Consider the following 576,716-nt stretch of genomic DNA (forward strand, 5'->3'; position numbering starts at 1 on the left):
CATCCTCATGGATACTAGTTGGGTTTGTTAACCACTGAGCCATGAGGGAACTCCTAGCTGTGATTCTTTTTTGGCCGCACCGATAGCATGTGGGCCAGGGTTGACGAGGTGCCACAGCTCAAACTGAGCTGCTGCAGTGACAATGCCAGATCCTTGACCCACTCTGCAAGGGAACTCCTAGCTGTGATTCTTTTGTTAGGAAAAACTTTCTCTCAACTGGTATATTTAATTACCTTGAAATACAGCCCATAAAGGAAAGACAAGGTAAATTCCTTTTAGTTATCACCTTTCAAAATAGTGCCCTAGTAACCTCCACCGTCTACTGATGAGAGTTTTTCACAAATCACTATAAACTCATAGATTTAACAAATACATTTATTTCATTTGATGCGTTTCAACTCATTACATTCACTATTCTTATTGATGCTTGTCCCAGCTTTGGCCAGTGGAACCACTCGACTTTCTTTCTACTCAAATATCTTTGATGTCCTCTCTTCTGTCATAATAAGATGTTCCAGGATCATGTTGTACTTTGCCTGCCTCAGACCTGGAAGCAGCCTTTTCTTCAAGGAGCTCTGGTTTCTTTTTCCGAGAGATGAGAAGAGACCTAGTTTTGATGCAATGTAAAGAGCCATGATTTCAAAAGAGGCTCTGAGGAGGTGTATCTTTGGGCAGCGTTTGTTGAGTGACACAGCAGGAAGGGACCCTAAGCCAGCTCTTCACTTACAGATGAACAAACAGGGTGTCAGCGACCATCAGAGCTACATGGCCGGGTCAGGAGGGCAAGGCTCTGGCAGACCCTCCCCGCGGTGTGACCTTTGGCAGGTCAAGCCCTCGCCCTGGCATCCCTTCCAGCCGGATATTCTGCGGCTCCAGGTGCGTGACTAACGTTTCCGGCACAGACGCACCCTGGTACTTTCCCGGCCCCGCCCCGCCCCGCGGAGCTGGAGAGAGTGGCGTTCGGGGACGGGGGGAGGGGGAATGGGCGGGGCCCCCGGCCTGGGAGCCGCCCCGCCCGGGCTCCAGAGCCTCAGCGCCCCCTGGCGACTGCGCTGGGCAGGGCGGGGCTGCTCGGGGGCGGGGCTCAGCGCCCGGCGGCTCCGCCTCTTCGCCCCCAAAGGGTGGGGCCGGGAACGGCGGACGTCTGCAGGAGCTGCAGAGGTTTCGCAAGGACGTGACCCTAAGGGTAAAAAACCATTGTGTCACGCGTGGTTGCTAACCGGGGTTAGCGAGCTGAACTAGTTCTCTGACGCCTGGGGAGGGAGGGGTCCAGGGAGGGCTGGGCCGAAACATCCAGATTGCCCCTCCATTAGCGCGGTGGCGCACCCTGCTCCCTCGCCCGTCCCCCCCGGGGGGGGGGGGACGGAAGAGGGCGCGAGCCCGCACCTCCTCTGTGCCCCAGCCTGTAGTTGGGGCGACACTATTCCTCCGGAGGTCAGCGGAATGAAGGCAGAGTTTTTCCGCCCCTTTCCTCTTCCCAGTTCCAGAACCGGGCCCCATGGAGCTGGGTTTCGATTGGAAGGTGGAAATGAAAGGATGGGAGAAGCAGGGTGGTTCTCTCATAGAGAACAAAGGAGTTGGGTGCTTTAGCCACAGACTGGGTTCAGCCAAGGTAGTTTAGGGGTGCCTGGCAGTATGGGGGTGGCTCTCTCCCAGTGGGGGTGGCCACGGAGATGGGGATCGATCGATCGTGTCCCTGTCTTACTAGGGCCCCAGAATAACCCAGGAACTGGGATGCTGGAGGACTGGGTCCTAGCTCTACTTCCATTTAACTGTCACCCTGGGGAGCAGGCCACTTAACCTTTGTGGGCCTCACTTTCCCAACTTGAAGAATGCTGGTCTGGACTAGATTCTGGAATAGTTTCACGTACTGTAAGGCATGGGGAGTGAGGGTGTCTGTCCTAAAACTGTGGAGTCAGAGAAAAAGGCTGGGCCAGGGGCCAAGGCTATCACACCCCAGTCCTCTTTCTGTAGCTCCCCATCCCCCATTCGCACTTGGGCTTCGTTAGCAAACACTTGTGCACCGCTGTTGCGTGCCAAACATAGGCTCACCCCTGATGTTTGTAAAACCTGGGGCAAGTGTACACACCAAGGACCACATACCATGTGTCTAAGTATTTAAAAGTTATAAATCAAGCTAACAAACTCTTAAATAAAATGCATTCTATCCTCCTACCTTGACAGATACACCTACATAAAAATAACAATCTGGAAGATCAGGTTCAAGTTTGGAATTCTTGTATTCCTCCACATTCTAAGCTAGAACGTGGTGGCACAGAGAGTAACTCCAGCTCAAGGGCTGTGGCGTGGCTTCCTGCTCTTCCTAACCTGTGTCCACCCCACACCCGGAGGACCCTTTCCCACTGCCCTTTAAGAGGCCACTTGTGGACAGTGGTGGCACAGTCTACTGCCCCCCACCCTCCACCCCCAGGAGGACAGACTAAGAAAAGCAGGTTCAGAATCTGTTGGGCAGGGAGTTCTGAGGTCCCAGGTATCCGAAACCCGGTGGGCATATCCTTGGCACCTTGATTCCCCAGCGTCCATCTTGCCCAGTCTGAGGGTGGTACCTGCCAGGCGTTATGGGGATGCAGCCCTGGAGCATCTGAACTCTACGAAGGGCAAGGCCAATGCCTACAGGCAAGGTGGGAGGGTGCCAAGAAGGGGCTAGGAGGTAGCCCTTGTGCCAAGCCTGCCGGGAAGGTTGGGGTCTCAGCAGGTGGAGAAGTGGGGAAAGAAAAGAGCGAAGGTCTGAGGACCAGCCATCCAGGGTCGGAATGTCTGTGAACTGTGACCACCCTGTAAAAAGGCTGGAGGTGAATCTTCGTCCTCCGAAATAACAGGCTGTACCTCCAATAGCGTTGCGCCATGTAGGGTGGGGCTGCCAACTGTGGAGCCCCTGAGGGGCAGCCTCGCCCATCGAAGAGCAGGATGAGGACCTTACAGTCCATCCCAGGGCAGCTCTGCATCGGGCATATATCCCGATGCCCTTCCCCACACCATGCCACCTTGGTAATTGGCATTTTTTTCTTTCTTTCTTTTCTTTTTTTTTTGTCTTTTTAGGGCTGCACCCTGACCATATGGAAGTTCCCAGGCTAGGAGTCGAATCAGAGCTGCACTGCTGGCCCACACCACAGCATCCGAGCCGTGTCTGCGACCCATACACCACAGCTCATGGCAACGCTGGATCCTTAACCCACTGAGCGAGGCCAGGGATCCAACCTGCGTCCTCATGGATGCTAGCTAGTCAGGTTCGTTTCTGCTGAGTTATGACAGGAACTCCAACTAGCATTTCTTTACCAATTCCAAGCTGAGGGAGCTGAACTACTATACTCCCAGCTCTCATAAGACATTCTGCCTGGAAAGAAACTCTCTTTAGGAATTTTGCCTGCGAGCTAGTGACTGCTGGAGGAGGAATGGGCCCCTCCTCTCCTGTGGGAGCAGCCTGTGGGTGTTGGTAGATAAATGCCCCAGCTCCCTGCCCTGCAGCAGAGAGAATTCTGAGAGAGGTGCTCCACACTGTCTGGCGAGTGAGTTTGCCACGGGATTAGGGGATTGGGCTCTGCCTGTCGACAGCGCCAACTAGTTTGATAACACTGTTGATTTCTACCTTCCCCGCTCTCCTGCTGGCGCTCCCACGATTGCTCGACATGCCAGTGCTTCCATGTGTGTCCTTGTCCCTGGATCTGCCTCTGGGGAAATCTGCACTAAGCATAAGGACATTTCCTGTCGCAGTTGGGCCTGGGGCGCCTCATCTGTAAATAAAAGCGTGGAACGAAGTGCCCCCTGACTTCCTTCCGGGCCCTGCTGGGAGTTTGCCTGCTCCGCCTGCCTGCTGTCTAATAGCACAAGGCACCTTGCTTTGTTTCACTCGGGGCCAGGCTGAACACACCCATGCACGCTGGCCCTGAGGAATGGTCTTGTCTCCACGTGGGGTGTGTGTGTGTGTACACGTGTGCCAGTAGGAGTTGGGGACAGAGAAATGGAAAGAAAATCTGGTTTCGTATTCAAGCCCCTCTGAGGGCGCCTATTGGAGGCCGCTAAAGTGTGAACCCCTGAACCCGAGGAAGAATTTTGTCTTTTCCTTTCATTAGAGGCCCCTTGCTGAGTTGCAGCTGGCGGCCTCCAAACTGATGCAGCAGGAATTACAAAGAAACACTAGGGCTTGCCGACTCCCTCTCCCCACCCCCACTGCTGCTGGAAACATTTCTAGAAGGCCACCTGCAAAGGCAAAGCATTGCATCCTGGGCCACCTCTCATGTAGCATACCCCTCCTCCCTCTTCCTGTCCCTCTGATCAGCCACCAACTGCATCATGACAGAGAGCCAGCTAACTGGGATAACAGGATCCGGTCTGAAATTTCTCCCTGAGGGGTATGCTAGTCAATGGCACTTCCGGTGACAACCCCTCACCCTTTGCTTTTTTCCCCTTGGGAACGAAGTTGTTTGTTTTATAGCTGTATATGCGGCATATGGAGGTTCACAGGCTAGGGGGCGAATCAGAGCTTCAGCTGCTGGCCTACACCACAGCCACAGCCACGCCGGATCCTTAACCCATCAAGTGAGGCCAGGTATCAAACCTACATCCTCATGGATACTATATCAGGTTCTTCTTTTTTTTTTTTGTCTTTTTGCCTTTTCTAGGGCTGCTCCTGTGGAATATGGAGGTTCCCAGGCTAGGGGTTGAATCGGAGCTGCAGCCACTGGCCTACGCCAGAGACACAGCAACTCGGGATCTGAGCTGTGTCTGCAACCTGAGCTGTGTCTGCAACCTACACCACAGCTCAGGGCAACACTGGATCCTTAACCCACTGAGCAAGGCCAGGGATCGAACCCACAACCTCATGGTTCCTAGTTGGATTCGTTAAGCACTGAGCCACAACGGGAACTCCCTATGTCAGGTTCTTAACCCGCTAAGCCACAACGGGAACTCCTGGGAACGAAGTTTTGAAGACGAAGCTTTCCGGTCCCCGTTGCGGTCAGTGGTACTAGCTGGCCTGGTGGACCCTCCCTCTCTCTCCTGAGAGGCTTCTGATTGCTCCCTGCTTCCCACTCTGGAGAAATGTCTGATATCACAGGCAGAGGTGGCCTTCTTCAGGGAGCTCCTTGGCCTGGAGCCACAGGCCCACCAGCCTGGAGAAGACTGAAAGCAAGGTGGACCCAGTCAGCGTGGTCCGGGGTTGTAGGTGCAGACAGGCTGCTCTCACGGTCACAGGTTTCAGCCTCTGGCCTGCTGCTGGGGGAGCAGAGGCTTCATGGGGCCAAGGTTCAGAGGGAAGGCTTCAAGGACACCCCTCTGGCCCCGCCCCCCACTAATTGGTCACAAGGGGAGTGCTGCCCACCACTCACCTCTCTGCAGGGTGAGCCCACCCCTGGCAACAGGGACTTCATTTGGGGGGCTTACTCCACCCACTTCCCCACCCCATCCCTAGAATGATTTCCTTCCCAGCAGAGCTTATGACAAGTTCAGCCATATTTTGTCTTTTGAGGCCCACATGGAAGAAAGCAAAAATTCCTCAGGGCACAGCAGCCTGAGATGCTTAACCTCACACCCTGCAACTTGGTTGTGGGATGGGACTCCTGGCCCATCAGCACCAGCACACCAAGGCCAGGACAGCCAGGGCATGGCAGGTTGCCATGGATACCTGGGAGCCTGCTCCAAGCAGAGCTGAGGTCCAGACTCTACAGCCAGGCCTGGTGGATCTGCGGGGCCAGCAGCAGAAGAATGTGGGGGCACCCGCACTGCTGCCACCACCTTGAGCAGACCCCCTCCGCCACCTCCCTAAAACAGGGTTTTCTATTTTAGGGACCATAGGAATCTTGTTATAGTGCAGGGGCTGACTCCAGAGGCCTGGGATGGGGATGGGGTGCTGAGATTCCTCATTCTTTTTTCTTTTTAGGGCCGCACCGTGGCATGTGGAAGTTCCCAGGCTAGGAGTCAAATCGGAGCTGCAGCTGCCCGCCTACGTCGCAGCCACAGCAATAACAGATCCAAGCCGCATCCGAGACCTATGCTGTAGCTTGCAGCAACGCCGGATCCTTAACCCACTGGGCAAGGCCAGGAATTGAACCCACATACTCAAGGATACTTGTTCGGTTCTTAACCCGCTGAATAGGAGCTCAGATTCCCCGTTTTTGTTTTTTTTTTTTTAGGGCCTCACCCATGACATATGGAGGTCCCAAGGCTAGGAGTCTACTCAGAGGTACAGCCGCCAGCCTGCGCCACAGCCACAGCAACACCAGATCCAAGCCACATCTGCAACCTACACCACAGCTCACAGCAACGCCGGATCCTTGACCCACTGAGCCAGGCCAGGGATGGAACCCGAATCCTCATGGATACTAGTCAGATTCGTTTCTACTGAGCCACAACGGGAACTCCCCCAGTCTGTTTTTGGATCATCTACCGTCAACCATTCCACAGAGAAAGAAAATCAGCAGCCTGCATTTCAGGAAAATACCGTTATTTTAAGCTGTTTTGTCCCTTCCCCACCTCTCCTAGTTATATGACGTGTCCTTAGTGAAAATGCTGATAATGCTTTTTGGGTGGCGGGAAGCCAATTTCTAGCTGCAAATTACTTGGGGCTGGGGCTGGGGTCAGGGCAGGAGGCGGGGTCTGTGGAGGGTTTAAGGAGAGAAAGGGGCCAGGCAGATGGAGAAGCCAAGGCCTGGGGATAAAGCTGATTGGTGTGTCAGCAAAATCTGTCACTGGCTTTTGGTGATTCAAAAGGCAGACACATTTTTTCATCTCTGTTAATCCTCCTCTGATACAGGATTTTCCTGCCATTAAATCTGGAGAAAGAAAAATAAGCACTCAAACCTGCACAAGCAACTATTTCTCCCCGCCCCTCCCCCCTGACTTCTGGGTCAGACCATTTTTAGCGTCTGTGGCTGCTTGACTTGGGAGATGGATGATGGGCTGGGAGAGCTGAAGGGCGCCTCGGAGGAGGAGGAGTGGGATAAGACAGACCCCCAGGATGGTAAGTGTCATCTGGAAACTATTCACTAATGTTTCTCTGCAGTGGTTTCCTCTTTGTCCGTTTCCTTGCTGGGTTGTCAGTGAGTCCATGTGAGTTGCTGGTTTAGAATGATGAAGGGTTTCCAAACGGATCCAAGCTGTCAGTGTGGGGGGAGCATCTGATTGGCTGCTGTTCCTGGCTTCTCTTAAACCAGCACCAGGATGGTGGGGAGAAATGTGTGTGGAGAAGAAGCGGGGAAAGGCAAGGCATTCAAGAAGAAGTGGAGGAGCTCCCGTAGCAGCTCAGCGGTTAACAAACCTGACTAGCATCCATGAGGACGCAGGTTCAATCCCTGGCCTTACTCAGTGGGTTAAGGATCTGGTGTTGCCGTGAGCTGTGGTGTAGGTCACAGATGCGGCTCGGATCCTGTGTTGCTGTGGCTGTGGTGTAGGCTGGCAGCTGTAGCTCCGATTCGACCCCTAGCCTGGGAAACTCCATATGCCAAAAAGGCAAAAAAAAAAAAAAAAAAAAAAGAAGAAGTAGAGGTGTAGAAAGGGGCCCAGTGACTTGGTTCTCGCGGGATCCCTCCTGGGTACCCGGTAACCTGTGCTCTCTCCCCACAGGTAGGGATCCCACAGCTGGGTGGTTCTAAGCCACCAGGTGCATGAAAGGCTACGGGATGCTGGTCCTGCTGCTGCATGGTGAGTTCTGAGGCCCCTCCTTCTGTCCCATAGAAGGCAGCTGCCAGTGGGTGCAGGAGTTGGAAGATGTGTGGAAACCCCAGGGCTTCTACCCAACAAGCATGGGTTTCAGGTGGCTTCCATGAAAGCTGTATCTGGACAACAATTCTTCTGATTAGGTTTCAGTTAAGGTGTGATCATGGGGAGGGGACAGAGAATGAAAGAAAACAGCAGGCAGTGGGGGTTGCTTTGGGTTGTTTGTTTAAAAGACCCCTAGCCTGGGAACTTTCATGTGCCACGGATGCAGCTCTAAAAAGCAAAAAAACAAAAAACAAAACCAAAAAAGGCCTGAAGTTCCCCTTGTGGCTCAGCAGGTTAAGAACCCAACATAGTTCCATGCGGATGCGGGTTCGATTCTTGACCACGCTCAGTGGGTTAAGGATCTGGCATTGTGGCAAGTTATGGAGTAGGTCACAGATGTGGCTCGGTTCTGTCATGGCTGTGGCTGGCAGCTACAGCTCCGATTCGCCCCCTGGCCTGTGAACTTACATATGCCCCAGGTGCAGCTGTAAACAAGCAAAAGCAAAAACAAAAACTCCTGAGCCAAATATATGAAATAACCTCTTGGTGCTTCTCTTATTCTCATTTTGGATATGAATTCATTGGTATAATCACCAAAAACTACAGTAGTTTTGTAATCACATTATTTTAAGCTCATTTAGTTTAAAAGAAAATCCCTTAGGAGTTCCCGTCGTGGCGCAGTGGTTAACGAATCCGACTAGGAACCATGAGGTTGCGGGTTCAGTCCCTGCCCTTGCTCAGTGGGTTAATGATCCGGCGTTGCCGTGAGCTGTGGTGTAGGTTGCAGATGCGGCTCGGATCCTGCGTTGCTGTGGCTCTGGCGTAGGGCAGTGGCTACAGCTCCGATTCGACCCCTAGCCTGGGAACCTCCATATGCCGCGAGAGCGGCCCAAAGAAAGAGCAAAAAGACCAAAAAAAAAAAAAAAATCCCTTAAAGAAATCATATTAAAGGAAGACGATGACATGAAAAATATCATGGTGGAATTGTGTGATTACAGATATTTAGAAAATTTTCCCAAGTGTTTTTGGTCCTAATGCTATATGGGTTTTCATGTAGCAAGAAGACCCATCCCCAGTTCTTTCCCACACTGCTCCAGCTCCAGCTGTTCCAACCTAACCGAGACAGCCCATGGAAAAGGCCCCCCATTAAGTTCTGCAGTAAGTGATTTACACAAAGAACCGGTTTTCTGACCCTCAGGTGAATGTCATTTTTGAGATGCTAACTATCCCGGTAATAGACCCCTCTCTGCAGTGCTGGCAGAGAAAATGTCACCCGATAGTTCTACAAAATGGCAGTAATAGAATTTTCTTACTCTTTTCTTACAAAAGTAGAACTTGGAGTTTCCGTTGGGGCGCAGCGGAAACAATCCGACTAGGAACCATGAGGTTGCAGGTTCGATTCCTGGCCTCGCTCAGTGGGTTGAGGATCCAGCGTTGCCATGGGCTGTGGTGTAGGTTGCAGCTGCGGCTTGGATCCCACGTTGCTGTGGCTGTGGGGTAGGCTGGCAGCTACAGCTCCAATTGGACCCCTAGCCTGGGAACCTCCCTATGCTGTAGGTGTGGCCCGAAAAAGACAAAAAAAAAAAAAAAAGTAGAACTTGCTCTGCTCAGTGAATTAACAGGTACACACAGTATCTTCAGTACATTCAGGGGATATCATGAGAGCTATAACTGCATAGGCTTTGTCCCTGAGAAACTTACATTCTTTAATGGCAGACTCCATAAGTAAATGACACACACACACACACACACACACACACAAATTAGAACGAGGTGCAGGGAACAGTGTGATAAATAGGACATGACTTCCTAGCTGGAGGAGCCTCTAAAGGACAGAGGTTGACATTTATATGATTACAAACAACCAGTTCCTTGCCATTTCTCCTACCTAGAAAGGATATGAAGTTTGATTGACTCATGGGGACAGAATGTTTGCTCCTGAGAGCCAGTTTTATTTTAAACATGTACCCAGAGCACTCCCGTTCCTCACGGAAAGCAGACAGTATTCATAGCCCGCGTGCTGCCAAACAGGAACTGTCCCTGCTGCAAAAAACCCGAAATATGGGCAGACTTCTTGTGACAAGTTGGAGAGCTGAGCAGTGTGACATCATTTGCTAACAATAGATGCACTTAAAATTAATGACCCTCTCCACATCCCCAGTGCTTTCATTTAAAATGCACGCGGCAGCACAGACCATATTACTCTGTCGACACGTCACAAGGATTACGGACGACATGTTCCAGAGAAGCAGGCAGGGGTAGGACTCTACCTCCCCGGCTGGAGAAAAATGACCAAATCGGCTGGACAAAACAAGGTCTTGGTGGAATCAGAAGTGGCTCGCTCATGGCAGGGTAAATCTGGGGCAAAACTGAAACAAAGTCTCCCAATTGGAGGATCTCCTGGATGTGCCTTCCCCCCTCCCCCTCATGGCAGCTCCTTCAGGGTCTCCGGCTGCCCACGGCACGAGAGCCTCCTTTTTTATCTTGCTTTCCAGGGCTCTCCACGATCAGCTTGCTATAAACCAGGAGTCTTTAAAGAGGGCCTGGGTTTGTGTTTTATTCACCTCACTGTGTCTAGGGTCTTTTTTTTTTTGTCTTTTTGTCTTTTTGTCTTTTCTAGGGCCACTCCTGTGGCATATGGAGGTTCCTGGGCTAGGGGTCGAATCAGAGCTACAGCTGCCGGCCTACACCACAGCCACAGCCACGCAGGATCCAAGCCGTGTCTGCGACCTATGCCACAGCTCACTGCAATGCTGGATCCTTAACCCACGGAGCAAGGCCAGGGATCAAACCCGCAACCTCATGGTTCCTAGTCGGATTTGTTAGCCACTGAGCCACAACTGGAACTCCTAGGGTCTTATAGTAAGTGCTTAATAAGGGATGGCTTGTTGAATGGGCAAAACTGCCCAGATTGGAACCATTACAATATCTGATAAAGGTCTTGCATAATATATATTAAACTCAGCAAATCCAATAAGAAGCAACCCAATTTTTATAAATTGGCAAGCATTCTTTTTTTTTTTTTTGGTCTTTTTGCTCTTTCTTTGGGCCGCTCTCGCGGCATATGGAGGTTCCCAGGCTAGGGGTCGAATCGGAGCTGTAGCCACCGGCCTACACCAGAGCCACAGCAACGCAGGATCCGAGCCGCATCTGCAACCTACACCACAGCTCACGGCAACGCCGGATCGTTAACCCACTGAGCAAGGGCAGGGACTGAACCCGCAACCTCATGGTTCCTAGTCGGATTCGTTAACCACTGCACCACGACGGGAACTCCCTTTTTTTTTTTTTTAATGGTTGCATCCGCAGCATGTGGAAATTCCTGGGCCAGGGATTGAATCCAAACCATAGCTGCAACCTGTGCCACGGCCGTGGCAAACTAGATCCTTTAACCCACTGTGCTGGGCTGGGGATTGAACCTTCGTCCCCGCAGCAACCCGAGCTGCTGCAAGTGGATTCTTAACCTACTGCACCACAGTGGGAACTCCACTGGCAAACATTTTTTTTTGGGGGGGCACACCCGCAGCATATGGAGGTTCCCAGGCTAGGGGTTGAATCGGAGCTGCAGCTGCCAGCCTACACCACAGCCACAGCAGCACCAGATCCGAGCCGCATCTTCAACCTACACCACAGCTCATGGCAATGCCAGATCCCTGACCCCCTGAGCAAGGCCCAGAGATCGAACCTGCATCCTCATGGATACTAGTCTGGTTTGTTACCACGGCTCCACAGCAGGAACTCTGGTAGCTCGTTCCTTTTGATTGCCAAGTAGTGTTCCCTCGTCCGGGTGTCCTGGTCTGTTTATCCATTCCCCTATTGTTGAGCATTTAAATTGTTTCTAGTTCAGGGCAATTATACTTAGGGCTTTGTGGGGCCTAGTGTTCTCCTCAGCTGGGGCAGCTCTCCATCCTGAGTTCCACCAGGCCTGGGAGGCCATCAGCAGACCCCGCCTCTGAAGATGAACTGATTCCTCCATCCCGCACGATGCACACTGGCCAGCACAGCTGCAGTGTGAATCCCTGATCCTGTCTTTCCTGTCGCAGAAGGTACCATCGTGATGTGAGAAGCAAGTTCTAGGGTGACTGTGTGGTCAGAGGCCACTGCCCCCCCCCCAACATGGCATGTCTGCCTCCCCCAGCCCAGTTGGTTCTGCAAATCCAGTCCTGGGGCTTGGTCTGAGGAGCAATTGCGATCGCATTTACCAGGAATGGGAAAGGAATGACTTCTAGGGCCAAGGTGGCTGCTGAGATTTTGCTGAATCCAGAAAATGGACCATATTTTCCCTTGCTATTTTGGTTTCCTGAGGCCCAAGTCTTTTGCAGACGATGAGAATGAAGAAACACTTCAAACTCCATCTGTGGTTGGAAACTCCATGAGTAATTGTTGCCCTAGCAAACCTCCAGGGGCAAAAAATCACATATTCTGAAAGCTGCAGACCTATGAAGGAGAAATCCCTGAGCTGGTCTGCATTAAGACATCATTCTGCGGGCATCTGAGCCTGGTCATCGTTGCCCCCCTGCAGTTTGGGGGGTTGCCCGGTACCCTGGGTCAGAACACAGAGGCAGGGCTCCATTTCTGGTATTTCCCCCAATTCAGGGACATCTTGTAACTTTTGCCCCCCTTTTTCACATAAAATTAACTATTAATCAACGTAAAGCGGACAGTTTGGGGAGTTCTTGCTGTGGCACAATGGGATTGGCAGTGTCTCTGCAGTGCCAGGACGCAGGTTCCATCCCTGGCCTCCCACAGTGGGTTAAAGGATCTGGTGTTGCCCTAGCTGTGGCACGGGTGGCAACTGTGGCTCGGATCTGATCCCTGGCCCGGGAACTCCATATGCTGTGGGGTGGTCAAAAAATCAAAAGATTAAAGCCTACATTTCGATGGCATTTAGTCCATTCGCAGTGTTGTGCAACCATCCCCTCTAGTTCTAAGACATTTCCGTCACCTTAAAAGGAAACCCTGTGCCCATCAAGCAGTCACTCCCCACTCTCCTTCCCCCAGCCCCTGGCAACCCCTAATCCACTTTCTGTCTCTATGGATTTGCCTCTTCTGGGCGGTTCATATAAATGGAAGCACACGGGGCCTTGTGTGACTGCTTTCACGTAGCATAATGTGTGGGGTTTTTTTTTTTAATATATTTTTTTTGCGTTTTTATTTTTTTAATTGTATTTTTATTTTATTTTTATTTATTTATTTATTTATTTTTTGGCTTTCTGTCTTTTTTCTAGGGCCACACCGGTGGCATGTGGAGGTTCCCAGGCTAGGGGTCGAATCGGAGCTGTAGCCGCCAGCCTACACCACAGCCACAGCAACACCGGATCCTTAACCCACTGAGCAAGGCCAGGAATTGAATCTGCGTCCTCATGGTTCCTAGTCGGATACGTTAACCACTGAGCCACGATGGGAACTTCTTTTTTGCGTTTTTAGAGCCGCACCTGCGGCATATAGAGGTTCCCAGGCTAGAGGTCGAATTAGAGCTGTAGCCACTGACCACAGCCATAGCAACGCTAGATCCGAGCCACTTCTGTGCCCTACACAACTCATGGCAACACCGGATCCTTAACCCACTGAGTGAGGCTTCATGGATACTAGTCAGATTCATTTCTGCTGAGGCACGATGGGAACTCCTCACCTAGCGCGATATTTTCGAGGTTCAGCCACGTTGAAACATGTGTAGGTACTTCATTCCTTTTTATGGCAAATTAATATTCCACCGTGTGGCATTTTGTTTATCCATGTGTCTGTTGATGAACACTTGTGGCTTCCATTTTTGGGTTATTTTGAAAGGTGCTATATGGACATTCATGCACAAGTATTTGTTAGAACACCTACTTTCACCTAGGAATGGGACTGCTAGGGCATATGGTAACTCTGTGCTACACCTTGTAACTTTTTTTTTTTTGTCTTTCTGCAATTTCTTGGGCTGCTCCGGCGGCATATGGAGGTTCCCAGGCTAGGGGTTGAATCGGAGCTGTAGCCGCTGGCCTATACCACAGCCACAGCAACGCGGGATCCGAGCCATGTCTGCAACCTACACTACAGCTCACGGCAACGCCAGATCCTTAACCCACTGAGCGAGGCCAGGGATCGAACCCACAACCTCATGGTTCCTAGTCGGATTTGTTTCCGCTGAGCCACAACGAGAACTCCCTTGTTTTTGGCTTCTACGCGGGACTTATAATGTAGGAGATTCCCTAAACGTATGCACAGTGCTTCAAAGGTGCTGGGTAGCCAGAAAAGGTTATCAAATGCCCACTACAATCAGAGATGGTTTGTTCGCAAGTAACAGAAATCCACTGTTCCACACAGATGGTTTGAGTGGGTTTCTGAAATGGAAACATGGAAATGTCACAGAAATAGCTGTAGCTGGGCTTTATGGGAGCTAAAGGGCTGGCCAGGAGCTTCCCCCTCTCCCTGATCTCCTTTTCTGGGATTCTCATGGCTGATCTAGGCCTCTCTCTGCACACCAGTTTCCTCACCTTGCCCTTGGCTCCTGCTGCCCAGGACTGACCTGCACGTGGCTCTGGAACAAACACCAGTCCCGGTGCTACACAGGTTGGTCACATGATCTCACCTTCTGGTTCCATGTTCACAGGGAAGGAATGAATCTGATAGGCTCTGCTAAGCTCATATGTTCACCTGTGGTCCAGACAACTGTGGCTGGGAGGAGGCTGCAGAGACACATGGGGCTCTGAGTGGGGTATTTTATTTCTTAGAAGTGGTACTTGGGGGAGTTCCCGTCGTGGCGCAGTGGTTAATGAATCCGACCAGGAACCATGAGGTTGCAGGTTCGATCCCTGGCCTTGCTCAGTGGGTTAAGGATCCAGCCTTGCCGAGAGCTGTGGTGTAGGTTGCAGACGCGACTCGGATCCTGTGTTGCTGTAGCTGTGGCGTAGGCTGGCAGCTGCAGCTCCTATTTGACCCCTAGCCTGGGAACCTCCATATACCACAGGTGTGGCCCTAGAAAGACAAAAAAAGAAAGAAAGAAAAATAATATATGCAGCAAGATTTACCCTGAGCAAATACTTATTAAAAGTTGGTTGTTCTAAGAAGAAAAGAAACCAGAGTTCCTGTCATGGTGCAGCGGAAACGAATTCGATTAGGAACCATAAGGTTGTGGGTTCAATCCCTGGCTTTGCTCAGTGGATTAAGGATCCAGCATTGCTGTGAGCTGTGGTGTAGGTCGCAGATGCGGCTTGGATCCTTCCCTGCTGTGGTTGTGGTGTAGGCCAGCAGCTGCAGCTCGGATTCAACCTCTAGTCTGGGGAACCTCTATATGCCATGAGTGTGTCCCTAAAAAAACAAACAAACAAACAAAAGAAACCCATAAACTATGATTAATTTGAATAGCATTAGACATGTTTGTATCACCTTGACAACGTGCAGTACCACACTTTCCAATCTCTTGTCCTGTGCATATTTGCTGCACAAGATTGCTGATCAAACAATCAAGGAGCTCCCATTGTGACTCAGCATGTTAAGGACCTGACATTGTCTCTCTGAGGACACAGGTTTGAGCCCTGGCCTCAATCAGTGGGTTAAGGATCCAGTGTTGCTGTGGCTGTGGTGTAGGCCTGCAGCTGCACCTCTGATTTGACCCCTGGCCCGGGAACTTCCATATGTCATAGGTGCAGCCGTAAAAAGAAAAAAAAATCAATAATAAGAATAGAAAAAAGAGTTTTATTTGAGCCAAACAGAGGAGTAGCCCGGAAGCCTACTTCCCAGGTTATTCTGAGAAACTACTTCAGAGAAGCAGGGTTTTGAGCACAGTTTTATATCTTGTCAGAACAAAGAACATTAAAGTCAAGGTTACATTTTTTCAAGGTCTCAAAAGAACAACAAAACAGACAGACCCGCAGGTACACAGAAAGACAGTATGGCGTTAGCGCCTGGGAATGAGTCTTTTTTTCTTTTGGCCAAGCCCACAGCATGCAGAAGTTCCCAGGCTGGGGATTGAACCTGCGCCACAGGACTGACAACACCGGATCTTTAACCCAGTGAGCCACACAGAACTCCTGGGAAGGGCGTCTTTAGGGCTGCACCCGCGGCATATGGAGGTTCCCAGGCTAGGGGTTGAATCGGAGCTGTAGCAGCTGGCCTACACCACAGCCACAGCAACGCCAGAACCAAGCCTCATCTGCAACCTACACCACAGCTCATGGCTACGCCAGATCCTTAACCTACTGAGCGAGGCCAGGGATCAAACCCGCATCCTCATGGATTCTAGTTGGGCTCGTTAACTGCTGAGCCATGAAGGGAACTCCTAATCTTTATTTTTAACATAGACATTCTTTACTTCTCAGTAAGTGTGCCCTTTTCTTAAATAGCTAAAGCAGATAAATAATCTATATTTCATGGGCCACAAAGAGGCTCTTTTAATTAGCATCATATTCAGGTTAACTCATGTATAAGCCAGAATGACTTACCTGTATCTCCCTATGTGGAAGTTTCTTTTGTCATTGGCTTTGAGGGTTGAATACATCTGCAGGCCTTGCTCTGCTGAGCTCCCAGAGCCACTTCCAGCAGCTCTGTCCTAGGACTGCATATACATGTAATTGTATAGTATGTAGTCTTGTGTCAAGTCTCTTTTGCGCAACATAATGTTTTTGTTGTGTCCGTAGTTTCTTCCTTTTTATTGCTGAGTGGTATTCCACTGTGTGATAGGTTGTAATTTATTGCTCTACTGTTGGGTAATTTCCTGTTTGGATCTATTATGAATGTCACTATGAACATTCTTCTACAGTCTTTATGTGGACTTTTTTTTTTTTTATTTCTCTTGGGTAAATACCTAGGAATTGCTGAGTCATAGTCCTATGTTTAGTTTTAATACTTGCTGCCAAAGTTTTCCAAAGTTATTCAACTATTTTCTATTATCATCGACGATGATGAGAATCCAGCGGTTCTACATTCTCACCAACATTTTGGGGCCAGCCATTCTGATGTGCGCGTGTGTAGGGAAACCTCACTGTAGTTTTTTTTTTTTTTTTCCCTGCTTTTTAGGGCAGCACCTGCAGCACATGGAAGTTCCCAGGCTAGGGGTTGAATCGGAGCTATAGCTGCCGGTCTATACCACAGCCACACGGGATCTGAGCCACACCTGTAACCTACACACAGCTCATGGCAATGCTGGATCCCCGGCCCACTGATTGAGGCCAGGGATTGAACCTGCATTCTCATGGATACTAGTTTGATTCGTTTTCACTGTGCCACAGTGGGAACTCTGTAGTTTTGTTTTATTTTTTTGGCTGCACCTGCGGCATGTGGAAGTTCCCAGGCCAGGGACTGAACGCACGCCACAGCAGTGACAACACTGAATCCTTAACCTACTGAGACACTAGGGAACTCCCTCATTGTAGTTTTAATTTGCACTTCCCTAATAGTTAATGATGTAGAGGTTCTTTTCCTATGCTTAAAGTCTACTTAATACATTCTTTTGTGAAGCATTCAAATCATCTGTCTTTTCATTATTCTTCACTCATAGAAGTAGTCTTCAAAATATTCTATATCCAAGTCTTTCTCTCTCTCTTTCACACACACACACACACACACACACACACAAATGGTAATCTTTTAAAAAAAACAGCTTTAGGAGTTCCCATTGTGGTGCAGTAGAAACGAATCCGACTAGCAACCATGAGGTTTTGGGTTTGATCCCTGGCCTCGCTCAGTGGGTTAAGGATCTGGCGTTACCATGAACTGTGGTGTAAGTCACAGATGTGGCTTGGATCTGGTGTTGCTGTGGCTGTGGCATAGGCTGGCAGCTGTAGCTCTGATTCGACCCCTAGCCTGGGAACCTCCATATGCCGCGAGTATGGCCCTAAAAAAAAGCAAAAAGCAAAAACAAAACAAAACAAAAAAAACACCCAAAAAACAAAAACAGCTTTATTGGAGTTCCTATTGTGGCTCAGTGGGTTAAGAACCTGACTAATGTCCCTGAGGGTGCAGGTTTGATCCCTGGCCTCACTCAGTGGGTTAAAGCATCCAGCATTGCCATCAGCTGCAGAGTAGGTCACAGATTGCTATGGCTGTGGTGTAGGCCAGCAAATGCAGCTGCAATTTGACCCTGAACCCGGGAATTTCCACATACCACAGGTGCAGCCCTAGAAAGAAAAAAAAGCAAAAAAACCACCTTTATTGAGGTGTAATTGACATATTGACATATAACAAATTAAACATTTAAAGTGTACCCTTGTGAAACCATCAGCACAGCTGAGCTAATGAACATATTCCATGTCCATCACCCCCAAAACTCATGCCCCTTTATAATTCTTCCCTTCTGCCCCTCTTTGCCTTCCTACGCATCCCCAGCTAACCACAGATCTGTTACTGAAGACCAATCCGTAGTTTCTAGAATTTTTTTGTGAAGGAATCAAATAGCATGTACTCTTTTCTTTTTTTTTGGTCTGGATTTTTTCTTTTATTTATTTTTGTTTTTTGCTTTTTAGGGCCGCACCCACAGCATATGGAGGTTCCCAGGCTAGGGGGCTAAATGGAGCTACAGCTGCTGGTCTACACCACAGCCACAGCAACACCAGATCTGTGCCGCGTCTGTGACCTACACCACAGCTCACGGCAATGCTGGATCCTCAACCCACTAAGCGAGGCCAGGGGTGGAACCTGCAACCTCATGGTTCATAGTCAGATTCACTAATCAATGAGCCACGAAGGGAACTCCACATATCTAGTATTATTTGACGTAGAGTAGATATTGTAGATAATAGTTGTAGAAACTCCAGATTCTCTTATCTCCCTTTGAAGAGTGATGAATTTCCTTCTGGCATTCGGTTAAACTACTGGCAGATCACCTTGACATATGGGAGGCTTGATTTCAGCCTTCCTTTGGGAAAAGGCCTAATTCGGTTTTGCCCTTGGCTCTGGGGAATGGTCTTTACTCCTAAGGTGTGGCCCTCTGGTCTTTCAATGGAAAGCTCTAGGTATTTTATAAGCTCTTCTAACTTAGTGGACCCTAGACTCCTAATCTGTTTCCCATTAGTGGGAAATTGCCGAAATCTCTGTTTACTTCTTGGCCTTCCATTCTCGGCTCCTTGGAGTCACCCCCCACACATGCACTTTAGGACTAAACAAAGATCTAAGGCGAGCCTATGTGCCAATTTTGCGGCTCCTCTTTTGTGGCTCCTTCTTTTTCATGGTTTCCCTTCTCAACTTCCAGCCACCGTATACTCTGACCTCTCACTTCTCAGCCCAGTAACAGTCTTGCTTTCTGCTTGAGGCTCTACTCCCAGAGTGCAGTGTAGACTTGAAAATGCCCTGAGAGAGGAGTTCCCATCGTGGCTCAGTGGTTAACGAACCCAACTAGTATCCATGAGGACACAGGTTGGATCCCTGGCCTTGCTCCGTGGGTCGGGGATCTGACATTGCCGTGAGCTGTGGTGTGGGTCACAGACTCGGCTTGGATCCCGCGTTGCTGTGTCTCAGGCGTAGGCCGGTGGCTACAGCTCCGATGAGACCCCTAGCCTGGGAACCTCCATATGCCGCAGGTGAGGCCCTGGAAAAGGCAAAAAGACAAAAAACAAAACAAAACAAAAAGGGGTTGTATCTACTCGGGTAGCCTGTTTTGGTTTCTCTCCAGTGCCTTCATAGGATTTTGTTTTAAAAATTCAAGTACAATTGATTTACAATGTCATATTCAAATGATTTTTTAAAAATATTTTTCCAGAGTTTACACTAGCAATCAGCAGGAATATTAGTCTGATACAAGCTAGTCTGTATTATTACAAACAGAGCTCACCTAAATATGTTATTATTTTCAGAAATTTTGTTTTGGTGCCCTGTCTTTCTGGATCACTAGGCATATACTTAGTCTTCATGTTGAGTAAACCAACACTGGAGTTTAGTTGTCTGTTCTGAGATTTTGTTGATTTAACTTAAATTTGACTAAATAATCCAGTAAATTAGTTGTTCCTAATGGCTATTAAAGTTTCAGAGGCTGAAATTAGGTCTCTAATAGTGACAACATATTGAGTGTTTAAAGTTAAAAAAAAAGGAAGTTCCCATTATGGCTCAGCAGGAATGAGCCTGACTAGTAGCTATGAGGATGCAGGTTCAATCCCTGGCCTCGCTCAGTGAGTTAAGGATCTGCCGTGAATTGTGGTGTAGGTCGTAGACACGGCAAGGATCTTGCGTGCCTGTGGCTGTGGCTGGCGGCTGCAGCTCCGATTTGACCCCTAGCCTGGGAACTTCCACATGCTGCCAGTGCAGCCCTAAAAAGCAAAAACAAAACAAAACAAAACAAAGCAAAAAAAACCCCCACACAAAACAAAGTTAAAAAACAATTTTTTCTTCTTTTTTAGGGCTGCGCTCGCAGCATATGAAGGTTCCCAGGCTAGGGGTCAAATCGGAGCTGCCGGCCTACACCACAGCCACAGCAACGTCAGATTTGAGCGGTGTCTGTGACCTACACCACAGCTCACGGCAACACCGGATCCTTAACCCACTGATCAAGGCCAGGGATCGAACCTGCGTCCTCAGGGATACTAGTCAGATTTGTTAACCACTGAGACATGACAGGAACTCCCAATGATTTAATCTATTTTGTAAAATAGGTAATACATTCACATAGCTCAAAATTTACAAGGTAAAAAGGATATACAAGAAAAAGCTTCAACCTCACCTTTCTGGCATGTCTTTGTTTTTTTTTTTTTTTTTTTTTTAAACTGGCTGTCAAAGAGCCAAAAATTTGGTATCTTGAATTTTACAAGCAAATTGTATCCTGTTTGTCATAATTCCATGCATTCCCTGACAAAGTTTTAAAAATAAATGACATTCCTCCAGAAGGGATTGTTACAGAGGAAGACATCCATTCCATTTAATTCTGCAAACATTCACAGAGCCATCCAGTGTGCCTGGAACAATATTAGCTATTGTGGAGTAGAAACATGAGTCATATAGTTGAGGGTGTACTTCTCTTAATTAGAAAGAGGAAGAGAATAGAATGAAGGACTATCTGTAAGGAAATCGGATGCCTCTGCTTGACCCAGTTGGAAGAGTCGATAGAAAAAGGTTCTGCTGGAATTCCCGTCATGGCTCAGTGGTTAACAAATCCGAGTAGGGACCAAGAGGTTGCGGGTTCGATCCCTGGCCTCGCTCAGTGGGTTAAGGATCTGGTGTCACCGTGAGCTGTGGTGTAGGTCGTAGACACGGCTCAGATCTGGCGTTGCTGTAGCTGTAGCTGTGGCTGTGGCTGTGGCTATAGCTCCGATTCGACCCCTAGCCTGGGAACCTCCATATGCCTCGGGAGTGGCCCTAGAAAAGGCAAAAAGACAAAAAAAATTAAAAAGAAAAAAGAAAAAGAAAAAGGTTCTGCCTCTGTCCTGCTAATGACTGGAGTTAGGGTTATATTCTTGGCCCCGTCTCTCTAGCAGGGTGTCTCTCCTGCCCAGCAGCTGCCCTTTTTACAGCCAAGCTTAGCCCAGGGCCCAAGAATCTTGCTCGGTATCTGGACACTGAAGCTTGGTGTCTAGTTCACAGTTCTTGGGGAGAGGGAAAAGCCAAGTCTCTGAAGCACAAGAATGTCGAGGTAGCTACAGTTTAGAACTGAAGGGTTGCTCAAAGGACCGAGTATTCTCTAGCCGAAGCTGAAAGGGCTGCATCCCCTTCCTAGCAGCTAAAAAAAACCCCAATGAGTGTCCATAACAGATATACTGAAAAGACACTGGAAGCTAAGCAAACCTACAGAGTCAGCAGCAAACATATCTACATACTCCTTGTGTGGCCACACCTTCAGGTTCTCACCAGGGCTTGGCTAGGCAAAGCAGGGTAATGTGTACACAGTGTGAGCGACTGCATGGTAATCCAGGGTGGTTGCTAGGAATTTGGGAGTGCTGCTGAGGACAGGTCAAATGATGAATAGCAGTGGTCAGGTTTTACATCTGGGTATCTTTGCTCTTCTGCAGGAATTTCAGATGGAGCACACTCCACCTGCCAGCTGCTCCTGGCCAGAAACTAAAACTCATGTATCTTCCATGCTGCCTTTTCCACTGGACCTCAAGATAGGGCTTAGGATTCTATCACATGAAAGCAGGCCAGGCCATTCTGCTCTCCTGCAGGTGGCAAGCCACCCAGAGGGCTCAGGAGGTCTTTATCTGATTTTCCATATAAGTGATCAGAACAGGAGTTCTCCTGTGGCACAGCAGATTAAGGATCCAGCATTGTCACTGCAGCGGCCTGGGTCACTGCTGTAGCACGGGTTCAATCCCTGGCCTGGGATCTTCCACATGCCACAGGTGCAGCCAAAAAAAGAAAAAATGCTCAGAACAAAATTAATTTATAAGCACCAGTCCTTCCTACGATGATATAAAAAAAAAAGTCTCTAGAGAGCAGGAGCTGATGAATGGAAATTAACCACACAGTGTCCACAATTATTCTTTTGAGATGCGTAAGAAGGTCATTGATATTTAGTATGTTGTCCTTATGGCTTAATTATACTGACTGTTAAAGAAAAAAAAAAGATTGGCTTTACTTCCATTCCCAACCTGTTCCCTAATGCTCCTTTCTTCATGAAGCTTAATTTACCCAGTGGGGGTTTTTAGGAATTGAATTTTTATGATGTGAGGAACTAGAGTAGCACCAAGAGAAATATAATGCAAACCACATACTTATATTCTCTAAGCAGCCCAATAAAAAAGTTAAAAAGAAACAATTTAGGAGTTCCTGTCATGGTGCAGTGGTTAACGAATCTGACTAGGAACCATGAGGTTGCAGGTTTGATCCCTGGCCTTGCTCAGTGGGTTGAGGAACCGGCGTTGCTGTGAGCTGTGGTGTAGGTCACAGACGTGGCTCGGATCCCAAGTTGCTGTGGCTCTGGTGTAGGCTGGCGGCTATAGCTCCGATTAGACCCCTAGCCTGGGAACCTCCATATGCCGTGGGAGCGGCTCTAGAAAAGGCCAAAAAAAAAAAAAAAAAAAAAGAAACAATTGACAGTGATTTTAATATTTTTAATATTTAAAAATTTTTTTCATCTTTTTTAGGGCCGCATCCACGGCATGTGGAGCTTCCCACGCTAGGGGTCAAATCGGAGCTGTAGCTGCTGGCCTACACCAGAGCCACAGCAACATGGGATCCGAGCCGCATCTGCAACCTACACCACGGCTCGTGGCAATGCCAGATCCTTCACCCACTGAGCGAGGCCAGGGATTGAACCTGCATCCTCATGGATGCTAGTCAGATTCGTTTCCACTGAGCCACGATGGGAACTCTGACTTTAATATTTTAGCTAACCCAATATATCTAAAATATCATTTCTTTTTTTTCCTTTTTTTTTTGCTTTTCTTAGGGCTGCACTTGCAGCATATAGAGGTTTCCAGGCTAGGGGTCGAACCAGAGCTACAGCTGCCGGCCTACACCACAGCCACAGCAACATTAGATCTGAGCTGTGTCTGTGACCTACACCACAGCTCACAGCAATGCAGGATCCTTAACCCACAGAGTGAGGCAGGGATGGAACCTGAAACCTCGTGGTTCCTAGTCGAATTCGTTTCCACTGAGCCACGATGGGAACTCCTAAAACATCATTTCAATATGTAATCAATATAAAAATTATTGATGTGGAGTTCCCTGGTGGCCTAGTGGTTAAAAACTCAGTATTGCCATGGCTGTGGCTCAGGTTACTGCTGTGGCTCAGGTTGGATATCTGGCCCCAGAACTTCTGCATGGGGTAGGTGTGGTCAAAAAACAAATTATTGATTAGATATTTTACCTTGGGGGGTACTAAGTCTTTGGGATCTGGTGTGTATTTTACACTTAGAGCATATCTCAGTTCAGGCTAGCCACATTTCAAATGCTCAACAGCCACATGCAGCGAGAGACTAAGGTAGTGGGCAGCGCAGGACTAGAGCATAGGCCACAGTGCTGCCCTCTAGGTCCCCCTAGGCATGCAGACAACAAGTCCTCTGAGCCGTATTCTAGGAGAGCACAAGCCATGATGCAGGCAGGAGGAGGGTTAGGATGGAGGTCAGGTGCCAGGATTCCAGCTGAGTTTTGCTGATGAAGAAGAGAAATGGAGGAGTTCTCATCGTGGCTCAGGAGTTAGCGAAGCCGACTAGCATCCATGAGGACTGGGGTTCAATCCTTGGCCTCACTCAGCAGGTTAAGGATCCGGTGTTGCCCTGAGCTTCGGTGTAGGTCGCAGACGCGGCTTGGATCCCGCGTTGCTGTGGCTGTGGTGTACGCCAGTGGCTTCAGCTCCGATTTGACCCCTAGCCTGGGAACCTCCATATGGTGCGGGTGGCCCTAAAAAGACAAAAGACACACACACACACACAAAAGAGAACTGGAAAGCAAAGGGGAGGGCTTTCTCCGTGAGGAAACCCGAGTAACCTCTTCGAGGTAGAAAGAGGCCCTTTGGAGGATACGGCTCCTCGGGATGTTTGAGAGGCCGGTGCATCTTGCCCCGCGGACAGGTACGATTGGACCTAGGGCGACCCTCTGGCTGACAGCTGCTCCTTTTTTGTCTTTTCTCCTCCCTCCCCCGACACCCCCTCCCTTTTGCCCGCACCAGCAGTGATCCTTGGCCTGCGCAGCGCTCAGGCCGCCGAGGACGCCTGCGCGAGCGCCTGCCCGGCCGCCTGCGTCTGCAGCAGCGTGGAGCGCGGCTGCTCAGTGCGCTGCGACCGCGCGGGCCTCCTGCGCGTGCCGGCAGAGTTCCCGTGCGAGGCGGCCTCCATCGACCTGGACCGCAACGGCTTGCGCTTCCTGGGCGAGCGGGCCTTCGGCACTCTGCCGTCCCTGCGCCGCCTGTCGCTGCGCCACAACAACCTGTCCTTCATCACGCCCGGCGCCTTCAAGGGCCTGCCGCGCTTGGCCGAGCTGCGCCTGGCGCACAACGGCGACCTGCGCTACCTGCACGCACGCACCTTCGCCGCGCTCGGCCGCCTGCGCCGCCTCGACCTGGCCGCCTGCCGCCTCTTCAGCGTGCCCGAGCGCCTCCTGGCCGAGCTGCCCGCCCTGCGCGAGCTCGCCGCCTTCGACAACCTGTTCCGCCGCGTGCCCGGCGCGCTGCGCGGCCTGGCCAACCTGACGCACGCGCACCTGGAGCGCAGCCGCATCGAGGCCGTGGCCTCCAGCTCGCTGCTAGGCCTGCGCCGCCTGCGCTCGCTCAGCCTGCAGGCCAACCGCGTCCGCACCGTGCACGGCGGCGCCTTCCGCGACTGCGGTTCCCTGGAGCACCTGCTGCTCAACGACAACCTGCTGGCCGCGCTGCCGGCCGACGCCTTCCACGGCCTGCGCCGCCTGCGCACGCTCAACCTGGGCGGCAACGCGCTGGGCCGCGTGGCGCGCGCCTGGTTCGCCGAGCTGGCCGAGCTCGAGCTGCTCTATCTGGACCGCAACAGCATCGCCTTCGTGGAGGAGGGCGCCTTCCAGAACCTCTCCGGCCTCCTGGCCCTGCATCTCAACGGCAACCACCTCACCATGCTCGCCTGGGCCGCCTTCCAGCCCGGCTTCTTCCTGGGCCACCTCTTTCTCTTCCGCAACCCTTGGCGCTGCGACTGCCGCCTGGAGTGGCTGCGGGACTGGATGGAGAGCTTCGGGCGCGCAGCTGACGTGCCCTGCGCCTCCCCGGGCTCCGTGGCTGGCCTGGACCTCCGCCAGGTGGCCTTCGGGCACTCCTCCGACGGCCTCTGCGTGGACCCCGAGGAGCTGAACCTCACGACGCCCATTCCGGGCCCGTCGCCAGAGCCAGCGGCCACCACTGTGAGCAGGTTCAGCAGCCTCCTCTCCAAGCTGCTGGCCCCGAGGGCTCCGGTGGGGGAGGCGGCCAACACCACCGAGGGGCCGGTCAATGCCTCGCTCTCCGACGGCCTTCCCTCCCGGGGGGTGGGAGGCTCCGGCCACAGGACCCCGTTTCTCTTGGGCTCTGGTCTCCTGCTCAGCGTGGCCCAGCACGTGGTGTTTGTCCTCAGGATGGACTGACCTGCCACCTGGGGTGGCCCAGACTGCCTTGGCCGGCTCGGGTGGGTTGGGGGCCTAGTTTAGTTAACTGGGTGTTTGGTGGAGGGGGGCAGGGGGGAGCAGGATGAGGGTAGGGGGTGAAAATTCCAGCGGAGGGCTGAAGGAACGGTTTGCCTCCAGAGATGGCCCTGGGGAGAGGAGGACCCTGGGAAATGCCATATGGGGAATGGAGGAGGTTACGGATTTCTGCTCCTGTCACACGGGCAACACCTGGAAGAGAAGCAAGAATGAACGCGCCCCCTCTGGTGAGAAGACTGGAAATTGGAAGTTTCTGGGGCTGCGGGGCTCCACCTCCCCCCCCCCTCCCCGCTGTCTTCCAGGAAACTGGGGCTGCATGCCTGAATCAGAGCTAATTCGTTGGCCAAGTACTAAAAACTGTGCCAGTTCTTCTGGTGGGACAACCAGTAAGCCCAATCCCTTTGTTTTCTACTACAGCCCTCCTCCCCCTCCCCCAGGGGCCTGGGCACACGAGGGTCCAGGAAGATGGATAGGACAGGAGAGAAGGGCTGTGGGAGAGGGACTTAAGACCCGAGGCAATGGCCGCGGTTGTTGCTGTCTGAGATGTGTTTGGAAGCGTTTAAAACAAAGATTCATGTCATTTACTTCACAGTTATTCCCAGAGGTGGCCTTAGTGGCAAAGTAACTTTAGGGCAGGGTAGGGGAAAAAAGAGGAGGGGGTAGTGTCTTTGGACAAATAAATTTGTAAGATCCTAAGGCTGAAAAAAAAAAGGAAAGATTAAACAGGTTTCTCTTCTTCAGGAATTTCCAGAGTCTTTCATATGCAAACATGCCTTGTGACTCTCCTGAGGAGGCCACAAAACCCTCTTGTCTTAAGGTTTTTTTGTGGGAAGAGTGTCCGCAAGCCAAGAGATGCTGTGGAAGGGCACAGTCCCCGGCCTGGGTGACCCCACTAGGGGTGAACGTTGTTATGGGCGTCACACTTCAGGGCTGACCATGGGCCAAGAGCTTAGGAGGCAGCCAGTAGCTGGCACGAGGGGCTGAGAGATCTTCCCGGGTGGGAGGAGGCCCCCTGCGAGCCCCCAGGCCTGAAGGCCAGAGAAGCAGCTGTGTGTCTGCTGCAGGCGGACTCAGGCTGCCCTCCGCACGCATGTAATAACGACTGCCTCTGTCAACACTGGCCATCCTAATGTCCTCTGGCTGTTTTGAAGGGGTGGGTTTTCAAAGCCCACAGGGACTCAGGGTGCCCTGAGCTGTCAGTTCTTCAAGGCAATAATGCTTCTTCTGTGTCTCTAGGTAATATACTAAGTAGTAGAAATGTTGCAGAATGCACCACTGAGGGCAGGAGTCTTCACATGGGTTGTGACCATTAGTGGTCATCAATTCAATGTAACGGGTCACGGTTGGCATTTTAAGAAACAAGATAGAATGGAGAAGTCCCAGAGCATCACATGTAATAAGAGTAAGTACTGTTTTGTGGAACGTTTAATTTATATGCATTTGTTCAGATCGTGTGTGTGTCTGGATTGCTGCATACAGTTTATGTTTTAGTAAGGCTTATTGTTAAAAAAGCTTGAAAGTCATTTAATCTGGAACATGCATGATTCTTTTTTCCCCTCCCTTCCTTCCTTCCTTCCTTTATTTATTTATTTATTTATTTTTGCCACTTCTTTGGGCCGCTTCTGCGGCATATGGAGGTTCCCAGGCTAGGGGTCGAATCGGAGCTGTAGCCGCCGGCCTACGCCAGAGCCACAGCAACGTGGGATCCGAGCCGCGTCTGCAACCTACACCACAGCTCACGGCAACGCTGGATCGTTAACCCACTGAGCAAGGGCAGGGACCGAACCCGCAACCTCATGGTTCCCAGTCGGATTTGTTAACCACTGCGCCACGACGGGAACTCCTGCAGTTGGATTCTTAACCCCCTGTGCCACAGTGGGAACACCCATGTGTGATTCTTTTTAAACTTCTAATTTTCAAAAGTCGCAAACCTACAGAAAAGTTGCAAGAATAGTAGAACGAACGCACCGACCATTCACCTACTCTTCCCAGTGTTAACATTTTATTCTCACTGGCTTTCTTGCTCCATATTATCGTTTCTTACTAACAGTTTGAGTTAGTTGTAAACATCACAACCCTTCACCCCTACCTACCTCAGTGTATTTCCTAAGAACAAGGACATTCTCTTGTCCACAGTGCCATTATCACAACCAGGGACTTTATGTTCGATAGCACATGAGTATTTAAAATGTACTCTATGCTGAAATTTCAACAGTTGTCAAAACGTTTTTTTAGGCAGTCATTCTTTTTCCAGTGGGTGGAAAAATGAGGTTCCTGGGCTGTGGCTTATATTCACTTGATCCCAATCCTCAAAATTCTTAATTCGTCGGCTGGTTTTAACGGTTCAAAATGAATTTGTTCTCCAAATGTCTTTTCTTTTCTTTCTTTTTTTTTTTTTCAAATGTGAGAACCAGATGAGGTCAGAAATGTTGTTTGTTCAAACCGTGTGTTGTGGCCATGGTAACCGAGCGAGGACCAGGAGGATCGCGGAGGCGGGAGCTCTGCGTTGGGGAACCTGGGAGAGTCCTCAGCAGACACGCCGCCCGCGTTACTGAGGAACGAGATGCGCCTTGGGAGGAATGTCCTTCCTTTCATTCGGAGCAGGTCCCGGAGAGTCAGCTTCAAAACGCTGCTCCAGTTCTGCCTGGGTGGTTAGATGGTGAGCTTTTTAATGAACATTTGTTTGGCTGGATGTTTTCGAACAAGTATCAACACTGAAACAGCCTCCGGGGAGACAGATTTTTATAGAGCTGCCCAGCCCGGTAGAATTCTGGGAACGTGGGAGTTCCTTCCTACCGAACAGATCCAGAGTTGCCTGGAACGAGTTCCCAGTGAATTGTGGCCATTATGAGCGCTCATGGGAGAAAGGGGAGTGGAGAGGTCCCAGTTTTGAGTTCATTACGTTTCTCACCCCGTCATTGGCTAATTCGTGTCTTGGGAAATCTTAAGGTCCTATGGATTCTGCTAAGCACATCTGCATACCTGTCAGCATGGACCATGTTATGCTGCGGTAACAAACAAGCTCCAGATTTCAGTGGCTGACTGAGGGTAGCTTCTTGTTCATGCTGCCTGCCCGACATGGGCTTATCAGGGGGTTCTGTGCATTGTAGCCCCTCAGGGACCAGGGCTGAAGAATGAGCTGCCATTTGGGGACATTGTTATCCAAACACGGGCTCTAGGGTTTATTGCAACAGAGATGGACAGCTTGGGAGAATCATCCTCTTTAATGCCTCCACCCAGATATTTGACACATGTTGCTTCTCATATTTTATTGGCCAAAAATGTTGCATAGCCACACTTAGCTTCACCAGTGCAGGGAAGTATGGTCTCCCCGTGTCTCCAGAAGGAGAGGAGACCTGGGAATGTTGGTGAACACTGGCAATGCTCCAAAGCACTAGGGGCTCCGAGCAACCCACTTTCTGTCTCCTCCCAGCTCCCCAACTTGGCTTTCAACACACACACACACACACACACACACACACGGCATTTGAAGCCACGGCAGGAACTCCTGAACACAATATTTGTTTTAACCAATAGGAGTTAATCAACATTGGTTCTTTCAAGAAAGAGGAGAGAAAACGCACAAAGTTTCATGTCTTCAAGAGTTCCCGTCATGGCGCAGCAGAAACAAATCCTATTAGGAACCATGAGGTTGCGGGTTTGATCCCTGGCCTTGCTCAGTGGGTTAAGGATCTGGCATTGCCGTGAGCTGTGGCGTAGGTTGCAGATATGACTCAGATCTGGCATTGCTCTGGCTATGGTGTAGGCTGGTAGCTGCAGCTCCAATGAGACCCTGAGCCTGGGAACCTCCATATGCCGCAGGTGTGGCCCTAAAAAGCAAAAAAAAAAAAAAAAAAAAAAGTTTCATGTTTTCCCCTTAAAAATACGGTTTCCACACAAAGATTCAACTTATAGTATCAAAATCCCCGGAAGCTTGCTCTTCAGAAAATTCCCTCTCAGAAAGCTCCCTGGCTGTTTTGAAGAGATCTCCCTTTGGGGGTTTCACGGGGATGGTCAGTAACCCTCTCCCGTGCACCCACCTTTGTCAGGCCACCACAGTGCTACCTTCTGGAAGACAGTGTCTGCCGGGCCCAGCTATCCTGGGCTGTTGGTTCCCTCTGCCATTTTTACCCCAACCTCAAGGGTGGGGACCCTACTCTCTTCTTCGATCCTCTGGCCCAAGGATGGCTTAGGCCCTCCCCCTCAGTCCCCACAGCACAGAAGATCCATCAGTTGAGAAGCGCAGACTTTCTGGAAGGGCTGGGTGTGATGGAAGAGAAGTAAGTGGCTCATCTGCTTATTGCTGGATGTGGCTGTCAGCAGAACCCCCAGACCCCAACCCCTCAGGGTCCCTGTCTCTGGGCTGGATTAACTCCCTTCCCTCCCCATGCGACTGGCCTCGCTGTGTTTCTGAGACGAAACTTCGAGAGAGATTTTTTTTTCTGGTCCCTCTTTTTTCTAAGGCTCACTCCCCAGCCCCATACTGGCAACGATGCAAACCGTGGCTGGCCTTGACCTCTGTAGCACACCCTGTAATCTGCCACACATGGTCCCACAGTGAGGTCCGTCAGAGCTGAAGAGGCCAGTCGAGTCCAGAGTCTCAACCCGTCTGCCTGTTTGCCTGCTGGTCCCTTCACCCCAGCTCCAGGGTGCCCGAAAACCTGGCTGCTCAGAGCCCTGAAAGAACCAATAATTCTGGAAATGCCAGTTAGCCTAAAGATGCACAAAATCAAGTTACATTTCTCTCCAAAGAGTATCATCCTCTGGGAGACTGGGAGACGGCTGGGAAAGAAACACAGCAATCCCCCTCCTTTTAAAGTGTTACGTGTGTGACCCAAGTGTTTTGGTTTTGGTTTTTTTTTTTTTTTGCTTTTTAGGGCTGCACCCATGGCCTATGGAGCTTCCCAGGCTAGGGGTCTCATCGGAGCTGCAGCTGCTGGCCTACACCACAGCCACAGCAACACAGGACCCGAGTCGCATTTGCCACCTACACCGCAGCTCACAGCAACGCCGGATTCTTAACCCACTGAGGGAGGCCAGGGATCAACCCACATCCTCGTGGCTACTAGTCGGGTTCGTCATTGCTGAGCCACAACGGGAACTCCCTAATTTTTCTTTCTTAATTTTGAGAGGTACTCCTTTTTGCTTTTGTCAAACAGGACCCTTCCCTTCCCTTTCTGAGACTGTGTTCAGGTTTTCCCCAAGAGCAAGGGGCTGGCCCTGCCTTTCTCTCTGCTCGGGGCCCCATTGGCTTCACGGCGCTGAGGACGGTCTCCCCCTGAGGCCACCCAAGTCTCCACCCCACGGAGCAGAACCTGCTTGCGACAGTAAGTGAGTTTTCTGGGTTCCGATGTCGGAGAGTCCCAGCTTCCTGCCGTTCACTGCACTGGCTGGGACGTGTCTCTGCGCCTGCCGGTCCTCGTGGATGACGCGTGTGGGGGCTTTTGCATGGCCTTATGGCCAGTGCGGTTGGGAAAGGCCCAAGGGGATGGGAGTTAGACCAGGGGATGTGGTATTTTCAGGTTTGAAGCAGCAGTAGCAACTAGATCTCTACTTCCTGCCCTCTACACACATACACACATACCCGGAGGGGCTGAGCTGATCGGAGGAGTCCTCGGCAGCCCCTGGCCTTAGAGCACTTTGGCATCTGCCTGTGGCCTGGGGTGCAAGGCTGGGGTGAAACACAGCCCCTCCATGGTGAGCCTGGCCAACTTCAGTTGCTGAATGAATGCTACTTATGTTCCTTCTATTTGTGTTCCAGGCACAGAAAATTTAGAAGCACTTAGACAAACATTTGCACTTTTCAAGGGAGCTCCCTTGAAATACTGCTGACTTTTACTGCTGTGCCTGAGAGGAGAAAAAGAGTTTGTTCACAACCAGGCTGAGTGAAACACCAACCCGCACGGAGGCCCATAGAGGGTGCACTGCTGTGGTTCCTAGGCCTGGCAGGTGTTCTCTGCCATACGTGACCTTGTGGCTGAGGCCCACTTGTGGCTCAGTCACGATCCATTCGTGGGTCATGGCATTGTTGCGGCAACCAGTATTTATTTATTTATATTTATTTTTGTCTTTTTAGGTCTGCACCTGCAGCATGTGGAGGTTCCCAGGCTAGGGGTCTAATCAGAGCTGTAGCTGCCGGCCTACACCACAGCTACCGCGACGCCAGATCTGAGCCATGTCTGGGAACTACACCACACCTCACAGCAATGCCGGATCCTTGACCCACTGAATGAGGCCAGGGATCGAACCTGCAACCTTATGGTTCCTAGTTGGATTCATTTCCGCTGCGCCATGATGGGAATCCCATTTTAAAAATTTTTTTAATTTTTATTTTTTCAGTATTTAAAAATAATAGTGACTGGTGTTCCCACTGTGATGCAGTGGGTTAAGGATCCAGCGTTGTCTTTTGCAGCAGGAGAGTTTGATTCCTGGCCCGGTGCAGTGCCTTTAGAATCCAGTGTTGCTGCCACTGTGGCATAGGTTGCATCTGTGGCTTGGCTTCAGTCTTCAGACCGGGAACTTCCATATGCCATGGGTGCGGCCAAAAAAAGGGTAACTGAGTAGATGGGGAAGCTTCAGCACACATCCTAGATAGTAAGAAAAGTATTATTTCTGTAAACTTTTGCTTCAGTTGTGTGTGTATGTATGTGTGTGTACTGGAGCACAATATAAAAAATGTACCTCTCCCTGATTCCTTATTTGTTTTCACAGAGCGTGGGGTTGAAAGTAAAGCACAGGAGTCCATTTCATTTGTTGATTATTTTTTTCCCAGCCAGTTTATTTTCTTGCATCACCACTAAAAAGTGGACTAGCTTTATTTATTTCCTGTTTTTGTTTTTGGTTCTTTTTGGCTTTTGAGGGCCGCACCTGCTGCATATGGAGGTTCCCAGGCTAGGGGTCGAATCGGAGCTGTAGCCGCCGGCCTACACCACAGCCCCAGCAACGCCGGATTCGAGCCCCGTCTGCGACCTACACCACAGCTCAGGGCAATGTCGGATCCTTAACCCACTGAGCAACTCATGTTCTCATGGATCCTAGTAGGGTTTGTTAACTGCTGAGCCATGATGGGAACTCCTTTTTCCAGTTTTAAAGGCTTGTTAGATCAAAAGAAGCAAGATTGGGCCTTTCAAAGAGCCCCTGGGCAATTAGGAGTTAGAATTGAGATGCTCTTTGATGGATCTAAAGAGGCAGGTTGGCAGATGGGGGGATGGGCTGGGGGTTTGGGATGGAAATGCTATAAAATTGGGTTGTGATGATCGTTGTACAACTAGAAATGTAATCGAGTAATTAAAAAATGCTATTAAAAAAAGGGATGGTTTTAACGCTCCACTATTTAAAAAATAAAACATTAAGAGGCAGGGTGAGGAGGTGTGTGCAGACCAGGTGGCTAATGGGTGTGGGGCTCCTGGAATAAGGTTCTGTAAAGGCCTGCAGAGCATGAATGGCTGCTTCATTTAATAAGTAGCTAATAATGAGAATGTCTTTGAAGGACCCCCTTGGTGTCCAGTGATCTCTATTATTAAAGCATCCGATAACACGAAAAAAAAAAAAAAAACCCCAAGGGGAAATGATTGCAGAGATTGTGATCGTTTAGGCTAACCCTGCTATGTTATGTCACCTTGGTGCCCTGTTCCTAATATTGCATGTAACTGCCTTTATAAAATGTTTCTAATTCTCCTCCAAAATGTTCCTTGCTCTGGAATTCAAATGGGTAATTATTGACTACTCTGTGTCAGAGTCAATGCCCAATCATCTAATTCTCTCATTTAGGCATTGTTATCCCCCTTTTACAGATGCAGAAACTGGGGTTTAGATAATTTAGTGATGTGCCAAAGTTCCCGAGCTAGTAAATGGCCAAACTGGGATTCGAACCCGGGTCTCTAAGCTCCAGACCCAGAGTAAATTTACCTGCCTCCTGATTATGAAGCGACACTTTTTTTTTAAATTTTGTTTTAATGATTTTTGTTTTTTCCATCATAGCTGGTCTACAGTGTTTTGTCAGTTTTCTCCTGTACAGCAAGGTCACACATACATACATACATAATACGTTCTTTTTTCTCACATTATCATGCTCCATCAGAAGTGACCAGATATAGTTCCCAGTGTGAAGCAACACTTTTCACCTCTGGGGACTTTCCTCTTCTGGAGCTAATAGTGGAAGTTCAGAAGAAAAGAGTTACAAAAGATTCCAAAAGAATTATACACCTTGAGCAAGTGGCATTTATTCTAGGTGTACAAGGATGGTTGAACATTTGAAAATCAATTGATCTACTGTAGCAACAAATTCATGATAAAAAATATAATTTCGCCCGTTGGTGCTGAAAAGGCATTTGACAAAATCCAATACCGATTCATGATAAAAACACTCAGCAAGTTAGAAATAGAGGGCAAATGTTCTGAACTTGATAAAAAAGGATTTACAAAAAATCTATAGCTAAATCGTACTTACTGGTGAAGGACTGAATGCTTCCTCCTAAAATCAGCCACAAAGTGAGGATGTCTACTCTTGCCATTTGTGTTCAACTCAGTCCCGGAAATTCTAGCTAGAGCAGTAAGTCAAGAAAAAAGACATACAAACTTGAAAGGAAGAAATAAAATTGCTCTTATTTGCAAATGACGTAATTTTTTTGTGTGGGTCTTTTTAGGGCCGCTTCCCGCGGCATAGGGAGGTTCCCAGGCTAGGGGTTGAATTGGAGCTGCAGTTGCCAGCCTACACCACAGCCACAGCAATGCCAGATCCGAGCTGCATCTGTGACCTACACCACAGCTCATGGCAATGGTGGATCCTTAACCCACTGAGCGAGGCCTGCATCCTCATGGGTAGTAGTCAGATTCTTAACTTGCTGAGCTACAACAGGAACTCCCTGCAGATGACATAATTTTCTACATAGGAAATTCCAAATAATACACCAGAAATTTCTAGAGCTAATAAGCATATTCAGCCAGATCACAGGAAGAAGGTCAATACACAAAAATCAATCATATTTCTATATATTAACAATAAATACATGGAAACAGATATTTTACAAACAATACCATTTACAATCACTCCAAAGAAAAATGCTTACATATACATTTAACATGTATCTGTATGAAATGCTGACGAAAGCAATCTAAGATCTAAACAAGACATACTGTATTCGTGGGTCAAAAGATTCAGCATTTACTTATCATTATTTTGGCTGTGCCTGCAGCATATAGAAGGTCCCAGGCCAGGGATCGAGCTTGCCCCACAGCAGCAACCCAAGGCATAGCAGTGACAACGCTGGGTCCTTAACACACTGAGCCACCAGGGAACTCCCAAGATTCAACATTTAAAGATGTCGGTTCTCCTCAAAATGATCTATAGGAGTTGTTGGGGGAGAAAAAGTTTCCCTTTACCCTACCAGGTTTTTCTGGCTGGTCTAAACATTAGATTGACAGATGAGACCGATTAATAAGAGAAATTCAAACAAAAGTTTGACAAGTGTGTACATGAGAGAGACCCAGGAGAACTGAGTGACTCACCCAAAAGGTCGAAGTTCTCACCTTAAATACTATTTTCAGCTAAAGACAAGAGAGGATGTTGGGGCTGGGGGACATCATTTAGGGGAGGTGACCAGGAAGAGCGCAGGAAACAAAGGTAAGGTGGTTACGCAGATTTAAATCCTTACCTTCTCTGGCGATAAGCGTGTCTAGAGAGAAAGTCATGCATCCCCCTCTTCTGGTGCCGCGTGGGAAACAAAGGGGGTTTCCCTTGTACATGTAAATGCCTCTTATGAAAAGGTAACTTCAGAGTTCCCTGGTGGCCTGGTGGATTAAGGATCAGGCATTGCCACTGCAGGGGCTCAGATCCTTACTGTGGCATGGGTTCGATCCCTGGCCTGGGAACTTCCACATGCCTCAGGCACGGCCCTCCGAAAAAAGAAAAAGAAAACTTCCATTTGGTTTTCATTGTTTCTCCCATGTCTCCTGTGTCTTAAAAAATAACCAACTTAAGGAGTTCCTGTCGTGGTGCAGCGGAAACGAATCCCACCAGGAACCATGAGGTTGCGGGTCCGATCCCTGGTCTCGTTCAGTGGGTTAAGGATCCGGCGTTGCTGTGGCTGTGGTGTCGGTCGCAGATCCCGCATTGCTGTGGCTCTGGTGTAGACTGGTGGCTGTAAGCTCCGATTCGACCCTTAGCCTGGGAACCTCCCTATGCCGCAGATGTGGCCCTAAAAAGCAAAAAACAAACAAACCCAACTTAAAATAAGCCTTATGACAAAGAGATACATTTTGAGGTGGCACACTCTGCCCTCCTACAAAGTAATGCAATCTCTGTTACAATCTCGGCAAAGCTCTCTGTAGGCATAAGACAAGCATCTTTAAAGTTTACCCCGGGCTGGTGCCATCTTGAGCCCAGCCTGTCCCCCTCTGATTCCTTAATAAATCTTACCAAAAGAAAAAAAATTCACGCAGAAAGGCACAGGCCATAAAATAGTTAAACCCATCTTGACAAGGAGGGTAAGGAGGGAGGAGTCGCTCTGTGTGGCATTAAGTCTTCTATCCAGCTGCAGGAATCAAGAAAGTGTGGTAGTGTCAGAGATAAGAACATAGACACGTAGATCAATGAACAGAAATAGAGAACCCAGAAATATACCCACACTAAGAGGCTCAACTGATTTTTTTATGAAAGTGCAAAAGCATTTCAGTGGAAGGAGAGCCTTGTCGACAAATGGTGCTGGAGTAATTGAATATCTACAGGCAAGAAAATGAACCTCAACCTAAGCCTCCTACTGATGCCGGAAAGATGATAACAGAATCCGGCCGCCGAAGAAGGAACTCCACGAACACACAAGCAGCAAGCAAGCAAAGTCATTATTAAAGGAAAGCAGAGAGCTCCCAGGGCTGCTGGGAGGGGGGAGAAGAGCCCCCCTTCTCTATTGTCCTGTAGGGGGTTTTATTCCTTAAAGATGGGGGGGTACCAACGTGGGGTCCAGAGAGATGTGGTTTTCTCCCATTGGCCTTGCTCAGTTTCCTGTATCAGCCCTTGTCCAATAGGGTCCTGGGGGTGGAAATGTCCCTTAAGTCTCATGGTTTCTTTGTGCTTTTCCTCCGGTAAACTGAGTCACAGGGGGTTAGGGATTCATGTCCATCTGGGCGTAGGTGCACTCCCTGCAGTAAACAAGGCCTGTGGGGATGTTACTCCCTGGAGCCCTTAGGCCCCACGTGTGAATCAGTGGCCTTATCAAAGAAAGCTTCGAAGCCCATGCTCCTCCACTGACTACCTGAGTTAGCAGTCTGCCTCACCATCTTAGACAAAAATTAACTCAAAATGAATCTTGGAATTAAAAGTAAAATATGAAATGATAAAACTTTTAGAAAAAAAATTTGGGGGGGTAGAGGACTAGTGTAAGCGTTCTTAGATTCGACACCATCAGGGAGGAAGAAAGTCAAAAGTGGATGTTGGGGGTAGCGGTTTGGGACTTCAAGGCAGGGTCGGGGAGGCAATTCACAAGAGGTGGAAAAGCAAATGTTTGGGAAATAAATGTTTGCTGGGCCGTGCACAGATGGTGGGACCCAGAGAGGAATTTTTTTTTTTTTTTCCTTTTTAGGGCTGCACCTGTGGCATAGGGAAGAGCCCAGGCTAGGGGTCAAATCTGAGCTGCAGCTGCCAGCCTACACTACAGCCACAATAACAGGGGATCTGAGCCTCATCTGTGACTTACACCACAGCTCAGGGCAACGCCGGATCCTTGACCCACTGAGCGAGGCCAGGGATTGAACCCACATCCTCATGGATACTGTAACGGAGCAGGGCCCTGTGAAGCTCCTGGGCACACAAGCTTTTCTGCGTCCTCCATTTCTTGTTTCTAGGGAATAAGCTTCAGGCTACGTGACCCTCCCTGAGTTCCAAAGGACGGTTGCAAATCAGGGCAGGGAGGGGATGAAGAGACCGGAGAAGAGCGGTCAAGAGACAACGGCACAGACTCGGGGCAGGGTCCTGACTCCTCCTTAAGGAATAGACAGAACAGTATCTTTGAGCCTTTCTGCAGAACTAAAACCCCCAGCAAATGGAAGAGCTACTTGATGAAGCATCCTTCATTCCGAGAAGAAGGAGGACCACCGGAACCCGTCCTGAGGCCACTAAACACCAGCTTTGAAAGACAGTGCAAGCTGGCCTCTACCCTGATCCTTATCTGTGGCCCCATCCTTATTCCACTCCCCAAACTGTAAAACCACCTCCTAACCCCTTGCAAGAAAGGCACAGTCTTTAAGGCATTAGCCTGCTGTGGCCCCCTTTGCCTGGCAAAGCAATAAAGCTCTCTGTTTCTCCTTTACCCAAAACTCTGTCTCCGAGTTTCTATTCAGCAACGGTGGACAGAGGCCGAGTTTTGGCAAAAATACTAGTTGAATTTGTTTCCGCTGCACCGCAATAGGAACTCCAGAGAGGAATTTTAACAGAGTTTCCTATGGTGATAGTGCCCTTCCTGGAACGGAGGAAGGTCAAAGATTCTTCCTGGGTCCCTGGGCCCCTAAAAATAATCAGCATACATTAATCCTCTTGCCAAAGAGAAAACAATTTAGGGGGGCACTTTTGCTCCCCTACAACATGGTTGCTTCTTCTCTCTTTTTTTTTTTTTTGGCTTTCCCTGGTTCCCCACTAGTAATTTTCTCGGCTGACATTTTTTGCTTTCTCTCGTTTTAAAATACATTCATCAGCAGAACAGAGCCCCGTCCATTATGCAGAGCCTCATCGAAAGCTCCCTCTGGGGCTTTTGAAACATCTCTCTGCGAAGCCGAGAAGTGGCATCGCGTGTTTCCCTGGCATGCGTTGTGGTTCTGTAAACCAGCAGCCTCTGGGCAGGAGCTGGTCTCCAGATGGACACCCCCCCACCACCACCCAGCACTTCAGATTAGGGCCAACCAAGAACGACTCAAGCTTCCTGGTTTCCCTGGGCACCTGGCTGAAATCACAGGGCTGACTCATTGCAATGAATACGGTAACTGCAGGCACAGCCTTCTGGAAAGACAAAGCCAGCATCACTTGTCTCGCTTCACCACGGAGGGCCGAAGCTTCCATTTCCTCATGGGGAAAATGCTTTTGACCTCAAAGAGCTATTGTGAGGAACAGAGAGTCTAATAGCTGTGAAGCCCTTGCGCCAGCCAAGGAAATGTGACTCACCACTTGGGGCTCCAGTAGGATTGGGCTCAGCCGGGAGGAACAGAAACCTCCACGTACCCGTGGCTTAAACAAGGTAGAAGTTTCTTTCTCTCTCATGATCAAGTCCCAGGCAAGTTGTAGGGGAGGAGAAATAAGTTTCCTTCTACCCTTCTGAGTTCTTAGCTGAAATCCTTGTAATAAAAGACAGATTAACAGAAAAAAAGCCCATCCGTTTCTTAACATGTGTATTTCCTGTGTGCCAGGGAGAGACCAGTTTCAAGGCCACGTTCAGCTAAAGACAAAAGAAAGAAGGGTGTGTGTGTTGCGGGTGAGGGGGCAGTTCTGGGGGGGGGGGCAGGAGACTAGGGGTAAATAAGGATAAGGTCGTTATGCAGATATAAGTTGGCGCCTTCTTCATGGATTAGAGGTATTTTTTTTGCGATTTCGTCCCCTTCTCTTCCTGGCACAGAATCGAGACACCCTCAGAAATGGAGGTTTTTCCTTATAAATGTAAATGCCTCTTACAAAAGAGTAGTTTCTGTTTTCACAGCTTCTCCTATGTCTCATTTCTCAAAACAATCAGCTGAAAATAACCCAAATGGCTATTAAAAAAAGGACAACGAGGAGTTTCCGTTGTGGCGCAGTGGAAACAAATCCAACCAGAAACCATGAGGTTGCGGGTTCGATCCCTGGCCTTGCTCAGTGGGTTAAGGATCCGGCATTGCTGTGAGTTGTGGTGTAGGTTGCAGATGCGGCTCGGATCTGGCATTGCTCTGGCTGTGGTGTAGGCCGGCGGCTACAGCTCTGATTCATTCCCTAGCCTGGGAACCTCCATATGCTGCAGGTGTGGCCCTAAAAAGACAAAAAACAAACAAAAAACCCCCCAGTTTCACCCTCTCCCAGGAGTAGAATCTTAAACCAATCAGTCTGGAAGCTCAGCACTGGTGTGGTAATCTGCCTGGTAGACCCCTGCTGTCCCTGAAAGTAATGTGACCCTGCCACAGATAATCCACAATTTGCTAGTAACTTCCTTGTCCTGCCCTCTTCTACCTATAAAAGTCTTGCATTTCATACAGCTCCTCAAGCTCTTCTCTGCCAGATGGGATGCTCCCCAATTCATGAATCACCCAATAAAGCCGATAAGATCGTTACAATTTACTCAGCTGAATTTCGTTTTTTAACATGGCAAAGAGGCATATTTTGGGTACATTCTGCTACCCTTCAAAGTCCAATGGAGCATGTGTGGCAGCTCTGCTCCACAGAGCTCATAAGGACTCAGATTCTGCCTATATTATGGGTCCCCTGTGTGTGGTTTCTCTGCTCGCAGTCATCTCATGATCCAAGACGGCTGCCAGAGCACCATCCACGTCTGAGGGGAAATACACTCTTGTGTGTCTCTCCTCTACTTAATTCTTCACTCCTGGCACTTCTGGTCACCACATGAGTGGTAATGTTTCTTACACAAGCAATTCTATGACACCAGCTGGGTGTCTTATAATTTAACTCAATTCTGACACTCTCTGCCTGGAGATAGGATCGGGGCCCACACACTAAGGGCTTACTCTCGCAGTCCCTGCTCTGGCACAGTGGGTTAAGAATCCGACTGCAGCGGCTCGATCTTCAGCTCATCACAGTAGTTTAAAGGATCTGGTGTTGCCGCAGCTGCAGCTGGGATTCAATCCCAGGTCTGGGAACGTCCATAGGCTGCAGGTACGGCCATTAAAAAAAAAAAGGTGGGGGGGCGGTGAGTTCCCATGGTGGAGCAACAGAAGCGAATCCGACTAGGAACCATGAGGTTGTGGGTTCGATCTGTGGCCTCGTTCTGTGGGTTAAGGATCCGGCGCTGCTGTGAGCTGTGGTGTAGGTCGCAGACGTGGCTCCGATCTGGTGTTTTTGTGGCCCTGGCATAGGCTGGCAGCTGTGGCTCCGATTGGACCCCTGGCCTGGGAACCTCCATGTGCTTTACTTACTAGATTCTCACAAGAATACATAGGAACAGATACGCAGGGTGAGGTCTGGAAAGGTTCTGAGCACAGGAGTTCCTGTCCACGTGTAGTTTGGGTGGTGAATGCTGATATGTTCTTGTTCACTAGCCAGGGAGCTCTCCCAACAGTATCCTTTTGGGGTCATTACAGAGGCATGATTAATTAAATCCTTGACCGTTGGGTGGGTAATTCAACTTCCAGCTGCTTCCAGGAGATTGTTGGGGGGGGGGGGGAGTGGGGCTGAAATTTCCAACCCTCTGCTCACGGTTTTGGTTCCCTTGGCAACCAGTGTCCCATCCTGAGGCTAATCTAAGAGCTTTCCTCAAATCACTTAACATACCTAAGGGTACTTGAAAGGGGCTTGTTAAGAGCAATGACGATCAGGCCTCTTTGGTGGCACAGTGGGTTAAGGGTCTGGCATTGCTACTGCTGTGGTGCAGGTTTGATTCCTGGTCTGAGGACTTTTGCATATAATGGGCGTGGCCTTTATCATTTAGGAAATTCCAAGGGTTGTAGGAGCTTGGTGCTAGAAACAGGATGAAAACCAAATACATCGTTCTTATTATAAATCCTAGTATCATGCCATCACATCCTTTCCATCCCAGAAAGATGGAGGAAGAAGGTGAGGAAAAATACATCTTCTATCTAGAATGCTCTCTGGGATCCCTGGTGGCTCAGTGGATTAAGGGATTCCAGTGTTGTCACTGCAGCAGCCTGGGTTCGATCCCTGGCCTGGGAACTTTCATATGCCACCGGCACAGCCAAAAATAAAATGGTCTTTGTTAGTTGCACAAACCCCTCTGCTCTCATCCCGTTGGCCAATCCTTAGTCATAGGACCAAACCAAAATGGTTTGGAGGCTGGGAAATGTCATTTTTCTCTCACTTGGTTATGTATCCAGCTAAACAATGAGGGTTTTATTACTAAAGATAAAGGGGAATTAGAGAAAAGGGGAGACTGTCACAACTTGGTGGCCCCCTAGGGACGTAGAGGTCTGTTCTGTAACTTCCACCAGTCACCTTTGGGAAGACCGCATCATCTGTCGCCAGACTTTGGTCAAGGCAAATGTACTTTCACATCCAAATCAACTTCCTCCCCAGGGTCACATCTGGCCTAAAAATCAGAGCCCCCTCTCCCCACCCCATCCCCACTCTTGAGAGAACTCAACCCAACTGCCCAACCTTGTAAGCTAGTGTCTGGTCAGGCCGCCCAAGATGGCTGTTCTCTTGCTCTCTATACATCCCCTGCTCCACCTGTGCCTGCTTCACCTGTACGTGATTGACCTTTCTACGTTCTTGACCCGGGCCCCAGCTGATGATGACTCTAAGTTTAGCCACCGTGATAGCTCACTAAAGGGGCGGGGAGGGGCGTGCCCCTCTGCTGGTTTCTTTGGTAGCTGATGAGCCAAGCTGAGGTCAATTCCCATTTTAACTGGCACCCTCCCCCGGCCCCTGGGACTAAAGCCCGCCTCCATTTCCTGCTGCTGGGAGGTTGCTGCAGGACTTTGCTTCACACAGGTAAGATTCCCCCCCGTCCATTAAATTGCTGCCAGAGAGGGAAGTATGTCTTGCAACTCGCAGCAGTCCTTAGGACTGGCCGCCAAGTAAGTGTCCTTGGCTTCGTGCAGGAAAGAATTCGAGAGCGAGCCAGAGAAAAGCGAAGGGGAGTTTATTTAGAGGGATACACACTCAGGGAAAAATGCAGATGGTCTCAGAAAGAGTGGCCCAGGGGTATGGGGTCTTCGGTGTTTATGGACTGAAACACTTAATATGCTAATGAGCAAGAGGAATGTTTTTGCTGTTTGGGGGAAGGGTGGGGATTTTCCAGAAATTGGGCCCCTGTCCACTTTTTTAGCCTTGTATGTTTGTCTCGGAACCGGCATGACATAAGGAGGGGCTGATTTTGAGGATCACGGGGACGGGATAATGAGCTAAGGGTCAATGATCAGATTCATCTTGAAGCTGCTCGTTATCACATCCCCACAGCTGCGCCCCCTTCTTCCTTTCTCTAGCGTCTGTGTTCTGGCTTTTCCCTCCTGTCTCATTCCTCCCCCAGAGATTTTACTCCCACATTCTCATGGGAAGCAGAGGAGCCATGGTTGATCTTCTGTAGATGCTTCAGGGCTGGGCAGGGGCATCGACCCTACCTGTGAGGGAGTGAAACCTCTGGACGCCTGGTCTAGGGCTCCCAGGGGCAGCACGGCTTCTTGTTTTAAGTCAGAGGGTGGCGTGGGTTGGAATCCTTGCGGAGCCATGGTTTCGACGTGGAACTGTTGCAACCTGGAAAACACACACTTGACCAAGAGGTTAAAGAGGCAGCATCCAAAGAGGAGGAGGAAGAGCAGTAGGAGCACTGCAGAGCCCAGGACGGGCAGGAACCATGCAAGGCTGGTGGGGGGGCACTCCTCATGGAGAACCAGTTGGCATTAGGGGCTGATCCTTGGTTGTAGTGGTGTAACCATGATGCCTGTTCATAAATCTTTTCACTGTCCATCTCCACTGGCCCCAATTGACGTAGGTACAGCAGGTTTTGTGGATGTATTGACCATGACCACACTGGCAAGTGAGTTTAGAGAAGTTGCAAGTCTATTCAGGGCATTTCCAGTGGGCAGGACTAGGTTCTCTAAAGCGTTGGTTAGGTTTCCTAGGGTGGCCCCAGGGTAGGCAAAGCCTCCCCACGAAGCTGCCCATCCTCCTGCCAGTCCTGTTCCTGCCAGTTTTAACCCAATGGCCCTCCTGGGGTGGTGATTGTGAATGGAATCCAGTGTCCTAATGTACCACGCATTATCGATATAAGGAAAAGCATTTACATAAGGGCCAAGTTTTCCCTGGGGTGCCCTTGTCTTTGTGCCCTCATTCTAGCAAGTGCCACATAGCCAGACAGATCCTGCAGGTGCAATGGGAGATCTGGGAAGACAAGAATTCAACAGGGAAGCAGCCATTTGGATCCGTGGGAGGGACGAGTTATGAACACAATGCAGGGTCAAGGGCGCAAGAGTGTATTCCAAAGAGTTATGTTCAGGAATTTTCCATGCCTTGGGCTTAGATGAGATGGCGCAGGAAGAGGGCTTTACTCATGGCTTCCATGTAGCCTGACAATTTCTAGCCCAACTTTGAGTCCATTCCATCCCCGTCCTGTAGGCACCTTGGGTTTGGTCTTCATTACAAGCACACAGAATGGAGAGGTTTGTGGGACTGCAGTTGGGTCCAGGGTCCACAACGCTGTCGTGATATTACCATCCAGTGGCCAGAGATGACTCCCAAGAGGCTCACCGTCTCCAAGAGAACCGTTAGCGGTGTGGTGGCCCTGGAAGCATGGCCGATTTTCTGGATAACAAAAGTAGCCATCATTAATGGAAAAGTTAGGTCAACTTTTAATTTATTTTTTTCTTTTTTGTTTTTTTTATGTTTTTTCTTTTTTTCTTTTATGGTTTTTTTTTTAATTCTTTTTTTTTCCCTTTTATGTCAACTTTTTAAAAAAGAGCTAGACATGGGCCAAGCGTCGGGCCTGATAGGGTATCGCCCACCCTACTCCTATCGGGGTGTGTGGGGGGTTGTTTTCCCATGTGTTTGACTTGGTGTAAAGCTCTCGTTGTCTGTATCTATTTGTAAGTGTAATATTGGTTGGAAGCCAGACTTTTTGTGACTGACCCAACAATTAACTAGTTTTCCTCCCCTGGCGACTATTTTATTTATTTTATTTTTTTGTCTTTTCTAGAGCTGCACCCGTGGCACATGGAGGTTCCCAGGCTCAGGGTTGAATCAGAGCTGTAGCAACCAGCTGCCACCGCAGCCACAGCAACACCAGATCCAAGCCTCGCCTGTGACCTACACCACAGCTCATGGCAACACCGGATCCTCAACCCACTGAGCAAGGCCAGGGATCAAACCCACAACCTCAGGTTCCTGGTTGGATTCGTTAACCACTGAGCCACGTCGGGACCTCCCCCAGTGACTATTTTAGATGTGTTTACTAAAGCAGTATTTTCCCGTTCCCTCTGAGTCACGGCCATTGTCAGAAGTCCTACTAGGAATATTACTGTATTTTTTTCTCTCGGACCCAGCAAGGGGCAAAGAAGATGTTTATCAAGGGGGAGGGTGTTCTGAAAAGCAGCAGAATTCAAACACAGTAGTCAGAAACACAAGGGTTACTAGGCCAGCTCAGCACAGCTGCAGGAAGCCACTTAGCTGTTCTTTTGAACAGATCTCTGAAGGCTTCCACTGGCTCACAGGAAGACGCCTCGCTTTTGGTTCCTGTTGGAACTTTTAAGGTACAGATTTTATTTAATTTTTAAATTTTTTTTTTTTTTTTTTTTTTTTTTTGCTTTTGAGGGCCGCACCCGCGGCATATGGAAGTTCCCAGGCTAGGGGTCGAAACGGAGCTGTAGCTGCCAGCCTACACCACAGTCACAGCAATGCGGGATCCGAGCCACATCTGCGACCTACACCCCAGCCTACAGCAACGCTGGATCCTTAACCCACTGAGCGAGGTCAGGGATCGAACCTACGTTCTCATGGATGCCAGTCAGATTTGTTTCCGCTGAGCCACAACGGGAACTCCTGCTTGGTGTTTCATATGGAGGCCTTTGGCTGTTGGTAGTCCCCTCTCTTTGCACATGGCAGCGTGGGCACGTAGCCCTAGAATCCCTTCTTGGAATCGGTATATGTACTGATTCTTAATCCCTTTCCTAGCTGGAGAGCTCTGGTCAAGGCAATCAAGCCGGCCTTTTGGGTGGAAGTGTGAGAGGGTAGAGCTGCAGACTCAGCAACTGTCTGCAGGCTGACCCTGGCATAGCTGGCCTTTCTAAACCCTTCATGGATAAAACAGCTTCCGTTCGTAAACCAATCTGCCTTGGGATTGGTCAGGAGTTGATTTTTGAGGTCAGGCTTAATGGAGTAAACTTGCTCAACAGTCCCCACACAGGAGTGAAAGAGGGACCCTTGGGTGGGGGTCCGGCATTAGAGTGGCTAGGCCAGGGACTTGGCAAACCTTAAGAGTTACTCTTGGAGTTCCTATTGTGGCTCAGCAGAAAAGAATCTGACTAGCATCCGTGAGGACGCAGATCCATATACTGGCTTTTTTTTTTTTTTTTCCACTTTTTAAACAGCTTTATTGATGTATAAATGATATACAAAAAAACTACATATATTTAATGTACAATTTGATGAGTTTAGACATAGATGCCTATCCATGAGTTCATCACAGTCATCAACATAATATATATCCTTCACCTTTAAAAGTTTCCCTGTGCCCATTTTTCTTTTTTGTGGTAAGAACATTTAACATGATCTCTACCCTCTTAACAAACTTTTAAGTGCATAATGTAATATTGTTAACTACAGGCGTGTTTATCTTGCATAACAGAAACAGTCTACTCATTGATCAGTAAATCTCCGTTTCCTTCACCTCTAAGACCTTGGCAACCACCATTCTGTTTTTTGAACCTATAAATCTGACTATTTTAGATACCTTATATAAGTGGAATCAGCCAGTATTTGTCCTTTCGCGACTGCCTTATTTTACTTAGCAGCATAATGTCTTCCTGGTTTATTTGTTGTTGCATGTGACAGAATTTCCTTCTTTTCAAAGGCTGACTGGTCTTCCATTGTGTGTATACCCCATGTTTTCTTTATCCACTCATCCAGTGATGAACATTTAAATTGTTTCCACATCTTGGCCATTGTAAATAATTCTTCAAGGAAGATAGGAGTGCAGTTATCTCTTCATATCCTACTTTCCTTTCCTTAGGATATATATTCAGAAGTAGGATTGTTGGACCATATACGGTAGTTTTATTTTTGATTTTTTGAGAAATACTTTTATCATTTTCCATAGCAGCTGTACCATTTTACATTCCTTTTTTTTTTAACTTTTTTTTTGTCTTTTTGCTATTTCTTTGGGCCGCTTCCGCGGCATATGGAGGTTCCCAGGCTAGGGGTCGAATCGGAGCTGCAGCCACCAGCCTACGCCAGAGCCACAGCAACGCGGGATCCGAGCCGCGTCTGCAACCTACACCACAGCTCACGGCAACGCTGGATCGTTAACCCACTGAGCAAGGGCAGGGACCGAACCCGCAACCTCATGGTTCCCAGTCGGATTTGTTAACCACTGCGCCACGACGGGAACTCCCCATTTTACATTCCTACCAATAGTGTGCAAGTGTTCCAATTTCTCCACATTGTTGTCAATACTCACTGTCTTTTGTTTTTTGATAACAGGCATTCTGAGGTGAGGGGTAACATTTTATTGTGATTCTAATTTATTTCCCTGATGACTGGTGATGTTGAGCATCTTTTCATATCCTTGTTGGCCATTTGTCATCTTAGGTCCTTTGCCCATTTTTTTTTCTTCTTTTTTTCTGTTTTTGAGCTGTATGAGTTCCTTATATATTTTGAATATTAACCTCTTATCGGATATATGGTTTGAAACTATTTTCTCCCATTCTGTAGACCACCTTTTCATTCTGTTGATTGTTTTCTTTGCTATGCAGAAATTTTTTAAAAATTTTTTTTATTACTCAAATGAATTTATCACATTTGTAGTTGTACAATAATCATCACAATCTGATTTCACAGGATTTCCATCCCACAGCCCAGGCACATCTCCCCATCCCCCAAACAGTCTCCTCCAGAAACCATAAGTTTTTCAATGTCTGTGAGTCAGCATCTGTTCTGCAAAGAAGGTCAGTCTGTCCTTTTTTCAGATTCCACATGTCAGTGAAAGCATTCAATGTTGGTGTCTCATTGTATGGCTGACTTCACATAGCATGATCATTTCTAGGTCCATCCATGTTGCTAGAAATGCTGGTATTTCGTTCTTTTTAATGGCTGAGTAATGTTCCATTGTGTATATGTACCACATCTTCTTTATCCACTCCTCTGTCGATGGACATTTAGGTTGTTTCCATGTCTTGGCTATTGTAAATATTGCTGCAGTGAACATTGGAGTACATGTGTCTTTGCAAGTCATGGTTTTCTCTGGGTAGATTCCCAGGAGTGGGATTTCTGGATCAAATGGTAGTTCTATGTTTAGTTTTCTGAGGAATCTCCATACCACTTTCCACAGTGGTTGCACCAATTTACAATCCCACACACAGTGTACTAGGGTTCCTTTTTCTCCACACCCTCTCCAGCACTTATTGTTTGTAGACTTTTGGATGATGGCCATTCTGGCTGGTGTAAGGTGGTGCCTCATAAGTCGTTTTGATTTGCATCTCTCTACATATACTGGCTTTTTTAAGTGATAACTTTACAATTTTGATTTCCTCCATCCTATTTCTTCTTATTTCTTTTTTATTTAGAGGAGCCCTTTCAGTATTTCTTTTAGAATGGGTTTAGTATGGCTGTAGTCTTTCAGTTTTTGTTTGTTGGAGAAATTCTTTATTTCTCCTTCTATTTTATTTTATTTTATTTTTTGTCTTTTTGCCTTTTCCAGGGCTGCACCTGCAGCATATGGAGGTTCCCAGGCTAGGGGCTGAATCGGAGCTGTTGCTGCCGGCCTACGCCACAGCCACACCAGATCTGAGCCATGTCTGCAACCTACACCACAGCTCACTGCAATGCCAGATCATTAACCCACTGAGCGAGGCCAGGGATCGAACCCACAACCTCGTGGTTCCTAGTCAGATTCGTTAACCACTGAGCCACGAGGGGAACTCCCTCTCCTATTTTAAATGATATTCTTTCTGCATAGAGTATTCTAGGCTGCAAATTTTTCCCTTTTAGAACTTTGAATGTATCTTGCCACTGTCTTCTGGCTTGAAGTGTTTCTGTAGAGAAATCAGCTGATAGCCTCATGGGAGTTCTCTTGTAATTCTTGTTTTTCTCTTGATGCCTTTAGAATTCTCTTTAACTTTGGCCGTATTTTTTTTTTTTTTTTTTTTTTTTTTTTTTGCTTTTTGGGCCACACCTTTGGCATATGGAAGTTCCCACGCTAGGGGTCAAATTGGAGCTACAGCTGCCGGCCTACACCACAACCACAGCAACACCAGATCTGAGCCCTGTCTGCGAACTACACCACAGCTCACGGCAATGCCGGATCCCTGACCCACTGAGCAAAAGTAGGGATCGAACCTGCATCCTCATGGATGCTAGTTGGATCCATTTCTGCTGGACCACAACGGGAATGCTGCTGGGTTTTTTTTTTGTTGTTGTTATTTCTTGGGCCGCTCCCGCAGCATATGGAGATTCCCAGGCTAGGGGTTGAATCAGAGCTGTAGCTGCCGGCCTACGCCAGAGCCACAGCAACGCAGGATCCGAGCCGTGTCTGCAACCTACACCACAGCTCACGGCAACGCCGGATCATTAACCCACTGAGCAAGGGCAGGGACCGAACCCGCGACCTCATGGTTCCTAGTTGGATTCGTTAACCACTGCGCCACGACGGGAACTCCTGCTGTTTTTATTATATGTCTTGGTGTGGGCCTGTTTGGGTTCAATTTGTTTGGGGCCTTCTATGCTCCTTGTATTTTGCTATCTGTTTCCTTTAGATTTGGGGAAGTTTTCAGCCATAATGTCTTCAAATAGATGTTCAATCCCCTTTTCTTTTTCTTCTTCTGGAATCCCTGTTACGCATAGGTGGGCCCACTTTATAATATCCCTTACATCTCTTATATTGCTTTCATGTCTTTTCACTGGCTTTTCTGTCTGCTGTCCTGATTGGATGATTTCCATTATTCTATCTGCTGTCACTAATTCTTTCCTCTGCATTACTCATTCTGCTCTTCAATACCTTTAACTCAGCTTGCATCTCTCAGCAAATGCATTTTCTAATTTTTCTTGGCTCCTCATATTTTCTAGTTCTTTTCTAAAGTAATCTCTATTACTGTTCATATTTGCTCTTAATTCCTTCATATTCACTCTTAATTCCTTCAGTATTATCTCCTTTTTGAACTCGGTGTCTGTTAGACTGCAGACGTCTGTTTCATTGTTGGCTCCTTCAGGTGAATCCTCCTGTTCTTTTAACCGGAAATGGCTCCTGAGCTTCTTCATTTTCCTTCTCTTTTTCTTATTCTCCGGAGCCTGAGTCTCAGCACCCAGTCTCCTTCTGTGTGTTGAGGCTGTGGTGTCCTGGGAAGTGCGGCTCTCGCTGCTTTGCCCTCCTCAGTCCAGCTGCTGTGCTTTTCTCTGAGGCTTTGAGGTCCCTCGGTCTCAGCCGATTTCTCCATTGGTTAGGTGGTTTCCCAGGGTGTAGGTTCCTTTCCTCTTTCTCAGCTCCCTCTCAGCAGTGCTAGTCCTGTCCTGATTCCTGTCTCTCTCTCTCTTTTTTCCTTTGTTCTATCCAGCTATGTGGGGGGTTTCCTGCCCTTTTTGGAGGTTTAAGGTCAGCTGGTAGCATCCAGTAGATGTTCTGTGTGAATCGTTCTACGTGCAGATGTGTTTTTTTTTTTTTAAGAACATTTTATTTATTTTTATTTTTTATTTTTTGTCTTTTTGTTATTTCTTTGGGCCGCTCCTGCGGCATAAGGAGGTTCCCAGGCTAGGGGTCGAATCGGAGCTGTAGCCACCAGCCTACGCCAGAGCCACAGCAACGCGGGATCCGAGCCGCGTCTGCAACCTACACCACAGCTCTCGGCAACGCCGGATCGTTAACCCACTGAGCAAGGGCAGGGACCGAACCCGCACCCTCATGGTTCCTAGTCGGATTCGTTAACCACTGCGCCATGACGGGAACTCCAGATGTGGCTTTTTGATGTGTTTGTGGCAGAAGGTGAGCATGACATCTTACTCCTGCCATCTTGATGCTGTGCCCCCATTAGCCTACCATAATGCGCTTAATGTCTTTGCTGATGCGCTCCCAAACAGGTGGGGGCTGTCCCTTTAGCCTTGGGGCAGCACTGTCCAGGTTAGCTGGTTTAAGTTTTATGAGTGTCTGGATCTGTTCACTCAAAGAGATATTGAGTCTGGGTGCAGGGGAGTGCAAAAGAGGGTGCCCTTTAGGTCTAGCGCTGTGAACCAGTTTGCATTTTCTGGAACTGGGGTCAATATGGATTAGGGATTATCCGGTGAACTGGGACCACTGCCTCCTTAGCGGCCCTTAGGGCTTGAACAAACCTGTATTCTCCCCTTTGCTTTTTTTATGGGCAGAATGGGGGCGTTACATGGAGACGGGCAGGGTTATAACAGTCCATATTTTAAGAACTTGGCTATTAAAGCCTGGATACCTTGACATGCTTCAGGCCTCCAGGGATACTGTTTTTTTTGTTGTTTTGCCTTTTGTCACGAGTCACCAGCATTGGGTTTAAAAGAAATCGGAACTGGGGGCACACTGGTAGCTCTGCCAGGAACCTCTGTGTCCCAGACAGTGGGGTTCACTTGAGAAACAGTATGGGATGGAGGGGAGACCTCTGATGTATGACTGAGGCAGGCTCCCATGGCCAAGAGCAGTTATTTCTCCTAGTAGGTGCCTTCTCTGGCAGGGGGAGGTCTTTGAATTGGACTATCGTCTGGAATTCAGGGAGCATGAGCAGGAACTGGTGTGCAAAGGTCAAACTTGCTAGTAAGCAGCTGGGGTGGGGGTGGCGGATGGATCATTTGGCTTTGAACCATCCACCAATCCCAGTTACTATACAGGATTGGGAAGACAAGGGTCCAGGAAATCGGTCAGTGCAGATGAGGCAGCCCCTGTATGGAATGACAAAAAATGACTTTCCGGGAGTTCCCGTCATGGCTCAGTGGTTAACGAACCCGTCTAGTATCCATGAACACACAAGTTTGATCCCTGGCCTCGCTCAGTGGGTCAAGGATCCAGCATTGCCGTGAGCTGTGGTGCAGGTTGCAGATGCAGCTCGGATCTGGCGTGGCTGCGGCTGTGGTGGAGGCCGGTAGCTGCAGCTCCGATTCCACCCCTAGCCTGGGAACTTCCATATGCCAAGGGTGTGGCCCTAAAAAGATGGGGAAAAAAATGACTTTCCTACCTGCCATGTCAAAGGGTTATCAGAGGCTCCCCTGGGAAAATAACCAGGTGTCCTTTGGGAGCCAGGCAGAGTCCCCAGGCCCTGTCAGTCTTCAGTCCTTTGGGCTGCATCAGTCTGGGAGTCCCAAGTCCCTTTCAGGACTGGAGTCAGGCAGTCCTGCTCAATGGTGCTCTTGTTTGCCTATGGGGTAGGGTCCCAGTGGACTTTTTCCATACAAGGGGCATTTGTCTTTCCAGTGGCCCTCCTGGCTGCATCGAAAACAGGCTGCTTCTTGGCAGGGCAGCGTCTCTGATCCAGATTTTCTAGATCCTGTCACTGCCGTGGGCTTTAGCAAGGGTGGGTAGCCCTGAGGTGGTGCAGGGCTAGGGCTGCTACCAATAATTGTGCCTTTTGTTGTTGTCCCTGAATCCTTTTTACTTCCTCAATCCTATTTCTACTGTAAATACTCCAGGAGTTCCCATTGTGGCTTAGTGGGTTAAGGACCAAACATTGTCTCTGTGAGGATGCAGGTTCAATCCTTGGCCTCACTCAGTGGGTTAAGGATCCAGTATTGCCACAGACTGTGGTGTAGGTCACAGATGGGGCTTGGATCTGGCATTGCTGTGGTGTAGGCCTCCAGCTGTAGCTCCAATTGGACCCCTAGCCTGGGAACCTCCATATGCCATGGGTGCAGCTGTAAAAAGAATAAACAATAATAAAATAAAAATAAATACTCCAAAGGCCAAGTCCACCAGCTGATTCATGGGATTTGGGGCGCCATAGCTGCATTCTGTAATTTTCTGCTAATGTCTGGGGCAGATTGAATGATAAAAATGGGTATTTACTAGGACTTGCCCTTCGGGGGTGTTGGGTTGATATTGGTATACTTTCCAAAACCAGTCTGCCCTGGAAGAGGGTGGATTCTCATCTTTTCCCTGATACTTCTCTGACTTTGTCCATAATTAACAGGCTTAATACACCTTTTCATCCCTTCTGTGAGGCAAGTTATCATGTGGTTCTTGTGTGCCAGCTCTCTGCCACCCTGGTGGAAGTCCCACGGGGGTCTTGGTTGGGGATTGCATCCCTCCCTGTCGGGTAGCTCATATGGCCTTGATTTCTGGCTGCCACTTCGTAGGCCTCTGCCTGGGCTGCACTAAGGATCTGGCCTTTCTCTTCAAAGGTGCAGCAAGTGGAAAGGAGGACCCATGGGTCCCTCCCAGTAAGTTCTTAAGACATTGTCAGCTTGGTGAATTCCTCCATGAACCAACAGGGGTCCTTTGGAAGAACGTCCACATTTCTCTTTGCAAGTAGCTAGGTCAGCCAGAGCAAAAAGGACATGGACTCAGATTCCTCCTCTGCCACCAGCTGGCACCTCCCTCAAGGGACAGAGTGTGCAATTGGGAGGCTGGTGGTAGCCCTGCTTTGCTCAGTACCAGCAGGACGCACCTCCAGGAATGGAGGATACAAGACAGGGCTGGAGGGCTATGGAGGTGGGATTTCCAGCAGCCCAGGCAGGGCGCTGGGGGTAGACAGTCTGGATGACTGTTCCCCCGCAGAACTGGGGGGAGGTAGGGGTTCCCAGTTGTGGATCTCGAGGAGGTGGACTCATAAGGGGGTCCCCTAAACTACTGGGTTCCTGTAGGGGGAAAAGACACTCTGAAGGGATGTGAGGAGTTCTCATAACTCCTGTTACCAACCCCAGTGGTACCCATGAGGATGTGGGTTCTATCCCTGGCCTTGCTCAGTGGGTTAAGGACCTGGCGTTGCCACAGGCTGCTGTGTGGGTCACAGATGCCACTCAGATCCCACGTGGCTGTGGCAGCTGAAGCTCCAATTCGACCCCCTAGCCCGGGAACTTCCCTATGCTGTGCATGTGGCTGTAAAAATGAAAAAAGAAAAAATTAAGGGTGTGAGCCAGGCACACCTGGGCAGGAGTTTTCTAGACCCGGGATTCTCAAAACAGGGATGTGAGCATTTGGACCTATGGGACATCATCCAGCTGCAAGATGATACTGTAATTGAGTGACCCATTTTCTGGCCCGATCTCTTGATCTCCTAGTTTGTATTGGGGCCATGCAGTTTTGTAAAAGAAAATTAATTTCTTCTTTCATTTTAAATTGGAGTATAGTTAATTTACACTAGACACTATGGAGTATAGCTGATGAACATCTGTGTTAATTTCAGATGTACAGCACAGTGATTTGCAGGTTCTTTTCCCATGTAGGTTATACGGAATATTAAGTGCAATTCCTTGTGCTTTACAGTAGGTCCTTGTAGTTCTCTATTTGATATACAGTAGTGTGCATATATCAATCCCAAACTCCTAATTTATCTCCCTCCCTTCACCATGTTTCCCCTTTGGTAACCATAAATTTATTTTCTAAATCTGTGTGTCTGTTTTGTAAATAAAGTTCATTTGTATTTTTTAATTAGATTCCATATATAAGTGCTATATGATGTTTGTATGACTTAGTATGATAATCTCTAGGTCCATCCATGTTGTTGCAAATGGCATTATTTCACACTTTTTTATGGCTGAGTAATATTCCACTGTATATGTGTGCCACAACCTCTTTATCCATTCATCCATCAATGGACACTTAGGTTGCTTCCTCATCCCGGCTGTTGTGTTTAGTGCTGCAGTGAACATTGGGGTGCATGTATTTTTTTGAATTATGGTTTTCTCCAGATAAATGCCCAGGACTGGGATTGCTGGATCATATGATAGTTCTGTATTTAGAATTTTAAGGAACCTCTATACTGTTCTCCACTGTGGTTGTACTAATTCACATTCCCACTAACAGTGTAAGGGGAGGTGTTGCTTTTTCTCCACACCCTCTCCAGCATTTATTGTTTGTAGACTTTCTTGATAGCCATTCTGCCTGGCATGGGGTGTTATCTCATTATAGTTTTGATTTACATTTCTCTAATGATAAGTGATGTGGAGCATCTTTACATGTGCCTGTTGGCATCTGTGTGTCTTCTTTGGAGAAATGTCTACTTAGGTCTTCTGACCTTTTTCTTTTTGGCTGCACCTGTGACACATGGGAAGTTTTCAGGCCAGGAATTGAATCTGAGCTGCAGCTGTGACCTATGCATAGCTGTGCAATGCTGGATCCTTAACCCAGTGTGCTGGGGATCGAACCCATGCCACTGCTGAGATAATGTAGGATCCTTAACCTGCTGTGCCACAGTGAGAACTCCTTTTGCCCATTTTTTTGATTGTGGTGTTTGCTTTTTTGATATTGAACTGCATGAGCTGTATGTATATTTGGGAGTAGTGCCTTGTCTGTCGCTTCATTTCCAAATATTTTCTCCCATTCTGTGGGTTCTCATTTTGTTTATGGTTTCCTTTACTGTGCAAAAGATTTTTTAAGTTTAATTAGGTCCCATTTGTTTGTTTTTTCTTGTATTTTCATTATTCTAGGAGGTGGATCTGAAAAGATATTGCTGCAGTTGATGTCAGAGAGTGTTCTGCCTGTGTTTTCCTCTAGGAGTTTTATAATACCCAGTCTTAAAAAGGTCTTCAATCCATTTTGAGTTTATTTTTACATATGGTGTTAGAGAGTTCTAATTTCATTCTTTTACATGTAGCTGTCCTATTCTCCCAGCACCACTTATTGAAGGGACTGTCTTTTCTCCATTGTATATTATTGCCTCTTTGGTGTAGAGTAGTTTTCCATAGGTGTGTGGGTTTACTTCTGGGCTTTCTATCCTGTTCCATTGATCTCTATTTTTGTTTTTGTGCCAGTACCATACTGCTTTGATGACTGTAGCTTTGTAGTATAGTCTGAAGTCAGGGAGCCTGATATGTTTTTCTTTCCCAGGATTGTTTGGCTATTTGGGGTCTTTCGTGTTTCCATACAAATTTAAAATTTCTGTGGTTCTAGTTCTGTGAAAAATGCCATTGGTAATTTGATAGAGATTGTGTTGAATCTATAGATTGCCATGGGTAGTATAGTCATTTTTACAATATTGACTCTTCCACTCCAAGATTATGGTATATCTTTTCATCTGTTTCTATCATCTTTGATTTCTTTCAACAGCGTCTTATAGTTTTCATTGTACAAGTCTTTTGCTTCCTTAAGTGGGTTTATTCCTAGGTGTTTTATTCTTTTTTATGCAATGGTAAATGGAACTGTTTCCTTAATTTCTCTTTCTGATCTTTCATCATTAGTGCATAGAAAGGCAAGAGATTTCGATGTATTAATTTTGTAACCATGGAGTTCTGTTGTGGCACAGTGGAAACGAATCCAACTAGGAACCATGAAGTTGCGGGTTCGATCCCTGGCCTTGCTCAGTGGGTTAAGGATCTGGCATTGCTGTGAACTGTGGTGTAGGTCACAGATGAAACTCATATCCTGCCTTGCTGTGGCTATGGTGTAGGCCGGTGGCTACAGCCCCAACTGGACCCCTAGCCTGGGAACCTCCATATGCCGTGAGTGCGGCCCTAAAAAGCAAAATAATAATAATTTTGTTTCCTGCAACTTTAACGAATTCTTTAAGCTTTAGTCATTTTCTGATAGAATCATTAAGATTTTCTAGGTATATTATCATGTGATCTGCAAACAGTGACAGTTTTACTTCTTTTCCAGTTTGAAGTCTTTTTCTTTCCTTTTGTTCTCTGATTGCTGTGGCTAGGACTTCCAAAACTATGTTGAATTAAAGTGATTGAGAGTGGACATCCTTGTTTTGTTCCTGATCTTAGAGGAAATGCTTTCAGCTTTTCACTATTGAGAATGATGTTAGCTGTGGGTTGTCATATATGGCCTTTGTTATGTTGAGGTAGGTTCCCTCTATGCCCACTTTCTGGAGAGTTTTTAACATAAACGTAGTTGAATTTTTCTTTCTTTCTTTCTTTCTTTTTTGTCTTTTTTAGGGCCGCACCTAAAAAGGAAATGCACATGGAGGTTCCAAGGCTAGGGGTCAAATCAGAGCTACAGCTCCCTGCCTATGCCACAGCCACAGCAACACAGGATCCGAGATGTGTCTGTGACCTACACAATAGCTTATAGCAATGCTGGATCCTTAATCCATTGAGCAAGTCCAGGGATTGAACCTGCATTCTCATGGATGCTAGTCAGATTCGTTAACCACTGAGCCATGATGAGAACTCCAAATGTATGTTGAATTTTATCAAAAGCTTTTTCTGCATCTGTTGAGTATTTTTTCTTTTTTTGGCTATGCCCATGGCATGTAGGAGTTCCCAGGCCAGGGATCAAACCCTCACCACAGCAGTGACAATGCCAGATCCTTTAACCACTAGGCCATTAGGTAACTCCCTTTTTCTGCACAAACTGAGATGATCATAGGGTTTTTATTCTTCAGGTTTTTCAAATGTGTGTCATACTGATTGACTTACAGATACTGAGTCCTTTCATACCTGGGATAAATCCCACTTGATCATGGTGTGCGATTCTCTTAAAGTATTACTGGATTTGGTTTGCTGCTATTTTTTTAACTCAATGAATTTTATTAGATTTATAGTTGTACAACCATCATCACAACCCAGTTTTATAGCATTTCCATCCCAAAACCCCAGTGCATCCCCCCACCCCCACCTGTCTTATTTGGAAACCATAAGTTTTTCAAAGTCTGTGAGTCAGCATCTGTTTTGCAAAGAAGTTTACTGTGTTCTTTTTTTAGATTCCACATGTCAGTGATAGCATTTGATGTTGGTGTCTCACTGTCTGACTTCACTTAGCATGATCATTTCTAGGTCCATCCATGTTGCTGCAAATGCGATTTCTTTCCTTTTAATGGCTGAGTAATATTCCATTGTGTACATGTACCATATCATCTTTATCCACTCCTCTGTCGATGGACATTTAGGTTGTTTCCATGGCTTGGCTACTGCAAATAGTGCTGCAGTGAACATGAGAGCACATGTATCTTTTCGAGTTATGGTTTTCTCTGGGTAGATGCCCAGGAGTGGGATTTCTGGAGCAAATGGTAATTCTATTTTTAGTTTTCTGAGGAATCTCCATCCTGTTTTCCACAGTTGTTGTACCAATTGACATTCCCGCCAACAATGTGATAGGGTTCCCTTTTCTCCACACCCTTTCCAGCACTTACTGTTTTTGATGATGGCCATTTGGCTGGTATAAGGTGTAAACTCATAGTGGTTTTGATTTGCATTTCTCTAATAATGAGTGATGTTGAACATCTTTTCATGTGTCTTTTGGCCATTTTTATGTCTTCTTTGGAGAATGGTCTGTTGAGATCTCCTGCCCATTTTTGGGGGGGTTGTTCATTTTTTTGGTATGGAGCTGCAGAAAGTGTTTATAAATTTTGGAGATTAATCCCTTGTCAGTTGATTCATTTGGAAATATTTTCTCCCATTCTGTGGGTTGTCTTTTTGTTTTGTTTAGGGTTTCCTTTGCTGTGCAGAAACTTTTAAGTCCCATTTTAAAATTTTTGTTTTTTTATTGTCATTACTCTAGGAGGTGGATCTGAAAAGATGTTGCTGTGGTTTATGTCAGAGAATGTTCAGCTTATGTTTTCCTGTAAGAGTTTTGTAGTATCTAGTTTTATATCTAGGTCTTTAATCCACTTTGAGTTTATTTTTGTGTATGGTGTTAAGGAGTGTTCTAATTTCATTCTTTTCCATGTGGCTGTCCAGTTTTCCCAGCACCACTTATTGAAGAGGCTGGTTTTTTTTCCTCCATTGCATATTCTTGCCTTCTTTGTCATAGATTAGTTGACTGTAGGTGCGTGGGTTTAGTTCTGGGCTCTCTATCCTGTTGCACTGATCTATATTTCTGTTTTTCTGACAGCACCATAGGGTTTTGATGACTGTAGCTTTGTAGTATATTCTGAAATCAGGGAGCCTGTTTCCTCCAGCTCCATTTTTCTTTCTCAGGATGGCTTTGGCTATTCTGTTTTTGTGTGTGTGTGTGTGTGTGTGTGTGCTTCCAAACAAACTTTAAAATATTTTATTCTAGTTCTGTGAAAAAATGTCTTTGGAAATTTGATAGGGATTGCATTGACTCTGTAGATTGCCTTGGGTAGTATAGTTATTTCGATAATATTCTTCCAATTCAAGAGCATTTGTTTGTGTCATCTTTGATTTCTTTGATCAGCATCTTATAGTTTTCAGAGTATAGGTCTTTTGTTTCTTTAGGTAGGTTTATTCCTAAGTATTTTATTTTTTTGATGCAGTGGTAAATGAGATTGTTTCCCTGATTTCTCTTTTTGATCTTTTGCTGTTAGTATATAGATATGCAGTCAATGTCTGTGTATTAATTTTGTATCCTGCAACTTTGCCAAATTCATTGATAAGCTCTAATGGTTTTCTGGTAACATCTTTAGGATTCTCTAGGTGCAGTATCATGTCATCTGCAAATAGTGATAGTTTTACTTCTTCCTTTCCAATTTGGATTCCTTTTATCTCTTTTTCTTCTATGATTGCTGTGGTTAGGACTTCCAAAACTATGTTGAATAGCAGCGGCGAGTGCGGACATCCTTGTCTTGTTCCTGATCTTAGTGGGAATTCTTTCAGCTTTTCACCATTGAGAATGATGTTAGCTGTGGGTTTGTCATCTATGGCCTTTATTTTGTTGAGGTAGTTTCCCTCTTGGCCCACTTTCTTGAGGGTTTTTATCAGAAATGGGTGTTGGATTTTGTCAAAAGCTTTTTCTGCATCTACTGAGAGGATCATAGTGTTTTTATTCTTCAGTTCGTTAATGCGATATATTTACACTGATTGATTTGTGGATATTGAAGAATCCTTGAATCCCTGGGATAAATCCCACTTGATCATGATGTACAATCCTTTTAATGTGTTGTTGGATTCAGTTTGCTAGTATTTTGTTGAGGATTTTTGCATCTATATTCATCAGTGAAACTGGCCTGTAATTTTCTTTTTTTGTGGTGTCTTTGTCTGGTTTTGGTATCAGGGTGATGGTGGCCTCATAGAGTGAGTTTGGGAGTGTTCCTTCCTCTGCAATTTTTTGGAATAGTTTCACAAGGAGAGGTGTTAGTTCTTTTCTAAATGTTTGATAGAATTCACCTGTGAAGCCGTCTGGTCCTGGACTTTTGTTTGTTGGAAGGTTTTAAATCACAGTTTCAATTTCAGTACTTGTGAAAGGTCCATTCATCTTTTCTATTTCATCTTGGTTTAGTCTTGGAAGATTGCACTTTTCTAAGAATTTGTCCATTTCTTCTAGGTTTTCCATTTTATTGACATATAGTTGCTTGTAGTAGTCTCTTATGATCGTTTGTATGTCTGTGATGTCCTGTGATGTCTGTTATCCGTTATAACTTCTTTTTCGTTTCTAATTTTACTGATTTGAGTCCTCTTTTTTTCTTGATGAGTCTGGCTAAGGGTTTATCAATTTTATTGATCTTTTCAAAGAACCGGCTTTTTGTTTCATTGATCTTTTCTATAGTTTCCTTTGCTTCTATTTCATTGATTTCTGCTCTGATCTTTATGATTTATTCTGCTAACTTTGGGTGTTTGTCTGTTCTTCGAGCTTTTTCTTGTTTCCTGCAGTAGGCCTGTATTACTATAAAGTTCTCCCTTAGAACTGCTTTTGCTGGATCCCATAGGTTTTGAATCATTGTGTCTGTGTTGTCATTTGCGTTTAGGTATTTTAATTTCCTCTTTGATTTCTTCAGTGATCCATTGGTTGTTTAGTAGCATGTTGTTGAGTCTCCATGTGTTTGTGTTTCTTGCAGTTTTTTTTGTTGTTGATTTCCAGTCAGGTAGCATTGTGGTTGAAAAAGATGCTTGATATGATTTCAATTTTCTTTCTTTCTTTCTTTTTTTTTTTTTGTCTTTTCTAGGGCCGCTCCCGTGGCATATGGAGGTTCCCAGGCTAGGGGTCGAATCGGAGCTGTAGCCACCGGCCTACGCCAGAGCCACAGCAACGCGGGATCCGAGCCGCGTCTGCAACCTACGCCACACCTCACGGCAACACCTGATCGTTAACCCACTGAGCAAGGGCAGGGACCGAACCCGCAACCTCATGGTTCCTAGTCGGATTCGTTAACCACTGTGCCATGACGGGAACTCCTGATTTCAATTTTCTTAAATTTACTGAGGCTTGATTTGTGGTCCAGAATGTGATCTATCCTAGAGAATGTTCCATGTGCACTTGAGAAGAATGTGTATTCTACTGTTTTTGGATGGAATGTTCTGTAAATACCTATTTAAAGTCTATCTGGTCTAATGTGCCATTTAAAGCCTGTGTTGCCTTGTTGATTTTCTGTCCGGATGATCTGTCTATTGCTGTAAGTGGGGTGTTAAAAGTCTCTCATTATTATTGTGTTACTGTCAATTTCTCCTTTTAAGGTTGTTAGCAGTTGCCTTATATATTGAGGTGATCCTCTGTTGGGTGCATGTATATTTACAATTGTTATGTCTTCTTGGATTGATCCTTTGATCATTGTGTAATGCCCTTCTTTGTCTCTTTATTTTAAGGTCTATTTTTTGTCTGATACGAGTATTGCTACTCCAGCTTTCTTTTGATTTCTGTTTGCATGGAATATTTTCTTCCATCCTCTCACTTTCAATTTGTATGTGTTCCTAGAACTGAACTGGGTCTCTTGAAGACAGCATATTTGTGGGTCTTGTTTTTGTATCCATCCAGGCAGTCTATGTCTTTTGGTTGGGGCATTTAGTCCATTTACATTTAAGGTAATAATTGATATGTATGTCCTTATTCCCATTTTATTATTTTGGATTTGTTTTTTCTCGGTCTTTTTTCTTCCCTTGTTCTCTTGTGGTTTGAAGACTATCTTTAGTGCTGTATTTGGATTCCTTTTTCTTATTTGTGCATGTATCTATTGTAGATTTTTGGTTTGCAGTTAACATGAAGTTTTGATGTAAGAGTACACTCCCTTCTGGCTGGCAGAGCTTCTGCTATAAAATCTGCCAATAACCTTATCGGGGTTCCCTTTTATGTTATAGTTTCTTTTATGTAGCTGCTTTCAATATTTTCTCTTTGTCTTTAATTTTGGTCAGAATGTGCCTCAGAGTGTTCCTCCTTGGGTTTATTTTATATGGTATTCATTGTGCTTCCTGGATTTGAGTGAGTGGTTCCTTTCCCATGTTGGGGAATTTTTCAGCTATTATCTCATCAAACATTTTCTCTGGCCCTTTCTCGCTCTATTTTCCTTCTGGCACCCCATAATATGGATGTTGGTGTGTTTAACATTGTCCCAGAGTTCTCTTAGACTGTCTTCCCTTCTTGTCAATGTTTTTTCTCTTTTTTTTTATTACTCAATGAATTTATTACATTTGTAGTTGTACAACGATCATCACAATCCAGTTTTATAGGATTTCCATCCCACAACCCCAGCGCATCCCCCCACCCCCCAAACTGTCTCCTCTAGAGACCATAAGTTTTTCAATGTCTGTGAGTCAGCATCTGTTCTGCAAAGAAGGTCAGTCTGTCCTTTTTTCAGATTCCACATGTCAGTGAAGGCATTCAATGTTGGTGTCTCATTGTATGGCTGACTTCACTTAGCATGATCATTTTTAGGTCCATCTATGTTGCTAAAAATGCTGGTATTTCGTTCTTTTTAATGGCTAAGTAATATTCCATTGTGTATATGTACCATATCTTCTTTATCCACTCCTCTGTCGATGGACATTTAGGTTGTTTCCATGTCTTGGCTATTGCAAATAGTGCTGCAATGAACATCAGAGCGCATATATCTTTTCGAGTTATGGTTTTCTCTGGATAGATGCCCAGGAGTGGGATTGCTGGAGCAAATGGTAATTCTATTTTTAATTTTCTGAGGAATCCCCATCCTGTTTTCCACAGTGGTTGCACCGATTTATAATCCCACCAACAGTGTACTAGAGTTCCTTTTTCTCCACACCCTCTCCAGCACTTTTTGTTTGTAGATTTTGGATGATGGCCGTTCTAGCTGCTGTAAGGTGGTACCTTATAGTGGTTTTGATTTGATTTCTCTAATAATGAGTGATGTTTGAACATCTTTTCATGTGTTTCTCGGCCATCTGTATGTCTTCTTTGGAGAACTGTCTGTTTAGATCTTCTGCCCATTTTTGGATGGGGTTGTTTGTTTTTTTGGTATTGAGCTGCAGAAGGTGTTTATAAATTTTGGAGATTAATCCCTTGTCAGTTGATTCATTTGGAAATATTTTCTCCCATTCTGTGGGTTGTCATTTTGTTTTGTTTAGGGTTTCCTTTGCTGTGTAGAAACTTTTAAGTTTAATTAGGTCCCATTTGTTTATTTTTGTTTTTAGTGTCATTACTCTGAGAGGTGGATCTGAGAAGATGTTGCTGTTGTTTATGTCAGTGTTTGGCCCATGTTTTTCTCTAAGATGTTTTTTTTTTTCTTTTCTGTTTTATATCAGTGATTTCCACTAGTCTGTCCTCCACCTCACTTATTTGTTTTTCTGCCTCCTGTATTCTGCTGTTGGTTGCTTCTAGCGAATTTTTTCAGTTAGCTTATTTTGCATCTCTTCTGGCTTAATCCTTAAATCTTCTATTTTTTTCCTCAGTGTTTCTTGTAATTTATCAATCTTTGCCTCCATTTTATTTCCAAGATCTTGAACCATCTTGACTATCATTAGTCTATAAAGTCTTTTTTGGAGTTTCTGTCGTGGCTCAGTAGAAACAAATCTGACTAGCATCCATGAGAATGCAGGTTAGATCCCTGGCCTCGCTCGGTGGGTTAAAGATCTGATGTTGCCATGAGCTGTGGTATAGGTTGCAGATGTGGCTTGGATCCTGTGTTGCTGTGGTATAGGCCAGTGGCTATGGCTCTGATTCGACTCATAGCCTGAGAACCTCCATATGCCACAGGTAGAGCCCTAAAAAGACGAAAAAAAAAAAAGTCATTTTAATGGAGGTTGGTAATCTCCAGATCACTTAGCTGTTTTTCTGTTTGTTTTTTCTTGTTCCCTTATGTGAGTCATAATTCTCTGCCTTTTCATTTTGTATAGATTTTTGGTGTGGTCTCCTTTTTGCAGAAAATAGGGAGTTCCCATTGTGGCTCAGCGGTTAACAAAACTTACTAGTATCCATAAGGACACAGGTTCATTCTTTGGCCTTGCTCAGTGGGTAAGGATCTGGTGTTGTGAGCTGTGGTGTAGGTCACAGACGTGGCTCAGATCTGGCATTGCTGTGGCTGTGGTGTAGGCAGGCAGCTGTAGCTCTGATTTGATCCCTAGCCTGGGAACCTCCATATGCCACGGGTGTGGCCGTAAAGTGGGGGGGGGGGGAGAGGAGAGAAAAAAAAAAGAAAATAGGGTTGTAGCCTTTCTTCCTTCTGATGTCTGCCCTCCTTGTGCCTGAAATTGGTACAGGGGCTTGCTGCAGGCTTCCTGATGGGATGGATTAGTGCTTGTCCACTGGTAGGTGGAGCTGATTTTTAATTCCTCTGGTGAGTGGGGCTTTGTCTCTGGGTGAGATTCAAGATTAAAGGCAGCTCTGTGCCTTAGGGCACTGTTTGCTGATGGGTGGGGCTGTGTTCCCACCAGGATTATTGTTTGGCCTGGGGCTTCTCAGCCCTGATGTGTGGGGCCAGATTTTTCTAAAATGGCCACCTCTAGAGGAGCACATGCTAATAATTATTCCTGAGATCTTTGCCTCCAATGTCCTTCCCCAACAATGAGCCATAGTCACCCCTTGTTTTCCCAGGGAATCCTTCAAGAACTACAGGTAGGTCCAACCCAGATTCCTATGGAGTCTCTGTTTTGCCCTGGGACCCAGTGCAAATGAAATCCTGTGTGCGCCTTTTAAGAATGGAGTCTCAGAGTTCCTGTCATGGTTCAGTGGTTAACGAATCCGACTAGGAACCATGAAGTGTTGGGTTCGATCCCTGGCCTCGCTCAGTGGGTTAAGGATCTGGCGTTGCCGTGAGCTGTAGCGTGGGTGGCAGATGTGGCTCGGATCCCACGTTGCTGTGGCTGTGGCGTAGGTCGGCGGCTACAGCTCCGATTGGGCCCCTAGACTGGGAACCTCCATATGCCATGGGAGCAGCCCTAGAAAAGGCAGAAAGGCAAAAAAAAAAAAAAAAAAAAGGAGTCTCCGTTTCCTCCAGTCCCGTGAAGCTCTTGTGCACAGGACCCACTGGCCCTCAAGGCCAAATGGTCTGGGGGTTCCTCCTCCCAATGCCAGATACCCAGGTGGGAGAAACAGAACTCTCACTCCCATAGGTGAGCTTCTGTGATAGTTACTTTCTAGTCTGTGGGTGTGGGGTTGCTTATATAGTGTAATCGTGCCCCCCCCCACTGTTTTGATATGGCATTTTTGCCTTCTCGAGTAGGGTATCTTTTCTGATAGTCTGAAGTCTGTTTGGTTGAAGGTTGTTTAGCAGTTGGTAGTAATTTTGTTACTTTTATGAGAGAAGGTAAGCTCCAGTCTTTCTACTCTGCCATCCTAATCCCGTATCTTCTGCCCCCCTCCCCCCCCCCCCCCGCTTTTTTTTCTTTTTTTTTTTGTCTTTTTGCCTTTTCTAGGGCCGCTCCTGAGGTGTAGGGAGGTTCCCAGGCTAGGGGTCCAGTTGGAGCTGTAGCTGCCAGCCTACACCACAGCCACAGCAACGCTGGATCCTTAACCCACTGAGCAAGGGCAGGGATCGAACCCACAACCTCATGGTTCCTAGTCAGATTCGTTAACCACTGCGCCACAACGGGAACTCCTTGCCCATTTTTTAATGGGGCTTTTTTTTTTTTTTTTGATGGTGACTTGTATGAGCTGGTTATATATTTTTTATGTTAACCTCTTATCAGTCATATCATTTGCAAATATTTTCTCCCATTCAGTAAATTGTCTTTTCATTCTGTCAGTGGTTTCCTTTGCTGTGCAGAAGCTTTAAAATTTTTTTAAGTTAAAGTCTAATGTACATACAGAGGAGGGCACAAATCCTAAGTGTACAGCTCAATGAAATTCTGCAAAATGAACCCATCTGTGTATTTTGTACCCAGATCAAGATACAAAACAGGACCAACACTCCCCAAAGTCCTCTTCAGGCCCCCTTCTAGCTGCTACCCCCCTCCCCCGAATAACTATTGCCTTGAATCTAACACTATAGATGAGTTTCCCTTGTGTGCTTTAAATAAGCTGAGTCATAAAATGAGTTTTCATTTTTTTCTCCTATAGTTTAATGTCCTGGAATTAAACTCTTAAGTATTTGGAGTAATAGTGGTATAACTCTGCTGGCAGTTGGGACAGAAACTGGTGCTTGGTCCTTTTTTCCAACCTGACTTCACTAATGAGGCCACAAGCAAAATATTTTTGCAAACTCTCTTGAGGCTTAGAGTGGGCATGCGACTTAGTGAAGTATAGTCGATTTACAATGTTGCAAGTGTATAGCAAAGTGATTCAGTTATATATATATATATGTTGTGTGTATCTGAAATCTATATTTCAGATTATTTTCCAGTATAATTTTACAAGATGTGAATATAGTTCCCTATGCTATACAGTAGGACCTTATTTATCTGTTTCATATCTAGTAGTGTGTATCTGCTAATCCCAAACTCCTAATTTATCTCCTTTCTTACCCTTTGGTAACCATAGTTTGTTTTCTATGTGTGTTTCTGTTTTCTAAATAAGTTCATTTTTATTTTTTTTCTTTTAGATTCCATGTATAAGTGATGTAATATGATATTTGTCTTTCTATGTCTGACCTACTTCACTCAGTATGATAATCTCTAGGCCCATCCATGTTAATGCAGATGGCAGCTTTCATTCTTTTTTATGGCTGAATAGTATTCCGTTGTGTATATGTACCACATCTTCTTTATCCATTCATCTATCAATGGACATTTGGGTTGTTTCCTCATCCTGGCTATTGTAAATAATGCTGCTGTGAACACTGGGGTGCGTGTATATTTTTGAATATGGTTTTCTCCAGATAGATGCCCAGGAGTGGGATTGCTGGATCATATGGTAGCTCTACATTTAGTTTTGTAAGGAACCTCCTTACTGTTCTCCTTAGTGGCTCAACCAATTAACATTCCTACCAACAGTGTAGGAGGGTTCCCTTTTTCCCACACCTTCTCCAGCATTTATTATTTGTGGAGCATTTATTAATCGATGGCCATTCTGACCAGTATGATGTGATACTTCATTATAAAGTTTTGACTTGCATTTCTCTAATAATTTGCAATACTGAGCATCTTTTCATGTGCTTGTTGGCCATCTGTATAGCATGCATCTTGGGACACTATAGTTTTGCTTGTTTTCAAAAGTTTATATAAATGGAATCGTACTGTATGCATTCCTTTGTGTCTAGCTTGTTTTTATTTAAAATTATATTTGTGAGATTTATCCATGTTGTCATGTGGCTATAGTTTGTCCATCTTCCTTGTTACATAGTATCTCATTGTATGAATATACTGTAATTTTTTTTTTTTTACTTTTACTTTTGCTTTTCAGGGCCACACCTGAGGCATATGGAGGTTCTCAGGCTAGGGGTTGAATCGGAGCTGCAGCTGCCAGTCTATGCCACAGCCACAGCAACAGGGTTCCAAACCCACGTCTGCAATCTACACCACAGCTCATGGCAATGCTATATCCTTAATCCACTGAGTGAGGCCAGGGGTCAAACCTGCATCCTCATGGATCCTCATCAGTTTTGTTAACCACCGAGCCATGAAGGGAACTCCCATGAATAGATGGTAATTTATTTTTTCATTCTACTGCTAATAGAGATTTGGATTATTTCCAAAGGAATACTGCTATTGATATTATTAAACACATTAATATTCTTGTACAAGTGTGTGCATTTCCACTGTATATGTCCTCAGGAGTAGAATAACTGGGTCACAGGTGATTCATCAACTTTAGCTGATGATGCTAAACTGTTGGCCAGTTTACATCCCCTTCCTTGGCGTGTGCAGCCCCATTGCTCTATACCGTGACCAGCACTTGCTACTGTCTGACACCACCCGTGTGTTGAGGGTAGTGAAATGCTTTAATGTATATACTTCCCTGATGACTACTGAGGTGAAGAATACTTTCATATGTCAGTGGTTAGTTAGAGATCCACTTTTGTGAAGTACCTGTTCAAGTCTTGTACATTTTGCCTTTGGGTTGTCTTATTTGTAGGAAATCACCTGTTGATTATATATATTTTGTGTATATATATATATATATTTTGTATATGTATATATATAGTATATATATATATATTTTGTATATGTGTGTGTATATATATATATTTTGTAACATTTTTCTCCCAGTCTATGGCTTGCCTTTTCAGCTTCCTCATCATGTCTTTTGATAAATAGTCTTAAGTCATTCTTAAATTAGACCATTAAATGTAGGATCTTAAATATCAGTCTCTTTATGGTTTGTGCTTTTTTTGTCCTGTATAAACCATCTTTTCCTACCCTACATTATGAGGGTATTCTAAAATACTATTTTGTAGAAGCTTTAGTGTTTTGCCTTTCTTATTTATTTATTTATTTAATGGCTGCACCTTTGACACATGGAGATCCCCGGGCCAGGGACTGAATCTGAGCCACAACTGCAGCAACACTGGATCCTTTAACACCACTGGGCTAGGGATCGAACCTGCACCTCTGCAGTGACCTGAGCCACAGCAGCTGGATTCCTAACGTACTGTGCCACAGCGGGAACTGGGCCTTTCACATTTAGAGCTATATTCTGTCCTGAATTGACTTGTGTATATGATGTAAAGCAGGAATCAAGAATTATTTTTTCCAGAGTTCCTGTCATGACTCAGCAGTAATGCATCCAACCAGTATCCATGAGGATGCAGGTTCAATCCCTGGCCTTGTGCTCAGAGGGTTAAGGATCCGGTGTTGCTATGAACTGTGGTGTAGGTCGTAGATATGGCTCAAATCCTATGTTGCTGTGGCTGTGGCGTAAGCTGGCAGCTGTAGCTCCAATTTGACACTTAGCCTGGGAACTTCCATGTGCCGCAGGTGCAACTCTTAATTCCTTTTTTTTTTTTTCCTGTCTTTTTAAAAAAAATTTTCCGCATGGTAATCCAATTGTCCTCACATTATTTTTGGAAAAGATTCTCCTTTCACTGCCTGTCACTCTGCCAGTGTTCAAATATGCTGGGACTGTTTCTGGGCTATTTCGGTCATTGGTTTATACACCTAGCCTTGTGCTAATACCATAATCATTCACTTACTCTAGCTTTCTGGTAAATCTTAAAAGTCTTTCGAGTCACAGGCATAAAAAAGAAACTTACGGTTACCGAAGAGAAGAGGGAGGTGGGGAGGGATAAATTAGGAGTATGAGATTAGCAGATTCAAATAAAGCAGAGAAGCTACAAGGATTTACTGTATAGCAGAGGGAATTATACCCAGTATCTCGTAATAACTTATAATGGAATATAACTTGCAAAAAAAAAAAAAAGCCACCAAAACTGCATCACTATGCTGGACATCTGAAACCAACACAATCATAACTATGGTTCAATTTTTTGTGTGTCTTGTTAGGGCCGCACCCGCGGCATATCAGGTTCCCAGGCTAAGGGTCCAATTGGAGCTACAGCCGCCGGCCTACACCACAGCCGCAGCAACACCAGATCCAAGCTGCATCTGCAACCTACACCACGGCTCAGGGCAACGCTGGATCCCCAACCCACTGAGCGAGGCCAGGGATGGAACCTGCATCCCCATGGATGCTAGTCAGGTTTGTTAACTACTGAGCCACTCTGGGAACTCTCTATTTCAATTTAGAAAGTCTTTAGAAGGGAGTTCCCGATGTGGTGCAACGGGATCAGTGGCATCTCTGGAGCACCAGGACGCAGGCTCAATCTCTGACCCTCGGCATAGTGGGTTAAAGGATCTGGTTGCAACTACAGCTCAGATCTGATCCCTGGCCTTGGGACTTCATATGCTGTGGGGCAGCCAAAAAAGAAAGAAAGGCTTTAGAGGAAGTTCTCACACCTTGTTCTTCGCCTTTCAGTTTGCCTTGACTATTCTAGATCCTTGGAATTTTCATGTAAATTTAATAATCAGTTTGGTAAGTGCCAAAAATAAAAACAATAACAACCAAACCCTCAAAATTTTGAATTCGATTGTACTGAATCCACAGACCAGTTTGGGGGAGAATTAACATCTTCTCAATGTTGCATCTTGCCAGCCACCACTACTGCCGATTTCTCCCTTTATTTCGGTCTTCTTTCAAGTTTTCCAGTAACATCTTATCAGCTATAACCTACAGAATAGTTTTGTGTGTCTTTTGTCAGACTTATTCCTCAGGATTTGATGCCGTTCAAATCTTCTATATCCCTACTAATTTTTTGTCACCTTGGCTATGATTGCCGAGAGAGCTATGTTAAAATAGGCCACTACTACATTGATTTTTTGGTCTATTTACTCCTTGAAGGTCTGTCACTTTTCCCTTTTACTTTGAGGCTAGGTTATTAGGTAATTACCAACATAGCACATGGAGGTTCCTACACCACAGCCACAGCAACGCCGGATCCTCAACCCACTGAGCGAGGCCAGGGATGGAACCCACAACCTCATGGTTCCTAGTCGGATTTGTTCCTGCTGCGTCACGACGGGAATTCCAGTTTGAACTTTTTTATAAGGATGAAATGATTTCTAATAATGCTTTTGGACATAGTCTATTTTCTTTAATATAGCTACACTGGCTTCTTTTGGCTAGTGTTTTCATAACATATCTTTTCTGTCTTTTTAAATCTTTCTCTAATGCTTAAGATGTGTCTCATAAGTCTAGAGACTAAAAATTTTTTTTTTTTTAATTTATGGCTACACCCACAGCATATGGAAGTTCCCTGGCCAGAGACTGAATTGCAGCTGCAGCTGCGAACCCTGCCACAGCTGTATCCAGGCCAGATCCTTAACCCACTGCACCAAGCCAGGGATTGAACCTGCACCTCTGCGGTGACCTGAGCTGCTGCTCAGGCTCTTCACCCACTGTGCCACAGTGGGAACTCAAGACACTAAAATTTTAAGAAGTACAGTCTCCCTTTTTCTTTTCATTGGAGCATTTAATCTATTCCCACTTAATGAAAAATTTTAAATATACTTGGGTTCACATTCACTGTCTTACTAAGGGGCTTCAATTTGTCCCCCCCCCCCCATTAGTATTATTTCTCCTTTTCCTTACTTTTTTTTGGATTGATTTTCTATGTTTTATATTTTCCTACCTTCTTATTGGCTTGGAAGTTGTATACTCTTTTATTTTTCTTTTAGTGATTGCTCAAAACTTGCATCCTTGACTCCACGTTTAATTAATGCTCATACTGTCTCCTTTGATAATATGCAGCCCTTAAAACATGTTAATTCTATTTACCTCCTTCCCAGCTCATATGTCATAGTTATTTTACTTGTGTCTATTTAAAACCCAACGAAACATGAGGGTTATGTGTTTATATAAAATGTATCCATCTCTTTAACTATTTTCTCCTCATGTGCCTATTTTTTGTTTGTTCGCCAGGCATGGTGTCTGCTAAATATTTGTGGGGAATATTCGAGGCCTAGGACAGGGATTCTTCCTCCATCAAATGCCAGGGCTTGAGAAGGTTTGAGGCTGAGCAGTCACTGTGAGGGTCTGTCCGCTGCTGGTCACCCTTACGCCTAGGAGGCAAACAAACGCTCAGGGTGCCCCCGAACGCAAGGGAAGTTCATTTCTCCCTCCTCAACCCTCCCCCTCAGACAAGAGCTGGCTCTCATCCCTCCCCCCACCGCTGGCAAGTGTCCCAAGTGCTGTTGGGTCCCTTGGCCGCCTCCTCTGGAACGGGCGAATGTCCCCAGAGGAGAGTGGCCCTAAATGCTCCTTCCCTCCCTTGAGCAGCGGCTTCCTCCCAGATCCTGGTCCCGGAATTCTTCATGGTTGTCTTCATGATCTTCTGAGTTTGCTGACATCCGCAAACGGAGGGTTAAACTGTTGGGGTTGTCTTAACTATGAGGTGAGGCCTGGTCCAAATCACATAGTCTATTCGTGGAATGTGAAATACGTTATCAAGGCTCTAATTCCTAGTTTTCCTAACTATTTGTGAGTTTCAAGAGAGGCCAGAAAGTTCCCATCGTGGCTCAGTGGTTAACAAACCCTACCAGTGTCCATGAGGACGCAGGTTCAATCCCTGGCCTCACTCAGTGGGTTGAAGAACCTGGCGTTGCCGCGAGCTGTGGTGTAGGTCACAGATGCAGCTTTGGATCCCGCGTGGCTGTGGCTGTGGCTGTGGTGCAGGCCGGCAGCTACAGCTCCGATTCGACCCCTAGCCTGGGAACCTCCATATGCCGCAGCTGCGGCCCTAAAAAGACAAAAAAAAAAAAAAGAGGCCAACTAGGTTTCCTCTTCTGTGAGTTGCCTGTTTATTATTTGTTCAGTTCTTTCCCTTTTAAAAGTGATTTTTAGATGTTCTTTATAAATTCTGGGTGCTAATTCTTTGTCAGTTAGATGTACTGTGAGTATCGCCTATAGGTCTATTTATGGTGACTTCTGTAAACAGAACTTTTTAGTTTTTCATTTAAATTTATTCAACTTTAATCAGTCCTTTTTTCATGGTTTATATATTTTATGGTCTGTGAATTGTTCATGTCCTTTGTTCATATATTGGGATGCTAGTATTTTTTTTTTCTTTTTATGGCCACACCCACAGCATATGGAGGTTCCCAGGCTAGGGGTTGAAATGGAGCTGCAGCTGCCAGCCTACACCACAGCCACAGCAATGCAGGATCCAAGTGGTATCTTCAACCTACACTGCAGCTTGTGGCAACGCTGGATCCTTAATCCACAGAGCAAGGCCAGGGATCGAACCCGCATCCTCACAGTCCCTATGTTGGGTTCTTAACCCCCTGAGCCACAGTGGGAACTCTGGGATGTTAGTATTTTTAATCAGTTTATATAAGTTCATCGTGTAATACACGTATCAACTCTTTGTATATCACATTTGCTGCAAAATGTCTTTCTGAGTTTGTGGTCTACAACATTGTCATGTAAAAGTTTATACTTTTGTGGGATCAAAATTTCAGTTGCTTTCTGACCTCTTCTGTATAAACTTAGAAAGCTACTCTTCCAGAGTTTTACTGACTCTTTAATTCTGTATTCTTTTCATTTTCTATCATTTCATCAAAGAGTTCTTTGTTTTAAAAGTAGTTTTGGTGGATGGTGTCTTAATTGTCTTAGCTTTGGAACAGATTACAATCTGGAAAGGCTACATACCCCTTTTTGACTCTTTTCCCTAGTATTTCCTTTAAATAAAATTGAGCTTAGAAAAAAACTGTTCATTCTTCAAGCTGAATAGTCACTTTGTAATGTTCCAACATGTCTGTTTGGATTTCGATTTGGTGCTGTATTAAACCTCCACATTAATGTGGGAAAAAACAAAACAAAACAAAACTGATGCCCTTAAAATACGTAGTTTTTCATCTGGGAACATTTGTTTCTGTTTTTTCGCCTTTTTTTTTTTTTTTTTTTTTTTTTTTTTTAAGGGCCAGACCTGGAGCATATGGAGGTTCCCAGGCTAGAGGTTAATTGGAGCTACAGCTGCCGGCCTACACCACAGCCACAGCCACAGCCACGAGGAATCTGAGCTGTGTCTGAGACCTACAGCACAGCTCACAGCAATGCCAGGTCCTTAAGCCACTGAGTGAGGCCAGGGATCGAACCTACATTCTCACGGATCCTAGTTGGGTTCCTTAACCACTCACCCACAAAGGGAACTCTCTGTTTCTGTTTATTCAAGTCTTGTATATTCTCAGTTCAGCTTTGTCGTCTTCTCATATAAATCCTGTGGATTTTGTTGGTTTTAAAAAACTTGTGAATGGGAGTGGCATCTTTTACCATTCACTTTTTCTAAAGTTATTGCTAATACATAAGAAAAGCGTTGAGTTCGGGGTGATTATTCACTTGAAAGGATCTCCAGTTCTCATTGGCATTTCAAGGTACACGATGGTCTGACTAGCAAACATGGACAATATTGTCTCATCTTTTCCGATGCTGGTACTTCTTTGCTCTGTTTAAGTGGTGTTTTAAAAGCAGGATGAAATAATCGTGGCAGGAGAACATTTCAGCATGTGTGTTTAGTATGTATGTAGTATGCCCCCCCTGGCTGCATTAAAAAATGTAGATATATATATTTGCTTGGAAAAACACTAGCCTGGCAGAGATGCCCAAATGTTTAGAGCAGTTGCCTCCAAGTAGCAGAATCTGGTTGAATGTCTACTTTTTGTTTATCTATATTTTCTAATTCTATGACGATCATGGGTTATTTAGAGAATTTTGAAGATAATGACCATTGTAATGTGTTTATTGTCTTGCTTTTAGGTGGATTATGTTGGCTGAGGGTTAAAATAGCTATTTGTCTGCTGAGGATATTTTTTATCTTATTTTTAAGAGTTTGTGTATTTTTTGGGAATTCCTGCTGTGGCTCAGTGGTAATAAACCCAAGTATCCATGAGGATGCGGGTTTGATCCCTGGCCTCACTCAGTCGGTTAAGAATCTGGTGTTTGCTGTGAGCTGTGGTGTAAGTCGCAGATGCGGCTCAGATCTGGCGTGGCTGTGGCTGTGGTGTAGGCCGCAGCTGTAGCTCTGATTCAACCCCTAGCCTGGGAACTTCCATAGGCTGCGTGTGCGGCCCCAAAAGACAAAAAAAAAAAAAAAAGAAAGAAAGAAAGAAAAAAGAGTTCTTGTTTTTTAAATTAGAATTTGGTGCGGAATTTTATGAAATGTTCTTTGGAAGCTGCGAAGATGAACCTATGGCTTTGCTGCTTTGTAGCTGAGGTATATTTTACATACAATAGAATGCACAAATCTTAGGGGTTCAGTTCGACCTGTTTGGCATAGACCCACGTAAGAAATAGAACATTTCCACCACCCCTAGAAAGTTCTAGGGGAAATCCTGTTGTGAGCCCTGGATTCATGTGACCAAGCCTCCACTACCAGCCTGTGACCGGGCTGGATTTCCCCATCTCCAGCCACAGTCTGCCAGGCTGTCCCCTCTCATCATTCATCAGACCACCCGGGGCAGAAGGGAGCCAGAGGCTCTGCTGGGCAGGTGGCCCTGGACAGGGGAGACAAGACCCTCCTGAGACGTGAAGAGGGAACAGCAGACGCTTGAGGCACTTAGTGATGTAGCCCAAGGATGTGCGCATAGCCAGTTTGTGGGCGCCACGCCCTGAAATGTGCGGGTCAGGGAGGATGTGGGGTCCTCGGCTGCAGGATCCTGCCACCGGCTTGACCGTGGGCTTTCGCTGCAGACCCCACGGCTCTGCGCTCTTTCCTAGAGACAGTCAGATGCCGCCTTGGGGTGTTAGCTGTACTACTAGGTTGTCCTTCAGGGGGGCTTGGTCCTTTCAGGGTACTCAAGGTCACTACTCTCGGGGACCTTGAACTCATCATGGCCACCGTCTACCACCCTGCACCAACCTCCTGGCCTTCTTGTTGTTGGTTCCCCGTCTCTGCAGGTCATGGAATGATATCCGGTGTTATTTATTCAGCTTATCATATGACTGTAAAATGGGGAAAATATAGAAATACGTGTTCCTCTTCATTTCTACCAGCTTAATATTGCTCTGTTGGATGTGTCCTCAGTGCCTGGCGGTGCAGAAAATAAGCTTAAGGTAGCCTTGTGCCTCCGGGCCTCTTACATCAGGGGTAAGAAGGCTACGAAAAGATGACTTGGGATCCTCTGAATCAAAAGGCCAGGGCCTCAGTTTTTTGTGTCTGAATTTGATTTAGACTCTTCTATATATTTTTGCTAGGGTGAGGCTTACCTGACTAAAGTGGATGGATAATTGCTCTGTTTGGGTTTCCTTAATATGTGTCGTCTTAAAACGAGCGGTATTTAAAAGAAACAAAAAAACAAACAGGGACCCTTGTGAGCACATTCAGGCTGGGCTGTTGCTGGGGGTGTGAGCACAGGACACATGCAAGTGTGTGTGTCTGAAGCCACCATGGTTCTGTGCTTGGCCAGGGCCAGAGCCGGGAAGGCAGGCTGGAAAGTAGGTCACTGAGGCACGCGAGGGGCGGAGTCCCAGACCAGAGCCCGGAGAACAACCCAACACCTTCCTCCTGAGGCTTTTCTATGCAAATGTCAAACGAGGGACAGCCTTTCCCTGCTGGGCGCCCACACCGTTCAAGTCAATCGAGACGGGTATTCCGAGGAGCTGTCACAACTTGGATTCTTTTCTTTTTCCAACCTGAAACTATTTGATTTATTTAGTAGTTTTAGGGCTGCACCTGTGGCACATGGAGGTTCCCAGGCTAGGGGTGAAATTGGAGCTACAGCTGCTGGCCTACACCACAGCCACAGCAACTCGGGATCCGAGCCGCGTCTGTGACCTACACCATAGCTCATGGCAACGCCAGATTCTTTGACCCACTGAGCGAGGCCAGGGATGGAACCCGTGTCCTCATGGATGCTAGTCGGGTTCGTTACTGCTGGGCCACAACGGGAAGCCCCTGAAACTATCTTTTATTTTGTCTTTTTCCAGGGCCTCATCCGCGGCATATGGAGGTTCCCAGGCTAGGGGTCTAATGTGTAGGCCTATACCACAGCCACAGCAACGCTGGATCCTTAACCCACTGAGCGAGGGCAGGGATTGAACCCGCAACCTCATGGTTCCTAGTCGGATTCGCTAACCACTGAACCAAGATGGGAACTCACCTGAAACTATTGTAAATCTGCATCCAAAAGCAAGCAATGGAATTTGAACTGTTTTGGGATGCAGTCTGGACCCGCCGGCCTGACGCAGTCTGGACCCAGGATGCCAGGGTGGACAGGGGGAGCCCGGGGTGTGCCCCTCTGGAAGAGGGAATACCTTTGTGCAAAGGTCTGCAGGGTGGAACCCTCTGTCTCTGCTCCTCGGGTGGTTTGTCCCCAAGTTGTGTGGCCTGCAATCTGAGGAGACAACTACCTTTTCATGTTTTATACATTTTATTTGTACATTTCTCCAACTTTGAAATGACAAAAGCCCAATTCTATAGTTTCCCATTACACAGCATCCTACAGGTATGTATATTCTACAGAGAATACTATGGAGTTTCTCTTCCTCCCCTGTCACACGAGAGATAACTGATTAGGGTGCCATCGACTTGTCCCATCCCGGCAGTGCACCAGCGTTCTGGTCGTTCAGGGGACAGGGCAAAGGGATCAGGGCGGGAGGGCGTGTGCTAAGGCATGTAAATAGATACACAGAGAAAGAAAAGCGGGACATTTACAAAGAATCCGAACCTTTCCGATCCCCTCACCTCCTGGGTGTTGGAGGACGCCTCCTGCACAGACGCTCTTGCGCGCGCTAAGGCTTTGCTGTACCCTGCAAATACTTACAATTGGATACGGTGAAATATACAACAACCATTAACATCGTTCTCTTTTTATCACTGAGACAATACTTCAAAACCTTTTATAAAAAGGCAGTTATACATACAGGAAAAAAAGAACACGTTGGCAAAACCTTATGCAAAACAACCCCCGAATTGAGTTTGAAAGGCGGAGCGCCTGCCTGGCAATTAAACACGATGCTGCGGTCTCTTCGTTTGATCTTTGCCTCAGCCCACCCACCCACCCCTGCGCCTGCTGCCTCCCACACCTTCCACCTGCCTGCTTGGGCACCATCCCAGGACACAGGGAGCCCAGCAATCGGTTCCCCCAGTTCTCGTCAAAATGAAAATAACAGGGCCACTCACTGTGGGAGGAACACCTATTTCTACCCCCAAGCAGAACTCCTTGGAAGAGATGGCACGTCCTCTGGGGCCCGAGATGGTCACCCCCAGGGCTCTAGCAGTGAGACCACTGGCAGAGTCCTTTGGTCTCCGGCTGGAGAGCACGGAATGAACACAGAAATGGCAGTGAAGTTCCAAGTTTCTGCGCATACTTAGACAGGGAGCTGCGCTTGGGGCCAGAACGAGGTCTCCTGCCTGTATGGTGCCAAACATCTGTCTCCATTTTCTTTTGCTCAGTCCATTTGCACAGGTTCAGGAGAGGAGATGATCACGTGAGGGGTGAAGGGAGCTCTGGACTTGCTAGCCCCTGCCCGCCACCGCCCCGACCCGGAGGGCTAAGGCTCGGCAGTGCCTGACCTGGAGACGGCGTGCCCTCTTCCTCCTCTCTCTGTGGGCTGGTCTGCCCACCTTCTGCAGCCCAAGAGCAGCAGAGAAAAGCCCACATAAAAGGGATGTGGACTGGGGAACATAACCTTTTTCTCCCTTTCTCCCACTTCCTGGATGCACGTCACGACTACCGTTGGCTCACTAAGGTGGAAGACCTGAGACTTCCAGTAGCTCCAAGTTTAAGGCAAACTGCTGAGGGGGAGTGGGCAAAGCCAGGCCAGCACTGAGCCTTATAGGTGACGTCTCCTAACCGAAGACACCAAGTGGAGAGGAAGAGCTTCCTTCTAAAGGGGTAAGAATCGGAAGGGTTCTATCAAATGATATGATTCCTGATGAAAGCTCGTAGCCCTTCTGTAAGCTGCAGTGAGAAACGGATGATCTAAGAGGGGAATCAGAGGTGTAGAACAAGAGAAAGAACACTCCAGGGTCTTTGTCCTATCAGCCTTGGTATGATAAGCCCTTGTAAAGAGGATGGCATTAGGAGGTTGTGTTTAGTTCTGGAAGGACCCCTTCCCCACCTCCCAACACATGCGCACGCGCGCACACACACACACAGACACACCCCCACACACACACCCACACACAACCTCCAGGTTGATGATGGGAAATAACCAGGAGGAATGAGGACCTGAAGGGGCTTGTTTGGAGTACTGATTGCAAGGTGACTTCTTTTTCCAAGGAGAGAGCATGGGAGGCATCACAGTTTAAGAAATGCTTAAGAAATGTTCTCGCTAGCTTTAGCGGCGTGTTCTCTTTGCCCCAAGTTAAGAAGTTGATCTGAAATGAAGAAGAGGACATTACATCAGTGGGAGACGAGAGCATGGGCTTTGGGCTGCCTGTCCTGGAGGCAGAGACCACGCTGGGCATCTCCACTGCCCAGTTTCCCCAAGGGTGGCTCAATGGACTAGCTTTTTCAAGGAATGAACGCAAAGCCTTAAGGAACAGATTAACTACAAGTGATTTAAAAACAAATCCCTAAACCTCCTGCAGTAATGAGATCAAAGGCTTAAAAATAATTGTAGCGTGGAGTCCAGGCCCAGCAGGCTGGCTCCAGCCATGGGAGGTGGAAGGGGCCCCTGGGGGAAAGGCGCACAAGTGGATTCTGTAGTGAGGGATTCACAGCCTCTTCAGACATCCTGCCACCAGTGGGATGGCTCAGAAGATGCCTTCTGAATGTAAATTACAAGAAGTAGGTCACTCCTGTCTTTTTCGGAGCAAATATTTTAAACCATCTCACCAGACAGGAGATACATTTAATTGCATTTTAGAAGGCTACCATATTATCTTGACACTGGGAAAATTCCAGATGAATTATATTGAGGGATACTTTCTTTTTCAGTGTTAGAATTGAATATGCTGCATGGGCAAAGTAATTACTGCTTTATGATTAGAACATCATGACATTCTTTTTGGCAAACAATTTGACATATGAAAAATGCCCCCGCCCCTTTTTGCTGTGGGGAGTGAGGTTGGGGTGGGGAAGAGAGCCCGCAGGATATGGCCCGATCATTCGCTCTGTTCTTTTAAAGTGGAAAAAACGATTTCAGTGATGGAATGGAAACAGTAAAGCAGCTTTTTAGCAATTTTCTGATTGCTTAGTGGACAATTGTAATGGAGCGGCAGCAGCGATGTGCTGAAATTACTCTGGATTCAGAAATTGAAGCATTCTCTGCTAGGTCACGAAGACACTGCTTTAGAAAAGACGTATTAGTGGAGCAGAACAGATGACCGCTTTGAGAAGTCAGAATGCGTTCTGGGTACAGGAATTTTGTCACCCCCACAATGGCGAGAGTACTGCCTGCCTGTGTGCTTCTGAGGACACAGAAAGCGGTGGGGGGGGGGGGGGATGAGCGCCGTAAGCTTCTCAGTCCTGGGGCCACAGACGTTTACACTGGCATTGCTTTGCTCTTCCTCGGCTTGCCCCACCTTTGTCAGCATGGGGGGAGGCTTAAGACAGGCATCGTCAGCATCTCGAGATTTGGTGTTGGGGGTGGGGAGGGTTTCTGTTCTCAGGTGTTAGTTGTATTCTTCTTTGTGCTTCATTGGAAAAGAGGTAGAGTGGGCACTCCCACACTGAGAAGAGCCCAGGTTGAGGCCAGTATCATCTCGGGAATGACTGTCTGGCCTTGGCATCAGTTAGATTTAAATCAGTCCTAACATAGCCCGAAACAGCTCTTGGGGTGTCTCCTTCCATCCAGGGTGTCTCTGGTTTGGTTTGGTCACCCTGCCATGGGGCCCAAACAGACGCAGGTCACTCAACACTTGGTTAGTAAGCTGTATACTCGTATGATTACCAACAAAGGACAACATTCTGGGGAAATCAGCATCCTTTAATAAGAGCAGGTGGGAGGGGAGGGTGACACCCTAAAAGGAGTATACAAATGCCTTCTCTGTGTGGTCCTTCAAGAGAGCTGCTCTGCTCAGAACACATCCTGCATATCCTGCCAAGGCACAAAGCGATGAGGCCATCTAACTGACAAGAAGCAAACTGGATGGTATTTTTCAAGGATCAAAGGTTGTTAATAGAACCACGTCACACCCTTAAGACTCTGATGAAGAACCTTCCACTGACTTCTGGCAAAGAGTCAGCACACCCCAGCCTGCATCTCCTGTGTTGGAAGAATGTGACAGAAGGGTGATGAGATGGTTAATGTCTCAAACAAGGACATGATATCTCCTGTGCCAAGGGATATAGCAAGAGGAAGGAGAAACCACAGGTGGCCTTCAGCCTACTGGTGGCCCTTGGGTACACTGCACTCTGGGAGCCAGATGAAGTCCCAGCTGTTGTCCTGCCAACTGAGGGTCAGTCATTCCTGGGCCTTCGATGGGTCAATGAGCATCTAATGGATTATAAAATCTAAAAGATTATCACCTTGTAAACCTGAACAAATCTACAATGAAATGAAGGAGCCAAAGGCATTTAATTATTGAACACATAAAAGGAAGTATATTTAAAAAAAAAATTGGTCAAACTGTCCTGTTAGTTATCATTTTAAAGGAATTTACAGGGCTGTTATAGATGATTCTTTTGGAATAATTCAGTTTATGGCAAATGCCTAAACTGGTTTCTTCATTGCACAGTATATTCTCTTAAAATGGGTGCTTTAAAACAATTACATACATATTAAAAATCCTCATTTCTTTGCTTAATTAAAACGTTAATACTCTCAGACAACACAGATCTGAAATGGTGAAACCAGCAATTCCCCCGCCCACCTTACAACAAATTAAATTGAGACAAAATTACAAACACATTTCACTACATGATTATTATTAATAAAAATCAGTTTTCTTTTTGTTTTGTTTTTTATAAAGTTGCCCGAAATGCAAGGGATGTGCATAGGTTTACAACTTAGTCATAATAGCATTTTATTCTTATTCCCCTGGGTGCGCCCCATGAACGGAATGTACGTTGCTGTAGATTACAGATTGTTTTGTCCAACACAGACACACCAACAGCATAAACGCTCGCGACTGTCCACATGCATTAAGAGTCAAGACCCAACTTCAAATCGCTAAAAGGTTTACAGGGTGCTTCAAAGAGACAGTATCACATTATCTGGATGTTACATAAAGGACTTAAAAAAAATACTATTCTAAAAAAAAAAAAGAGGAAGAAAAAAAGGCCTTTAAAAATTTATGAGTTTTGTAATCACTAGGTTGATTATTTCAAATAAATAAAGGAAAGAAAGATATTCCAATCCATAAAATCAGACTCTAAAAAGAATGTAGTGTTCCACCCCCAGTCAAGGTAACAGAATCATTGTTTATTATTATTAAAATAGATTATAGAAAGCAGCATCTATTTTGTGCAGTTTTTAGGGGCCTTGGAAATAAAAAGCTATGATTTCCAAAAATATAACATTCCAAAGGATTGAATCATACATACATTTAAAGATACATTTTATTAAAGTTTAGGAGAACTGATTAAAAAAGATACTGTCTCTTTAAATTAGTGTGTAATTGTTTTTCTCCTCCTATCTATTCGGACATGACAATAATTATAAATGTAGGTCACACTACAACTAGGTAGTCTCTAGGGACCACGACCTGCTGACACAAGGCCGATAACAAAGAGGCTTTTCCATGTATGAGGTGGCTCCCAGTTATGCGGCAGATATCTGGGGAGAGGCCTAATAGACCCAGGAGACGGGGACCCACTGCGGGGCTGTGCACACGAGCTCCACGGCTTCCTCCAGATGTCTGATTGTCTCATCGATTTCGTTGTTGATAATTGTGAGATCGAAGTAGTGTGCGTATGTTCTCTGTAAGATGTCAGACTCCTTCTGCAGGCGCTGAAGAGATTCATCCTACGGGGGGGATGGGATGGGGGGCGGCGGTGGGAGGAGGGAAGAGCAAAGAGAGGAGAGACGTCAGCCCGATCCTTTCTCTCGGCACGTTTCCCTTCGCTCCAGTGTCACAAACAGTCAAGGCCGGACCTCGATGGGCCGCGTCTGGGCGGGAGGCCAGGTCTGCTTCGTGACAGAGGAGATGACGGACGGTCCCCGGGATGGTGGGGGCCCAGAACTACTGCTTGCAACCACGACTGCTCACCATGCACCAGGGGGCTCCACGCCAAACCGCACGCACTGGAGGAAACAGACACTTCGGCCAACCCATCGGCTTGGCCCGGCCCGGCCGAGCTGTGCTCGTCCCAGCGGCTGTGGGGACTGACGTGCGGAGTCGGGTCGGCCTGTCCTCACTCCTCTGACCCAGGTCAGCCTCTTCACCTTATCTCCAGCCACTCTGCCCCGCTCTCGCATTTGGCCGGAGCGAGGTCAGGGCCTGCACCCTGCTCCCCTGCCGCCTCCCCCGTCCTCTGCTGGCCCCAGAGCCCAGCTGCGTTTGCACCCAGAGGCCCCCGCCTCTGGACAACAAATTAAGTTGTATTTTTCTCTTTTCTACTTAGAGGTTCAATATGTTCCAGGAATTCAATTACATATAATGGCTCTCACTCAATAGCAGTGGATGCCAGAGGCAAAAGCTTTTTGGATGTTACAAATAATGGATGAAATAAGGCCATTTCCCAGATACAACGGCAACTGGCATCTGATGAATCCCCTCAAATTGGTCTGCATTGGAAATGGCCAAATCTCACTGTTCATAAGTACTCGTATCTCTCAGCGAAAAAGACTCGGAAGGAAAAGCAGCTACTGAACTAATAACTAACTCTTTGCTGCAGTGAGGACTTTCACTCAGTTCCCACAGTGCGCTACAGGGAGCCTCCGGATGGCAGTTCTTTCAAGACAGGGATCTCTTAAGGGCCACCAGAAAGTCTGCCTCTGCATCTTCATGGGTCAGATCTTGTTATGTGGAACTTTTTTTTTTTTTTTTTTTGGTCTTTCTCTGTCTTTCTAGGGCTGCACCCACGGCATACGGAGGTTCCCAGGCTAGGGGTCTAATCGGAGCTGCAGCCACCGGCCTACGCCACAGCCACGCCAGATCCGAGCTGCGTCTGTGACCTACACCATAGCTCCTGGCAACGCCGGATCCTTAGCCCGCTGAGCAAGGCCAGGGATCGAACCTGCAACCTCCCAGTTCCTAGTTGGATTCGTTTCCGCTGTGCCATGATGGGAACTTCCTTATGCGGAACTTTTAATGGACAAATGCAAATTCAAAAGCAGGGAACTCTGTCACATTAACTGACCCCCTCTCCCCTCAACACTAGGTAGGTGAGCTGTTGCGTCTGATTTCAATACCTGTTTATTTGATTAGTATCTGAGCTTCAACTTGCCCTGTACTTGGCATTGTGCCTTGTACATAGTTAATGCTTAATAAATGTTACTGAAAGAACAAGTGCTTGGCTAATACTGGCCATTACAGGATTTGATGAGTTTTAAATCTATCACCAAGAGGCAGAGAAAGTCTACTAGGGAACGGGGCCCCACGATGACAGATACAGATCTCCAGAAAAACTAAAAAATGCGGTGCCTTCAGGGCCTTGGAAGCCACTGGCGCCCACTGCTGGCTTAGGACCCCTCCTCTTCTCTGAGACTGTCTGTTATTTCTAAGAGACTTTCCCTGATGAATCTTGGCCGGGGGGTGCAATGCTCTGGCAAGGGGATTCGAGGTGAAATAATATTGGATTCCATCATGGAATCACATTCTATTCCATCCCCCTCAGTGGGGATGGTCAGACACCAGAAAAGCTGGGCCCTCAATCTTTCCTGTGAGGACACTCAGAGTCTCATCCCTGTCTTGTCATCTTCCATGGGGATTTCAAAGCAGGGCATGGCATGCTTTGAATGTCAGGTGTTCACTACTTTGGTGTAGATAAGACCTCAGTTAATTATCACCTTCTAAAGGGTCAGAGCAACAGACTTGCTGTTTGCACTTAAAAAGCATAGTGTTTTCACTGTGGCTTGACTTTCAACACAAAGCAAAAGCCCCATTTTAGGAAACATGCATTCACCCAAAGACAGGAGTGTGTCCTTCCTACCAGCGCAGAAGGAGCAATTCCTACCACGTCCCTCTCCAGGCTAGTCCTGGGCTTCAAAAACCACTTAGCAGAGCTTGCAATTTGCTCTAAAAGCTGGGCCGATGAAAACATTCAAGACAATTGATGGCTGAAAGCATCAGATTTTCAACACAGTACTCTTCACACAGAAAAATAAAGCTTCCCTCTTAAGGATCTTATAAGATGAAGCTATATTTGTCATTTTCTTCCTCTACAACAGCTTGTCTGAAGGCTTGACTTACACGCGAGCAGGGTTTAACTCAGTGAAAACAAAATGCCTTTATTCTAACAGCAAAAGCAAGGGTTTGTGGGAACAAAATGTCTACATTCTAAAGCTATGGAAGGAAATGAGGCTTATTTCCTCACCTCCTAGCTGGTACTTACAGGCAATTTTCTGCACCATTTTGGCAGCTATGGAAAATTAGTAAAAGGGCAGGAAAATAGGCAAAAACAAAAACAGCAAAGATGATAATTCAAGAAAAATACATGGTAACCAAAGGATAAGAGCTAACCACACGACGTGGAAATTTTCTTTTTCTTTCTTTTTTTTTTTTGGCGGCACCCGTGGCAGGGATCAAATTGGTGCTGCAGCTGTGACCTGCACCACAGCATCCTTAACCTACTTTGCCACAGGGGAACTTCCAATGTGGAATTTCAAACATGTGTGTAATAAATGAGATGGAAAACTAGAATTTACCAAGAAATCCAATCTTTGGCAAATGAAATGACAAAAAAATGACTAAAAATGTGAGTGATGTGGAAACCTAAATATTTACTCTTCCTTAAAGGTGCACAAAGTGAAAAGCTTCAAGCCTTGATTTTACAGTCATGAGCTTAGGTGCATCTCGGCCAGTGTGAACTGGACAGCGCCAAGAGCATCCGGGTGCTTTCTAGCCCCTGCAGAAGTGATGGCCTTCAAGGTAACTTTGGGAGAGTTTCTTCCTAACAGTGGTCCTGCAGCGGATAAACAGCAATATACTCCCCAGACATGCCCTACCTATTTTTTTTCTTGTAAACTTAAATTCTTTGGAGTAAAGAGCAGGCTTTCAGGTTCACAAAGTTACTTAAGAGTTGCGAAATATTTCGCCTGTATTCCTCCATTCAGTCTGGGCTGCCACAACCAGACAGACAGCACGAGGATGCTTTCTTCTTGCATCTGTGGTAGAAACCCGAGTAGCAGACAGTAACTGCTCTAGGCCTGTCCAACAGATGCATTCTGACTACCCTCTTATCTGCTCAGCGACAGAAGGCTGTCTAAGCCAGCCTGATTCTGGATGGTGCTGCTGCTCTCCCACGCACCGTGTCCCTGGGGCGGCTGAGAGGGCACAGAGCTCATTTCTAGGTTTGGTAATCTCCAGGGGTCTGGGTTGAAGTTCTGCGTGGCTTCCACTCCAGGGGCCGCCTAGCGGAGCCTGGGCAGCCCAGGCAAGGTTGTGGATGCCTGAGAGTCCCCAGGCAAAGCAATCCTCTTCAGGGTCCTTATCAGGGGAGGAGGGGCGTAGCCCTGCAGGCTGGAGTGACTTACGGTTAATAAGGCCACAGGCTGACTGCCCTGGAGACTAAAGCTTGAATTTGCCTAATGACTCTGATCGCAGAAGAACCATGCCGCTCAGTGGTGCTTAATTCCCACTCCCGAGAGAGGACCTCAAGCTCTGGAAATCTTAACCGGCGCCAGCGCGGAGGACAAAGCAGAGCCTCATTTAGTTGTCTTAATGAGATGAGGCTGTGGTCTGGACTGCACAACACAAATGTTTGCTTACTCTGAGGATTGCTCATTAGGGGGAAAACGGATTAAATCTTACCTCATTCAAACCTGGAGTGATAGTTGGTGCGGCAATAAAAACAACAAAAGGAGCAAACTCTGCAGTTCTCAGGACCTTCAGTGCCTATGTTTAAAAAAAAAAAAAAAAGACTTTAATGCAGTGTTCGAATGAGTCCACAGAAAAATCATGTAGCTGGAAAAGCCCTTGATTCAAATTTCTGGCAAGATATTAAATTTACCAACTTTTACTTATATTACTTCTTTCTGTCCAAAGGCTGGATAATAGTCACCAGCAAATAAAAGTTGACCAATTGGACATTTTTATGAATCAATCTGACTTATTTTTCTTTGGAAAAGTGAACACTGATTATGTTGATGTTCATTTAAGCCTGGTTATTAGTTGTAGCCTGAATTTTAATTTCCGGGAAATGCATTTTGGGGTAGACTTGGACCAGCAGGCTGGCTTCACTCACTACCCGTCCACGTGACGGTGCAGATTTCGGGCTGAACTGCTAACAATGACAGCGGATCCTGGCCAACGTGACCACGGTGAGGGCTGTGTTCACACCAACACAGGTCTTCGGGGTTGCCCTGAGAAAAGCCCTCCCTGCTGTAGGACTCACGAAGGGAGACCCTGCCCAGGGGTGGAGCTGGGAGCTGCTCTCGGAGCTGTGTGGCTGTGGGCCAATTTGTAGGCCCACAAGAAGATGCTGCATTCGAGGGGGAGGGACCTCTGAAGCTCCTTTCAGTTCCCTTCCAAGGCATCAGAACCCTCTCTCTGTGCAAGCTACATGTTTGCACAGACATACTGAAAAGCTGGAACCTGATGCTGTCGGAGTGGATTCTGGTAAGTGGTTGCTGCTTCTGCTCCTCCCCTGTAAGGACAAGAGAGCCCTAGGGGGTCACACCCCCCCGCCCCCACAACAAAACCCAACAGAGGCAAACAATTCACAAATGATTGACATGTAATTAATTCATACATGTCAGGAGTAGATACCTTGCCCTCCTTCATACAAGAATTGAACGTGTCTGTTCTGTTGGCCACATAGTTTGCTTTGCTAAATGCCCTCGCCAACTGTCTGCTTTGCGCCATTCCTAGTCCTTCCCCTTGTGCCTGGTTTGCTGTACGAGCGTTTGGACTGGGGGCTCTGCCTCCAGTCCTGCTGTTCCAATCATACTAAACCCTGCTGCTGGAACGAGCTTTTGGAAATGCAAATCCCATTGCATCGCTCCTTCACTCTGAAAACCCTTCAAGAGCTCCCTTTTGGCCTTGGGATAAAATGTACCCTCCTTAGCAAAAATGTCAGATCCCCCACGGAAGCTGGCTCATACTTACCTTTCTGACTCTTCCCCTCCAGGGACTGGCCTTGCTGAGCTACTTTCAGTTCCAGCAAGGACCAGCCTTTCTCTTACTGCCCTCTCTGCCTGGACCCTCCAACCCCCTCGGCCCCATTCGCATTCTCCCTATTGCCTAGCTGAGCGTGCATTCTTCTGGAAAGTGTCTTGTGAGCTCTGAGCCAAGGTCAGGTGACACACCCACACTCAGGCACCTGGGAAATGCAAGTGCCCCCATGCTGGCAGGGAAGCTTCTTAAGGGCAGGGGTTGTGGCTTGTTCAGTTGTTGCCCTCATGCCCCACATGGCACCTGGCAAAAAATGGCTTTTGATCAAACAAAAACGTCAAAGCACTACACATAATTTGCACAAGATTTTGCCTTTCAAGGCAGGTTTGATTAGAAGGCACTGTGCTTTTTGTGGCTGAAGAAACTCCTTCTTTCCTTTCCTTTCTTTCTTACTTCCTTTTTTGCTTTTTAGGGCTACGGCATATGGAGGTTGCCAGGCTAGGGGTCAGATCGGAGCTACAGCTGCCAGCCTACGCCACAGTCACAGCAACCTGGGATCCGAGCCGTGTCTGCGACCTACACCGCAGCTCATGGCAATGCCGGATCTTTAACCCACTGAGCGAGGCCAGGGATTGAACCCGCATCCTCATGGATACTAGTAGGATCAATTCCACTGTACCACGACGGGAACTCCCTGAAGGGACTCTCTTGACCTCTATGAATATAAAGGCACCTAAGAGGCAAATTGGCTGGTAAAGGTTTTGACTTTTCTGCTTAGTGCAAAGTTCACTTTCACTAAGATTATGTTTCTGAATTTTAGTTGAGTTTCTCCTTGTGGGTCCCCCCCCCCCCCCGGCCATCAAAGTGCTTTACTTGTCAAAGTCTCAGGCTCAGACTCCCCTTGGGAGAAAGCTTTTCAAGCAGGCATATGTTCATTTTGAAAGAAGTAACTGTCGTTTCTTTGCAAATCCTTTTGTGACTGAAGATTTTAGCAAGGAATAAACATCATGAAAAAGTCCATGTATAGCTCAATTGTGCTTAACAGGGATCTTCACTTAGAAATGTCCTTTCTGTCAATATTATTTTGGGCCTTTTTTTTTTGCTCTTCCTGTACCCATAAATCAGTTGAGACACACCCAGTGAGCGAGAACCACCTCCTGGACAACTAAGATGGGAAAAAAAAATCCTAAGGCACAGTCCCTATGCTTGCTTCCATCCCTGAAGCTGCTCTGAATGCCAGATGGATGTCCACGGAGCCACAACCCATGGATGAAGTCGAGAATGCCCCCCCCCCCCCCCCCCGGCAGGAAATGGTCTTTTCTCTGCTCAGTGACTGCAGCCTGATAGCCAACCAGTTTGAGTATTTTATGTCCTAGCCTGCTATTATATGACTACACCAGAAAACACTCGACTTGGCAACCCATTAGCTCTCCACGGATTACCCTTCCCTATAGGACATTCACGCCCTTAATCTTTATCCACAGAGACGCGAAGGTCATTCTGCACCTGCCGCATGCGACTGTCAATGGAGACTACTCAGCACGCCGCCGAATGCCTCTTACGTCTAAGGATCAGGTTATGTTCATTTAGCAATTCACTCCAAGGAAAGAACTAACATACTTCTTTTTCTCTTTAGGGCCACACCCACGGCATATGGAGGTTCCCAGGCTAGGGGTCCAATCGGAGCTGCAGGCGCCGGCCTACACCACAGCCACAGCAACACAGGATCTGAGCCTCATCTGTGACTTAGACTGCAGCGCATGGCAACCCCAGATCCTTGACCCACTGAGCGAGGCCAGGGATCAAACCTGCATGCTCATGGATACCAGTGGGGTTCGTAACTGCTGAGCCACAACGGGAACTCCCGAAAACTGACATACTTCCATTAGATGAGAATTATGTCACCTGCGGTGTTCTCCTTTTTGTCCCAGTTGCCGGGAAGTTTAGAGCCAGATTTCATGTTTATCGCAGTAACCACAATAGCCTCTATGGTTGTTATATTTGCTTCCTCCTCCTTTCAGGGCTTTGACTTTCTAGCCGATATTGTATTTTCAAAAATTATAAGATGCTTTGAATCCTGAGGTTTTCTTGCCTGGTCCCCCCTCATATCTTCAGCACATGTTCTCAGTTGTTCCTGAAGGTCTCTGGGGTCCCCATACTCTGGTCTACTTATGGGTCCCAGGTGGGTGTCATTTTTTGTGTGGTCTCAGCTTGCCTGAGGTTCGGGAATAGGAAATGGAATTGCTTCACGAAGACTCCCTTCCCTCAGGCATTAATAGGTGGTCTTAAGATGATTTCTAAACCCTCTTCCTTTTTGACCTTTTTTTTTTTTTGTCTTTTTGCCATTTCTTGGGCCGCTCCCATGGCATATGGAGGTTCCCAGGCTAGGGGTCCAATTGGAGCTGTAGCCGCCGGCCTACACCACAGCCACAGCAATGCCACATCCGAGTCGTGTCTGCAACCTACACCACAGCTCATGGCAACGCCGGATCAATAACCCACTGAGCAAGGCCAGGGATCAAACCCACAACCTCATGGTTCCTAGTTGGATTCGTTAACCACTGAGCCACAACGGGAACTCCCTTTTTGACTTTTAAGATGAGACACACATTTGTTATTATTGATAAGTAAATATCTTTTTCTGAATCCCAAAGAGGGGAAAGTCTAGAAAGATCACTGAAAAAAATCACTGGATTCAAACAGCCCAACAAGAACTAATTGAACATTTGAAGCTAAATCTTTAGTTTTCTTTTGGAGATAAGTTGATTTAAAGGCCCATCTGTGGCCAATAATTAATCTCAGGTTATCACCCTCAAGGAATAAAAACTCATTTGACCAGATATCTTTTAGACTTAACTCGGTTTGCAAAATTAAAAAGTACTTAAGAGCTAGCATCTGAGCCATTTCATACAAAAATCTAAGGGTGTAGTAAGGAAGAGCACAGTGACCCCAGAATCAGTCTTAAGACCGCCCACCGATTTGGCTCAGAACCTGGCTCTTGCTTCCAAGCAGATTCCTAACAAGACTGTACCTGCCCCTTGATGACCTTTTCCTCTGGGGGCAAAAGCTAAACTGCAAATATGCTGCTACTGTCAGATGCAGCAAATGGACACATCAGAGTAAAACTACAATCTAATGTTTTGATCACACACTGGAGCTACTGTAGTTTCAGCACGAGAGACATCGATTATCTTCCGAACTATGACTTTATTTCCATGAGAAATTCGCTCTGTAGCGTTTCTCAGGTTTGACTGCCTAAGTTTTCTAAGTGTTAAAGATTTAAAGTGTACTACATAGAAGGTGTACCAGCTTAAGCATTACCCAGAGTTAACTTTTCTAGGACGGTACAGTGAAAGGAGGCTGGGATTTACTGTAAAAACCTCCAATCCGAACTGACTGCTCAAATGATAATTATGCTAAGCCTTGGTTTTTTCATCTACAAAAGCAGATAACTGGTATCTCTCCCTCTCTCAGGGTTACCAGGAGAGAGTACAGAGTACTAAGGCTTGGCAAAATCTAGAGCACTACAGGAATGCAATCCACCTTATTATTTTAAAAAGAAGCCAGGTTACTCATTTTCTTCTAGTTTATAGTCTTTACCATGGTCTAGGTTTAAAGTTGACAACATTTTAAGGTCCCACAACATTTTAGCACATAGTATTATGAGACATGTGTTCAGTTTGGCCCACACTATCCAAAACCAGTGAAGCTGGCAGAAACCAAATGAGCTGAACACCAGCGTCAGGGGGGCTTTTTACGGGCCACATAGAGTGGAAGTGGTGTCAGCAGTGGCAGAAGTGAGAGGATTTTAAAAAATGCCACGTGGCACTTCTGTTATGGGCAGTTTTGGCTGAACGCTGAGGAAGGCATTGCATCCTGACCGGCTTGCCTCATCTGTACTCTCCGCTCCAGGGAGATACGGTGGACCGGGGTCATCACATGGGTGGGGTGGGAAAAGGGCACGGAGAAAGGTCCTAAGGAGAGAGCCTCCACGAGGCTCTGCCTGCAGCATCCCGAAGACAGGGGCGGGCTTGCCCAGCCTGCGGGGAGAGAGGGCGCTGAAGGCAGAGAAGCCCGAGGGCGAAGCCCAGGCGGGGCAGTCTGGGCACCTGCAGCTGGGCCTCTGGGTGCGACGGTCAGTGTGACAGCAGGACCAGAGCGGTCAACCAGACCGACGAGAGGAGCAGGATCGAGGTGATCCCTGTCCCCGGGACCACAGGCCCCGAGAGGCTCCGGCAGAGAGCAGGATCCCTATCTCGCCTGAGAGGTCACAGTCTGAGAGGAAGGGACAAAGGAAGCAGGAGAAAAGAATGCAGTGAGCACATCCAGCAGTCAGGAAGCAGGGAAGAGGCCCAGCCCGGGCCGAGGGGTGCTGCGGTGCCCAGTGCCCCATGTGAAAGTGACTGCTGGGGGCGTCCAGATAAGGCCAAGAGAAGTGTCTCCCGCTCAGCAGTGCAGAGCAATGCATGGCTGGGCAAGGGCAAGGGGACAGCTAGACGCCGGGAGGGGAGCAGCGTGGGCAGCGACAGCAGCAGGGGCAGTGGTGGTGGCGGCAGCAGCAGGTGAGGCAGAAAGCCCTGGAAAGTGGACTGAGGAAGTGCGGAGGGGGTCTGAGGAGCCCTGCAGCCAGCATACTGCTAGAGACATTACTACCAGCAGAAAACGACGTTCAGGTGAAGACCAGTGTGGAACCCAAGGAGAGGATGTCGAAGACCAGGACCAGGATTGAGACTTTGCCTCTAGCCACCCCTGGCCAGAAGGTTTTTCCAATCCCTAGTAAGGAGGGATTAGTAGTTAAACAAATGTCAATCTGCATTACACTTCATATATTTAGTTCTCTAAAGGTCCAAGTTCATGGCTGATACTCTGTCAGTGTTCACCCTACTGCTGCTCTTCTTCCCAGCCCCTAACCAGATTCCAAGTTCAAGAACCCCACTGGGTGCTGTGAGAGGGACATGACTGAGCTCACCAGCCATGACATTAAGGACTAGGAACTGAGAAACTGAGTGGTTGGTCCCCAGGGCACACAGACCCTGCCTATGCTGCTTCCCCCTCCCTTTGAGGATGGCCAGGGGACCCTCGCACACAGCAGCCCTTGAACAGGGCTCTTCCCTGTCTGGGTAGCCAGGTAAGCCTCCTGATGAAACAGCCTGCTTGAGGGGAGCTGGTCTACCGTTTCAGCAGGTGGTATATGGATTCTATTGATAAGTGATAAGGGATTTTTGGGACAGGTCGGCGTAGAGATGGCAGGCCTGGGAGTCACACGGATACCCACAAGCCACCTCCATAACCTGCCCTGATGCCTGCAACTCCTAAATCCTTCCTCCTGGGCTTTGAGTCTCACTTGTGCTTAATTTGTCCTCAGAGATGAAAAGTAGCGCGACAGCATTTTTGATGTAAGGCCCTTTGGCTTTCTCCTTTGCCAGTTTAATAATTCCTACTGCTTCTGGCAGAGGACGCATCTGCAAATCATCCAATTGTCTCTGCAGCTAGCTCTCCGAGTCCTCTCCAAATATCTCCTAGTTCTAGCTCAGGGTCACGCATCATCCCTCAACAAAGAGATGGAGGAGGCTGAGAACCACCCTGGGTCTCTAGCCCTGCTCCGCCTGACATCTCGCACGGCTCCCTCGGGCATGCGTTCATAAAGCTAGCGCTGCATTTCAGACCCAGGCTCCAGGATCAGACTTTCTTGCTGGCGATCATCATGAGATGCTGGCAGAGGCTCTGCTGGTCCAGGCTGAGCTGTACCAGGAGAGCAAAGGTGGCGGTTGTGTTAACAAAGTGCCAGAGTCTCATCCTGAGTCAGATTATTATAGGATTTCTGGCAGGCACAGACCCGATCAGGCACATCGAGCTTCTGAGTATAATGAATCTCCTAAGAGAACAGTCTCTCCTTCTTAAATACACAGTGTGTGCACTGAGTGTGACGACTGGCTTGCATTCTAGACTGTTAACTCATGGTGCCCTCACGGATGGTATTTTCCTGTAGCTTCCTATTACATTGTCATGTGACGCGTGGCATTCTGATGGCATTTTTGACTTCGGAACCTGAGCTGGGCATGCAGGCAGGATGATGGGGGACTAGGGCCAGCTGGGCATTACCTGGGGCTCCACATCCAGTATTGCAATCAGCCCTTGCTCATGGATCTTCCGGATGGTCTCCAGTTTTGTCCCGTACATCGCATCCTCATGGCTGCCATACTCCAAGTATTCGTTATTAGAGATGTCCTGCATCATTTGGTCATGAGATACAAAGTAGTAATTCTTTCCATTTTCTTCATCTTTCTTTGGAGGTCTGGTTGTATCTGCAAAGTCACAGGTCAAGAGAGGTTTAAAAGGCTGAGCTTGTGAGCTCCCAAAGGACCTACCCAAACTCAATTTCTTCTTAAAAGCTGCAGATTCTGTGTATGTCTCATGCCCTGCTCCCACCCCAAGCAGCTCTGTAGAAGTAAATTCTAGAAGTCATATTGCTGTATGTGACATTGGACCACAGTAGGTGGTGAGCTGTTTGGTTTGGTGACTCTTTCAGTGTTTAGATGACATCTATTTCATTCCTTCATGGATCACCACAGGGGAAAGACTGAATGAGCCAAGATTTGGAGTTCCCGTCATGGCGCAGCAGAAATGAATCCGACTAGAAACCATGAGGTTGCGGGTTCGATCACTGGCCTCGCTCAGTGGGTTAAGGATCCGGTGTTGTCATGAGATGTGGTGTAGGTTGCAGACGCGGCTTGGATCCTGTGTTGCTGTGGCTGTGGTGTAGGCTGGCGGCTGCAGCTCTGATTGGACCCCTAGCCTGGGAACCTCCACATGCCGTGAGCCAAGATTAATGTAACTCACTGTATGCCTTAGTGTACTTAGGTCTTAAGTAGAAGGAAACAAATAATTTTTTAAAAATGGAAAACCACAAAGATTGCTATTTTCTATCTAGTATCTGCTAAGTGCTTCACATGATCACAAATTCTCTTGGTTTTTTTTTTTGCTTTTTTTTTTGGTCTTTTTAGGGCCACACCCCGAGGCATATGGAGGTTCCCAGGCTAGGGGTCTAATTGGAGCTGCAGCCGCCAGCCTACACCACAGCCACAGCAACAACAGATCCGAGCCGCGTCTGCAACCTACACCACAGCTCACGACAACGCTGGATCCTTAACCCACTGAGCAAGGCCAGGGATTGAACCCTCGACCTCATGGTTTCTAGTCGGATTCATTTCCACTGTGCCACGATGGGAACTCCTCAAATTCTCTTTACCTTCCTGGAATTACTTCATTTTATAGTTGAGGAAACAAAGAGGGCCAGAGGTTAAGGCTAAGACATAGAAAATAAGGGGAGTAAAAATATTACAGATTTAAAATTCTTTAAACAACAGCACATTGGGTTTTAAAAGGGATAAAAGTCAACAATTTAGGTACTGACTAAGGAAAATACTGTTATATCAAAGAAAACTATACTATCATTAAGGCCTATTTTTCTGAAGAATAATTCATCTGGGTAACATTTATGACATACTGTTGGAAAAGTTAGGTTACTAACAGACTGGATGAGTCCAGTTCAACAACAACAATGATCTCTCTCTCTCTCTCTCTCTCACACTCACACACACACACACACACACACACACACACACACTCTCTCTCTCTCTCTCTCTCTCTCTCTCTCTCGTACTGAGAGAAGAAAGAAGCCTAGAAGGATATACCACACAATATTGATAGCATTATTGGGGAGAGTAGGGTTGGGATTGTTACCTTATTTTCTTCTTTGTTCTTTTTTTGATTTTCCAAATTTCCCATAATGAGGTTATTACTTATATAATCAGAAAAAAATGTGTAAATTACAAGATTAAAAAAGTACTAGGAAAAATATGCTTAAAGGAGAGTGAGACATTGCTTACGTGGAATAGGGTATGCAAATCGGTCCGGGTGCTTTGTGATGAGGGTGTTTTTTATGTGTCTTCTCCCAACACCGTGCGCACCTATGTCATTTTTTTTTTAAAGGAAGTTAAAGTTGACAATTGTTAGTAACATTCGAAAAATGTTCTGAAGATGAGAATAAGAAAGCCATTTATACAAATCAAACTTACCTAATAAGACTAGTGTTTTCCTTTTGAATGCTGGGAGTTTTACTACTTCTTCATATGTAACAAGATCTAATTGATCAAACACTAAAATGCAAAGATTTAGAAGGAATATAAATTTACAGAAGAATATTTCATGAATGTAAATTATAATTTTACTGGCAAAACTAAAATAACAGTAAAACCACGTCTTAAAAATAGGAATCCAACTTACATGTAATTTGTCATATAACCTTTTGGGAGAAAATTTCATTTTTAAGCCCATGAAAATGCACTTTAGAACAGAGGCATCCAAAGATATGTTAAGCACATGCAGAAAAGTCCAACTATAAAGATACTGCATATCTTTTCATGCAGTATTCAACAAATCATATGAATTCATTCAAAACCACATGCTGTTCATATTTCTGTGATTCTAAGCAATCAGCAATACTAAAAAGATAAAGTCTACAGACAGTGACCAACATGAATATAGCATGAATGCAACTAAAGTTAACTAAGAAAGAGGCCAGCTAGATTATTTCTAGGAATGGATGAGAGATGCATGGACAGCTGGTCTTTAACTTGATAGTTCTCTCTTTCAGCAGAGCTGCTGAAGGTAGTAGCATGCTAGAGTCTTTCAAAGTCAAATTCTGTAACTACAATTTCACAAGCTTCAGAAGTGACCATCTCACAAGTTTTACTGTAACCCAGCTATCCATTCAGTGCAAAGTCTTGGGCATATAAGTAGGGGAACATGCTTCCCTGGGTCCCAAACTTTGTCAGCCTATGTGTACAAAAGTCAGGATGGACAGAATGGGAAGAAGCATGAAGTAGAGTCTGAGCTTGGAAACCTTTGCAAAAGGGGAGTTCTTTAATCATTACAGACTGAGAAGAAATACTTATAAAATTTTTTTTAAACCTGCCTCTTAAAACTATTATGAAAACTCTCTCGAGAAGATGACCATTCTTGTTGAAGTTTAAGGTAGTCCAATTCTCACACACATTTGAAAAGTCTCACAAGAAGGCTAAAATCATGTCAACGTTTCCTGTAATATTTTTCTGTATGGTACGACCCAGATGTTGTCAGAGGCATGCCCTGAAGTTGTGGTTTTGTTTTAAAGAATATTGAATAAGGTCTGGATTAGAGGGGTTGAAATATATTCCATGAAATTGATTCCATGGTATAACAGGAATCGGGGGGCGCTTCAGTCAATTGTTAAGAGAGGCTTCTACTCCCTGAAACAATATGGCCAAATGCTTTTGAATATCAGCTCAGTCCTTAACATTTGTGATCTTCCCAGTAGCAAAGAACCATAAAATGCAAAATAGGATACTCTGGAATACAACAGATCAGAAACAAATGAACAAAAGTATCAATCATTCCCAGAATACTAAAAAAAAGAAAAAGAAAAAAAAAATCCAATATGTTAAAATAAGGGTTAGTGCATGTTAATGGGTATTTGTGCATTTGTTTTCTTTTGATAACTTGATTCCATAAAGGTTGACCAAAAGACTTTAAAGCATATTCTCCAGCAATAGCTAAAAACCAAGAAATGCTTCCTGTGTTTACAATGGCAGACTCGCAAAATCAAAATGAACACGAGGTTCTCTATGTGGCAGAGCTAGCCGGTCACGCTGCAGTGGTAATGCAGTGACAGAGACTTGCAAAAATAAAAGTGGGAGAGCTTAAGGCCTTGCTTTTTATACTTATGGCCCTCTGAGTGATACTTCCATTAAGAAAAGTATGTTTATGAAAGAAGTCCATCGACAAGCTGATATGTTTAATACATGAAAATAATCAAGCATCTCACAAAAGAGTGAGATGATGCTACAGGTTTTCTTAATAGTCTACATAGCCCTTTCCCTCTACAGAGCCCTAACTCCAATCCTACTGAAGTCAGTCATTTTTCTCAAACACATAAGAATGAGTTCGATAGCAACAATCAAAATGACAAACAAATGAATGGCTATGTTACACATCAACATCTTAACCATAAACGAGCGGCATGAAGAGGTTACTTTGGTCTAAATGAAATCACCACATGGGCAGAGGATTGAGAAACAATAAAAAGGGATGTTTAAAAATACGACATACAAGGAATATAAGGAGAACACAAAGATTGAATTTGTAAAGGTTTTGAGTTGTTTGCTGATTAAAAAAAGGACTTAATGAAAGGAAACTGTCAAAAACAAAGAGGCACAGTCACTCAACAGGTTACTTACATGCACAGAGGCCATTGGGAGTAAGACAGCATGAAAAATGTACAGGGGTCATTGAAATATGGCTTTTAATATTATTAGTAAAATAAAAGTATAATATGCACAAAAGAAACTTTACCATGCAATATTCTAAACACAAGGCAAATAAATCACATTAAGAAACAAACTCATTTTAATAAAAATTCAACAATATCCTTATATAAAAGCCAGTGGGTTTTATATACTAGCATATGCACACAAATTTTGTCTGGAAATAGTTACAAGAAACCTTCACTGAGTGTAGGTGTGGAAGTGTTTTTGTTTTGCATTTTGTATCTTTTCTAATCACGTGTGCCTGTTACTTTTACTACTTAAACAATGTCAACAGGGCAGTGAGATTATGGGCCACTTTTTGTTGTCTTTAGAGTTCTCTGTATTAAAGAAAGCAAAAGTAATAGCTTTGAAAAGTCAACAGCACCAATTTGTGTTATTAAGTATAATTTACACACACCTATAAATGATACTGCAGAAATCTATGTTCATATGTGTGTACGTAGATGGGTTATCTTGAGTTATTTAAATACCACTGCTCAGGGTTCTAACATTTAAAAAAATGAACTTATGAAGACCTTTTAAAAAAGTTTACATTAGTAACTTGATCTTAAACTGATTTTGGAAATCCTAGGACTGAGGAATCTTAAAGCCTCAAAGAGTACAGTTCTTCTGGAAGCATGACAATGCTTTTTGCTTCAAATTTATGTGGCTAAAGAGCTTTCATGTGTTGCAGAAAATGTATTTGCTGTAAATACGACTCACACTATAATCAAATCTATTCCCAAGGCTTCAGAAATACAGTCTGGCATAGTTTGCTCATATTATCCTGATTTCCTGCTAAGCTATTCAATGTTTATGACACTTGTAAGTATTTAGGTAACTACTTTCCAGTAGAATCTTTTCCATACCTAAGCCTTTAACATTGAGCCCTAGTCTAAGTTGGAAAAGCTACAAAGTATCTTCAAATACTGCACAAACCTCCACTTAGACAAGACACTGCACACTGGTTAATGCTCGGCTAAGTACACACTCAGATGCCTGCAGTGGCCAGGCAGCTAATGTGTTTGAGGGAGTGGGCCAGGTGCGAGGAATGGAGCCGTGGAGACCATGGGTCCTAAAGAACCAGAGTCCATCCAAAAGGGACATCGACGGCCTAGAGCTGCTAAGGGAGAAAGTGGGCCTAATGTTACCACACCCCCTGTTCTTTCAGGGAGGCAGAAACCCAGATTTTATGTTAAAATATTTGATCTTCAAATGTGATTAACTAGTTATCTTAAACACCATGTATATATGGGGAAAACAAAACTTACTTATGGGTCACATTAAGCTAACACACTGCCACATTATAACGGGAGAAGCAGGTAACAGTTTGAACAGAATTCCGCTTTAACGAGATGTGTGGAGTTTCCCGGAGACAGAAATGCAAATAATGAGTTCTTGCATTTTATCATTTCCGTAGTTCTACATATTGATAAAGTCCTCCTCCTTCATTTTGAGTACAAATAAACACAACTTCAGAATTTAACGATAAGGTTCTGATCTTGCCATTAAGAGATGCTGAACTTTCAGAGATTTGAAGCAGGAAGTAAAACATATGGCCCTTATGTTAATTTACTCAGGACCACAGGAAGACCCTCCACTAGATTTTACAATCAACTCTTGGATAAGGCAGAAAGCATTGTTCCGTTCCGTATGGATGATTTGTGGCCTCTATGAACCCATTTGGGCTATTCTTAGGATTAAAGAATATGAAAGTTCAAAGTTCTCAAAGCATCTGCTTTCCCAACAGAGGTCATACTCTTTTAGCATACTCTAGAAAGTCCAGGGAAAAGCCGGGCATCTTCTCCTGACCAGAAAAGTAGGAGAGCTCATGGGTGATGATCTTGGGGGGATGGAACCCTAACAATGACATTCTGACTAGACAGTCACAAATTAGCCTAAACATGAGTTCTATAAAGAAAGTGGAGTGGCTCTGCAAGGGCCTGATAAGCAGCTCAGGCTTTCTATCAAAGGAGGGTCTCAGGTGGGGACCAGTGCTGACTCAGAAGGAACTGTAAGCATGAGGAGGAAAGCTCTGAGGCGCGGAAGACCACTGCTTCGGAAGATGCTGCAGATGCAAAAAAAGTGGTAGTGGTGGGTTTCCCCTACTCCTTCCCCTCCTTCCTTAGTTTTAAGTTTACAAGAACTTAAACAGGTCCACGGTTTTGGACAGGAGGTGTTATGTTTAAAGACGACAGAGAAGAAGCCATTCTGTTCCACCTCTGCGCAGCTCCTGCCTTCTCTATCAAGGGTGATATACCCTTCATAATAGGCAATGTTTACCAGAGCTAGAGCCTAAAATAAGGGCAGCAAATGAGTACTTGGCTTCGTTAAATGATACCCCTTTGTTAGCCCAGTGATGAAGGAACCCGAGATCTACTGAACTTCAGAATTAGAAAAGGTATCTGTGATTGACTAACTCAGTTCCCTCCCTTTGAGGCCCACGGGAGCCAAGACAATCGCCAACGTGGCATGGTTGCTCAGGTGTGCGAATTCCTGGTCCCAGCTCAAGCTGCCCATTAAGCTTCCAGGTGTGTTTGCAGGCGCACCGAGTACCACCTATGATGAATCAGAGAATCGGGACAACGCAAGACCAGTGATGCCCTGGTGGTCAAGGAATGGAAAAAGTGAACGAATCGACAGACTCTTTGTAAGAATTTAGAGGTTCGAGTTTCTCAATTAATTGGCTTCTTATTTTTCCTCAGCTGAATTAAAGAGTATTGGCAAATGGAATACTAATATCTACATGCCCTCTATTAGCACATTATAAAGCCGAGGATGAACTGATAGCCTTAACTGGCCATCTCTTTGCTTCCCCAGGTTTAGTTTTAATTCCATCTGTATATCATTTAAAATTATTGTAAAAACTACAAGGTCATGCAGGTATATGTAACGTCACAGACCTCGAGAGCCTGTTAGAAGTGGATGGAAATAAAGATGATTATGGAGACCTGGCAATTACCACAGTTTGTGTTAAGCAATATTCTGCTGATACTATAGTGAATTTCTTCAAATAGTACTACTTGAGTTTTAACTAATCATATTTAACTATCTACTCTGAGTATTTCTTCCCTTTGTACAACAACAAAAGCCATGATCAGACTAGTGCTCTGTAGTGGTACATAATCAGAAATGATACATTTTGTTGGAAACAAGAATGTGGCGTAATGTAGCTATCATGATGGGAAAGATTCCATATTTAACTGAACTATTTAAAATTAAGCAACGTGGTCACTCACATTCATTCCATATTATATAGCACATCAAAATGTTTACTTTTACTCTCTGATCAAGAAATGAATCATTCCAAGTTTCAAAATAATTTTCCCTAGTGAATGCTAATAAGATATAATATCCCACAGAGGGAAATGGATTTCATATGTGTCAGAAACATTATACTGCCAAATTGGGTAAACACGACGGCAGTCATTCGATTTTTTGGCCTCATGTTTGAATTCAGGAGTTATTTCTGAAACCTTGGGAACTAATTTAATGGCAATGCTGGGGCTTGCAATTCTTCAGAAAACGTTTCTTATAAAAGGAGTTGCACTAAGAAGTTAAGTCCCACTCTATATCATCATCCATTTTCTTTAACTTGAGTTTCATCATGTGAGTCTTCTGGGAATGCTACTGCAATGACAGAGCAGGGTTTTTTTTTTTTTTTTGGTATTCATTTCAGTTTTTAGCAAACAGTGAATATTTTGACTTGAGTTGAATGTGAGCTTCCATACAGACACACCATGAAGGGAGGCCAAGATGATGTTGCTAGTCTTTCAGGAGCTAGGAAATACCATTAAGGATGAAGGCTTGTGATAAGAACGGACCAAACCAAGTTCGTATCTAATGTTGTTGTGCTCTTTCAAACCCATCGCTGAACAGCACAGCTGTCTGTTCAGAGAGCACCTTTGCCCTCAGCGATGTGTCAGGGGGGCCATGTCCAAGGGCCAGGGAGAAGCCAGGAGTGAGGGTATTTTCTCAAGACCAATCTCAGCAAGGAGGCAAGAATCCTGGTGGCTCAGCAAACTTTCAACCTCTCATTTCTGAGAGGGTAACTTAATGTACGGGGTTCTTTGAGTTCCAGAGAGCAGTAATTCCAAATAGCTTTTTCTTCCTATAAGATATAGCTCTGTAAACTATTTGGCAAATAACAACATAATAATTGAAGGTAGGGGTTTCTTAAAGTTTTTGCAAGCTGATGAAGATCGCATATGGTGGAATTTTTGGATAGAGAACTCTGAAGACGGAATTGAGATTTTATATCTACATTGGCCTTTGAGATGCTGAACCTGTCTCAGGAAGTTGTACTTTTCCCTACCTGCATTGTGCTTTGCCAAATATTTATCTTTGTACTGCTTCTTCTTCTTGCCGAACCAAGTACAGCTGGCCTGCTGCTCCTGTTTGGTCTTCTCCATGGCGATGCAAGCGACTCGCCTAGCACACAAAGAGAGGAAAAAAACCTAATGTATTGTCTTATGCTGATAAGAGAGAAAAATCATTCATTTGAAGAGTTTACATGAACCTGTGTGAACATACTCCTCACAAACTTTTCAAATCATTCAGATGAAGGTTGCTCCTTGGCTTTCATGATAATTTCCTCGAAACTGTTTTTAAAATCCAGGTTTATAACAAAATAATACTGAATCTGAGCATATACTACCTGATAACACAGATGAGAAGTCTAAAGACATAGTCATGAAATACAGTGGGATTCTGAGCTGAGAAGGTCTGGTTTGAATCCTGGCTGTATCACTTATGAGCTTTTAACAATTTAGTGTTAGGTGCTTTTCTAGGAAACTTAGATATTTTAAGTAATTTAATCTTTCTAACAGTAGGTGAACTTGTGTCACTGTTTCATAGATGAGATCAAAGGACTGAGAGGTTAATTAGCTTATCCCAATCACATGGCTAATAAGCGGGAGCGTGAGGACCATCTGGCACTAGAGCCCATGCTCTTAGGCAATACATTCTATTGGCAAGTTCCTAAATCTCTTGGAGCCTCTTGGATGGCTGCTGTAAAGAATTATAATAAAAAAATGTAAATAACATCCTTAGCACAGTGGCGGGCTCAGTAGATGCTTAATAAATGGTATTACGACTACTGCATGGAGATTCTAGGAAGGGAAAAAAATACCTTGATTAAATCCGTAAGTTAGAATTATAATCAGAAAAATCATAATTTTGTTCTGTGTGATTGCAGTATTCAGCATTGGTAACATAAGCATAAATGTTGTTAAAAAGTTGCTCTCTTAGGTTTATTCTAAGTAAATACTTGCCTTTAGGATATCACCACAGAAACTTTTGCTTACTTAATGACTTTGCTTGTGGGCCAATGTGTACTATCAGTACCGTATGATCCAGCAATCCCACTCCTGGGCAGCTACCCGGAGAAAACCATAATTCAAAAGACACATGCTGGGAGTTCGCGTCGTGGCTCAGTGGTAACGAACCCGCCTAGTATCCACAAGGATGTGGGTTCAATCCCTGGCCTCGTTCAGTGGGTTAAAGGATCCGGTGTTGCTGTGAGCTGTGGTGTAGGTTGCAAACACAGATCAGATCCCTCATTGCTGTGGCTGTGGGATAGGCTGGTGGCTACAACTCTAATTTGACCCCTAGCCTGGGAACTTCCATATCCTATGGGTGTGGCCCTAAAAAGTTAAAAAAAAAAAAGATACATGCACCCCAATGTTCACTGCAGCACTATTTACAATAGCCAAGACATGAAAACAACCTAAATGTCCATGGAAAGAGGAATGGGTAAAGAAAATGTGATACATATAGACAATGGAATATTACTTAGCTGTAAAGACTGAAATAATGCCACTTGCAGCAACATGGATGGACCTAGAGATTATATTACTAAGTGACATCAGAGAAATACAAATATTATATCACTTATATGTGGAATCTAAAAAAAGGATGAAAATGAACTTATCTGTAGAACAGAAACAGACTTATAGACTTTGAAAACAAACTTATGGTTACCAAATGAGACAGGTGGGGGGAGGGATGGACTGGGGGTTTGGGATTGGCATATGCACCCTGTAGTATATGGAATGACTGCCAACGGGGACCTGCTGTATAGCACAGGGACCTCCACCCAATATTCCGTGATAGTCTATATGGGAAAAGAATCTGAAAAAGAATGGATGTTGTATATGTACAACTGCATCCCTTTTTTTTTTTCTTTTTTGTCTTTTTGCCATTTTCTTGGGCCGCTCTCGCGGCATATGGAGGTTCCCAGGCTAGGGGTTGAGTCAGAGCTGTACCCACCAGCCTACGCCAGAGCCACAGCAACGCGGGATCCGAGCCACGTCTGCAACCTACACCACAGCTCACGGCAACGCTGGATCGTTAACCCACTGAGCAAGGTCAGGGATTGAACCCACAACCTCATGGTTCCTAGTCGGATTCGTTAACCACTGTGCCACGACGGGAACTCCTGCATCACTTTTTTGTACAGCAGAAATTAACAGAACATTGTAAACCAATGACATTTCAATAAAACTTAAAAAAATCCCAAACCCAAATCACTCTCAGCATGCCATACAATGCTACTGAAAATGATGAGTTGTTTTCCAATGTAGTTATACCGATCTACACTCCCACAGCTGTGTAGAGTTCCTACTGTTTCACTTCCTTGTCAACACTTGGTATTATTAGTCTATAATTTTAGCTATCATGGTGGACAAGTAATGAAACAACACTTTGAGTTTGCATTTCACTGATGATTAATGAGATCGAGCACCTTTTCATGTGTTTATTGGATTTGCTTTTTGTGTAAAGTGCCTGTTCAAGTCTTTCTACTACTTTCCTATCTGGTTGTCTTTTTCTCACCAATTTGTAGAAATTCTTTATATGGTTTGAATATTACACTTTTGTTAGTTATATGTATCAGAGGTATCTTCTTCCACTCTGTGGCTTACCTCTTTTTTTTCTTTTTATGGTATTTGATGAACATTATCTTACTAGTTTAATTTAGTCAACTCTAGCAACTTTCCTTTAATGGACAAAATCTTTGATATCTTGTTTAGGAAATCCTTTCTTGTCCCTGAAGGTGTTCTCCAATATTACTTCTCAAAGGCTTATAGTTTTGTGTTTTACATTTTGTTCTTCTTTCTACAGTCACATCTGTGGCATACAGAAGTTCCTGGGCTAGTGGTTGAATTGTAGCCCCAACTGAGGCCTAGGCCACAGCCACGGCAACGCCGGATCTGAGCCGCATCTGTGACCTATGCTGTGGCTTGCAGAAATGCCAGGTCCTTAACCCACTGAGCAAGACCAGGGATTGAACCCACATCCTCATGGAGACAACATCTGTTCCTTAAGCTGCTGAGCCACAAGGGGAATGCCCATGTTTTGATATTTAATACACTGGAACAGATTTTTGTATATGGTGTAAAGTTAGGGGTCCAATTCCTCTTGTTTTTCCTAATGGATACCTAATTTTCCCAGCATAACTTATGGAAAAGTCTGTTTATTCCTCACTATTGACTATTTATATATGAAAGTTTTAGGGGTTTTCTTTTTTCTCTCTCTCTCTCTTTTTTTTTTTTTGTCTTTTCTAGGGCCGCACAGACGGCATATGGAGGTTCCCAGGCTAGGGGTCGATTCGGAGCTGTAGCCACTGGCCTACACCACAGCCACAGCCACAGCCACACAAGATCCGAGCTGCATCTTTGACCTACACCAGAGCTTACGGCAACACTGGATCCTTAACCCGCTGAGCAAGGCCAGGGATCAAACCCACAAGCTCATGATTCCTAGTCAGATTTGTTAACCACTGAGCCACGATGGGAACTCTGGTGTTTTCTTTAATGGGTCTATTTAAGTATCTCTAAGCCCATACCTTACTATCTTAATTATGATAGCTTTATAATAAGTCTTGGTATTGGAGCAAGGCCTTCCTCATTCTTCTAGAAGAGCATCTTTTTTTTGGTCTTTTTGTTTTCTCTAGGGCTGCACCCGTGGCATATGGAGGTTCCCAGGCTAGGGGTCTAATTGGAGCTGTAGCTGCCGGCTTACACCAGAGCCACAGCAACGCCAGATCCGAGCCGCGTCTGCAATCTACACCACAGCTCACAGCAATGCCGGATCCTTAACCCACTGAGCCAGGCCAGGGATCGAACCTGCAACCTCATGGTTCCTAGTCAGATTCATTAACTGCTGAGCCACAACAGGAACTCCTAGAAGAGCATCTTGACTATCCCTGATTCTGTGAAATTTCCACGCAAACTTTAAAACTAGCTTGTCAGTTTTAAAACCGTTGGGATTGAATAAATCTGAGCGGAATAGACATCTTTACAATATTGAGTAGTTTAGTGCCTGAATACAGCATGTCTCTACATTTATTTTATTTTTTGTCTTGTCTTTTGAGGGCCGCACCCTCGGCATATGGTGGTTCCCAGGCTAGGGGTCGAATCGGAGCTACAGCTGCCAGCCTATACCACAACCACAGCAATGCCAGATCCAAGCTGAGTCTGCGACCTACACCACAGCTCACGGCAATGCCGGATCCTTAATCCAACAAGCAAGGCTAGGGATCGAACCTGCATCTTCTTGGATACTAGTCAGATTCGTTTTCTCTGAACCACGAAGGGAACTCCAGAACTGAGGAATTTTTGACAGGTTAAAAGAGACAAAATCCTGACCTTGTGAAGCTTATGTTGTAGTGTACAGAGTATCTTATCATAAATGTTTTTAAGCTTAAAATACGAAAAGTTGCCAATAAAAACTGGTGGCGTGGCTACATGTGGTGTGATGACAGAGGAATGAAAGTGATTTTTACTAGCTACTCAGGAAATGAATGTTAGTTCTTTTAAAAGCTCAGTAAGTGCAAGGAAACTGTGTTAGAATTTAGGTCAACCTGGAGGGAAATTTCAAACACATGTTTAACACCCGTTGCTGACTTGGATGAAGATCTAGTAAGCAAGGGAAGGGATGACAGATTCAGGGAATCAAATCATATCAAAAGATTACACTGATGGGTCTCATCAAGCAAGATGAAATTTAGCCAGGATAAATCAGGTAAGGTATTTGGGTCAAAAAATGGATTTCTCATCTAGAGGATGTGAAAAATGTGACTTGGTAGCAACACATCTGAACAAAACTTCAGAGTCTGATTGATAATATTTCAAATCTTTTTTTCTTTCTTTCTTTTTTCCTTTTTTAGGGCTGCACTCGCCGCATATGGAGGTTCCCAGGCTAGGGGTCGAATCAGAGCTACAGCTGCTGGCCTACACCACAGCCACAGCCACAGCAATGCAGGATCCGAGCTGCAGCTGCGACCTACACCATAGCTCATGGCAACGCCAGATCCTTAACCTGCTGAGTGAGGCCAGGGATCAAACCCACAACCTCATGGTTCCTAACTGGATTCACTTCTGCTGCACCACGACCAGAACTCCTCAAATCTTTCTCATCAGCATTGCATGTCTACCGACATTCTATAGACCGATTCACTCTGCTCTTTCCCCTCAGCTGGGAATGCCTTCCTATACCTCCAAAGTCCTACTCAGCCCTCAAGGAAACTACTGCTCACTGGGCCTCTTCCTTATCATCCCAATTGGAAACTTTCTCCCTCTATGGGTTTTTTTGTTTGTTTGTTTTTGCTTTTTATGGCCACACTCGCAGCATATGGAGGTTCCCAGGCTAGGGGTCGAATTGGAGCTACAGCTGCTGGCCTACACCACAGCCACAGCCCTCTACAGTTTTTCTGTACTAAACAGAACATAATAAAGCATACACACCGGTTTTGACACATGTATACATCCCATGAAAGTACACTACAATCACGATAAGAAACATTTCATCACCCCGGGAATTTTCTTATGCACCTGTGTAATCCCTCCCTCCAGATCCCTAGGAAACCACTGTCACTATAGATTAGTTCTGTTATTTTCTGGAATTTTATCTAAATGGAATTCTTCAGTATGTTCTATTTTTTGCTTGGAAACTCAGCCTAGTATCTGTTGAGTTTCATCCACATTGTTGTATGCTATCAACAGATCATTTCTTTTTATTGCTTAATAGCATCCGAATGGATATGGCATCTCATGTGGATATGCCATCATTTGTTTATCCATTTACCTGCTGATGAGAAATTTTAAAATTTTTTAGCCATTCTAATAGGTGCGTGGCCACTGAGTTTTTGTTAGTATAGTTTTTTTTGTTCTTGGAAATTCATTTTGGTTCTTTTTCAAATCTGCTATGCCGTTAAATTTTTTTCCTGTTCTTGAAGATATTTTTAAGCTTACTACTGATTTTTAAAAGCCTGATAATAAGCACACTTGTTTAAAAATCTTTGTCTCTTAATGACAGTATATATGAAGTGCGTTGGAGTCTGTTCCTGGCATCTGTCATTTCTGTCAGGTCTCACTGGTTTCCCTGCGTACCTGCTTGTTTGGACTTGCTGGTTGCTGCCCTTGAGGAAGCTTATGTCAGGGGTCAGGAGGAGCTCTACGATGAGGCCTAGGATAAAAGCGTTCTCCTTCAGAGACTTTCATTTGTTTGTAACAGATGTCTGGAACTATTAGTAAAGGGGAAACCTCACATCAAGGGCATGGCTGCAGTTTCTCTGGCTGTCCCAGGTTATGTGAACCTGGGTGCAAATGGGTATAAATCTATCCAATTGGTGGCCACGGTTTTCTCAGGGGAACTCTGTTCTCCTTTTGCTCTGCTTACTGACAGCCTTCCCTACAGTCCCCTGGTGTTGAGGGGCAGTAAGGGCATGCTTATGTTTGCTCTTAACCTGGGGGAAAAGCCTTTTGCAGTCCTGACAATGTGGGATGGATCGATCGCCCAACAGATTCTGCTACTTGTAGAGAGCCTTATTCGGTCTCAACCTTGGTCCTCTGGCAGAGGTTTTTAGTAACAGAAATGCCCTCTTGGCAAAATGGGCCAATTTGGTACCCTAATTTTTACTGTTCTGATTAATGGCCTTCATATAAAAACTGCCTACTGGTGTTCCCATCATGACACAGTGGAAACGAATCCAACCAGGAACCATGAGGTTGCCGGTTCGATCCCTGGCCTCGCTCAGTGGGTTCAGGATCTGGCGCTGCTGTGAGCTGTTGGTGTAGGCTGCAGACGCAGCTTGGATCTGGCGTTGCTGTGGCTGTGGTGTAGGCTGGTGGCTACAGCTCCGATTAGACCCTAGCCTGCGAACCTCCATATGCTGCCGGTGTGGCCCTACAAGGCCAAAAGACAAAAATAAATAAATAAATAAAAATAAAAATAAAAAATTGGCTACTGAGTTTCCCAATACCTTTGTAGCTACTCAATGCTTTTAAGGTAATTTTCAAAAACATATTTTCTGTGACACTTTTCATTTTTTTTAGCAGGAAGATTGTTCCAAATAACACAGTCTACTAGGAAACAGGAAACAAATCTGCTTTTTCCACTGCCATTTCTCAGGCTTCCTCTAGTGGACTCAGAGTTCTAGGTATTGGTGAGACATGATTTATACAAATGATAAAGAGGTCTTGGGTCTACATATTTGCAACAAATGCTCATTAATATACGGCAACATCGAGAACACATTTTGTAAAACGTAAATATCCTTAATAACATAATAACATTGCCATCAAAATGACTTAAGAAATCACTGTGATTTCCTCTGCTTGGGCCTATGTTTTCCTTGGGTAAAATGATGGCATCTGAAGTTCTTACAGTTCCAACATTCTAAATTTAAGAAAATTTTTGGGAAACATGGGATAGCTGAAAGAAGTGATCAAGCAAAAGGGACCCCCTTTAGTGAAAAAAGAAAGGCTGAAAAACAGTTATAAATATCTATGAACTTGATGCCTTTGTTCTCTTTTAGCTAGGTTCAAGTATTTCAGGAGGAATGGCACAATGCCTAATGGCTGTGATTTTTTGTCAAGCGAAATAAAACTTGGACATAAAGTTATCTCTTTTGCACTTTTGCACTAGATGTATTGCCCAAATACTGACAAAGGCAAAACTAGCAACATTTATTTTTTTAAAAAAATAGCAAATTGTAATAATAATAGCAGAAATAGATTTTACGATAATACACAGTAATCCATGACTCCTCTCAGTTAAAAACATGTCTGAAAACTGACTTTAGATAGCCACTTCCTGTCGTGGCTCAGTGGTTAAGGAATCCGACTAGGAACCATGAAGTTGCGGGTTTGATCCCTGGCCTTGCTCAGTGGGTTAAGGATCTGGCGTTGCCGCCAGCTGTGGTGTAGGTCACAGACGCGGCTCAGATCACCCATTGCTGTAGCTGTGGCGTAGGTCAGCGACTACAGCTCTGATTCGACCCCTAGCCTGGGAACCTCCATATGCCGCGGGTGCTGCCCTAGAAAAGACAAAACAAAAAAACAAAAAACTGACGTTAATCTGCTTTCAAAGCTTAAACTTTTTAACAGATATACATTTTAATTTAATTTATTTTTTTAGGCTGCATCCACGGCAAATGGAAGTTCTCTGGCCAGGGACTGAATCCAAGCTGCAGCTGTAACCTACACCACAGCTGTGGCAATGCCAGCTCCCTTAACCCACTGTGTTGGGCCAGGATCGAATCTGCACCTCCACAGTGACCTGAGCTGCTGCAATCAAATTCTTAACCTCTTGCACCATAGCAAGAACTCCAGATACACATTTTTAAAGAGCTGGCAAGGTAGAGAACGAAGCTTCTTTTTTTTTTTTTTTTTGTCTTTTTGCTATTTCTTTGGGCCACTCCCACAGCATATGGAGGTTCCCAGGCTAGGGGTCGAATCGGAGCTATAGCCACTGGCCTACGCCAGAGCCACAGCAACGCGGGATCCGAGCCGTGTCTGCAACCTACACCACAGCTCACGGCAACGCCGGATCCTTAATCCACTGAGCAAGGGCAGGGACCGAACCCGCAACCTCATGGTTCCTAGTCGGATTCGTTAACCACTGCGCCACGACGGGAACTCCAGAGAACGAAGCTTCTGATTGTCTTTCCTTCCTGATAGTGAAACACATTTTCTCTTTAAATACCCCGAGTGACAACGAATCCTGGCATTTGGGATTTGTAATGGTGGAATGTGGAATGGGGGTCGTGAGAGCATGTGGAGGGGAAAGGAGAGGGTACATTAAAAAAAAATGCAATTCTAAAAGGATGGAAACAACATATAGGAGTAGAGGGCTCTAAGAGGCCATGATGTGACTGTGAGCCCCAGCTAGTCACACAGCCTCTTTATAGACCTTCCTCTTCTTATGTGTGAAACGAAGAGCCAACGCTATGAGCAGGAGCTCACTTCGTGCCGACAATTTAGAATTTGGGTTTGCCTAACAGAGCAAGGAATAGATTTTACCCTATGAAACAAAATATAAAGTTGAAAAATGGATGGCCAGACTTCTTTTTTATTGTAAACCAAACCAAACCAACAAAAACATACCATTCCTGAAGTTCTGGCGAAGGAATGAGACCTGCAGTTCCATTTTTGGAGTTTTCCAGTTTACCCTGCCACCAGTTGTGATCATCCTTACTAATAATCTGGATAATGTCACCAACTCTGAATCGAATGCCAGCTTCTTTGCAGGGGATGAGGTCGTCCTTGGCTGGATCATATTCAAATTGTGCTCTTACATAGATCTATAAAACAGGAGTTTGTAAGAAAGAATGCCATGGTGATATGAAAGAAAACAGCTCTAACTTAATAACCACACACTAACACTCACTACAATACAAACAGGACATTAGATGGTGAAAGCAAATATGATGCATGGAAATACAACACAAAAAACTGCTACCACTAGAAACAATGTACTACCTTTGATGTGTACAGTTTCGAATCTTTACTGTCTTTAATTGGAGGGAATGCTGAAGATACTTGATTACTAAGAATAAAGACTTAATTTCTGCTTTTACTATAAGAGAATAGGGTTATACTTATAGAGAAGTATGCTTACCATTGTAAAATCTGCATATATTCAGTTGATGTTACGGATAAGTTGTCACGATCACGTGGCAGCCCTTAAGCCATAACCACAAGCATTCAGGGTACGTTTTAACCCCGAAGCAGCACATGATACAAAACCAGCAAGAACTCCCTGGGTATCCTGCTGTAAAATGCCTGCATGACAACTGGCAGTGTGTCTACACACTGCTGATAAACCTAAATGTAATTCAAACAGTTTTTTAAAGCATTTAAAAAGTTTTATTTTTAAACAGGACTTAGACTTTATGAATTTCACTCTTCTTAAAGAAAAATGAGTTTGAATCCTGGCTTTGCCAATGTAACACTCGAAATCTGTACAGAGCTTCAAGATATGCATAGTTCAGGGCTCTGCGTTTAATGATATGTAAATATAACTAGCAAATATAAAGGAAACAGCACACAAAGGGTTGTCATGCGGCAGCACTTTATGAATTACTAGATTTCTAAGTGCTTTAAAACAAGGTGCTAGACAGTAAGTGTTGTATAATTTATGGGTGACTTCTATCAGGTACTAGTTTATGCAAGTCTTAACTCCAAACCTGATTCTTTTTTGAGAGCGCATTTCAAGAAAAATCCCATAAAATTCTACCTCTTGAAATTAAATTTGAATATTAATGTTTAAGTCACTGTAAAACCAACCCGAAGGCTTTGCGACTATGGTATGATTATTCTGTTTGTTTCTTTTCAGAAGTCTGGCCTATAAAATTAACAAGTCTCTGCATTTGCCCCTAAAATCCATACTCAAAGTGCCAGCAAATTGAAAGTTACTTGCTAGTGTTAGGCAGCACTTACTTAACTCTTGATGTTTGATTAAGGGCATAAAGCCAGGATTTTTCTGTTCTTATTTTTCACTGTATATGGCTTTTAAAAATACACATGCAGATACAAAGTAAGAAAAAGCCTTCAAGCTTCCGATAATTATTGCTTTAAAATGTTCACTGGTATGTCTATTTTTTAGTTATTCTTCTTAGAATTCTAAGAATTTTGTAACCTTAAAAGATTTTTCTCCACCTCAGAGGCAGGCCTATAAGATCCTCAAAGGCTGAATCCTTAACCATCAACACAAAATGATCAGGTTGAAATTACAATAACCATCACAGCTACAAAGATGTTAGGAAAAAATCTTTATAGAGAATTAGTCATGTGTAATGTGTTAAAATGAAATGGTACAAGCTCTCAATGCTCAAATGTTATGGTCCAAAATGCAAACATTATGGGATGGAAAGGGTTAATAAAGGATTGGCTATTAGCAGCTCAGTTTAGAGAAGTTTCTAGAGAGGATATCTATTCACCTGTCGTCCTTTTGGTTGGGTAGTTGATGGCAAGTCCTGTAGAATAAAGCCAACCCAGGAGAAAAATTTTCATTTACTTTTCAAAGAATACAAGGTAATTTGTGTGTTCTGTTACAATATGGTTAAAAAATGAGCTAGATTTCAGTTGTAAAGAGATAATATACATTATTCCATTTCTCAGAAATGTTGAGTTATCAAAAAAAAAAAAAATCAAACCCAGGCCATTTAGCAGCAAGCTGAAGAAAGCAGGTAAGTTTAAGCAGAGAGAAAGTGTGTTCTTGAGAAACAACTCAGCATCTTCAACACAAAAGCCACTGCGAGTGAAATAGCCTACTTAAAAAAAAACAAAAAACCCCAAACTCAAAAGAGCTGTTGCCCTTTTCAACTTAGTCACTGCAACCATTTAGATTTTGAAAAATTTAATGGTTGTATGGATTTTCACATCTTAGAGTTATTAAATGTTAAACTGTTATAAATGAATTCCTTTGGTAGCCTATTTTGAAGTTGTAAATAAAAGTCATAGGAAATTTTCTTCCATAATTTCTCTTACTTATATCATTTCATTTGAGGTGATCTCTAAATTATTTAAAATTTTACCTGTTAAAAATGTTGATATATTTTTAAAGGGCAAACTAATAGTCAGGAAAAAAGTGATACTGCTGCATTATTAGAACTTTTAATATTTTTAACAGCAATATCAGCAACTTCGAGATTTGGTTACCCCCAAATATCACACGCCTGCACCTGTAAGAGCTTCCATTTGTTTAAATAAATTAAAACAATTCTTTTTACCTTCCAAAATGGATAGTTTTGAAAAACGGAGTAAAATTTCAAGTTCAAGTCAAAATATAAAGTACTTTGTGTTAAAGATGTGATAACAGCGTGGCTTAAGTGCAGTTTGAAGCCAGTTCCTTTTGCTTTTCATATCCAGGCAAGGCTTATAATTCACAAAAATATGTGCACGTACCACAATAACAGAGGGCACACCAATTCGTAAACTTAGATAGCGGAAACTAAAACATGTTGCTGATATCACTCAGAATAGACAACTACAAAGCCCGAGAGTACCCAAATGCCTCCTCTGCAAAATCCTTACATTTCTTCATCTTTCTCAAATTAAAAAAGAAGTTAGAAACTTCAACAAATTTCCATTTACATCCTTTGCATAACTTTGAGCAAAGTCATATACAGTAGTTGGGTGACACAGAAATATTTTGAGAAGGACCAAAGCAGTCTTGAACTGTATTTCTTTAAATTTCACTAATGAAAGGGATTTTGAATGAGAAGAAAACGTTGAAAAAGATTTTCCAGGAGTAAACTGCATTGTAGCTGTAGTAGCCTTGTGTATCGGCAGAAGACATATTTCCACTGAACACATGTAACTAGAACACTCATGGCAGGTGGCACCAACAAAATTGTCACACTTTGCTGTGTGGAGCTAGAATTCTTACCGAAACAGAATTGTTAGTGCTGCTATGACCATTAGCTGGGGACTGTCTGGAAGTGGAGGGGGAATCTCTCTGAAATAAGACACAAGGTTCATTAACACACAACACCGGTACAGAAACAGAGATATTCACATCAACAGTTACAACCACAGTCTGACAACCATTTCCTTTGAGGTTTTAGCTATAAAGGTGCCATACTGACTTACTTGCATGATTTCACAGAAGAATGAAAAAAATGTTTGCAGTTTGAAGATTCACACATTGTAAGTGATGGCCACGTCATTCATTAGTCATTTTCTTTCCTAACATTCTATAACCTTTGCTTTCTTTAAAGGAGACCCTGAAGAGTGACTTGATATTAAAACCCTATCAAGAACTGTAAAATGACAAATATTACTATACGATTATTGCGCTGAAGATTCTAGCTGCCTAATTTTTATTCAAAATTAGGTTTGAAAAGAATTTAATCATTCTTAGGAAGCTCGGTTGTCAAAAATTACCGACAATGCAATGATACAATTTGAAGTGAAGTGAACCTCAAAAAAAGACGTCTTATGTTGTAATCACCTTAGAATCTTTCTAGGAGAGGTACTGCTAATAAGGGTAAAAGATAGATAGATACTAGAGAAGAAACCTTTGTTCTTTAATTTATTTTAGTAGATTAATTAAAACAATAATCATGAGCCTCTAAAAATAGTACACTTCTGGCAAAGATCCCAGCAGCCACAGCCACTATCCTTTCCAGGCTCCATTCCCTTATTGTCCACATCAACTTTACTGTTTAATAGAGTTCTTTGAAACTACAGAAATGTGCATGTCTTGCTTTTTCTAGAAGATTTAAAGAAAAGTTCTGGGACCTGTTAGCCTTTAGATAATGGATGACATCCCCTAGATGAGTATTTTCAGATGTTAGTGAGCTGAATGATCTCTAGAGACTCACGTCAGTGGGGCCAGGGTGGGGGGCAGGGGTCCTCTCTTTTACCAAGGGCCAGAGGGATGCCAACGTAGGTGGTCAGAGAGCCTTTCTTTGGGAATTCTTGTTGTAGCTGGGAAGAGTCCAGCCACAGGCTTGAATTCTGCAGCGCACAGGCGAGTCAAACAGGTTGGGGGCAGGGCCAAAGGGGAGTACCATTTTTTTTCCTACTATTTAGAAGTAAAGACAGTAAGAGGGGGCTCTTCTCACTTAAAAGCATGGAATTCACATGTGTAATCCTGGTCCCACCTCAAAACTAGTTCAATCTCTTAAAAATACAACAGAAACTTTTAAAAATAACTGGTACTATCTTCTGGTTAGTTAGCCCAAAACACACAAGTCAATCGTATTTACTAAATTTCTACCAACATGAGAAATGGTACGCCAGCCACCTGCGATTTTTCAGGAAATCAAAATGCTTTACATAAAATATGTGCATGTCAGTCTCTCTTTTCCAGCAAGGTCTGTGTTCTAGGTAACACATTTCAAAACTATGAATCCTGGAGCAAAAGTAGTTCTGTATTTTGTTTGAAATACAGTTTTAATTGAAGTTCCATACAAAGCCACCAAGAGGAGCTCAAGACCTGATATAATAGAAACCCCAATTGTCATGGCTCACTAAAAATATACTTGACATAGCTACAAATTCTTATACATATCTTCAATAGGTGATTTTTCTTGTGAAATTTCTATCACTACTAGAGACCAGAAGAAACATTATAATTTCTCCCTCAACTTCTCCTAAGTACAAATTCAATTTTCTACATGAGTTCCAATAAGTTGCCTCCCAATCTCAGCTGGAGGAAATGTGTACTTAATATTGATGTACACATGCTTAGAAGATGCACATGAAAGAACAAGCTTCAGAAAATAATATTCAAACTGAATGTGCAATGACCAACAGATGACACCATTTATGCTCGTTCATATTTCTAAATATAGAAATAACAATTTTTTAAATCTCACTTAATAACCAATATCAAACTGAATAATACAGGTTGGAGAAGCTACAATTTCTATAGGATAAGCCTACTGTAAGAAAGGAACTTTGGGTTTATATTACTCTAGAAAACTTACTTGTTTACAAATCAGATAACATTCTAAATTTAAACAATTTCACAGAAGGATGCAAAAGCCTCTCTTTCTCTAATAAAGTCAATTATCAATTCCTCGCAGACTCCACATCTATCTAGAGACCTGTCACAGTTATTTGAACAACTCTATCTTAACAGAAATAGACCACTTCTCAGATTCTTGGAAAGAAGAACTATCTATATGATTTCTTAACAAGGGAAGTGAATATACTTCCTGGAAATTTTATTGCAATGATGATCTCTTTTTCCCCCCCCCCAGAGACTCTATTTGTTCTTTATTAAGCCTCTGTCATTATTTTGAGCTTCTCTATAGTTTGCTTCAATTCCAGCCTGCAGTAAGTTAAAGTGCTGAGGAGATCCCCGTGGAAGCAGGGCTGAGTAGGTGGATGGGACCTACTCTGTTCCGTTATCTTTGTTGTAAAATTGGTGTGCAGTGATCAACAGCACAGGCAGAAACAATTTCCCAGAAAGCCAAAACATTCAGCCATCAGCAGACAGTTAGTTAAGAACCCAGAGGAGACGGGGTGTTTCGTTAGAGCTATTACCTCACAGGACGATGACTGAGTGCGGTAACTCGGCACGATCTTGAAGGTGATACTCCCCCGCATTTCCCGCTGGAGGAAGAAATGAGAGAGCTCTCTTAACAAACAAGTGCTGCGCACAAAAACATGTCAGGAACCACGGAAAATGTGTGGATGCAATTAATGCAAGCCAGCTGAGAGCGCACGGGCCTAAAACGAACCTGAGTTCCAAGAGCAGGGACTGCTCCCAGGGACGGTGGAAGTCGCTCCTGGGCAAAGCCCTGCCAAGTCAGGGCTGGTGGCCTTGCTCGTGTGGCAATGCTATAACAGACCTCCAACGGTTACCTCTCACAGGCATGAATAAAGAAATCTCTAGGTGAGATGCCTTTTAAAAGTGACTACGAATTGAACTGGATGGCAGAACAAGTAGTTAAATAAAAACTATGTTTGGGGGAGATTCCGTCGTGGCGCAGCGGAAACAAATCCGACTTGGAACCATGAGGTTGAGGGTTCGATCCCTGGCCTCGCTCAGTGGGTTCAGGATCCGGCGTTCCTGTGAGCCGTGGTGTAGGTCGCAGACGCGGCTCAGATCCCGTGTTGCTGTGGTGTAGGCTGGCGGCTGTAGCTCCGATTCGACCCCTGGCCTGGGAACCTCCAGATGCCGAGGGTGCGGCCCTTAAACAGACAAAACAAACAAACAAACAAAAAACCAACAACAACTCTGTATTTGGCAGGCTACTTTATGATGGTCTACTCCAAAAAATTTCCATTTATTTCATAATCTTGGCTTTATTTATTACTCTAGTGAGTCTGTGGTGCTTATGTCACCTTTAATAGATATTCATAACACGGGGAGGCTACTACACTGTGGTGCGAAGGTGGCCCAGGAGCAGAAGTCCAAAACATCTCTCGCTGCTTGGCAGGGCCTGTCATTCTGCCCCATCTCCCCCTCAATCCACAGCCTAATTTGAAAGCAGATTTTGGATATCTATGTCAAAAACTGCCTGGTTTACCAGGCCTTTTCTTCCCTGTGTGCTGTAGGAGAAATCCAATACAGCTGGCTATGACTCAGCTAAACAGGAGAGACGTTTCTGACATTGCTGATGTCAGCACAGTTGAGGTCAGTGGGAAACTAATTCACAAGAAGGCACAAGTAGAAAGGTTTTCTTTAAGCATTTGCTGGATAAGAAAGCCGAGACAAAGGATTGAAAGGAGAACGTCCAAGCCCACGCTGCTAAAGATGGACAACATGTTTCTAAACTGTGCTGCATGTAAACATTTTCCTAGTTGTCAGTTTGCATGAATGTTGTTTAAGTTCAAGTCCACACAAATGATGCTACCAGAGATACTCTGATAACCCTTTATTTGTGCATTAATAAACAAGTTAAGGAACTGAAAGTAATCTTAGGAAAAGAAACTTTCATTTACTCACAAGCATTTTTTGCAGCTGTTCCACTGTTTGGTTAGCCACACTGATGCCGTTGATTTCTCGAATTTCATCTCCGACATGAAGTGTTCCTAAGGAATTATACAAAATTATAAACATGCAATGATATATACTTTTATAATAATCAAATCCAAAGGCAGTAATGTAACTTTTAGCCTTAAGCTAAATATTGGAGGCCAATAAGAACCAAGTACAAGTTAGGCTTACACAGTAAACTCACCAAAAGAGGTATATCTACTTATGGAACACACAGTTTTGAAAGAAGGCTCTGAAAAATCTGTTTATTTTTTGGAGAGAGGCAGTGTGTACATAATGGTTTAAAAGTACATCTTCTAGGAGTTCCCGTCGTGGCACAGTGGTTAATGAATCCGACTAGGAACCATGAGGTTGCGGGTTTGATCCCTGGCCTCGCTCAGTGGGTTCAGGATCCGGCATTGCCGTGAGCTATGGTGTAGGTCGCAGAGCAGCTCGGATCCCACGTTGCTGTGGCTGTGGCGTAGGCTATCAGCTATAGCGTCAACTGGACCCCTAGCCTGGGAACCTCCGTATGCTGCGGGTGTGGCCCTAGAAAAGATGAAAAGACCAAAAAAAAAAAAAAAAAGTACATCTTCTAGATGCAGCCTGTCCGGGTTCATATCTCTCTCTGCTTTATCACTTGTTAGCTTTAAGATTTTGGGTAACTTCCTGAAACTCTCCATGTCTTGGTTTTCACATTGTAAAATGGAGATGAAAACAGTACTTATCTCATAGGACTGTGAGTATTAAATGAGTTTAATACACGCAGAGGGCTTAGAAATGTTCTTGACACAGTCAGTGCCATTTAAATGTTTGCTGTTATTATTACCATTATTATCTACCAAATATGATACAAAGACTGTTGATTTTCAAAGAACTGTGATATGATAATACCTATGTAACACTAAACTTACATTAGACATACTGTAATCTTTTAATTATTTGGTAGGCATTTCAGAGTCCTGTAATACCTCAATGAGAAAAAGTGACTGAGAACCAATGGTTAGGTACTGTTATGTAAAATTTTAATTCCTTATTAATCAATTGTGCACATGTTTACTTACTGACCTTGACTTCATCATGGAAAGCTCATGATATATTTAAGATATATATATATACATATATATATATAAAATGCTAAATAAAATAAGACACCTGGCATTTGCTCCAAGGTAATCCAGGGTGGTGGGCAGTAGAGCAAATACAGATGAAACCAGTGGGGCCATGAATTTAACAATAATTCTACCTGGGTTATAGGTATGTGGGTGATCGCTGCACTATTCTTTCCACTTTACTTGAACTCACTGCACTGTTCTCTCTACTCATGTTTAAAAATTAACATGAGCTAATAAAACATAATAAATAATAAAACAAAATAAAAATTGGGGGACTTTTGCCTCCAATACAACTGACTAGGCACTCTAGAATTTCTCACAACTATATCCTGTCTGAGGCACATCTCTTGAAGTGTTACTGGTCTTACAAAAGGAATGTAGATCCCCAGGAATACTTCCCACTTGCATCCCCACTCGCCCCTGGGCAGTAAAGAACCTTGTGAGCTGGATCTGGGGTGGTGACAAACTAAGGGCGGAATGAAATAATGGGAGAGGTAAATGCCATAGCAGCAATGCCAGCTGCTCGCTGGATTTTTAACCTTGGGCCAAAAGCAAGTTAGAAAAGCTGAGCCTAGGATTTTGTAGGAAGCCAAGACCCAGATCACTGGCACTCTGCAGCATCTGGGAGAACAAGGAACAAACCCTTTCTGGAGGAAAGCATTCCCAGTTCAAGACCACAGGACTTAGACGGATTTGAATGAGCAATAAGCTTACAAAGATCACCAAACATGCAATAAAGCAAACTACCCTGCAAGTCATCAGAAAGAGAAAAGACAGATTTAGATCCTCAAGGAGGATACACATTGGAATGGTCAAATAGAGCATATAAGAATACCTCATTTTCTTGTGCCTTGCTTTAATGAGCCTTAAAGATAATGCATTTTTTTGAAACAAATGGAATGTTTGTGGCAAGCCCGTGTTGAGCAAGTCTACCTGCACAATTTTCCCACCAGTATTTGCACACTTCATGTCTCTGCATCACATTTTGGTAATACTCATTAATATTTCAAACTTTTTCACTATTATTACGTTTGTTATGGTGATCTTTGATGAGTGACCTTTAATGTTACTATTGTAATTGTTTTGGGGGTCTCAAGAACTGGGCTCATATAAGATGGCAAACTTGATTGTTGAAACAGCAACAAAGGATTTAGAATGTTACATAACTTAGTTGATAAAGGAATGGCAGCGTTTGAGGACAGACTCTCATTTTTAAGGAGGTTCTACTGTGAGTAAAGTGCTATCAAAGAGGACTACATGCTACAGAGAAATCATTTGTGAGTCAATTAATGAGGGAAACTTCATTGTTGTCGTCTTCTAAGAAATTGCCACAGCCACCCAAACTTCAGCAACCACCACCCTGATTCATCAGCAGTCTTTGCTGAAGGCTCAGATGCTGGTTAGCATTTTTTAGCAATAAAATGTTTTTAAAGTATGCACAATTTTTAAGACACAATGCTATTGCATGTTAACAGATGACAGCATAATGCAGACATAACTTTTATATGCAGTGGGAAACAAAAAGATTTGTGTGACTTGCTTTATTGTGGTGGTCTGAAACCAAACCTGTAATATTGCCAAGGTATGCCTGTATAAAATAGCTATATGTTAAATATTAGGAAAAAAAGGGACCCAGTCGTAATGATGAGCATACAACAAGAGATTATCAGGTATGAAGAGATAGATCTATAGATAGAAATATGAACAAGTGACTAGTACTTCTAGAAAAGAAAAATGTAATTGGTATAAACCAATGAATGGATGAGTTGAACAAGAGTTCCGATGTGACTGAAGTGAGTTTCAGTGAACTAGAAGTTACACCCAAATAAATTATCTAGAATGCAGGTCAGAGGAATAAAGAGATAAAGAAAATAGGAAACAAGACATAAAGATATTAAGAGATATGGATGGAATGGCTAATGTATATCTACCTAGAGCTCAGAAGGAGAGAAGAGGGAGAATAGAGAAGAGGCAATAGTTGAAGAAATACGGTTGCAAATTTTCTTGAACTGATGAAAACATGATTACACAGATCCAGGAAGAATAATGTATCCTGAATAGGATAAAGAAAAAGAAATCAGGAGTTCCCATCGTGCCTCAGTGGTTAACCCGACTAGCATCCACGAGGGTGCGGGTTCGATCCCTGGCCTCGCTCAGTGGGTTAAGCATCTGGCATTGTTGAGAGCTGTGGTGTAGGTAGCAGACGTGGCTCAGATGCAGCGTTTCTGTGGCTCTGGCGTAGGCCAGAGGCTACATCTCTGATTCGACTCTTAGCCTGGGAACCTCCATATGCCGTGCTGGTGCGACCCTAAAAGACAAAAAGAAAATAAATAAATAAATAAATAAATAAAAAATAAAAATAAATCCATGCTGGGAAGAAGGGTAGTGAAACTACAGAAGATCAAAGACAATGACCCTAAAAAATCCAAGGATAAAGGGCAGATCAACTATAAAACAAGGACAACCACAGTGACATTAGACTTCTCACTAACAAACAACAGATGCCAAAAGACAACAGAATGGTAACCATTAAGCTAAAACTGTGCAAAAGTAATCGAGAGTGAGGTAGAAATAAAATATTTGCAGATAAACACCACCTGGGGGAGTTTATCAACAAGAGACTATCACTAAAGGAACTTTTAAGGAAGTACTTTAGGAAGAAGGAAAATGCTCCCTTCATGTGATGCATAAAGGGATGATGAGTAAATAAAATAAAAAACATTTATGTAAATCCAGATAAAAATGGTCATTTATTTTAAGAGTAATTTCAAATTTGTGGATATAAAACAGGAAGAATGAAAATGCTGAGCAAGAATAATATGTAAGTCAAGAATGAGATTTAAGGTGATATTCCAATGTCTTTGTATTATATGCAGGTGGGATTAAGATACTGTTTCACTTTAGTATATGTCAAGTTAAATACGTGTGATAAAAGTTCAAGGCAAACATCTAGAAAATAGAAATAGAGGGCTGAAATTCTAAGCAACTGGGGAGGGGGAGAATGGAATAAGAATTAAGAAGAAAATCAATTAAAACATGAAATAAATATAAACAAAAAAGCAAGATAATAGAAACCATCACGATAAACATGGAGTTTTCATCATGGCTCAGTGGTTAAAGAATCCGACTAGGAACCATGAGGTTGTGGGTTCGATCTCTGGCCTCACTCAGTGGGTTAATGATCTGGTGTTGCTGTGAGCTGTGGTGTAGGCCTGTGGCTACAGCTCGATTAGACCCCTAGCCTGGGAACCTCCATATGCTGTGGGGTGGCCCTAAAAAGACAAAAGACAAAAAAAGATAGAAATACGTTAATATAAAATAGGTTTTAAGTAGAAAGTATAATGAAGGGCAGACACGATTACCAGGTACTTCTATGCTTCTAATAAAACAGCTTTCAATATATAAAGCCAAAACTGAGAGATCTATAGGTAGAGACTGAAAGACTCTACCATGATAATAGGGATATTTCAACAAATATCGATAGGTCAAACAGACAAAAAATTAGACAAGATATAGAATATTTGAACAAAAAAAATTAACCTCAAGCAATCATCATGTAGAGAACTGTGCATGTAGCAATTAAAGAACAAACATTCTTCTTAATTACACATGGACCAAAAATGATTAAAGTGCTATGTCATCAAGTAAGTTTCAACAAACCTCAAAGAAATGGTGCCATACAGATTACATTCTCTGACCCCAATGTAATTAAGTTAAAAGTAAAATGTAAAAAGATATATAGGAAATCCTCTTAAATGTGGTGCATAAAAACATTTCTAAATAACTTGTGGGTCAGTGAAAAATATGATAATACAAATTTAAAAATACTTAGACCTGAATTACAATAAAAATGCTTCATATCAAAACGGGTGGGATACAGGTAAAATAGCATGTAGAGGTAGAGTTAAATCTTAAATGCATATATTACAGATGAACAAAGACTAGAATAAATGAACTAAGCATCTAATTTTGAAAGTTAGATAAAATCAACAGAAAGTAGAAGGAAGGAGAAAATAAAAATTAGGTCATAAAAAAAAATTAGGTCATAAAATCAGGAAATAGAAAATAAATATACAATAGAGAGAATTAATAGAAGCCAGAGTGTGTTTCTGAATGAACCTCTGGTAAGTTGATCAAGAGAAAAAAGACAAGACACAAATAAATGATATTAGGAATAAACACGGGTACATAATTATAGAGATGGCAGAAAATGAAAAAGAACACTAAGAAAAAGCTTACTGCAGTTATTTTATTTTATTTTGTTTGAAAAGGAGCTTTTATTCATTCACATAATCTGAAATGCCCCTTGGCCATGATCACTACCATCTTTGATGTGGCTTCCGCATATTGTCTGCGCATCCCTATGCCTTCCAAAAGAATGGGAGTGCCTAAGTGAAAGCAGTATGGTGAGGCTTGAAAGAAATGCTTAACTACTGAACACAATGTCTTAACACAAAACCTGTGTATTTCCCATGTTGATATGACAGTTCTCAAGACCTCACAGAAACATCTTCTCAGATTCACTGTACAGGTCCCTCGGAGAAGCACAGCCCTGCTGCTCGTTCTGACATATTTTTGGCAGGGGTCCATTGAAGGCAATAATTTTAAAATAAAAATTTTCAGGAGAATGTAATTTATCAAGATAAATTACTCAATCTGATAAATACTCACTCAAGATATAGAAAGCCTGAATATCCCTAAGAGTGTTAAAGAAACTGAAACAGTGGTAAAAACAAACCCAAAAATCTTTCTTAAAGAAAAAAACCAACAAAAAAACACCAGGCCCCGATAGTCTTATAGGTAGGTTCTACTAAACTTTCAAGGTACAAATCATTCTAATATTATACAAAGTCTTTCAGAGATCTCATGAAGAGAGATTCTATAGGTCATTCTATGAGGCCAATGTAACTTTGAAACTAAAATCAGACAAACACAAGAAAGGAAAATTAACCATAGGCGAGTCTCAAGCATAATCTAAACACAAAAATCATAAACAAAGTAACAGTACATAAAATCAGGCAGTACATACAAAAAGGTAACAAACAATGACTAAGCTGGGTTTATCTGAGAAATGCAAGGGGAGGTTATCATTAGGAAATCTTTTTTTTTTTTTTTTGTCTTTTTGCCATTTCTAGGGCCGCTCCCGCGGCATATGGAGGTTCCCAGGCTAGGGGTCTAATCGGAGCTGTAGCCACCAGCCTACGCCAGAGCCACAGCAACGCGGGATCCGAGCCGCGTCTGCAACCTACACCACAGCTCACGGCAAGGCCAGATCGTTAACCCACTGAGCAAGGGCAGGGACCGAACCTGCAACCTCATGGTTCCTAGTCGGATTCGTTAACCACTGCGCCACGACGGGAACTCCTATCTTTTAAAAATTATTATTTTTTTGGCCATGCCTACAGCACATAGAAGTTTCCGGGCTAGGGATTGAACCTGCACTATGGCAGCAATAAAAGCTGCTTCAGTGATAACACTGGACCACAAGAGAACTTCAGAAATCTACCTTTTATAAAGAATAGCACAAGGATGTCCACTATACCACTTTTACTAAAGACAGTAGGTCTTAGCCAGTGCAGCAATATAAGAAAAAGATATTGAGGAAATAATGATGTTGTGAGTTTACTTAATTTAGAGTAAATTAGTAAAAATAATAAACAAAAAATTCAAACTTGAATCTAAATCAAACATCCTCCTGTGTGAATGCTATCCACTCACAAAACCTACAGACTCCTCTGAAGGCAGCAGTAATGCCAGACACCATCTGCGTGCATAGCAGTCATCTCTAAAGAGGACAGGAAGGCACTAAAAGGTTTATGGTGTTACCTCTTGTTTCCCAGAGTTAAGGAAATAGGTATTAAATACAAAAACAACATGATCTCCAAAGAAGGAAGTCTAATTTTCGGAGAGGAGAAACATTTTTGGATCAGGTTCTACATACCAATGCGTAGAACTCAGTTCTTTATTCTTTCAGAGAGGAGCTTAAACCCACATGTCCAAATCCTGCCCATCTGAGAGTTAACAAAAGTTTCACTTTCTCAAAAAATCATTCTTTGTCTACTTTAGTTCTTAGTGAATCCCCTTCTCAGAATGACTGCACTTACTGTAGCAGGTATTAAGAAGTTAATCACAGATTTGGTATCTTTTACCATTATTTCACCACTTAATTTCTTTCCTTAGGATATTTATTTTCTTATTTTCTATTTTTAATTTTATTTATTTATTTACTTTGGCTGCACCTGCAGTTATGTGAAAGTTCCTGGGTCAGGGATCAAATCCGAGCCATAGCAATGACAATGCTAGATCCTTAACCCACTGCACCACAAGGGAACTCCAGGACCATTTAATTTTTTTTAATAGTTATTTCCCCAATACAATTTTTTCCTACTGTACAGCACAGTGACCCAGTTACCCATACATGTACACATTCTATTTTCTCACATTATCATGGTCCATCATAAGTGACGAGACAGAGTTCCCAGTGCTATACAGCAGGATCTCATTGCTAACCCATTCCAAAGGTAACAGTTTGTATTTATTAACCCCAAGCTCCCCAACCATCCCACTCTCTCCCCCTCCCCCTTGGCAGCCACAAGTCTGTTCTCCAAGTCCATGATTCTCTTTTCTGTGGAAAGCCTTATATTAGACTCCGAATATAAGTGATATCCCATTTAATTTTTATATTGTTATTTATCAAACACTAATTACCTAATTTATAAATAGTATAACTCATTCCTGAATGAGAGCAATTCTTGAATTGTCATTTAACTTTGCATCTATCTATCTATCTCTCTATCTCTCTTACATCCCAGTATAGATGTCTTCCATATATCCTGGGGTCCAATATGATACTTTGCTTTATCGCCCATATAACTCAGAATCTAAACAGTGATTTAGAGATGCTCTGGCAACAGAACTGTAATATACCTTCCCTCTATTACCTGAAGATTGGTGCATGTTCAGATGAATAAAAACAAATGGAGGCCAGCCGTGATTAAAACCAAGGAGAGAGAACTTAAATAGATCATTTATATAAACCATAAATTAAAATGATCTTTTAGGAGTTCCCATCGTGGTGCAGTGGTTAACGAATCTGACTAGGAACCATGAGGTTGCAGATTCGATTCCTGGCCTTGCTCAGTGGGTTAAGGATCTGGCATTGCTATGTGCTGTGGTGTAGGTCGCAGACGTGGCTCGGATCCCGAGTTGCCGTGGCTCTGGCGTAGGCCGGTGGCTACGGCTCCGATTAGACCCCTAGCCTGGGAACCTCCATATGCTGCGGGAGCAGCCCTAGAAAAGGCAAAAAGACCAAAAAAATAAAAAACAAAAAAATAAAATCATCTTTTACATGGAGCATAAAACACTTTCTTCACTAGGCTACAAGAAAAAAAGTTAAGAGAGGAAAGAATTATATATGGAACTTACCTTGCCTATGAATCATGCCTCCATGCATGATTCTTGCAACAATACAGTGATTTAGCTCATTCATTTTTAATGTGATTCCCTGTAAAAATTGAAGCAAAAATAGAATTACTATGAGAGGGCACTTCTTTTTGTGTTATGATTTTGCTGTAGATTATCTTAATTACAAAAGTTAGGAAAACATTACAGAAGATATGGAAAATGGAGGGGAAAACTGCCACTATACCATGACAGAAATATTAATTTTAGTATTTTGATTGCTATAATAGTATACATACATTTTATATAATGATTTTAAATCCTATAATTATTTTCCATGTTGCTAATGATTTAAAAAGCTTTTAAAATGGATATGTAATTGACATACGCTTATGTAAAGTGTACAATTTATTCATGTGTGAAACCATCACCACAATCAGGATAGTGAATATATCCATCACCCCCAAAAGCTTCCTCATGCCCACTGATAATCTACTCCCATCCCTGCATGCCCTGCTCCCCTACCCCCAATATCTCCAAGCAACTACTGGTATGCTTTCACTGTCTATAGATTAGTTTGCGCTATCAATGAACTTGTACAGTGTGTACTCTATTGTTGCTTCCCCCAAGAGTGTGAGATTCAGCCATGCCACTGCACATAACAATAGCTCATTCTTTGTTCTTGTGGCATATTCCATATTCCATTGTATGATATACTATTTTGTCTATCCATTCACTCACTGAATTGATTCTTTCAGTTTTGGTATGTCTGAAAATGTTTTTATTTTGCCTTTATTTTTTGATAGATACTTTTGCTGGGTTTAGAATTCTCAGATGCAAGGCTTTTTTTTTTTTTTTTCCTTTCAGTACTTTAAAGACATTGTTCCTTTTAAATACACTGTTTCTGTTAAGAAATCTATCATCCTTATCTTTGTTCCCCTGTGTGTAAGATCTTTTTTTAAATTTTTAAGATTTCTTTTTTATCTCTGTTTTTAAGATCTTCTGTTTATCACAGGTTCTAAGCAGCCTGATCATGATGTACTTTGGTGTTCTCTTCTTCATGTTTCTTGTGCTTGGGGTTCACCGCAGTTCTTGCATCTGCAGCTTTACAATTTTCAGCAAGTTTAGAATATTTTCAGCCATTATTTCTTCAAATATATTTCCTGTCTCTTCTCCACTCTCTTCTTTTTTTCATTGACTCTAATTAGCCACATATTAGGCTGCCTGAAGTTATCCCACAACTCAGTGATAGTCTTCATTTTTTAAATTTTTTTCTTTCTATGTTTTGTTTTGGATACTTTCTATTGGTATGTTTTCAAGCTCACTAATCTAGTCTTCGGAAATGTCTAATGTGCCATTAATCCCAGTATAGTTTTTCTGCTAATTCTAATAATAGCTTTGTCAGTTTTGATTGATTATTCTCTACATTATAGTTCACATTTTCCTGCCACTTTACATGCTTAGTAATGTTTGATTAGATTCCAGATGCTATAGATTTTATCTTATTGTATGCTAGACATTTTCCTTATTCCTGTAAGTAATCTTAAGCTTTTCTTGGGATGTACTTCAGTTACTTGGAAATAGTTTGATCATTTGGGTCTTGCTTTCATGATTTTTTAAGGCAAGTCTGGAGCAATTCTCTGTTTAGGGCTAATTATTCCTCATTACTAAGGCAAGAAAACAATGCCCCATGAACTGCTTTTTCTTGTCTGGGTGGTGGGAACAGGCTCTGTTTCCTCTAATCCATTTGGATGGGCCTTCCTTGGTTGATAGGTTCCTCTCATAAGTGTGCAGATGAATACTTGACGAAGACCTTCTATTGATCTCTAGACTTCTCTCTGTGAAACTCTCATTCTCAGTACTTTCTGTCCTATAAACTTTAGTTGCTTTGGTCTCCCCAGACTCTCAGCTCTGTCTCCCTCACTGTACTGTGGCCTGGAGACTCTCTCATGTCGGTAAGGCAGGGCAATCATAGGGTTCGCCTTACTTGCTTTCTGTTTCTTTGGGATCCCTGTCCTTTGCTGCCTGATGTCCAATGTCTTGAAAACTGTCCTTTCACTTTTGGTTGTTTCAGGTAAGAGGGTAACTTTGTCCCTTGTTATGCCACCTTGGCCAGAAGTGGAAGCCCTATATACTTAATGCCCGAATACTATTTTATGGAATAGATTATTTTTTGTTTTCCAACTATTCACCATTATAATGCAAGCTTTCATAAACATATTTTTGCACCAGGCCTGGCTGATTCTAAAATCACAAAGAGACCTTTTAAATAATATTGCCTTTTAAACTCACTCTTTGGATTTAGTCACAGGAAGTCTAGAAGAGAGCCCAGATCTGTATTTTTAACAAGCTCCCTTGGTGAGAACTCATCCTGAATTTGAGATGATTAGGGGTAGGGGGACTCTGAATTTTCTTCTTCATTGGAAAACAACATTCTGTTAGAAAGTTTCATGAGAATATTTGAGAATTTATAATCTAGACCCTGTATAAGTCTCAGGAGTGGTAGGCAAGCAATGTAAAAAAACTGATTTATCAAATGTTTCTAGTGCCAACATTCAACTGTAATGTTAAAGTTTCATTTCCACCTTGCACATTCAATCAGTATGTGTGGTTAGCAAGAGAGGTGTTCCTGGAAAAATGGTGTAAAGGACTGTGTAAGTCAAATTAATTACATAAGGGATATGACAGTACAATGTGGGCTCCACCCTTGAAATTAATAAATTAATGTACTCAACCAGTATCACAGTGAATGTGTTATATCGCAGAAACTCTGCCAGGCACAGCAGTGCACAATACAGACAGTGTCTCTCATGGCTAGGGAAAGTACACCTCAAACCAACTAGAGTTAATATTTATTATTTTGTCTTTAAACATTTCTATGCAGAAAGGAACGGACACATTTTCCTCTGCTCCTAAGTCCCCAAATTCCAGGGAAAGGCTTAGCCCAGCTTAGACTGGGTATCTACTCCTGAACGCACCCCACCGTGGGGTAAACTCCTGGCCTTTCCTTGTTTATTTAAGTCTTCCCCCTACTATCTAAGCTATTTTAAGTTTGGTTTTTATCACCTTCAACTAGGGGAGACCCAATCAATAGAAAAATAATTATAAGTGAGATGTTATAAATGGGAAAATAAAGCTATCATGGGAGTTATCACCTTTGGAGGATGGACCTAACATTGTTGGATACATTGCCGGAGGTCCAAAAAGCAGAGATCATACAGGTATATCCTGAATGGTAATAAAATGCTTTTTAAAATTTTATTTTGGGAATTCCCGGCATGGTGCAGCAGAAAGGAGTCCAACTAGGAACCACGAGGTTGTGGGTTTGATCCCTGGCCTTGCTCAGTGGGCTAAGGATCTGGCATCGCCGTGAGCTCTGGTGTAGGTCACAGATGCAGCTTGGATCTGGCACTGCTGTGGCTGTGGTGTAGGCCGGCAGCTACAGCTCCGATTAGACCCCTAGCCTGGGAACCTCCACATGCTGCGGGCATGGCCCTAAAAAGACAAAAATAAATAAATAAATAAAATAAAATTTTATTTTTTGGCCATAGCCGTGGAATGTGGAAGTTCCTGGGCCTGGGATCAAACCTAAGCCACAGCAGTGACCTAAGCCACAGCAGTGACAAAGCAGGATCCTTAACCTGCTGAGCCATGGGGGAACTCCTATAATGCTTTTAATAGGACAAATAAGCAAGAAAATGAAGCTGTATTAAAGGTAATAGAGGAGTTCCCATCGTGGCTAAGAGGTAATGAACCTGATGAGTATCCATGAGGTTGTGTGTTTGATCCCCAGCCTTGCTCAGTGGGTTAAGGATCCGGCGTTGCCATGAGCTGTGGTGTAGGTTGCAGACACAGCTCAGATCCTGCGTTGCTGTGGCTGTCGCGTAGGCTGGCAGCTGTAGCTCTGATTGGACCCCTAGCCTGGGAACCTCCATGTGCCACTGGTGTGGCCCTAAAAAGACAAAAAAAAAAAAAAAAAGCAAAGGGAAGTATATTATTGAAAAAATATATTTTACATAAAATAATTCCTGTTTTTATGACAACCAGTTAAAAGGAGAATATACACACCTTCACTAGGATCACAGAAGATGGAAGAGAGAAGGGCTTTTTTGTTTTTGTTTTTGCTTTTTGGGGCTGCACCTGTCGCATATGGACGTTCCCAGGCTAGGGACTGAGTAAGGGCTGCAGCTGCCGGCCTACACCACAGTCACAGCAACGTGGGATCTGAGCTGCGTGACCTACACCCCAGCTCACGGCAACAACGGATCCTTAACCCACTGAACGAGGCCAGGGATGGAACACGCATCCTCATGGTTCCTAGTCGGGTTTGTAACCTGCTAAGACATAAACAGGAAGTCCCAAAAGAAGGGCTTCTTTAAGGAGACTTTTAGGGGAGACTCAAGCCCTTTTTGGGCTTTCTGAAAAACATTAAGTCGGGGATGTAGTTTTACACTTTTACTCAGTCCATGTTTCTGTGTAGTCAGCCGTCATACAAAAGATCGAGCCACAGTCACTGGGCTGCTTTAGAACATGATGATCACAAGACCCCTTCTTGTGGTCCCTTCTACTCTCCTGTCTGCTCTGGCTGGCTGAATGTTACCCTCTCTCCCTGTTCTCTGACACAGCCTCCTCTCCCCATAGCTCTATCACAGCTGTACCTGTTAAACAAACTGTGCTAAAGTGAGTATTTACTTATTTATTATAGGCAGCCTTGTGGAAAGCCAGCTCCAGGAAGGGGCCTCGTCTTACCTGCCACTATGTCACTGTCATACAGTGATCTGCCCATAGGAGGCACTTAACAAACATTTGCTAAGCGAGTGAACAAATATATAAAATGAATGCGTGTTGGAGTTCCCGCCGTGGCGCAGTGGTTAAACGAATCTGACTAGGAACCATGAGGTTGCGGGTTCAATCCCTGGCCTTGCTCAGTGGGTTAACCATTCGGCATTGCCGTGAGCTGTGGTGTAGGTCGCAGACGTGGCTCGGATCCCGCGTTGCTGTGGCTCTGGCATAGGCTGGGGGCTACAGCTCCGATTAGACCCCTAGCCTGGGAACCTCCATATGCCGCGGGAGCGGCCCAAGAAACGGCAAAAAGACAAAAAAAAAAGAATGCGTGGAATATTAGACTTTCAGAGCTGGGTGGGATCTTGGGGATCATGTAGTCAAGCATGCTTTTGGTAGTACTAGCTAAGCAAAGCGTGAGCAAACTGAGGCCCGCTGATACAAAGCGATTTGCCTGCGGCACTCAAAAGCTGCTACTGCCCACACTCTTAAGCCAAAGAGCTGCTTGGAGAGTACCAGAGGGGTGAGGTGATTCGCACTTGCCCTGCCTGCTGTAGGTGCTCAGACAATGCAGTATGGCTGGCAAAGAACAGTAAATGAGAATTACAACCCAACTGCCTAGAACTGAGGGCTTTCTGGGAATCACAGTCATAGTATCATTGCTCTGTAATTCCTCCTGTAATTTGGAAAGCTACTGGGAAACTTCTTACGTAACTTGTTTTTCTATATCCCAATATCCCTTTGCTATGCTCCGAGGAAAAGACAATGAATATATAAGTTGAATGTTTTCTTTTTCCCTAAAGATATGACTCCTCTCCAAACCTGGAATTTTCCCAGTATTCCTTGTCTCAGTGGGTAGCATCTTTGTCCATCTGCCTGTGGAAACCTAAAGCTTAGAGTCATCTTGAATACTTGCTTCTCCCTCAGCTCCCACTGTCAATCCATTACCAAGGTCGACTAACTTACTCTTCTGTTCAATCTATTCACTTCTTTCCATTTGACATGCATCCCTCTAGTTCAGAGTTCCATCATCTCTCCTCTGTATTACTGCAATAATAGTCTTTTAACTGGTCTCCTTATATCTGCTCTTGTCCCCCTCTAATCTATTCTCCAGAGGAATTACTTCTTTTAAAAAATTTTTTTATTATAGTCGATTTACAATGTTCTGTCAATTCCTGCTGTACAGCAAAGTGACCCAGTTATGCATATAAAATACATTTTTTCTCATATTATATCCATCATATTCCATCACAAGTGACTAGATATAGTTCCTGGTGCTATACAGCAGGATCTCATTGCTTTCCACTCCAAATGCAATAGTTTGCATCTGCCAACCCCAAACTCCCAGTCCATCCCACTCCCTTCCCCTTGGCAACCACAAGTCTGTTCTCCATGTTCATAAGTTTGTTTCTTTTCTGTAGATTGGTTCATATGTGCCCTATATTAGATTCCAGATATAAGTGATATATGGTATTTGTCCTTCTCTTTCTGACTGACTTCACTTAGCATGAGAGTCTCTAGTTCCATCCATGTTGCTGCAAATGGCATTATTTTGTTCTTTTTTATGGCTGAGTAGTATTCCATTGTACATATATACCACAACTTAATCCATTCATCTGTTGATGGACATTTAGGTTGTTTCTATGTCTTGGCTATTGTGGATAGTGCTGCAATGAACGCAGGTAGGCATGTATCTTTTTGAATGAATGTTTTGTCTGGATATATATACCCAGGAGTGGGACTGCTGGGTGATATGGTAGCTCTATATTTAGTTTCCTGAGGTACCTCCATACTACTTTCCACAGTGGTTATACCAGTTTACATTCCCACCAACAGTGTAGGAGAGTTCCCTTTTCTCTACACCCTTTCCACTATTTGTTATTTGTAGACTTATTATTAATGATGGCCATTCTGACTGATGTGAGGTGGTACCTCATTGTAGTTTTGATTTGCATTTCTCTAATAATTAGTGATGGTGAGCATTTTTTCATTGGCCTGTTAGCCATCCATATGCCTTCTTTGGAGAACTATCTATTCAGGTCTTCTGCCCATTTTTCAATTGGGTTTTTTTTTTTTTTTTTTTTGCTGTTGAGTTATATAAGTTGTTTGCATATTCTGGATATTAAGCCTTTGTCGATTGCATTGTTTGCAACCATTTTCTCTCATTCCATGGGTTGTCTTTTTTTTTTTTAATGCTTTCCTTTGCTATGCAAAAGCTTGTAAGTTTGATTAGGGCTCCTTGGTTTACTTTTGTTTTTATTTCTATTGCCTTGGGAGACTAACCTAAGAAAACATTTGTATGGCTGATATCAGAGAATGTTTTGCCTATGTTCTCTTCTAGGAGTTTTATGGTGTCTTGTCTTATATTTAAGTGTTTAAGCCATTTTGAGTTTATTTTTGGGCATGCTGTGAGAGTGTGTTCTAGTTTCATTGATCTACATGCAGCTGTCCAGTTTTCCCAGGGCCACTTGCTGAAGACACTTTTTCCCATTTTATATTCTTGCCTCCTTTGTCGAAGATTAATTGACCATAGGTGTCTGGGTTTATTTCTGGGTTCTCTATTCTGTTCCAGTGGTCTGTATGTCTGTTTTGGTACCAGTATCACAAGTCTGGGAGAGTTATGCCTCCTGCTTGGCTTTTTTCCCTCAGGATTGCTTTGGCAATTCTGGGTCTTTTACGGTTCCAGTTCTGAGAAAAATGTCATGGGTAACTTGATAGGGATTGCACTGACTCTGTAGATGGCTTTGGGTAGTATGGCCATTTTTACAATATTACTTCTTCTGAACCAGGAGCATGGAATATCTTTCCATTTCTTTGAATCCTCTTTAATGTCCTTGATTAATGTTTTATAGTTCTCAGCATATGTCTTTCACCTCCTTAGGTTTATTCCTAGGTATTTAACTTTTTGTGTGCAATTTTAAAAGGTATTATATTTTTATATTCATTTTCTAATATTTCATTGTTAGTGTATAGAAATGCAACCAATTTCTGAATGTTAATCTTGTATCCTACTACTTGCTGAATTCCAGAGGAATTATTTCTAAAATGAAAATTGGATCTCCCTGCTTAAAACTCTTCAACAGCCTCCTACGATCTTTACAATAAAAAATAGAATCAGCACTGATGTGGTCCTGTTCCTACCACACACCTTGTTTTCTATAGTCCAGCTGTGGTACCTTCTTTAAATTTTGAAATTATGCCAAGAGCCTTTTCACTAGCAGGTTTCAGCACATGCTACTTGGTCTGCCTGGATGGGCTCCCTGCCCCCTGCCCCCTCTGTTTAGTTAACATCAAGGAGCTTTCCCTTGATTTTCCCAATCTATGAGAACTCCATGAGGATGAGGCAGGGTTCAGCAACAATTCTATTTCAACACGATTCCTAGGTACCGAGAAACTGAGTTCACATTAACTAGGTAGATGTGAATGGAAGGAATTTCATTTTAGCAATGTTAATTCTTTGAATATCTTCCGAATTAGTCTTCCTCTAATTTTGTTGAAAGCAAAAGACCTAGAAACCACCATACGTGTAAAAGGAATTTTAGACATTCACTTTTTCAACACCAATTCCAATATTTCAAACTGTACCTTTCTTTGCTGCCTGAGAAGTTTTTATAACCTAGACTGTAACACCAGGTGTGTCCTTTTTGTAGTTGTTGTTGAGATTGCGAAAGGAGAGGTGGGAAGGAAAGCGAATATACGTTAGGCGTGGTGTTAGGCAATTTTAGGTGGGGGCAGGGTGGGGGTACAGTGATGGCCTTTGAATGAAGATCTGGAAACTGATTTCTTCAAACCTATCCATGCCTTCCTTCCCTCCCCACCTTCTATTAGTTTAGTAGAGGCTGAAGCCAGCTGTTCCAACTCATGCTGGGATTTCATAAGAGTACAGAAAACTTTCTTTTCCTACTTACCATTGGTTCATCTGTGTTCTTTTGGAACTGGACCAGGCGAACTCTGGTCACATTCTCCATATCCATGTCCCCATTAGCACTTTCTGGAGAATCACCATTTAAATAGGGAGAAGTAGGAGGAGGTGTGACCCTCAACGCTTCATCACTGTAAACTTCATGTGCCACTACATCGTGAGTCTGAAGTAAGGCCTGATATTTTACAAAGGAAATAAAATATTAATAATAGTACTATTCTGGCAGAAATGTATTATATAAAAAAATATATAAAATTATTCTTTGTTTCACAAAGGTATCGCTAATCTAAGGAGAGCTCAAAGCACATTATACCTAGATATAGCCATACCATAATTACGTTGTGACAAATAATTGTGATAGATGGATTTTTTTGTTTGTTTGTGTTTTTAGGCAGTACCTGTGTCATATGGAGGTTCCCAGGCTAGGGGTCGAATCAGAGCTATAGCTGTTGGCCTACACCACAGCCATAGCAACATGGGATCCGAGCTGCATCTGAGACCTACACCACAGATCACGGCAATGCCGGATCCTTAACCCACTGAGTGGGGCCAGGGATCGAACCTGCGTCCTCATGGATGCTAGTCAGATTTGTTTCTGCTGAGCCACAATAGGAACTCTGGATTTTTTTTTTAAATGAAAGAATGGATGAGTGAATCAATGAATGGATGTGTTTGTTGATTATCTGAGCAAGAGGTGCTGTCTGGTGCTATGAAAAAGTGCCCAAAATAACTTGTTCAAATAAAGACTGACATAATGCAATTTCAAATAATCTAGCAGAAAAAATCATCTATACATAGAGCTGGCAAATTTGTGCTGGGACTTAGAAGTGATTTTTTTTTTAAAAAGTGTAAATTGGTATACTGAGTGAATATCTTTCATCAACAGTATTAACAATAACTCTCTTATATAACACAAAGGATAATTTATAAATACAACTTAGTAAAAAAAAAAACACACAAATGTACCCGAAGAAATGTAATTTCCCAAATACCACATGATATGAAACTCAAAATCTAAACCTATTTAATGTTTTTGTTCATTTCTACTTTTTGGAGCACTTACCTAAATTAAAAATAAGTTGATAATTATTATGACTTCTTTTTGCAAAGCCCATTAATGAAAAGTGATTTCTTTGTATTGATATCTCTAGATGTCATCTTGGTATGAAACTGGGTTAACAAATATCCCCTTTTTCCCTAAAAAAGGCTATTCTTGCACTTACTGTGTCTTTTCTGCCATTATAAGAAAGTTTTTAATAAGAATGAATATTTGAACTCTTCTACTTCCAAGAGAATTTTACAGATGAGTATCAGTATGTCTGGTGCTTTACACAGATTATATTTCCTTGTGTGCTAACTATAAATTCAGTTCTGTTTTAGTCTGTGATCAGTGTGGTAATGAAATATCTAAATATAATGAAACATAATGAAAATTAGCTTAAAAGTAAAACCTTTAGTATCTCAAGTTATTTAATTAAAAGATTTACCAAAGTCATGACTTGGCTATTTTCACTTTAAAGGTATGCATACGAGGCAAAAATAAGGTAACAATGCAGGAAAATCATAAAGAAGATGATGTTGATTTGTTATCAACAGAGCATATGTGTGGAGCAATATATGCATTGAATTTCTTTCTTTTTTCTTTTTGTCTTTTTAGGGCCACATCCTCAGCATATGGAAGTTCCCGGGCCAGGGGTTGAATAGGACCTGTATCTGTCAGCCACAGCAATGCAGAATCAGAGCCATGTCTGCGACCTACCCCACAGCTCATGGCAATGCCAGATCCTTGACCCACTGAGCAAGTCCAGGGATTGAACCTGCATCCTCATGGATGCTAGTCATTTGTTTCCACTGAGCCATGATGGGAACTCCTGCATTTGAATTTCCAATGGAAATGGCAGATATTTCCAAGATCTCAGAGGGCTGGTCTAAACTGAGGTCTGAGTGAGGGACACTAAACAGTGTGGCTTGAAAGCAGGGCTCCACAATGGCCCTGGGGACCTTGGCTTCCTGACTACACCCTGCCCTAGTACCCGAAAGTGTAGCAGTTGTGCTAGGAGGGGAAATCCCCCCCCCCCCCCCGCCAGCTTAACTGTAGCCACTTAAGAGACTACGATTGAGGGCAGAAAGCAAAAATCAGTAATAGACAGACAGAAAAACTTCGTCTGCTAAAATTAGGTTCATTGTATTAATTACAGAGGTATCTTCTATAAACAGTGGATTTTAAAAAACATGCTTTGTATGACTGGAGGATATATAGCCAGGCACAGAGAACCACACTTCATCAGGATAATGCCAGTTACACGGGTTGGAGAAAGTGCTTATAGTGCTTTTTGCAAATGATTTCTATCCATCCTTTTAAATTATATAAGCAAACATTTATATTTAATGTATTACTTATAAGGAAGGATAAGCCTGCAGGCACAAAAATAATACCAAAATTGAATTTTAAGAGAAAAATCCTTAAATTATGTCATCAAATGAGGTCATATTTGATATTAACTGCTATTTGCCACTGTAGAAGATTACTACCACAAAATGAAACTTAATCTAATACATACGCAAACAGAGAAAAAGGGGTCACTTTCAGATTGTTCGAAAAGAGTATGCCAAATTAAAAAAATAGGGAATAAGAGTTTGAATATTTTTCTTTCTTCTTGTCTTTTTAGGGCCACACTGGCAGCATATGGAGGTTCCCAGGCTAGCGGTCGAATTGGAGCTGTAGCGGCCAGCCTACACCACAGCCACAGCAATGCCAGATCTGAGCTGTGTCTTCGACCTACACCACAGCTCCTGGCAACGCCGGATCCTTAACCTACTGATCAAGGCCAGAGATTAAACCTGCGTCCTCATGGATGCTAGTCAGATTCGTTTCTGTTGAGGCACAATGGGAACTCCTGAATATTTTTCAATTATGTTATGAGGTATGATTGAGCAATTGTTACTAAGCTGAAATAGCTATAATTTTTAATTACCTAAGAAAAATCATGTAATAGGAAAGAAACACTTTCACTTTTTGTAATATAATAAGGACATGGACAAGACAATTAACAACTTCAGACTAAAGTGGAAAAATTCATTTAAAATCTACAGAAAAAATATGAATTTTAGATTTGAAAGCAGTTTCTCTGGCTTAATTACAAATCATAAAGTTTACCACTTAATCATGAAACTTTCATATCAATCTAAGGTGATTTATTTTATTTTTCTGTCTTTAAAAAAAAAATATCTTTTTTAGGGCTGCACCCTACGGCACATGGAGGTTCCCAGGCTAGGGGTCAAATCGGAGCTACAGCTGCTGGCCTACACCACAGCCACAGCAACTCCGGATCAGAGCCACGTCTGTGAACTACACCACAGCTCATGGCAATGCTGGATCCCTAACCCACTGAGCAAGGCCAGGGATTGAACCTGCATCCTCATGGATGCTAGTCAGTTTCGTTTCCACTGAGCCATGATGGCAAACTCCAACCTAAGGTGATTTTAACTGTCTTGTTTTTTGGGGTTTTTTTTTTTTTGGGAAAAGTAGGACACAAATTTGCTTTAAAAATTTTTCTGTTCTAGATATTCTTTTTTAAAGGAAAAAATTCAAGCACTGACATTCTATTCTATTGATATTTTATTTATCCTTAATGTTTTATATTTTTAAGTGCATAAGCAAAGGATCTGTTCTTTTTCAAAAATAAGTCTTTCAAATGGAATAAATGAAAAAAGGGTAGTGTGATAATATTTTTTTTATCATGACGTCTGGAGTACAGATTTTAAAAAACGATTTCAATCTACACTTTTTTTTTCTTTTGCTTTTTAGGGCCACACTTGCGGCATATGGAGGTTCCCAGGCTAGCAGTCAAATTGGAGATACAGCTGCCAGCCTACACCAGAGCCACAGCGATGCTGGGTCCTTTAACCCACTGAGCAAGGCCAGGGATTGAACCCCCATCCTCATGGATACTAGCTGGGTTTGTTTCTGCTGAGCCACAACAGGAACACCTCAATCTACAGTTTTTTTTTTTAACTCTTCTTTTACTTACTATAAATATTTATAAACATCTGTATTTTTAAGTATAAGGTAACCCAATATTAAATCCTCATGTTTTAATCATTAGAAAGTAAAGACAGATAATTGCAAAAATAAGAAATTATAAATATGCTAAGAATAACTCCCAAATTTTGGTATAATGAAAAACTTTTTTTTTTTTTTTTTGGTCTTTTTGCTATTTCTTTGGGCCGCTCCCGCGGCATATGGAGGTTCCCAGGCTAGGGGTCAAATCAGAGCTGTAGCCACCGGCCTACGCCAGAGCCACAGCAACGCAGGATCCGAGCCGCGTCTGCAACCTACACCACAGCTCACGGCAACGCCGGATCCTTAACCCACTGAGCAAGGGCAGGGACCGAACCCGCAACCTCATGGTTCCTAGTCGGATTCGTTAACCACTGCGCCACGACGGGAACTCCTTTTTTTTTTTTTTTGTCTGACATTTTAAGCATTAAAATATTTCCCTTTAGCTATTAATATTTCTTTAAAAACACTAAGACTGGAAACCATGATCTTACAATGTTTGTAAGATAGAAAGCTCTAGCATTTAAAAATTTATTTAACATAGTATTTAGCTCAGAATTATATTTCCCACATGGTACATTATCCAATCGCATGCTTATTCAGGAATGACCAATGAGTTCAAGTTAAGCTTATAGGAAAATTGATCCTCATAATGAGTCAACCTGCTTTTAAGAGTATGGGCTTTGGAGCCAACAAGATCTGGGTTGTGAACCTAGAGGCCCCTTACTAGGTGGATGACCTAGCCTCTTTGCCTTTCTAGGGTGCAGTTTTCTCTCTGAACTGTCAAAATGGAGTTGATCACATCACCTCACATCCCAGCCATCAGCAAGTCCTGTCATATGTCCAACCATCTCTAGTGCAGAATCCCAATGTGCTCATTCGTCACCAGCCTTTGTCCTTCTGTCCTTCTCCTGGCCTCCTAATTGGTCTCCCTCCCTTAACTCTTTCCCCTACTATAGTCCACTGTCTACACAACAGCCCCAGCAATCTCTAAAGCACAAGTGTAACCATATTTTCCTGCTTGCAATCACTCAGTGTCATCCTATTGCAATGAGGAGGAAATCCAGACTCCGTACCATGGCCTGGAGGGCCCTATGTTATCTGGCCTCTGCCACCCTCTCCTAGCATTTCTGGAACCACCCTCTCCCTTGTTTATTATATCCTAGCCACCACAATGACCTTACTTCTGCACTGATCCTACAAAACTCCTCTCGTCCTCTGGGCCTTGGCATTTGCTCTTCCCCATGGATGGGCATTCAGAAGGCTGGGTTCTTTCATGTAGCAAGTCTCAGCCCCTGTGGGTAACTCTTCAGAGGGGTTTTCTCCTGATTATCCAGTAGCCCTCAGTTTTTCTTTTTTTCATAGTTATTATTACTCTATGAAGTTACTTTGTTTGTTTACTTGGTCACTGTCTGTCTCTAGTTCATTTATCCAGGCACCACCTAGAATGGAAGCTTATTTGTCCTATTCACCACTATCCTTAGTGTCCAGCATGGAACCTGGCATATAGTAGGTATTTACATATTTGATGAATGAATGAAAATTCATTCAGCTTCTTTTAAGCTCCTAGGTGGGTGTTCAGAAATTACAAAAACTATTTATTATTTCTGAAAATGTTTAATAATAAATAGCAATGCACATATTAATTTCTCTCTGATGTCAGAAAAGCAAAATAAACCAAGGCTTCAAAGGTAGGTAAGTTGTGAGACATGGGGCTTTCTAAGCTTTAATGGTTTGGAAAAAGCTAGAGCCTAAAAAAAAAAAAACAGGACTTTATTTGAGTATACATTAAGATCTTTATTTAGCTTACTTCAAATCTGAAAGATGTACTGATCTCAAATGGTCCTACGTTATTTTTGGAATTGAGCTGAGATTACTTCTGTCTTATAGACAGACAGGTCTGTCCAAAATATACAGGTCTCTATCTATGGAAAACAAACTGCACAGAACAGTCAGCTGAAGTGAGGCTAATCTACTTGCAGATGGGCAAATTCGTAATGTATTCAATGTTTTACTGAGAACTTACTATGTATCCTACACATGACAGACACTACGGAGTAACTAATAATATTCATTAGCTAATATGGATTAGGCATCAAGCATACATTAGGCACTTTGCTAAAGCACAGTTGATGTATCATCTACTTAATTCTTCAACTCCATGAGGTTGGCTAGAAGAGTCAGCAGTCACAGAGTTAGGGCAGCATGGCTGGAGTTCAATCCCAGGTCCATTTGAATCCACAGCTTTAAGTGATTTTATCCTCTGTAAGACATGATTGTCTACAGGGGAGTGACTTATAATCTGGGGAAATGTGGTCATCAAATATGAATAAAATTAAGGGTAATTAACTCCAGATACTTGAGATTTCTCAAATCTGACAATACTACTAAGACATATAGTTTCTTCATTTTCCTGGTCTGTGAAACAGAGATAGTGACAACGATTAAATGAGATCATAGGTTCAGTGAGAATAATAAAGCTGAGCTGAGCTATGCCCATTCACTGGTGAAGGAACCTGCTCTGGCAGGCCGGCAGGTAGTAGAATGGCATGCAGGTGAATATGAACAAGTGCAGAAAGAGTGAAAGAAGCGAATGGTCAATGCGGATTTGAGAGATGTTAGGAGAGATTTTGACAGGAGAGGTGGGATTTGAGCCGAATCCTGTGCTTACATACCTAAGTTCTAAAAATATGCTCACCCACAGGCAAAAAACTCCTTATTTCCCACTATAACTCACTGAAGGATGCTGCTAGCATATGGAATCAAGTTAAATATTCTCAAGGATTATACCTGAATTCAGCCTTTAATGCTTAGGTAGAGAGTTAGAGTAAATACGGTCAAGGCCTTCTTTCTAGGTAGGCACTTTAAGGAAAAAATATTTCAGTGACTGGGTTAAAGTTTAAAAAAATGTATCATGAAATACTATGTATGTCAAAACTCATAGGAAACTGATCTGATATACCTATTATACTGTTACAGTTCTTTAAAAAATATTACCTCAATAGTAGTCATAAGAACATAGATCTTAAGTCAGATTTTCTCCCAAAGGGCAGTCACCTGAATTTCCCACTTGCCATGTATATTCCACATGTACTGATGTGGCTAATGATTAGAAAATGTCCGCTTGTAATTGTGCTTTTGAACTGCAGTTAAGTAGAGAACTATGGAACTTCTGCTACAGAAAGCCATCTCATCTAACTTTGAGTTCCACCTAGCTTTATAATAATTGGCTGAATACAGGTGGTACCCCCATTTCCATACCGTAGAAATGAATGAAGAAAGTGTCGGGTTGCACTGAAAGGAGATGTAATTCTTCCAACGTTCAGAGAACGTTCAGAGAATTATTAGTGAAAACTTTCTCCAGTTGGAGCTTTCTATGGTTTAAGTAACAAACAGTTTCAGTGACTTAAGGACTGTCCTATCAAGAAGAAAATCTCTTGCCTGATGATGACACAGTCCTTGAAGAGCCACCTTGCAAACAGCATCTTTACAACTGTGACACAAAGTAAACAACAACAGAATTTTAATGTATCTGGGTTTGTTCTGATACTGTAATCTTAACAGTCTGATATTGTATGGCTAAAAACGCATTTGATGAAGATGGCTGTATTTCATAATGATCAGTACAAACCTTTTTGAAAGTGAGGTTTTATTTCTATGGAAGTTTAATTGTTACTTACCATGAAATGAGGTTGTGTTAAAATACGCTTTAGTTCCTTTGCATCGTTATTCTCAGGGTAACATGAAATTTCTTCCAATACCTAAAAAATAAGCAAGATATATAATAGTATAAACAAGATGCTAGATTTAGAAAATATGGAATTCTTTTAAATTAAAAATTATGAATGGATTTTTATGGCAGGCAAAACAATTGTTTCGGGAAAAAAATCATCATTTTATTCAAAGGCTGTTAATACATAAACGAACTACACTGGTGGTGATAAAAAAATAAAACAAATTGTTGTAATAGTCTCTGCCTTCGTTATCCAACTATAACCCAAAAGATTATTGAAAAATGCAAAATAAAATGTCTGTAATACCTATTTATTACAGGCATAAGTAACTGAATAAACTTAATGGGAAAATATCTCCACAAATCTTCCAAACTCACCATCAAGATGAATCTATAATAAAAGTTAATGACAGGTTTCTTTTATTTTTAAAAATTAATTAATTAATTAATTTTTTTTGGTCTTTTTGCCTTTTCTAGGGCCACTCCCATGGCATATGGAGGCTCCCAGGCTAGGGGTCGAATCAGAGCTGTAGCCGCCGGCCTACACCACAGCCACAGCAATGAGGGATCCAAGCTGCATCTGCGACCTACACCACAGCTCACGGCAACGCCGGATCCTTAAGCCACTGAGCAAGGCCAGGGATCAAACCCGTAACCTCATGGTTCCTAGTCAGATTCGTTAACCAATGAGCCACGATGGGAACTCTGACAGCTTTCTTTTAAATTAACAAAACTGTCAATTCATTTCGGAAAGATCAAAATGACAAAGGCTCAAGTAAAAACAATTTAAAGAAGAGGAACAAGTAATTTTCCTTGTAGCCTGACAGAATCACTGTACAGCCATCTCCTCACATAGAGAAAACCATGTCTCAGCAAGGGTTCCTAGGATTAATTGCCAGGGAATCCAAGAGAATAATTAAAAAAAAAAAAAAAAAGACACACAACCAAAACCTCTTCTCTTTCCACTCACATCTTCTTCGGCACTTAGTTGTTAACATGTTCTCTGTACAGGTTGAAATGGCTGTTTTCAAATGAAACTGTTCTTCCAAAGTTATCCCTTACTACCAGGATGGAGTTTACGCATTTAAAATCTGATTATGTGACACAAGTAAGCTCAGGGGAAGGCCTCTGTTCTTTTTCAGAGTAAACATACTACAGCAGTTCTAACTGTACATAGTTGGACTCAAAGTGGTTATACACCTTGAACTCAATTCTAAAATTTAAGCCAATCAAGGATTGCTTCAGCAGGATGGGATGTCCGGGACACGCAAGTCATGTATCCAGGAGGAAGCTCTCGCCTTTCCTTAAGAATCTTTTTTTTTTTTCCTTAAATCTAGGTTTTAATTTTTTTATAATGTTTAAAATTTTTTCACTATAGCTGGTTTACAGTGTTCTGTCAATTTTCTACTGTACAGCATGGTGACCCAGTTACACATATTGGGGCAGGAAGGAATGTTTTGAGGTCACTTCACTTAAGGCTTAGATCTAAGCTAGTGCTACTCAACCACCTCCAAAGAGAACAAATAAAAACTACAAGGTTTCTTTCTTATCTAAATGCACACTTAACAAGTGCTGGTTACGCAGTTAATTCACATTGTTTAATGATGGTAAGCCAGTTCTCCTTTGGTGTATTTTATGCTTTGAGTTTCTCTACCAGTGAAACAAAGGATGAAACAATATACTCTCTCTGGTCCTCTGATATTCTCACAGCCTATGATTTTAAACACCAAGGTGTAGTCTCCTAATTCTGAGAGAACCTCTCCCGGCTGGTGCCCTGACCATGTGGGCAGCCCTAGGGGCCACTACAACCTAAGTCTTGGTTCTCAGTGAATATATATTTTCCAGTACAGGTCTTGTGGTTAAAATCTGGAATTATGTCTCTCATACGCTTTTACTTAGTAATTTCACTTTATAGGAAATAATTTTTTCAAAGGGAAATGTTTATTTGTATAAAGACTTCTATGACATCAAAGTGAAAAAACAAAACAACAAACCCAAAACACCAGCTGTCTAATTCATTATAATTTAGTAATAGCAAAGAAAAATTATGCCATCATCAGAACTTATCTACAAAGACCAAGGAGAAACACAGAAAAATGTTTATTATAGTATGTTAAGTTAAAAGAAAGATACATTTTGATTATAACTACATACTTTATATGCAAATGGACAGAAAAGGATATGCAAAAATGAAAATTACTGTGTTAAGGTGATGGGATTATAGATGATTTTATTTCCCAAACTTTCTGCAATGTCATTTTTCTATAATAAAAAAAGTTAAATGTTTGTGAGAGATGTACACTAAGCAGCAATTTATAAAAATAACTGCTCTCTGAACTTAGTTGCTATAAATATGTTATTAACTTTCAAACATTACCACCGTAAAAAAGCAACCCAAATTTTCATAGCATGTCTATTTCCACCAAGTGCAGTAAAGTAACTTTTCCTTTTTTTTTCTTTTAAGAAAAAAGACGTAAAATTGATGTTAACGTATTCAAGCTTACTTAGCAGGAAGAGTTAGAAATCTAGGCAATGTTGCTGCTGAGATTTTTTTTTCTTTTATGTAAATACTCAATGATAAAGTTAGAAATGCTAAATGTGAGTATAATGGTATAGCTGTGACTCCAGGGAAACTGCCTCTTACTGTGCAGCAGAAATGTTTTATTAAAGGAAGCAAGTATGACACCCAGATACATTTACAGAATATATCACTTACCTCTTTGGCTCTCTGTACTGCATCACTTGGTGGATTCCTGATTTGCGGTGAAGACTTTGTGTTAATTTTGTCATACAGCTAAAAGCAAAGGAGAAAAATCCAATCAACATTCATATTCTTTTCTAAAATCCGGAGATTCATATTTATTATCTTGCTAAACAATACTTTCCTCTTAAAAAGGCAGGCTGATGATTTTAATGGGATCTTCATATTCATAATCTCTTATTCAGTCAATGAAACTTGCCAGGACATGAGTACTATGCATATCTTTTAAAAAATCATCAATATTTCAGTAACCACAGCATTTTCCCCTCTGATAGAAGCAACATTTAATAAGATGAATACAGAGTAAAATGAAAGAATGCTTTCTAGCCAAGATACATCTGAAGGAATTTTTATAGAAATCTAAATCTTGGGAAAGGGCAAACCCAACTTCTTCTACGAAGGAATGTTCTCACAAAAGGTTTATACTTGTTTTACTAGGGCTGTTCATTAACAGTATCAGTGCTGGCATCCTTTAGCAAGAAATCAGGGACAGAAATCTTTTTCCTTTTTAACTTGCAAATTCAGTATAAGAAGCTGCCAAAAAGAATCTAAATATATATATATATATATATTTTTTTTTTTTTTCCTTTTTGCCTTTTCTAGGGCCACTCCCGTGGCATGTGGAGGTTCCCAGGCTAGGGGTCTAATCAGAGCTGTAGCCGCTGGCCACGCCACAGCCACAGCATTGCCAGATCCGAGCTGTGTCTATAACCTACACCACAGCTCAACGCCAGATCCTTAACCCAATGGGTGAGGCCAGGGACTGAACCTGCATCCTCATGGGTACTAACTAGTCAGATTCGTTTCTGCTGAGCCATGACAGGAACTCTGAAAATGAATTCTTTAAAGAAAAATCTCTGTAGTGTAGAAATGCAATTAAAATGTTAATTTCTACCTCAGAAGAAACATCTCCTTCAAGAGTCTGCTTTGAAAAGTGAAAAGTTTAAAATAAGCTTGGCTAGTCTGCCACTTCTGTTTCCGAACTTCTCTAAAATAGGTGGGTTTTTTGGGTGGGTTGGTTGTGCTTTTGCTCTTTTCTTCTCCCCTACTATGCATACCAGTGCTAGTGGAGAAGTCAAATACCAAAAATATTCTTTGGATTACGGTTAGATTTGTTTATACTGATGCAAGATAAAAAAGCTTTATGACTTGAAAATATTTGGGCCACACCATACATAAAAATTCCTAATGACTGATAGGCAGCAGATAGATAAAGAAAGCCTAATGATAGCAATGTGAAGATAGAACAGTGACCATTTAAAATGGCAGCATTCAGAAAGTACTACTAAATTAGAGGTTAAATAAATAGTGTAGTAGCCTAGTAAAGTACTGCTCTATTTAAAATATTTATGTTAAGATTTAGGGAACTAGCGATATGCGGCTGGTTTATAAAAGTTTGTCCAAATCCTGTAGAATATATGTGGGCACTTTCCATTCTCTGAATGATTTCTGTCTCCAAGGATTGTGAATTTTGAAATTTGAACTAGAGAATATATTTTTCCATAGAAATTTGGAACTAAGGAATATATTTTTTTCTCACAGAAATAATGTTACATGTAGTGTAGGTTCCTAGACTCATCTATAGAGATAAAGTGAAATACTGTACGAATGCAATAAAAATAGAAGAAAAAAACCCCAATATCCCCAAAGTATGGAATCTTAACTTTAAAAAAATATTTAAAATAGCTAACACTTTATTTTATTTTTTGTCTTTTTGCCATTTCTTGGGCCGCTCCCGCGGCATATGGAGGTTCCCAGGCTAGGGGTCGAATCGGAGCTGTAGCCACCAGCCTATGCCAGAGCCACAGCAACGCGGGATCCGAGCCGTGTCTGCAGCCTACACCACAGCTCATGGCAATGCCAGATGGTTAACCCACTGAGCAAGGCCAGGGATCGAACCTGCAACCTCATGGTTCCTAGTTGGATTTGTTAACCACTGAGCCATGACGGGAACTCCTTAACACTTTAAAAATACAGCCATCACCTGACATGTCATAGTATTAATAATCAAAGTAAAATAAAAAGATTTTTAAAACTCCTGGAGGCTGTTTGAACAAAAAAAAGAAATTTAATTTGAGGCTTTACAAGTTGATGGCACCATCATTTATAAGGCCTCATCTTACCCCGGACTTTTTTTTTCCGACCAAGGACACTACTTTCAAAATTTTCAACTGGGATTAGGATTAGTTTCTCTTTACATATTTAACAAATGTACATTAGTTTTAACTCACAAAGGAATAAAAAACTCCTCAGCTCTCAGAATTGCCTTTACTCTATCACTGAATACTTTTATTTCTGGCTTGGTCTTATGATGCTAAGTACAGTTTCCTAGGTCTTAAAACAGTGTGGTTTCTTGAGGACCTGTAGCAGAAGCAACTGGAGTAGTTTCTTAAATATACAGATTCTGGGCCCCACTGCAGATAGACTGAATCAGAATTTGAAAAAGGGGCCCAGAAACCTGTTCTTTTGTAAACTCCTTAGATATTTCTAAATCTTACGTCCAGTACCTTTTTTTTTTTTTTTTTTTTTGAGGGCTGCACCTGCGGCATATGGAAGTTCCCAGGCTAGGGGCTGAATCGGAGCTGCAGTTGCTGGCCTACACCACAGCCACAGCAATGCAGGATCTGAGCCACATATGTGACCTACACCACAGCTCATGGTAATGTCGGATCGTTAACCCGCTAAGCGAGGCCAGGGAATGAACCCGCATCCTCATGAATACTAATTGGGTTGTAATCTGCTGAACCACAATGGGAACTCCTGCCCAGTACTAACTTTTGAGAGTAGGTGTAGTAATACTAATAATAACAACAATGATAAGTGTTGCTTTTATTGAGCACTTACTAGATGCTACTACTAGTTAAAGTTTTTTTTTTTTTTTTTTTTTTTGTCTTTTTGTCTTTTAAGGGCCGCTCCCGCAGCATATGGAGGTTCCCAGGTTAGGGATCTAACTGGAGCTGGAGCTGCTGGCCTACACCACAACCACAGCAACACCGGATTTGAGCCTCGTCTGTGATCTACACCGCACTTCACAGCAACGCCGGATTGTTAACCCACTGAGCAAGGTCAGGGATCGAACCCGAAACCTCATGGTTCCTAGTCGGATTTGCTAACCACTGAGCCACAACGGGAACTCCTCAAAGTTCTTATTTTATAGATGTATCCCTTCATTTAACTTCAGAGAACCTTGTAAGGTTGATACCTCTACTACTCCCATTTACAGAGGAGGAAACTGAGGCAGAGAGTAGTAAAGTGAGAATCAACCTTCCAGTCTTACAACTTCACAGGTAGCATACAGATAAGGCCCCAAGTAAAGTGCTCAGACCAAAATTCCCTCTGCTCCCTTGGTTTTGCCCAATCCAATTCATCACACATTAACTTAAGTTCAGTGGAACTAGTGGTGGGATGAGGGGGAGGTAGGAAGACTAATATCAAAAGCAAATGTAGTAGGAAGGAATAAATGAAGGGACCTTCTGCCTGGGGTGGGGACACTGGGCTCTGCCTCTCCAGCTCCCAGGAAAGCACAGGCCTGAGCAGTCAAGGCAGGCACGGGATAGGATGGATGGTATCCTTGTGGCTAAGAACAGATGGTGAATTTCAACTGCCTGCTCATTAATCAAAACAGTAAGTAAGAACTAAGGCAGGAAGGGACAGGGAAGGAGCTTACTTTTACCATCAGCGGGAAGAAGTGACCTCTTGTTGATCCATCTACCCATCGAATATTTACTGAATTTATCATGTACTAGGCAGTGGGGTTCTATTCACTGGGGTTATGGAAAGGAAAAAGATGAGAGTTCCTATCCTCAAAGAACTCACAAATTCCAAAGACAGGTATAACCAAAGGCCCGGAAACACATGCCACTTTGACCCCTTTGAGGATCTGAGAGTAATTTGGTTCCCAGCATTATCAAGTAGGAAATATCTCAGTGAACAGTCCCAAGCTGGGGACTATCTGGATGTGCATGCGTGACAGGCAAACCTTCATTTCCCAGCCCCCCAACTTCTGTGACTTCATCTTTGCCTTAGGGATTCAGGATATTTTAGGGATACCCATAACAAATATAAACTGAGAAATATGGCAAGTCATCACACAACATTGTAAATCAACTATACTTCAATAAAACTTAAAACTAAAAATTCTAAGTTTGGAGTTCCTGTCATGGCGCAGTGGTTAACGAATCCGACTGGGAACCATGAGGTTGCGGGTTCAATCCCTGGCCTTGCTCTGTGGGTTAAGGATCCGTGTTGCCGTGAGCTGTGGTGTAGGTCACAGATGCGGCTTGGATCCTGCGTTGCTGTGGCTGTGGCTGTGGCGTAGGCTGGTGGCTGCAGCTCCGATTGGACCCCTAGCCTGGGAACCTCCATAAGCCACGGGAGCGGCCCAAGAAATGGCAAAAAGCCAAAAAAAAAAAAAACAATTGTAAGTTTGCATGCAATGCAACATTAAATTGTCTTCAACAGTGGTCAGAAGTATACAACTTTTCAACTTCTCACTCTTATGGGTCCTCTTGATATTGTAAGCTGCCTGTGAGACGCTGTTTAGGACTCAAAGTTTGAATTCAGGTAGAGTTTTGCCAAGGTCTGGGGGGCAAGCGAGAGGTGGTTGAGTTCTGAAAACAAAGGCAGGCTGCAGCTTTCTTTATCACCCTTTTCTGCCCAACCCCCTTCTATTATACAAATAATATTTAGAATGATGTGATTTTGAGACTTTGCCTGTTGTCTTGGACTTTCAGCCGAAGCCCAGAGCCAAGGCCAATAGGAAGTAAGCGCCACCAAGTCGGCTGGGAAGCTGCCGGACCATCCCTCCAAGGCTTGCTGAAAGGTAGCTAAAGCGGTCCTTCCATAGTCACCCCAGCACCCCGTTTTGCCTATGGAGGAAGATGCTTGGAATCTGTAGAAGTGCAAGACTGAGGAGAGCAAGCATTTGATCTTCTCTTCTCCTTCCCATTGGGGAGGAAAGGATAGGGAGTTGCTTGCTCCCTCATGCAAAGTCAAGGATGGGAGATGCTCCAAAAAAAGTACACAAACTAGAAGTGCCAACAAGGACAGCTCACTATCTCAAGCTCTGCAGGGATGCCTGCTGAGTTGCAGCAACTTCCAAGGCCCATCTTGTGCACCCAGAAGAGTGCTGTGTGAGAGAGAGCTCTTGGAGCAGCTTGACATGTGAAAAGAGACTCTTTCCTGGCGGGAGGCTGCCTGGGGCAGCCCCTGACAGCAGGGTGAGAGGCCAACAGTAGGGCAGCGCACACTCAGTGTATGTTGTAGCAAGCATGTATGTTTCCCATGAGCTAAGGAGCTGCCTCAGGATGTAATCTGGCTGGAGCCATCTTGATGGAGCCCCGGCCCAGAAAATTGTCTTCACAGAGCAAGGGGATGCAGAAGTGGCCGTGGGGTCACATCCAAAGGCAGGAGCTGAGTGGGTATTGCCAAGGCCAGCTGTAGGATACACTGATGAGATAGGAACAACCCAGGACAGAGACAACATCTGGCTGCCCCTCTCCCTGCCAAACACTGGCAGCCTGAGGGACATATAGAACATGCTGTTTAAGTGGTTCTTTCTCTTTTCCATGATCAGACTCTTGAGTCCTTTGACATTTAGTAACAGTACTGAGCATGAGGCTGAGTACAAAGCAGATGTTTATTCTTCAAAAAAAAAAAGTATTTAACTGGTGCATAAGAACTGTAAATAGTTTTTTTTTTTTTAATTCAGAATAGAAAAATAAACAGAAGAGGAATACTTACTTTAGCTTATTTCTTTAGGAGCCAGATATCACTTATCTTCTGTCTTGCTTGCATATTTAGAAACGTTCCCTCAAAACTAAGAAATACATTTTGACCACATTTAATTCTCTTTTTTGGTATGTTTCAAGTCTGGCTTCATAAAATTAAAAAAAAAATTTTTTTTTTCGTCTTTTTAGGGCCACACTTGCGGCATATGGAAGTTCAGACTAGGGGTCAAATCATAGCTGCAGCTGCCAGCCTACGCCATAGCCTCAGCAACACCAGATCCCAGCTGTGTTGCGACCTACACCACAGCTCACAGCAACACTGGATCCTTGGCCCACTGAACAGGGATACAATTTTCAAGGTAAAAGATACCACCCTGATTCGACTCCTCCATTTTACTTTATTTTTGCTTTTTAGGGTCACACCCATGGCATATGGGGGTTCCCAGGCTGGGGGTCTAAATAGGAGCTACAGCTGCTGGCCTACACCACAGCCACAGCCACAAAGGATCTGAGCCACGTCTGTGACCTACACCACAGCTCACAGCCGGATCCTTAACCCACTGAACGAGGCCAGGGATCGAACCCGCAACCTCATGGTTCCTAGTTGGATTCGTTTCCGATGCGCCACAATGGGAACTCCCAACTCCTCCACGTTAAGATGGAGAGAGCTGATGCTCAGTGACATGAAGTGATGTGCTCAGGGTCCTACAGCCAGAGTAGTAGCAGACTAGATAGGTCTCGTTTCTCTTTTACCCGAGTTCCACGGCTTATATTTGGTAACACAAAGTCTTGTGCCAGGGAAACACCTTCAGCAAATATTTGGAGAAAGACTGTAGAGAATGCCATTTATAGGTGTAAGGGAAAAAAGGTAACTAAATATGATTTGAAAGATATTAGGCAATCAACTACAAGCCTTGCCCAGTTAAAGAATGTTAGAATCTTAATCCTTTCCTGGCCGGATGATAAATATTTCAGACTTTGTGGGCCATATGGACTCTGTCACAACCATTCCACTCTGCTGTGTATGTGAAGGTAGCCATTAATAATCCATAAATGAATGTGCACGACTGGGTTCCAATAAAACTTTATTTACAAAAACAGGTGGCTGGCTGGCTGTGGCCTGACAGTTGTAGTGGCCAACACTTGCTCTAGAAACTCAAATTCAAGGTGGATTGAAATGATAAAATATATTTCCATTTGCTCTTTGCTTTCCCGCCATCTGAAGATTTCAAGTGTATTTGTAAAGCCGTGGTATAGAGGGTGAGGCAGAGGGAGGGAAGAATGTTAATAAATTATCCTTAGAGAGAAAATAAGAATCTATCTATTCTGAAGATCTATTACTGTTTTCTCTTTCTAATGAAACTATAACTACTCAAGTTCAGCGCTTTTTATTAAAACACCCCGCCACACACACACCCAAGGCAAAACGAGGAAATGTGAAGAGCTGCAAGGGGAACACACTGCTTCATGCTGTCTCACTCTGAGACGAGTCTGCTCGCCACCAGTTTCTGCTGCTGGGTCAGATGTGACCCCATACAGCTACCACGGACCTACTTCATCTTTCTGTCTTAAGGGGTATAAAAGCACAGTTCCATGAAGAGGCTGTATTCTGTACTAGAGGTGGGTTGTTTTAAATGAGGCAGAATAAAGTTGGTGGTAACATTAAATTTAACTCTCCTGAGATTGTACTTAATGATGAAACATAATGATGATAAAATTGTTTAGTATGTCATTTTTTATTTACGTTCAAAACACTAAATCGAGTTTCTTTCTCCTTCCTTTTCTCCCCTCTCTCTCTCTTTTTAAACCATACTCTCCGGTATCTCACACTTTTCTGATTTCTATTCCTCAGAAGATTTATATGCAGCCTTTAGCAATATCAACATTTAAAATGGAATGGCAGGTGGAGGACCTGTAAAATTACTATTACTGGGTTATGTGTTCCACTAACTTTCTAGCACAGAGACAACTAAATCTAAAGACCACCAATGTACATTAGTTGAGAAAGATTATAACTTTTGCAACTAGGCTATAGAAATGAGCCAAATAATGAATGGGTTTGTAGAGTTGCTTGAGACAAAAAGCTCATTAGCAACCACCATCCTACCACTTAAATGAAAGATACCAAAGAAACTCCCTGCTGGAAAAGAATTAAAGTTATTAAGGGTTAAAAATTTAGCTACAAAGAATATAATGAAATGTGTCTGTGATCCTATAAGACAGATAATAACAATGTTTACAAGTTTATACTGCACAACAATGGGAATTGAAATGATTTGCTCTGAAAACATGGGCTATTGTATTAAGAACTTTTTTTATAGTTTCCATGAAGAAATTGGGTGATGAGGAACAAAGTTCCAATGGTACATCTTTTCAGCAAACCCAGCAGATCAACCATTGATATTCAACAGTATTTTTTTTTTTTCTTTTTAGGGATGCACTTGCAGCATATGGAAGTCCCCAGGCTAGGGGATGAATTGGAGCTGTAGCTGCCCACCTATGCCACAGCTACAGCAATATAGGATCTGAACTGCATCTGCAAGCTATACCACAGCTCACGGCAATGCCGGATTCTTGACCCACTGAGCGAGGCCAGGGATCGAACCCACATCCTCATGGATACTAGTCGAATTTGTTTCCACTGCACCACAATGGGAACTCCTCAACAGCATTTTTTTTTTGTCTTTTTGTCTTTTTCTAGGGCCGCACTCACGGAATATGGAGGTTCCCAGGCTAGGGGTTGAATTGGAGCTGTAGCCACTGGCCTACACCACAGCCACAGCAACGCGGGATCTGAGCCACATCTGCGACCTACACCACAGCTCACGGCAACACTGGATCCTTAACCCACTGGGCAAGCCAGGGGTCGAGTCCGCAACTTCATGGTTCCTAGTGGGATTCGTTAACCACTGTGCCACGACGGGAACTCCATTGCACCACGACGGGAACTCCAGTATTTTTAAAAATACATTTGAAATCTAGAGGAATGTTAGGGAAAGGTAATTTAATTCTAAAATATAAGGAACTGATATTCAACTACTGCACTGGAGCCAGTTTTCTAAAGCTAGAGATCAGAAATAAATCTTCTGAGATCTAAAAAAATCTATTTTTTCTGCTTAAGTTTATACATAAACTCATTGTCCCTAAGTTCAAAATATGAAAATACCCTTTCAAAGATCTTGCTGTTATTAAACATAACCTAGTTACAAAATGAAACGACAACCTACTAAATGGGAGAAAATATTTGCAAATGATATGACTGATAAGGGGTTACTAACTAACATTTATAAACAGCTCATACAAATCGATATCAAAAAACAAAACCAAAAACAAACCAGAAGCCAAACAACCTGATTAAAAAATGCGTAGAACTGAATAGACATTTTCTAAAGAGGAAATACAGATGGCGACATAAGGAAAGGTCACTGCTAATCATCAGGGAAATGCAAATCAAAATTACCATGAGATATCACCTCACACCTGTCAGAATGGCCATCATCAAAAAGAATACAAATAAACACTGGCAAAGATGGGGAGAAAAGGGAACTCATGCGTACTGTTGGTGGGAATGTAAATAGGTGCCACCACTGTGGAAAGCGGTATGGAGGGTTCTCAGAAAACTAAAAATAGAGCCACCATATGACCCAGCAATTCCTTTTCTGAATACATACCTGTGGTGTAATACAAAATGGAACACTACTCAGTCATAACAGAGTGAAAATCTGCCATTTGCAGCAACATGGATGGACTTGGAGGGTATTATGCTAAGTGAAATCGGTCAGAGAGAGAACAACCGTTACTGTAAGATATCACTGGAATCTAAAAGATGTAACAAACTAGTGAATATAATAAAAAAGAAACAGACTCACAGATACAGAGAACAAACTAATAGTTACCAGTGGGGAGAGGGAAAGGTGAGAGACAATATAGGGGAAGGGGATTAAGAGGTATGACCTAATACGTATAAAATAAATAAGCTACAAGTCTATATTGTACAGCACAGAGAATATAGCAAATATTTTATAATAACTATAAATAGAATATAATCTCTAAAAAATCTAATCACGATGCTATTATACACTTGAAACTATTTTTTTTTTTTTGCTTTTTAGAGCTGTACCTGTGGCATATGAAGTTCCCAGGCTACGGGTCGAATTGGAGCTGCACCTGCCAGCCTATGACACTGCCACAGCAATGTGGTATCTGAGTCACATCGGCGACCTACACCACAGCTCATGGGAATGCCGGAACCTTAACCCACACCCTCCTGGATACTAGTCGGGTTCATAACCTGCTGAGCCACAACAGGAACTCCCTGAAACTAATATTTTAAATCAACTATATTTCAATTTTTAAAAAAAGAATAGAATAACTGCGTTGTAAAATTCAACAGAGAGGCTCAATCTATTGAAAAAATGACCGTCCAAGCTTGGAGGGGGGCAGCACATTTAACAGTGGTCTAAAGATTGTGTAATGGGGGAGTTCCCGTCATGGCGCAGTGGTTAACGAATCCGACTAGGAACCATGAAGTTGCGGGATCGGTCCCTGGCCTTGCTCAGTGGGTTAACGATCCGGCGTTGCCGTGAGCTGTGGTGTAGGCTGCAGATGCGGCTCGGATCCTGCGTTGCTGTGGCTCTGGCGTAGGCCAGTGGCTACAGCTCCGATTCGACCCCTAGCCTGGGAACCTCCATATGCCGCGGGAGCGGCCCAAAGAAATAGCAAAAAGACAAAAAAAAAAAAAAAAGATTGTGTAATGGGAAATGTTAAGTTTGAAAGAAACACACCACAAAATTTGAAATCGCGTTTTCAAATATTGAAGGAGCTATGATTAAACTTTGGGAAGGGAGTTCTCATGGTGGCTCAATGGGTTAAGGACCCGATGTTGTTTCTGTGAGGACGTGGGTTTGATCCCTAGCCTCACTCAGTGGGCTAAGGATCAGACATTGCCGCAAGCTGCGGCATAGGTTGCAGACATGGCTGGGATGCAGTGTTGCCGTGGCTGTGACTCAGACCTCAGCTGCTGCTCCCAATCGATCCCTGGCCCAGGAACTTCCATATGCCACAAGTGTGGCCATAAAAAGAAAAAAAAAACCAAAAAACTTTGGGAAGAACTTATATAACTTGTCCGTCTTACAAATCTAAGAATGATTAGGTATCATTGGGATATTATGATTTACCAAAAGAAATTAAAGTCACTTAGGGCATTTTTCTTTTAGGGAATTAAAAATGCCTATTATCTTAGCACTAAAAATTGTTTTTCCTAAAATTTATATTCTGTAAAATTTCTAAAAATCAATTCAATTAAGAAAAATAATTGAGGACGCACTCAAAGATTAGTCATGCAGATGACTTTCCATCTGCATGGAGATAATGTACTCCATTCACTTGGAGGGTATACTTTCATTATTTGTACTTTATCCTTCACAATTTCTACTATGTGCCCTCTAAAAGTTTAAAAAAACATGTAAAATCTAAATTTTATAAATCTTAAACTTGTTTTTCACCTAAAAAATACAGTGTGTCAAATCCACAAATCTAGTGACGGTAATAAAGTAACAGGAATTCCACCTTGGGATTTAGATTTTTCCGGGAGAAAGGTCCAGGGCTGCTACAAATACTACGGCCCAGGTTACACTGGGTAATTAGAGTCAGAAATGGCTATCCGATGGACTGTATACTGCATTTAGTGGCCAATAAGAATGTTGCTGGAAGCCCCTGGGTTAGATGTCCCAGGAAAGCTTTAGCCTAATAGTATAGCAGTGTAATGCTAGCTTAGATCAAGTTTCAGAAAATCATGATAGGGTATATATATCCTTTCAAATCTTAAGAAGTGGCCCAGCTGGCCTAGTAATATGCTACTCTAAACCCATTATGAAAGTTTCCTTCTGATGGTAAAGAGGAAATTGAAAAATCAGTGTATCTGAACCATTTCAAGATTTCCTGAAAGGGCTGCAAAACATGTTGGATCCTGAAAGCAAAGTACCTCCAAGGAACCCTCTGGTTTTAGATTTTTCCTGTGTACAGAGTTACTTCTGTTTGAATCCCATTAGAACACTGCTCTTACAGGGATTTATTTTTGAATCCAAGAAATTAAGACTTGCTTGGCCTCCTAGTTCAATCTAAAAAGACTGTCGGTGGCCTAACAACACAGGCCACTGCAGCAGATTTCTGGTCAATTGGCAGCTCTTTCTGAGAAACTCAAACACTGGCCTCAGATGACCTAACGTGATTGTTCCCTAGGCCTTTTTCAGTTGGCAAATGACCTTGGAGTTAAGCCTTGTAAGAATCAAGTCATAATGCCTATTCTTGAGAAAGAAAAAGCAAGCATGAAGAAAAACAACCAGTTAGATGATACAGGCAGGCTTTATTGTCCTTTTAATTAACCCTTCTGAAATAGAGCCCTTTTTACTGCTAGATCCAAGAGTTTGCCCAAATGTGAGAGATTTCACTATGATATGATGTTTTCTTTTCTTTCCCCCATAGCATATGAAAGTTCCCGGACCAAGGATCGAATCTGAGTCTCAGCTGCAACAACACCGGATCCTTAATCCACTGTGCCAGGCCGGGGATCAAATCTGCACCTCCTCGGCGACTTGAGCCACAGCAGATTCTTAACCCTCTGTGCCACAGTGGGAACTCCTGAATTTCTTTTCCATAAAAAAACTACTAAAAACATTTTTTTTTGGTCTTTTTTTGTTGTTGTTGTTGTTGCTATTTCTTGGGCCGCTCCCACGGCATATGGAGGTTCCCAGGCTAGGGGTCGAATCGGAGCTGTAGCCACCGGCCTACGCCAGAGCCACAGCAACGTGGGATCCAAGCCACGTCTGCAACCTACACCACAGCTCATGGCAACGCCGGATCGTTAACCCACTGAGCAAGGGCAGGGACCGAACCCGCAACCTCATGGTTCCTAGTCGGATTCGTTAACCACTGTGCCACGACGGGAACTCCTAAAAACATTTTTAAAAGTGTTAAAACCTCATTTCCTAAGGTGTTCTTCTGAAGCATCTACAATAATAATTAAATGAAGTTACATTGCATGAATATCCTATTTGCTGCTTTAAAATATCACATTCCTTTCTGGGGGAACCGCCCTGCCCCTTTCCTTGAGAAGAGCATGAAGAGGAATCAGTGCTTGTTGTGCTTGGAAGGCTTTCTGAACATTCCTTCGCCTTCTGGTAAAGTTGACTATGCTGCTATAAAAAGAGAAGGGCACTCAGTGGGAAACTGTGGAGACAAGCTGATTCTTGGTATTTTAGAGCAAATTTCAATCCCTGTTTTAAGAAGTAGTTCGTCTGAACAAATAAGGGAGTGAGAAGGACTCCTGTAGTTAATAATACTTCTAGTGAAAAATCACACATTCCTTTTACAAAGGTGTACAACATAGAAGCTAACTTGGAGACCAGACAGAGCAATTGCGTGGGGATGGAACCGAGGCTGAATTCCCTACTACTAGACAGCTTTATTTGGAGAATTTGGCTTTTCCTAGTATATAACTGTCTGCCATAAAATATTGATATTGGATGAATGGATAAACCAAATATGATATATGATATATATGATGTATATATGATGGGATATTTTTCAGTCTTTGAAAGGAAGGAAATCCTGATACATACTATGACATGGATGAAACTCGAGGACATAATGTTAGGTGAAATAAGCTAGTGAGAAAAGAACAAATACTCTATGATGCCACTTATATGAGGTACCTACATAGTCAAATTTGTTGAGATAGAAAGTAGAATGGTGGCTGCCAGGGACTGGGGAGAAATGGTGAGTTGCTATTTAATGGGTACAGAGTTTCAGTTGGGGAAGCCGAAAAAAAGTTTGGAGGTAGATGGTGGTAATGGTAGCCCAACATGAATATACTTAATTCCACCAAATGGTACACTTAAAAATGCTTAAAGTGGTAAATTTTAGGTTATGTATATTTTACCACGGTAAAGAGACAAAAAATTGATATTATGGCACATAAAATCTGCCAAAGAGCTATGAATCTGGGGAAATAACTATTTGAATATTGAAGAAATGAACTAAAAGAATAAACTACCGCATGTTGCTCTGAGAAGGTACCCCTTCCCTTACTGAAAAATACATAAAATTATGTAATACATAATGTTTTTAAACAAGACAATAGAGACTTCTTTCAAGTCACAACCACACACTGGATAATAAAAGAGTTCTTGGGAGAGAAAAACAAATTTAGCATTTTTAAGTCAATAAACTTTCGACTTAAAATTCTTTTTCTTTTTTTTAGGGCCACACTTGCGGCATATGGAGGTTCCCAGGCTAGGGGTCGAATCAGAGCTGCAGCTGCTGCTTACACCACAGCCACAGCAATGCGGGATCCAAACTGCATCTGCGACCTACACTGCAGCTCACAGCAATGCTGGATCCTTAACCCACTGAACAAGGCCAGGGATTGAGCCTGAGTCCTCATGGATACTAGTCAGGATCGTTTGTGCTGCACCACAATGGGAACTCCAATAAATGGTAAATTCTTAGCCATAAAGGTAAATGTTGAGATGGGGAAATCAGTGTAATGACTCTGTGAAATCTACTGGGATAATCCCTTCAATGGACCTTGGGCACTGCAGACAGTAGGCAGCTTGGCTTTGCTGGATTGGTGTTAGCACACAGAGACAACACCAGGAGACACTTGAAACTGCTGTCATAGTGGGAGCAATGGATTACAAAGGACACTTTGGGAGCCATAGTATATTATAACCCATAGCACATGGGAGGAATTTGCAACAGTGCTTTGCCTTAAAAATAATACAAAAAGGGTAAAATAGATTTTTAAAACAAAAAGAAAATATATTCTCATTTTTCACATTTTAAATAAAGCTGTTAAAGCTTTACCGAGATTTTGTTTATAAATTGTATGATCTGCCCATTGTAAGTGTATAGTTTGATGACTTAGTAAATTCATACAGCTATACCACCATTACCTCAATCCAATTTTAGAATATTTCCTTCACGCTCAAGCTTTCTCTTGTGCTGTATCTTAGAACTCCTTATTTAACCCAAGGTAATGAAGATTTACTCTTGCGTTTTCTTTCAAAAGTTTTCTAGGTATTCCCATTGTGCCTCAGTGGTAATGAAGGCGACTAGTATCCATGAGGATGTAGGGTTGATCCCTGGCCTCGCTTAGTGGGTTAAGGATCCAGAGTTGCTGTTAGCTGTGGTGTAGATCACAGATGAGGCTTGGATCTGGCGTTGCTGTGGCTGTGGTGTAGGCCAACAACTGTAGTTCTGATTCAGCCCCTGGCCTGGGAACATCCAGATGCTGTATGTGAGGCCCTATGAAGCAAAAAAAAAAAAAAAAAAAGTTCTCTAGTTTTAAGCTTACAATGAATCTATAATCCATCTCATGGAAATTTTTATGTATGGTATGAGGTAAGGGTCTGAGTTTATTTCTTTCCATATGGATATCAAATTGCTCCAGTACCATGTTTTAAAAAAGCACTATCTACGCATTTGTGTACCTGTATCCATGTTGTGCAGTGAAAAATATAGAGAATTTCTTCTCTTTTTACATAAATGCCATGACAATGAATGTTTCCAAGGAGGCCAGCACAAGGATGCTTACTGCAAACATTATTTGTAACGTTAAAGCTACATATATGGCTATCAGTAGAGGAATATTTTGTTTGTTTGTTTGTTTTGGGTTTTTGTTTTTTTTCAGTAGGGGAATAGTTTAATACATGGTACTATACTCAAATTATGGGCTTCTCTGTAGCTTTTTAGAAGAATGATGCAGCGTTAAATGCACAATTAAAGCTTCAAGAGGTGCTGCTCAATTTTCTTAACTTTTTTGGACTTGATTTTATAGTCATGTCTCAGGACTCAACGAGGTATGGTCAGTTACATATATCAAGTTGAAGCAGCTGGAGGAGGGAACAGGAACAGGCTCTAGACTTCCCAAAGAGGTGAGGTGGGGAGACACACAGTGAGAGAAAAGGTTCAGTTTGGCGAGCCAAGCATGACATCCAAGGCTATAGAGCAATCTTGTCATTGTTGAGGCAAATTAGTAGCAATCGGGAAATAGCACGTGAAAGTGAGTTCCAGGGGGTAGATGAAGCCCAGAGATAGAGAGTTCAAAGTAGATACTGCTCTATATTCAGAAAAAACTATAATTCAAAAAGATACATGCACCTCTATGTTCATGGCATAGTGATTTACAATCACCAAGACATGGAAACAAGCTAAATGTCCAATGACAGATGAATGGATAAAGAAGATGTAGTATGTATGCGTGTGTACACACACACATACACACAATGGAATACTACTCTGCCATTAAATAATGCCATTTGCAGCAACATGGAGAGACCCAGAGGTGATCATACTAAGGGAAGTAAGTTGGAAAAAAAGGGACAAATATCATGAGACCCACTTGTAAGTGGAATCTAAAATACAAAACAATTGAATGTATCTATGAAATAGAAAAAGACACAGACATAGAGAAGAGACTTGTGGTTGCCAAGGGGGAGGGAGGGTGGGATTGGGATTTTGGGATTAGTGGATGCAAACTATTACATATAGGATGGATATTATATGGCACAGGGAACTATATTCAGTATCCTATGGTAAACCATAATGGAAAAGAAAAAGAATATTTATATGTAAAACTGAATGACTCTGCTATACAGCAGAAATTAACACAACACTGTAAATAAAATTTTTTTAAAAGAATGAAAAAAAAAAGTTGCCTTGGCACCACTGAATTGCCCTGGCACCACTGTTTAAAACCAGCTGGCCAGTGAATGAGGGTTTAATGAGAACTCCATTCTGTTCCACTGATCCTTATGTCTATTCTATCCAATACCATACTATTTTCATTACTGTAGCTTTATAACAAGCTTTGAAATCAGTTCTTCAGCTCTGTTCTTTTTATAAAGTTGTTTTTGGCATATAAATTTTTGGATTAGCTTATCAACTTCTATTAAAAAATTCTGCTGGAATGTTGCTAAGACTGCACTGAATCTATAGATCAATATAGAGAAAACTGCCATCTTAATAATATCAAGTCCTTCCATCCAACAACATGATATATCTCTCCCCATTTATTTAGATCTTCCCTACTTTCTTTCAGCAACAGTTGTGGTTTTCCATGTATGGGTCCTATACTTTTAATTATTTTATCCTTTTCAGTGGTACTGCGAACATTTAAAAAAACTGCATTTTCACATTATTTGTTGCTTATATATAAAGTTAATAAACAATAAAACAGTTTTATTTCCTGCAGTGCTGCTAAAACTTGCCTATTAGTTCTAAGAAGATTTCTTTGAATTTTCTACATGCAAGAATATATCTCTGTGAGAAGATGGTTTTACTTCTTTTCCAATCTGCGTGTCTTGAATTTCTTTTTCTTGCTTTACTGCATGGGCCAGAACCTCCATAACAATGTTGAACAGAAGTGGTAACAGTGGGACAATTCTTTGTTTCTGAACTGTATGTTTTCTGTTGTTGCTTAATAAGTGACCATATTCTTAGTAGCTTTTTTTCCCCCTTTAAGTTTATTGATATCTATACCAAGAATGAAGAAAAACTACTTTGAAATATTTAGGACATAGAATATTTCTAGCTTTACCTCAGGCATTATGTTTCATGTGATACTTTTCTATTGACATTAATACTTCAATGCTCTGATGGAAACAGATATGGGGCTTTCTGCCTATCCAGTTCGAAACAGTGGAACAAGAGACCCCCATATCCAAAGCAAGCTTCAGTGCACTTCATCCTCCAGCCCCAGGAGGTAGGTAGCACAAGGGCCACCACCACCATCCCACTACCCAGCTGGTTTCATATTTGCTGAAGTTCACTCTTACCACTAGATGGGACTCTGAGAAGGTACCAGTAGCTCAGCTTCTCAAAGTCCTCAAATAGGCCTTATTATACCAGACATAAAAGTGCAAACCAACTGGACTACAAATTCATGGGAAACTGAGCTTTGGCACTTCCCGATTTGCAACCTATTTACAATCCAAACTTAATACTGTATCAACTTACTTCTCAGACCCCAAATTGCTTAAAAAACATCAAATTATTATAGAAGTTCCATTTTTTTCCCCTTTGGGGAACTTCTCAGTTCTAAAAATAAGCTATTCCCAAATATGAAAACTAATTTAATGTCATCTTAGAAAAAGCAAAATAATAAATCAAGAGTTGTAATTTTCCAGTGTTAACTCCAGGTTTGATAGAAAAACTCTCTAACTCTTCCTAAAAAAGCAAAAAATCATAATAAAGATGTCAATAATACAAACTATGGAGGATTAAAGACATCCATTTATTTCTAATGCAATATTTTAAAATATTATTTTATTATAAAACTTGTTTATAAATCAATATAAAGCTGCTAAATTACTACCGCAGGTAGTTTTTGCTTTATTAATTTAATCGCTGATTTTTTTTTAGAAATTCTCACAAAAATAATCTTAATTAAGTGGAACATCACATTTACCACGGAAACTGAAGTTTGTAACAAATGCTAACAGCTGCTCAGAGGTATGACAGATGGTGGGTGAATGTCTAAAACTTCATTGTCAAAGTTTGGCAGAGAGATATAAATGTGTAATTTAACAATGTTTTATAACATTGTTGACTTACAAAATAAACATTAATTCTGTAATAGGAAAATTTCTACGAGAACTTAATAAGACTGAGAATCACCACCAAATAACATTTGCAAAACACTTTTTATCTGGAAAAAACTCGATTTTTTTTAGTCCATCATCTCACCATCCAATGTATCACACACAAGTTCCAAAACTGGTTCAAAATATTAGTAAAAGACATAATTATACTTAATGCCAACTCCCAAGAAAGTCTAATTAATGATGATAGGGTAAATTTCATTATTTCACATCTGATTTTTATAATTTATATTCAAAGTTGAAAAACACATTCAAGGAAAAATCAGCTTTCCATATATATTGTGCTGAATATTGTCCCCTCAAAATTCATGTCTACCTGGAATCTCAGAATGTGACCTTATTTGGAAATTGGGTCTTTCAAATGAATTACTGAAGATGTCGTATTAGATTAGAGTGGGCCCTAAATCCAATGACTAGTGTCTCTGTAAGAAGGCCCTGTGAAGACATAGAACCACACACATACAGAGAAGGCCACGTGAAGGTGGAGGTAGAGATTGAAGTGATGCACCACAAGGGAAAGAACCCCAAGGACTGCGGGCAACTACCAGAAGCCGGAAGAGACAAGGAAGGATTCTTCTCTGGAACTCTGGAGGGAGCATGGCTCTGCTGACACCTTAATTTAAGCCCTGTAGCCTCCAGAACTGTGAGAGAATAATCTGTTATTGTAAGCCATCCGGTCCGTGGTAGCCTTAGCAAACTAATAAACATGCCAAGTTATATTTAACTAAAATTGATTTATGTATTTCATATACAGACCATCACTGTACCAGTGCTTTTAGTTTCTGAAAGCAGACATAGTGGACCAAGCTGGACCAAGCACAGTTCTTCCTCAGGCCTCTTTATTTCTTCTTACAAAATGAGAAGCAGCATATGTGTGCCAGGTGGAACTGGCTGAGAAGCAAATATTTAGACATTCTGGATCTATTTCTAACTACAGATTAAACTAGATGTATTTTACTAGAATTCAAATCAGAAAGCATTTCCTCCCTTAGTGGAACCACAGTTATTTCTCCTTTTGTTTTAAAGTAAATTTTTTCAATATGACAGGTGTTTTGTTTCCAACAAACAAATTCTAATAACGTTTCTTTGAATTTTGAACTTGTTTCTTTGAATTTTAAAGGCATGACTAGAAAAAAAAGTAAAGTACTATATAATCTTTTGTCTTCTGCAGGAACTTAATCTTATTTCTTTGTCAGGTTAAAAATCATGGCCTCAGACTTAGCAATTTCAAATGTTATTGGATAGGAATTAAATATATTAAGATATTTCATGAAATGGCTCAGTGAGATTAAGTAACAAGCCATGGTGCACAGAACTAGGCCACTAGATGTCACTAATTGGAATCCTTAAAAAGGAACCAACATTGATTCCGCAAAACAAAACAGTCTAAATCCAAACACGGGATATGGAATACTAGAAGGAACAAGAATGGAGCCAAAGCTTAAAAAGCTTCTCAAGAGTTGGTCACACTACGTTCCTTTCCTGTATGTATACTTTAAGTACCAAAAAGTATTTATGCATTTTTTTAAAGTTAGATTTCGCTAAATGCAGCCACTTGAACACTTCATTGATTGTATTGAGATGAAACAAGGACTTAATGAACCACATTTAAAGGCTGTAGATCATGAGGGAATACTCAAATGACAGCTTATGTCACTCATGATGATTAAGCTTTCACTGCCAGATGGCTCAGTTTGGATCTTCAGAGCCAAATGCATCCCAGCACTGCCTTGGGCTAGCCTTATTATCAGCCATTTCAGGAGGGTTCTGGGGTTCACGTGTAGTGCTTCATCTGCAAAATTCTGCAGACTTGGTGTCCTTTTATTGGGCACAACTCATTTTCAGTCTGCCATGTCCTTTTCAAATCGAGATGTACTGACAGGGCAGATGCTGATACTACAGATACTTTTTCAGTCTGTGATTTATAAAAATCCAAAGAAACTTTAAACATGCTTTTCCTCACTAAAATCTATGAGTTTTCTTCTGAAGTTGTGGCAATGTCTACCAAAGAATGCAGCAGTTATTAAAAATAAATGTTTTCAGTGAGTTCTGAGAAGTTTAGCATTGGACAGCCCTGGCTCAGTTCCAAAGTCTAGTCTTGTGTCTGAATACGTGCCCCTCCTGGTGGAAACTAGCAATGTTCTTGGCATTTCCCCTACAGACTCAAGCTTGGTAAACTCAGATACCTTGTTATATTAAGTAAGAAAAACACAACTTTGAAAATCAATGTAGGCTTCTCTGAGCCTTTAAATGACAAAAAGGAATTAAATTCTTGATTTAAAGAAGGCCAGTAAATCTTAACAATGACTTAACCACTGACTAAACTGGAACAAACCAATTCTCCATGGTCTGCTGCAGCTTCTTTTAAATATTCCACTTACCAGTTCTAGTAAAGGGTATGACTTCTGCGGGAAGTTCACAATTGTGAAAACTTTTTGCATCATATGAAATAATGATAAAGAATAGATATTTAAATAGCCCATGAAAAGAGGTTGAACTCTGACTCAAATAACACGTTAACGATGATGACAAAGAAAGAGAAGGAGAAAATGGAATGCTAGGAGCTATCCACAAAATAGAATGTTTTAAGGGCTTTTTAGTGTCCAAGGAAAGTAAATATGAAATAAACTTAATCTGAAATGTCCTCAAATTACTTAAGATAAACTACACTAAAGAGAAAATCCATTTCCTTGTCTTCCTGAGCACATTTTTTTTTTCAGCTCTACTGAGGTATAATTGACAAATACAATTGTAATATAGTGTACAATGTGATGATTTGATAAATTATACATTCTGAAAAGATTCTCACAATCAAGTTAACACATCCATCACTTCACATATTTATCTTCTTTTGATGAGAATATTTAAGTTCTATTCTCCTAGCAAATTTCAATTATAAAATATAGTGATATCAACTATAGTCACCACACACATTACACTAGATCCTTAGACGCTGTTAACTGAAAGTCTGTACCCTTTTACCAACATCTCCCCATCTCCTCCCACTTCCTTGCTGGGCAACCATCATTCCACTTTGTTTCTATGAGTTTGACTTCTTAAAATTTTTAAGGTTACATAAGGGACACCATGCAGTATTTGTCTTTCTCTGTCTGGCTTATTTCACTTAGCTCATTAAAAAAACTTTTATTTCCCAGGTCTCCTGAACCTAGGTAGCCATGTACCTAGTCTTTGCCAGTGGAATATGGACAAAAGCGATATAGCCCACTCCCAACCTTGATCCTGCAAAATTCTCCATTTTCTCTCATATGCTGGTTCCAAAGGATGCAGTGAAAGATTCCAAAACCCTGGGATATGGCAGAACCACAAAGTGGATGAAGCCTGGATCCCTGAATGCCTATGTGGAAGAGACTCTCCCCTCTCCTCTCCACCTCATCTGTCTGTATTGGACTGTGATCTGAGTAAGAAATAAACTTCAATTCTGTTAAACCACTGAAATTTTAGGATTACATGCTGCAGCAGTTAGTCCTAAATTAATAATACACTATATTAAAAAGCCTAATTTCTAAAAAATGATAATTTTATTTGACCAAATCTATGGATAGAAGTAACTGTGAGATACCTACAACTTAGTGTGAAGCTGGACCATACTGTGACACTCTTAGCTTTTCCCAAACTTCCTTACCAATTTGACAGGATTATGAATCAAAGTTTTGTGCCCAAATTAGTTTGAGAAGTGCTATTAGTTAGCCAGGTTTCTTTGCTATAGGACATCTTTGAGCTGTTGTATACTAACATCCACTGTGAATCTGTATAGAGGGAATAAAGAATGTAGCCTTTCTCAAGCTTACGTAGTCAATAAATAACCAATAAATTTAATATCTATTTCCCCATCTTAAATGGCAACAACCCACTAGCTCTCAGCAATACATTCTAGGAAACTCTGCTTAAGCTTAATTTGTGTCATATGGTGGATTAATGAGAGTTAGTACCAAAAAGTTCTAGGCACCCCAAAGCAAGTATCAGTCTCTTATTAAGAGAAGATTTTTCTTGTAACAAGACAAACATATACTAATACATTAATATGTACCAAGAAAATTTTTACTGCTCAAGTTAACCAAGTTCTCTAAGAAAGATGTTTCATGTAAAATGTGACTGAAATGAAGGCAGATATGAACTGTCAGCTTCTGACTTTTCTCTGAATCTGAGTCTGCTGTCAATGGAACCTGTCATATTTAATGATGAAATATATTCTTTTTTTTTTGTCTTTTTGTTGTTGTTGTTGTTGTTGCTATTTCTTGGGCCGCTCCCGTGGCATATGGAGGTTCCCAGGCTAGGGGTTGAATCGGAGCTGTAGCCACCGGCCTACGCCAGAGCCACAGCAACATGGGATCCGAGCCACGTCTGCAACCTACACCACAGCTCACGGCAACGCCGGATCGTTAACCCACTGAGCAAGGGCAGGGACCGAACCCGCAACCTCATGGTTCCTAGTCGGATTCGTTAACCACTGTGCCACGACGGGAACTCCCCATATTCTTGTTTTTTAAGGAGAAGACACTGAGTTTGTGAAAACCAGCAATGTTAAAGTATGAGATGTGTGTGAGAATACAGTCCATTGCACAATCTCTTATTTACTTTTTCTTTCCTATATTCATGCTTGAAAACATTGTTTAAAGGCAATAAAAAGTAATCAAGCTAAGATTGATGGGTTCTTCTAATAGAATCCTATAGAAAATATGTAATTTTTTCCACTGTGCCTTGCTAGGCTATACTGTACTTGAATTGTATATAACATACTTTATTTCAGTTATGAATCTACAATGGGTGATTTGCCACATTTGTCACAGACTTAAACACCTGGAAAAGGACTGTTATGATGGACATTTGGATAGTAAGTAAAAAGGTGTCGTAAATATTCAATTTATTCCAAAAATTAATAAAAAGAAAGACTTACATCTAGTAGTGTGTGAAGATGCTGATCCTGGAAAACACTGTGTAGAAAATCTAAGTCCTTCTCACTGCAGTCTGTAAGTGCATGAATTTCTTCCAGGCTGTCCAGCACCTGTGAGACTGCTCCTAAAGGAAACAAACAGAAAAGAAACAGCCAGTAGAGAAAGTCAAGGTCAAACTAACCTTTGTAACCTTAAATCTTATGCTTCAAAACTACGGCCTAACAAACAGAACTTAAAGGTTCATGTCTTTGCTGCAAAATAGACTTAAATGTGCTTCTTATCACTTAAGGACAGAGTATTTGCAGTGAGTTTATGTTCTTAACAGTGTATTTGTGTGTTTGTTTCTCAAAATAAACTGAATCTTGCCTTACTTGAATTAAGGAAATTCATCAACTGTAATTAAGCTACTAGAAGATCTGGGTGCAGAAAGCTGTGTGGGTTCCATGACCCCATGATGTTTTGAAATATTACAAAAATAACACAGGTGACTATTTTACACACATGCATTCCCCACTAAGAACAGAAGGTAAAGCCGGCTGTAGATCTGAGGGAAAAACCTACAACTGGGAGCACCTGCCCTGTAAAATAGGCTTTTTAGGATTTCTAATGCTCAAACTTAAGTTAGCAAAAATCCCAATCCATTCCTTTGCCCTCCTATACATACGAAGTCAAGGGAACCAGGCTGTTCTGTCTGCTGGGCCCTTTTCATTCAGATGACAAAGTGTAAGCATACTGACTGACACTTCCAAATACCCAAATACCCTATTAGCTATTAGGAGAAATCATTTTTGCAGGGCAAAGTAAATGGTAGTATGGTCACTTTCTTTAACTCTCCTCTAGTAACTAGGAATCCAGAGAGGTTATCGGCAGGGAGTAGTAACAAAGTCACTTAGCCGGAAAGAAATCATGAGCCGATTTTACTCTGCAGACACCATGCACATACATGCTCCACAGAAAGAAAAGCACCTGGAGAGGCTATTCTTCAGTCCATTAGTGTACACAGTGCTGGATACATTCTAACAATAAGTACCTCTTTGCCCATGGTAAGTCTTAGATCTTCAGTTTTCAATCAGCAGCAAGTTTGCCCCTGGCTGTGGTGTGGGAGGAGGAACACAACATTTGGCGATGTGTGAGGAGACATTTTTCGTTGTCACCACTGTGGTAGTGGTCAGAGTTAGGGGATGGGTTGTGCTACTGTAGGGACTTGGGATGCTATTAAACATCCTCCAATGCCTCGGATGGCTCCCCAACAAGAATGAATTATGTGGCCTAAAATGTCAATAGTGCTGTGACAGAGAAAGTCTGCTTTACATAAAGATAAAAATCTTCAATCATTCTGTTCTGGAACTTTATGCTGTTTTTAATTACTTCTGGTCTTGGACCTCATCCATTCACACACACTTATTGGTGAGAATGTAAATTAGTACTACGTTTCCAGAAAGCAACCTGGTAATATATATCAAAGAGCCTTAAAAATGCTGATGTACTTTGATTCAGTAGTTCCATTTACAAGAAGCTACATTAAGGAAAAAATAGGAAATGTAGAAAAAGATTTACGTGTAAGGATATTTATCATATAAAGTGGACATACATCTACTAATTAGAGAATAGCTATATAAATTATAAAGCATCCATGTAATGGAATATATAACCAGAGGAAAATCGTTTTTGAAGAATTTTAAAGACCGAGAAATTTGCATAGTATTAAATTCAAGAAAGCAGAATGTGGGAGTTCTTGTCGTGGCTCAGTGGAATCGGACTAGTATCCATGAGGACACAGGTTCAATCCCTGGCCTCGCTCAGTGGGTTACGGACCGGGCCTTGCTGTGAGCTGTGGTTTAAGTTGCAGACACGGCTTAGATCTGCTGTTGCTGTGGCGTAGGCTTGCAGCTGTGGCTCCGATTAGAACCCTAGCCTGGGAACTTTCATATGACGCTGGTGCAGCCCTAAAACAAACAAACAAAAAAAAGGCAAGCAGAATGCAAAACCACATAAACTGTATAATCCCAATTATAACTGAAAAAAAGGCATATACAAATTCAGAAAATAATCCCAACAGAATGAAGTACACCAAAAAGGTAATAATAGTTATGTTTATTTTCCTATTAATATTCCATTCTGTTTTGTCCATATGTTCCAAGGTTTCTACAATAGAAAAAGACAAAGTTGCTATAAAAGCAACTGCTTTTTGCAGTATTATTTATGTTTAAAATTTGGTGATTAAGGAGTTCCCATCGTGGCTCAGCAGAAACAAATCTGACTAGCATCCATGAGGACGCAGGTTCCATCCCTGGCCTTGCTGAGTGGGTTAAGGATCCAGCATTTCCATAAGCTGTGGTAGGTTGAAGACATGACTCAGATCCTGCGTTGCCGTGGCTGTGGTGTAGGCTGGCAGCTACAGCTTCAGTTCGACCTCTAGCCTGGGAACCTCCATATGCTGTGGGCGCGGCCCTAAAAGGACAAAAGACCAAAAAAAAAAAAAGTGGTGATTACGACACACATCAAGTGTTTATCCACAAGGAAATTACCGTAGCTAATTTTTTTTTGTCTTTTTTTTTTTTTTTTTTTTTTTTGCTATTTCTTTGGGCTGCTCCCGCGGCATATGGAGGTTCCCAGGCTAGGGGTCGAATCAGAGCTGCAGCCGCCAGCCTATGCCAGAGCCGCAGCAACGCGGGATCCGAGACGCGTCTGCAACCTACACCAACACCGGATCGTTAACCCACTGAGCAAGGCCAGGGATCGAACCTACAACCTCATGGTTCCTAGTCGGATTCGTTAACCACTGCGCCACGACGGGAACTCCTAATTTTTTTTTTTTAATTTGACTTTTTGAGGGGAAATAATTGTAGATTCACATGCAGTTGTAAGAAATAATACAGAGAGATCTCACATACCCTTTACCCAGTTTCCCCCTAATGATAACATACAGTAAGAATGTTATATATCACACTGGGGATAGTGGCGGGATACAGTCAAGCTACAGAATATTTCTATCACCATGAAATCCTTCATTTTGCCCTCTTATAGCTACAATTATTTCCCTCCAGCCCTTCCCCCTCCGAACCCCTGGCAACTACTAATTCAATTCTCCATCTCTACAATTTTGTCATTTCCAGGATGCTACATAAATGAAACAATACATACACTATGTAACCTTTGGGGACTGGCTTTGACGACTCAGCATAATTCTCTGCAGATTCATCCACGTTGCTGCATTTATAAATAGTTTAATCCATTTTATTCTTGGGGAGTATTCCATGGCAAGGATGTACCACAGTTTACCATTTATCTGTTGACAGGACTGTGGGTACTTTTTAATTTTGAATAATTATGCCTACCAGGCTATTGGTATTCTTTCATTGAAAACATTAAGTGGATACTAAGTGGGATAAAAAAGGTAGGAGGCAGAAATCAGTTCTCATTTTCCCTGCTGTTCCTGAAAATATTTTAACCTAATCTACTTCTTCTACCTGCTCTTCTCAGGGCTTTTACTTTGTTTGGAGTAGGAAAAAAAAATCCAGAAATTAATTCAAAGCCAGCTTTCTCAACATTCCTTACTGAAAGCCTTGGAAAGCAAGGGATGATGTGACAAAATTAGTCCCAAATACCCCTCTGAGCCCCTGACCCCAGGACATCATCAATAGCAGAATTGAATGGTGCTAGGTTTATAAAGTTACTAAAGCCAGTTCTAAACTTCTGGATTAACTGCAGTAACAAAAAACACTAATAAAATGTGGAGTCTTTTTGTATTAAAAAATTCAATAGCACAGAAAGCTAATTATCATTTGCACTCAGTTATCTTAGTGTAATCTTATCTAGTTTTTAGTGTCTCTATCCAGCATTGCTATTAGCTGATGTCTCCAGGAGGTAAGACCCACCAGGTCAACACCAGGTCTATTTAATTTTCTTGGATCTGTCACTTTTTCTGAACTGGTCTATAGCCTCATCTTGTACTCAAATGTGATTAACTGTGTAGGTTTTCAATCATGAAAGGAAGCGAATTTCCACAGCTGTACTCAAGTTGCCTAATTCAAGCTCTTAAAAGGGCCCCTAGTTTAAGTTTCTGTAATTAGCTAGGAAAACAATAGTTTTTATTCCGGTTCTCCTTTGTCTTTTCATATTGAAAAGACAACCTCAAAAATCTTTCTTCACCCTGGATCATTTTAACACCTTCTGCTGACACCTCTTCTAGTTCCATTCTTTCTTTGGGTATGACCAGCAGAACCACATTTCATAGACAGGTACAACTGATATCTGCAGTTTAATACCAAGCCCATGTAAACGTCTCATAATTTTTCAATCCATTATAAAATAGAAATGCACACAAAGACATTTCTGGGCCTTTCCCATTGCTATTTGTTTTAAACACAGAGGCGACAGCCATAAAGCATATAACACAATACAGCAACACACACACAAGGCTCCTAAGCTGCTGCTAGTATCTGTTTTGTTGACCAATACTGTCATGTTTGAAAGAACTATTCACTTTTCTCAAAAGTTGAAAAGAATAATTTTTCTATAAAACTTCTGAATGAACTTGTAAGTATCTTGAAAAAATAAATAAGATACAAATTTACCTCAGAGGGCAATTTATTTAATGGCAGGACTGTAGGTATCCTACTCACTTGTGTGCTTTGTACAAAAAGACACAATAAAATACATGCTATATTTTTCTGAGTAAATTCTGAAGAACTGAAAATATTGTTATGAGAAATACATAACCACAGAGAACAGTTTATTTTTACAGTGCTGTTTCCTTAAAGTCATAATGAAAATCAATACTTATATTTACGTAACAGTTTATAATTTCCCAAGTGCTTTTTATACTGATCTTATGTGATTCCAAAATAACCCTGTCTTATAGACAAATGTCTTTTTTTTTTTTTTGTCTTTTTGCTATTTCTTGGGCCGCTCCCGCAGCATGTGGAGGTTCCCAGGCTAGGGGTCTAATCGGAGCTGTAGCCACCAGCCTACACCAGAGCCACAGCAACACGGTATCCAAGCCACGTCTGCACCCTACACCACAGCTCACGGCCTCGCCGGATCGTTAACCCACTGAGCAAGGGCAGGGACCGAACCCGCAACCTCATGGTTCCCAGTCGGATTCGTTAACCACTGCGCCACGACGGGAACTCTGACAAATGTTTTTATATTTGAAAAGTTGGAGGTTCATTGGGGTGAAATGACCCTGGGGCCACAGCAGTGAGCGGAAGAGTGAGTCCTAGAACCCAGCTGTCTAACACCTAGTCCTTCTGCTACAGACTGACTCCTCCTGAAACCATGTTTTACCCTCAGCAAAACACCTGAATAATCTGCATTTGGTAATTAGATGATATCCAATTTTTATTCTCTTTTTAATCTCAATTTTGTTTACCACATAAGGTTTATTTTCCTAGGTTTTGGTCCAAACTTTCACAATGATAAATTTGTTAGAAAGTAATTAAGCCCTGCTTTCAGAATAATATTTTACGGTAATTTCTGCGTAATTCACTTAGTAATCAAATTTATATCTAAAAATTAAGTTGATAATCATACATTTCAATTTTGAACATTTCTACTTCTGCCAAGAATCTCACTGATAAAAAGTTTCTCAAGCTTTTTGCTACTGTTGTGAAACAATAGTCAAAAAAGCGTAAATACATCAACTGTTTCAAAGATGTTTTCTGAGTCTATTTCTTTAAAGAAGAATATGCTTTTAAGGTCAATTAAACTTTTTTCCCCTCTTTTTAGGGCTGCACTTGTGGCATATGGAAGTTCCCAGGCTAAGGGGAAAACTGGAGCTGCAGCTGCCGGCCTATGCCACAGCCATGGCAATGTGGGATCCTTAACCCACTGAGTGAGGCCAGGGATCGAACCTGCAACCTCATGGATATTAGTTGGGTTCTTAACTCACTGAGCCACAATGGGGAACTCCTAACGTTAATTAAACTTTGAGTCTAGAACAATTTCATTACAAGAGTGGAAAAGTCATAAAAAAGCTGACTGAGTGAAAATTACTTGAAAGGACAGAGAAATAAATAGTAGAATATTTAAACTAAAAAGTTCTCAGTGTCAGAGTAGGTTGAGTCTGTCTTAAAACTATTTTCCCCTAACTTTACATGAAAAATTTCAAACATAAGGAAATTTGAAAGAATTGTACTCACCACTTAAACTCTATAATTAAATTTGCAATATTTGCTTTTTATCACCTATCTGTCCACACATCAATTCATCTTAGTTTTCATTCATCTCAAAATAAGCAGAGTAGTCAACATCAGTACACTTCACTCCAAAACACATCAGCATAAACTTTAATACTTCTCTGTCTTCCTTGGGTACAATTTACAAAGAGTGAAATACACAAATCTTAAGTGCACCATTCCATGAGTTTTGATAAATGTATATACACTGCATACAACTGATAAACTGCATACACCCACGTACGCAGTTATTTCAGTAGCAAAGATGTGTATGTGTATATTTAAAAAATTTTAAGTATAGCTGTAATAAAACTCAGTGTCACTGAGCAAATTCAGCATCTCAATCTAGTTTAATATCACTGAAGTTAACAATAACTTCCACTTCCTATTATAATAGCAATCCTATTTATATAATACGGAATCACTCAATCAAAGCCCCTCCTTGCAAGCACAATGGCATTTAAAAAAAATCTGCTTAATAATGAAGAATTAAGATAAAACTCATCAATTTAGGTGCACATCTTCATCGCTTCACAAAAGTTCCTTCTTGTCCCTTTGCAGTCAATCTCTTCTCCCTACCCTACACCCCCGGACAACAGTTTTTATTCCTGCACTGTACAAAGCAAATTCGAATTCTCAGTCAGATTATACACAATAGAGAATCCGGTAATGAAAATTGTATTTTGCACTTAAGCTTCTGTGCTATATCCACTTCAAGCTATGAAAACTTAGACATGGTGATAAATGCTTTAGATTCTTTATGTACAGATTATAGTAGAGATGCCTCAAAATTAGTTAAAAGGGGTAAACTCTGCAAATGTATTCTGTCAGAGTAGAGATACCATAATTCTAAAGGCCATTATGGGAGTTCCCATTGTGGCTCAGTGGTTAATGAATCCGACTAGGAACCATGAAGTTGTGGGTTTGATCCCTGGCCTTGCTCAGTGGGTTAAGGATCCGGCGTTGTGGTGAACTGTGGTGTAGGTCGCAGACACAGCTTGGATCCCACATTGCTGTGGCTGTGGTGTAGGCTGGCGGCTACAGCTCTGATTGGACCAGTGGCCTGGGAGCATCCATAAGCCGAGGGTAGCAGCCCTAGAAAAGGCAAAAAGACAAACAAATAAATAAATAAATAAAGGCCATTATGCTTGTTAAAACAATCTGTATTTCCAAAAAGCAACATCATTGGGCACAAATTTGTCAAAGTATTTTAAATAGCATTCTGCTGGTTTTAAGTGCCCATTCACAAAAGGCTTTACAACTAAGGAAAAGAACTACTTGACACCTCTAAGATGCTATCATTCCCAAGTGACATAATAGGCCTCCTGATTTAAAAAAAAAAAAGAGAGGGGTACTAAATCTAGAGAAACAAAAGCAGCTGCAAATGGGAAGTGTCTTACATTTCAATGGTCATTACCTTGTACATAGTGGGCAGCCTCTGAGATGGCCTCCAAGACCCTACCTCATGGTGTTCACACCCTTATATAATCAATCCTTACCTTGAAGTGTAGGCTGGACTGACTTACTCACTTGTAACAAATTGAATAGGGCAGAAGTTATATGAAGTCACTTTTGAGATTAGGTTATAAATACTGTGGCGTCTCTCTTGGTTGCTTTCTCTTCCTTTTGCCCTCTCTCTTTTTTCTTTTTTGGCCACACCCGGGGAATGTGGAAGTTCCCGGGTCAGGGATCAAACCTGTGCCACAGCAGCGAACCAAGCCTCTGCAGGGATGACATGAGATCCTTCATCTGCTGCGCCACAAGAGAACTCTTGCCCTCTCTCTTTGATCATCTGTGCTGGGGGAAAGAAGCTTCTAGGCTGTGAGCAGCCCTATGGAGAAGCTCAAGAGTCTGTGAGGAACTGAAGCCTATCAACAACCATGTGAGTGAGCTTGGAAGAGGAGTCCCTCTGAAGTTGGGACCTCAGATGAGATAACAACTCTGGATGATACCTTGAGAAATCTTGAGCCTCAGCTAAGCCTTGCCCAGATTCCTGACCAATAGGAACTACGAGGTGATAAATGCTATTTTGAGGTTATTCGTTAGAGAGCAACAGATAACCAATATACTGTGAGATTTTTATATTAAACTGGTTACAATTTGAGCTGCAAGTAACTAATGTAAGAAAGCGTGAAAATGAATTTAATTATTAGCACCCAGATTTTCTATTTGTTTTGTCTCCTATATACTCTCCCCCTAGTAAGCACAATGCTGAGGTAAAGGTTTATTCTATTGTTTTCACTGAAATTATTACTGACATAATTGTAGATTTTTATGTTACAAGAAATAATACATACACTTTGCTCAGTTGCCCCACTGGTAGCATTTTACTAAACTATAGCATACAATCACAACCAGAATGCTGACATTGATACCATCCACTCATCTCACTTAGATTGCTTTAGCTTTACTTGTACTCATTTGTGTGTATTTTTTTTAACTTACTTTTTACTTTACTATTCTCACTCATTATATCCCTCTGTAAATAAAATCTATATATTACATTTTTCTTTACAAATGTTCTTTCTGATGGTAGAAGTTAAGAGACATGAATCCAGGAGTTTATTTCTTAGCTCCATATCAATAAACTGAAAAGAGTCAGTAAAAGAAAATACTGCTTATATATTATGTAACTGTTCAAAGAATTCACTTACCCTGAAAGTTTTCTTGAAAGCAAAATATAAAATAAATTGTTACCCTTCCCCCAAATTAATGTATTTGTGCTTGAAATTCAGATGTGAAATAATATTAAGTGCACTTAAAATTTTAACACTGCCCCTTTTTCCTCTTATGAAAGAAGTAAGAAGTTAATATTATTTGTATTATGATGCCTCAGGAAATCACTATATCCAAGTTTTTATCGTATGGTCAGGCAGTGTTAAAATTCATAAATTAACATCTAGACAGAAACAGCCAAGGAAAACCATGCAAAGCCAAACACTTTTGCATTAAAGATAAACCTTAGAGGAAAACAAAGGGATACCTACTTTCTGCTGCTAGAAGTCCTAGGAGGAAGGCAGCATATGGACAAACAACAAACAGTATGATTTTAGAGCAAGCAGGTTATCAAGCCACAGTTGGGCCCAGTAGATGAGCCACAAGAAGCATGGTCTCTTAGCTGAGCCCAAAGTGAGCCCCTGTGTTCCATGAGTATAATCCCTGGGGTCTGATTCTGAGGTCTTTGTTGGAAATACAAGAACAGAATATTTCCACTTTGAATTGTTAAGTAACACAGCAACAATACACTGTTTATCTTAAGATTAAACCTAACAAATTCGAGAGAATGTATAATGGGCTGATTTTAGTAGTCAAAATAGGAAAAAATCACATATAAAAATTATTTTAAAATGTAAACAGCATACCTAAACATGTCGGACTCTCCTTTAGATACAAATTGATTCACTTTGAATTATTATTTTTTCATTGTTAATGAAAGGTTCTGTTAAATTATTTTTTAAAAATTGAAATTATGATTTTGAATAGAATTTGGGGGGGGGCAAAATAGGATTGCCAGCTTTTAATTTTGTTAAGCAACATCATTAAGAAAAAAATTTAACTACCTACTATTATTATTTCATAGTAAGAATAGAAAAGGCCTTATCTAGAGATGAAAAATAGTCCATCTCGAGAAAGGAGAGCTGGTGATTTTACACATTTCTCTCTCCCTCTCTAACCCCTCCCCTGGCCCCTCACCCTTGCCCTACAAGCATGTGATTTATGATCTTTTTGTCATTGGCTTTCTGAAAGAACTTTCAAGTAAAGATGCAAAGTGCTTTGTGTTTTGTATTGTAAAACAAACTCATGCAAATATAAACAGAAACACAGCGGAAAGGATAATGCTGAGAACTTAAATGATACAGAATTAAAGTATTAGAATTAAAGAGAGAATTTATGCTTAAAATTAATGGAAATATAAAAATAAAAATGAATTGAAAAGGAAAATATAGATGTGTTAATTTATGAAAGTGTAAAACTCTTAAATGAGTCCAGATAAAATATAATAGGTATTTTGCAACTAACCATATAACCATTACCATTAGTTGCAGAAAAGGAAATTTGCAAAGACAGACATTTGATAAATAATGCTGACAATAATAGATAATGCCTTCCTTTAAATGGCTTAGTATTAAAAGTTAATTTTAGGAACATATGAATAATTCCTGATAGCCAAAAATTTCCTTTGTCTTTGACATCTGACTATAATTCTACATCTTATTTGTAGCAGCTAGACGGTTCCATTTAAAAATATTTTAGAGGTGTTCCCATCATGGCTCAGTGGTTAACGAACCCGAGTAGTATCCATGAGGTTGTGGGTTCAATCCCTGGCCTCGCTCAGTGGGTTAAGGATCTGGCATTGCCATTAGCTGTGGCGTAGGTCACAGACTTGGCTTGGATCTCGCACTGCTATGGCTGTGGCGTAGGCTGGTGGCTACAGCTCCAACTGGACCCCTAGCCTGGCAACCTCCATATGCCGTGGGTACAGCCCTGAAAAGAAAAAAAAAAAGTTTTAGAGACATCCAGCACATCAAATGAAGATATAGACTGCTTGCAAGATCATTAAAATCCAGAAATTTAAAAATAAATAAATAGGGTGTGACCACAAGAAAGGGAAGCAAGAAGGAATGCAAAATTGCGAACAACTAACTTGCAGGCTTGCAGGCTACCTGCAAAACAGTGTAAGAAATTCCTTTTTTGTTTAAAAAGCAAGTAGTACAATCAGAAACTATTTCAACCATATTGTTCAGAGATTGTACTGAAAAAAAAAACAGAAAAATTGTGTAACAAAATGTATTTAATAGAAAATGAGCATGTCTATAACTATAGACAATTCCTTTCCTGAAAAGAAAAATCCGGGTCTTCATAGAAAGGAATAATTAAGAGCTTATTCAACTCTTGCTAAGCAGAGGTAAATATTAAGGGGCAACCTTAAAAATTAGGTCTATGAAGCTACTGCAAGGATCATCCTGCTCCCTAGGCCCATTTCTAAAGATGAAAACAGTATTAGAGATCCTGACCTAAAATATATTCCAAATATGTGACTATTATCATGTAGTCATAGTACAACTTAAAACTGTAACTAGCTCCACTCTCCATAGATAGGGTTAACTGCAATCTGAGCATGAGGAGGGAATTAAGCGGTTCGAACTAACAACAATGAAATGCTACAAAATGGAAGGAACAAAATGGACTGGAAGAAAAAAGACAGGCTTGAAACAATAGGGAGCGTTGGGGGAACATATCCATAACACAACTACAGCCTTGCCTCTCATGTCGGATGGACTTGATAACTACCAAGTCAGCACAAGAGGAAAACAGCAATCCCTTTTCCTCAGAGTCTCTTCTCTAAGATTCCCATTTATGAATGTTTTTGGAAATCACCTTCACTCAAAAGAGGAAGATTCACATCCTAATTGGTAAAGGTCAAAAGGGGGAACTCTAGAGCTTCTGGAATGGGAAGCTTGATTCTGTTATTATGCACAAGGTATAAGCAGGTACCAATCGGTGTGTGTGTGGATATGTGTAGGTGAGCATGTATGTGCACATATGTGTATAACAGAGGAAGGATGAAGCAAAAATACTGACAAATGTTCATGGTTCCAACATGAAAGAAGCATTAGCACCTCCATTCTTCCTACATTGCTACCTGCCATGTGTTAGGAGGGGCCCCAGGCCTTGACTCCAGGGGTAATACATGAATATTGAATGAGTTAATCTAAGAGTACAAAAGTCAAATCACCAGCACAAAGTCAACCACACGGTAAATACTGAGTAATTCTAATAAAAGAAAGAAAAGCTGAGGGCAAAGGACATGTGATGTAGGAGTTAAGAAAATAAATACATAAATAAAAATAAAAAACTATAACACACACAGGCATCTACTTACACATATAAATGGTTCCTATGTATTTTTAATAACTAACCCTTGAGAATACCTCACTGGTAAGACAGAAACCTGAGCATTTTGTGAAATAATTTTGTGAACACTGGTGGGTTTTTTTAGGAGTATCTATACACACTTCATCAAAATAGGTAATCCTTCTTCTATGTTCTTCTCCCTCGAATGCTTGTATAAATGTACTATACACTGTATAAAAAGAGAAGTACCTGTAAACTGTTTCAAGGGATAATTCACACGACAGCTTTACACTGAAAGATTCAGTTAAAAGCAGTGCTGTCCAAAAGTCTGACCTGCTATCGTTGATATGGGGAAAATCTTACACCAGAAGTTTTTGTTGAAGTAGAAGGTAATCAGAAAGATTCAAAAAGACTGACTACAAATGTTGGATTGGAGAGGGGAAAGGGGAAGAAGTATTTCTGAGGTTTAAAAAAAAAGTGAAACGTAGTAGTAGGGGAAAGCAACTTTGGCATTAAAATGAAAAGGAATTAGACACATGTGGATGGAATTTGGCTGCTGACAAACTTCCTTAGAATCTCTTGGAGGATCTGACCAGATACACAGAAAAAGTTTATTCATAACGGAAGAGAAAGGATGAAGACACCAAATGATTTGCAATGGTGAACGAATGAATGATTCAATTACCTGAGGAGGTAGGGTCTTCGGAGAAATCTGGCAACTCTTCAGGGGGATCCCCATAGAATGAGTTGAATTTGTGACTTGACACAGCTGCTAGCACTGCACCCTACAGCAAAGAGATGAAAAAAATATATTATTAAGACAAATACATAAATATGAAAAAGTTAATTACCAGGTGGTTATTTAAGAATTATTCAGAAAGTTAAATGAGATAATAGCTAGAAGAGAGTAGTTTTAAATAATTTTGGGTTCCTTTAGATAAATCACATATGCACATACCAGAATAACACTGCTGGGGATTGCAAAAGTATGCAAAAACTTTTACATCTTGAACTTAGACATATATTAGACAATGAAAATATTATATATATATATGATGTTATTTTTGAAAAAAAAGTTACTACAGATATAAAAGATTGACCATATACCAAAACATTAATAGTATTAATTATCTCTGGATAGTAGGAATATGAGTCATTTTTTCTTTTTTTAAACCTTTTTTCCTTTCTTTTGGTTATCAATAATGACGATGTGTTACTCCTGTACAGTAATTCTCAGTCAGGCCACACAGCAGAATCAACTACGTGTTGACTCTTTATTTTTGCTTCTTAGGGCCACACCCGCAGCACATGGAGGTTCCCAGGCAAGGGGTCTGATCAGAGCTGCAGCTGCCGGCCTACACCACAGCCACAGCAACACGAGATCAGAGCCATGTCTACGACCTACACACCACAGCTTACGGCAACGCCAGATCCTTAACCCACTGAGTAAGGCCAGGGATCGAACCCACGTTCTCATGGATACTAGTCAGGTTTGTTACCACTGAGTCATGATAGGAACTGACTCTTAAAATATATGCATAGAAGAGTTCCCCGTCGTTGCACAGTGGTTAGCAAATCGACTAGGAACCATGAAGTTGTGGGTTTGATCCCTGGCCTCGCTCAGTGGGTTAAGGATCCGGCGTGGCCGTGAGCTGTGGTGTAGGTCGCAGACGCGGCTCATATCACGTGTTGCTGTGGCTATGGTGTAGGCCGGCAGCTACAGCTCCGATTTGACCCCTAGCCTGGGAACCTCCATATGCCACAGGAGCAGCCCTAGAAAAGGCAAAAAGACAAAATGTCTGTGTGTATACATACACACAGAGTCCCTTGATTCCCAGTTGAGAATCACTGTCACATTGGGTCCATGACATTCCTTAAGACCAGTGGGTAGAAAAAGTTGGGAATTATTGTTTCAGTAACAAGGAGAATGACAAAAGTTATTTTTGTAAAAGGGTTCAGTTATGAGAGTACTGGGTGTAGCTGAGCATATGCAGACGCGTTCCTTGGCTCTGCCACCTTCCATCTGCATGACCCTAATTGAGTCAACCATTTAACCTCTTAAGGTTTTCCCATTTGTAAAGTGAAGATGTTAAAACTGACATAACTCACCTTATGTGACTATCAAAAGTTGTGATATTTATGAAAATGCTTTGCAAAACCACAAATTTAAGTGCAAATTATTACTAACTCTACTAACATGTAGCTAGAACCTGAGCACAGCCCTTGCTGCTCTAGGTAGAACTGCTCACTAAATATCAAATCACCTAAGAAGTCTAAGTGTCTTAAGTCTAAATTTTAAATATTGAGCTCTTAGATTTTCCTAAAAAGAAAAATCAGTCTTCTGTGTGTGCAGGCCTTTATTAAATACTGTTAATAATAAAAATAATTAATTTTAATATTATTATTAATAGGAAGACATTTCTACAGGGTTCATTTTGGGGGCTGGTGGTCATGTTAGTATTTTTTTCTACAAACACAAATTGAAAAAGAGACAGATGACAGAAGGAGAAGAGCAAAAAACAGAGAAGTGATTTTGATGATACCATTCCAGGCAACTATTTACATTTCCCAAAGTCCAGGGTTAATGCATGAGAGGTTCTTATGTGGAATTTTATGGTCAGCTACCACAACAAAAGAAACAGTACTGAATAATGAGTTTTTCTTTCTACAGGAGAAGCTTATTTCACTTTACATATTATACTTGTTTCCTAAAAGCTGGGTGAGAATGGAATTTTTATAATATCAAATCACATACTCCTCACACATCAAAACTTTGGAGATGTTTTATTTTCAAATGAAATTCAGCTGAGTTTTTCTTTCTTTCCTTTCTCTTTCTTTCTTTCCCTTTCTTTCCTCCTTCCTTCCTTCCTTCCTTCCTTCCTTCCTTCCTTCCTTCCTTCCTTCCTTCCTTTCTTTCTTTCTTTCTTTCTTTCTTTCTTTTCTTTCTCTGTCTTTTGTCTTTTCAGGGCCACACCCATGGCATATGGAGGTTCCCAGGCTAGGGGTCTAATCGGAGCTGTAGCTGCTGGCCTACACCACAGCCACAGCAACGTAGGATCTGAGCCGAGTCTGTGACCTACACCACAGCTCATGGCAACGCCAGATCTTTAACCCACTGAGCGAGGCCAGGGATGGAACCCGAAACCTCATGGTTCCTAGTCAGATTCATTTCCCCTGCGCCACGATGGGAACTCCTCCAGCTGAGTTTCTTAATATGTTAGTTTTATGTTTTAAGGCTTGTTCTAGCTACCACTATAATCAAAGACCTAGAAATACTCATACTAGGAAGGCACTATTTAGAGGGAAATTCTTTTGAAACAATAGTAGCAAGTTCCTAATTTACTTGTCTTATGGCTAGCAGCTTTGTCTATTTAGCTTTTTAAATTCAATGACTGCATTTGTTTCATATATTCAATGCAAAGCTCTTATGTAAAACAGCAAAATGGTTATAAAACAGTTCATGGATTTATAGAATTTTGTTAGAGTTTGAGAGGCAACCTTCGAGATGATTCATTCAAAGAGGCTCATTTTGCAGATGAGGAAACTGAGGACCAGGGAGGCTTAGCAACCTATTAAGATTGCTGCCAACTAAGAGACAGAAATCAAGAATAGACAGAATTGAGGTATTCTGACTACTCTCTCCAGCTCAAGGATTTCTACAACACTGGGGCTCAAAAACCTTTTCCTGTAAAGGGCCAGACAGCGAATATTTTAGGCTTGCAGGGCATATGGTCTCTGCTGCAATTATTCAACTCTGCCATTCAGCCTGAGAGCAGCCACAGATAATTTGTACATGAACTTACATCACTGAGTCTCAACAAAATATATATACAAGAGAAATATAGATGTACTAATTTATGAAATTAATCAATAATTAAGAGTGAAGTTCTTCTGTGAGCGCTTTGGTCCCCAGACTGTAGTCAGCCAACCCCTCTGCTGCACTGTTGCTATGGAAGAGCCTGTGGGTATAACAACAACATAAAACCAGATCTTGATTCAAAGTAGTGCTTCAAACTTCCCAGTTTATTAAACTCTTGATAAAGAAGTTTTCTATCTACTTTAGTTTTAGAAGATATATTTTAGTAAGTTTTGAGAGGGAGACAGCAATTATGAGTTAAGATGACTATTTACAATATGTTGTGATTATTAATATTAAAGATGAAATTTTCTATGAACAAATTAACCTAGAAAGGAGAAGGTAGATTCTAAATTCAAAGAAAACGAGAACTGCAAGTAATTAAGCTCTATCATAATTGTAGTTAATATGTCAAACATCAAAACGGAATGTTCCCCGCTAGATGACTCTGTGTCACATATAAGGAAGTGAAAAAAACAAAAAGAAAACTGGTTAGCTCAGACTTCTGCTAAGTGAACTACTGTATGCACTTAAGGAGGCAACAAAATTATTAACTAAGGAACAGGAGCGTTGACACAGATGAATTACTGCCTTGAAGACAGAGCCAAAAGCCAATACCCCTCGCTAAGCTCAGAAACAAGCACCATGATGCTTGACAGGCAGAAGGGCAGAGGGGGTACATTTTATTTTTTATTTTTTTCTTTTAATTTTACTGAAATACAGTTGATTTATAATGCTATATTAGCTTGAGGTGTACAGCAAAGAGAATCAGCCATACATATATAAATAGGGAGGTACACTTAAAAAAATCTAAATACAAAACACCCAAGTATGAGCTGTAGAATAAGTGGCTTTGTACCCAAGTGGCAAGGTAACACATAATCATTTTGTGATATATTGAGGTGACAAAATGTATCACAGGGACATATAAACACAAATGTGACATAAAAATTTGAGAGCGAATTATCTTACTAGGATTCAGAACACTGAACTAAAACCCTAAAAAGGGTGGAGAATTTGGAGAGGTTGAGGCTGAACAGAGATAACCAAAAGGCTAGAAAACATTTAAGGATTTAGGTTGACTCCATGTAAGAATTGGGTCCTAGATGATAATGAGGTAAAATCACGGACTGAATCAGAACTTCACATCTCTCTCCACATAGTCACAACCAAAGTTATCAGATTAATTAGCATAGACTATATGTATTTGATACATATGAACACAAGTCTAAAACCTAGAATTTCATAATTAAGTCAGGACATATGACTAAAGAAGACTAATAATGAGACTTATAAGTAAGTGCAGGAGATATGGCTACATTTAGGAGCAGTTGCATGGAACAGACATCTTAGGAATCCTTTTGTGTCTGTATTTTATAAAGATGGTCTTTTAATGTATACAATAACTTTCAAAAGCTAGACTGCTTAACTTTGGAAGTAATAAACTCTATTTTTCAGGAGTTCCCGTCGTGGCGCAGTGGTTAACGAATCCGACTGGGAACCATGAGGTTGCGGGTTCGGTCCCTGCCCTTGCTCAGTGGGTTGACGATCCGGCGTTGCCGTGAGCTGTGGTGTAGGTTGCAGATGCGGCTCGGATCCTGCGTTGCTGTGGCTCTGGCGTAGGCCGGTGGCTACAGCTCCGATTAGACCCCTAGCCTGGGAACCTCCATATGCCGTGGGAGCGGCCCAAGAAATAGCAACAACAACAACAACAACAACGACAAAAAAAAAAAAAACTCTATTTTTCAGAATCAGCAGTTAATACAATTGCTCTGTAAAATATAAGATCAAAACCATGTCAATTATTATTTATACAACTGTCTGCACCATAACAACAGTTTTCAGTTTTTAGAATCAAAGGTGCCTTTTGGATACCAGATTTACTGTTCTGAGGAGGTGGAGCCCCCAAACATTGTGCTAACTTCTGCCTCTGAGCAAACCCTCAGCACAGGGGAAGACCGTATGTAAATGCTGGCTTTCATTAGGGTAAAAAGGTCCTTGACAAATTCTTAAGTTAGCTCTTGTTGAATTGATAGAAGACTGAGAAAAGGCAGCTAGGTAGAGCTTCCTGGTTGACCTCTCAAAAGGTGCTGCTTAGATGCAGCATTATTACTCCTGGATGTGCCAAGACTCCAGAGAGCAGTGCTGTACAAGAGAGCTTTCTCTGATGACATTGTTCTATACTTGTACTGTCCAATATAGTAGCCACCAGCCGTAAATGGTATTGAGCACTTGAAATGTGGCTAGTGCAACTGAGAAAACAAATTTTAAATTTTGGAGTTCCTATTGTGACTCAAGGGGAAACGAACTTGACTAGTATCCATGAGGATTCGGGTTCGATCCCTGGCCCCACTCAGCGGGTTAAGGATTTGGTGTTGCCAGGAGCTACAGTGTGCGTCAAAGACATGGCTCAGATTTGGTGTGGCTGTGGCTGTGGTGTAGGCCGGCAGCTCCAGCTCTGATTCGACCCCTAGCCTGGGAACTTCCATATGCCACACCTGCTGCCCTAAAAAACGCAAAAAAAAAGTATTTAGTATTAAAATTAAAACGTAAGTAGCCACATCTGCCTAGTGGCTATTGCATTGGACAGCGCAGCTCTATAAAGTACTGGAAAACAGCATTTCTTTTTAAAAATTTATTTTACTTTTTTTTTTTACAGCCACACCTGTAGTGTATGGAAGTACCTGAGCTAGGAGTCAAACTGGAGCTGCAGCTGAGGCCTACAATGCAGCCAAAGCAACACCAGATCAGAGCTGCTTCTGTGACCTATGCCATAGCTTGGAGCAATGCCAGATCCTTAACCCACTGAGCGAGTCCAAGGATTGAACCTGCATCCTCACAGAGATAGTGCTGGGTCCTTAACCCACTAAGCCACAGTGGGAACTCTGAAAACAGAATTTCTAAACAATTTTTTTCTAATTCTGCAAAGTGCCGGAACCCAAGAGACCAACTGACAATATCAGAGAAGTATGCAGCCTATATTTTTGCAATTTGCAAAATCAATAAAAGGAAAATTATAGGAAGTTATTGGAAATCTCCCTCACTTCTTGTATATATGAGTAAATGGTTTGATCCTCCAAATTGAATCACATGGATTCAACTCACCATTTCCTGAACTGATGGCAATAAACTTGCCCAAACACAGAATATTGCTTCTATTTATACAGAATTTCTTTGACACGCTTCACTATAGGGAAATTCGCTTTTACAGAGGTAGAAATAACCCATGAAGCAAAGGGGATGATTTCTGGAACAGATTCCCTCCTGAGGCTCTTCTCTAGACAGACAAGCGCAGACACCCACAGCTACCCCTCTAGCCCCTCCCCTGCCTCGTGCCCCTTGCCCAGGAACACCTTCACGTAGATGGCACCCAGGGTTAGAGTACAGGAGTGCCTCCTTAAGAGATACATACCCATAGAGCACAGATTGTTCCAGACAGCCTAGATCACACAATCTGTTCCATGCATCCTGCTACTCAGTCTGAGAAAATACGATCCTCACGTCTAGTCCCAGACTCAGGCTTATGTAGTTTATATAAGAAGTCTTGCTTCTGCAGGACTTTTAAAAACTGAAGTGTCAAAATTCTAGAGCTCAATATGAAATAAAAAGAGGGGGCAAATCCAACATATGAAATGTCTGATAACCAAAATGGGGAAAAGAAATTTCCCATCATCATTCATAGATAGAAAATAAAATAAAGGAAAATACAAAGAAGTGTGTGATAATTCAAATTACATGCAGGGCTCTATAAATTTTAAAAATCTGCGGTTTGAAAGACAGTCTGAAAATGATGTTGATGCCTGACAATTGTCCAAAATTTTTCCCATTGGGATTTGTTGTCTCCTGCAGCCTGCTAAAGAGGCTAAATGTCAAAATGAATGTATGAATATGCAAAGGAACAGTTTCTGATTGTTGAGTACTGATACTATTATAACCAATAATAAGTAACAGTCTTGAAATTTCAGCAGAGTAAAATGAATAAAGTTTCATAGTCTGGCATAAAACAGTTTCAAAAAACGTTCAGAATGAGAAAAAAAGGATTAACTGCAAAAATAATAAGCTCTTACCACTATTAAAATTTATTCAAACAGGTATAAAGCTTCTTTCTGGAAGGTAAGTTATTTATAGAGATCAAAAATCTTAAATACATGTATACACTCTGATGCCAACAATTCCAGTAGCAAAGAACTTGCCCTAAGAATATAATCAGAGGTGTATAAAGATTTATTAATGAAAGCAGAGCCAATGCAATAGTATTTACGGTCATGGAAAACTGGAAGCAATGTCTATGTCCAACAGCTGGTTAATTAAATTATGACTTGTACGTATAATGGCGTTTTGTAGAACCATTACAACTTTGTGCTTTAGAGTAATGACTCCCGAAGGCAAACTTAGCAGAATCACTCATGGGGCTTTTTCAATAAACCTGCATGCCTGAGGCTGAGGGAAAGATGGGTGGTCTCTTGGGTGAGCTGAGTGGTGCAATGAGCCATTGTTACTATGTGAATGTGTCATGTCCCTCAACACATGTGCCAAAGTGAAAGTCAGTATTTAGAAAGAATATTTTGTCATATGGTATAAAAAAAAAGCTGGTTCTGTGAAATTCACACAACATAAAAGTAACCGTTCTAAAGTTTGTAATTCAGTGCTATTTAGTACCCTCACAATGTTGTGCAGCTACCACTTCTGTCTAGTTTCCAAACATCTTCATCACTGCCCCACCCCCGCCCCTGCCCAAGTCCCCTTAAGCAGTCAAAACCCAGTGCCTGGCAATCACCAGTTTGCTTTCTGTCTCTGTAGATGTACACCCATAAATATCTATCCTAGATACTGCAAATAAATGGAATCATCCAGTATGTGGCCTTTTATATCTTTTACTGCAGGTCAATATACAATTATTCCAGCACCATTTGTTAAAAAGACTATTCCTTCTCCACTGAATTGCTTTGGCACTTTTATTAGAAATCAACTGACTGTAAATATAAGGGATCATTTCTGAACTCTTAATTCTGTTCCACTGGTCTACATGTCTAACTCTATACCATACTAGTACTCAGAATCCTGACAACTGTAGCTTTAGAGTAAGTGCTGAAATTGGAAAATACGAGCCTTCCAACTTTGTTCTTTTTTTTTTGTCACAAGTCAAAACAAAGAGAATTTTTTATTGAAGTATAGTTGAATTATAATGTTAGTTTCAGTTATTTTTAAATAATATTTTATAATGTGTTAGTTTTAGTTATATTTTTATAGATTATACTCCATTTAAGTTATAAAATATTGACTATATTCTCTGTACAATATACATGCAACTCAATGTTGAGAGCAGCATTACTTTCAAATTCGTTCTTTTTTAACAGATTGTTTTGGTTATTCTAGATCCTCTTCACTTCCATATAAATTTTAGGATCACTGTGCCAATTTATGGTAAAATTTTGGTAAGGATGCTGCTGAATCTATAGATCAACTTGGGAAGAATTGCTGTCTTAACAACACTGAGTCTTCCAATCCACAAACATTAACTATCTCTCCATTTATTTAGATCTTTTAAAATTTCTCTTAAGCAATGTTAGTTTACAAGTTGTAAAATTCTCTTGTTAAATTTATTCTTAAGTATTTCATTTTTTTCCATGGTATTGTGAATGGAACTCTTTCTTAATTTCATTTTAATATTATTCATTGCTTATCTATAGAAACACAATTCAATTCTGTATACTGATTTTATATCCTGTGACGTTGCTAAACTTATCATTTCTAATAGATTTTTTACAGATTCCTTAGGATTTTCTATATACAGGATCATAAGTGATCAGTAAATAAAGACAATTTTACTTTCTTTCCAATCTGGATGGCTTTTATTTTATTTTATTTTTTTGCCCAAGTGTACTAGAGCCTGGTAATTTGTATTTTTAGTAAGTTCCCAGGTGACATTGGGGATCACACTTGGAGACCGACTGCTCTAAAGAATGTATATCATGGGATGGATATGGTACTAGAGGAAAGGAATGGAAGGGAAGTGAATATGACAATATAGCACAAGTATAAGATCCTCCTATTCTAAATACTATGAATGAAAATGATGATCAATATGGTGAGAAAAGTCAAAGCATAATTATTTTGGAAAAAAATACATAAATAGAGATTACCCAGTGCTATTTTTGATGTCCTATACATTTTTTTGAAAGCCTTTAAACACCTCAAAAATGTTAATGATGCCAATGACTGGAAAAAAGCTAAAATGGAATGGAAAGTCCATTTAGGAGTTAGAGTGGTTTATAAATAGAGACCAAATCAAAGGTATTAAATAGTAAAATCATCATAAAACAATAACAATAACAATGTTAACAGAAAATATCTATGGTGTACTTATGACCATCAGGTACTGTTCTCTAACTGCTATAATATATTAATTCATTAAATCCTTACAATCTTATGAGTTAGCTATTATCATTATCTGCATTTTATAGACAAGGAAATTGAGGCACAGGGAATTTAAATAACCCATTCAAGGTTATACAGCTAGGAGGCGTCAGAGTCAAGATTTACCCATGGCAATGCAGCTCCAGAGGCCACTCTTTCCCATAACGCTGTACTCCTTCTCTTTCTTCCTGACACTGACAATAAAAATTTCCTACCTGACTATGTGAAAAAAGCAATTTTCTATTGCTTTCTGTGAACTTTCATTTTAATCAGTTCAAAGGGAATCACAGTAATTAGACTGTTCCCACCATTTGAGGAACTTAAAAACAGTGTCTGGGTAGAACAAAGGGTGCCTAGCTGTTCATTTGTGAAAACAAGTTGTGTGGTGGGCTCTGTAAGCCAAGGAAGTTGCTATCTCTGTTCTAGAAGTTTGCAGAAGTGGCAGAACGAGAAGAATTAGTTTCTTGAGGAAGGGAAGTATAACGAGCTTTAACCAGCGTGGCTGAATCACTCACAGGAATGCAGCTTCACCAGAAGCTGGAAAAAAACTCAATGATAACTCTGCTGATGTTCCTAAATCTAGGTTGTTTGGCGGGTCTTGAAATTTTAAATAGGCCTGCAAAGGGATGTGGTAAATTCACATGACCCCTCTCTGTTGTGACTGCTTGCTCCTGTCCAAATGAATCTTAGTCACCACTCTGGCTATTTTAGGTCAACTCTGATTTTGTGGCACTGGGAGAAAGACAGCATGTGTTTCTTGTGATGGGGCAAGTCTTAGCCTGACAGTAGAAGGTCTGTACTTGGGCAATGAAAGGTTCAACTCCACAGACAGGAAAATATCACATAGGAAAAAACAAAATTAGAGTCAAAAAGACTTTAGGGGAGAATTGAGAACAAAGTACTATCAATAGTTCCTTTGGGGAAGAAAGTAACTGCAAAAATGGGCGACTGAATTTAACTTTGGATAAAGATTTTTTCTTTTGTAGGCTACACTGGTTCAGGTGTGCAGCAAAGCAAAAAATAAGTCTTGGGAAACTTTTTTGGGAACCATCTCAATAATGGCATGTCATTAATAATTATTTTTTTGCCGAGGATATTTAAAGTAAATAGAGAAGAGCCAGCATGAACCCCTGGCTGCAAAAACAATGAGGGGAAAGCCTTAACTGGGAATAATCATCACTAACAATGACAAGTGAGAATGTCCTCTGCGCTGTAGTTGTACTCTCCAATAGAACTTTTTGCAATGATGGAAATGTCCTCTATTTGCACTGTCCAATATGGCAGCAACTAGTCACATGTGGTTACTGAACACTGGAAATGTGGTAATGTGATTGAGGAATTGACCTTTTAATTTAATGTAATTTTATTTTATTTTTTGCTTTTTAGGGCCGCACCCATGGCATATGGAGGTTCCCAGACTAGGGGTCTAATCGGAGCTGTAGCTGCCAGTCTACACCACAGCAATGCCAGATCTGAGCCGAGTCTGCAACCTACACCACAGCTCACGGCAATGCCAGATCCTTAACCCACTGAGCAAGGCCAGGGATCGAACATGCAACCTTATGGTTCCTAGTTGGATTCATTTCTGCTGCGCCACAAGAGGAACCCCCTAATTTTATTTAATTTTAATTAATTTAGATTTAGATAGTTACATGTGGCTAGTGGCTAATACGTTGGCCAGTTCAGCTCTATAGGATAATATTGTGGCCTACAGAAGTTTCCCCAAAATTGATATAAATGTTCTAATATAGAGTGGAAAATAACTATTCATATATTTCAGGGCTCCAATAATAATTATATTATTGCAACTTATGACGTATCTGAAAATACTTTTGAAGAGAGGTTTTATAGTTGGAAGGAGGCTAATCAACCTCCTTACCTAATCAACCACTTAGGGGACAGAGCTAACTTTTCTTTTTTGGCCGCACCCAGGGTATGTTGAAATTCTCAGATCAGGGATCAAACCCATGCCACAGCAGCGACAATGCCGGATCCTTGACCTGCTGAGCCACAAGGGAACTTCCAGAGCTAACTTTCTTATAGTAATCAAAGTACGTCAAACATAAGTTAATTTTAAGATCATAATATAATAGTCGCTACTGCTGGGGGCAGGAGGGAAATGCTGTCCCATTAGATTTTTACCCAGTGCTGAAAAAATTCCATTATTTTGCGTCTTTTTCAAAAAACTTTTAAAGTCACCATATGGGGTAATTACTTTTTTTTCCTTAAATTTTGGGGGGTGGAGGATAGGGAGCATGGTAAAAGGAAGAAAGTCACCTTAGAAAGAATAAAGAAAAAGTGAGAAAGGTGATTTGAAAATATTTTCTTTTTTGTTGTTGTTGTTGCTATTTCTTGGGCCGCTCCCGCGGCATATGGAGGTTCCCAGGCTAGGGGTCGAATCGGAGCTGTAGCCACCGGCCTACACCAGAGCCACAGCAACGCGGGATCCGAGCCACGTCTGCAACCTACACCACAGCTCACGGCAACGCAGGATCATTAACCCACTGAGCAAGGGCAGGGACCGAACCCGCAACCTCATGGTTCCTAGTCGGATTCGTTAACCACTGCGCCACGACGGGAACTCCTGAAAATATTTTCTAGTAGAACACTGTAATGGGGATTTTTACTGCTTTTGCAATGGTTGTTCAATCCTAGTTCCAATTCTAATCTGGTGTTGTTTCCATTAAACTAAACTTACATTTTTGTCAAAATATTTAATTTGAGAAAACATGACCTAGATTCAAATTCAACAATAATGGATAATAAGAGCAAATCACAATTTTAAGTGAACACTGAACACTGGAACATATTTCTGTGATGAATTTTAAAGATAACACAAATCTAAAATATGATTAATCTTTCACTTATTATAACTTATTGTTTGATTTGTGCTTATATATTACCTTAAATTATTTACAAAACCAAAATCTTATTGAAATAATGGTAACTTTAGGGAGTGAGAATTTAGCTGCAAAAAGAACAGCCAAGCCAACATCAGGATAATATTCATGGACACTGAAACAGAATAAAAGCATTATCATCGACTGCATCTGTCTGGCTTTTTGCTGATTTCTTTAAATTACCTTCAGTTTCCTTCTTGCATTGAATTTCCTCAGTTGCTCTACTGTTTCTGGAAGATGAATCTTGTAGGCATAACGATCCCGCTCCTACAAAAGAAGAAAGATAATGAACACATATAATGGTTTAAAAACGTGAAGAAGCTTCATCTAAAATAAAAAGTAAAGCCCAATGAAGGTCAAACTGATAGTAAAATAGTATTTCATTTTCAACAATAACAAAGGGCTAAAATAATGGGCTGTGCGATTTTCAGATTACGGCTAAAATAATTAATCATAATTATTATGAAGATATGAAGTTACCTTTGCCACAATCTTGTCAGCAAAAAATGAAATCCTTTAGGGGTTTCATTCCCTTTGTCAGATCTTTTGTAATCTTTTCAGGTAGTAGAAGTGAGATCAAGCCTCTGAGGCTGTGTGTGTGTGTGTCTGTGTCTGTGTGTGTGTGTAAGAGGAGAGAGGGAGAGGGGGAGAGGGGGAGGACTTGGGGAAAGTGGCCTGAAAGACGCATGTCATGTCTGGATTCTAGAGCAAGAAACAGGTACTGGAGCTGATTTTTCAAGTACTCTTTAATCCACAGAATAAACTTCTTTTTCCAAGGTCTGACTTTTTTTTTTTTTAGTTAGAGTTCTTGATAACAAGGAAACTGATGACTCAAAGGTGGAAGCTACTAACAGAAGATTGAAAAAAAGAAAAGAAGGCTGGCTGACTGTGGAGGGATCTCAGGACTCATGGTGTGATCCTGTGGTGATATCACTGGGATGATTTTTTGCCTCTTAAAATACCCCCAACCTGGGCGTGAGAGCAGCTCACAACCAGAAAACTCCAAAGATGAGGAGCAAAGAAAAAATGACCCGCAAGAAAAGCCTCCTCTCTTTAACCAAAGGACTGAGAAGACTCTGGCTATGCACACGGAACCCTGTGGAATTCACCCACCCCATCCCAGGGGATCACCATGAATGATGCCAAGTTCCTCCCCCTTAGAACCCTTCCCACCAAACCAGCCCTGCCCAAAGCAAACAAGAGCAAGGGGGTGGCACCCCACCCCTAGAGAGCAGGGGTAGGATTACAAAGAGGAGGTAGAGGGGGAAGAAGGTGCTTTGGCACAGTGTAAAGCCAATCACAACCAGCAGAGCAAGAGCTTTGAGATTAAACTATGGTTATGAAGTGCCACCCAGGTTGCACATGAGCCTCTGGGCAACATACAAGTGGGACAGACCAGATGAGTACTGCAAAGGCATTGAAAATGAAATTGGCATTTGAATTACAGCCCAGAAAAGTGGACTAGGACATGAGTTCCGAATCTAATTGGGCTAAATGCCTACTAAAACAGGAGATTTAAATAAGAATCACAGTCTCCTAACATAATAATACTAAAAATGTCCAGCACGCTACCCAAAATACCTCTTCATACTAAGAACCAGGAAAATCTCAATTAAATTAAATTAAAATTTTAAAAGTTTACGGTAAATCACTTCCATGCTCCATGTTTAACCTTTCTATGGGCTTTGTAATTCCAAATACCTCCCAATCACTCATCACAATTTTCCTTCCTGAATTGCTCTCATTCTAGGTAATTCTTTCCCACTCGCATTTGCTCATCTATAGAAACACAATTCAATTCTGTATACTGATTTTATATCCTGTGACGTTGCTAAACTTATCATTTCTAATAGATTTTTTACAGATTATTATTATTTTGCACTTCTTGGGAGGTAGCATGGCACAGGAGACTGAACATTTATTTGTTTATTCCTTCATTAAACCATTACCTAATATTTATGAGCACCTGTTACATGCAGACACTTTCAAAGGTTCTCTACAGACGTGAACCAACAGCCAGAAATTCCCACTAATATGCAGCTTATATTTTACGAGAGTAGGCAGACAAACAAATAAGTAAAGTATGTCTAATGGTGGCAAATGGTATGGAGAAAAGTAAGGCAGGGAAGAGGGATAGGGAATGCTGGTGGCAGGGGACATGGCTTCTCTCAAATTTTAAATTGGGTGTCTAGGGAAGATCTTACTAAGAAGCTGATATCTAAACAAAGATCTGAAGATGGTGAGGGAAGAAGCCATGAAGTTATCTTGGGGAAGAGGCCTAGCTTAAAGGTATACATTCAGGAATCACAAGTGTGCAGATAGCATTAAGCCATTAAAACTAGATGGGGTCTGCAAAGGTCTGAGCATAGCCAGAGAGAAAGAGGAGGAGCAAGGCCAGGGGCTGTGGCACTCCACTGTCAAGAGGTAGGTGGGGGAGGTGAGGAAGAATCAGCAAGATCTGAGAAGGAGCAGCCAGAGAGGTGGAAGGGAAACCAGGAGAGCAAGGCATCCTGAAGCCGAGGCAGGACACTGCTTTGGGAAGATGGATGTCAAATGCTGTTGATGTGCCAAGATGGAGAAATCTGAGATGGGACCACTGGACTCAGCAATGGGAAGGTCATCAGTGACTCCACAAGAGCTGTTTTAGGAGTTGGGAGGATTGCAATCCTGACTAGGGAGGGTCCAAGGGAAAGATGGGAGAGAAACTGGAGGAAGCGAGTAGAGATAACTCTTTCTAGGAGTTTTGCTGTCAAGGGGAGCAGAGAATAGGGGCGGAAGCTGAAGGAGGTTGTAGGGTCAGGAGAAGGTAGAGGTAGGGGAGTGTGTGTGGGTGTGTGTGTATAATAAAAATAAACTACAGTTTGTTAGTTCCAAAAGAGATAGGAAGTTGATGATGTAGGGAAGGGGAAAAATGTGGGAGCAGGGACAATGAGTAAGTGACTTGGATAGGATCTTGAGTACAAAGGAAAGGGGTGTGGTAGGCTGAATCAAAATCCTGGTGCCAGCACTGACAACTTTTGTCACTTGTGGCAAGATGCTTAACCTCTCTGAGGCTTACTTTATTCTCATCTATAAAGTGAGAATTTCCTGGAACTGTTAAACAGTGTAATGTCTTCATCAAATAGTCCTGTCTCATTGAAGTCTCATGTAATCATTTTCTTTAATACTCATCAGCAGGATGGGATATAAAAAAAAACTTTAAAAAAATCTGTCCTTTTCCTAGGATAATAAATCTATATCTAGTATCTACTGAAATGAAAATGATGCTGTAAAGTATACAGTCACATTCAAAAGAAAGATAATTACTTTTTTGTCTTTTTATTTTTTGTCTCATGTACCTTAAGCCATGGGTGATTCAGCGCTTCATAAACAGTGATCCTTTCAGCGGGATCCAGCATCAGCATGCGACGTACTAGGTCTTTGGCACTTTCAGAGATATGGCTCCACTGCCTTGGATTCATCTGAAGAGAAAGGAAGGAAAATTACACATTTCTATCCAGTGAGAAGTTACCATTCACTGTTATATTTAATATTCCTATGCTGTTTCAACATGAATAGAATTGTCAGAGCAAAGTAGAGGAATCTGATTCTTAAAGGCTTGCTTTTTAAGAGGACAGATGCAATTCTTTTGCTGTGATTGTTGTTGTTCGTTATATGAGAATTTGTATCAGTAAATATTCTTTATACATGTCGTTGTTGTTATCTAAGTAATAATATTTTTAATAATTGAAGAATAGAATCTAGCCTCTAAAGAGACTAAGAACATTTTGACCCTGAAAGAACTAAAATAAAATTGAAAATACCAGATTCTTAATCTGTTAAGTTACCATGGAACTACAATAATATTTTTCGTCCTTTTTTTTTGTTTTGTTCTTTTAGGGCCGAACCTGCGGCATATGGAGGTTCCCAGGCAAGGGGTTGAATCGGAGCTGTAGCCGCCAGCCTATACCACAGCCACAGCAACCTGGGATCCAAGCTGCATCTGTGACCTATACCACAGCTCACGACAATGCTGGATCCTTAACTCACTGAGCAGAGGCCAGGGATCAAACCTGTGTCCTCATGGATACTAGTCAGATTCGTTTCCGCTGAGCCACCATGGGAACTCCTCCAATAAATTTTTTTACAGTGGCTTTTTTTTCTGTGCTCTCTACACGTGGAAGTTGCCAGGCCAGGGACTGAACTCATGCCACAGCAGCAACCTGAGCTGCTGCAGGAATAATGCCAGATCCTTAACCTGTTGCACCACACAACTCGTGTTGTGGTTTTGAAACAGGAGGGAAGGGAGCAAGGCACAACCTTAAAACAATGACATAGCCATTGAGGCTATGACATAAACTGTTTAGAACCAACTAATATTTTATTTTTAAAATTGGAATTAGCAGTGATTGTGAAACCAAACAAAGTAGCTTTTTATTAATGGGATACTTTGGTCTCTGTATGTCATTTTCAGTATTTAGGAGACAATATACCATTAGTATAGGCCCTACACAAAACCCAAATCACTTGTTTATTGTTCTTCGTGAAGTTACTTTTGCTCCCCTTTTAGAGATGAAACAACTAAGCAACAAGATAAATTGACTAAAGTCAAACCGAATAATTATGAGTTTTTCAAAAGACACAGGACCTGTGAGACAAGGCTGTGGATATGTGAGGAAAAGAATTACAAGGCCCCTGGGGAAAGGGGTATTTCTGGGACTAGGAGCCAGGAAAAAATGGAAAGGAATGTTTAGGGCTTCTTGTCAGGAAGGCAAGTGGGGACGGACGGAGGGGAGAGATGGGGTAGGGGCTCACTTCTATTTAATATCAGGAAACTGACTGATTGGCTGAGCTCATGGGAGCTGCCTGGCGCCGGGAGCTTTAAGCAATGCCATGGCTTTAACTGGCAGGGACCTATGTCACCTTCTAAGGGAGAAAGATACAGAATAAAGTCCCCAATAGTTTAAAGCCAAATGAAACATTACAATCTGGCCAAGGGTTGGCATTAGACATTTCACTCAGGCTAATGTGAGGCACTGTTCTAGTAGATGGGGAGCGAAAAATGTTCCATTTTCTTTTTCTAACAGGCAGAACTCCAAATGAGAGTCACTTCTCTTGTCGGATCCCTTAATTAAAATGAATGTTGAAATTGTGATCAGTGGACTGGTTTGAAACAAGGAGGTGAGTGATTAGATGGGCCTTGGCCTTGTTGCCTGTTCCCTATCCTGGAGCTGATGAATCATCTGTCCTCAGGAAAGGGGTTGAGAAATCATCTGGAAGTGGTGGTAAGATTTCCAAAGTGAGCAGAGGATGAAGTATACTCCCCTGTTCTTTTACGACGGAGCCCAATTCAGGATTTTTTCTTCCTTTGGCAGAGAAGAGTAGTTGAAATTCATCTGGGAGGTTGTGCACATAAGGGGAACAAAAACAAGGCTACAAAACAGCCTCACTTATTTCAATACTCAAGCCAGGCAGCTGAGGCAGCAACAAGTCAGATAACATTTTAGACTTCGGGAAATCTATTTTCGTCCATTGTAAAAAATTAAAATTAAAGGTTAGCATATATTTTTAGCTAATTAATATCCTCTCATATCTACCTTAAAAGATCAAGTAAGCTAGTAAATAAGAATACAAAGTTAAATTATAATCATTTAAGACCAGCAGCAGTTGATAAACCTTGATAAGTTAAATGTGTTACATATAAAATATGTCACCAAATCTTTTTTGAAAATGCTCACATAGTGATCAAGGATTTTTGTTAATATTTCTTTTGTTAAGAACCATCAGGGTGATGAAATGATATTTTTGAGATCTGCTTCAAAATAATCTAGTAGCATGTAGAATATAGATACAATAAAATTGTCCGCACATTGGTAAGTATTAAAGCTGGGGGTTCATTATACTATTATCGCTACTATTTTATTAGAAATTTTCCATAATAAAAAACATAAAAATAAATGGTGACACAATCATAGCACAGTATTTTCTTTTCTTTCTATTTTTTTTTGTCTTTTTGCCTTTTTTAGGGCTGCTCCTGCAGCATATGGAGGTTCCCAGGCTAGGGGTCGAATCGGAGCTGCAGCCGCCAGCCTACACCACAGCCACAGCAACGCGGGATCTGAACCGTGTCTGCAACCTACACCACAGCTCACGGCAATGCCGGATCCTTAACCAACTGAGCAAGGCCAGGGATTGAACCCGCAACCTCATGGTTCCTAGTGGGATTCGTAAAACCACTGAGCCACGATGGGAACTCCAGCACAGTATTTTCTTAAATGCCCAACAGGTTGATCATCGATGGTAGAGATGGATCTACACTTCAAACTAGGCTGTTGAAAACCTGGGGCTTTTGTAAGGAAAGCCATGAATATATGCGAGAGGTGAGGTTAGCCAGGTAAAAGAGTAAATAAGTTATTAACCTCAAAGCTTCAAATCCCCAGGTATAGGAATCATGATATTGCTGCCACCATCCATCTGACTATATTGTAATACTAAGAATAGAAAATTGTGAGACAATTTAATTTTTGGACATACGTGAACAGTTTCAAGTTGTTGTTTTTTTTTTTTATACAAAGAAACAAAGATAACTATTCAATGCTTTAAAAATAGACAAAATCAAATACCAAAAGCTGCTGGAATGAAGCAGATTGCCTTGGAAACCAGGAAGTTAGGAACTGAACAAACACAAAGGAAGAATTCTATTATTAGCAAATGCTTATAACTCAAAAAGGCAGGTGGGGGATTGTATTATATGGTACCTACGTCATAAATCGCTGTTGAGGATGAAATGAGTTAATATAAGTGCTTAGAATAGCTCCTGGCACTTAGGAAGTGCTATGTATGAGTTAGCTATCATTATTGCTAGTATTATTATTATGCTGATGAGTTACTAATTGTGTTTATTTTCATATGTGAGTATCTGTAATTTCACTTGGCAAAATTCAACCGGAAAGCCATGACCGTGCATTTCTGATAGCTACTCACAACTTCTGGGGACTGAAGGGGGCTGAGTTTCCTGAGACTTTTAGTTACCTTGAAAGGATTGATTTTATTCCCCAGTGGCCACTGACTCTAAGAGAAGCAGAAAAACCTATACTTGAAAACATCTTTGTTAACAGTTTTGGCATATATTTTAATCCAAATACAACAAAAGACAAACCTGTATGCCCTTATAAGCTGATGGTGCCTAAGGCCCAAGAGGAAAAAAGTACAAACTGTTTTCACCTTCTCACTTCCATAAGCTTCAGTTATGGCTTAAAAGGCTAAGGCTGCAACTCTGAAACTACTTTACCTTTCATTTCTTTTTTTTTCTTCTTCTTTTCACATCCTGTATAAAGTCTAACATTACCAGGGAATTGAAAAAAACAAAGAAACTTTGGGGCCCTTGCTGTTTTGGAGTCCAGTGTTACATAAACCTGTATGTTCAGTTTTATGTTGCCAGTCATGGCTTAAAATGAAACAGTGATTCTGTTGAATAGAAGGTACATGTGTCAATAAGAAAGGGAAGAAAAAGAACTTCCCAAAAATAAGCTGCCCTGATTTGATATCCAGACACATACTCCCCCCCCATGCTTTCCATACACGGCACCCTGTTCGTCCCCTATACATGGTGGTACAGGGCAATAAAGTATAAGACCTGGGGTGGTGAGACCAACCTTAAGCTTATTTCCAAGAATCCCCCACGTCTTTCTGGTATAGCCACGCGCAATGTCAGTCAGTAATGATGGAAGCAATAATGTACTAATCAGAAATCTGTGAATACTACATGCAGTTCCCAATTCACTATAGCCAAAGGTGAATAGAAATACTTGAATCACACCAAAATGGCTCTAAATTATATTATGAGATGCAGTTGTGATACTGGCATTTCAGTTTATTCTGGAATGTAAACGGAAGAATTTTTAGCTGTGATGGTCGAGTACATAAAATGCAATAAAACAGCATCTACGATAAAGCAGAACAAATAAAGGCTAGTGGATACTAAATCTAAAATTAAGATAAAGAGTTACGAAAATTACCTGGATGAACCTTCCACTTTAACTTTAGAAATTAAGCAAAATGTAATACAAATAAAGCCCTTTTCTCAAATTACACTCAGAAAAGTCAAAGAAATTTATTTCCCAGCTCAGCCTGAATAAATGGGTTTGGTCACCAGAGAGCTAATAGATACTTTAAATTCTAGGCTCAGGTCCATCACAAACACCTTACCCAGGGTAAAATAAATCTCACAATAAATTCCAAGGAGCATCCCAAATTCTTTTCCTGAACTCAAATTTTATTTGAAATAAGCAGGGCACTAACCAATTTCTTTGACCTAGCTCATAAGCGAGCAGTTTTGCCAGAATGTAGCTGGAGTAAAATAATCTAATTTGTAGTATGGCTCTGTGAATCTGAGAGCCCAGGACCCATAGGCTGTTGACTGGCACACAGAGGAAAGGGGGCACATCCATCTGGCCTCTGGTTTTTGCACTGTATCAAACAGGAGTGGGGTCCCTGTTTTAAGGACTAAACACAGAGCTGGAACCCAAACATGTGGGATAGACTTAGGGGCAGTGCAGGGGGAAGGAGGGAGGGGCAAGGCAGTAGCTGTTTTAAAGCCAGTCATCTGCATGACAGCTTGGCTGATGGCGACTCTGGAATTTATGTGAGGCCTAAATTGCCTAACAAGGCTGGTGGATCAATGGTGGAAGCAAAGAACTGTTCTTGGACTGGATAACTACGTGACAATCAATAAGCAATAACTTCAAAATACGTTTTTGCAGAATAATTTACTCTCAATAGAAAAATAAAGCACCCATAATACTTTACCTTATATTTTCCTTTAATAATGCCTTCAAACAATCTTTCCTTGGTTCCATAAAAAGGCAAACAACCACTTAGCAGGATAAATAGGATTACACCACAACCCCAGACATCTACAGGTTTCCCGTAAGGCTCTCTTTTGACAACTTCTGGGGCCATAAAATGAGGGGTTCCAACGCGTCCTACAATTAAAACAACATCGAGGAAAAAATGTTTACATAAAATGGTCTTTTTTCACTCACTTGAAAACTGAAAATAGAATAACAATGTGAGAAAAGTTTAACAATGTAAATATTCTCTTACCACCTCTCCCTTCCTCTATGAAATCAAGGGGAAAAAAGGCATAAGGAAAAAGGTTGTTTATCTAATCACCTCTTGAAAATACTGAGCCCAGCATAGGTACTTTGTCTTCTGTAACACTGCCACTTTCTAGTGAACTCCTCAAGGTATGTGGTTAAGTGTTCACCCTGTTCTTGTTTCTTGAAGAAGTTTACATTTTCTAATTTTCACATGTTTGAAAATTACTAAAAATATAGAGCAGAGGCAGTGTCAGTGAGAAAATATCTGTGGAGAAAAAGATTACTTTTGACTGCCAAATGGAAATGCTCAAATTAAATGTAATGCTGAGAACTTTTATTTGGAATATGACTCTAAGTCTGAAATCTTATCCAGTTGATTTTAGGAATTAATTGCAGCAATTAACAATGATTAGTAATATTTTGTCATAATAGGATTTTTAAAGTTTCTGCCTAATGTTAACATTTGAAGAGAATGAGAGCAAATATATGATATTAACCAAAGCGAAATCATGAAGCCCCCCCCATTCAATCCTCTTTGACATCTATTTTCTTTAAAGTGCTTTTCTTTTTTTCCTATCAAAACTAGGTTTCAGGAGGGACTCTGAAAGCAGTTGTTTGTACACTAGTAACCATCTTTAACTGGGCATCCCCGAGGGAGTCTTTTCTTCTACTGCAGAATGAAAGGTACTGTGTAGTGAAACTGTTGTGGTCACTGCCCATCAGGTTTGGCAGCTCTTCCATCTATACGCAGGCCCAGTCCCCTTCCCTCCCTTGCCTCCCACAGCTACTCCTCTCCTCATCATCACAAGTCCAAGATAACTTTTATTTTGAAGATTGCACAAAAATGTCCTGTAGAGCTCAGAACTGTGGTTCAGAGGTTTATTAAAGACCTCATATGCCGCAGGGGCAGCCCTTAAAGAAGAAAAAAAAAAAAAGAATTTGCTCATAGATGAAAGGGGAAAAGACCATGGTAGAAAGAATGTATAGGAATGATGTTTTTAATTTCATGTAGATTGGTAGAATGGGAAAGGACTGGAGTTAACTTTTAATATACACCAACCCCCCCCAATTTCCTGGTTTATGATCACTCAACTTTTCCTTCTTTGTGGTCACTTAATTTTGTTGACTTTGACCACAAAATACTAAGAAGGGGAAGCCAACTACCAAAACCAAATGAAATGTCTCTGTATATGAGACACTTCAGATGTACATTCAAATATTTAAATGTTAGCTTTTTTTGGATAATGTAATAAAAGCTTATCACCTAAAACTGCAAGGTGGAGGGAGCTGTTCCGGATGGCTACATATTCAATACTCTAGGACTTGAATCTTTACACACCCAAACCTCTTTACTTTAATAATTTTGGATGGCTCTCTTTCTACATTTTCTTGACTTCTTTTACACAAGATGTTGCACATACTTTAACCTTTTCTTGATAACTCAGAATTATCATTGTGGATACCAATGAAAGACCTCTGCTATAGAGTAGAACATGCCCTTAGGAACTTTAGAAGTATGCAAGGGTTGATTTCTTCAGTATTTAAACACTGATGTGCTTCCCAACATTTCGTATCTGCTCAATATATTTATTTTTTTCTGTCAGGCTTTCATTTCTTTTCTCTCACTATGCTTACTCTAGCCTTCTCTTCTCCTAAGTTGTTGCAGAAAAATCTGCTATTAATGGTAAACTAATTAGAAACCAGATTCTTACACTTAATAACAATTTCCTAAGTGCCTTTCAGGTCCTAGACACGGCAGTAGGTGCTACAGACATATAGAGGGATAAGCCATGGCCCCTCCTTGCCAGTTTTTGATATAATTACAAATCCCTGCATCAAATGCTAATTGAAGGTATGTAGCCCAGATAGCTATGGTAGTACGGGAGAGAAGGAAGAGGGTTACCTCACTTGGGATGGTGAGGATTAGCCTGTTTTTAAGAGGAGATGACTGTTAGCTCAGTCCTCAAGAATAGTTAACCAGATACAGAAAATGACAAAAGGCATTATATCCAGAGGGAAGAGCAGATGCAAAGAATGAAGGAACACGAATCCACAAAACTTTTTGAAAAAATGGAAGCATGTCAGCCTCAGAGCGTGTCTTTAGATGCTCATTCGAGGGAATTATGACTGGTGTTAAGGGTAGAAAATATGTTGCTGCAATTATAACTATTTCCTAGGTGCCTAGCTACCTTCTGTATAGGTAAGTGTTCCAAACAGCTTAGTTTCAGATAGGGGAAGTATAAACATACATGGAAAATATAAAGGAGAGAATTTCTATTTGGAGGACTGAGTGATCAAAGATTCTATCTGATAGGAAAATAATTTTCTGTTAAATATTAGCAAATGAACTGATAAATATCCGTAAAATTTTCAAAGGTACTTTAAATATAAAAGCTTTTTATAAAAGAATAATTTAACCCTTATCTACATATGTAGATTGTATTTTAAAAGCCATTGTAATACTTGAAGTAGTTATTTCAAGACTCCAAGGAAAGGTATGTTAAGAAATGACACTATTTTGACCATGACAAAGTATTTTAATTTTAGAGGAATTGAGAGAAGTAAATCTTACATAACTGACACACTGTGGGCTCAAAATCAGTTTTAAAAATATACAATTTAAGGGAAACATTCATGGACTTTAGGAAAATAGGTTAACATGTAAAACATGTCTGGGTAAATCAAATGACTCTTTCCCCTTCAATCAAGATACACAGTAAAATATGAAGCCTATAGCATTTTTAATACTAATGGCATGCAGATCCAGATCAAGGGAAACAAAGTCACTAGAGATGGCTAGTACACAGCATATAAAAGGAATTCATTTTATTTCATTTCATCCCATCAACTTTGGGGATGTAATCAGCAAAAACTGTGTGTTATTTGTGTAGTCTTAACACAGGGGTGGATGTGTACAAATACCAGAGTGAGAGAGTTAGATTAACAGCAACATGTGTTTAAAAAAAACAATTTAGGATTTGTAGTTGACTGAAAGATGAATGTGAGGCAGCAGTGTTATATGGTTGCCCAAAAGGCTCGTAAAATTTGGGGGGCCTGACAAAAAACGTAAGATCCACAGCAAAAGACGTCACAGCCCTAAGCGTCTGTGCACTTGAAGTACCTGTAATTGTGTTCCGCTCTGGCTCTGTGCTTTGTGCACAGCAAGGAGATTCTGGACCAGTTCCTGTGAGGAATGGCTAAATTAACTTAAGGAAGATAACTTGGATAAGACTTAGGGGGACCTGAGAGCTGTTTTCAAACATCTGAAAGGCTATCATGTGGAAGGATTAAAATTACTTACTGTGGCTCCAAAAGTCAGAATTAGGGCCACTGGGTGGAAGTGATAGGAAGATACATTTCTGTTCAAAGCAAGGATGAACATTTCAATACTTAAGGAGCTTTCCAAAATGGAATGAACTGTCCTGGGACATAGTGAATCTTTGCCATCTGAGGAATTAAACTAGAAGTTAGGCTTTTGCTGGGAATTTTATGAGAGAATTCAATCATTACTTAGGAGACTAGAGAAGTTAAGGCCCCTTTGAGCCCTGAGATTCAATGATTCTGTGATTAAATTGTGCATTGTTATCTGACCCTAAGGTTAGTCTTCTAATCACAGATGACAAGTTCTGAATTAGGGGGAAAATTCAGTTTTCAAAAGTATACTCAACTTGCAGTTTCTCATATTCTCGGAAATAATTAACTAGAAGAAAATGCAAAACTAGAAGAAATAAATACAATTTAATTTTAGAGGGCAATGTGGAAAAATTATGATTTAAAGAATACAATTATGACTTATGGCTCATTTTTCAGAAGATGGCTTATGTTAATATCGTTTTGATGGTTCATAATAGTGAATTAAATATCTTGTATAAAAGATTATTATTTTGATATTCATCATGTGCCAGGTATTTGAATTCATTTATTTATTTTTTGTCTTTTTGCCTTTTCTAGGGCCGCTCCCGCGGCACGTGGAGGTTCCCAGGCTAGGGGTACAATCGGAGCTGCAGCTACTGGCCTACACCACAGCCACAGCAACAGCAACGTGGGATCAGAACCTCATCTGTGACCTACACCACAGCTCACAGCAACGCCGGATCGTTAACCCACTGAGCAAGGGCAGGGATCGAACCCGCAACCTCATGATTCCTAGTCGGATTCGTTAACCACTGAGCCACAACGGGAACTCCCAGGTATTTGAATTTAATACAAGCATTCTTGAAAGACGACAGGTTTTAAATGGTTCGGTTGGTAGTTTTGCTCTTTGTGAAGGGTGGCAGTACTTGGAGATGGAAAATAGAAAGCAACAACTAGAAGACTGGTAGTTTGTAGAATGGAGAACTAAGTAACTTGCAAAACTAAACGAACAAAACTGAAAACAGGGCAGCATTCTAAGCTAGAAAGGAATAGATAAAACCAAATACTCGAAACTGCAATTAACATCCACCTCGGTACTCTGGTGACGAAAGTTTCTGTTTCAACTTTTCTTTTTTTTTCCTGGCATGGGAGTTTTCTAATTTTATTTGTTTTGGTCAATAATAAAATCAGTCTGTATTCACATATGCTTGCTCTTCCCAAATGCACAGATTGATGGCTTGAGCCTCTTTCCACAAATGGAAAGAGGAAAACAGTGTGAAATTAAAAATTAGCCATAGATGTCACCTAAAAGCAGTTAATCCATTCATGTTAGATGTGACTTCGTTTGGCTACCTCAACTTTGAAAGTCACTTTGCCCCAAACATCACCTTCCAATACTGTTTTAATCTCTGTATTTTTGGTCTCTTCCCTGTTAAGTGCTGGGGATGCAAAGAATAAAAAGACAGAGACTATTGTGGTTGCCAAGGTGGGGCGGGGGAGTGGGGTGGACTGGGAGTTTGGGGATTAGCAGATGCAAACTATTACATTTAGAGTAGGTCCTACTGTATAGCACAGGGAACTATATATCCAATCTCTTGGGATAGACCATGATGGAACATAATATAAGAAAGGGAAGGTATGTATACATGCGACTGGGTCACTTTGCTGTACAGCAGAAATGGGCACAACATTGTAAATCAACTATACTTAAATAAAAAGGGGGGAGGGGAGACAGTCTATTCTCAAGGGACTAAAATTCTAGTTATGACTACAGAATTATTAAACTCAAAACTGTACTATGGCACTTTGGGGGCATAGGTCGGGGTGGGGTGGAAGGAGGTCTGAAACACTGAGGATGGACTAATATTTAGTTTGAAAGCTTTATACCAGCCTAAAAGTGACCAGGCTTTGAAGGATATTTTAAAAAGTGTTCTTACCTCCAGCCACAAGTCCAGACTCTCCTAACTGAATAGCTACTCCAAAGCCCCCAAGTTTAACAGGTGCTGAATTTTCCTTTGAGGCAAGGAGAACGCAGTGGGGCTGAAAAGAAAAACAAACAAACCAAAGATAAGGATTCATTAAACATGAATAGTTCGATTTACACAAAACCGAATAATATGACCATATAGTAATACTTTAAAAACTTCCGGAATTACTATGGATGCTTGAATTATTTGTCTTCCCTCTTCTGGCTGATGTCTCCAAAGACTTACCTGTTTTTGCCAATATTTTTTCAGGAATTATTTGCTTCCAAGATTAGGATATGGTGGTGGGAATTACCTAGGAAGCATGGCTATTCAAGACAGGCATATTTCCTGCCTTTTCCTGCAATGTTTTTTTTTTTTTCCTTTGAGTGACAGTCTTCATTTGTTTAAGGAAAAATGTATTTTATGCCTTCTTCCAAAATGTTTCTTGAAACCTCTGACTTTTACCTTACAGAGACACTGTGTCTTGGTCCTTAGCAGATGTTGATGGCCTGTCTTTGTCCTTTCTCCCATCATCTTATTTCTTTTCTTTAGTCATTCCAACCCCGAGTAAGAAGAGTCAGATTTAATGACTGACTGAGCCTTGCTCCTGGGGGATTTAAAGCTCTTCCTTGGGGTCTCTCTGGACCTGCCCTTTCTCTTTGCGGTGGCGATGGGAAGTGATAAGGGAGAAGGGGCAAAGGAGACTACTTGGCTGGCTGGCCTCTAGTTCAGGGTAGAGACATCCTCCCAAGGGAGTAGCTGTTTGACCAGCGCTCTCTAAGAATCACATGCTTTGTGGTCACAATGAGAATTTCTTTGTTGGACCTCATCCTTTGCATCTGTCTCTTTCTGAGACCTTGTTTGGGCTGGTGTCAGGAAAGCATTTCATTGCAGGGACGTTTGGCCTCAGCCTAAATACTAAGCTTCCCAATATGACTAACATTACATGCGCTATGACCTGCTCCTAAAATATGGGTTAGTGAAAAAGGCAAGCCTCTTCAGGCTTGGAAGATAAAAGTATATTTTTTTCTCTCTTATACTTGTTCATACATAAAATCACACAGTTTTAGTTCAGGTTTAGCCTATGTGATAGTGCACATGAAGAGACCTGTGCAATAAAACTGAGCTGGTGCACCCAGAGAGATGTCTGATGATGGATATGCAAAAGTGGGAGGGATCCTCACTCTGCCCAATGAAAGCGTCAGGGTTCCACCTTGGAAGTTACGTTCTTTGTCCAAGGCTATTTAAAGATCTCTACAATAGAGTCTCTCCCAAAGAAAGATGAGCCCTCAAATGTAAATGTATGCATGAGTGTGTGAGAGTGAGCGGAAGAGAAGAGAGGAAAAGCAAGTGTACCTGAATGGTGAGCGAGCTGCAGCCAGACACAAAGTAGCCAGAAGGGTCTGCGGGAAGCAAGTAACCTCTACGGAACTAAATGATAAAAGAGCGCTTTCTCTCAATGAGAACTTTCAGTTGGTTCAAATACAGACCAGTGACAACAGACCCGAAGAAAAAGGCAATAGCCCTAGCATGATTCTAGTGTGGGGCAGAGCAAATGAATGAGCCTAGAAAAGGGTGGGCCTGATACAGAAGAAGAAAATACAAACTAGACCCAGACAGGGTCTCCTGGCAGTGTCTTCATCACCCTCTTAGGAAGGAGTAGTAGAAGCTTAAAGCAGAATCCTAGTGTATACACTTTGTTGACTATATTTATGCTTAAGTTAATGTTATATTGATATTTATGTGTCCATCAGAGTATGGATTTAGTCATTCTCAATAAATCCTTTAAGTAAGTCATAAAATTGGAACTTAAGCTAGATTATAAAGAAACCAACATCCACAAACGAATACAGGACAAGGCAGTGTTAAGTGCTATGAGGTAAAATTAAGCTGGTAAGGAGGTAAGGTGTCAGAGGTTCGGAGACTAGGGGGCTGGTATTGAGTAAAGGAGGGGGTGCCAGAGAAGGTCTCTCTAATAGGATAATGCCTCTCTAATAGGATAATAGGGTTCAGGTGTTGTCTGCCAGAATGAAGTGGCAGAAGCAGGATATTGGTAAGGAGGAGAGTTAAGTATAAAGGCCCAGAGGCATGAGGTGGGTTGGCATGTTTCGAGAAGAGTAAGGAAGGCAGTATGTTGGGAGAGGAATGAACAAGAGGAAGAGTGGTGGGAAATGACATTCAGATGATCAAAGACCCCACTGTCTAGGGTTTCGAAGTCAAGGCCAGAACTCTGGGTTTTATGCTAAACAAAGTTAATGTTATATTGAGGGGAGTAGTATTAAGATCAGTTTTAGGTTCTGAAAGGATCACCTGAACCGCTGTGTGGAGAGGAGATTGCAAGGGCAGAAGAGTGGAAGCAAGGAGACCAGGTAGAATGTTTCTGTGATTGTCTAGGCAAGAGAAGATGGTGATTTGGACTAGACTAGAGTGATAGAAGCAGAGACGGTGAGAAGAGGTCAAGCTCAGGATATGTTCTGAAGGTGAATCGGACAGGAATTCTGCTGGATGTGGGGGTCTAAAAAAAAGTAAGTCAAGTATGGCAACTAGGTTTTTGTTCTGAGTGACTGACTGAAAATGAAGATGCCATTTCCTGAAATAAGGAACACAGGAGGAGGAGTTTGAAAGAGGGATCAAGAATTTGGTTTCACATAAATTGAGTGGGAGGTCTTATAAGACAGCAGAGGGAAGGCTGAGATTAGAGATACAGATTTGGGATCAATAGCATATAAATAATATTTACAGCCAAGGTAATGAATGAAATGACTTAGGGAGTGAACGACCAATAGAAAAGAGGTCAGAAAATTGAGACCTGGTACACGTCAATATTTGAGGTAGAGAAGATGGAAGCAATCTAGCAAAGTAAACAAAATGCCTATACAGTGAAGCAGAGGGAAAATCAGAGGACTCTGGTGTCCTGAAATGCTACTGAGAAGTCGTTAAAGATGAGAACTGACCATTAGATTTGGTAACTTGGAAATCAGTCACTTATGACCTTGAGAAAAAGGGTTTTGGTGGTATGATGGACAAAAATCCCCACTGGACTAGTTTCAAGAGAGAATGGGAAGAGATGATGTGGAAATAGTAAATTCCGATATCTTTCAAAACTTTATTGTAGTGGGAATAGAGAAATGGAATGTGGCTGGAAGAGAGTGTGAAGCCAAGGAAGTTCGTTAAAAAGTAAAAAGAATACTTTTTAATATTGACCAATTGGAGAAAATAAATAAACCTCCATGTACCAATTGCCCAGCTTTAATAATTACTGACATTCTGCCATTCTAGCTTCATCTATACCCCAACCATTGATTATTATTTTCAGCTTGTCTTTTAAAACAAATCGTATCATTTCACCAGTTAATAGTTCAGTATTTCTAACAGATGACTTAAAAGGAACCCATACTGTCCTTATCACAAATAATAAAATTAAGAATAATTCTTTAATACCATCTAATACCAGTTCTCATTCGATTTTCCTTGACTGTCTCAAAGAGGTCTTTTCACAGCTGGTTAGTTCAAAATGGTATTCAAGGTCCATACATTGCATTTGATGGTTATCTCTCTTAACATCTCTCTTACTCTCTAACATATCCCCCTCAGACCTTTTTAAAAATGTCCATGACATTGATTTGTTAAGATACTAGGTAATTTATCCCATGGAATCTCCCACAATCTGGGCTTGGTTAATGCTATTTACAAGGAGTCATTTAACATATTTCTTAATCTTCTGTATTTCCCGTAAATTGGTAGTCAGATCTAAAAGGCTGATTAGTTTCACATTCAATTTTAGGACTTTTTAGGCAACATATCATAAGTGGTGTATCTATTGTATCATGTCAGGAAGTTGTGATTGTCCTACTTTTAGTGACAGGATTGATCAGTGGGTTCAGGTGTTGTCTGCCTTGATCCAGCATTATAAAGCTCACTATCAACGTTTCATTGAATACTTTTATTTATTTACTTATTTATTTTTTTGTCCTTTTTTTTTTTGCCATTTCTTGGGCCTCTCCCGCGGCATATGGAGGTTCCCAGGCTAGGGGTCTAATCGGAGCTGTAGCTGCCAGCCTGTGCCAGAGCCACAGCAATGCGGGATCCGAGCCGTGTCTGCGACCTACACCACAGCTCACGGCAACGCCGGATCGTTAACCCACTGAGCAAGGGCAGGGATCGAACCCACTGAGCAAGGGCAGGGATCGAACCGGCAACCTCATGGCTCCTAGTCGGATTCGTTAACTGCTGTGCCACGACGGGAACTCCCCTCATTTAATACTTTTAGCAGCCATAAATGCCTAGCTCCATAATTAGGGGTTCCAGAATGAAGGTTTTCCCTAACATTTTGTCATGAAAACTACCAAACAGACAGAAACTGAAATAATTACACAGTAAATAGCCATTTATTCACCACAAAGATTCTACGATGAACATTTTGCTACATTTGCTTTACCACATAGCTATCTATTCATCCCTTTATCTAACCATCAATCCATCTTTTCACTAAACTTCAGCTACATATATCATTAGGATTTAATGTTTGTTCAAAATAGTGTGTAAGGTAAAATGTACAAAACTGTCAAGTGCACAAATCTTCAGAGTACCATTAGAGAATTTTGAAAACTTGCCCAAACCCCTATCAAGATGTTCTCATCATCCCAGAATACTCCCTCACCCCCTTCCCAATCTCTGCTGCTATGCATGCCTCCAGTGCAAACCATTATTCTGACATTTTTTCACCACAAATTTGTTTTGCCTATACTAGAACTTCAAATGCACGAAGCCATATAGTATGTATTCTTCTATGTAAGGCCCTTTCATGCAGCATGTCTCTGAAAATGAAGTTCATCCATTTTGCTGTGATCAATAGTTCATTTTTTAAGAATTGCTGAATAAGTATTCTTTGTATGAATATACCACAGTTTGTCCAGTCTCCTACTGATAGATACTTAGGCTGTTTCTAGATTTTGGATATAATGAATAAAGCTGCTCTGAACTATCTCCAGAATATCAAGTCAGTTTCTAGGCAACCTCCAAAGGTGAACAATGGAAGGTTTTGTTTTTTTGGTTTTTTTTGGTGTTATGAGTTTAGAGATTTTTAATATATTTGATGTGTTTTAATCACTTGTAGCCATTATTCATTCTGATGCTCGAATTGTCCCATTTTTGCCTAGTGAGAGCCTCTATTTAAGTCAGCTTTTATGTCCTTTTATAAGACTCTAGGAGTCTGGTAACTTTGCTTTCAGGCACAAGATGTTCGAGGCTTGTCTTGTTCGTTTCTTGTCCCAGATCTCGAAGTGGCCATTTCTCCAAAAAGACCCATTTCTGTGTAGTGGGAAAAGGTATTTAAATCCGCAGTATGGGTATAAGGTATATTATTGCTATTGAGTTATCACTGCCTCAAGTTTTCAGTGTACAGAACCAAAAATTAAGTATTTTTCTTTAAATGGCTGTCCTTGCAGCATACAGAAGTTCCTGGGCCAGGGACTGAATCTATGCTGCAGCTGTGGCAACACTAGATCCTTTAACCCACTGCACCAAGCTGGGGATTGAACTTGTGCCTCTAAAGCAACCCAAGCCACTGCAGATTCTTAACTTACTGTGCTACAGTGGGAACTCCTAAAATTATATATTTTTTAGAAAGGAAAAATAAGTCACCAATTCATATTGATGCTTCTTCCTACTCAACAATGGAGTTTTTCATTGTACTTCTTTGATGTTGTCAAGTAATGTTGGTACCAAGTGACATTAACATAATTTTTCACTGGCTTTCTCCTTTAATGTGTGTGTATAAAACTTTCAAAGTAACAACACCATACATTACCAGTAACACCAAATCTACTGTATGCTGTTTAGGATTTTTTTGTGATTTTTTTTTTTTTTTTTTGTCCTTTGTATACAGCCTACCAGAGATGCTCGGTCAAAATACTGTTTTACTAGCCGACAAAGTAAGAATTCATGAGTCTAGACAGACATAAATAAGTAAATGAATGGGGAGAAGGAAAAGCTTTCCTTTAAGTAGAAAATCAATGAATAAATGTAGAAGAAATTCTGGCATTAGAAAATCACTATTTGGCAGTTATCATCCTAATAACTGATTCAGGTCAGAACCATCAAAGGGCTCTAAAGAGCAGGTGAAAGCTTTAAGAGTCACAGGATATTTGTATAATCTCAGGTAGCTCCCCACAGAATACTTATTAATTACAGAAGGTAAAACAGTAATTTTACAAAGGAGAAACCTGGCAGGCACCATAGCAAAACTACCGTTGCTGGTCACGGGACTAACCGATATTACGTGCTTCCTGATGTGTTTTCTTTACTGAGAAGAACCCGGCAACACTGCTGTGGTATTCCTGCCCAAGCACGTAACTGGATCTAACCATGAGGAAAGAGCAGATAAACCCAAACCGAGGGACATTCTAGAAAGCAACAGGCACATATTCCTCAAAAACGGTTCCAGATTAAAGGAGACTATAGAGACTTAACAGCTAACATACACTGCATGGTCTTGTTTTTATTTCCACTATAAAGGCTCTCGTTAGGACAACTGAGGAAACTGGAACAAGGTACATAGATTACAAAACAGCATTCTTTCAATATAAACACTCTGATTTTGATAACTTTACTGTGGCTGCTAACAGAATTCCTTATTTTTAGGAAATACATAGGTAGACGGATAAAGAGATGGATAAGAGTGAGTGATTGAAGAGGACAAAACCAATGTAGAAAAATGTTAACATATGGGGAAACTGGTGAAAGGTACCTAGAACTTCTTGTCACTTTTCTGTAAGTCTAAATTTATGTAAAACAAAAACAAAACAAAAGAACCCAGCCTACTTTAAAGTCATTTAAAAGAATTCTCCTTGTGGTTATACTTCCAATTTGTTACATAGTGAGGTCAGTTGTTTTAATTACATTTTGACTTAATTTGGTGTTTAAAACATACACACAAAGTTCCAAAGGCAAAACCATAAACAAATACCATTCAGAGAGGTCTAGCTTTTGTTCTCTCGCCTCACACCTAGTCTCCTCCTTTTCATTTGTGTTAGTTTCTGGTTTATCCTTCCACTGTTTTGTTATGTTTTAAAAATGAGACAATACATACAAATATTCAAAAGTTTCACCTGACAGCATATCCAATAAATGACTCCATAGCAATACCTAGACATCTTCAGGGAGATTTTTTTTTTTTTTTAGTTTTTGTTTTATTTTTTAGAGACACATTTGTGCATGGCTGCAAAAGATCCCGTAGAAAGGAAACAAACAGACGACACCAGAAGAGAGACGGAATAGGATGTAATCTGGGAAGGGGTTTGGACCTAGTGACAGCGAAGAAGGCAGGATACATGGATAGGTACCCGTATATGCAGGCTGATGTGGATGTAAGATGAGGAAGCTCTCTTCTGAGAGCTTCTATTTTCCATTTACTCAAAATAAAAAGTGATCAGCAGGTGGGCGGGGAAGGGGGGGGATGGCTGGTCGTGTGAGAAGAGTGAAGGTGTGAAAACATATTTTCAAAAGATAGGAGAATGAACTGAGATAGTGGTTCTCAAACTTTAGTATCATAATCACGCAGATTTGCTGGCCCACAGCCCCAGTTTCTGACTCATAAGGTCTGTGATGAGGTTAAGAATGTGCATTCCTAACAAGTTCCTGAGTGACTGATGCTACTGGTCTGGGAGCCATGCTTTGAGAACCACCAGACTAAGGAAATATAGCAGGACTGTTGGCAGCCCAGGGGCCCACTTGAGGTTTGCGGTCATGAATCTGAAGTGAGACCAATCAGTACTATTCTGTGTTTGCACCCAAAAGTCCTCACTTTAGCTGGTGGGGTTCAGGCCTGGAGTGGGTGGTGAGCTGAATTTGACTAGGGGTGGGATTTAGATAGAGGGCGGTGATATCAGTAATAGATGGCACCAAAGAAGCATATCCATTTATTTGTGCTTTTCTACTTCTATCTTTTGTATAAGTAAAAAGCTGGGATATCAGCAAAGTTCAAGGAAGGGGAAGGGTTGGGCAGAAGAGGATATATGGGAATAAGCTAAGAACAAAGAGACAGAAAGCAGAAAGTTCAGAATAGACAGGAAAAAGCTCATATAAAGAACTAGGGGGAGTTCCCATTGTGGCTCAGCAGAAATTAATCTGACTAGCATATCCATGAGGATGCAGGTTTGATCCCTGGCCTTGCTCAGTGGGTTAAGGATCTGGCGTTGCCCTGATCTGTGGTGTAGGTCGCAGATGAGGCTTGGGTCTGGCGTTGCTGTGGCTGTGGTGTAGGCCAGTGGCTACAGCTCTGATTGGACCCCTAGCCTGGGAACTTCCACATGCTGTGGGTTCTGCCCTAAAAATACAGAAAAAAAAAGAATTTTAAGATAAGGAAAGAAAAAAGAACTAGGAAAAGCTTATACTCAAGTTTGAGTATAGTAGGGTCAATAGGGAACTAAAGATTAGAACAGAATTAGTATTTTTGAAAAGGGATGGCTTAAGTGTGGAAAAAAAAGCTAGCATAATATAGAAAAATTTATATTAGATTTTGTGAAATAGAGCATACAATAAATACTATTTGGTCATTAAAAAAAATTCTGCCAGGATCCTGAAAAGATATTTGCACACCCAGGTTTACTGCAGCATTAGTCACATTATTCAAGAGGTGGAAGCAACCCAAATGTCCAGTGACAGATGAATGGATAAAGAAAATGTGGTATTGCATAGCCTTAAAAAGAAGGAAATCCTGTCACATGGTACAATATGGGTGAACCTCCAAGATATTATGCTAGACAAAATAAGCCAGTCATAAAAGGAAAAATACTATGTGAGCTGACTCAAATGAAATATCTAAAGTAGTCAAAACTCATAGAAAGCAGAAAGGTAGTTGCAAAGGGTGGGGGAAGAGGGAGTGGGAATTAATGTTTAGTGGATATAAAATTTCAGTTTTGCAAGATGAAAAATTTCTAGATATACGCACAACAATAAGTATATTTAACACTACTGAACAATATAAATATACTTCATAGAGGATAAATATAACAATATATCTGCACAATATAAACATACCTGACACTACTGAACTGTACATAAAAATAGTTAAAATGGTTAATTTAATGCCACGTGCTTTTTTTTTTTTACAATATAACACACACACACACACACACACACACACACACACACACACACGAAATGCCTCCCAGGCCAATTCAATAATCATCTTCCTTCTCAGAAGTTCTAGGGGAAGCAGAGTATTTTTATTCTAGAAATTTAAAAATACTCTGTCCCATGTGTCATATTTATAATAAACTAAAAGCTCTGGAGAATATGATGAAAGAGTGTATGTACCCAGAAATAGTTAGAATATTAGATAAAGCCCAATGAGTTAAATATTATTTAGTGTAAAATAAACAAAGCTGCAGGGTAACAATTACAGAGAACATAAAACTAACTTTTCTTCATTCTAGATGACAACAGAAAAGAGGAAATGACATTAAACTGCAGGGCCAGCAGTTACATAGATGGACAGATAGCGGTTAAATGCTGGACTAGGACCAAAACAAACACTGCAGATTTACTTCATCATCTTCCTTAAAATATAGGAGATATTGCAATTTACTTGGAAGAGTTTATCCTAGTGATAAAAAGGAGAAAATATCATCACAAATTTCATCTAGTCCTAAATTTGTAAGATTATTTTAGAAAAAATAATCCAAAGTCTTAAAAGAATACATGAAAATATACTAAAATAGCATACTGATCAAAGCTCTTACAAATTAAATAATAAAATAATTCATTACTCATGTTACTATAATGCAATACAGGAACACCATTTTATATAAATAACTTCAATTTCTAAAATGAATCCAGAAGGAGAAATTAAATGCTTGTGCTTTAAAAGTCCATGCAGCATATCATGTATTATTTCTAAGGAAAGCTAGAAAATGCGTATTTCTGCTTGGAATTTACAAAACTTCTTTATTTGGGGGGATAAGGGAACACTTTCCACAACTGTTCAGGTAGAAGGTATTCATATAAAAGACATAAATAATTTTCTAAAGTTAAGTGTTCATTTAGTTTATAGATAGAGTTGTTGCATAGTGGTGGGGCTTTTTAATATTTTCACAAAGAGTCTGAGAGCTGTCATACTGAAAAAAGAAAGAAAAGAGAAAAAAACACACCTATTACCACATGCAAATGTAAAAAAAGGAGACAACCCCAACCAATTGCACCACGACCGGATGGAGGAGTCCAGCTGACACACCAAGACGAGTCTCTGTCTCTAGGGAAGCTTGGGGTTCAGCTCCTTTTATTTCGAGAGAACCTGAACTGTGAGTATGCCTTGATTTCAACTGCATAAATGATGCTTTTTTTTCGGTTACAGTTTGATTATCTGGATATTAAAAATGAAACCTGCTTCATGGTGACTAGCAACAGTTGCTTCTAGAACCCTGAGTAAACTGCTTGAATGATACCTCTGCCTTGACTTGACTTGAAATGAGGCTGTGTCTTCTTAGTTACTTGAAGTACTTTAGGATGCTGGAGGTATTTAAGCTCATACTATCATATTGCTACATTGTTTATACTGTATTTTGTATACTGCCACAAAGACTTGAAGATCTACTTGAATAAAAAGTTATTTTCAAATGCAACAAATTTTATTTCCAGAGGATAACTGATCTATAACTTGTTAACTTTAAGTTATGCTGTCTCACTGTTTTCAATAATATTTTTTTCCTATTTTATCATTTCTTTTTTATGGTAATTACCAGACCAATTAAATTTTAAGTTTCATGTTTCAGAAGTTAATACAGTGAATATTAAAGAACAGAAAAAGTGAAATACGCTTTGATAATTCACCTAGATTAAGCAAAAAAAAATTTTAGCCAGTTATACTTGTAACAATACCTAAGTACTACTAAAATGCTTTCAATCTTCATTTTTGCATGCAGCAAATACAATTTTTGAAGCATGGCCTGAATGATTCAGTCATTATCAAGTCAAACTACAAATGTAAAAGGCTGCTACCACTGCCAAACAGGTATGTATTTTAACACAGCAATATGATGTTTTCACAAACATACCCCAACTGCATTTAAAAAGCTTTTGCTCATTGGAGGTCACAATGGAATCTGCTAGGTCCTGTGTTCCCGTACAGAAGCTCCTATAGGAGCCAGCTGAAAACTACCCCAAGGGGAGGGTGGTGCTGGTGGATACAATGAAACACTAACACAGGGCTGTGAATTTCAGTATTTGTCAAGTAACAACATTAAAAACCATTAACCATCTTCTATCAGAAAGCCACTGTGACCATTTCATATGAGTCGCAACTAATGTCCCCTGGGAAATTGGTCCACTATGTGAACGCAGTAGTTTGTTTTTTAAATTCCAATTCTTAACAAATCAAATAAGTAGCTTTTAAAACATCAATAAATGGCCTTAGGAACAGTGAGTGACTGACACATTGTAAAGGAGGCAAAAATCAGCCACTTGTTCAATCTGTGAATTTATTAATAAATGACTGGACCCTAGCCATCCAATGCAGGGTTCTAAATGATGGACTCTATTACTATTTAAACAAATTCACTGCTTTTGCTTTGTTCTCTTTGAGCTTGAAAATAAAGAAAAACCAGAACGGTTTATTGGTAATCTTGTCCAACTATTATTTATTTATTCTGCATCCAGATTAGAGCTGAGGCAAATGGTTTTAGGCTCTGTGCTTTGGTGCTAACAGCTTTCTAGAAATGTCTTGATTATGGCTATGAGACCTAGAAGTAAGTTTGAAAAGATATGCTCTGGGGGATATGCTGAACATAATGACGAATGATTGGTGATTCTGTAAACTCTGGGCTTATGTACGTAGCATACTGCACATGGCAAATAAAAAGATTGGTACCTTTTCCAAAGAGGTAAAGCTAGATGATGTAATCTTCCCTTAAAATCACCAATGTGGATACTGTTGAAAGGAACATGTGGAAATACTGCTGACAGAATTCATTATTAATAAAGAAAATGCTGATCATAGTGATTGGGAGTGAGGTTTGGTGAAAAGGATCATGGGCTCTAAAAGCTGGAGAGATCTGAGTCTCTACTTGGGTATAGCCATTTAAGAGCTGTGTGGTCATGGAGAATGATCACATCTTTATCTTTGATTAATAACTACCTCACACAGTTATTATAAGGATTATGTAAATGAAATAATATAAATGCGCTTAACACACTGCCTGGTACACAGCAACTGCTAAATAAATATTAGTTAATGGTTCAGTCATCTAGCTCAGGGGTTCGATTCTGACTGCACATTAGAATCCCCTGAAGAGCTTTTAAAGGAAACCATTGCCTGGAGCCCACTGCAGACCAATTAAATCAGAAGATCTGGGGATGGAGCCAGGCACTGGTTATCTTTAAAAAGCCCTCAAGAGAATTCTAATATGCAGTCAGGATTGATAGTTGCTGAGTGTATTCTACAAAGTATTGAATTGTGGTAGTCTCAAAAAAATCTCTGGTGGTAAAACCCTTATTGCCTCCCAAGATAGTTTCATTCTAAAAAAGCATTTCCTTAAAAGGAGGCAACATCTGTCTCTGCAATTTTTACTCACTGGTCCTTGTTCTGCTTTCCGAAGACATATATCACAAAGTGAAATACTTTTCTCCATGGCCTTGAAAGCATTCACATCTACAGGTGCCTGTTTTCTTCCAACGACATGAGCTGGGTTCTTCCCTCCAGTGGCTCTGTGGCCCTTGCTCAGCGTGCTGCTAAGAATGAAACACTGTATTCTAGGCGGAATCCTACCATCTTAGGACAGAACCAGATTCGTAGTGACCATCTTCATTTAAGTCACTCCGTAACTATAAAGTCAACCAAAGAAGGGTTAGTTTTTGTTGAAGCCACATCACACTAAGGATATGGCAACTGCAGTCAGTTGCAATTGCATTTTTGTTAATGTAGCTAAAAGCCCTTCCTAGACTTGAACAGTTAATTTTAATATCTGCACGTAGGACTTTACATACTTTTCTATTAAATTCCCTTTTTCACTTGACAGTATTTACTGTGTTAAGCACTTGGTACATAGAGGCAAACAAAACACACTTGTTTCCTAATACTAATGGAGTTTAAACTACATAAAGCAGGGAGAAGGGAAAAAAAAAAAAACCTATGGTTTTTAAAGTCATTTCAGCTATCTGAGCTCTTAAAATCATGTCACCTGCCAGGCCTCAGCTCATTTTCATCGGTGGCTATGAGATGTTCCCACCTGAACCTCGGCCAGCTCCCCATGTGACCACACAACACAGGTTCCTCCACAGCGGCCCTTCTCCTCCTCCTGCTGATCTACATTGCATTATCAACTCCACTTTATGGCAGCCTGCCATTCTTCCTAGATTGCACCTTCCTTTTAGAATTTTAGATCACCAGAAATATGCCTGCAAGTTTCTATAAACTTTGTGAAATCTGTCTTCCTGCAGCTGAGACATGCGACAGACCAGACTCCATCCTCTTGCCTCCCTCCACTGTCCCGACCTCGGAAGACAGGCTCTTACATAACTTCCTCTTCACTAGCCAGTTCCTCCTCCTGGGATTCAATTTTCCCCCTTTACAAAATTTTAAACTGGAATTTCATGCTCTACTAAAATAGTTTCTTCTTGATCAAATTATAGGTAGAGTTTTAAGAAACACTAAGTTCTTCTAAACGTTTCTCTTTGTGTATAATGTCAAATCAGGAAATTAATTGTGGCAATTCAAATCCACTTTACATTATAGCATTCAGTTTGAATGCACACACACTCCTAAAAAAATAGTTACCGAGAGCAAAGTCTCTATCTTATTCACCTTCATCTTCTAAGACGTACTTCGCCAAGTGTGAAATATTTACTAAAATGAGATTAATTAAAAGGTTGTTTTGTTTGTTTTTTTTTTAAAGCAAACAATCATTGAGCATTTGTTATGGGCCATGGTAAAAGTTTTCTGGTTTGAAGAAATACATTTTTTCATTTCTATGAACAAAAAATCTAAGGTTTAGTAAAGATTAAGTTGTTGGCCCAAGGTCAAGAGTTAGGTCTGATTTTGATGAGCTTGCCCTGAATGTCTTTATGGCACCTGCTAAGAAGTTTCTGTAAAGAAACAGGATAGCCGCTCTAAGGAAGGAATGTGATGAGACTCCTGGAATCCTCTCCTCACCTCTTCTAGCTCTTAATGATGGCCTCTCAGCTCTTCACAGCAGCTAATGCCCGGGAAAGAGCCAGTAACAAGTAGTACTGCTGAGGTCCTCTGCTGCCGCAGACAAGTGGAATTCGCATGCTATTCTAGCAACTGTCTCAAACGACCTAGGCCAGGGCCTATTTCAGCTGCAGTTCCTTGTTTTCAAAATCTTGGATCGCACAGCTTGTTTCCCATCTACATTATCACTCTATGCTTTACGCTTCTAGGTCAGGAGACTGTCCGATCTGACTATCTGGCAGCTGTGACCACGCGACTTGCTTTTGTTGGGCCAGCTTGCTCTCCTGTGCACTGTTACAAGAGTCTGCCTAATGAGGCAAGTGCTGTGCTCTCTTGGTCTGTTCTGTTAATTACACAACCCCTCCTCCCCTGTAGGCAAATGATTTTAATACCCTCCACTTGGTGTTAGGTCGAAAGGGAAGAAATGTAGGACCCTTTCCCCTATTCCTGCCATGGAGCGAGACTGCCACAGTTTATCTGTCTCACATCATGTGGCAACGTGTGTCAAAATGAATGAATGCCATCTCTGAGGGTAAAATGTCAAGGCAGGAAGCTGGACAGGGGCCAGCAGTGAGCCCAGCTCACTCATGGCTATAACTACCTTTTAGGGAAACTGACATCTTCAAAAACATAAGCTGTCGTTTCACCTCCACCTCTACTCCCATAACAACTTCCCTAAGCAAAGATGATTTCATAGTTATTTATTTTAATATACTAAATGAAATAAACCTACATTTACCATAGATAGAGGAAAGGGTAGGGTAGAACAGTTCATAAGATTCTACTATTTTTGCTACTTGTTTTATGATACCATAATACTGCTACCTATATTGTGTAGGGATCCAAATGGTCCAAAGTAGATTAAAAGGAAAGCTTCTCACAGTATCTGAAAATAAATCATTTGTTATTTGCACTTTGAGCTAAAGTAATTATTATTAAAATGACAAGTGACTCACTCAGTGTTTGGCATTCTGTTGTAGGAAAAATCTGAAGACATAAAAGCTACACTCAAAGAACATGTCATTTAGCACCTTTACTTTCTGATCCCTGCAGAAGACAATGAGAAGTCACACGGTGACGATGACGACAGCTTCAGTCAGCAGCTGGCCCTGCTCTTCCCAGGGCGTGCACCTCCTAACTAATCACAGTGTCCAATCGCCACACAACTTTTCAGGAGCATCAAATTTTACCACCTGTTCCATGGATGAAACATTACTCTCCAGTGTGTTAACAACATTCTACTCTGTTATTTTTATCATGGGCCTGGTTGGCAACATAATTGCCCTCTACGTATTCCTGGGTATCCACCGCAAGCGAAATTCCATTCAGATTTACCTACTTAATGTAGCCGTTGCAGACCTCTTACTTATCTTCTGCCTCCCTTTCCGAATAATGTATCACATTAACCAAAACAAGTGGACACTAGGTGTGATTCTTTGCAAGGTTGTGGGGACACTATTTTATATGAACATGTACATTAGCATTATTTTACTTGGATTTATCAGTTTGGACCGCTACATAAAGATTAATCGGTCTATACAACAACGGAAGGCAATCACAACCAAGCAGAGTATCTATGTTTGCTGTGCAGTGTGGATAATTGCTCTTGCTGGATTTTTAACTATGATTATTTTGACCCTTAAGAAAGGAGGTCATAATTCCACAATGTGTTTCCATTACAGAGATAAGCATAATGCCAAAGGAGAAGCAATTTTTAACTTCATTCTTGTGGTAATGTTCTGGCTAATTTTCCTACTAATAATCCTTTCATATATTAAGATTGGCAAGAATCTATTGAGGATTTCTAAAAGGAGGTCAAAATTTCCTAATTCCGGTAAATATGCGACCACAGCCCGGAATTCCTTCATCGTACTTATCATTTTTACTGTGTGTTTTGTTCCCTATCATGCCTTCCGATTTGTCTATATTTCTGCACAGCTAAATGTGTCATCTTGCTATTGGAAGGAAATTGTTCACAAAACTAATGAGATCATGCTGGTTTTCTCATCCTTCAATAGCTGTTTAGATCCAGTCATGTATTTTCTGATGTCCAGTAACATTCGCAAAATAATGTGCCAACTTCTTTCTAAACGATTTCAAGGGGAAGCAAGCAGGAGTGAAAGCACTTCAGAATTTAAACCAGGATACTCCCTGCACGACACATCTGCTGCAGCTAAAATTCAGCCTACTTCTTAAAGCACTTGAGGTAAACATGTTAAAAAGAATAAAATACAGCCTCTCACTTCCTTGAAGAACAAAAAATTATGAAACAAAGCTCTAGCATTTACAAAGCTCAGATCTTCCCTAAGTTCTTTTCTTATTTGTGATAGTTCATTTCCATAATTGTAAGCTATTTCAATGGAAAGCTTATACTCATGACTAGATTTTAAATGTGTATATAAAATTTTAAAAAATATATTGTTAGGCTAACAACAGATTATAAAAATAAATGAAATTTATCGTTCTTAACCACAGAATAATTAAATAAAATGTCCTAATTTCTCAAGTCACTAAAGTATTCAAAATCAAGTATCTAATACTAATTTAAAGTGTGTTTAAAAGTTAAATGATTTGATGACCAACTTAAAATGTCAGAAAATATACGTTCATTGTCATTTTAAAAGCTGTATAACTTGCCACTGTATTCATTTATGTCTAAGCCTCTATTAACAGATGAAATGATAATTAATACAATTCTAATAAAGAATGAAATCACCCACTATCTACCACTGCTTAAATGAAATGGAAAGAATTTAAATGCTATACAGTAAAATGAGCTAAAATTCAATAGGCTAGAAACAAGACTTAAGACTGAACTTTCCTAAAAACAGATTTATAAACAATTCAGCCATCTTGGATCACAAACTTTGACAGGGCAAAACTGAAGGTGTGTATGTACCCCTATGATCCAGAAAGTCCACTACTAGCTATACATCTTAGAGAACTACTCAAACATGTATACAAGAAAACACAGGTAAAGATGCTCAGTGACCTACTGGTCATAACACTAAACAATTGGAAACAACCTAAGTGAGTGTGCATCAGCAAAGGAAGGGAGAAATAAACTGTATCTGCATGTGTCAACATGGAGAAGTCTCAAAAATAATGTTGAATAAAAACCAAAAACTGCAAAAGGGTATGTGCCATATGAAATCATTTATATAAAATACAAAACCACATAAAATAATACCATAGTCTCTATAGATCTACACATATGCGATACAAATATAAAACATATACAGTAAAAGGCACAAACATATATACCAACCTAAGGTTAATGGTTACACTGGGCAGATTTGACGCAAACATGGCAAAATATTAATAATGTCTGTTAAACTTGTTTGGCAGCACACAGGTATTTGCTATGTTAATTTTAGTATATATCTGAGTGTTTGAAATATTTCATAACAATAAAGAAAACCTGTAGATTAGGATTAAAAGGAGCAAATTCTGAAATTTTCAAGTATGTTCAAAATTAACTGAAGAGATAAGCTCTAAGAGAAGGGGCCCTTATTCATTACTGACTCCCCGGAGCACAGTTGCGCTGCCTGGCACGAAGGAGATCAATACGTATTTGTTCAATAACTGAATAAATGAGTGAATGAATGGGTGGATGAATGAGACAGGGAGGGAGGGAGGGAAGGAGTGCTTAACAGAAGTGAAAAAGTAAGTGTATTTGTTTTTTTTCTTAGTCACTGTATGTAGAGAGAGCTGCAGAGAACATCATACAATTGTAATCAGATGTCATTAAGGCAACCATTCTCAAAACCTGGTCAGCATTGTTCAGTTCTTTGGTTACACACAGAATCAGAATGCTATTGACTGAATATATAAAAGCCTGCTATGACAAACCCTAAGGATCTATTCCTAAGTTTCTGTCGCAGAATATGAGAATTTTTTTATAGTTAGAATACTTCTTGGTGTTCTCTGGTGGTTTAGTGGGTTAAGGATCCAGCTTGTCATGGCTATGGCTCAGGTAGCTGCTGTGGTGTGGGTTTGACCCCTGGCCCAATAACTTCTGTATGCTGCAGGTGTGGCAAAAAAAATAAAAGGAATACTCCTTCAAATTTCAGGTGGGACAATGACTGGGAAATCAATATTGAAGAGTATGAAGAACTTTGTTAGGGATCCATTTATTTCAATGAGCATTGGCTTGTATACAATTAGTGCTCAGCTGGCTACATTTCAGTAAGCACACAAGTGGTTGAATAAATAAGAGGTCAAAACAATTATATTTAAAAACAAGCAACATTTGAGAATAAAAGTTGAAGTTTGCAGAAAAATTAGAGGCTTGGAAAAGAGTAATAAAATCTGTATCAATTACTTTTCTCTAACAATATCAACAAATGCCAAACTGAAATTCAGCATTTTTCTGTTTATATAATTTTAAAATATGACAGTATTGATTTTCTTTCATGTGCTCGAAATTAAAATTGTTTTACATTTATCGGTGAACATTTTACATCCCCACATGTCTCTATTGTAAACATACAGTTTGAATAGTTAAATTACACTTGTTATAATTAGTAGTAGTTTTATGGAACATTAAAATAAACATAAATACACTCATAATTCTAGAAGCTTTCTCATTATTTATATTAAATGAGATGATTCCTATAAAGCCCTGCATAATGGCATTCTTAAAAAAGTAAAAAGGACATTGACTCAATTCTTTCATAATATTTGTGACAAGATAAATTTTGATATGGAGTTCCCGTCATGGCTCAGTGGTTAACAAATCGGACTAGGAACCATGAGGATACGGGTTCAATCCCTGGCCTCGCTCAGTGGGTTAAGGATCTGGCGTTGCCGTGGGCTATGGTGTAGGTCACAGATGCAGCTTGGATCCTGCATTACTGTGGCTGTGGTGTAGGCCGGCGATTGTAGCTCTGATTAGACCCCTAGCCTGGGAATCTCCATATGCCGTGGGTGCGGCCCTATAAAGACCAAAAAAAAAAAAAGATAAATTTTGATAAAAGTCAACCTGTCTATAAACTCATAATGGATTTTGTTTACCAACAGAAGTTTCACTAATATCATGCCTTAGAGTAATCTGAAAGCTGAGAGTATTGTTAAGGTTTTAGAAAAAACACGCTAAACTCACTCAATTTAAGACTATTATTATATATAATCTTTTATTTCTTATTAAGCACTACTGTACACAAGCAGGAAACACTGTCCCTACCTCCCCCAAGCCAAGGTTTAGTTCTAGAAGCATACAGAAAAGGGAAATTTGGAAGTATATACATAGCGTCATCTAGCAAAGATCTTCAGAACAAGTGTCTAAGTAATATCTCACAGATACAAAACCAAAGGCATAATTAACTGCCTGGTTGCCAGAATAAGGTACATGCTGAGTATTGCTGTTCATCTTGGAAAAGTATTCTGTGCAAAGCTGAGTTTAGGTCAGTTGAATTTCTAAGATCAGGTCAATAGAAAAAGAAAATTCTGTTCTGGTACAGAAGGTTTTATTTTCAACTTCTTTTTAAAATGGATTCTTTGGTGCTGCTGATATGAAAGTAGAACTAATATATTTACAGCTCTGTGAAGCAAAGCCTTACTGAAAATTATCCACAAGAGAAAAACCACATGAAATAGAGTTTTCTCAACAGGCAGCCTGGATTTTGTAGAAACATGTTAACAGGCTAATTATTTTTTAGCCTTTTGAAATTATTTGACCAGATAGTAAAATATATTCTTATCCTTCATTAAGGGTAACACTGTGGAGGAGGTGCAAGGATAAACTTATTTCCGTGGAACAGAATGCACTTCTCTATGCAGACTCTTGATGAGACACAAGAAGATTACATGACAAATTAATGGCTCTCAAAAGAGTAGAAGCAGGAATAAAACAAAGGGCAACCCAAGATTCTGTTAGTCAAGATGTATTAGAATTGTGCAAAGTGGGGTTAAGTGAAATTTTTAAAAGTTTTCTGAGTGACTCTGATATACTTTCCTCCTTCAGAAAGAATCACTGCAAACAAAGAAGGCAGCACAAAAAGTATCATGGAAGGATGGAATGAATTAATAAATATTGCTGTACTTATTTAAAATAAAAAGCCAATTTATAGCCTCACCTCATATCACACCAAAAAACCATTATAAATGGGTCAAAGAGTTATTAAATGTAAATTATGAAACTACTGAAAGACAAAAATATGTGACTAACTCATCTTTGGAAGGGAAAGAATGTTCTATTAATAAAATAGAAATAACAGGGGAAAATATAGAGAGATTTGACTTTAAAAAGATTTTTTTCCTCGAAAACCATAAGCACAAATAAAAGCAAAAGGACAAAGTAACAAAAATATTCACAACACATAACATTTACTGGAGAATCTTTTATATCAGGTATCAACAGACACCATAAGCTTCTAAAGAAACTTCTATTTTTGATCAGAAGAAAGCATCTAAATCTCAGAATGTAATCTGAATTATTTTAATTCAAATGAGATAAAATTCTCACAAAGGATGATGCAGTCTTTTTTAATAGCTACGTAGTCCAACTGAGAACACATTCCTGTAAGTGGCTGGTTCTGTGCTGGTAACAATAAGACTCGGAGCTAGAAAGGAATTTCTAGGTTTGCCCCAAACTTTTATTTTGCTTCTTACTTTTCCCCTTCAAGTTCACATGCAAGGGAATAGGAAGCAAAGCAAAATATACTGGTTTATGTGTCTTTTATTGTGCTGGGTGCTTGGCATGAATTATTACCATTTAATCCTCATTGCATTGTGATGGAACTAGCAACTATACTTTACATATGATGGGATGTAGCAAGTTGGTAGACTTTTATTCCACAGGGATTGTCTGTGCTAAGACAGTGGTTTTCATTTTTATTTCATTCTTCCCAAGTACCATGGTTATGACTGAGATGTCTTTTGTTTAAAAAAAAGGGGGGGGTATTAATATGTATGTAGTGCAAAAAATTCTGCTTATCACTGATCAAAATTGTGTGATGTCAAAAAACCAAAAGCTTAACTAGGTTTCCAGCTATCACACATACTCTGTGTGTATACTCTATGAAGCTCTGCCTGAAACACAGACAATAATGCAGTAGTAAAGTATGCAGTTTAAAAAGAAGAAAAAACTAAATCAAAATAAAGCATCTCACCCTCATTAATTTTGCTTCTAGCCCAGGAAATGCATAAAGAACCAGCATAAGATGAGCTCTGGAAAAGGTTTCTAGTTGTGGTTTGGATACAGGTATTGATGATGCAGAGAATCACTTTTTGCTTTAGTAAGCCATCTAAGTTATTCCAGGAGCAACAGTTAACTATTGCTCAGAGTTACTGTTTAGTACTCAGTTAACTGTTATACTCTGTTTTGGTAATTCCACGTGTAATTTTTTTCTTTTTGGTTGTAAAATATTTCCAATATACAAAAAAGCGAAAATACAACACCACCCGTCATCCAAATTGTGCAGATGTTAATGTTTTGGTCCTAAACATAATCCAAAAAGTTAGACAGACATACGAAAACTCATCCCGAGGTAGCCTCCTGCCTAGTGTATATCATTTTGATGTATATATTTATACTTTTATAACATAATTAGTATGAATAACAATGTACATTAGCTTTTGTTTTTCAATTTTACACAAACAGTATCCTTTTATAACTTTTTTCACTCAAATTATGTTTACGTTGATATACGTAGATCCCATTCATTTATTTTCACAGATACACAGTGTTTTACTGTAAGAATAAACAATAGTTCAAGTCTCCATTTCCCCTAACAATGGGCCCTTAGGTGGTTTCCACTTTTTCACTATTAGAAACCACCCTCAAGTCAAGTCTCCTGTATGCCCTGTGCGCATGTGTGGAATTTTTCTAGAAGTAGAAATGCTTGGTTGTAAAGGGTGTGCACATCTTCAGTTTATTTCACTTGTGACAAATCACGCTCCAAAGTGACTTTACCAATTTATACACCTATCACACCACTAGTAAGATCTTCCTCTACCCACATCCTCATCCATACTTGGTTTTATCAGGTTTACTAACTTTTGCGGATCTGGGAGGTGATGAAATGGCATCTCCCTGTGGGTCTAATGTGTGCTTTCCTGATTACAAGTGACATGGCGCAGCAGCATCTCAAGATTTTTTTGGTTTGGTTTTGTTTTTTCCCATCCAGGTTTCTTCTTGGGTGAATGACTTATTCATATCTACACATTTTCCCCTTTTCCCTGTAATGAGTTGCTTTGCTTTTTTTCTTTCAAATTATTGAAATAATTGTTTATAAATTTTATATACTCATCTTTTGTGCTTTAAATGGGTTGCAAATAACTTCTACCCATATGGGATTGTCTTTTACTTTGCTTATGATTTTTTTTTTGCTTATGATTTCTTTTGCCAGACACCGTAAACAAAGGAAAACACTTTCCAATCAGTAAATCTAGATGAACCCTGGCCCTTTGAAATATATATACTCCTCAAGCTAAAGAATTTGCAGATGAAATTATCTTATAATTAGACAACTTGGCATCTGTTAGAAATAGTACATAGGTGTGAAAATGAGGTGTCCCCTGAGAACATGGAAATGTTTTCTCAGAGTTAAACTACAAAATTCAAATATCTGCTGGTGTGCAAACAATTTTAAAGCAATAGAAAGTCTCCTAGGCCAGAAGTTGACCTGTTAAATGTATCAACATATTTAAAGAAAGAATTGGCCATTCACTAGCAGGTTAGTGAGGGAAACTTGGAAAAATGGGGGAGAGGGGTTACTAGAAAGATGTTGGTATTGCTCGTCCAAACAAAGTCCAGGGGAAGAGTCTTGACCAATGGACTGGGAGTATTATCCCACTGGTAAAACCATGGCAAGGAGTATGGTGGGGCTAGATCCAATAGGTCTTAGCCCAGTGACATTTAATGTTACTAATAATGAGCTGAGAGGCAGCATAACAGGTTAAAAGGGCAGCTGCTACAGGCAGACCGCCTGAGTTCAATTTCTGGCTCTACCACTTACTATGTAACCTTGTATAAATGCTCTTTCTTCTACTGAAAAAATAAGAATAACAGTAGCAACTAACTCGCAGTGTTATGAAGACTAAATGTGTGAACAAATGTTCTTGGCCATTAGGAAACATTCAATATATGTTACTGAAATACTCAAACGCCAAGGGAAGATGGGGGAATCTATAAAATGGAAGATGACATCAGCGCTAGGGAGATACACGGTAGAAGCTGACTTGGATCAAATGAGGTGAGGCAAAGCACTCACGAAGGAGAATTTAACCTCGGCTTTCACGAATCACAGCTCCGTCCAGGACAGGAGCTACAGCAGACCCATGCTTGTGCAAGTCAGAACCATACTCTGAAACGTGGGCAAGTAGAAGAGGAGAGGATGCCAGAGGGACCATTTGAAAGAAGGGGATTATTTATTCTTAAAATGTAAGATTAAAGGAAAGATGTTAGAGCAAAAATGTGCATAGCCCCAGAGAGCAAGCAGAAAGAGGCCTGGTGAAGGATGGGAAGTGCACGCAGCATATCTCACCAGATTGGAGAAGAGGGTTTTCTAACAACTGCAGATCTCAAATGGAATAGAAAGCCAGTGAGTTATTTCTAACAGAAGTGTTTCAATAGAGTGTGGATCCTCAGCAGGCTGGGAAGGTAGCCAAGTATTTTGAGCTTTTATTCAAGTTTGGATTAGATGTTCTTGAGATCCCTTTAATAGAAGTTTTGGGTTTTACAGAACATTCAATGCCTTAATAACGAGTGGCAACCAGGGCCGCCTGCGATCTTATTGCTGCATCATGTTGTGCCGGAACAGTCATGCCATCAGGTCCACTCAGATGTGTGCCGTTGTCGGGGGAGACCGGGGGACTCTCCATTGTGTGGTCAATGGTCCCCAAACAGTTTCGCAGAATCTTCTTTTGTAGCAGATTTGTCCCATGTCCCTTGATCAGCACCTCAAAGGCATCCATTAATATTTACTGCTAGAAAGATTGTTTAAACTCTATCTAAAATAAGTTGGTGGCTTCTGGGAATACTGTGACATTTATGTTAGGTGCTCCAGTTTCTCTGCTTTCTTACCGACATTTGGCTTTGTTTCGTGTAATCAGAGTGGTCAAATGGGTTACCACACTGCATCATGAAATGGGGACATGGCACCTTCACTGTAAAACTGGCTCAATGGCATAAACTCAGGTGAGAATGGTAATCACTCTGATGTGTGATATTTTCAAATTTTATCCAATGGCAAACTTCTGGACCAAAAGACTTAGTGTCTTCCATTAACTTTGCTGGCAATGCTGTTACAGGCCCTTTCCTGTTACAGACATTTCCTTTCTATGTTTCCTGCCCCTTCTCATGTTCTATCATCTACCAAGACTTTCTGCATACCCTCAATATGCCCTCCCCCGTTTTCTTCCTTTCCTGTACTCAGCAGCACGTCTTTCTCTTCCCCAGTTCAGTCTTATCTCTTTGTTTTACGACTTTCTCTTTTAATTGCCTTTCTCACAATTTAGTGCCCTCTTCTGTGTCCCCTGATCTGTCAGAAGCAGAAATGCTTCATTATTTGTGTGGAAATTTGGTTTGTACTCAAAAGAAAAATACTGTTTCCGCTATATTAAAAACAACTTTCAGCTGGTTGCAAAGGGAACTGATGAGGTTTGCATGCATGTTCATATTCAGTTCCCCTTTGCGGCCAGCGAGACTTGAAAAACACTGGAACACACAGGGTCAGCTCTTGTGCGGACTGATTACAGAGTTCCAAATATATGTGGCAAGTAGTGAGAGGCGTCCGCCAAGTAAGTCAGTGAGGGTCTCATGCTCTGAGGTTGGCCCTTGTGATCCTGCAAATAAGTAAACCTCCAGTGAGAAGTACAACCTAGCGTGGTGGGGGGAAAAGCTACCAGCGGGGCAAGCTAATCCTCTTTCTACATCCTTTCAGGCTTGAGTACCAGAGATGTCAAGCAATTATCCAGTTCTTAGGATCAAGTTAGTGGAAACAGACTTTTCTTCTAGTTTTAATGAAAAGCTAGATTAGTTCTGGAAACTAGAAAAGGGCTATTTACAGAGCATAAGCAGTACAAAGGAAAATAGCATGGATTCATGATACTATTTTTTTTTTTTGGTCTTTTTGTCTTTTTAGGGCCACGCCCATGGCACATGGAGGTTCCCAGGCTAGGGGTCGAATCAGAGCTACAGCTGCTGGCCTACACCACAGCCACAGCCCCAGCAACCTACACCACAGCTCACGGCAACACCAGATCCTTAACCGAGGCTAGGGACTGAACTCGCGTCCTCAAGGATACTAGTCAAGTTCATTAACCACTGAGCTACGATGGGAATGCCCATGATACTATTAATACAGGAAATAATCAAAAGAAAATGACACCTCCAAGACTGAAGTGGGGCACAGTGGGTATCCCTTTGCAAAGTAAACTTAACTTTTGTTTTTGGATATTATCCAAGAAACCATGGACTCTGAGGTATGCTTACTGTATTAATCCCTAAGCAAGAGCCAATGTACTGTACTTTGAGGGAAGAAAAATCTAGTTAGAACACTGTAGTCACAAGGACATTTAAAAAATGTGGTAGATTTAAATGCTCTGCAGCTCTTCCCATCCATAAGTGAAGTCTTTGCCTACCTCTTGAATACGAGCAGGTACTGTGATTGCTTTGACCAATAAAATGTGGTAGACATTGTATGGCATCTGAGCAAGACCTTAAAAGGCTTTGCGGCTTTCAGTTTTGTGCCCCCGGAACCCTGGGACCATCACGGTGGAAATAAATCCAGGGTGAAAGATCACATGGGGAGAGATATTCGGCCTGCACAAGCATCTCAGCTGAGGCTCCAGATACGAGTGGGCTAACTGTGGACCATTCAGCCTCGGATAACCAAGAAGCTGCATGAGTGACCCCAGGTGAGACTGGGAGAAGAACTGTCTCGCTGAACCCAGAAAAAACTGCAGGATTGAGAGTGAACAAATGGTTGTTGTCATAAGCCACCAAGTCTGGGGTTGGTTTGGTATGCAGCAACAGATAAATAATATTAATTTCTAAAAAGGTACCATCAAGTATAGCAAGTAGTTTAATCAACAAAAAAGACACTGCCTCAAATTATTTTGCTTAAAAGCTGTGTGTGTGTGCGTGTGTGCGTGTGTATCTGGGTGTGAAAGATACAGGGAGAGAGATTTACTTTCCAAACCACTGCAGGATGGGGAGCGACAGGGTTACTGAAGATTTAGTAACAAACCATGTGTTGTCAGAGATTCAAAAACAAGTACACGTTACCTAATGAGACAACTCTTGGTCTCTTAAGATGAAGGAATCTACAGAGTTTTGCTAAACCGACAGGAAGGAATGACCACAGTAGAGGGCAAAGGTGATTTCTCCTATGCTTTCTTCATTAGGTAAAATATACTTTAAATTGCATAACAAATGACACGTTGTTTTCGTTACAAGCCTTTTAGCATTAGTTGACTTTTCAAAACTATGTTCATGAATTGCTATGATTAAAAAACCTAAATTTTTTCATTGTTCCAAGTTTCTAGCTGGAAAATCGCACAAGACTTCAGCCTTTAACAGCAAGTGAGGTTTAACTAGGGCTGGTAATACATTGCCCTCTGCTGGCCAAAGCGTTGCTAAAGAAAGGATTCTCTGCAGGCTATTAAAATTTAGCTATAGTTGTCTCCTCTCCAATTGTCTCTATCAGCTATTTCTGGAGATTTGGAACTTTCCAGAGAACTTATATTTCCTGGATTCAGTATTTTATTTGTAGGTTTGTCAAAACAACACATTCTAGGCTGGTTTTTGATGGAGGAGGTGGCAAAACAGACTACATGGTAATATTAGAAACTATGCCACATATAGTACAATTTGCGAACTATCTAAAACACCAAGCCATGTTTAGAATGATATCTTAAAATGACTATTTCAAGTCTAATATATCTCTATCTGTCAGAACATTACAAAGATGAAACCAACATAAGAAATGATTTAGGCAATCATCAATGAATGCTAAAATCCACTGGGTGAAAGGGAAAAAATATATTCAGAGACTCCAAATATGATCTTCAGATTACTACCAAATGGCAAAGGGGAAAAAAAGTACCTGTACAAGGGGAATAGGTAGCAATTAATAAATTTCCAGATTGAAAACTGGAAACAGGTATATAAGTGAAATACAGTTTTGGGCACTGGGAATACTTGGTCACCTTACCTAAAACACTAATCCAGATTTTCGTAGTAGCTAAGAGTACGGTTGCTAAAGTCACACTACCTGGGTTCGAATATGGGCCCCACAACATAACGATTCTATTACCATCAACAAGTTATTTATCCACCATGGACCTAAATCTTCTCATCTAGAAAAATGATAGTAACAATGGTATACATCTCAGAGATATTTTACTTAAATATCTTAACAATTAAATGAATTAATATTACATAAAAACAATTCAGTGGTTGTCATTATTTATACATTTTCTAAATGCGGTTCTCAGGAGAGCTTGTTACTTAGATATTTGGAGCTCTTAATAAGAGAAAACAAATCTAGACACTAATACGTACAAGAGGTACAAGGGCAGATGCCCACCTCTTCCCTATTTTTCCTTGACATCTCTCTTTTCCCCCCCTTGCATAAAGACAGGAAGTGACATGGAGCACTTAGCCCCAAGACAATTTTATCTAGAAATTCCAAAGAAGTGATTGGTAATAAAATGGTCAGGAAACCTGGGTCTTGGGAAGAAAGTGACAATGGTGAGAGTTCTGGGTACTGATGTACGATGCCTTTTTAATTCCCTAAATCTCACTGCAATTCAAGTCATTATTTCCCAGGGTACAGGTTACGCATATGTTTTGTACCTGTGGCACTACAATGGCCTAAATTATTTTTGGAATTCTCTCATCAAATGTCCCATTTTCAGAAATTTTAATCTACCTTTGGCTTTTCAAAGAACCTGAAAAAAAAGGTAGGTCCTGAAGTATGCTATGAACCAAACTCGACTGACTCAAAGATGCTGAAATTCAAAATTTGCCTGTCTTAAAAATATTTTTGCCTCATCTGATCCAGTGCTGAAGTCTCCCTTTCCCTGAACCTGCTTATTTCCCAGCTGCTCTTCATTCCAGTTCTAAAGACTGCCACTATGTTTCTATGCTGTGCATTTCTACAAGACAGTGTCTAGCCAGTGCATTCAAGCCTACATGGAAAAACCAAAGCCAAAGGTGCAGTCAAACTCTTGATTGGAACATCCACTGATGTTTTGTCATTGACCTTTCTCACAAAGCTAAACACTTTTCTGTACAATTATAAATTTCCAAACTTTGGACTGTAATTTCTGTTTTGTTTGTTTATTTTTAATGGTTCTTGAGGCAAATAATCCCATGGCTTGCTGAGAAAGCAAGCAAGTGGAAGATTCTCCCACTTTGATCAAGGGTAGGACGGCCATGATTATAGCTGCTTGTAGTTGGTGGTGAGGGCCTGAGCACAGTGCAACTGGAGACAGAGACGGGGCTGTGGCCAGACACCACATCCTGAGGAGAGCAGGGGGCTCGGTGAGCCTTGAACAAACCACAGCTTTGAGTAACAAGTGTCTGCTTCACTCCTCCTAAAGGTAACCAGTGGCTGGGCGTGCAATGAACTGGATAAAGGCTTCCATTGCCCCTGCTCCCTCTTGAAGAAATAATTACCTTTTGAATGTGATGTTCTAAAGTGGACTACATAAGGCTTGTCTTCTCTTCCTGCACACCAGCCTCCCAATACCCTGAGCTCCTGATGAGTCAGGGAGAGAGCTTAAAAGGCCAACTGTTGCCATTTTAGAAGACACTAGCTCGGGTAGCCCAAAATAGCTGTCAAGTTGAAGCACAAAGGTTCAGGTATGACTGAGCTGTCCTGCGTCTTTTGGGTTCTAGCTCTGAGGCAACTTGAAAAGGGACTCTAATCCTAACCCCCAACAATCCATCAGGAAAGCTCTCATGCACCTCTGCTGAATACCGCTCGCCATGGATTGTCAAAACAAATTATAGCAATGCCTGCCCTTCGAATCACTCTTACTGAACCACTCCAAATGAATTCTGTGGCCAGAGTGAAAGACACTTGATACTCAAAGAAGTATGTCAAAAGCAGGAGACTTCACTCAAGGCAGGAGTTACTACTCTAACACCTCAAGGAATAAATCATAAGGTTCAGAGCAGAACACTTAAGAGGCCAGTATTTGGCAGATGATATAAGAAGTAATTAGAATGGTTAGGCAAAAGTATTTAGACTTGGATAACAGAAGCGGAACTGTGAAGAGCAGAAGTATGGGACAGATGAATGAGAGCCAAAGAAAACTATTGGTGACCTGAATGAGAAAAGTCCAAAGGGTCACTTTTATAGAGAACTTCAATTCTTGAAATTTCTGCCTGACAGGTTATATTTCTGTTAATCTTGTATTCTGATATTTACACTTTTTATCGACTGCAATAATACTTCATAGTGTCTTAGAAAGATATAAATAAAAATTTCCTTCTATTTCAATTAGGGGACTCAAAATCACTTAAATCATAAAGAATTTATACTGATATTGATAGGATAAAAATTAGCTTAATGAAGTCCAAAGTTTTCAAAGACAGAAAAAATGGGGCTCAAGTTCTTCCATACCTCAGAGTCTAGGAACAGGAAACCCCGTGTGAATCAAGTTAAAAGTATTCAAAACTTGACTCCAGTTTACTTACTATAAGGTCCCCTTATTGACGCTAGAGAAAAGCCAGTAATTTCTGCTAAGACAGAGCGTGAGGTTGGAAAAAAAAAAAAACATGCTTTAAAGTTAATTTATTAGTTGTGTCACCTTGGGTATGTTATTTAATGTCTTTGAGACTCAATTTCCTCAGGTGTAAAATGGGACTACCGTTGCCACCTGCTAGGGCTCTTACATGTAAAACACTCTGCCTGGTACTGGCACGGAATCGGAATTGCTGCTCACTGTGTGTTCTCTTTCCTTCCAGTTCTTCGGCCTGTGAAAACCACTCAGATTGACTGTTTTCTCCCTTTCCTAATTCATAGAGTACTTAAAAGTTTGTACCACACATCACATATTAACATGAATTCTCGGCTTGCTTGTGGAATCTCTCTTGAATTTCCAGAGACCCCAAATAAGCCTGTGATTAATATACTTTTTCTGCGACCTCCACGTGCCACTAAAGAACACAGTAGGAACTCCAATAAGTACTTGTGAAATGAACTGTACTGTTTAAGAAAACCACAGAGCTGTTAAAAAAAAAAACAAAATAGTGGAAGAAATGGCAGAAATTCCACCTATTCAGGCATTCTTGCCCGATATATTAACAGTTGTCTGATCATCACTTTAAGCAGTACTTCTGGCTCTCCCTTGGTTCAATGGCTGACTGTCATCTGTGGTCCAAGATGGCTCCCAATGACCATTACCTGATATTTATCCCACCCACACCAAATCACTGCTGGCTTTGGATGACCAACAGAATACTGCAGAAGTGACAGTGTTGACTTTAGAGGCTAGATCAAAAAAAAGGCATTGTAGCTATGTCTTGTTCTCTTCAATCACTTGCTCTCTTGCTCTGTGAGGGCAGATGGCTGCATGACCTTGGGCAACTTACGTAACCTTTTCTAAGGTTTAGCTTTTCTCAACTTTAAGATGAAGATGTTTATTTAACAGTATTTATTTCATCAGCTATTGTGAAGATTAAATAAGATATGCATGTAAAGCACATAACAAGATGCCTGGCACATAAAAGGCTTTCATTAGATGTGGCTAGTACTGGTGGTGGTGATAAAAGAAGCTGAAGAAGCAGCAGTTAATTTGATGTGAGGAGTGAAGAAAACAGGAGTCAAGGATGATTCCTAGGTTTTTGGCTTGAATAACTGATGGTATCATTTAGTGAGTTTGAGGACATTGGAAGACAAGTTGTGGTGAGCAAGGGCATTCCTTTTTTTTTTTTTTCTTTTTGGACCAAAAGACCTTAGGTCTCAAAATGGTAATACCAAAATTATCTTTTGATCACTTATAAACAGCATTCTCTTTCCATTCTTTCTTCTCTAAATTACTTCAAACTTTTTTGTTCTAAATAATTCTTTCTTGGAACATGAAAAATTGTTGAAAGAAAAATGATAGGAATTCCAGAGGCCAAATTACTCTGCAATCAATGGCTATGTATCCCTTGATGAGTCACCGCTCTTAATTAAATGATGGCAAGCACTGCAAAGATGAATAGCAGCAGAACAAAATCCAGACCCTCAGGTAGTCCTCACTTCTGTTCTAGAGGAAAATATCAGCAAACATTAGAAAGAATTTATGCAATAAGCATGAAATAAGAGAAGCATTGGGGATTATGAGAAATGGCAAAGTACTTCTATTAATTTTAAATGAATAATTAATTTTTAATGAAGGTTTACTGATAACTAAAGCACCCAGGCTTGATGAAATTAGATTTCTGTTCCCATTCTCAGGGTCCAACTGGGGTTTAACTAGCCAAGGAAGGGTAATGTGTGATGTAGGTCTGACTCCTCAGCTGTACACACTTAGCTTTCATTTAGTTAATGGCTCACAGACTGATGAAACAATCCTATCATAAAATTAGTTTCACAATTTTTCATATCATAATATAACTATTCATTTGATTTGAGGCATATTTGGTCTTTAGGTTCTGGTACTTATCAGGATTCCCCAAATTCATTAAAAAAAAATGCTCCAAAAAATGTACTACTATGAATCTGAATGGAGGCAGCACAGAAGAATTTCAAGTAAAATGGGTTAGTTCATTGAGTATAGTCTGTGTTTACAGTGTGTGTACTGCTCTGGAACTCACTGTTTTATCCTCGGGAAAAAAAAGGGGGGGGGGTTCTACTCATAGATGATCATGAAGTTCTATCCAGTTCTATGACATTTGATTCCAGTGACCTGCTACAAGTACGAAAACTTTGAGGTTTGTTTTCCTTTATTCCTGGTAAAGATGAATTGCAAATAAGCCATCCGCAAGTGATTTTATAGATAACTCTGTACCAGTATTTATTGGGTTACTATGGAGTGGTTCCCTCTACTGTTGTGTTGTACAAAACTAACTAGCAGTGGGGATTAAACCCTTGAACTTAACTACTTCTGCCAAGCATGCTAATGAAGCTAAGTGAGGTGTAACCAGTTCATGAAATAATCATAAGGAAGCACAGTATATATATTGTCCACCAACTTCCTCCCACTATAGAAATAGAGAAATGAGTTTTTTTGAGAAGGTAGTTGCTACATTTACCATAACTACTGAATTTCTTCAATACCCTGTTTAATTCCTTTTCTTTCCACTGTAGTTGGTATCATGCAAGAATCTACTCGCACTGACTAAAACAGAAAGACAATGGAAGAGTGATGATCAGAGAATTTTAAATCGGAAATTTAGCACCAGCGCCTTGAGCAACAGAGCCTTAGTTGGTGTAAACTACTCATACAGGTAAGACTGATCACCCACTTTTATCTAAAAAGTTAACTCTATAAAAACTCTAACAGGACTAAAATGTTTAAATTTAGAAAACTGATCACCAAGAAAGGCTGGTATGTTCATTATGTAGCTAACTGTTAGGAAGTGAAGTTAGAATTGTAGACTTTTTTCATTTGTCAAATTAGCTGAGGCACAAATGTGTACACGAGTGATTTCAGACAGACATTCGGCTGAGGGGAATGCAGACTTGTACACATTTTCTAGAGCGCAATTCTGTAATATCTAACCCGTGATTTTTATTTGATTTCTTAAGCTTCACAGTTTTTTTCTAGATTGTGGAAAATAATTATCTTGCAGTTGTATAAACAAACTTTACTTTTCAAGGAGAGGTACACAGTACATACAAGTTTGATGTTTGAGAAGCTAAAGATGATGAACTGGTTCTCACCTGCTACAGTGAAGGTTCCGACAGAGTCTCAATATCATCTGTCTGATAAAGCTACCCTCTGTGAAAGTCTTTTTACCTCTCTTCTGTTCTGAAGCATTTGCTGGTGTGAAATAGTAAGAGCAAGGCAACAGTAATGAATAATATGAGATAGCAGGTGTGGTGGTCTAGCTTTTTAAACGAGGAATACTTATCCATTAACACAGACGCACTTTAAAGATTTTAGCACATAATCTACACAAGGCAGGGGCTAGTGTTTCCCTTAACATTATTTTAAAAGGAAGCCACTTGCCTTACATAATACAAAAATCTCCTTTGATCAGATAAGTTTTTCTTAAATAAAGTGACTAACTTCACTCTCTCTTTGACTTATTTTTAAATCAATTCCAATTTGCCAGGCTGTACTAGATTCAGATACAAACTCACTCTGAGGCATATGGACCATTTTCTAAATAAGAATTACAAAGCAACAAAAATCAAATGATAAAAGACGCTGGTAGACATTAAAAGTCTTGGTATTTGAACCCAGAAACACTGTACAGCCCTCAATCTTACAAGCCTTTCGGTGGGAACTCTTTGGTTTAAAAAACTATTCCAAAATTATAACAGTAGTACATTTGGGGAGAAAATCCCTATTTCTATAATCCAAGATGCAAAAAAAATATAATCACGATTCTGAAGAGGGATAGAGAGTAAAATATCCCTGAGGGGCTGAGGGCATATAAGTATCTCAGAAGGTAGCGTATAGAAAAATTTTTGTGTTTATCAAAGTAATGTGATTGAAAAAAAGACTGAGAATTCCTACTCTAGATTACACAAGAGTGAAAAATGTGGTACTCAGAAAGGTATGGTGAAAAATACAGAGAAATGAAGCACATTCTGAACAGAGCTCACGATTTGTATTTGACCAGAATCCAAAAAAATTTTCTTATTCCCATCTGATAAATGGGAAAAATAAGAATGAAAAGGAGTTTGTATGTGACTCTTCAACATTTCAAGTGTATCTCTGAAGCAAGAAATACTTAAAAATAAGACATAAAAACACAAAAATCACATCTGTGTTTATGCTGTGATTAAAGGATCTTCTTACAAGAAAAAAATCCTTTGAAAAGCCAAGATACCAAATTACACACAAAGACACATGAGGGCGCTCTAACCAACAAGCAATAGCAACTAGAGTTTTGGCACAGAATCTTAAACTTTTTATTGAAGTATGATAGGTTAGCATTAAATATTTGAAATTAAGAAATTATTGATAACATTTGCGAAGGACCCTTGGAGTTTGGTGTTTATCCTCAGTCATTCACTTTCCTTCTGTTCAATTCAAGATCTTGCCTATTTGTTTACGTAGAATTAAATTTACTTCTGAAATATGAAAAGAGACTCTTCTAATAGTACTAAAGAGAAGTTCTTTAACCTAGCCACGAAAAGACACCATTTTGAAAAGTATTTATGTACAACTAAGGAGATAATTAAAAATCAATGTTCTATTAACATGGCCAAAAAATACTTTTGCAACACGTTCCTTAGGCTAGTAGGTATTGCTTGCATGTGCCTTAAAATTTTTTAAATTACCCTTCTAGGCCAAAATCAATTGTCATTTACAAACTGCTTTAAATCTACTATATGTATTATAAACTTCTCTAGTATAAAATAATAAATCTTGGGCGTTCCTTTGTGGTGAAGCGAGTTAAGGATCCAGCACTGTCACTGCAGTGGCTTGGGTCGCTGCTGTGGCGTGAGTTTGAACCCTGGCCCCAGAACTTCTACATGCCGTGGGTATGGCAAAAAAAATAAATAAATTAAAAAAAATCAAAACTCAGCAATTTAACTATTTCTACCAAATTTTGTTTTTTAGACAAAGGCACCATCCACAATAATCAACTTTCTGCTTTTATTTCAATTGGACAATCGTGATTAGAAAAGGTGAGAAGGCAGCTATACTTTCCCCTCTCCATCCAATACATTTATGTTACCATTTTATTTTACTTAATGCTTTAAAATATATTCAGCTTCAATACCATCCACAATTTTAATATTAAATATCCACAGTTCTGTTCTAGCTCCTGTGGCAAAATTCAAGGAAATCTGATATAAATGAGTAACAACTCGACATGTATTCAACCATCCATGATCTCTTCCATGGCTTTACCGATCATTTACATCTTCCTTTGCATCATCGGTCTCTTTGGAAATTCTCTCTCTCAATGGATATTTTTAACAAAAATAGCTAAGAAAACCTCAACGCATATTTACCTAGCACATCTTGTGACTGCAAACTTACTTGTGTGCAGCGCCATGCCTTTCATGGGTATCTATTTCCTGAAAGGTTTTCAATGGGAGTATCAATCTGCACAATGCAGAGTAGTCAATTTTTTGGGAACTCTATCCATGCACGTAAGTATGTTTGTCAGCCTCTTAATTTTAAGTTGGATTGCCATAAGTCGCTACGCTACCTTAATGAAAAAGGATTCCACGCAAGAGACCACTTCATGCTACGAGAAGATATTTTATGGCCATTTACTGAAAAAATTTCGCCAGCCCAACTTTGCTAGAAAACTCTGTGTCTACATATGGGTGGTTGTATTAGGCATAATCATTCCAATTATCCTATACTACTCAGTTGTAGAGGCTACAGAAGGAGAAGAGAAGGTGTGCTACAATCGACAGATGGAACTAGGAGCCATGCTCTCTCAGATTGCAGGCCTCATTGGAACCACATTTATTGGATTTTCATTTTTAGTCGTACTAACATCATACTACTCTTTTGTCAGCCATTTGAGAAAAATAAGGACCTGTACATCCATTACAGAGAAAGACTTGACTTACAGCTCTGTGAAAAGGCATCTTTTGGTCATCCAGATTCTACTAGTAGTTTGCTTCCTTCCATATAGCATTTTTAAACCCATATTTTTCGTTCTACACCAAGGAAAGGACTGTCAGCAATTGAATTACTTAATCGAAATAAAAAACATCCTCACCTGTCTTGCATCAGCCAGAAGTAGCACAGACCCCATTATATTTCTTTTTTTAGATAAAACATTTAAGAAGATAGTATATAATCTCTTTACAAAACCGGACTCACCACATATACAAACCTCTGGTTGATTTCTGAATGGGAAACAATACCAAACAGAAAAGTGTTCATATGACTCTACTCGGGAGCCTAAACTACAAGATTAACAGGTCATAGCTTGGTTGATAATAGGCACCAAGAAAACCTCTTTGGTTTCTTCAAAACAAACAAACAAACAAACATAAAACTCACTTTATGGTTTTACTTATACTGAAAGCTGAGATGGCAGAGACTTTCAGAGGCAGAAGTCAAGCATATTGAAAGGATCTCACTGTATATGAAACCAACAGATCATTTTCTGTTTAAACTCAACCATGGATGCTTCTATTCAGAACACAATACTTCACAAGTATACTATAAAGAAGAAAGTGGTTTATGGCTTTCCTGCTCTTCCTGCTCTCTAGTAGATTACAAGGGTCTATCTGTGGGTAATGTTTTGTTGGTAACTTTAAAAATGAGTAAAAGAAAAAAGCAAATAAGGGATTTCCTTACTTAAGTCCTGTCTAAAAGTACGAATAATGCACTGGAAAAGTCCAAGGTTTTATAAACACATTGTTTATTTCGTATTATCTGATTCATGACCCTAGGAGAAGCAATATTCATTGATTCCAGTATTTATTAAATAGGGGTTATTTACAAATATGCCTAAATATCTGGATTAGGCATCGTCAAAATTAAAAATGAATGCAATATCATTATATGACTATCTTTATCACATTTTGTATAATTCCCCCTGTATTCAACATAAGTAATGTTATTAATGACAAACAGTACCTGGCATTTAAATATGTTCAACTAATTTTTGTGAAATAAATGGATGAATGATAAGGCAGTATAATAGCATCATATACTACTATGATCAATTCAAGACTGGTCTCTGGAGTTAGTTTCCTGGGTTCAACCCCTAGTTCCATCTCTTACTTAGCTCGACTATCTTAGGCAAATCGCCCTCTTTAATTTCTTCGTTATAGAATGGAAGAATACCATGTAATTCATTGGCATTATTTATTCAATCAGATGATGGTACTCTTTTGAGTAGCTATCATTTAATAAGCACTTGTTATGTGCCAGGCACTTTGGTTATATTTTCTGCATGTATTATTTTAATCATCACAACCCTAAAGTATGCCAATTTGTGGATGAAAAGAAGAACTGAAGTGCATGGTTAAATAAGTCACCCAAATTTTCTTCATTATCTAAGTGAATATTTAAAGAGTAAGCATTTCTTAATAGTCATTTCTTTCTTCCATGTAATCTTATTGGTAAGACAAATGGTAGCTATATTCTGTATTACATATATTATAATTGAAACCAAAAACAAATGTGTTTTATATTCCAAAGAGCTCATAAGCACCTTTGGAGCTACAGTCTGTTTTCTGTTTCTATTCCTATGGTACTTGCATTTGATTCGATAAGAACCAAATATAAACCGTTGAATAAAACTGAAGTTGCATAAACATTAACTGTAACCTGCTACTTGGTTAGGGACTGCTTCAAGACTCACTTATCACCTACATGGCAATTTCTTTAGCGCTCAAAGACAAGTTTAAAGTAAGTTCACATACCACTTCCAAGCCTTTAATCTCATAGCATGTTTTGTTTCAGAATTAAAAACGCAGAAACAATTCACTGTACAGATTCCCCAAGAGGCATGTGTTCAAAATTACTAGAGGTTTTTCTAACACATCTATGTAATTTTCATTAAAAAAGAATAGCAAACAAACAGTAAATTTTTTTCCTTTTTTTACTTCAATGCTTAACTGAGAGAAGAAAATGTTCAGAGAAATGTTTGAAAAAAAACATATGCTGGCTTCAAATATTTACAAGTGTACATCTAGGTTTTTATAGTAGCAATCTTATTTCTGACTGATTAATTTTAATTTGCAGAGACAAAGGCAGAAATGGGAACTCCAGGTGACTCTCTAAGTGCTGGCTGTAAAGAGGGGTGTCCAATCTAGTAACTTCATAGACATGAGAATCATAGAATAACTCAAAAGTCAACCAGGAGAATACCCAAGACATTCAGCTTCCTCCAAAGTTACATCAGTACTTTTATTCTTATGTAAGCTTTAAACCCAAAACTCATTAGACTAAGAGGAATTGTGAAGATCAACTGTTTTCATTTAATATAAGCAGTAGTGTATTAAGTCTCACTGCAATTAGGAGTTCTAAAAATAGATGTAACTTCTAAAAATCATTATTAAAAAAAACTACTTTGCATCACCACTATTTAAAAAAAAGATAAAAGAATCAACACCAAAGTAGAGTTTCCCACATTTAAAAAAGGTAGTAAAAGAGGGATGTGATTTCTTTTTAAGTTACTCATTTTAATTCTCTGTACCAAGCTTATTAATCATCATGTTTATTTTTATGCCATAGATGCTTTTGTGAATAGGTGACTGTAAATCACTGTTGAATTTTCTGTGTAATTGAAGAACTGGCTATTTAATGTCATGTCAAATATTTTACGTGAAGTAGCACTTGCTAAATTTACCCTAACCTTAAAGTGTGGATCTCAAAAAAAAAAAAAAAAAGTGTTTTTAATGTGTCTATGAGTTATAGTCAAACACAATTTCAGAAACCCCAAATTCTGCCTTAAAGATCAACAAGACTGTAATGTAACTTAGTTATAGAAAACGGACATGACGAATGCTAATTTCCCCCTTTATCCTTTCATATATACACTGTCATTAAGACAACTTTCAAAGTATTAATCAGGAACACACGCTATTAAGACTAGACCAACAAAATTAAGGATAGACCACTTAACCTGGAAGTGAATTTCTATTCCCTGGGTAGAAGAAAATGATGTTGGAAGAGGAAAAAATTTTCCTTTACTTCTGTAGGCTTTTCCGGCTGGTCTAAGGGTTAAACTGACATGAGGTACAATAACAGGAGAAAAACCAATTTTAATTACATACCTATGAGGTTCCATAAGAATATGAGGCCTAAGGAAAAGCTGGGCAATTGGATCTTATATGCCATCAGAGAGAAAGAGAAGGGGCTAGGGCTTTGCGGGTGGGCGTTGAAGAGGAGGAAGGCGATTCACATGGAGATGGAAAAACAAATGTTTGGTAAACAAATGCTGGGCAGCCCTGCAGAGGCAATGGGACATGGAGAGGACTATGGTCTCCCCAGCCTGCCAATCTCCCCCCACCACCCCTAGCCCAGATTCTTTGCAAGCATCTCTGGTGATAGGACTCTTCCTGGACCGGGCCCTTTAAATTCTTTTAGGCAGTTAAGGGAGAGGTTAAAAACAAAGACTTCCGGAGTCTTTTATTTCTTAAAAACAAACAGCCCCCCCCTGCTCCGTACCAAAATAATCTTCAAGCCGAAGAGCCACATATTGGGGGGGGGGGAGCAAGGTTTGTGCTCCTACAATGTCTACCCGGCTCTGATCTGGTAAGGATGGCTGCAGCCCACCCCGGGCTTTGCAGTCTGCAGGGTGGGAGCTGTTATGAACACATGTGTGAAAGACAAGCTGAAAGGAAATCTTGCTTAGCAAACCACAAAGGGAGCACAGAGGGACACTGGTAATTTGCTAAGCATTTCCATCCTGCAGCCTAATGCCATGAAGCTTCCTCTGACTGACTCCAAATTCAAAGGGAATTGCTATCAGTGGGAAGAGTTACTGCTCTACCTAGAAAGCTTTTATACTGGACAACAAAAATGCTTCGGCTGTCTCATACATGCTTGCTACCACTGGCTCAGAAGGAAGGCAGCAGTGAAAGGATCCACATTTAATAAGCAAAAGAAACAGTCATCCTTTCTTTTCAAATCCAAGAGCTTTTGAAGGTGGGAAAAGAGAAGCAAGATCATCTTAAATTTATCTTGTACCTCTAAGTATTAAAACCCCACATTCAAGCTAAACATGCACATTATGCTCAACAACCTTTACAAAAATAACACAGGTTAGCCAGTATGTTTCTTAACAGAATAAGTGAGTCTTCATTTTAAGGAGAATTTCAATTTTTTTTTGTACATAAATATGAGGGACTTTCGGGAGTTGTGGTAAGAGACTGAAAGAAATGCCAGCAGCTGAGAGCAACAGAGGAAGAAAGAATGTAAGAAATCCATAATGCCATCGCAACTAGTGTGATATGATGAACACCCATTGAGAATGAAGACTGGCCCTAAGCAGGTGAAAGAAGAACTGAGACCAGAAGGGGACCAGAGAGCAGCCAGGCGTGTTCATGGGTTAGCGAGGAAAACCATTTAAAGGAAGCACACACAGAAATGCTTGGGCGGAAGCTTCTGGCTGAGCAACTGTGAGACTGGGGTTTTGCACTTCTGAGAACTAAAAACAGAGCCCCTAAGCCTCCTGGACACAGGCCCTATTCAGAATAGAAAGTGATGGTGTGTACAGCAGTGTGCTTTCAGAGAAGCTGCTTAACTTCAATTTTGGTTATTAAAACTATACGTCAGTAAGTCAGAGCCACAGAAAGGTCTAAGAATTGCTTGTCTCTCCATGCCCAGGTGATGCATTATGAGGCTGTCTCAGGGAGTCGGAAGGGATAAGAAAACTCCAACTCTTAGTGCTGAAGAGCGTGAATGAAGGCAGGCAAGAAGTCAGGATTTGCATTTACCTCGAATGCTGTACTATTTCTTTCTAAAGTACTCTTAATTTAGGAGAGGAAGAAAAGAGAGAAACACTGAAACATGAAAGTTTTCACTTCCTTTCACATAAAAAAGAGGAATAAAAGGGAAGATGACAGAAAAAACAGACATTTGCATTCATGTCTTAGTTATTGCCTGTAGGCAGAAAAAGCATGAGAAATAAAACAGTGGGTCTCAACTTGGGACGACGTTTGTGCTCCAAGGGACTTCTGGCAATGTCTGGAGACATTTTTGAGCATCACAACTGAGGGGAAATGCTATTGGCACCTAGTGGGTAGAGGCTAGGTCGAATCAACACCGCAAAGGACAGTCTCCCACAACAAAGTATCTGGCCCCAAATGTCTGCGGCTGTTGGAGATGCTAAAGCATGATGACACACCTTCCCAAATTTCAAAGGATTATACAATTATTACTTACACAATTGCACACAAAACTGCTTCTCCAAAGCAAGTAGTTTCCACTTGGCACCACACACTCAAATCTAACCTGATATAACCAACGAGTTTTAGACTCAGGTATGATGGTTTCAAAAATAAATGCCTACTAGTAAAGAAAAAAGTATTATTAATTAATATAATGATGGAGTTCCCATCATGGCGCAGTGGAAATGAATCTGACTAGGAACCATGAGGTTGTGGGTTCAACCCATGGCCTCGCTCAGTGGGTTAAAGATCCGGCATTGCTGTGAGCTGTGGTGTAGATTGCAGATGTGGCTCAGATGTGGTGTTGCTGTTGCTGTGGCTGTGGTGTAGGCTGGCAGCTGTAGCTCTGATTAGACCCCTAGCCTGGGAACCTCCACTGCTGTGGGTGTGGCCCTAAAAAGACAAAAAATAAAAAAATTAATATAATGCTAGGACCTTTGGGACACTCGATGCTTTTGGATCAATGCCAAGAACTTTAAGTGGGGGTGTGGGGAGAGGGACAGGGGAGGGGGGAGCGAGAGAGAGAGGGAGAGAGGGAGGGAGGCAGGGAGAGGGAATAAAGGAGACAATGTGAGAATATTCTTGGCTAGCTGAAATAAATGATTAAATAATCTAAACTTGTCTAAAAGGAATGGAACACTGTGATAATCTTCCATTCTCTTTACTAAGTATAAGGGAAGAAAACTGACAAAAACTAACTACAGAAACCAAAATCTACACACAAATGAAATCTACACACAGACAAGTCACTGAATGAATATATGAATGATATCTGATATGAAGAAAAGCAAATAGGCTGTAAATCAGTTATTAACAAAAACAGTAACAACACATCAAGTGAAATTTTAAATGATTAGTCATGTGAGATGCGTTGTTATTAAAGTTTTATAACAAACATTACATTGGAAAACACCTATAATAAGGTTCTGCATGAAACTACTTCGGGTTGAAGTTACGGACATTATATTAGCAAATCCTACTGACACAACCTTCAAATATATCTGGAATCTACTTTCATCACCTCCCTGCTACCACTTTGGCCTTGCCAGGTAGGACCATCTCCCGTTTCCCTGCTTCCACCCTTGAGCCCCTACTCAACGTATAACCAATAAGGCAATGAAGTCCCGTTGCTGTGGAAAGTCAGACCACCGTCTGTCGGTTCAAAACTCTGGTGAATCCTCATCTGCCTCAGAGAAAAAGTCCTTCCCTCCTTTCCTCTTGCACCTCATCTACGATCCACTCTGCCCATTGCTCATTTTACCTCAGCCGTGATGGCCTCCTTGCTTTTGCACCAAGAGGCCACTTGTGCTCCTGCCTTAGGGCCTGTGCATTGGCTATTCTTTTACCCAGAACCCTCCCTCCTTTGATGTCAGTTAGCCCTCTCTCTCTCCTCCTGCGAGTCCTTCCCAGATGTCATCTTCTCAACGTGGCCTGCTTCGACTACCCTATTTAAAATGGCAAACCTGGAGTTCCTGTCGTGGCTCAGCGGTTAACAAACCTGAATCGTAACCATGAGGACGTGGGTTCCATTCCTGGCCTCACTCAGTGGGGTTAAGGATCGGGTGTTGCCGTGAGCTGTGGTGTAGGTTGCAGATGCGGCTCAGATCCCACATGGCTGTGGCTGTGGCATAAGCCAGTGGCTACAGGTCCGATTGGACCCCTAGCCTGGGAACCTCCATATGCTATGTGTGTGGCCCTAAAACAACAAAACAAAATAAAATGGCAACCCTTTCCCCAGTAGTCCCTACCCTTTTGGCTGCTCTCTTGTTTTACTATAGTCCTTCTTTTTGATCTTCTAAACTACTATATAGTTGACTTATTTATGTTCAATGATCAGTGTCTATCTCCCTAAGCTAGAGTCAGATCCAAAGGGGCAGTGATTTTGTCTATTTTGTTTATTGATATAATTTCTATTTCGAAAATAGTGCCTGACACACAGTAGGCACTCAATACATATTTTTTGATGAATATCTTAAGAAAAATACACTCAAATTCAAAATTACCAATTACTGGAGTTCCCGTCGTGGGTCAGTGGTTAGTGAACCCGACTAGCATCCATGAGGTTTCGGGTTCGATCCCTGGCCTCGCTCAGTGGGTTAAGGATCCGGCGTAGCTGTGAGCTGTGGTGTAGGTCGCAGACGCAGCTCAGATCACCCGTTGCTGTGGCTCTGGCGTAGGCTGGCGGCTACAGCTCCGATTCGACTCCTAGCCTGGGAACCTCCATATGCCGCGGTGCAGCCCTAAAAGACAAAAAGACAAAAAACAAAAACAAAATTACCAATTACCTAACTGTAAGTAGCACATTTACGAATGCAAAAATGTAGAGATTTCAAGTACTGAAATATAAAGAATATCAACAATAATGTGTGCTCTGTGTTGAAAGTCTGCTTGCCAACTCAACAATGGTGCCTTTTCTGGTGGTTTCTTCTCATTAACTTGCAATTTGAGAATTATTTCTCTCTTCTCTTCCTCAGCATGTTTCTGGACACTTCCTCAAAATTATACGGTATGTGTCTTAGAGATAATAAACTACTTTATTAAAACCCAATGCAAAACTAACTTTGATCCTTGGCACGCACCATTCCTGTTGCCTGAAATGTCCTCTTGTCCCTAAGTAATTACCCCATGACTCAAGACTAGGCTCAAACTAACTTCCCCCATGTAGTTTCTCTCATTCTTTTTTTTAGTTATTACTTCCCACCTCATATCTTGGACAGTAATTATTTGTTTTGCCCATCTGTGAAAAAAGCCACAGATAAGTTCTCCTATCCTTCTGCACATGTATTGTCCCACTAACTAAAAGGTGCAATATATTTTCCCTCCTCTTAAACCCAGGCTACTCTTATGACACTTGGACTAAAAAAATGCAGAGGACATGACACACAGCGCCAATTCCAGGCCTAGGCTTCAAGAGGCCTGGTAACTTCCCATTTTTGCTCCTTTGGATCTATGAGAGACTGTCTTGCTAAAAAGGAGGCAATGAGGGAGAAGACAGAGAGGAAGAGAGGAGGGAAGGGAGGAGGGAAAGGAGGAGGGAGAGGGGGAGGGAGATGGTCTGAATGAGACGATGAAGAGGGCCCAGCCAGCTTCCAGCTGTTACAGTCACTTCTGCTGAGATGCCAGAAAAGTGAGGATACTAGCCATGCCACCTCAGCCAACAGCCTCTGATAGAGAACTGAGCAGTCCCCATCAAGCTCTGCTCAACTGCACAACTGAGAGCAAATAAATGGCGACTGTTGTTTAAAGTCATTGTATGTTGAACCGTAGCAGCTGGTAATAGATCCACTGCCTCATTTCTCTACTGAGACCATAATGCCTTCAGGGCTCCAAGGACAGTATACTGCATGAAGTAGGCACTTGGATTTTTGTTGAACAAATCAATCAACGTTAATGAGTAGGTGAAGCACAGTGTTTAAATATTAACTACTTTGGGATTTTATTTGGCTTTGGATTGCCATTATATCAAACACCATGGCTAATCAAAAGCTGACTGTATTATTGAAAGTATGATGATAGATTATGTTGTCAATCATTATTTATGATATTGATATAATTACCTTTCAAAACCAGAATTTAAAATGAAATTGATTTTTATAACTCAGTAACAAGAACCCAAACAATCTGATTAAATCATGGCAGAAGATCTGAATAGACATTTTTCCAAAAGAAGACAGACAGATGGCCAACTAGTACATGAAAAGATGCTCAACATCGCTAATCATTGGGGAAATGCAAATCAAAACCAAGATATCACCTCACACCTGTCAGAATGGGTATCATCAAAAAGTCCACAAATAGCAAATGCTGGCAAGGATGTAAAGAAAAGGGAACCCTCACAGACCGCTAGTGGGAATGTAAACTGGTGCAGCTACTATGGAAAACGGTATAAAGGTTCCTCAAAAAACTAAAAATAGAACTATTATATAGATTCAGCAGTTCTACTTTTGAGTATTTATCTGAAGGAAACAAAAACACTAACCTGAAAAGATATGTGGGCACCCCCATATCACTGCAACATTATTTACAATAGCCAAGATATGGAAACAACCTAAGTGTCCACTAATGGATGAATGAATAAAGAAGATATGGTATACCACATATGGAGTGGAATACTACTCAGCCACAAAAAGAATAAACTCTTGCTGTTGTGAAAACATGGGATGGATCTTGAGGGTATTATGTTAAGTGAATAAGTTAGGTAAAGACAAAATTGTATGATTTCACTTATACAGTGAATCTAAAAAACAAAACAAATGATCAAACAGAACAAAATAAAACAAAGACACCAGAATGGTGGTTGTCAGAAGGGATGGGAGTTGGGTGGTGGGAGACAAAATGGGTGAAGAGGTAAGAGGTACAGACCACCAGTCATAAAATAAGTAAGTCATGGGGATGTGATGTACAGCATGGTGACTAGTCAATAATGTTATATTGCATGTTTTGTAACTTTGTACATTGATACAGTGTATGTAACTAGACTTATACAAGTATCAAAGCATAATGCTGTAAACCTGAAACTAATATAATGTTATATATTAATTCTGTTTCAATTTATAACAATTGCCTTGAGCAAAAGCATTTTTAACACAAGGCTAGTATATGAACTAAGAATGCCTTTTAGACATTTTAGGTTTTTTTTTTTTGGTCTCTTCTAGGGCCACACCCTCAGCATATGGAGGTTCCCAGGCTAGGGGTCTAATTGGAGCTGTAGCTGCCGGCCTACGCCAGAGCCACAGCAACGGGTGATCTGAGCTGCGTCTTCGACCTACACCACAGCTCACAGCTACGCCGGATCCTTAACCCACTGAGCGAGGCCAGGGATCGAACCTGAAACCTCATGGTTCCTAGTTGGATTCGTTAACCTCTGAGCCACGATGGGAACTCCCGACATTTTAAGTTTTCAAACTGTCATTTTTGCTATTATATATAAGGAGATACATTTTATTCTGTATCTATGCATTTTCTTATATTAAGTAAATGCAAAAGAATAACAGCACTCTGCTTTCATTGACCATTTCCCCATTTATCTTTTTACACTTCTCATTCTCTTTGCATAATTGAAGAATACTTCCTTACTAATGTGTATTTTCTGCATTTCTCCAATGAGTTTTCATTGCTATTAGAACATTTCACTAGATTGGCTGGGAATTGCTCATGCCTTCCCCCTCAGCTTTTATCTTTTTTGTCTTTTTTTTTTTTTTTGCTATTTCTTGGGCCGCTCCCGCAGTACATGGAGGTTCCCAGGCTAGGGGTTGAATCGGAGCTGTAGCCGCTGGCCTACGCCAGAGCCACAGCAACGCAGGATCCGAGCCGCGTCTGCAACCTACACCACAGCTCACGGCAATGCTGGATCGTTAACCCACTGAGCAAGGGCAGGGACTGAACCCGCAACCTCATGGTTCCTAGTCGGACTCGTTAACCACTGCGCCACGATGGGAACTCCCCCCCTCAGCTTTTAAACACAAGAATTTCAGTTAACACTTCCCAAACATTACAGAAAATTAAACTAAACTGTACTTAATTTTCTTAACCATTAAAATGCATTGAAGAAGTCAGGCTTTTGATAGTATGTTTTGAGGAAAGCAGCGCACCCTGTTTGTGGATGTGACAGGTTAGAGAGGCCAGTGAGCGTGTAAGTGAACACCAGGGCTAGAGAGACCACAGGGTCTCTTAGTGACTTGAGGTCTGAAGGGGGCCAGGCATCTGGAGGAAGGCCCACTGGCTTCCTTTCTTGCACAGCTCGGTGTTCTGCCTGACACTGGACCGACAGTCCTCATGAACTTGATACTGGGATCAAACAGGCACAAAGAGTGAATAATGGTAATATTAATATTCCTAAGGGAATATTATCCTTTATTACATTTATAATTACGATTTCAGACTATGTTTTAAAACTGTTTGCAAAGCAAATAAAATGCTGACTATTCTACATTGCAACATTACAAAAATATGTGTGTGATAAACTTTTACTATATAAACCAAGTTCTAATTTCCCACGAAGTATAGGAAGTTGTTTGGTTCCTCCTATTTGTTGGATTTCCCACTTACCTTTTACACACAAAATAGCAAAGAAAGAATAACAGAATTTTAGAACGAATGTACATTTTAATAAAAATAAGAAAAGTGAAATTATAAAAAGTGTTCCTATTAAGAATTAGTACAACTCTCCAAATAGAAACCAGTTACACAAACTTTTATGTGTACATAAACATTAAAAATTTCTGATAATTATTGTTATTTGTCAGTTTCTATTCATAAACCTTAGTGTGACAAAAATGACTTACCTTCACATCCCTGTGAATTATGTTATTATCATGACAATAGCGTAGAGCTTCCAGTATCTGTCTCATGTAATGACTGTTAAAAAAAAAAAAAAATCTGAAACTGTGAAAAAAAAATTTTATTTTTAAAACATAATATACCAGGTTCCTAGTTTGTAATGCCCACCTTCAATATTTGCTGCCCACAGACACTTTTCATTTGAGTGGACACGATTGGTGGAACGTGCAGCTTAGTAAGGAAAAAGGTGGCAGACTTAAGCTTATGAGTTTTATAAAGAAATAATGTATTCTGTATTTTCTAAGATAGCTAAGTCAAAAGAATTTCACACAGTTCATAGTAAAATAGCTCTGCAAACTAAAAATTCAAGCTTAAAACTTGGAGGAAAAAAAAAAAAAAACCAAAACAGTTCTCTAAGAGTTAATTCTACTTAGTTACCCTGGATTGCTATCAAGTGAACAGTGCTCAGAGGTACACCAGGGATTCTGACTAAAGGGGTGAAAGCCTTTTTTCTGCTCTAAGGACAAACAAGAGAGAAGAACCTCCTTATGCCCCACAATTTCTTTTTGCATCATAATCGTGTTTCAGTTGGGGCATCCTTGAACAGAGCAGGGTTCCTCCTAGGCCCAAGTCCTAGGAAGTCCAACTCCTCACAAGGCCAGCAGGGTCCACTGAGGCTCCTACCGGGTCCGAGTGAAGAACAAAGGAGGAATGAGCATTTTAAAGAATCGTCCTTAAAAGTGGTAACAGGGTCAACTAGCCACACGGTGTGTGACAAGAGCAGTTCATTAAGTATTACTTCAGAGTTTACTTCGACTTCCTTCCCTTACTTCTAAAGTTCTACTTCTATAATCCCACTGTTACTGTTTCTCCGACGGTCTTTTCCATCTCTCTTCCTCTGAATTTTACTCCCTTCAAATCTGTCCTTTCCCTACTATCCCTCTTCCTTTCTCACTTTTCCCTTTCCTTCCCAATCAGTCATGACACAGAAATGTGATATACTTAACATTATTTACTGTACAGTACTTACTGAATTTTTGTTTCTGTCCAGATCTTTTATTTCCACTTTAAACTATAAGCTAAATAATTTAATGATACTCACAGATGACCTTGTGTGTGTGCCCATGACTCAAGATCAAAAAAAATGTTCGCCCACTCCTGCTTTACAATTAAAAGACATTTCCATTGAGTTCCCTCTTTGGTATGGCACTATCTAACCAAACTCACATCAGTGTTGCTCTCCTAGCATGTGCATTATGTCCTGTGTTAAAATTGATCAGAAGGTTTCAGTTTAAGTGAAAGGTAGGGGGAAAAAAGACCCCAAGGCTTTGTTCCTGTACTTGTCATGGTTGTCTCCTCACAACTGGGCTCTAAGGAGGAGCTAGGCTCCTATGGTCCTTACTTATGAGGTTCAATTTTTTTTTTTACTTTGCAAATGCACCCATAGGAGGTCGTGGGCACATACTCTTTGTCCGGGCCAGTGCAGTTGAAATTAAGTTTCTGTTTAACTTAGGGGATCTTAACTTGGTGTTGTGGCCCTTTCCTAGTTCAAATCTGGCTTTGGAGGATCTGTGACCCCCTGAAATGGCAGAGACAACAAATGTGAAAGTGCCTTGTAAACTCTAAACCATGCTACCAAGGTTAAGTTTATTAACTATCGAATTTAGTCAAAGATTTAGGAAAAGCCTATTGGTGAATATGGGAGAGAAGGTAAGTTTAAGCTGGGTATTACAGACCTAGCTTTACACTTAACAGCACAGACTACTTTGGATACTTAGTACTAAGACATTCACTTATATCTTTAGCCTGAAGAAAATTCTTATCTCAAAGCCTTATTTAAAAAAAAAAAAAAAAAACCTTAATGGAGTTCCCATCATGGCTCAGCAGAAACGAAGCTGACTAGCATCCATGAGGACACAGGTTCAATCCCTGGCCTTGCTCAGTGGGTTAAGGATCTGGTGTTGGTGTGGCTGTGGTGTAAGCCAGAAACTACAGCTCCAATTTGACCCCTAGCCTGGGAACCTCCATATGCCAAGGCTGTGGCCCTAAAAAGACCAAAAAAAAAAAAAAATGAATGAGCATTTTAAAATTTGATTATTCAATTATTTGAGCCATATATACAATATTAGAATCTCTGTTGGGGGTGGGTGGGGACAGATTTTTTTCCTCTCCAAATATAACAGGTTTAAACTGATCTTTCTCCACCCTTCCAGTAAAGACCCTGGGAAGCTGTGCATGTGAACAGCGTGCAAGCAAAATAGAGAACCAAAATCCACCCACACAGTCTAGAGAGTTGCTGATGAAACTTTAATCAAAAAGCTTCATTTCATGAAGCGTCATGGTGGCCTATACTTTTCAGAGAAACTCAGCAATATCTGTTTGTCTCCATCCTTAAGGATCAGGAATGCTGATAACTCTGTGGATAGAAAAAAGCTGGCCAGTAATCCACTCACTTCCTTTGGAAGGAGGCATTTTGGGGGTGGAAGAAAAGAAGAGAGGTGCCTTGTCTACTGTCTTTGGCAAACTCTGGGTAAAAAGACTATGCTGAAGAAAGCTCCTTGCTGGGCTGAAGAAAGCTTATCTCCGGAATTCCCATTAGGAGAATGTCCCTAGCTCAGGATTACCTACAAAAAACAGAACCCAGGATCTTTGAGGCATGGATGGCTTCCTGGGAGATGTCATGTCAGCTATTCAACTCTCCAAGGTACACAATGGAGACATTGCATAACTGAAATGCTCCCTTCTGTGTGTGGAATCCCACAAACCTCATGTACAGACCTCCTCTGTTCTGGGCCAGAGGTGCATTTCTGGTGCAAGAAGGAAGGAAGTGAGGAGCTGCCTTTTAAAAGGCCTAGATCTCTCTCTGCTCTAGCTGAACCTTTTGATTGCGTATCTTTATAACTGCTTAGTAAAGCCTGATACTAGATAAGAACATCTCTGGGACTTGTGAGTCTGATTTGATCATCTGATCCTGTATGTTAGCTGACTCTACAACTCACCACCTCTGAAAGTACAGAGGGAATCACTAACGGGGTTGCAAGGACTGAACGGAGTTTTCTATCATGCCATGCTTTGCTGCTCCTCTTAAAGCTCAGCCAGTTGGAGAAAAACAACATTATCAGTTTGATTACTTGGTGTCTCAGAGTGTTCTTGCAGTTGGTCTCACTTGAGAATCACAGAAATCAGAGAGAAGGAGGGTAGAAGTCATCCGGTTGAACACTCTAAACCAAACGGAAGACTTACATGCCCCTGTTACATGGTTACTGGTACTCTTAAATAGGGGACACATCTAATCATACTTTCTGAGGCTGTTCCTTTTTGTCATTTTTAGAAAGCGTTTTTAATAAATTGTGCCAAATCTCTCTCTTTGCAGTGTTACTTACTGGTCCCAATACTACTCTTTTCTGATTCATTCTGCAAAGTCCCTTTAATAAAATCATCATTTTAACAGCAAATACAAATGGATTTGGGGGGGGGGGTTGTTTTTCGTTTTTCTTTTTAGGGCTGTACCTGCGGCCTACGGAAGTCCCTAGGCTAGAGGAGCTGCCAGCCTACGCCACAGCCACAGCAATGGGAACATAGGCTCCAAGCCGCATCTGCAACCTACATTGTAGCTTGTGGCAATGCTGGATCCTTAACCCACTAAGCGAGGCCAGGGATCAAACCCACATCCTCACAGACACTATGTCGAGTTTTTAACCTGCTGAGACACAATGGGAACTCCTAGATGGACTTTAAAATCAACAGGCTTTCAACTTGATGTATATAAACATCTACCTTTTCTATAAATCTCAAGATTGGGAGAGACTGCAAGGCATTTCACTGTATGACATCACCTCTGCAACACTGCTATTCCCCTATCCTAACACCTAGACCGGTGGCAGAGACAGGCTCAAAGTTAAGGAAAAGTGATAAAGATGAGTAGGCAATAGAGAAAAAGTGCTACTGGTTTAACATCAACCCTGACCCTATATGCCAGGTATCCCAAGGTTTTTGCGGATCAAAAAGGAAAAAATCTTCCTCCATCAAGCTTCACTGTTTTACGAAATCAACATTCAGAATTTTTAGTTTTCCCTCTCTGGTGCTGCTATTGAAAGATATCAATAAATGCAAATCAATACAAAACTCAAATTAATTCTTGGGAGTTCCCATTGTGGTGCAGCAGTAATGAACCTGACGAGTATCCATGAGGATTTGGGTTCTGGCATTGCCGTGAGCTGTGCTATAGGTCGCAGTGCCGTGAGCTGTGCTGTAGGAGGCTTGGATCCCACGTTGCTGTAGCTATGGCGTAGGCTGGCAGCTGTAGCTCCAACTCGAACCCTAGCCTGGGAACTTCCATATGCTGCAGGTGAAGCCCTAAAAATCAAAACAAAACCAAAACCCTCAAATTCTTGAAGAAATAAATATGCAAAAGTCAGAGTTTCATTTAGTAGGATAAAGTGGTTTACCACTATGCCATAAGAAAAATCATGATAACAATGGCTATTTTTGGTATTAAAGAATGTCTTTTAATTCTGAAGCAATAAAAACTAAAAATGTTAACTTTTTTTGGGGGTGGGGGTCTTTTTCTAGGGCCGCTTCCAACGGCGTATGGAGGTTCCCAGGCTAGGGGTTGAATCAGAGCTGTAGCCACCGGCCTACACCAGAGCCACAGCAACGCGGGATCTGAGCCACATCTGCGACCTACACCACAGCTCACGGCACTGCCAGATCCTTCACCCACTGAGCAAGGCCAGGGATCGAACCCGCAACCTCATGGTTCCTAGTCGGATTATTTAACCACTGCGCCACGAGGGGAAACTCCATAAAAAAAAATTGTTAAATTGTGATAAGAATTTAAAACAGTAGTAAAAGGGGATGGAAAAAAAAAAGAAAATCCTAGAATATGCTTTAGTGAACATGGCACAAAAGGAAATTTAGCCTCAGTTCTACCATGAAATGCATCAGGAGTTTAAAGAAGGAATTGAAGTTAATGTATATGAACTCTCATTTGCTTCTTCTCCCTAGCTCCAGGAGTACAAAACAGCAGCTACCTAAAACTGAGTATATTCTTTACCTTGTGTTATAGCTACAGCGGCTCTGTCTCCTGAGACTGCGGCCCTTTCTCCTCAGTCAGGAGAAGGCAGGGCAAAGAACTGGGAGAAAGTCAAGCCACTCTGAGCTCAAAGTCGCATGTGGTAGTCTCTAAGCTATCCTCAAGCATATCTGTCCATTGTGCCATAATTATAAAAACAGGAGGAAGGAGGAAGTTATCAATTAATGGTAACTGTTTCTGAAATGGGAGAAAGTTTTAATAAATCCTAATGGGAGGAATTCCTGTTGTGGAACAGTGGAAACCAATCTGACTAGTACCCATGAGGATGTGGGTTCAATCCCTGGCCTTGCTCAGCAGGTCAGGGATCTGGCAGTGATAAGATCTGTGGTGTAGGTCACAGATGTGGCTTAGATACTGCATTCCTATGGCTATGGTGTAGGCCAGCAGTTGCAGATCCAATTCAACCCCTAGCTGGGAACTTCCATATGCCATGGGTATGGCGCTAAAAAAAGGGGGGAAAAAAGACAAAAAACATCCTAAAGGGTTCGTGGGTTTGAACCCTTTAATATAGTATGGTTAGTGACTGAGAAGGGATGCTGTACCCCATGTATTAAAAAGGCAACCTATTGGAGTGGGTATTTACAATATGATTGTCACCAAAGCAGAAAGTTGTATTGTTCAAAATGTACAAGCAAGTGGCCCAATGCATGGCTCCTGTGATTTTTCATATTAAATCTTTATTTTGAGTCATCAATTCTTAACAAGAACTTCTCCACTTGGAACAATGGTGGCTACTTGATTGGTTTGATTGAGAGATCACCCACTGGCTTGAAGCAAATACAGTCAGCAGAAAAACTGTGCTTTTATTTCTGTTCCTTCTACTGTTTTGTGATTTTTCTCAGATTACCTGTTCACGTGACAATTTGCTAAAAGGCAAACTGAAGAACTAATGAGACACATCTGCCCAAAAAGCAGAACATCAAACACACACAAAACCCAATTTTAGTTCTACACTGTTTCTGAGCTACCAAATTCCTCCTTGTATGAAAGTCATCGGAAATGGAAACGATAGCAGTAGTGATGTTAAACTATAAACCTATATAAATAGGTAAAATCATTGTTTAATATTTTGCATTTCCAGTCACTGTTTGGTTCCATTAATGGACATTAAAAGAGCTATGTTCCTTGTAAGGAAGAGTGGCAGTACGCTCATTATCAGTTTAAAAAGCAGGCCACTTTATGAGATTTCTTTGTCATTTCCTTCTTTTACTTCCAAGCTTCATTTCTGGGAGGTCCATACAAATTACGTACCTGGCTACAGCTTCACTGTATACAAAACCAGCGTCAGCTCGCTTTACGATTTCAAAACACAGATCCGCTCCGTCCATACTGTAGAGAAATATAAGAAATGATATAAGGAAAGACAAAATTTCAGGAAGAAAACACTGAAAGTGAATACACTGTAACTAAGCTATTAGCTGACTTACAGCTGTAATAAATTATTTAAATCTCCTTTCTTTTGATGAAAAATAGATTATAAAGGACATTATAACTTAGTATTGAAAATCTACACAGAACGAAACAGGAAGAGCAAGCAAATGGTAACACCAAATAACATAAGGTATGGGAAATTACCTGTAAATTTACTTTAGGCTATCACAAAACAAAAAGTCTCATAAAAGGGCAATGTTGGGGGTTGGGGCATATTTTTGAATAAAATTCTGAAATTTCTACATCTGGTCATATCATAATATTTTAAGAATACAACAAAGATTCTAAAACATTTACCTATAGTCATCACCACTAAATAGGAACTCAAGCTACATACTGTGAAAGGAAAAAAAATCATTACCTAATCAATAATTTATTTTTGTTTATACTTCAATTACCAAAGTAATTGCTACAAACATATTCTGTTACAGTAATGTGTTACTCTCTTGCCTCCAAACTTAAAATAGTTCTTTATTTCTCACCAGATCAGTAAGGCCTCTTGTTGTCTCAGGCATACCTTGCTTCTTCTATCTACTCTGTCTAATGACTTTTCAAGAATAACTCACCTTCTAGACAGATCAGTCTTTTTACTACTCCTTGAATATACAATTTTTTTTCTTTTTGCCATACACTTCTGCATATACTGCTTCCCACATTCAAACCCTACCTTAAATTCAAGGTCCATTCCAATCTCACCTTCCCCAGGAAGCCCCCTAGATTATCACCAGCCACATTAAGGCCTTCTTTTGCTTAAATTCTATAACAACCCTATATAGCCCATACTATAATACTTACACAGAAACACATTCATGCGTTTACAGGAAACTTTTGCCAGGTCATTACATATGTTAATCAATAGTTAGCTAACATTTTCATAAAGCTTAAAGGCTTATAAAGTGCTTTCAAGTTCAGTATCTTATTCATTCATTCATTTAGTAGCTCAGACACCAATATATCTATTGCAGGTATTATACTGAGAAAATAAAGACTTCTAGAAGGGAAAGCAAAGGAACTAACTACTCATTACTATTACTATTAATTAATAATTAGGTAATGAAAATAACTAATAACCATTACTAACATTACTATTCATCAAGCATCATGGAAAGTGTTGTTTTATCTCTCTTCATTCTTATCATCACCACATGAGGTCAGCATCCTTCTCATTCTCAAATAATCTGAGCAGACAAGTATGTGACAGGGACAGAACTCAAAGCCCTACCTATATTCAATGCTCTTTCCATTATCTAGAGCTACACTCACTAGGTGTGCAAGGAGCAAAGGTACACATTCAAGCTCAACAGTTCAACAATGGCGTAAAGTCCTAAGGAACAAGTATATTTCATATTTTCACCGTACTACCACCGAAAACCCAGAGAATACTAAGCACACAGTAAATATTTAATGAACGGTTGATTATATTACTTGAATTTTGGTGTGGTTTTATGTAAATGAAAATACTTTCACGTTAATACAAGGCCTTATAAATTTTACCTAGTTCCATTTCATGGCCAATGAACATTTTCCAGTGTCAAGTAGAATTCTTCTCCAAAATAACTTCTAAGATGGCTCAGTCTACTCTGAAGGATGGCAGTGCCCTTTTCCCACCATCGGAAATAAAGCCTGGATGAATATGATCATGCGGCTGTGTGAACAACCATCCTACAAGCAGAGCTGCTAGGTCAAGGGGCATATACAATAATACTTTCTATATACACATGGAAAATTTTTAGCAATTTATACTGCTACTTCTAAGTGTGAAAGTGTTCTTTCCTCTATCTTGCCTCTGAGATGACTATTCTTTTTAATTTTTGCCAATCAGATAGGAGGAAAAAGAAGTCACTCATGATTGCTTTCATTTGCATTTCCTTGATTTACCACAGAGGTGGAATATTATTGTGGGGATTTTAAAAAAGCACTATTTTTAAAGCTGACTACAGTTTAAGCTGGTCAGTTACTCTGTGAGGACTAAAAACATGTAGTGAGGTAATTACAATTTTGTTTAGGCATTTTCTTTTTTAATTGCAAAATGTGAGGATAAGCACTATTCAATCTAGATGAGACTAGAGTCAGGCAAAATAGACAGCTAAACTGACTATATCATAAAGAATACTTAGAGCTAGAGGGAGGCTTTTTTGGGGGGACCTGGAAGGGGGAACAGTCTTAGGGGTGGGAGAAGGTAGCAAAGTGATGAGAGGCCAACACTTAAGGAGGGACCCAGTCAGTGGGAAATAACTGGAATTATTTACTGCCCTGTGCTACAATTACCAGCATGAATTGATCCATTTTTCCTGGTCATATCTGAAAGAGTAGGCCTTGAAATGTCAATTTCTACATGTGCATATACACACGAAGGTATTTTTAGGTTTCTATTCTTTTCCACTATCTATTTTTATATCTAGTCCAAAACCATTTTAAATTCTGCAATAGTGTATTTTAATATATGGCAAAATAAGTTTCATTATTATTGTTTACCAATATTTTCTGAACAATTTTTTCCAGCTGTACTTTATTTTTTTTTTAATTTTATTTATTTATTTATTTATTTTTTGTCTCTTTGCTATTTCTTTGGGCCGCTCCCACGGCACGTGGAGGTTCCCAGGCTAGGGGTCAAATCGGAGCTGTAGCCGCCAGCCTACGCCAGAGCCACAGCAGCGCAGGATCTGAGCCGCGTCTGCAACCTACACCACAGCTCACGGCAAGGCCGGATCGTTAACCCACTGAGCAAGGGCAGGGACCGAACCCGCAACCTCATGGTTCCTAGTCGGATTCGTTAACCACTGCGCCACGACGGGAACTCCATGTACTTTAAAATTAGTTTCTCAACAACAAAAAACAAACAAACCAATTGAAAAATGGGCAGAAGACCTAAATAGACATTTCTCCAAAGAAGACATACGGATGGCCAGTAGGCACATGAAAAGATGCTCAACATCACTAATTATTAGAGAAATGAAAATCAAAACTACATTGAAGTACCACCTCACACCAGTCAGAATGGCTATCATTAATAAGTCTACAAATAAGAAATACTGGAGAGGGTGTGGAGAAAAGGGAACCCTCCACTGTCAATGGGAATGTAAATTGGTACAATCACTATGGAGAATAGTATGGAAGTTCCTCAGCAAACTAAAAATAAAATTAGCATATGATCCTGCAATCCCACTCCTGGGCATATATCTGGACAAAACTCTAATTCAAAAAGATACATGCACCATTATGTTCATAGCAGCACTATTCACAATAGCCAAGACATAAAAGCAACCTAAATGTCCATTGACAGATAAAAAGATTAAGAAGATATGGTGTATGTGTGTGTGTACGTACACACACACACACACACACACACACACACACACACACAGGAATACTACTCAGCCATAAAGAATGAAATAATGCCACCTGCAGCAACAAGGATGCAACTAGGGATTATCACACTAAGTGAAGTCAGAAGGATAAAGAGAAATACCATATGATATCATTTATCTGTGGAATCTGAAATACGGCACAGATGAACCTATCTACAGACACAGAGAACAGACTTTGTGGTTGCCAAGGGGGAGGGAGGAGGGAATGGGATAGACAGGGAGGCTGGGTTAGTAGATGCAAACTATTACATTTAGAATGAATAAGCAATGAGGTCCTGCTATACATAGCACAGGGAACTATACCCAATCTTCTGGGATAGGTGAAAATAATACTAAAAAGAATGTGTGTGTGTGTGTGTGTGTGTATATATATATATACATACATATATATATATATGTACATATATACATATATATATATGAATGACTGGGTTACTTTGCTGTATAGCAGAAATTGGCACAAACATGGTAAAATCAACTATACTTCAATAAAAAATTTTTATCAGTTTCTCCAATGCTGAAAAATTTTTATGTTTTGGCTGATATCATGTCATATTTATAGATTAACCTGTAGAAATTAACATTTTCCTAACATCCTCATCCATGAACATGATATGCTTCTCCATTTCCTTTCATGTCTCTAAGTTATAGTTTTAAGGTTTTCTTCATATTGGTACAAGTACTGATTATTGGGTCCCCCCCCCTCAAGCATTTTATATTTTTAGTTGCTATTATAAATAGGATCTTTTGGTCATTATACATTTTTTTTTGTCTTTTTAGGGCCACACCCTCAGCACATGGAGGTTCCCAGGCTAGGGGTCGAATCGGGAGTTGTTGCTGCCGGCCCACACCACAGCCACAGCCACGCCAGATCTGAGCTGTGTCTGTGACCTACACCACAGCTCACGGCTACGCTGGATCATTAACCCACTGGGCGAGGCCAGGGATCGAACCTGCAACCTTGTGGTTCCTGGTCAGATTCATTTCCACTGCGCCAAGACAGGAACCCTTGGCCATTATACATTTTTAATACAAAGGTTCATAAACAAGGCTACCAAACAAAATCACTTGTGTAGCTTTTAATATATGCAGGCATGCTCAATGAGGGATTAGTCTGAAAGTAAGTCATTACTGTGAAAGTAATTTTCTATTATTAAAGCTATTTGATTAGTTATTTGTAACATTGATATTAAAGTAAGAGGTAATTTATTAATTTTAAATTTTATGAGGCACAGAAATAAAAACTAAAAGTACTGTTATTTATGCAAATTTTATTCATCATAGAAACTTAAAATATACATATTCATAATACATTCAATCCCAATAACCTTGAACAAAAAGTTTGATGTGTCGATTCTTTGATAAACTTTATAATACATTGCTTCTAAAAACAATTATAAGACTTTGATTGCTTTTTTATTTGACTTCCCATCTTAGGGTGTTTCTGAGGCTGCCAAGAAGCTTTAAAAAGCATGTTTGGAATTTCCCCAGTTGGTTCCAGTCTGAGGGAATGAAATGCGAGGGAGAAGAAACAATGCTATGGAAGAGTAGGGGAAATGTTTCCATACCATATGCAGAGAAAAATTATGGGAAGTTTATTCTGAATTGTGAAAAGCGGTGAGACTGTGAATGTTTTAGCTATTCCCATCTTTCCTCTGTCTGAATTTTTCGTTTTGGAATACATACATATTACTTACCAAATTTAAAAGAAATCCAAAAACAAATGCTCCAAACAAACAAAACAGACCACAGGTCTAGAGGCACAAAGTATGGCTTGGCTGTATGTTCAAGTAATCAGAATATGCCACCCCAAAATATGCCACTTTAGCACAGGATTATTTTGGCAATTGAAAAACAGCAGACAAAAGGAAAAATTCTCCAGTCTCATCCATTTTGCCTAAAAATAGGATACACGTTTCATTTTGTAAAGGTGCTTCCCTCTCATGTACCAGCAAGAAGAAAACTACTATCTACATAACAAACTTTACTAAATAACTCTTATTTACCATATATTTCCTGGTCACTTTCCCACAATTTCACCCCCAACACAGATGCCCAAAGCCCTCCCCTTCCTTTGTCTAGTCTCTTCACTTTCACTCTTTGTCAAAACGGTATATAAGCCTCTGGATCTAACTGCCCCTGTCTGTGGCTTGGCTCTCACTTTGTTTCAGTGAGCACCCACCCCTCCATGTGCAAATGAAAATCTTTTGTCAGTTTATCTGCCATTTGTCAGTTTAACCTGCAGATTCCAGTCACATAACCTAAGAAGGTAGAGGGAAGTTTGTTTTCTTTCTCTAAATCCTCTAAGATATATGCTGTAAAAGCAGAGAAAGAGGGAGCTTGCAGGAGACTAGTCCCTGGTTGCATGAAGAAATGCTTCTCAAATTAACTACAGTGAAGGACTAGTTTTTCCCTCCCCAGGTATATTAAGAACTGATTTTTTTTATAAAGTACAAAATCATGTGCTATGACTTCACAGCAATGTAAAATTGCTCTAACAGTTTCTAGATACTTATGCTCAATTTCTATTCTTATCTCATTATAGAGTGGTAATGGTTGGTAGACTATAATTTGCCTGCCATCTATTCTTTGAGAACCGTGTAAAAGACAGACCAAGTCTGGATTTCTCTGACCAGCACTTCCTCTGAAGGTGACGAAAACTGGAAGAAATTTTTTTAAAAATTTAAGCATTAAAAGAATTAGCAGTATAATGAGTGAAAAACTACCTACTAAGAAAAAAGAAAGAATTAAAGCTCAAAGAGGTAAGCAAGAGCTGCTTCTGCTCTGGGGATAGGGAAGGACTATAGGAAGAAGGCGCTTTGGGGAAACTCTGGAGAAGTGGAAGGAGGCAGATGGAGATTGACAGAGTCCAACTCCTTCTGTACCAGGGTGACCCAAGAGGAGAGACAGAGCTATTCCTTTGGCACGCCCCAGAAGAACCCATCAAAGACTATGGCTCTGAGAAAACACCTCATGGTCATATAAAGAGGTGCATTTTGAAACTTAGGGTGTATAATATATTCTGGTATACCTTATTGGTAGCATAGAAAAACCCCAATGCTTAACATGGAGATAAAAGCTGGATTTAAAAAGTTTAGCAAGAAACAAGAAATTATCAAAAGTGACATTATACATCTGAAAAAGCAGAAAGAAATTTCAGAATGGAAAAATATAAAATCAAAATGAAGAACTTGAGCAAATTAGACAGTTGAAGAAAAAAATGTGAATGAGAAGATAATCACATTGAAGGATGAAGAGAGAAAACATGGAAAATGTAAAAGTGAGAATAAGAAACAGAGGATTACAGTGAGAAAGTCAGCATATATTTATTGACATTTCAAAAGTGAAAAGAAAAAAGAGCAGAAGCAATAGTGAAAATATAATAATGACTGATAATTACCCAGAAATGATTAAAGATACCAAGCCACTATTAAAAAAGTCCAGTAAACGTCGGGTAAGATAAAGAAGTCCACAGTTAAGATATGTATCAGTGAAAACTGCAGGAAACTAAAGACAAGTAGAAAAATCCCAAAAACAGTGAAAGAAAAGAATGGACTGACATCTGACTTTTTAGTAGGAACAGTGGAAAGCAGGATACAGTGGAAAGTTATCTTAAAATAACTGCTAATCTCAAATTCTCTTCTCACTAAATAAACCTTTAGAGAAGAAAGGTGAAAAATATTTCTTTCAGATAAGCAAAAGACAGTTTTCAACCAGCATACCTGTCTCTGAAGGAAATACAAAAGAAAATTCCTCAGGTAGAAGAAAAATGAAGTCAACTGAAAACTCAGCAAGGTATGAAAAATATAAAATGTGGTAAATATGTAGGTGAGCCTAAATGCACAATGATTATAAAAACAACGATTTTCTCAGTCTCTTTCTGGACAGAGAGAGACCACATACAATAGTCACTGTGCAAACAGAGAGAGAAGATAAGTGGTTGGAGTAAGGGGATTGACTGATTTTAAACAAAAATACCTAATAAGAACAACTCATAAGTCAGGAAGCATGCTGTAATTTCTAGGACAACCACTAAGTTCTCCAACTTTTTGAGGTAAGGGCCATTTTCTACTTTTAAAGATTATTGAGAATCTCAAAGGGATTGTGTTTGTGTAGATTTTATCTACCAACATTTGCTATATTAAAATTAAAAACCAGAAATTAAAAAGAACTTATTTTAAAATAACAATTAGCCAATTACATGTTAGCAAAAATATTTTTTTTCATGAAAATTAACTATGTGTTTTAAAACAAAATAAATTCAGGAGTTCCCATTATGGCTCAGTTGTTAACAAATCCGACTAGGAACCATGAGGTTGTGGGTTCGATCCCTGGCCTCGCTCAGTGGGTTAAGGATCCGGCGTTGCTGTGAGCTATGGTGTAGGTTGCAGATGCGGCTCGGATTCCGAGTTGCTGTGGCTGTGGCGTAGGCCGGCGACTGCAGCTCCGATTAGACCCCTGGCCTGGGAATCTCCATATGCTGCAGGAGCGGCCCTAGAAAAGACCCCCCCCCAAAAAAAAAAAATTTCAGCGAGAAGAGTGGTACTGCTTCACATTTTGCAAATCTCGTTCCTTTCCAGTTTAATAGAAGACAGTTAGATTCTCAGATCTGCTTCTACATTCAATCTCTTACAAAGTTACTTGCTTGAGGTAAATGAAGATAATCAGGCTTCACAGAGATATAAAATTGGAAGAAGAAGGTATATTTTAGTAGTCCTTGCAGCTATCTGTAAATATTCTTCTTCTTCTTTTTATTTGGCTGCACCCACAACATGTGGAAATTCCTGGGCCAGGGATCAAACCCCGCACCACAGCAGCCATTTGAGCTGTGTTAGTGACAATGCCAGATCCTTAACCTGCTAAGCCACCAGGGAACTCTAAGACTCAATAATCGGTGGTTTCCTCAGGCTCAAACATTTTGAAACCAAATTTATGTTCACCAAAGGGGAAACCTGGGGTGGGGGTGGCGGGGTAAGTTACAGGGTTGGGATTGATATACACACATTATTACATATGGAGTAGATGGGTAAAGGAGACCTACTGTATAGCACAGAGATGTTTACACAGAACTGTGCAGGAGCTTGTCTGGGAAAATAACCTGAAAAGGAATGGATATAAGTGATTTACGTTGCTGTATGTCTGAGATTAATGGAACTTTGTGAGTTAACTCTATTCCAATAAAACTTAAAAATCTATAAGGCTGCAAGAACATATACAAAATATCCATTTCTGGGAAATGGAAACATGAATGAGTTCTATTATCTTCTTAGTATTTTTCTGCTTTTATAAGTGTATATTCAGAAAAATATTGTTTATTATTGGGAAAAATAATTTACTTTATAAAGAAAAGTTGTAAGGTCCTGATATATATAATTAAGAACTAATTTTTTAAAACAATAATTGCTTTAACCTTTCCCTAACTGGAATTATTTACTGGAAATAATATGGGAGCTCTACCATAAAAAAATAAAGAATGGGTAGTTTCCTAGAGGTATATTGCAAGGTGGAATCTGAAACCATATCAATGAACTTTTTGATTATTCTGTCATTATTCTGTCTTGCTCTCTGAATAGATCTTTGAGCTGCGCATGACTCTGTAACATTTGAGTCATTAAGAACACTGGTCCACTGAGTTATGCACTTTCCGAATACTGAGACATTTAATTACATGGTATCGAAAATCACATTCATTAATACCACCACTGATTACATTAAAACATTAAGTCCTGGGAAGCTGTTAAAACTCATGGTGGCAGATATGTTTTCCATAATTCTAATTTTCACTTGAAAATTTGAATTTTATCATTGGTAACCACTACTATGAGTTATTTTCCTGGAAGCAGCAGGCTCACATTCTTCATTTTTGATTGACTGTCAGCCACATATTCAAGTATGAGTAACCGTGGTTTGTCTGTGAGTCATTCTTCCAAGTAAAAATGATGTTATAGAAACACTCACACAAAATACTAGTTCAGTTTACAACTCAAAAAAAATTTCACAAGTGGATTCATGAGACCCAGCAAAATTTAAAGGACTGTAAGCACTCAAGTGTGTATTTCCTAATCACAGTGTATGTTAGAAATAAACGAAATAAGTAGAAAATTCCCAAATGCTTGGAAACAGTAATATATGCTAAATAACCCATGAATCAAAGGAGAAACCACACTGGCTGCACAATATGAATGTACTTAATATCACTGAACTGTACACTTTGAAATCATTAAGATAGTTACATTTTATGTGTATTTGACCATAATAAAAAACTAAAGAGGAAATCACACTGAAAACTAGAAAGCATATCCAACGATGATAATGAAAATAGTACATATCAACACTTACACAAGATTGAGGTGCTGTCATTATTAGAACCACTAATATAGAAATGGCCGGAAAAAGGAATTGGAGTATAGGTCTAATCTTCCAGTATGAGAAGCTAGCTAGATACACAGACAACCACAGACACACACACAGACACACACTCTCTCTCTCTCTCCCCTCAGTGTTAGAGACACTTTTGTTGTATCAGGTTATCCACTCATGAAGAAAAAAAGTACATCAATACAACTTTTCCAATGGACAATTTTATAATGCTTGACAAAGGACTCAAAAATGTGCATGCCTTTGACATAATAATTTCATTCCAAGACAAATAATCAGGGATACTTTCCAAGTTTTAATGACAAGGGTTTATCATAGCTCTTTATAATCTAATAGAGAGAAGTCAGAAACAACATAAATGCCCAACAACAGAAGAATGATTAAATAAATTGTGGTAAATCCAGAGTAGAATATTATGCTGTCATTAAAATGATACTATAGAAGTATATTCACTGATATAGAAAGCTGTTCATAATATATTAAGATGTATATACATATATATGCATATCTCTCTATGAAGATGCACTGAGATATTACAACAGGGTGTTAAAGAGTTAGTGGGTAGGATTATGTTTGGATTTTTTTTGTTGTTTTCTTTTTACTTTTTCTTTTTTTGCTTTTATTTTTAGGGCAACACCTGCGGCATATGGAAGTTCCCAGGCTAGGGGCTGAATGGGAGCTGCAGCTCCCGACCTACGCCACACCTGGGATCCAAGCCACGCTTATGACCTACACTGCAGCTCAGGGCAACACCAGATCCTCAACCCACTGAGAGAGGCCAGGGATCAAACCCACATCATCATGGACACTGTTTGGGTTTGTAACCAGCTGAACTACAATGGGAGCTCCTCTTTTTACTTTAAAAAAATGAACAGGTACTACCATTCTTATACTAAAAACAGTTCTAAATGTTAAAAAAAAATACAAAAATACTCCTTCAGGATGCAGCTAAAACAGTATTTACAGAGCAGTTTTAAAACTTTAAAATTATTTAACAGAAATATTACAAATACTGATGGAAAAACATCAGAAAATAAGAAATAGGAGTTCCCGTCATGACTCAGTGGAAACAAATCTGACTAGCATCCATGAGGACGCAGGTTCAATCCCTGGCCTCCCTCAGTGTGTTAACGATCTAGTGCTGCCATGAGCTGTGGTGTAGGTCATGTGGCACAGATCTGGCATTGCTGTGGCTATGGCATAGGCCAGAAGCTGTAGCTAGGATTCGACCCCTAGCCTGGGAACTTCCATATGCCATGGGTGTGGCCCTTAAAAAAGACCAAAACAACAACAACAACAACAACAAAACAACACCAAAACTAAAGTCAGTGACGTTCCATCAGGATAATTTGTTTAAAAAGAAAAGTAAATTAAATCCAATGAAGGTAGAAGGAAGTAATAATGAGCAGACATTAATAAAAAACAAAGCAAAGAGCAAAACAAAAAAATAGGTTTTTTGAAAACATTAATAAAACTGAACTAGAAAATCCCCAATGTTTGAAATTTATTACACAGATGTCAGAATAAATCATTAGAAAATTAAACACATCAGAACTTGTAAAATGTAAGTAAAGTAGTACTTAGTGGGATACTTACTGCAGTATATACATATACTGCAGGCTCAAAATTTACGAAAAGCATCCTTCCCCACAAGTTATATAAAGATCATAAAATTAAATTCAAACAAATTAGAAGGAAATAAGGACAGAAATTAATGAAATGGAAAACAAACATATTAAGAGAGATTCACAAAGCTAAAAGCTGTTCCCTGTGAAATGATGAATTTTGGCAAGACCGATTAAAAAAAGAGAAGGCATAAACAGCAGCCGATATTAAGAATGAAAAAGGAGACATCGTTCATATCCTGCAGACATGGTATTGAAACTTTATGCATGCCCCAAGTTTGAAAATCTATATGAAATAGACAGATTTCAAAAAAAAAAAAAAAAAAACCTCATCAAAACACAAGCAAGCAGAATTGGAAAGCCTGATTAATTCTTTACTGATTAAAGGAACTTAATCTGTAATTTAAAACTTTCTAGCAGAGAAAACTTTGGGCCTCGATGGCATTTCTGAATAAGTTCTACTGAACATTTTGAGGAGAAATTAAATAAATAAAAAGCAGAAACAGTTTCCAATTCATTTTACAAAGGTAGCTTAACCTAGATACCAAAACCTGTTACGGATAGCATGAAAAATTTAAAGGACAATCTCACTAATGAGCATAGATACAAATAAGCCAAACAAAACATCAGCAGACCAAATCCAGATTTTTTTTTTTTTTTGGCTTTTTGCTATTTCTTTGGGCCGCTCCCGCGGCATATGGAGGTTCCCAGGCTAGGGGTTGAATCGGAGCTGTAGCCACCGGCCTACGCCAGAGCCACAGCAACGCGGGATCCGAGTCGCGTCGGCAACCTACACCACAGCTCATGGCAACGCCGGATCGTTAACCCACTGAGCAAGGGCAGGGACCGAACCCGCAACCTCATGGTTCCTAGTCGGATTCGTTAACCACTGTGCCACGACGGGAACTCCCAAATCCAGAATATTTTAATATGACATCAGGATCAAGATGGGTTTACCAAAGGAAAGCAAAACTATTTTAACATTTGGAATTCAATTAGTAAAATTCTGACCATCGAGATAGGTTAAAGAAGAAAAAATTATAACCATCCCAATAAATGCCAAAAACATTTAATAAAACTATGTATTTAAACCTTAAGAAATTCATAGATCAAGAACAAGACAAAAATGCCCATTCCAACAGCTTATAATCAACAATATTCTGGAGGTCCTGGACAGTGAAGTAAGGGCACAATAAAGAAATGAAATGTATGAGAATTGAAAAGGAAGAAACAAACTGTAATTACTTACAATGCTATAACTACATATATAGAATATTCAAAATAACCTAAGGCAAAATCAAAATTAATCAGAATTTAGCAAAATCATTATCAGAAAAATGAAGTTTTAGAATAATTTTGTCTTTTACAGAACATAGAAATAAATCCAATAAAATGATGTACAGGACCTCTAGGGAGGAAAGTATGATATTAGCAGAAATTAAACAACTAAAATCAGTGGAGAGAAAATTATCCTGTTCACAGATTGGAAGACTATTAGGAACTGCCAATCTTTCCCAAATTAAAGCATAAATTCAATGGAATCCCAATCAAAATCCCAACAGGTATTGTAGAAACTCTCAAGGATAAAGGTTTGCATCTATTAACCCCAAATTCCCAATACAACCCACTCCCTCCCCCTCCCCCTCCCCCTTGGCAACCACAAGTCTGTTCTCCATTTCCATGATCTCCTTTTCTGTGGAAAGGTTCATTTGCGCCATATATCAGATTCCAGATATAAGTGATATCATGTGGTATTTGTCTTTCGCTTTCTGACTTACTTCACTTAGTATGAGTCTCTAGTTCCATCCACGCTGCTGCGAATGGCAATATTTTGTTCTTTTTAAAGGCTGAGTAGTATTCCATTGTTTGGGGTTAACAGATGCAAACTATTGCCTTTGGAATGGATAAGCAATGAGATCCTGCTGTAGAGCACTGGGAACTAACTATATCTAGTCACTTCTGATGGAGCATGATAATGTGAGAAAAAAGAATGTACACATGTATGTGTAACTGGGTCACCTTGCTGTACAGTAGAAAACTGAAAGAACACTGGAAACCAGTTATAATGGAAAAAATAAAAATTGTTATTAAAAAAATTGTCATCATGCTCTAAAAAAAAAGAAACTCTCAAGGAGAATCTTAAATGCATATGGAATTGCAAATGGACAAGAAGATCCAACTTATTTTAGGAGAATACTAAGGTGGGAAGATTTGCTCTTCTTGACTTCAAAATTTTGCAATATAAAGTTTAGTAATTAAGGCTGTATACTATTGAAAATAGGATAGACAAACAGGATAGTAAAACATAACAGCAAGCCTAGAAACAGAGCCATACATATATGGATGCCTGACTTAGGACAAAAAGGTGAGTGCAAATTATTGGGCAAAGATAGTCTCTTCAAATAAAGGTGTGCTTCAGTGCACCTGAATGTTCAAAGCAGCACTGTTCACAATCGTCACTAGGTGTCCACAACCCACAATGCCCACTGGTAGTAGAATGGGGAAAACATTGATAAAAAGCAGACACAGCAGAACATAAACTGTATAATTTCTTTTATATACAGTTAACAAACAGGATAATCTTACTTTGTCGTAATAATTAAAGTTAGGATTTTGTGACAGGTATTTTCTATGTACTTTACATGCATTAATTCATTTAATAGTTATGAGAAGTGTATGAGGTAAGTATTTTTTTACTACCCCTATTTTACTCAAGAGAAAACTGAGAAAAGGCAAAGGTTAGGTAAACTTGTCCAAGACATCACACAGCTAGTAAGAAACAGACCCAGGACTGAAACTCAGGCCATCTGACTTCAGAGTCCATACATCACTGCTCCCCTCAAAATGCTCAGGTTACAAAGAGGGAGGGAAACTTCTAACTTCTGCTCAAGGTTCTGAGTTACTTAACAGAAGTTAAGAAATTATAGCTGAGAAGGTAAAATCCTACTATAAGGGAGGGCTCTATACAACAAATCCTTTTTCATAGTGTTATGGGGGCCCCATGCTCCAGAACCACCTATGGGGATCTTTGAAATGCAGAAGCTCAGGAGTTCCTACTGTGACCCAGTAGGTTAAGAACCTGACTAGTATCCATGAAGATGCAGGTTGGATCCCTGGCCTTGCTCAGTGGGTTAAGGATCTGGCACTGCCATGAGCTGAGGTGTAGGTCACAGACTCAGCTCAGATCTGGCATTGCTGTGGCTGTGGCACAGGCCAGCAGCTGCAGCTCCAATTCAACCCCTAGCCTGGGAACCTCCCTATGCTGCATGTGCAGGCTTAAAAAGGAGAAGGAAGGAAGGAAAAGGAAAGGAAGGCAGGTAGGCAGACGCTCCACCTCCATCCCCGCAGATGATACACGTGACTACTGTATTGTTGATATGGTTCAAATGAATTCTCTATACTTACTAAGTTTGTCAATGAAAGCTTTAATCCTTGCATATATAAATCAATCTCTACTGATTAGGAAAAAACACAGCTTTAATTCTGCTTTATTTCCTTCCAAATCAGGGCTGTGCTTGTGGTACTTACTATCTTGATGTCTTCACAAATGTCCTATCACCTTTTCCTAATACTTTTGCTCTCTTTATGGCCCTGCTAGGAATGTCCTCTCTTCACTTATCCACTGGTCTCTCTTTTACGTTGATGATCTTCATCAACTTTGTACAAGCCTACCTGTCTGTTCCAGCTCCCAAATGTTTCCTCCATTGATCTCTTAGAGCCCTAAGGATCTGTGGCTCTCTATGGTCATTTAGACATACACTACCAGTTATTATGATTCATTTCATGGATAGGCACCTGACTGGTCTGTACAGTTTGACTATAAACAACTTGAGGGCATAAACAGGTCTTTTATCTCAGCATAATATCCCACATATTGATGAATATTTAGAAATATTTGTTGGTGGTGAATTCATTTCTGAAAGAGAAAGAGGAGTCATTGGAAATATGACCTTTTTTAAAAAAAAACCTTCGTCCATCTAAACTATGCCATTTTGGGGAGGAGTTAGAACAGTGCATATGAGCATTTCAATGTAAGGGAAAGGCACATCTTTAAGAGATGCAGACAGTCTTCATGGAATAAGCAGCCTCTGAGAAGGGTCCTGAGGAAAAGTAGTGGGGGAGAGAGAAGAGGCGTGGATGAGAATGAGAGAGAGTGAGAGAGTTGGGGAGTGGTGGGGACTGCAAGATAGATAAGAGGAGAGTAGCATCTCAAAGCATTTCCTCTGATAAGCAACAATAATAAGGCTTGGAGCACTAGGAAATGAGTCCACATGTTAGGTGGGTTTGTGGTAGATGGTGGAAATATCTGAGAGGTTGTCATTTGAGCTAGGCTCTCCTCTCCCATCTATACTGTAAACAGGGTGCAATCAGTAAGAACTTGGACAGGGGCCAGAGAAGGTAGTTACACAGGATTGTTAACTGTGATAGGCAAGTAGATAGAAACCATCACTTTTTTTTTTTTTTTTTGTCTTTTCTAGGGCCGCTCCCGCGGCATATGGAGATTCCAGGCTAGGAGTCTAATCGGAGCTGTAGCCACCGGACTATACCACAGCCACAGCAACTCGGGATCCGAGTCGTGTCTGCAACCTACACCACAGCTCACGGCAACACCAGATCGTCGACCCACTGAGCGAGGCCAGGGATCAAACCTGCAACCTCAAGGTTCCTAGTTGGATTCGCTAACCACTGCACCACGACAGGAACTCCGCCCTCACCTTTTCAATGGAGAAAGGGGATGTGCACTGTAACGGGAACTGCATAACAAGACGATTCACATATACTGTCAAATACATTAAAGTGACTAAGCATACCCCTGTATGCCTATGTGCCAGCTGTATTTCTTTTAGTGGGAACTGTCTATTCTTATCCTTGCCCAATTCTATATGATGCCTAATACCTTCCCTTCCATTGGAGCGAGCTCTCTATGTTCAGTAGAATGAAGCCCTTTTATATGTCAATATGGAAGTAAATTAATTTTCTAGTTTTTTCAATTTTAGTTCAATCTATTGATGTTTTCTTTTGTGAATCCCAGTCTTTCGAAGTTATAAAAGCTCTCCAAAGATCTGTTAAATAATTTTATTTTTTGCTAGCTTTCCTATGATTTGATTTGTTTATATAAACGCTGTTCTGTCTATGGTTTTCTTTTTTGGGAGGAAGGGTTAGATCTAAATTGACTTCTGCATTGCTAATTAGTTTTCTCAACAGTATTTAAAAATCCTTCCCTATTATATTTACTATACTTTATCATATGTCCTGCTGAAAGGACACCTTTGAAAAAGGAATGCCTGGTACTGCCTGGCTCACAAGCTGTGTTTCTTGTCCCATATTCTTCTAAGTGGATCAGATGCCAAGTGTGGCCTTTGATATGTTGTGGGTCTGAATGTTTAGTAATGTCTAAAAAGAAGACTCCCACTGATGGGTCCTATAAATGAGGCAACATCTGAAGGGGACTTCTTATAGCTCCTTGAGGAAATGAAAATACCAAAAAGGAAAGTACAACTGAGGGTAAGCAGACCCAAGGAGAAAGAGCACCAGAAAAGGGCAAAGGTCATCAAGAGGGAAGATAGAGATCACACAAATTGTTATACTTCACAATTTTGCCTGGGACCAGCAGGGTATAGATTCAAAGCTGTTGTGGCCCCAATGCTGTTGGTGGCCTCCCTTAGTCCAGGCCCACCTGGAGCATTTGCAGGGCCTGAGACAAGCATACAAATGGAAGCCTCTGAGAACGTATGTCTAAATACTTAAAAGTTATCAACTCATAAACTGCTAAGTATGTTCTAGCCTTCAATCTTGATCCATAAGGACCTATGAGGTTAGGTTCTATTAAGAATTCTTGGGTTCTTCAGACCTTCTCACCAGAACATGACATCTTGGGGTATCTGGTCCTTGGCCTGCCCTCCATTTCTACCCTACCCCTAGCTCCACGCCTAATCTCATAGACTTCTTAGGCCACGACTGATAGCCCAGGGTATAAGAGGGGCCAGTCCAATCACAGATTTTACAACTATTTAACAAGGACACTGACTTCCCGTCTTAGAATGGTGTCTTCTGTCACCACTCCTCTATTTGTTTTTATTTCTTAATGCTGGGTCAGTTAAGGTTCTTAGTTACAAGAAACAGAAAACAACTGGCTCATTTAAGGAGAAAAGGAGTTTATTAACAGGACACTGGATTGCTCATGGAGTGGTAGGGAGGCCTATAAAACCAAGACTGGTACTTTGCAGTCAGAAACAATACCCTGAACTGATGGGATGAAGGCACCACTGCGGTTGTTCTACACCAGCTGCAGCAGCTTGCACCACTGTCTCTGTTAATGTTAGATGTTGGAAGCCATCCGAGTGCTATTACCACTATCCCAGCAATCGTCCCTGAGAGTTCCACATGGTGCTTGCATTTCTTCCACTAGCTGTAACATCATGAGCAGATGTCTGACTCATGAAACCCGTGTCATATTCCCACATTCCAACTGTCAAGAAGAGCAAATACCTGGCATTTTTAGCTTCTACAGTAGAAGATGGGCTTTGTCTTCCATCAAGATCCTTAAGGTGGGGGATTCTATAAATACTAGAACAGGTCTAAGGCATTGGACAGACAAAAACAAGGAAAAAATGACCCCTATATATAGCTTCTGTTCTCAAGTCTAACATTAACTGCCTATGGGACCTAGCTCATGCCACTTAACTGAGCTGACAAGGACTCCTCAATAAAATGATGAGATTTGATTTAGTAACCTCTAAAGTCTCTTAATACCCTGTGGAATTCTGATTCTTTGAAAGAGGACTGGCTTGAAAGAATTTCCCACTTCTAAAATTGAAATGTAGTCTAAGATATTGGTGATTAACTTTTAGAAACTGAGTACTGTTCTAAGGCCTGTCTAGATATCAAAGGTTGATTTGTCACTATTTTCTTGACTCCTTATCAATGCTGTTTCACAATGGTGCCTCCTAGTGGATGAGGAAACTCCAACTACAAGAGGGAGCAAGTGATCCTAAGATAGGAGCAGAACTCTGGATTAGTTTATAAGACGTCCCTCTGTGTAGTTTTCTGAAATTTTCAGAAAAGAAAGGAAGGCAGTTGTGAGCAATAATTCTTGTTCTGTTTACTAGGTAAGAACTTTGCTGACAGCCCTCAGTGTTCTCACTCTTCCTCACTGCTCAACACCCACCTCCCCAACCTCCAACATTTACCCCCCTCCACACACACACACATATTCTTTCTCTTTCAGTAAAGCTCTGAAGGAAAAAATAAAAGAGAGCGAGGGTCCTCCAGATAGAATCATGATTTTAGAACTGGAAGTTTAATGGAAAGACATGCTTCAGGTCTTCAGTAGCTAATTCATAGCAGTTGGGATTAGAACCTCAGTATCTTGACTGTCAGCCCCTGTATATATAACTCCATGCTTCCTGCTCACCTTTTTGAAGGAGGAGGTTATACTTTTCCCTTGCTCTAACATGAACTTGTGTGGTTTGTTGAAAGGACAGTGATATTCTTCTTCTCCAAGGGGCTTTTTAAAAATTACTGCAAAGCGGAGTTCCCGTCGTGGCGCAGCAGAAACGAATCCGATTAGGAACCATGAGGCTGTGGGTTCGATCCCTGGCCTTGATCAGTGGGTTAAGGATCTGGCGTTGCAGTGAGCTGCGGTGTAGGCTGCAGCTAGGATCTGGCATGGCTGTGGCTGTGGCATAGGCCGGCTGCTGTAGCTCCGATTCGACCCCTAGCCTAGGAACCTCCACGTGCCGCAGGTGCGGACCTCAAGATGACAAAAAGACAAAAAATAAATAAATAAAATAAAATAAAAATTACTGCAAATCTTCACAAGTGAAGAGACTCTCACCTGTGCTTTCTTTCCCATCTGACCAGGAGAGAGACTGGTCTAGGGACCAGTTCACGGTGCTAGGGAGGAACTACATCCCCAAACTACTCTTGCCTCTGTTCTCAGCATAAGGTCTACAGAGTTCATCTAAGACACTGGTTACTAAATGGCCCCAGTTACATTTGCACAGGACAAAGTGTCCAGAAGTCCAGGTACTTGAACATCTCTCTTTTCTATCCTGCCTTCTCTCCCTAAATCTTTTAACTTCATTAATTCTAAAGAAATTACTTAGACCTCTGATCTAGTCCCACTTACTTTCATAGACGACAATCAAGACAGAACCACTGCCACTCAAAACCAAATCAGTCATAATCATTGCACTGGTTTACTTTCCATCCTGCGTGACCCTGGTATGGGGGAGTATATTATCTATGGTTCTTTGTAAGTCTCTCTAGCTCTTCTTTCCACCTCTTCTCTCTAGAAATATAGTTCTCACTCTTGCTTTTTAAAGCCTTCTCTTCATTTGGAGGCAGGTTCCTCAATGCAGTCCTTGCCACCACTAGCAATAAAGCTCCTCACCTAGAGGAGGGAGCAAATCTTCAAACAATGTAGATATGAAAATCACAAGATGATCCCTCTAGCCATTTGTGGGATTCAAGGATTCAGGGTCATTCTTTGAGTTCTAGTTCTGACATGTCCGCTGTTTATCTACCTCACAGAACATTATTTGAAGAACTGTAAATAATCATGCCAGACTCTGACATGGTCTTACAGATGAGGAAGGTGGGCCAATTTGGAAAATGCTCTCCTCTTGAGCAATTATACAAGGGATTTAAAAATCTTCACATAGTTAAGTATTGATTTTCTGTTTTCCTTTTACCACCATTTGCATTCTAAAATCAAACTGGCTGGTATAATTTTTACTTCTAAGGCAAATTCCTAGCTAACATGAAATTGTTAATGTTGGTACTTATAAAACTAGAGATATAAACAAAAACAGAGGCATAATCATAGGTATCTGCCCAGGATTAAATTGGTCCAATTTAGCAAGAAAAACAGAACCATTACTATGCCCTCGTGAGAAGATTCCATATGCCCATGACTTGTTTCCAAGTTTCAAACATGACGAAGAGAGAAATGGTAGTTCTTGAATGTTCAAATAACATGGCCAATTTGCAGACAGCGACAAAACTCTGTTATGTGAACAAATAAAAGTCAGTATTTAACTAGAAAGATCATTTGAGTATTAGAGGAAAACACAGATACCTAAATTTATTATGCTCATGGACTATGATTTTTACATTAGTCACTCCTCTGGGATAAGATACCGAAGGTTCCCCTTGAATGCAGATACGTTAAAAGCTAACAGCAAAGATTTACCGAGCATTTAACGACACACCAAGTGCCATTTTAAGAGCTTTGCATGTAATAACTTATTTAACCCTCATAACAAAACAAAGAGAGAGATACAGTTGAGAAAAGTGGGGCTTAAGACAAATGTTATATAAATTGCCACAGGTTGTAAGGTTAGAAAGTACCAGAGCTGGGATTTGAACCTAAGCAATCTGGCTCCAGAATCCTAGCTCTTAACCTCTAATTCTGAGGCCCTGTAATAAACAGACTTTATGACAATGACAATGAACATGGTGGTAAGGTTGTCTAATGTTTCGACTATCAGTGTACTTCCACATTTCCTTTTATTCTCACAGTTGGTAGGGTAGAAACTGAGGTCCCAAGAGGCTTTGAAATGAGCCGTGTTCTAATGGTTATGACTCCTCAACTGCATTTCAAGCCCAGATTCTTTTCCTGGGGCCACACTTCTATGCGTACTGGGTGTCTCTGTCCCACGATCAACACAGACTCAGATGATTAGTAATTTTCTTCCGCAGACCTTATTTCTACCTGAAGAGGACAGTCTTTCTTCAGTTTGGGAACATTCTGGACTGTTATCTTTTTGAGTAAGGTCTCCTCTCTTCATCATTCCCTCTTCAATTCTAGAATTCTATTTATATATATATTGGATATTCTCAATGTGGCCTCCAGGACTCTTAAATTCTCTTTCATACTTACTGTCTCTCTTCAACTGTGTTTTGTTCTATGTTGGTTCTTCAATATTGTCTTTCGACTTGGCCATATTGATCCCAAACACAGACACACACACATACTCTCTCAAGGATTTTTCAGTGATTATCAAACAGAACAGCCTCTTGTTCTATGAATGTTACTAGGTCTCTTTATCTTTTAACAAAGTACCTTTCAGTGTACCTTTCAGTTTTTCCTATTATTCACATTTCCTTTAGACCAAATTTCCATTCGGTTGAGTTTGTTTCAGGATCTTAAGCTTTTCCCTGTCTGCTTTGAAAATTTCATTTGAATGCTAATCTTGAATGGGGTTTCTTGGTGTTTCTTTTTTCTTTTGGTCCCCGTGAGCTATCCCTTCCTATATATGATGGCTAGAGTTTTTCTTAGCTACTGTTTAAGGCTGAGGGTCTCTGTCTCATTCCTGGATTTCATACCGTGAGTTGGACTCCAGTTTCCTTCTCCTTAGGGTCTCTCAGTCTTGTTAAAGTGAAGAAGTTGAACTCCAAGATCCCATTTTGCCTGGAATTTTTTATTGACTTGAGTTTCAACCCTCCACTACATTTTCCATATGGAGTCTAGGGGTCTCTTTCTAGTGTAGAAATCTGATTATATTATTACCTTGGCAAAATTATTTCAATTGTGCTCCAGCACCTATAGAATAATCTTTATGTTTAAAATTATTTTCTGTCATTTTAGGGCCGCACCCACGGCATATGGAGGTTCCCAGGCTAGGGGTCGAATTGGAGCTGTTGCTGCCAGCCTACACCACAGCCACAGCAACACCAGATCTGAGCCACATCTGCAACCTACACCACAGCTCACAGCAACACCGGATCCTTAACCCACTGAGCGAGGCCAGGGATCGAACCTGCATCCTCATGGATCCTAGTCAGAATCGTTTCCTCTGAGCTACACTGGGAACTCTTAGAATAAACTTTAAGGCCTGATTAAATGTCACCTCCTCAGAAAGGGCTTCTGTGACCATCCTATCTGAAGCAGCATCCTTATCACTCTCTATCCCTTACCTGGCCCTAGTTTATCACAGCACTTATCACTACTGGCTGTTATTACTACACATTTGCTAGTTTGTTTCTTCCACCAGAACGAAGTTTCATGTAGTCTTGAACTCTGAATTACTCACTCTTAAATCCTCGGCACCTAGAACAGCGTCTGGCACATTATAGGCTGTCAATAAATACTTGTGAATGGATGAATTAGAATCCTTAACATGGCATCAAAAGCCCTAGACATATCAGAACAATTAAGAGTGAGGGCTCTAGAGTCAAACTGCCTAGGCTGGAATCCTGGCTGCAGCACACTAGCTTTGAGACCTTGAACAAGCCACAACCTCCTAAGGGGCAGTTTCCTCATCTGTAAAATGGGCATAGTAATTAACTTTAGTGGGTTTTTGAGAGGAATTAAGAGACAATAAACAAGTATAAAGTGACGCATGTACAGTTACACACACCACCGAGGTTTTTATTATTACATGGCCAAGCTCATCTCCATTCTCTTATCTTGCGCCTTGTTCCAAAGTCGGAGCCCACTACTATTAACGGTGCCCCAACCATGTAAGCTGACTTACATTTCTAGCCCTTCCGCATGCTCTTTGACTTGCCGCTAATACTTACCTCCTTTCCCACTCACATGATCAGTTTGCCTTCCACGTACTGATAAACTCTTTCGCCTAGAACCCCAGCCCAAGCATGGAAACAGAAGTGGGCTTTTATTTGCCCTGGCTGGACATGGAACGGATCTCAGATTCAAAAGAAGGTTACCCAGAGGATGCCAGGTCATTACCTTAGCTACTCAGGGTTCTAGAAGAAAAGGAGGAGACTGAGATAACTAGATAAATTCACACACTCATTCATTTGTACTCCCTTTCTCCGTCTGGAATGCAAAGTAAGAGAAGCAGAAGGAAATACTTAGCCTCGTAGATCATGCAGATTTGAGAACCGGGGCGCTTGTGTGGGGGCTACGTGCAAGACCTTGAGTAAAGAGAAAAGGCCGGTCTTTCCAGAGCAAAGTAGATGCAAAACCTCAATGGATGAAGGGAGCAGTGACCCTGGTTCCTCAGGCTTTTTTTCCCTAGTTCTTATGAGGTCTGGCTTCATTTTGTGTTCTTTCTTTATATTTCATGAGACTTCTGGATCTTTACAACTTTTGTCTAGTTTTGTCCCTGCCATTACCACTTGGCAACCCCCTAGTCATCCTTCAAACCTCAGTATTGCTTCCTCTATGATGGGGTCTTCTCTTCCCTCCTCTCCCTTCCTTGTGCCGTAAATGTTTCCATGTCCATCCATCTCTGTCCTGAGATTTTAGTTCTATCTCATACATATTAGGCATTAAGAAACAAAATGACTAAATGGATAAGTCTGATGACATAGTTAGGACAGTGATACAGGCCTCTCCGTTTGTCCTCTAATATTTCACTCACCATCTCCCTCACTGAGGAAATGAGCTACCAGATAGGGATACCAAATGGGATCAAAGAGACACCGAGGGACAGCAAGTAGGGGTCATGTCTCAGAACTGAGCCAGAATGGGAGCTCTGCATAGCATGAGCACTAGATAGTGGCTGAGGAATAAGGGAGTTTAGTGAAGGAGGGAACTAGGAAGTGACAAAACCCTTCATCTCCCCCTAATATTTTCCTTGATATACTTTCTTTACCTGGCTTCTGTAACATCCTGCTGCCATGATTTTCCTTCCATCTCTTCAGCTGGTCCTTTGCTATCTCATTTGGTGGCTAGCTATTCCTTCTGTTCTATATCCAACCCTTTCAAATTTGGGAGCCCCTCAGTCCTCAAGTCCTCTTTTCTTCTTCCTCTACATACTCTTCTAAACCATCAAACAGCAGCCATTCCCAAATCTCTGTATCTATCCCAAATTTCTCTGTGCTTCAAATCCACATATTCGGCGGCGTCTTTCGCAACTTCATTCAGATGTCCCAGAGAAACTTCAAACTCAACATGACCAAAATGTATTTCACCATCTATTTCCAGGCACCATCATATATTAGGTGCTCAAGCCAGTGAAGGGAAAATCAACTTTGACTCCCGCCTCTTTACTTCCTTGATCCAGTCAGCAAATCCTATCCATTCTAACTCCTAAACATCTTCAGATTCTATTCACTTCCTTTCATCTCTACTGACACTGATCCCAGTCATCCACGTTCATACGAAATCACTGTAATGGCCTCCTAATTCTCCCCACACCCAAATTCAACCCCATAGCAACACTGTAGCCAAAAATGCTTTAAAAATGGATGTCTGATCATCTAATTTTGCTTATGATGACATCTACATCTTTAAGGTTAAAGATCCAAAATCCTTATCATGTCTTAAAAGGCTCATCAACATTTTGCTCCTACTTTTTATGAACCTCTGTGCCCTCAATGGTGTGCATGAGAAATACGAAGATTCAGATAATACTTTCTAGAGTATGGCAAAAAGAACAACTATATTTTTCATATCCCAATACTAATATTCAAAGACACTGCCTACTGATTCGACAACCAGTAGAGGGACAAAAGACCTTATCTTTACTTTTGAGTATTATAAGTTCTCTCGGGCTGAGTGACCTCATAATGAAATGAAATGCACTCTAGTTAACAGAATTTTGGTCAATTCCACAGATATGGATGAAGACCATAAAAATAAAACAGAATTTATCTACAACTCTCCCTGACTAAATTTATACACATAAGGACAGATTTATTTTTTTCTTTTAGAGCCACACCTACAGCATATGGAAGTTCCCAAGCTAGGGGTTGAATTGGAGCTCTAGCTGCCAGCCTACACCAGCTACAGCCACAGCAACACCAGATCTAAGACATGCCTGTAACCTACACCACAGCCTGCGGCATCACTGGATCCTTAACCCACTGGGCGAGGCCAGGGATCACACCTGCATCCTCATGGATACTAGTTGGGTTCTTAACCTGCTGAGCCACAACAGGAACTCTTAAGCACAGTTTTAGAATGAAAACTGTGTATTTACTAATTAATATGACTGAGAGATCAATTCAGTTCTTTAGATCACAATTTAAAATTAAAGCCCACAACTCTCAAACAATGCTGTTTGGAATGTAAAGTGGTAGACATTTTGGGAATCTGGGGTTAAGAGATGCAAACTATTGCCTTTGAAATGGATAAGCAAGGAGATCCTGCAGTATAGCACAGGGAACTATATCTAGTCATTTGTGATGGAGCATGATGGAGGATAATGTGAGAAAAAGAATGTATATATATGTGTGTGACTGGGTCACTGTGCTGTACAGTAGCAAATTGACAGAACACTGTAAACTAGCTATAACGGAAAAAATAAAAATCATTAAAAAAATAAAAATGGAAGAATAACCAGAAAAAAATGTGGTACAACATTTACGGAAGGAATTTGGCGTTAACAATAGTATGAAAGAAATGATGTATTATAAGGTTATTCATGTAAAAGAAGACTGGAGATAATCCAAACATCTACCAATAAAGAACTGGCTTAATAAAATGATCCTATATCCACAACAGAGTACTAAGAAGGTATAAAAAGCAATACATATTGCTATGGAGAGAGCTCTGGTGTTTTCATCTTGTTAAATGAAAAATAAAGTTTAGAAGAGAATATATAAGAGTGTGTAAGAAGGGGATGGTACAAAAACATAAATACACACATTTTCTTATATTTCCAATAGAAATAGTGAAAAATAAAATTAAAACTAATTTTACATAATAATTTCCTCTAAGGTAGGAAGTGCACAGGGACAGGAATGCAAGCCAGATCTTTCTGAATGAACCCTATTCATAAATTTGACTTTCCAATCACGTCTATGCTTTTCATAATCTAAAAAAACAAAATTAAGTCATGAAGAAATAAGGGGCAACCCCTAAAATTAAAAACAAACTGATGCAGATATCTGAGTAAGATCGGGAGAGTATATCAGCACAATATCCTGGTTGTGATATAGAATACCAATGTGGCAAAATGTTAACATTGGCAGAAACTGGGCAACATTTACAAGGATCTCCCTGCGTGGGACTCTCTAATTATCTCAAGATCTTTAATTTAAAAAAAACGATGAACTGAAATAAACAATTCTACGTCAAGCTTGTGGCATAACCACAAAGGTAAGAGTTACTTAAGTGACTTTAAAACCTAGTATTTTGATTGTGTATCCCTAGTGGGATAAAACCTAAGGATGAAAGGAAGGATAAAGAAATCCTAATCAGCATTCAGTTGTCTTGCTTTTATCACGTATTTATGCTAGTCGGGTGAAACAAGTATGTTAACGTGGCAAGAAATTCAGATTTTCAGAGAAAAGATGTACAAATATAAAATTTTTAAAGTCACATAAAATTTTTACTTAATTATACTAAGTATTGTGGTATGATGCTAAGTGAAATAAGTCAGACAGAGAAAGACAAGTACTGTATGATAACATTTACATAGGGAATCTAAAAAAATAAAACAAACTAGTGAATATTACAAAAAAGAAACGGACTCACAAAGTACAAACTAGTGGTTACCAGTGGGGAAAAAAAAGTGAGGAGGCAAGATAGGGGTATGGGATTAAGAAGTACAAACCATTATGTATAAATAAGCTTCAATGATATATTGTACAACACGGGAAATATAGCCAATGTTTTATAATAACTGTAAATGAAATACAACCTTTAAAATTTTGAGTCACTATATTATACACCTTTAACACATAATATTGGTTTGGGTTTTTTTTTTGGTCTTTTTTTGGTCTTCTCTAGGGCTGCACCCACATCATATGGAGGTTCCCAGGCTAGGGGTCTATTCGGAGCTATAGCTGCCGGCCTACACCACAGCCACAGCCACATCAGATCCGAGCTGCATCTGTCACCTACACAACAGCTCACGGCAATGCCGGATCCTTAACCCACTGAGCGAGGACAGGGATCGAACCTGCAACCTCGTGGTTACTAGTCAGATTCATTTCCACTGTGCCACGACGGGAACTCCAACATACAGTATTGTACCTTAACTATGTACCTCAATTAAAAAAACCAATGACAAGTATAAATTTAAAAATTAAGGAAAAACCTCTGTAATTTCTCTCTTGCTTTTAAAAAACTTTATTACTGTGGAAAACATCAAAAGAAGAAAGTATAGAGAAATGAAGTATAAAATAATGAAGGTTCATGTATCCACCAATAACTCACTGGCTAAGCATGTATTTTACTTCAACCCCATACCCATTGCTCACCCTGCACCTGATTCTGAGGCAAATCCCAGATTTTATACATAAGTATTTCAGTACTTATGTCCAAAAGGTAAGAACTCTTTTTGTAAAATAATTGCAATAATAAAATTATATGTTAAAAACAATTGCTCATTATCTAATAAATGTCTCAAAAATAAAAATCTGTAATTAATGGATATAATGGTGTAAACTCATGGTTTCATGTTTAATTTTGATTGAAAAAAATTTTTACTTTCTTTTTTTAATAATGGTTTTAATTTTTTCCATTATAGCTGGTTTACAGTGTTTAGTTCCTAATAATTTTATTTATTTATTTATTTATTTGGTCTTTTTGCTATTTCTTTGGGCCGCTTCCGAGGCATATGGAGGTTCCCAGGTTAGGGGTCGAATTGGAGCTGTAGCCACCGGCCTACGCCAGAGCCACAGCAACGCAGGATCCGAGCCGCGTCTGCAACGTACACCACAGCTCACGGCAACGCCGGATCGTTAACCCACTGAGCAAGGGCAGGGACCGAACCTGCAACCTCATGGTTCCTAGTCGGATTCGTTAACCACTGCGCCACGACGGGAACTCCTAATTTTAGATTTACATAAACCCCACAAAGATTGAGCATAGAGTTCCTCAATACCCCTCACCAACTTCTCCTAACATGTTAGGCAACTATAGTACATTTGTCAAAACTAAGAGAGGAACACTGGTACATTACTATTAAGTCAACTCCAGTCCATATTTGGATTTCATCTGTTGACTAGTGTACTTTCTTTGTTCTGGGATCCCAGGCAGGACACCACCTTACATTTGGTCATCAAATCTTAAGTCTTCTCTGGTCTGTGACAATGTCTCAAGTCTTTCCTTGTTTTCCATGACCCTGACAGTTTAAAGAGTACTGACCAAATATCTTGTAGAATGTCCTTGTCTGAAGGTTTTTTGGTTTGTTTTGTTTTGTTCATTTTTAGATGAGAGTTGTGGGTTTGGGAGGCAGGATACCACAGAGGTGAAGTGCCCTTCTCAGATCATCCCCTCAGGGGGCACATGGCAGCCACGTGACTTAGCACTGGTGATGTTAACTTGATTCTCTGGTCAAGAGGGTCGGCCAGACTGCGCCACTGTACAGGTACGATGGAGCAAAGGTAAAGGTAAAGCCCTGTAAAGGCTCTTCTTTCCATGCTCTGTTCTTTGAAGGTGAATCGTCAGGTTCAGGCCACACCTTCAGGCAGGAGGGGGATTATATACATATATCATCTGGAATTCTTTTGTAAGGAAGTTTTCTCTTCTCTCCCATTTATTTATTTATTTATTTATTTATTTTTGGAAACTGCAAAAGGGGATTTATTTATTAAAGAAAGTTATCTGTGAATTCTACTTAAGTTAGTACCTTTGACGTTAACACTTTGGGTTGAAACATGCCTCCTCTCTCAAATAACACGTGGACTCTACAAGCAGCGCCTACAGGCCAATTCAAGTAGCATTTCAAGAGCCCACAGGGACCCTCGGAAGGAGACGACCCTTCTCGGTGTGACAGCCACTTGTCTGTAAACACTGGCAGAGGCTGGAGACGCGGCGTCCGAGGTTTGCAGCAGGAAGGTGGAAGCCGCAGCCCCGGCCCCTCTCCGCCCCCGGCCTGGGGCCCCGGGGATCGGCGCTCCTGCCCCGACTCGGCTGGGGGTGCGCAGAGGAGCCGCGCGGCCTACGAGCGGTTCAGGGTCTGGAAGACCCTGGAGATCTGCAGTATGACCGGCCCCGTCTCAGGGTCGTTCATCCACTGGGTGCTGTTCAGCGGGTTCTCCAGCATGTCTTCAAACGCTAGTAGCGTCTTGGGGTTGGTCAGGCCCAGCTGCACCACAGGGTTGTCCAGGATGGCCTGAAAGAGGGGACTCTTGGGGTCGATGCCCTGGTCCAGCTCCTCGGGAGAGGGCTTGCGGTCTCCCAGCAGCCACTCGCAGGCGGCGTTCTGCTGGTTGTTGTTCACCCGGAGGGCGTCCATCACCTCCTTCTCGTCGAAGCCCATCTCCATCAGGGAGACGACGGCCCGAGCGTCGGCACGAAACTCCCTTTTCCTCCGGATCTTCTTGAAGATTTCCATCAGCTCGTCCCGGGCCTCCTCGTCCCCCTCCTCCGCGCTGGGCCCGGCGCTGGGCCCCGCGGCGGCCGCCTCTCCCGGCAAGGCCAGGCCCGGCAGCAGCGTGTCTATGGTGGGGTCTTCGGCGTGCTCGATGAGCCACTCCATGGCCTGAGGCACGGACATGTGGTTCAGGAGCAGCGCCTTCACGGCCCTGCTCTCGGGGAAGCCCATCTCCGTGAGCTGCCGCAGGGCCGCCTCGTCCACACGCTCGTCCTCGTCATCGTCCAGCATGGCGTTGGCCTTCTTGAACAACTCGACGGCGTCCGGGTTCAGCGCCAGCAGCTTCTGTGCCACTTCAATGAGGGACACCAGGATCTTCCGGACCTCGGTCTGGAAGTCTCTCGGGCTGGTCTGCACCGCGGCCCGGTCCATGTCGCGGGAGGGCAGGTTGGCGGTGGCTCTGAATATAGCGTCTCTATCCGGGGCCTTCTGCTCTTGTTTCTTCTTCTCTTCCGCCAAGACCTCAGCCATCTTCGGGAGAGGCGACGGGGCCCGCTTTCTGATCAACAGCAGGACATCTTCGTCCTGGACCGACTCCTCCAGGATCGTCCTGGCATCACTCAGCACCCTCTCGGAGGCGGCGTGAATTAACTTGTGATGGCTCACGCTTTGGGGGTCTTCCGAGCTCCCGGGAGCACAGTGCTTGAGGCAGCGCTCCTTGAGCTTCTCCACCGAGGTGTCCTCGGTCGCCTCCTCCAGCCACTCGGCGCCGTCCGACGCGCAGATGTGCCGCCGCAGCACCTTGCCCGCGAAGATCTTCTCCTCCTGCACGAACATCGCGCCGCCGCCGGGGCCTGCGCCCGCCGCCCGGGCCCTGAAGGTCACCGGGTCGGGCGGGCCGGGGGCAGGGCTAGGCCGCCCGCGCGCTCCCTCGCTGGCAGCCGCCGCCCCGCCCCGGCTCCCGTTGGCCAGCTGCCCGCCACTCGCCACGGACCGAGCCGTCGCCTCGCTCCGCCACCGAGCCCCCATTCATTTATTTATTCAATAACTTCTTTATATCAGGATGGACTCATATATATCTATGTGCACTCATGTATGTTTATATATTAAATTAAATATGACATCGTACCTCAATCTCCAACTCTAATCCAGCACCATAGGGTTCATTCTAGCCTTCATTCTTGCTTACTTGTAATTTGTTTCTCTGACAGAATTTCCAATTTCAGTATATTTAAAACGTCAATACACAAAAGTCCAATACCGTAAACAAAATTAAATAGGCAAGTTTGAGGAAAATATTTGCAAATACATGAAAAAGGTAAATATCCCTAGTAAATAAAGAATTCTTCAAAATGGCAAAAAAATAAAGTTAACAGATGAAAAAGAAATGGGTAAACATACCTTTAAAATATTTGACCACACTAATAAAAAAATAAATGCAAATTAAACGAAAATGTCACTTTGACCTATCAAAATGCAAACATTGATGTTCTCATCTACCACCAGTTTGAATATAAATTGGTACAATCTTATGACACAATGTAAAAGGAGTTTTAACTCTATTGGCTGTACTTCTGATAGGCGATGTCTCCCAGTGAAGACAACAGAAAAGCTGGCTAAAAAAACTTCCTGCACACACCAAAGTACCAACCAAATTGTGAGGAATACTGGCTAAAATCTGAGAAAGAATGGGAACTCGGAGAGGTAAAGCCAAGGTTCAGAGTCCTTGCCCTGGGGATATTTGTTTATACGGAAGATCTTTAAGGGAAAACAAGTCAGAATTCAAGGGAATCTCATAAACTACTCTCCAACACTGAGGTAGGACCCTAAAGAACTAGGGGTGAACTGGAAGTGATCAGCCCCTTCACAAAACTGCAATCCGGCTTTACCTCTAAATGGCCCTGGAAAAATCTAAGCCTTGAGCCTTGATTAAGATAGTCCCAAACTGCCGCTGTCTAAAGGTGCCTAGTAGAAGCAAATAACAATTCTCTCTAAAGGAAGAAAGCATTATTCAAGGCCAGTAATTTTCAAAGTAATTTCTAACACATGAACAAACTGAATCAGGTACATAAAGGGGTAAGATATCTTGACAAGAATGAACAAAAATGACAGACAATAAAGATAAACAGGGATTTCATATACTGAGATTACCCAACATAGATTATTAAATAATGAAGCTTACTGTGTCCCAGAACATAAAAGCTAAGCTTGAATTTTCTGCAAAAAGAAAAATATAGTATATTTTTAAAAGGAAAAACATACAAAATTCAGAAAAGGGTCACAATGGTGATGAGAGGAAGAAAAGGGCAGAGGCAATATTTGAAGAGATAATGGCTGAAGATACTCCCTAACCATAAATAATATCAACACACTGATTCAAGAGACCTAAAGACCTAAGGCCAGACTAACGCTCCCTGGAGAAAACTACAGAAAACAAAAGATGAAGAAAAGATTTATTTTCAATAACCTGAAAAAATAAAGACAGATACCCTCAGAGAGAAGTGACAGACAGCTAGCTGAATTCTTAACATCAATGGAAGACAGAAGACAGAAGAATGATAGCTAATGGAAAGAAAATGTCAACTTAGAATTCTCTACTCAGTGACTATCCTTCAACACTGACGGAAATCGAAGGAAATTCTGAAACTAACAAAAACGGAGTTTGCACCCAGCAGACTGGCACAAGGAAAATGAATCCAGCTAAAACCTTAGAGATGCTGAAAGAATAAAGATCCACGAAAGGATAAGTGTATAAGTAAATCTAAATGAATAAATATAATAATAAAATTTGGAGGGATTTAAATATGTGTAACCATGCATTTATACACGCGAATATAATTGAAATACATGAAAACAATAGCCTGTAAGTCAAGGGTGGTATTACATGGATTAATGTGTTCTGCAGTGCTTGTACTGTTCAGGAAGACAATAATGGATGGTATCGACATTAGAATTTGATAAATTAGGGGGGCATACTGTAACTTCTGGGGTACACACTCAAATAATAGCAAAGAGTGCTTAAACTTCCAAATTAGTAGAAGACAAATAGAAAAAAAAAAAAATGAATTGATCCAAACAAATCACGGAGGGCGAGGAAAAGAAATATGAAACAGGTGGTATAAATAGAAAGCACCTAAGAGGACCATAATGTAAATCAAAATATACCAAAATAAAATTAAATGTAAATGGACTAAATGCTCCAATTAAAATACAAAGATGGAGGGTCTAGAATAAAAAAAAAATTATATGCTTTTAACAAGAGACACAGCTAAAACCCAAGGATACAAAAAGGTTGAAATTTTAAAAAGGAAATAAATCCTAGAAAATTAAACCCAAAGTAGAAGGATGGAAACAACTACAAGCAGAAATTACTGAAACAGAAAATAAACATAAAATGAAAAGGATTTACCAAGCTAAAAATTGTTTACAAAATAAAACTGGTAACTATCTGGCAAGACTGAGAAAGAAAAAGGTATACATTACTAGTATCAAGAACGAAAAAGATCCTGTAGAGATATTATGAACCACTTGATGACAAATTTTTTTAAAGTTTAAATAAAATGCACTCATTCCTAGCAAAATACGATTCACCAAAAGTGACACAGAAATAAATAGAAAACCTGAATATCCCTGTAAGTATTTAAGGAACTGAATCAGAAGTGAAAACTCTTCTCACAAGAAAAGTCTGGCCTGGAGTTCCCGTCGTGGAGCAGTGGTTAACGAATCTGACTAGGAACCATGAGGTTGCGGGTTTGATCCCTGGCCTTGCTCAGTGGGTTGGGAACCTGGCGTTGCCGTGAGCTGTGGTGCAGGCCACAGACTTGGCTCGGATCCCGCGTTGCTGTGGCTGTGGTGTAGGCCGGTGGCTACAGCTCCGATTCGACCCCTAGCCTGGGAACCTCCATATGCCGCGGGAGTGGCCCTAGAAAAGGCAAAAAGACAAAACAGAAACAAAAACAAAAACAAAAACGAAAAGTCTGGCCTGGATGAGTTTATAAGTAAGTTCTATCAATCACAAAGTTAAAACAGAGAACATTCCTCAATTCATTTTATGAGGCTAACATAATCTAGATATAAAAACCTGACATGGACAGAACAAGAAAATTATAGCACAATCTTCCCACAAATACAGATGTAAAAAGTCTAAACAAAATACCAAATCTAACAATATATAAAAAGGATGATAAGGATTATACATCATGAACAAGTATGGTTAACCAAAGAATCAATGAAATTCATTGCATTAACATAGTAAAGAAGAAAATCATATGATCATTTCAATACATACAGAAAATAAGTGGTATAATTCACCATCCATTTACGCTTAGCAAACTCTAAGATCAGAAATAAACACCCTTGCTGTACAGTGGGAAAATAAAAAAATTATTAAAAAAAAGAAATAAACAAAGATAACTGCTACTACCATTATTCTGGATATTTTATCAATTGCAGTAAAGGCTAGAGAAAGAAAGAAAAGGTAAAAGAATTGGAAAGGGATAAAACAAGTCTCCATACACAGATGATATGATCAGGTTGCGGAAAACACAAACAGCACAACAGATTAATTATTGGAATTGATGAAGCCTGATGAATAGAAGGAATATAATGTCAATACAAGGAAGGGGGGAGGGAGGGAGAGAAAGCGAGCGAGAGAGTGAGAGAGAGACACTGAGACTGATCTACCTTTAAATACCTAAATACCTTTTTAGGTATTTAGCAAATACCTAAAAATCTAAAAAGATATACACAACTTCTATGGAGAAAAGTATAAGACTTGCCTGAAAGAAATCAAAGACCCAAATAAATGGGAAGATAGACGCCACGTTCATGAATTGGAAGACTCAATATTGTAAATCTGTCAATTATTCTCAAGTTGCTATAAAGATTTGATATAATAATTCAAGGCAAAACCCCAACAGTTTTTGTTCCGTGTGTCTGTGTAAATTGATGACTTGATTCTAAAATGTACACGCAAAATGCAGAGACAAGTACAGCTCTCAAAACATGTCTGAAGAAGAACAAGGTGGAAGGCCCTGCTCTACCAGTTACCAGGACTTACTGCAAAGCTATAGTATATAAGACAGCATGCTCTTGGCACAATGCCATGTAAATAGGCCAATGGACCAGAATGGAGTCCAGAAGAAAATCACACATATATAGTAGCCTGAGTAACGGCAAAAGTGGTACTGCAGAGTGGTCTTTTCAGTAATTGTGCTAAGACTATTGAATATCCATACGGAAAGAAATGAAATTGGACTGCTACCTCACAGTGTATTCCATATTAATTCCAGATGGATGATAAAACATAGAAGGATAGCTTCATAATCTCAGAGAAATAAATACTTCTTAAACAAGACACAATAACACTGGCTATAAAATTGAAAATAATAAATGGACTATATTAAAATAAACTTTTATTAATCAAAAGATACCATTAAAAGAATGAAGAGATAGGTCACTCAATGGCAATTAGAGAAGAGCAATCAGGAAAAACAAAAGGAGATTCTAATATACACCAATTGGCAAAAACTAAAAATTCCAACAATGCCAAGTATTAGCAATGTTGTGTAGCATAGGTAATAACTAATCATGAGAATAAAAAGAAGGCACTGCTAAGAAAGACTAACAACAGTATTCTAAACAATGGAAGTGCCAGGAAAACTAGGACATGGATTACCTTAGAGAGGCATAAACCACTGGTGAAGGGTCAGTTTATACATCTACTTTAGAAAATAGCCTGGCATTATCTAGGAAAGCCAAAGTTGTACATACTCTAGTATCTATTAATTCCACTCCTAGGTCTATATCCTATATGAACATGTACTTAGGTGCCCTAGGATATATGCACAAGATTGTTTACAACAGTGTTGTTCAAATAGCCACATCTGGAAACAACCCAAATACCCATTAACATGAATAAATAAATTGTGAATGTTTGTTCACTAACACTGTATAGGCACAAAGTAAAGGAGCTCAAACCAACCCGGATCAATCTCACAGACCAAAAAAAGAGTGTATACTGTAGGAGTCCATGTCAATCAAGATTTAAAAAGATAGGTAACACTGAATTATATTATTCAGGGATATCTGTTTGGATGGTATAGATGTAAAAATATGGAAGTGAAGTCTAGATTAAAGTTAATTCTGGAGTTCCCATTGTGGCACAGGGAAAACGAATCCGACTAGGAACCATGAGGTTGCGGGTTCGATCCCTGGCCTCGCTCAGTGGGTTAAGGATCCAGCGTTGCCATGAGCTGTGGTGTAGGTCGCAGACTCGACTCGGATCTGGCATTGCTGTGGCTATGGCGTAGGCCGGCAGCTGTAGCTCCAATTGGATGCCTAGCCTGGGAACCTCCATATGCCACAGGTGTGGCCCTAAAAAGACAAAAGAAAAAAACAAAAACAAAAACAAACAAGTTAATTGTGAGAGAGTTAGGGGGTTGTGATCAGAAAAGGGAATTTGAGGGTTATTGAGGTGCTGGCAATTTTTAAATTTCTTGACTTGGGTTGTAGTTACCTGTCTCTTTACAATAATTATGCTTGTATAATTCTGTGTATGCATTTTTCTAAATGTAATATATTCTATTAAGAAAGGTTAAATCTATGTGTGATGTAGGTGTTTGTATGTGTTCATACACTAATCCTATGCAGTAATTCTACCCCAAGAAACTTATTTTGAGAAAATAAGGCAATTAGAGGGTGTGGACAAATAATTAAGAATATTATTAATCATAACATTATTTCTAATAGGGAAAAACAAAAAACAGTATAAATGTCCAACTTTAGAAAAAATATTAAATATGGCACATGCAGTTCAGACATCTTAGTGCATCCATCCATTAAAATATTGCATCTAAAGTATTTAATGGTATAGCAAAATGCTTAAAATTATTAAGTAAAAAGAATCAGGATACAAAATCGCCTATTTAAAATGATATCAATTTAGTGCAATTGTGATAATGAGTATAAATAGAAGTAAATGTTCTGAAATGTTCACTGTGATTACATTTTGCAAATGGCATTATTTTTGTCATTATAATTTTCCATAATTTCTAAATTTGTATACATAACGTATATGATAAAGGTTATTTATACTAAAAAACAACTTATAATTTTCATTTTAAATGGACAAACTACCTCTTTTAAATAACAGAAAGTTAACTGAATCTTCTTACTATTTTATGGCACAATATTCAAAAATATTTTAGTAGTTGAAGATCAGCTTTCATACCAAAGTGACAACTTCAAATGCGTTTTTAAGTTCGTAGGCCATCAGAATGTGGTTTGTTTCCTAAGTATTCAAAGCTTAAAAACTATTCTACACTGTTGTCTCAGTGTTACAGTCTAGCATTTGTTTTATACAAAAATTGTGACACCTGCATTTTTTTCCAATAGATGTCAAAATAATAAAGTAATTGTAGTTACAAGTTAAAAAAAAAACAAATTCTGCAATTATCTTTACAGATAATTATATTTTGTTTCAAAGAGTTTATTAACTAAAAACCCTTCTTCTATTGATCTCTGTTTTAGTTTGTGCAGAAAAGAGCTGACATAGTGGGCCTAAACTATTATCTTTTTAAAAGCTTACAAGGCCTGCCTACAAGACTGGCTCTTGATTGGCATCTGGGAACTTGGATGGGTTCCTCCCCTCGTAACTGAAAAGAGCGGCTCACTGTGTCTAAACTGCTTGTGCAAACAATATGATTTATCCTGAACACTCGCTTTCTTTCTGGGAGTCTGGAATTTGCTATGTGCCAGGCAGAGGGTGTTTATATGACAAGCCCCTGATAAAAATCCTGGGTGCTGAGTCTCCAATGAGCTTCCCTGGTAGACAATATCTCACATGTGCTGTCACAACTGGTTGCTGGCAGAAGACCCTCGGAAGCTTGTGCCTGGTGGCTCCTGGACCTCAACCCATGCACATCCTTTTGCTGATTTTGCTTTATAGCCTTTAGCTATAAGAAATCATAGCTGTGATATGAGTATATGCTGAGTCCTAGGAGTCCTCTTAGTGAATAATCAAACCTGGGAGTGGTTTTAGGGATCCCTGATACATAGTTCCTAAAACTAGAATGCAACTAAACTAAACATTTAATTATTTAGTGGTAAAGCTAAGTCATGAGATGTGTTTAATCTTTAAAAGTTTATAATGATACAAAAGTTATTTTCGTTCAACTGGCATTTGTCAAAGCCCTACACAGGCACCCGGCTTAGTCCTTATTGAATTACTCTAAGTATCAAGTTTCTACTGTTTACTAGGACTAAATAGTATTTCCCAACCTTTTCCAGCACTTTAAGGAGGCATTCAATAAATATGTGCTGAATGAATGGCTAGCTATTTATATCATTACACATAAAAGCAAAAAATCCAAATAGATAAGACTAGCTATAAAAATATGTACAAATTTTCATATAAATTAAAATGTTACAGTCCAGATTTTTCCCGCTCGATATGATACAAATATATTTCCCCTTAAATGGCAAGTTTGCTGGTAAGTAGCAATCATTTCTACTCTATCAGTATAAATGAATTCCACAAATATTCCCTTCCCTAAGTATAAACACTAGACTAAAAATAAAATTTAAAAAATAAAAACAAAAATAAAGAAATAAAGAGCTTTCAGTCTGTTTTGCGAGCTTTACAAATATAAACTGTTAAAATTATTTTGAAAGATATAAACTTATTTTCATGTTAGATGTGTTTTAAATCCATATTTAATTACTATACAGTCTCCCTATGGCGTATGTAATCCTTTTATAATAAGGTAATTAATATTTCTTGGCCAGACAATTCAGGATTTACAGCTTAACTCAAATATCAGATACTATCCAAGATAAGCCCTGATGTGTTACCTAGAAATAAACATTTAGTTGGAGAAGGAGGTGACATGATGCAACCCTGACTTCAAATTGTTTATTTTTAAAAATGACACAAACTACTAAAGACAAATCTTAATTTAAGTGTAATCCCAAAGCAATGGATACAATGTAAACACACGCAGGTTTCTAACAAACTACTGTGTGTGCTGGGAGAAATGACACTTGGTCTCTAAATAGCATTACCCCTGCTTTAAAGTTCAATCATCTTTTGACCTCTTGCTTCAGGACCCACATCTATTGAAACTGAATATCCAGAGGGTGGGGTGGGGTACATGCTAGTTTAACAAGCTCTACTCAGGATTCCCAATGCTAAGTTTTGAAATCTACTACCTTCTTTTCCAGCACTAAAATTCTGGTTCCATCTCTGTATTTGAGTATGCTTTAAACTAATAAATCATTTGTAATTAAATGGGTATCAACTAGTTCTAAGGATTTCCTAACATTATAAAAGCAACAAGATTGGGCCATATAATTTCATGACTTCAGTCAGGGAAAAAAGGGAGAGTTGGTTATAGATAGTCTGTGGCAAAGAAAGATATGGATACCATACTAAGAAACTCACAGATAACCCAAATACATTGTTTGGTCTAGCCTTTTCTCCATCAAAATTATCAGAGCTATGTCCAAGTAGCCCACAAATAGCAGAGTCGACTGACCTTATTTCATTTGCTTTCCTTTTTCTTGCCTACTCAGTATTGGTATCATGTCAGAAAACGTGGAAGGGATCCAGATAACCCATAACCTGAGCAATGAGACCCTGAATAGCAAGGCTCATTAGATCTATTGTCAGAAACAGGAAACAAATTCTGGTGTAGCTTCGTCTACATTGCAGCTATGTAAGCAATCCCTTACCTAGCCAGTAGGTGGAGGCACACACAAACTTACTGATTTGCTCTTTGATCTGGAGGGTCTTAAATCTTACAGTAATGGATGGTTTGGATTGTTCATATGTTTTAAACTCAAGAGATCAAAGAGAATGAAAAAAAAAAACCTGGAATGGACAACTGATGAGGTGAATTTCTTAAAAATAATACAAAAGGACAGTTTTATACTTCTATTCTGTTTCTAGCCCTTCTGAGAAATAACTTATTTTAACTGTGAATTTATAATCTATTTCCAGATCCCTAGAGCTAATAAAACAATCCTAAAATTAGGAATAGGTCTTTTAAAAACTCATGTTCAATCAGGGAAAACAACTGAATATGACATGATACTAAAGAGCTGTTGATTTTGCTAGGTATGATAACAGTATTTTACATACACACAGTCCTTATCTACAAATCCAAACAGAAGTATATATAGGTGAAATGATATTGCCTTATAAATTGCCAGGAAAAAAGACAACAGTAAAGGATAGAACAAGAATGGAAAAGTATTGCTAACTCTGATAAAGATTAAAGCTTAATGACAGGTACAGTGAGGTTCATTATACTATTCTCTTTTTATTTGAAATTTTCTAAAATAAAAAGTTAAAAACATAGAATGCCATGTTCTAGTGATTTGGGTAACACTGAGATAAGGTGACTGGTAAATATGCAACTGTACTGAGGTCTTATTCTCAATATATAGCCATCGATGAATTACTGCAGTCAGAATTGAATCATACAAAATTAGCTATACAAAAACCCATATAATTCAATACTGACAAACTAAAACTAACCTGTTAGATCTACTGGAAACAATACCTTATCTTTGGAGAGCAAGTCACCATTTCATAAAGTGAATTCACACAGTTCTCTCATCTAGTTCTCATCATCTTAAGATTATAAAAGACTTGGCCAAAGTCACATAATTAGTAAAAGTAACTGAGTTGGGATATTAATTAACCAATGTTTTATGACACGAAGGACTACCTTCTTTCTACTATACTGTCACTTAGACCCCTTTGAAACAAATAGCTAACATGAAATTTATTTGAATTTTTTAATTTTGCCTTCTGTGCTCATTATGTTATAGTATATGGTAAAATCTGTTTTCTAGTTTTCTCAGTGAATAAAAATATGGACAGAAACAGTTTTCTTTTTTTTTTTTTGGTCTTTTTGCCATTTCTTGGGCCACTCCCGCGGCAGAAGTTCCCAGGCTAGGGGTCGAATTGGAGCTGTAGCTGCTGGCCTACACCACAGCCACAGCAACGCAGGATCCGAGCTGCATCTGCGACCTACACCACAGCTCACGGCAACGCCGGATCCTTAACCCACTGAGCAAGGCCAGGGATTGAACCCGCAACCTCATGGTTCCTTGTCGGATTCGTTAACCACTGAGCCACGACGGGAACTCCAGAAACAGATTTCTTGAATAAAAAATAAAATAAAAACCAGAAAGGTGATTTTAAAAGAACTGTAATATCTTAAAATTGGAAGTTAGAGGCCCTTTCTAGTCCAAAGTTAAAACCTTTTCTTCAGGCCCCTTGGATGGACCCAGCATTAGCTTGAGCATTTCTAGTGAGGAACAAGAGTCTGTGCGAGACAGCCCACTTCATTCACAGAGTTAGTCCAATTATCAGAGGGCTTCCTTGCTCACAGGTAAAATCTACCTGCCCCCTGCAGATTCTAGTTACAGCTCCTGGCCCTACACTGAATAAATACATATAATGCTCTCACACATGACATGCCTTCAAATAACTGAAGACATCCATTATGATCTACCATGGGCCTCTGTTCTGGGGATTCTTTTAGCAGGAAAAGAAAACCAATAGATGCTTGGGTAACTAAAGTCTTTTTTTTTTTTTTTGTCTTTTTGCCTTTTCTTTGGGCCACTCCCGCGGTATATGGAGGTTCCCAGGCTAGGGGTCTAATGGGAGCTGTAGCCACCGCCCTATGCCAGAGCCACAGCAACGTGGGATCCAAGCCGCGTCTGCAACCTACACCACAGCTCACGGCAACACCGGATCGTTAACCCACTGAGCAAGGGCAGGGACCGAACCTGCAACCTCATGGTTCCTAGTCGGATTCGTTAACCACTGCGCCACGACGGGAACTCCGGGTAACTAAAGTCTTGCAGGCTCTTCAAAAGTTCTTTGATGTCATGTGGCCTTCAACGTAGGGCTCGGGCATCTTTGGGAGTACCCAAAGTCCTTCCAGGGGATACATGTACTAGGATATCTTTAAGGCATTTCAGCCACATCTATATTCGCCATAATTTGGTCTATATGAAAACAAATCTGTGGTCTGCTGATTTTCCTTTTGTATCTCCACTCAAAAGAACCCATCTCAAAAGACAAACCCCTCACCCACCCTGAAAAGCCTGCCTAGTTTCAAAGAGACAACTGGGGAATGCACAGCTACTGAGGGAGGGAGCGATCTGTGAGAGCAAAACAGCTTTGGAAAGCAAGGTGAGAGCCACCTTATTTCATCCAGATGATATATTCATCACCAGGCCTTATGTATTTTAGCATTAGAATGCAACAGTAAGATGATTGTCAGTGATGTCTATTAATGCTTTAATTTTATTTGAGAAATGAAGTCAGAGTTTTTTCTGACAAAAAGTGAGTCTGATTTGGCTGACTGGTTTGACAATGATGACTTGCATTGCCATTTAGGTCACAGAGCAGACATTTTCCATAAACTGAGTGAGATAAAGGTACAGTGCTATCGTGTTGAAGAATATATATTTAAAATATATACAAACCACTAAAAATTACATCCTCACAGTAAAGGTTTTTATAGATCAACTGACAGATATGTGAGGAGGAACAGAGTTTTCAGAAATCTTTTGGCAGGTTTGTGAACAAAGATTCTGAGGGCTGTGACTCTGTGACAGAATTTCTGGGCTCTTTCCCACTCTGGCTATCCCTCTCTGGAAGCATGCCAGCATCCTGCTTTACTAGCAACACCCTAGGGAGATGGGTAATAGACAAGATGCTGGGAGTGTGGCTTGGTTCTGAATACTACATACGTCTAATTGATGTCGCCAAAGGTTCCGTTCAGGGCTTTTAAAGCTCTGCAGAAACTAAGTTCACAGTGATCTTGCACGTACACATGGGAATGAATGAGTTTATATTAACTGGTCTTAAATTTCATCTTGATTCAGCTCCTTTGTTACAAATGTGTAAAATATCTTCAAATTTGGTCTAGATAGTCAATGTATTAGCTAGCCCTCTGTTGGGGGCAGCTTTTGACAAGGCTCCCAGTTACCACCACTTCCAGGTCTTCATATCCTTGTGTAATCCTCTCCCCTTGTGTACGGGCTGGATCTCATGACTTATTTCTAACTAACAGAATATGGCAGAAGTAATGGTGTGTGACTTCAGAGATGAAGTTACACGACTGACCTCTGTCTTGTTCCTACTCTTGCTTGCTGGTCCTGATGAAGCCAGCTGCCACTGAGCTGCTCTGTGGAGAAAAGCCCAGTGACAAGGAACCCAGGGAGGCCTTGGGCCAACAGCTCATGAGGAACTAAGGCCCTCAGTCTAACAGTGTGCTTCTAACAACCATGTGAGTGAGCTTGTATGCCAATCCAGAGCCTTAAGACGCCTTCAGCCCTGGCCATCGCCTTGATTACCACCTTGTGACAGACCTTTAAGTCACTGGCTACAATGCTGAACTGAATAGTATGCCATCCCGTAATGCTTACAACCTCTTTGGACATAATCATCCAACCAGCTATGAAACCACCCAGTTTTACTATCCTTAGCTCACAAACTTTACTGGCAAAAATTCTTTGAGAAACAAGTCAAGAGGCCTATTCAAATCAAGATACAGTATTATCTACAGAGTTTCCTTCATATGCCGATACGGTGATTATATCACAAGAGGAAGTAAAGTCTGTTCCTACTTGTTTATTAGTTGCTGGAGAGGCTTGCTACATGGAGGCCCCTACTTCCATCCCAATTCTCTTCACACTAAGGGTCCTATAGTCAGAATTTTGTATTGTGGGGCCTCCTATTCCTCTTAGCTCTATTCCCTCTTATTTTCCTCTTCTCTAAAGTATGCTAAAAATGTGGGGGTAACTGAAGATACCCAACTCTTGCTTCCTTAGCCACTGAGAATCTTAGGATGAGATAATCCTTTTATTCTGATTACTTTAGGTTTTTCTAAACAGATGACTTCACAACTATTTTTCAATTTTAAGAGAGAAGTGTCACCATTATCTAAGATCGACATCGCTTAAAACTTTAACCCTTAAGAAAATAAAATGTACACTCACAATTCGAAAACCATGTAAAGCATTCCATCTGAGCTATATGTCTCCAATAACTCTACAATGTGGGGATGTTTCAGCATATGACAGATACTGGCTTCTCGCTTTAGATCTGAAAAATAAACACATAACATTTTGTTAGGTAGGATCAAAAGACAATCAGAGTGAATGATGAATGAATGGATATGATCTATGGTAACATGAAGACTTCTCTAACTATAGAGATGAAATCCCCCATTTAAGCTAAGCTTAACTTTTTGCCCTTTTAACACCTTTGAAAATATAACTTTTCACATTTTTGTCAGCTTAAATCTATACATATTACATTCAGCTCTTATTAATAAGAAGTGCACAAATAAATATTTTCCCCAAACTCTTATAATCACATTTCAAAATTTTTAACTCTTTCTTGTTCAGCTAATAAGTAACTCAATTTGCTGTCTTGAAGTTTACTTCTTTTTCTTAGTTTTCCCTAAATTGTATAAGAACATGATGTTTATTCTTTAGCCTAAAATCTAGCATTTATAGACACATATCAGGGAAGCTACATGGGATGGGGGCAAAAAATAGTATGGTTACACAGAAAAGTCGCTATCCCAATGTCAGTCAAAAAAAAGTTTTACATCATCTATAGAATGTATTGGATAATTCAAGATACTACCTATAGTGTAATTTTGAAGAATAAACTCAGATAATGTAGTTAAGACTACTGCGTAAGTTATGTAATACTACTTGGAAAATAAAACTGTTAATATCCTGCTCCTCATCATTATCATCACACAAAAATGGCTTGGGCATAAGTATCACTTGCCATGTCTGCATGGAACAAAATAATTAAAGCCTTCCCGGTTAACAGTGCTGGAGTTTTACCTGCTTGCAGATGAATAAGATCCAATGTGATGTTGTTATATTTGGAAGTAAAAGGGAGATAGGTAAAGAGCCATGGCCCAAGATGTACTGCACAAAGCAGAAGAAATAACATTATTTCCCCTCTGATTTGTTAATTCAACTTAGTCTGGTCAACAGGAGCAATGGCTGCAGAAGGAACCTTAGAAGATTTACATAAGGAACAGGTATTAGTGAGGAAGAGATGTCAGTAAGTAAGACAAAAGAGAAGCCACCAGAAAAGGAAGAATCAATAATATCTTAAAGTCAAGGCAATAGGGGGAATTAAGACATAAGTAGTTGGAGAAGGCTGGGAAAAGGTTGTAAGATTCAACCAGAAAAGACCAATAATGTTCTGAGCAAGATCAAGTTTTGTGGAGAGGTCAGCTTTGAAGTCAGGATGCAGACAATTAGGTGGTAATTACATTTAGATACATCATGTCTCTCACTGGTCTAAGTACTTAATATAGTCAATGTCATTTAATCTCCCATCAACCTTGTGAGGTACGTATTTCACAGATGAGGAAACTGAGACCGAAACTTGTTCAAGATCACATAGCTATTACAAGGGGTAGGTTTTGAGCCCCGGCCTAACTCCAAAGTCAGTCCTTCTACAATGCTATGCTGGCTTTAGATGTAATCCTGGTAGGAGGAAAGGAACAGCAGGGTCAAAGAAGGTTTGATTTGTCTGTTTTGCTGTTATTTTAAAGAGAACACTGTGTGTTTGTAAGTGGTGATGAAGAAAAGCCCAAAGGATTGGGAATCAGAAAACCTGGTGCCAGTCCAGCCTCCGTCACCACTACTTGTTGGCTGACTGCTACCTCTACAAATGCCTTCTTAACAGCAAATGAAATGGGGAGGGTGATAGATGATGCAGGACCTGCACAGGCTACTAAATCAACTTCAGAGGGCAGTGGCAAGATTCAAATGAGAGAGTGGGTGTGAAAGGACTGTGTGGAGAGCAGCATTGTTGGGCTGAGGGGGTTCAGTGTTGATTGCAAAGGAAGACATGAGAGGCACAGGAAAGATGGCCTCCATCTCCAGGAGAGGAGATGTGTGAATCAGGTGTGGCTTTTGCTCTGGGAAGTCTAAGTATGGGGTGTGCTTTTGACAAGTACAATGGAGGACCAGGCTGAAACCAGACAACATACAAAAGATGCCTACACAGTTTTTTTCTCTTGCTTCAAGATGGTTCTGCCTCCTGGTTCCATGAAAAGCTTAGGAGTTTTATTACTCATTTTTATGTTTATCTCCAGCTTCCTTTCTATTAGGAATCACCCTTTTCATATCTTCTGTTTGTACCTTAGTTGCTCTCTTCCCATTTCTTTCTATTCTGTTAAAACTCTGATTTTAATTCTATGTCCTGACGTTGGAATTAAGAAGTAAATAGAGAGTGTGTGTTTGCCACAATGAACACTGGTCTTTTCTCTTGTTTTCAGTTTAAACTTTGCCCCTTTCATGTAACTACAGTATGTGACACCATTTATCATGCGCCGCATTTGTTATACTGAAAGATCATAAGTAGGAATCAATGTTCGAAAAGACCCCTCCATTTGGCACGCATATGTCTGCTTGGTATATGGCTGAACATGCTCCTGGTCTAATTTCTTATCACTTTACCTACCCTCGAAATGAAGGTAAGATTGCTTCAAAGATTAAAACAACTTAAATGTCACCGGATCTGACATTTCAGGGACTAAAATCCAAACACTGAATGAACAGCACAAAACTAACGACGTCAAAATACATATGAAATTAAAAGGGCAATGATACAAATAAGACGGCTAAGATAACTGGCACCATTTTCCATAATTCAAGTAGCAATTAAACGGGTGTATTAAATAGCCTAAATAGAAAATCGCAGTTTAAAAAAACACAAATGCACAAATGCATATACATATTCAAACCAGATTCTAAGAATGTTAAACTCAAAAATGTTTGTTTTCAGATGTGAATGTGAATTCAAGATATGTATTAAGTGCTATTAATTCCTTGCTGATATAGCAAACTAAAAATAGTATGTTCCTGCAAATCAGCTCATGAAGCAGAGTAGGAAGAAATGTGAAAGTAGGTGGTAATAGTATGATTTGAAATTGTGATGATGTGACTGCTTCGAGACACTAGCTTAGAACATTCCTATGAGTGACCTGATCCAGAGTAATCACGGCTGTTTTAAAGTGCTGCTTTATCTATAGTAACTGGTAACTCCACTCTTCCCTGTACTTTTTCACTTTGTAATTTCCCAGGGAAAATTAAAAGATGTTAAAAATAACCTACTTTTACGTTTAGTGCCCTTACATTGAACTATGTGCCTATATTTCATCAATTTATTTCCTCTCAAAAGGAGCACTGGTAATGTGGAAAGTAGTATTTGATCTTCTGACCAAAACAGAGAAACACATTTAAACTGAATCAACCCACTATACGGCACAAGGACTATCACTCCTACCAGTGTCCTAAGAAGCCTGGGCCATCCAACAACACTAGAACAACTATGCTCCTACCTTTCCGTCTGTCCCTCAAGTAAGGGAGGAGTTGGGAAAGTTGTTCAGGTGGTCTGTTTTAAAAAAGAGTTTTCCTGAAAAGTATTTATTACTCATTTTACTGTTAGCTGTTTTTGGAACAGAACCCTTAAAAGTCAGATGCCACTTTCAGAGTGTCACAACTCTGTAGCAAACTAATTTGAACATAAGCTGAGTATTTACAAATGTGACTGAAGAAAGGAAAGCCTTCTGACATTCTTAGCATTGGAGTAGCCATCTCAACCTCAACGTCTGAGCTTTAAAGGTTCGAATTTAAAAGTTAGCTTTCCCTGAATCATTCAGTAAGGATTTAGATCAGCACTATCCAATAGAAATATAACGTGATCTACATAAATAATTTTACAATTTTCAGTATGCACATGAAAAAGAAACAGGTGAAATTTATTTTAGCATATTTTATGCAACCCAATATATCGAAAGTGTTATTATTTCAACATATAATCACATTAAAGAGTATTAATATGTTACATTATCTTTTTGAACTAAGTCTTTGCGATCTGATGTGCTTGACACTTACAGCACACCTCGACTGGGAGCAATCATCCTTCAAGTGCTCAATAGCCACATGTGGCTAGTGGTTATAAAATTGAAATGGTGTAGCTCTAGATAAACTGACTTGCTTTAATTCTTATCCTCTCCCAATAGTGAGTTCTGCATTCTTACACAATTATTTGTAAAGTCATTTTTAAAAGACTCCAAATTCGAACAGATGTGCATTTTTATTTTTTACCTTTTTAAAAAAAACTATAATTTATAACATTGTATTAGTTTCAGGTGTACAGGAAAGTGATTCAGTGTATATATGTGTGTATATACACACACACACACCTTCTTTTTCATATTCTTTTCCATTATAGGTTACCATAAGACACTGAATATAGTTAAGTTCCCTGTGCTATACAGTAGGTCCTTGTTGTTTATCTATTTTCTATATAGTAGTATGTATATGTGAATCCCAAACTCCTAAATTATCTTTCCCCCCCTTTAGTAACCATAAATTTGTTTTCTATGTCTGTGAGTCTATTTCCAAACATATATTTTTAGAAAGCACTTCCAAAGAAGGAAACTCTACAATTTTTAATAACCCAAATCCATCACTTAACTAAATCTGAAATTTCTTCACTATTACTAATCCAAATCCTTCACTTGTTTGGTAGTTTTTAATTACTTTATCTTACTTAATTCACCAAACATGCAAAGTCAAAAGCCACTGAATAGTAGCCTTTTGGACACTTTGAATTTTATTGAATGACCTTAGAATATGCAGTGTAATATTTGGGATTTTAAGTGTTCCTCTATAAGTCCTCATTTAATAATTATAATAGCTCCACGATGTATATATGTCTAGTTTCACTTTACAGAAGAAGAAACTGAGACCCTGGGTTCAATGAGGTACATAAGTTGTTGAGATCACACAAGCAGTAAATAGAGGAAGCAGAACTAATAACCTAAGTCCAATGCTCTCTACATCATACCACCATGGCTCCTGGGGCTGTGTAGATTTTATATGTGCCCTTAAGATATAATAGTGCTAATGTGGAAACACTGATGTAGGTGACAAGCTATCAAGACTGCTATAGAACCATTTTATTTCAGGTGCCCTGTCACCAGTGATGATCAGAAATTAGACAATGACTTTTTCCTGACAAATACATAAGTATTCCCTTTTCCAATATATAAGTATTTCCAGACTGTGTTAGAGACTGAACAGTTAAAAATCACTATGAGCTGACCCAGGCTCTAAATGTGCATAAAGAATGTTCTAACCTAGTCATTAAATAATTAGGACAAGTATTCATGTGTCCATTTGAATCAATATTAATAACAAAATAACTAAATGAAAGTCATTATTGACTCAACATTTTCCCTTGGTGTGCTGAAATTAATGACCATATGATATTTTGAGAAAGGGATCCAAGCAGAACCTTGGAAGGATTATAGCAGCAAAGTCAAATTCTCTTGCTGAGTTCCACCTTTATGTAATAACCAATTTGAAGACTAAAGCTCCCAGCTGCCTTTGGCAATAATACAGGTCAGGCTGGATTTAATGGAGGCTATCTACCTATAAATCAAGAAAGTTGACCTTCTCAACCAGTGGATAACCAGAGGCCCAGAGAGGACCACACACCAATCTGGGTTAACGGCAAACTCAACATTTCGTTGATCTTTTACACATTTTACTACCATATTTTATTATCTTTTTTCACATACAAAGAGAAATCCAAGCAGCTTCTAATTCCTTTGAATTCTAGCCCATTTAATATAATCCTATGGCCTAGAATCTCATCTGTCAGGTGAATAAAGAAAGGAAGCAGCATGCCATTAACTGGGAATTTTTGATTCAGGTAAAATTTGTTCTTAAATAGGCAAATATATTAGTTAGAAATCATTTCAACTACATTAAGCATTTATAAATTAATAGGGTTTTGGTAATATATTTCCCAAAGAACTTTCAGTTCTGCTAAGTGTAATGAATATACTAAAGCAGCCTATCCAGTTGAATACCAAATTTAAACTAAATTCAACACTATATTTGATGTATCATCAACATCTATCAGCTGTAAAATATAATAGAGCCAATTTCTGTGAGAACTACTTGTCTTCCTTCTCACTCTTCATTAGGATGAGTTTGGTCAATAATTATCTAAAGTGTCATTTATTTCCTAGGGACTTATATTTAAAACAACTCCAACTTATATTTTAAAAAAATTTTTAAATGATTTTTTTCCCATTATAGTTGGTTTACAGGTCCTTCTTAATACTTAATACTATTATAAATCATTGAGCTTACTAATTAGATATTAATGAAGATTACAGGTGAGAAATTCAATGATCTTTATTAATATTTATCTTCTGAGGTGTTAAAATGTCCTGAAAGAAGAATATTTGTTTAATCTAGAGATAAGCACCAATATTAGGTTAAAAAGAAACCAAATTATTTGTCTCACAAGATATAATTCCAAGTCACCTATTCAAGGAGTTACTCAACCATGAATTTGGTGAAAATATGTTTTGAACTCAACTAATAAAAACAGTAAGATGTTAATTACATGGACAAAAGGAAAAGGCAGAGGTGACCGAAATCCAAACCACATCAAGTTCCAGCATTAAGAATTTTTCTCATATGTATGAATGACCATTATTAAGATCATGTTTTACAAATGATAAAAGTAGAGATACAATGTTCTAAACATCTTTAGAAGGTACAATTCCTCTGTTGATTTTCATTTTGGGAAATGTAAATGAAAAAAAGCTTTACGAAAGGGAGAAGGATAGGGGCATTTTAAAAATCAGACACCTGAGTTCCCGTCGTGGCGCAGTGGTTAACGAATCCGACTAGGAACCATGAGGTTGCGGGTTCGGTCCCTGCCCTTGCTCAGTGGGTTAACGATCCGGCGTTGCCGTGAGCTGTGGTGTAGGTTGCAGACGCGGCTCGGATCCCACGTTGCTGTGGCTCTGGCGTAGGCCAGTGGCTATAGCTCCAATTTGACCCCTAGCCTGGGAACCTCCATATGCCGCGGGAGTGGCCCAAGAAAAGGCAAAAAGACAAAAAAAAAAAAATCAGACACCTATTTCAAAATGGTACACCTAACCTGATAAAAGAAAATTGGAGAAATGAACAGTTTCTGTCTTAATTATGTCTTAATTACTTTTTAATATTAAGGTCATCAAAAACATACATGTTAGGAGCCGAAGGAACTTTGTGGAATGATAGTGTATATGTATTTAAACTCATCATATATATACTAAACTCAGTGGACTGTACACTTAAAATAGGCTCATTTTATTACGCATAAATTTTATTCAATAGTTTAAAAAAGAAAAAAGTTACTGCAGTAAGATAGGAATTCAACTAATATGCCTAAGTAAAAAAGAGTTATTCACATACCTTGTATTTTACATTCTCCTAATTGTGTTATCCATACAGGTTTCCCCTGCTATCTGAAAGCAGAGTGTTTCTATGAAACTTTCCATAAGCCAAAATGGCAGAAAGTGAAAAGGCAATTATCTTTTTCCATAAAAGTAAAAATTCTCTCCAGATTTTTTTTTTTAGTTAGGAATAACAGGTACTAATGTAAAACAGGTCTTTTGTAAAGGAAAGTGGTGTGAAGCGAACTTTCAAAAAGTGGAGGATACCTATACTCACGTTCTATTTTTATTTACTTTCAACGGAGGAGTTCAACAAGGATATGTGGCAGGATAGGCTTTCTTACTACTCACTTTCCCCTCAAAACCTCCTTCTTCCAGAATGGAGCCAGCCCAGGAAATACTGCAAGCAGGATCAAAATTCTCCCCAGAAAGCAATTTACAGTGTTTAATATATAAATAAAAGAATGGCTGTGGCCAAGATTCTCTATGGCATAGTGAAATAACCATTTAAAAAAAACTTAGAAAAAATATGAGCTTCTTGCATCCAGTAGTAGACTCCTTCTGGCAACAAATACCATGATAGAAAAAAAAAAATTAGGAGTTCCGGTCATGGCACAATGGAAACGAATCCGACTAGTATCCACGAGGATTCAGGTTCGATCCCTGGCCTCGCTCAGTGGGTTAAGGACCTGGCATTGCCATGGGCTGTGGTGTAGGTGGCAGATGTGGCTCAGATCTGGCATTGCTATGGCTGTGACGCAAGCCAGCAGCTGTAGCCCCGATTGGACCCCTAGCCTGGGAACCTCCATATGCCACGGGTGTGGCCCTAAAAAGCCAAAAAGAAAAAAAGAAAAAATATTATAGCAAAAGATAAGTACTAATGTGTGAGACATTTTGAAAAGGATCAATAAAAGCAATTAACTAATTGTTTTGATAAATAACAACTTGGAATCAGGGATTATGCATAACCCTGCAGACTCATGGCCTCAACTACCAAATTACATCTATATTTTATTCTGTTGGTCTATATTTTAATCTGTTGCCCAAATCCAGATTTATGTGGATAGCTGCAAATGACTAAGAGGTATCTGTAACTTAAATAGTATGCCTTGTAATCTTAGTTTTTAAAACCTAAGCAACGGAGTTCCCGTCGTGGCACAGTGGTTAACAAGTCCAACTAAGAACCATGAGGTTACGGGTTCGATCCCTGGCCTTGCTCAGTGGGTTAAGGATCCGGCATTGCAGTGAGCTGTGGTGTAGGTTGTAGACACGGCTCGCATCCCGCATTGCTGTGGCTCTGGCGTAGGCTGGCGGCTGCAGCTCCGATTAGACCCCTAGCCTGGGAACCTCCACATGCCGCGGGAGTGGCCCTAGAAAAGGCAAAAAGACCCCCCCCCAAAAAAAAAAAACAAAACAAAACTAAGCAAGCAGCTTGAAAGAATAGTAGTACAATCACTGATACTTGAAAGTAGCCTAAAGGAAAGGTTACTTTTTTTATACAGTTAAACTCTGGAACGAGGAAAATATAAAGAATTCTGAAAAGGCCATATTTTTCCTTGTTTTAATTAAATTTTAAGTAAATAACACACTGCTTTACCCTTAGAATAAACTATCTTCATTTATTCTTTTCTACAAAACCAGAAGGTAGCATACTTATTTATGTATCTGAAAATGTGGTAGCTATCTAGGTCAGCAATTTTTAACTTACTGAGGGCCAGAAACCATTTTATAGATCTATTACAGTGATAGACAGTGATAAAGATTTTGCAGTAAAATTTAGGGGAAGGACAAAAGCCCAAGGGATTGATCTAGATACTGGTGACCAGGGATCAAGATCATGACCGAGAATCATCTAACCCATCTTATGGAGGCCAAAGCGCACTACTGAGACTGGAAAGCCATGGAAGCTAGTACCTCCTTATACACCCGTATGATGGGCACAACTTGAGGATAACCAGTACTTAGATAAAAAACTTAAGTGTATCCCTCCAAGCATTTTAGCTTCTACCCCAAACCTAGCACTTTGCTGTGTGAAATGTGTGAAACTATTATAAAGTATGCGTTTCTTTTCTTTTGAAAAATTACAGAAAGTTTTCTTGGGGACATTCCATGTGGCACAATTTCCTGTTTCCCATCTTGATATCAAAACAATACAAATTGTTTACTTATTAGAGTATAACATTTATGCACATAAAATAAACACACCTTCTACTTATGCTATGGGGTTTCCCTCTTGGTTGTAGGTTGAATGCCAGAGTATGTATTCCCTCACACTTTAATGACTGCACATTTATAATCAACCTGCCTTTTTTCTTGACTTTTCTCTCAACAGCTCTTTTGCCATTTCATCAGACTTGGAATGGGTAAAACATAAGTTTCCTTAAAAATTGAGATGGAAACAAGGGCCTCTAGCATCTGATCCACATACAGTTGAGTGCAATTCCGGCAAGGCAGAGCCGGCGAAAACAAGTAGAAGATTCTTCACTTAAGAATTTTTTGTCACTTAGTAACAAAAGGCCTAATTCCTGTCATAATACTATAGGAAACAAATACAAACGATACCTTATTTAGGTCATTCCAGATAACAGTTTATTTCATATAAGCGACTTTTTCAGAAAGGGTACCAACCAACACATCCTAATTTGCCCACAACTTTCTAGTTGTAGCCCTGAATGTTCTGCCCTTAGTCCCAGGCAAACTGGAATGACTGGTCACCTATTTCCACTATCTGGCATTTATCCTTTCAAATGGTAACACTCTGCTGCCAGGAGGCAGTTATGATACAATACAGCAACAGGTTTATAGTCAAAGGACCTGTCATCAAATCTGACCTCCATCATTAAGTACCTGTACAACCTTGAACATCAGTTTCCTCATCTATAAAATGGAAAGAGTAATCGAACAGCTCCCACACTGGTTGGAGTTAACCCTGGATGATTAATAAAATATGTGAAAGTGCTTGCTGTGGTGCATGACACATCAGGTGCACAACAAGTTTTGTTTCCTTTCCCTTTGACATTTTTTGTGGCAATAATTCTTTCCTAACTTTACCAAATGTCAAACGAACCAAGTTTGATGACAAAAAGTTGGCAACGTGACCATCCAATTATTAAACTACACTACTACAGAGTTCTAAACCTACTTTTACTTTGGAGTTTTTCATCTACAATTTTTTGGGAAATCATGTAATATAGTTTAAGGAGCTGAATGTGAAGCTGACCACAGAATTATTTGGGGAAAAAAAAGTAAAAAGCAAATATGGTCAAAACGTCTAATAATGCCACTTTCCTTCTAAGGAGTAAAACAGAATCCACATAGCTGCATGTGTGTGGCCTACTGACTATCAGCATCATTCTTCTTCTAGACAGCCTCTGGAGTCATCCTCATACCAGCTACTACTTCTCTCCCACTTCCTACATGCAGCTTCCAAAACCTGTCCACTCTATTTCTGCAACTCCTGTCCAAACAATCTGCCCCTTACTGCACTTAGCCTCGTTCTAGCCATTATGGATTCTTGTCTGGATCACAGCAGAGATCTTTTAATGGTTTTTTTGTTTTTTGTTTTTTTGTTTTGCCTCCAGTTCATTCTTTTCATTAAATTGTCATCATAGTTTTAATCTAAACTGATATTATCATATTACTCCAAAAACCTTCATTGTTCTCTATTTTATATATCAGGATGTTTTAATCCCTCAGCTCCACTTGGAAAGCCTTCCAAAAATGATCTTAGGTCAAACAACTTAACTGGGGTCCATAGGGCTATTTAACAACACAACTGGAAAAGGAACCTAGTTCTCCTGCTTCTTAGTCAACTCATTTAGGTTTATTTTTGTTTGTTTGTTTGTTTGGCTATCACACATGCTACATATATTCCTTTAAAAATTCTCCCATCATCCTCCCCGACCCCCATCTGTAACTACCTGCAGCTTCTGCAATACCTGCTCCACCATTCATGGCCCCTGTGCTCTGGAAAATGATGCTCCCTTTGTTTGACACTCAGTAAGCTTCCTTCTCTGCTGAAAAACAACTCACTTATTAAAATTCTGCTCACATTTTGCCTCAAAGTTCTCCCCAACGGTCTCCCCAGATGAGGTAGGCATAGCCTGCTGTGATCTAACAACAGCCCCCTATACACACCTCAGTATTTCAGCATTTCCCAAACTGCACCACTGCTGGTTATCTATATTCCTGCCAACCCTATTGGAAGGCAGCACCAAGCACACAGAACTCACTCAACCAATGTCTGTTATGTCTTCTGTCTCACATCAAAGATATATATCACTGAATCAGTGAGTGCTAGAGATGGAACAGTAAGGGAGCCACTGTCACATGTTCCTCTTCATCCTCACATTTTACTCCTAAGGAAAATGAGGCCCTAGGAAGGCAAGGGGCAAGGCTGAAGTCACAGCTAGCTCACAGCACAACCAGAAGATGAACTCAGGTCTCTGCTTCTCAGTATTTCTATTACCCTATAATCTTTTGGAAGAGAACTCTTAAAAATGTCCAAAATTTGAGGCAATCTACTCTAGGTTGCACATACATACTGACTTAAGCATTTTCAGAGTGACACAAAAATGCCACCTACATGCAGTAACTGGGTGCTAATGTTATTCTGTATATTGTACTGCCATGGCTTAAAATGAAAAACTTCAAGGTACTCCCACTACTGAGTGTTTGACTGGCTTTAAACAAAAGTACTACACGCCGAACATTTCTATGTCACTGTATGATGTACTAGATTATTTAATGTAATAAATTACATGGCCAAAAAAGCCTTGTCTTGAAAGAATATTTAAGATTTAAAGTTTCATGTAAATGTTAACAATTTCTTAAGTCCATTTATGTATGTGGATCTTATCTTTGGTTATTTATTCAGGAGTAATTTTATTAGCTTAAATGATCACAAAATCTCCAAAGCAGCAGGTTTATGAAAAGGAGCACATCTAATTTTCTTCCACTAGAGGACACTAAAGATCACAGTACAGCTAGTTAGACAAATAATACCACCAAATCTCTGGCACAGACAATAATATAATTGGTCTTGATAATATAGTATAGAGACGAAGTGATTATTTGTGTTTAACATGTCTAAAAACAGCAATAACCATCACCTAACACTGCCTAAGAACTTACTATAAGTTAGGCTGTTTCCAATGTGTGGACTCGCTTAACCCTTACAACAATCCTAAAAGGCTGATGATATTCACTTTACATATGAGGAATCTGAGGCAGAGAGCAGTTAGGTAACTTACAGAATTATTAAACTGCAGAGCAAGAATCTGAACTCAAGGCAGTCTGGCCTTAGTACCTATACTCGTAACACCCTGCTATATTGCTTCTTAGGCCTACAACTACTTGATTCTGAAGATGAACTTTACAGATAAGCTATTTATATGTATTATTTCTAAAAACTGAAAATATAAACTCTTGATTAAAGTTCAATCAGAGCAAATTTCAGTAATAAAATTATAATACCTTTCAAAAGTTCTCAGTTTAGTCCTTTCGAGCCACCTGACTATATCTTGGAAAATCAGTTTGCTACAAGGTGTAGAAACAATAAAAATACAATGACTAGGCAGGGCTTCCTGAATGGCTGTGTGAGTGCAGGGAGAGACATATATTAAGTTGGTTAAAACTAAACATTCAAAGTCTCTGGAGATTGATCAAAAGGCTTACAATAAAGTGAGAAGCACTTATTCAATAAAATCTACAGAAACTTGTTAAGAATGATGGAGGCTGTGACATTCGGACAGGGACTGCACCTGTGCGCCCATAGCTCTGACTGTGGAGGAACTGTTCACATGGGCTCAGCAGCTATGTGCAGATCAGCTCCTTGGGGAAGAAGAGCAGTTTGGGGTGGACTTCACAGCTGGTGAACATCAGCAGATCCCATTTTCCACAATTTCATGCTGTTGAAGGCCTATGTATTTTTCTTTTTTTCTTTTTTTAAAGTTTATTGAAGTATAGCTGATTTACAATATTGTGATAATTTCTGCTGGACAACAAAGTGATTCAGTTATACATGTATACACATCCATTCTTTTTCAGATTCATTTCCCATATAGACCATCAGAGAATACTGGGTAGAGTTCCCTGTGCTATACAGCAGGTCCCCATTGGCCAGTCATTCCCTATATCACAGTGTGCCTACGCCAATCCCAAACCCCCAGTCCATCCCTCCCCCCACCACCTGTCCGTTTTGATAAGCCTAAGTTTGTTATCGAAGTCTGTGAGTCTGTTTCTGTTCTGCAACAGTATGGAGGTTCCTCAGAAAACTAAAAATAGAAGTACCATATGATCCAGCAATCCCACTCCTGGGCATCTATCCAGAGAAAACCATGATTCAAAAAGATATATGCACGCCAATGTTCATTTCAGTACTATTTTTAATAGCCAAGACATGGAAGCAACCTAAATGTCCACTGACAGAGGAATGGATAAAGAAAATGTGGTACATATACAATGGAATACTACTCAGCCATAAAAAGAATGAAATAATGCCATTTGCAGCAACATGGATGGACCTAGAGATTATCATACTAAGTGAAGTTAGTGAAAAACAAACATCATATGATAACACTTCTATGTGGAATCTAGAAAAAAAAAAAGGTTACAAAGGAAGGCCTATACTGAGTGGGTGGCAGAAGCTGGATGACAGCATCTATTCCCCACTCCCAACTCCAGCTAAGTTACAGATCATCCAGATGGGGCAGCTGATAAAGAGGATCGTCAGATCCCCTTCCCTGCACTGCTCTGTGCTGCAGGAGAGCCACAGAGGTAGGCTCAGCAGCCCAGTGGCAGCTCCCATCTCCTTTAACTTCAGAGGCAGAAGAACTAGTCCAAGCACATTTAGCATCTGGTGAACACTGGCAGATGTCATCCTTCCTGGCTTTGGGTGTAGAAGATCCATACTGAGTGGTAGTAGCAGCCAGGAGGGAACACCAGTTAATGCTCCCAACCTCCCCCTCCGCCTCCTCCAAATAGCCCTATACAACCTTGCTCTATAGGGAGGATCTGGATAGAGCAACCAGTGAGGAGCGAGTTTCCCTTTCCACCCAGCTCTTACTCCACAGCAAAGATTCTGCTCAGGGGAAGGTGTAGGAAACCCTGCAAGTGACAAGGGAACTTTTACTAGATCACAATAGGGAACAATGTACACCACAGGGCACTGTTGAAAACAATAAAGCAATCACTAGCAATTAGTACTGTGTGATGCCAACAGAGGTAGATCATCCTAACAGGAGATCAGGGGAAGAGACAGGGCCCAGTTAACACCACACTCATTCCCAATGGTCAGTAAGATTGTGCACATTCCCAAGGTCTGCTTCCTTCAGAGAAAGAGGTCAAGGGTTGAACTGAACTGGCAAATCACTAAACAAATAAACAAGCAAGTAAAAACAACAAGCCCTGGAGTATGGGAGGATTATTATTATCCAGAGCTGCTGTAACAAAAAGAGACATACCAAAGATAGGAAAGTGTGACCCTTGTACACACCAAAAAAAAAAAAAAAAGCACAGAATAGAAATTGCCTTTGAAGCGGCCCAGATGTTGGACTTATCAAAAAAACTTCAAAGCAGCTATTACAAATATATTCATAGAGCTAAAGGAAATTCATGTTTAAAGAACTAAAGGAAGGTGTTACAACAATGTCTCATCAAATAGAGAATATCGGTAAAAAGAAATTATTAAAAAAAACAAAACCTATATTCTACAGTTAAAAGTACAATAACCAAAATGAAATATTTACTAGATATATTGCTAGAGATTAGACTCTCTGAAGAATATAAAGGAAAAAAGAATGAAGAAAAAAGAACAGAACCTCATGGAAATGTAAGACACCATTAACACAATAACATATACAAAACGGGAGTATCATAAGGAGAAGAGAGAGAAAAAAAGAGTTGAAAAAATACTGATAAAAAAGTATTGATAAAAATATTGAATAAATAAATAAATCAGGGAAAACAGACAAACCTCCCATGTAGAAGATACTAATGTTAACCAGGTTATCTGATTCTATTCTTTAAGGCTTCACGAATCTGTTTCTCTTTGTCCATCCCAACTGCCACTTGGAAGTTAATTGACGCCATCATTTGTCTTGTTAAGATTACTGCAAAAGCCCTCAAATCTCATCCTTATATTACAGTCATAGAGTTTTTTCTAAAATTAACATTCAGTCATATGTGACTATAGGTTCCCCTACCCCACACTCAAACAAACCCTATTTCCCTTAAACACGGCCAATTGGTCCCCTTGGAGCTTTTCACAATCACTACAGTAATTATTTTTAAGAAGAGGGTCCTGGTCCATACCCCATACCCACTAGATTGGACTCAATGAGGAAATGGCCCAAAGATCCATCCGTGCTTTTAAGAAGCACCACTCCCCCTCATCCCCTATGATTCTTCTGTAAAATGGAGAATAAGCACCACAGTGAATGGGTCCCTACTCATGTCTTTATCATTAGCTCTTATTGCTCTCAGAGAGTTTCAAATGGTAATCATTATGTGACCACAGAGGGCTATACTGTAGGAGATGGTAACCAGAGATTCATATAATATAATAAATAAATGCATATAATGATTTTGAGAATAATAATTTAAATGTATGAATAAATAAACCAATAATTCCATTTAAATATGGTGGTCTAAATGCATACATTTCCCTTGAAGTCCAACCAATATTTCAATAAATGCATTAAAAAGACATGGACCCACAAAGACAAAAAGAATGAGAGAGGAGGCAAAAGCACACTAGGTAAGTAAACAAATCTTAAATGGCAGAAAGTAAATCGACAAAGTCGGCAGATCAGAGAAAGCTGTAATCCAAATGTGGCAGCCATTAAGGTGTGACCCTCGATCTCTCATTCCAGGGACTGAGACTGATAATCCCAGGTACAGCACTATGAATCCATCACTGCGTTCCTATCAACACGATGCTTTGCACAGGCTACTTTCAGCCAGTGACTAAAACCAGCAGGACTACTAAGGCAGGCTCATTTTTAAGAGATATGGGACTATGATGGCCCACGTTGGCTCAAGGAGTCCCAATAGGCCACACCAAAACTTTCTTGGAACAGCACCTTAGTCTAAGATTTTTCCTATCTTTTCTCCAACAAAGGAGTCAGACCTGCATAACCTGTGGTGACTCTCATGGCGTCCTTTGGCTCCTTCCTCTTTCATTTTCACTTACAGGTAGTTTCCCGATGAATTTCTTGCATAGCCAATCCTTTCTTGACATCTACTTTTTGTAGGACCTAGGCTAATACACCAAGCTTGCACAAGGAAGGCAGTAAGAAACAAGCTGATACATCTACCAAAATGCTCCTTAAAAAAGCTTAGGAAAAGAAAGCACCATGTAAGTTTGAACTCAAGGGTGTACAGAAGAGCAGACAACAGGAGGATTGGCTGAACCTTTACGGGATCAGTTTGACCCAAATATCTTTGACCAAGCAAATTATCCCTCCCCCTCTTTGGAGACTTTAGACACCAGACTCATAGTTCACAACAGAATGGGGTGTTATACTTTAAACAAGAGGGTTAACTGTAAAGTTCACATGTTAAAAAAGCAGGTTAAAATAAAGACCCTTACCTCCTTCTCAGAGGTGACTTCTGGAACTATTGCACTCAGGCTTAGACATGAGTACCCTGCTCCACACAATACACACAGCACTTAGCCCACACAGCACTTAGCCCAAGGTATAATACTGAAAGATTTCTCTGCCAAAGTGACCTTCTTAAGAACAAAAGACCTACAGATACTGACATCCATGGGGCTCTTGAAAAATGGTCCAGTTCTTGTTGGATCACCTATAATTAAGTTACTCATGTACACAGAGTTTCTAGGCAACTACTTAAGACTTCCCTGTTAAAAATAAAAGAACAGCCAAAGATCACCAAACATTTAAGGAAAACCTCTAAAAAGAAAGACTAAAACAAACAAATAGAAAAAAAAAAAACCATTTCTGAAGAAACCATTTCCCAAATAAACACAGCAAATAAAATTTCAAAAAATATACTATTTTGAGACAGGTAAGAATGTTATGAAACCTGTGAAACAAGAATAGGAAACTATATAATACTAGTAATTTGAAAGAGAAACATTCAAGGGGAGGAGCTCCTGTTATGGCTCAGTGGAAACAAATCCGATTAGGAACCATGAGGTTGCAGGTTCAATCCCTGGCCTTGCTCAGTGGGTTAAGGATCCGGCGTTGCCATGAGCTGTGGTGTAGGTTGCAGACACGGCTGGGATCTGGCATTGCTGTGGCTGTGGTGTAGGCCAGCAGCTGCAGCTCCAATTCAACCCCTAACCTGGGAACCTCCATATGCCACGGGTGTGGCCCTAAAAGACAAAAAAAGGAAGGAAGGAAGGAAGGAAGGAAGGAAGGAAGGAAGGAAAAAGAAAGAAAGAAAGAAAGAAAGAAAGAAAGAAAGAAAGAAAGAAAGAAAGAAAGAAAGAAAGAAAGGAAGGAAGGAAGGAAGGAAGGAAGGAAGGAAGGAAGGAAGGAAGGAAGGAAGGAAGGAAGGAAGGAAAGAAAGAAGGAAAGAAAGAAGGAAAGAAAGAAAGAAAGAGAAAAGAAACATTCAGGGGGAAAATAAGCCCTTAAAAATACAAAATGAGAGTCAAAACAGGAGATTCAAATAGAAGAATTAGAAGATCAAATTGATGAAATGTCTCAGGGTAGAAAAAGACAAAGAGATGAAAATAGAAAAGAAAAGGTTAGGGAAAAAGATCAATCCTGTGAGCCCTGATATTATTTGAATAACAGCAATTCCAGAAAGGAAGAACAGAGAAAGTAGAGAGAAGAAACTTAAGAAATAATACAAAAAATTTCTCTGAAGAACAAAAAGTTTCCAAATTTTAAAAAGATTTCCAACAACCCAACACAATGACTTTTGAAAAGACTCACAATAAAGCCCAGCTTTGTGAAATTTGGGGATACCAGAGTAAAGAGACTATTAGAGTTTTCTGAGAAAAAGGGCCAGGGATTCTCCTAAGTGATTTATTTTTGTTACTCAATTATTTCATTAGTTTTCTGAGAAAAAGGGCCAGGCATTCTTCTAAGTGATTTATTTTTGTTACTCGATTATTCATCTCAGTAACTCTAGAGGTAGGTAGGATTATTATGCCCAATTTTTAAATGAGGAAACAGGCACAGAGAGGTTATGTGGTATCCCTAAGCCACGAGCTGGTAAGTATAATATGAACCCAAGCTATCTGTTGCATAGTAGAAGCTTCTATTCATATGATATACTTCCTCAAAATTCTGAAGGCAAGCTACTTCCAATCCAGATTTCTACACCCAGCCAAACTATGAAATTGTTGAACAGAATAAAGACACTTTCAGATATCTTGAAAATTACTTCTTTCCTCCATAAGTTGCTGAAGGACATACTCTACCAAAATGAAGATGAAAACTGAAAAGGAATATAGGATCTACGAAACCAGGAATCCAGCACAGATAAATGGCAAAGAGAATTCCCATGATGACAACCCAAAAGGCCAAAATACAATCAATGTAGAATGAAACAGATGAAGGGCTCAGGGAAGGAGCACTTTGTGGCCCAGGAAAAAAGTCAGATAAATTATCTGATGGGACTGAATGTACTGAATGTACTGATAGAAGTTATATACAGTTCAGTGGGATAGTCTAGGAATGAATTAACTATAATACAAAGAAATGAATCAATCAAAGAAGTAAGTTAACTGTTTACTCCAGGTATTACAATAAATTGCACAAGAAATATAATCACATTACATTAATAACTCAAATCTGAATGTTACAAAAATGGGGGAAGTGAGGAGGGACAGAAGGTGGCAATGTAAGCTGATAACTGATATCATCTAAAACAATAAAATTTAGAAAAAGAAATATAAGCATATGTTACAACAAAAGAAACAGCAAAAATTGCTTAGAGTGGTTGCTTTAGGTAATAAACTGGTAGTGCTGGGATGAATTAGGACAGAAAACTGCCTTTGATTATTAGAAATAATATGATTTACCTCCTATACTTCTACTTTTTTTTTACCTATATGCTTATATTACCTAATAAAACTATATATAAAGAACCAAAATGGACTTTTATATTTAATCAATAAACCATATATTTACAATTACTGAAGAAAGAGGAGACATAAGTAGAGTTGAGATGGGTGAGATTTTGAACGTTTACAAGTTAAAAAACAAAACAAAACAAAAATGACTACAGGGAAAAGTGCTGTTTGCTATAACTAGAAAAAAATACAAACATGTTAAAGATGAGAAGTAAATATATAATGGTTTATTTTTAGAATTTTCATTTATAAAGCATACAGCGTACTTTTTTCATTGCTCCCTAACCCACTTCTTGGGTTTCAAGGTGCATTTCAATTTATAGAGCATATTATCCATATATTAAGAAAAAAGTGTAACAATGATTTTCAAGTGATTGTGGGGGGAAATATTCAATTGCTTGCATTCTCCTACCAATTCACCATGACATACTGAACTTTTAAAACTGTTGAGGCTAGGTGCATTTTCTCACACAGCTGTCAACCCACCATTTGCTGAATATTTAGTACATATATACACACATTTAAAATACAACAGAAGAGGGAGTTCCCATCGTGGCTCAGTGGTAACGAACCTGACTAGGATCCAGGAGGATGTGGGTTTGATCCCTGGCCTCGTTCAGTGGGTTAAGGATCCGGCACTGCTGTGAGCTGTGGTGTAAGTCACAGACACAGCTCCGGTCCTGCGTTGCTGTGGCGCAGGCTGGCAGCTGTAGCTCCGACTGGACCCCTAGCCTGGGAACTTCCATATGCCACAAGTGTGGCCGTAAAAAAGAAGAAAAAAAAAAAATAAAACAAAATAAAATAGATAAAATAAAATACAAAAGAGCAAAAGCCTTAAGGACACAGAAGACAGGAAAGAGCGAGAGCACAACTGTGAACTAGCGTCCTTACCGTTTTTCTGACTGAAACTACTAAGGTAACATCAGTGATCTCTGATAAGCTTGCTTTGTAAAAAGTTCAACTCCAGTTAAGGCTCTCCTCTTTGGGGGAACTGTTATTTTCCATTTACAAATTATAATGCTCCTTGTACAGGATGACAAAGCTGATGTGATGTGCTGGGGCTGCAAAAGCCTACCACCACCACCAAAAGGAAGCAATTTCGAGATGTTCTGGGTTTTTGTTTAAACTTCATTTATTTGGCAACTTAGTGCTTGTTCTCTATTAATATTAAAACAAAAACCTTTGGGTAGAATAACAGAAATTTTAAAAAGCATTATCTACACTGTGGTAAGGCTCATTCAGTTCTTGGATACTTGGATACGAAATAGAAAGCTTTGTCCTACAGACTGATGGCTCTCCCGTTTTAACATAAGCACTCATTTTATACTATCCCAACTAATATGTCATTTTATCCACTGGTAATGGAGTACTAAAAACCACAATTAATGGGTTTTTTCTTTGTTTTATTTCTTGGTTAATTACAATGTTCAAACAGCCCACTAGCAATAACTCCCTTTTAAAATTCTCAGTTTTGTTCATTTTATTCTCTCTTTTTAAAAAACATGGCATGGGTCTCGTAATGTTTGTTAGTTGTGATGCCTGCTGAGAGAAAATGCTGACTTTGTGAGCATGGAATCAATTTTCTGAATTAAAAAGGTTTTTGTGAGGCTATTTCTTGCTTGGCATTTATTTTCTCAGAAGCCCTCACTGTAGGAAATGCTTTAATTAATGTGGTAGGTGCCAGATTACCAAATTCACATTTATGTAATGAAATCATATGATACTTCTTGAAACTTGTCCCTTCACTGCTTTCAGTTATTTAACCTTGCTGCAACCTCTAATGTACAAGGAAGCAAAAGGGACCTTAAGGAGCTTCCTTCCCCAGGAAGACTACACGGATATTTCCTATATTTATATTCGTGTATTTGGGGACAGAGGTTATTCTTGAGTGAAGCAATGTCTGGTGAATAAAAAGAAACTGAGGGGAGAGGTGAGCCAAGAGGAGGGAGAAGGGGAAGAGGTTATAATATGCTGAGTTTATGAGCCACCAGGTTAACAAAATCACAGACAGAAGAGATGCCAAATGATGCTATGGCACTCCAGATAGGCTCTGGGGCCACTATTGGAGGACAGGACAAAAAACTGGGGGAGGGGGGCAGCGCAGGGAGGGGAAACTCAAGGTGTAACCAAGATTACACTCAGGAAAGACACCAAACTCAGGACACAAAGTCCAACCCAGGACGCCGAGACAGAGAAAGACCGTGTCCCCAGAAACCAACACAGAGACATGTATCGCCACTGCTGTGACAAAGTACCACAGGTGACTGCCCACATGGCTACTGCATAAATCTTCAAAGGAAATCCTTATGAAGTAGGGCTACTAAAGAGATAAGGAATATGGAAGAAGAATTCAGAAAAGGGATGTGTAGAATAGAAACTTGGTATAAAAAACGGTTAGAGTAATATAGAAAAAAAGGGGGCTTTTAAAAGGACAGTATAATTACAATAATCCAGACTATGTGGTATATTCTGACACTACAGACACTGAAATTCATAGAGTATATTTAGAAATAGCATACACTCACGATGCATACTTCTCTGCCACCCACCTTATGATGAGATATCTAAATATTTTAAATGTTGGAATGCATTCATTAGGATGCTTACAAATATTACTGAAATGACATTAAATGAAGAAACAATAGATGCCATAAAGCCTGCTACTCAGTGTTTTCTAAGAAATAGATGAATAAAAATAAAATGTATTACTGGATCAACTACTGTATATCAGGGAGAGGTGCATTTATGTGTGTGTTCATGCGTGTGTGTGTGTGTATAATATATATGTATATATATGGAGTTCCCGACATGGCTTAGGGGAAATGAATCTGACCAGCATCCATGAGGACACGGGTTTTCAATCCCGGGCCTTGCTCAGTGGGTTAAGGATACGGCGTCGCTGAAAGCTGTGGTGTAGGTCACAGATATGGCTTGGATCCTGCGTTGCTGTGCCTGTGGTGTAGGCCAGGAGCTACAGCTCTGATTCAATCCCTAGCCTGAGAACCTCCATATGTCATGGCTGCAGCCCCCCCACCCCCACCCACCGCCGCAAAACAAAAGCTAATGAAAATGGTTACTTAGAGAGGAGAGAGGTAATAGAGATTGAAAATATACTTTTTTTTTTTTTACTATAGTTTGTCTTTGGAACCATGCAGATTATTTTACATAGTTATAAAATAAAATGAAATTTTAAAAAGTACCTAGAAATAAAAATCAAAATGATACAAATAACCTATTAATACAGCAAGCAGGTAAGCTAAACCAGAGACTAATTTAAATATTTTTAAATCATTTTACTGCAAAATAATTTCAGACCTATAAAATTACTGAATGTTTTGCTTCTATAAATCAAGCCACCGCTTTTCCAATCTTATAATTCTGCTCTCATGGCACTTTATCATCCTTTAAAAAACTGTCTTAATGGAGTCAGTAAAAATGATGGCCAATGATGAGTTTTCCACCCATGAGCCTCTCCTTAGATTTCCAATCATGTGCAGACAAAAGGAAGCCACACTCAGAACCTGTCTACAAGTATTGCTTAAGATGCCTGACTTCACACTTTGAAGTAAAAAGCAGTGAAAATGTGTCCCAAGAAAGACTGCTGTACAAAACCTTTACATGGGCCCCAAAAGTACCGCATCCCAGACTCCCAGTTCTGCAGCTGATCGCATAATACAGTCACAGTTGCCATCCACTTCGGCCAAAGCAGCATGGCATGGTGATGATAAACAACAGGGCCTTGGGAGTTTGACAGAACTGAGAGTAAATGTGGGCTCCACCATTTACTTGATTGATATGTGAATTTAAATAAGTCACTTGACCGCCTTCAAGCTTCCATTCCTTCCATCTGTAAAATGGGTATAATACAGTACCTGTGTAAGATTGTAATGAGAACTATTGAGACCCTACTTCACAAGGCACCTCTCACTACAAAAATGCTAAACAAATGTTAGCTATTGTTGGTATATTATTGTGTCACTAATTTTCACCGTAAAACTCTATTTCAACCTCACTAACTTCTATTCTTAACCATGTTGGAAATACAGCAATAGACTTCCAGCAGAATATCAATGGAAACAAGCTAAGTTCTACCCATTATATGAGACAATTCTATAAAACTTGTTCCTATCTGAAAGTCATTAGAATTAAGATTCTTTATAGTCATATTAAAAATTATGATAATGACTTCTGCTTCTAATCATGAAAATTTAATTGGAACAGGACTAGAAAACTGAACAAGTATTTTCAGTCACTGGGAAAAGAAAGAGTAAAAGACTATGATTCCTATGAAAAGGGAAATGAATGGAGGGCATGCCTGATGATAGGCCTGGCTCTCATTTTCTAGTTCTCAGAATAAGATGGGAAACAAAGTTGAGCGTGGCAGTGAGTTGAGGAGACAGAGAACACAGTTCAGGGAGGATGAGGGAGAGAGAATATTCAGAATGTTCAGGACTAAGTAGAGTATCAGAGAGAAGGGAGATAAGGTATATAAATGCTCCAAGAACAAGAATGCTTTATCTTAATAATAATTTGTGCATGAATAGGTTAAAACTCCATGAGGCTGGGCAAAGAGAGCAGGGAGACGCTGGAGTTCTAACCACTCACAGCAGAGAGACCTTGCTGAACACTAAAGACAATCAGAGACCTCGGAAAGATTACCTCTAAGTACTGGAGCTAAATTAAGCCCTAGAATAAAGGCTACTCTAGATTCAGGCTAATGAAGGAAGCAGCAAATTGTAAAATACAATGAAAAGGAAAACTAATCAATACAAACTACCCCAAAAATGACAGCTATGAAGGCATTACAAGGCATGAAACCCAAAATTTTTTAGGAATATGTTCAAGGATTTAGAAGAAAGATTGAACATAATGAGGAAAGAAATAGAAGACATAAAAGCAAAGAGGAGCTTCCAGAGTTGAAAAAAAATATATTATCGTAAATGAGAAGCTCACTAGACGAACTAAGTAGAAGATCAGAAAATGTATGGAAAAAAAATCAATAAACTTGAAGACACAGCAACAGGGATTTCCAAAATGTAAAGCACATTTCTCAAGAAATTTTTAAAAAGACTGAAATTGAAATACTGAATCTCAATGACAGGTGGGACAATAGTAAGGGGTCTAACACGCACGTAAGTGGAGCCCCCACAGGAGAGGAGACAGGTGGAGACAGAAAAGAATCCCAAAGAAATAACGTCCAAAATTTCCCCCAACGTTCTATAAAATATAGGTCAACAGGTATAAGAAGCTCAAAGAATCTCAAGGGAATTGAAATGCAAAAAAGAAAGTCATCAAAGCAGATCATCCACAGACTGCATAAAACCAGTGATAAAAACAAAAATTTCTAAAGTCAGAGGGGGGAAAAAAACACTGCATGAAGGAAAAGCAAAAATAAAACTTCAGTTATAATAATAACATGGTCGGAGTTCCCGTTGTGGTGCAGTGGAAACAAATCTGACTAGTAACCATGAGGACGTGGGTTCGATACCTGGCCTCACTCAGTGGGTTAAGGATCTGGCATTGCCATGAGCGGTGGTGTAGGTTGCAGACGCAGCTCGAATCTGGTGTTGCTATGGCTGTGGTGTAGGCTGGCAGTTGCAGCTCTGATTCAACCCCTAGCCTGGGAACTTCCACATGCCGTGGGCGTGGCCTTAAAAAGCAAATAATAATAACAGCACAGTCAATTCATCAAGAAAGCACAACAATCCTAAATGTATACAACTTAATAGCAGAATTTCAAAGTACATGAGAAAGGGGGAGAGGCAGGTGGTTAAGAGGCATAAACTACTATCTATAAAATAAATAAGCTACAATGATTTATTATATAGCACCAGGCAATGTAATCAATATTTTATTTTAAAATACATGAAAGGGAGTTCCCATAATGGCTCAGTAGAAACGAATCTGACTAGTATCCATGAGGAAGCGGGTCCAATCCCTGGCCTCACACAGTGGGTTAAGGACCAGGCACTGCCATGAGCTGTGGTTATAAGTCACAGATGCGGCTGGGGTCCTGAGTTGCTGTGGCTGTGGTGTAGGCCAGTGGCTGTAACTCTGATTCAACCCCTAGCCTGGGAACTTCCATATGCCTCAGGTACGGCCCTTAAAATAAATAAAAATAAAAATACATGAAAGACAGAAGGATTGAAATGCATGAAGAAATAGATAAATCCACAATTTTAACTGGTAAGTAAGCAAAAAAATCAAAGAAGATATAGAAGAGTTGAGTAAAACTATTAGCTAGTTTTAAATAATGAACATTACACACAACAAGAGCAGATTAGGCCTGCTACTTAATTGTACATGGAGCTTTTTCCAAAATAGTCCATACTCTGAGCCATGAAAAGCAGTCTCAAATTTAAAAGAAGTCATACAAAGTATGTTCTTTGATTATAATGAAATGAATTTAGAACTCAGTATTTGAGCTTAAATATTAAATAACACACGTCTAAATAACCTGCGGGAAACCAAAAAGGGAAAATAAAAATTCCTGAACGCAATAAAAACATGGAATGTCACTATAGCAGTACTTGGGGCGACATTTATAGCATTAAACACCCACATTAGAAGAAGAAAGGTCTCAATTCAATGATCCAACTTAAGAAACCAGAAAAAAGATGAGCAAATTTAATCAAAATAAGGCCATGAAATTAGAGCCCAAAGTTAGAGCAAATGAAATGAAAAAAAAAAAAAAAAGAAAAGAAAGAAAGAAAACCACAGGAAAAAAAATAAACAGAACACTGGTTCTTGAAAAATGTCACTGAAATTGATAAATCTCTAGCCAGACTGATCAAAATAAAAGGGGGAGGAGAGATATGAGTTAATACTAAGGACAGAGATAGCATTACTGAAGATTTTAGATACAACGAGAACAATAAGTGTTATAAACAACTCATGCCAATGAATTCACTAACTACGATAAAACAGACAACTTCAAGAAAAGACACAAATTACCAAACGTGCTTAAGAAGGAATAAACTGAATAGTCTTATATTAAAAATATATACATTTTTAGGTAAAAACCATCCCTCAAAAAAAACTTCAGAGCCGAATGGCTTCATTGATAAATTCTACCAAAAAAATAATCAAGAAGTAGTATCAACTCTAGACAAACCATTCTCAAAAAACTGAAAAGAACACTTCCCAACTCATGCAATGAGGTCAGCACTCCCTCAATACCAAAATCAGATAGAAATATCACAAGAAAAGAAAACTACAAATGAATATCCAATTCCCAGGAAAAAAGGTTTGTTTAGCACTACAAAATCAACCTATAAATATAATTCACCATATTAATAAAGTAAAAATAAAAATATACATGATCATCTCAGTAAATACACAAAAAGGATTTGACAAAATCCTAACATACATTCTTAATAAAAACTCTCAGCAAACCTAGATTAGATGGGGAATTTCTTCAATCTGAAAAAGGCCATCCACAAATAAGTATCACTAATACCATACTTAATGGGAAATGATCAAATGTTTTCCTTGATGAGGAATAAGACATTATCTGCTCTTATTATTTCTATCCAACATTATACGGGAGGTTCTAGCCAGAACAGTAAGGCAGGAAAACCAAACAAGAGGAATCTAGATTGGAAAGGAAGAAATGCTGTTTATACTAAAGATGATGTAATTGACATAACTGTTCATATAGAAAAATCAGATAGAATCCACAAAAAACCCCACTAGAACTACTGAGTTTATTAAGACTTTAGAATACAAGACTGATATATAAAAATCAATTGTATTTATACACCCTAGCAACAAAAAAATTACAAATTAAAAAAATACCATTTATAACATCATATATATGAAATACACAGAGATAAATCTCATAAATATGTAAAAAACATCCACATTAAAAACTACAAAATAGGAGTTCCTGATGTGGCTCAGCAGGTTAAGAACCCAACACAGTGTCCATGAGGATGGGAGTTCAAACCCTTGCTTCACTCAGTGGGTTAAGGATCTGATGTTCCTGTGGCTGTGGTGTAGGCCTCAGCTGCAGCTCTGATTTGATCCCTAGCCTGGGAACTTCCATACATTGCAAGTGCAGCCCTAAAATACTACAAAATGCTCCTAAGAGATATATTTTTAAAAATACAAATAAAAGCAAGATATTGGGTTATGGGTTGGAAAACTCAATATTGTTGATATGTCAGTGTCTTAGTTCATTCAGGCCGCTATAACAAAGTACCACATACTGGGTAGTTTATAAACAACAGAAATTTATTTCTCACAGTTTTGGAGGCTGAGACACCCAGGATCAAGGCACCAGCATGGTCACACTCTGGTGGGAGCCCTTCACCCTGTCCACAGCCAGAGCCTTCTAGGTGTGTCCTCACATGGTGGAAAGAGGCTGGGGGACACTATGTTGGCTCTTTTATAAGAGGATGATTCCATTCATGAGGGCTCCAACCTCATGACCCAATCACCTCCCTAAGGTCTCACCTCCTAATATCACATGGGACATTATGATGTTAACACATTGAACTGGGGTGGACAGGACATAAACATCTGGACCATAGCAATCAGTTCTCCCCAGATTTTTCTATTCCTAAGGCTGTGCTCACTTTGCATAGTATGTTAACTGAAACATGTGCACGTTAGAACCAGGAAAGGTTTTAATATGCGCATTTCAGTTAACACAGTTACCATGAAAAGGTAAAAACCACCTGTATTAAACATAATCCCAATCAAAATCCCAGGAGGCTTTTTTTTTTTTGGTAGAAATTTACAAACTAATTTTAAAATTCATATGGACATAGAAAGGACCTAGAAAAGTATAAATAGTTTTGATAAAACAGAACAAAGCTAGAGTACTAATACTGATCTCAAGAATGATTATAAAACTACAGTAACCAAGACAGTGTGGTATTGCCCAAAAGACAGACCAATAGGTCAATGGAACAGAATAGAGTTTTGAAACAGACCCACACTTATATGTACAACCAATTTTTGATGAAGTTACAAGGGGAATTCAATGGAGAAAGGATTGTCTTTTCAATAAACAGTACTGCAACAATTGCACATCTTTTGCACAAAGAAAATATTTGTACCTATACTTCGTATCATATACAAGTATTTACCTCAAATGAATCATAAACCTAAATATAAAATCCAAAATTATTAACTTCTGGAAAAAAAAAAAAGTAGGGAAAAATCTTTCTACCTGACCTTGGTTTAAGGCAAAGATTTCTTAGAAATGACACCAAATGTATGATCCATAAAAGAATAAATAGACAAATTAGACTTCATCAAAATTAATGACTTTTCAGAGTTCCCATGTGGCTCAGTGGATTAAGTATCCAGTGTTGTTACTGCAGTGACTTGGGTCACTGCTGTGGCGAGGGTTCCATCTCTGGCTTATGCTACAATGGTGGCCAAAAAAAAAAAAAATTTTAATGAGTTCATCTTCAAAAACTACTGCTAAAGAAAAAAAACTTGCTGAATGGGTAAATATAATTGCAAATCATTTACCTTATAAATGACTTACATCCAGGATATATAAAGAATTTTCACAATTCAACAATAAGAAAACAACTCAGTATAAAAAGGGCAAAATGTTTGAACAGACATCTCAAATGAAGATATATCGATGTCAAATAAGCATGTGAAACAATGCTCAACATTATTAGTCACTGGGGAAATAAAAATTAATAAGAGAAGGGGATACCAATACATACTTAGTAGATTGGCTATAATTAAAAAGACTGATCATACCAAGTGCTGTCAAGTATGTATAGGAACTAAAATTCTCATATACTGCTCATGGAAATATAAAATGATACAGCCAACTTTGGAAAACAGTAAGGCAGCTTCTAAAAAAAGTTAAACATACATCTATCATGATTCAGCCATTATACTCATAGTCATTTAACCAAAGGAAATAAAAGGATATATGCCTTATTGATTTTCAGAGCAAGTTTACTTACAATGCTCCCAAACTAGAAACAACCCACATGTCCACCAATAGCTCAATGAATATACAAGCTGGCATACTGATATATCAAATATTACTCAGCAATAAACAAGAATGAACTACTGAAGCACACTGGAGCTGCCTAACCAAACTGGATGATTCCATTTATATGAAACTTGAGAAAATGGAAACTAATTTATAGCAACAGAAAGCAAATCTTTGTTGCCTGGAAAATGCTTGGGGCTGGAGAGGATGCAGGAAAAGTCAGAAGATGGGATTACATGAGTGGCCATGAGGGGGCTTTCCATTATGGCTCCGCAGGTTATGAATCTAACTGGTATCCATGAGGATGTGGGTTCAATCCCTGGCCCTGCTCAGTGGGTTAAGGATCTGGTGATGCTGCAAGCTGTGGTGCAGGTCACAGTTGCAGCTTGGATCTGGCATTGCTGTGGCTGTGGCGAAGGCCAGCAGCTGCAGCTCCGATTCAATCCCTAGCCTGGGAACTTCCATGTGCTGTGTCTGCAGCCCTAAAAAGAAAAAAAAGAAAAAAAAAACAGCAACCAAAAAAGCCATGAGGAAATTTTTGGCCCTAACAGATATGTTCATTATCTTAATTGCAGTGATAGTTTAACAGGTTTATAATATATCAAAGCTTATCAAATTGTACGCTTTATGTTTCCTTTACTGGATCAATTTTTTTTTTTTTTTTAATTTCTTGGGCCGCTGCCACGACATATGGAGATTCCCAGGCTAGGGGTCGAATCGGAGCTGTAGCCACTGGCCTACACCAGAGCCACAGCAATGCGGGATCCGAGCCACGTCTGCAACCTTACACCACAGCTCACGGCAACACCGGATCCTTAACCCACTGAGCAAGGGCAGGGACTGAATCCGCAACCTCATGGTTCCTAGTTGGATTCGTTAACCACTGTGCCACGATGGGAACTCCTACTGGATCAATTTATATTGAAACAAAATTGTCAAAGATAACTGACTCTTTAAGTTAAAAATAATAATAAATAAATATGGTTGATAACATACATAGAAACAAAAGATACAAAAATAATGATGCAAAGGATTGGAGGAAGCCACATGGAAACAGTATTGTAAGGAGCTTATATTACATGTGCAGTGGTAAAATGTTCTTTGAAGGTAAACTTCAATAAATTAAAGATGTGCATTCTAAACTCTAGAGGAACCACAGCACATATAATAAGCAAACAATGGGAATTCCCATTGTGGCTCAGTGGGTTAAGAATTTGACTAGTATCCATGAGGATGCAGGTTCGATGGCCTCACTGGGTGGGTTAAGGATCCCGTGTTGCCACAAGCTGCAGCATAAGTCGCAGATGCAGCTTGGATCTGGCAATGCTATAGCTGTGGTGCAGACCAGCAGCTGCAAATTCAATTCAAGCCTAGCCTGGGAACTTCCACATGCTGCAGGTGCAACCATTAAAAAGAGAGAGAGAGAGAAAAGCAAACAGTGAAAATAAAGTAGTGCATTAAAAAATACTAAACACTTTTAAAGGTAGCAGGAAACAGGGGCAAAAAGAAAAAAAAACAGATGGGAAGAAGAGAAGATAAATAAAATCAAGAGAAAATCAAACTCAGACACACCAATAATTACATTATATGTTAAGTGGTCTAAATACTTCAATTAAAAGACAGAAATTGTCTTTTTATTTAAGAAATAGCCTCAATAGGTTTAGAAAGACTGAAATCATACACAGTGTAATTTCTAACCACAGTGGAACTAAAATAGACAGTAAAAATAAAGAGATTATTAACAAGACATACACAAGATTATTAAAACAAGACACACAATTACTTGGAAATCCAAAAATAATGCAAAATAATCCATGAGACAAAGAAGCTATTACAAGAGAAATCAGAAAATATTTTGATCTTAATATAAAAATATATTGAGATGCACTTAAAACAATTTTTTAGAGCAGAAGTTTATACATTTAAGTGCTTACATGAAAACAAATTAAAAAGCCTGAAATCAATTATTTAAGTTTCCATTTTAAGGAGACAGAAAAACAGCAAACTGAACCCAAAGCAAATAGGAAAAAGCAGTTAATGACCTGGAAAATGAACACAAAATGAAGTCAACAATACCGAAAACTTGTTCTTTGTAAAGATCAGTAAAAATAATAAGCCTCTAGCTGAACTGACCAGAGGAAAAGAGAAAACGCAAATTATTAACACTGGGAAGGAAAGAGGAGACATCACTATAGATATGTGAGAGAGAAAAATTATAAAAAATACTATAATCAAGATACACTGATAAATCCAACAAACTAAATGAAACTGACAAACTCCTCGAAATACTCAAATTACCAAAATTGACACAAGAAGAAATAGAAAAATCTGAATATCCTTATACACATTATAGAAATTGCATATATAATTCAAAATCTCCCCACAAAGAAAATCCCAGGCTCAGATGGCTTCATTGGTGAATTCTACCAAATTTAAGAAAAAGTAAAACCAATTCAATACAAACTTTTCAAGAAAATAGAGGAGAAAGGAGCTCATTATATGCAACCAGTATAGTTTGATATAGTATCAAGTAACAAAGCCAGTAAAAACTTTAAAGAGAAAACTAGAAAGCAATATCCTTCATAACCACCAATTCAAAAATTCTTTAAAAATATATCAACTGCATCTATATATAAAATGTCTAACATACCCCCATCAAATGAGGTTTACCCTAGGAATAAAAACTTGTTTTACCATAACGAAAATCAATCAATAGAATAAAGAACCATAAACAAAATCTCAATTCACAAAAACAGGATTTTAAGAAACTCAACGTGTGAAATTTTATCATTCAACAAATTATGAAGAGAAAAATTCCTGGACGTAATAAAGGGCATTTATGAAAATCCTACAGCTAATATCATATTTAATGATGAAAGACTAAACGTGTTCCCTCCAAGGTCATTTAACTGGATGTTCTAGCCAGAGCACTAAGGTAAGAAAAAGAAACTAAAGGCATGCAGAATGAAAAGAAATAAAGTGTCTTTATTTGCAACTGACTGACAAAATATGCAAATAGGAAATCCTAAGATATCTTTTTAAAGCTATTAGAACTAATGAGTGAATTTAGCAAGACATTGACTACAAGATAGATATATAAGAATCAGGGAAAGATGGCAGAATAGAAGGACTGGAGCTCAACTTCTCTCCTAAAAACAACAAAATTCACAACTAAAAGCTGAGCAATCTCCACCCGAATGGACTGGAAACCTTAAAAAGATACCCTACTACAGAAGAAAAAGAGGAAGACACATCAAGAGGTAGGAGGGGTGATTTCCCGATGTAAACAACCTCATACCTCCCAGGTGGGAAGCCCCACAGACTGGAAACTAACTGCTTCACAGAGACTCACCTACAGGAGTGAGAGTTCTGAGCCCCACATCAAACCCTCACGTGCTGGAATCTGGCACTGGGAGAAAGAGCCCTTGGAGCATCTGGCATTGAAGGCCAGTGGGGCTTGTGTGCAGGAGCTCCACAGGACTGGGGGAAATGGAGACCCCATTCTTAAAAGGCACACACGGACTTTCACGTGCACTGAGTCCCAGGGCAGAGCGAGGTCTACATAGGAATCCAGGTCAAACCTCACTGTTCTTAGAGGTCATCCTGGGAAAAGAGGGGTGCATGTGGCTTGTTGTGAGGGAAGGACACTGAAAGCAAAGCTCTCGGGAATATTCAGCAGCTGCCTTACTCTGGAGGGGGCCATTTTGGGATAATCTGGCCCCACCTGACAGTCAGCACTGAGAAGCCCCAGGCCAAACAACAATCCAGGTGGGATCACAGCCACGCCCATCAGTAAACAGGCTGCCTAAAGACCCCTCAGGCTCACAGATGCCTCTAATCTCACCCAGAGACTAAGCCCCACCCACCAGAGGGATCAGAATCACCTCCACCTACCAGGGGACAGGTCATCAGCCCCTCCCATCAGGAAGCAATCTCCACCCATACCAACTTCAGCCACAAGGGGGGCAGACACCAGAAGCAAGAGAGGCTACAACCCTATTATCTGTAAAAAGGTCACCACACCAAAAACCTATAAAAATGAAAAGACAGAGAACTATAACTCAGATGAGGGAGAAAGGAAAAACCCCAGAAAAACATCTAAGTGACCAGGAGATTCTCAGCCTCCAGGAAAAAGATTTTAGACTGTTGATGCTGAAGATGATGCAAGACATTGGAAATAAACTGGAGGCAAAGATGGATAATTTACAGGAAACACTGAGCTAAGAGATACAAGACATAAAACTTAAGCAAGAAGAGATGCAAAATACAATAACTGAACTAAAAAATTCACCAGAAGCAGCCAACAGCAGAATACAGGAGGCAGAAGAACAAATAAGCGAGGTGGAGGACAGGTTAGTGGAAATTACGGATGCAGAACAGAAAAGAGAAAAAAGATTGAAACCAAATGAAGAGAGTCTCAGAGAACTCTGGGACAACGTGAAACGAACCAACATCCGTATTATAGGGGTGTCAGAAGGAGGAGAGAGAGAGAAGGGGATAGAAAACATATTCCAAGAGATAGTAGCCAAAAATTTCCCTAACATGGGAAAGGAACCACTCACTCAGATCCAGGAAGCACAACGAGTACCATATAAAATAAACCCAAGGAGGAATACACCAAGACATATTAATCAAACTGACCAAAATTAAAGACAAAGAGAAAATCTTGAAAGCAGCTAGGGAAAAGAAACAAATAACATACAAGGGAACCCTGATAAGGTTATTGGCAGATTTTTCAACAGAAACTGCAGGCCAGAAGGGAGTGGCATGATATATTAACGTGATGAAAGGAAAAAACCTCCAACCAAGATTACCCAGCAAGGCTCTCATTCAGATTTGAAGGAGAAATCAAAACCTTCACAGATAAGCAAGAGTTGAGAGAATTCAGCAACACTAAACCAGCCTTACAACAAATACTAAAGGAACTTCTCTAGGCAGAAAAGAAAAGACAGCAAGAGGAAACAAAAATTCCACAAATGACAAGGCTCACCAGTAAAGGTATATATACAGTAAAGATATGAAATCATCCATGCACAATTATACCACCAAAATCAGAAATCAGGAGAAGAGGTGGGTACGAATGCAGGATACTGGAGATGAACTTGCAATTAAGGGAACAACAACTTAAAACAATCTCATATACATATAGATTCTTATATCAAACCAAAAATCTACAATTGATACACAAACAAGAAATCTCTGGAGAAGAAACATATCTCATAGTAAATAAGTGCATAATCCACCATGAAGGGGGTCATTTGACATCATTCTTGGAATGCTGAAGTCTTCTCCGATCGGATCCTGATTTCCTCTCCATCAAAGAACTTACGATAATTATAATTAAATAATGCAACTATACAATTAAATAATACAGTTCTACAGTTGCATTATTCATAACCATTTCTCTCTAAGGTACAATGTAAGGTCTATAATGTCTTGTTTATCACATCACCTAGGATGGTGTAATGCCTTTATTGAAGAATCAATAAGATGTAACAAATTGTGAGGACATATTTATATAGTTACACTGTTTAACCAATTTATGCATTTTATATTTTACTTATTTTCAGAGGGTGTATTATTTTTATTATTCTTACCAGTTGTTATTCTTTTTATTATGCTATATAAAATATTTAATGGTATATAAGGCTTTCTTCTTTATAAATTTTAGTTGCATAATACACACAATTTTAATATAATGCTAATTTTTACAGAAAAATTGAAATGTAATAGATAATACTAAATAAAGATGAAAGCCATACAAAATGGGATAAAGCATAGAATAAATTTCCTATTTGTCTCAGCATATTTTCCATTCCACTTCTCCAGAGGAAGACACTTAATCTGTTTCTTAAGATCCATGATATAATAATCTGTCTGAATGTAATTGGGTTTAAATATGTGTGTTCTATTCTGTAAAAAAAAAAATTCTGTGATAATCTATGTGGGAAAAGAATGTGAAAGGGAATGGATATATGTACATGTATAACTGAATCTCTTTGTTGTACAGCAGAAATTATCACAACCTTGTAAATCAACTATACTTCAATAAATTTTTTTTAAAAATGAAAAAACCACACAAAAAATAATAAAAAATAAATAAATTAGAAAAAAAAAAAAGAATCAGGAAGTTCCTGTTGTGGCTCAGCAGGTAATGAACCTGACTAATATCCACTAGTATGTGGGTTCAATCCCTGGTCTCCCCCAGTGGGTTAAGGATCTGGTGTTGCCATGAACTTTGGTGTAGGTCACAGACACAGCTCGGATTTGGTGTTACTGTGCCTGTGGCATAGGCCAACAGCTGCAGCTCTGATTTGACCCCTAGTGGCCCTAATTTGATGGGTGTGGCCCTAAAAAGTAGGGGGGAAAAAATCAACTGTATTTCTATAAATTATCAAAAATTCTAAATAGAAATTTTAAAACAATACCATTTACTATAGCATCAAAAACATACGAAGTCTTATAAATAAGTTTAATAAAATGTGCATAAGATCTCTATTCTTAAAACTACAAATATTACTGAAAGCAAAGAAGATGGTAAAATATACTATATTCATGGACTGGAAGACTCAATACTGTTAAGATTTCCATTCTCCCCAAATTAATATATAGATTCAAAGTGATGCCAATCCAAATTCTACACTTTTTCTGCAGCAATTGACAAACGTATGTTTTATGCACATGTAAAGGACCTTGCATAGCTTAACAATTTTGAAAACAATTTGATCCCTGGCCTAAATCCCTTTATGATTTAGGCTATTGGATTTTAAGACTTAATAAAGCATAATCTAGAGAGTGTGGGTCTGATATAAAGATAAACATATAGATTAGAATAGAGAGTGCAGAGAGAGCCAACACATTAATTTTGGAAAAGGTGCCAAAAGGGAAAGGGTAGTTTTCTCAACAAATGGTGCTGGAATAACTGGCTATGCATGAATCTCAGCCCTTACCTCACACCATTCACAACTCATGTAAAAATGGATCATAAACCTAGAGTCATAGCTAAACCTACAATTTTAAAATAAAATATAGAGGAAAACCTTCACAAATTAGATGGAGGTGAAATTTTAAGACACAAAAATTATTAACTACTGAAGAAAAAAATAGCAAATTGGATGTCTCAAAACTTTGGATCTTTAAAAGATTCCACTAAGCATATAAAATGGAAAGCTGCAAATTGGGAGAAAATATTTGCAATACATGTATTTGACAAAGGAAGTATATCCAGAGTATACAAAGAATTCCTGGAGTTCCGGTCATGGCTCTGTGGTTAACAAACCCGACTAGTATCCATGAGGATGCGGGTTTGACCCCTGGCCTTGCTCAGTGGGTTAAGGATCCAGCATTGCCATGAGCTGTGGTGTAGGTCACAGACATGGCTCGGATCTCACATTGCTGTGGCTGTGGTGTAGGTCAGCAGCTACAGCTCTGATTTGACCCCTAGCCTGGGAATCCCCATACGCCATGGGTGTGGCCCTAAAAAGACAAAAAATGAGAATACCTACAACCAAGAAAAAGGAGACACGCACTTCAATAAACACACACACACAAGACCTGAAGAGATACTTCAACAAAGAAGATATATGAAGGCCAATAAGCACAACATTTTAGTCATCAGATAAATGCAAATTTAAGCTGTAAGAAATAACATTCTTACTACAACGGTTCAAATTAAAAAGGATGACAATACCAAATGTTGGTAAGGATGTAGAACAAATGGAACTCTCATACATTTTTGGTAGTAATGTAAAATAGAAGAAGCACTATGAAAAATAACTTGGCAGTTCTAATTCACCCAGCAACTGCACTCCTAACCATTTAGGCAAGAAAAATGAAAATACCTATCCACTCAAACACTTGTACACAAACATTCAAAGCCCCAAACTGGAAATAATTCATATTCCTATCAACAGGAAAATGGATTTTTAAAATTACAGTATACTCATGCAATGGAATATTACTCAGCAATAAAAAAGAACTGGTGTAACAGACATGGGGATGAATCTCAAAACCATTATGCTAAACAAAAGAAGTCATACAAAAATATATAATTTCATTTAAATTCTAGAACACAAAACTAAGGTGTGTAACAGTATATACACAAAACTAAGGTGTACATCAGTTTGCAGCAGGGAGAAGGCAGAATGACCACAAAGGAATACAATGCAACTTTTGGAGATAATGAAAATCTTCTTTAATTATAGTGCCGGTTGCACAGAAGAACATATCGGATAAAACTAATCGAACTATAAACTTAAAATAGATGAATACTGTGTGTTAATTATACCTCATTGAAATTAATTTTAAAATGTACATATCTAATTTTGAAAAAAGTGTGTATTTTCTAAAAATAGCCAACAGCAATATTTCTGATCCCACATGCTCTTCTAGAATCATGCCATTCCTCAACAAGACGTGATGTGTTTCCTGTTGTCATGAGTCTTTAAACTTCAGCTTAGTTCTTGGTATGTCTGTAGCTTCCAACATTCACTCTTGCAACTCTGCTGCCATGCTGTGAGACAGCCTCTCAACATGGAGAGGCCCTGTGCAGTGTGGCCAAGAGTGCCAACTAAGGTCTCTTAGTCAGTCAACAGCCAGCATGAACTGCCAGACATGTAAGTGAGTGAGCCTGCGGACCGACTCCAGCCCCTAGTCCTTCAAGGTCACGCCCCAAACGCCAGGGAAACAAAGTGTTCCTGCTGCGCCCTATCCAAGTTGATAACCCCTAGAATCTGTGAGCATAGTTCTTTATGCCACTAGGTTTGGGGTAATTTGTTATGCAGCCATAGTACCTAGACTACCATGAGGTGAAGCAAAATGTTCTAACCAAAACTGTCTATTAGCTCTAAAGGAAAATGCATTCTTGATTTTGTTTTTTGTACTAGAGTGGCATCACTAACATATCATAGTGAACATTCCATTTCTTGACGTATTACTTTACTTGTAAACATTCGTTGAGTATTTACTATGTATAAAAATTCAAGCTTGCTTAAAAGTCAAGTAACTTTCACAAGGTCAAATTTGAAGGTAATGTCTTCCTTGTTCTCGTGGCACTACAGTTCCTATTACAGTAGTCACCACAGCTATTGTGACTGGGAACTAGATGGACCAACTAGAATATTTTTTGTTGTACCTTTGAAATCTTTCTTCCTCATCCAGCTCTATGATCTTTTTTCTTGTCATTACTTTTAGCTCTCTTGGTTCCTTCATCCATCATATTTTCTGTACATAATACTGCCCACTCTGGCGAAATCTACCCATATAGTTCTCATCTCCTCAACTGTAGGCTAATGAGTGCTGCCGAGGCACTATCGCTATGTCGGTAAGTGCTGCTACTAACTCCATGCATCCAGCCCCAGATGGGCTCCTGAGGCAGCCTAGCAATTTCTCCTCATATCTCCTTTCCACTCCTCTGAAGCGCAGTTACAAACTCCCTTATCTCTCTACTACCACTGCCACTCTCAGCAGGTGGCTCTGCTTCCTATTTCACCAAGAAAATCAGGCTATCAGCTGAGGGACTTAAGTCCTCTGCCTCCTCCTCCAGATTCCTTCTGTCTCAGTGGAAGAGGGGTCCACCTCCCATCTATGCTATACACCCGTTTTCCACCTGCTACCTAGCAAAGACCTCACTCTATCAGTATGTCCTTTTCCTTTCCACAGCTCATTCCCTCCAGCATAAAAAGATACTGAGATCCCTCCCATCTTAAAGCTCACTCCTATCCCACGTGCCCTTCCACCTCCCACTATCTTTTTTCTTTCCAGTCTAACCTCTTGAAAATTATTCTATATTTCCTTTCCCCACTTCCTCACTACCTGTTCCTTCTTCAGCTTACTAGAATCTGGCTTCTAACCCCACGACAACACTGAGACTGCTCTGGTCAAGGTTCTCACTGAATTCCATGTTGCCAAATTCCCATGCACATTGCAGTTATTCTCTCACTTGGCCTCTTTATATCATTTGAAACCACAGAAAATCTGCCTCAGCTTCTGTGACAGCGATCTCTGTGACAGATGATAATTTCCTTACTTCTCTCTCTCTCCCACCTGGTTCCTCTTTCTTCACCCATCCTTTCTTTAAAGGCAAATGTTCCTTAGGATCCTGACCTTGACTGTTATTTTCATTGTGGTCCTTCATGTATTTTCAGGATTTCATCTGTTACCTATGTAATAATGCTCAAATATGGCCTCTTTTGCTCTGAGTTTGGTCCTAAGTTTTAGAGTAAAATATCTAACTGCCTACTGATCATCAACATTTGTATTTCAAAGGTTCCTCAGACTCAACATGTCCAAAACTCATTTATTCTCCCTGACCACCCATCATTTGACAGTGGCTCTGTTTCTATAAAATAGCCATTGCTATCCAACTGGTCACATGAACCAAAAATATGGGCATTTCTTAGAATTTTCCTTGAACTTAAATTAAACCGAGTACAAAGTCCTATGATGAAACCTCCTCAATCTCTCTATTTTGCCCTTCTTCTCCATCCAGGTCTACTGCCAAAGCTTTAATTGGAGCACTTTTTCTCTCGTGTGGACCACAGCAACTTCCTAGCTGATTCTCCCTCCTTATCTAGTCTTCTCCACAATACTACCCTACTGTTCTTCCAAAATCTGTACAAGTCTGACTATGTGACTCTCCTACTTAAAACCTAACAATGGCTCCCCAATGCCTAGAGAACACAGTTCAAATCTATTAGCATGGCTGACAACCTAACTGGTGTATCTCTCACCCTTTCTGCCCCTTCAACTACAACAAAACAAAACTACCTGCACCTTCCCGAACCTGCCTTGCTAATAATTCACTGATCCACATCTCTGCATACACTTTTCCTTACTTTCAAAGGCCTACCCCCATTAAGTCCATTTGTGAATTGCTCATCTTGTCGTAACAGAATGTCTTTTCTCCCTCTGTACTACAACAGGGAAAGCTTACGTTGTTATATTTATTCCAATGTGTATTAGTCTCCTGTTGTGGCTGTAAGAAATTACTTTAAACTTTGTGGCTCAAAACAAATACAAAGTTGTTCTCTTAAGTTTTAGATGTTGAAAATCTGCAGTGAGTCTTACAGGGCCAAAATCAAAGTGTTATTTAGCAGGGGTGTTTCTTTCTGGAAGCTCCAGAGGAAAATCAGATCCGTGGCTCTTCCAGCTTCTAAGGCAGCTGACATTTCTTGGTTCATGGCCACATCACCCCAATCTCTGCTTCTTTTGTCACACTGCCTTTTCCTATAGCCAAATCCCCTCTTATAAATACCCTTGTGGTTACACTGAACCCACCTATATGAGCCAGGGAAATCTCACCATCACAAGAGCCTTAATTTGATCACACCTGCAAGATCCCCTTTTGAATGTAAGATAAGCATATTCTCAAGTTCCGGATTAGGATATGGCATCTCTGGGTAGTGGAGCAGCATCATTCAGCCTTCCGCACACTGGAACAACAATCTTTTTTCCCCCTTTTTAAGGCCGCATTGGCTGCACATGGAAGTTCCCAGGCTAGGGGTCAATTCGGAGCTGCAGCTGCTAGCCTACGCCACAGCCAAAGCAATTCTGGATCCTTAACCCACTGGGCGAGGCCGGGGTTTAATTTGAACCCGCATGCTCACAGACACTACGTTAGGTTCTTAACATGCTGAGCCACAATGGGAACTCCACAGCAATCATTTTTATATGCATGCTTCCCTGACTGCACTGTGACTTCCTTTAGGTTAGGTTTGTTTTTGTCTTCTCAGTATCTGACATACAGTAAGAAATTAAGACAGGGCTGTTAAATAAATCTAACAAAGGGAAGTAAGGGTTGAAATAAGACTGGCCTGGTAATGTGGGTCTAGATACCAAACACCAGAAAATCAAGCATCAGAATTTTAATTCAATCCTAAGACAACAGGGTAATGACAAGAATCATTATTAATTATATGTTCCCAAGATTAGGAAAAATGAGGGAAGTTGTAATTAAGGAAGAGACAAATGGAAAAGATAAAGAAATGTATAAGATTTGTGTCATTAAAATGTATAAAAGAAGTCTAAGATTTATATCATTAAAAAGAAAATTAGTCCTAATAATGCGACAGTGACATTACTACACAATGTGCCTATTAGCATTTATATACTGCACAGTACTGAAGACATCCATCTGGATCACATCTCCTTCCTCATACTCTAAACTTTATTTTCAGAGAAACATGCTAGCTTTTACTTTAACATACAGGGTAGTAATGCTTTCACCAAAACTCATTTGGACATTGGATATTATTCCACATAATCTATTTAAGTAACATGTGAAACCCTCATATCACAGGAACAAATATTCAACATGAAGTAATCCAATACTCTAAATCAAGCCATAAATCATGCCATGGGTCTAGTCTATTTAAATGGATAATTTTTCAGGTAGAATTTGACTTTTAAAATTTAATTTTGCTGAAGTGACAAAAATCAATACTAAAAACGCTAGTTTGAAATAACCCATAATGTTTAGTTGCTAGTCATTTCAGAGGAATAAGGAATTGAAGGAAAAGAAAAGCAAAATACAGCATTTTGCCAAGTATCACACAGAGCTGCTTAATACTTAACAGCTCACCACTGCTATACACACCACCCCTATGCCAGTTACCTATCTACTGTCTCTCGGCTCCAAATCCACCCTTCACTGCCTGCCCTGCACTATTGCAGCTGGACTCTGAAAGTTAAATTTTGTCAGTACAGGACACTGGAGGGACACTGGAGGAGAAAGCGGTTTGGCCCCCTGCTTCCAGTGTTTTTTTCTGGTCAGGCGCTGGCAGTGCATGGAGTCTATCTGCAGTGCCCAGTGGCCAGGAACACAAACCATCTTTCCGCAGGCAGGCAGCTTGGCAGCAGAGTGCTGCTGGTGGGGCACTCTCCCTGTAACCAGCTTCCCCTGGAACTCCCCAGGCTGCTTTGTGGCAGAGCTTTCTCTAGCACCCCTTCTGTCAGATGCCTCACCTAAGGATGGCTTCTGCTGGACTTCAAAGGGTAGATTTCCAAGTCCCACCACCACTGCGTCTCAGTGAACTTCTCTGCATCAGCTAAGCCAAGGCCGTGCCATCTCCTATAAGGTTCGGACCTCAGCCATGGAGGGAGTAGTGTTCTATTTTAGCCCTTAGGTTTGTGCCTGTTCCCTGTCTACGATTCCCATATTTTTCAGAGTTCTCTAATTCTGACTAGCTAGTTCTCCACTATTCTAATCACCTGGTAATAATTTTTCATACTAAACTTTGCCTGTTCAACTTACTGTTTTGTCTCTGTCTCCCGATTGGACCTTAACTGATTGATACATCACTCCTACCCAGGAGTAGGGTGGGACTATGCTGGCTGGGTTCTCAGAGCCCTTTGATATGTTGAAATTATCTAAAGTGATAAAATATTCACTCTAGATACTGAAGAAATTCTTTATCTGGAAAAATTGATTGCAATTATGGAAACTAGACTGGTCACATACAGAATCAAAGAGAGACATTAGTTTCACAACTGTTCTAAAATCAAACATTTAAAAACATATTATATGTCTTTAGGTAGGTTTATTCCTTGGTATTTTATTCTTTTTGATGCAATGGTAAATGGGATTGTTTCCCTAATTTCTCCTTCTCATCTTTCATTGTTAGTATACAGAAATGCAATCGATTTCTGTATGTTAAATTTGTATCCTGCGACTTGACAAAAGTCATTGATGAGCTCTAATAGTTTTCTGGTAGTGTCTTTAGGATTTTCTAGGTATAGAATCATGTCATCTGCAAACACTGATCGTTCTACTTCTTCTTTTCCATTTTAGATTCTTTTTATTTCTTTTTCTTCTCTGATTGCCATGGCTAGGACTTCCAAGTCTATGCTGAATTGCAGTGGTGAAAGAGGACAGCCTTTTCTTATTCCTCATCTTCGTGGAAATGCTTTCAGCTCTTCACCGTTGAGAATGATGTTAGCTGTGGGTTTGTTGTGGCTTTTACTATATTGAGGTAGTTCCCTGCTACAGCCACTCTCTGGAGACTTTTTATCAGGAATGGGTGTTGAATTTTGTCAAAAGCTTTTTCTGCATCTATTGAGATGATCATATGGTTTTTATTTTTCAGTTTGTTGCTGAGGTGTATCGCACTGATAGATGTGTGGATACTGAAGAATCCTTGCAGCCCTGGGATAAATCCTACCTGACCATGGTGGACGATCTCTTTAATGTATATTTGTATGGGGTTTGCTAATATTTTGACAAGGATTTTTGCATCTATGTTCATCAGTGATATTGGCCTATAATTTTCTTTTTTTGTGTGTGTGTGGTATCTTTGTCTGGTTTTGGTATCAGGGTAATGGTGGCTTCATAGAATGAGCTTGGGAGTGTTCCTTCCTCTGCAATTTTCTGGAAAAGTTTCAGAAGAAGAGGTGTTCACTCTTCTCTGAATGTTTGATAGAACTCAGCTGTGAAGGCATCAGGTCCTGGACTTCTGTTTTTTTGGAAGTTTTTAATCACATGTTCAATTTCAGTACTTGTCATTGGCCTATTCCTATATTCTATTTCTTCCTGGTTCAGTCTTGGTAGGCTGTACCTTTGTAAGCATCTGTCCATTTCTTCTGGGTTGTCCATTTTATTGGCATACAGTTGCTCATAGTAGTCTCTTGTGATCCTTTGTATTTCTGCAGTGTCAGTTGTAACTTCTCTTTTTTCAGTTCTAATTTTATTGACTGGAACCCTCTCCCTTTTTTTCTTGCTAAGTCTGGCTAATGGTTTATCAATTGTGTTATCTTTTCAAAGAACCAACTTCTGGTTTCACTGATCTTCTCAACTGTTTCCTTCATCTCTATGTTATTAATTTCTGCTGTAATCTTTATGATTTCTTTCTCACTACTAATTTTGGGCTTTGTCTGTTCTTCCTTCCCTAGATGCTTAAGGTGTAAGGTTAGGTTTGAAAATTGTAAGACACTGATGAAAGAAATCAAAGAAGACACAAATAGATGGAAAAATATACCATGCTCTTGGATTGGAAGAATCAATATAGTCAATATGACAACACTACCTAAGGCAATCTATAGATTCAATGCAATCCCTATTAAATCACGTTCGTTACAGAATTAGAACAAACTGTGTTAAAATTTGTATGGAAACACAAAAACACCTAGAATAGCCAAAGAAATATGAAAAGAAGAAAGAGAACTGGAGGAATCAGGCTCCCTGACTTCAGACTTCTACAAAGCTATGGTAATCAAAACAGTATGGTACTGGTACAAAAAACAGAAATACAGGTCAATGGAATGGGATAAATACTCAGAAATAAACCCAAACACCTATGGTCAATTAATGTATGACAAAGGAGGCAAAAAGATACAGTGGAGGAAAGATAGTCTCTTCAATAAATGGTGTTGGGAAAACTAGACAACTGCACATAACAGAATGAAATTAGAACACTGTCTAGGAGTTCCCGTCGTGGCTCAGTGGTTAATGAATCCGACTAAGAACCATGAGGTTGCGGGTTCGATCCCTGGCCTTGCTCAGTGGGTTCAGGATCCAGCATTGCCGTGAGCTGTGGTGTAGGTCGCAGACACGGCTCGGATTCCGTGTTGCTGTGGCTGTGGTGTAGGCCGGCAGCTACAGCCCTGATTGGACCCGTAGCCTGGGAACCTCCATGTGCCATGGCAGCGGCCCAAGAAATGGCAAAAAGACAAAATAAATAAATAAACACTGTCTAACACCACACACAAAAATAAACTCAAAATGGATTGAAGACCTAAACGTAAGGCCAGACACTATAAAGCTCCTGGAGGAAAACAAAGGCAAAACCCTCTCTGACATAAATCACAGCAACATCTTGTTTGATCGACCTCCTAGAATAAAGACTATAAAGACACAAATAAACCAACGGGATCTAATTAAACTCAAAAGCATCTGCACAGCAAAGAAAACCATTAAAAAAAACAAAAAAACAAAAAGACAACCCACAGAATAGGAAAAAATTTTTGCAAATGGCTCACCTGACAAATGTTTAATCTCCAAAATATACAAACAACTCATACAACGCATCAACAAAAAACAAACAACCCGATAGAAAAAGGGGCAGAAGACCTAAATAGACATTTCAGGAAAGAAGACATATGGATGGCCAGTAGGCACATGAAAAAATGCTCAACAACACTAACTATTAGAGAAATGCAAATCAAAACTATAATGAGGTACCACGTCACACCAGCTAGAGTGGCCATCATGAACAAGTCAACAAATAACATGCTGGAGAGGATGTGGAGAAAAGGGAACCCCCCTACACTGTTGGTGGGAATGAAAATTTATACAACCACTATGGAAAACAGTACGGAAATACCTCAGAAAACTAAAAATGAACTACCATATGACCCAGCAATCCCACTCCTAGGCATATATCCAGACAAAAATTTCATTGAAAAAGGTACCTGCACCCGTATGTTCATTACAGCACTAATCACAATAGCCAAGACATGAAACAAGCTAAATGCCCATCGATAGATGAATGGATTAGGAAGACTTGATACACACATACAATGGAATACTACTCAGCCAATAAAAAGGACAAAATAATGCCATTTGCAGCAACATGGATGGAAAGAGAGACTCTCAGAAGAGAAAGACAGACACCATATGATATCACTTATATGTGGAGTCTAAAATATGGCACAAATGATCTATCTACCAAGCAGAAAAGATCATGAACATGTAGGACAGACTCGTGTTTGCAAGGGGGGATTGGGAGGGAGTGGGATGGATTGGGAGTCTGGGGTTAGTAGATGAAAACTCCAGCATTTGGAGTTGATGGGCAATGAGATCCTGTTGTATAGCACAGGGAAACAGGTATCTAATCATTTGTGATGGAACATGATGGAGGATAATGTGAAAAAAAGAATGTATATATGTATATATATATATATACACACACACATACATATATATATGTGTGTGTATCACTTTGCTGTACAGCAGGAACTGACAGAACATTGTAAATGGATAATAAAAAGCTTTAAAAATGTATTGTAAAACTAACAACAGTAAGTATGTTTCCATTCATGAATTTTTTAGTTAATCAATCTATACCTGTCTATTCTGATAAAATCAAACTAGCTTTTTGCTCAGCAGTAAGGATCTGCTTCCATGAGAATTTTATAATGTGTTCCAGGACTCTTGAGCCTTCTGGTGGCCAATCCGCCACTCAGTGACAGATGATCTGTTCTTCCAAAATTGGATGTAAAACTCTTACTAAAAATGAAAAGCAGTGAGCTCCCTTGTGGTGCAGCTGCTAAAGGACCTGGAGTTGTCACTGCAGTATCACTGCAGAGACTGGGTTTGCTGTTATGTTTTGAGTTCAGTCCCTGGCCTGGGAACTTCTACATGCTGTGGACATGACCAAAAAAAAGAAAAGAAAAGCACTTAACAGTTCAAAAACTAATCACTACTTTTTCCCTAATAATATTATTCTACTGAGAACACTGCCAAAACCATATTATAAAACACAGCTCGCCCAAAATAATTTCCCTATCTTTTGATTACCAAAAAGTATTAAAATTCAGTTTTAACAAACAGTGCCAGACTAGATTTTAAATAGTCTCTTTCTAATTGTAGAACACAATATGTCCTTATTTTAGTCTCCTATTCACAGTAACGAACTATTTGCTGCTGTCATATGTATCCTGAATTGGTACTTGATGAAGACATCTGATCCCATGGCAGAATTTTAGTGCTGCTTTAGAATGGAGTAGCACCAGCTACTACAGCCTCACTCAAACATTAAGGTAACAAAGTTTAAAAATTGCTTGGTGTGGAAGATTCAAGATGGCCAGAAATTTTTCCTCAACTCCCCCATTCAGAGGTGGGATCTGTGTCCCCTCCCTTTCAATCCAGGGGGGTTCCATGACTTCTCGGACCAGTAGAGTGGAAATGAAACTGTGCCAGTTTCCCCGTGAGCCTGAGGGAGCATCTTCCTTTTACAGTACCCAGGTCCATGTTACCACATCACTCCGACCTTTGGCTGAGATTAGTTTTAAAACATCAGGTTTTGTGGATGGATCACCTGATAATTATCAAATTTCACTTAAAAGACATAAATATCACTTTCCTGTAATTTTAACCATTTCTTACTTTAATCTGAATAACTATTAATTAGTTAATAGGATCTCCTGATAAATTTCCAATTTTTTCATGTACACTGGGAAAATTGTTACTAGTTTCTCTCTGCTGAAGCATTAGGTGAAGAATTAACAGCACATTAAGACAAAAAAGAAGTTTTAAAAGATAGTGGTAATGTACTTCCTTTGATCATCTTAAGAGAAAACTCCAACAGTAAATAGCTACCAGGGTGTTCCCATTGTGGCGCAGCAGAAACGAACCCGACTAGGAACCATGAGGACGTGGGTTCAATCTGTGGCCTCACTCAGTGGGTTAAGGATCTGGCGTTGCCGTGAGCTGTGGTGTAGGTTGCAGACGAGGCTCGGATCCCGAGTTGCTGTGGCTATGGTGTAGGCCAGCGGCTACAGCTCCGATTCGACCCCTAGCCTGGGAACCTCCACAAGCCGCGGGTGCGGCCCTAAAGAGACAAAAGAAGACAAAAAAAAAAGTAGCTACCATGTAAATCTAAATGGAAAAGGGAAATGCACTTGATCTAAGTTAACAATCTTGAGAGAAACTTAAAGAAAAAAAAGAAACTTGAAAATACCCTCAAAACTAAATCTAAGTGACAGAAACATATACCAGAGAAAAGAGGGGTTTCAACTGGTGAACGAGCCAGGTAGAGTCAATATGTGGTAAGCCAAAATGTAAAAGGGCCCATTCTGCCCCAAATCGGCAGTCCTTACTAAACATCTCAGACTTATGAGTGAAAAATTTATTTTATCAGCCACACTGGGGGTAGAGAATTCGTAAAACAAAAATAACTTGCATGAGCATGTTCGACTTTTTTGACTTAAAAAAAAATTTGTGGAAACTTGGTTTGTCTAACAATATTAGAAGAAAAAGTCCTATCTTGTCAGAGGCTCGAAAACTACTGTAGCTTTATTTTTTAAAAAGAGAAAGATGAAATCATTAAAATAAACAAATGGAAATGGTAAAGACTGAGGTGGGCAAGATGAAGATAACTCCAGAATAAATCTAGGCTGCATCGCAGAGGAGGACAGGGAAAGTATGGTCCACCTACTAGGTGCTAAGCAAGAGCCGAGATGCTTCAGTTATCATCATCCTTCACCTCTGAACCAGCTCTCTGCAGACAGTATTATTACCCTCACCTGACATCTAGGAAAGCTGAGGTTTATTGAACTTGAGGTCACATCACACAGGACAGATCTGGCATATCTGACTCCAACTCTTGCCATGCTTTTCCTACTAGGAATCTGTAAGAACAACTGTAAAACCTTTAGCTGTAACCCACAACCTTAAACTTTCCTTGGATTCCATAAGAAGTCACAGGATAGTATTGTTCTTAGCCTTGTAAAAGACACCGATGTTTTCAAATAACATGAGGAGAGGTAATGACATTAAAAAGATAAAGGTTAGTTTCCAAAGTCAGTTAAAAAAAAAATCACTGAATAAACAAATAATTGAGGGCAGGATGCAAGAAAAACCTGGTAACATTTTCATTCATATATTAAAAGTGCTACAACAAAAGGGGGGGAGTTCCCCTCGTGGCCCAGTGGAAAACGAATCCAACTAGGAACCATGAGGTTGCAGGTTAGATCCCTGGCCTCTCTCAGTGGGTTAAGGATCCGGCATTGCTGTGAGCTGTGGTGTTGCAAACCCAGCTCTGATCCCACGTTACTGTGGCTGGGGTGTAGGCCTGTGGCTACATCTCTGATTCGACCCCTAGCCTAGGAACCTTCAAATGTTGCGGGGGCGGCCCTAAAAAGACCAAAAAAAAAAAAAAGTGCTAAAAAAAGTACACATTGTAGAGACAAACTGGCAAAGATTTTCAGAAAACCTGTATTGCTTATTGATTTTGCACTAAAAAAATGAATAATTTGGAAATCATTCCCAAGCAGTCTTAAAATTCTCTGAAAGTTATTCCTAAAGAGTAAACAAAATAGATAAAACTTTACCCTGTAAAAGGGGAGGAAATATAAGGAAGCCAAAATAAAGGGAAATACCACAGAGAGTGCAAGGCCAATTCAAAGAGACCTGTGGAATTCTTTCCAAAGCATTTCAGAAATAGCACTTCTTATGTTGAAACTTTAGATTCACTTTGAACGAAAGGACTTTTAACATTATTTCCTAAGTATCCACTAACAATACAAAAAAGATTCATCTGTGTCCAGAGTTGTTCTCCCTCCTTACTATTTACTGTCAAGGGTGAGAATCTTCTGTCTGGATTACTAGATTTAAAGCTATCAATGTTTTATTCCTATCTATACCCACCCTGGTACTTAGCATTCTGCATAGAATAGGTATCCAATGAGCCTTCCCCCCCTCCAAGACTGAATGAATGCTTCTTAGAACAAATCAGACTCCCACTAGGCAAAATGCAAATATCTCAATAGTCTAGACAAATCTTTATCTCTGACTGAATAAAATGACAAAATGGCTCCACTCTCTTTCCCTAAGAGCAATGTACACTTAATTTGTTTTCTCTTTTGCTTTTTTTTTTTTGGCCATATTTGTTGCATTTGGAAGTTCCTGGGCCAGGGATTGACTGAGCCACAGCAGTGACAATGCCGGATCCTTAACCCGCTGAGACACCAGGGAACTCATACCTAGTTCTTTGTACATAAGTCATAAGTGTACAGCTTGAATTTTTAATGAACTCACCCATTTAACCAGTATCCAAATCAAGAAAGAGAATATGACCAGCAGGTTAGAAGCCCCTATCATGCTCCCTCCCAGTCACTTCTATTTTGATTTCAAATGTCATAGATTAGCTATGCTGTTTTTGTACTTTAAATAAATAGAATAATAGGATAGGCAGTCTTTCATGCACAGCTTCCTTCGTTCATTGTTTTGCTTATGAGAGTCACCTGAGGTTTTTTGTTTTTGTTTTTTAATGGTCACACCTTCAGCATATGGAAGTTTCCAGGCTAGTGGCCAAATTGGAGCTACAGCTGCCAGCCTATGTCACAGCCATGGCAACACCAGATGTGAGCCACATCTGTGACCTATGCCTCAGCTTGCAGCAATGCTAGATCCTTAACCCGATGAGCAAGTCCACATCCTCATGGACACTATATCGAATTCTTAACCCACTGAGCCACAACTGGAACTTCCCATCTATGTTTTATGTGTAACAAAGTTTCCATCCAGTACCCTTGCTTTGTGGTATTCCACAGTATGAATATACAAATTTATTTATACCACTCTACTGCTGGTGGACATTTGGATTGTTTCTAATTTAGAGCTACTACAATTCTGCTAAAAGCATTCCTGCACATGTTTTTTGATGGACATATGTTAAGGCCTTTCTGATGGGTTTATTCCTAGGAGAGGAAATGCTAGATCATAAGGTACGTATATGTCAGCTTTGGTATATATTCCTAAACGCCTTACAAGAGCAGTTAAACTAATTTACACCCTTAGTAGCAGTAAGAGTTCTGGTGGTTCCATGTCTTCACCAACATTTGGAATTGCCTGTCATTTTCATTTTTTAATCATGTTGTTGGCAATGTAGTGGTATCACCCTGTGGTTTTAATTTGCATGTCTCTGATGACTAAGTTGCATACTGTTTACTGATCATTTGGATACAATTTTTCCCTGAAATATCTTCTAAGTCTTTAGTCCATTCCTGAGACTTCTTATCTGTCTCTGAGATCTCTACAGAATTTACTTTGAGGATATCTAGACTTGAATTTCTCATAGGAGAAGGGTACCACCCACTACCATTAACTCATTATATGACCTCATTATAGGAAGCTGCCAAGCAAGCTTACAAAGCAAAGTGGTCTGGATGTGCCAGGTAAAAAGGGATAACCTCAGCATTAGAATCATATGCTTTTATAGCCGAAGTTTGAAGTCCTGACCATGAAAGCATAATACAACCTATTTACCTTTACAGATATAATCTCTGCCAAAAAGCAGAAACCTTCTTTTACTCATCAACTATCGCATTTTTCCTCTACTGTACCATCCCTAGAATCCTCAGTAAATTCACAAAACTTATGTGACATCCCTTCATTCACTCACTAAAATATTTATTGAATACTTACTTTGTGCCAGACACAGCTCCAGATCCTCAAAGTTGGGAAGAAAACAAAAAATTTAAAATCTCTGCCTCCAATTCACACACACTTATCTTTTTGTTATCTTTTTGTTTGGGCAGGGGAGAAGGGGAAAGTGGGAGTGCATGAAGCTAAGGATGGCAGGACTCTAAGATATAAAGCCTGGCAACTAACACTGACATATGGAAAATATGGGCTTTAGAGACAGAACAACTTGGGTTCACCTGGCTCTAGAGTTTCTAGTCATCAATCAAAAGGTTTTTTAACCTCTAATCTTCAATATTGTATTCTCAAATACAAAGAATAGATAACACATATCTTGCAGAATTTCTTTGAAGATTAAATGAGATAAAATATATAAATAGCAATTAAAAACATGCTTGGCATTATATTTTATTTTGTCTTTTTAGGGACGCACCCGCAGCATGTGGAGGTTCCCAGGCTAGGGGTCTAATTGGAGCTGTAGCCGCCAACCTACGCCACAGCAACGCCAGATCCGAGCCACGTCTGTGACCTACACCATAGCTCACGGCAATGCCAGATCCTTAACCCTTGGCATTTTAAATAGTGAATGAGCAGTACATGGCAGCAATGAAAAAGGGACTATGCCTCATTTGGTTATAGATGAAATCATCACTACAAAGACAAAATTGCTTCTGTTTATACATACTGCTCTTTTTCAGGCACTATTACTAAAATCATTTAATTATATAGTCAATTATTCATGCTACTGAAGAAGTAAACAGTTAAGATATTAACAAAGCAAGAGATCATATGACAAATAAAAACTTTATTTTTGTTTTAGCATTCCGCAAGAATTTAGGGGCATACAATAAGAAGCAAGTGTCTGGGCTTACTATCAAGCTAAGTAAATCTCTAATCCCAGCCATTCTCCTTAAGTAAATCAAATTTTGCCTTTAATAAAATTACAAATTATTTCTTATCAAGATCTCTCAAGATTCAGGGAGTTCCCATTGTGCTCAGAGGAAACGAATCTGACTAGCATACATGAGGACACAGGTCCAATCCCTGGCCCTACTCAGTGGGTTAAGAATCTAGCATTGCCACAAGCTGTGGTGTTGGTCAGAGACGCAGCTCAGATGCGGCATTGCTGTGACTGTGGTGTAGGCCAGCACCTGAAGCTTCGATTGGAGCCCTAGCCTGGGGACTTCCATATGCCGCGGATGTGGTTCTAAAAAGACCAAAAAAAAACAAACAAACAAATACAAACCTCTCTCAAGACTCAGAAGTTGATACCAGAAATATCCACAAAAAGTTACACTAAAAATTTTTTCTACTTATATAGTCCTTGGATATATCCTCTAACTTAAAATGCCTATCATTTTCTATATATGAGTAAAAATAAATGTGATCTCAAATTAAATGTACAGTCTTATCCAAAATATGTCCGAATAAGTCACTTCTATTGGGTTGTTTCACACTGATGGAACTGGTTTCTAAAAAGAGGATAACCTAATAATAGGAACCAGCAATTCCATAATCTGCACTGATGAGGACTGACCTAGATTTGAGGGCCCTGATCACAGATCACCATAACAAATATAATAATCAAAAGGTTTGAAATACTGTGAGAATTACCAAAACATAACATAGAGACACAAGGTAGGCAAATGTTGTTGGAAAAATGGCACTCAATGCAGGACTGGTCGACACAAACCTCCAATTTATTGTGAAGTGCAATGAACTGAAGCACAACACAACAAGGTATGTCTGTATATATTGTTAATTCATTAACACTGAACTCAGGGCCAACAGCCCTACAACTAATGCCTAAACAAAGCTTATCTAACATATGTATTTGCTCTGTAAGGCACAATGCAACCTTCTTGTACTTAGGAACACTAGGCAATACTTCAGCACTACGCTTAAAGACCATTTGAAGCAACAAACTCAGCAGCAAAAAGCACAAAGATGCAAAAATGGAGCACTAAATAGCAAAAAGAGCTCTTGTTTACTTCATGAGAGCCAGACAAGGCAGAGTGTGGCTTGTTGGACCTCAGCTGGGAATGTGTGTATTGAGCAATTCAAATTTTTTGCTGCTCTGCACATGTCTGTGAATGATTGTGAAAGTGCCACACATATTCGTTTGGAGGTTACAAACAAATTTGAGCAAGTAGACAAATTTGTAAATACAGAATCTGTGAATGGGGATAGACTGTGCACGAATGTTCAGAGTAGCGTGAGACGTAATAGCTAAAAAGTTGATATAGCCCAAAGATCATCAACTAATAAATGAATATATAAAATGTGATATATCCACACAATGGAATGTTATTCAGCCATGAAAAGGAACGAAGCACTGACATATGCTGCAACATTGATGAACCCTGAAGACGTGTTAAGTGAAAGAAGTCAGACACAAAGATCACATGTTGTATGATTTCATTTATATGAAATATCCAGAATAGGCAAATCCACAGAGACAGAAAGTAGCTAAGTGGTTGCCAGAGGTTAGGGAGGAGTTAAATACTATGTGTCTACTAATGGCTATAAGGTTTCTTTGAGGGGTGATGAAAATGGTCTGGAAATAGACAGTGGCGATGGTTGCACAATTCTGTGAATATAAAAAAGCACCTGAATTGTACTATTTAAAGGGGTGAATTTTATGGAGTGTGAATTATATATCAATAAAGCTATTATTAAAATAGACCCTACTCCCTAAAGGCTCAAATTTTTGTGGGCTAATTATCCATTTTGTGGATGAGCATACAGATCATGAGGAAACTTTCAAGTATATTTTATTTTAGAATAATTGTACTTAACAAAAAGTACCAAAATAATACAGAGAGGTTCTGAGTACCCTTAACTCGGTTTTCTCCTGATGGTAACACCTTACATAAGTGTAGTACAATATCAAAACCCGGAAATTGACATTGGTACAAACAATAGACCTCATTAAGATTTCACCAGTTTCTATGTACTCATGTGTGTATGTGTAGAACTAATTCAATCTTGTCACCGTGTGTAAATTCATGTAGCCATCTCAAGAGATACAGAATTGTTCCAGGAAGATCCCCCACAATTATCCCAAAGTAATCTTTATAGTCACACCTACCCCCTTCTCATGCTCCTCACACAAGCTCTGTGGTCCCTGGCACCCAATACTCACCTATCTGTTTTCCAATGCTCCAGTGGTGAAAGCCGTTGGCATGTACTACTTATACCTAATCTGTTCCAGTTCTATAATTTTAGCATTTTAAAACCTATATAAAGGAAGTAACATAGTATATGACCTTTAGAAATATAGTTTTTTTAAAATACAGCATAATTTCCAAGTAGTTGCATGCCTCAATAGGTTTTTCGTGTTTTTCTCTGCCAACCAGTATTCTATGGTACGAACGTATCACAATTTGTTTAATCATTCATCTATTGTAGGACATTTCAGTTCTTTTGAAATTTTACCTATTTCAAACAGTACTGCTATGAAAATCTGATTTAGTGTGAAAAAAGGTTTGGGATGTACACTGTCCTACAGTACAACTGCTAGACTACATGGCAAACTATTTTTCCATAGTGACTGTACCACTTTAAATTGCCACCAGTAACATATGATCATTTCCCCATATCCTTGCCAGATTTGGTGTTACCATTTTTTTCAATTGCAGCTGTTCTAATAATTGTGTAGTTATATCTCATAGTGGTTTAAATTTATATTTCCCAAATAGATAATGGTGTTGAACACATTTTCATGTTCTTGGCAGGAACATGTATAAACTTTTTGGGGGGAATGTTTATCTTCTACTCACTGTCTAATTGGATGGTATCTCTCCCGCTCTTCCTCTACCCAGCCCCCCTCCCACACACACACCCCGCCGCCACCATGTGTGTTCTCTCTCTCTCCCTTTCTCACTGTCAAGATTTCTTTTTCCATCTATGCACTTAGTATTATTTCTAGGAATTTAGTCTCCTAGGTCTCAATGATTTTCTGGTATGTTTTAAAAGTTGTGTAGTTCTATGTTTTACATGTAAACCTATGATCCACTTTGATTTATATAAGATGTGAGGTTTATGTTGAGGTTCAACTTTTGGCCTTTGCTGTACCATCATTTGTTTAAAAAACACTATCCTTTCTTCATTGAATTGTGTTTAAGTCTTTGTCAAAAATCAGTTGGCCATACTTGGGGGGGGGGGGGAGCTACTAATCTGTTGGACAATCTGGGCAACCTAATCTGTTGCACTGACATGTGTGTACATCCCTCGGCCAGGATCACACTATACTAATTCCTATATCTATATATGTCTTAGAATAGGGTGAATGATCTTGTCACTTATCAGTTTTCAAAACTGTTTTAGCTATTTTTATTCTCTTACGTTTCAATATACATTTTAATAAGCATTCTATTTTTTTTTTTATTTTTTGCTTCTTAGGGCCGCACCCAGGTGACATATGGAAGTTCCCAGGCTAGGGGTCTAATCAGAGATACAACTGCTGGCCTATATACACCACAGCCACAGCAACATCAAATCCGAGCCACATCTGTGACCTACACCACAGCTCATGGCAACGTTGGATCGATCCTTAACCCACTGAGTGAGGCCAGGGATTAAACCCACAACCTCATGGTTCCTAGTCGGATTCGTTTCCACTGCACCATGACAGGAACTCCTTAATAAGCATTCTATATCCACAACAAATCTTCCCACGGATTTAAGTGGAACTAGAGCAAATCTACAAATTGATTTGGGGAGAAATGACGTCTTTACTATTTTGAGTCTTCCAATCCATAAACAGGGTACATTTCTCCATTTACTTAGATCTTTGATTTTGTTCATCAGAATTCTGTAGCTTTTACTATAGAAGGCTTGTCCATGTTTAATGGGATTTATACCTAAGAATTCCATTTTGCTTTGAATGACTGCAAATAATATTTTGTTTTCAACTGTGATTTCCAGGTGTTTGCTAGTATATAGAAATAGATACAAAATTTTGGTATGTTAATTTCATATTGTTGATGAATTCACTTAATAGTTCTGGGAAGGTTTTTTTTTTTTGTATAGACTTTCATGTCATCTGCAAGTATTAATGTTTTCATTTCCTTCTTTTCCACTTTATATGATTGTATTTCCTTTTCCTGTCTAATCTTGATGTCTTGCAGCCCTAGGTTAAGAATGGTCAGAGAATACATCACTGCTTTGTTCCCATTATGAGGGGAAAAGCATTTTGAGTATATTTTTTCTGAAAGATATGGGGTCTATATCTAGATCTTTTTTTTTTTTTTTTTTTTTTTGCACATGGATGGCTAGTTGTTCCAGCATCATTTGTTGGAAAGACTAAAAGACTATCCCTTCTCCATGGGACTGCCTTTGCTACTTCACTAAACATCAGCTGACTATTTGCATGGATCTGTTTCTGGGCTCTCCTTCCTATTCTATTGAGTCTATTTGCTAATTCTTTGACAAATACCACACTGTCTTGATTACTGCAGCCTTAAAGGTAAGAACTGAAGTTGAGTAGTGCCAGTCTACCAACTATGTTCCTCTTGATTATTCTGGGTCTTTTGCCTTTCCATATGAACTTCAGAATCAATTTTCCAATATCCATTTAGATATTGCTAAGATTCTGATTGGGATTTTATTGAATCTGTAGGTCAATTTGGGAAGAATTGACTCTTTAAAAATTTAAGTCTCCTTGGAGTTCCCGTCGTGGCTCAGTGGTTAACGAATCCGACTGAGAACCATGAGGTTGCAGGTTCAATCCCCAGCCTCACTCAGTGGGTTAAGGATCTGGCGTTGTGGTGAGCAAGCTGTGGTGTAGGTCGTACACACAGCTCAGATCCCGCGTTGCTGTGGCTCTGGCATAGGCCAGTGGCTACAGCTCCTATTGGACCCCTAGCCTGGGAACCTCCATATGCCGAGGGAGTGGCCAAAAAAATGACAAAAAGACAAAAAAAAAAATTAAGTCTTCTTATCCATGAACATGGAATATATTTATTTTCATCTTTCATTTTTTAATGAGTTTTACAGTTTGTATAGCTCTTGCATAAATTTTATTAAGTATGTACATATTTTATTAAATAAATATTTCAATATTTTGGGTGTCAGTATAATGGTATTGTATTTTAGATTCCAAATTCCAATTGTTCATTGTTAGTATTTTGGGGAAACTGACTTTTGTGTACCAATCATGGGAACTGAAAACTTGCTATAATCACTTCTTAGTTTCAGGAGTTTATTGTTGATTCTTTTAAAATTTTCTACATAGACATTCATATCATCTGACAACACGGATAGTTTAATTTCTTCTTTCCCAACCTGTATAGTTTTTATTTCCCTATCTTATCTTTTTGCATTAGCTAGGACTTCCACATAGGTTGTTGAATAGTAGTGAGTAGGGACATCCTTGCTTTACTCCCAGTTTTAGAGGGAAAGCATCTAGTTTCTTAACAATAAGTATTATGTTAGCTGTAGGGTTTTAAAAATAGACAGTCTTCCTTAAGTTGAGAAAGTTCCCCGCTATTGCTAGCCGGTCAAAAGTTTTTATTCATGAATAGATGTTGGAGTTTGTCACACATTTTTCTCCATTTATTGATATAATCAAGGGATTTTTCTTCTTTAGGCTACTGACATGATGGCTTACAGTAATCGGTTTTTGAATGATGAGCTAGCCTTGTGTACCCTTCATTTCTTTTTATAGTGGAAAAATATTCCATTCTAAGTGATGTTCCATTTTGTTTACCCATTCATGAGTTGACAAATATTTGGTTTGTTTCTACATTTAGACTACAGCAAATAATGCTACTATGAACATCTGTGTACCAAGCTTTTGCATAAACATGTATTTTCAATACTTGGGTATATACCTTGGCATGAAATTGCTAGGTCATAGCAAGACTATTAGGGCTATTTGGGGGAGGGTCCCTTGGTTTTCCATGTGAATCTTATGATGAGCTTTGCCAATTTCTACAAAAACGATGGTAGGGATTTTGATAGGGATTGCATCAAATCTGTAAATCGATTTGGGAGTTCTGTCATCTTAATATTAAGTCTTCTCATTTATGAGCATGGGAGGGCTTTCCTTTACTTAGTACATCCAAAATTTTTTCAGTAGTATTTTATACTTTTGTCTTTATAAGTATTATAATTCCTTGGTTAAATATGTTCCTAAGTATTGTATTCTCTTCAATGCTATATTAGAATAGTTTTCATAAATTCATTATCATATTCTTCATTGCTGGTATATAGAAACACAAGAGATTTCTGTACATTAATCCTGTGTCCGCAACCTTCCTAATGCACTTATTATATCAAATATGCTTTTTTTTTTTTTTTGGTGGATTCCTTAGAATGTCCTACATACATAATCAAGTCCTCTACAAACAGAGGAAGTTTTATTTCATCCTTTCCATTCTGGATGTCTTCTCTTTTTCTTGTGTAATTTCCCTGACTAAAATTTCTGAGATAACGTTGACTAGAAGTACCAAGCATTGACTTTCCTGGTTTATTCATAATCTTGGGGATTAAGAATTCAGTCATACACCATTAAATATGAAAAAAGGCACTAATTTTCTTCGATGCTTTTTGCCAGGTTGAAAACAATTCCCTTCTATTCCTAGTTTGTTGATTGTTCTTACCATGAAAGGGTGTTGGATTTTGTTAAATGCTTTTTCTGTCTCTACTGAGATGACTGTGTGCTTTCGGTTATTACTCTATTAATAAGGTACCTTGCACAGTGATTTTTTAAATGTTCAACCAAACTTGCATTTCTAGTATAAATACCACTTACTCATGGTATAAATGCTTAAAAACAAAAAAGGTTTATTGAGATATAATTAACATACTACTTTTTGCTTACAAAATGTATAATTAATTTTAGCATATAGTCATGTACTCATTACCACATTAAATTTTTGATCATTTAAGTACCTCAGAAAGAAATCCTATAGCCATTAAAAGATAGTCTCTTCTTTTCTTGATCCTAACAGCCACTAATCTTATTTCTTCTGTCACTATGTTTTCCTATTATAGACATTTTACAATAGTAAAGTATATAGTATGTGGTCTCTTGTGATTAATTTCTATTCAGCATGATGTACTCAAGATTCATCTATGTTGTAGCTTATATTAGTATGTTCTTCCTTTTCATGGCTGAATAATACTCCATTGTATTGGATATAACACACATCAGTTGACAGGCTTTTGGCTATTGTGAATAATGCTATTAATATTCTTATACAAGGTTTTATCTGGACATATGCTTTTTTTTCTTGGGTATATGTCTAAGAATGAAAATGCTGGATCATACGATAACTCTGTTTTTAACTTTTTGAAAAAACATAAAACATGTGCAGCTGGATCTGATCTGCTAGGTTTTTGTTTGTTTGTTTGTTTTTGTCTCTTGTCTTTCTAGGGCTGCACCCATGGCATGTGAAGGTTCCCAGGCTAGGGGTCGAATCGGAGCTACAGCTGCCAGCCTACACCACAACCACAGCAATGCCAGATCCGAGCTGTGTCTGCGACCTACACCATAGCTCACAGCAACACCAGATCCTTAACCTTCTGAGCAATGCCAGGGATTGAACCTGCAACCTCATGGTTCCTAATCGGATTCGTTTCCACTGTGCCACGATGAGAACTCCAGATCTGGTAGTATTTTTTTGAGGATCACTGTGCTTGTTATACTTCTAAGTGACATCATTTTGTAGTTTTATTGTGGTGTCTCTGTCTAGTTTTGATACTGGGGTAATGGAGGTCACATAGTGAGAAGTGTTCCTACTCATTTTTTAAAAGAATGTGTGAAGAAATGGCATTAATTCTTTAAATGTATAAATATATAATACATTAGTGAAGCTATCTAGGTCTGAATTCTGTATGGGAAATTTTTTAAACTACATTTGCAGTCTTGTTTCTTATTAGAGATCCATTCAGATAGTCTATTTCTTCTTGAGTCCATTCTGGTAGTTTGCCTCTTTCTAGCCATTTCATCTAGGATATCTAATTTGTTGGCATACAACTGCTAAGAGTGTTCTCTTGTAATCCTTTTTACTTTTATAATATCATTCCTGATTTTATTAGGTTGAATCATCTCTTTTTTTATCGGTCAGTCTCGATAAAGACTACTTGCTTTTGGGGGGTCTTTTTAAAAAATAACTTTTAATTTGACTTTACTGTTTTTCTGTTCTCTCTTTCACTTACTTCTGCTCTAATCTTTATTATTTCCTTCTTTCTGCCTGCTTTGGGTTTAGATTGCTCTTCTAGTTTCTCAAAATGGAAGGTTAGGTTATTGATCTTCTTTTCAATATAGATACTTACAAAAAAAATTTCCCTCTAATCACTGCTTTGGCTATATCCCATAAATTTTGCTATGTTTTGTTTACGTCTTCATTTCAACATACATTCTAAATTCACTTACAATTTCTTCTTTGACTCATTGGCTATTTAGTAGGTTGGGGTTGATTTTCAACATGTTTGTGATTTCCCCAAATTTCCTTCTGTTATGAATTTCTAATTTCATTCCTTTTTGATCAGAGAATATACTTGTATGATTTCAAACCTTTAAAATACTGAGACATATCTGATGTATTAACATAGAGTCTATACTATATAATGTTCTATGTGTACTTCAGAATATGTATTCTCCTATTGTTGGGAAGAGTGTTCTATAGGTGTCTGTTAGGTCTAATTGGTTTACAGTGTTATTCAAGTCTTTTGTCAATCTCCTGTCTAGTTGCTGTATCCATAATTGAAAGTTGGTCATTCAGGTCTCTGACTATTATTGTTGAATTGTCTATTTCTCCCTTCAATTCTGCTTGGTTTCGTCTCATGTGTTTTGGGGCCCTGTTGATAGGTTCATGTATGGTTATACTTATTATATCCTCTAGATGGATAGATCATTTCATCATTATGAAATGTCTTTTATTTCTACTAACCCTTTCTATTTCTGTTTTAAAGTTTGTTTTATCTCAGAGTTTCTGCTGTGGTGCAATGGGATTGGTAGTGTCTCTGCAGCACTAGCATGCAGGTTTGGTCCCTGATCTACCACAGTGGGTTAAAGGATCCGGCATTGCCACAGCTGCGGTATACGTTGCCACTGCAGCCTGGATCTGATTCCTGGCCCAAGAACTTCCATATGCCATGGGGTGGTCAAAAAAGAAAAAAAAACTTTTTTTTTTTTTAATCTGAATTTGCTGTAGCTAAACCAATCCTATTTTGGTTACTGCTTGCATGGTATATCTTTTTCTATCCATTTATTCTCAATCTAGTTGTGCCTTTGCATCTAAAATGTTTTTCAACCACTCTGTCAACCTTTTAATTGCAGTGTTTAATTTACATTTAATGTAATCAACACTAAGGTAAAATTTGTTTATAATTTTGTTATTTGTTTTTCTATGTCTTTTTTGTTTCTGTCTGCATCCATTATTGATTTTTTTTGCATTAAATAAATATTTTCTAACGTACCCTTTTAATTGCTTTATCAACTTTAAACTATACTTTTAGGGTTATTTTCTTATTGTCTAACTTGGGGACAATAATTAACATCTTATAACAACATGACTCGGATAAACATAAGCTTAATTTCAATAGCATACACTTTCATCCTATATAGCTCCATTTGCTCCTTTGTGCTGTTATTTTCATTCCAATTACATCTTTCTTCATTGGACGACCATCAACATAGATTTGTATTTCTTACTTTATGCAGTTGTCCCTTAATTCAGAAGGGGAAAAGATATAAAGATATTTACACTGCATTTTATATTTACATATTTAGTTACCTCCATTGTGCTTTTACTTCTTATGGTTTTAGTTACTGCCTAGCATCTTCTTATGAACCTAAAGGACTACATTGACTATTTCTTATAGGGCAGGTTTGCTAGTGATGAATTTCCTTTTCTTGTTGATCTGGGACTATCTTAATTTCACCTTCATTTCTGAGGTATGTTTTTGCTGGATACAGAATTCTTGGTAGACAATCTATTTCTTTAATCATTTTGACTATGTTAGCCCATTGTTTCCTGGGCCCCACAGTTTCTGATGAGAAATCACTGTTAATCTTATGCATGATCCCTTGCACAGGATGAGTAGCTTGACTCTTGCTCTCTTTAAGATACTCTCATTGTTGCTTTTGACAGTTAGATTAAGATGTATCTTTGAGTTTATCCTGCTTAGAGTTTGTTAAACTTCTTGGATATGTTGTTTTATGTTTTTCATAAGATTTGAGAAATGTGAGGCCATTATTTCTTCAGATATTCGTTCTATCCCTTTCTAAGACTACAGTTATACATATGTCAATATGTTTGCTTTTATCACTGTTAATCAGCTATACTTTCTTATTTATTTACATTACTCATATGTTTTTGCTGAAAACTAGATGTTTTAAATAATGCGTGAACTCTAGAGATAAGAATCGACCTCCTCCAAAGTTTGTTGTTACTGTTGATGCTTGTTTTTGTTTATTTGTTTGGGGAACTTTGGGGAACTAATTCTGGAAAGTTGGCATTCTTTGTTGTATGTGGCCATTAAATCTCTACTTGTTTAGCTTAGTCTTTTCTCAGAATCGCTGTGTATGTCTTGTTCCAGAATTCTGCAAGAGCTGACTTTGATGATTTTTGTCAGTTCCCCATTTGCTTTCACTGAGATGAGAACTGTCAAAGATCCTTACTCCTCCAATTTTGCTAACATCTGCTCTCTGGGACTTTTTGAATGAGATACTCTTGGAGACTACACAAACAGGAACCCAATCTATATTCTTCCTAGAAAACAACTTAATATTCTAAAATAAATCATGCCATTTACAGCAACATAGATGAAACTATAGACTCTCACTCTAAGTGAAGTAAGTCAGAAAGGGAAAGACAAATACAATATGATATCACTTATATCTGGAATCGAATATATGGCACAAATGAACCTTTCCACAGAAAAGAAAATCATGGACTTGGAGAACAGACTTGTGGTTGCCAAGCAGAGGGGGAGGGAAAGGGATGGATTGGGAATTTAGGGTTAACAGATGCAGACTATTGCCTTTGGAATGGATAAGCAATGAGATCCTGCTGTGTAGCAATGGGAACTATATCTAGTCACTTATGATGGAGTCTGATAATGTGAGAAAAGAGATCTATACATGTATTTGTAACTGGATCAACATGCTGAACAGCAGAAAATTGACAGAATGCCATAAACCAGCTATAATGAAAAAAAATTAAAAGCATATTTAAAAAATTAAAAAATAAAATTTTAATTAATAAATGATTATAGGTACACTGAAAAAAAAAATCCAAAACAAAATGCACCATTTTGGAACTTTTAAAACTAAGCCATAAAGAACTGAGTCCTTTCAAGATCTCAGAACTCTTGTCATTTCAGTTTCCAATTCTATTTACATCTTACAGTCCTTAAATTTCCCTTCAACAATTTATATGTAGAATTTTGATACACATATTTAAAGCAAAAAACATTTACTTTAATTAGAGGCTCAGCAGAGTAAGAAATAAAATGTGTATTAATTAAAAGTTTTAAGCTAATAATCAAGGAATTTCATTAATGGAAGCTATGTATGACAATATCCTCCAACCAGAAGTAAACCCTAATAAAAATTCACCCAGCTTTCTTTTAATAGAAACTTCTTATTCATTTCATGTTCATAAGCATTAACTTCACTTTTTCATACCTATGAATAAAGAAACTCTGAACCATTTAGGAATAATATGCCTTTTAAGAAATCTAATAAAAACTGTAGACTCTCTTCCGAGGAAAATGAATATATATACATAATTCTGCTTACAAATTAAGGGTTTCTTGGGTACTCTGCAGCCTGTAAGTTAAGAACCTTATTGAATAAAAAAAATTATGATTGTAATGGGAAAATAGAGAACAGATATTCAAATAATTCCAATATCTCATCTTCAGCAGAGCTATGAGAATGTAAAATATTAAAACATACATAGGAGATGGGATTAAGATGGTGGAATAAAGGACTGGAGCTCAACTTCTCTCTTAAAAACAACAAAATTCACAACTAAAGACTGAGCAATCTTCAACCAAATGGACCAGATACTTTCAAAAAAGATATCCTCCTCCAGAAGACAAAGAGGAGGCCACATCCACAGGTAGGAGGGGCGATTTCCCCATATAAACAACCCCATACCTCCCAGGTGGGAAGCCCCACAGACTGGAAACTAACTGGTTCACAGAGACTCACCTACAGGAGTGAGAGTTCTGAGCCCCACATCAAACTCCCACGTGTGGGGATCTGGCACTGGGAGAAAGAGCCCCCAAAGCATCTGGCATTGAAGGCCAGTGGGGCTTGTGCGCACCACGGGACTGGGGAAAACGGAGACCCCATCCTTAAAAGGTGCCCACAGACTTTCAAGTGCACTGGGTCCCAGGGCAAAGCAAAGTCTCCATAGGGATCTGGGTCAAACCTCACTGCGGTTCTTGGAGGACCTCCTGGGAAAACAGGTGAATGTGGCTTCTTGTGGGGGAAGGACATTGGAGGTTGTCATTTTGGGAAAATCTGGCCCCACCCATCAGTCAGCAATGAGAAGCCCCAGGGCAAACAACAATCCAGGTGGGATCACAGCCCAGCCCCTCAGTAAACAGGCTACCTAAAGACCCCTCAGGCACACATATGCCTCTAATCCCATACAGAGAGTAAGCCCCACCCACCAGAGGGATTAGAATCAGCTCCACCCACCAGTGGGCAGGCATCAGCTCCTCCCATTAGGAAGCCTACAGCAAGCCCCCATACTGATTTCATCCAAAAGAATAAAATACCTAGGAGTAAACCTACCTAAAGAGACAAAAGACTTATACTCTGAAAACTACAAGCCACTGATGAAAGAAATCAAAGATGACACAAACAGATGGAAAGATATACCATGCTCGTGGATTGGAAGAGTTAATATTATCAAAATGACTATACTACCTAAGGCAATCTACGGATTCAATGCAATCCCTATCAAATTACCAAGGACAGTTTTCACAGAACTCAAACAAAATATTTTAAAGTTTGTGTGGAAGCACAACAGACCCAGAATAGCCAAAGCCATCCTGAAAAAGAAAAATGGAGCTGGAGGAATCAAGCTCCCGGACTTCAGACTATACTACAAAGCAACAGTCATCAAAACCATATGGTACTGGCACAAAGACAGAAATATACATCAGTGGAACAGGATAGAAGGCCCAGAATTCAACCCACACACCTACAGCCAACTCATCTATGACAAAGGAGGCAAGAAGATACAATGGAGAAAGGACAGCCTGTTCAATAAGTGGTGCTGGGAAAACTGGACAGCCACATGGAAAAGAATGAAATTAGAACACTCCCTAACACCATACACAAAAATAAACTCCAAATGGATGAACGACCTAGATGTAAGACCAGACACTATCAAACTCCTAGAGGAAAACATAGGCCAAACACTCTCTGACATAAACGACAACAACATCTTCTCAGATCCACCTCTTAAGAGTATTGACAACAAAAACAAAAATAAACAAATGGGACCAACTCAAAACTTCAAAGTTTCTGCACTGCAAAGGAAACCCTAAACAACACAAAAAGACAACCCACAGAATGGGAGAAAATCTTTGCAAGTGAATCAACTGACAAGGGATTCATCTCCAACATTTATAAACACCTTCTTCAGCTCCATACCAAAAAAACAAACAAGCCTATCAAAAAATGGGCAGAAGATCTAAACAGACAGTTCTCCAAAGAAGACACACAGGTGGCCGAGAAACACATGAAAAGATGTTCAACATCACTCATTAGTAGAGAGATGCAAATCAAAACCACTCTGAGGTACCACCTTACACCAGCCAGAAGTCTACAAACAATAAGTGCTGGAGAGGGTGTGGAGAAAAAGGAACCCTAGTACACTGTGGGTGGGAGTGTAAATTGGTGCAACCACTGTGGAAAACAGGATGGAGATTCCTCAGAAAACTAAACATAGAACTACCATTTGATCCAGCAATTCCACTCCTGGGCATCTACCCAGAGAAAACCATGACTCGCAAAGACACATGTACTCCAATGTTCACTGTAGCACTGTCTGCAAAAGCCAAGACATGGAAACAACCTAAATGTCCATCGACGGAGGAGTGGACCAAGAAGATGTGGTACATACACACAATGCAATAGTACTCGGCCATTAAAAGGAATGAAATACCAGCACTTGAAGCAACATGGATGGACCTAGAAACGATCATGCTAGGTGAAGTCAGCCATACAATGAGACACCAACATCCAATGCTTTCACTGACATGTGGAATCTGAAAAAAGGACAGACTGAACTTCTTTGCAGGACAGATGCTGACTCACAGACATTGAAAAACTTAAGGTCTCTGGAGGAGACAGTTTGGGGGGTGGGGGGATGTGCCTGGGCTGTGGGATGGAAATCCTGTGAAATCAGATTGTTATGATCATTATACAACTACAGATGTGATAAATTCATTTGAGTAATAAAAAAAGCATATATAGGTGGTCTCTAATAAACATATTTCATTTAAAAGCTAATTTGTAAATTATGTATTTAGAATTTATTACATATTTTTTTCTTAAGAAAATGGTATTAGAAGCAATGTTCGGGGACTATTAAACTGCAAGTCCCTTAAGAGTAGGGGCTCTTTTTATTTGCCTTTTTATCACAATGACCTATCCAATAAACAGCATATGCTACATCCCCAGGTGACCCTTTATGAAACTTCCTTTACTCAAAACTGTATTTGAATACAAATCCTCTAAGAAAACAGGAAACAATACTGAGGCAATGACAAAGATCAAATAAAAACCACAAAGAAAAAATGAAAATAGAAAAGGAAAGAATAAAGGAGTTCCCGTCATGGCTCAGCAGTTAAAGAATCTGACTAGCATCCACAAGGATGCAGGTTCAATCCCCAGCCTTGCTCAGTGGGTTAAGCTCCTGGCATTGCCGTGAGCTGTGGTGTAGGTCACAGACATGGCTCAGATCCCACGTTGCTATGGCTGTGGTGTAGGCCAGCAGATGCAGCTCCAATTCGACCCCTAGCCTGGGAACGTCCATATGCTGCAGGTGCATCCCTAAAAAGCAAAAAAGAAAGAAAAGGAAAGAATAAAGAATAAAAGAGATTTTAAATTATTTGCTGTTTGAGAGACAGGCTAATTAGAATACAATGATAAATATAAATATTTCCAGATATTTTTATTTGAACTTATGGATTCCTTTTTTATGTTAAATTTCACTTCAAAATATTGTTATTAATAACAACATCTCCTATGCAGCAACATGTCTGGACCTAGAAACGATCATGCTAAGTGAAATCAGAGAGTGAGACACCAACATCAAATGCTTTCACTTATATGTGGAATCTAAAAAAAGGACACAACGAACTTCTTTGCAGAACAAATACTGACTCACAGACTTTGAAAAACTTATGGTTTCCAAATCAGACAGGTTGGGGGTGAGGGGATGCACTGAGGCATTTGGGGTGGAAATGCTATAAAACTGCGTTGTGAGGGTCACACAACTATAAATGTAATAAAATTCATTAAGTAATAAAAAAATTTTAAACATCTCCTATACTTAGCCATGAATCAGCCATGAATGAATTTTTGGACACTAACAATTCATAAATGGATTAGAAAGGCAACTATGTTTTTCCTGTAGTGACTGGAAAAGTGTTGAAAAAAGTTGGGAATAGAAAATACTTCTCAAAAAGTTTTACATAATAAAATAAGTAATTTATTATTTATTAGAATTTTTATAATAAAATGTATCCAACTTAAGTAAGCTAGTATGAAAATAAGCAATAGAGGATATGGGAACTCCATTGCAAATTTTTTTAGAAAGGAAAAAAAAAAGTTGGGGAGAGGTAGAGATGACATTTTTGTTCTGTTTCTTAATCACTGCACATTTTCATTTGAGTAACATCAAACTCTGATCAAAACCACATAAAGTCATGTGTAATATTCAGAATCCAACTGGATATCATTTAATAAGAATAGCTTGTGGCGCTACCATATAGGATCAATGGAATGACATAGCCTTGTCTTCAGAACAGGACTTGAAGACATTAATATACCCAAAGCAATGCCAAAGTAACAAATGAGTGAACTTCAATTTCCCACATATTATATTAGACTTAACCTCGGAGACTCGGAGTATATGACAACCCTATCTTTTTTAAGTTTGATGCTTGACTCCCTGCCTAGTTGACTATAAAATAGATTTGGCCTGGGAGTCTGAGTATATAGCTCCAGAGACTCCTTGCTGAAGACATCTGTCAATAAACAACCTCAGCCAACTGAGAAAGTAATAAACTATCTCCCTAAAAAATGTCTTTATCCTGTAGATTCAGAATTAGGCATAATGATAAACAAAATCAACATAATATAGGTATATTGATTAATTGATTTAGACTTGTGATTTTAAACTAGAATCTTACTAAATTCATCAACAGTATCAAACCTTTTAAGAGAAATAAGGAGTCAACACATCTCTATGTTTAATAAACTAAGTTAAAACACAATTACCCCAGTACTTAAGTTGACAACTGAGGAACACAAAATCAAATATAGTATATTAAACTTAAATGCAGCTTAAAAGTTTTAGGATTCATAATTTAGTGGTAAAACCTTCTTAGAAGTCAATTTTAAATTCTGCTAAATTTATAAACTAATTCGTATTTAAAAGTAATAATAGCCAATTCTAGAAATATGAAACCATAAGCTATAAAATCTCTAAATCTTACTCTAAGAATTTAAAGTTTAAAGCACTAAAAAAATCAGTTATTGATTCTTTGTAATAACTTCTAAGAATCTTCTATAACCAATATATAGATAATGATAATTCAAAAGGCTTCAAAAAAGTATTTAAAAGTAGTGATCCTGAAAAAAGATCTGCAGGAATAGATTAACTTGGAGCTCACAGTATGTGGGCTTCTACTTCTTCAAGTAAGATAACAGGATAAATATAAATAAGCTACTATTCTGCCTTAGCTTTTCCAGTTTAAACTATCATTGCTCTTGGGATTAAGAAGGAAAGGACTAAGGGATACATCTTTTAATGGACTGTGGAAAAGTCTGAAATTAAAAGACAGGCTAATTAGAAAAATTAATATAATAATTGTGCCATGTTAAGTATGAGCATATGTGAATCATGACTATATGAAACTATGGCATAAAAAAACAGCAAAAAAAAACTTTTAAAATGCCTGTGTTCTTTTATATTTATACATAAATATGATTATCCATATCAATATCTTGAAACAAAGTTTTACGTCCTGCAAATCCTAACGGTACTGATCTTTCCAATTTTCACATGTACAAACATAAGTGACTTAAGGCAAACGTGATATGTGAGTCTTTTAGTTCTATTACATCATAATCCTAAGGGTAGTAACTTACAACCTTGAGAGGAACTCATCTTAACTTTCTTTTGAATCTGCAATGATTATATCTGAGCCATTATTCATTCTCCTCTCACCCTTCCCATCCCACGTTACATATTGTAGGACTCAAAGTTAGACCCTAAAATATATATATGTACACGTTCAAATTTTACTTTCTTCCTAGTCAAAAAAAATAGACCTATAGCAATCCTAGGTGACTTCATAACTCTGTTAATCACCCTAGCTATCCTTCAAATACTGTGTTCTAGAATTCTGACAAATTAGAATGGAATTTAAACTGTCTCCACCCACTTCCCACTATATTACACCCTCCACCTCCCCACCCCCAGATGAAGGTTAGGTTGATAGATGGATTGGAGATGAAATAAAGCCAGACATCAAATAACTTACTTGAAATCCATCTCTTACCTTCTGTACTTAACCCTGGACTTGATGTGAACTTGGCTACATCAACAATTTTTACAGCAAATTGCTGCCCAGTTTCTCTGTTGATACATCGTCGTACAACACTGAAGGGACCCCTAAAAAGAAAAAAAAAAAAGCCAAGTTTAATTGGTTAATTTTCTTAAGTTCCTATTTACTTTCAATATCTTATTGATATTTCATTGTCTACCATAGCCATAGTTTTCAACATATAATTTTGAACATATTTTTCTATGATTCATGAGGAAATTACTGGTTTTAAGTTAGTAAACCAAAAAAAATAAGAAACAAATTAATTTGAAAGAGTATTCTTATGTTCAAGGAAAATAATCTTTGTAATTTTCTCTACATATTATCAACATCTTAAAGTAAGAAGTTGATCACAGTAGTAGTATACATAACTTTTAACTTTTTTTTTTTTTTTGTCTTTTGTCCTCTTTAGGGCCATACCCGCAGCATAGGGAGGTTCCCAGGCTAGGGGTCTAATCAGAGCTGTAGCTGCAGGCCCACACCACAGCCACAGCCACGCCAGATCCGAGCCACATCTGCGACCTATACCACAGCTCATGGCAATGCTGGATTCTTAACCCCACTGAATCAAACCCGCAACCTCTTGGTTCCTAGTCAGATTCGTTTCGCTGTGCCATGACGGGAACTCTTTTTTTTTTTTTTTTTACCCTTTGAACCAGAAACTTAAATCATTCTCCCATCTTCTCCATCACTTATCTAATCTTCACCAAGTCCTACTGAGTTTATCTCAAGTATCTCTTAATCCTGTCCACTTGCTCCATGTCTCATACTCTAAGCTACTACCAGCTTCTACTAGGACCACTGAAAACTTGTTTCTTCCATTCTTGCAGCTATATTTTAAAAATGAAAATCTGACATTATGTTTCTGCTTAAAATCCCACAGAGAAGACATATGCAACACATATATTTGCAATACATGTTTTGGTCAAGAACCAAAATTTATTAATAATTCTTAAATAAAACAAGAAAATACACGCCAAGGAAATCTGGGCAGAAGACTTGAAGAAGCACCGCACAAAGAGAAAGCCCTGCATGATTTGGTTTCCAACAACCACTCCAGTCTCACCTAAAGTCACAGAGAAATCCTTCATCTTCCTCAAAGTTCAAATTATTCTATTTAGAATTATTCTAAATTGTCATAGGAAAGGAAGTAATTTCTACTAGCAGAAACACTGGTCCACTCATTTTCTTACCCAGTCCTCTCCTCAAACGAAATCAGTAGCTCTCAATATTGGCCATACAATTGAATCAACTGGGATGATTGAGAAAATACTGATGCCTGGGCTCAGGCATTAACAACAAATACACACTTGGTTCCTTGTGAATCATATTTATCAAATAAGCATCTGAACTAAAGATAATCCAACATGCTTCGATCAACTACTGATTAACATAGAGTGCAATACAATATGAAGGCTAGTATGGTTTAAGTCATTAAATACACACACGTACAAGTATACATGTATGTATCTCCCCCTCTTCTCAGGAAACAAAATGCTCTCATTGGTTTTTACAGGTAGAAACAGTACACCTGGATGCACGTGGTCACTCACAAGAGAAAAGCTTTTAATTAACTAGGATACATGTGGTCCTCCTTGCCTTAAAGTGTAAGTTTGTTTTATTCTTTCAGAGGACAGACAAAAGAATATAATCTACCCTAGATTTAGACATTTCTCCGAGATCACATAAATGAGCTGATGTCCATGCCATCATCAGGACATCAATTACACTAGCTTCAAATCTCTCTCTTTAAGCAACCTAACAAAACTAAACTAGAGAAATAAGAAATGGTAATAATGTTCACAACTCCATACAAAAAGAACTTTTTTTGATAATCACTCAAAACTGTTCAAAGATTTTACTCTGTGAGAAGACAATATAACGATGTGAGTCAGGACTCCCACAAATGTTTTCATTCTCAATCTGGTTGTCTTACTTGTGATTACTTATTCTGACAATAGCAAGCCAATTCAGGAAATGTTTAGCATAACTGGCTTTTGTCCACACATAAACCCTGGGGTCTCTATTTATGTATACATTTGTGTAGTGTGCTTCAATTCATACACCTTTTGGATTGTTTCCAAGATCAGTATGTGGGATTATTTGTGGTCAATACAGCCAACTCTTCACTTTTTCCTGTTTGAACAAAGGTGAGGAAGAAGACATAGCATCTTCCCCAATCCTTTTAGTAATGGTAAAATGAAGAAAGCTGGGAAGAATGGAGAGAATAGGCAATATTGATACAAAAAAAAAAAACACAGAAATGTGTTTAAATCTGTGAATAAAAATCAAATCAAATTCTGTTCTTTACACTAATTTTATAATGTGAGGCAAAGAAAATGAGTTTATCTATGAACTATTAATTACCTGAACACAGGTTACCAGTAAAGCATTTCATAGATCTGTCCCTCAATGACACCCAGGGGGTTAGAGAAGGTGAATCAAAATTAGAACACTAAAAAGACATGGAAATATGCTTCAAGTATTTGTATGATTTAATCCATCAACTAGAAACTCAATGGAAACTGATAAATTTAAATAAGTATATAAAGTCTGTAATTTCAGCAGGATTCGATTACGTTTATTTGGTCAAAGGCTAAAAAGAGGCAGCCTATGAGAAAATCTGGCTTGACTGCCCAACTTAAAAAGCAGGGAGGCAGGAGTTCCCGTCGTGGCGCAATGGTTAACGAATCCGACTAGGAACCATGAGGTTGCGGGTTCGGTCCCCGCCCTTGCTCAGTGGGTTAACGATCCGGCGTTGCCCTGAGCTGTGGTGTAGGTTGCAGACGTGGCTCGGATCCCGCGTTGCTGTGGCTCTGGCGTAGGCCAATGGCTACATCTCTGATTCGACCCCTAGCCTGGGAACCTCCATACGCCGCGGGAGCGGCCCAAAGAAATAGCAAAAAGACCCCCAAAAAATAAATAAATAAATAAAATAGAAGATAGTGCCATTTATTAAAAAAAAAAAAAAGCAGGGAGGCAAAGGGGAGTGTATGTACAGGTAACAAAGTGTATATAAAAACATTTATGAGAGTTCCATTATGATGCAGTGGGTTAAGGATCTAGCATTGTCACTACTGTGTCTCAGGTCACTGCTGTGGTGCAGGTTCGATCCCTGGCCCAGGAACTTCCACATGCCATGAGCATGGGGGGAAAAACTTCTGTATTACACGTATTAAATGACAGTTTAAGGAACAGCAAAAATTCAAGAGGACTAGGTTTCAGTCTGGCGGAAACTTTTTTTTTGAATCTTGAAATTTCATTCTTAAATTTTTAGTCTATAGCATAGTTGATTCTTAAGAAATTGTGTGAGGGAAAAGTATTGATAGTGGTACTTGTAAGCCATCATTATAAAATAATATCTTTCTCCTATTTCCATTAATTCTAGTCAGGGCATTAATAAAAACAGAATAGATAATTGATGGCATTTCAGATTTGATGAAACATATATGCTTTATCCAATTCTTTAAGAATATTGAATACTGATTGGGATTTTTGGCACAAGGTTCTACTCAAAGCAGGTTGCTGCTTGCAGAAGTCCATGTTTTAAAAGTAAAAGGTCAAGGGAGTTCCCACCATGGCACAGTGGAAATGAATCCAACTAGTGTCCATGAAAATGTGGTCCAATCCCTGGTCTTGCTCAGTGGGTTAAGGATCCGGTGTTGCTGTGAGCTGTGGTGTAGGTCGCAGATGCAGCTCGGATCTGGCATTGCTGGGGCTGTGGCGGAGGCCGGCAGCTACAGCTCTGATTTGACCCTTAGCCTGGGAACCTCCACATGCAGCACCTGTGGCCCTAAAAAGACAATCAATCAATCAAAGTAAAAGGTCAATTAAACTAGAATATGCTACAAGTGAATATTTGCTGTAACTTCTCTAAGGTTTTGAAAAGAATGCAGCTGTGTCTCCATGCAAACCCCCAAGTAATCTTTTCTAGTTTTCATTCGCGTCAGGAAAGGTTAAGCCTAGGACTTGAACAGTTCTGATAAAAAAGTAAATAGAGTTGGCCCTCTGTATAGGCAGGTTCTGCTTCCATGAATTCAACTATGGATTGAATACTTTTTTTTAATTCTAGAAAGTTCTAAAAAGCAAAATTTGAATTTCCCATGCACTGGTATTAGGTATTATAAGCATCTAGAGATAATTTAAGGTTTATGGGTGATATGCGTAGGTTATACACAAATAATATGCCACTTTCTATAAGGAACTTGAGCACCTGTGGATCCTGGAAACAATCTCCTGCAGATACCGAGGGACAACTGTACATCAAAAAGTGGCGCAGTGGTTAACGAATCCGACTAGGAACCATGAGGTTGCGGGTTCGGTCCCTGCCCTTGCTCAGTGGGTTAACGATCCGGCGTTGCCCTGAGCTAGGGTGTAGGTCGCAGATGAGGCTCGGATTCCGTGTTGCTGTGGCTCTGGCGTAGGCCGGTGGCTACAGCTCCGATTCGACCCCTAGCCTGGGAACCTCCATATGCCGCGGGAGCGGCCCAAAGAAATAGCAAAAAGACAAAAAAAAAAAAGCGACAAGAATTAAATGAAATTATGCTAGAATAGAGTATGTCAGTCTCCAGGATACCAGGATTGATTTAGCAAATGCACCTAAATTAATTTTCCTCCCCAAACCTAACAAAATGATAGCAAAGAGGCTAAAATAATTTTTAGGAGTTCCCTTGTGGTACAGCAGGATCCAGCACTGTCACTGCTATGGTGCGGGTTTGATCCCTGGCCCAGGAATTTCCACATGTTGCAGTCACAGGCCAAAAAAAAATTTTTTTAAGGACTGGGAGAATGAGAGAAGACAACAGTAATAACCAAATTTTGGAAGTAAGAAAGCAGCTGGAGTAATGGTAACTGGCTTAGTATACTTAGGAAAGCTGAATTACAAGTAGAAAATAGGAATAGTTCAAAACCAAACCCATTTACACTATAGAATTCTCAAGAAGCACCTGAACAGGTAGCTCCAGATAACTCTAGAACTAGAGGGAAAAAGAGGGTGGAGCTAAACCAATAAGGTTTATGAGAAATCTACTAGAGAAACAGAGTCACAGATCCCCCTCCTCTACTCCATGCCACTGGATAACTGCCCTGCCTCATCCTCAAAAATGTCCACTTCTGGAGAGGGTAAAACACAAGGCAGTTGAGGGAGTGGATACTACAGGAGAAGCAAGGGGGTAATGCAAATGCAGAAAGCCCATGGACGTTTCCCATTAACAGGGAAGAATGTTAGAAGCTAGATCTTTACCCTTCAGGCAGGAGCAGAAATCTTTTCTACTGAATGTCGGACTGGCCCAGAAGGAAAGACCTGAAGATAATGACAAGAAGTTGTTCAAACCACTCAACCAGATCACCCTCCCTTGAAACCCAAAGTCAACAAGTTCTGGCAGCAAGTTCAGAGTTCTCTACCAGCTTTCCAATCTCAGCACTGTGGAAAGTTGGGGCTGAGAGTTCTTTGTTGTGTGAGGACGTTCTGTGCATTGCAGGGTGCTTAACAGTGTCTCCAGCCTGCAGCTAGAGATGCCAACGGCACCCCCTCATCCAGTTTTGACAACCAAAATTGTCTCCAAACATTGTCAAATATTCCTCAAGAACCACTGCTCTATTCCTAATCATGAGTAGACAACCAAGCTCCCAAGACATCTGGAGAAGAGTCTCTAATTTGGAAGACAGAGATGAAAACAAACAGAAAACGCAACTTAGAGGAAATAGACTAAACTAGAAAAGAAATTCCAACTACCATTAATATCCTCAGGAAGATATTATAACTATGTAACAAAAACAGAACTTTCAGAAAACAAAAAGAGGGCTCTTGAAAAATGAGTGCACAAAGAAACTTAAAACTAAATAGTAAGGCTGACAGGTAAAGCTGAGAAAATTTCCCAGAAAGTAGAGCCAAAAGAACAAAGAAAATGGAGGGGAGGAACTCAAATAATCCAAGAAAATTTCCCAGACTTTAAAACATGAGTTGCCCTAATTAAAAGGACTCACCAAGTACTCACCAAAATAGATAACAGACCCATGTTCACATGTGCCATTGTGAAATTTAAGAACCCTGTTCAGATTTCCAGAAATGTGGGTAAGGGTGCGTCAGGAGGAGAGGATGATATAGTTCACACATGATGGCTCAGGAACCTCTGTGGCTTCTGATCTTTCAACAGAAACACTAGAAGCATTAAGACAATAGAGCAACGCCTTCAAAATCATGAAAGAAAATTATTTCTAACCTTTAAATTCCACAACCAGGCAGAAAAATCAATAATCACAGAAACATTTTGAGACATGAAAGAGCTCAATAAATTATTTGCAATGCATACTTTCTAAAGAAATTATTGTAGGATGTGTTTTGCTAGAATGAGAGTAGACCAGTAAAAAGGATGCCAAGGGACAGCAAATAGGAGATCCAACAGACTCATAAAGGGAAGCCCTAGGAATACAAGGGAGGGCTGACAGCTATGCATTGAGCAGAGGTTAATCGAAGATCCCCACAGCCACTGAGCACCTTTTTCACTTGAAAACAGAAGGACAGGGTAAGCTGGGGCCAGGTTCTTCTGATTTGCTTTTTCTGACCAGAGGCAGATGAGGTTTCTGCTCCTCTCTGCTGCCTAGATCAGTAGAGAACTCTCATTTCATTCCATTTTAGTAGCTGAGTGGGAGGCAGAGCTCAGTGAGCTGAAAAGCAGGAAATGCAGAGCAGCCCATGCCCCCTGACCGCATTCCTGCTGGATATTCAGCACTCAGCCCTGTACTAGAGCACGGATGTCCTGCCTGGGGAGACCTCTGTGTTCTGGGATTTACTTAGGATCTTGGCAATGGACTTCCCACAGAGCCTATATGCTCTCAGCTATATGAAACCAGGCTGCGAACCAGAGATTCTGTTTGGCTTCTCTTCTCCTGAGTCTTCACACAATAGGGATATTATTGCCCCTTCCTTACACAACTAAGTTTGTGCTTGCAACTCAGTTTTGACCAAATAAACAATATACTCTTTAGGGATACACATGTAGATGGTTAAGCTATAAAGAAAACCAAAAGGAGAGTTCCTGTCGTGGCGCAGCGGAAACAAATCTGACTAGGAACCATGAGGTTGCAGGTTCGATCCCTGGCCTCACTCAGTGGGTTAAGGATCCGGCGTTGCTGTGAGCTGTGGTGTAAATCGCAGACGAGGCTTGGATCTGGCATTGCTGTGGCTCTGGTGTAGGCTGGTGGCTACAGCTCTGATCAGACCCCCTAGCCTGGGAACCTCCATATGCTGTGGGTGCAGCCCTAAAAAAACAAACCAACAAACAAAAAAAGGAATCATCAGTACAAAAGCCAGAATAGTGGTTATGAGGGAAGGGAGGTTGTGATTGGGAAGGGGCATACAGGGGCTTTAAAAGGTAATAAATACCAATATTCTATTTTTAACATGGATGATGGATTTGTGGGTTTTCACTTTATCAGTATTCTTTAAAACACAATGTACACACACACACTTTGTATATACTCTTCCATACATATATTTCCCAGTTAAAAAAATAACATTTTGGGGAGTTCCCGGCATGGCTCAGCAGTTAAGGAATCTGCCTAGCATCCATGAGGACAGGGGTTTGATCCCTGGCCTTGCTCAGTGGGTTAAAGATCCAGCGTTGCTGGGAGCTGTGGTGTAGGTCGCAGACGTGGCTCGGATCCTGCATTGCTGTGACTGTGCTGTAGGTGGGCAGCTGTAGCTCCGACTGGACTGCTAGCCTGGGAACCTCCAGGCTAGCAGCCCTAAAAAGACAATAAATAAATAAATAAATAAATAAATAACATTTTAAATGGATGAGATGTGTATACATCCCTAAGATCTCCCTAATCAAAGGTTTTAACTTTTTTTTTTTTGTCTTTTTGCCATTTCTTGGGCCGCTCCTGCAGCATATGGAGGTTCCCAGCCTAGGGGTCGAATCGGAGCTGTGGCCACCAGCCTGCACTACAGCCACAGCAACACAGGCTCCGAGCCACGTCTGCAACCTACACCACAGCTCAAGGCAATGCCAGATCCTTAACCCACTGAGCAAGGCCAGGGATTGAACCTGCAACCTCATGGTTCCTAGTCGGATTCGTTAACCACTGGGCCATGATGGGAACTCCTCAAAGGTTTTAACTTTTAAAATATCTGTACATTATAAATTATTTTAAATGACTTGACATATATAAATGAAGAAAAACTGTTTATATCTCAAGCATAATAGTCAATGTGAATTTGTTAATTTTAATTTTACATCTAAATGAACTACGTTTAATATATTGTTACATGTCAACTTCGGAGTGATATCCATAATACAGTGCTCACCTTGTGAGAGGTTTACAAACAAAAACTTACATCTTATCCCAGGAAACCTTCAATAAATAGGGTGAAGTTCCTGCTCATATCACAAGCCTAGAAGCTTCATGACATTTATAATGAATTGTGCAATGTACTACAGTAGATGTAGGAATATCATGAAGCGCAACAACCAGTTAAGCAAAGGGAAGAGAAGAGTCAGGGAAGTGAAGATCAAGAACAAATTCAAACACACATACAACCTAGTTGATATATAGTCAATCCTCATTATTTGCAGATTAAGTAAATTCACTTGCTAAAATTTAATTGTAACCCCAAATCAATACTCACAGCACTCTCACAGTCATTCACAGACATGTGCATAGCAGTGAAAACTTTGAGCCACCTGACTCACATTACCAGCTAAGGTTAAACATAGCGATGCTCTGCCTTATTTCAGCTCTCATACTGTAAGCAAGTGTCTTTTTTGCTATGTAATTGGTTCATTTTGTGCTTTTCATCAGTGAATTCACTGTGTAAAATAGCCCCAAAAATGTACTGCCAAAGTTCTCTCTTGTGTTTCTAAGTGCAAGAAGGCTGTGGTATGCCTTACAGAGAAAATAACAACTGTTAGGTAAGCTACATTCAGGCATAAATTATAGGGCTATTGGTCATGACTTCAATGTTAATGAGTCAACTATATATAGGAAATAGGGTGTCCTTAAACAGGTTATATATTGACTGGTTGAAGAACACATGACCAGAGGCCCATAGGAACCTAAACTTGTATTTCCCCCAGTAGCAATGATTCAGTATTTACTCATTCACTGTTCATGGCAACTTTACAGAACATAATTACCACAAATAACGAGCATCAACTCTGTGTGTTTGTGTGTGTATAATACACAAATATATGTGTGCATTTATATCATGTAATATGATATATATGCAATATTATATGTGTCTATATTAGAATATAAACTCAATGAGTGCCCGGTATATATTAGGCCCTCAAGAAATACCTGCTGATTGATATATCAAACACAAACTAGGAATGAACAAATCACTGAAAAACTTATCACAAACTTTTTTTTTTGGCTGCACCCGCAGCATGCACAAGTCCCCAGACTAGAGATCAAACCCATGCCACAGCTATAACCAGAGCCACAGCAATGACAATGCTGTAACCTTAACCTGCTGAGTCATAAGGGAACTCCTCACACACTTTTACATAAATATATACAATTCTGAGAAATCACGGTAAGTCTAGGTATTTTTCTACTCATTTACTAAATCTATATCTGTAATTCTGTTAGGAATTAAGAGAAATAGATGGTGAGTGGGTAAAAAGGAAAGCAAAAATACAGTAATAACAGCATTAGTATTAAAATTATACTGTTTAGGAGTTCCCGTCATGGCCCAGTGGTTAACGAATCCAACTAGGAACCATGAGGTTGCGGGTTCGATCCCTGGCCTTGCTCAGTGGGTTAAGGATCTGGCATTGACATGAGTTGTGGTATAGGTCACAGACGCAACTCGGATCCCGCATTGCTGTGGCTGTGGTGTAGGCCAGTGGCTGCAGCTCTGATTCGACCCCTAGCCTGGGAATCTCCATATGCCGCGGGAGCGGCCCTAGAAAAGGCAAAAAAACAAAAATAAATAAATAAATAAATACTGTTTAAAATGATACTCTACAGACACATAAATGTATATAAAAATGATACCTAATAAAGATAACAATGGTCCTTTTCCTCTTATTTCAATACTGTTAGTTTAGTCATTACCACTAAAGAAGAGCTTATGCATATCATTCTATCAATAAATCCTTTGTCTTCCTGTTTCTTTGTGGTAGTGACAGGGGGACAGAAATGTTGCTCCTTCTGGCACCCACCCCAACCTCCAATACATACACTTGCACACACACACCGAAGCTGGGTGACTTTAAGTATAGTAACTAAACCAAAGGAAAATAGTCTGCCTAATCATAGCTACTGCTAAAGAAAAACACACAGAGTGGAAAATGACTAAAATTAAAGTCTCAGGAACTGTTGTCTAAATGTTAACAACTCAAGGCCTGACAAAGGAATTAAGCTCAGTACAGTTCAGATCATTCTTTGAAAAAAGAAAGAGGAGGCTTATTTGAAAAAAGCTGGCAATGGATCTCCAATAGGCTAACAAAACAAATCTGGCTCAACTGTCAAAGATGAGTAATTCATAGAGTTAAGACTAGCATTTACTAACTTAGAACCTGTATTGATATAATTAGTACCTCTGTCAAACCTTGTCAATTCAGTGAAAAGTTTAGTAAGCCTTGCTTTAGATTTTATGTAGCACATCATCCCCTTGTCTGAGTCTACATATGATATATTCGCCATTTACTACTTTTATGAGAGGACTGCAGGGCATACACAGCAGTCTCTGTGGATCCAAAAGTTCTGGAAAACTGATTGGTGGGTGGGGGTGTGCGTGCGTGTGCACACCCATGCATGCTGAGGGGGTGTGTTTGAAGGGCTGAGATATGGACTCTAGGTCTTTGTTGGCTCATATATGATGGAACATGTATCAAAGAGAGTTGCTAAGAGAGGAGAAAAAAGATTTTTATAACAGATAAGAAACAGGGAGAAGGGAAGTAGACATAAGAGGAAAGAAATGAAAATAAAGATATATGAAGGACTGTTAAGATAAACATATCCCAAAGTAAGAAATCTGACTTGGCTGTACATGTTTAGTTAGGCCTTTTGAGCTAAATACATAAAGCACTCTCACAAATAGATACTGAAGCACCAACATTAAAAAATTCTACTAGTATTTGCACATTTTACTTTATTCGTTTACCTCATTTTCTCTGATGGAAATAAGACTAAAAACTGCAAAGCAATTCTTACCCTCAGGACATTCCCAATCTAATATACTTCTGTGGGTATATGTATATAATTTTAATAGAATGTTACAGAACCAAGTTTTGAAGAAGTGTAATACCAAGAATTTATCATCTGTGGATAGGAAGGTGGTCAGAGAAGGCCTCTGTGAGACAGGGACGCCTAAGAGGGGCTTAAAAAGAAGAATGAATTTTTTCAGGTCAATAAGAAAAATGGGAAATTCTAGAAATAAGTAGCATGTGCAACAGCCTGGAGCCAAGTCAAAGCACAGTGTGTGAAGGATATTACAAGCTGTTTGATATTGCTGGCATGAAAAACTGGAGGGTGACAAGTGACTGGAAGAGGAGAGGGCCGTGGAGATCACTGTGACAGAAGAGTGGAAGGAAGGACGAGGAATGGGAGCTAGTCAGGAAGTTATTACATTAGCCTAAGCATAAGATGATAAAGACCTAAACCAATACAGTGCAGGCACCTGAACCATACTTAAATGGACTGACAAAGTAGTGAATGATTAGTCAGGGAGGACTGGGGGTTGGTTGAAAGAGTGACATGCAGATTTCTGGCAAGAGTTACAGGGTAAATAATCACACCACCAAATGAACAAGCAACTACAGAAGAACTGGTAGAAGGCTGAGAAAAAAAGGAGACACATGGTTGTGATTTCCAAAATATTGATTTCCATGGATCAAGGCAGAGATTTAGAGAGCTCAGTTAGATAGGACAACAGCCTTCAAGGATGAGATCAACATGTTGATGATGAAGACAACATCAACTACCAATTGCAACACATCAAGCATGCTGCTAAGATTTTATATAAATTCTCTCCTTTATCATAATTCATTTATAATTATTTATTAGTTCCCATTTTATAGATTAGGAAACTGAAGCTAAGCCAGGTTGTCTGTGGCCAAACAGTGAATGGTAAAGCTGGCACTGAAGCCTAGACATATCAGACCCTAAAATCTTAGTTCTCATCTCTATACTCCTTAGGAAGCATGAGTGAACCAAGCTATTGATGCAAATAAGAGTATAGAACGAAAAGGGCAGAAGACAGATCTCAGAAAACATGAACATATCCCCTATTCCTCCCCAAGGAACTGCTGGGAACATCCCCACAAAAAGACTACAAGAAGCCCAGAAAGAAAAGAGAGGTGCTAAAGTCAAGATCTTAGATAACAGTATCTTGCAGAAACAGAGACACAAAGGCCAAGTGCTTAGAAGGGCCTGTCCTAGACATGAACACAGAAAAGTTCTCCCCATTCTTCTCATGAATGGCACAAGAGAAGTCTAAATTTTACTTTTAAATTAAGAGCTACACATTCACATTTTTACTTTCTAAATGTGGGACTATATATCAGAAACTGGTCCAATGAAAATATTTAGTGGAGAAACAACTTTTGGGAAACTCACGCCTGACTTTTTCTCCCAGTGTTCATGAACTTAATAACTCATAATTAGTACAGTTGGTCATCTTTATCCACAGGTTCTGCATCTGTAGACTCAAACAATTACACATAGAAAACATTTGGAAAAAAACTCCCAAAAGTTCCAAAAAGCAAAATTTAAATTTGCTGCACACCAGCAACTATTTACCTAACATTTACATTGTATTAGGTATTATGAGTAATCTAGAGATGATTTAAATTATATGAAAGGATTGCGTAGGTTATATGCAAATATTATGCCATTTTATAAGAGACTTGAGAATCAGACAATTTTGGTATCTGCGGGGGTCCTGGAAGCAATCTCCCACAGATACTGAAATGACTGTACTAACATTATCACAACTGTCAAATTCTGTGTGCATAATCTAGTCTTTATAAACTGAAACTAACAATTACGGAAGTCTGACAGTATGAAATTACACTGTAAATCCTATTTGTAAAAGGAATGTGGTCTGTAACATGTCACTAACATAGGTTGTTTCCCAAATGCTACAATATCCTATAATAGTATTGTTGCCTGCCATTAATTACAACTCTGCATCTAGGAGCAGGAGGGGGAATTAATATTGGAGCACCTAAGTTGCTATCTTCATTAAGAGATTTTTTTTTTCAGGGATACTTCTATAGTGTACTGTTAATCGCTTCCCACTCAGAACCATGTTTTATGGATCTCCATAAATAAGTTAGATCTACTTCTGAACTAAATAAAATAAAATTTAAATAGTGAAAGAAATTGCAAAGCCAGCAATACTCCTTCTCTATTATCCACTTTAGTTGCATCAAGATTATGCAAAATTTGGAGTTCCCGTCGTGGCTCAGTGGTTAATGAATCCGACTAGGAACCATGAGGTTGCGGGTTCGATCCCTGGCCTCGCTCAGTGGGTTAAGGATCCCGCATTGCAATGGCTGTGGTGTAGGCCGGTGGCTACAGCTCCGATTAGACCCCTAGCCTGGGAACCTCCATGTGCCGCAGGAGCGGCCCTAGAAAAGGCAACAAAAAAAAAAGATTATGCAAAATTTATACAGTAGCGTAGAAAGAAAAATGTAATTAGCTAACACTCTAAATTGGGGTTTCCCAAATTGCCATCTTGAGGAATCCTTAAAGAATTGAAGTTTCTCTGTCAGCTAAGTTTGGGAAACATCATATACAATATCTACACTCCATCCCCACCCCATAGTTACATTACACATTAGCAGCCAAGTCCTGAAGTTAGGAAACAAGCATCTCTCTCCTCTACCACACTCTACCCACATCATATACGTACACCTATTAATTATAGGTGTTCCCTGACAAATGCTTTGGATATGATAATCTAAATTTTAATATTTATCATAAATAATACAAATTATGAAGTTGAAATGACCATGAATCACTCAGATTTTAAACAACTTTTCATCTGAAACAAATATTCTCTTCCTCCAACATGGCATATAAATTGTTGTTTAAATGCTTACACAGAGGAGAGTAATCCAATTGTTTGCTTAGTAAAGGGTAGAAAAGATTTAACTATGCAATTTAAATGTCTATTCATTAATATTCCCAAAAGTAATTTACTTTTTACAAATGTTAACATAAGCATGTTCAGCAGGTCTTTTAACCAAAAGAAAAAAAACAGTTAACAAAAAGGCAAAGTATACAAAGAAAATAAGCATTTACACCCAATTACTCAGCTCAGTGCAGGGCAGCAGAAAACAGGTTTTGAATCAAATTGTAGTAATCAGTTTCCAGGTCTAAAGAAGTAAAGTAGATGCTCTGGAAGGCAACTGCTTTAGAGGGAAAAATCAGAAAATAAGAATATAAAATCAGTGGATATAACTGTTTATGTAAGATGGTAAAATTAAGTATTTAAACACTTAAGGAATTTTTCAAGTTAGGTAAGGATCCAAAGTCCCTTACATGTTACAAAGAGTATGCAAGTTAGTAAAGCTCACTGTTAACAAGATTCCAAAGGATGGATCAACCTTTCAGTGCTCATTTAAAAAACAAACAAACAAACAAAAAAACACCTTCCTTTTGACCAATGAGCCACACGCTACATTGAACAAGGAGGATAAGAAGAGAAAGGGCCATTGTATCCCAGACAATGTGTGAAACTGATCTCCTGATCTCCCCTCTCACTATCACACTTGAAGCCCAACTCCACATCTCCTTCTAGCTGCTTAGACAAAAACTATGGTGGCAGTCTTGACCCCTTTCTTTCACTCCCCAACGTCAATTCATTAGGAAATGCTCTTGGCTCTACTTTGCTAAGATATTCTAGCTTCTTTCGTCTGTTTCAAGAAAATTTGTAACCAGTTCTGAATTTTATGACAGCTGAATTAAAACTGTCATGAGATAATTCCAATATCTGATTCAGCTCACTATTTGCCTCAGTTGAATGTCTTCTCTCATTCGAATCGTGGTTTTCCTGGTGCTTGGAATGACAAGGGGTTTTCAAATGCATCCTGGATATTTTGCTCATTATTATGAGACCCTAGATCACAGATCTTCTATTTCAGCAGGGAGTCACCCTGTTCAGGTTTAGCATATACAACCTAGACTAATATTTTTGTGGACTTTAGTTACAATACTATTTTAGTCTGCTTCATTCTTCTGGTGCTGCTGGGGGCTCCCAGTCAACCCCTACTGATGCCATCTTCAAGGACAAAAGGTGCTTCTCAAGGCCAGCTAGCCCAGGGCAACCTTGAGGGAGAGGAGGTCAGAAGCTACTGGGCCTGGGACTCCTGCCATGAGGTGGAGGGCAGTGGAGACACACTGCTGCTGCTGCTACCACTGCCGACAGATCAGACCACCCACCGCGGCCGGCTGTGGAAAAGAAGCTGCTACAGCCTGGCCGCTGCTCTTGGCAGCAGACCAGATGAATGGGCCTGGGTTGTGGCATGGGGCTGAAATGGCCATATCTGCTACTGTTGGCAGATCAGACTACCCCTCAAGGCCCCGCTTGTGGAGCAAGGGCCTTTGCTGCTCCTGCTGGGGCTGTGGGAGATCAACCGCCCACTGGGTCCCAGGTGTGGACTCAACAAGAACTGTGTTGGGCTTCCCCTTTTCCTAGTCCTTTGGTCAGAGAAAGCAGGCTTTTGTTTTCAGTGTCAGTGCCCTTTGGTGGTTCCAGGTACTATGTCTCTCTAGCACCCAGAGTAAATGGAAGGTAAAAAGAAAACTGTGACCTCTCCACATGGTCATTCAAGTGCTGAGGTTCCTAGCTAGTTTGCCCTCTCTCCAATTTGCAGAGTTCTTCTACTGCTGTCAGTTGAACTACCAGTATTTAGTTGTATTTAATGGGGAAGAGGCAGTTAAGAGTGGGGCTTAAACCACCTTGTCCTAGAAATGGAAGTCTGTGCATTTTCAACCTTTTTCATTGGCGAGCATTAAGAATCTGTTCTATTCGAAACCAGGAGAGAAGTTACAGTTCTTTTATGTCCAATGTATCAAGTTAAAAAGAACAGCCATTAAACTCATCAGGCCCACATTATAGTTTTCCATGACTCCTGGCTCAGAATTTCAGGGTTTCAAATAAGTAATTGGTATTCCTCAGACCTCAAAAGGTTGAGAAACATTACAACAGCCAAAATATACTAGAATAGGAGTGACTTTCCATTGTCTCCACACATCACATTTGCACACATGCACATGTATACACGCACTCACTCAGCCTCAGACTTCCTGAATCTAAAAGAGCTAAGAATCTACTTAGCATATTTCAGTCACGGCACACTGACTGGGAAATGGTGTTTTTAATAATAATCTCGTTATTTGGTCTTACACATTATAGAAAGTGAGGAAAGTTAGGGGTTACAGTAACCTACATGAATAAGGTACTGCATAACTGAATGTCAGCTTTTTTAAATTTATTTTTATTTTTTGTCTTTTTAGGGCTGCACCTGCAGCATATGGAGGTTCCAAGGCTAGGGGTCAAATCAGAGCTATACCCTGCTGGCCTACACCACAGCCATAGCAACGCCAGATCCAAGCCGAATCTGCGACCTACACCGACCTACACCACAGCTCAGGGCCACGCCGGATCCTTAACCCACTGAGAGAGACCAGGGATCAATCCCACAACCTCATGGTTCCTAATCAGATTCATTTCTGCTGCTCCATGATGGGAATTTCAATGTCAGCTTTTTTAAAAGATCTATTGGTTGACTATACTAGCTTTTTGAGGGCAGGGTTTTTTTTCTTATCCATCCTGTGTCTCTAGCATGTGGAACTATGCCTGAAATTATGATAGTGACGACTTAATAAGTGCTTTCTGTATGGACAAATGGACAAATAAATCCATTTTAGTATGCATACACAAAGGTGTCATCTTTAAGATACTTGCATTGTATCTGAATTAATCTAAACTTACAGCTCTTTAATAGCTTTTATAAACTCTTGAATCTCTTGGGGGATATTTTCACTTAATTTTTTATTTGTCAATGTCAACTACTAAAAGGTAGATAAAAGCTATAAAATCATATAACATGTTAATTAGTTCTGAAATACTTCAAAAACAAATTTTTTCTAGAGATGTTGATTGCCAATTCAAAATCCTTCTAATGTTATCATAATTTAAACTCAAAAAGCAGACTTTTTTTTACTTTTAACATGTACTAACATCTGTTCTTAAACACTTTGCTTAAATGCTTTAAAAAAGACCCTGTAAACTTGAGGCATTTTACAAAAATAGTATTTTGTAATGGCAGAGAACCAAACATAGCTCCTAAAATTCAGAAAGCTTTTCTTGTTTTCTTTTTCTTTCTTTTTTTTTTTTTGGCCACACCCACAGCACGTAGAAGTTCCTGGACCAGGGATCAAACCTGTGCTGCAGGAGCAACCCAAGGCACTATATTGACAATGCCAAATCCTTAACCCACTGTGCCACAAGGGAACTCCTCAGAAAGCTTTTCAATATAAAAGTTTACGAAATTAGCTATGGCAATGATTAGCTCAAAACTAATCAAATCTTTTGTTTCTAGTTTACATAAAACAAATTTCAGTTTGTATAATCTGACAAGATTAAATATAAGCCTCAATCACTATAGTAACTTACCACCAAAAGATATAACTAAATGGAAATAAACTACTTATATTATACACATGATCACTTTTCTTTGGTGAAATTCCCTGCAAATAAAATCAAAGCTTAGAAGACAAACTTCACAGTTCCTAATGAATGCTGGATGGAAGACTGACAATTTTAAGCACAGCTTAAATCAGTACATAGACATAGGATGAGATCATAAAATTAGAAACATTTTAACCAACGTCTATTCATCAATTGATTAAAAACCAATACATATGCAATGACTATTTCCTGCACTTTAATCAAATCCTTTATTGTATAGCAACCAATATGAAAAAAATGGAAATGAAGCATGAAGAATATCTAGCTCAGATACAAAACAGATGAGTTGAGATCATAAAAAAGAACGAGATGTTTTTAACACATAGATTTTTTTTAGACAGCTCCATTGAGCGGCCACTGAAATTTTTAAAGGAAAAAACTTTACTCTATGAGCAAGAATCCTTGCACATTAATATTTTATAATGAACTTACAACTTGTTTTTGGCATGCCCAAGCAACCTGGAAGTACAAACACTCCAGCTGCAAATAACCGTTAAAATTAAAAAGTCCCTTTAAGATAAGGCACTTTCAACCTCTGATAGACTTTAACTTTTTCCTCTTTGAATCAAAGCCAACACAGCATATACACAGCACAGGCTTGAACATTCAAAAGACTTGGAGCTAACTGGAACTAACGTAGACACTTAAGGTCCATTAATCTTTGACAAAGGAAGAATATAAAATGGAAAAAAGTCTTTTCAGCAAGTGGTGCTGGGAAAACTAGACAGCTGCATGTAAATCAATGAACCTGGAACACACCCTCACACCACGCACAAAAATAAATTCAAAATGGCTTAAAGACTTAAACATAAGACAAGACATCATAAAACTCCTAGAAGAGAACATAGGCAAAACATTCTCTGACATCAACCTACAAATGTTTTCTTAGGTCAGTCTCAAAAGACAACAGAAAAAAAATAAACCAATGGGACCTAAGCAAACTTAAAAGCTTTTGCATAGCAAAGGAAACCATAAAAAAAAAGACAACCTTTGGAACGGGAGAAAATAGTTTCAAACGATGCAACTGAAAAGGGCTTAATCTCTAAAATATACAAACAACTTAATACAACTCAACAACAACAAAAATAACCCAATTGAAAAATGGGCAGAAGACCTGAATAGACATTTCTCCAAAGAAGAAACACAGAGGGCCAATAGGCACACGAAAAAATGTTCACCATCTCTAATTATTAGAGAAATGCAAATCAAAACTACAATGAGGTACCACCTCACACCAATCAGAATGGCCATCATTAACAAGTCAACAAATAACAAGGGCTGGAGAGGGTGTGGAGAAAAGGGAATGTAAATTGGTACAACCACTATGGAAAACAGTATGGAGCTACCTCAGAAAACTAAACATAGAACTACTGTATGACCCAGCAATCCCACTCCTGGGCATATATCCAGATAAAACTTTCATTCAAAAAGATACATACACCCCTATGTTCACTGCAGCACTATTCACAATAGCCAAGACATGAAAACAACCTAAATGTCCATCAACAGAGGAATGGATCAAGAAGATGTGATGTATGTACACAATGGAATACTACTCAGCCATAAAAAAGAACAAAACAATGCCATCTGCAGCAACATGGGTGGAACTAGAGACTCTCATACTAAGTGAAGTAAGTCAGAAAGACAAACACATGATTTCACTTATACCTGGAATCTAATATACAGTACAAATAAACCTTTCTACAGAAAAGAAACAAATTCATGGACTTGGAGAACAGACTTGTTGTTGCCAAGGGGGAGGAATTGGAATGGACTAGGAGTCTGGGGTTTTATGTACATACATACATATATACACATATGTGTACATGTATACATATATGTGTACACACATGCATATATATATATGTATGTATGACTGGGTCACTTTGTTGTACAGCAGAAATTGACAGAACAATGTAAATCAACTATCATAGAAAAAATAAAACCCTAAAAAAAAAAAAGACTTGGGGCTAAATCCCGGATCAGCCCATTACTAACTCTGATGACATCTGACCAATTATTCAATCTCTCTGGGCCCATTTTATTTAAAGTGTGATATGGAGATAACGGCTTTTTCGAAGGGTTCTGAAGAGATAACGGAGGGCATAAAGGGCTGTGCCTGGCACATATGCACAGAGGGGACTTCCTGAAGGGGTGACCTATTATTAGACAAGTACCTTTTCACTATTTCTCCCCTAAAAAAATATACAGTGTCTCCCACACTACAAGGGTAGGATTTCACTACCAAAACCAAGTTCAAGGGAGTTCCCTGGTGGCTCCACTTTGTCACAGCTTTGGCTCAGGTACTGCAGTGGCACAAGTTAAATCCCTGGCCTGGGAACTTCTGCATGCCACAGGCAAGGTCAAAACAAAACAGAACACCAAGATCAGGAAAGAACTGGAGAGAATTCTTTCAATAATAGTGAAATAACCTGAAAAACGAAACTTGGGATACACACACACACACACACACACCCTCTCTCTCTCCTTGGAAGTATATAAGGTACTTAAATCTTGCCATTTAAAAATCTGAGCGAACAAGGGAAGCCACAGCAGTCAGCTCAGCCATACACAGCTACTTTTGCCTATAGGAAATTCTCTACCCTTAGGAAGCGGCCAGGTCACAGGACTCAAAGGGCTTCATAGGAATGGGTGAGCCAAAAGAAGACTTGCAATCTACATGATTAACCAATTCCCACTTTCTCTGGTTTGTTCTGAAAGACTACATGCCTGAGTAGAGGTGAACAAAAAGCAAACTTAGCCTTGCATGGACTTGAAGGCTAGCTCCCTCCTTTCTGGTAGTCCAGGTAATCTTAATTCTTAAAGTTGGATTAAGGTAGTCTTGGCCATAAGCTCGCCCCTACAAACCTGGCACAGGCAAATCCTCTCTTGAGAAAGATACTGTTAGTATGAGCAAGAATCAGAATAAGACAAAAGAAAAAGACCAAGGTGGGAGATACTGAAATAAAAAGATATAAGAGCCAAAACTTTAAACTCAATGGATATGGAGTTCCTGCTGTGGCACAGTGGGTTAAGAACCTGACTGCAGGGAGTTCCCGTTGTGGCTCAGTGGAAATGAATCCAACTAGTATCCATGAGGATGCAGATTTGATCCCTGAACTCGCTCTCTCAGTGGGTCAGGGATCCAGCATTGCTGTGAGCAGTAGTCCAGGTAACAGAAGCGACTTGGAACTTATGTGGCTGTGACTGTGGTGTAGGCCGGCACCCTAGCTCCAATTTGACACCTAGCCTGGGATCTTCCACATACCTCACAAGTGTAGACCTAAAAAGTTAGAAAAAAAAAAAAAAAAAAGAATCTGACTGCAGTGACTTGGGTCGCTACAGAGGCCAGGTTCCATCCCTGGCCTGTTGAAGTGGGTTAGAGGATCTAGCATTGTCTCAGCTGCATCATAGGTCACATCTGCAGCTCAGATTCAATCCCTGGCCCAGGAACTTCCATACGCCACAGGTGTGGCCATAAAGTTTAAAAAAAAAAAAAAACCCAAAACAAAGCCAATTCAAAGGATAGATTTCAGAGTAACAAGACTGAATAAAGAATTAGTTAAGAGAAATCTAAGACAGAATAAATTATGCAGAATATATCATAGAGGAAAACAAAAACATAGAAGAGACTTGGATGCAATGATGGGAAGATTTAATGTATGTTAACTGGAGTCCCAGCAAGAGGGAAGAGAATGAGATAGAGGTAAAACTTGAGGAAATGGCTAAGAATTTTTCATAGAACGATTTCACAGAATTTTCATCAGACCTGCCTATCCAAAATTTCAAGACTCCCAGTGAATAACAAGATAAATAAAAACAAATCTATATACCAAGATACATCATAGAAAAACAAAGAGTAAAATCTTAAAATAACCAGAGGTTAAAGAAAATTATCTTAGAAGTGACACTTTGACAGCTGACAACAGAAACCAAAAGACAATGGAATGATGATGTATTCAATGATATGAAATCAAGTACCATCCAAACAATTCTATACCTATGGACTTAAATAATGAAAACAAACTAAAGACAAACATAAACTGAAAGAGCGTGTCACAGCAGACCCACACTACAAGAGCTTCTAAAGGATACTTCAGGCAGGAGGAAAATTACCCCAGATAGAAGGTCAGAGATACAGCTAAGAATGAAGAACAAAATAAGACATAAATATGCGGGTAAATATAAATAAATACTGCCTGTATAAAAACAACAATACTGTCTTCTGATTTTACAAATATAGGGAATTTAAATGTATGACAAACATTAATACAAGTCAAGAAGGGATAAAGTGAAAGTGTTCTAAGATTTTTGCACTGGCTGAGATAAGGATAGTAACAGTTACCAGTATCACACCTTAGGAGTTGCCATTGTGCCTCAGTGGTAATGAATCCAATGAGTATCTAGGAGGATGCAGGCTCCATCCCTGGCCTCGCTTAGTGGGTCAAGGATCCGGCATTGCCATGAGCTGTGGTGTAGGTCACAGATGCAGCTCAGATCCCACGTGGCTGTGGCTGTGGCGTAGGCTGGCAGCTATAGCTCCAATTTGACCCCCAGCCTGGGAACTTCCATATGCCACATGTGAGGCCCTAAAAGGCAAAAAAAAAAAAAAATATATATATATATATATATACACACACACACACATATATATATAAAGCACAATAAAAGGAGATAGATAGACTAAGATAGGAAAAAAAAGAATAATGTTGAGGAATTGGATATACTTAGGTGGGTTTAGGACAGGTATCAGTATTAAACACAGTAGTCATGGTAGGCCTCATTAAGAAGGTAGCCTCTGAACAAAGATTCTTTCCGTCTCCATAACTGACCTCAACTCCAGCCACAGCTCTGGGGCTACCACTATGGGGAACATTATTTTTAATGTATTCTTTTCACGTTTGTCACCCTCTGTTTCCTTGAGGGCTTCTAAAAGAGTTCTTTCACCCTGGACTTGCCTTGATGATGACAAGAGCAGCAGTGCTACTATTTATTACATACCCACCATTTGTTAAACATTCTACGGGGTGCTTTGCAAAAGGTCTCATGTAATTTTCTCAATAGCTCCAGAAGAAACACACTATTATTCCCCTTTTATAGACAAGAACAGTAACTTTAAAATCTTACCCAGTGTCCCACAGTTAATATAATACAGAGCTAGGATTTTAATGTGAAATCTGCCTGCCTATAGGGTCTGTGAGCTTTCCACTATCCATGCTACAATCTTGCGCCATTATTGCCAACAACAAGGAAAAGTGAAATGAGAAGGACAAAAACTCGATAGATCAGTAGGTGCCAATAGACACACTGAAGACACTCAACAAGCACTCGACTAAGGATTCACAGAGAAGATTTCATGATCAAGGATCAGCTACAAAAGATGCTCAGAGGGAGTTCCCGTCGTGGCGCAGTGGTTAACGAATCCGACTAGGAACCATGAGGTTGCGGGTTTGGTTCCTGCCCTTGCTCAGTGGGTTAAGGATCCGGCGTTGCCGTGAGCTGTGGTGTAGGTTGCAGACGCGGCTCGGATCCTGCATTGCTGTGGCTCTGGCGTAGGGCAGTGGCTACAGCTGCAATTCGACCCCTAGCCTGGGAACCTCCATATGCTTCAGGAGCGGCCCAAAGAAATAGCAAAATGACAAAAAAAGAAAAAAAAAAAAGATGCTCAGAGAACTGGGTTGACAGGCTTCAATGGGAAGCCAGTAGCCATTTTCTTTTTGTCTTTTTAGGGCCACACCTGAGGCATATGAAGGTTCCCAGGCTAGGAGCCGGATAGGAGCTGCAGCTGCCGGCCTACAGCAAAGCCACAGCAACACAGGATTCTTGACCCACCGAGCAAGGACAGGGATTGAACCTGCATCCTCATGGACACTATGTCGGATTCTTAACCCTCTGAGCCACAAAGGGAACTCCCGCTTTAGTCAATTTTCTTTTTTTTTTTTGTCTTTTTTGTTGTTGTTGTTGTTGTTGCTATTTCTTGGGCCGCTCCCGCGGCATATGGAGGTTCCCAGGCTAGGGGTTGAATCGGAGCTGTAGCCACCGGCCTACGCCAGAGCCACAGCAACGTGGGATCCAAGCCGTGTCTGCAATCTACACCACAGCTCACGGCAATGCCGGATCGTCAACCCACTGAGCAAGGGCAGGGACTGAACCCGCAACCTCATGGTTCCTAGTCGGATTTGTTAACCACTGCGCCACGACGGAACTCCATCCGCTTTAGTCAATTTTCAATAGCTATTCCTCCTGTCACCTATCTGATATTCTTCTTGCCTTGCTTTGGTTTCTTATGGTTCTTTTCTTCTTAACAGCCTGAGTGTGTCCGAGAAATCTTAGCTTTTCTTAATCTGTGAACAATACTCTCTGTTTTCTGACCTCATTTCCTTTCTCTAACCTGAAATGTCTTAATTTTGCTTCTTGTATTTTACACTGACTGATCTTCCCCAAACAACAAAAATTTAAAGTCTAAGAAACAGGAAAGTTAAACTTAACCAGGCATAGTGTTTTTGAGAAATTCTTTTAACTGAAGTATAGTTGATTTACAATGTTCTGTTAGTTTCTGGTGTACAGCAGAGTGTATACATATATCACTCTGCTGTACACCAGAAACTAACACAACACTGTTAGTACACATATATACACGCACACATACTTTCTCAGATTCTTATCCATTATGGTTAGTTACAGGATACTGAATATCGTTCTCTGTGCTATACAGTAGGACCTTGTTGTTCATCTACTTTACATATAGTAGTTTGTATCTGCTAATGCCAAACTCCTAATTTATCCCTCCCCAACCCTTTCCTCTTTTGTGACCATAAGTTTGTTTTCTCTGTGAGTCTGTTTCTGTTTTGTTATAAGTTCATTTGTACCATATTTTAGATTTCACATGTAAGTGATATATGATATTTGTCTTTTTCTGACTTACTTCACTTGGTATGAGAATCTTTAGGTCCATCCATGTTGCTGCAAATGGCACTATTTCATTCTTTTTTATGGCTGTGTAGTGTTTCATCACACACCCACACACCCACACCCATCTTCTTTATCTATTCATCTGTTGATGGACATTTAAACTGCTTCCATTTCTTGACTATTGTGGATAGTGCTGCTATAAACACTGGGGTCATGTATCTTTTCAAATTAGAGTTTTCTTTGGATATATGCCCAGGAGTGGGATTGCTAGATCATATAGTAACTATTTTTAGTTTTTTTTTTTTTTTTTTTTTTTTTTTTTTTTTTTTTTTTGCAATGCAGGATCTGAGCAGTGTCTGCAACCTATACCACAGCTCACGTCAATGCTGGATCCTTAACCCAGTGAGTGAGGATGGGGATCAAACCCACAGCCTCATGGCTACTGGTGGGATTTGTTTGCACTGCGCCACAATGGGAGCTCCGGTAACTCATTTTAGTTTTTTAGGGAACCTCCAAAATGTTTTCTATAGTGGCTGCACCAATTTTCATTCCCACCAAAAGTATAAGAGGGTTCCCTTTTTTGAGAAATTCTGATGCAATGACTGTCAAGCCAGCCATGTTATACCCAGAAAAAAGAGATCTCCCAAAGTACCTTGAAAACCTACAATCAGATCAGACTACTAATGAAATAAGTCTTTGTTTTAGGGGGAGAAGTGGTGTTGGGGGAAGGGGACATGCTCTCTAATGGTCTGAAGAAAAATAATAAAGCCTATAGGCTGTACATTATTGTTGTATAACAAATTATCATACATTTAACACCTTAAAACAGCACCCTTCATAATCTCGGGTTCTGTAGGTCAGGGGTCCGGATGGTTCAGCTAGGTTCTCTACTTCGAGTCTCACAGTTCTCTGCTCAGGGTTTCACAGGCTCAAATGCAGATGTCAGCCAGGATGTGTTCTTATTTAGAGGCTCTGGAGAAGAATCCACTTCCTGGCTCATTCAGGTTGTTGGCAGACTTCACTTCTTTGCAGCTGTACATAACCAAAGGTCCATTTCCTTGCTGGCTGTTAGCCGGGCGTGGAGCTCCTAGAGCCCACTGTACTCCTTGCCAGTCCATTCTATCCCCAAGCCCCAGTGGAGAATCTCTCTCACATCAAAGCCCTTTCACAATTCACATCTCTTTCCCCAGAAAATCTCCTTTAAATCAATCCTCTTAATTTTTTTAAAACTCATATCACTTCCATTAACAGAAAGCAGTATCACTTGCCATAAATAGAAGGTGACCTTAAAAAGAAATAGAACTAAATCAATAGCACTAAAACTTCTAGATAGTTACTACTGCCCTCCTTCCAAATGCTGTGAGCTTGAGAACTACTCATTTGAACAAAAGGGCTATGATGATTGTTAATGTTATATTAAAACCAAACTTTGACCTTCTCAAAGGTATTAGAATAATCAGAAAGACTGAAAGTAACTAACTATAGAGAACTCTTTGTGTTTACTTAACAATTTGCTGGGATAAAATCTAAAATCATACGGCCTAGCACAATACCTATCACACACTTCAGGAAATATTAAAGTCCTGGTTAGAAATTTGAACCGAAAGACAAGTGGTACAGGGTTTCCCTAAAGGATTTTAAATTCTGCATTACCAAAAAAAAAAAAAAAAAAAATCACTTAAAAACAAATAAAAAGACATAATCAGACTAAACCTAAAAAGAGCATGGTTAATGAAATGCCCTGAATTCGGATACACATACACATAGCTTGGAGCTTCCAAAGGCACAATGACCCATGGACATTCACACCTACATTGCTGCCACTTCTACTCTCCTTGAAAACAGACGGAAAGCAAGATTATTCTATCTTGTTCAGACTGTATTCCTTTATGAATTCTTAGAGGAGGAATTATGGTACACCTAACACAGTTGAGCAACAAGATCACTTAGATTAGAGGCCAGCAAACTACAGGCCACAGGCCAAATCCAGACTGCCACCTATTTCAGTAAAAACAGTCTTACTGGAATACAACCACACACATCTGTTTACGTATTGCCTATGACTGCTTTTTTTGCTACAACAGCAGAGCTGAGTGGTTGGGACCAACTGTACGGCCTGCAAAAACTCAAACATTTACTCTGGCAGTTTACAGAAATAGGTTGCCCACCCCTCACTTAGATGTTGATCTCAATCATGTTCAGAGTGGAGATTTCAGATTATGCTAAATGGCTTATCTCTTACCTCTTCAGTTCTTTCATAGGTAAATCAGTGTGTCATTACTACTTAGCATAAAGAATTGTACTTGTCAAAGAACTGATACTACATTATCAGGATTATCAGAGCCTAGATTTCAGGGCACATCACATCTCAACCCACGCCCCTCTAAGCCCTTCTTAAATATTTTATTCATCTCATCGAGATCATCTAAATAGAAAGCCAGATCACATCTTATGATACTGTGATACTGTTCTTTCTTTAAAAAAAACTTTCAGAAAAATTACAAAGATAATACATAAACTTCCCATATATCCTATACTCAGTTTCCATTAACATTTTTCATTAAAATGAAATAACAATAGCAAATAAACATATATTAATGAGCCAATACTGATACATCAGCATTAATAAAAGTCCATTCTTTATTCAGATTTCCTTAGGTTTTTGGCCTAAATGTCCTTTTTCTGTTCCAGGATCCATCCAAGATACCACCTGACGTTAAGTCATGTCTCCTTTGGCTCTTCTTGGCTATGACAATTTCTCAAACTTACTCTGTTTTTGATGCCTTGACAGCTTTGAAGAGTACTGTTCAGGCAATGTGTAGAATTTTTCTCGACTGGGATTTTTCTGATCTTTTCCTCATGATTAGGCTGGAGTTATGTGTTTGGGGAAGGAAGACCACAGAGGTAAAGTGCCATTTTTATCACATCATATCAAAGGTATGTTCTGTCAACATGACTTATCACTGTTGATGCTGACCTTGACCAGCTGGCTGAGGCCTTGTCTATCAGGCCTCTCCTCGGTAAAGTTACTCTTTTCCTCTCCTCTTCCATACTGTAGTCTTGGGAAGGAGTCACTATATTCAATCCATATATACTGTTCACTTCTTTGTTATTAAAGTCACCTCAGTCAGTATTCATGTAAAAGTAAGAATAAGTATTTAAGAGCTACAAATTTCGACTTGCCACACAAAACTTGCCTTTATATACTTGGACTAAATTAACATCAGGAGATTCTTTTTTTTTTTTTTCATTCCCAGTTCTCTGGCAATTATTACAAAGTTTCACTGTTACTGAAGGCATGTCATAGAGTAGAAAAAAATCTTCTAATTTCCAAATTAAGTCAAAATCTCCACAAGTAAGTATTCCTTAAGCAAAAAGTCTAACAAAATGTGACTGATGCAGGGCTATTTTTCCTGTCTTCCACTTTTATCCCATTTTGTACAAGAAGATGAGCCATCACCATCCCACAATCTAATACAGCCTTCCCTGTCCCTGAAATGCCAATGAATTCAGATAAGATTTTGTGAAGAAAACAACTTAGAATTCTTGGTTGAGTTATGTTGGACTTGGTTGGCACCCTTCCTTAGGGCAATGATAATCAGGCCAGAACACAAGGACATCAAGGGGCCTGGCTGAGGAAGCACAATCATTAACAAAGTAAACTTAGTTAAGTAGAAGGGCCTTTGGCTAATTCTTTTCAAGTCAGAGCCTGAGCCGGAAATGAGGCATTGGATAAAGTTGGCATTCTCTGCCCATTCGAGATCTCTCCTCATTTAGTGCTGGCCAATGACATCTGTGCTGGCTGCCAGTTATCACTGACAATATAAGCAGCCTTCAAGGGTGGCTGTCCCTTAACAAGAGACTTCAGAAGGAAAGCCGTTAGTGGCACCTGCTCTAGGAGGAGCCCACAGAGGACTCTCCTGGGCCAATTACCTCCTCGTAGCCAAGAAAAGACAGGCACTTCCAGGCCAAATCAGACTGCAGATCAGAATCCTTGGGACTCAGGGTGGGGGCAGACATGTTGATGAGAACAAATGTTATCCAAGAGCTGAGAAAGTTCAAATCCACTTCACAGAAGTCATCCAGAGCTAATTCTGTATAAGACTTAAAGCACATTACCTGAGGTCATGAGTTCATTCTATTTCTTCCTGCATCCTCAGTATGATTAAATACTTTGTAGTTGAAGAATAAGTGAAAAGTTTACAGAAAAGTGCTTTTGTCAAAAGTAATGACAAACAAAATGACTGAAATGACGTCATTTGAATATTATCTAAAATATAAGTTTTCAAATGTGCTTTTTATCCCAAACATTTGGTCATCCTACAAATTTTAGCGAAAAAGAAATCAATATTTCTGACCTTGACCCAATCCTGACCCTACTCAAAGGGCAGCCTAAGAAGAAAATGCAAAGTTAATGCTGACCTTGCTTTCTTTATTGGGAAAAAATGAGAACCCAATTATGTTGCCTAGAGAGTCACATTTATTCCACTTAACATTAAGTGCTTCAAACAAAAGCCTAGTAACTGAAGTAAAAGGTGAAAAACGCAAACCAAACCAAGCCTTTAAAAGAGTACATCTGGTGTGCAATTCATTATAGGGCTGTAGGTGATTAGGGTTTCCTCAAACATCTTTCACAGAGCCAGCTGATTATAACAGAGAAGAAATGAGTTCCACTGCACCATCCTATTTTATTTTGGCTGTACCATTATTAGTAAATAACACCAAAAGTATATCAGTTGAAAAAAAGATGGACCACATTTCTTTCCAGGGAGCACATCAAAAAAACCACTACCATGCCATGTGTAGGAAAATTCTGGTACTTCCACAGTACACAAATGCAGAGCTACCGTCCTTAATGAGATGAGTTTATTACTTCCATGTAACAGACTGGATTTTTGAGCTTTCTTATGCCTCTGATTTATAGCAAACACTTAGCTGATCCATACTCCAAACAATCCAAAGTACTATACAGCTGCTGCTTTCATTTCTTGAATAAAATGGATCTCAATACCAGCTAAAAAAACCATATTAGGCTAAAAATCTCATCTACAGGCAATACGCTATTGATCAAAACTAATAATTCTTTTTTTGTTGTTGTTGTTGCTATTTCTTGGGCTGCACCCGCGGCATATGGAGGTTCCCAGGCCAGGGGTCGAATCGGAGCTGTAGCCACCAGCCTACGCCAGAGCCACAGCAACACAGGATCCAAGCCGCGTCTGCAACCTACACCACAGCTCACGGCAACGCCGGATCCTTAACCCACTGAGCAAGGCCAGGGACCGAACCCGCAACCTCATGGTTCCTAGTCGGATTCGTTAACCACTGCGCCACAACGGGAACTCCCAAAACTAATAATTCTTTTTGAAAGAGATTACTCACCTTAAACCTCAACTCTAGTAGGTAAAATACATCATAGTGATCAGAAAATAAAGATGATTGTGATGATCAGTGGCCTTATCAAAGGCTATTATTTGGATCACTGCTCAAAACACCTTCAGCCTTGCCATGACGTTGCTTTTCACAGAACAGAGACAAGCACGAAGACTAACAGATGCTTACTGGTTTGGATTGGTACTTCATTCAAAAATACCATGCCTAATGTCTTTCAATCTTAATAAAACATTAAATAAATTAAACTATCAACCATAGTACATGATGCTGAAGCCAACAGAGCATATCTGTTTTTATTGCTTTATCTGAAATCTTGGTGAGATTCCTACCCTAAACCAGGAAGGCACTGACTGCTAAGCAAGAGAATAGTTTCAATAATATGTTCCTTAAAAAGTGCAAGTCTGTATTTATATATTTGCCTAGAATAGAACCAATTAGAAACAACCATATTTGAAATCCACCATAAAAATCCTCTTTGGTTCCTCCTTAAATTTCAGTGAGTCTTCTTTACAGCCTGACTAAACATTACAGCCTTCCCTTTCTTCAGGAACTCAGATGCTTTTGCATCTGCATTTGCAAAACCATTTTAGAGCCTTCTTCCTTTCCCCATATTAACTCAATACAGAACATCTTGGTTTACTTCAAGTCATAGCCAAGCTGCTCTCATTGTCATCAGAAATATCACTACAGGGACATCCTCACTCCAGGTCACTTAAAGAGCCACAATAACCTCTGCTTATGCCCTCTGACTCCAGAGTTAAGAAGGCATAATAATGCACCCTTTAAAAGGACTATATTGGTTAGTATATTAGTGACTCATAATAAAAAATAATGTACTATGATTCCAGAACAAAGTAAAACTTACAATGGTAGAAGCCATAATAGGCACAAATTTATATTTTAAAAAGCCTGATTTTAGGATTTACACAGAAAAATATTAATCCCAATGAAAATACTTTCAGGAAAATAAATAGGAAAATAGAAAAAATTACAAATGGTTTAACTATATGATACAGAAAATTGATCAAGGAATTAAGTTAGCTTAGTGGAACCATCTGTGCTGAGAAATACTTTCTCAACAAAAAACTCATTAATATTGGTTTAATTCTAATTAAAATGTTTATATTTACACCCAACTAGTCAAAAGCTTCCACAGGTAGTAACAATAAGAATAATACAATTATTAGTAACAGGTATTATACTAGTATTAGTAGATACTAGAAATAGTATATTAGTATTATAGGTATTTAGCATTCACTACATGCCAGTCACTTTTCTTAAGACTTGCTGGAATTAACTCATTTAATTCTCATAACTACTCTATACAATAGAGTGTCTTTATTCCCATTTTACAGAGGAGGAAACCGAGGTACAGAGAAGTTAAAAAACTTGGCCATGACCCCAGTGCTAGTACTAACTGGTTCAATCATAATTCATATCCAAAGATTTCCAGATCCGGAGCGCATGACTTTGACCACTATAGTATCCCTGCCTCACACCTGTATCAGACATATGCCCAAGGTCCCATGTTAAAGTTATCTAATCTTTACCCCCCTTTAAAGAAGTAAAAACCCATCTGTTCTCTTTATCAGGAAATCTTGCAGACTTCAGTTGCCTTATGTGTTTTATTTATGTTCTGTAGTACTTTGGGTTCTCTTTTTAACTACTATATAGTATTTGCTTACATGATACAAGAAAAATACTGTATTTTGTAGGAAGCATCCCACCTCATATTCAAAATTTAGTTTAAAAGCAATTTTCAAACTTATAAAAATGAAATTAACACTGTATATTGACTGAAGTTTCCTTTCTGCTGAATGATTACACTATAAAGTGGTACTAAGAATATCGTGTTCATAGACGATGATGTAGAATTAAAGTAACCAAAGTACTTCTTCTGGAGTAATTCTATAAATACATGGCAGAGACAATTCTACCAGTATTTTGTAGGCAAATACATTAGCAGAGGCAAATACGGAGACACAGTCCCATATATCTGACATTGGATCAAGAATCGAGGTAAGGAGTTCCCGTCGTGGCGCAGTGGTTAATGAATCCAACTAGGAACCATGAGGTCGCGGGATTGATCCCTGGCCTTGCTCAGTGGGTTAAGGATCTGGCGTCGCCGTGAGCTGTGGTGTAGGTCGCAGACGTGGCTTGGATCCCGCGTTGCTGTGGCTCTGGCGTAGGCTGGCAGCTACAGCTCTGATTTTACCCCAGCCTGGGAACCTCTATATGCCGCGAGAGCAGCCCTAGCAATGGCAAAAAGACAAAAAAAAACAAAAGAATCGAGGTAATATGGGTGCCCAGTTCTAGCTTTGCAACTCATTGGTTTTATATACATTTTGTCATTTGTCTTTTTAGGGCAGCACCCATGGCATATGGAGGTTCCCAGGCCAGGGGTCGAATCGGAGCTGTAGCCACCAGCCCACACCATAGCCACAGCAACACCAGATCTGAGCAGAGTCTGCAACCTACACCACAGCTCATGACAATGCCGGATCCTCAACCCACTGAGCGAGGCCAGGGATCAAACCCGAATCCTCATGGATACTAGTCGGGTTTGTTAACCACTGAACCACGGCAGGAATTTCGACGGGTTATGTGTTTTTGTATCACAGTCACTCTGTGGCTGTTTCCTCATTTAATAGAGGGTGTTAGAGGCAGATAAATACCTCCATTCTGCCAAGCTCTAAATTTTGACTTAGGGAAAAAACATAAGGCACTGGAGATTTCCTCACAAGTTTTTCTACTGACTCCACCCCTCTCTGTTTCATCAACTACCACAGGACAATCTTCACTGACTGTAGATCAGAACATGTGTGTTCTAGCTCTCAATTCATCACTAACTATTAGTTCCAACTCTCTGGAGCTTCCCTCAAATAGAGGAATTAGACTAGTCCAGGATCTCTTTTTGTAGGGACAAGTCACTTTATTGACCCAAAGACTTCAGCTTAATAGTCAGGAGCAAGACAGAGGCACAGCATTTCCAGATGGAGGAAAGGTTTGTTCCTGATACAAGTTACCAGAGCCCAGCCTTACAGCCAAATAGGTATTATGAGCAAGAGTGAAACCTACAGTAGTAATCTCAGACTACCAGAAAGACCAAAGCCCAGAGGGAGAGAGGATATGCCAATAAATATTAGACGTATCTCCCCACTCCTTTTGCTGGATATACCCATTATCTTAAAAGGATGTTGTGGCAGCAGAATACTTGTGCCTAACAAAAAAAGCTACTATGAGTCAGGTACTTGCTGATTTCAATTCTGATCAATCAGATCAAAATATAACATCTATCAAAGTATTAGTCAATCCAGATCTAAAACACTAGGGTCTTAAGAAATCATTTCACCATTCTATATGTACTATGAGTTTCTCTCCCTTCCCACAATATCTAGGTGGGGTAATGATACTTTTGTAATTTAGCAGAAATGCATCTTGGTTCAAAATGCTATAAAATACAGTTGACCCTTGAACAACACAGTGGTTAGGGGCACCAACTCCCTGTGCAGTGCACCCGAGCTGTTCAAAACTGTGCTATCCAAGAGTCAACTTTTTCAAGACCTAGGTATTCATGTATCTGTGGAATTGAATTCAAAATGTAAACAAGAAGCACAGCTATCAACTATATATTTGTTCCCCAGGAGAGGAAAATGTATTATAATATATAAAGACAATTGGCTCTTCACAGTAAAAGACTAAATTCTGGAAAATTATTTTTATTCAAAAATTGACAGAGTTTAAGGTCATTTAAATATAAAAAGCAAAATACAGGTTCTGATATGGAAGATGCTCATTACCTGGACTCAAAAAAGTTTCAAATAAGACTAGGTCGTACTATAGGCAGACTAAACACATGCTACTCCTATTCTGAAGAACAAACATTCCTTTTTTTTTTTTTTTGTCTTTTTGCCATTTCTTGGGCCACTTTCGCGGCATATGGAGGTTCCCAGGCTAGGGGTTGAATTGGAGCTGTAGCCACCGGCCTACGCCAGAGCCACAGCAACTTGGGATCCGAGCCATGTCTGCGACCTACACCACATCTCACGGCAATGCCAGATCCTTAACCCACTGAGCAAGGCCAGGGATCGAACCCGCAACCTCATGGTTCCTAGTCGGATTTGTTAACCATTGAGCCATGATGGGAACTCCAACCAATATTCTTTAGATTGATGTTCTCTCTGTGGTTTGCGGGAAGTACTTCTGTGGAAGTGATTATATAAATTTGGTAGCAACCTGAAATAATTACATAGGTTTTCTGCTAAACTGAAGGCAATAGGGTTTGGTGAGTCTACACTAAACAATCAGGATACCATTTTGTTAACTCATACCAAGCACAGAATTTGGGGGATTTGATATAAAATTTAATTACATACACCTTATGTAATTTGAAATGTTCTATCTACCTGTACTATGTACAATGGCAAACTATGGCATGTCCATTACAAATGTTTCCAAACTTCAGTCACTTGTATACTAGAGGGCAGGGGTAGCTCAAATTAAAAACCATACCTATCCTACAAAGTAGAAGATTTGTCTTAAAAATACGCCTCTGTCGCCTGAGAAAGACAAGCTCTAATGGTAGTCGTTGTTCCAATGAGGAAGGGTTTACCTTTATTCAGGGGCCATGTGATTGCTGGTAGCCTCTTAATTCTGCCTTTATGATAGTTTCTTTTCCTAGTTTTGGTTTTCTTTTCTTTTTTTTTTTTTGGCCACGCCCACAGCATGCGGAAGTTTTTGGGCCAGGGATCAAACTCATACCACAGCAGTGACCCAAGCTGCTGCAGTGACAATGCCAGATTCTTAAACTGCTGCGTCACAAGAGAACTCCCGGATATGTTTTAATTTAAATTACCTTATGCTGTATTGACATTTAAGATACTCAATGCAATCACAAACTTAGATTCTACCTTCTTACCTTCTCCATGATGTGAAAAAAAAACACTCTCACTTTTAAACACAACTACCAACATATCTCTTCCAAAGCATCTATGGATGCTAATTCAACCTTGCCCAAAGATGTAGAGAAGTTTTCTGACGGAACTGAGAGTCACATGACAAATGAGAGAAACCTGCATCCCAAAGCAGGCACTTTGGGAAGCTATCACAAGGTGCTTGGCCGGTTTGACCTTTCTCTGCTCTCAGGCTGCACTTGAGACCCAGAGCTGGTCATCCCAGATTGAACAGACTGAAATTGCTGTCTACAAGGCGCCAAATGGGATTCATTCAAATGTCCAGCATGTCTTTGAAAATATCAGGATAATATTTGGTTCTAATTTTACGTCCAATTTCATTTCTTTTTCAAATTCCATTATAAAAATCAAAACACTAGGCAACGCTCAAGTGTTTATTAGAAACATAGCTGCTCTATTTGTTTATTCTTTAGAACTGTACTGCCCATGTTAAAGACTTCCCAAGTAAGTCACCAAATAATCGAAAGATTACTAAATTTCTGAGCTTGGCAAAGATAATCTTAAATATCAAAGAGAAAAATATGCAAATGAGTTTACCTTATGGAAATTAAAAATCACCATTAACTGTCTTTCACTTACAGGTAAATTTCAGAATAGATCTTCAGGAGATCCCATAAGATGTTGTGGAGGGAGATGATGGAGAATTTGGAAGCAATAGAAAAATGCATGAATTATCATTGCAGTGACTAGGGTTAGTATCATTTGTTAGAAATGGCAAGCACCAATCTATTATCACATTGAATAAATCTCAATTTTTTTCAAAAAGTGCTACAAGAGTATGTGATTTCATTTATGATTACTGAGCAAGACATCAATGATCCAGTTAAGAGTATTAAGAACATGAAGGAAGATTTCCTGACCTAAAAGTATTCATTAACATTCAGATTAATATAAGGAGAATCAACATCAGACCTCTGGAAACCTAAACAGAAGTATTTGGTGAATTCAAGACTTGTATTTTCGGGAGTTCCCGTCGTGGCGCAGTGGTTAACGAATCCGACTAGGAACCATGAGGTTGCGGGTTCGGTCCCTGCCCTTGCTCAGTGGGTTAAGGATCCGGCGTTGCCGTGAGCTGTGGTGTAGGTTGCAGACGCGGCTCGGATCCTGCGTTGCTGCGGCTCTGGCGTAGGCCGGTGGCTACAGCTCCGATTCGACCCCTGGCCTGGGAACCTCCATATGCCGCGGGTGCGGCCCAAGAAATAGCAAAAAAAAAAAAAAAAAAAAAGACTTGTATTTTCGATATGTGACTTGCTTTTATGCTTTTATTTCAAGGAAATAACTGTTTATTTACCATTCCTTGAACATGCTCATATAATAAGAGTAGTTTTGCATCAGGCGAACATGTAAAATAAGTTCCTTTACTGAATCCCAAGAATGGCTCCTTGAAGGAACTGACATCGCAAGGCATCACAGAGACTCCCACATCTTTATCATCAAGGCAACTGTCTTGTACTTTGCTTACTTGTTTTCAGAATTACTTCACTTGCTCCTAATTTTATAGGTTTATTAATAATACTATAAGTAAGCTCTATGATCTATACAACTTTGGAAACCTGTCCCACTTCCTTGGGTCTAATGCATAACGCTAGAATCATCTCATTTCACTTGCACAACACTATCTGGGAGAGATCAAAGCACTTTTTTATTTGTCATCTCTCAACACTCCTGAAAAGTGAAAAAGACACTCTTATTCCTCTTTTAAAGATAAAAATGGATGTGCAAGAAGCACAAAGAGGGTTTCTGGTAATGTCCTAGTTTCTTGACTTGGGTGCTGGTTAAACTGAAGTGTATCAGTTTGCAAAAGCTCATCAAGTTACATACACTTATTATGTTTTATGTTATACACAAGTAAAAAGTCCAAAAAAGAAAAAATTGGAGATTGAGATTCCAAAACATCCAGTGACTCATCTAAAGTCAGTGGTAGTGGCTGGCTCACATGCAAGCCATGCAACTTCTAGGCCATCCTGGGTACTCTACATCAAACTGGAGGCAAGAATATACAATGGAGAAAGGACAGCCTGTTCAGTAAATGGTGCTGGGAAAACTGGACAGCCACATGGAAAAGAATGAAATGAGAACACTCCCTAACACCATACACAATCTGGTATTAATCATTTCCTTCCACTCAATCTCTTTTTTCTTCTTTGATCATTAACAAAGTATTCTGCCTCATCACCAGAATGTTCCTGGAACATCACACTTAAAAAGAGAGTCACAAGGGAGCGCGCCCTGGTGGTGCGGTGGCTTAAGGATCTGGTGTTGTCACTGCTATGTGTGGCTTAGATTGCGCTGTGGTGCAGGTTCAGCCCCTGACCCGGGAACTTCCACATGCTGCAGGCACAGCCCCTCCCCCCAAAAAAAGAAACAGTCACAAAACTTACTAATAAAATACTCAAGTATGCAGTGGAGTTTGAAAGATATACATCTCTACTCAGAAGCTGGATCAGTCTCCATTTCTCACCTTTGAAGTTGTCTGGGTTGCCTTCTATATTCTGTCATAGCCCACCTTTGGCGTTCCTTCACAGCACTCACAATTGAATTTTAAACAATTATTTGTAGAATAATTTAATATCCCTCTCTCTCTCTAGATGGCAAGCTCCATGACAGAAAGGGCACCTTCTACGTCATTCACAGCTCTATCTGCCTGCCAGGGCACAGAAGAACCTGGTAACCACTCAAGACATTTTGCTGAATGAGTGTTTCTAACAAGCTCCATACCATTTGGATTGATGAAACAGACCATTTGGCTTACTGCTTCAAAAAGTATATTCTGACTTAGCACATTAAAACTGCTTTACAGGGGAGTTCCCGTCGTGGCTCAGTGGTTAACGAATCCGACTAGGAACCATGAGGCTGTGGGTTCAATCCCTGGCCTCACTCAGTGGGTTAAGGATCCAGCGTTGCCATGAGCTGTGGTGTAGGCTGCAGACGCAGCTCAGATCCCACGTTGCTGTGGCTGTGGCGTAGGCTGGTGGCTACAGCTCCGATTCGACCCCTAGCCTGGGAACCTCCATATGCCACGGGAGCGGCCCTAGAAAAAGGCAAAAAGACCAAAAAAAAAAAAAAAACTGCTTTACATATGCAACTTCCAGTTTATAGACATTATGAAACAATCACAACTACATCCAAACTATGTAAGTGAAATAATTCCATGTATTATTTGCATGTTTACTTCCCCTATTAAATGAATTCCCCAGTAGAAGAGACTGTGTATAATTATAGCAAGGTGGCTAAAGAGTTCAGACGATAGAGTCAAACCTAGGCTTCCCAGCTTTATGGAGGTATAACTGATAAACAAAAATTGCATATATTTAAGGTGTACGATGTGGATTTGATATTCATGCTCATCATGAAACAATCACCACAAATTACCAAGTCAGTTGACACTTCCATCAGCTCCCATAGTTAACATTTTCTTTATATGGTGAGAATATTTATGATCTACTCTCTTACCAACTTTCAAGTAGATAATATAGTGTTATTAGCTATAGTCTCCATGCTTTACATCAGATCTCCAGAACTTTACTCATTCAGTATAACTGAAGCTTTGTACCCTTGAGCATCATTCCATTTCCCCCACCCGCCATCCCCTGACAACCACCATTCTACTCTCTGCTTCTCTGTTTGACGACATTAGATTCCAGGTAGAAGTGAGATCATTCAGTGTTCTTTCTGTGTCTGGCTTACTTTATATACCAAAATGTCCTCCAGATTCATCCATATTGTCACAAATGGCAGAATTTCCTTTTTTTAAAAAAAAAGCTGAACAGTATTATGTTGTGTGTGCATATATGTGTACGCACATTCCACATTTTCTTTATCCATTCATTCATTGATGGACATTTAGGTTGTTTCCCTATCTTGGCTAAGTGAATATTATTGCAATGAACATGTGAGTACAGATATCTCTTCAAGATACTGATTTCATTTCCTTTGGGTATACACCCAGAAGTGGAATTGCTGGATTATATCATAGTTCCAGTTTAATTTTTTGAGGATCCTCCATACTGTATTCCAAAATGAATGTAACCATTTACATTCTCCCCAACAATATACAAGGGTTCCCTTTTCTCCACATCCTTGCCAACACTTGGGGTATTCTGTTTTTAATAGCCGCACCTGCAGCATATGGAAGTTCCTGGGCCAGGGGTTGAACAGGAGCTGCAGCTGAGGCCTACACCACAGCCACAGCAACACTGGATCCGAGCTGTATCTGCAACCTATGCTGTAGCCTGCGGCAACGCCAGATCCATAACCCACTGAGCAAGGTCAGGGATCGAACCCACATCCTCACAGAGCCACTGTCAGGTCCTTAACCTACTGAGCCACAATGCGAACTCCCTGGGATATTCTTGATAACAGCCATATTAACAGGCGTTAGGTGGTATCTCATTGCGATTTTGATTTGCATTTCCCTGATGATTGAAGATGCTGAGCATTCTATGAACTTCCCTCTTAGAGCTGCATTTGCTGCATCCCATAAGGTTTAGTATGCTATTCCCATTTTCATTTGCCTCAAGATAGTTTTTGATTTCTCTTTTGATTTCTTCTTGGACCAAGTGATTGTTCAGAAGTGTGTTTATTTCCACACTTGTGAATTTTCCAAATTTCCTCTTGTTACTCACGTCTAGTTTTATACCAGTGTGGCTGGAAAAGATAATGATTTCAATCTTCTTAAGACTTCTCTTGTGGCGTAACATATAATCTATCCTGGAAAATGTGCTGGGTTCTCAAGAACATGTACTTTGCTGTTGTTGGATGGAATGCCCTCTATATGTCTGTTCAGTCCATTTGGTCTACAGAGCTATTCAAGTCCTATATTTACTTACTGATCTTCTGTCTGGATGTTCCATTATTGAAAGTAAGGTATCGACGTATCCTGCCAATATTGTACTGCTGACTATTTCTCCCCTCAGTTCTGTAAATGTTTGCTTTATATATTTAGGTGCTTTGATGTTAGGTGTATATATAATTATCTTCCTGGTGGATTAAACCTTCCATCATATCTAATGTCTACCCTTGTCCTTTGTCATAGTTTTTTACTTAAAGTCTATTTTGGTCAATATAAGTATAGCCACCCCTACCCTCTTTTACCATGTGCGTGGAATATATTTTTCCATTCCTTCACTTTCACCTAGTATGTGTCCTTAAATCTAAAGTGAGTTTCTCATTGACAGCATATAGTTGAATTTCTGCTTAATTCATGCATCCCCTCTAAGTGCTTTGATTGCAGAATTTAATTCATTTACGTTTAAAGTATTATTTAGATGGCCAGCAGGCAAATGAAAAAAAAAATGCTCAACATCACTAATTATTAGAGAAATGCAAATCAAAACTACAATGAGGTACCACCTCACACTGATCAGAATGGCCATTATTAACAAGTCAACAAATAATAAATGCTGGAGAGGGTGTGGAGAAAAGGGAACCCTCCTTCACTGCTGGTGGGAATTTTTGCTGGTATAGCTACTATGGAAATAAGTATGGAGGTTCCTCAGAAAACTAGATATAGAACTACCATATATATGATCCAGTAATCCCACTCCTCTCCTGGGCATATATCCAGACAAAACTTTCATTGAAAAAGATACACGCACCCCTATGATCACTGCAGCACTATTCACAATAGCTAAGACATGGAAACAACCCAAATGTTCATCAACAGATGAATAGATTAAGACATGGTACATATATACAATGGAGTACTACTCAGCCATAAAAAAGGACAAAATAATGCCATCTGTAGCAACATGGATGGAACTAGAGATTCTCACACTAAGTGAAGTCAGAGAGACAAAAGACGAATACCAAATACTTATATGTGGAATCTAAAATACGGCACAAATGAGCCTATCTACAAAGCAGAAACAGATCAGGGACATGAAGAGCAGACTTGTATTTGCTGGGGGCTGGTGGGCGGGGAGGGGAGAGACGGGGATGAATATGGAGTCTGGGGTTGGTAGATGCAAACTACTGCATTTAGAACAGTTGAGTAATGGGGTCCAACTGTACAGCACATGGAACTGTGTCCAGTCTCTTGGGGTGGCACATGATGAAAGATAGCATGAAAAAAAAAGTATATATATGTATGGCTGGCTCACTTTGCTGTATAGCAGAAATTGAAGGAAAAATGTAAGTCAACTACACTTTAATAAAAAAAAATTTTTTTAAATAAAACACTGATAGGTAAAGATGTAATAGCAAGCCGTTTTGTTAATTGTTTTCTGACTGTTTTGCAGTTTTTTCTTTTCTTCTTCTCTTGCTATCTTCCTTTGTGATTTGACAATTTTTTTTCAGAGTGGTATGCTTTGATTACTTTTTTTTCAACTTTTGTATACCTACTGCATTTTTTGGGGGTTTTGGTTTTTTTTTTTTTTAGGGCCACACCCACGGCATATGGAGGTTCCCAAGCTAGGGGTCGAATCGGAGCTACAGCTGCCAGCCTACACCACAGCCACAGCCACGCCAGATCCGAGCCACGTCTGCAACCTACAGCACAGCTCACAGCAACACTGGATCCTTAACCTACAGAGCAAGGCCAGGGATTGAACCTGTATCCTCATGGATGCTAGTCAGATTTGTTAACTGCTGAGCCAGGACAGGAACTCCTGCATGTTTGTTATTTGTGATTACCAACAGGCTTACATAAAACATCTTAGTTATAACAATCTATTTCAAGTTGATAACTTTGATTATATATAAAAACTCTATACTTACTCCCTTCTCACATTTTATGCTACTAGTGTTGCAACTTACATCTTTTTATGTTGTGTATCTATTAACAAATTATTGTAGCTGTGGTTATTTTTAATACTTTTGTCTTTTAATTTTTATATTAGCATTAAAAGTGGTTTATGTACCACTGTTACAGTATTAGAGAGAGTATATATTTAGCTTCGCAAGTAAGTTTTATACTTTTGTATCTTTTCCTATTGCTAATTACTGTCCTTTAAACTTGAAAACTTCCTCTCAAGATAGCTGATGAACTCACTCAGCTTTTGTTTGTATGGGAAAGTCTATCCCTCCATTTCTGAAGGACAGCTTTGCTAGACATAGTATTCTTAACTGGTCGTTCTTTTTTTTCTTTCAGCATTTGGAATATATCATTCCACTTCTCCTGGCCTACAAAGTTTCTGGTCAGAAATCCGATAGCCTTATGGGACTGGAAGGAGTGGTGGGAGGGGGAAGGGAGAGTCACTTTTCTCCTTCTAATTTCAAAATTCTCTTTGACTTTTTCTTTCCTGAAGTATAATTTACAATGTTGTGTTTCAAGTGTACAGCAAAGTGATTCAGGTGTGTGTGTGTGTGTGTGTGTATATATAAACATATCTATCTTTGACTTCTGACAATTTGATTATAATGCGTCTTGGTGAAGACCTCTTGATATTCATCCTATTAGGGGTACTCTGAATATTATGGATCATTTCCTTCCTGTGATTTGAGAAGTCTTTTTATTAATGTATAACGTATTCAGATTTCCTTAATTTTTATGTAATGGTCTTTCCTGTTCCAGGATCCCATGAATGTTACCACAGTACTTTTTATTTTTTTGGTCGTGCCCACGGGATGTGGAAGTTCCCAGCCTAGGAAGTGAACCAGAGCCACAGCAGTAACAACAATGGATCCTTAACCACTAGGCCACCAAGAGAACCCCTGGGAAGTCCTCTATCATTCTTTCTTAAGTAAACTTTCTGCTCCTTTTTCATTTTCTGCTCTTTTGGGCCCTCCCACCCAAAAGGTCCTAACATTGGAAAACTTATAAATGAACTAGCTGTATGCTGCCTTTCTATTAACCATGGTACCTCTCTCCCATTAGGGACAGGAACCAAGACCTTGAGTCAACTGACATCATCTGGTGGCTAAAATAAGAAAATGGCTGGCATAATATCTATTCTGCTTTAATAAGATCATACAGAGAGCACACTGACCATTTTTTCTTGACCATTTATCCATCACTAATTAACTCCCTTCTTCGCAATTATGTCCATGTATTTCTCCTCTCATTTCTCCCTTGTCTTTTCCAAATGTTCCTGTCCTTAGGAAAAAGCACTCCCCAGAACTAATTTCTCCCAATTTATGTGTCTAAAAAGTGAATGCACCCCAAGCTGCACATCGATGCTTGGAAAATACCTATACCAAGAAAAAAAAAAGAAAGACTACAATTAGTTGTCAGAACTAATATCATCAGTTTCTAACCAACTCAAAGTTAGTGACTCTTAAGGCTAGTTACTTGTTAAGTGGTTACAAAATATTTGATAACACCATATTCCAAATGAAGCTGTAGCTTAGGGGACTGTTTTTCAGGATATAAGTGTATGGTGGGCTTTTTCTTCAGCTCTTGAGCCCAGTCCTACAAGAGATCCAACCAAACTAGAGCTAGCCATTCCACGCCTGTAGCCTTCAATTGAGATTGACTGAGAGTCACATAATTTGAAGCTTTACAGGACTGTAAACACCAACGGCCTCTGGGCCTCACACTGAGGTGACTGTAAGCAGTAACCCCAAGAAGTAGCTGTCTTAGCAGGAGATAAGACTACAGCCCCAAGCTGTTTTAAGAGTTCTCTTCAGGGCAAGGAAGAAAACCAGCCAGCAAAAAATCAGATTAAGAATGCTGCCTACCTCAAGGCAGCTGGCTATTAATTTAGAAGCTAAAGGAAAAGGGCGGAGCATAGAGGCCAGTAAACAGGAGAATCTTCAAGCTTAGAAACTTTGTCTAGATGTGGCTTCCCCCACCATGGAGCTCACTAAAAGCAAACACCTGCAAGTTTCTGAGGGAATAATATTATCATAGAAACAAACCCTCCAGACTGCTGCAGCAGCCAGCGAGTATTCAATCTCTAAAATACTTCATGGCCCCCAACCCTCTCCAAGAGAACATTAGCTGTGAAATCTGTGCGTTCCCCAAGAAAAGTATGCCCTCTGGTGAGTACGTCAGAAGGGGCCAGGAAGAATGGACAAGAGATCAGCCAGGGGCCTGCTCTGGGGGCAAATGAAGTCCGCTTGTATTATTCAGACTATTCCAATTGACTGCTCTGACTCCACTGTCCATTCAGATAACCACAACCACCTTGCCTTGGGTGACCCGAATGCCATTTGGCTTCTGCCACACCAGGATCCAGTTACCCCCACTGTATTTAGGTTTGCTAATTCAGTGGCAACAGTCCCCACTGTAACTTCTGACCTATAGGGAAGAGCAATCGCAGAGCTTTTAAGGATCTTGGGGCACCCTCACAATTTATTTCCCCGGCAAAGGAAATCCTCCTAGAGAGCAGAACCAGAGGCTGCCAGATAGGCCATCAAAGGAACTTTCTCCACTGCCAGGGCAGGGAGCTTTTCTCTTCCCGCCCAGTATTTATTGGATCACTGCTGTCTTTCCCACTCGCCCTCTTTTCAGAGGGACTTCTACGACAGCTCTCCTGTTTTTTTCTACCTCTCTAACAATGGAGGAGGGAGGCAGGGTGTGGGCCGCCAGACCACAGGAAACCACATTTAGACCTAATGCTGAGGGCTTAGAAACCATATGCAGTAACTAGAAAAGACTTTGGAGGTGTTTCCATTGAGGAGGGGTAAGCATATTCTCTGTATGGAAAGGAGACTGAAGGAGGATTGGCTAGCTAAGGGAGTATACTGGAGCAAAGCCTGTTAATCATCTTCCTAATATCTATTCTCCCTTCTTTCTTGCTATCAAAAGCCCAAATCTATTGGACTCCAATGTGCCCAAGTGAAAATACATGCCGCAGCTTTGTGCAGATGAGGAGGCCAAGTAATACGGTTTGGCTATTGATATGAAAGCAGGCTTCACTGGATATGGTTTACAGGAAAGTTCTTTAAAGGAGGTCTTGCTCACCTGGCAGTCACCATTTCATCCTTCCCCATCTTCCAGCCTGCCTAGAACACAGACCGTGAGCACACACTAAGGGGGGCTGGGAAGAAGGGCAGAAGCCCCCCTAGGCCCCTACTGGTATCTTGGACACATCCTACCAGCCCTGGCATTTGCTCAACTATGGCATTCTTATTTAGGGAGTGAAAAATAAACTCGAGTTTGTTTAGGCCACTATTTTCTGGGTTTTCTATTCCACACAGTGAAATTCAACTCCTTAATGGATACACACAGAATCCCGTAACTCACTGAGGAATTAACCAAATGTGGGTCAAAACAGAATCTGTAAAATAACTATATCCAGTACCTTAGGTTTACCTAGCCTGACTGCCACATATTTTCCATCCATAAGCTACCCAAGTGTTCACTTCAGGCACGGTTAACCAATCAGGGCACTTTATCCCAATGGACTGGAAGTACATCTACAAAACTGTTGCAACTCCAAGTCTCAACAGCTACAGCTGATACAGCTACAGCACAATATAGAACCCATTTTCCATTTGTAGCAACCTCAGTTTCTCCCAGTTTTAGAGTTCGAAGACAAAATTATAGATGTTACAATGGAGAAAATGTGCTGAGATTTCTACACCTATAAAGTAACTCAGATAAAATTATATAATCTAATTCTACAACTCTGGACCAGTCACATCTTCTCTAAAAACAAACAAACCAAAACAACACAGCCCTTCATTTGTGAAATGAAAGAAATAGGAAACCTTATACCTCATAGGGTTGATGAGAAGATCATATACACAATTAGTGTGGGGAAAAAAGTTGAACCTTAAATTATTATGAATATATAAATTATTAATAAATCTATAACATGTAACTAATTCTTTACAACTAACATACTCTGCTACGGATTAAAAACAGCGAACATCTAAAATTAAGTTCATTCTGGAGTTCCCATCGTGGCTCAGCAGAAACGAATCTGATTAGCATCCATGAGGACACAGGTTCGATCTCTGGCCTCACTCAGTGGGTTAAGATAGGGTGTTGCCATGAGCTGTGGTGTGGGTCACAGACGCGGCTCAGATCTGGCGCTGCTGTGGCTATGGTGTAGGCCGGCAGCTGTAACTCCAGTTCAACCCCTAGCCTGGGAACTTCCATGTGCCATTGGTGCAGCCCTAAAAAATTAATTAATTAAATTCATTTCAAGAACATGGTTATATTGTCTTGTATAGCAGTATAGAGAACTCAACGGAGAGTTTCTTCTTTTGATTTTACACCAAAGACATAACTGGCCAGGTGGGAGAAACACACAAAGATCAAGAGTATACACCAATCATTCTCCCAGCTTTAATTCCACCAGGAAAAAAGTCACACCAGCATTCATGGAAGAATTCTGTTTTACCCTACTGGATTAATCTTTTTAAAAGTACAATGGTGAGTTCCCTTGGGGCACAGCTGGTTAAGGACCAGGCATTGTCACGGCAGTGGCTCGGGTCACTGCTGTGGCATGCGTCTGACCCTGGCCCAGGAACTTCTCACATGCCAAGGGGGTGACCAAAAAATACATGAATATAAATAAAAGAAGAAAGGAAAAGTAGTTTAATTATGGGGGAGGGGAAGTTTATCACACATCTATGAAATCTCAGGGAAAAAAAATCTCTTCAGCTCTACAGACTAAAATTTACCATAAGGTAAAAGTAACTAGGCAAGTTTAATTAAATCGGCAAATATTTGATTACCTACCAACTGTAATGACTTGTCACTATCACCTATGCGCCCCTAACCTCAATAAGAGCAAGTAGGTAACCCCTGAGATCTAAGTCTTATACCCAGGATAAAAGTTTAATTGAAGTTTCAATGTTTAGAGAAGCTTTAGTAATATAAAAAATTTACTCATTAACATCCCACTATCACTGGTCTTTAAAACAGGTGCTGCATACACATTCCCAGTTGAAATTCATGAAAATTTTCCAAAACTTACTCCAAATTCCTTTGAAACTTTGAAACCACTTAGAACTACATGGAAAGTCTAGAAATGTAACTTACAGAAGCTTGAAACCTAGCAGAGCTTTATAAATGAAATAGTAACAATGTGGAACAAGTTACAAAAACATCTTTAAGGTCAAGTTTATTCAGGTCACTTTTGGAAAACCTTACACACTGAATATATAAATATAACGCTCTCAACTACAGAAAATAGAAGGTATACATGTGGACAGCACAACTGATTGTCCTACAAGTGCTATAAATTAACGTCCTAATGTTAAAGGATCTTAGTTTTAAAATGAACAAATAAGCACATGCAAGCAGAATTAGGAAACTCAAGTTATAAATCAAAACCTTCTGGCTAGATGAGAAGATAAAAGCTTTCAAAAACACAGCTACCTGACAAAGATAAAAGCACTAGAAATATCCTGTCATCTAATCCGTCCTCCCACTTGGCTAATGTGGATGGAAAAGCCTCAGCAACTTTCTAAAAGCCTACACAATGGGTAAGCCATAGCATGCCTCTGACACTGGGCATATACACCCCCAATCAGGAGACATAAGCTAGAAGCTATGACAGTAACAGCTTTTTTCCTTGCTATTTCTGTCCACAATGGACACCATCAAAGAGATAATTTAGAGAATCATACAAGCAAAAACAAGATATATTGCATATTCTCCTGTACAAAGTTATCTGTATACTACTACTTAATAAACTCTACTAGATTTTGCCAAACTAAAAGTATCATCTTCTGAGGAAAATGGTGAAGAAATAAAAGTTGTAGCACAACATAAAAACAAAATTTCGCACAATCTTCAAGATCAGCCGTGGAAGAGAAATCAGAATAATCTAGACTGAGTTTTATGTTCCCCTAAAATTCCTATGTCGAAACCTAATCCCCAATGTGATGATATTTGGAGGCAGAGCCTTTGAGAGATGATTAGGTCATGAGGCGGGAGCCCTCGTTAATGGGATTAGTGCTCTTATAAAGGAAACCCCAGAGAGCTCGCTCTCCCCTTCTGTCATATGAGGACAGAGCAAGAAGATGGTCACAGGAAGCAGGCTCTCCCTGTACACTGAATCTGCCAGCGACCTGATCTTGGATTTCCCCAGCTCCAGAACTAGGAGAAATAAATATTTGTGTTTGAACCACCTAGTTGATGGTATATTTGTCATAGAAGCCTGATCAGACTACGACAGAGGGCAACGTTTTCATTGTAAGTACATCCCAAACCAAGTTCTCATAAATTCTACCCACGACCTGGCCCCAGCTTCTGCCCAAGAGGTCTTCATCTTTCTCTGGGCTAGCTGAGTCCATCTGCTGTGTGTGTGTGTGTGTGTGTGTGTGTGTACACACAAATGTCAAATTCCTAACCAAATACTCAAATATTTAATATTTCTGAAGTCTTAATGCCACCTAAGCAAATAAAACTGGGTGTGATACATCTGTACACTTATAAGATAAATGCACTTAAATGGCCTTCACATGTCCTAGACAGACACAGAGTAAAATGTCAAAACAATGTATCAAGTTGAAGAATCACCTTGGATTCAGAAGGGGCAGTAAGCAATACAGGGTGTGTGGGTACAGGAAGTGGTTGGGGATCAGAGGCACTTTACCCTTTTCAGTAAATCCTGAGACTCTTTGTTTTCATGTGTCAGGCACAGCAGGCTCAGCAAATATTGAATTAAAAGCTTAACAACACTCTTTTTGAGACTTAACACAAAGCAATGATATCTTTCTAATTAGTTTAAGCCATGTCTCTGAAGGCACCGAAAACAAAATCGTATCTTTTGAAATCATCAATCCATTACAAATACCACTTTTCTCAGCTAATTTCAGGTGAAGAAATCTAAGTCTAAAGAAAGAAACCCAGGAGTTCCCTTAGTGGCGCAGCAGAAACAAATCCAACTAGGAACCACGAGGTTGCACGTTCAATCCCTGGCTTCACTCAGTGGGTTAAGGACCTGGCCTTGCTGTGAGCTGTGGTGTGGGTCGCAGACGCGGCTTGGATCCTGTGTTGCTGTGGCTGTGGTGTAGGCTGATAACTGTGGCTCTGATATGACCTCTAGCCTGGGAACCTCCATATGCTGTGGGAGCAGCCCTAAAAAGGAAAGAAAAGAAAGAAAAGATAGAAAGAAAGAACGAATCCAAAGCAGTAACAACATCCACCTCTAGTCCTATTTTTCTATCTGAGAAATGTCAATACTTCTCAAATTCACAGAAATTATCACAACCTTCAATGTCTTACTTCCTATTTCACTGGCTTCTATCCTGGAATGGAATAATAAAACTCTGACACAAGGATTCCGATTTAGCCATCTGCCAATAGATCATAAAGCCTTCTGAAGTTTTAGACTACACAGCAGCCACAGGTAGCTCCAGATGGTATAAAAAACTTGGGGACCCTTGCTACATGTGCTCTGCTATGCTTTCTGGTGAGAACTCCCAATAACCTAAAACCGGAAGGGGGAAAGGAGCTTGCAATTGGTACTTTCCAAAGCAAGGGAAGAAAATAGCTTTATGAGCATAAGGCCCTCCAGCTGAAACAAATCTCCCCTGTTGGGTGGTCATTGGTTGGCTGCCTGCTTTAATACAATGCTGATGAATCACTCTGAAATGACTTACAACACAAATAAATGTTGGGAAGATTAACTAGAGCCTATCAAACCAAACAATAATATTTTTAAAGTAATATTCATATAGTGGTCAAAGAAAAAACATTTTAAAAGGTAAAACCAGCATAAATACTACCGTATAATAAAAATAACCACTAATAACATTTGCTTCATAGCAGTTTCTTAATAGTCCATATTTTCCATATAATACTTGGAAGTTGTTCACAGCCTTAAACAGTATTAGACTCAGAATTTCACTAACTGAGCTAATGCTATGGCCCAGGAAAGAGCAATAATTGCACTGAGAGAGGTAAATTTATTCCAGAGAAAGGCTTACATGAAATATACTATAATTCGAAGGACTAAAGAATTATCCTAAAGAATTTCCAAGCAGACACTGGTAAAATAGATAGGCACAAATCACACTTTCAAGTTTGACAGTATCTGCAGTCTTTGCTTAATTTCTTCCTTGTTGGTATATCTTTTATTAATAAACTAGTTATTAACCATTTGTGCTTATTAAGCTGCTTAGTAAACTACTTTAACTATTATCCAAATAAGAGAGACTAGCCTCCCCTTTAAATCACCTTTTGGGGCCAGACCAAGATTCTAAAAGGGGTTTCGTGACAAATAGCCACTTCTCGCTAACTGTTTTTACCCAATTTCCCAGTTCTCTTTTTCTCCTCAGCATATGCGTGCCAGTGTAATATCCCACTCTTATCCTCTACCTGCCCTGCCCTACCCAAGGACGATACTCCCAAGACTAGACAGACTAATTGTTGAGAACTAGAAATGACACTTTTGATCAGTCACTTTTAAGAAAAAATTTGCTACACTAAAAAAAGGGGGGGCCACATTATTTGAGGATTTCAGAATCTATTTAAAACTTAACCATACTGAAAAACAAAATAAATGTTAGATAAATCAAAGAGTTAAATGTATGAAATCAAAACAAATAGACAAATGAAGGTGAATGTCCACATGATTCCCTGGAAGGGAAGGATTTTCTAAGCATCAAAACAGTAACAAAGGCAAGGACCAACAGAGTTTGACTATTGTAGAAGCTCTCCTAAATCAACCCCCACTTAACCAATTTCACAGACTGACCCATTCCCTAGCCCCTGTGCAGAAACCTGATGAGGCATTCCCGTTGTGGCTCAGTGGTTAACGAATCCGACTAGGAACCATGAGGTTGCGGGTTCGGTCCCTGGCCTCGCTCAGTGGGTTAAGGATCCGACGTTGCCCTGAGCTGTGGTGTAGGTCGCAGACGCGGCTCGGATCCAGCGTTGCTGTGGCTCTAGCATAGGCTGGCGGCTATAGCTCTGATTAGACCCCTAGCCTGGGAACCTCCGTATGCCATGGATGAAGCCTTGGAAAAGGCAAACAAACAAACAAAAAAAAACCCAAAAACCTAATGAATGCCCACAGCATGCTGACTGCTCAAGACTAACAGATACACCTGCCCACAAGCCCTTCAAATGAAGTTGTCTACTTACCAAGTTATTTGTTTGTTTGTAAACTTGTTCCTCTTTATGCCTGTGGTGTACCTGTTACTATAATTCTTGATTATATGTCACATCCATTGAATATGAGTGCAAAAAGAGAGAATCTGGCTAGAAAGACCAGATAAAGGTGATGGTGAATTAAATGTGGGTGACAAACCTGCAAAAGATGGGGGAGATCTGTAAAATACCTGAAAGGATTCTGCATCGATGACAGCTCATTAAGGTATCACTCCACTCTGAAGAAAAACTAGAAATCACTGATGATAAATTTTGGATAAGATGTAAAAAAAGAAATATATAGCAGATGTTTAACCAATTACACTCATAGTCACAGAAAAGCAGACTAAGATAAAAAGATTAGCTACTTCATATGTATTCTGAAGCTTTAATGTTGAAGATACATAAACTTTTTTAGGATACCTGTTCTTGTTAAACAGAGATCTGATCATGCCAAATAAAGAGGCTTTTTCTATAGGAATGCCAGTTTCCACATATCCAAACTCATCAGCAACAGAATGAAAAACTAAACATGAAAAACATTTGAAAGATTAATATGTTTGTTATTTAAAGTTTAGATAAACTGGCAAGAAAAAAACTAGACAGCTAATAGGAAAATGGAGAAAAAAACCAAATGGCCAATTTATAGAAGGAATACAAAAAAATTAAACATGGAAAAAAAAATTGTTTCACCAGGAAAAGACACAAAATAGTTCAACAAGATAACATTTTTGCCAATCAGTAAATAACCTTAAGCAATTAGAGTGTTCAATGTTGCCAAATGCACAATGCAGTGGTTAGGGATGCCATTTGCTGTTGAAGAAGACATTTTGTAGAACCTTTCTAGAAATCAATCTGGCAACCTATGTCAAGAGGCTTAAGGAGCTCTCTCGTGGCGCAGTGGGCTAAGAATTTGGTGTTGTCACTGCTGTGGCTCTGGTTACCACTATGGTGCCAGTTTGATCCCTGGCCAGGGAACTTGCCCATGCCACAGTCGTGGTCAAAAATAAAGAGGGAGTTCGGAGTTCCCCTTGTGGAGCAGTTGTTAACGAATCCGACTAGGAACCATGAGGTTGTAGGTTCGATCCCTGGCCTTGCTCAGTGGGTTAAGGACCCGGGGTTGCTGTGAGCTGTGGTGTAGGTTGCAGACGCGGCTCAGATCTGGCGTTGCTGTGGCTGTGGTGTAGGCCAGTGGCTATGGTTCCAATTAGACCCATAGCCTGGGAACCTCCATATGCCGTGGGAGTGGCCCCAGAAAAGGCAAAAAAAAAGAAAGAGGGAGTTCCAGTCACGGCTCAGTGGTTAACGAATCAGAATAGGAACCATGAGGCTGCGGGTTCGATCCCTGGCCTTGCTCAGTGGGTTTCTTTATCCGTGAGCTGTGGTATAGGTCGCAGGCGCGGCTCGAATCCCGCGTGGCTGTGGCTGTGGCAGAGGCTGGTGGCTTCAGCTCCAATTAGACCCCTAGCCTGGGAACGTCCATATGCCTTGGGTACGGCCCGAAAAGGACAAAAAATAAAAAATAAAGAAAGAATTGTTGATGTGAAAGAAGTTTTTTTTTTTTTTTAAGGCATTTTTAAAAAATGTCTCTATCCTTTGACCACGCAATTACATTTCTGGAATGGCATTCTTAGAAAATAATCTGAAATGTGAATAAAGTTTTGGCAGTAAAATACTCTTCAAAGTATTATTATAATGTTTTAAAATTTGAGAAAAAAACCTTTCAACAAAAAAATCACTGTGTCAGGCACTGAAGATGAAATAGTAAACAAAACAGTCCCAGCCCTCTTTGAGTTTAGAGCCTTTTGGGAAAGGGAAACAAATTAAACAAGTAATTATCTGAAGTCCAACAACAGGGGAATTATCAAATAAATTATGAGACATCCAAATGATGAGATGATACACAGCCATCAGAAATTATAATGAATTATCAAGGACATGAAGAAGTACTTATACTAAATGAAAAGCTATCAAACTATAAACGGATATAAAAAATATACTGAAAATCTAAAAGAGGTGGGGGAACAGAACTTCTGATGGCAGGTACTAGCGATCCTAGGTAAAACAAGCAGAGCCTGTGGCATTTTTAACTTGGGGCTACTTCCATCTCCCCAGTACAATTCTGTGGACACTGACACTGCCATTACAGGGAATTGACCTGATTTGGAGCTCCAAGGGAAAGCCCCAAGCCTGCAGCATTGGTGAAAACAATACGGATCATTAGCAAACAGTCAAACATCACAGCTGCCTAGCCAACAAGACATGGTGGGGGCAAACAAGACCTCAGCCAGACACGTAAAAGGGAGCTCTGGGGAATGAGCCAGCCATAGGGGGCTTAAAGCTCAGACATACTCCTGGGGTTCTGGAAGGTTGGCCGCATGCGAGGCCCTGCATTAGATGCACTGTGGAAAGGAATAGGCAAGGATCAAGGAAAGAGGAAAGCTTCCCAACTGATCTGCCAGAAGGACTTCACTGTTCAGTTTGAAATTTCTGCCTAAGGAGAAAATAAAAACCAAGGCAGACTGGTAAACTGCCTGAACTTTGAAGGTGTGGATTGGGACACACATTCCAAGTCCATGCATTTAATAATCCTACTATGCTCCAGACATTATGTGAGTGTTAGAGATACAAAATCCCTGGTTCCTGCCTTTGAGAAGCTCATATTCTAATGGTGGAAGCAGATGTCCAAGAAGTAATTAGAAATCCAAGGAAAAAAAGAGGGTTTCAAGGGAGGGAGGGACTTTTGATTAAACACAGCTGATTGAATATAAGCATTTGGAGTTCCCATCGTGGCGCAGTGGTTAACGAATCCGACTAGGAACCATGAGGTTGCGGGTTCAGTCCCTGCCCTTGCTCAGTGGGTTAACGATCCGGCGTTGCCGTGAGCTGGGGTGTAGGTTGCAGACGCGGCTCGGATCCCGCGTTGCTGTGGCTCTGGCGTAGGCCGGTGGCTACAGCTCCGATTGGACCCCTAGCCTGGGAACCTCCATATGCCACGGGAGCAGCCCAAAGAAATAGCAAAAAGACAAAAAAAAAAAAGGAATATAAGCATTTACCTCCCTTTAGAAGCCACGAGAGTGAAGAATTACAAAGAATATAAACCAACAAGATGAAGAAAGTAGAAGAGAAACTGGCAGCTAAAGAGAGCTGTCCGCAAAATTTTAGATGAAAAGCATCTAGAAAAGAGGTTGTATCTTTCTGCCCAGTACCTCCAGTGGGGGCATCGAAACTGAAGTTAAGTAAGCTAGTTCATTCCTGAGGGCCTTGGAAAAGCAGAGGTTAAAGTTCAAGAACTGAAGCTTCCAGGGACATTTTAAGGAAATAGGAATTTAATTTTAAAAGGAGGGAGTGGGGAACCCTTTAAAAGACCAGTAACACTCTCAGACTTTCTCCTCAACCAGAGCATCAAGCAACTACCTTTCTCCACACAGCAGAAGATTTAAGTTACTCTTTGAAGAGGCTGAACCAAAGAGTCCCTGGACTCAGGAACAGCAGTCCTAACAGAGAACAGAAATAGGATGCTTTACTGAAAACAAGGAGTAAAAATCTGCACAGCCAGGGGTGAAATATCCAGCCCCTTCCAGACAGGGCTTCTTAATACTAGATTCAAGCTCATTACCCCCAAATCCCCTCCCACAAGAGATTCAAAGAGCCCTACATAGAAAAACTGACCAGCTTAAAAACAAAGGAAAACCACCTCACAGTTAGTTCCTCATAAATACCCACAGGTTTCCCCCAATCGCACCACAGGGAATCCCATCAGTCAACAAGCCCCACCCGTGTACACTGAGTTTCCAATTAACGTTTCTGAAATAGAAATGATCTCAAGACGCTTGAGGTATACCTCTAACATGAAAGACAGATACTAAGACTGAGAAATGAGAAAAGAAAATCAGAAGAAAAAAAAAAGCACAGACAAGATGAGGAAGATATAATTCCCATAGTTCACCCTTGTAGAGTATACGATTTTTTAGTATATTCAGTCTCAATCAGTAAATACCATGTAATTCCAGAACATTTTAATAATCTCAGAAAGAAACTCCACACCCATTAGCAGTCACTCCCCATCCTCTCCTCCCCTCCCTCCTAGGCAACCACTAATCTAGTTTCTGTCTTGATAAATTTGCCTATTCTGGACATTTCATATAAATGAAATCATACAATACGCGGTCTTTTCCATCTGGCTTCTTTCACTTAGCATAATGTTTTCAAGGTTCATCCTCATGGTAGCACATATCAGCACTTCATTTCTTATTTCTTTTATGGCCAAAAAACATCCCATTTCGTACAATTACATTTTGTTTATCCATTCATCAGTCAATGGATATCTGTGTTGTTTTCCACCTGTTGGCTATTATGAATAATGCTGCTATGAACACTGATGTACAAGTTTTTGTGTAAATATACGTTTTCAATTTTCCTGGGTATACATCGAGAAATAGAACTGCTGGGCTGTTTCTAACTTTGGGAAACTGCAAGAGTATTTTCCATAGCGGCTGCACCATTTTACGTCTCCACGAGCAACATATAAGAGATCCGACTTCACATCCTCAACAACATTTGTTACTTTTTGACTCCTGTCATCCTAGTGCATGTGAGGGAACATCTCACTGTGGTTTTCACTTGCACTTCCCTAGTGACTAACGACACTGAGCACCTTTACACGTGTTCATCAGCCACTTGTAAATCTTCTTTGGAGAAACGTCTATTCAGTGAACTTTAAATTTTATTTAACTTTAAGGAGCCACATCCGGCCAGTGGCTCGAGTAGGCACGTGGCCAGGATTTAGCATCTGGCCCCTTACTTTTGCTCAAGGCCAGGTGGGACTGGCTAGGTGACTGAAGGTCAAGCCCAGCTTCATGACTCTGGATGCCCCAGATGGAGCTAGGAGAGAGGCAGCAAGGAGAGTGGAAAGGGAAATTGGTCTAACGCCTGGAAGGAGGATGTGCTTGGCCCAGAGCCTGGTTCTCAAAACTTACTGTTGATGATGAAACAACATGTTTATTGAGCACTGCAAGCAAGGTGCCAGGAACTGTGCTTTATACCCACTGTCTCATTCAATCCTTATAACAAGTTCATCAGGTAGATTCTACTGTCTCCATTTTACAAAGGGAGAAGCAGTTTTAGACAGATCAGGTAAGCAGGTATTAGTAATTTTACGCACATAAAATTCCCCATTCCATTTCAACCTCAGAAATGTCTTTTCTTCATCTCGTTTAATTATAGCAATGATCAGACAGCTCTCAATAGGGAAGCTAAGTGTTATTCAGGATTCCATCATTCTGTTCAGCATATACTGTACAATTCTGTATCTGCTAACCTTTCTCAAAGGGACATTATGAGAATTAGATGGGTTTTGAAGCAGCAAAATATTAGCACTAAATGAAAATCTGAACTCCTGACTTTGTGCATTATGGGTCAGATTTTATCTTTTCTAATGTGTTCGGCTACATCCTCTCCTTCTTTGAACTGGTTCAACAACTATATAATGAACATTGACTATGTGCCAGATGCTGTCCTAGGTATAGAGATACAGCAGTGGCTATGACAGCCATGAATCCTGACCTAATGAAGCTTAAAAGATATATTAGAGAAATACATGCTTTTAAAAGTACACAAGCTCCAATAAGTTTATGTCACATGGAAGCCTTGTTGCAATGTCTCTTTCATAATGAACCTTATCCCTGCAGCATAAGTACCCTTAAATGACACTCTTTACCTACTAAAAATTCTGAGTCTGAACATTATACTCTTTACAATGGCTTAAAATCAGAGTTCCCATCGTGGCTCAGTGGAAACGAACCTGACTAGTATCCATGAAGATGCGGGTTTGATCCGTGGCCTCGCTCAGTGGGTTAAGGATCTGGCGTTGCCATGAGCTGTGGTGTAGGTCGCAGATGTGGCTCAGATCCCCCGTGTTGCTGTGGTTCTGGCGTAGGCTGGCAGCTGCAGCTCTGACTCAACCCCTAGCCTGGGAACCTCCATATGCTGCGGGTGCGGCCCTAAAAAGCAAAAAATAAAATGGCTTAAAATGCACACATTTGGCAGAACTCGTCTACTGAAGTTGCTTCTAGGGAAGTAGCACCCATCTCCCAAGCACAGCCAGCTGCCAAGGAACAAAAGGAATTATTAAGGCTTACCTCCCGGTCAGCGAGGCTGTCCCAGAGGCCTAAGCACAAGAGGGGAGGACCACACAGCCAGAGTCACCAAAGCCCTTCCCTTGCCTAAAGCGCGATTTCCCAAGCTTTCATCACCACCCACCTGTGACCCCTATTTCAGGTGGATAAAACAGCTATGATGAGGTTGTTCAGATGATTGGTGTGGGTGGCGATTGTGCTGACTGGGACAATAAGGCTGCAGAACACTGTTCCCTTTCAAAGAGTTCACATTTTATTCACGGCTATAAATAACAATTTAGCTTTTAAAACACTGCATTTCCACACGATATTGTACAAAACAGTAAAGCTCAAATTCTCCTGTACATGAGCCTTGACAACAGACCTAAGTAGCCACATGCTGAGGGCTGGCCTTTTCCTGACCCTCTCTCATCGTACCTTGCTCGCCTCCAGGATGAGTAAGCAGGGCAAAAGGTATGAATTAAGATGACTGGGAAAGCCTAAATGAAAGGTCTAAATCGTCTCTGGTTGCAAGCTCACTATTTCCTGTGTCCTACCCAGCATCCCCTGCAAAGTAGTCAACCCAAGTTGACTGAAAGAAATCAAGGACCTGACAAACTCACCAACAATATAGCTGAGTATCATTTGGCCAAGTCATGTTTCCCAACTTAAAACATCAGTCATGTACAACCAGGGAGCCACAACTGCAAAAACAACACTTTTCTATGATCTTACTAGAACTAATGGAGACTGGGAGAAGGCCTTCAGGGGTGTGGGTAGAGAGAAAGACTCCATGCGCATCAGTAAGAACAACACTTCAGGGGTGTGGGTAGAGAGAAAGACTCCATGCGCATCAGTAAGAACAACACTTCAGGGGTGTGGGTAGAGAGAAAGACTCCATGCGCATCAGTAAGAACAACACTGAGATTCAGTTCTTGTATTTTATATCATGCTGACCACCAATTATCTTAAAACCTTGGAGCAAGTACAAAAGAATATTGAGAGTAAGTTATGATATTAAAACTAAGAAGTAGTCATCCCTGTTTATGGAAAGGCTAATGAAAACCTTTCCAGTAAGCATCCTAAGATTACCCATAATATTCATGATCTATGTCCTCATAAACACCTTTGTGAAGTACAAGTGACTACAGCACTCCAGGCCAAGGATAAAAAATTTTCAGATGGGGGAGTTCCCTGGTGGCTCAGTGGGTTAAGGACCTGGCACTGGCACTGCTGTGGCTCAGGTCATATCCCTGGCATAGGAACTTCCATGTGCCATGGGTACAGCCAAGAAAAAACCTTTTTTTTTTCCAGGTGGGATGGTGCTATTTCATTGCATTAGAGTACAGCACCCATGAATTTCTAAACTTGGCAGCCACAAAGTGGGTTTTCTCTTGGGGAAGTAAAAAGGCAGTAAGAACTGGGAGAAATGAAGACTATAATAGATAATTAAGTTACACCAAAGTACAAAAAACCCAAGGCTATACCAGTGCAAAATCAGTTAGGAAATGTCACAGAATGATTAAACAGGCTACCACTATTACCAAACATAGAAGGAAAGGGCACAGCAGTGTGTTATTTTCATTCACAAGTCTCTAATCACTGGGTAATACTTTCCTGTCAGAGAGCGGAACAGATTTGTAGAAGTAATAAGGTTATGTGTAAAGCCAAAAAAAATAGGTGTTTACCTATTGATTTCAGATATTTGCAGGTCACTACTATAGGCAAGAAAACAGTACAAACGCTTCAACTTGGGCAGGGATCAAGTAAACTTTTTGTGTTACAGGCCAAAAAGTAAATATTTTAGGCTTAGCAGGCCATATGGTCTCTGCTGCAACTACTCAACTCTGCCCTTGCAGTGTGAAAGCAGTCAGAGACATTATTTAAATGAATGAGTGTGACTTTATTCCAGAAACTTTTTGTCTTTTTATGGCTGCACCTACAGCATATGGAGATTCCCAATTGGAGCTGCAGCCGCTGGCCTATACCACAGCCACAGCAACATGGGATCTGAGCCACCTCTGCGACCTACACCATAGCTCACGGCAACGCTGGATCCTTAACCCACTAAGTGAGGCCAGGGATCGAACCTGCGCCCTCATGGATGCTAGTCAGGTTCATTAACCACTGAGCCACAAAAGGAACTCTTTTTTTTTTTTTTTAAACAAAAACAGACAGTGGGCTGACTTGGCCCATGGGCCACAGTTGATTGAGCTCTGATCTAGAGTTCTAAATCAATGGTTCTCTTAACTTTAGTAGGCCTCAGAAGCCCTTGGAGGACTGTTAAAATAGAGATTGCTGGGCCCCACCCCCACAGCTTCTGATCTATAGGGCTGGGGCCCAAGAATTGGCATTCTAACAAATTCCCAGGTGATTCTGCTGTTGCTGGTCAGGATGAGGTCCACACTTGGAGAACCCCTGCTCTAGACCTCACTACTAAACAGCAAGTTCAATATTTTAAGTAGCTGCCAAAGTTCACACCAAACTGGCCACAAAAATCTGCCACTTGTAGTAAGTTCCAAATTTCAATGCTCAAATAAAACTAAGTAATTTTTTAAGAAGCAAAGGGAAGAGTTCCCGTCATGGCTCAGTGGTTAACGAATCCGACTAGGAACCATGAGGTTGCGGGTTCAATCCCTGGCCTTGTTCAGTGGGTGAAGGATCTGGCGTTGCCGTGAGCTGTGGTGTAGGTCACAGATTCGGCTTGGATCACGAGTTGCTGTGGCTGTGGCGTAGGCCAGTAGCTATAGCTCTGATTCGACCCCTAGCCTGGGAACCTTCATAAGCCGCGGGTGCGGCCCCAGAAAAGACAAAAAGACAAAAAAATTTAACAAATTTAAAAAAATAAAATAAAAAAGCCCAGGGAAGCACTAGTCAGGATTTTTTCTCTGCTTTGACTTCAGTGTAAACATTACCCCATCAAACAAAAAACACTATCACTTTCAAAGAAAATGGTAAATGATTCTGGCAAAAATCAAAGGATATTTAACAATGCCCATTTCCAAACGGAAGTGCCTCATTTCAGGAGTCTTCTTGTGGTACAGTGGGTTAAGGGTCTGGTGTCGTCACTGCAGTGGCTGATTGCTGTTATGGTGCGGGTTCGGTCCCTGACCTGGGAACTTCCACATGTCATGGGTGCGGCCAAAAAAAAAAGTGCTTCATTTCAATAACATCAAAATAATACATGTAGTTTAAGACTTTTGAAGAAGTGTATCATTTTTATGCTCGTAAGGATCAAGAGAGATGGATAATACAGCCTTTACTATCCTTCTTTCACAAGATAAAGAAACAGGAAAACAAACCAAGTGGGGATTTCTCACGATCAACATTTTTTTTCTTAAAATATTTTTTCCTAATCAGTTTTAAACTGCACTTATCAAATCCAACTTGTACATATCTTTTCAGAACTATGTCTATGAATACGTCTTCATGGGGTAAAAAACTACCATTCTAATAAGATCTTCAAGCCCATATTCACATTCATGAGCCTAATTCTGACTCCACCAAGGCAAGTCTAACCAAGAAGCCTGAACTTGAATCAGACGGCAATTTAAAGCACGATCGACCTTTAGTGCAAGCGGGTTATGGATTATGGAAGTGTGGTGATCCCTTCCAGCAGTACAATAAAAATACTCAGCAATGGGAGAAGTACTATTAATGGAGATAATCCAAAAAGTAGAGCAGCAAGCCTAGAATCTCCCTCTCCATATTCCCAGGCTCTTTCTGCAACCATGATAATGAAAGTGTATTCATTTGAATAGGTATTTATACAAATCATTTTTACATCCATTATAAGAAGGAAATGTTTTTAAAAAGGAGTTCCTATTGTGGCTCAGCAGGTTAAGAACCAGACATAGTGTCCGTGAGGATGCGGGTTCCATTTGTGGCCTCACTCAGTGGTTTAAGGATCCAGCATTGCCTCAAGCTGTGGTCGAAGACGAGGCTCAGATCTGGTGCTGCCATGGCTGTGGCGTAGGCTGGCGGCTGCAGCTCCAATGAGACCCCTAGCCTGGGAACTTACACATTCCGTGGGTGTGGCCATAAAAAGAAAAAAAGAAACAAAATATAATCTACAATACGTATGGTCAGTAGAGATTTTCTTCCATTCTTATTAGCATGCTTTTAAAAGTATTACATATGTTGATTATAATGTGAGATGATTACATTTTCACTCTAACCTGTGATCTGAATACTTCAGTAACTTTTTTTTAATTTACATGAAATGTAATTAAAGATAGTCCTTAGTGAAAATGCCTTGTTTGTTTTACAAGTATCTAATTATTTTACAAGTGAGTAAATTAAAGAAAAAAATATTTATTAAAAAGATAATCTCAAATCAATGTCAGAAATTACTGCTGGGACAAAAACCCAGTTAAGGCAATATTAAGCCTAAGAAGACCAGTAAACAGTCTACATAAATAAAAGCTGACCATTCTGCTTTTCAGCTAATGGCTCAGATGGAATTCAGCAAAAATTTCTAACCTAAATAATGCAATATAAGTAACACTGTCCGTGGATTATCATAGGAAGAGATGCCTTGTACTGTTCTCTGAAGCCAACCTAAGAAGTATTTTCATCAAAGTGGTCTAAATACATTCCACTTGACAATGTAATGTGCTCTAGTAGATGAAACGCTGTTCCATAAATGTAGGTAATTTAGATTCGGAGCTCAGTTGTATCAGAGACTACAACTTTAGAATCCTTCCACCTCATTTTGCCTGTGGTTAAGATGTAGACACTGCTGCCATAATAAAATTTGGGGAAGTTACATAAAAGAACACTATCATATCTATAAATCCTATATAGGGCTGTTTCCTAAATATATATTCTGGGATTCTCCTTTTCTCGGTTTTGAAATTTCACATTATGAACAATTAATTCATCTATCATATGCCCAAATGCAAAGACAAACATGGATACTAAAGTCCCTCTTTTAACATAATCTTTGGAGCTTTTCACAATACTGCAAAATTATAATCTAGAACAGTCTTTCAAACAAATTATGTAAATCTATAAGCTCCAAAAATACTATGTACATAACAGGCGATGATGGTTTTTTTAAAAGCCACAAAGCACTCTAAATAGTGTATGTCTACTACCACAAAATACATTGAGTAAAACGGATTTCAGACACAAAATAGAATTTTAAGTTTTTATTTATACCACACACACACCATAATCCCAAAAATGACTCTGGCATGGGTTCTTGGTGAAGTCCTAAAATATACAGAGATGGCACATCACAACTCTCCAATTAGAGATGGAGATTTAGCTAGTGATATTTCCCCTAACTTTATTGAAGATTTAAAATAATCTTCCATTTCTGATCATTTCTGGTATGTTCTCAACTCTGTTTCCATCCATTCTACAGTCAATAAGCAAGAATGAGGGAAATAATTTTTTGCAGGCACTCCACATTTACATTGCCTCCAGTCAGACAATCTTAGAAAAATTTTGATGAGTTTCTTCCCTTTAACCTAGGATCAAAAAAAAAAAAAAAAGAATCCAGGAGCTCCCACTGTGGCCCAGTGGGTTAAGAGTCTAACTGCTGCAGCTTGGGTTGCTGCAGAGACATGGGTTCAATCCCCAGCCTAGCACAGTGGATTAACAGGATCTAGGACTGCTGCGGCACAGACTGTAACTGTGGCTCGGATTCAATCCCTGGCCTGGGAACTTCCATATGCCGTGGGTGTGGCCATAAAAAAAAGGACCCAAAAGCAGTTAAAAAAAAAAAAAGTAAATGATGTATAGTATTTCCCCCGTTGACAGTGAAAATACATCAGTGCATCAGCCTTAACATCTTTACATTTTGCAGAAACAACCTACTTACTATGGGGCTAACTCAGAACACTGAAAGAACATCCTAACCTTGAGGGTAAACAAGAATGGGAACTGGACAATAAGCTCCACTTTCACTTTTAATCTACAACAGAATCGGCAAACTATATAGCCAAGGGCCAAATCTAGCCCACCATCTATTTTTGTAAATAAAGTTTTATTGGAACACAGTCACACTCTTTTTTTTGGGGGGGGGGTATGGCTGTATTCACACTACAAAGGCAGAGTTGAGTAGCTGTGACAGATGTTGTGTGGCTCCTCTAGCCTAAAATATTTATTATCTGTTAGTTTACAGACAGTTTGCCAATCCTAAAATTGTTGAAAAGCAGTATAAATATGTCTGTGAGATGAAAGGCTGACCAACAACCCATAAAATTTGCTTTAATTTATGTCACAGTATATCAAACAGACTTGAGGCAAACTCTGATAGTACTTGATTAAAAAGCATTCTAACCCTCATAGACTGCTAGTGGGAATGTAAAATGGTACAGCCACTTTGCAAAACAATCTGGCATTCCTTGAAAAGTCAAAGAGAGTTACCATTTGACTCAGCAATTCCATTCCTAGGTATACACCAACGAGAAATAAAAACAAAAGTTGTGGAGTTCCCGTCGGGGCGCAGTGGTTAACGAATCCGACTAGGAACCATGAGGTTGCGGGTTCGGTCCCTGCCCTTGCTCAGTGGGTTAACGATCCGGCGTTGCTGTGAGCTGTGGTGTAGGTTGCAGATGCGGCTCGGATCCCGTGTTGCTGTGGCTCTGGCGTAGGCTGGTGGCTACAGCTCCAATTCGACCCCTAGCCTGGGAACCTCCATATGCCGGGGGAGGGGCCCAAGAAATAGCAACAACAACAACAAAAAAGACAAAAGACAAAAAAAAAAAGTTGTACCTGAATGCTCACAGTAGGATTATTTATAATAGCCAAAAGGTGAAGACCACCCGAATGGCCCCTCAACTAACTAATGGATCAAAAAATGTGGTTTACCCACACAATGGGATATTACCAGGTGTTAAAAAGGAATGAAGTGCTGATACATCAACAACATGGATGAACGTTAAAAACATTATGCTTAGAAAAAGCCAGTAATAAAAGGCCAAAAGTTCTATGATTCTATTTGCATGAAATGTCCAGAAGAGGCACATCTGTAGAGACAGAAAGTAGATTAGTTATTGCCTAGGGTAGGGCGGGATTGGGAGTGAGAGCTAAAGAATACGGGGCTTCTTTGAGGGATGAAGATGTTGAAAAATGTATTATGGTCACCATGCGCAACTCTGTGACTATACTAAAAACCACCGAACTGTACACTTTAAATGGTGAACTGTTTGGTATGTGAATTATATCTCAATAAAGCTGTTACCAAAAAAAAGGCATTCTATTCATCTGCTAAAAACACCTAAACTCAGATTAGAGTTTTATATTTAGGAGTATCTTTTAAAAGACAACCAGTCTCTGCTTATACTAAATCTCAAGCAGTTTAACAGGATTAAAGAACAAGGGCTTAGACAGGTCACAGACACCCAGGTGCCATTCCCCACGCCACCACTTATTGCCACTTTGCCCAGAGCAAGTTACTAATCTCCCTCTTCCTCAGTTTCAAAGCATCTGTAAAATGGGGGAGGGGGTGGAAGTGCCTCAAGGGAAGTGTGCCCAAGGTTAAACTAGAAAAATATAAAGTATTTAACACCATGTCCAGCACATAATGAACACTCAAACCACAGAATTTAGAACAACAAAAAATTCCTAAAGTTGTCCATGAAACTATTAGCTTTTTTTTTTTCTTTTTGTCTTTTCTAGGGCTGCTGGGCCCACAGCATATGGAGGTTCCCAGGCTAGGGGTCTAATTGGAGCTGCAGCCAAGGGCCGACGCCACAGCTCACAGCAATGCCAGATCCTTAACCCACTGAGGGAGGCCAGGGATCAAACCCGCAACCTCATGGTTCCTAGTCAGATTGGTTTCCACTGCACCACAACAGGAACTCCATCTACTCCTTTTTCTAAATGAGGAGAGGCCTAAAAAGATTAAATAAATTACCTAGGAAGACTGACAAGTCACTCAAGCCCCACCTCCTCTGTGAAGATTTTCCCAACTTCCTTCTCCTACTAGATGGTCAGAGTCTCTGGATTAGTCACTTAACAAACTCACTCCTTTAGCAACTCATGACTGAGTACTTACTATGTGTCAACTGCTGAGTTATGCTGAGGATAATAGCTGAACAAGTCAGATGGGACCCCAACCTTAACAGAACATAAATCTGGTTAGATTAGGTTTTAACTATTTGTCAGCTCCTTTCATAGGCAGAGAGCTCCTTAAGGCCAAAGAACTGGGGTATTCAGTGAATAAAAATGATAATGGCAGTTTAAATAACAACCTTTAGGCATTTTACATAGATCATGTCTTTCAATCCTCAAAATACCATTGCAAGGTAGATGCTATCACCCGCACATCACATATAAAGAAACTGAGGCTCAGAGAGGTTAACAAACTTGCCTGGAGTCACACAGCTGGAAATGAATGCATAAATGAACAAAGGAATGAAGGTGAGCACCACTAACAATTTTATACACATGGTAGAAAAGAATGTTCATTTCACCATATTATTTATGTAATAGAGCGTGTGTTTAGCACTGAGAAAGTGCATATTTGGAAATTGTTGAAACTTATCTACATAGCTGCCAAAAGTAATTTGAGTATCTCAGAGACATTCTAGAAATAAAAAATCCTTATGCTGCACTTCACAATCACTAATCCACACAAATGGCTCATGAAGCAGCTATCATTCCTTCTATAAATGAGAAAATGGTGACAATGTACCCAAAGGTTACCAGATTAGATCTTAGGGGGCTGCTTTACAAGCTTTGTTTTGGGGGAAAAGGTACCTAAAGTAAGCAGAACGGCTGAAAAACTATGATGTTTCTTCAAAATATGAATTAGGTTCTTAAAAATAGCAGTGTTGTAATGGTAATCTGTACATCATAGCAGAGCTAGAGACCTCTGTTAATGGAATTAATAACATCAAGTGTTTTAAGAAAACATTAAAACCTATATACGGTTAAATCCATCCTAGATTTAAATGTACCAAAATGTTCTAAAATCAGGATTAAAATTAAAAGCCTGAAATACAGGTTCAACATAGTATAGTTTGGATATTATTAAACTACACTAAGAAAGAGAGAACAATCATTCCTATCTGTAAATGATTTCAATATTCAAAACAATGGTAACAGTAAAAAAGTGTATCAAAAGAAATAAAATGGATTGGAAAAAAACATGTCACAGCTCAGTAACAGAATACAAACAGCTGAAATTAAATAATATGCACTTGGATGCAAAGAAACTGGCTTAAGTACAATAAAGTAACTGCTTCTTATCGTGAGTGGATGTGGACGACTTTAAAAAAAATCCAATGAACAAATTTAGTTGGGGGTTGGGGGGAAGAGGGATGTGAAAGGGGAGGAGAGTACTACAATCAGCCAATTGGGACCAAAAATCTTGAGGCAAGGAAGAATTCAGCTCCCTATAGGTGAATGATTTAATAAAAGAATAATGGGTTTGGAGTTCCCATCGTGGCGCAGCAGAAACGAATCCAACTAGGAACCATGAGGTTGCAGGTTCAATCCCTGGCCTCGCTCAGTGGGTTAAGGACCCAGTGTGGCTGTGAGCTGTGGTGCAGCTCGCAGACGTGGCTTGGATCTGGTGTTGCTGTGGCTGTGGCATAGGCCGGCAGCTATAGCTCCAATTTGACCCCTAGCCTGGGAACCTCCATGTGCTGCAGGTGCAGCCCTAAAAAAGCAAAAATAAATAAATAAATAAAAGAACAATGGGTCTGACAGATATCAACAAGAACATAAATGTTTTTATTTTTTTGTCTGTGTCTGCAACCTACACCACAGCTCATGGCAACGCCGGATCCTTAACTCACTGAGCAAGGCCAGGGATCGAACCCACATCCTCATGGATGCTAGTTGGACTCATTTCCGCTGCGCCATGACAGGAACTCCCCTTAAAGTAAATTTAAAGCATCTAAAAATTACTTTGTCATTTCATTAAATGCACCCATTTTTTTTTTCTTTTTAGGGCCGCAACCTCGGCATATGGAAGTTCCCAGGCTAGGGATCGAATCCGAGCTACAGCTGCCAGCCTACGCCACAGCCATGACAGATCCAAGCTGCATCTGCGACCTACACCAGAGCTCACGGCAACACCCCATCCTTAATCCACTGAGCAGGGCCAGGGATCGAACCCGAGCCCTCATGGTTACTAATTGGGTTTGTTACTGGGGAGCCACAAAGGGAACTCCAAAGGCATCCATTTAATTGAAAGCTATGCACCAAGCTGAGGAATCAAAAAAATCCTAATCTCAGGAAAATCAAATGGCTTTACCTAAAAGCCAGATATCAGAATCTGCACAACGCAGTTATAGCAAAAAAGAAGTGTACTCCTTTTTTTACCCTAAATATGTTTGTGTTGCAATAGATTCAGAGAGAGATGTATAATATTACCAACATCCACAGAAATGAAGCCAGAATCTTGCTTTTCAATCACATCATGAATGGAATATTAAACACTCTTTTGATAGATGCTTTAAATTGCCTCTGTTTTACACAAGCCTTTTCTTGGTCCTCGATCAGTGTGCTGGCATTTTACATTATTGATCTGCCCCACCTGGAGACTTCTGTGTTGTCCAGCTATCCTGATGCTTCTAATTCTGGGAGTGTACTCTAAAACTACAACCCCCACTCCATCAATCCCCAATAACTCATTCACTCATAGTTTAACTCCCACATAGATGATTCTCAGATCTTCACTATCATTCCAGACCTCTTATCCAAACTCCACTTGCGCATTTCCAGCAATGTTCATATAGAAATGGCTTGCACTCAATTCAAAGCCAAAGTACCAATCCACATCATGGGATACTGGGCAGCAGTTTAAGAGACAGAGTTAAATAGATATATAGATGGATGTGGAAAGGTCATCAGATATACTATTTTTCAGTGGAAAATGAATATTTCAGTACAGTGTACAAACATTATCTCATCTGTTTTTTAAACAAAAAACTTTCAGAAAGATGTACAAAAACTGGACAATGGATAGTTCTGGAGAATGGAGCCATGGATGGTGGGAGAATAGAGACTCACTATTTATCTTTTAATATATGTCTAGATATTTAGATAGAGATAGAGATATATAGATATACAGGCCACACCCACAGCATGTGTAAATTTTAGGGCCAGAGATCCAACTCAAGCCACAGCAGCAACCCAGGCCACAGCAGTGACAATGCCGGATCCTTAACCTGCTGAACCACCAGGGAACTCCCCATCTATATTTTAAAGTTAATTTTATAAAAACTATAAATTGTAGTAGAAAGTCAATTAATGAAAAGAAACAATATTCTTAAATCTCAAAATTGGAAACATAAACTAACTTCCTTTAAGTCAAACTAGCTTCAGAAGCAAAAATCTTCCCAATGCAAAAAGTCAAAGAGACTCTCCCTCTATAGACTTGGGCTCACAACCAATCATAGCATAAAACAGTTGGCCCTCCATAGGTTCTGTATTTGCATATTCAACCAACTATGGATTGAAAACTCTTGAATAAAAAATTCCAGAAAGTTCCAAAAAGCAAAACTTGAACTTGATTCAACAGCATCTGCTTACATTGTATTAGGTTTTATAAGTAATCCAGTGATGACTAAAGTAGAAAAAGGGATGTACATTAGTTACAAGCAAATACTACATCATTATATATAAGGGACTTGGGCATCCACTAATTTAGGTATTAGTCAGGAGGAGGTGTTTCTGGAGCCAATCCCCGGCAGACAATAAGGGATGACTACCAGACTGGCCATGGGATAATTACATTTTACTTGTTTGAAAGATGGGATACCAAGGTAAAAGGGTGACTCTCAGAGAGGAGAGCAGGTCCTATGCCACTTTGAACCCTGTAGTATAAATATAATGCCATATTTGGTGGTTTAAAAATCTGTACTGTCAGGTGCAACTAAAAATTAAAACCAAAAACGTGAGAACTGTACACCCCATCAGCTTGTTGGCTTGGGGTGAGGTACTTGCTCTGCAGCAGCAACTTAGTCACCTGATCACTTAGGTGTGCAGTGTCGGCAGACAGCTGAGACGCTCATCACTCAGCAGCTGTGGTTCAGTACACTGTTTTCAGAGTCAGACAGAACAATTTCAGTATTTTTATCACAGGATATAGGAATAACTACCCTGTGGAAACAATCCCAACCCGCTCCCAAAAAACACCTATCTCTAAAACCTCACTACTTCTGGTTTGGCAAGTCAGGAGAAATCAATCAACTATTATGTCTGCTGGGGCAGGAGAATTGGAAGGAATAACTTGGACAGTAAAAGCGGTAGAGAAAGTTCCAAAACAAATTATATTTTGGATGGATGGTCAAGATTCCATATTTCCATGGCTAAAAAAACGCAAAATCAGTTTGGTAGCAAATGTTGATATTTCATTAGAGAGAAAGACAAAAATAAAAATGAAACAGATGAGATAATGAATAGTAGTATGGAACCTCTACTGAAGAGGTAAGAAATTTATCCAAAAAGTCGAACAATTAAAATTTGCAATAAATAAACTCTGAAAATGAAGACATAAGCCCTACTTTAAGAAAAACCACCACAACATTTTCACAACTGGAGTCAAGAGCAGATGCAGCATGAAATGAGACTTCAGAACTGGTAGAATTCCCATGTGATCTTGGCAAGTTACTCCCTCTCTGAATCTCAATGTTCTCTGCAAGATGGGTACAATTAAAGGAGATAAAAGAAGTTCCCACTGTGACGCAGTGGGTTAAGAATCTGATTGCAGTGGCTTGGATCGCTGCAGAGGCGCAGATTTGACCCCTGGCCTGGCACAGTGGGTTAAGGATCAGGTGTTGCCACGGATGTGATGTAGGTCTCACCCAGCTGCAGCTCGGATTCAATCCCTGGCCTGGGAACATCCATATGCCGAAAATGTGGCCATTAAAAAACAAAACAAAAGGAGAAAACATATGCAAAATGCCTAATATTAGAGGGCATAAGTGCCAGCTGCCCTTACAAAATAGGCATGTTAAATTATAAAAAGTTTTTTTCTTTTTTGGGCCGTGCCCGCAGCATACAGAGGTCCCCAGGCTAGGGGTCCAGTCAGAACTGTAGCCACCAGCCTACACCATGGCCACAGCAATGCAGGATCCGAGCCACATCTGTGACCTACACCACAGCTCACAGCAATGCCAGATCCTTGACCCACTGAGCAAGGCCAGGGATCGAACCCGCAACCTCATGGTTCCTAGTAGGATTCGTTTCTGCTGCGCACGACAGGAACTCCTAAGTTATAAAAGTTTTTTTTTTCCCCTTGTGAACAATCTTACGTCAAACTTTCTTTAAACTGCTTCTGCCATAATTAAAATGTGAAAACATTTTCAGAAATGCAATGATTCAAGAGCAATCTCATAATGTGAGGTACACTTGCTTCTTCATTGAGTACAACTGGAGATGGTGAAAGAATTTTCAATTTAAAGGAAATATCCAGAAATACAATATAAGGAACATCAGCGATATAGTTTGGCATGTGAAACTTGCAGATACACAGGGGAAATGGAGGGGGGTGAACTGCATGTGTCAAGGCCATAGAACATGTTACAGTCAAAGAAGGCAAGGGATTCACAGGAAGCATTTACGAAGACAACGTGCGAATCACACTTCAGAAACTCCAAGTCCTAAAGCAGTCTGTCAAATGTGGACATGAGGAGACTCAGATAAAGTTATGCACATGCAGAAGGGCAACTGGGTAGCTCGGCTCCCTCCAAAGTGGTCTCTGAAAGTGGTCTCCAGCATCAGAACTCAACACTGCTTACCTCCTCCCAATAAGCCTGCCATGTGTAATAAACCTGTGTGTTAACAGGTTTTTCCTCTGTGGAACTTCAGTTTAACTCCCACAGCTTGGATCTTTCTGGGGCACCAATAGTTTACCTGGTGATTGTGTTTCTTTTCCCTTGTTACACTCTAATCAAGCACTTCTTTCATGGAGTATCTACTCATTTCTGGAAAAGCCTTGATTCCTTCAGGCTCACACTTAACTTTTTCCTAACATTAAAAACTGGTTTACCTACAATATCTAGTTAAAATTCCCAGGAAAGATGCTCCAACATGATGTAATATTCCCTCTGTGGTACTGGAGACTCAAATCACTGAGGCTAATCAATATATGTGAAAGCCATAGTAATTGGGACAAATTAGTAAAGCTGAATTTTCCTCTATGCTAAACTGTGTCTTTTACATATTATTACTCCAGTATTTACATAAAGGTTGCACTTAATTCTCTGGCAAGCAGCATTATTGGAACTCCAAGTATGAAATTTAAAGTATACATGCAACTTAACCATACTCTTTTAATAGAGTGTACGTGCAAGCACAATCCATACTAAACTGATAGATTTCTTAAATTAAATCATTATAGTAGACAGCTGTCAACGGTTATTGAAGCAATCCTTTTTTCTGTGTTGTTCCAAACATCACACAATCACCACGTTAGCATTAGATGAGTGTCATAAATCAACGTGAATCTTAAAAGACCCAAAAAAATCAAATCCAAACATAGGCTGAAACAAAATTCTTATACAACAAGGTTCAGAAACAGCGCAGAGAAAATAAAACCCACATCCTGGTCTTTTGGCTTCAATACTTCCCTCAAAACATTTATTCAACTTTTTAAAAACAGTAAGCCTCTGAAAAGCCAGTCCTAAAATACTACATTCACAACCTAAGTTTTAAACCGATGACTCTCAATCATAGCTGCACATTAGAATCACTTGGAGAGCTTTTAAAAATACACCAATGACCAGGACCCACTCCTAGAGATTCTGATTTCGTTGCTCTGACACAAGGCCCTCATACTGATGTTTTTTAAGAGCTCCCCTGGTGATTCTAATATGCAAGCCAGGTGGAGAAGCACTACTTTAATACAGTCTTTGGGGACAATAATTGCTCTGAAGTTGATAAACATGCTTTTTGCCTTTTAATGAGATTTTATTAAAACTACTCAATCCATTCCATAGCTAACGAGCACTGTTACATTGCAAGCACTGTGTTAAGTAACAAAAAAAGATGTGTAAGATATATTCCCTGCCCTCAAGAAGCTCCCTTTAGCTAGGCAGAGAGACCCATAAATAAGTAACTGTAATTAAATATGGTAAGTGCTCTTGAGATGTAAGCAAATACAGCATGCCTCACAAACTTGTATGTCATCCTTGAGCAGGGGTCATGCTGCATCATTCCAATTTTAGTTTATGTCCTACCCGAGCAGCAAAGCCAGAAGTTATGCGTTACTAAATACCTGGGCAAATATTCAGCCTACACAAAGAGAAAACAGTGTACATTTTGCTACTCTCTTTCACAGAAACTGCTGTACCATGAAGGTAGGCATTTCTCTGTTTTAATTTGGATGAATCATTTAAAATTTCCTTCATGTAATATTACTGATTGTGCACTTGCCTATAAAACCATCAATTTGCAAAAGATACAGTAAATGCTCACGACCATAAAAATTAGCCAATTACCTGTATTTGCATAATACCTTTCCTTTCCAGTAACTGCTACATTTGCTAAGACAAGAAGTCTGAGGACAATGACAACACTGGAGATTTGTTTTAGTCACTTGAAATATGTTACATGGGAAAACGTTATGGAAACAACAGGCATTCAGGGACCATTTGTAATACTTTCAAAAATAAGAAACACAAGGGAAAAGAGTTTAAATTTTTTAAGATATGGCATCCTCCCAGTATTCACAATGAATCAGGCACATGAATCCCCGTAAGATAGTGGATGAGTGAGTAGATAAGTAGTGAGGTAGGAAAGTGAGTGGGTAGTCAACTGATGGTAAAAAGGTGAAATCCATTTTAAAGCACAGCAGCAAAAATTTAAATCTGTTAAAGCCCTAGGGGTCAAAAACAACTTGTGATACTAATTTGTTATAAAAGAAAAAGCACAATTCCAGAGAAGTTGGATAGAAATCAACAAGAAGGTTTTCAGTTGTACTTCAAGGGCTCTCTCTTTAAATCTAAAGTTGAACAAATTCTGAGTTAAAATGTATGCTGTCCAAGACCCTGCAAGAAAATCTCAAGTGAATTTCAATTTCCAGATCAATATATGCCGAGACAATTTACCGGCGAAAACCTTCAACCTTTACACAGGGTGAGGAGCACTATCCTTACATTCTCTGCCACGAAGGCCACCTTGAATTCATTATTTCATGCAATTCCATGTTATAAACGGCACTGACCAAGTCAGATTTTGCAGGATACGAGTGAGATTTCACATGCACAGTAGTTAAGGTAGCCAGAGAGGACCTATCACCTCAGAATGAGCTTGCTCCCTCCCCTCCTTATGCAGCTCTGAAGCAACAGAAGAATCTAGTTCTACCAGAGGCGTTTCCTGAAAATATTCTATCAATTATAAGTCAGCAGAATACTGACTGTGTTGTGATGCTGACCATTTCTTTTCCATATCCAGAGATCACATCATCACTCTTTCAGACCTCAAGGAATCAGAACTAGTTACCAATACCGATTCAGTGATAGCTATATCCTGTCATCACAATAGAATTAACATTTTAATCTCATAATTTTCCGATTATGACTTTGCTGGCTCATTTAAATCAAATACAACTAAGACACAACAAACATTCCCTGGGCATGCGTGCGTGCTTGTGTCTGCTACACACACACAATCATTTGGGGGGCTTTAGGAAAACTCACTGGGTGCCAAGAATGAAGAAATCAAGATTTTTTTTTTTGACATATTTGTCTCTCTAGAACTGTGCTCTTCATGTATGGCTACTGAGCACTTGAAATGTGGCTAAGCCAAATGAAAAACTGAATTTTGAATTTTATTTAATTGTTAATTAATTAAAGTTTAAATCTAGAAAGAGACACTCGATTCAGTTATTAAAAAACTTTTAGGTATGTTTGGAACAACTTGGCTATGTGAATCTACCTTTGCAAATGCAAATTTTATGAAACCCAAATACAGAACAAGTATTTCCGATGAAAATTTAGCTTTAGTGTCAGAATTGAGAAATGTGTGCTTAGTGTAAAATACACACTGGATTTTGAAGACCGAGTATGAAAAGACGTTAAATAAAATAGCTCACTAAAGATTTCTAGACTGATTACAGGTTGAGGTGATAATAATCTGGATATATTGGGTAAAAGAAAATATTTTATTAAAATCAACTGCACCTACTTGCTTTTAATCTTTTTAATGTGGCTATGAGAAATTTTACATATGTAGAATTTGCATATATACAATTACATATGGGGTTCGCTTTGTATATTTTTTGCAGTCCTGCTTTAGAGCCACTTCCACAACCACTTTAGGAGGGCACATTTGGGTATCGTTCTTCTAGTAGACAGGCTGGTCATGTAACAATAGGGGCAAGGAGTAACATGTCCTTGTATCAGTTGGGTCTGAGGAAAGTGTGTATGTAGCAAGCTCTACCCACAATTTCACCATATGAGACAATACTGTAATACCTCAACATGGAGGGAAAAATAATGAGTTATCAGCACTTAAACAAATTGAAATCCAGTACTGCAGACAACTTAAAAGAGATAAAGCCAATTGCTCTAAGGTCTTGGTTTCATTTCCCAACTGCGGACCTTAAAATAGACAATAAAGCAGGGCTTCTAAAAAGAGGTAACAAATTTCAATGGTAGCTATCTAGCAATTCTTAATAACTAAGCAGAAATTGCCCTTAAATCTTATCTCCCCAACTTCTAAAGCCACAGAACACACGCTGAACTAGGAAATCAACTTCAGATCGCCAGCATTTCCCTCACAAGCAAATTAGCAGGATTGTGCACTTGGAATACTGTTTGACAAGAATGAAAAGGAAACTATTCAAAACAGATTTAAGGAATGGACAATTAGATGAGGAACTGCAGATTTAATTCTCAATCAGCACTGTGATTAATCTGATTCCCTGCTTTTCCCTAGTGTAATTATACAACACAGATGAAAGGATGAGCATTTGGACTGTCAGTTCTATATTCCAGACCAGCCCGGTGACTCAAAGCAGACGGCTCTACCACGCTAACCACCATCCCAACAACAGTCGAGGGAAGCCTCGAACGCTGATTTAACAGTCATTGCATAACGAGGCATTAAAAATTCGGAACCCCCCAACTCTTTCCATGTTGGTCTACACTAGGTGAAGAATTTGCTGAAACTGAACGCACCCCGTCTTAGATGACCCACTCCAATCCAGGCATGGGGTGAACACAAAGGCATCTATCTAATACCCTGCACAATAGACACACACCCCACAATTTAAAACCCTGGACGTTCTTTCTCTGTCTCTCCACGGAAGCAAAGGAAATGCAAGCTGCTCTTTTCGTTAAAGGTCTGTGGTACACGCAAGGTAACAATAAGCCCAACTGTTCCCAGGAAGCAACTATAAAATCGGTTCTGCCACGTCCCTGTGCAACCGTCAGATAAAATGCAGACAGCAGATTTCAGCCGGCCCCACGCCTCAAGGGGTGGCCGACCTCGGCTCGTCGGCCTCCAAAGATCGCCGAGAAGCCCCCAGACCCCCGCCCCGCAGGAGGTCCAGGTACACGTCTATAAATACTCGCAGGCGAGGAGGACTAGGGAGGCGGGAGGGAGGGCAGGGGGCAGGCCCGGGGCGGGTGCGGGAGCGGGAAGACCGGGGCATCACTGAAATGCATTTTCCCACACTCCCGCTCCCTCGAGTGGAAACTCACTTGCCGATCACCTCGCACAGCTCGTACACATCCTCGAATAGCACGTCGTCGTCGGCCATGGTCTGGAGGGGACAGTGGCCGCAGCGTGGAGGGCTCCGAAAACGGGGGTGGGGGCGCCAAAGAGCTCAGTGCCCGGCCCCTGACTCGCCTCCTCCCCTCAGGACCCGCGAGCCCTCGGTGCTGAGGACACTCGAGCGGGGTTGCGAGGCCCGGAGACTGCGGCGCCTTCCTCTGCGGGCGACCGCCCCGGCGCGGGCGGCGGGGCCGGGGCGCTGGAGCGAGGGCGGCCCGGGCCCGGCGCCGCCCGCCCGCCCGCTGCTCCTCGCGCTGCTCGGGCCGCGCTGCCCGGCGTGCGGATCCTCGGGGACCGCGCGGCGCCTCGCTCTCCTCTTGTCAGCCCGCGCGAGCCGCGAGGCCGCGACCGCTCCCTCTGTTGAGGCTGGCTCCGGCGCGGCGCGGGGCAGCTCGGGCTACTGGGGGGGCCGCGGCAGGACCATGGAGGGAGGATCACCGCGGAGGGAGGTGGCGGCGGCAGATCGGCGCTGGGGACCAGGAGGCGGCGGCAGAGACGCTCCCTCCTCCTTCTCCTCCTCCCGCCGCCGCCGCCGCCCGCCCGCCTGGGAGTGGGAGGGGGCTTCGCGGGACTGGCTCTCCGCGCGGGCGGGAGCCGCGGCCGCCGCCTTCAGCTCCTCCTCCGCCTCGGCCGCCGACCAGCTCGCAAGCCCCGCGCACCCGCCTCGCGCAGACACGCCCTCTCCCCCTCCGACCGCGCGGCTTCCAGAACCGCAGGCCCCGCCCACTCCAGCCCGTCGGGAGGCGGTAGCCGAGGGAAAGGGAGCGGGGCTGAGCGGCGCATGCGTGCGCCGCGGGTCACGTCACGGTGAACCGGCGGGCGCCGGGAATCTAGAAGGGGAGGGGGGTTGGGGCGCGCGGGCTGCAGCTGCTTCGGCGGGGGTGGGTCAGGGTCGTCACCCTCGCGACCAAGCCGCGGGAGGGGTCGAGGACAAAAGGTCCGCGACCGAACGCACGTTCTTGGCTCGGTGAGGCTAGGGGCTCAGAAGCCCGGCCGCTCCCTCCTTCTTTTGTAATCACGCGAAGCCTTTCCCGGTTTTTGCTGGGAAAGAGTCCTAATGAATGGGAAAGCAAGAACAGAGGTGGCGAGGTTGTCACTCCAGATCGTGCTAGGCGGCGGATGCTTTTCGTGCCACTCTGTCACTCCTCAGTGAAAACGAGGGCTGGGGAAGAAGGGTCGTCCACCTACAAGACAAGGACCAAACAAAAATTGTCCAGGAAGGTGTGCAACAACAAATGGCAAATTATAGAGACAGCTTCTCCTGAATTCTGCCCCAAACTCAAAATATCTATCCAGAGCCTGCCTACTAGAAACAGCCTAGAGAGAGGTCAGGAAGGCAGGAGCATACAGAGACGCTAAATTCCTTTGTATATCGCCCCCTCCTAAGTCCCAGTACCTACTCCGCACCTTTTACTCCCTATAAATGTTATGCATGTCAGGATAAAAACGCAACTAGAGGGAGTGGATGTACAGGGTCAGCCAGGGAGTGAGGTTATGGGTGTTGCCGCTGTGCTAGGTTGTATTCAATATGAAGATTTCTGTTCAACTGAGCATGTGCGGAATGAGCCAACGCCATCAGACAGGTATATGCCTCAGTTGAGGACCAATAAAAAACTCTTTGTTCCTCTGCATAGCAGAAGTGCCCAATTAGTTCATAAGTCAGCTTCTCGAAATCATCTGGTAAAATTCTCAGTGCGATAATTTTTAAAGAGAGAGAAAGAAAAAAGAAAGATAGTATTTATCAAAGTGTGTAAAGGGGTGGAGACCCAAATCCTATTTTCTCTTCAGAAACGTTTTCTGCAAACCCTTCACCGCTCCCTTAACAGGCAGAGAGACTCGCCAGTGTTAAGGATTTGAGTACTAGACCCCTCCCCCCCCTTTTTTAAAGGGAATCGGAGAGAAGATGTTTTTCCTCCCTTTCCAAAGAGTGTGCGCATTCTCTACAGAAAGGAGCTTTAGAGTCTGGGCAATGTTGCCTCCTGTGAGGGTCCCCCAGTTCCAAGTCACTCACTCCAAGTTGGCATGTGCATCCTAATGCATAAGGTGTCGCTCCATTCTGCCCTGAAGTACACAGCGACCCTCACCTGGTTAGCTTCACTTCCCTTCCCCAGTCCAAGCCTGAGCTATGCCAAGGCTTACAACTTCATTTTGGAGTTTTATCTTCCACAGAGACCTATGCTCAGAAGTAGAAAAGGACAATGATAAAAGTGGAGTTGAATGGTAAAGACTACTACAGAGATGGGTTTGCACTCTGCTCAAATCACAGCAGGTTTAGATTTGGAAAGTTAAGAGGTTGGCCAGTCCCACTCTGTCCTTTACAAATGGGAAGAATGCCATCATGACTTGTTTAACTTAATCAGCTCTTGGCATGACCTGGTCACTGGCCTTGAGTGGTTCAAGGTCTTCGAGTCAGCACAAAGCTCAGGGCTTTCCCCCTGCCCCCAGTTATGGATGTGAAACACCCTGTTTCTCCCCACCCTGTCCCAGCCATCACACTGGCCTTGAACAAAGAAATACGCATCCTCAATTGCTTCCAGCAGTCATCTTGTATCTATGAGGGTAGTCAGACCCAAGATGAAGGTAGAACTGAGGGGCAGCAGGGTGGAGATGCTGCCAGAGCCCACACCTGTGACCTCAAATGACATTATCAACCATTTGTTTCTCCAACTCGCTACATTCCGATCATATCACTGGAATAATTTCCTTACTGTTTAAGCCATTTTGAGTTAGATTTTCTGTTACTTTCAAAGAAAGCATCCTACAAATGGTACATCATCTGAGAAAACAAGTTCAGAGACAAATATATGTCCATGGTCCCATATTTAGCTGAGCATCTTATCTGAACCTAGATCTCCCAGCTCCTAGTGGGGTATTTAGTGACACAGAAGATCTCTGCAAAATGCATCCCTCATAACTTGTACCATGCATTGTGGCCAGAGGTAGCCCCTCCCTGCTTTCTACAATTAAAATGACCAAGCCTTTTAAATGAAGTTATGTCTTCTCTGGATTTCTTCAAACAAGTAAGCGCACGTATAAATGATCAGGTGCTGTAATTTAGCTCCATTTAAGTTTCCATGAAGAAAATGTTAAGGTAACTAGGTGCATCAGTCAGATTGTGTTCAGGTGCTAATAACTGAGTACTCAATAACAGCGGCTTAAGCAGATGGGGGAATTGTCTCATATAGCAAAGAGCCTGGAAGTAGGTGGTCACTACCATTGGATCAGCTACTCAACAAGTGTCATCAGTGACCTAGGTTTTTTCCACTCTGCCATCCTTGACATGTTAGCCGCTCATTCTCAGGCTGATTGCTTCATCATCACAAGATGACTGCCACAGTTTCCAATATCAAACTGCATTCAAAGGCAGGGATCAGGAAGGCAGCAAGGGTAGGCAGACCATTTTGCTCCCTCCCCCATCTCTTATTAGGGAAAGAACATATCCTCTCCCCATCTCCCTGGCCAGAACCATCACAGGGAACCTCTTACCTGCAAGAGAAGCTGGGGATGTGGGTATCTGACTTTGCCTGCCTCTTCTTTGAAGGTGGACAAGGGAGAAGCAGATGACCAATGGGCTCTGGCAGCCAATCAACAGTATTTCCAATACTATGAAAATTATCACTGAAATAATTCTGTTTCTTCATCACAATGTATATATACTTTGCATATATAACTGAGAAGCCTTTTTAAAAATTCAGAAACATTAAAAACCCACAAGGATGGCATTGGGGTTAAACAAATTTGATGCTCAGATGTCAGTGAAAATCTTCAATGACCTTGGGGTATATGGCACTTCAGAGCTGTTTAGACATTTTCAGTTTGTTGGGCTCTCACAATTTCAACATAGAAAAGGGGAAGACACTCTACAGAAATATTAGTATAACAGAGGTTGGCATGGCACGGGGTTAATTTAGGCTATTCAGGGTTCTGTGTCATTCTGTAACTATGACTTTAAGCATATAAATTATTACTGAATTAATGAATAAAATTAAGAATGACATTATCTTAAATTGGAATAAGGTTATTTCCTGGTGGTATAAGCAGGACACTCTAAACTCAAATGAAAGACACCATCAGTCTCTCCAGGAAAAAGCTGCACATACTAAACTTATACTGATATCATGTGGCAAATCATTATCTTATATTCATTCAATGTATGTGGTAACCACTGGGGCTACAGGTACAAATGAAATAGACACAGTCTCTGCTCTCTCCAAGTTTTGTTCTAGAAGAAAACAGGTAACAGGCAAGTAATTACAATGAGGACTGATGGTTATTATGGTTTGGGAAGTACAGGGAGCAAATAACGAGGGCACCTATGGGTCCGTGAAGGTCCAACTGAAGAAATGTTTAAACTAAGACTGAAGAAAAAATAGAAATTAACCAGATAAAAGGAGTGGGTGCCAGTTGATTCTAGGCAGAGAGGACAATGTTTGTAAAGTCCTGGGGATAAGCAAGAATATGCTCTTTATGGAAGAACAGACTCTTTTGGAGAAGTAGGTTGTGGCTGGATCATAGAGTATTGCAAGAAAGAGGTGGGGGGTGGTTAGAGAAATAAGCAGGGGGCTCAATAGCAGGAAGCAGAAGACATCAAATACCAATTTAAAGAGTTCACCCAGGAGTTCCCATCGTGGCTCAGTGGAAATGAATCTGACTGGTATCCACGAGGACGCAGGTTTGATCCCTGGCCTTACTCAGTGGGTTAAGGATCTGGCATTGCCGTGAGCTGTGGTGTAGGTCACAGACATGGCTTGGATCTGGCATTGCTGTGGCTCTGGCGTAGGCCAGTGGCTACAGCTCCACATTCCACCCCTAGCCTGGGAACCTCCATAAGCCGCGGGTGCGGCCCTAGAAGAAGAAAAAAAAAAAGACCGCCCCCCCAAAAGTCACCCAATAAAAGACAGCAGATTTCATTGGCACTAGAGTCTTACAAATAAACTGAGATGCCCAATGCCCCAGGGGTGAACAGAATACTGTGCTACTTTTAAGGAACTTCCTTTCCCACTTGTTGCACACTGGCCTCTTGCTTAGTTACTTTTAAAATGGAGATGCTCCGGTAGTAAATATAAAGATCCCTTAAATTGTTGGAGCCGAGCGCTCCATGCAAATTCCCACTGATCCCTTTAACCAGCCCCGTGCGCCCCTCCCCAACTAGCAGCATGTTTTGGCTTCCAGAGCCCACACCTGTGACTTCGGCAGACTTTCCACAAGCTACTGGAATCACTTTGCCGGGATGGAAATGTGCTGGGGAGTTTAGGTCTCCCGCATCTGGCTATTAGTGCAGGAATGTGAAAGCCCAGCAGCTACCTTCATAGGGCGGGGCAGGGGGGTGGGAACAACTCTGAGGGGTTGCTTACAGCCTGAGCGCCTCCCCCACCCCCTTGGGAGCTACCCTCTGGGAGACTTTGTCTGGTTCCCTCCTTTTCCCTTTTCTACTCATTCCCTAACAGGTTTCTCCTGCGAGTCCTTCCTTAATCAATTGCTCATGAATCCCCTTATTGGAATCTGCTTTGGGGAAAACCCAACCCAAGACAAAGCATTTCTCCCAGTGACAGCTGCCTGGATCATCTGGGAGCTTATGAAAAATGTTAAAAATGTTGATTCCTGGGCCCTCCCCAAGACCTCCTGGATCTGAATCTCCTGGAACTTGTCACAGAGATCTGTGTTTTTATAAGCTCCCCAGGTGAGTCTTGAGCATCTAAAAATTAAGAACCGTTGCCCTCATGCTGGTCGCTGGGGGAGGAGGGGAGGACCTGGGTCTGACTTCATTACTAGGGTGGAGAAACCATAAGAAATGCAAAAGAACACTTCAGAGAGTAGAAAAAGATCTGAATACAAACGTGTTTCCTTCCCAAAAGAAACCACCGTGTAAAGATTCATTTTACTCTTCTTCCTTTAATTATCAGTGAACAAGTAAGTCACTGGAACCATTTGTTTTTTCAGTGGAAACAAGATTGCTTGGGACACAGCACAGTGTTGTTGTACACTGAACGTGTTGTAACTCAAAAGTTAACCAAAAGATTGGGGGTTGCGCTGTGGCTCAGCAGAGAACAAATCTGACTGGTATCCATGAAGACACAGGTTCGATCCCTGGCCTTGCTCAACGCATTAAGGATCCGGCATTGCCGTGAGCTGTGGTGTAGGCTGTTGGCTTCAGCTCTGATTAGACCCCTAGCCTGGGAACCTCCATATCCCAGGGGTGTGGTCCTAAAAAGACAAAAAAAAAAAAGTTAACCAAAAGATATCCCTTCATCAAGCCATTTGAGAGCACAAGTACTCGCTGCCTCCTCCGTGAGCCTTGATTCAGGACTCAGGTGATACCACTGAAGATCCACTTTCTTCCGGTCACATCATGGGGCATTCTACGGGACTGGCTTCATCCTTAGGGTCCACAAGGTGGCCCGGCCTGCAGAGCTCCAGGCTACTGCTGTTGCCACTGTTGCAGACTTTACCTCCTTATATATCAGCACCCAGGACCAGAGAAGAGGAGCTCTATTCAGCAGGTCCTGTCCCATTCTAGGATTCACTCTCTCATTGGCCTGGTACAAGTCCTATGACCACCCCTGAACCATTTGAGCTGGGTATGGGAATCAATCTCCTGGCTGAAAGTGGAAGAAGAGGAAAAGGTCCCAAGGGAAAATCAGGACACTTTTGAGAGAAGAGCAAAATGAATGGGGACAGGCTCCCTCTTCTCCTAGCTGCCCAAACACTGGCGGGTGGCTTTGTATTAACATTCTACTTTCTCCATGTTCAGCTAGTCACCAGACCCGGTCGATTTTTCTTTCAAAATTTCTTTTAGATTCTCCTTTTCTTTTCCATTTCTTTAGTCTTCACTGCAATCCATTCCCTCATCAACCCATACTTGCATGTTGCTTCACTTGGGGGCTCCTGACTCCAACTACTTGTCCCATCCTGCTCACCACAGGGAGGCCCAATTCAGGTCCATGAAGGAGAAGTCTCAGCATCTAGAACAGTACCTGCAGGCGTAGTAGGCATTCCAGAGGTATCTGTTGAATGATGAATGAATGAATGGATGGATGGCTTCCTAGCCCTTGTCGCTTCCTGGAATTCTCTTTTATTTGTTTTGTTTATAGCCTTTCTCTTTCAACCCTTGAACCTAGAAAGTAACTGGAGCATAGTAAGTCCTCCACATATGTTTATTAAACAAACGACTGTTTATTTCTTGAATTGGGTTAGAGAATCACTTGTAATTAGGAAGAGATTGAGGAGCCAACAGAAACAAAGTGGTTGGATTCTTGGGGAGAAAATGCATAACAGAAGAAACATGATTTGCATAGAGGAGGGGAGAGTCAACAGTAGCAAAGAGAGCAGGGACAGAGAAAAGGACATTGGATTTACTTCTACTAATTGAAACTTCCACTATCTATCCTTTGTGGAGAAAAATGAAAATCCCAGACAGCATTTGGAATTTTTCCTTCTGTCTTAGCTATGAGAGATTTCAGTAGTAAGGTGGGAAATGAAATGGGTATCTCTTCCTTAATTTTCATTTCTGTATTTCCTGGTACTTTCTTTCCAGGCTGCCACTAAACCGTCACTCTACAAGGTAAAAATGCACACTCAGCTGCAGTGTGTCCAATGGGTGACTTATGTTGAGTCCAGCCCTGGCTAAGTTGCACAGAGTCATGTAAGTCACGAAGCCTCAATAGAAAGGAGTATAATTTACTATGTTAAGTGCACTGTGGAAAAGGTCAAGTGACTAATAAGTCACCAATATGAAATACAAGCCTATCAACACTGGTAGGTTTAATCATTTACCCTCCTTGGGCACAGGTGGAGCAGATCCTCTCTGGGGGTCTTTTCTGGTTGTATGAGTCTGCAAAATTCTCAAGGAGGTATTTCCTTCTTACCATACCTTCTCATAAATGATACTTTTAAAAATGGAGACCCTTTTCCTGAAAAATTTTATTTCTAGTAGAGATAACCTATAATGTCAGGATCTGCACTAATTAGATGTTTTCCATTTTGGCCAAGAGAAAAAAATTACTGGATTTTCTACAGGCTGTTTGGGGTAAATTCCAGATCTGATAAGAATTCTTCAATGATATTTTGCTTAAGTATTCTTAATTAAATGTTTCTCATTCAAGCTTATATCCTCATGTTATCTATTTTAAAATGTCTTTTAAGTGGAGAAAATAGCTAAGAAAGTCATCTTTTAAAAGGCAATAGCATAAAAAGACTAACAAACTCTACTGAATATTCTGTAGTAACCTATATGGGAAAAGAATCTGAAAAGAACGAATACATGTGTGTGAATAACTAAATCACTTGGCAGTACACCTGAAACTAACACAACATTGTAAAGCAACTATATCCAATAAAAATTTTTTAAAAAAGAAAAAAAAAAAGGCAATAGCAAACCCAAACTAAGGGGGAAAGACAGAGATTCTAATGATCTGTATTGAAATCATGGAAGGGGAGTTCCCTTCATGGCTCAGCGGTTAACGAACCCAACTAGGATCCACGAGGATGAAGGTTCGATCCCTGGCCTCACTCAGTGGGTTAAGGATCCTGCGTTGCTGTGGCTGTGGTGTAGGCCGGCAGCTGTAGCTCCAATTCGACCCCTAGCCTGGGAATTTCCATATGCCCCTGTGCAGCACCCCCAAAAAAAGCAAAAAAAAAAAAAATGAAATAATGGAAGGGCTATTTTTTGAGGGCTTATTATAAACACCAGACACTATGCAAAGATGTTACACATATTTCATTCAATACACGTAACAACTTGATGAGGTGGATTATCATTGCCCTCATTTTACAGATGAGGAAACAGACTTGGAGAGAGGTTAAATATTGTGCCAAGGAATGAGTAGGACAAATGTTTGAACCAAGTTTGGCAGATCCCAAGCCTGAATCATTGTGCACCCTAACATTGGTTTTCTTGTGTTTCTCTGAGGCAGTGAGTTTTATTTTCATTTTTTTAACATTAAGCAAAATATGCCTCAGGCAAAAGGGTATAATGGATTGAATAAAGAACAGCAACAATAGTAATAGTTCCTGCTTACTGAAATTTTATTTAGTGCCAGGCACCGTGCTTGTGCTTAGTGTTTCTTAAACATTTATTTGCTCATTCAATACAACTTTATTGAGGCTTTATTACATACTAGGCACTGAGAGTATAATAGTGAACAAAATCAATATGATTCTTACTCTCTGGGAGCTTATGTGTTAGTGAGGGAGGCAGACATAAATCAAATAATCACAAAGACAAATGTATAATTATTTCCACAAGGGTGCCAAGACTCTTCAACAGGGAAAGGACAGTTTTTTCAGCATGGTGTGCTGGGAAAACTGGATATGCACATGCGAAAGAATGAAGCTGGAACCTTACCTTATGCCATTAAAAAACTAACTCAAAATCAAAGACCTAAGTATAAGACCTAAAACTTTAAAACTCTTAAATGAAAACATAGAGGATAAGCTTTATGACATTGGATTTGGCAATAATTTTTTGGATATGACAACAAAGGCAGAGGCAACAAAATAAAAACAGATTAATTTGATAGTATCAAAATTAAAAACTGCATCAAAGGACACAATTGGCAGAGTGAAAACAACATATGGAATGGGAATGTGTGTGTGTATTTTGCTTTTTAGGGCCACACCTGCGGCATATGGAAGTTCCCAGGCTAGGGGTCAGATTGGAGCTGTAGCTGCTGGCCTACACCACAGCCACAGCAATGCCAGAGGCTTTAACTCTCTGATTAAGGCCAGGGACTAAATCCGTGTCCTCAAGACTCCTAGTTGGGTTCATTACCGCTGAGCCACGACAGGAACTCCAGGAGAAAATATTTTAAATCATATATGTGATAAGAGGTTAATATCTAGAATATATGAAGAACACCTACAACTCAACAATGAAAAAAACCAGGAGTTCCCGTCGTGGCGCAGTGGTTAACGAATCCGACTGGGAACCCTGAGGTTGCGGGTTGGGTCCCTGGCCTTGCTCAGTGGGTTAACGATCCGGCGTTGCCGTGAGCTGTGGTGTAGGTTGCAGACGCGGCTCGGATCCCGCGTTGCTGTGGCTCTGGCGTAGGCCGGTGGCTACAGCTCCGATTCGACCCCTAGCCTGGGAACCTCCATATGCCCCGGGAGCGGCCCAAGAAATAGCAACAACAACAACAACAACAACAACAAAAAAAAAAAACAAAAAAAACAAATAACCCAATTTAAAAATGGGTAAAGGAGGGAGTTCCCGTCGTGGCTCAGTGGTTAACGAACCTGATTGGCATCGATGAGGATGCAGGTTCAATCCCTGGCCTCACTCAGTGGGTTAAGGATCCAGTGCTGCCGTGAGCTGTGGTGTAGGTCACAGATGTGGCTCAGATCCTGCATTGCTGTGGCCATGGTATAGGCTGGTGGCTACAGTTCTGACTGGACCCCTAGCCTGGGAACCTCCATATGCCGCTAATGCGGCCCTAAAAAGAGAGAAAGACAAAAAAAAAAAAAAAATGGGCAAAGGACTTGAATAGACGTATCCCCAAAGAAGATACACAAATGACCAACAAGGATATGAAAAGGTGCTCAACATCATTAATCCTTAGGGAAACACAAATCAAAACCACAAGGAGATGTCGTCTCACTCATTAGAATACACGCCATTAGGGAAAAAAAAACACAGAAAATAACAAGCGTTGTTGAGCATGTGGAGAAATTAGAATCTTTGTGCACTGTTGGTACAAATGTGAAATTATGCAGCTGCTGTGGAAAACAGTATGGCAGTTCCTCAAAAAATTAAAAATAGAACTTCTGTATGATTCAGCAATACTGCTTCTTGGTATATATCTAAAAAAAAAAGGGAAACCAGGGTCTTGAAGAGATGTGAACACCCACGATTATAGCAGCAGTATTCACAATCAGCGAAAGGTGGAAGCAACCCAGATGTTCATCCCTTAATGAAGGGATAAACAAAATGTGGCCTAGCTATACAACGGAATATTATTCAGCCTTAAAAGGGAAGGAGGAGTTCCTGTCATGGCTCAGCAGTTAGCGAACAAGACTAGCATCCATAAGGACATGGGCTCGATCCCTGGCCTTGGCATTGCTGTGGGCTGTGGTGTAGGTCACAGACTTGGTTTGGATCCTGCATTGCTGTGGCGTAGGCTGGTGGTAGCTCCAATTCGACACCTAGCCTGGGAAACTCCATATGCCTCGGGTGTGGCGTTAAAAAACCAAAAGTTTAAAAAAAAAAGGGGGATTGTGACACATGCTATGACACGGGTGAGCCTTGAGGACATCATACTAAGTGAAATAAGCCAGTCAAAAAGGACAAAGGCAGAGTTCCTGTTGTGGCACAGGGGGTTAAGAATCTGACACATTGTCCTTGAGGATGCAGTTCAGTCCCTGGCCTCACTCAGTGTTACCGTGAGCTGTGGTGTAGGTCACAGATGTGGCTTGCATCTGGCGTTGTGATGGCTGTGGCATAGGCCGGCAGCTTCAGATCCAACTCCACCCCTTAGCCGGGAACTTCCATATGCCACAAGTGTGGCCAAAAAAGAAAAGAAGAAAAATACTGTATGATTTCACAAATACGAGTTTATAGTGTAAACCCATAGAAACAGAAAGTAAAATGGTGGTTGCCAGGGACTGGGAGGAAGAGCTACCGGGAAGCTATTATTTAGGTATAAAGTTCCAGTTTTGCAAGATGAGGTGTTCCCTTCATGGCTCAGCAGTTAACGAACTTGACTAGGATCCATGAGGATGCAGGTTTGATCCCTGACCTTGCTCAGTGGGTTAAGGATCTGGCATTGCTGTGAGCTGTGGTGTACATAGCAGACTTGGCTCGGATCTTTCGTTGCTGTGGCTGTGGCATAGGCCAGGGGCTGTAGCTCTGATTCGACCCCTACCTAGGAACTTCCATATGCTTCCAATGTGGCCCTAAAGAGCAAAAAACAAAAAAAAAAAAACCAAAAAAACCATTTTGCAAGACGAAAAAGTTCTGGAGTTGGATTGCACAACAATATGAATATACTTAACACTGTACACTTAAAAATGATGTAAATGATGGTAAATTTTGTTACATGTATTTCATCACGATTACAAAATTAAAAATAAGTGCATCATTAAAACATGTATCTCAAATCTTTTTAACAACTCTATGAGAGTGCTTTTTATGGTACTCATTTTATAGAACAAACTCAGTTTTAGGGACACTAAGTCGCTCAAGCTGACACAATTACTCATAGGTAGAGCAGGGATGGAATTTGAACCCACTTCCTGAGCCAAAAGTTCCTGCTCTAAACTGTCAGCCAACTTAGCTAACCGGGCCTTCAAACAAAGCAACCAGACTGCCTTTTGCTGGGTTTGGTCACTGAGGTTGGAAAAAAATCACAATATCCAGCTGAGAGTGGACTGTTGTAGCAGCTCATGTGGAGGGTGCAGATGAAAGGCTAGTCTCTCATAATTATGCCGGTCCCGCTCCCCTCCTGGCCAATGAGAACTGCATCTAGTGTGGAATCTAGATAGCAGGCTCGTTTCCTTTATTTCTATTCCATAGACTTGCTGTGTCTTCCCTTCTCCACCAAAGGCAATGCCTTAAACCCAAGTGGAGATAGAGGCTAGAAATTTTCAGTAGAGTAGCTGCCTTCAAAGCCCATTGGCAGGTCACAATGGCAAACAGGGCATGAATTTCTGAGGTAAAGCTCGTGGTTATATCCTGAAGTTCCAGTTAAATCACAGATAGCTTTAGCCTAAATAAGGTAACAGGTGGATGTAAGCCAGAGAGCACTTTTTCAAGGGAAAGGAGAAGAAAAAAAAAAAAGCTGACAGATGCCCTGGCCGGGTAATCCTGAGGATGGGGGCTCCAGGCGCCGTTATGGACTGTTGGAACTAGTGTAACATTAAAGAAAGTGCTCAAGGAGTTCCTGTCGTGGCTCAGTGGTTAACAAACCCGACTAGGACCCTTGAGGATGCAGGTTCAAACCCTGGCCTCGCTCAGTGGGTTAAGGAGCCTGCGTTGCCGTGAGCTGTGGTGTAGGTCACAGACTCGGCTCAGATCCTGCGTTGCTGTGGCTGTGGTGGAAGCTGGTCGCTACAGCTCTAATTCAACCCCGAGCCTGGGAACCTCCATATGCTGTGGGCATGGCCCTAAAAAGCCCCCCCCCCAAAAAAAAAGTGCTCGATCTGATACTTTGAGCAGACCAAGGCTGATAGCGTCGTGAGGACTGTGGGCAAGGCCAAAGGAGAAATACAGGCAGTGGGCAGTAAGAATGGATTTGGGGGTAGGCTGAGTGCTTCCTGCTTAAGTGGGAACAAAGTGTGGATCAAGTGAAGGCGTGTAGCCCTGCATAAGCTCAAAAGTACCCAGGTAATATGGAGAGGGTAGGCATAGCTCACAGGTACACGAGCAAATTATAGCTTCATTCCCAAAAGGCTTAAAAATCTCTAGAAATTCTTTCTGACCGTGAACTTGAAAATGTAAAAATGGCTGGAAAAGGATTCTGGGTATTTTGATAATGCAGCTTCTTTCCCAACGTGATGCTTTTCAATAAGAAGAAAAACCTGGGCAAACTGTTTCTCCTCTTCGCCTGTGAGCTATTTTCCTTACAATTACTTTTTCTGAAAGCAATATCACAAACGTCAAAAAGAACACTAGAGTCCAGGATGGTCTGGAATGAATGTTTTCAGGAGACAAGAAATATCATTGGAGTGAATATATCACATAAAACACCACATAGGCCACTTCAAATAGTAAGCTGAGGCTCTCAGGCTGACTCAGAGATGCCCATTCCCTTATGAATAGTTCAATTAAGGCAACTAAATTAGCAGTTGGCTTGTGGAAAAACCCACTAAACTTGAATGCTTAGAATTCTAAGACATGGGAGGGAGTCATTTCTTTTTAACCTAGGATTATTTGAGGTCATAAAACCCACCATTAAACGTCTTACACATCAACATACACACAAATAATTATACCACTGTGCTCTCTTCTACCGACTTTTGACTGAGAGGAATAAACACTGCAGCTGGTTTTTAAGCTGAAATATCCTGAGTCATGAATCGTTATCCTTTGTGACCTGGGAGGCAGGACGAACGCTGAGGAGGGAAGCGAGGAGAGGCTTCCAGTTAAGTCATCATTTATGTCTGGAACACTGAGGCAGTTTTATTGTACCTTACTAGGCACTTGTGGGAAGCACTGCTTCCTCTGGGAGCCTAGGCACTGAGGCTGTGCTGGAGAAAACGGTTACAGGAGAATGATGGAAAGCATCACAGGTCTCAAAAACGAAGGTGTGGAACACATTTTGGCCAGGAAAAAAACGGTTTTCTATAGCAAGTTCCTATAGCAGTGGGTTTTAAAGTTAATTTCCCCCCCCAATATCTACTATTGTTTCTGCTTGAATTCAAAGAAATAAAACTCAATTGTCATCTTAGGGGGGCCACACCCGTGGCATGTAGAAGTTCCAGGGCTAGGGATCGAACCCACGCCACAGCAGTGACAACACCAGGTCCTTAACCCACTGAGCCACCAGGGAATTCAATGGTAATTTGTTAATATTTGTCTCTCTGTCTGCCTGTCTTTCGGTGCTTACTAGCTGCCTGGCATTGTTCTCAGCATGGGAGGCACCTGGGGGAAGAAAACAGAAGATAGCTTCATCAATGAATCCTACGAAATGGATACAGAATTGTAAATGAAGATAAGCGCTCTCAGGGAAGACACCACTGTGGATAAAGTGGGAACTTAACCTAGGCTGAGGGTCTGGTGGAGGGGGCAGAGTCAGATAAGGCTTCCCCAGCAGAGTCATGGACTAGGCCAAGGGTTGGACTGGGGTGTGGAGAAGTCCAGGCTGAAGAAATAGTGTGTTCAAAGGCCTGGTGGCTTATTTTAGGGACTAAAAGACCTGCGTGAGAGCAACAACGGGAACGAGGGAGAGAGAGAACCAAGATGAGATTGGGGGCATGGTGTATATACATACCATGCCCCCAATCTCATCATTGCTTTTTACGGCTGCTCTTGCAGCATATGGAGGTTCCCAGGCTAGGGATCAAATCGGAGCCACAGCTGCTGGCCTACACCACAGCCACAGCAACATATCTGAGCCGCACCTGCAATCTACACCACAGCTCACGGCAATGCCAGATCCTTAACCCACTGAGTGAGGCCAGGGATCGAACCAACAATCTCATGGTTCCTAGTTGGATTCGTTTTCACTGAGGCACGACGGGAACTCCATGGTAAAGATTTTGATCCCCTTGGGAAGCAATTGATAGATTTTAAACAGAGATTTGCCATAATCAGATTTGCATATTGAAAAAAATCACTTCCACTGCCGTTTGGAGAATATATTAGAAGGGTAGCAAGAGTGGATAGTGAGAGGAAGTTCTCTTGTGGTGCAGAGGGTTAAGGATCTGGCATTGCCGAAACTATGGTGCAGGTTCAGTCCCTGACCCAGGAACTTCCACATGCCATAGGTGTGGCCAAAAAAAAAAAAAAAAAAAAAAAAAAAAAGAAGTGGATCGTGAGAAACTACTCAGACTTTAGTGCAGTGGAGAGATGAGGGTATGAAGGAGGTGGTGTGCTGAGTATTCTCCACTCGCCCTTCCAAGTTTACTCTCCACCTTCTCCATCACACTTTGTGCCCTTGGATGCTGAGCTCTAGAAATGACATAAACATGATCCCACGCCCTCTGACTTCTGGTTGAGTTGTAATCACATCGGCAAAGTCTCCTTTGCGGTGTAAGGTAACATGTTCACAGGTTCCTGGGATTAGGACCTGGACATTTGGGGGGAGAGGGAAGCACTACTCCTTGTAAACTGTGGTAACACAGCTTCATTTCATTTCTGTTGGTCTATTCCTTTTTTTTGTTCTGTTTTGTTTTGGCTTTTTAGGGCCGCACCTGCAGCATATGGAGGTTCCCAGGCTAGGGGTCTAATCAGAGCTACAGCTGCCGGCCTACACCACAGCCACAGCAACACAAGATCCAAGCCACGTCTGAGACCTTCACCACAGCTCACAGCAATGCTGGATCCTTAACCCACTGAGCGAGCCCAGAGGTCGAACCCGCAACCTCATGGTTCCTAGTGGGAATTCCTTTCTGCTGCACCACGATGGGAACTCGTATTGGTCTATTCCAAACTACACTTCATCTTTCCCAGCCTCACCTTGTTTGTTCCTATTGCCTAAATGTTCTCCTATTACATCTCCATATATCAAAATCTTTTCCACTTCAATGGCAATCGAACAAATATTTTCAGAGTATTGTGCTGGACTTGGAGACAGAGTGATGAACAAGATACTGCTCATATGGCTGTTCTATCTGAAACCTCCCACTATACTTACCCTTGGGACAGGGGAGCGGAGTTGAACTCTGGATTTTTACCAACTGCTTGGAGCTGTGTTGAAAACACACATCTCATGTTCAAGTTCTCATTGCCTTAATCATTTCTCACTATTTTTTTTTCAAAATACATTTTCGACATTCTTGTGGGTCTCTTCTATTTCCTCTCTAAATCCCTAGTTTGGGAATCTGGTACAAAACACACTTCTCTAGACATGTTTTAAATGTTACAGGAAATAAACAGAAATTAATCAAAGACATTATTAATAATATCTTTGCAGTCACAAAGGGTGCATGAAGAAGGAATGTTTCTGGGTGATTTTCTTTATAATTTATGTGTTTACTAAATGTTCCATAATGAACACATAGTTTTCTAATCAAATACAAATATAAGCTTGAAAGGCAAATGTTTCCAGTTTCCAGGTCTTAAAATCCAAATTCCATAGTAACACTTAACACTGGATTTTGCAGAGACCCAGAAAACAAACCTGCTTCTTAATTTAAGCAATTGTTTGTAATGAGGACTGATTACATAATTTGTGGAGCCCAATGTTAAGTGAAAACATAGATCCCTGGTTCTAAAATTACCAAGAATTCCAAGGCAGAGGCAATGGCGGAGCATTAAATGAAATGTGGGGCCCCTTCTAAGTGCAGCCCTGATTGTCATTATTGTCATTGTTGTCATTATAGATACAATGGCCTTCTCGTCACATTAGGCAAAATCCAACAGCTGGAACTGGCTTCTACACATTTCGGTAATGAGGAACAGACTTTATGTGTGGTAATCACTGCCTTTGCCACTTTTTGGTGTTTTCTTCTTTTTGTACAGTTTTGAGAGTAATTATTAATGTGTATATACCGAAATTTTTTGAAAAAGTGAAACATCCAGTGAGTTACCTAGATCCTTCCATAAGTTAAACATTATATATGATGCAACAAACAAATTGAAGCACAACCTTTGATGGCTGGACTCAGTCTCGGCGTGAGGCCTCCAGAATCCCTGATACTACCAAGCCTGTCCTCAGCAGATCGGAGTATTTTACTCAAAGGATAAACCATTTGAGTCTGGCTGTTGCGTTAGTGGTTAAAATATACCCCTCCCCCACCCCCACTACTGACGTTTCTTCCCGGCTCTTTGTTTAAATTTCCTTGAGTAGCTTATTTCATCCTGCTGTGAAAGGGAAATAATTAAATTCCTCTAAGTCCCAATCTAGAGAGGTACCAAATGAAGTCAGCACTTGGAGAGCCTCAGATAAATATGCTCTGAAAATGCAAATCTTCCCCCACTTCTTCAGCCCCTGGCTCCTGTTGAGCTGAGAAGTTACTCTTTCAAGAAGCTTTTTTTTTTTTTTTGTCTTTTTGCCATTTCTTGGGCCGCTCCCTCGGCATATGGAGGTTCCCAGGCTAGGGGTCGAATCGGAGCTGTAGCCGCCGGCCTGCGCCACAGCCACAGCTGTACAGGATCTGAGCCACGTCTGTGACCCACACCCCAGCTCAAGGCAACACCAGATCCTTAACCCTCTGAGCAAGGCCAGGGACCAAACCCTCAACCTCATGGTTCCTAGTCGGATTCGTTAACCACTATGCCACGACAGGAACTCGAGAAGCCTCTTTTTTTTTTTTTTTTGTCTTTTTGCCTTTTTCTAGGGCTGCTCCCGCGGCATATGGAGGTTCCCAGGCTAGGGGTCTAATTGGAGCTGTAGCCACCGGCCTACACCAGAGCTGCAGCAACGCAGGATCTGAGCCACGTCTGCGACCTACACCACAGCTCACAGCAATGCCAGATCATTAACCCACTGAGCAAGGCCAGGGATCGAACCCGCAACCTCATGGTTCCTAGTCGGATTCATTTACCACTGTGCCACGATGGGAACTCCAGAGAAGCCTCTTTTAATTACCCTCCCTGGCCCAGTCCCTTCTCTGTGCTTCCATAGCAATCTAGACACACATCTATCATAGCTTTTCACACATTGTGGTAAATTCTATTTGGGCAGGAGTTCCTGTGTGGCTCAGGGTTAAGGATCCTGGGTTGTCACTGCAGTGGCTCAGGTCGCTGCTGTGGAACAGGTTTAATCCCTGGCCTGGGAATTTCCACATGCCATGGGTGCAACCTATTTAAAAAACACACAACCAAATGCACACACAGACACAAAGTGATATTTGGGTATATTCTTCCCACTACACTATTTGCTGCCTATACCCCCCCTTCAAGGAGGGACTTGTTGCCCCGATACAGGAAGTGTGGTCACTCAGCCACTTCAGGGTCTGCTTCCACCAGGCGGGCCCCCAGTGACCCATCAAACGGACAACTCTGATAGACAATTTTTGTTCCAGAGCTCCCTCCCAGGTTTGGGGAGACTCTGTGAGACTTGCTTTGCGGTTTAGTTTCTTTCTCTGCCCAGTCCTGCTCCCAGAACATTCCTTTCACAGGTGTGGATCCCTATTAACCATCATGTAGCCCAAACTCTCATTTCACTGTTTGCTTTTGGGGAATCCCATCTGTGACGCAGACTATGCTTTAGTATTTGTGAATTTTAGCACGATGTCACAGTATGCACCCAATCTGTGCGGGTTGAACCAAACAGTTTACTATCGACTTAAAAAACTAACAGTCTAGGAGTTCCCATTGGAAGCATTGGCGCATTGGAAGTGAATCCAACTAGGAACCATGAGTTTGTGGGTTCGATCCCTGGCCTCACTCTGGGGGTTAAGGATCTGCATTGCCGTGAGCTGTGGTGTTGTAGTGTAGGTTGAAAACATGGCTTGGATTTTTCGTTGCTGTGGCTGTGGTGTAGACCAGCAACTGTAGCTCTGATTGGACCCACAGCCTGGGAACCTCCACATGCTGCAGGTGTGGCCCTAAAAAGCAAAAACAAAAAAGAAATAAAAAGAAAAAGCAGTCCTTTTTTTTGATTTCCTCTCTCCCTTTCATAGAGAACCGTATGATGAAAACCATTGTGAAGCTTTTTAACATTGTTAAGCAACCACCCATAGAGAAAAATGTAATAAAGTGCTGAGATATCTTTAAACAAATTATTCAGCCAATATAATCTATATGTGTTATCTGTATAATTTTTTTAACATAATAACATCAGAGTTTTAATATAGTATCAGACTTTGCTAGTCTCTTTATAGACTGTTAAAGTGATGTTTTTGTTTAAGCCTTGGGAAAATGTTTATTTGTTGGTAGAAAATGAAGGTGATCCCCAAAGTGCTTTTTAATATGAAGAATGCAGCGTGGATTGTTAGTTATGGGTTTTCCTTATAATGCATTTTTGTTTGTTTTTGAACAAGATGCTTCAGAAGAGAAATCAGGTTGGGGAAACTGAAGGAAGCAATGAAGGGAAGAAGTAAACAAGTTCCTAGCAATGTCAAGAGGCTGTGAGTGACGTTACAGCTGCTAAATCAGTTCCCAGTGCAATTAGAATGGGGAATAAAATTGGAAGGAAAATCTAAGGAAAACAAAACAAGTGCCAAAACATCCCCCCAACTACCACCCTCCTGAAGAACCCCCCTCCCCCAGTCACAAGAAATTACCTACCCAATAATCTAACATTATGCCAAGTACACCAGCTTTGATTTCCAATTAACAGGCACTAAATGAATCTAAATGCAATGGGTTTTGCAGCTCAAAAGATGCCAGAACTCAAGGGAAAGGAGCATTCAAGTGCAGAAGGATGTGAAGAGGCAAAATGGGCTAAGACAATTTGTGAGACCACAACAGGACTTGATAGAGAAGTTGTCTATTCAAAAGAGCAAGTCTATCAGTTTGTAACCCAGTATCCATGTTGTCCTCTGAAAATGATGGAAGATTTCAAATCCTTTGCCACTGCTTATTCAAAACTCTAGAGGTAGGAATTCCCTGGTGGCTCGGTGGTTTAGGATCCAGCATTATCAGTGCTCTGGATTGAGTGGCTGCTGTGGCATGGGTTCCATCCTGGCCAGGGAACTTTCGCATGCATTGGGACGGGGCCAAACAAAAAACTATAGAGGCAGTAGAAAGATCAGTGGTTAGTGATTGGGCAGAGGATGGAAGGAAAGAATGAATCGATGGAGCACAGGGAATGTTTGGGGCAGTGAAATCATTCCGTGTGATAGTGTAATGGTGAATATTTGATTTCCAATTAACAGGCACAACTCATAGAACTGTACAACACAAAGACCAAACCCTAATGTAAACCATGAATGTTAGTAAATAATAAAATACCAACATTGGTATGTCAGTTGTAACAAATGTACCACGCTAATGCCAGATGTTAATAACTGGGAAACTGGGGGTGGGAGAATGGGAGACGAACTCCATAGAAACCCTCTGTACTTGCTGCTCAATTTTCCTTTAAACCTGAAACTGCTCTGAAAATGAAAATCTATTAGTGAACACCCTCCCCATTTCTATTTAATGAATGGAATAAATCATTGGTTGATTGATTCAATCGATATGTTTTAGGAGCTACCACGCAATAGCACTTCAAGGGCTGGAGATGAGAGGTCAGCAATAACATGGATAAGGATTTAGACAGTTAACTGATAAAGACAGTTCTAGACACCACTTCAGTGGAAAACCAACATGCAGTGAGAGAGGGTAGCAGTGGCTAATGGATCCCTGCCCAAATTCCTTCACTCTCATCCCTTCTGAGTCCATGGGCTTGAAGATTTTCTTTGGCCTCCAAAGCCCGCTTTGCCATCCACGCTGTAGGCTGGAAGGGCCGAGCAATTGATGAGCCCTTGAGTATATCGCTCAGCCAATAAATGACAAGAATTGGTGTATAAATACTCCAGCTCCCTAGCCTCTTGGGTGGGATAACTGTGAGGTATATGTGCTGCACTGGCCCCCACAGTTCCTCAGTGGACCTGGGTTCAAGGCATAGAAACAACTTGATCATCCCAATTTCATATATGTTTCAAATGAGGTTCAGGGACATGCCTAAGTGCTACCTTATCCTAACCTTTATCTTCAGACTCCATTCCATGCTCTTCCAGAGGTGAGACGATCTCCATTGTCCCCTGCAATTTTAACAGCCTAAAATTCCTACAGCCTCGTGAGTTGAGTTCTGATTAGTCCAGGTTCAACTTCAGTTTTAGTTTATCATTTTTCTGAATTGGTGCTAATATGTCCATCAGTATGAATGATCTAATTATGTCAAAATTTGTTGGAATTTAGGTTCCTAGAAATCAAGGACTTTCTACTTTCTACTTGCTTAAAGAATAGCCTAAGAATGAACGATTTATTTATTTATTTAGCATACTTACCATGAGCCAGGCACCTTTCCAACTGCTTTTTTTTTTTTTTGTCTTTTTAGAGCCACGCCCTTGGCATATGGAGGTTCCCAGGCTAGGGGTCCAATCAGAACTGTAGCCGCTGGCCGATGCCACAGCCACAGCAACTCGGGATCCTAGCCGCATCTGCGACCTACACCACAGCTCATGGCAGCACTGGATCCTTAACCCACTGAGGAAGGCCAGGGATCAAACCTGCAGCCTCATGGATCCTAGTCAGGTTAGTTAACTACTGACCCATGACGTGAACTTCCCAACTGCTTTATTCATATTAACTCATTGAGGTCTCCAAACAACTCAGTGAAATAGAAAACAATATGACGCCCATCTTTTGGATGATGAAAACGGAGTCACAAAGAGGTTTCACATCTTAACCATGGTCCCCTGATGTGTGAGATTGCATTATTTCCTTCTAATTTTTCTTTCTTTCTTTTTTTTTGTCTTTTTGCCTTTTTCTAGGGCTGCTCCCACAGCATATGGAGGTTCCCAGGCTAGGGGTCTAATCCGAGCTGTAGCCACCGGCCTACGCCAGAGCCACAGCAACGCGGGATTCTTAACCCACTGAGCAAGGCCAGGGACCAAAGCTGCAACCTCGTGGTTCCTAGTCAGATTCGTTAACCACTGCGCCACAACGTGAACTCCTAATTTTTCCTTCTTGCCTGGTCTCTTCTCCATGGAAGAAGTGTACTTTCCTGTTTTAGTGATATAGGCTTTGGCCAATGAAATATTAGCCTGCACAACCAAGTAGAGGTTTTAGATATGCCCGCATGGTTTGACTTTCTTGCACTTCTACCATCCACCACGAGGGAACATACCCTGAGCATCTTCTCCAGAATGAGGAGAGAACAGGAAACAGACCTGAACCTAACCTACAGCCTGGGAAGCAAGCCCAGCCAACCCTTGCTGAACCCAATAGAGCCATAGTCAATATATAGGCTTGCAAGTGAGAAAAAAAGATTTGATAGTTATTTATCACACAGTCTTATGTCAGCAAAATCATGACTTAGCATACACACAGTTAAAAGGAGGAACCACCAGAATTTCAATTGCATACCCTACATTTGATTTGGACCACTTTAAATCAGTTTGAACCATTGCTCTAAAAGCATTCAGTTCACAAATATTTGACCTGGAATGCAGGCTACCTGTGCTCCAAGTATTGCACCTAGAAAGCATGTCCAGGGTATAAAGAGGATGATACTGCTTCTATAAAGAGCAACTCAAGGCAGACAGCCTTACGCTTATTTAGACCTTCTCTAACTCTACTAAAAATAACTCATGGATTTTGCTCTTGGGGGCCACAGAACCCAATTCAATATATTCTGTAAACTGACTCAGACAAAGAGATGTGTAGTCAATATCTTTCCTTAGATTTACTAATGGCTTTATTTTTCTTTTGTAATGGAATCATAAACTTGGGCAAGATATCCTGTTTTTATGATGCTGCACAAAGGACATATGAAGTCTTGTAACGATTCTCTCAAACTATTTTTTCCTCCACTAGCACCTGAAACAATGCTATGAATTGTGTTCGATTCCACGTGGCAGCCATAAAGGTCGGCACTTGCCTATGCCCACTAGTCTGAGATGTCTCATCTGCACAGGGCCAGACCAGGGCCAAATCAGATGGTGCCTTTGCTCCCAGATGGCACCCCTGCCATGCTTACATGCCTGGCTCAACATTCCCTAAGTCTTAGGTAATCAGGAATGTAAATCTATTCCCTCACTCATTAAATATTTATTGAGCATTTGCAGGATGAGGCATTGTGCTAGACAGGCACTGACATGCAATTTGCTATTTCTTCTACACCATAAACAGGTGACAAAAGAGAATGCAAAATTGGGATGTGGGCAGAGTGTACCTGTAAAGTTTTCCTGCCTTTTCCTTTCCTTCTAATGAGTCCTGATGCTGCTTCTTCCCACTCCCAGGTATCCTTCCCATTTTTACCAGCCCTGTCAGACCTCCGGCTACCCTTTTTCACTTTGACCCCACACTTATGCCTTTTCCATAGGCAGGGGGTCTTTACATATCCCTTCTTGCATGTGAATCAACCCTCCTTGACTCCAGCTCAGGAATCTGACACTTAGGGACAGCTGATATTTCTGGCATATGGAGATAGGACATTGCCATTGGCAGGGATGAAGCTACTGTTGACATTGGTCCAGAGTACAGAGGCAGAGGACATGGTGTGGCTTTGCTATACTCTGGGAGCCTTAACCTCTTTGAGCCTCAATCCCCTGACTTATAAAAGGAAGACACATACATGCACACACACAAAACAACCTGAATGTTCCCCAACAAAAGACTGGTCAAAGGAAATATAGAGTATACATATTTTGGGGTTCTATGCAGCCCATTTTATTTTATTTTATTTCTTTTTTCTTGGCTACCCCACAGCATATGGAGTTCCCAGGCAAGGGATCAGATACAAGCTGCAGTTGCAACCTATGACATAGCTGTGTCAATGCCAGATCCTTTAACCCACTGTGCAGGGCTGTGGATTGAACCTGTGTCCTGGTGCTGCAGAGAAGCCACCAATCCCATTGCACCATAGCGGGAACTCCTATGCAGCCATTTTTAGAATGAAGTAAATTTATATGAAGTCACATGGAGAGAGAATTGTAAGTTATTGTTAAGAATAAAAAGCGGGGAGTTCCTGTTGTGGCTCAGTGGTTAACGAATCCGACTAGAAACCATGAAGTTGCGGGTTTGATCCCTGGCCTCACTCAGTGGGTTGGGGATCCAGTGTTGCCGTGAGCTGTGGCATAGGTACCAGACACGGCTGGGATCCCGAGTTGCTGTGGCTGTGGTGTAGGCCGGCAGCTACAGCTCCAATTCGACTCCTAGCCTGGGAACCTCCATATGCCACAGGTGCAGCCCTAAAAAGACGGAAAAAAAAAAAAAGCGAGTCAGTATACATGCAATCTCATTTATAATACAAAACATATATATCATTAGGGCTTGCTATAGTCAAGACGTGCTAAGCACTCCTTATATGTGGTTGTAATTAATTTTCACAATAACTCTGTAAGTTAGATACTCTTATTCCCCCCAACACACACACACACACACACACACACACACACACACACACACCCACCCACACCCACAGGCACACATTCTCTACAGGTGAGGAAGCAGGAGATAATAAGTAACTTCTAAGACTAGTAAATGTTGACAAAATGATTTGAACTCCAGATGCTCCACTTTGCTCGAGGTGGAACTCTCCTGTAGAGAAAATGGAGGAAAAAAGAATAAAGCACCATTCCTCCTCTTCTTCCTACTTATAGGCTTTTAGTGCCTCCAGAACAGTGGTTTATTATTGTGTAGATCTTGGAGTAGTGGAAGTACGAGAGAGAGTTTCAGGGATGGCTTTGGCAGGCCTCATGCCCACCATTCAATAACATTAAGCCACAGAGCAAGGCATCATTCCCTGCTGAATTGTTTTTAATCCTCTGATTGTGTCACTACCAAAGTTTCAATCCAGGGCTGGTCTTTAATATCCTCTAACACCTGCCAATATATATATATATATTTTTTTTTTACAGAAAGCCAACTTCAAGCTCTGAGCTAGAAAGTGTTATCTAGTTAGACTTTAGTAAAACTGTGATGTTTTCATTGTATTTATATCTATGGTTATCTTCTATTTAAGGCAAGTGATACAGGATACTTAGTGTAATGATAAAGTATTTTCTCTTTTAGGGAAATGTACTTAAGATTTTCTACATTTAAATGAATTAAAGAAAAATATTAACTAGTAGGATAAACGGTATACAAATATAACAAAAATCTGTTTTTTAAAAAATATGGCTGCACTTCAAGCATACTGAAGTTCCCAAGCAATGGATTGAATCCGAGCCACGGTTGTGGCAACTTGGGATCCTTTTAAGCCACTGTGCTGGGCTGGGGATTAAACCTGTGCCTCTGCAGGGACCCAAGCTGCTGCAATCAGATTCCACAGCAGGAACTCCAAAATTAGTACTTGTATAACTCAAATATTAAATACTTGGCTGTGCCAAATAACAAATACCCCAAATAGTCGTGAAACTGAACTTACCTGTCTCCACAACCCTTTGTCAACCAATTGATGTCAATAAGATAATACAAATAATATTTATTTTTGTGGTAATAACATTTGAATAATAAAATGTAACAGTTTATACTGCTACTCAGTAAGGAACTCTAAGAAGAATGTAGTTAAGAACATAATAACTGATGCTTGTTTATCACTTAAAACAAGCCAGGCACTATTCTAAGTATTTTACACATATTAAGTGACAATAGCACTATGAGTATCATTATCTCCATTCTACCAATGAAGAACTTGAGATACAGAGAAGTTAAATAACATATCCAAGGTCACATAGATTATAAATCTTACTCTACAATCTATGCTTTTTTTTTTTTCTTTTTAGGGCCACACCTGTGGCATATGGAAGTTCCCAGGCTAGGAGTCAGATGGGAGCTACAGCTGCTGGTCTATACCACAGCCACAGCAATGTAGGATCTACTGAGTGAGGCCAGGGATCGAACCTGCATCCTCATGGATACTAGTCAGATTCATTGCCACTGCTCCACAATGGGAACTCCCTGGAGTCTACGCTTTTAATCATTATGCCATACTATCTCTTGATAATTAAATTATTCTAAGTATTTAGGCAAATTCCTATACTTCTTTCTAACTGCTCAGTGGGACTCTATAAACTGGATCCCAGCTTGCAGTTGACATGCCAATCATTGTCTTGCCACCCATCTTTTCTTCTTACACAACCTGATTCATCTTCCACCATAGAAATGTTATCCCTATCTAGTCACATGTTTTTGGACCAGGGGTTTACACCTGACTTTCTCCTGAGAATTGGAACCCTATGAAACTTAATTCAGGAATCGAACACTGGGAGACTGAATCTTGGAAACAGAATCAAGTAGAGAGAGTGCAGGAGTCAGTGCCATGGCAAGCCAACACCACACATGAGCTGAAGCTCTGGAGGTGTGAAAAAGCCACAAGAGATGGATCAAGCAATCCTGCCAAGCGTTGAAATTGTGCTGTGGCTCCCCAAGAGTGGGAAAGACCCCCCCTATGGTGGATGACATCCCAGTTCCCATTTCTTTCTTTCTTTCTTTCTTTCTTTCTTTCTTTCTTTCTTTCTTTCTTTCTTTCTTTCTTTCTTTCTTTCTTTCTTTCTTTCTTTCTTTCTTTTGTCTTTTTAGGGCCACACCCACAGCATATGGAGGTTCCCAGGCTAGGGGTCTAATCAGAGCTGTAGCTGCTAGCCTACACCAGAGCCACAGCAATGTCAGATCCGAGCCACATCTGCGACCTACACTACAGCTCAGGGCAACGGCTGGATCCTCAACCCGCTGAGTGAGGTCAGGAATCGAATCCGTAACCTCATGGTTCCTAGTCAGATTCATCTCCGCTGCGCCACTACGGGAACTCCCAGTTCCCATTTCTGTGTGGCCTGGCTATAATCCAGTTCTTATCCTCGAGTGCCCATGAGATTGTAGCATTTAATGTTACAATAAATCCTCCTTCACTTCAAGCTAATGTGATTAGATTTCTATCTCTTGCTATCAAACATGCCTAAACAGGAGTGAAGTTGCATACAATCGATCTTGAGAGAAAATGTGGAGTGATGGCAGGACTGTGAAGTGCTCCCAGTCCCAGGGTGGGAAAATGGTTGTCCAGGTATTGGTGGCAAACAACCCCTAAAATTATAGGCAGCTGTGTCAAGGGTCTCTGAATGGGCACCCATCAAGGAGGAGGATTTGCAGTACCTGGTAGCCAAAAATAAGGCTGAGTGAACTAGGGATTGTATCTGGTGGCTTAAGTATAGAATAGCAAGAAAGAGACAAATTTCTTCCAGAATGCCTAGCTGAAGGAAGATAAGGACAAGCGAGGCACTTAAGTAATTTCCATGGGCTGCTCTTCCTGTCTGTAATAGTGTGTCCCAGAGCAGTACAAAACTCCCTAAGGTTTAAAACAGCTTCAGTAGGAAACTATGTCAGATTCTAACGAGTGCTGCTTTGGAAAATTGTTAGTAGGTCTGACAATCATAAATAAATCATCTTGCAGAGATTATTTAAATTATACATCATTAGTAATGATTATTCAGGTGTAATGAGTTTAATTGATTACAAGAGTGGCTTTTTTTAAAGATGATGTAATAACTGCCAGTGTTGGTTTGTTGTTTGAAGTGCACACTAGTGGGGATGATTTAAAATTTTGAAGCTTTTGATTTGCATTAGTTGTGAGAGATAGTTTAAAATATGTAAACAGGATTGGTGCTCTCCTGTAGCCCTGGATCACCCTATCTGTCAGTAAAAGATAAGGATTTAGTTAATGCTCCAAAGTTCCTATTTTGAGCCAGTTTTCTCCAGCAATTCACAAAGGCCAGTTAGTTATTGGTTCTTGTCTCCCCCCAGAGTAGAGGGAAAAGAAGAAAGAAAAGAAATCCTTAGCCAACTGAGGTCAGGCTGACATCCCCCAAATGCAGTGGACTATTATATAAGTCTGACTTCCATGTTTCTACTTCCCTCTAACCCACCATGGAACAATTTGGAGGTCAGGGTAATAAAAATAACATTTAAGTGAGTATGTGTGGTCGTCACGGAAGCGTGCTGCTCAGAGCACTCTTCAAGAAAGAACTTGCCATTCAGGGCCAGGGAGCTCAATCAACTGAGAGCCGTCAGCTATAATGCCTTCAGGTTGTTTTTGTTTTGTTTTGTTTTTTGTCTTTTTAGGACCATACCTGCAGTATATGGAAGTTTCCAGGCTAGAGGTCTAATCGGAGCTGTAGCCACCGGCCTACACCACAGCCACTGCAACGCCAGATCAGAACCGTGTCTGCGACCCACACCACAGCTCATGGCAATGCCGGGTCCTTAACCCACTGGGCGAGGCCAGGGATCAAACCCGAAACCTCATGGTTCCTAGTCGGATTCGTTAACCACTGAGCCACGACAGGAACGCCTATAATGCCTTCAGGATCCACTTCAGCCTTGGAGCTGAGGCCAAGCTCTTCTCAGACAGCCCCAGCTAGGGGCACTCAGCACAGGGCAAGTCCAAGGGCTGGCTATTTCTGCCCAATGTGGGACTCTTCTAATGGCAATCTTTGTTCCAGAGCAAATACTTTGTATTTGTATCTCAATCTCCAGGCTTTCCCTGCCCAATCCTATTTCTTTTCTTTTTGTTGTTGTTTATTTTTAATTATTACTATTATCATTTTTTTTGCTTTTCAGGGTCCCTTGGTGTATGGAGGTTCCCAGGCTAGGGGTCAAATTGGAGCTACAGCTGCCGGCCTACACCACACCCACAGCCATGGGGGATTCGAGCTACATCTGCAATTTACACCACAGCTCACGGCCACACTGGATCCCCAACCTACTGAGCAAGGCCAGGGATTGAACCCACGTCCTCATGGATACTAGTCGGATTTGTTTCCGCTCTGCCACGACGGGAACTCCTGCCTACTCCTATTTCAACCCCCTTTTATCGTTCATACGCTTTACCCCCAATAAACCTATTACAGTCCTCACTCCATTTCCATGTTGGCTTTGAAGAGGACCTGGTGAAAATATGATTTCCCTTTTGGCTGCTGCCACTCCAGAACCAAGACCAACACTATTTTCATGAGGAGTTGTTAGAAAAGGAACTTCAACGAAAAAGAAATGTTTGGAAAGACTTCCACTACTGATTTTAAACCGTAACTGACTGAACATGCTGGCGGTCTGAGTCTACTGGGACCCAAATGAGGGGCCAACTTGTGAGCCCAGCTGATGCAGCTGTGAGCCTAGCCAAACAGCACAATCTGGCATCTGTGCTATGCTGGGTCCCTTGGGTTAAAATGAATGCCGTAACTGGAAAAGACTCAGAACTTTTTTTTTTTTTCTGGTCCTCTTTGGGTGCACCCGTGGCCTATGGAGGTTCCCAGGCTAGGGGTTGAATTGGAGCTGAAGCCAAGGGCCTACACCACAGCCACAGCAACGCCAGATCCAAGCCGCATCTATGACCTACACCATAGCTCACGGCAACACTGGCTCCTTAACCCACTGAGCAAGGCCAGGGATCGAACCCACAACCTCATGGATGCATGGCTCAGATTCATTACCGCTGAGCCATGATGGGAACTCAGGAAAAGACTCAAACCTTGGTCATAGGGATGGGAATGTTATGGAGGAGCCAAAGGAATTGAAAAACGTTGAACTCTGGGGCTCCTCTAGAAGCCTGAGTCCTCTAAGCTAGACAAATATGATGAATCTTCCAAACACAAGACCAAACCTGAGAAGAACCTGGGCTGGTTACAAGCAAAGACCACTGAAGCCCCTCCCAAGCTAGGCAGGCAAAATACAGCAAGGGAGGAAAAAAACCCCTGCCCTCAGGAGTGAGCATTCTGGGGAAAGGGGAGAGAGACAGGTGATAAAAAGTTGAATTATATTGTATGTTAAGTGGTTATAAATGCTGTGGAAAAAAAATTAAGTAGAAAAGGGGGATAGACCGCAGGAATGGGGCTGCAATTTTATTCTTTTTTGTCTTTTTAGGGTCGCACCTGTGGCATATGGAGGTTCCCAGGCTAGGGGTTCAATCGGAGCTGCAGCTGTAGGCCTACACCACAGCCACAGCCACAGCAACTTGGGATCCGAGCCACATCTGTGACCTATATCACAGCTCTCGGCAATGCTGGATCCTTAACCCACTGAATGAGGCCAGGGATCAAGCCTGAATCCTCATGGATGCTAGTTGGGTTCGTTAATTGCTGAGCCACAACAGGAACTCCTGGGGCTGCAATTTTAAATAGGGTGTCAGGGAAGACTTCACTGATAAGGTGCCATTTGAGTGGGAGGTAAGGAAGTAAGCCATGCATATGTAAAAAGGAAAAGCATTCTAGGCAGAAAGAACAGAATTTGCAAAGACCCTGAGATGGAAACACGCTTAGCAAACATTCAGGGACCAGTGTGGCTACAGAAAAACATCTAAGAAGGACAAGGGTATGACAGGAGTGCAGAGAAGTAGCTAGTCAGGTCATGTAGGTCCCTGCAGGCTGCTATTGGAACTTTGATAAGAGTAAAGAACCATTGGAGGATTTTTTTTTAATTTTTAATTTAATTTTTTTTATTGTTATTTCCCTAACTCAATTTTCTTCCCCCACTGTACAGCATGGGATCCCAGTTACACATACATGTATACAGAATTTTTTCTCCCATTGTCATGCTCCGTTTTAAGTATCCTGTGGCATGCTGAAGTTCCTGGGAGAGGAACTGAACCCACACCACAGTTGTGACCTGCACAACAACTGCAGAAACGTCAGATCCTTAACCTGCTGCTCCACACAGAAACTTCCTGGAGTATTTTGACCAGAAAACTGACATGATCTGGCTTATTTTAATAGGTTCCTTCTGGCTGCTATGTAGATGATAGACCATAGAGGGGCTTGTGTGGAAGCAGGGAGGCCAATGAGAGGCTATGGCAACAATCCAGGAGTGAAATGATAAAAAGATAACAGCTTGGAACAAATGGGGTAGCAGTAGAGGTGAAAAGCTCTGGTTGGATTCTGAATACATTTTGGTGTAGGAGTAGGGCTTAGAAACTGGACTGCCCTGGGACAGAATGGGTCTGACTTAAACTGGATTAGGTTCATAGTTAAGCCTCACAGGAATTAAGGATTGTTTTAAGGCTGTACAAGTGGGTTAAATGTACCATAGATAATATTAGCACTTAAAAATATATTGTAGGATCCTGGTGTCCCGAATCTGAGGTGCTACATAGGGGCCATTAATTGTTTCCACTTACTACCTATTACATCATATGAGCACATGACTTGTCCACTCGTGAACGTGAAGGAAAATATCTCTACCAAGAGCTTGGGCAGCTCCAACTTTACAAGGAACTGACCCTAGACGGGATTAAGATGGCTGAATAGAAGGACTGGAGCTCAACTTCTCTCCTAAAAACAACAAAATTCACAACTAAAGACTGAGCACTCTTCACCCAAATGGACCAGAAACCTTAAAAAATATACCCTACTCCAGAAGAAAAAGAGGAGGCCACATCAAGAGGTAGGAGGGGTGATTTCCCCATATAAACAACCCCATACCTCCCAGGTGGTAAGCCCCACAGACTGGAAACTAACTGGTTCACAGAGACTCACCTAGAGGAGTGAGAGTTCTGAGCCACACATCAAACTCTCACGTGTGGGGATCTGGCACTGGGAGAAAGAGCCCTTGGAGCATCTGGCATTGAAGGCCAGTGGGGCTTGTGCACAGGAGCTCCAGAAGGACTAGGGGAAACAGAGACCCCATTCTTAAAAGGCGCACACGGACTTTCACATGCACTGAGTCCCAGGACAAAGCAAAGTCTCCAAGGGAATCTGGGTTAAACCTGACCGCAGTTCTTGGAGGTCATCCTGGGAAAACAGGGATGAACGTGGCTTGTTGTGAGGGAAGGATATTGAAAGCAAAGCTCTCGGGAATATTCAGCAGCAGTGCCTTTCACTGGAGGTGGCCATTTTGGGAAAATCTGGCCCCACCTGACAGTCAGCTCCTGAGAAGCCCTAGGGCAAACAACAACCCAGGTGGGATCACAGCCCCACACCTCAGTAAAGAGGCTATCTAAAGACCCCTCAGGCACAGAGTTGCCTCTAATCCCATCCAGAGTCTAAGCCTCACCCACCAGAGGGATTAGAATCGGCTCCACCTACCAGTGGGCAGGCATCAGTCCCTCCCATCAGGAAGCCTACAGCAAGCCCCCCCATAATGACTTCAGCCACAGGGGGGCAGACATCAGAAGTAAGAGAGGCTACAACTCTATTATCTGTAAGAAGGTCACAACACCAAAAACCTATAAAAATGAAAAGACAGAGAACTATAACTCAGATGAGGGAGAAAGAAAAAGCCCCAGAAAAACAGCTAAGTCATCAGGAGATTCTCAGCCTCCAGGAAAAAGACTTTAGACTGTTGATGCTGAAGATGATTCAAGACATTGGAAATAAACTGGAGGCAAAGATGGATAACTTACAGGAAACACTGAGCAAAGAGATACAAGACATAAAACTTAAGCAAGAAGAGATGCAAAATACAATAACTGAACTAAAAAATTCACTAGAAGCAGCCAACAGCAGAATACAGGAGGCAGAAGAACGAATACGCGAGGTGGAGGACAGATTAGTGGAAATTACGGATGCGGAACAGAAAAGAGAAAAAAGATTGAAACCAAATGAAGAGACTCTCAGAGAACTCTGGGACAATGTTAAACACACCAACATCCATATTATATGGGTGCCACAAGGAGAAGAGAGAGAGAAGGAGACAGAAAAAATATTCCAAGAGATAATAGCTGAAAACTTCCCTAACATGGGGAAGGAATCACTCACTCAAATCCAGGAAGCACAACGAGTACCATATAAAATAAACCCAAGGAGGAATACACCAAGACACACATTAATCAAACTGACCAAAATTAAAGACAAAGAGAAAATCTTGAAAGCAGCTAGGGAAAAGAAACAAGTAACATACAAGGGAAACCCGATAAGGCTATCGGCAGATTTTTCAACAGAAACTCTGCAGGCCAGAAGAGAGTGGCATGATATATTAACGTGATGAAAGGAAAAAACCTCCAACCAAGATTACTCTACCCAGCAAGGCTCTCATTCAAATGTGAAGGATTAATCAAAACCTTCACAGATAAGCAAAAGCTGAGAGAACTCAGCAGCACTAAACCAGCCTTACAACAAATACTAAAGGAACTTCTCTAGGCAGAAAAGAACAAGAGAAGAAGGAAAGGAAAAAGAGTAACAAAAACAAATCCAAAGCAATTAATAAAATGGCTATAAGAACATACATATCAATAATTACCTTAAATGTGAATGGACTAAACGCCCCAGCCAAAAGACACAGACTGGCTGAATGGATACAAAAACAAGACCCATATATATGCTGTCTTCAAGAGACCCACTTCACTTCTAGGGACACATACAAATTGAAAGGGAGAGGATGGAAAAAAATATTCCATGAAAATGGGGATCAAAAGAAAGCTGGAGTAGCAATACTCATATCAGACAAAATAGACGTTAAAACGAAGAATATTTTAAGAGACAAGGAAGGACACACGTAATGATCAAAGGATCAATCCGAGAAATGATATAACAATTTAAAATATCTACGCACCCAACACAGGTTCACCACAATATATAAGGCAACTGCTAACAACCTTAAAAGGAGACATCGACAATAACACAATCATAGTGGGGGACTTTAACATCCCACCTACAGCAATGGACAGATCAACCAGACAGAAAATCAATAAGGAAACACAGGCCCTGAATGAAGCATTAAACCAGATGGACTTAATAGATATTTATAGGACATTCCATCCAAAAGCAACAGAATACACATTCTTCTCAAGTGCACATGGAACATTCTCGAAGACTGATCACATCCTGGGCTACAGATCAAACCTCGGTAACTTTAAGAAAATTGAAATCATATCAAGCATCTTCTCTGACCACAACGCTACACAACTAGACATCAACAAGAAGAAAACTGCAAAAAACACAAACATGTGGAGACTAAACAACATGCTACTAAACAACCAATGGATCACTGAAGAAATCAAAGAGGAAATTAAAAAATACCAGGCAGCAAATGACAACGAAGATACGACACTCCAAACCCTATGGGATGCAGCAAAAGCCATTCTAAGAGGAATGTTTATAGCAATACAAGCCCACCTCAGGAAACAAGAAAAAGCTCAAATAAACAAGCTAACTTTACATCTAAAGCAGCTCGAGAGAGAAGAACAGACAAGCCCTAAAGTTAGTAGAAGGAAAGAAATCATAAAGATCAGAGGAGAAATGAACGAAATAGAAACAAAGAAAATCATAGAAAAGATCAATGAAACGAAAAGCTGGTTCTTTGAAAAGATCAACAAAATTGATAAACCCCTAACCAGACTTATCAAGCAAACAAGAGAGAGGACTTAAATCAATAAAATTAGAAATGAAAAAGGAGACGTGACAACGGACATCACAGAAATACAAAGGATCATGAGAGACTACTATATGCAGCTATATGCCAATTAAATGGAAAACCTAGAAGAAATGGACAAATTATTAGAAAAGTACAATCTTCCAAGACTAAACCAAGAAGAAATAGAAAAGATGAATGGACCCATCACAAGAACTGAAATTGAAACTGTAATTAAAAAACTTCCAACAAACAAAAGTCCAGGACCAGATGGCTTCATAGGCAAATTCTATCAAACATTTAGAGAAGAGCTAACACATCTCCTTCTGAAAATATTTCTTTTTTTTTTTGTCTTTTGTCTTTTTGTTGTTGTTGTTGTTGCTATTTCTTGGGCCGCTCCCACGGCATATGGAGGTTCCTAGGCTAGGGTTCCAATCGGAGCTGTAGCCACCGGCCTACGCCAGAGCCACAGCAACGCGGGATCCGAGCCGCGTCTGCAACCTACACCCCAGCTCACGGCAACGCCGTATCGTTAACCCACTGAGCAAGGGCAGGGACCGAACCTGCAACCTCATGGTTCCTAGTCGGATTCGTTAACCACTGCGCCATGACGGGAACTCCTGAAACTATTTCAAAAAATTGCAGAGGAAGAGATACTCCCAAACTCATTTAATGAGGACACCATCACCCTGGTACCAAAACCAAGCAAAGATTCCACAAAAAAAAGAAAACTACAGGCCAATTTCACTGATGAACATCGATGCAAAAATCCTCAACAAAATGCTAGCAAACCGCATCCAACAATACATTAAAAGGATTGTACATCATGATCAAGTGGGATTTATCCCAGGGATGCAAGGGTTCTTTAATATCCGGAAATCTATCAGTGTGATACACCACATTAACAAACTGAAGAATAAAAACCATATGATCCTCTCAATAGACACGGAAAAAGCCTTTGACAAAATTCAACACCCATTTCTTTTTTCCTTTTTTTTTTTGTTGTTGTCTTTTTGCTATTTCTTTGGGCTGCTCCCACAGCATATGGAGGTTCCCAGGCTAGGGGTTGAATCGGAGCTGTAGCCACTGGCCTACGCCACAGCCACAATAACGGGGATCTGAGCCGCGTCTGCAACCTACACCACAGCTCACGACAACGCCGGATCGTTAAGCCACTGAGCAAGGGCAGGGACCAAACCTGCAACCTCATGGTTCCTAGTCGGATTCGTTAACTACTGCGCCCACGACGGGAACTCCCACCAACACCCATTTCTGTTAAAAACCCTTCAGAAAGTGGGCATAGAGGGAACCTGCCTCAACATCATAAAGGCCATATATGACAAACCCACAGCTAACATCATTCTCAATGGTGAAAAGCTGAAAAAATTCCTGCTGAGATCAGGAATAAGACAAAGATGTCCACTCTCACCACTACTCTTCAACATAGTTCTGGAAGTCCTAGGCACACCAATCAGAGAAGTAAAAGAAGTAAACGGAATCCAAATTGGAAAGGAAGAAGTAAAACTATCACTATTTGCAAATGACATGATACTATACCTAGAGAATCCTAAAGTCTCTACCAGAAAACTGTTAGAGCTCATCTACGAATTTGGCAAAGTCACAGGATACAAAATCAATACACAGAAATCGACAGTGTTTCTATACACTAACAATGAAAGAGCAGAAAGAGAAATTAGGGAAGCAATCCCGTTTACCTTCACATCCAAAAGAATAAAATACCTAGGAGTAAACCTACCTAAAGAGACAAAAGACTTATACTCTGAAAACTACAAGCCACTGATGAAAGAAATCAAAGATGACACAAACAGATGGAAAGATATACCATGCTCGTGGATTGGAAGAGTTAATATTATCAAAATGACTATACTACCTAAGGCAATCTACGGATTCAATGCAATCCCTATCAAATTACCAAGGACAGTTTTCACAGAACTCAAACAAAATATTTTAAAGTTTGTGTGGAAGCACAACAGACCCAGAATAGCCAAAGCCATCCTGAAAAAGAAAAATGGAGCTGGAGGAATCAAGCTCCCGGACTTCAGACTATACTACAAAGCAACAGTCATCAAAACCATATGGTACTGGCACAAAGACAGAAATATAGATCAGTGGAACAGGATAGAAGGCCCAGAATTCAACCCACACACCTACAGCCAACTCATCTATGACAAAGGAGGCAAGAAGATACAATGGAGAAAGGACAGCCTGTTCAATAAGTGGTGCTGGGAAAACTGGACAGCCACATGGAAAAGAATGAAATTAGAACACTCCCTAACACCATACACAAAAATAAACTCCAAATGGATGAACGACCTAGATGTAAGACCAGACACTATCAAACTCCTAGAGGAAAACATAGGCCAAACACTCTCTGACATAAACGACAACAACATCTTCTCAGATCCACCTCTTAAGAGTATTGACAACAAAAACAAAAATAAACAAATGGGACCAACTCAAAACTTCAAAGTTTCTGCACTGCAAAGGAAACCCTAAACAACACAAAAAGACAACCCACAGAATGGGAGAAAATCTTTGCAAGTGAATCAACTGACAAGGGATTCATCTCCAACATTTATAAACACCTTCTTCAGCTCCATACCAAAAAAACAAACAAGCCTATCAAAAAATGGGCAGAAGATCTAAACAGACAGTTCTCCAAAGAAGACACACAGGTGGCCGAGAAACACATGAAAAGATGTTCAACATCACTCATTAGTAGAGAGATGCAAATCAAAACCACTCTGAGGTACCACCTTACACCAGCCAGAAGTCTACAAACAATAAGTGCTGGAGAGGGTGTGGAGAAAAAGGAACCCTAGTACACTGTGGGTGGGAGTGTAAATTGGTGCAACCACTGTGGAAAACAGGATGGAGATTCCTCAGAAAACTAAACATAGAACTACCATTTGATCCAGCAATTCCACTCCTGGGCATCTACCCAGAGAAAACCATGACTCGCAAAGACACATGTACTCCAATGTTCACTGTAGCACTGTCTGCAAAAGCCAAGACATGGAAACAACCTAAATGTCCATCGACGGAGGAGTGGACCAAGAAGATGTGGTACATACACACAATGCAATAGTACTCGGCCATTAAAAGGAATGAAATACCAGCACTTGAAGCAACATGGATGGACCTAGAAACGATCATGCTAGGTGAAGTCAGCCATACAATGAGACACCAACATCCAATGCTTTCACTGACATGTGGAATCTGAAAAAAGGACAGACTGAACTTCTTTGCAGGACAGATGCTGACTCACAGACATTGAAAAACTTAAGGTCTCTGGAGGAGACAGTTTGGGGGGTGGGGGGATGTGCCTGGGCTGTGGGATGGAAATCCTGTGAAATCAGATTGTTATGATCATTATACAACTACGGATGTGATAAATTCATTTGAGTAATAAAAAATTAAAAAAATATATATATATTTTAGTGAAGTATGCTTATTTATGTTTATTTATAAAAATTTATTTTATTGAAGTATAGTTGATTTATGATACTGTGTAAGTTTCTGTGTACAACAAAGGGACTCAGTTGTACATATATATATTCTTTTTCATATCCAGTATGGTTTATTACAGGAGATTGAATATGGTTCCCTGTGCTACACAATAGGATCTTGTTTATTCCTTCTATATATGGTACTTTGCATCTGTTAATCCCAAATTCCCAGTCCCTCTCTCTCCAATGCCCCTCCTCCATGCAACCACAAGTCTGTTATGTCTGTGAGTCTGTTTCTGCTTTGTAGATAAGCTCATCTGCGTCATTTCAGATTCCACATATCAGTGATATCATATGATGTTTGTCTTTCTGTGTCTGATTTACTTCACTTAGTATGATAATTGCTAAGTCCAGATAGATGGTGATGTTGAACTATTTTTTCATACCATATGATGATACATACAAGATGATACACATTTTTTAGATTTAAAAAAAATTATTATAGTTGATTAATACAATTTTATTTCATTTTTCTTAGTCTTTTCTAGTAGACTGTGATATTCATACATCTTCACATATTTTATAGCTATACATTTTTATTGAGATGTAACTCACATACCATATATTTACCTATATATGTAACGGCATCTGCTAATCCCCACTCCCAATCCAGCCCTCCCCCTGCCTCCCCCCTGGAAACCACAAGTCTGTTCTCTATGCTTGTACAACAGATAATTTTGAATTGCAGTGGCTGCAGTGGAGAAATTTGAACCATCTTAGTTTTGATTTATTCTCATTCTTTAAAATAATTTTTTAAAATTGTAGTTGATTTACAATGTGCCAATTTTTGCTGTACAGCAAAGTGACTCATATATATATATATATATACATATATATACATGTATATTCTTTTTTGTATTATTTTCCATCATGGTCTATCCCAGGAGATTGGATATAGTTCCCTGTGTTATACAGTAGGACCTCATTGCTAACCTATTCTAAGTGTAATAGTTGCATCTACCAACCCCAAATTCTGCATCCATCCCACCCCCCTCCCCCTTGGCAATCACAAGTCTGTTCTCTATGTCTGTGAGTCTGTTTCTATTGTGTAGATAGGTTCATTTGTGCCATATTTTAGATTCAACATATAAGTGACATGGTATTAGTCTTTCTGACTTACTACGGTAAACTCTCGTTGCATTTATGTTGCTGCAAATGGCATGATTTCATTCTTTTTTATGGCTAAGTTTTTATTTATCCTAATTCTTAATACAGCTTCACAGAAATACCTCATACCTTTTTTTCCCCCCCCCTCTTCTTATAATAAGGTGCTGGGACGCGGCGGGAGCGGGAGTGGCGCCAATGCCTGGAGAGCCCTAGGCGCCCACACGACCCACGCGCCTGCGCACTGCCGGCGCCAAAAGCGGGAAAAGAGCAAGTTTCTTCTCTGAGGAGCCTCTCCCGAGTCGAGTCTCCCTTTGCCGCCAGGCTTTTCCATACAAAGATTTGGGCACCACACAAACAAGGAATTCCCTGTCAGAGACGGAGGTTAGAGACTTAGAGAGGGAGATTGGAGTCTGCCCAAAAGCAGGCAGCGTAAATTCTAGGGGGCAGAAGAGAAGCAGCGGAGCAGCGGCCATTGTATTCTGTTCGTTAGGGTCGGACCCAGGGGTGTGGCTGGGGTCAGTTTGCCCTTGCTCGTCTCTCCTTCCTGATGCCAACCTTGACCATCCCAAACAACTTCGGGCCTCCATCTCATGCTTTGCTGACAACTCAGAGAGGTGGCAGCCTGGAAGAGCTAACGACCTTCCAGAGACTTCGTCATCCCATTCCAGCAAAAGGACATGCTGACACCCTGCAAGTTGTGACACGTTTGTGATTTTTTTTCCTGCTCCTTCAGCTACATGTTTTGGATCTCGAGCTTCCCACCTCTTCCCGCAGTGGTTTTGGAATGGTTGTTGAGGTGGGAGAGGGGCCAAGATGGCAGAGAAGAACCTTGAACTCACCTCCTCTCACGAACACACCCTTACTAATTGCTGAAGAACTATTTCCCAGACTGGCAGAGGTAAGGGTTGATGAGTCCCTAGAGCAAGGAGATCTGTGCCCAGCTCCTCAGCCACATCCTTGGGGAGGGAACAAGACCAGAGAGAGAGGGGTGGAGACACACACACACACACACACACACACACACACACACACACACACACACACACACACGGTACCTTGACCTTGGGTAAGATCCTAGACATGATGACAGCCTTTAAGGAGGGGCAACTCCCAAATGACTGAGGTGACTTTTATTTTCTTTTGGTTATATGGTCTAATTTTCTTTTTTAAAAATTCAAATAGGAGTTCCCGTCGTGGTGCAGTGGTTAACGAATCCGACTAGGAACCATAGGGTTGTGGGTTCGGTCCCTGGCCTTGCTCAGTGGGTTAGGGATCCGGCATTGCCATGAGCTGTGGTGTAGGTCGCAGACACAGCTCGGATCCCCGAGTTGCTGTGGCCCTGGTATAGGCTGGCGGCTACAGCTCCGATTCGACCCCCTAGCCTGGGAACCTCCATATGCCGCTGGAGCGGCCCTAGAAAAGGCAAAAAGATTAAATAAATAAATAAAATAAATTTGAAATATAGTTGATTTACAATATTGTGTTAATTTCTGTTGTACAACAGAGTGATTCAGTTATATATAGATGTATTCTCTTTTTTATATTCTTTTCCATTATGGTTTATCTCAGGATGTTGAATATAGTTCCCAGTGCTTATACAGTAGGTTATCTATTTTATATATAGTAGTTTATATATATATATTAGTATGTATTAGTGTATATATTATACGCTATATAGTTAATATATATTTTTAGTGCATATATTTTAATCCCAAACTCCTAATTTATCCCCCCTTCCCCTTGGGTAACCATAAGTTTGTTTTCTGTGTCTGTAGGTCTATTTCTCTTTTGTATGTAAATTCATCTTTATCATTTTTTTAGATTCCACATATAAGTGATATCATATGATATTTGTCTTTCTGTGTCTGACTAACTTCACTCAGTATAATAATTTTTAGGTCCATCCATGTTGCTGCAAATGGCATTATTTCATTTTTTATGACTGAATAATATTCCATTGCATGTATGTACTACATCTTTATCCATTGCTGTGTTGATGGACGTTTAGGTTGCTTCCATGTCTTGGCTATTGTAAATAGAGCTGCTATGAACATTGTGATACATGTATGTAAAGATCATCTCTTGTACCTATGGGTTTGTGGAATGAGATTTATTAATGCCACACCCTTGCTTTATCAAAGCTGTATTGATATACAGTTTAGCTTTCATGTCATATCCAGTTGAATCTAATGATTTAAAACTGGACCCCCATGTTTGGTGTTGACAGAACTTTATACTTCACAGTCACATATGTTGCTGGTAATAACCCTGCGAGATAAAAAGAATATGTGTTACTCCCTCTGCCATCCTCTTTTATAGGTGAAAAAACTAATTCAGAGAGGTCAAGTGAATGAACAAAAATTGCATAGCTATACTAAGAAGCAGAGTTGATTTTCTGACCCATAATTGCATAAACTTCCTTATGTAACACCATGCTACCTCAATTAATCAAAATATTGATGTATAAGAACATTCCATTTCCTGACCACATTAAACAACTACAAGTTTTCTGTATTTTCGATAGATTTTCCCCAGCAAAGTTAATTTGCATTTTTCCAAATTCAGTTACAATTTTCAACTGTCCTTTATAGAACCCATGCCACATTATTTGTTAATTGTTGCCTAATTGTTGAGTTTTCTTGTCTGTTGGTACAACTAAACTCTTTTTTTCTTTTGGATGAGACACATTCTGCTAAAATTACCTGCTGTTGTTTGTGATTCTAGTGGTGATGCTGCCAGCTGGAGAAAAGGGGAGGCAGCTTGAGTGAAATTCTCATGTTTGATATCTTCAAAGTGGAGCCTGCAATTACTTCCCTCCATTTTAAATTTTATAAGACAGTGGGGCTACTCAGATTGTACAATGTGGTCCTAAGATTTTTTGATGTTTCCCCAAATTCTGAGACTTGTTTTATAATCAAGATGGCTAAAAACTCTCAGTGGCTTAGTGGACTTACATGGTTACAAAGGAAGTGCGCTTCCACAAAGTACTCATGTAATAAAAAACCTTTTCTTTGGTATTCAGCTATGTTGATACCATCGAGAGGGTAAGCCCATGTTAGTCCTTCACCTTAAAGTTGTATATTATTATTATAACAGCATTCCAAACGCATTTGTCAAAAGTAAAAACCAACCATTTCATTCCCTTCTAGCATCTTCACGTAGAGGGACAAAGGGGATCAAAATACTAGACAGAAATAATTTTGTAAATACCAACATTGATCAGTGACTACTTAAACAATATGAAAAAAAAAACAGTATGATAAAAGACCTGTTTTGTCTATTTCTCCAGTTTGATCCCCAAGACAAACATGTGGTTTACAATGAAAACTAACTTTACTTTGAGTATGACTGTAAAGGACAAGTGTGATGGTGGAGAGCAGACAATTCTGGACCAAGAGGGCACCTATGAGGGCTGCCTGCCCAGTTTTGTGGCTGGCTTGTCAGCAAATCATTAACCTCTTTATGTATGAGAGTTTTATGTGTGGAATGAAGATCCATCCACCTGTTTTTAATCAAGTGTTAATAGCTGTTAGAAGGATTAATTGTACAATCACTTGAAAGGGGAAAATGAGGTGTGAAGGCAGCAGCCGAAGTCTCTTAACTAGATGCTGTCAGACCACTAGAGGAGCAGGCTGCCTTACATTGGCACTTTTGTTCCCTTATTTAGGAAAGTTAGGCTATTAAAAGTGAATTTTTAGGAAGTTCCGTTGTAATGCAGTGGGTTAAGGGTGTGGCCAAAAAATGAATTTTTAAACTGTCAATAACTTTATAATTAAAACAATAAATATAAGTACCTTTTATCATTATATTAGAAGTTCTAATCAATTAATTGATCAAGTTAACCAAGAGTAGCAGCATCATCTAGAAATTTGCTCTCCCCTATTGAGTCCTATATGGGAGATAGATTATTATGGACACACATGCACTAAATTCTTTTTATGTCATACAGATAGCTCAGTGCCTAAGATCCCATGTTATCATCTGATGTTAGAATGCAAAATCGTGAATATAAAATTTCAAACAAATATTGTGTCCTAAATATTTTCAGTTTTAAAAATTAGTCAAGTTATATCTGATCATTACATTGTTCTTATTAAATATATTTTAACAAATAATTGTTTTAATTTTCAGCAGTAAAAAAAAACTGGACTAAGGCAATAATATTAAAAGTTCAGAAGTCTTAGCCAGCATACTTAAAACATTTATAGGATCTATCAGTTTTATCTCTCAGATAATTGTTACCATATAATAGCTGGTCTTATACCCCTCATAAACTTTCAAATTAAGCTTCTACATGCTCTCCTGATTCATAATTTTGTTCTCATGGACATCACTGATATCAGTTAAAGTCAAGTCACCTAATGTATTTCTCTTCAGGAAACTCACTACTGGCCACTCATTTTGCTTAGAATGAATCATTATAAGAGATTGAAAATGCACTGAACATATGCAAAGAGAGTGGATAATCAAGAACAATAAGCAAATCAGAACATGAAATCTGCAGTCTAATCTTTGACTGAGAGAGGGTTAATTCTACCATCTCTGATTAATAGAATGAAACTGGGAGTTCCCATCATGGCTCAGTGTTAACGAATCTGACCAGGAACCATGAGGTTGCCGGTTCAATCCTGGCCTTGCTCAGTGGGTTAACAATCCGGCGTTGCCTTGAGCTGTGGTGTAGGTCGAAGACGCAACTCGGATCCCGAGTTGCTGTGGCTCTGGCATAGGCCGGTGGCTACAGCTCCGATTCAACCCCTAGCCTAGGAACTTCCATATGCCGCGGGGGCAGCCCAAGAAATGGCAAAAAAAAAAAGACAAAAAAAAAAAATAGAATGAAACTTAACCAAAACTCATGTCAGTGCTTTTAAGGTCAGGTTTTGCCATTCAAAATATAATCCAGTTAAGTTACTCACAGTTGAATCAAAAATTGTTTTAAGAAAAAGAAGGGAAAAAAGCTTTCCCTTATTTAGGAAAGTTAAACTATCAAAAATGAAATTTGAATTGCCCAAGTAATGGGCATTTAGTGAATGCAAGGCCCTAAAAATGTGAAAGGAATATTATGGTGCCATGTACATGCTTCTCTTAGGGGCAGTTGGCTCCTAGAAGGAAGAGAAACATTGAGTCAACTAAAACTCAGATTGAATGATGGTAGCATAATGCTGAAAGAGAGCAAATACTAGCTTTTAGTTTCCAGTCTCATCACTGGTTTATCTCACCAGACACAGGATTCATATAGTGTATTAGATTTCTATTGCTGCATAATAAGTTTCTGCAAACCTAGTGGCTTACAACAATACACACTTATTATCTTACGATTTTGTAAGTTAGAGTCTGGGCATAGCGCGTGCTTGGATTTTTTGCTCAGAGTCACACTGAATGGACATCAAGGTGTCCATTCAGGACTATGGTTCTCATCAGGGTCTTGAAATGCTCTTCCAGAATTGAGTTCCTTGGGGTTGTAGGACTTAGAACCCCATTTTTCCTGCTTACTGTTAGCTGGGGAATGCTCTCAGCTTTTGGAGGCTGCCCCTAGTTCCTGGCCATGTGGCTGCCATAGGCAGTTCACATGAAGGTATGCTCTGTTCTAGGCCAGCCAGTGAGTGTCACTCTGCCTTCTCCTCTGTGACTAGCTAGAGAAAACTCTTTGCTTCTAAATGGCTCACAGGATTGGTCAGCTCCACTGAGTTGACTTAAAGTCCGTTGTGCCTTGTAACATCAAATAATCATGGGAATGTTATATTTTTAATTCCCTCCCACATTCAAAGAGAAGAGATTATATAGGAGAGTGAGTCACTGGGGGGTCACTCTAGGGTTCTGTCTACCACATACAATTTATAAAACATTTCCACATAGTTTATAATGTTATACTCTGAGAAAGCTTATGCTCCTTTTTGAAAAATAAGGAAACCAGGACTTCTCTTGTGGTGCAGCAGGTTAAGGATCCGGCATTGTCACTGCAGTGGTTCCGGTCACTGCTGTGGCACGAGTTCAGTCCCTGGCCTGGGAACATCGAAATGCTGTGAGTGTGGTCAAAATTTTTTTTTGAAAATTTAGAAAAAGGAAACCAAAATAGGACTAAGACAGAGAAGGAAACGAACCATCAATTACAGGATTCCTACTGTGTGCCAGGACAATACTGGAAGCTTTTTATGCAGTGCCTCTCTTCATTTTCACAAAACATTTGAGATGGTAGCCTTATCCCACTTTTTACATGAGGAAAACTAGGCTCAGAGTAGATGAGTAATTTGCCCAATGTCACAAGGCATGTAAGAGTCTAGCCAAGACTTACATCCAAGTCCTTTTGATTCTACTTTCCTTTTTCTTTTTTAGGTTATTCAGAATAAGAACAAAATACCTCATTCGATGCATGCTTGACAAAGTAAGATGAGAGTTACTGATATTAGAGGGTCCCTGGATATGGCAGGTGAGTAGAAAGCAAAGAAATGTGCCAGGGTGATTTAAATACAGTGGTGGGAGAGTTCCCGCTGTGGTGTAGCAGGTTAAGGATCCAACTGCAGCAGCTCGGGTTGTTGCAGAGGTGTGGGTTTGATCCCTGGCCTGGCATGGTGGGTTAAGGATCTGGCATTGCCACAACTGTGGTGTAGGTTGCAGCTGTGACCTGAGTTCAATCTCTAGCCTGGGAACTCCTATGCTGTGGGTATAGCTGTAAAAGGAAAAACCAACAACAACAATAAAAAGCCCACAAAAAACAAATACATTGGTTGTTCTCAGAAAAGAATATAAGACAGACACATTGGACTAACTTTGTGGAGGTCAGTTTGGCCACTCCTATCAAAATTGCAAAAGCATATGACCTTTAATTTAGCAATTCCACTTCTCAGACTATATCATACCAATATATTGGCTCATGAGAAAAATGAAATGTGTACCAAATTATGCTTTTCAGCACTGTTTGTAATAGAAAAGAATGGAAACAGTCCCAGTTGTCCAGTTTGTAATAGAAAAGAATGGAAACAGTCCCAATTGTCCACCCATAAGGGGCTGGTTCTATAAACCATGACACATCCATGCAGTGGAATGCTATGCAGCCATAAAAAAGGATGAGGGATGCATGAAGATGGGGATTATTTCACTATTTTGCTAAGTGAAAAAAAGCAAGATACAGAACTTGTGCATGTTGTAACAATTTTTGTAAAAGGAGAGGAAATACAGTTATATATATATATATTTATATATATATAGTTGGGGGTGTGTATGTATGTATAATTGTAATGTGTGTAGGTTGTATATGCATAGAATGTCTCTGGAAATATACACTCACATGAAAACTGACAACATGACCCACTTCCAGATAGGGGAACTGGGTGGCTAAAAATAAAAATTGAATAAAAATTTCCACTGTGTAGATTCATATACCTATTTGACTTTTGAATGATGTGAATATGAATATATGTTATACAAGTAGATGGTGTAGTAGTTGTAATAAAATGATCCAAAGGGAAAGGGAAGAAGAGGCTCAAAAGACATGGAAAATATTTGCATGTAGAAATCTGTTTATTTGGCAAAAGATATGTAGTTATATCTGAAATTTTTGTTTGAGGAGCCAGCGTTTAAATTTATGTCATTGCTTATTAAGTCCAAAAATAATAGCAAAAATATTCATAATGAGTAGAAGCTGTTAGGAGAAGTATGAGGCATAGAATATTTACAATTTAAATAAACAATGAAGCAGTGTAAAAAAGTCTGATGGCACTGGGATTGAAAATATGAAAAAATCTCTTAAATGAAGTAAGTTACTACTTTTGATTCATGCCAAGCAAATAGAGAAGATTCAAGTGTACTATCTTGAAACTTATCATTCTTTCTAAAACTGATACATTTATACTTTTAACTAGAACATAGTAAATAACCATCCTCTGCTTTCCTAAAGCAACTACCATCCTTGGGAGCTGAATTAGATGTGGGGGCCCTCACTGACTTGGTGGCAGAACAGGAGATGGAGAAGGAATTTAGATATCAATCATCATGCTTCACATGGAGTCTGTCTAGTGCCAAGAAAACAAAGTTTATCCTCACCCCTTCAAAATAAGGTTTCCAGAGCTTGGGGCTTCCAGACAGTGTCTGCATTAAAGGCTTCCAGGGTTTGCACACAGAATCTTCTCCAGACGGCAGTCTCTTTGAGCCCCTCTCCTCTGAGGAGACCTGGTGGTATTTAATGTTGGGGGTGGTAAGGGGGAGGCAGAAGGGGGAGAAATTGTAAGCATAGAAAAAGGAGCAGGCCCAGAGGGTCAGAGAAGATGTTGCTTTTTCTTCTGTTCACTCTGTCCTTAAAGGCATCATTGCCTCCTTTCAGAACTGAGAAACTGAGATTTAACTACAGTTGGATTATGCCTTGTGCAGTTATGCTGACACCAGAGTGTGTCTAGCAAGTAAAGTTACTTGTTGCTTGTGCCTGTGCTGTCCTCATAATCCTGCTTTTCCATTTTGTAACGGAATTGATCACCCAGTAAGCCCTCATGGACCATTGAGAGTTTTAAGCCTTATTGGGTGGACAGTCTGCTCCAAAGTACACTCCTCCAGCATGTCCTTAAAAAATTCTCTTTTTAAAATTTACTTTTCATTTGCAAATAAAAAATTCCCCTGTAGGTGTGATGACAGCAATGGTTCAGGTCCTTCTTTGGCCCTGAAATTGTAAACATCCTTTAACAACCACACTGTTTCTGAAAGAACTAAAGTTTTGAAATGTGCCCTTTATTTTTTGTCCCTTCCTCTCCCTCACAACCATCAGGGGGTGGAAATTTAAGTAATTAAAATCTGAAAGAAAAACTCTAAATTTGCATTCCAGCTTTAAGATGAAATTATTTTTGCTGCGGAAAGTGCCACTACACTATATATAAAAGTCATGACATGTAATGGGACTTGCAAAGTTTTGTTGAAATAAATTAACTCAATGTATCGTAGCCTCACAGTTCACAGGGCAGTAGTAGCTTTCTGGAATTCCATGTTTAATCAATCCACTGGAGACAAAGAAATCCTTTCAGTGTGGTCACTGACTGCTTATTTGATGGGTTTAAGTTTGTAGAATCCAAATGAATCCTGAATATTTGCACTCATGTTCCTTGGGCAACATTAGGCAAAAGAAAAGAGACCATTAGGTCTTTTAAACAGAGCAGTCAGGTAAGGCCATAGAAGGTTGTAAAGATTTAAAACTGAAGGCCATGCATGCCAATTGTTGCATATTTTAAAATCCCAGGGGATAGAAGTTTCATGGATCTGTCACGTCTAGGATGCTGGAGGGAAAAAAACCACAACATTCAAATGAGAACAATGACCTCTGTGTTTCAGAGGAAGATGATTTGGAGCTATGAAAGAATAAATAGCATTGTGACTATTTTTAAAAGTTTCTGGAGTTCCTGTCGTGGTGCAGTGGAAATGAATCTAACTGGGAACCGTGAGGTTGTGGGTTCGATTCCTGGCCTCGCTCAGTGGGTTAAGGATCCGGCATTTTCGTGAGCTGTGGTGTAGGTCACAGACACGGATCAGATCTGGTGTTGCTGTGGCTGTGGCATAGGCCAGCAGCTGTAGCTCTGATTGGACCCCTAGCCTGGGAACCTCCGTAAGCTGCGGGTGTGGCCCTTAAAAAAAAAAATGTTTCCTTTAGTCATTTGAGACTCAACTCTTCACTGCTTATGATGAACTCTCCGAATTTGAGAGATATTTTGAAAGTAAACTTTTAGGACTCAACTCTGCTGACCCTTGTTTCTTGGATTGTCAATTTTTGCCAAGAGTATGCAGTCTGCATATAGGAGTAGGAATTACTGGAGAATTCATTAAAGAAAAATGTAGGTCAGGTGGAGGCCTTTTTTGGGGGATCCTCTAGAAGTAGACCTAAGACAAGGACTGGAGTATAAGTAGTTTATTTGGCAGGTGAATGAAATACTGGTGAAACAGGTGAAGAAGTGAGGCAGGGAAGTCAGATAATATACAGATACTGCATTGAAAAATGTAAAGCACTAAACAAACAGTATTGCTTTTAATCTAATCTTTTTCATTTCACAAAAGGCAGGCAGACTTGAGGCTCAAGAAAAGACCTAAATTATACAAGATCATTTAACTCATTGTAGCAGAGCCAAAACTAGAGTAGTATCTACTAATTCAAGATATATCCACTTATACTTGAACAGACATTTTTTTAGCATTACCCTTTTTGAGAAAAAGGCAAAAGATGAAAAACAAAATAAGTTTATATCAAAGATATAATACATTTTTTTCCTTTTTTGGCTGCACTGCGGCATATGGAGTTCCTGGGCCAGGGATCAGATCCATGCCACAATTGTGACCTATGCCACAGCTATGGCAACGCCAGATCCTTAACCCACTGTGCTGGGCCAGGGATTGAAGCTGTGTCCTAGTGCTCCACAGACACTGCTGATCCCGTTGCACCACAGCAGGTGCTCCATCAAAGATGTAATAAAAATTTAAAAATTTCCTTCCAGTGTGTGTTGTTGGGTCAGTGATTTTTTTTTTTTTTTTTTTTTTTTTTTGCTTTTTAGGGCTGCACTTGCGGCATATGGAAGTTCCCAGGCTAAGGGTCACAGCTCACAGCAACACTGGATCCCCGACCCACTGAGCGAGGCCAGGGACTGAACCCGCATCCTCATGGATAGGTTTCTGCTGCACCACAACAGGAATTCCTATGGGTCAGTGAATCTTTAATCCAATTTATTCCACTTTTCTTCTCTATATTGCTACACTGAGAATCTGTAGTGCTACTTAGAATAATAACTTTAAGATAAAGGGAAACCCTGAATTGTTCTAAGGGAGCCTTAATACTATACTTATAAAGGCAGAAAAGTTAATGAATATATTTTTAAAGGATATTAAGAATTAAGGTTGAAACATAATGTTCTATCTAGTTAACCTCCAGATTACATGTACCCTAATATACATTCCGTAATTGTTCTCATTCATTAGGTTTTAATAGATTTATAAAATGTGAGAGTTTGGTGTTGAGAAATATTGCATTAGAAAATGTGAGTTACTGACTGGAGTGAGACAGTGAGAGGTAGCTGGATTCCACAGAGAGAGTATAAGTGTTGGGATCAGAGAAGTAGGTTTCAAATTCTAACTCTACCACTTAACAGCAGTGTGGTTTGGGGCAGGTTACTCAACTTCTCTGTGCTCTGCTGAATCACGTCAAGGATTGTGAGAGGACATAAGCTCCTTTCAGGCAGGAACTTTGTTATGTTCACTGCAGTATCTCCAGTGCCTTGAACAATGATTGGCAGAATAAGCATTAGAGATAACCTGTCAAGTGCCCAGTACACAAGTATCTAGCACACAGTAGATGTCAATATAAGGTAGCCACTTTTATTACCATGAAGAGAAGAATAATTTCTTTTTAGTATAAGTATATGATCTCTGTTTCTAGCCAAGCAGTGGGCACAGGGCTCAAACCCAGAGTAGACTGTCAGGAATTGAGGAAAGACAGGCATGGAGTCAAAGGTATTCAAAACATTACAACTAGGGGCAGAGCTAGAGTAGACAACCAAAGAAATAGCCTGAGTGAAATATCACTCCAAAGAAATTGAGCAGAGAATGGAAAATTCCAGCTTGAAATTCAGTGCTTGAATTAGAAGGATTTAAGTGTTAAATGGAATAATGAATGAATGAATGAATGAATGAGTCCTTAACTTGAGACTACAAGTGCAACCTGTGACTTTGGGTTCCAGGCAGGTCCTGGAAAGGTTCTTTGAGCTAGTTCTGACAATCTGTAGCAAAGGAGGGTGGGATGGCTTTTAAAAGGCTATTGAAAGAGGAGTAGGGGGAGTTTCTGTCTTGGCGCAGCGGAAACGAATCCGACTAGGAACCATGAGGTTGCCGGTTTGATCCCTGGCCTTGCTCAGTGGGTTAAGGATCCGGCGTTGCCATGAGCTGTGGTGTAGATCGCAGGTGTGGATTGGATCTGGCGTTGCTGTGGCTCTGGCGTAGGCTGGCAGCAAGAGCTCTGATTAGATCTGTAGCCTGGAAACCTCCATTTGCCATGAGTACAGCCCTAAAAAGACAAAAAAAAAAAAAAAAAGGAAGAGGAGTAGGAAGACAGTTAATAGACTATGTTAATAGGACATTCTCTGCTAGGGGAGAATGTGTAGTACAATGAAGAATTAAATGACAGTATGATGGGACTTGGGGAGAGACCAATTGGATTAAGATCTGGTCACTGAGAAAATCAGCTTTGACTGTAGAGGAACGACTATGATATTCTGAGGATCAGAATTAGCATGGCTATTGAGAAAAAAGAAGAACAAATTAAAGAAACAACAAGTAGTGATTATCCTATGGAAGTTGCTTAAGAAATAGAGAAGTGATCAATTCATTTTCAACAAGTGTACCAATGCCATTCAGTGGGGGGAAAGAACAATATCCTCAACAAATGGGACTGGGACAACTGGATAGCCATGTGCAGAAGAATGAAGCTGGACTTTATCTTGCATCATAAACAAAAAGTAATTGAAAATAGATCAAAGACCTAGATGTAATGAGCTAAAAACTATAAAAAAAATTCTTAGAAGAAAACAGAGGAAGTTGTGTATAACCTTGGAATTGGCAATATTTCTTAAATATGACACCAAAAGCACAGTTGACAAAAGCAAAAATGGGTAAGTTGGATTTTCATCAGTATTAAAAACTTTTATGCAGGAGTTGCCATCGTGGCTCAGTGGTTAACAAATCTGACTAGGAACCATGAGTTTGCAGGTTCGATCCCTGGCCTTGCTCAGTGGGTTAACGATCCGGTGTTGCCGTGAGCTGTGGTGTAGGTTGCAGACGCGGCTTGGATCCCGAGTTGCTGTGGCTCTGTCGTAGGCTGGTGGCTACAGCTCTGATTCGACCCCTAGCCTAGGAACCTCCACATGCCATGGGAGCAGCCCAAGAAATGGCAAAAAGACCAAAAAAAAAAAAAAAACAAAACAAAACTTTAATGCAACAAAGAACACTGTTAAGAGAATGGAGTTCCTGTCATGGCGCAGTGGAAACAAATCAGACTAGGAACCATGAGGTTGCAGGTTCAATCCCTGGCCTTGATCAGTGGGTTAAGGATCCGGCCTTGCCGTGAGCTGTGGTGTAGGTCGCAGACACGGCTCAGATCTGGCGTTGCAGTGGCTGTGGTGTAGGCCGGCGGCTACAGCTCAGATTAGACCCCTAGCCTGGGAATCTCCATATGCCATGGGTGTGGCCCTAAAAAGCCAAAAAATAAAAAAAGAGTGAGAAGGTGATGTTCATGTCTAGGGTCAGTATGATAGCCTGAATAATGCTTCCCCTGCCCTAGATATCCACAATCTAATTCCTGGTTTTATGCCTTTGCATGTTATATTATCTGGAAAAAGGGACTCTGCAGATGGATTAAGGTTACAGACTTTTTTATTCACTTATTATTTTATTTTTTATTATTATTAAAGTATAGTTGATTTACAGTGTTGTGCCAATTTCTGCTGTACAGCAACGTGACCCAGTCATATGTATATATGCATTCCCTTTCTAATGTTACAGATCTTAAAATAAGGAAACTGTTGTGGATTATCTGAGTGGGCCCAATATAGTCTCATGGGGCCTTAAAAGAGGAAGAGAAAGGTAGAAGAGTCAGTCAAAGAGATGCTATGGAAGAAGAGGCAGGAGATGTTCAAAGTGTGACAGGTTATTGAACCATCCACCATTGCTGGCTTTAAAGACAGGGGAAGGGGGCTGTGAACCAAGGAACTTAGTGGGAAACCTTGGGAAGCTAGGAATAGCCCTCAGCTGACATTCAGCAAGGAAATGGGACCTCAGTCCTACAACCTCAAGGAATTAAATTCTTTCAGCAAGCTGAATAAACAAGCAAATTCTCCTTTAGAACCTGCAGAAGACAACACAGTCCAGCAGACGCCTTGATTTTAGCCTGGTAAGACCTGCGTTGCACTTATAGAACTGTAACATAATAAACTTTTGTTTTTCGTTTTTTTGTTTGTTTGTTTGTTTTTTGGTCTTTTGTCCTTTTAGGGCCGCACCACGGCATATGGATGTTCCCAGGCTAAGGGTCGAATCGGAGCTGTAGCTGTTGGCCTACACCACAGCCACAGCCACACCAGATCCTTAACCCCCTGAGTGAGGCCAGGGACCAAACCCACAACCTCATGATTCCTAGCTGGATTCTGTTCTGCTGTGCCACAACGGGAACTCCATAAATTTGTGTTTTTTAAAAAAGAACCAGAGAAGCTATTGTGGAGGTGGCTATTATGCTGTGATTGGAAAACAGATGAGGAGTTTTGCTGAGTAGTCAGAAAACAGCAACAATGACCATCAAAGGTGTTGTAGCAGATTATTTTTTCCAAAGACATGGCTACAACAATATCTCCCATCCCTTGCTCTTCCGCAGTGAGAACTTGCTACTCCCCTATCAAGAAGCCCCTCTCCTTGAATATGGCCTGGCCTTTATGATTTGCTGGTAACCAGTGGAATGTAATAAAAGTAATCCTGCGTGATATCTGAGGCTCTGTCAAAAGAGCCCATGCAGCTTCTGCCTGGCTCCCTTAGAATAGTTGCTCTCTATGCTACTTCTTAGGACATTGTCTCTTGGAACCCAGGCTCAATGCCGTGAGGAAGCCTGAGTCACACAGTGGGGCCGTGTTTAGGTGCTCCAGTCTGCCTTGGACTCATCTCCACTCAGGTGGCAGGTGGGTGAAGCCTCCACATAATTTCAACCTACAATTGTTTGAGTCACCTTCAGCTGAATCTGAATCTGAATCTCTGTGCCCACAAATTGGAGCACACAGACAAGCCCTTCCCTTCTGGGTCCTATCCAAGTTCCTAACCCACAGAATCTATGAGCATTAAATAGTTATTGTTTATGCCACTGAGTTTGGGGTGTTTTGTTACAGAGCAATAGATAACCAGAATAAGTGTGAAAAAGAGGAAACAATTTAATAACACCCACAAGGAGGCAAGGGAGTGAGGACACATATAGATCATTCTAGTGTCTCTTACTCCTGGAATGCAGATTTCTAAGGATGGAGAAGAATCAAGGAGAGATCATCCTTCTATGGAGCAGCATCAAAATGAGGAATCCCTTCTGTTCTGATGAGAGGCTTCTGAAAGGGCTCCCTATAGCCACTGTCAGCACTATGAGGAACACCACTGTAATTCTCCAAAGTATTGAAGTTTCCATTTATTGCAGCCAGGCTGATCCTGAGTAAGGGTTGACCAGCCCACAAGAATTATTGTCAGTTGCTTAAAGTAGAGTACAGATCTACATATTGAAGTGCCAACGACGAATACATTCTAACATATTGAATTCTTATGAAAAACTGTTAAATAATGAAAACTACCACTGATGCTTGCCACAGGCCTTTTCAAATGACCTAAATTATGATGGTTCAATAAATATAAAGATGAAAAAATTATGAGATTAAAGAATTATATCCAGAAATCAAGCCATCCTCAGAGGATCCAACAAAAATGCTCTCATAGAAAGCAGCCTCAGCATTCTTCAAACATAACTGTACCGAGAAAACAAGCAGTAATGCAGATTAAAATCACAGAGCCTCTAGATGAGCCAGTGATTCATTACAATAGGTATCCGTTATCTTTGCTACCAAGAAAACTAAGAGGAAAAGTGGACTATTGGTAACAGTGAGGTTTAACAAAAGATTACTCAAAAGGAACCTCACACAAAGCAGATTTTTTTTTTTTTTGCCTTTTTGCTATTTCTTGGGCCGCTCCCACGACGTATGGAGGTTCCCAGGCTGGGGGTCTAATCGGAGCTGTAGCTGCCAGCCTACACCAGAGCCACAGCAACGCAGGATCTGAGCCGCGTCTGCAACCTACACCCCAGCTCACGGCAACGCCGGATCGTTAACCCACTGAGCAAGGGCAGGGACCGAACCCGCAACCCCATGGTTCCTAGTCGGATTCGTTAACCACTGCGCCATGACAGGAACTCCATTGTTTTTGTTTTTTAGTTTTGGGCTTAAAAAAAATTAGTAAATATCCCAACTGATAGCCACACCTGTGTTCTTTAGACTCCTCTGGACCCTCACCATTCATTAGAACTGTGCCTTTTAAGAGCACCATAAGACCATTGGCCAAAGGCAATGTACGAATTCAACCTGCATTCTTAACTACTCGGCTGTGCTATACTTAATAAATATGTTAAATAATTGGCCTCTAAGCCCCAACCTGTGGTTTCTGCTCTTTTCATTCTGGATTGCATACCTTCAGGGAGCTTATCCACATATACACTGTTAAATCACTCCTTCTTCAAGAACTACTTACTGATACTTGGGAGTTCCCATTGTGGCTCAGCAGAAATGAATCTGACTAGCATCCATGAGGACACAAGTTCAATCCCTGGCCTTGCTCATTGGGTTGGGGATCCCACGTTGCTCTGGCTGTGGTATAGGCCAGCAGCTACAGTTCTGATTCCACCCCTAGCCTAGGAACCTCCATATGCCATTGGGAGCAGCCCACCCTCCCCCAAAAAAGGAACTTCTTACTGGTTCTTACATATGTATCTCCCAGTTCGATATTTTTTAAAAAATGAGAACCCATTATCTAAAGTGATCAGAATGGATCTTAAGTCGCAATGATCATCACACATTTTAAATTTTAATCTAATTGGTTTGCTTTGTGAATTCCGTTTTCAGTAGTAGTATTCAAGTAAACACACAGTCAACCACTCTGAATTAGTATGATCCAAATAATGAGGATTTTTAAAAGAAAGCTAACATCAGTGTTAGGAAATGTGGATATTGTCTTGCAGACTTTAAGGGAGAAAAATCAAAGTTCTCTCTCCGTTAATAATGAGAAAGTTGGAGTACATCTCTGCTTTTCAAATTGGACAGTATGAGCACTAGGGCTTCTGTGCCCTTCCATCACGGGCGCCAGTGGGATGAGAGGGCACCCAACAAGTAAAGCTTCTCAACGCTTGCCTCTCACAAGTGTGAACCAGAGTGACCCCATTTTCATCTGTTTTCCATATTGTAAGATTTTGTTTTTATAAAGGTTTTTGAATCTAGCTTTTTGAAAACTTGCAGTCTAGCTGATCTGTAAGACCTCTGGTTCTTACATTCAGCGATTCTGTCTAGTCATTAAAAAAAAGCTACGGGATCAGGACTATAAACAGTATAGTTTAAATATATCTTCGTCATCTACCTTCATGCATTAGATGAGCTCAGACAGCAAGTGCAAATGGAGCTTTATGGTATTCGTGTTGTGCAGCTTGGCTGCTGTTCTTGGTTTGCAAGGGCCATAGTGCTCCTGCTTCACTACAGTTTTTTTTTTTTTTTTTTGTCTTTTTGCTATTTCTTGGGCCGCTCCCATGGCATATGGAGGTTCCTAGGCTAGGGGTTGAATTGGAGCTGTAGCCACCGGCCCACGCCAGAGCCACAGCAACGCTGGATCCGAGCCTCATCTGCAACCTACGCCACAGGTCACGGCAACGCCGGATCGTCAACCCACTGAGCAAGGGCAGGGACCGAACCCGCAACCTCATGGTTCCTAGTCGGATTCGTTAACCACTGTGCCACGACGGGAACTTTTTTTTTTTTTTTCCACTACAGTTCTTTAGCAAAATAGGTGCCTACATTCATCATCTCTTGTGCTTCTTAAGGCATCTTTAGGCTTTGAATAGCTAGATCTTGAAGACTTAACAATCAGTGTAGCAGATGCCGTTGGTGCCCACATTTATTCGTGCCCTAATCACTCCCATATATGCCCATAGCTTCTTGCCATAAGCACCTGCAACTGCCTGAGGATGTTCTTTGGCCACAGAAACATACTTGGCTTACGCACCAGGAAAGCTGGAGGTGCTGGAGAGTTGAAGGTTTGCATGATTAGCCCTCAAATAATGGGGGACAGGAGTTGGTGGATAAATATTCCTGGTGCGTCACCTCTTGGGTTGGAAAATTCTGAGGCATATTCTATAGAGTCACCTAGAGGTCCTCGATAGGGTAAGCCCTAATTGCCCATTGTGGTAACTTCATAACCCACCCTGCATTGCCTTCCTTCCCTTCCCTGTCTCTCCTGCTGCTTCCTCTTGGTATTGCTTCCAAAATAAACTACTTCCTAATAGACTACTTGCATTCATATCCTTTTTTTACAGGGTCTGTTTCTGGGGGAAACCCAAGTGTATCAGTCAGGGTCCAGTCAGGAGACAGAAACCCCACCAGTTTTTTTTTTTTTTTTTTGGTCTTTTTGCCTTTTCTAGAGCTGCTCCCGTGGCATATGGAGGTTCCCAGGCTAGGGGTCTAATCAGAGCTGTAGCTGTCGGCCTATGCTAGAGCCACAGCAACACGGGATCTGAGCTGCGTCTGCGACCTACACCACAGCTCACGGCAACACCGGATCCTTAACCCACTGAGCGAGGTCAGGGATCGAACCCGCAACCTCGTGGTTCCTAGTCAGATTCGTTAACACTGAGCCACAACAGGAACTCTAGCCCCACCAGTTATTTTAATAAAATAATTGAATGTAAAAATTGTCAGGTATAAAATTGTTAACCTGTTGTCTGTATTAGTTTCCTAGGGCTACCATAATAAAGGACCACAAACTGGTTGGCTTAAACAACAGAAATGTATTGTCTCACTGTTTTGAAGGACAGAAATCTGAAATTAAGATGTTAGCAGGGAGATTCCTTCCGAGGGCTGTGAGTGAGAATCTATTTCATGCCTCTCCCTTAGCTTCTGGCAGCCTCAGGTTCTCATTGGCTTGTAGATGGTATTCTCCCAGTGTATTCACGTGGTATCTTCCCTCTATCTATGTTTGTCTCTGTCCTGATTTCTCCTTTTTATAAGGACATCAGTTATCTGAATTAAGGCTTATCCTAATGACCTCATCTTAACTTGATCATCTGCAAAGACCTCCTTTTCAAGTAAGGTCATATTCACAGGTACTAAGAGTTAGGACTTCAATATCTTTTGGGTGGACATAATTTAACCTATAATTTTCCTGCCTGAAGAGGAAAAAAGAAGTATCTAAAGTATCATGAAGGTAGCAACTTCAGGAACAGCTACCACCTGTAGCCCTCAGGGAACAGAGAAGATGTTGAAATCGTTCAAACTTAGAGACCTGGATGAGGGACCACATGAGGCTAAGACACAGATGCTTGAGGAAGGGATACCAGTTGACTGGTGCTGGCCTCTTTGTGCTAAAAAAATAGGCCTGGACCCAGACCTATGAGGAGGGGTGCTGGTGTCTCGAGTGGGGGCAGTGAGACTGGTTCTGCAGGTGTTGGAAAAACTGCAATCTGGATTCAGCTGCTGCTTCTGGAAGGGAATGCACTGCTGGGATTAAGAAGTGTGAGGTTGGGGTGACTCTTAGGAACAGGGAGCCAATCAGAAACCCCAAGGAGAAAACAGGAAATAATAAAGAAAGAGCATGTCTCTTCTTCCTCCTCCAGCCTTGCATTTCTCTCTAGTACTCTGTATGAGCAGAGCTTAAAGGGAACAGCTGGCAAGCAGAAATGTGCTTTGTAGGATCCCAGTCTCAGCATCAGAAAGCAAAATATAGAAGGCTGGGTTTGGAAGCTGAGTGGGAATAGCTTAATAATTGGCACACCAACCTATGACAAGCAACTGAGAAAAGTTAGATTTTTTCCCCAAGGAAAGTAAAGATCAGGCCTAAGAACATCAACATGGGTGCTTGATTAATGGCAGTTAATGAGGCAGTATCTGAGTGAGAAAGAACATACCTCTATAGAGGTGTGGCTGTAAAGTAATATGATTAAAATTTTAACACCATAGTAGAACTTCAGTGTACAAATGAGAATGGGTCTCTTCAAAGTAGTTTCATGGGAATTTTTTCAACTTTCTTTCGATATGGCCATGGCTGAAAGAATCTTTGGGACTCCTTTTTGGGAGCCCATGGCCTGCATTTTGATTCAATCCATATTGCCAGTACTTTGTCTTTTAAGGGTAAATTAACTTTCTGAAAACAATTTGCCGCCATCCCAAGCTGGCGAATAAAAGTCACATGACCAGGTTTAATTCTGCTTTTTCTGAACAGGTTGGGGAGAGGGGTTTTGGGGGATGGTGTATTAAAATCAAGGCATAATTTTTTTGTCTTAAGGTAATATCTGGCTGGTGGTCTTTGATGCTAAAATACTCAGTTTGATAGGAAAGTGATGGTAAAGAGAAAAGATGAAAGCTCACAATAACAAAGAAAATCAAGACTGACATTTTATCATTTGCCAATTCTGTTTAGAATGTCACTTAATTGTAAGGGTGATGTGCTTGTTCAAAAAAACAGGTGCTTTGCTATTAGTTAGAGGATACAAGATTGCCAGAGTGATAAAGGAGGGCATTGTGCTTCCTTCATGAAATACAGGGCTTGAGTGGCTCAAAAATCAGCAGATCTGGGCTTACTAGAAAATATGACAACCATCCTCTTACTAGTCGGAAGCTATTATGAGACAGCCAGAACACTCTTTCTTGCTTATCTCCTTTCCTGTTAGCATATCGCTTATATTTTAGTAGAGACCAGAAATCTTTCAGAAAACTATTTCCAAGGAAGTAAAGAGGGAATTGATAATACCTCATTGCAGTTGAAGAGACCCAAAGAAACCTTACTATAGTGCATGCTGGTGATTATAGTTTTCCATATTCTCTACTGATTTAGTGCACCATAACACTAAACTAAAAGGGTGGGAGAAGGTTCCAACTTAGTACAGCAGAGCTGCTTTAAATGAATATCTTATGGGCACTGGAAATTGGATTGAGAGCATTGCACATCAACACAATCAGACTCTCAGAAGGTGAAGTGAGCAATGCCCGGGGAAAATGAGGACAACCAAGGTTTGTCTTTTGGCAAGAATTGAGTCAGGCTAGATGTCTCCTCATTTTGGGAATGAGTAAATAGAAACAACTTACATAGAGGTCTGTGAAAAAATATGGCAAAACAAGAGAAATATAACCTCGAGGACTTAGGAGAAGAACACCAACTGTGAAATGATTTACTATTGAAACCAGCAGGAAATTATATCTGTAAGGTTACAAGAGGACATAACTTCTATGAAATAGGAGCATAAGCCTTAGGGAAAGTAGTAGCATTATGAAGTCAACCATAGGAGAATAATAGGAAAATGGTTGAGATAAAAAATTTTAGGAGTTCCCTGGTAGCTGAGTAGTTAAGGGTCTGGTGTTTTCACTGATGTGGTGTGGGTTCAATACCTGGTCTGGGAACTTCCACATGTGTGGCAAAAAAAAGAAAGAAAAAAATTTAAAAGAAGCTGTCAGATAACTAGAAATGCAGTAGCAGAATCAAAAAGCCAGAAAAGTACAGAAAAGACAGAAAAGTACACAGAATTGATGCTAAAAATTTTAATTGGTTATGCAGAAAACAAACATAAAAATTTCCCCAGAATATTAGGAACAAATAGAAAAAAAATTGAAAAGACATGGGAAAATAGAAAAATTATCAAACCTAAAAATGATAGACACACAGAAAAAGAAATTAGTATGACTAGAAATAAGCAATAGTCAGATATAGTTGAAGAAAATGTTCATGAGTCAACAAAGGATCTGATTGTGCAAGATTGAAAGTCCAGAATCTTCCAGGCACAAAAAAAGAAAGAAATTATCATGTATATATATTTTTAAGCATAAGAATTTTAATATATCCTAGAAAGATCTAGTCACTTAATTAGTTTACTTATAAAGGAAGGAAAAAATCAGGCTAATCCCACTGTTTTTAACTAAAGTGAATGCTGAAAGACTACAGGACAATGTCTAAAATATTTGGAAAGAAAAAGATTTGGTTCAAATCATCAATATTTATGACTGAAGGCAACAGAAAGACCTGAGTGTTATGGACTTGGGAAATATGCTATCCATGTTATTTTTTGAAAAAGTAACTTAAAGATCTACTCTATCTGTGTAAACATCTACTATATAGATTGCAAAAGTTTATAATGTTTACATTTTCTAAACGACTAAATGGGATAAACTCAAAGAATGCATACAATATATGGGTCTTTAAAGAAAAAACGAGAGCACCAAAAAATGGCGTAAAAGCAAGGAAACGTCAGTTATAAACAGAAATTGTTAAAACTTCTTATTAAAATAGAAGTACTCTGTTTAGATTATAATGTAACGTATACCTACATATGGCTTGTAAGAGACAAAGACACTGAATCTTAAAAATTAAGAATGGACAAAAATTTATCTTCGCAAATGCAAATATAAGAAAAGCAGAGGTGGCAATATTAATTTTAGGCAAAGTGGAATTCAAGGCAAAAAGCATTATACAGGGAAAGCAAACAACAATGAATTTTATATGCCAAGTAACTTAGTGTTGATATTTATAAAGAAGAAGCTGTCAGAAACTCATTGACAGGCTCACATTAATTTGATAGCTTTTTAGAGATGTTAATACAACTGTATCAGATAACATAAAAATAAGAGGATGTGTCTGATTTGAATAATATAATTAATAAAGTTAATTTAACAAAAATATATTGAACTTTATACCTTACAGAGAAGGTGTTTTCTTTCTAATTAGCCACACCGTAATTATGAAAATTTATTTTACTGGGCCTCAAAGAAAATTCTAATGTATTTTGAACAGCAGAAATCATGTAGGCTATGCACTTAGGCACAATGTAATAATAAAACTAGAAAATAATTGCAGTAATTTAAGCAACCCCCAAACTGAGTTTCACACACCCTCTGTTCAAGCCCTTATATATAAAGGGGATTCAAGGGGGAAAGTGTCAGATGGCATTGGTATGCTTTTGACTTGTTCTATTTTCCTACCTATAGGGACTGTGTGTGCTTCTGATGTCCAATAGAGGACTCTATTGGGAAGAATTAGATTAAACACACCTGGGGATAGAAGATCCATTGATATATAATATCCCAACTTTAGGGATGATCTCATTCCTTTAGGATTTTGCAGTGGTTTTGGTTTCACAGACAGAAACTGCTGAGTCACAGTGCAAATAACCAAGGCAATCTTTCTGTATAAATATATATATACATATATATATTTGCTGTTTAAAAATATATATATATATATTTAGTGTGTGTGTAATTTGCTGAAAAATAAGTGGGTGGGAGCTTAATTAGTGTGCACTGAGTAGGAGTGAGTCACAATTAGTTAAAAACCTTTTCTTCTCCTTGGGCCACACCCACCTAATAATATTCAGGGTGATCTCGGCATGAGTATATTACTCCAGGCAAAATGTCTGGACAGTTCCCTCTTTCCCTTTCTGATTGCCCTTCTTACTTATAACAGAAAGAACTTCCTTCCTCTTCTCCCTTTCTTTCCCTTCGACATCCCAATTCTTTTAGTTCCTTGCTTTATTAGAGATCATTAGAGTTGGAGTTGGTGGTTCAAACAGTGGAGATAAATTGTTGGATAAAAGAAATAAAATCTCAAGACAGTTCTCTGGATTGATGATATTACTAGGAACAAATATCATGTGCCCCACCTCTATTTCTAAGGGCCTTGCTCAGCAATACATCATCCCTACCAGGAAAGAAGCAGTTGTAATACTAATGAAAGACAGGTAGGTGGAGAGAACCTATGTTGTCTTTAGGTCAGTACTTGAGAAGGTAAAGGACTTTACAGATTAAAGTTCTTTGCACAGATTAAATTCAAGAGAAAACTAACATTGGTAAAGATGTTATTTAAAGCATTATTTCCTAAAATAGTGAATGCTATTCATAAGCAGTAGCCATAAAAAAAAAAGAACCCAGCATTAATAGATCAAAATTTCACATCTAAAGGATGGCTTCTTCCGAATAAAGATGGAGATTTAGTCAGTGAGGTAATTGTTCTAGGTTAAAACATCTACAATGATTCCTAGACCTTTGCACTAAGCTGTGCAATTAATGAATGTCTCTTTCAAACACATGTCAGGGCTGTCTTGTGGCTAACTACTATCTAAATAAACAATAACCTAAGTAAGTGTGTAATGCTCTAGTGAATCAGCTGACAAAAGAAAGGTGATTCACAGTCTGGTTCTAACAACATAAAGCAAATATGTGCCAGACTCAACTGCACTTCTGTGCCATTCTGATCTCTCTTTGGGCCTATGGTCAACATAGGAAGAGAGCTCTGTTTGGTAAGAAACATGGAAAGAGAAAGAAAGGAAGCATGGGCATACATCTATTCAGTACCTTCGTTTTAAAATTTTATTTTATTTTTTTATTTTAAAGGTTTTATTGACATATAGTTAATTTATAATGTAGTGATAATTTCTGCTGTTCAACAAAGTGATTCAGTCATACATATACCTGTTATTCTTTCATCTCTTACTGAACCCCTGCTGGGAGGCAGACATTGCGTTAGGCTGTGAGGATACATTCAAAGCCTTGAAGCCTTTCAGTACAGCTAGGGGAAACAGACAAATCAAATATAATACAATGATGAATGCTGGGCCAGTGCTTCTCAAACTTTAACATGCATAAGAATCACTTGCAGGAGTTCCCACTGTGGCACAGTGGAAATGACCCTAACTAGTATCCATGAGGATGCAGGTTTGATCGCTGGCCTCACTCAGTGGGTTGGGGATCTGGCATTGCTGTGAGCTGTGGTGTAGGTCGTAGACGCTGCTCAGATCCCACATTGCTGTGGCTGTGGTGTAGGCCGGAAGCTGCGGCTCTGGTTCGACCCCTAACCTGGGAACTTCCATATGCTGTGGGTGCAGCCCTAAAAAGAAAAAAATAAAAGTAAAAAAAAAAATCACCTGGAGAGCTTGATTAAAACACATCCCAACATGGAAACACATGCAGGACAAGTTAGGTACATGAAGGAGTTGTCTCTTTTACCTGAAGGTAATGATTGAGATGTGTTTCAAAAAATAAGTAGATAATTTATTCCCCAGGCAAAAAGGGGGAAGTGCATAGAATTCAGAAACAGTTTGCTGTGTTTGGGGCCCAATGTCTTGACAGATAAGGATGTAGAGAAGACTGGGCCACGTCATGAAGGGGCATAAGTGCTGCATTGAGGAGTTGATATTTTATCCTATAGGAGAGCCACTGAGAGTTTTAAGCAATGGAATAAGCCACACAGGTATTTGGAAAAGAACATTCCAGTGAGAAGAAACAGCAAGAGTAAAGACATTGAAGTTGGACCGTCCTTGGTGTGTTCATGGACAAGCTAGGAAGCCAGTGTGGCTGGAATACAAGGGGTACAATCCAACGTGATGAGGTTAGAGAAGGCAAGGGCCAGATCAGGTAGGGCCTTAGGGAACACAGTAAGAACATTGGATTTTATTTTAAGCCCATTGAACATAGTTATGACAGGATGTAACTTAGGTTTGGAAGTATCACTCTGGCTACCATGTACACTGTAAAGGCACAGGAGTGGAGGCAAGAAAGCAGTTAGGAGACTATTGTAGGAGTCCAGGGGAGAGTTGATGGTGGCTTGGATCAGGGGACTTTTGACAAATTCATGTATTCATGTATCTATCACCATAGTAACGATGTGGAATAGTTCCATTATTCTAAAAATTGCTTCACACTGCCTTTTTGTAGTCATACCGTTCCCCTAAACCCTGACTGTTGGCAACCACTAAATCCTATTTCTGTCCCTATAGATTTGTCTTTTCCAGAATTTCACATAAATGGAATCTACAATATGTAGTCTTTGGGATCTGACTTATTTCATTAAGCAAAATGTATTTGATAATCACCCTTGATTTTATGTGAATCAGTTGTTCATCTCTTTTTATTGGTGAGTAGGATTCCATTCTATGAATATACCACAGTTTGTTTCTTCATTCACCAGCTGAAACAAATGAAGGACATTTGAGTTGTTTCCAGTTTTTGGTGATTATGAATAAAGTTGCTATAAACATTTGTGTATAGGTTTTTATATGAACATAATTTTTCATTCTTTTGGGTAAATATCTGGGAGTGTGATTTGGTATATATGGTAAGTATATATTTAACTTTGTAAGGAATTGCCAAATTGTTTTCCATTGAGAGTATACCATCTTGCCAGCAATACATGAGAGTTCTAGTTGCTCTTCAAGTGTGTCAGCATTTGGTATTGTAAGTATTTTTTATTTTAGCCATTCACATGGATGTATATCTCATTGTGGTGACATGCAAAGTTCCCGTGCCAGGGATTGAACCTGAGCCACAGCAGCAACCTGAGCCATAACTGGTAATGCTAAGCCCTTTCATTGCTAGGCCACCAGGTAACTCCTCTTTGTGGTTTTGATCTGCAGTTTGCCAACGACTAATATTGTTGAGCAAAGTAGTGTTAGAAGGATTTACTAATGGAATGAATATGAAAGAGTGAGGAGTCAAGTGTGATTTCAAGGTCTTTGGCCTGATCAAGATGACAGTGATGAAAGAGGTGGAGAAAATTCAGAATCACAGTGGATGTGATATTATTTCGGTGGCTCAAGAAAAGTTCAGAACTAGTCATTAGGAAAGAGAAAATGATTTTTGTTATTGGGCAAAGGAAAAGCGATAGCACACTCATATTCCCATCAGGAACTACAAATGAGATGTATTCAGAACAAATAGAACTGAAGATGATTAAAGAACTTTCTTTTATGGGTGGTGTGTGGGTGGAAAATGAAAGGTGTCACCCTAAAGGAAAGACATGTCAGTCTAGGAAAAGCAGGCTCCTGTTAATATCTCAGGGATGTGATTCACAGTGAAAGCCTGAAACCTGTTTTATAGCCTGGGTGGGTGTTGGCTGAGGCAGAGTTGTTTTTACTGACACAAAGAACAGAGAAGTTGATGGATTGGATAATGGAACCTGGTACCTGGGCATGATAGACCATGATGTCATCTTGAATAAGCAAATCTAAGGGAAGAATTACACTGGCCCACACCAAGTAGAACCATAAGAAAGCTGACAAAGCAAGGGGGCCTGCCAGAAATGCTATGTTCCAGTTTCTCTACCTGGCTTCTCAGAAGGACCTAGGATAATTATCCATGTGTAGATTATCAATCATCTCTGGTTCAGATATAGGTAAAGCTGATTTAAAGTAAAGAAGGTATTAGCTGGGACTCTCCTAACTCGGGTACCATGGTAACAAGGTTTTAATCAAAGTAGACTGAGATTTTCTTTCTACCATATTTTTGGAATGCTTCATGGCTTGATTTCTAAGTCTGCTTTGGCTTCTTTATCAATTCCCTCTCTTCAGCTTTCTACTTTTATTTGTACTTACTGTTTTTAACAAAATAGCATTATTGTTTTGACTTTTGCTTTGTGAAAAATTCAAATGGTTGGAGTTCCTGTTGTGGCTCAGCAGGTTAAGAACCCAACATAGTATTAGTGACGGTGTGGGTTCAATCCCTGGTCTTGCTCAGTGGGTTTAAGGATTTGGTGTTGCTGCAAGCTATGGCATAGGTCACAGATGTGGCTTGGATCTGGTGTTGCTGTGGCTGTGGTGTAGGATCCAGCTGCAGTTCTGATTTGACCCCTCACTCGGAAACTTCCATATGCCTCAGATACAGCCATAAAAAGAAAAAATTTTTCAAACAATTTAGAAAAAAATGCACTAAAGAAAGTTTTCTGAAATCTCATCATCCCAGATCCTCACCATTAATGTTTGGGGAGGCCATTCTTTCATGTTTATGGATGAATATTCACAGCTGTGTTTTTACTTAAATCAGTTAATATTATACACGCTTTTTTCTTTGATTCATAGAAAACTTTAGAAAAACTAAGATTTATTTAATTTTTTTTGGCCACATCTGGGGCATGTGGAAGTTCCTGGCCAGGGATTCCAGGGATTGAACCCTTGCCACAACAGTGACCCAAGCCACTGCAGTGAGAAGCCATATCCTAAACCCACTGCACCACAAGAAAACTCCAAGATTTATTTAATTTTTTACTGACACCCCCTACCTCCCACTAACACCCTCAGTAATCCATATAAATAATTTGGTGTTTTTTCTTTCAGAACTTTCTTCATAATCATATAATTGTACACACACCTGAACATACATGCACATGTGAACACATACACACACACTATTGTTTAACAAAAACAAGATCTTTGTAGTGCATTTTTCTGGATCTTCCTTTTCTTGGTGTACTAGCATCGTTCTTTTGTATGGCTGCATAATATTCTGTGCTCCAATTGTGTGACATTAACTTTGTTTTCCATTTTTTGTCACTATAAACATTGCTATAGTAAATATCTCTGTTTATATTCTTTACATCCTGGAGATTTGTTTATCATACTGGTGTTTTTATTTCTATATGGCAGAATCTAAGAAATAGGATTTCTGCATTAAAAAGTATGTGTAATTATAGTTTTAATAAATATTGCCAAATTACCTTCCAGAAGAATTGTTCATGATATCCTTATTATATTTTCCATCATTATTAAGATGAAACTGACTGAAATTGTATATATTTAAGTTTTGTGACAATGTTTTTGATTTATGTGTACATTATAACATAATCACTACAATGAAGCTAATTAATATATCACCTCATATAGTTACCTTTTTTAGTGACAAGAATGCTTAAGCTCTGTGTTTTTAGAAAATTTCAAGTATGCTATACAGTGCTGTCAACTATATTCATAGTAGATCCCTAGAATTTATTCATCTTGCATAACAGAAACTCCAGCTTTACCACACTAGAGCTGGGTAACCCTAGACAAGTGACCTAAACCCCTTTGAGCCTCCACTTACATATTATCTATAAAGTAAGGATAATACCACCCACCTCCTGGGATTGTTGTATTCATTTCCCAGCTTTATTGAGGTATAATTGTTAAATAAAAATTGCATATATTTAAGGTGTACAGTGATGATTTGATGTACATGTAACATCATGAAACAATCACCACAATCAAATTACCAAGTCAGTTAACATTTCCATCAGCTCCCATAGTTCCCATTTTCTTTATATGGTGAAAATGTTTATGATCTTCTCTCTTACCAACTTTCAAGTAGATAATACAGTGTTATTAGCTATAGTCTCCATGCTTTACATTAGATCTCCAAAACTTTACTCATTCTGTACAACAGAAACTTTGTACCCTTTGAGCAACATCATTCCATTTCCCCCACCCTCCATCCCCTGACAACCACCATTCTACTCTGTGCTTCTATGAGTTTGACTATTTTATTTATTTATTTATTTTGTCTTTTTGCCTTTTCTAGGGCCGCTCCCGCGGCATATGGAGGTTTCCCAGGCTAGGGGTAGAATCGGAGCTGTAGCCACCAGCCTATGCCAGGGCCACAGCAACTCGGGGATCCGAGCTGTGTCTGCAACCTACACCACAGCTCACGGCAACGCCGGATCCCCAACCCATGGAGCAAGGCCAGGGATTGAACCCACAACTTCATGGCTCCCAGTCAGATTCATTAACCACTGCGCCACGACGGGAACTCCGAGTTTGACTATTTTAGATTCCACATATAAGTGAGATCATTCAGTGTTTTCCTTTGTATGTCTGGCTTTTTTCATTTATCATTATACCATTCAGGTTCAGCCATATTGTTTCAAATGTCAGGATTTCCTTTTATTTTAAAGGTAAATAATATTTCAGCGTGTGTGTGTGTCTGTATATATGACATTTTCTTTATCCATTCATCTGTCAGCAGACATTTAGGTTGTTTCATATCTTGGCTGTTATGAATAATGTTACAGTGAACACTGGAGTGCAGGTATCTCTTCAAGATGCTGATTTCATTTCCTTTGGATGTATACTCAGAAGTGGGATTGCTTAGATTATAATGTAGTTCTCTTTTTAATTTTGGGGGGTACCTCCAAACTGTTTCCTATAATGGCTATACCAATTTACATTCCCAATAGTGTATAAGCATTTTCTTTTCTCCACCTCTCTAATACTTGTTCTTGTTCTCTCTTTTTTTGGTCTGCACTGATGGCATGTGGAAGTTCTGGGGCCTGGGATCAGTTCCCTGCCACAGCAGCAACCCAAGCCACTGCAATGACAAAGCCAGATACTTAACCTTCTGCACTACAAGGGAACTCCAGCGGTAGCTGTAGAATATATTTTAAAATCAGGAAGTATGGAGTTCCTGATCATGGCGCAGTAGTTAATGAATCCGACTAGGAACCATGAGGTTGCGGGTTCAATCCCTGCCCTTGCTCAGTGGGTTAGGGATCCGGCGTTGCTGTGATCTGTGGTGTAGGTCGCAGATGCAGCTCGGATCCTACGTTGCTGTGGCTCTGGCGTAGGGTGGCAGCTACAGCTCTGATTAGCCCCCTAGCCTGGGAACCTCCATATGCCGCGGGAGCGGCCCAAGAAATGGCAAAAAGACATAAAATAAAATAAAATCAGGAAATATGATGCTAATAACTTTCTTTTTTTTCCCTCAAGATTGCTTTGGCTATTGAAGGTCTTTTGTGCTTCCATATGAATTTTAGCATTAAAAAAAAATTTCTATAGGAGTTCCCACTGTGGCACAATGGGATTGGAGGCATCTTGGGAAAGCTTGGACTCAGGTTCAACTCCCGTCCCAGCAAAGAGGGTTAAGGATCCACCACAGCTGTGACTTAGGTTGCAGCTGCAGCTTGGATCTGATCCCTGGCCTGGGAACTCCATATGCTATAGCATGGCCAAAAAAGGAAAAAAAATTTTTTTGAAATAAAAAAAAAATTTTTAAATTTCTTTAAAGAATACCATTGGGATTTTTTATAGGGATTGCATTGAATCTGTAGATCACTTTGTGTAGTATGGACATTTTAACAATGTTAATTCTCCCAATACATGAACACAGGATTTATTTTTATTTATCTGTCTTCTAAAATTAAGTCTAAAATTAACATTTTTTAATGATTTTCACTCTGCATGTCTTTCACCTCTTTGTCTATTTTTATTTCTTTATTTCTGCTCTAATCTTTATTATTTCCTTCCTCTGCCAACTTTTTGCTTAATTGATTGTGCTTTTTTCCTAGTTTCTTGAGGTATAAAGTTTGGTTATTTGAGGTCATTCTTTTTTAAATAATGCATTCATGACTATGAACTTCCCTCTTCATGGTGCTTTTGCTATATTAGATAAGTTGGTATATTATGTTCTTGAAGTATTTTTAAAATTATCTTTTGTTTTCTTCTTAACCAATGTTTGTTCAAGAGAGTATTGTTTAGTTTCTACACATTTATGAATTTTACTTATTCTTTTCCAATTTGCATGCCTTTATTTTTTTTTCTTGCCTAATTTCTCTGGGTAGAACTTCCAGTACTACGTTAAACAGAGGTGGTAAGCATGGGCATGCTTGCCTTGTACCAGATCTTAGAGGGAGAGCTTTTATTTTTAACCCATTGGTTATGATGTTAATTATGTGATTTTCATATAAGGCCTTTATTGTGTTGAAGTAGGTTCCATTTATACCTATTTTGTTGAGAGTTTTCATCATGAATGGATGTTGAACTTTTCAAATGTTTTTTTCTACATCTATTGAGATGATCATGTGTTTTTCTTCTTTCATTTTTTTAAACGTGGTGTCTTGTATCAATACGAGATGTTCATCGAGGATCTTGGCCTATCGTTCTTTTCTTGTGGTTTCTTTCTCTGGTTTTGGTATCAGGGTAATGCTGAGCTCATAAAATGAGTTTGGAAGTATTCTCTCTTCTACTTTTTAGAATAGTTTAAGAAGGATTGGTATTAATCCTTTTTTGAGTGTTAGGTAGAATTTACCAATGAACTCATGTAGTCTTGGGCTTTTCTTTGTTCAGAGGCTTTTTTTTTTTTTTTTTTAGATTACCAATTTTATCTTGTTACTGGTCTATTCAGGCTTTCTATTTCTTCTGAAGTCAGTTTTGGTAGGTTGTGTATTTCTATGAATTTATCTATTTCTTGTGGGTTATCCAATTGTTCATAATAGTTCCTTATGGTCCATTTTATTTCTGAGGAATCCATTGTAATGTCTCCTCTTTCATTTTTCATTTTATTCATTTAAATCTTCTCTCTTTTTTTCTTAGTTTAGCTAAGGGTTTGTCACTTTAAAACAAAAAATTTAAAAAACAACTTTTAGTTTTGTTGATTTTTTTCTACTTCTATTTTTTAATTTATTTGGTCTAATCTTTATTATTTCTTTCCTTCTGCCAACTTTATGCTTAATTGATTGCTCTTTTTTTCTAGTTTCTTGAGGTATAAAGTTTGGTTATTTGAGGTCATTCTTTTTTTTTTTTTTTTATCTTTTCAGAGCTGCACCTGCAGCATATGGAGGTTCCCAGGCTAGGGGTCCAATCAGAGTTGTAGCCACTGGCCTACACCAGAGCCACAGCAATGCTGGATCTGAGCCACATCTGCCACCTACATCACAGCTCATGGCAGTGCAGGATCCTTACCCCACTGAGTGAGGCCAGGGATCAAACCGGCATCCTCATGGATGCTATTTGGGTTCATTAACTGCTAAGCCATGATGGGAATGCCTGACGTCATTCTTTTTTAAATAATGCCTTCATGACTATAAACTTACCTCTTCATAGTGCTTTTGCTGTATCACGTAAGTTGCTATATTATGTTCTTGAAGTATTTTTAAAATTATCTTTTGTTTTCTTCTTAACCAATGTTTGTTCAAGAGAGTATTGTTTAGTTTCTACACATTTATGAATTTTATTATTTTCTTGCTGTCGTTGATTTCTAGTTTCATTCAATTGTGGTGGGAAGAGATACTTTTTAGATCTTTTTACATTTGTTAAGACAATTTGTAATCAAGACTTACATATAATCTATCTTTGAGATTATTTCATGTGTGCTTGAGAAGAATGTGTATTCTACTGCTGGGTGAAAAGTTCTATATGTCTGTTAGTCCATTTGGTATAAAGTATGTTTCAAGTTAGCTGTTTCTTGATTGATTTTTTTTCTGAATGTTCTATCCATTATTGTCAGTGAGATATTGAAGTCCCCTACCATTATTGTGTTGCTGTAAATTTTTGCCATCATGTCTGTCAATGTTTATCCATTTAGGTGCTTTGATGTTGGGTGTGTATTTACTTACAATTGTTTTATCTTCCTGATGATTTGATCTTTTGGTCATTATATAATAACCTTCTTTCTCTCTAAAGACTTTTTTTATTTAAAGTCTATTTTGTCCAATATAAGTATAGCCACCCCTGGTCTATTTTAGTTCCATTTGCATGGAATATCTTTTTCCATCTCCTCACTTTTACCTACATGTATCTTCAAATCTAAAGCCAGTCTCTTCTAGACAGCATATTAGTGGATCTTGTTCATTATTCACTCAACTACTTTATACATTTTGATTGGGGACTTTAATCTAACTATATTTAAAGTAATTATCAATGGACAAGGACTTACCAGTGCCATTTTGCTAATTGTTTTCTGTTTGTTTTGCAGTTGACCTGTCCCTCTCTTCTTCTCTTGGTGTCTTCCTTTGGTATTTGATAATTTTTGTAGTAATTGGATTTCATTTTTTTCTCCTTAGGTTTTGTGAACCTATTTCAGATTTTTTCATTGTTATTAGCATGAGTCTTGCAGGAAATATCTTATAGTTGTATCTATTTTAAGTTAACAGTTTGAGTTTAATCACATACAAAAACTCTACACTTTTACTTCTCCCTCTGACTCTTTGTGTTAAGTCAGAATTTGCTTCTTTTTATATTGTGTGTCCATTAACAAATTTTAACTAAGAAATTTTTATATTAGGCTTAAAAATAATTTATCTACCATCATTACAATGGTATTTTATTCTCTTTTTTGTTGATATACTTACCTTTAACAGTGGGATTCATACTTTCATATGCTTTCACATTGCTGTTTAGCATGCTTTTGTTTCAACTTGAAGAACTCTCTGAAGCATTTTTCATAAGCCAGGTAGTGGTGATGAACTCTATAAGTTATGGTTTGTCTGAGAATCACTTTATGTCTCCTTCACTTTATCCACTTTTGGTGAGAACAGTGTTCTTGGTTGGTAGTCCTTCCCTTTCAGAAATTTGAATATATTATCCTACTCTTTCCTGTCTTGCAAGATTTCTGCTGAGAAATCCACTAATATCTTATGGAGAATTTCCTTATATATGATGCCTTTCTCCTTTTGCTGTCCAAATACTCTTTTTGCTTTTCATGTTTAAGTTGATTATAATGTATCTTGATATAGTCTTCTTTGGGTTGATCCCATTTTTTTTTTCTTTTTTGGCCATACCTGTGGCATATGGAGGTTCCTAGGCTAGGAATCAAACCCAAGCCACAGCAGTGGCATGAGCCTCTGCAGTGACAACATCAGATCCTTAGCCCACTGAGCCATAAGAAAACTCAAGTTCATCCTATTTAGAATCCTTTGGGCTTAATGAATCTGGAAGACCATTTCCCTCCTTGATTTAGGAAGTTTTCAGCCATTATTTCATTAAACAAATTCTATCTCTCTCTCTTTCTCTCTCTCTCACACCACCCCCCTCTTCTAGGACTCCCATAGTACTCTTTGGTTCACTTGAGGTTGTATCATGAATCCCACTGGTCTTTCTTAATGCTTTCCCATTCTTTCTTCTTTTCTGACTAGATAATTTCAAATGATTTCTCCTCAAGTTTGAAGATTCTTTCTTCTGCTTTATTAAGTCTGTTATAGATACTTCATATTGAATTTTTCAGTTCAATCACTGTATTCTTTAGCTCCAGAAATTCTCTTAGGTATTTATTTATGTATTTATTTATTTATTTATAGGCAAGGAGGCTCTGCTGTTTGGTTATTTTTAAATAATTTCTGTCTCTGTGTTGTTCATATTTAATTTATGTATTGTTTTCCTAATTTTATTGAGTTGTCTATCCATGTTCTCTTGTAGCTTGCTAAGCTACTTTTTTTTTTTTTTTTGTCTCTTTGTCATTTCTTGGGCCGCTCCTGTGGCATATGGAGGTTCCCAGGCTAGGGGTCCAATCGGAGCTGTAGCCACCAGCCTACACCAGAGCCACAGCAACGCGGGATCTGAGCCACGTCTGCAACCTACACCACAGCTCATGGCAACACCAGATCCTTAACCCACGGAGCAAGGCCAGGGATTGAACCTGAAACCTCATGGTTCCTAGTCGGATTCGTTAACCACTGAGCCACGGCGGGAACTCCTTGCTGAGCTTCTTTAAGACAATTATTTTGAACTCCTTGCCCGGGAATTTATAGATCTCCATTTCTTTGGGCTCAGTTATTGGAAATCTATTACATTCCTTGGTTGTATCATTTTTTCTTGATTTTTTTGTGTTCCCTGTCTTCCCACATGAAGAAACAGTCACCTCTTCCAGACTTTATGTACTGTCTTCAGTTGGAAATGATCTTCACCTATAGGTCCATGTGAGCATGCTGGCTAGAAGGGGTGCAGTGGATCTTACTTAGAGGGGCACAACAGCCTGGACTTCAGGCATCTCTGTCATTGTGGTCTGCTCCACAAAGACTGCAGAGGTCCTTAGTGGCAAAAGCTGTGGGTGTCCATAGTGATGGCAAGAGCTGCTGGGGTCTTGCTTTCCTTTCCTTCCATGCAGTGACATTGTGGTGAAGGAGATCCCTCTTGGTACTGAAATGCACTAGCCTGAGGGTTGAGGTGATCCAAGTAAAGTACTTTTATTCTTTCCTATGGTGCTACTCTTGGTTTTTGTATTCCACTGGATTTCTTCAGCCTTTTAACTGTACTACAGTATCCTCCTAGAGTTATTTTTGTCAGTGTGTAATTGTTAAATCATTGTTTTTATGTGTTGCAAAGGCTAGGACCTCCTAGTTTGCCATCTTATTCCTTCTTATTATATTTCAAATGTCTTTTGGATCTGCAATAATGTTTCCTTTTTCATTCCTGATATTGGTAATTTTGTTCTTTTTTCTTGATCAGTTTTGTTAGGAGTTTATTGATTATATTCATCTTTTCAAAGAAACACTATTTGACTTTGCTAATTTTTTCTAATATGTAATTGTTTTCTATTTCACAGCACTCAGCTTTATCTTTATTATTTCTTTTGTTCTGCTTTCTTTGGGTTTGATTTGTTGTATTTTCCCTAGCTCTTGAAATGGATATTTAGAAGACATATACTTTTCAGCTTTATGTCTTTTCTAATATATGCATTTATGGCTATATGTTTCTCTCTAAGCACTGAATCCCAAAAGCTTTTGATATGTTCTATTTTCATTATCATATAGTTCATATATTTTCTGACTTTCCTTTTAATTTCTTCTTTTACCCATGGATTAATCAGAAGTATGCTAATTGATTACAAAACATTTGGGGGATTTTATTTCTATGTTTGAGGAATTAAATTTATATATGATTTTATTTATTTGAACATTTTGGCCCCACTTATGCTCTATCTTGGCAAGATTTCCATGTCTACTTGGAAAGAATGTTTATTCTGCCATTGTTTGCTTTTTTTTTTTTTTTTAAAGCTGCATCCGTGGCATATAGAGGGTCCCAGGTAGGGGTCAAATTGAGCAGTAGCTGCCGATCTACACCACAGCCACAGCAATGCCTGATCTGGGACATGTCTGTGACTTGCACCACAGCTCATGGCAACATTGAATCCTTAACCCATTGTGTGAGGCCAGGGCTCAAACCTATGTCCTCATGGATACTAGTCAGATTCATTTCCACTGAGCCATGATGGGAACTCCTTATTCTGCTGTTGTTGACTGCAGTGTTCTGTATATGCCCATTAGGACAAGCATATTAATCCCGTTGTTCAATTCTTCTACATCTTTAATGGTATTATTATTATTAGATACCAAAAGAGGTATATTAAAATATCTAAATATTACTTTGCATTTCTCTACTTTTTTTCAGTTCTGCTAATTTTTATAACATATTGGAACTGGTATTACTAGGTACATACAGATTTAGGATTTCTATAGCTTTCTTTTGAGTTGACCATTTTATCATTATGAAATATTCATTATCTCCAATAATATTACTACTCTTAAAGAGTATGCTGTCTAATATGATCATAGTTAAATCAGTTTTCCTTTGGTTAGTATTTTTCCTTAATTTCTAATGTTCTGTGTAGTTATATACGAGGCATGCCTCTTCTAAGCAGTGTGTTGTTGATTGTTTAAAAATCCAATTCAATAATTCGGTCTTTTAATTGTAGTATTTAGTTAATTTATATTTAATCTAATCAATGATATAGTTGATTTTGGTTTTGTCTTTTTAGGGCCACACCTGCAGCATATGGAGGTTCCCAGGCTAGGGGTTGAATCAGAGCTGTTGCCGCTGATCTACACCATAGCCACGGCAAAGGCAGATCCAAGCCATGTTTGTGACCTACACCACAGCTCATGGCAATGCCAGATCCTTAACCCCCTGAGCAAGGCCAGGGATCAAACCTGCATCCTCACAGATGCTAGTCTGATTTGTTTCCACTTAGACACAATGGGAACTCCCTAGTTGATTTTTAAGCCTGCCGTCATACTAGAAATATTTGTCCAATCTGCTTTTCCTTTCCTTTTCCTACTTTGTTGCCTTCTTTTATATTATTTAAATATTTCTTATTTATTTGATCCTGAGGTGGGCTTGTATTGCTATAAACATTCCTCTTAGAATGGCTTTTGCTGCATCTCATAGGGTTTGGAGTTTCGTATCTTCGTTGTCATTTGCTGCCTGGTATTTTTTAATTTCCTCTTTGATTTCTTCAGTGATCCATTGGTTGTTTAGTAGCATGTTGTTTAGTCTCCACATGTTTGTGTTTTTTGCAGTTTTCTTCTTGTTGATGTCTAGTTGTGTAGCGTTGTGGTCAGAGAAGATGCTTGATATGATTTCAATTTTCTTAAAGTTACCGAGGTTTGATCTGTAGCCCAGGATGTGATCAGTCTTCGAGAATGTTCCATGTGCACTTGAGAAGAATGTGTATTCTGTTGCTTTTGGATGGAATGTCCTATAAATATCTATTAAGTCCATCTGGTTTAATGCTTCATTCAGGGCCTGTGTTTCCTTATTGATTTTCTGTCTGGTTGATCTGTCCATTGCTGTAGGTGGGGTGTTAAAGTCCCCCACTATGATTGTGTTATTGTCGATGTCTCCTTTTAAGGTTGTTAGCAGTTGCCTTATATATTGTGGTGAACCTGTGTTGGGTGCGTAGATATTTTAAATTGTTATATCATCTTCTCGGATTGATCCTTTGATCATTACGTGTGTCCTTCCTTGTCTCTTAAAATATTCTTCGTTTTAACGTCTATTTTGTCTGATATGAGTATTGCTACTCCAGCTTTCTTTTGATCCCCATTTTCATGGAATATTTTTTTCCATCCTCTCCCTTTCAATTTGTATGTGTCCCTAGAAGTGAAGTGGGTCTCTTGAAGGCAGCATATATATGGGTCTTATTTTTGTATCCATTCAGCCAGTCTGTGTCTTTTGGCTGGGGTGTTTAGTCCATTCACATTTAAGGTAATTATTGATATGTATGTTCTTATAGCCATTTTATTAATTGCTTTGGATTTGTTTTTGTTGCTCTTTTTTCTTTCTTCTCTTGTTCTCTCCTCTTATGGTTTGATGACTATCTTTAGTGTTGTATTTGACTTGATTTTCCTTATTTGTTTGTGTATCAATTGTAGATTTTTGGTTTGCAGTTATTCTGAAGTTTTGATATAGGAGTCTATATCGATATACGAAGATTGTTTTAAGTTGTTGGTCTCTTAATTGCAAGTGCATCTCCAGTGTCCTGCATTTGTACCCACCTCTTCTCACGATTTCTGATTTTGGTGGCATAATTGTGCGTGGATGGTTTCGTATCTTTACTGTATGTATACTTTTACTGGTGAGCCTTGTCGTTTGTGGTATTTTTGTTTCTGGTTGCAGCCTTTTCTTTTCTGTCTAGAGAAGTTCCTTGAGTATTACAAATGTAATACTGCTATTATTGTAAAGCCGGTTTAGTGTTGCTGAATCCTCTTAGCTTTTGCTTCTCTGTGAAGCTTTTGATTTCTCCTTCACATCTGAATGAGAGCCTTGCTGGGTAAAGTAATCTTGGTTGGAGGTTTTTTTCCTTTCATCACGTGAAGTATATCATGCCACTCCCTTCTGGCCTGCAGAGTTTCTGCTGAAAAATCTGCCTATAACCTTATTGGGGTTCCCTTGTATGTTATTTGTTTCTTTTCCCTAGCTGCTTTCAAGATTTTCTCTTTGTCTTTAATTTTGGTCTGTTTGATTAATATGTGTCTCAGGGTGTTCCTCCTTGGGTTTATTTTATATGGTACTGATTGCACTTCCTAGATCTGAGTGAGTGGTTCCTTTCCCATGTTAGGGAGTTTTTGCCTATTATCTCTTGGACTATTTCTTCTGTCCCCCCCCCTTCTCTTCTCCTTCTGGCACCCCCGTAACACAGATGTTGGTGCGTTTAACGTTGTCCCAGAGTTCTCTGAGAGTCTCTTCATTTGGTTTCAATCTTTTTTCTCTTTTCTGTTCCGCATCCATAATTTCCACTAACCTGTCCTCCACCTCGCGTATTCGTTCTTCTGCCTCCTGTATTCTGCTGTTAGCTGCTTCTAATGAATTTTTTAGTTCAGTTATTGTATTTTGCATCTCTTCTTGCTTAAGTTTTATGTCTTGTATCTCTTTGCTCAGTGTTTCCTGTAAATTATCCATCTTTGCCTCCAGTTTATTTCCAATGTCTTGCATCATCTTCAGCATCAACAGTCTAAAGTCTTTTTCCTGGAGGCTGAGAATCTCCTGATGACTTAGCTGTTTTTCTGGGGCTTTTTCTTTCTCCCTCATCTGAGTTCTAGTTCTCTGTCTTTTCATTTTTATAGGTTTTTGGTGTGGTGACCTTTTTATAGATAACAGAGTTGTAGCCTCTCTTGCTTCTGGTGTCTGCTCCCCTTGTGGCTGAAGTTGGTATGGGGGCTTGCTGTAGGCTTCTTGATGGGAGGGGCTGATGACCTGTCCCCTGGTGGGTGGAGCTGATTCTGATCCCTCTGGTGGGTGGGGCTTAGTCTCTGGGTGAGATTAGAGGCATCTGTGAGCCTGAGGGGTCTTTAGGCAGCCTGTTTACTGATGGGCGTGGCTGTGATCCCACCTGGATTGTTGTTTGGCCTGGGGCTTCTCAGTGCTGATGGGTGGGGCCAGATTTTCCCAAGATGGCCACCTCCAGAGAAAGGCAGGCTGCTGAATATCCCCAAGTGCTCTGCCTCCAATGTCCTTCCCCCACAACAAGCCACATTCACCTGTTTTCCCAGGAGGTCCTCCAAGAACTGCAGTGAGGTTTGACCCAGATCCTTATGGAGACTTTGCTTTGCCCTGGGACCCAGTGCCCGTGAAAGTCTGTGTGCACCTTTTAAGGATGGGGTCTCCATTTCCCCCAGTCCCGTGGTGCACACGAGCCCCACTGGCCTTCAATGCCAGATCCCCACACGTGGGAGTTTGATGTGGGGTTCAGAACTCTCACTCCTGTAGGTGAGTCTCTGTGAACCAGTTAGTTTCCAGTCTGTGGGGCTTCCCACCTGGGAGGTATGGGGTTGTTTATATGGGGAAATCGCCCCTCCTACCTCTTGATGTGGCCTCCTCTTTGTTTTCTGGAGGAGGATATCTTTTTGAAAGTATCTGGTCCATTTGGTTGAAGATTGCTCAGTATTTGGTTGTAAATTTTGTTGTTTTTAGGAGAGAAGTTTGGCTCTAGTTCTCTATTCAGCCATCTTAATCCCTTCCAGTATTTTTTAGTTAATCTTTTCCTTTTGGTTGCTTGTTACAGTTTTTAATTTTTTTTTAGTATTTCCCCTTCCAGTATGAAGGTGTGAAGAACTCCATGTCTTGTACCCTAGTAGAACTGGTAAAAAAAATCATAAAAATCATCTAACCATTTAGAGTTTCAGGAAATGGTCCTATGGACACACAGCAAGTGAGGAAGTACATATTCTAGAAAATCTAAAACTGGTAAGAATAGCAAGCATCTCTTGTACTTGAACCAAGACTGTGCCATCCTTTCACCTCTCCCACCTTATTGAGGTGGAAACTCCACTCCAGACTGGTAAGCTAAGAAGACCATGATCCCTCTCCCCTCACCTTCCAGTTAGACGACTACCTTTCAAGGAGGGGCAGGATGTCAACATTTCTCATTCTGCTCCTAGCTGCCTATTGGTGAGACTAATTTCTTCATGAATGGGGCTCAGAGGTGGGACTCCCATCTTCTGCCCAATCCCACTAGTGGGATGGAGGCTTTATTTACATTGGGCATGTTGCTGTTTAGAATACATGTGCCCCATTGCTCTTTCTCTTCCACATGGAGAGATGCAAGCTGATTTATTAAGTGCTCAGTTCCTACAGCAGTGGTGTCACTGAGAATGAAGAATGTTCTCTCTGTACCAGTACCAGAACCCTGGTTCAGAATTTGTGGCAGGGGAGAGAAGCAGCCTGCAGAACATAGAGCTTCAAATCTCTACCAAAAGAAACTTACTTGCAACAGGTGTGAAGAAAATAAAGCCTAAGAAGCTCATAAAAATAGTGGAAGTTGTGGTAAAAGTCAATTGGAAAAAGACTGAAATATTCATTGGAGATATAGGCTAAACTATTACCCAACTGATTTTCCAGAGAAAAACAGAGAAAGAGCCAGCTGCCTATCCTATACATTATAATGTGCATAATTGACATATTACAGTTAACTTTAAACAAAGGCTTAAAAATTTCCTGAACATTGTAAGAACTTTATAACTCTTTTTTCTTTTTTGGCCTCCCTGCAGCACATGGAGTTCCCAGGCCAGGGATCAGATCTGAGACTCAGTTCTGACCTATGCTGCAGCTATGGCAACATGGGATCCTTTAACCCACTGTGGTGGGCCAAGGATTGAACTTGTGTCCTGGCACTGCAGAGATATTGTTGATCCTATTGCACCACAGCAGGAACTCCGGAACTTTATAACTTTTTAATGCCATTTGTTCTTCACCTTTTTATGCTACTGATGTCAATATTTAATTCTTCATATATTTTAAATCTGAGCATAGCATTACAAATCCTAGAGAAATTATATTCATTTAGATTTAGTCACATATTTTTCTTTCCCAATGCTTTTCATTTCTTCTTGCATCATTCTACTTTCATCTGGGATCATTCTCCTTTCATCTGAAGAACTCCTTTTAGTATTTCTTTTAGTGAAGTTTTGCTTGACTTATTCTTATCAAAACATCTATTTTACTTTATTTTTTGAAATAGTTTCACTGAGTGTAGAAATCTATGTTGGTACTTTAATCTGTAAGCATTTTATAGATGTTATTCCATTGTCTTCTGGCTTCCGTGGTTTCCTTTGAAAAAACAGTTGTGGTTTTATTGCTATTTTGTTGGCAACATGTCTTATTTTCCATCTGGAAGATTTTAATGTCTTTTAGAACCCTATTATGAAATTCCCTTGTATTTTTCCTTCTAGGAGTCCATAGTGATTCTTGAATTGATATTTTCATATCTTTTTTTAGCTTTGGAAAATCTAGTGAGTATTTCTTTAATCCTTGTTTTTGTTTTCTCTTTTTTCCTCAGACTCCAATTTACACATTTTAGATCCTTTAATATTATCTTTTTTTTGCTTTTTAGGGCCGCACCCGCGGCATATGGAGATTCCCAGACTAGGGGTCCAATTGGAGCTATATCTGCTGTCCTATACCACAGCCACAGCAATGCCAGATCCAAGCCATGTCTGCGACCTACACCACATTTCATGGCAATGCCGGATCCTTAACCCACTGAGTGAGGACAAGGATTGAACCCACACCCTCTTGGTTCCTTGTCGGATTTGTTTCTGTTGCACCATGATGGGAACTCCCATTTTTCCATTTTTAAATTTTCTCTCAATTATGATTACTTTATGACTTATATTCTAGTTTACCACTTCTCTTTTCTGTTATTATTTTTAAATTTTTAAAAATTTATTATTTATTGTTTTTTCAAGTACTAATAATCATTTTATTTTTTTTAACCTTTATTTTTTTTTCTACTGTACTGCATGGTGACCATGTTACACATACCTGTATACATTCTTTTCTCTCACATTACATGTTCCATTATAAGTGACTAAACAGTGTTCCCCAGAGCTTAGGGTTAATAGATGCAGATTATTTATCATTTTTATTTATTTTTATTTTTTTATTTCCCCAATACATTTTTTTTTCCTACTGTATAGCATGGTGACCCATTTACACATACATGTATACAATTCTTTTTTATCACATTATCATGCTCCATCATAAGTAACTAGACAGTTCCCAGTGCTACACAGCAGGATGTCATTGCTAATCCATTCCAAAGGCAATAGTCTGCATCTGTTAACCCCAGGCTCCCAATCCATCCCCCCCCCCTCCCCCTCGGCAACCACAAGTGTATTCTCCAAGTCCATGATTTTCTTTTTTGTGGAAAGGTTCACTTGTACCATATATTAGATTCCAGATATAAGTGATATCTCTCTTCTGCTATTAAAGCCCATCTGTTGAATTGGTTTTTTTTTTCCCTTTTTTTCTTTTTGCTTTTTAGGGCTGCACTTGTAGCACATGGAAGTTCCTGGGCTAGGGTCTAATTAGAGGTACAGCTGGTGGCCTACACCACAGTCACAGCAACACAGGGTCCCAGCTGAATCTGCGACCCACACCACAGCTCATGGCAACGCAGGATTCTTAACCCACTGAGCGAAGCCAGGGATCAAACCTACATCCTTATGGATACTAGTTGGATTCATTTCCACTGCACCACAATGGGAACTCCCATCTATTGAATTCTTAATTTTAGTGAATATGTTCTTCAGTTATATAATTCCATCTTACCTTTATATACATTCACGTCTCTGGTGAAGTTCTTTTTCCTTTTCTCTGCTTTCTTAAATATATTATGCATAGTTATTTTAATTTCCCTGATAAGTTCAATATTTGAATTATTTATTTTTATTGTCTGTTTTTTCTCTTTTTAGGCATTTATGTTTCTTGACATGTTAAGAAACTCTTCCATTAAAAAATTATTATTATTATTTAGTTTTTCTGGCCACACCCAGAGCATATGGAAGTTCCCGGGCCTGGGATCAAATCCAAGCCCCATCTGTGACCTATGCCGCAGCTATGGCAACTCTGCATCCTTACCCCACTGTGTGGGGCCAGGGATCGAACTGGCAGTGCCACAGAGAAGAACCAGATCATTAACCCACTGCCCACAGCGGGAACTCCTCAAGGAACTCTTTTTAATTGGATGCATCACATTGTGCATGAAAAATTATAGACGTTTCAGCTGATGTGAACTTTCTCCCAGCAGGCAGACATAGCACTGGAAGATCACCTTGATCCAGTTGATAGCAGGTGTTAGCCTTTCTCATGGCTGATCTATTTCTAATTTGTTCTTACTGGTAGAGCATCACCCTTAATTTTAGGGATTTTCTCTTTTGAAGTCTCAATTTAAAGCCTTGTATATTTATAGAGTTTCCTGGTGACTTAGCAGTTAAGGATTGGGCACTGGCACTGCTGTGGCTCTGGTCACTCCTGTGATGCAGGTTTGATCCCCAGCCCTGGGTACTTCAGCATACTGTGGAGTGGCCAAAGAAAAAGCCTTGTATGTTTAATTAGGCTATCCTGCTTTCTTGAGCCTAAACTCCATTGTCTGATTTCCTAGCACTATTAGAATTCTAGTGTCTCTTATTAGCTCTTCAGCCCCTGAGATGTTGCTTTCTTGCTTTTCTGGAACTGTCATCTTGAGCATGCATGCAACTTAGGAATCAGTAAACATCTCAAAGTGAGATTGATTCTAGAAATTTTTTTGGTTCATTTCTCTCCTATTTGAGTTCAGATCTCCTTGGCAGTGTAACACTTTGACTTTTTTTCTCTGCAACCCTGAGAGATTTCCACAAGCCCTGACCGCTGCTATCTGCTAGGCCTATATTCCTAATGCAGTGAACTACCAAATATATTAAAGAAAAATTCAAAGGTAAATGAGGGGCCTACCTCAAAATGCCTCCCAACTCTCATAAATTTTGACCCCTGGAGTCTTACCTACCTTATTATTCTCCAGTGACTTCACATAGATAATTTGTGCATTTTCACCAGCTTTTATTGATGGTTCTTGACAGGAAGGTTTTTCCAAGACAAGTTGCTCCTTTGTGTCTGGAAGTTGAAGTTCATTGCTTTGTGTTTTGTAATGTTTTGTCCTTGATCTTTCAGATCATTAATATGACTCACAAAAATGACATCTTCTCTTTTATTTCATCCACTGATTTTTAAAAAGTGAAAAAAATCATGTTTCTTGGTTCCAGAAAGTCTTATTTTGAACATTACTAGATGTTCCTTTATTTTCTCCATATTGTTACCTGTGTTCTTTAGTAATTCTGTTTCAATATTGTAGTTCCTCTCTGGCATGTGATCTTCCCTCTGTAGAAGCACCAGGATGAAGCTACATTGCTTACTTTCTTTTCAGATTGAAAGATCAGGTTCTCATAGCCTCATTGGCAGGGAGGATTCACTTCCAGATTCAGTTCCTCCACAGGCTTGTACCACTGCTCATCTGAGGTGGAGTAAGTACCGAGATTTTTAGAGAGCAAACTTATTTCTAGGAAGTGAGAAGCTCTGGTTCTCACCTCTAGAGCCTTTGCCACAGGAATCTCTTAGACTTTAGTTAGGTCTGGAGGGAAGCAAAGTTTTGCACCAGCTCCTTCTCAGGATGCAAAGGGGTCTGACCAGGCCTTCTCACTCTCTTCAGCCCTGGGCCCTGTGAATGCTCCTGTTCAGGAGAGGTAACAGGCATTTGAGTTGGTGCTGTAAGGCCCTGGAGAGCAGGGGTGCATATTTCTGCTGACATCTTCCCAGAATCTCTTCGAATTTTCTTTTCACCTCTGAATGTAGGTGATAGCCACACAAAACTAGGCAAAGGCTGTTGGTGCGTAGAAAAACCATGTGAGCTGACAATCTGAACATTGAACATTGCTTAGGTTAAGGCATTTAAAAATCAGAACTCATCATGAATAAACAAGCTAAAATACACTACTTAAGCAAAATGAAAATTTGGCTTAAAACTCTGAATATTATGGTACTGGCAAATATGCTTTAGTTGGCTCTGAGTCCCCATGAAAGAAGAGTAAATGAAATTTCATAAAAGTTAGGAATGTGTCAGTATCATTTCCAGGACTTTCCAAACTGGCTTTTACTGGAAGGTTAATAAGGGTGCCATATAGATTTGTTTAATTCTTTGAAAAAGCTAAATGGCTTTGTGTTTGCTGCTGGACTTTTCAACACCATTCTTATCCCAATGTGTATTATAAATATCCAAGAAGGGGAAATCAGTGGTCACAGATAGCCTAGTGATCGCCGTTTGGGGAAATACTGCTCTTTTTCAGTGACCTGTGAAGCAACAGATCATTCTGTCAGTTATCAAAATATCCTCACTTGGCTGAGCTATTGTGTTTTAGCTTGGATTCATCCAAAAACATATCTTATGAGCAGGTCTGAGTGGAGAGTTTTATTTGAGAGGTAATGTCAGGAAGCACTACTAGGGACATAAGGAAGAGAGACAGGGAAGGGAAAATCGCCAACACAGATTGTGTTTATATGGGTAATTGGGGGTCAGTTTTGCTGAGAACCTCTAGGAGAAGGTATAGAACATCCTATTTGAGAGGTGAAGAGGCTGAGGAACTTAGCAACTAACTTCCACACCTCAGTGTCTGAGGGTAGTGTGTAGAAAACAGTGGGTTCCAAGGGGATAGATGCCAACAATGTCTGCTACATATTGTAAATAGTATTGCAAAAGATTATGCATATTGCATTTATTCTGTATATTTCCTGTCTTTGTTTCTTATCCTTCATACTGCTGCTGCTTAAAGTCCTGACCAACCTTTACATTCTATGCCAAAGACTACTTCCCCCATAAATTCTTCCTTCATTTTCCCAGCTATAAATGACACCATCTGTTTACCATCATAACATTAGTTTTAAACTCTTACTTGAGGAGCTCCCATGTAGCTCAGCAGGTTAAGGATCTGGTATTGTCACTGCAATGGCTTGGGTTGCTCCTGTGGCACACAGGTTTGGTCCTTGGCCCAGGAACTTCGGCATGCTGCAAGTGTGGCCAAAAACAAACCGAAAAAACCCCCAAACTCTTACTTGAATGAGTTTTCTCTTCTCTGTACAGTTTCCTGCTATTCCATTATAGTTATTCATAATAAAATTTTATGTCTCTTACCAAGACACTTTGCCCTTGAAGGGAAGGATGTACTTTATTCATCCTTCTATGCTTGCAGTACTTAGCACAGTGTGACTTGTGCAGGACAGGATCTTAATCAATGTTTGTTGAGTGACTGAAAGTCCTTATATTCTAGAACAGAAACTGCATTAGCACAGTATGGTTTAATGCATGAAAAATACATTTGTTACTTCTGCAAGTAAGAGGATGGCTTAAATCACTTATTTTTGGAACAGTCATTCTTATTTGTTGGATACAGTTTGTATCTGGATGGCCAAACATTTAAGTAAATGCCAGGAGGGTCTGGGTAATTTCATCATTCCATCTGGACTGCAGGACACGTGTATGGGTGGGTCTGTTCTGAAGCATACTCAGAAGGACTTAAGTATGTCCTTGGGAATTTTCTGACTTTATTCACACAGATGTTTTCTATAACTTGTATTGGCCTTTGTTTAGATAAATGTGAAAGGATAGTTCCATTTTGCTTTTTTAATAGAAAAAAAATGGTATTTCTTCTGCACTTATAATGAATGTTTATAGTCATTTTATATATTAAATGCTATTAATCAAGAGAAGTAATCTGAATTAAGCTATTGCTAAATGAGTAAAAAAAGGGGGTATAATTGGAAATGGCTTCCCCTCTCCTATATTTGTATTATTCTACTTAATATTTGGCAGATGGAGTATGAATAAAAATACTTAAGTCGAAATGCTTTATGGGGTTTTAAGCTGTTGTTAATTAGTCATGAAATAATTTTAATTACTTAAAAATTCCATTATGGTAGTGTTTCAAATATGTGTCACATATTGGCAAACTATTACAGGCCAACATTTTGTAAATCATTTTACTTACACTTATACTGATGGGAAGAAAAATAAGGTGAACACATTTAATATATTTATAGAGAAGAGATTTGACAGGGTAACGAAAAACTTTACCTCAAATTGAGCTATAAAAATCCTGAAGCCTTTGAGTTTTCATCAGTGGTTCAACGCAATTTCTTTTAAAAAAAGGAAAAAGAGTGAAGGGAAAAGGAAGATCAATTGAGTCTAAGTCCCTTCTTCCCCTTTTTTTTTCACTATTTCCATTCTCTGTTTTGGCTATTTGTACTTTGGTTCCTAGTGCAGAAGAAGGTGATAGTCATGACTATTTAAAAACATAGTCTTTTTATAGCTCTGAGAAGGTTTGCTGAGGAAGGATGCCGTTATATATAAGGTGCTGGGGAGTAAAGGGAGATTCATTCAATCATTCAAATATTTGTTGAATGAATAAATGAAAGATGAGAAAGACATGGTTTTCAACTTCCAGGGGTTTAAAATTTAGTAGGAGACAAAACACATGTAGTCAAATGACTATTATATAATATAGACTATGTAAGCACCTGAAGATAGGATGAAAAATATTTAAAAAAATATATAAAAGAGGGAGAATGGGGGATGGTGGTATAGTCTAGAAAGACTTCTTTAAAGAGGTGTAGCGTTTGAGTCTTATCCTGAAGAATGGGTAGAATTTTAACAGGCAGGTAAGAGAATATTCACAAGAGATATGTTATCCTTTTAGTTTTCCTCTAAGTGTACCCTCTCCTGTACAACCCATGTGTGTTGGGGAGAGCTGGGCCCTTCAAGCTCCAGGGGTGGTCTTGGTTGACTTAAGCAGAGCTGCATCTTCTGTTTCCCAGGCCGAGGTAGAGAAGGTCCAGGGAAATCAGTGGGTCAGAAACGCAGGCAAGGTTTCTTCATCAGAGACCTGGATTAGAGGAGAATCAGGATGCCAGAAGTTGAAGTGATTGGGCATTAGGGCTATTAGCGTGTTGGGGACTTGGATTAAATAGCAAATGTCCTGGATCCATTGCTTAGATCAGGAAAATTACTTCACTTCAGAATGGTATCAGATTTGCTTAAAAGAAGTAAGTTATTTCCATGGCATGTCCAGAATCCAATGACTTTCAACACACTGGTTCTCATTCATCTGATCGTTCAGCTTGGTTTTAACATGTCATCCTTCAACCCACCCTCCCACCCCCCTGCAACACACACACACACACACACACACACACACACACACACACACACACGAGTGATTAATTGTTCAGTATATTTCTTTTCTTTTCTTGTCTTTTTGGCATTTCTTGGGCTGCTCCCGCGGCATATGGAGGTTCCCAGGCTAGGGGTCGAATCAGAGCTGCAGCCACCAGCCCACGCCAGAGCCACAGCAGTGCAGGAACCGAGCTGCGTCTGCAACCTATACCACAGCTCACGGCAACGCCGGATCGTCAACCCACTGAGCAAGGGCAGGGACCGAACCTGCAACCTCATGGTTCCTAGTCGGATTTCTTAACCACTGCGCCACGACGGGAACTCCCTGTTCAGTATATTTCTCAGATCTCTTCACTTCTCTCTGTCCCCACTGCTGCTGTCCTAGTTTTCTTCTCACTACTTCTCATCCATATGACTGCCATCCTCTCCTAATTGATCTCCCTGACACCACTGTGGCCACTTTCCATTCCAGAATGACCTTTCCAAAACAAAAATCTGACAATGATATTCCCAAGGCTTGTCTTTCACCACTCCTCAACATCCATCTATGCTTCGGTCATATTGATCATGCAATGGCTTCCTAAATACAACAATGCCTTTTACACATGATTATAACCATTGCTTATAACCATTGTGTCTCCTTCCCTCTGTCTCCAGCTTATACACCAAGCCTTCCTCAGAATATGAATATTTGGGACCTCCTCTCCTTAATACTGTACCTACTGAGACTCTAAGGAAGGGAGTTGATACGTTAGTCTCCTGCTGTGACTCTGGGGGCGAACACTGAGCCGCAGTGTCAGTTAGCTTCAGTGAGATATTTTAGCAAATGTAGTGCCAGAATGAAGAGTCTATTCTGTCTTCTGCTCCAACTCTCATGAAGCTAACAGTGGGTGAGGGCAGGACATTGGAGAACAGACCAGCCATTCATAAGGTCAAGATACCCAGTAGTCAGGGTCTATAGGGACATGGATCATAGAGCAGTCAAAGACTTAGGAGTAAAACTGGGAAGGCGAAGAGTTGAGGGCCCTGGTAATACCTCCTCTTTCTCTAGTTTTGTCTAGGCCAGCTTGTCTGCACCACCCCCACCTCCCAAAGGCGGCTGATGTAAAATTATCTTGATGTTTAAGGGGAATGTTTTGCATTTTTTTTTTGGTCTTTTTGCCTTTTCTAGGGCCGTTCCCGCGGCATATGGAGGTTCCCAGGCTAGGGGTCGAAACGGAGCTGTAGCCGCCGGCCTATGCCAGAGCCACAGCAACGCAGGATCCAAGCCACGTCTGCAACCTACACCACAGCTCACGGCAACTCCGGATCCTTAACCCACTGAGGGAGGCCAGGGATCGAACCCACAACCTCATGGTTCTTAGATTCGTTAACCACTGGGCCACGACGGGAACTCCATTTTGCATTATTTTTGAATCTCCTTATGAAATTTAATAAGAAATGCTTCTAGTTTTGAAAAGTTTTTTTTTTAAAAAACTTGCCCAGCGATATTCATTTCTAAATTAATTTTGTTCTATAGGTAGAGAAGGCTAATTAATTAATTCATAAGAATGAGCTTTTAGAATAATTCCTCTCTTGCCTCATGCTGTGTGGAATTTTAACTAAGTACCAGATAAATTAGTTCTGCCTTTGTGGTGTTTTCCATAGCTAATGTTTTACAACTGTTCAAAAACATAATCAGTCACTGTAGGACAGCAGTTTTTGCAGCTGTATTCCAAAGAAAGTTGCATGGTTTGTATTTGTCATTTTTACCAATCTTAATATTGTTGCTGTTAAACTCTCATTAATAAAGACTAGGAGTTCCCTTGTGGTGCAGTGGGTAAGGACCTAACATTGTCACTGCAGCTGCTCAGATCGCTGCTGTGGCTTGGGTTCGACTCCTGGCCTCGGAACTTCCATATGTTGTGGGTATGGCGAAAAAGAAAAAAAGATTAAATACATTCATTTATTCAACTACTCTTTATTGAACATTTAGTATAAACAACACATTGTGTTAGGCACCACTGGGATATAAAGCTACAAAAGACCCATTGCACCTCTCAGGGAGAGAATCTGGTAGGAAACAAGATACATAGAGAAAAAAGTTAAAATAGAAAGGAAGATGCAATGCATTCATTAAAGAGATATAAAGTGAGGTAGTTATTCTCTTGGAGTGACTGAGGAAGAATTCTCTGAATATATATAGGGAGCAGAGGTGAGAAGGCAGGAAAGGGATGTCTAGACAGATAATTCTGTGAGCAACATCTCAATGGTATGAAAATACAGAACTTAGTGGAGTTATGAGGGAGAGTATTCGGTATTTTGAAAATGTTGATTGGGGCAGGTTAGCAAAGCTTTAAAACATGCTAGTGTGAATGCTTCTCCCTCCCTCCCTCCCTTCCTTCCTTCCTTGTCAGTCAGTATTGCTCAAAATGAAATATACAGATCCATGTCTTTTTGACTATTTTTACAACAAAGGATTATTTCTTGTTCACATTTATATCTACACTACCAGTCAGCTGTGGCTCTGCTTCACTCTAGGACCCAAGCTATTGCTACAGCATCTATCTGAAACATTTCTGGTTGGTAGGGCAGAAGAAAAGAATGTGGAAAGCTGTGCCATGTCATTTAAAGCTTTTATTCAGAAGTGATGCATTTCATTGATGAAATAAGGCCTATGAGAATTGAAAATGTTTTGTTTTCATTTAGATGATAATCTAAAAAATTTTTTATGTATTTTGGATGACCTGAAAATTTACCTTTAAACTAAGGGCAACCATAAGAAGTTCTATTGGCTTCAGTGATTAGGAAGTGTCAAATAGTATCAGTGTGTTGTTGTATTAATACTCCATAGGCAATCACAGGCAGTTGGAGAGAGTAAATGATCCTCATTTCTGTTCCCCAGGTGAAGCCAAATGACATCACCAGTGTACAATGAAAATGTCCCAGGGCTTTGAATACAGAAGTGGGAGGATTTAGTCATCACAGGTGTATTGCAATATAGGTGTGCCAAAAAATAACATCAGCAACAACAAACAAATCTGTGCCATAGCTTTCAGTGCCATATTATGTTTGAGATGAGAGTTTAGTGTAAGCCATTTTTTTTTTTCTTTCTAGGGCTGCACCTGTGACATATGGAGGTTCCCAGGGTAGGGGTTGAATTGGAGCTGTAGCCACTGGCCTATGCCACAGCCACAGCAGCGCAGGTTCTGAGCCGCTTCTGCGACCTACACCACAGCTCATGGCAATGCCAGATCCTTAACCCACTGAGCGAGGCCAGGGATCGAACCTGCAACCTCATCGTTCCTAGTCGGGTTCATTAACCGTTGAGCCATGATGGGAACTCCAGTGTAAGCCAATTATTATCTGCCACGTTAAAGTAATGTTGTTAATTTGACTTCTGTTGGTTTGGTAGCTTTGTTTTTATTTAGTTATAGTGGTTATATAAGAGATCTAAACAAAGAGTTTAGGACACTTTTATGTTTTCTGTAAGTAAAATGCTGATAAAATTCATTTCACATTTTTCCCTTTAAAGGGATATCCATTCACTACTAAACTTTGAGAAATAATGAGGTAGTTAATGGTAACCCTATGAAGTATTTTGTGGATATGAGTGACATGGTTGCGTCTCTGCCTAAGGAAACTGGTCTGGCAACAATAGGGAGTGTTTACTAGAAAAAGAAAAGACAGGGATGGGGGAGAAGGCAATTTCAAGAATCCAGGTGTGTGGTAGTAAGAGTTTGTAGAAATAGGAAAGAATGGACAGATGGAAGAGGTATTGATAGAGGGACATTAATGGGAAGTTTTCAGGAACTACTTTGATGTATGGAGTGAAGGAGAGGAAGGAGTCAAAACTCTCTTGAGATTTTATTCTCTGTAAAGGGAAGAATAGGAGCACCCTGAGCAGAAACTGGAGAAATGAAGAAGGAATCAGTTTAGCAAAGACATTTGACTTTGGACATGATTTTCACTCTGTTAATAATAATTTTCAAAAAATCAATAATGCTTTTTGAACAGGGAGTTTAAAAGTGTAGTTTACCTGAGCTCCCGTCATGACTCAGTGGTTAATGAATCCGACTAGGAACCATGAGGTTGTGGGTTCGATCTCTGGCCTTGCTCAGTGGGTTAAGGATCTGGTGGTGCCGTGAGCTGTGGTGTAGGTCGCAGACATGGCTCGGATCCCCGAGTTGCTGTGGTTGTGGCGTAGGCCGGCGGCTACACTCTGATTAGACCCCTAGCCTGGGAACCTCCATATGCCGTGGGAGCAGGCCAAGAAATGGCAAAAAGACCCAAAAAAAAAGTGTAGTTTACCTATAGTTTTATTTTTATATCTTCAGGACCCAGAACATTGCTTGGGACACAATGTATGTTCAATAAATGTGGTGAAGTGAATTTGTTGATATGAACTAAATAAGACTACTTTAAAAGATTAATCACTTGGATTTCCACTTCTGGCATTACGGCTAAATACAAACTTTGAAGAATCCTGCTGCTCTAGAACAACTATATAGTGCATAAAACACACTTTTTGAGACATTACCAGAGGAAGGGGGTATATTCAGGGAACATTCCCAATATACTGTGAATTAGACCTGGAGTGGCAGGGAACTGGGACCAGAGAAGTGGGCTGTAATGAGAAGCAGATTTCCCTGAAGGTGTATTGCAATAGAAGCTTTGCTTCTGGAATATTGAGCTTTGAGACAGTGAGGGGGTAAGGAAGATGATCCAGGGACTTTTGCTCTCAGCCAAACACTTCAGGCTGAAGTAAACCCTTTGCTCCTGGAAGAAGCAAAATCAAACACTTTTCTAAAGGAGAGCTTCTCCAGATTTTGCCCACAAGATTCCCACTAATTAAACTGAAACAATGATCTCACAATCAAAGATTATGAAACCCATGATAAGGAAATTCACGAGTCAGGATCATAAGAAACAACAAACAATATATTTGGACCCTACAAACATACAGATATTTAAATGACCAGATATCGAATGTAGAATAATTGGGTATGAAATATTTAAGGAAATAAAGGGCACAAGAATAAATCTAAACATACAACAAGATACTATTGGGGATGATCAGACAATTGAAAAAAATTTAAATTCTAGAAATGAAAAATGTAACTGTTGAAATAAAAACTCAATGCCGAATTAAATAGCTTATTAGACAAAGCTTAAGAGAAGATTAGTGAATGTGGTTTAGGAAGACAAGGAGATGGAAAACAGTAAAGAGAAATAGTGAATAGAATGAGACATGGTCTGATATGCATCTAATCTGAGTATGCATCTATTCTGAATATGCATCTAATCAGGAGTAGAGAATAAAAAGGATGAAAAAAGGCAATTTTGAAAGGATAATGGATGTGACTTTTCCATATCTGATGAAAAATATGAATTCATAAACTCAGGAGGCACAAATACTCCAAATAGTATAAATAAAGTACAGTTAGAAGGACATCAGACTTTCTACAGCAATCATTGAAACAAAAAAAGCAGTGAAATAGTTTCTTCAAAGTGTTCAAAGAAAATAATTGTCAACTTAGAAATGTGTTACCAGAAGACCTTTCAAAATTGAGAGTAAAGTACATTTTTAGCAAATACAACCTAAGAAAGTTCATCTCCAATATACTTATACTAAAAGAAATTCTAAATGATATTCTTAGTAAATTAGGAAAATTATCCCATAAGGACAGTATAAAATACAAGAAGGAATGGTAAACAAAATCATTTATGTATATAAATCTAATAAGAAAATACAGTAAACAAAATCATATATGTATGTAAATCTAAGCAAATATTGTATCATAAAACAATAATTATAGCATTACTAAATGTGTGGACAACAGCATGTAAGTCAGAAAAGGAGTAATCAACAAAATGTTCAAGAGGTAGATTAAGATATTATTTATCATTACATTTTGCAAGTTAAATAGGAATGCATAAAAATTCAAAAGCAACTACTAAAAGAATAAAAAACAGAATATATAAATTACATCAGTAGAAAGATAAAATGGAATAAAAAATGAACTGAATAGAGTCAAGCAATCCTGAAAAGTATTAAAGGAGAAAAGAGAAGTAAAAGCAAGTTGCATAAAAATAAAAATGGAAGATATAGAAACATGTTCATTTTTATCAATGATCACAATAAACAAATACATCAACGCAAAATCATAAAAGGCTCAATTGACCAGGGAGATATAAAAGTCCTAAATTTGTATGCGTCTAGTAAAATAGCCTCAATATATATAATGTAGAAATTAATAGAACTACAAAAATTGATAAAATGTCATAGTGAAGTATTTCAGCATACATTTCTCAGTGTATAAGAAAAGAATAAATATATAGAAGTTTTGAGCAACACAACTAAAAAATCTTGATGTAAAGGGCACATATAGAACACACTCAATTATTAAAGATATACATATTTCTTTATGTCATGGGGAACATTTATAAAAATTGATTATATACTCATCTATAAAACAAGTTTTAGAACATTTCAAATGCCTAATATCATAGAGATTACATTCTCTTACCATATGCAATTTATTTAGAAGCCAATAACAATTTTTTTTTTTTGTCTTTTTAGGGTTGCACCTGTGGCATATGGAGGTTCCCAGGCTAGGGGTCGAATCAGAGTTGTAGCCACTGGCCTACACCACAGCCACAGAAATGTCAGACCTGAGCTGTGTCTGTGACCTACACCACAGCTTACGACAACGCCAGATCCTTAACCCACTGAACAAGGCCAGGAATCAAACCTGCGTCCTCATGGGTACTAGTCAGATTCGTTTCTGCTGAGCCATGTTGGGAACTCCCAATTTTTCAAATACTTGGAAATTACCAAAAACTCTTATGTATAAAGAAGAAATCATAATGGACATTTAAAACATACTTAGAACTAAGTAATGACAATACTACATATATTTTTGGGATGTAGAGAAATCAGTATTATCAGTATTAAGATAAAACTTTATAATCTTAAAATATTTATATTATAAAAGAAAAAAGGCTTTAAATTAATGAGAAAAAAACTAAGAAATTAGAAAAACAACAACATATCAAAGTAGAAGAATGGATAAAGATACAGCAGAGAAAATTAACAAAGCCTAACTTGGCTATTAGAAGATGTTAATAAAAATGATAAACCTCTGCCAAACCAATCAAGAAAAAGGGAGGAGTTCCCATTGTAGCTCAGCGGTAATGAACCCAACTAGTATCCATGAGGATGCAGATTCAATCTCTGGCCTCGCTCAGTGGGTTAAGGATCTGGCATTGCTGTGAGCTGTGGTGCAGGTCACATATGTGGCTCTTATCCTAAGTGGCTGTGGCTGGCAGCTGCAGCTCCGATTAGATCCCTAGCCCTGGGACTTCCATATACTGCAGGTGTGACCTAAATAAAAAAAAAAAAAAAAGAAAGAAAAAAGAAAGAGAAGAAGAGAAGGCATAAATAAACAATATTAGGAATGAAAAGGATGTAACTGTAGACATAGCGGAGATTAAAAATGTAGTACAATATTATGAAAGTATTGTAATAAAACAACTATCTTGTCAAAAAATATAGACATTGAAAAATTTCCAGAAATATTTAACTTACTAAAACTATCTCAAAAAGAAAGTCATAATAGTCTCATTGCTGTTTAAGAAATTGAATTAGTTTAACACTTTCCACAAACATCATTTCTACGTGGTTGTATAGTTGAGTTTATTAAAATTGTAATCATCAGATTACTCCAATTTTATACAAAGTCATATGCAAAGTCTCCTAGAAAACTTAAGAACTGGTCTATTTACCTGGTTATCTTATAAGTTTAATACTAAAACCAGACAAGGATATTATAACATCAAAAAATTACAGACCAATCTCATTACTCATATGCAAAAATCCTTAACAGATAGTCTGTTGTTGAACCTCTCTATTGAATTTTTCAGTTCAGTTATTGTATTCTTTACCTCTGTAATTTCTCTCTTTGGTACTTTTGGTATTTTCTCTCTCTGTGTTGACAGTCTCACTTTTGTTTAAGCATTGCTCTCCTGATTTTGGTGAGTATCTTTATAACCATTATTTTGAACTCAGTGAGATAAATCACTTATCTTTGGTTTGACATTAAGACCTATTTCTGAAATTTTATCTTACTCTCTTTTTTGGGCCACAGCATGCAGCAGCTTGATGTGGGATCTCATTTCCCAGACCAGGGATTGAACTGGGGCCACAAGCAGTGAAAGTGCCGAATCCTCAACCACTAGGTCACCAGGGAACTCCCTGTCTTCTTTTGTTTGGAACATATTCCTTTGTTTTTCATTTACTGACTCTGCGTTGCTTTCTGCACATGAGATGAAACAGCTACCTCTTCCAGTTTTGACAGAATGGTCATAGGTAGGAGATGAACTTCACTGATTAGCCCAGTCTGTGTTCTTGGTTGTCTGTCAAACTTTTGCGATGTTCAAAGCCCCCTCCTTGTTCTCCGTACCTCCCGGTAGTCGAGGGTGTGCCAAAGCTCACCAGGTACCCAAAGGAGAGGACCGCAGTCATACTTAGATGTAGATTTATTGGAAGAGAGATCCTCAGACAGAACATGGGAAAGTATACAGTTGGGCCTTTCCAGGGAGCTGGACGTTTTTGCCTGCTCTCTCTGTGCTGGGTATTCTTCCCCATGAGGGGGAGTAGGGGTAGTGAACTCCTGCATCTGTTAAAAATTGTGGGGTTTTTGTTGTGTTGTTGTTTGCTGAAGTCCTGAATGCAAATCTCACTGGCTTTTAGAGCCAGGTGATCCAGCGGCCCATCCCTTGGGTGGCTGCTACAAAACGTGGGTACCTGAGGTGTGTTCATAAGCTCCTTCCAGGGAGATACTGATGACTTGGTCTTACTGGAGTCAGCTGGAGGGGGAAGGCAGGAGAGGTATCTGCTAGTTTCCCTGGTATCTGGGGGAAGATTGCAGCCAGCACCTACACACTTGCTAAATTAGAAGCTGACCTTCAGGCTGCAGCTTTTAAAGTATGCAGATATACCTCATTCAGAGGAAGAATGGGTGATGGGGGATTTTGCCTATTTCCTGTGTGCTGAGGCCTGAGGTTAAGAATTGTTTGTTTGCTACAGTCCTGTGGGATTTATGAATGGAAGCTCCTTTGGCTATCAGAAGGAGACAATCTGGAGACCTGCCTTTTAGGTAGCAGCCATAAAAGATGGGCTGCAGACATATATACTAGCTCCTTCCAAAGCGATACTGGTGACTTGGAGCAGGTGGGAAGGAGGAGGCTGGAGAAGTGTCTTCTGGCTTCCCCAGTCTTTGGGGAGGATTGCGTTCAGCCTCTAGTTCCTGCCAAATTAGAAACCTGGCCCTTAAGCAACAGCTTTTACAGTATGCAGCTAAACCTCTTTTAGGGAAAGACTGGGAGATGGGTGATTTTGCTTGCTCCGTCTGTGCTAAGCCCTGGGCAGTAGCCATAGAGTGTTGTGTGCCTATTAAGAATTGCTTTTTTAAAGCTTCTGCTGTGGTGCATTAGGATCCACGGTCTCTCTGGAGCGCTGGGACGCGGGTTCGATCCCCTCCTGGCACAGTGGGTTAAGGATCTGGTGTTGCCGTAGCTGCAGCTTGGATCTGATCCCTGGCCCAGGAGCGACATATGTCCCCCCCCCCCGGGGGGGGGGGTGGAATAAAAAAAAAATTGCTTTTTTGCTTGCTATAATGGGTCTCATGGACACAGCCCTATTGGCTTTCAGAACTAGGTGTTTTGGGAATTTGTCCCTCATGTGGGATTATTAAAAGTTGGGTTACTAGATGTGGTGTCTAAACCTTTCGCTGTTCAGGGATAAGCCAGGGGCTCGTGATTCCCTGTCAGTTGTATGGTGCTGTGCTAAGGCTGGGGTTTATGGTGAGAGTGTGTCTCATCCTTTCCTATCCATTTTATTGTGGGCATTTTCTCATTCATTTAATATATAAGGATCACTCACCTAGTTTCTAGATCTCTTTCAGAGGAAATTGCTCCACATGTACCTATATATTTGATGCACCTGTGGCAAGTGGGGCTCTTAGGTGCCTCCTATATCACCATCTCTGTTGACTCTAGAAATCTGTCTCTAAGATATTCTTAAATAAATGATTATTGCTATATATATGATTATACAGAAAAAAAGTGAAATGTGATCCCTACCCTACACCATACACAGAGTTCACTACCAGATGGATTAAAAGGGAAATGTAAAAAGCAAAAATTAAAACCCTTTCACAGAAAACATGGGAGAATATATTTCATGCCTATGGATATGGAAGGATTTCTTAAATAAGATAAAAAGTTCCAATTATAAAAACAATGTTGATAAATTAGTCTGTATTAAAATTAAGAAATTATGTTTATCAAATGACAACTTAGAAGCAAATGAAAAATAAGCTACAGATTAGTAAAAGATATATGCAAATATAAATCTGACAAAGATTTAGTACCCGAAATATATGAAGAACTCCTGAACCAGTAAGAAAATACAACAACCCATTAGGAAAATGGGCAAAAGACATTTTAATTCTCATTTAATAAAGAAAAACCCAATGGACAAGTGGGCACTGTCTTAGGTTGGGTTCTCTAGAAGCCCAAGACAGGAGTTTTTCAGCAAGAAAGTACTCTAAAGAGAAACCTATAAGAAAGTAAGGGAATCAAGATAGAGCAGGAGAAGCAGCTAAACAGAGATATGATTTCAGCTTGATCCCAAGGGGGGAACGCTGGAGTGTGGATGGCACCACACATTTGTCCCACTTGAAGAGAAGGAACTGGGCCTTTGGATTCCTTTATCAACCAGTCATTGGCTGTGGTCTGCCTTAGGCTTTTTCAGGTGAGGTGACTTCCATTGGACAAGTGCATTTGTCCAGAGAAGAGTGAAAATGTGAGCCATTAGCAGCCAGGCTAGCAGCATCTAGGGGGAAAATGCATTAGTCTATTGGGGGGGTGTTTATTGGGGTACAGATGTGTCTATTACAATCACTGTCTTTATTAATCAGGGGAGTGGAAATTGTGACTAAAATAAAATATGATTTAGAACATGTTGTAGTGTATACAGAAGTATATTTTCAGCAGAAGTCGAAATATAATGTTGTACACATGAAATGTATGTTATAAATCAATGTTACATCAACTTAAAAAACACAAAATATCATTTCATTTATTTATTTTTAGCTCACTAAGGTATGTTATGGACTGAATTGTGTCCCTCAAAATTCATATGTTGAAGACCTAACCCTCTATGTGACTGTATTTGGAGATAGGGTCTTTAAGGAAATAATTAAGGTAAAATGAAGTCATAAGAGTAGAGACCCAATCTGATTAAGACTGATGTCCTTATAAAAAGAGGAGGAGATACCAGAATGTGCTCACACAGAGGAAAGGCCATGTGAGGACATAGTGAGAAGACAGCCCTCCACAAGCCAGGAAGAGAGGCTTCACCAGAAACCAATCCTGATGGCACCGTGAGCTTAGACTGGTAGTCTCCAGAACTGTAAGAAAATACATATCCATTGTTTGAGCCACCTAGTCTGTGGTATTTTATGGCAGCCTGAGCAGACTAATACAAGATATACTTTGCATACAATAGAATTCACTCATTTTAAGTGTCCAATCTGATGAATTGCATTCATTCATGTAACATCCACCACAACCAAACTGTAAAACATTTCTATCATCCTAAAAATTTCTTCATGCCCTTTTTGCAGTTGATACCCTCCCCTGTCCTCAGGCAACAACTAATCTGCTTACTGCCACTGTAGTTTTGAATCCATAGGAGTTTCATACAAATGTGGTCACTCAGTATTTAGTCTTCTGTGTTTGACTTCTTTCATTTAGCATAATGCTCTTGAGATGCACCCATATTATTTTGTCTATTAATGTAAAGTATGACTCTATGCCGACTGTATTGGTGAAAATAAGGCAATTTGACAGTATCAAGTGCTGGAGAAGATTGGATTAATGAGAATTCACGTATTGTTGGAGGATTGTAAATTGTGGCAACCATTCTTGAAAAAATTTTGGCATTTATATTATAAAACAATCACTGTATGAGCTAGCAATTCCTTTTATGTAAATACACTAAATAAAATCTTTCCTATGTAAATACACTAAATAAAATCTTTCCTATATATATACATGAAAAACTCCCAAACCTCCAAATTTTTATTCACAGAATGGACTAAAGCTTGTTATATGTATAAAATGTAATATTATACATCAATGAAAATGAATGAACTGTATCTCCCAGCAGCAATATGGATTATTCTTGGAAGCATAATCTTAGGTAAAAAAAATCAACTTGAAAAAGACTATATGCAGGTATATACTGCTTTTTAGTACTCAAAACAAGGCAACTCAATAAGCTAGTGTTTAGGTACACATGTATAATTGATAAAATTATAAAAAAGGAATGGAATGATGAACACAAAATTTAGGGTAGTAAATACTTCTGGTAGGGAGATAGGAAGATTGATTAGGGAAAATATATAAATAGTTCAAGTTATTTATAATGTTACAGTGCTCAGGTAGTGATTTCATTGATTTTTATTATATTCTTATGCCTTATAATGTATTTAAATGTTTTATGTAGTCTTTCCCATGTGTAAAATATACATAAATATAAACGAAAACAAAATATTTAAAATTGACCATTTACAAATTGCAAGTTATTTTTTCCAAGGGAGCCATTTGGTTTGATCATAGAGTTTTATCTAAATTCCTTGAGTAATCCACCATTTCCTCAAGTTCTTTATTCATAGTAATTCCTGTGTTGTATTCATTTTTTCTAAGAAAAAATCCCAAAGGAAACTTTTGATCATTTTTGCTTAGTAGTTTCTCTTCAAAAAAGGTTAGTCACATGAAACTGCCAGAAGATTTAAACAGTCCCTAACAAAGCATTTTTCACCCAAATAGACTCTTCTAGACTATATCATCCTGGTATAATAGTTCATTTTAAAATTACTAAAAAAATAAAAAAATAAAAAAATAAAATAAAATTACGGACTCATTTTATTTCCATGGATTTGTCATATTCTGTGAGGTATTGGTTCAAGTTGCCTTGGAAGATTAAAAAAATCTGATAAAGGGGAGTTCCCGTCATGGCGCAGCAGAAACGAATCCGACTAGGAACCATGAGGTTGCAGGTTCAATCCCTGGCCTTGCTCAGTGGGTTAAGGATCTGGCGTTGCCTTGAGCTGTGGTGTAGGTTGCAGACGCGGCTCGGATCTGGCGTTGATGTGGCTGTGGTGCGGGCTGGTGGCTACAGCTTAGATTCGACCCCTAGCCTGGGAACCTCCATATGCCACGAGTGCAGCCCTAAAAAAACAAAAGACAAAAAAAAATCTGATAAAGGAAACTGAATTACAGGGTGATCCATGCAGACCAGTGAGGATAGCTTGAGAAGGAACACCTTGTATGTCCTCCTTTTTCCCACCCTCAGATATAGCAGCCCTTTTCTCTCCAACCTGGACATTCTGGGAAATAATTTTCCAAGAAGTACCTTGTCTTATGAAAATCTATTGAGATGTTTTTTGGTTTACCACTTTGACACCTAAGCTGCTAATCTCTGCTGAAGTAAGTGATAAAACCTTGAGGACAATAGCACAGACAAGAATGGTCTCTAACTGCAGCTGCTTACACTGCTCATGCCAATCCACCTACCCTATCTCCTCCCCTCAACTTTCAACAGATGAAATGAACCTATAACTCCACAGAGAAAACAGATCCATACTAAGCATAAAGTCCCTCAGGTTTACACTTTATCCTCCACATTTAGGACTTTCCAGTTTTTATCTTACTTAGCTCTCTGTAGCATTTAGTACTACTGACCATACTGGACAGGCAACTGAAGTACAGTAAACAAATGTTGTTTATAGGGAGGGTGAGGACTGCATGTGCTGAAGAGCTGATTTTTGCTGTGTAATCATGTGAACTGAGATCCTCTGGGCTTTCAAAAGAAACTGGAGCTACAAATGTGTGAACTCACTACAGAAGCCCAGAAACATCTATCCCTTGCAAATTCCCCTAGGTTGGAAACTTCATCTCTTTCTTCCATGCTGAATTTTGGTATCTTAAGGAAAGTGTTGGTGCCTCAGACATTACTGGACTACAATGTCTCCTCCTCTTTATCTGCTTTTCTCTTTGCTGGAATGGTGGGAGCAGTTTTCTTTCTTTAATATTTTTTTTTTTGTCTTTTTTGGGTGTGGCATATGGAAGTTCCCAGCCTAAGGGATGAATCAGAGCTACAGCTGCCGGCCTATGCCATCGCCACAGCAACGCGGGATCTGAGCTGCATCTGTGACCTAAACCACAGCTCACAGCAATGCCGGATCCTTAACCCATTGAGCAAGGCCGGGGATCGAACCTACGAACTCATGGATATTAGTCAGGTTCATTACCGCTGAGCCACGATGGGAACTCTGGGAGCAGTTTTCTAAGTTGGAGACCAGATGCATTTTCTTGTAGAGATGATGATGGTGCTAAGGTCTTTTTGTCTTCATTGAGTGTATATAGTTTTAACGTATGAAAACTAAATGGAAAGTTCCATTGGTCTGTAAACTTCTCTGCTGCGGTAAGGTCTTCCAGGGCAGGACTAAGTCTAGTCATCTTTGTACCCATTTTATTTACCGTAGCCCAGGACTAAGTCTAGTCATCTTTGTACCCATTTTATTTACCGTAGCCCCGGGATGGTAAATGGTGAAGAACTCTTTTCTTGCACTGAACTGAAACATTGTAGTTCTGATCCATCTTGAAATATGTTAGCATAGCACTTGGCAATGAGGAAATGACCTCATTAAAACCATCTTTCTTAGCTACTGGGATTAATCAGGTAAAAATCTAGATTGTGAGATTAATGTTTTCAGAAATAAAGAAATTATTTTAGGAGTTCCTCTTGTGGCGCAGCGGAAATGAATCTGACTAGTATCCATGAGGATGCAGGTTTGATCCTTAGCCTCTCTCAGTCAGTGGGTCAAGGATCTGGAGTTGTCGTGAGCTATGGTGTAGGTTGCAGATGTGGCTCGGATCTGGCATGGCTGTGGCTATGGTGTAGGCTGGCAGCTGTAGCTCCGATTTGACCCCTAGTCTGGGAACTTCCATATACTGCACTTGCAGCCCTAAAAAGAAAAAAAAGGAATTATATATATATATATATATATATATATACTCACACACATGATTTTTCAGATTCTTTTCCATTATAGGTTATTACAAAATATTGACTGTAGTTCCCTGTGCTATATACAGTAGGTCCCTGTTGTTTATCTGTTTTATATATATTAGTGTATAATCTGTTAATCCCAAATTCCTAATTTATCCTTCTCCCCTCCTTTCCTCTTTGCTAACTATAAGTTTGTTTTCTATGTCTATGAGGCTATTTTTGTTTTGTAAATAAGTTCATTTGTGTCATACAGGTTAAGGGGCTCAGTCCTATAAGGCTTCTCCTACTTAAGCTGCCAGCGCCAAGTCCTCTATGTTCCCAAGCCACCTTTACTTCCCTCTGGCTGGCTACAAATTTAGGGTTTCCCAGAACCACTTCTCCCTTATTTCAACAGTTCACTCGAATGACCCACAGAGCTCACTGCTGTACTTATGATTACAGTTTTATTATGGAAGATACAGTTCAGGAACAGTCAAATGGAAAAGATGAATAGGACAAGGTCGGGGGAGGGGCAGGGAGCCTAGAGCTTCTATGCCTTCTTCTCGTGGAATCAGGGCACACCACCTTCCAAGAACATAGGTGTGTTCACCGGTTTGGAATCTCTACTGTGCCTCAGGGTTTTTATTGAGATTTTGTAGCAGGATAGATTAAATCATTGATCATATGATTGAACCCATACTCCAGGCCCCCTCCTCTCCCTAGAGGTAAACGGAATGGTTAAGGATCCAGCATTGTCACTGCTGTGGCTCAGGTTCGATCCTTGGCCCGGGAACTTCCACATGCCATGGATACAGACAAAAAACAAAACAAATAAACCGAAAGTATATATGGCCACATACACACTGTATCTGTAGATATATCATAATTTATTCAGACATTCCCCAATGGTCTGAATATTTATTTTGGTTTTTATATTTTTAGTGTTATAAATAGTATTATAATGACTATCTTATTACATAGATCATTATGTGTATCTGTGTTTATTTCTTTAGGGTAGATTTTTAGATGCCCCCATTCCTTTTAAATGCAAAAATTTAATATATTTTGGGTTATTTTCATTTTCAATAAGATGTACATCTTTATGAGGAACAATTTGGCAACAAATAATAAGAATGCAAACACTGTTTATATCTTTTGTCCTGGTTATTCTCCCTTTGGGAAGAAATCCCAGTGAAATTAAAAAAAAATTTTAAATAAAAATCCAAAGATGTTTTTAGCACTGTTTATTCATAGTAATGAATCATAGAATACTATCCAAATATTTCAAACTAGACGTATGAACACTTGAGCATGATACACAGAAGAAAAAAATGACGCAAGTATGTTACTACTTGGAAATATGTATACAAAACAATGTTAAGTGAAGAAAGGACAAAGAATAGGATGTATATACTAGCTACAACTAAATAAAAAATATAAAAATTGGGAGAGAATTTATAACAACATCAGCATTGGTGATTTAGGCTTATGGGAACCTTTTGTGTAAGCTTATTTATTTATTTTTTGCCTTTTTTTTTGGAGAGGGGCACACCCTTGGCATATGGGAGGTCCCAGTCTAGGGGTCGAATCAGATCTACAGATGCTGGCCTACACCACAGCCACAGTAATGCCAGATCTGAGCCACGTCCATGACCTGCACCACAGCTCAGGGCAACGCCGGATCCCTGATCCAGAGTGAGGCCAGGGATTGAACCCGCATCCTCGTGGATACTAGTTGGCTTCATTTCCACTGTGCCACAATGGGAACTCTCTGTAAGCTTGTTTAAATGTTGTGTCAGTTTGACTTTTAAACTAACTCATGTAACCTCAAGAAAAGGGGAATTTCTTGTTTGAATGTACACATTACTAGAAATGAAGAGTAGAAAGACATTAGTGATTGTTGTGTTCTAGGAATGAGCCTCTTTTTTTCTTTCCCTTCTTTCCTCTCTGTGCATAGTCTTTACTCAAAGACCTGCCCTGACTTGGCCGTGACCTATTCTTGCCCTCTTTTGACTTCTGCTTCCCATGACCCCATCAGGCACTCAGGGTTCTCCAAGTCACTTTATGGAGCAAAACACACTGTTTTTCTTTGGGAATTTTGCTTAAATTCTGGGGGTCTTGAGGGAACTGACCCATTGGGGCCCTCTGCCTGGTCCTGCCCAACTTGCTATACAGATAAATGGTATTATATATGGCCACTTTGACTTGGTGTTCTATGGAGCGGCAGCCTATGTGGTTTTCCCAGAAGTTAAGGTAGACACATTTAAGTTTAACCTGTGAAACTGTGTGTGTTGTGCGGGTGTTTGTGTTTTAAGCAAATGAATTCCTAGGTGTTTGAAGTTCAGCTAATATAGAGAAGGTATTTAGGGTGAGACTTTCCTGTGGGCCATCAACTTAATTGACTCCGTATTCTAACATAAATGAGTACAAAATCACCTCTGACTTCTGCAAGAGTTTTAATGACTGAGGCAGGCTACCTCTTCAGGTCCTCGTGGTAAGGTGCTAAAGTGGGAGATGGTAAGAAACACCTGGGACCAAGAAAGATGAGTATGTCAAGAGTGTAGCATCCAGCTTTTCTGTGTGCAAAGAAAATAGCTTCCCTGCAAGTGATTTATGGCTTTGTGAGCCTCGTGTTGTAACTAAACTGAGTGGCCCTGAACAAGTTGCTACACTTTAAAAAAATTCTTGGATGTGTGGAAAAGGTCTGTGCTTCCATTTTATGGCTTTGCCATCTTGTGGCTTCACATTTGCCCTGGTGTCAAGGAGCTGGCAAATAATAGGAAAAGAAAGCATGGAGGATCATGCACACTTAACCACTTTCGTCTGGAACTGATGAGCATCAGTTTTACTCATGTTCCATTGGCAAGAATCAATCACACGGTCCCAAGTAGATGCTGGTGTGAGGGTACTGATCAGCATAGTCTGTCTGGATGCCACTCTCCAGCACCAGCTCTATACCATGAAACACATGGATAGATTTTTATTGGTCAATGAGCTGTCTCTGTTATACTCTCTCAATTTTGTTTTCTGGTCTTTTCTGTCTCCTTAATTAAATTTAGCCTATGCTTTGATAATTAATTAAGCAGCTCTAATCATATTAGCTAATTACTCAAAAACAAAACTAAAAAACATCTATGGCTCCCCATTGTCTCTCAAATTAAGTACCAGCCCCTCACCTTGGTACATACTCAAGCTCCCAAAGAACCCAATCCCATCCTACTTTTTTGGTCTCATCCTCCATTACTTTCCTACTTTTTTTTTCTCCAACTATTTCGAGAATGGACCACTTGCTGTTCTTAAAATATAGGGTCTTTGTTCCATCTTATGTTCCCATCTGGCACCCTCTCCATCTCACCATTCTGCATATCATGAGTGGTATACATTTTAAATAAATTCAGCATATTTTTCTGATGTTACGCCTTTCTGAGTCCACTAATGATGGCAGCCACTGAATTCTAAACTGTCAGTGTCAAAAATTATGTCCCCAGTGTCAAAAATTACAGCACTAGGCAGCAGCAGGAGGCTGAGCCTGCCAGCCTGAGGAATCAGGTCTTTCATTGACATGTCACAATTAACACCCATAGAGACAGCAGCTTACATACATTCCACTGTGTGTAACTACTAGTTTCAGTGTTGCTATGATGTCATTTCCTAGAGTATAGTGCCTACCATAGAAGTCAGAATTTCACCATCTTTGTAAAGCAAAATGTAGGACATTTCCTGATGAATATACAGATTCATGAGGATAAGAGAATAAATAAACAAATCAGTTTGAAGCAAAAGGCCATTTGCAGAATGCAAATGACAATGAGGAGAGCAGTGAAGTGAAGCAGCAGAGCATGAGATGAGGACTCCTGAAAAGATGCCTCTAAACTTCTTAACCTAAGATTTCCAGAGCCAGAAAGGTAATCTAGCTGTGGACACTTGGTTATTTTCATTCTTAGTAACCCAATTTACCAGGTTTTCCCTGAGGGTTTTGGTTTTGAATATCCTATAGCTTTGCCTCCATGCGTACAACCAAACTTCTCAGTCATGCACACCAGTCTTTGCTGCAGTCACCATTTCCTCCCACTGGGATGACCTTTCTGCTCCTCTCTGAGAATCTCACTCTTTCTCCTGCTCTAAACATAGATGTTACCTATTAGCTGTCTTTTTAGCATTCACCCTGAATCCATTCTGACTTGACAGGCTCTCAGGACCTATTTATTTTTCATAGTAGGTGAGATCTCTAGACCCCTGCCGAACATTCACTTGTTAGGTTGAAATGAATGTTAAAAATGAACATATAAAATTATATTCTTAGTCTTCAAGACATGAAGAACTAGAATTGACAGCCAGCCTCTCTAAATTGTTAAGTGAAAAAATTCTTTGACAGCGTCCCTCCCCCATCCATTCTTCAACCATTCATCCATCCATTCATCCATCTAATATTTATTGTGTGCTTACTCTGTGTAACCATTGTACTAGATGCTTCTGCTAAAATCCTTCAATAAAAGGAACAGGAAGTTTCCCACTCAGCATTTACTCTAACCATGTCCTTTTCCAAACTCCTGTATAGTTTTTGAGTTGTTTCGTTTTGTTTTTAGGTTTGATGGATAATCCACAGCTTATATGAATTGATACTCAAGAAGGGAAAGAATAAGGGGGTTAGAGAGAAATTGTTAGCCAAATGGCTGGAATAAAAGCAAAGAGTTCAGTTCCTACTCATATGTTCCAGAATTGTTTGTTGCATTCCTACCACAAGTAAAACAATATGATAGAGTGAAATTTTTGTACTTCTTGAGGATTTTTATACTTATTGAGCTTATTTTCTATAAGATAGTAAAAGATGAACATAAGTAATTAACTCAAGGTAGCCTTTAATGAACACAGAAGGAGTAGTAAGGACAAGGGATTTGGTATTTAGAGGCAAGGAGGAGCACCTCTGCTTGCAGCTAATAATGAAAGAATCCCTGAAGGAAGAATCTTTTGAGTTTAGGATTTGAAAGAAAATATCCTAGGCAGAGGGACCAGCAAGAAGAAATATATGGAAGCAGGGAAATAAAAAAAAGTATATTAGGGAATATTTAAAGGCAGATTTTAGAAAACTCTTCTTTTGGCTTTTTCCTCTACATTTTTCTCCATTTTATCCCCATTTTTTTTTGTTTGTTTGTTTTTTGTTTTTTTTTTTTTGCTCTTCTCTTTCCTGCTTTGTGCTCTTTCAGGGAGGCTGAACTGAAACTTCTCTCCAAAGCTCCAGTGGGAAGCACAAGCAGGAGACTGACAGGAGGGAATAGAGCTCAGGTTGTTCTCCTCACTCTTTCCTTGCTTTGGTGCGACATTTGCACACCTCCTCAATCTCAGCTCCCACCAGGCAGCTATTCTTCTGTGGCTCCAGCTCTCAGTAGCTTCTGGCAATACTATACCTTTCCTTAGTCCTTTCAGCCTTAGGGGTGCTGATAGCTTCCCATTGTTGCTAGTCTCTGCCTCAACATCCATTGTTAGTTCTCTTGACATTAACCACATATCTACAGATATGTGCCTTCATTAAGCCTCTTCATTTGAAAAATCTGGATGAATTTTGCTGAGACCTTGATATAACCATAAATATCAAGCTAAGATTTGATACATCGCCCTATTCATAGCATCTTAAATCCTGAGTACATCCTGACGCTATTAATGGGGTTTCCACTCTCGAAGTGAACCTAGAGTCATTCTGGACTCTTCTTTGCCAGTATCTTTCACCTAGAATGAGTTGTTGAGTCTTGCACATTCATCCTCATGATGCCTCTTGCATTTTGCTGCTTTTCATTTCCACAACCACTGCCCTAGTTCTGGTCTTCATTGCCTCTGATCTGTGACAATGCAAAAGCTTCCTAACTTCTTTGTTTCCAGTTTATTCTCTTTAAATCTGCCATGTGCCATCACTTAGACTAACAGCTTTGCTTGTGTTACTTCCATGGTCAAAAATCTTCAATGTCCTTGAAAACAAAAATGCTCCAAATCTATTAGACAATGTAGAGGAAGTATAAACTCAGTTTGACATTCAAAGCACCTTATTAAATGGATCCTGCCAACTTTTCACAGCTTGTCTCTCGGTGTCTTCCTTCTTTGCTCTAATTGTCCTGAGACCTTTGTAGTTCCTTGAAATACACCTCCTCGACATGCTCCCACCTCAAGATCTTTCTTAATGTGGCCCCCTTCCCTTTAATGAATTTTTATTATTCAACTCTATCTGTCAAAATACTATTCGCTACCAAAGATCTTGTACAAATGATGGAAATCTTAATCCATTTGTGCTGTTACAACAAAAATATCATAGACTTGGTGGCTTGTAAACAATAAGAATTTATTTCTCACCTTCTGGAAGCTGATAGAAGATTTTTTAATTTGGTGAGGGCCCATTTTCTGGTTCATAGATGGCCCTCTTTCCACAGTAACCTCACATGGCAGAACGGGCAAGGGATGTCCCTGGGGTTCCTTTAATGAGGGCACTAATCTCATTCATGGTCTCTACCCTCATGACCCAAAGTCCCCACCTCTTACTGCCAGCACCTTGGGGGTTAAGATTTCAGTGTATGAATTTTAGGGAGAAGGAAACATTCAGTCCGTAGAAATAGAGTTTTTTAAATTTAAGATTTACACTGAATCCATTTATTCTTCTCTTTGAACACTGATTATGTTTTGTATGTATGTGTGTAGGTATACTTCTTTCAGGATAGTTAATAAAAAAATAATGTTAATTTAAAGACAATTCATTTTTTCCTCCAATTAAGGGTTATCTTTTTCAATTTGAATCTTAGAAAATACCTAGAATAGTGTTATGCACAATTAGGTTTGCAGTGAATGTTTGTTGGCTTGAATAGGCAATGTTCAGTCATTTAAGGTCTGTAAGGAGGAAAGCGCGAAGCCAGGGAGGAAGGGAGAAGTGATAAAGGCTAACTAAGCAGCTATTGTTATAACCAAGACAGAAAAAACATTTGGGTCTCAACCCGGGTAGTGGCCACGAGAAGGAAAAGGATAGGATGGGTATGAATGCCCGTGCAAAGTGTGACTTATAGGAGAACGAGGACAAAGGAGTAGAAATAACACTGAGGACTGAGGTCTGAGGCCTGGGTGACTGGGAAAATAGTGGTATTATGAATAAAAATAAAGGACTCAGAGGAGGGAGTGGTTTGGGCAAAGAGGTAAGGCCAGGTAGGAGGTAATGAGTTGAGTGTTTTAGGTACTGAGTGGAGGTGTGAGTGGAACCAGGTGGAGGGGCACAACCGGTGGGTAGAAATGTGGCATTGCGGCTCTGTAGGGCCACCAGTTTGGAGGTGATGGTTGAAACTGAAAGAAGGAAAGAGATTTCCCAAAAAGAGACCTGGTAGAGCCAAGGAAGAGGGTTGGGAAATAGGCCTTATGACTAACCACATGCACAGAACATTGTCACATGGGGCTCTGTTTTTGTGGCAGGATTTGCTGACATAGATTGTATCTAGCACTTAGTTGTCGATTTCACTGTAGCTGCTAAGATGTTTTCTGTGGCTGTGAGTTTTCTCTCTTTCACCTAGACTTTAAACTAGGGGACAGGAAGCTATTACCAAAGGCTTCTCGGCTTGCCTTTCAGAAAGCACCAGATAAAGTAGTTACTTTTTAACCAGAGGGCAAGACAAAATGTACAAATACTAGAGATAATGAACTGAATTCTTCTGCATATCAGAGCTAAGTGTACTTTGAACTTGGAGTGGAGAGCAAGGAGAAATACATAATTTGGAAAGGAAATGGGAAAAGTCGTCCTTGGGAATTCTTTGTTTAGGTGGAACCAACCCAGAAACTCTCAGCCTTTTTTGAGAAACTTGAGAAAGCTTCCTAAACAGACTCAAGAAACATTTATTAAGCATCTGTTATGCTCCAGGTCCTGTGATCAGTTTTGTTTCCCACATTTAATTATCTTCCAAACCCTGTGAAATAGGTATTCTCTTAAGTTTCAGAAGAGTGTATTCTGAGCAGTTTTTAGATCGGGAAACCTGACTTACCTCTGTTGGCACCATCACCAGGGCCACAGGATGCTGCTCTCACTGCTCCCACCAAATGGTAGGGTCCACTACACCAGAGTCCTCAACTGCTGGCTCAGTCCTAGGAGGGACATCTGATTGGCTGAGCCTGGTCACGTGCCAGTTCCCAAAGCTGCCAAAGCTGAACTTTATGGCTTTTGTAGTTACTTCCTTCAAGGTTCACATAATGGGACCCCATGTCCCCTGCCAAATGTGAAAAGGATTCAGATGCTGAGAAACCTCCAAACCATCAATAACAATCTATTACAGTGAGGAAAGTGGTGTTTGTATGTCCAAGGGCACTGGTAAACACTGGAGTTGAATTCAAAATCCAGGTCTTCTGAGCCTGATTGATCTTTCCATTGTATTGTAGATTTTTTTTTCATTTGTTTGTTTGTTTGTTTTAGGGCCGTACTAGTGGGCATATGGAGGTTCCCAGGCTAAGGGTCCAGTCAGAGCTATAGCCACTGGCCTATACCACAGCCACAGCAATGCGGGATCCAAAACACGTCTGCAACCTACACTACAGTTCATGGCAACACCAGATCCTTTATCCACTGAGTGAGGCCAGGGATGGAACCTGCATCCTCATGGATCCTAGTCAGGTTCCTTAACTGCTGAGCCATGAAGGGAACTCCTGTATTGCAGCTCTTTTGCCACATCTTTTTGAAAGGGAACAAATTAGTTTCCCTCCTTTTCCAATACTTCCTACAATTAACAAAATTTTTTCTAGGTGCTTTTTATGTACCAGATACTGTGCTAGGTGCTTTGCATACATTGAATTAATCTTTATAAAAACCCTTTGAGAATAGATAGTATTTAGATTAATTAGCATCCTCACTTTACAGATGAAGAAAATTTAAGTTTAGAGAGGTTATGCGAATTGGTCAAAGATTGTCTGTATATAAAGGGTTTTGTCCATCATATTTCAAAGTTAATTACAAAGTTAATATCATTATATCATCAGAGGCTGGGGCTGGGTAAGGGTTTGAGTCTTATTTATCTTTGCTTTTTCTCCTACATCCAGATCCTTAATTCAGTGACTGGCACATAGCAAGCTCTCTATCAGTGTCTTTTGAATGAATGAGCAGGTATGGCTGAGCTAAGTGGAGGGGGTAGGGAAGAACACTTTATTTTTATTTATTTATTTATTTATTTATTTATTTATTTATTTATTTATTTATTTATTTTTGTCTTTTGTCTTTTTAGGGCCACACCTGTGACATCTGGTGGTTCCCAGGCTAGGGGTCCAATTGGAATTGTAGCTGCTGGCCTACACCACAGCCACAGCAATGTGACATCTGAGCCGCCTCTGCGACCTACATCACAGCTCATGGCCACTCCGGATCCTGAACCCACTGAGTGAGTCCAGGGATTGAACTCATTGTCCTCATGGTTGCTAGTCAGGTTCGCTAATCATGGAGCCATGATGGGAACTTCCGGAAGAACACTTTAAAGAGTGATAGTGAGGATTAAAGGGATGACTTCGGGGCTGGAGGTGAGAGGAAATTATGCAATAAGGTAGAATTGTTTCTCTCTAAATTAAAAAAAAAGAAAACAAATGAGAGATAAGGCATATTTATCTCTTTAGATCCTGATTTCCTTTCTTTTGGATACATACAAGGAAGTGAGATTACTGGATAATATGATAATTCTATTTTCAGTTTTTGAGGAGAAACTTTTTGAGGTGGTGGATAGTTTGATGGCATAGACTGTGACGTAATGTATACAATTTGAATCTGGAGATAAATTTTATAAATACATTTATACATTCATAAATTTGTCTCCAGATTCAAGTTGTATACATTAATTATATGCAACTTTTTGTATGTCAAAAAATAAAGAAAAAAGAGTGAAGATACTTTTAGAAAGCTTACACTGTGAGGGTTCCATCCAGGAGTATCTAAGCTCAGGTCCCTTGCTTAGATCTGGACATCTCTGAGGTGTAAGTCACATTCGACATTTTCCTGCAGGGTCAGAATGCAGATACTCTCTGAGGGACTTGACTAAAATCACCCCCTTGCTTGGCTTCTTCCCCATCTCTGTCTTGCTTCCCCCATTCCCTTTCTGGCTTTGCTGGAGAACAAGTTCTTATTAAATCAATTGTGCACAAATCTTCAACTCAGGGATCTGCTTCTTGGTTACTCAACCTAAGCCTAGGGGCTCTTCTATGCCTGGGCGCTGGTAGACACTCAATAAACACAAATAAATGAATGAACCCTAAAGCTGTCCTCTGTCTTGCCAGATAACCATCAGATCATAAAGTCTTAAAAGTTCTCCCTTCCTTATATCCTTTCTCTTTTTTTCAGATTAGACCTGCCTTAGTCCTCACCTCCTTTTAATGGTTTTCCAGTCTCCTCTAGTTTACCCCCTCCATTGCTATCACAAATTCTACACTAATTCTGAAGTTCAGATCACCAGTCACTCCTTGTCTTAAATTCCTTCAGTAATTTTCTCTACCTTGCAAGGTTAGGGAAACATTCCTTGCTGATCTGGCATTTGCTTGTCCCTCTACCTCACCTCTCCCTACTCCCCTACTCCAGGCATGCCTTTTGCTCTAGGAATCCTGAATGACTTGTAGTTTCTGGGGCATGCCATTCTTAGTCCTAGACTGTTGCATTTATAATTGCCCATATATTGTTTCCTTATTTTTTTGAAATGCCCACCTTTGGGTTCTCACCTGGGTGGCTCCTTTAAAAGGATATTTTCTGAGTCAGTGTTTTAGATTTGTCCTGACCCCAGGAGAAGTCTTCTCAGCTGTCTCTTTCTCCATTTCTCTCCAGCAGACTAGTTGGTCTATAATTCAGCCTACATTTCCAATGAATCTACCAATCTCCTCCCAGTTGTCTTTCAGCACAATTTCCACTATTTTTGAGAATACTCTTAGGCTTGAACTTCTCCACTCTCTGTTCCAAATGAAGTCAGTTCCTTTGGGGTGGGATTTGGAACTCTCTGTCTTTAGGCCTGCTTACCCCTGAGGCAAAAGCTCTTAGGGCTCTGGTGCTGGGGTTAGAGTTAATGGCTGGCTTGCTTACCTCTGAGTTACACCCTTACTTTGGGAATTGAAGACCTGATGGATGGAAGGGTGGAAGCAACCTGTCTCCTAGGCTTGTCTCTCTTGCTATGAAAACCCTGCCTCTTCTGCCCCTTGATCTGGGACAAGGACAATTGGAAACCCAATATTCTTAGTGGCAATGACCCCCAAGGTAGAGCCTCTACCTCATGAGGGGGACTGGGAAGAAGGGAGCCACTACCTCTGCCTCGCTTGCCTTGAAATTAGTCTCAGCAACAGGAGTTCTGTTTCCTTGGTTGTGCCAGTCTGTCCTATTTAATTATTTAATTGGGAGGTAGAAGAGAGGGAACATATTTTTGTTCATGTCGCATAGACTCTTACAGTCCTTACCATGTTTTAGTAGATTTTCTTGGATAAGTGTTTCTTCATTTGCTGTGTGTTCATGGGGCCATTTCCAGAGATAGAAGATGGTTGTTTTTAAAATAATTTTCACCAGATTAGCTGGAGAGTGGGTCCATGGAGTTACTTGTGCTATCATGTAAGAAGTTGAATTCCTTTAATAATTTCATTCCTGAACATAGATTATTATTTTTTCCATAATCAGATTCTGGCTGTATGAATTTCTGCAGTCATCTACCTTAATGTTGTCCTCTAGTTGGTACTTATAGAAAAATGTTAAATCAAAGTCCTCACTTGATTAGGACTATTTGCAACTTTAAAAATGAGAAAAAGTCAAACCATGTTTTAAAGCACATTTCAGGGCTATGAACAATTTTAGAATTTTTAATTGAAAGTATAATATAGCATAATGGAGTTTCTGATAATTTATAAAGCCAGACTAAAATCTGCATTTGCTCTGTCCCTTTCAACTCTGAGCCCATGTTTGAAATTCCCGTTGTCCCTCTCTGTCACAGTGGTGGTGGTCCAGATTCTGGTGGGAACTTAGCTGCCATGGGCATTATGTCTATGAGCATCTGCTGCTGAGATGTTTGCTCTCTAATCCATAGGTCAGTGCAGCTTGTGGTCACACATCGCCCTGTGTGATCTGAACTAAACTGCGTTGGATTTTGCTCTGACCCTTTGCCAGTAGTGGGGTAGCAAGTGAGCAGAAAGGCTGCTTTCACTGCCCAAGGACTAAGTCCTATTCAATTACTCTGGGGTTTCTAACACTGCCTTCAAGAGTTTAATTTCAGGAGAGCTATTTCATGGGCAACTGCTTTAGTTGTCATACACGAGTGCCTCTACATAGGCAAAGTCTCTGTTATTTGGCAGCAAAAAACCTCTTCACAAATAAAGAACAATTGTCAGTTCCTAATTCTTGGTACTAATTTGGCCTACAAAAAAAACATTGTATAACTGAAATTCATACACCCCCCCAATTTAATTATTAACTCCCCCTTGCCTCTTCATTAAATATTACTTGAGTCCACCAACTTGGGTAGATAAGAAACATTACTTTGTATTCTTTAATTTTTCCAAAATGAGTTGAAATCTGACCCTATTCTCTATCCTGCCTAGGCTATGGGGAGTACTATCTCAGGTATGAACAGGTCCTTTTCTCTCCCTCCCCTGGTCTGTGTTGAAGCCTGGCTTTTATTTATTTATTTATTTTGTCTTTTTAGGGCCATACCTGCTACATATGGAAGTTCGCAGGCTAGGGGTCGAATCGGAGCTGTAGCTGCCGGCCTAAGCCACAGCCACAGCAACGCCAGATCTGAGCTGCGTCCTCAACTTACACCACAGCTCACTGCAACGCTGGATCCTTAACCCACTGAGTGGGGCCAGGGATCGAACCCGCATCCTTATGGATACTGGTCAGGTACCACTACAGGAACTCCCTGAAGTCTGGCTTTTAGATCTCATGATTAATTCTGCCTTGGTGTTTAAGTCTAGGCTGCTTCCAGGTGAATCAACCACTGGGGGGTCTTTCCTGGGGCTTCGGATGCTGCGATGTGTCTGTGTGTGGTTCCCTAGCCTGCTAGAGGCTACCCAGCTTCTCATTGAGATCTTCCCCAAGTCAATGGTCAGAGTTCCATCCCAGACTCAGAGATGTCTTTTCCTTTTCTGATTTATCTGCTTCCACTCTTGGAACTCCCACCCCAATGCAAGAGGAGGGGATTGTCCCTTTCTCCTCCTTTTGAGGGCCTATTTAATTGCCTTAATAATCTAAAGGCTTTGAAAACAAAAGCCAAAAATTGTACACTGCTATCCTGCTTTCCACCATGTACCAGCACGTCCCCCTCTAGCTGCATGATCTCCTCATCCCCCAGGCAAAAGAATACAAAGGCTCTTCTCTTTTCTTTGAGGAAGAGAAAGTTCATTGAAAAAGCTCAAATTAGGGGTGCAGGTCCAGTCCTGCTTCCTTTCTATGATATCACTTATATGTGGCATCTAAAAAATGGTACAAATGAATCTACCTTCAAAAAAGAAACAGACTTGTGGTTGCTCAGGGGGAGGGGGAGGGAGTGGGATGGATGGGGAGTTTGGGGTTGCTAGATGCAAACTATTACATTTAGAATGGTTAAACAATAAGGCCCTATTGTACAGCACAGGGAACTATATATCTAGTCTCTTGGGATAGACCATGATGGAAGATATAGTATGAGAAAAAGTGTGTGTGTGTTTGTGTGTGTATACATATGCATGACTGGGTCATTTTGCTGTACAACAGAAATTGGTACAACACTGTAAATCAACTGTAATTAAAAAGAAAAAGATCAAATTAGTTTATCCATAAATATTCCTTCCATGGTTACTAGTAGACTATGTGGACTATTTTTTTCTCTCTGCTTGCCTACTCTCTAGGGGAGTTTCTTAGTGAGGTGGTTAAAGGAAGCAAGCAAGAAGTATAGAAGAAGTTTCAAGAACTAAAATAATTAACCTGCTAGATGAATGATGGGTTTCTGAAATTAATAATCAATAGCAAGCTATATGTGCAGTGATATCAGGTGTGAATAACATTTGGTAATATTCCAGATTCCTTTCCCTCTCCTCATAGCTCTGAGGGCCACACTGACCCCCTATGTGCCTTCAAGTATTTGGTTTTTTTTTTGCTTTTTTAGGGCCGCACTAGTGGGCATATGGAGGTTCTCAGGCTAGGGGTCGAATCAGAGCTACAGCTGCCGGCCTACACCACAGCCATAGCAACGCCAGATCTGAGCCACGTCTGTGACCTACACCACAGCTCATGGCAACGCTGGATCCTTAACCCACTGAGCGAGGCCAGAGATCGAACCCGCAACCTCATGGTTCCTAGTTGGATTCATTTCCGCTGTGCCACGATGGGAACTCCAAGTGTTTGGTTTTTGCCTTAAAATACCTGGTGTACTTTCAGGATAGTTGCCCAGAGGCCCTGTGACTTTTTAAAAGTCTTCCTCACCAGCTGACTGATTCCTGCAGTTCTCCCATTAGAGCAGCAAGTCTGCAGGGCCATGCTTCTTCTGATGGCTCTGCAGGAAACTCTCCAGTCATTTCTCCTAGTTTCTGGTAGTTGTTGGCATCCCTTGGCTTACAGATGCATCGCTATAGTCCCTGCCTCTTTTTTTCTCTTTCTCTCAAAATCACTCTCTTTATGAGGATGCCAATCATTGGACAGAGGGCCTGCTCTTTATAACCTCATCTTAACTTGATTACATCTAGAAAGACCTTATTTTCAAATAAGCTCATATTTACAGATACTGAGGCTTAGGATTTAGACATATCTTTTGAGGAGGGGGAATGAAATTGAACCCACAACAAGGGTTTGCACTAAATTATTTGCAGCTACTTTTAGATTATGTAGACTGAAAAAATGTACAGCTTGAAAGTTGAGAATTCTGTTTTATTTGGAGGATTTTATGAGGACTCACGCCTGGGAGGCAGCCTCTCAGGTAGCTCTGAGGGACTGCTCTGAAGAGGTAAAAGAGGATCCAGGATATATAGTTTTTGCAAAAACAAAAACAAAACAACCTCCCACACAGAAAACAAACAAAAAAATGGGTAGTCAAGTGTCAAAAATTACTGTTGATTCAAGAAAATCAGACATTTCAAATGAATGAATTTAGTGCTTTTCTTTGTATAGGATGATGCAGGAGTCTGGGCTCATTGAAATCTTTTCTTTGATATACGCCTTAGCTATTGAGGGCCAGAATCCTGTCCTTTCCTGTCCTGAGTGCCCTCAGGGTGCACCTTTGGGGGCAGCTGCGGTGCCGAGGGCTTGGTAATGGGCATCCTGAGTTCCCTCAGGGCTCACTCTCGAGGCCAGGGTAGTGGCTGGTGGCTTGATGGCCTTGGCATCTTTTGTTGATATGGAGGCAACACTTGTCATTCACAATTAGTATGAAGGATGCCTTTTTAGAAGGCTTTATGTGAGAAGGAATTTTCCTAATTTCAGGGACATGATAGTGGCAAGTGGGGCACAGACAAGAACCTGGGGGAATGCTGCTTACTGTATGTCAATGCTGTGGGGAGGAGGCTATGCCCTGGTCCTGTGATTCCTCTGCCACTTTGCTCATAACAACTTAAGAGGGGGTGAGAAGACAAAGTGATAGGGATGGAGTAGGCACAGGTAGTTGTAGAGGTCCCGATGGGGACCATAGTTAAAGAGGGAAACTTGGGGGACATTGGGAAATCACTGTAAATTAATGACTGCTCAAGAAAGCCATCAGAACAAGGCAGGTTGCATGACTGATTCAGACCTAGGGCAAGAGTTTGAGGACCAACCTTCTGCTGATTTGAATATACACCTTATTGGATACTAAGGAGGATCTACTACTCCTAGAAAGAAAGAGGTGGGCTTTTCCAACCCTCACTCCCCTTGGAGGATAAAACTGTAGCCCACTGGGGCAGAGCTTCGTGCCTCCCCGCTTCCATCTCTCAAAAGAGTCCTATCCTAATAAATCTATTTCTTGCCTATCACTTGTCTCTCGCTGAATTCCTTCTGCTTGGAGACATGAAGAACCTGAACCTCAGTAAGTCAAGACACAGGGTCAGTGATTCTAATTTAAAACCGTGGGTTCAAGTCTCAATTTGGGTTTAGGCTGGGTTTGAATCCCAGCACATGGGTTCAAGTCCCAATCTGTGTTCTGGGGAGGTTCAGGCTGTTAGTGTTGTCAGTTTCAAAAAAGAACTGTAAATGGACAAAGAAACAGGAGCTAGGTGACTTAGTTGGAATTCTAGATGTGTCTAAGGGGAAAGAAGTTTTGGTATAATGATCCATGATTTGAATCTTTCTCTGATTTGAATACTTTTGAGAAATGACTGAAATCTCACATTCATAAGTTTAAAAATTTTGCCTTATCTCTTCTTCATCTTTGGTTGTTTTATAGTGGAACTACTAAATATTTGGCTTTTGGTTTCCTTTAAGATTTTTTTTTTTCTTTTTAGAGCTGCACCTGCAGTGTTTGGAAGTTCCTGGGCTAGGGGTCGAATTGGAACTGCAGCTGCCAGACTATACCACAGCCACAGCAACACCAGATCCAAGCCATGTCTGCAACCTACACTGCAGCTGCTTTCAATGCCTGATCCTTAACCCACTGAGCTACACCAGGGATCAAACCTGCATCTTCATGTATACTAGTTGGGCTCTTAACCCACTGAGCCACAATGGGAACTCCTAATAGGATTTGTTTTATAATCTTAAGGAATCATTTGGTTGTTGCTTCTTTTCAAGTGTATCAATCTTAATTATTTGAAGGTTAGAAAAACTGTCCAAGTGTCAAAGACAGAACTAAATCTGAGGCACAATTAACAAAGGCTGTTTATTCATGAACTTGCAGAAAGGGCAGCCTTCTGTAGGTCAGTTTGGTTTCGGCTTGGGTCCAAAGGTATTAGAGAGGAGAGTTAGCTTTATAGTGGAAAGTTAGGAAATACCGAGACAGTTTCTAATTGGCAGGCATTCTACTGAAGTGGGATTTTTGGAGCCAGGGGTGATTTTATAATTGTCTTTAGATACACCCAGCAGTCCGTGGTTGGCTGTAAGGGGGCAAACCGGCAGTTTGGGTTCAGGTCTCTGGTTGGCTCATGGAGAAGACTGTACTGTAAACTCTTCTACGCAAGTGGCCACATTTCTATTTTTCATTATCAAGTGCCAGAAAACCTAGTTTCAGAAAAGTCCAAGATAGAATATATTCAATTCCAGTGGAATTAGATGCATTCACCGGAATGCTCATAGGCACATGCTAGAAGCTCAGCAGGCTTTTTCATTAAGAAGCAAAACTTAATATATCAACATTAAAGAGAATTGAGGATTTCCCTCGTGGTTCAGTGGGTTAAGGATCCAGTATTGTCACTGCTGTGGCTTAGGTTCCTGCTGTGGCATAAGTTCCATCCCTGGCCTGGGGGAACTTCAGCATGCCATGGGCAAGGCCAAAAAACAAACAAACAAACAAACAAACAAAAAAAACAGAATTAAAACCAAGAGAACATCAATAATCTTACAACATTATCCTCTCATATAGTGTTTTATTTTGGTGTATGGCTTTCAGGTTTTTGTCCAGTGAGCACGTATTTAATAGTTGTAAACATACCGTACATACTGTTTGTATTTTACTTTCTGACTTGACAATATCCTAAAATAGTTTTCCATATTACTACATAGTCTTTATTATTAGAATTTCAGTGGATATGTAATCTCCTCAGTAGATATAACATCAGTATTCTCATCTCCAATTTTTGAACATTTTGTTGTTTCTGATTACCCGTGTTTAGGGCAGCAGTGAATGTGTTTTTATTCAAGAATTTTTTTCTTCTCTTGAATTACTTCCTTAATATTACTTCCTCCAAAGTGAGCATCTGTGTCAAAGGGAAGGAACATTTTCTGATTCTTAACATGAGGGGCCACATTTCCTTCAATTTCCAGTGGGAGTTCCTTTCACTAAAGCAGTAGATGGGTGCTAGTTTTACCCCAACTTTGCCAGCACACATTGACATTGTTCTTGTCATTAAAAATGTTGCTAATTTAATCGTGTAAAATGGTAACTCAAGAATACTTATTTTTATTAATTTTTTTATTTTTTGGCAGTCCCAAGGCAGTTGGACTTCCTGGGCCAGGGATCAGATCCGAGCCACAGTCGCCACCAAATCTGCAGCTGCAGCAACACCAGATCCTCAACCCACTGTGCTGGGCCTGTATCCCAGCACTCCCAAGATGCCACTGATCCCATTGTGCCACAGTGGGAACTCCTCATGAATACTTTAAATTGCATTTCTTTGTTGGGGAGCATAAGCATTTTCTCATATCTTTATTTCCTAATGTTAATTACTTCTTTATGTCCTTTGCTTATTTGAATGGAGATAACATACTGCCCTCTCCTCAACCTACCCCAGTCAAGACTTAATGAAAAGGAATACTCTTTTATTCTTTACCTTCTGCATGGTGTGGCTGCTTACATCAAAAGCAGTCTTTATTTTTAAAACCTTCCTTTTGTAGTTCAGTCCATGTGATATAAATAAGAGTTCTTTGGCACACTTGTCCTTGATGAAAAGACAGATTTCCGCTATCAAAAAAGCCTTCCAAGAATAATGCAAATGTCTTTAAGCTTCTGACTTTTTTTGTCAGCCAAATTAAATGGCTGATTTTAATATCTATGATCTTTTTCTTCAAGATATGTGCATTCTAGGAATCAGTTATACAAAAGTGTTCCTCTTAAATTTTCTTTTATTTGCTACCTATTGTAACCAGTTGATGCCTTTGTATCATGGTCCTTTGCACCTTTCTGCTCAGCGCCCCTTCCCTACCCTGATGTTGGAACCATTGACCTACTTTCTGCATTAGTAGGTGTATATCAGTGATTAACCACAAACGCTTAAATATTTTCACTTTTCCATTGACTCTTTGTTTTAGTGGAGATTGATTATCCAATATTTCCACTGTAAGAGGAAAGAATGTGAACAGAGTTTTGTACATTTAGCCATATTTTGCAATTTCACATAAATACCATTATTCTACTATTCATAGGGCTTGCTCCAAAGTCAATTCATAATTTTACCATCATGCAGATTTTTCTGTAAGAGTTAGAGAGTAAATATTTTTGGCTCTGCTGGCCACATAAAATCTCTCCTTCTTCATTGCCATTGTGGTTGTCGTCATCATCATTTAAAAATGTAAAAATCATTCTTAGGTCTAGGCCTTACAAAAATTGGATGTAGTTGGCCATCCCTGATCTAGAAGAATTCAGAAAAAAATTAATTTTGAGAGTTAAGTGATGCATGAATCAGATTAGTTACAAGGTTGTTTTTCTTTTTAAACACTAACAAAAAAGCACATTTATGGCAGTGAGGATGGGCCTTATCTAGATGGTTAATATTTACCTTAACATAGCTGTTTTTGAGTAATTGGTGTTATTTTCTTAAAAAAAGAAAAAGCTGCCAGATAATAGTTGCAACTTGCGTTTATTTTCAGCACTTCTTCAGGGAAGTCTTACAATGAGTACCAAATGAGTACATTTCCTGATGGTGCTTTTAGAAAACTAGTGATGGAGTTCCTGTCGTGGCTCAGCAGTTAACGAATCTGACTAGGAACTGTGACATTGCGGGTTCAATCCCTGGCCTTGCTTAGTGGGTTAAGGATCCGGTGTTGCCAGCGAGCTGTGGTGTAGGTTGCAGACGCAGCTTGGATCCCGCGTTGCTGTGGCTGTGGCGTAGGCCAGAGACTACAGCTCGGATTAGACCCCTAGCCTGGGAACCTCCAAATGCTGTGGGAGTGGCCCTAGGAAAAAAAAAAAAGAAAACTAGTGATGATCATTGTAAGAATGTATTTAGAATTGAGCACTGAAAGTACTTCATAAAAATGTATTTTTTTCCTTGTTAGATTTGTATCCCCAGAGTACTAATCAGTTGTGCTTTACATTGGCCAAAAGGACCTATCGTACAAGTATGCAGATGAAGATCAATTGTGGCACTGGAATTTTACCTTATAGTACATTTCCCAATAGATCGCACGATGGAGCATCTCCATTCATTTTTCTTACATAAAACTTTATTTGAATTTTGTAAAATAACTTCTTACTTATCCAGCAATTCTACTCTGAATAACAGGCAGGATCCTGGAAATTGGCAAAACCAAAAAACCAAAAAAACAACCCCAAACCCCCCAAACAAACAAACAAACAAACAAACAAAAAAACCTGTATTCAGTCTATTGGTCTGCTAAAGCTGCCATAAAAGAATATCACAGATTGGGTGCCTTAAGCAAAAGATATTTCTTTTTTTACATTTCTGGAGATTGGAAGTTCAAGATCAAGGTGGTTTCTGGGTGAGGCTTCTCTTCCTGACTTATAGATGGCTGTCTTCTTTTTTTAAATTATCATTATTAAAGTATAGTTGATTTACAGTATTTCATCAAGTTCTGTTGTACAGCAAAGTGACCCAATCACACACATTTCCCTGTGCTGTACAGTAGGGTCCCATTGCCCATCCATTCCAAATAATAACAGTTTGCATCCAAAAAACCCCCCAAAATACCCATCCATCCTTATCCCTATAAGATATGGCTATCTTTTTCCTGTGTCTTTCATAGCATTTTCTCTGTACAAATAGAGAGAAAAGTAGCTCAGATGTCTCTTTCTCTTATAAGGTCACAGTCCTTTCAGATTAGGGCTCCACCCTATGACCTCACTTAACCTTTTTTTTTACCTCTTTAGAGGCCCTATTTCCAAATACAGTCACATTGGGGGTTAGGGCTTCATATAAATTTGGAGGAGGGAGCACTATTCAGTCCACAATACAATCAAAACAGATACTAGAAATTTCATCTGTTTAGATCATTCCATAATCAGTTGTAAAAAAATTTAAATTTTATTTCTAAACCTTACAAAGTCTGTAAAGGCAAATTAGAATAAAGGAAACGAGCTTCTATAGGGAGACTTTATGGCTGATTGCAGG

The 576,716-nt window shown here is 40.4% G+C and overlaps 5 protein-coding genes, 1 non-coding gene and 1 pseudogene across 17 annotated transcripts; 3 read left to right on the plus strand and 4 right to left on the minus strand.

The window, feature by feature from the left end:
- Positions 1–744: 744 nt before the first annotated feature.
- NYX (nyctalopin) lies at positions 745–25,694 on the plus strand. Its single transcript, XM_047764995.1, has 4 exons — positions 745–1,186; positions 6,770–6,976; positions 7,579–7,656; positions 24,233–25,694. Exons 3-4 carry the CDS (start codon positions 7,620–7,622, stop codon positions 25,642–25,644), a joined length of 1,449 nt encoding a protein of 482 aa, XP_047620951.1. The 5' UTR covers positions 745–1,186; positions 6,770–6,976; positions 7,579–7,619; the 3' UTR covers positions 25,645–25,694.
- Positions 25,695–80,009: 54,315 nt separating this feature from the next.
- Positions 80,010–452,738, minus strand: CASK (calcium/calmodulin dependent serine protein kinase). 9 transcript variants are annotated; one of them, XM_047765518.1, is made up of 26 exons: positions 452,468–452,673; positions 376,761–376,873; positions 306,529–306,634; positions 262,768–262,845; positions 256,427–256,499; positions 208,986–209,088; positions 203,402–203,577; positions 197,953–198,075; positions 194,798–194,881; positions 182,127–182,226; positions 169,409–169,530; positions 146,058–146,135; positions 143,289–143,369; positions 135,535–135,723; positions 126,869–126,947; positions 118,299–118,384; positions 116,891–116,959; positions 114,282–114,350; positions 112,831–112,866; positions 110,996–111,192; positions 101,923–102,038; positions 95,340–95,420; positions 95,151–95,231; positions 93,364–93,566; positions 85,960–86,043; positions 80,010–82,010 (listed from the first exon to the last, which is right to left on the minus strand). In XM_047765518.1, the coding sequence occupies exons 1-26, from the start codon at positions 452,524–452,526 to the stop codon at positions 81,834–81,836; spliced, it is 2,763 nt and encodes a 920-aa protein (XP_047621474.1). In that variant the 5' UTR covers positions 452,527–452,673; the 3' UTR covers positions 80,010–81,833. The 9 variants fall into 9 exon arrangements, with proteins under 9 accessions (XP_047621474.1, XP_047621473.1, XP_047621479.1 ...); XM_047765517.1 differs by having other exon boundaries at positions 376,743–376,873; XM_047765523.1 differs by lacking the exon at positions 114,282–114,350 and having other exon boundaries at positions 452,468–452,738.
- On the minus strand, positions 85,243–85,372 carry LOC125119007 (small nucleolar RNA SNORA31). Its single transcript, XR_007132971.1, has one exon. It is a non-coding gene; the product is annotated as a small nucleolar RNA SNORA31 (small nucleolar RNA).
- GPR34 (G protein-coupled receptor 34) lies at positions 219,209–225,924 on the plus strand. Of its 4 annotated transcripts, none has more exons than XM_047765528.1 (4): positions 219,209–219,316; positions 219,938–220,026; positions 223,410–223,516; positions 224,181–225,924. In XM_047765528.1, exon 4 carries the CDS (start codon positions 224,260–224,262, stop codon positions 225,394–225,396), a length of 1,137 nt encoding a protein of 378 aa, XP_047621484.1. In that variant the 5' UTR covers positions 219,209–219,316; positions 219,938–220,026; positions 223,410–223,516; positions 224,181–224,259; the 3' UTR covers positions 225,397–225,924. The 4 variants fall into 4 exon arrangements, with proteins under 4 accessions (XP_047621484.1, XP_047621485.1, XP_047621487.1 ...); XM_047765531.1 differs by having other exon boundaries at positions 219,218–219,530; XM_047765529.1 differs by lacking the exon at positions 223,410–223,516.
- Positions 241,339–246,828, plus strand: GPR82 (G protein-coupled receptor 82). The gene is made up of 3 exons (XM_047765533.1): positions 241,339–241,594; positions 243,886–243,953; positions 244,080–246,828. The coding sequence occupies exon 3, from the start codon at positions 244,125–244,127 to the stop codon at positions 245,133–245,135; it is 1,011 nt and encodes a 336-aa protein (XP_047621489.1). The 5' UTR covers positions 241,339–241,594; positions 243,886–243,953; positions 244,080–244,124; the 3' UTR covers positions 245,136–246,828.
- Positions 291,796–293,340, minus strand: LOC125118728 (ubiquitin-associated domain-containing protein 1-like). Its single transcript, XM_047765527.1, has one exon. It carries the CDS (start codon positions 293,338–293,340, stop codon positions 292,129–292,131), a length of 1,212 nt encoding a protein of 403 aa, XP_047621483.1. The 3' UTR covers positions 291,796–292,128.
- On the minus strand, positions 448,915–449,014 carry LOC125118993 (uncharacterized; annotated as a pseudogene).
- Positions 452,739–576,716: the final 123,978 nt, after the last annotated feature.

Source organism: Phacochoerus africanus, chromosome X (genome assembly GCF_016906955.1).
Source record: "Phacochoerus africanus isolate WHEZ1 chromosome X, ROS_Pafr_v1, whole genome shotgun sequence".
Classification (NCBI taxonomy): Eukaryota; Metazoa; Chordata; class Mammalia; order Artiodactyla; family Suidae; genus Phacochoerus; species Phacochoerus africanus.

Excerpts from the sequence above, each read along its gene's own strand:
- NYX (XM_047764995.1), top strand. The coding sequence starts at position 7,620 with ATGAAAGGCTACGGGATGCTGGTCCTGCTGCTGCATG. Across the intron at positions 7,657-24,232 it reads GCTGGTCCTGCTGCTGCATG|CAGTGATCCTTGGCCTGCGC; the intron begins GTGAGTTCTGAG and ends TGCCCGCACCAG.
- GPR34 (XM_047765528.1), top strand. The coding sequence starts at position 224,260 with ATGAGAAGTCACACGGTGACGATGACGACAGCTTCAGTCAGCAGCTGG.
- GPR82 (XM_047765533.1), top strand. The coding sequence starts at position 244,125 with ATGAGTAACAACTCGACATGTATTCAACCATCCATGATCTCTTCCATG.
- LOC125118728 (XM_047765527.1), bottom strand. The coding sequence starts at position 293,340 with ATGTTCGTGCAGGAGGAGAAGATCTTCGCGGGCAAGGTGCTGCGGCGG.
- CASK (XM_047765517.1), bottom strand. The coding sequence starts at position 452,526 with ATGGCCGACGACGACGTGCTATTCGAGGATGTGTACGAGCTGTGCGAG. Across the intron at positions 126,948-135,534 it reads AGAACACAGATGAACCAATG|GGAATCACATTAAAAATGAA; the intron begins GTAAGTAGGAAA and ends CAATTTTTACAG. Across the intron at positions 112,867-114,281 it reads GCACTAACAATTCTGTTTCG|GACTTGCCATCAACTACCCA; the intron begins GTAAGAATTCTA and ends TTTATTCTACAG.